General features: G+C 45.4%; 5 protein-coding genes across 10 annotated transcripts; 2 read left to right on the forward strand and 3 right to left on the reverse strand.

Moving 5' to 3' along the window:
• Positions 1 to 2,682: 2,682 nt before the first annotated feature.
• NFYC (nuclear transcription factor Y subunit gamma) lies at positions 2,683 to 39,792 on the reverse strand. 6 transcript variants are annotated; one of them, XM_062594265.1, is made up of 10 exons: positions 39,634 to 39,792; positions 21,360 to 21,472; positions 17,793 to 17,864; positions 15,869 to 15,982; positions 13,434 to 13,529; positions 9,846 to 10,019; positions 8,698 to 8,835; positions 4,949 to 5,056; positions 4,159 to 4,218; positions 2,683 to 3,623 (listed from the first exon to the last, which is right to left on the reverse strand). In XM_062594265.1, exons 2-10 carry the CDS (start codon positions 21,462 to 21,464, stop codon positions 3,504 to 3,506), a joined length of 987 nt encoding a protein of 328 aa, XP_062450249.1. In that variant the 5' UTR covers positions 21,465 to 21,472; positions 39,634 to 39,792; the 3' UTR covers positions 2,683 to 3,503. The 6 variants fall into 6 exon arrangements, with proteins under 6 accessions (XP_062450249.1, XP_062450244.1, XP_062450245.1 ...); XM_062594260.1 differs by having other exon boundaries at positions 8,698 to 8,856; XM_062594261.1 differs by lacking the exon at positions 39,634 to 39,792 and adding an exon at positions 34,988 to 35,121 and having other exon boundaries at positions 8,698 to 8,856.
• Positions 39,793 to 53,081: 13,289 nt separating this feature from the next.
• On the forward strand, positions 53,082 to 57,281 carry RIMS3 (regulating synaptic membrane exocytosis 3). The gene is made up of 6 exons (XM_062594114.1): positions 53,082 to 53,301; positions 54,394 to 54,535; positions 54,636 to 54,748; positions 56,306 to 56,407; positions 56,531 to 56,670; positions 56,912 to 57,281. Exons 1-6 carry the CDS (start codon positions 53,082 to 53,084, stop codon positions 57,122 to 57,124), a joined length of 930 nt encoding a protein of 309 aa, XP_062450098.1. The 3' UTR covers positions 57,125 to 57,281.
• Positions 57,282 to 65,424: 8,143 nt separating this feature from the next.
• SMAP2 (small ArfGAP2) lies at positions 65,425 to 86,640 on the reverse strand. Its single transcript, XM_062594139.1, has 10 exons — positions 86,443 to 86,640; positions 71,769 to 71,902; positions 70,711 to 70,796; positions 69,778 to 69,856; positions 69,303 to 69,389; positions 68,679 to 68,760; positions 68,069 to 68,169; positions 67,778 to 67,943; positions 67,187 to 67,509; positions 65,425 to 66,552 (listed from the first exon to the last, which is right to left on the reverse strand). Exons 1-10 carry the CDS (start codon positions 86,543 to 86,545, stop codon positions 66,427 to 66,429), a joined length of 1,287 nt encoding a protein of 428 aa, XP_062450123.1. The 5' UTR covers positions 86,546 to 86,640; the 3' UTR covers positions 65,425 to 66,426.
• A 3,266-nt stretch (positions 86,641 to 89,906) lies between these two features.
• COL9A2 (collagen type IX alpha 2 chain) lies at positions 89,907 to 106,343 on the forward strand. The gene is made up of 32 exons (XM_062594369.1): positions 89,907 to 89,978; positions 91,815 to 91,889; positions 92,632 to 92,667; positions 92,759 to 92,821; positions 94,147 to 94,200; positions 94,568 to 94,603; positions 94,811 to 94,834; positions 95,347 to 95,400; positions 95,684 to 95,737; positions 95,928 to 95,975; positions 96,558 to 96,614; positions 96,783 to 96,836; positions 97,225 to 97,278; positions 97,805 to 97,858; positions 98,006 to 98,059; positions 98,154 to 98,207; positions 98,611 to 98,664; positions 98,859 to 98,912; positions 99,157 to 99,210; positions 99,384 to 99,428; positions 99,543 to 99,596; positions 100,375 to 100,428; positions 100,503 to 100,556; positions 101,314 to 101,385; positions 102,106 to 102,141; positions 103,015 to 103,059; positions 103,352 to 103,384; positions 103,985 to 104,131; positions 104,573 to 104,627; positions 104,711 to 104,899; positions 105,324 to 105,401; positions 105,489 to 106,343. The coding sequence occupies exons 1-32, from the start codon at positions 89,907 to 89,909 to the stop codon at positions 105,692 to 105,694; spliced, it is 2,073 nt and encodes a 690-aa protein (XP_062450353.1). The 3' UTR covers positions 105,695 to 106,343.
• A 43,888-nt stretch (positions 106,344 to 150,231) lies between these two features.
• CSMD2 (CUB and Sushi multiple domains 2) lies at positions 150,232 to 475,584 on the reverse strand. Its single transcript, XM_062593772.1, has 71 exons — positions 475,428 to 475,584; positions 444,618 to 444,834; positions 422,740 to 422,852; positions 387,885 to 388,079; positions 379,763 to 379,970; positions 328,375 to 328,487; positions 321,194 to 321,271; positions 313,182 to 313,269; positions 311,863 to 311,987; positions 308,972 to 309,093; positions 302,143 to 302,246; positions 297,187 to 297,299; positions 287,817 to 287,999; positions 277,280 to 277,606; positions 275,052 to 275,246; positions 272,448 to 272,586; positions 271,332 to 271,519; positions 270,754 to 270,942; positions 270,370 to 270,486; positions 263,710 to 263,925; positions 260,756 to 260,944; positions 256,508 to 256,677; positions 254,402 to 254,558; positions 253,831 to 254,022; positions 252,363 to 252,489; positions 245,092 to 245,294; positions 242,396 to 242,587; positions 239,709 to 239,847; positions 239,000 to 239,187; positions 231,608 to 231,802; positions 230,480 to 230,596; positions 227,670 to 227,783; positions 226,913 to 227,008; positions 224,643 to 224,846; positions 224,066 to 224,190; positions 219,897 to 219,993; positions 218,391 to 218,495; positions 214,232 to 214,350; positions 214,071 to 214,140; positions 211,269 to 211,385; positions 210,073 to 210,282; positions 208,022 to 208,210; positions 204,016 to 204,193; positions 202,201 to 202,346; positions 197,594 to 197,674; positions 196,314 to 196,427; positions 194,044 to 194,232; positions 193,160 to 193,306; positions 191,860 to 192,048; positions 186,302 to 186,487; positions 185,788 to 185,982; positions 184,224 to 184,397; positions 183,703 to 183,876; positions 180,124 to 180,297; positions 178,607 to 178,795; positions 175,667 to 175,840; positions 173,012 to 173,194; positions 167,463 to 167,639; positions 166,443 to 166,622; positions 165,027 to 165,200; positions 163,427 to 163,600; positions 160,229 to 160,302; positions 158,695 to 158,806; positions 156,393 to 156,572; positions 156,165 to 156,230; positions 155,419 to 155,580; positions 154,673 to 154,785; positions 153,490 to 153,577; positions 152,173 to 152,311; positions 151,444 to 151,621; positions 150,232 to 150,781 (listed from the first exon to the last, which is right to left on the reverse strand). The coding sequence occupies exons 1-70, from the start codon at positions 475,582 to 475,584 to the stop codon at positions 151,462 to 151,464; spliced, it is 10,794 nt and encodes a 3,597-aa protein (XP_062449756.1). The 3' UTR covers positions 150,232 to 150,781; positions 151,444 to 151,461.
• Positions 475,585 to 576,716: the final 101,132 nt, after the last annotated feature.

A 576,716-nucleotide genomic window follows, 5' to 3' on the forward strand; every position in this document is an offset into this window, starting at 1 on the left:
CGCTCCCCACGCGGGTACTTCCACGAGAAGGCAGGTACACGCGGCAGGCCGCTGCATCCGTGCCGTCCCCCACGGAGCGGTAAAATCAGCCTCTGCTGGTTCCCACCTGTCCCAGGAGTCTCCCGAAGCAGCTAATTCCCAGTTACGCTGAGCGAAGGAGCAGCTACTCATCGGTTCCAAACACAGCGCGGTTCCGGTTAGCCCGCGCATCGCCTCGCGCCCTCGCAAGGCTCGCTTTTCAGCCTCCTTCAGAGGCGCCAGCCCGCCTCCCGCCCCGGCGCCAGCGCCCGCGCCCCGCGGCTGCCGCCGAGCCGGCGAAGGGCGCTGCAGGGGGCCGACGGCCTCCAGCCTGCTCGCACCTCGTCGCGGGCTGCGTTTGCTGAGCAGACGGGTGCCAGCCCGGCCGAGGCGCCCGCGCGAGGTCCCGCATCCTTCCCCGGACGGCGCCGTGGATTCTGAGCTCCCTCATCGTTCCTGGTAGCGTGCATTTCCTTCTGCATTGCTCCGTTCGGTGTCATTTGTCATACTTTCCAGGAAGATCAAATCAACATGCGCGTCCTTATACGGAAGATTTGGCTCTTATTAACGTCTACGGTTTACAGGACCTGTGACAGGCAAAAGATTTTGGCTATCTTCAAACTATCTTTCCTGCTGAAGTCAGCTAGGGCAATTTTCAATAGTGCTCCTTTTGGAGCATAAATGAAGCGTTAACTTCGTTATTAACTAAATATTAACATCATTAGCTTTGGTGTTGAGCGCTGCCTACTACGTAAGTCCTCAGCTCCTGGGTGACGTCAGATTCTGGAGCGCGAGCAGGACACCACGAGCACGCTGAAACGGCCTCCCTGAACCAGCGAGCGAGGGTTTCGCTGCAAACAGCTCTCCCTCCCGGAGCAGCAGCTCGCACCCACACTCTGCCCTTTAAGGCATGTTTTTCACATCCGTATTTAAACTATTTCAAGCAAACCCAACACCGTACACCACTCCGGGTAAAGAGCTTTCCGCAGGAGCCTTCGGAGCAAGGCAGCGGCCTCCCTCGGCAGCCCTGCTCCCCGTGCAGCCGCTGCGCCGCTCTCTCCAACGAGCCAGTTCTCCTGCTCTGCTCCCTGCTGGAAGCGGAGCTCGCCTCGCCAGCGGAGCACACTTTGAAGCAAACCGCTTCTTTTCGCCCCCATCCCGAGCGCTTTGCCAGTGCTCGCTGCGGCGAGCGAGGGCTGCTCCGAGCCAGCCCCCGGCCGGGCCGGCTCGCGGCACGCTCGCTCGAGCGCGATCCAGAAACGCAGCGTGCGAACGCCCCGGTCCCGCTGCCAGCGCCTGACGCAGCGTTGAGGAAAGACAGAGCCACGGTCCGCGCGCCGGCCTAGCGCGGTCCCCTCCGGTAACCGGCCAGCGCCTCCAGCCCCTCCAGCCCGGCACCCCCCAGTCCTCTCGGCCCCTTTCCCAGCCCTGCCCCAGCCCTCCCCGGGAAGCAGCCGCCCCTGGATGCCCTCTCGTGGCCAGTCCCACGAACCGAGCTTTCACACTGTTTTTTTTCCCCCCGTTTCATCTTTTCCATTAAAATACCATGCTCTAGGATAGCCCAGGGCTGCAATCACGCTGATGATCACTCAAAACACCAGGCCAAGCCATGGGGCTGAAATTGTGCAACGTTGCAATACCAGAGAACTAATTTTAAGGAACCTACTGAATTTGATGCATTTTAAAACTGAAAACCTGGCATTTACCAAGCCTGGGAAGTACAGGTAACGCAGCAAGTCCTTTTGCCAGACTGGATTAGCCTTGCCTGATTTTCAGGCCTACTAGTTTGCATCAGTCAAATGCTGAATTGCAATTTTTTCCCCTAGAAGCAGTTACCCCTGCAACTTTCAAGCATTCACTTACTTTGAGATCCACACTTCTCACTTCTGCTTCCTGCACTGCTGGACTGGACACTGCAAGGGAAACCAAACACCACACACGCAGGCTAAGCAACCTGCAACTGGTCTGTTACATGCCAAACACTGGAGCAGCCAGTCTGCCTCACAGCACCAGTGAGCACTGACCATAGTGCTGTTGTTCTTTGTAAAAATACGGCAAACCCGGTAAATTTTGCAAGTGAAAAGTTAACAATTGCCAGTGCTGGCGCTCTTCCTCCCGCTGCTGCGCAGCTCTGCCAAGGCATTGCACAGAGCCACAGGGCCTCTCTGGAACCAAGTGCCAAGTATGTCAAACTGCTTGATGTTGAACACACAGAGGTTGTTAGTCACACACTGTAGTTAGTTACCGTATCCATCTTTTAGTTGAGACGTAGAGCTTGGTCCAACACAGCAGGACTCTTGCAGTATTTTCAATTACAACAGGCCTTCAAACTTGACTCCTTAGCTGGCTCAAACCTGCCCCAAACTCCTCCCTGTTGTTTTGGCTGAGCTGCTGCACAGGACTGGTACGCACAATTTAAGGGCTGTGTAGTGCTGCTGCAGCAGCTGCTGCATGACACCTGTACGGGGATCTCATCAGTGTGGCAGGCAGCAACAGAACTTGCCCCTCCTGTTGTTTCATCTCATGTCCAAAGCCTTCTCTAGATCATCCTTTTAGACTTCTGGCTTGTTTTGCCACTTAGGGCACAGTATTTTTCAGGGACTTGGGATGTTCTTTGCTTGGTAACTTGATACCAGGCACCAGTACTCAAAGAAAGCACACATATTATCTTACAAAGAAAATTTATTTCATTTTATGAAGCTTATATTACATGCATTGACTGAAGCTAGTATAACAGTTAATAACAGGGCTGGGGTTTGTCCAGACATCCTTTAGTGTTTCTGGAATAAACCAGGCCAAATTGAAAAGAAAAAAAAAAGAAAACAAGAACAAAAACAAAACAAAACAAAAAAAAAACACTTTTGCCCTTGGAAAATACAATCATAACACAAGGAATGTTTTTTTAATTATTATTAATTATTCCTTCCCTACTCCCTGCCCCCCAGCTGCATATATCCATACTGAGGTCTTCCAAAAAAAAGGAGGCAGGAGAAAAATCTAACACACACAGACTCCCCCCATATACGCCTAATAAACCACCAGGATGGGAGGACTGAATCTAGCTCTATTCAAAGAAGTACAAACAGAATACCAGGAATAAAGCTCTTGGGACAAACCAGATGTAGTACCCTTTAATAATTTTACTAGATAAAAACAGTTTACACATTGTTCAATGAGACACCATAAATTCCTTTAGATTAATTCTCTTCAGTTTTAGGAAGTTGGACAAGCAGCAGAATACACTGAAATATTGATTTCTAAAAAAAATAAAAATATTGCATCCTTGTCAGTTTCTGCTGGATATTCTCTCATACCCACCAGAGGAAGGTGTAGAGTGCACCAGAGATCACAGCCTACTATAGGCTTAATATCAAGTACAGATACACAGAAGCAAATGTATTCATCAAACCAGGTTGGTATGGCAAACGTCAAGCTGGTACATGTTCATTTCCACGCAGAGCAAACACTTGCTGCATCATCACCGTTCAGTCCCCTGTCACTTGCGTGGCTTGGCCGTCTGATGTTTGGTTGGTGGACTGAATGAACATGGGCTGGGTAATGTCCTGGCCTGCAGGCATGGTTACTTGCTGAATCTGATAAAGTTGCTGGCAGAGACAGAAGCAGGGAAAAGTGGCTATCAGTTCTCCTCATATCCAGCCTCATTCTCTCAAAGCAGAATGCCATGCATTAGTCATACAAGTTTAGTGGTGGTAAAACAGCAACTCCCAGGTCCAAGTAAATCTGTCCCAAAAATCATATCACAAATTGCCCTAGACATTTGGTGCTAAATTATGACAAAACAATTCTGTGAATATCTGACGCCTGACTGAGCTCAAACCTTTTATGCAACAGTTGACAGCTATTTAAGACCCTGATTCATAAACTGGTTAGGATTAAAATGGACACTACCCAGACTGCCGGGGACCAGACTGATTTGGAGCAAGTGCAGCAGAACAAGAAGAATCCATCTAAATTAGAGTGGGACAACATCTGTTTATCTTGCTCTTCTGCTTAGGCTTTAGTAGCAGTAACTGTGTTTTACCTGGAACAACTGATCTGCTAGAACATGCAGAGCTTAAGACAGTCTTTCTAGCTTTTGACTTCAAACAGATGTAGTACCTACAAGTGTCAAGTTTTTACCTGTCCATCTGTGAACTGGCTGAACTGTTGCTGTCCTTGCTGGACTTCTGTCTGTGTTATCTACAACAGAAAGAGAAGGATGATCACCGATAGTATTTTGGAGAGGGTCAGAAGCCCATTAACAACATTCTGCTGCTGCCTTTCAAGAGCTTTCAGACTCTTTCAAACTTCATTACACCACCACGTGGTAAGATAAGGTTTATGCTGCCTGCCCAGTCATGCTGATGCTAACTCTAAGTCAAGAACAAAGGACGTGGGATTCAGTCATTCCAAACCAAACACAAGCATCTCCTCTCTGACTTTTGTAAGGAGAATGTGGCCTCCAAGATCACAGAAAAGCAGTGGCCTTCCTATCCTCTGAAGGCAGAGAAGAATCCCTTAGCAACCAGTCTTGACAAGAACATGGAACAACCTGTGACGGCAGCACTAGTCTTGATGTTTCACCTTTGGAGTAGCTCTCCTCAGAGCTCATGTTGCTGCTCCTCCCTCACCCAGCCAGAAGGAGCAAAAGTAAAGAGAAGGCTGATGAACTGAAGTTTTAGCTGCAACCAGCTAAGAAGCAGCATGAGCTTTATACAGTGAGACACATACACATGCATGCACCTTTCACATATATGTAAAGGAGACTTCCACTATACTCCTTCTTTTATTATTCTGATGAAGGTAACAGGAAGAAAGGAAATGCAGGAATCCTACTGCAAGAGTTGGTAAATATGACTGGAATTTGCAGTTTCAGGCTAGGGAACAATATTTTAAAAGTTAATGTCAGCCTTGCTATTATAGTGCATACCTGCTGTGCATTGGTTGCAAGCGTCTGGATCTGCCCCTGGACTACCTGGGTGCCTGACACAGGTTGGGCTAAGCGGATATACTGCAGCTGGCCAGCATTCAACTGAACCTGGAGACAAGCGGAGGGGGCAGGGAAAGAAAATTAAACAGATAACTGTGTAACCTGAAACACACAAACTTGCCTTCTTGTTTCCACAACAGAAACCAGAGTAATAGATGACACTGGGAAGCTTCAGTTGATTACCAGTTGAGATGAATAACTATCACGGACCCTGCCAAAGCGAGAATGAAGCTCACAGAACTCTGGCAGATTCTTGAAGTAAAATCCTGAAGAAGCACATTATTTCTTTTTCCAAAATGGGAATGTTCAGTTACTAGCTAAAGCATATTAACTGCTAAAGTTTAGAGATTTTAAAGAACACTTATTTTCTCTCTTTTTTATTATGAGAACTGAGTTATTTCTTTGATGCATCATTTCACATAAAGAAAATTCTTACAAGAGCTAGCTGCACATAATGACACTCCTATTATATTCTGCAAAAAAATAAAAAAGAAAATATAGGAAAAAACAGACAGCAGAGATGACAAAACCCAGTGATACTGCAAGACAGTAGTATTTAGAAGCTTTCAGTGGAAATCTGGTACTTTTTCTGTCAATGTTTTGTGTTTTACATTCAAATGCAAACTTTATTTACTGTAACTCTCACTTCACAGGGTTAAATACTTAAGGGAGTGGGATTTGAAGATAGTGTCATCAGGATAACCTCAATTCTCAACTTATATTTTCTGTGATATAAACAGCTAGTTCTACTAATACACAATACAGCAATAAAAAGATCACAGTGTGATTAACATTACTATTGAATTTTTCATTGTGTTATTTAACTTTAGAACATTTATATTCATAGCCTTGAAATTAATTATGTACAAAAACTTGGTTTAAGTTTTCTTATTTCTACAAAGAGGGGAAAAAGTTACATGCAAGAATACTTGAAAACTCTACTCAGCGACAAAGGTTGTAAGTGCCTAGAACAGAAATTATGCTCCTGGCATTAACACAAATGCTGCTGACTTCACCAGCTGTGTCTAAAAGCTCCAACATTATTCCAAGAGCAAATAAACTCCACATGAGCATAAACATTTCAGTAAAGAATCTGTTTCTGCATTGAGATCTGCTTGCAGAGCATGTTTTCTACACTGAAGGCTTCCTGCTTAGATTTTAACTACGCTACTAACTGAATGGATGAAAGCGATTTAGAAAGAGTGTTCTTCCAGAAATGAGAGCAAGCTCCAAAGCACCTGTCCAATGAAGTCTAGCTCAGATACAGATGAAGTTTAACATGCAAAATTAACGTGGGCAAACGAATGATCAGCATTTACTTGATATATACACTTCCTTCCAGTTTTACTCCAAGCTTAAGAAAGAACAACAAAAAAAAGTCACCTTCCCACAGGTAATCTGTTGCCCAAGACCAAATACAGTAAATCGTAATAGAAAAGTGAACAGAGTATCAGGAGCACGTGGAAACCCAGCAGAGAACGTTAGTGAGATTCTTTTGATGTTCGAGCAACTGCCATAGGTACAGTTTTACCAGAATGTTTCAAACTTTGATGTTTGTGTTAGGAAAGATTCTTAGCTGAACCCTAACAAATACCAGAGAATGGAAAAGGACCAATCTGAAGACAACACCAACTGTACCCTCTAGATAGAAAAGAAACCCGGGGGGAGGGGGGGAAATAATAAAAGCATAGCAGAAAGAGTAGAATGGACAAACGGTGCTGAAGAGACCAAGTAGTGTCGTTCTGTGGAACCAGGCAAAAAAAAAAATTCCAGGTTAGAGCACTAAAAACCCCTTACAGTGAGTGCATGGATCCTGTGTTCTATTTTACTTCACTTGCTGGAAGTGAGCAGAGAAAGGTATTTTCCCCACTTACTCTGATTCTTCAACATGCTGTGAGATTAAGAGGATTCCTTTTAATTATAGTAAAAAGGGTATCTCTGCTGGAATGGAAGTCAGAATTTTGACTATTTCACTAGAACACTGCAGAAAAATACTCTTAAGTTACTCCATATTATAGTCTTGCAAGTGTCTCAGACCTGAGCACTTCCAAAGATGAAAGATACTGCATTCAGGCACCTGATAGTTGTATCTCACATCCACAGCAGTAAGAAGCATCTGAGGACCAGTCACAGCTATTTGCTTTTCAATGATCCCAGGCAAAAGGAGAGTAGAAGCATATGCCTCGTCAAAACAAGACATTAATTAAAAAGCTGCCAGTCTCCTAAGATGCACAATCACCTACAACAAGAACCACCTACGTAGAGAACAGGAGTTTCTGCAGAATGCTGTAGCACCCTTCACAATTGCTTTTTGAATTGTTTCTCCTAGCAGATCTCACAGTGCCCTTCTTGCAGGGAATTACAGCATTCAGTGTAGACAACTGGAAAATAAGCTTGAAATTGTTCTTTTATTGCTGGAGCAAAGGAGGATACCGCAACATTCAGCTTTGTTACAATACTTATGCACAGGCTGGAGATTTCCTTCCAGAATGTTTTTAAGAACAAGTATGTTGAAGAGACTTACATAAGGAAAGGAAGAAAAAGAAGAATATAAAAGAAAGGCAGTGGAGAATGTAAGGTGGGGGGAAGAAAGAAGAAAAAAAAGATTACATGTAGTAGAACACTATTTGGTAAACAACACACTTCCTTTCTGACCAAAACCGTAAGCCAAGCAGTAGGAATCAGCTGAAGACTTAAGAGATGAAAAGAAGTGGGAAGTCAACTGGAAAACCTGGCAACACTCAATCTAAAAACTTTTTTCAAGATGTTATGTCAAAGCAAAAACATTTGCCAGACATACTGAAGGGACAAGCCTGAAGCTTAGCAAATCTTGACAAGTAAGACTTGGGTGAAAGTTCACAGTTTTTGCCACAGCTGTGGATAAGCTTCACAATAATAGAAATCAAAGGCAAAGTGAAATGCTTGTCTTGGTCACTTGGTCTGACCTTTGGGTTTGCTGGTTAAGTACACAGAACTTGACAGATTTTTTTTCTTTAAGAGGTGTGAAATTTTCCAGATGGGAACAAAAAGATCCAGCTTTGTTGTGATTAGAAACTACAGAGAGGAAAAAGAATGACATCTGTTCGACCCACATGTTTACCTAGGACACATGCCAGAAATTTACTTGTGATGTTAGGTGCTCAAAATCACATTCTTCAGGCCAGCAGGTCTACACTGATGTGAAAAAGAACAGGTATTTTCTGGTTCTGCAAAGTCATTCCTTCAGTTAGCTCAAAGTATTTCACAGAAACATCTTTACAACATAAAAGTTTATTAAGAACTCACTGATGGCATCTTTCCCACTCACTCTGCCAGGTCACAACTTCAGATTGCAGAGGCAGAACCAAGCAAAAGTAACAGGTGTTAATTACATTTTATTGAAACCATGTTGTAGTGAAGTACTAAGGCTTACCCAGGAAATATTTTATTTATTGCTTCCTAATCAAAACTATTTCACTAAGGCTAAGTGTTGGGGCCGGGGAATGGGTCTACACTAGATGGCTTAGATTTATTTCCCCTTTCGTGTCACACACCTGGTTAGTTTTCCTCTCTTCAAGGCAAAAACCACACCACTCAATCCAAACTCCCCGCTTATAATTAAAAAAGTACACATGTATGGTCTCATGCCAAAACAGCAGCGGATCATTTGCTCATAAGACTGTTGCGCATTCCCAGTGGTAAAGTCTTACCGGTATTTGTTGGATTTCTCCTGTATTGGTGATGATCTGCTGCATGACTTGCATGGTCTGCCCAGTTCCACTCTGAGCCTGCTGTGTTTGTCCTTGTGGCTGTGCCTGCACGATCTGTACCTGTTGACCTTCTCCAACCTGCATTGTCACAGGAGTGGTCTGAATTCAAAACAGAGCAATAAGGAGCAAGCAAGGATTGAACACAGGTGAAACAGTCAAAATATACACAGCTAATAACAGACAGACTGCTTCCTAGACCCACCGTCAGCTTGCTGATGCTTAAATCACCACCAAGGGAACCCAGAATATGTATAACCCTCATTATCAAGGTATCTGAGCACCCGGCCAGCTCCTGTATACTTATCCTTACAACTCTGCTATAAAGGAGTAGTAAAGTGCTGTCTTCTGCTTTTATAGAGAGGTAACTGTGCCAAACAGAGGGTAAAAGACATACCAAATATATTCAAGAAAACGCATGTCAATAGGGTCTCCAACTGAGATTTCTGCAGACAGCAGTGACCCGGTAATTAGAATAGGTTTCCTGCCAAAACAGCGCTCAAATGGAAAAGCAGAAGATGCCATATTTGCCTTACTAGTCATGTCTGGCAAACATGATTGTTTGCCAAACAAAAGAAAGTCAAGTTATTTGAGAACAACAAGACAGGCCACATTTCTCTATGGATATCTATACTGTGCTTCACACAGTATCTGTTCATTGTTTTGCAAATAAATTTGTTTCCTAACTTCGGTACTTTAATAGCAAGAGTAAAGAAAAAAAAGCAGCAAGTCACATGATTGACAGTGTCCAAATATAACCCCAAATTTATTATGGCTTCACTTTTACTTGGAAAAAGAATCTGTCATGTGACTGTCATCATCTGTTGCAGAATAACAACGCACTGTACGTCCATAAAACATAACCAGTAGTATAGAAAATAAAAGGATATTTCTATTCTACCTAGTAGGTCAGTGCAATTCAGTGTTTCAGTTGTCTCCTATTGTAAAGGATGTAACTAGAAAACACATTTCTATAATGTATACTGTCCTGAGCAGTGAGAACAGGACACTGCAATACATTACAGAGGCAAATCAAGGATTTCACTGGCTCCATTGAACTGCAAAGCCCCTGAACTTTGCACATGACTCACCTGCCCTTGCTGTGGCTGGGCAATAATGATTTGTCCTGGCTGGATAGTAGTTGTAGACGTGGTGGTCTGTTGTCCTTGCTGTTGCCCCTGAACCTGCACTGCAGCAGGCTGCTGAGCAAGGGTGAAATAATACTGTACAGGTTCAGCTGGGGTCACAGCCTGACGCACCTCTTCCTATGGTACAGATTAAAAAAAAAAGAGGGGGGGACAAAAAGGGAGGGAATGAATCAGCACTCAAAATCCTTGCCCCAGCTGGAGATGAAATATCCCCCATGAGCATAACCTCAACTTTTGTGTTGGTAAAGAAATAAAGGTCCTGATCTAGCTCACTGCCAGAAGCACTGAAAAGCTGTAACACTGCTGTTCTGGTTTATCCAAGAATATTTTTGGAAGCAAAAATCAAACAAACAAACAACCCCCCCCCCCAAACAGCTTTATGATTAATGATGTTTTGGACAAAGAAGTAGAATTTGGGGGATTAAGTGTCAAGCAACTGAAGAGTCCAATTTCTTCAGCTCCTGAGAGAAGCTGGATCTTGCACCTGACAGAAGATGCAGCTCACCAGATGTTCACTCCATGGCAGAAGGCGTAAACAATCCTCTCCCAGCCACCTCAAGTTCACAGCTGAGAGTGTAGGATGTTTACACATGCTACAGCATGGGAGATTCCAAGTTACACAACTCTGCTCAATTCCCTTGCATAAAATGCGGCTTGCTTGTGGATAACCTTTGATATATCTAACTGGACAGTCGAAGAACTCTAATTAAACAAGATTCATATGCCTTGTCTAGATCAGGCATCAGCCTTGAATAAGAGAGTCCTCTCTCTTAATCACCCAGAGTGACAGTAATTAAAGAAAAGACTTACTAATGGAAGGTTCCTCAAAAGCCTACCAAAAAATTACCCCCCAAAGGTTAAACTGTTCTCTGCTGGCTGTAATCAAGTAGTGACTTCTGAGCCTGGCTCTCAGAACAAACACTATTAGCACCATCCAACAGTACTGCAAACCACTGTAATTCAGCATTTACAGTCCTTCCCATATAGGCAGGTTAAACTGAATAATTATTCCTACTCACTTTATCAAGTCCTTTGAGGAGGGATAAATAACAAATTTAAAATATATTCACAACAGGACATGCACCTTCAGTTAATCATAAAATCATATGCATGGAGAAGAGCTGTAGAGATTTCTGTAAAAAAATAGTCCTTAGATGTGTTATTTCTAGAAAACTGCAATCCTCAATTCCTAATCGAATCCTGGAACAATTAAGGCAACTGAGTACTTCTATAAATATCTATTCCAGGCTAAAGTTGCATGTGCTACAGGCAAAATTGCCTTTAAATCTGAATTTGCTTAAACTAGGTTATATTCCATGACTTGCAGTCTTTTATTTTCAAAACGTAGCTTTAGTTACCAGAGTAACATAACAGTCATGGTTTCATTCCCAGCTCTCCCATGTAGCCAGTGCTAACTTGTCAAACAGTCTTTTCTGTGGTAGAGATAAAATACAGACTGTATCCCAGGCCAAAAAGTGCAGGCTGTCAGCCTATAGGCAGCTAAGTTGTTGAATCAAAGGAATATTTTCCACTGAAAAGTACTAACCTATGTTGTTAAGAGGTAGTTAACTCTCCATCAAACCTCTCCGTCATTGGTACTATTCCTAGTATTTCAACAGCGTTCACAGACAGTGAATACACCAGTGAGAAACACAGATTTCTAAAGGCTTCCTTCAGCTTCACTTCCAAAGCTGACCAAGTTCCACTGTTCTTTGTGCTGTGCAATGCTAAAGAGAAAGCTCTGATGTGATGCATCATCAAGATATGTTAACATAGCGACTTATATGCATGTAACACAGTACTACTTCACTTACTAATTTGACTGTAAAACATGAGGGTTTCCTTCTTACCGTAAATTGAACAGCTCCAGCAGGAAAGTATTATGGGAGGTGTTCTCTCCCCCAACATCGAGTAATTATAAAAATAGCACTACGGTTCTATTTAGGAATGAGGCACCTAAAAGAACTCACCTGTGTTACTTCAGGCTGCAACTGAGTTGCTTCAGCTTATGCTTATTAAGTTGAACAAACTGAAATGTTGAATCCCTTTCCCCCATTTAAATACAACAACAAAGGCTAACCAACTGTTCTGTGGGCTGCTGTTTTTGTCTTTTTTTATTTAATATTGAATTAACGATTTTTGGATAAATCATCTCCTGCAGGGATAAAGCAGGCAACTCAGTGAAGGAATGGAAGGAGCTGTGCCACACTCCCACATGTGACATTCTCCAGGCATACAGAAAACAGAGTCACTAGTACACCCGTACTAAAGTCTTAGAATGTTGCTGATTTTTAGCCATAGCTGACTGCAGTGGTAGGATGGACTCTCCTGCATACACTGTGACAATAAAACGCATTTTCTTCTTTACCAGAAAGTCACGCTGTTTCTGGAAACCAGAACGTGAGATCAAGCTCAACTCAGGACATCATCAGAAAGGACAAAGTATGCATTTTCTCCTCGTGGCCAGGACTTCAGTAATACCACCAGGATGTGGAGAGAAAAGGAGGGGGGAGAGAAATAACGAAAGAAAAAGTAACACATCAACCTCGAAAATCCAGGTCTAGAATGGAAGCACTGCCCACTGCACTTAGAAAGCCAGCTGAAGACAGTATGCTAATAAATTGTTACAATGCACTGAAACCTACTGTTCAGAGTAGAAATTGCTCCAGTTCTATAAAAATCAGGAGTTGCAGGCAATCATTCAAGCAGTTACTGAACAAGGTGCTTTCTGAAAGCAGCACTGTCAAAATGCAGCTGTGACCTAGAAGAAGGTGTACGGATGGTAAACCAGCCACCTTTAACAGGCAACTTGTAAAGAAGAGTGATAAACAGCTTTACCATCGAACTGGTGAACTATTTAGAAGCAAAAAAGAACAAACTTTAAGTGAAGGACATTAATTTATCTACCAGAAAGTTGGATCTGTTTCTCTGTACATTTTGAAGCAGCAAGACTGGGCTTCAACTCCAACTCATTACATTTTTCAAATACGGAAGGAAATGGACACTTTGTAAAACACAAACTTGTTAAGTTTTAAAGAAGATCTTGTGTTCAGACGACCGCAGCAGCCTGCCGCTGTAAACATCCGACTGAAAGCTCCTTCCAACACCTTACAGCTTCCAGTCAAGGATGTTTACAGTAGCAATGACTGCCTCAAAGGATGTAGAAGATGGTACTTCTAAGCAGCCTGTTTTGTCCTTTACCACAGTCAAAAGATGTAGATTCAGCACATTTTAAAAATTAGAAATTAATAACCTTAAAATTAAAAATGCATTATTAGCAATTTATCTGAGCTGTTTAGTAATGGTTTTGTCACTTAAGCAAAACTCCAATCTCTACAAATCTCCACTCCTTTACTACAAGCTCTGTTTTCCATTAAAAAAATTACAGGATCTGAAAAATACTGCAAATTAGCATGCAAAAAGAGGCCCAAATCTCATCTTTAAATCTGAGATTCTGTACTGCTTTATCAATTACAGCACAAAGTTGCAAGAAGGAAAGGACAAACAAAACAGCAATTGTTTTTGTCTCACCTGGCGCTTTGGAGGCTTCAGTTCATCTCTTGGAACAATATCAATGAGAAAGTCAAATTGATCAAACTTTGTAATTGCCATGGCAATGTCATTCCTCTATAACAACAAAAACAGAAAACCATTCTTCAGCTTTAGAATTCCATTTCATCACTGGATAAATACAGTCAGAGGATTTTAATCAATCCATGTGAGTGTCTCTTCTCTGAATCCAAGTAGCAAAGCAAGGTAGTCAGAATTTCTGTTCCAGCAGCACCACCACCGGCTCATGCTGGGTGGGAACTCCAAATTGTGCAGCAAAAATAAGTGCTTATTGAACTCAGACTATTACAGTCACCTACTCATCCACTAGACCTAATCAGGCCCTCCACAATGGCACTGCTATAAACAGTACAGAGGGCTCACAACAGCCATAAGCCTTTCAGTACATTAAAAAAATAAAATAAAATTTCTAAAATCAAAGATCGCTGAAAAGAAGCTTTGCAGAAATAGCAGAGTGACTGCTCCATGTATTAGCAGCAACATATGCAAAATCTGTAAGTCTGAAGGCAAAAAAGCAGAGGGGTGGGAAGGTGCGATGGGATCTTATGTAGGGCAGGAGAATCCCAAGATATGTCAAGAACAAGCTTCTACACATGGAAGGAAAAATGGTTAACAGAAAATATGAAGATTAGAACATATACTTAGCAAACTGATCAAATGTGTATTAAGAAAATGATGTGCAAGAGCCAATGAGCAGTATGAAGAACTGGCAAGGTAAATGTTGTCTTAAAGCCATTTATAACTTTTATGCCTTACCTGAAAAAGAAATCTGAAGATTAGCATTAGGTCATTAAAGACCCGAATAAAGAGTTGGCCTGCAATAAGTCATCACTTAATTGCATTAGCTCAAGATCTGAAATAACCCAAAGATCTGAAATAACCCAAAGATAAAAAAGCTCAATTTCTAGCAAAAAAGGAAAGCTACTCTGTCATTTTAAAATTCTTGCAAAGGCATCCTAAAAAAAAGTAGAGCTATTAAAAGTCTCACTTTCATTAGCTGAGGAGAAATTTATAAAGCATACATGTGAACATGATTTGAGACAAAAATGCCTACACTGCCTAATGAATAGGCAAAATTTAGAAGGCTATCAATCCGCAATATTTCAGGCTAGTTGACATTTCTAAACCTTATATTGTCTTGACATTTAAGTGTCAAACAATGATCACATAGAAAGCACAAGTAAGAGATGTTTCTTTTGTTCTGCAGGCAGCATACATTATAACAAAGTATCTTCACCAGGGAAAAAACCCTTTATTGAACAGATGCAGCTCATATTTCATTCTCAGTGCTCAGGATTGGGTTCAATCCAATTTCCTCTAGAATACAGTTCCATAACTCAGATCTCTCCGCTGTAAATTTTCTGCCTAACTACTTGATAAGCAGAGGCTACATTTCTCCAGCTGCACTGTCCCTGCGCAGAGCAGCTGTTCTAGGATGGCAGCTGTTCTAGGAAGGCAAGGCAGTAAGAAGAAAAACCTGAGTCAATTCAAGGTCTTACATATTAGGATCAAGATTTAGGTATGATTCTGAAATAAACGGATTCATCAGAGCTTGAAAACTGCTAACAGAACATGACTGAGTCAGCATTTGCTACTTATGAGGCATCTTGCTCGTGGTATGTATATCAAATACATCTTTCCTGCAGTAACTACATTCAAATCTAGGTTAAGCAAGTTGCATTAGCTTAATTTAGTGGAAACTGAGTGGCTAGACGCACATTCAATAGGACAGATTTGGACTGAAGTCAGACATGTCTCCTTGCTGCTACAGCAATTTCTGCACCAGGCTTCAGCAGATCTAATATGGTCCTAAAAAACAGTGCCTCGCCTCTCAATGAGGTCCTAAACTGATGGCAATTACAGTTTTGAATAGTTCTGGTAAATATTTAAGACTAAAAATAAATACCAAACCTTTTCATAGAATTAAAAACATGGAAGGGTTACAATTTACTCTTGAATCACCCCAAAATTGACTATCCTTAAGGAACTGTCTCAATCCAGAGGAACACCTAACCTGTTCGAGAGGACAAGTTGTTTTCCTCTCTACAGTCATCAACGCAAACTAGTGTCTGCAAGCCTACGTTAGAATTATTACTGAAGAACAAATAAACTTGCAGAAGTTTAACAGCTCCAAGTATCCTGAGTAATTAAAGCAGGTCACAATTAGCTGATAGCTGCAGAGTTTTTGTTTGTTTGTTTGTTTTGGTTGTTTTTTAAGTTAAGAAGAAAGCATGTAAGTTGCAGTTATAGTGGGCGCTATGCTTTGCGCACAGTTTTGTAATGATAAACACAGGTACTAAAGTTACTGTCTACAAAACACACCTCATATTATGGAAACAAAGAGTTGCAAACAGCTTGTGAAGCAGCTGAAGGCTAGGTATGAACAGCTCTGTTACCTGCAGAGTCCTGCGCTTGTTATCTTCAGTGTGTATCCATGCTCGCAACGTCAATTCTGTTATGAATATCTGAGCAGCCTTGGCGAACAACACAGGAGCTTCAGCACTAATCATCTGCAATTACATTCACACAATTTTTAAATTTACCATTAATATTCTAATTTAGCACAGACACTTTCACCTGCAGTCAGAGTAACCTGACAATATTAAACAATGCAGCCATTCAGATTTGACTAACAGTAAAGTTAGAAGAATTCTGACCTCAGAAGATCTGTCTATAGGTCTAGCAGTCTGAAGAGTTACCCGCTTCAGGTTAAATGTGACGCTAAGAATACTGGTCACTTACAATCTATCTTGAAAGTCTTTTAAATAAAATGCAGGACTAGTTAGATGTTAACTCCAGATTGTGCCGGATTATGGTAGGACCAAAAAAAAAGTTTGAACTGAGCCTATAAGAAGTGAAACTCTGCAAGTGATTCCTATGGTAGCAAGGCTGCCCTTCAGAGGTATCTGCTTCTCTGACTCACTACCTATGCTAACAGTTACTACTTTTGAACATGTATCGTGTACAAACAGGTAGCTAGTGGGAAAGTTTGCAGAAATGCCCAGGTCAACTTTTTTAATCTCAAGTCTATGATTGCAAAACTCCCAATTTGCAGTTACGAACAGCACCTGTGCATGTTCAATGAGAGGATGCCATCCAGCAGCTTTGCACTGCAGTGCCTTGGCACATACATAAAAGATTCCGAATGAGGATAGAAACTGAAGAGGACAGGTTGAAGGCTCACTTCAAAAGCTGGCCCTTACTTTATAATTGTAATATTAATATGACTTGAAATTAATGTAGGAATTATTAAGAAGATTTGGGGCATAAGACTCTGCCTCATAAATTCTTTTTCCTCTAAAAGTATCTAGCTCAAGCATCTTTTCAACTGAAGTTTCATTTTCAATTTCATTTTTAGCTGGCTTTGCATTAATGCTTATTTCCCACTACAGTCTTCTCCATGTTAAATAACGTCCAGGATAGTCAGAATTTTTTCCCCCCCCCCTTAAGTCTCACGTTCACGATCAAGAATGTGGCACTGATTTGGTTAAGATACTGAGAGAAGAAACTGAGACCTGAGAGGCCTGGATTCAGTCAGATTCCAGGTTGAATGAATAGCTCCCTTGTATAGAAAGGCAACACACACCTTCTTTGGGATCTCATTTCCACGTTAAAGATTGTCCTGATAGAAGGATGGTGTCACATAGAGGAAAAACAAGAGTGCAAACTGTTCCCTGCCTCTTAGGAGTTAATTGTGGGACAGATTCCTCCCATTTAAAAGCAGGGAGAACTTGAGCAGTGCAAGAGTCAGCTCCCTGCAGGAGATTTGTTTGTCCATCCTTTTGTGCGAGTAAACCATCAGTCAACTCATGCTTTATCAGTCACATGACAAACAAAGTACCGTTTTTTTCTCCTTTTTTAATGTCAAGATTTCAGCACGAATACTGATATCAAACCCACATCTTCTAATTAAAGTATTACATATTTATCCATAGAACTTGAAGGAGTATAACAAATATAAAGAGTGATATCACTCTTTATACTAAACACTGTAGATTTGTAAACAAAGAGTCAAGAGAAGAAAGGAAGAAACATGAGAAGAAACAGTTAAAGCAGTAGAAAAACTTGCAAAAACTCAAAATTGTATAGCAGACTGGTTATTTAACAGAAGAAAGTAGAATTGTGAAAGTCTGAAGCAAAGATTCCAAATTATTCTGCTTTCCAACTTAATTAATTATGCTAGGCTGGCTAAATATTACAATCAAGGTAACCGTTGTATAATACTTTTGAAAAAAAATAAATCCATTAATGAATTGTAAGGAATTACATGACATTCACCAAAAAGTTCATAAATACATAAATAAAAACACATGAAAGCACCTTCACATCTTCATCCAGTTTCATTATCTTCTTAATACGAGCCAGAGGGAGTTCTTGAACTCTGAAGTCTTTCTGCAGAAACAAATTACGGAAAAACTTCAGTGATATGTAACACAAAACAAAGGTAAGGTAAGAAATATTAAAACAAGTCAGCATTGTCTAAAACAGAACTGGTTAGAATTGGATAAAAACAACTTACTTTCTTCAAGATACGGCATTTTCTCCTCAGACGAGTTTTCTCATCTGCTTTTCTTTATTTTATAGCAGTATACCTCTACTTTAATCATGTGTCAGACACTTGTATCTACTATTTCACCCTAAAGTCATGCCAATGAACAGAACATTTCTACTATTACACATTTCTGCATCTATTTATTTTTGAAGCAACTATTTCAATTATGTATCTATGGCTCCTGTATTTATGGCTCCAGAAAGGACTGGAATTTAGTAGAAGTTGTAAAAGAAAATTCAGGCAATGAGGAAAACAAGTGCTATGTGGGGCCACACATTGAAATCATCTTTATTTGTACTTCACTGTTGCCCAATACCAGCTTTGGCGGTTAAAAGGAAAAAAAAAAATCTTTTGGAAAATCCTTGTTCAAATATCCATTCCATTCCTGTTTTTAGATGGATCTCTCACTATTTTACAGCAAAGAATTGCTGACTCAAACCAAAGTGTACTTACGGCTTGAAAAGAGACAGAAGGAGAGAAAGATAACGCTCTCGTCCCACTGAACCATCCTGCTCTGCTCAGCTGCCAGCGTGCACTCAACACGTGCAGCAGCAGAGAAAACACCAAGTTGCTATCTACGTGAAAAGATACATTAAGTCATATGCCCCTTGGAGAGTCTCTCTCCAGAGAGAACTCGTAAGAGTTGAGGGAAATTGCTGAGTTTCTCTACAAATAGCAGTCTCTCTTCTCTAATATAAAGGGGAGGGAAAAAGCAAACAACAAACATCTCCCCACACACACCTGTATTGCTACAGGAACCTCTAATGAGGAAGAAAGGCTGTGGCTATACCATTGCATCAGGAACGCATGATCCCCACCCGCAAGGGGTTTCTAAAAAATTTCTTCCTTTCCAGAAAACAAACCTTAACAAGTGTCATAGAAAATAAAAGGAAATTTGTTTCTCCAGGGAAGAATGCACTGCAAATGTTCTTAGTGAAACAAAGAGAAAAAAAATGCTGTTTTTATTGAAGCAAAATGCAGAGGTTTTAAGTGGGGCACTTTATTCTTATTATTTCTACACACACTCACACACTTTTTTTTTGTCTATATCTCATCTTCTATGTCCTCATTCTGGACAGAAATACTAATGTAGTGCTCCTAGTGATAGCATGCTGCAAACAAGACCTATTTTTTTTTGGGGGGGGGGGGAGGTGTTCTTGCAGATCTGGGGAGGAATTGCTATCTTAGGAACTCTGCCCAGGCTGCCTGGGGTCTCAGCTTTCATTTGGGAAAGGACGTTGTTATGCAGGCAACCAGGCGCAGGGCAGAGCCCTAAGCCTGGCGCACTGCAACACAGCCGCCATCCCCATACGGGACTGGCACCCCGGCCACAAAGCAGGGGACAGAGGCCTGGAAGACACAAGGAAAAGCCCTTCTTGAGAATACTGGAGATGAGATGCAAGGCTATTCACTGCTGGAACTTGCTAAACAACAAGGAATACCGAAAGCAGGCGCATCCTGCTGGCAAATGCAGAATTCAGGAAGGATTCTGGGCACTGGGAGAAGAGGTAAGCCAGGGCTGGGACCTGCGCTTGAACACACACTGCCTTTAGGGTGGACCCTTCAACCTGTATTCATCACAAACAGGCTAAGGAGTTGCTAGGGCATGAAAAAAGGGTCCCAAAGGTTTTTTTTGTTTTGAGGCTTGTTTCTTTTAAAAAGAGCTTTGCAAGCTTTGGCCAAGCCTTAAAGAAAGATGCAGACAAAATTTCTAATTCTTGAAATTCTTTTAGGTAGTGTTAACTTCTACAAACAGCAGGAACTGCAAGGAGACATGCACAGGTACAACACAATTAAAATATTTACATGGAAGAGAGAGTGGGAGAAAGGAGAGAAGTCCAAAGCTCCTTTATTCCTTTAAGACAGACAGGCAAACGTCACATAAATACAGAAGTACCACAGTGAAGGGAAGCATGTCTGCTACCCAGCTGAACAAACTTAAGACACCAATATTCCATCCTTTCTTTTTTCCAAATTAGGTCTTAATGTTTCATCGGGCCACTTATAACTAATTCTGGAACTGAAACGCATCACTAGTCCTATTTCTCCAAGATTAGGCTACATTTCTTTCCGTTATATGGAGGCAGAAAACAGAGACCTCTGGCTTATTCTTCTAAAGCATTTCCTCTGAATTCTAACAGTGAAACACACAAAAAACACACACAGAATTAGGCAGAGAGAACCTCAAACAGAAGGCAACCAAAACAGGTTTTCCATTAAACAGCTGCTCTGGCCTCCACTCTACAGTGCGCCTAAGTGACTTCTAAGCTTAGTCACATGCACATACATGGGAACGTTTTCAATAAGATGCACATTTACTTCAGTATTTGATTATACATAGGAAGACCTCATCGGAATATTTTCTAATTATCCATTTTCCTTTCCACCTCCCAGCTACTGTCCTCAGCTAAGTTTTCAATGACTTAATATCTTGAATCATATGACAGTTAAAAATTAAACTGCCCGTATGTGATAAGCTGCAGAATAAACCCTTTTCTCTGCAGATGAAGACGGACTATAGCTCTTGAACACCAGAATACAGTACACTAGAAGAGAAGCGTAATTAATTCTGGTTTATACATACAAATTTCTACATCTGTTTCTTTGATCAACTGCAAACAGGCTGTGAAAGGAAGTTTATCTTGAAACTACTGGATTGGGGTTTTCCTTTTGAACAGCTCATCTTCAACTTGAGTTCTTTTGTTTTCAGTTAAAAGCACAAGACTTTAGGACTGCAGTATCACAGTTATCTATCAATCTGTCTTGAAAAGGCGTTTTCTTATATGCTCTTGGTTTCAGACACGTCTCTTTTGGGAATGGAGAAAAACTAGAAGCTGTTTAGTCCAGCTCTTATTCTCATCCTATACATCTTTTTTTAAATCTAGTGTCTTTAAATTAATATGACAATGATACACTTGGTATTCAAGTCATTTTCTAAACTTCAGACTTGTCACAGGAAACAGTTCTGAAATACAGCATAGTAGTTCTATACAAAAAGTCATAAAACCGAAGAATCATTCACAAAATTACAGCTGTCTGCCCATAGCTAAGTGTTTGAGTTTGTGAAGGAGGAAAGATTAAAAAACAACCTGCACATCTTTTGAACAGTACCGTCTTCAAGGGTACACTGATCTGGCTTGTTTTCTGGTGTGGATAAGGAAGGGTATTTTTTTTACATGGTAGTAACGCCAGTCACATATTTTATATTACAGAATTCTTCTACTACAGAATTTGAACAGCAACAGAACAGCCTTATTTTGCTACCAGATCTTAGCAGATAATGCACTTTTTACTCCCCATTATTTAGAAACAACACAACAAGTGAAGACAATTACCACTGTGAGATTACGTATCTCCTCCATGACTCGTGGCCAGAAGGACTGAAGGCTTTGCTGAGCATCACTGTTGCTAGCTGTGCCGAAGCCACCATCCGTGGACATTGTGGTAACTGGAAGAAACACAGACAAGCAGTGAGGGAGGGGAGTCAGGAGCCAAAAAATCCCAGAGATTCTCTCCAAGTCACAGGAATACCTGAAGAGGCCAGTCTGGGTAATCAAGTCACTTTGGGAAACTGTCAAAGATAGGCCTATCTAGGTCCCACAGTAACAATATAAAGATTCTCGCACCCTCTGGATAGGGGTTTTGTTTTAAAAACGTATATGTACATGTACACACACTTCCCCCCAAGATTGCTTTCAATTTCATTTATTATATTCTTTTTAAGAACAGTCTCCTTATTCCCTTATAACGCTTTACAATGTTATTAGACATCAGTGCCAGGACAACAGTCAAATGACCACACACACAAAAAAAAAAAAAAAAAAAAAAAAAAAAAAAAAAAAAAAAAACTTTCAGAGATCAATTCCACATAAATAATTTAAGTCTGAAGATTTACCATCTATCTCTCTTCTCTTTTATTAAGAAGCAAAAGGAGTTGTTACGAAACAACATATGCTTGGTGGCTTAGCTTACACTACTCCAGTGTGCACCTACTGTAAAATCATTTCTGTTGCTTGTTACAGCCAGCAACTTTGCAAGAGATAGCAGGAGCCCCTCCCAGATAAAGTCAGAACATCAGTGTCAGCCAGATTTATCTAAAAAAGTATAATTAAACAGTTTATTCTGTGCCTACTTGAATATCTTTAGCTTCTGTGGATTTACACTATTTTTAAAATACATCTCCCCCAGGGCACAGTCAACAGAAGAAATTAACAGCCTATAACGCAGAATTTCAAATGCATACAGTAAGTTTTAAAATGAAAATCTTCCAGTTCAAACAATTTTAACATGCTGAAAATTAATGAGCAAAGTTCATTTTTAGAAGGCTCTTAGTTATGTTTAAAAGATTGATCCAAAAGCAACAACAAAAAACTATGACTGTCATTTATGGTCTACAACTGGAGGATGTTATGCAAGTCCTGGCTAATATTGGACATGGCCTCTGCATTCATTAAGGCTTGTATCTTTACAAATGGCTGTACATACAATACGTACCAGGACTCAAGGACTTACATGGAGAAAACACAGGGCCAAAAAGTGGGTTCAGACTTTCCTATACAACCATGCTGCACTGCAGTAAAGATGGTGACGAGGTGAGTACATGCAGCAGCAGCTAACCTCTTCCTCAGTGACTAAAATGGTGCAAGCTCGTATCGTACTGTTCAGATACACTTCCAGTATTATCCAATACCAACCTTTTTTCCCATAAACTGCAAGATCAAGCCCTGTCTTTTAAGACCACTTAGGACAGAATTAGTTAAAACTCATGTACACAACCGGCAAATCACTTTAAATACGAAGGCTAACTTTATTCTCTTCCTCTGTAACACATGGGTCCTGCAGGTTTCCCAACAGGAATCTCACCCTTCACTGCTCCAGTAACGAATGCAGGGGATGTGCCAGCTGCACGTGAGCATTCCTGCCCTGATGGCACATAAAAGCTGCATAAATGCAGGACCAAATTTGTTATTTCCCATGCACATAAAAATCCCGTTGTGAACGCCAGAAGAATCACCACTCACTCCTCAAGAGAACATAACTAGGGAAACCAGAAAGTTACCGATGTTAAAGGCCCTCTGTGGTCATCCAGAGCAGCTTTGAAGTTTCCGTTAAATGACCAGCACATATTGTTTACAAGCAAGAAAACTCCGCGTCTTTCATAACATACAGAGTCTGTAAAGAGAGAAATGGTGTTTTGGCTTCTATAGGGAAAGGTACCATGGTACACAGATATTTGTGCTTCATGACGTAATGGAAAAAGACAGAAGAACAGATTTAGCTCTGACACAAACAGGCACAATTCCCACAAATCCATCATGTAAAGGTTTACTTGAGTCTTTCCATTAGCTGGCAGGAATCAAAGCAACACCAGAACACTGTAGGACATGGATCAAAATATCAATTAGAAGCAATGACTCCAACTGCCAGCAATTTCAAAACTTACTATTCCAGAACAGTGATGTTCCCCAAAGTCTTATTAATAGATCAAAGAGATGAATGTTGGTTAAAACTACTTCAGTACTTTCTGCAACCTACACTTTCCAAGTCGGACTCTATGAACAGTTGTATTTTTATTTAATCAGTCTGGGAAGGAGATACAGAAATGTGGGAAGAGTCAAAGGGAATTTTGACAGAAGATACCTAAAAGGAGGTTAGAAGATCAAATTGTCAGTCTCAAAGCAAGAGTTCAAGATGAAGTACTCAAAGCAAGAAACCTATGGAAATAAGAGACTGACAAGTTACTTGGTAACTCTTCAACACAGTATTTACATTAAAATACTATCCATCTACAAACTAAGATATTTCAAGTATTTTTAAGAAAATACAGCTAGATAAATATTCTAATGAAAATTTTAAATTAGGATTTGGTAGTTACTCCTTGACTTGCATTTTCCAATGTAGATAAAAAATAATTTGGGCACATAAATGAAAGCTAATCCTTGAAATATGCTCTTTACTGGCAGTGTTATTTTAGGTAACATTCTGCATGCCAACACTACTATCAACTAGAGAGGGCCTTTTCCCCACCTGGAGATGCAACTGACTCTGAAGACCTGTCACCATCAAAAGAAAGTCGAGGTGCTAAACCCAACTCAGATCAGCTGAACTACCACCAGGAATTGCAGCAACCTGGAAACTAGACTATTCAGACTATAAACTACTGCAGAAAAATTTGGATTATGAGGGTCACACACAAACCACATTAACTCACAGCATGGACACACCACTGCAATTGGAAGAAATCAGGGTGGTGGTGGTGGGGAGAACACACATGGAGCAACAGTAAGAGAGAGCTGAGATACACCTGTTTTGCAACAGCCAATCCAGCCTGCAGAGCCTGAATATATGCTCTGCAAAGGCAAGCCTTCTGTTTACAGACTAGGTCAAAAATAAATTGAAGGCCAAAAAACTGAAGCTTATGTATCAAATGCCTTCAGATGATCACAGAATATATTAACAAGTGTATCTCAAGAACTAAGACATCAACACTTTGCAGTTAGAGCTTTTCTGCTTGCTGGAGCGCAATACCTTTTACAAACATACAAACTTACAAAACCCTGTGGCAGCTGACAAGGACTAAAGAACTTCAGTTCACAGGAGCAGAAAACAAGTACAATGATGCAACCAGTGACTTTTTAGGTGGATCCTAGCTTGGGCTCCTTTAGTGCCATGGGAATCAGGAAGTGGTCACATGAAGCTGTCTCAGCCTGGATGCTTAAAACCTGCACACGCAAGCAAGAAGCTGCCATTGAAAATACAAGCCACAGCATAACCACAAATAAAACTCAGGTCTCTGATCCTGAAGTTCCACCTGAAGCAAGCAACTAGAGTTTTTCAGCTAGAAAACTAGCACCCAGGACCAGCAAAACAGCAACCGACAGCACAAGCAACTTCCTACACAGCCCCTCTGCCACTCACAGAGCAGGGGACAGCGACCCAGAGACTAAACCTCCCTGCCAGCATGGGTCACCTCATACCACTCTGCTCCTCATGTGCCTACTTTAAATTACTTCCAAACTGGCCTTTACCAATAAGTCAAACAAAGTCAGCTGGGTGGAGAGCAGATCTAAAAGAAATTTATCCAAATATTTGAAGGGCTATGCAAACTACAAATGCCAGAAGGAAGTGCTGAAAAGCCTTGAGGCTCTCAATGTAAAAGGCTCCAATTGAGCAACATCATCAGGTATCACAGACCTCTGCTAATACAGCAATGCCAGCCTCTTTGCATACAGTACAGTCAGATTCCCATGACTGACTTAATGAGAAAGACTTTTTAAAAAATTTTTTTTTTTTTACATTGTTATATTACGCAGAGGTAGCAGCATATTCCATCCAGTTTTCTTAAAAAGAGGGATGAATATGAAGTAACATGGAGGCCAAGAAATGAGACAGAAGCTTAGACAAAATGTTTTGCCTCAGTATCCTTAGATTACAGTTATAACATGGATAACACACAAATATTTTTGAACACAGCTTTTACAAACCACCTCCCCATACAGTTCTCTTCCCTCCTTCTGCCTGTGCCCTCCCTGGCATATACTACCATCATTGAAGTACAGAATTACCATCTCCAGCTGAAAAATATTTAGAAGAACCACCCAAGAAATTCCTGTTTTCAAGATGCTGTCAGTTTTACAAGATCCACTATGCCACTGAACTTGCAAGAAATCTAATTATTAGGAAGTGACAGAAAAGGAAAAACAAACAATGCAGCAGCTGTGTACTACTTTTTTAAAAAATATACCATATTTAATAGCAAATAATTCAAAAAAATGCCACAGCACCTAAGAAATCTGGAAGTCTGAAGAATTAAAAATGCATTTGTAGAGCTGAAAAATGACTACTTGGAATAAAAACTAATTTTGGCATCCTATGACACTTTTAGTCTGAAGCGCCAACTCCCTAAACAGAATGCTTCAGTTGTTCAGTTGTTGAGAGTCTGTCCCTTGATTTAAAAGTAAAATGTGCAGAGCCACACTTGCATATCTAAAGAATGAGCTCTGTGTAGCAATAAGCGCCAGACACCTGATCCTGCCAGAATCAGAAGGAACAATCTAGCAGCCAAGAACTAGTTTCACAGGAAGAATGTATGTAGTTTAATACAAATTTAGTAACATGTTTCTTTAAATGCTAAGCAAAGAAGGAGCCTTCTCCACATGAGAGAAGGTCACACACCAGTACCCTTTGCCAGATACTGCTCTAATTATTTCAATTAGAGCAAATTTGCAGTACTGTCTTGAGGGAGGAGCAGAATATCAAATGTAGGCTATAAACCAAGTTTGGAACGGACCAAGACAATCATCTACGGTCTCGGCAACAATTTATAATGTTTTACTCATCCTGAAAGCTTATTTCTGAGCTGCAGATCAACAGCACTGGTTCTGCAAGACATTATGCCCTGTATGATCTTATTTTGAAACAGACCTTTAAGAAGTCACATGAATGGTCTAAAACCTGTTTCCCCAAAGACACCATGCCTTAACTTGCTGTACATTTTCTTTACGATCTACCTAAGACAATATGCGCGTTTTTAAATTTGCAGCTGATCTTCCTTTCATGAAATAAAATTGAATCTATTTCAATTACAATCCCCAAATTATACGTTCTCTAGACAGAGGAGAAACAGCATAGGTTCACAGCACAATTGGAAACAGAAAGGTTTCCAGAACTACAGCTAAGAATTATTCTTTTACTTGCTTGGGGTGTATGTGTGTGAGGAAGAATGAAAAAAATACTTATCACCAATATCAATGTTTTCTTCTTCTACCTTAACATTCAAGCCTTGCCCGCACAATTACGTAAAGTGTGAATTATGTAAAACCAATAATGCAATTCAGAAACTTCTAGCTCATGTTGGCAATACAGTTGGCTTTGCAAATAGAAATTACTTATTCCAAACCGATGCTGTGGGCTATTTTTTTTTAAACATTTTCTGTACCTTCTATTCATCCAAGCTCTAGCTTTGCTTATCAAAGTGCTAAGAGCTATTTAGACTTGCCTAGGGAATTTATCCTTCCAACAGAGCAACAGAGAGAACATGTAAGCAAGGGCTTCACATGACCCTTGGGAATATAATCTTAAATGGGCACACAACAACCCTATCAGCCTCTGAAGAAAGATTCCTAGCTATACTAGGTGCACTGCAAGTTGACAAGTCCCATCAAAACTGTACACAAACTTCATCTCCATGGCACATGTCCAATCTGATGCAGAAGTGGTAGCTGCTACCAACAGCAACAGCAGAACAAAGCAAGTTTGAAATCTCGCTACTGAGGTTTAAAATAAATAAATGAATGAAGAGGATGACACAGCATGGCACAAAGCATCACAGAAGACTGAAGAACCATGAGTGAGATTTGCGTCTGACCTGCTCACAACAAAAGAACAGACACAAGCTGTAACACGTAAGGATCCAGAGGCTATGACATGGAAGGGTCTTAAGGTTGTGAATGACTCCATGAGAACACTGAATATGCACATGGGACTCTGACTGCTAACGAATCACACTGGCATACGCTGTCATTGTAACACATGCCAAATGCTTTCCAAACCAAGGAATCATTTCAATGAACACAATCAGTTGAGACTTATTTCTAGTTTTGACATGCCAACATAGCATGGAAAAAAAAAAAAAAAAAGAAGTTTTGCCTACAAAACATTTTGCAAACAAGGCAGGGAGAGGACAAACCACATTTGGAGAGTTATATATAACTTTTTTTTTTTGGAAACAAGATCCCATGTGAACATGAAACAATGCTCCACATCATAATAAAAACAAAGCAGGAATTTAATAAAACACTGTTATGCTACTTTGGAATAGAACAGTTTACACATCAATATACTTAAGTTTTAGTGATCAAAATACAGCAGCACAAGCACAATTTTACTCTTTATGACATATCACAGAATGGTTGAGGTTTGAAGAGACCTCTGGAGATCATCTAGTCCACCCCCCTGCTCAGGCAGGGTCACCTAGAGCTTGTTAAACAGGATCATGTCCAGGGGGGTTTTGACTATCTCCAGAGAAGGAGACTCCACAACCTCTCTGGGCAACCTTTTCCAGTGCTCTGTCACTCTCACAGCGAAGAAATCCCTCCTCCTATTCAGGCAGGACTTCCCGTGGTTCAGTTTGTGCCTGTTGCCTCTTGTCCTGTTGCATGGCACTACTGAAAAGAGTTCGGCCCCACACAAGTTTGCTCATAGCTCCAACAGTAACAGGAAATAAACCTCACCGTGAGCCCAATGTATTTGGGCAAATACTTGGAATGGGCAAAATAAAGCATAGTCAGTAAAAGAAAGCAGCTCATCCCCTCTCCGAACTATAAGCCAGAGTCAGAAATCTTTAAGACTTTTCTTCATGTGTAATGCTATAGTCACTTATCCAAATGATATGGGAGATCCAGTTTCCACTTCTCTTAAGTGCTGTAAGATCTATGGCAGCATTTATGAGTAGTGGAGAAGATGTCACAAACTTGTAGAAGTTTGAAGTCCAGCTCTCGATGAAAACACACCCTTTCAGTTTTTTAAAAAGAAATTCAAGAAGTTCATCGAAAAATCCTGTAAAACCAACATAATTAAGAATACAAGTGTTTCCTTCAATAGAACATCATGAGAAACTTCTGCAATTCCTCAATTTTTTTAATCCTTCCCCCTTACGATATAATATATACATGTTCCTCTAAACATATAGCTTACACCATAATTATGTTATTTTAGTTCATGGGAGAATCATCCTATGCAGATAAATCTATGAGTATTTCTCTTGTTCAATATAATTCAAGCTGAACATAATGGTTGGGGTAGTTAAATGCTGGAATAAGTTGGCTACAGAGGATGCTGAATACTTACTGTTAAAGCTTTTTAGAAAGAAGGCTACACATGTCAGAAAGGGTTCAGAATTGAACAGATCTTGCTCTAGGACAGAAAAATAAGTGAAAAGACCTCTTCAGGTCCCTACTAGCTCTTTCTTCTATGAATATTTAGCAGCACACATTTTATCTTCAAAGCACTGTTTGAATATTAGCTCCCTAATACTGCTAATACATTACTTCCATTTTCATTCATGTGAGCAACAGCACTTTATTTAAGCTCAAATCAGCTTCAGGAGCAGAAAGAGAGGTCTGGATTACTGCTTCCAGTAAGATACACAACTCATTAAACCAATGAAGCTCCATTTCAGCATCTAAAAGGTACAAATCTGTTCTGAGACACTCCCACCGGTGATCTGCTGGTAACAGTATTTCAACATTTTGCAGGATCATATACATGCAGAGATATCCCTCCTACTCTTCCCCTCTCCAACCCGGCACCAACAACAGAATTTCTGTTCCTCCCTTCTCCCAGGTTTGGACACTGCAGCAGTTCGGTTTTGGCTCTCTGGGTTTGGAGGAGCCTCTCCTCTAACCACCCAGCAGGAAGAAGCAAGACGTGGGGCCTGAACCAGTGGAGCTGTTCCCCGTCTCTCCTGCAGCGGAGGTGGCAAGGGTTAGATTGACCACCCTGATTTCACACAGGAGAGAACATTCATGCAAAGCAGAATTTGGCCACTTAATCTTTCTGATACCAGCTTATGAAGTGACAGTGCTGATCTTGCAAAGATATGCATAAAATTACAAACAAGCCAGGCCCTTTCAGTGGACACTGAGCTAGCAAGGGCCTCACTAGTAAGCACGTGCTTCACGCTCTGCAGGAAGAACTAAATCTCCAAAACTGTTTCAGTCACTTACAAGAAGAAAGAACATATTAGAGCATGAGGCAATGCACAGAAAAGACATTTTATTTGAACACACACAAGAACACTAAAATAGACTGTGTTAAGTTTCATATCTTAATACATTACACAGTGCTACATAGCAGTTAAAGGCAATTGCTATTTCAGACAATAGCATACTGTGCAATCTTGGGCAGGCTATTGTCAGTTGGCTTCATTCTTTCAGAAGAAAGAGGGAAAAACACAAATAACCCACAGAACTAATACCTACCTTTACAGAAATACTAACTTTCTATCTGAAATGGTCTAAGTACCTAGTAGCGCTGCTGAAAGCCCTCCATCCAGCAGCATTCCACACGAATTTGTGCACAGAACAACTGAACATAAATACAGTCTACTTTTAATTATAGGCAAGGTTTTGAGAGCGTACATAGAATACACTAAAGGCCTAACCAGAAACCCACCAGAAGTATGGTGCCAAAAAAGATGCTACACAATCAAGAATTGACCTCTTCACAGTGCAGCACCAAGCCAAGAATGAGGCTGCAAACATTAAAACAACACAAAAGATAACACCATTTTTTTTTGAAAGTAAAGCAAACAAAATAATCAGAATCACTGTTTGTACTGGTTATTTTAATTTCCTCTCTATGAATCAAAGAGCACAAGGGGCTATATTTGGTTTTTCAGCAGTTAAACACTATTAAACAGTTTCCCTTTGCAGTACAATTTTGGCAGGCAAACATACAAAGTAAAAAGTGGACAAAGAAAAAAAAACTCCCAAACAACAACAAGTATCTAAGATGAATCCTGCTGACTCTCTGGCTCCTAAATTAGGCATCTAGAAGAAATGGAAAAGCTCTTTACCTAAACAGCGTTCCAGTTAGTCAAGTCTACTCCACACAATAAAATCGTTGGCACATACTGAAAACAAAACTGTGTATTGTGTACTTCATCTTCTAAACTTTGATCTCAAGAAACCTATCATAAGATTGATGCCATGCACTGCAGCTTCATAAAATTTAAAAGAAATTACAAGCTACATATCTCACAAAGTATTTCCCAGTCCTGGTATACACATACTTTTATTCACTTTCCTTTAACCACAATCTTAATGGGGATAACAAGAAACAAGCAATACCTAACTCACCTTAATAAAATTATGCTGCCTTTTTTTTAAAAAAAAAAAAAAACAAAAAAAAAAAAAAACACTTTAATGAAAAAAATAGACAAAAATGTGAAGGAGGTACCTCACTCTCAGAGGCACAATGCATTTTACTCAGACTTGCACCACACAGGATTGAAATTTCAGTTACAGTGACATAAAGTAGTCACAAAATGTATGTACTTGTCACATACCCAGAGATGCAGTGTATGATATATTCAAAAGTAAAAGAGTCGAAACCCGACAAAAATATTTTCAGAACCTAAAAGCACTGTTTGGCAGCAAAAATCAACAGTGCTAACAAAGTTACAGACTATTTGTTCAGAAAGTACTTGACATATTTCAAAATCCAGTGAGAGTGTTAGCCTTTTGTGCTATCTATTCATTACCTAGTAATACCAAGGCACTCATTTAAGAGACCACCTTGGACACGCTGTCCGCAACAGCTCACAAAAGCTTGGATTCAGCAGCACCATGCGCAGAAGGGCTCTGGTTTACTGTTTCGTTTCATTTGTCCGTTTCTCCTTCTGTTTTGTCTTCTGGGCAGAAGTTCTGATCATGCAATACATAGGTTTACAGTTTGGGAGGGGTTTTTTTAATGTTAGTCTTTATATGCTTTGAGTGATTTATACATAGTTCTGCATGAAATTAAGAGTTTTCTGTATAAAAAAATGCCTACGAATGCTCTCCCAGTCTCTTAGTCTTTTGAAAGCCAAAAAATTTACCTGGCTGAATGACCTGAATTGGGCGATTGCTATTAACCTCTTATTTAACCAGGAACCAGTCAGCACTTGGATCAGACAGTGGTCATATGATACTGCACTAACACATAGATGCTGCGGCACATTTAGGGCAAAGTTATTCTTTAATTTTAATGCAGTCCTAAATATTACGTGCTGTGAGTGGGAAAGGCAGGGGAAAAAAAAACATTTTAAACACCACCAAAACAGCAGCAGAAACAACTTAGAAAAACATGAATGGCAAACAACAGTTATTCACAAGAACTTGTGAGAATTTTAAAGCAAAGAGAAATGCTGTATTGAAAACTCTCTTATTCAGAAAAATAAGATAATTATATGGCTTATATTTTACTAAAGATGTGTTTGGGGGCTGCAAGGTTATTTTTGTATAGAGATTATTTGAATATTCAACATCCTTATTCTCCTCTTTACTTACTTTTATCAGTAAATTAGCAAATAAAGCCTTGCAAAAATTAAGTTAAAAATATTATTTTAACAGAAACAATCAACAATCCTTTTGCGCTTTAAGATCATACCTTACTTAAAGGAACCAAAAATCTATACTGCTGAATAGGCAGACAGGATAATCTAACCAGATCTTTCCCCATTTCTGCTTTTTATGATCCTTTGCTATAAACATGCAAATCTACACATCTCTAGGTCACCTTCAGTGAATGAAAAGACAAATGAGAGTGACCCATTTTGATTTATTAGGAAATGACCAAATAGGAAAGCAAGCTATAAATAGAGAACTGAACAAAATCCCCCAAACAAGAAATCTCAGTACGCAGAACTTTAGTTTTAGAAAACTAAACTAAAAACTTTCTGAAACTCCTGGAAGAATTGGCAGGTATCCTGAAGTCTGATCTTGCAATTGGTGCCCTTATTACAGTTGGAACATTTTTATCTTTCTGAAACAAACTAATTATTGTAATGTTTTAATAAAAAATAATGACAGTTTAAGTTAGCCACCATACAAATTTAATTCACTAACTACAAGGACAGACCCACTAAGCTCTGAAATTAAGAAACTGCTTCACATGACCACACTATTAAAATACAGATGCCGTGCTACATTATATAAATGCAAGATCCTAGTCCGATTTAAAAATAAATAAATAATAAAACAATTTTATCATGGCTTGAAAGGTGACCTCTTGCGGGCATCCACCACCATTATACAGAGGCATACATACATCCTCCTCCCCTCCCCCAGTCACTAAGGCTTTCAACCCAGGGACAGCAATTTCTCACAATAAACTTGTCCTTTAAACCTCCATTATGTGTACTGGCAGTTAGGTCAATATAAAAAACAAAAAACAAAACACCCACACGGCAGTCCCTCAAACAAAAATAAGAGTCTGTTTTCCAAACCTGCATTTCTAGCATGTTAAACTATTACAAAAGCCAAGGGGACTTTGGGGCACAGGGAACAGACAACTCACTTCAGCAACCAGAGTAAAATGGGTTACAAGCATGTTACCTTCCCCTTGCAGCACCAGAAGTCAGGAGCTGGTGTCATTTGTAAATAAATCCCTTTACAGTGCTACTAAAAGTTTTATATTTTTCCTGCTGCTCTTGACCTAGAAAGATCAGGAAGCACCTATTCTTACACAGCTATAACCTCTTGCAATTTTAAGAAATGAAATACAATAAATACTGAGTGCAGTAAAGACTTCCACAGCATTTCTTACTGTATCTTAGAGTGGTTGCACATTTCCTTGCCTTTTGCCACACTTCCAAAAGCCAACAGCAGCTGAATGCATCCTGATTTCAAGGAAAATTTTAAAGTGTCTGTAATAGGTAACATCTCACTTTTGCTTGAAGATGCTAACAATAACCTTCGTGTTGACAGCAAAATCCTCTGATTCCAGCTGACAGCCCGCTACAGTAGTTACTGATGTTTCACTAACATACTATAGCAGCCACCTATTATTAATAGATGACTCTCAGTGACATGTTCCTCATTCTGTCTCCTTCTCAGATTTGAAACTAGTATGACCAACCAGAAGCCACAGGAAATCGAAGAAGCTTTGTCTGAGGAAAGGTAATATTACTCACCAGTCTTAATTTAAATGAATACATCCAAAATAATACCTGAAGGCTATAATAATTCAAAGACCTTTTAAGTTGAAGTTTAATCCCAAGATATAGCCCTTTGTTAGTAGTTAACATCAGTATGCAGATTCTCTTAAGATGCAGAGAAGTGAGCAAGGGCTCACTACTTTATTTCTCAAAAAACGTTGCACAACATAATTACCTCTAGTTTCCAAAACAGTACTTTTAAGGTCAATAATTAACGACTGGAAAAAGAGAAAAGATAAGAGTAGGACTGAGAACACTCAACCTATGTCACACAGTTCACCCATGACAACGCAAGGACTGTAATAGCAACATTTAGCATCTTTCAGTATGAGTGGAGGAGAAAGAACGCCTGCAACGTGATTTGACTCCTCACCGCAAACTAACTTTAATTTCAATCCACCAACTATTCTTTTTGTCCTCAGTGCCCCCGGCCCTAAGGGACCAGCTGCATTTTTCAACTTTGATTCTTTTCTCCCCCCCGCCCCCCCGTGCAAAGTGCCACAAACAAACTTTGTCCTTCATTCTCAAAACTCGGAGCGGTGGTATTTCAAGGTCACTCCCGCTCGCGAAGCGAGGCCTAGCTCCAGCAACTTTTCCCGCAGCACCGCTCCCACGGCCAGCGCCCCGTGAGACACCCGCGCATCCGGAGCCGGAGCCGGCGCCAGGGAGAGCCAAGAAAACGGGCTTAACGCGGGGAAACTCCTAAGCCGCCACGCACTCTCACCCCGTTTCGCCGCCTGTCACCGCTGGGCTGCGGCGCTCCGGTGACCTTCAGTGCTTGTGTGCAAATGAGCAGGAAAACAAAGGGCTGCTTGTGCTTGCGGGGACTCGGGCGGGCGCCTCCCGGGGCGCCGCGGGGCTCCGCCGCCCCGGGGCGCCCAGGCGCGGCCGGCGGCCCCGGGCCGGGCGGCGCCGCCAAGGGCGGCGGGACCCCGCGGCGGCCGCGCCGCCGCTGCCATTTTGCGCCCCCCCCCCATCCCCCCGCCTCGGTTAACGGGGTTAACGCCCGCCGCCGCGCTGCACCCCCCCCCGCCGTGCCCGCCGCACAGGTACCGGCAGGAGGAAGGGGGGGGGGGGGGGAGGCCGCCGCCGCCGCCGCCGCCCCGGCCCCGCTCGGCGGGGCGCTCCCACCTCCCCGCCGCCCAAAGGTGGCTGCCGCCGCCAGCCACCGGCGGGCGCCCCCCCGCCGCCAGCGGGGCCCGCGCCCCCGGGCCGACCCCCGCAAGCCCTGCGCCGGCCCGGCCCCGGCCGCCATCGACTCACCGGGCCGGCAGTGCCGGCGGCGCGGCGGGCGCTACCCGCCTGCGGCGGCGGCCGTCCCCGGGCCGCCCCGCCATTCCCTTTGTCTTTGAGCTGACCCCTGCCTGCCGGGACGCCGCGTCCCCGCCGGACCGGGGCAGCGCCTGCCCCTTTAACGGCCGCCTCTCAGCCTACCCTGCTGCCCACGCCCAGCCCGGCCCGCCCGCGCTCATTGGCTGCGCGCCGCCGTGGGCCCCGCGGCCTCGCGCGCCCATTGGATGACGCCGGCGGCGCAACCTCGCCGTCCACTTCCTGTTGTAAAGTTACCTTGAGAAGCGGCCGCGGGGTCAGAGCGTGGCCCGCCCGCCGCGGGAGGGTGTGTGCGTGCGGGGGGGTGGGGGGAGGAGGAGCAGCCGCGGCCCGCCGGCGTCTCCCCCCGCAGCGCGCCCCGCTGAGCCTCACCGCCCGCCCCTATTGGCTGCCCGGTTTCTATTCAAACGGCCGTGGCGCGGCTCCCGATTGGCTCGTCAGGCTGTCACTCCAGCAGGCCCCTCCCCCAACCCCGCGCCGCGTCACGGGGCGCCGAGCGCACCGGCGGGTGACGGGGGAGCGCGCGCGCGCGCGTCGGCAGCGCGGCACGTGCGCGGACGCGCGCGCCGGGGTGGGCTTACTCGACGTGCGCGTGCACACAGGCAAGGTGCGTGCACTTGCACGGCGTGCACGTGCACGTACACCAGGTGTATCTGCACGATGTGCGCGGCCGCACAGGTGCACGCGCTCGCACAACGTGCGTGTGCACCCACACGAGGCACGTGCATTGCACATCGGGCGTGTGCACGTACATAAGGTGCATGTACCTGTGCGACGTGTGCACACACGCACATGCATGGTGCACGCACAGCGCTCAACTGCAGCACCGATGCTGCAGGAGGAAGACGCCTCCTGGGGCTCCTTCCCAAGCAGAGCTGAACGCTCTCGGCAGAGCTACCCACTGTCTCCGTCAGCAGCGTGCGAGTTTGGCTCCAGCAACACAGTAGTCACCTGCAAGGCTGCACAGTTTGTTTTCATTTAATCTAACTCTGCGTGTAAGCGCTCACCATGACATCTCCATGTTTTTAATCACTGCAATGCTCGTGAAGAACTGTCTGCTCTGCTGCTCACATAGCACACGCAGCAGTATTTGACACTAGGGGAGGTAGCAATCTAAAATACCAAAATGGAAGTAATATTGCAGAAATCCCTGGCCATACATCACAGATGAAACCCACAAGACACCTCTTCCCTCTCCCTCCGCTTCTTTGTACACAAAACCTTACAAACTCGCCTATTTGCTAGGTTTAGGGTGGAGAGCACCATCTGACAAATCTTCTGTGGAATCCTTCCTGGAGAGACCCTGGTGAACAGGCTCACGGAGCCCACTGGGCTCACGAGCAGCCACACAAACGAGGCCAGTTTAAGTTGGCATCTTCAAAGAAGGAAGCACTGGTCAGATATGAGCCACAGTTCAACATCTGGTGCCACTGCTGCTCCTCATACGTCCGATCCAACAAGAACATTTGTGTGGTCATGCACTAACCTAGCTCAAATACTTACACACGTATACACACATACATATATAGATGTATATGCACAGACTAAAAATCCAGAGGAAAAAAAAGACTTTTTCAGCCAGATAAATACTCTGGTTTAACATGTGGCTGCGCAGACAAGATGCCCTGCTGGCAAAGATACCAAGTCATTTCAGTAAGCATGAATGAACCTTCAACAACCCTCCCATGCAACAATGTCTCCTTGCAAAATGCTTCATGAGAGGAAGCAAGTGTAATAATAGAGCTTTTCCTTCTCAACTGTATACACTGAACATTTCACTTTGCAGCTTTCACCATGCACACATACAAAACCACCTTTCAGCCTTGCTATTTGTAACAGTATCATCACAAAGTACTCTGCAGTTACCCACTGCGCAGTTTTCAGTGCCTCCAAAATATTTCAGTAGCTTTTAGAGAGACTGAAGGCTTGGAATAATGTGTTTATGAAGGACAGGTGATATTTTACCTATGCAGACACAGGACTATTTTGCACTTTCAGAAAGTTACCAACACCACCTATATGGATTTCGAGCTGCATTCTAAAATACTATTTACTGCTTGAAAGGATACTGCTTAAGAATATTAAATACAGAACAGTAGAGGAAAAAATAATATGAAGCATGGTGAATGCTTAACCAGTATTAACATAGTTGGAATCAGATAGCAAAACCAGATTAATTTAAAAATAATGTTTCCAATGATTTATTAAACATAATTGGTTAAAATGTGACATGTCTTAAAAAATAATATTTAGCAATGCTTTGTTCTCTTCTCGTGTCATTCCACAGATAAAAAGCAGGGGCCTCCACGCTGTGGTATGCTTACTATTAGAGGTATGCAAGGTACTTTAAAGTGGTATGCAAAACAAAACCAAAGCAGCCCACCATCTTTCCTGCAGAAGAGAAGAGGAATGTCTATCTGGATGTTTGAGCAGTAACAACTGCCCAAACACATTTTCACAAGCCTTGGTATAACCCGGTTTCCAGGTAAAAGGGGAAAGATACAGAGGCCCCTCTCCTATGTGCAGATGTGATGCAGCATGGGCATGGAAACAACTATTACTTTCACAGAATTTAATAATCTCTCATGACAATGATAAAACAAAATAAGTTTGGGAACCCCTGCATTAAATGAGTTATTTCAATCGCTGTATCTGTTCTTGTTCTGAAATCATACAGGGCAGTTAAGCTAACATTAAGGAATAGTGGAAATTCTGCTTGAAAAGCTTTAAACACAAAGCTCGTAAGGAGAAATGTATGCTATTAACTCAATAAAATCTACCATTGCATCTTTGTAGGTTGTGGCACTTCTTATCTTTATAAAGTACAAAATAATAAGAGGGAACAGGTTGGCAGTACAGGAAAAATACTGGCTCAAGGTCACCCAGCCAACCCACAGCAGATCCAAGATCCAGCTGGATTATACCTGTTCCTCAGTCCTCTCAGTAAACAACTTTCTTTGTGCTGCACCGGGATTTCAAAGCACTGCTTTTTGCTTTGTTTGACCAAGAACTCTGCATCCATCCTGAAATATGCTGAATCCTTCCACTCTGCTGCGCTCAAAGTGGACCAAAGATTGCCAGCACACATTAGACCAAGCAAGTGGCAGTGACATGGAAAACTAAAGTAGTTATGAGGACATGTTATGCCAGAAGTGAAATTACATCACATTATTACTGTTTAGGACCAGTGCATAAAGATGATAAGCTGGGCACAGATAAGTTTAGACTGATAACTAGAATTCATTTCTGCAGAAGAGAAACACAGATCCACCAGGAGTAGTCTAGTCCAAAAACTTAACCTAATTTAAGAAGGGCACTGGCAAGCCTAAGAAAAGACATACGATGTTGCCAAGAGCAACAGCAGCAAATTATGTTTGAAGACCCAAGAGGTCTGTTTTCTGGAGGTAGGAATAGAATAGGAAAAAGTTAACCACATACTGTTCTCGACGCTGTAAGTGAAGTCATCCGAGACTTCCATTTTAATTGCATGTACTCAGACAGCTATTGAGACAGATAAAAAGTATTTATTTGCGAGTATGTGCAGAATACTCAGCAAGATAAGTGTCTCAAAAGGTAACATGTCAGATTCCAGGAAAAGTAGCTAGCATTATAATTTCTTTTTCTGTAAGCAACCTGAAGTCTGTTGAGAGCTCTGGGCTCCTAGATCATCCTGGACACAGTTCAATGAGCAGCAGGCACAAGCCAGCGCTGCCACCAAGAGCAAGCCCTGACATCCTGTTTCTCCTATGCCCCGCACTCATTCCCGACCCCACACGGACATGCACATGCCAGCACAGCTAACGACGCAGCCTGCAAAGGGACTGATTGCAATGACATCTAACCCTCCTTGTGACTTAGCTTTCATCCCTACCATATTCATGGGGCATTTAACGTATAGCACTATGCCATTACCAATGTGCATTTCTTTCATTTTGTCAGTGCTCAAATGTTTGGGTTTCAAGCACAGATTAACCAACTCCTCGGATATTCACCAAAGACCCTGGAAACACTCCCAGGCGCTTTCAGTGCCTAGCTTTGATTCTGCCCCTCTTCCTACCAAGTTTAAGTGTCGGTCGGACTTTCGAGAGGTCTCTTAAAAGTCAGAGGTCGGTAAAATACAACATCCCCAGCAGGCGGCACCGAGCTCTCCCGGGGCACGGCACCTGTCCGGGCCCGGAGAGCCGGCCCCGCGCTCGCTGCCTGCCCACGGAGGCCTCCCGTGCTTGGCCTGCCCGCCGGGCCGTGGGGCGGCACCTGCTCCCGTCCCCCCCTTCTCCCTCCCCCCACGGCGGGGCACCGGGCGAGCCCCTCCCCCCACCCCACCCCCCGGCACGCGCGGGGAAACGGTTCGGTTTCCTGTTCTCTCCCGGGTCCGCCCCTCGGCAGCCAATCACCGCGCGACGCTCCTCGCCCGCCTCCCCGGCGCCGGCCAATCAGTGAGCGCGGCGCTGCCAATAGGCGCGGAGCCGGGGGAAGGGGGGGGGGTGGAACGGCCTTGGGCCGCCCCCGCCCCGCGCCCCCCTCACGGGCCGCGGGCTCCCCCCGCCGCGGCCCGCCGGCCCGCACAGCCGCGCACTCACCGGGACAGCCAGCGCCGCGATCTCCGCCCGGCGCCCGCGCCGCCTCCGGCCCGGCTGAAGGGAGGCGGGAAGGAGGGGGAGGGGGGCGACCAGAGCGGAGCGAGCGCCCAGCGGCCGAGAAACAAGATGGCGGCGGATCCGTGAGGCGGCTGCGGCGAAGCTCCGCCCCTTTCCCCTGGCGGCGGCACTGCGCAGGCGCATGACCCGGAGCGGATCTCGCGAGACTTCCTCTGGGCGCGGGGCAGGAGAGGCGGGAAGGGCGCCGCCATGGGCGGAACCGCCGGGCGGGGTTCGCGGCCCGCAGCGCTCGGTGCGGGCGGCGCCCGGGACCCGCTGCGGGGGGAGCCCGGGGCCGCCTGGCCTCGGCGGGCACCAGAGCTCCCCGGCTGCGGCGGTGCCTGCCCTCGGCCTAGGCCACCGCCGGGCCTTGCTGCCACCGGGCCGGGCCCCGCCGGTACCGCGGTTCGAGGCCGGGGCGAGCGGCTGCCGCCGTGGGCCGCGCGGGCACCGCTCTCGTGCGGCAGCCGGGAGGGGCGCCCGGGCGAGGAGCTGTCCGACTCGCTTCACGTCGGCGGCCTGCACCCTGTCACCCGTCCGTCACCGCAGCGCAGCTCCCCGCAGCGCTCCTGCCCGAGCGGCGGCGGCTCAGGGAAAAGTCCGTGCCCCGGTTCCGCCGCCTCGCTTCCCGGGCGCTGCGGGGATGCGTTACGCTGACGCGTGACTCGTGCTGCTTCGGTATTTTTCCCATGGAAAAGTGCATCCTATAAAGTTACTCTAAAGCAATGCATCTTTGCCTCCTTACTGTCTCCCTGCTGCCCAGGTTGATCGCATCCAACTTAAGCTAGAGAAAGGATTTGCGTATCTGGTGCTTTTAATGTCACTGGACATGGGAAAGCAAAGTCAGGTCCTGTCTGGCTCCTGTGGTTCCCCTGAACTGCTCCACAGAGTTTTGAAAACTGGAGATCTCTGCTGATGATCAGCATGTTTCTGGTACAGCACTTCATTGCATATGGTTTGCACCCTGCATGAGAGATGAGAAAGAGTCCTCATGGATGCTGCAAACACGCTCCGTGTCTGTGGTTTCTGTTGCATGACATTTGCCCAAAGGTAGGAAATGCAGAAATCTCTGTGGTCACGTATGATGTGGTTTCAGAGCCAGACTACCCAAAAGCCCACGTGTTGGCACTGAAACGGGAGACATCTTGCAGCGAATTCCTGCAGTTTTGTTGAAATTCTTGCAACTTCGTGACCTCAGGGTGCTTGCGAGGCACAGCAGCCAAGAGAAATAAAACATGCCACAGTTATTTTTTTAATTCTCAGTTATTTTTTTTAATTCTCTCTGGACTGGTATTCAGCTTTCGTTGTAACGACTGACAGTGGTCATATGTGATGTACAGCCCCTCTTCAAAATGGCTCATTTATAAATCAATTAGCCAGTGATGCTGCTGACTTTGCTGCCAGCCGCAGCTGTGGAACAAAGCAGCTGGTTTTCCTGCCACTGAGCAGGCCCCATTTGAGGGGTTTCTGCACAACACCCCAGTCCTTCTCCAGCTTAATTCTCTGTGTGCTATTGCACTGAGCCTGCGATGCTCTGTTTCCTTCCCACCTGCTCTTTCAGCAGCAATGGATGCATTGTTCGGCGTGGCTCAGCTTCCCCAAGAAGGATTGCAGCCCTCTGCAACCACAGAGGTCTCTGTGCCAGCCTACTCGAAATGTGGAGGAGCCAACAAAAACAAGGGAAAAAAGAAGAAAAAAAAAAACTTTCCACTCCTTGCTTTATTGGCAGTTGCATAAATTTCTTTGTGGTTTGTTGATTTCACATTTATCGACGTCTGCTACCTGCTCAGCCAGTTCTCTCCTGCATCAGCAGTAAGACCCAGAGGAGCTTTACTGCACTCTGGAGCCAGGTATCAGAAAGCTGAATTTGTCTGACACTTGTGAAAATTGGATCCTACAGCAGAGGTTACATTCCTGGCCCTTTGCCTCTGCTATCCCATGTGACTCCCATTACAACCGAATCCCAAGTGAGCTACTGCTTTGGGGCGATAATCCCCAAGAAAAGACAAGTGTTGACTCTCCTAATGTATTACGAAAAAACAGCGATGAATAATGTGCTGGCATCTGACTGGACACAGACGCACCAAGGGAGAAAGAAGGTAGTTAGGGCCGGATTTTAGGGCTTTTTAGTCGAGTAGGCTGCTCCGTTTCTTGTGTCACGTTCCGGTTCATACCCGGCCCCAGGCTGTGAGCCACCTTTCCAGTGCTCACCTTTCTTGCATTAAAGCCTGTAACATCAATATGAGTGTACACATACACGCGCATGTTTTTGGAGGCTTGGTAGAAACTTCATCCTTTAAATCGAACAGAAAAGCGTATCCCTTCAGGTGCCATCCCGCGGTTTGGGCTGGCGGTGCTGAGACGGGGATCCTCAGCCAGGGACAAGCTCCTCTGAGCTGGCGCCGGGAAAGCAGGTGTTTTACTACGGAGCGGAGCCGCTCCAAAAACTGGGCACCACAAGGAAGCACCCAGCACCCCAGCTCGCAGCCTCAGATCTACCACTGTTCAACCACGTATTTCCCAGTGCTCCAAATGCGGTGTGCAGCCAAAAGCAGAGCAGTTAACGGGACACGCTCCCGTAACTCACGGCGTTCCCCGCGCTGCAAATCCGAACTATCAGGTAGCAGCACAGAGCCCGATACCTGCTTGACCAGCCCAGCCTCTTCGCCTAGCGCGTTTAACATTTCACAGATTTTGACAGAAGTCATTAAAAAGGTTTTGAAATCTGTAAACCTGACTTCAAGAGCTGCAAGAGAGCCACACTCTGAGCTGAGACGCTCAGCCATGCTCCAACAGAGAGACCTGATTTCCAGGGAAATGCTTTTATCTTCCTGGAGTGGGGAGTGGCTGCAGCTCCCAACTAAAAGCTGGGACTTGGTTCAGCTCACTGGGTCCCACTGCAAAGATCCGGCTGGTGTCTCTGCCCCCAGCTCCAAGGGAGCCCGGTGCATCCCAGGCAGAACGGACAGGGCAGCTGCTAGCGTGCTAGTGCCTATTGCTGGCTGATACCCAGCAGAGATCAAGTTGGCCCTCCCAGTAGGACACTGGTGAGTCCACGTGATCCGGTTGCTCCCTGCAGAATAGTAAAAGGAGATTTTACAGCATCTCACTGCAGCTCTTTCTCCTTTGAGAAGTGGGACATGTTGCAGGAGTAACGGAGAGGGCTGCAGCAGCTGACGCAGCACCAACAACCTCCCCGGGCATCTTGAGCAACGTGTTCCTCTCCTTTGCGAGGGACCCAGACATGCCAAAGGGACGGGAGCGCCCAGCTGCCCGCCCGGACGCTCTGCCCACCCGGGGGCCGCTCCGCAGCCTGGCTCTGGATGGGGACTTACCCCTGCCCGGAGGCAGCATTATTTTGGAAAAGCCTCTCCAAAATGCACCATTTTTGCCCCCAGTTTATTCTCTTCCCTCCTGGCAGTCCCAGGTAAACCATCCTCTCCCCGTAAACCTTTACAAGGTTTACCTCTCCCTGAATCCGTGTGACATGCCGGGCTTGCCCACGCAGGCACCTCGCAGCTCAGGGAGCCCAGGAAACCGGGGCTGCGAAGCTGCCGCCACGTGCCGGCACGCTGCCCGCAGGAGCCAGCGCCGGGCTTGCCTGTCGCTGCCAGGGGCCTTGAGCGCTGCAGAGCCCGGCCCCGCGAATCCGCTTACGTGGCCGTACAGGAATAATCGCGTTAAACAACCCCCTTTTCGTCTGCGCAAACCCGCAGCCCAAAGGAGAAGGCGGTGAGGATCTGCCGGATCGGCGAGCCGAGCTCCTTAACGAATTAAGAGCTGGGAAGAGCCGTAACGGGATCCCGCTACGCACGAGGGGTCCCGGAGCAGCCTGCCGAGCGGAGCGCAAACCAGCCAGGCAGCCAGAACGGCTCCTATCAGTAAAACTGCATTTCCCCCCCCTTCCTATATTGCCACAAAACTTTTATCTTTTTTATGTTTTATAATCAAAACTTGGCAGTGTTACGAGGAGAACCTTTGCACAGTCTCGAGTTTTCACTATCTTTTCCCCCCCAAAAAACACGCGCCCGGCATCGACGCTTTCCCGCACAATGCTGGAAATTCGCTTTGATAAAACAGCTTTTTCTACGGAGATCTTTTCAGCTAGTATTTCTAAATATTACTCATAAAGGCCCCCTCCGGACAACCTCTCTCCCTCCCTGGGTTTGTTTATACGCATCTCCCTACTTCAGCTATGTTTTATCCAAGTTTTCCATATTTAGTTCTTTCGGCTATTCCTGCTCCTCAGGCCGCTTCCCAGCGCCCATCCCAGCCCTCCCGCCGTCCCCTCGCCCTCCGGCAGCTGCCAGGGGATCCGTCCCCGCGGATCGACGCTGGCGAGCGCCGCGTGCCCGGCCCCACCTAGCTCCCCCCCGCCCCGACACCGGGAACCCCCAAATAGGCGTTTTCTGAACGAAACGGTCCCAAGTGGGGCTCGAAGGGCAGCGAGGGGCCGCCCCAGCCCTGGCGCTCGCTCCTTCCTCTCCCTCTCCCCCGCCGGCAGCGGCGGCTGCGCGCCGGGGCCGCGGGGTTCGTGGCAGCGCTGGCACCGCGCAGAAAGCCGAGCGGGGCGACGGGCGCCCCGCGAGCGGCCCGAGCCCGGCGCCGTCCCAGGGATGGACAGAGTTAAAGTCGGCGAAGGAGGGTTTCCTCTCGGCACGTGGCTGCCGTTCCAGCCGGGGTGCAGAGGCAACGCCGGAGGAATTCACCACGAGTAAAAAGCGACGCCGCTTGGAGGAAAATTAGTGTTTGTATTCGGAGAGCCAAGGTGATTCCAAGGTCACGGCGGGAGCTGGGACTGCGCCTCCGTTAAAACTTTCTCGTATGGGAAGAACCGGGGCACCGAGTGCCCCGTGGGCCCCGGCTTGGACGTGGTCCGGAGCGCTCCCGGCCCCGAAGGACTCGCAGCGTCGGGCGCCCGCGGGAAAGCAGGGCGGTAGGACCAAACTGGCGCTTCCCGGCCGGCGGCTCACGGGGGCTGGGGACACCGGGAGCGCGAGAAGGCAGCTGGGAGCGGAGCAGGGCGGCAGGCCCCGTCCCCGTGGGAGGGTTACGCATCCCCCGGAGCAGCCCGCACGTCCCGACGAGGCACGCGCCGCAGCCAGCCCGGCCGAGCGGGGCCACCTCGGGGCAGCGGGGCCGGCCGGGGGCTCTCGGGGTCTGGGCGATGCGCGTAGCATCTCGCTGGCAACTCCTGAGGTCCCGCTGATGGCAACGGGGTCCGGCCAGCAGCTCTGCGAGTCTCACTGGTGGGAGTGGGGTCTGGCCGGTATCTCTTGGGGGTCTGGCTGATTTGGAGCAGGGCCCAGCGGCAGCTCTTGCGGTCTAGCTGCTGGCTCCTGGGGTCCGGTGGTGAGAAAAGGGTCCAGGTGGCAGCTCTTGGGGTCCAGTTCATGGATGTAGGGTCCAGCTAGAAGCTCTCAGGGTCTGGGTGATGGGCGCAGCATGCAGCAGGCAGATCTCAGGGTCCAGCTGGTGGCTCCTGGGGTCTAGTGGATAGATGTAGGGTCCAGGTGGCGACTTTTGGGGTCCAGATGATGGGCGCAGGGTGCAGCGGGCAGCTCTGGGCAGTGGCTGGTGGCAGCGGGATGCAGCGGGTGGCTCCCGGGTGGCAGCTGGCAGCGCCGGGCCGGGTCCTCCGGCCGCTCGCGGCTGCCGCCCGCGCCGTCGGGGCCGGGGCCGGGGCCGGGGCCGGCCGGGCCCCCCCGCCCGCGCTCCCAGCAGCCCGCCGGGGCCGAGGGGAGGAGCGGGCACGGGCGGCGGCGGCGGCGGCGGCGGCGGTGAGTGCCCGCGGCGGCGGCGCGGGGTGGGGCGCTGCCGGACGCCTGGGCCCCCCGGACGCCTGGGTCCCCCGGCGGGGAGCGGGGCTGCACCTGCCTCGGAGCATCCCCCGCGCGGGGGGCGGGGGGGGGAGCGGGAGGGCGGAGCAGTGATTTTGGGGGATGCCCGTCGTGGCGCCGGGGCCCGGGGGGGAGCGGGACGGGCGCTCCGGCGGCCCCAGGGTGGGGTGGGGGGGGGCGCGAGGGGGGCCCGGCCCCGGGGGACCCCGCCCGGCCCCCGCCCCGGGGCCGCCGGCGAGGGACCCCCGCGCCCCGCAGACGTGGCCCCGAAAGCATCGGCGTGCCGCAAGCGCGGGTGCCCGGGGCTGCGCGCCCTCGCCGCGGGTCCCGCGGGCCCGGAGCCCCCCGGGGCGCCCCCCGCCCCGGCGCGGGGCCGGTGGGCAGCGTTTCCCAGCCCGCCGCTCGGGAACGGGAGCGCTTTCCCGGGTCATCCATCATCGCTGCTGAAAGCCGGTTGACGTCAACTCCGTCCCGCTAACGCCTGTCCCCGCCGTAGCGGGGCCGGGACCAGCCAACCCGGGGGGGGGGGTCCCTTTGGGGGGAAGGGGGGCGGTGGCGGCCCGCGTGATGCCGAGCACCCACCTCTCCCGGCCCCGCCGCCGCGGCCGGGCTTTCGCACGCCTCGAGGCTGCTCCTTGTCAGTCGGTTCAGCTCGGCTGGACCCGGAGACCCCCGTGCCCGAGGGGGGCACCCGCCTCGCGCGCGGCGCCGCGCTGCGGCTCGTCCTGCAGGTAAAACCCACGAGGAATCAGCGAGGCAGGAATTAAACTGCGCCCCAAAGCAGAAGCCCCGCGGCCGCTGCCTCCGGCCATCCTCCGCTTGGGTTTAGTAACCGGGGAGAAGACCCTGGCGGGGCGCCGGCCGCCGCGGCCCGGGGGTTTCCGCGGAGCGACACGGCTGCGCTCGCCGGGGACGGGGCGGCCAGCGCCCGCGGCAGCCCCTCGCCGGACGGCCGCTTCCTCGCGGCGTGAGCGTGGCGAAGGGGCACGCGCAAGCTGCGGTGCTCCCGGCGGGGCCGGTTCCTTCGGAGGCGCAGGGCTTCCCCGCGCCTCGAGACGTGCCGAGGCGGCGGCACGGACGCGTGCGTCGCGCCGTTGCCCCCGTCCGTTTGCTCCCCCGGCGCGGCGGGCGTCCTCGGAGCCGCGGCGCGCTCTGCATCGACGTCCTCCCTGGCACGGTTTCCTTTAAGGCTGAGCAAAACCTGAATCGCATGATTTGGTGCGTGGAGATGATCCCGTGGGCCTGCGACGGCGATTTCGTTGGCGGGCTGAGAGCGCGGGTGGCTCCCAGCCCGGGGGCGACGGCGGCTGCCCGTTTCCAGCCTAACTTCAAGCTCTGTCCTGCGATGGGAACTACAGATTTGCTTGTACTGACGCTTAGCTGAGCGGAGCCAGCCCGCGCGAATCGGGCCCCCCAAGCGTTCGCGCCTGATCTTGCCGTGGCACTGCCATATGGAAAGTGTCACATTTGTGCAAGATGCAATTTAAGGTTATGAAAGTGTCTAATTTTTCTGCTTATTAAAACCTAAGCAGTGCGGCACCATCTACTTGCATCCATTTCAATGCATTTAAAACATTTTGTCACCGCATCTCAAATGGCAGGGAAACAGGCTCATTTAGTAATTATTTTAAAGCGATTTAGCGCTGGATTGGCAGCCGTGCTGGTACAATGCGCTTGCTGCCTTCGAGCTCAGGGGCTCGTGGCCCGGCTCTCGCGCCGCGGGCCTGCTGCGCGAGGACGGGCGCGACGGGGAGCCGGGCTGCGTGCCAGCCCGCCGGCGCGGGAACGCGCTACCTGCAGCTCCCGCCGGGTGCTCTTGGTTGCAGCGATGCCCACGACGGCCCCCGCGGCTCCTGGGGTTCCTGGGGCTGGGATGGAAAGGAAAAGCTGTTTTTTCTACAAAACAGGGATCGGGTTGGTCGTTACCCTCCAAGGCAATGGTGCCCGGCCGGGCTTTGAAGATGTGCCAACCTCAGCCTGGTGCATCACGGATAATTTGGCCCGCGCCGGCTCCTTCGCTGGCCAGTTTCGGGGCGAAGCCCTGGCCACAGCTGGGCTGGGAGCAGTCGCCTCTCGCCAGGTCAGGGGCAGCCCTGGGAGGAAGAGCAGCGATGGGCGTTTGATGCATGCGGTGCCAGGTTCTCAGGGTATCTTGGCACCACTCAGCTTCAAATAAGTCTTCCTAAGGCAAGCAAGTTTTCTGCTGATCCCTTAAGAAGCTTTGCTATAATAGCGCAGTCTTAGCATTTGGAAAGCAACTTATTTTCCAAGCTGCAAATGGCCTGACTTACCCATTGCTCCCGCTGGGCTCGGGAGGAAGCCGGGCTGGGGGCGGCCAGGCCGGGAGGGCCCGGACCCGGCGGTCGCGGGCCAGGCTGTGGGCGCCAGGGCCGTTCTGGGGCCGAGCTCACGCGGTGCTGCTGGACGCAGCGCTGGAATTGCCCGCGCTAAGCCGGTCCACAGCCCGGCACGGGTTCGGGCACGGCCGTCTGCACGGGGCAGGTGCAAGCAACCGAGGGCAAAAGATGCTCGAGACGTCAGTTAAGCCCACGGGGACTTCACAGCTCTCGTCCCTCGTGGGGTGCAGGTGCCCTCGAAAGGCAAAGCACGGCTAATGAAGAAAGGGGAGAAAACGGAGGGGTGTTGGGTGCTGGCTGCTGGGCATAAGGAGATCAGATGCTCTCTGCAAGAGCAGAAGTGCTGTTAGGAGCAGAAAGCCGGAGCAAGATCGCAGTCCTTCCCCGGAGGAAGCAGCTCCATGAAATATTGATGGGATTCGCACGCAGCAGACGCGCGGTGCGAGCTGCATTGCAGAGCTCCGAGCCGCGCAGTCGGGAAGGCGGCGGCTGCCGGGTAACGGGAAAAGCTCCCTCCCCGGAGCCGCTCGGAGCCTCGGCCCTGCCCGTCTCGCTGCCGTCCCACCCCGGCCCCGTCGCAGCCGCCGCGAACCCCAAGCGGCCGGAGCAGGGAGCTGCCAAGCGCCAGGCTCCAGCTCAGGGCCGTGGCGGGGGAAACGGTCCTTCCTGCGCCCAGATAAATCGGGTTTTGGGCTGGCAGCGAAGCGTGCGGCCCGGGCGCCTCTGCAGGGCTCCGTGCACCAGGCACTGGGCCGGCGACGGCTCCGGGGGCACCGGGGCGGCGCGTGTGCCGGCGGGATGCGGCACGGCCCCATCCCGCGCTGCTCCCCGGGACCGCAGCGGGGCCGGACGGGGGGACTCGACCGTCCCCGAGCTGCCTCCCGCCGGGGCGGCGTTTGCTCCTCCAGCTCTTCCACGTTGCCAAGGAAACAAACTGGATTCAGCACAGATCTGATTTAAGGAAGCAGCAGACGTCATGCAGGGACGTGGGGAGAGGGACGGCGGCGCGCCGAGGCCACCGGCCCCGGGCGCCTTGTGTCCCTGGGGAGCGGCGCCGGCACCGCCCCGGGTGCCCGGTTAGCGCCTGGGGAGACGCCGCGGGGTTGCACCGGGCGAAGGAAGGTGCCAGGTCCTTGGCAGCTGGATGCGGCTCGGGGGAAACGGCAGCTCTGGGCTGAGCCCGAGGCCGGGGCAGGTGGAGGTTCCTGCGCTGCGTCCCCGTCCCCGTCCCTCCCGGTGGCATCCGATTCCCTCTGGTCACTGGCATTCCTGGACGGATCCCGTGTGCCGGGAGACACAGGAAAACGGGGCCAGAACCTCCCTGCTTTTTAAGCTCTGTTTGCCTTACCAATTGATGACATTTAGACTCATCCTTTAATTTCAAGGGCTTTATTTTTTCTGTTTTCCATAGAGATGGTGAAAGAGGATGGAAGGCAGGCACCGAGCTTGGTTTGTTCAGAATACAACTTCTTTAACCTGCAGGAGCAACTAGCTGCATCACTCCAGGAGCTGGAGTTACTTGCGAGTTCTCTGCTCATGTGCCCTGAATTATCCCCCTTGCCATGCAATTAAATTTAAATGAGCAACTGCCAATCAAACCCCAGGCAATTAATGTGAGTTAAGTATGTTTCTGTTCAAAAATTTGGAAAATATTTGGGAAATAAGCCATTCCTAATGCAAGCAATGCACATTTGCAAGCTGCACCACTCTGACTTGCCCCAGCTTGGCACGGGCAGGGACCCCATAACGATAGCTCCAGCAACCTTATTTCTGCATAAGTGCTAATTTTAGGGCCTGAGCTGGTTTTCCTGCTTCTTGAGGAGAGGACACTTCGTAAGGAATCGCCTGCGTGGAGCCAGGGCTCCCGTTAAGGCTCAGCCCTTCGCTGCTCGGCCCTTTCCGGGCCCTCCGGGAACGGGGCTCACAGGGGCTTCGGGCACCAGGTGCAAACCAGGGGCTGTTGCCGCCGCCGCCTTTCGCTTCCACCTCCAAATACTCACCTCGGGCAGGGGAGGACGCGTCGAGTCGGGAAGGTCTCACGGCAGGCGACAGGACCTGTCTGTCCCCACCATCTCCCGCCTTGGGTGCTTCAGCCGAGCAGCTGGCCCCCCGCAAGCCCTCGGCCCTGTCCCTCTCCGCAGAGGCGAGGATCCCGGCCCCGGCGGTGCATTTATCACCTCCGCCCTCTGCTCTCCCGCCCGGCGTCGGGGCTGGTCCCACCTGCGGCAGCAGCAGCCAGCCCGGGGCTCTCCTGCCGGCATCGCTCCCCTCCGGCAGCCTTCCCGCAAAGCCAGGGTCAAAGCGCCCCATTTCTGCAGTCAAAACTTTGTCCCTCTTATATCAGTGGTAAATTTGAGGCACCTAGCCTCGTACGGCACCTAGCACTGCATGTTCCTGCTGACGTGCAGGTGCTGATCGCGTGCAGGCACCAAGGCACGCTGGCGTCAGAGGGCTGTCCCGCAGCCACTCGACCCTCCGTGCATCCTCGTGCCTTGCTTTTCAGGGGCCTGACATCCTGCTGCAACCCACCCTGCGGGGCGATGGGGTCCAGCCAGGCTGCTGGCCGCCCCGGGCTGTGGCTTGGCCCCTCGGTCCCACGGGGATGCTCCGGGCTGGAGCCGGGGTCCCGGCCGCCCCCGGCTGTGGCTCAGCCCCTCAGTCCCATGGGGATGCTCCGGGCTGGAGCCGGGGTCCTGGCTGCCCCGGGCTGCGGCTCAGCCCCTCGGTCCCACGGGGATGCTCCGGGCTGGAGCCGGGGTCCCAGCCGCCCCTGGCTGCGGCTCGGCCTCTCGGTCCCACGGGGATGCTCCGAGCTGGAGCCGGGGTCCTCTCACCACTGCGAGCCCCCTCGGAGCTGCGGTGGCCACGCAAGCACCGGCACGACCCGGCCCACCGCCCCACGCCACGAGGGGTGGGGGGGAGGCGGCCACGCCGCCCCACGCGGCCCCGCTGCGCGGGGTCCGCTCCCTGCCCCTGCTTTCGGCTGCGCGGAGAACTGGGTCAGCGAGGTATCCATGGAGATGCCGGAGCCGCGCGGGCGCAGCCCGGCGCCCCTCGCTCCCCAGAAACCTTTCCAGATTAACCAGCTTGGCCCCCTCGTTCCGCAGCCAGCCGTGGGCCTGGGGGGCTGAGCTGCGGCGGCGGGGCAGAGCGGGGCCGCGGGGGGCGGACGCGCTGCCGGCGCGCGCCGGGTGCTGCCGGCTCCTCGCGCACCTGCGCCCGGCGGCCCTCCGCGGCGGTAAGATGCCTCTTTCTCTTCGTGCTCCTTCTCCGGGGAGGTGCGTGCGCGGGGAGGGTCGGCGGCGCTCTGCCCGCGGCGGAGCTCGCCCGGGGGAGCGTGCATCAAAATGCAACAGGGAGCGTGCCGTTCTGCAGGGAATTGTGCTTTTCTGCGTGGTGTGCGGCTGCTCCGACCCGGGGCTCTGCGTGTGTGTGCGTGCGTGCACTAACCGGCGCGTCGGCGGGGGGATGCTGCAGCCATGGCATCTCCCTCCCCTCTGATTCCCCCATCCCGCGTTATTCCCTGCACCCCAGCCCGCCGGCAAACGGGGCTCGGCTGCCGGAGAACTTCTCCGGCGGCGGCTCCCGCAAGCATGGTGCGTGCCGGCGGGAGCGGGCGCCGGCCGGGGGCTGCCCGCTCCCCTCCCCTCCCTGCCCGCCCCGGCGGTCCGGGGTCCCTTTCCGCGGCGGCGGCGGGGGAAGGAGCGTGCCCGCCGGTTCATCGCCGCGGGAGCCTTGCAGTCGCTCGCTCTGTGAATCCCGCGTTTTGCAAGGCGCGGAATAAACGTGGAGGGCGGATGAAGGGAGAGCTGGCTGCCATTCCCCGGCTTCCCACCCGCTGCTGGTTGGAAGTGAGCAAATGGGGGGGGGGGGGGTGGGAGCGGGAGAGGCAGGAAGCGCCGAGGCTGCGTCCCCGGGGCCGGAGCCGCTCCGGTGGCGTCGCGCTCGGCTCGGCACGCCGGCGGCGGCTCCCGGCGCGCCGCGGGCTCCGAGGCAGGCCGGGCTCGGCGCCGCCCGAGCCCTCCCCGCGGCCCTGGCTCGCGGTGCCCCTCTCCGCGGGAGCCGCGTGGGGAAAAGAGAGCAGGGGTAAAATTGAGGGCAGGGTAAAGCAAACGGCTGCAGCGGGCGCTGGAGCGAGCGGCCCCCTTCCCCTGTTGCGGATTATCCGCCTGTGTGTTGGAAACGATCCTATTAGCGCTGTGTTATCATGATCTAATTTGCTTCCACCAGAGCTCAGCGCGGGCGGTGGCGGGTGGAGCGCTGCGTGGGGAGGAACAGCACCGGGATCTGTTTGTGTTTTCCTTGCTTTATCCGCGACCAGGATGTTTTACTGCTAGGGAAACTGAGGCTCGGAGCCTCCCTCCTCGCCGCAGCAAGCCGCAGGGGCCTCCTAAGAGAAATCCCACGGCTTAGGAGCGCGGGAATCCCGCGGCCCCGCGCTGGCCCGCCGCGGTTGCGCCTCCTCGCTCGGCGGCCTCGGAGGCGCGCTGAGAACCGCAGGTAAATAGCGACGGGCTGCCGCCGGCTGGGACGTTGGGAATTAGGGCTATTAGGACGAAGCAGCCCCCCGCCCCTGCTCGCGTCCCTTCCGTACGCGGCGAGCAGACCCTCGGCCTCGGCGCCTGCCCTCGCGCGTCCCGTGCCGCTGCGCCTGCCGCTCCTGAAGGAGAAGTATTTCTCCAGGCGCTGCCTCCGTCCGTCTGTTACGAAGTGGCTTCGCTTGGCGCCGAGTTAATAATTCGCCTTTCCCTGGAAGATGGATGCTGCCGTCCCGCTGGAGGTTAAAGATTCATGGCCGAGGGAAAGGCGCCCACGCCGCGTGGGAACGGGCTCCGGCCCCCCGTGGGTGCTCCAGCCCCCCGTGCCGCCCTGGCACCCCGTGGGTGCTCTGGCCCCCCACGGATGCTCCAGCCCCCCGTGCCGCCCCAGCCCCCCCGTGCTGCTCTGGCCCCCCGCGGGTGCTCCGGCCCCCCGTGCCGCCCCGGCCCCCCCGTGCTGCTCTGGCCCCCCGCGGGTGCTCCAGCCCCCCGTGCCGCCCCGGCCCCCCCGTGCTGCTCTGGCCCCCCGCGGGTGCTCCAGCCCCCCGTGCCGCCCCGGCCCCCCGTGCCGCCCCGGCCCTGACGCCTCCCCCCTCGCCCCCGCAGCGCATCGCAGGCGGCGGCGCCCGGGGCGGCGCGCCGGGCTCCGGCTGACCATGTTCAACGGCGATGCCGGCTCCTCGGCGGCCAGGAGCGTCGTGCGCAGCTCCAGCATCAGCGGCGAGATGTACGCCGTGGAGAAGAGCGCGCGGGGCAGCGCCGACTCCGTCAGCGTCGCCTCCGTCAAGAAGAGGCGCTCCAGCCTCGGCGCCAAGATGGTGGCGATCGTGGGGCTGTCGCAGTGGAGCAAGAGCACCCTGCAGCTCAACCAGCCCGGTGAGGCGCGCGGGGAGGGAAACGCGTGCGCTCGGGTGCCTGCATCGCTCCGCTCGCGGCCTCCTAGCAGCCTGCTTCAGATCAAGGCACCCCGAAAGGCCCCCCGAAATTCCCCGCCAGCAGCCCGGCGGTGCCGACCTCGCTGGCGGGCGCTGCCGGAGGCCCCGTCCGAACACCCCGGGGGGCTGCGGGAGGGGCAGAATTCAGAGAAAGGACTTGTCAAATGTTCTGGCTATGGGGAATATTTAAATGCTTAAAATAGCTTTTTTAAGGGGGAGACCGAAAAGCTTATTTTAATGCCGGCGTTTTCTCTGCTTGTTGCTTTTTTATTTCGGTTCTCGCTGGCATGTCCTCATTCTGTAAGGGATGCTCTGCGAAGGCAGGAGGTGATTTGGAGCACATCTGAGATGCTCCTGAAGGGTGATAATTATCCCAGAAAGCCAAGCAAAAACTGTGCCGAAACCCAAAGCCAGGCAGCAACCCGCCTGGCGGCGGCGGGACGGCCCCTGCCCGCGGGAGCAGAGCAGCCGCAGCCGGGAGCAGCGCGAAAGGCTCCCGAAAAGAGGCCGCTCGCGCGGACGCTCCCCCGGCAGCCCGAGCTTTGCCGGCTTTCGCCTCTCCCGCCGCCCCCCCCGGGACCCCCGGCGCGGGCAGGGCAGGGCAGGGCCGGCCGCGGGGGTCCCACCGCATTGCAGACGGCAGTCGCGCATTGCCATGGCGACGCGCGCGGGAGCCGGGTTGCCCCGCGCCGGGGATGGAGGGTGCCGCCGGCAGCGCGGGCGCCTGGCCCTGGGGACCGCAGCAGGGGCCGCGAAGCGGTGGCAGCGGCCGGGCGCCGGGCTGGGAGGGCGTCAGCTCACATGCGAGCTGAGTGCGGCAGGTCTCAGCTCCGCTTTGGCTCAGTACATCGGGGATACAGCTGAGGTGCTGGCAGGGAGCGTGCCGGGAAGCAACGCGGGTGCTCGGGGTGCGATGGTGCAGCGGTGCAGCGGTTTCATCCCCACGGAAAGGTTGCACGAGCCGCAGCGACTGCCGCGGCGCGGGCTGGGGGGGCAGCACGCGGAGGGGCTCACGGTGCGTCTCGCCTGCCAGAGGGGGGTCCCAAAAAGCTGCGCAGCAACATCCGGAGGAGCACCGAGACCGGCATCGCCGTGGAGATGAGGAGCCGGGTCACGCGGCAGGGCAGCCGCGAGTCCACCGACGGCAGCACCAACAGCAACAGCTCCGACGGCATGTAAGGCCGGGGGGGCGGCGGGGGCCGGCTGCAGCCCCCGGCCGGCGCGGCGCCCCGCAGAGCCCCGCGCTCCCCTCCCTCTCCCCTCTGCCCCGCTCAGGTTCATCTTCCCCACGACGCGGCTGGGAGCCGAGAGCCAGTTCAGCGACTTCCTCGACGGGCTGGGGCCGGCGCAGGTCGTGGGGCGGCAGACGCTGGCCACGCCGCCGATGGGTGAGTGCTCCGCTCGGGCTCCGCTCGGGCTCCGCGCGCGGCTCGCGCGGGCGCCCCGGCCTTGCCCTGCTGCTCCCGCCGCCAGGAATCCCCTCCGCTGTTTTAGTTTTTCCTTTTTTTCCCTTCTAAACCCAAAACGGCCTTTGGAGTCGTGCCCCGGGTTCGAATTTCCAGCTAGCGGCAGCACGTCCCGGGCTCGGCACGCTGAGCCGTGCCCCCCTTGCTGCCTCCGAAACACCCCCACGGCGCAGGTCTGAATTCCCGGGGGAAGGGAAGGGGACCGGGGGCTCCTTTGCAACCCTCTGGATTTGCCCAGCTACCCCAGAAACTGCCTGGGGGGGGGGGGACACGCGTCCCGCAGCCCCATGGCCAGCAGCCCCACTCCCGCCGGTCGCCCGCCGCGGTGGGTGCCAGCTCCCGGCTCCCGCCGCAGCCCCCCCAGCCCGTGCTGGGCCCGGCTCGCTGTTGAAACGCAAAGTGTGTTTTTGAGAACATCCAGGTTCAGCCGGTTCCTTTTAAACCCCGCTGGGACCTCAGCACGCCCCTTCCCCGTCCCCGCTCCCTCCCCGGGGCCACAAGGCAGCGAGCGACGGGGACCCGCCTGCCACGCGGCCAAGGGACATACGTACGTATGAGCCGGGCTGCTGCCGAGAGCGTAAGTGGGAGAACAACTGCACACTGTGAGCTGAGAAGGTGCCTGTCACGTTTGCTCCTGAGTTTTTCTCCCCCCGCGGCGATGCTCTCGTTCACATCGCTCGTTTTGCCAAGTCCCGCGGCACGGAGCTGCGCGATGGCGATGCCTTCAGCCCCCCGGTCCCCGTGCGACCCGAGCGCAGCCCGTGCGGGCTCCGGGTGCAGAACGTGCCCGGCCCGGCTCCCTCTCCAGAGCCGCCTTCGCGCCGGGAGCCGGGAAGGAGCCAGGGAAGCGCCCCGAGGGCCCGGGAGGCTCCCGCCGGGTGCTTGCCCAGGCCGGGGTGCCGGGGCTACGCGACGCAACCTCCTTCCCCGGCTCTGCCCTGGCTGCGCCCCCCGCTCCTGTCCCGGCCTCTTCTGCTCTCGCTGGGGGCTCGTTTGCCCTCCTTGGCGCCTGGCCGGGGGAATCGCCTTCCCAAGGCACAGCCTTGGTCAGTCCCAGCTCGTGTTCCCCTCCCGTGGGAAGAAGCCCCCTGCAAGGCTGCTTTGGGACGGAGAGGGGGCACCCTGCCTTGCTGCGGGGATGGAGAGGAGAAGGAAAGCAGTTAGCTGTCACCTGGTTCTCTCCTTGCTGCTCAAATCCAAGCATCACCTGCACGTCGGTTCTGCTTTGCCGTTCCTCCAAATCTGCAATAACCACGTGCCCGTTTGTGGGATGCCTGGCGCGCTAGGACAGCCGAGGAGGGAGGGAGGTGGCGGGACTGGGGGTGCCGGGGCTGTTGGAGCCCCGGGGATGATTTCTCCCACCTGGTCCTTGTCAACACCACGTTTGAGAGCGCGCGGTCCAGCCCAGGGCCACGGCTTGTCCGGATGGGAACTGGCAGGTCTGCGAGGGTGCTGAGCGCCTCTCTTCCCTCTGCCTAGGCGACGTCCACGTGGGCATGGCTGACCGGAGCGGGCAGCTGGAGGTGGAGGTGATCCAGGCGAGGGGACTTATCCCGAAGCTGGGCTCCAAGTCCATCCCAGGTAGGTGGCTGGGAAGGCAGGAGGTCGGGGATGGAGGGAGAGCGATGGAGAGCAGCGTGGTCACTGGGACAATCGCTGAAGCCTGTTCTGAGTCAAACGTTTCTCTCCCGTGTGCCAACGCAGCCACCTACGTGAAAGTTTATCTACTGGAGAACGGAATCTGCCTTGCCAAAAAGAAGACCAAGGTCGTGAAGAAAACCTGTGACCCGCTGTACCAGCAGGCTCTGCTCTTCGAGGAGAGCCCGCAGGGCAAAGTCCTGCAGGTGAAGCGCCTCGCCTGGATAAATAGTAGGGGACAGGGAGGGAGCTGGGGAGCAAGGGCGAGGTATAGAAACCTGGTGTCCTCCTCTGGAAACGCGTTGCTGTCCCTCAGACCGCAGCCTCCCCGTCCCCATCGCAGCAGGTCCTTGCTGGGCAGGCACGGCGAGCCTGCCGGGGCCTCCCCAACCCCCTGCCTGGCCCGCAGGACAGCGCGGCTCACCTGCCGCCTCTCCTCCTCCGTAGGTCATCGTGTGGGGTGATTACGGCCGCATGGACCACAAGTGCTTCATGGGGATGGCCCAGATCGTCTTGGAGGAGCTTGATCTCTCCAGCGTGGTCACAGGCTGGTATAAACTCTTCCCCACCTCCTCGCTGGCAGACTCCAGCATCGGACCTCTGACGCGCCGCCTCTCCCAGTCCTCCCTGGAGAGCTCCACGAGTCCCTCTTGCCCGTAGGCGGCAGGTTAGCGGAGAGGCCGGGAGGGGAAAGGAGACACCCTAACCTACCAAAACTGTTAGTGGATAGCTGTAAATATCCAGTCCTTTGGGGTTTTTTTCCTCCTCTCCCCCACCCCCCTTTTCATTTTTTAATTTTTAAATCTCCCCCCTGAGACCAACCTGCTCTCAACACGTTCCTCCCCGAGCGAGCGTCCCGGCGCGCAGAGGGGGACGTCGGAAAGAGAGGGGGCAAGGGCTGCGCGTCGTGAGGCAGAGGGCCGGGGGAAGGAGAAGTGGGGACAAAAACCACCCTGCGACGCAGAACGAGTGACGCGATCAACTGCCGACCCATCCCGAGACTGTTACAGCACCTGGTCCTGCCACCCCGTCGGAAAAGACCCGGCGCGCTGCGCCGCTCTTCCCCCCGAGCGCCTGGCGGGAGCGGCGCGGGCCGATCCGTTCAGCACCACCGCAAGTAGCACGTTAACGAGATTTCTCTTCCTTCGATTTTGTTTCCTTGCCTCTGAGGAAAAGGTAGCTTTTTAAGGAAAAAAAACTCAGAAAAAAAAAATCCAACTCAGCACTATTTTTTTTAAAGGAATGTAGCATCTTCTATTATGTAGCTTGCCACGTGCTAACTCAACACACTCTGCAATATCTCCGAGACTCTTTGTATTGACAGGAAACATCTGCTCGTCACTGTCTCTTCCTGTTTGTTAGTTTTCTAACTCAAATCCTGCAACACTGAGCAAGCAGTTCTGGTGGCCATTTTTTCCCTTTTTTTTTTTAGTAGCATGTAGCCTGTGACAAGTGACATTGCCAAAGTAAGAGAGAACAGAAAAAGGTGCACTTCACCTGACCTAAGCGTAGCCTGGTCCCACCTTCGTGTTTCACCGCTGCCAGTGGTCTTGTACAGCCAAACCAAGACCCCAAACGAACTGTGCGATGCCTCATTTAAAAATCCAAGTCAGGAAAAGGTGACACGAGGGAGCAGGAACACTGCGGCGACGGCTGACCGTCCGCCTTCCCGTGCCGTCCTCCCTCGGTCATCCTCGCGCGAGGGCCAGCGGCGGGTCTGAGACGCTCTGCTCTCAATACTTGAATTTCAAGTAGGAAACAGGGTTTTGCCAGACAGAGTGGCAGTCTGCACCTTTCTCCAACTCTCAACTTGTTGGTATGCTACAGGGGAACATCTCAACAGCATCTTCTGCTGACCTGGAATTAGGGTGACTGAGGTAGACCACAAAGGACTAAATGCTTTGAATTTATTATCAGGATGAGTGTTTTGGGTTTTTTGTTTGTATGTTTTGTTTGTTTGTTTTTAAAGCAGCATTTCGGTTCCCCAAAGGGACCAGTTCTTGTAGCAAAATCGAGAATTGCGGAAGCTTTTTTTGAAGGTGCCTAATGAAATTTGCTGAAAATACTCAGGGGAGACACCACTAGAAACTCTGGTTTCTTCATTAAATATAATTAACACAATGACTGTCCTGAAGGATCAGTTTCCAAAAGAGAAATTAAAAAAAAATACACCAAAAGATGAGCAGTCATGAGACTGGAAGAGGACAAAAGGTTAATGGGGAATTTTTACCTACCAGATGGCTCTGACCTTCAGTCTTTAATACAAATCAACCAACAGCACAGTTGGCATTTAAAAAAAAAATGTTTATTGGCAAAGAAGAGAATTTCACAATGCACAGAGCACAAAAAAAAACAACCTGTGGTTCTTCTGGTGATACGAGGAATGATGAACCAGCTAGAACCTATTGCCACAAAGAAACAAGAACAAACCTGAAGGAAAAGACTGTTGAAATGAAGCCGTCCCCTCCACAGAAAGCAAGCTGGCGGTCAAGCAAAATTCTGCTGCTTGGTGGCTGTTTTACCTGACACTGCCGCCATGACCGCTCTGATTTTACCGACATCATGTCAAGGAATTTCAGCTGCTATCACGTACTTTGGATCTTCACCAAATCAAAATCACTACGGACCTCTGGGAGGAGAGCAGACCAGATGCTTCGAGACCGTAATGCCCATCTCGTAAAGCGTTTGACCCTTGTCGGCTTGAGTGGCGAGCGCTTGCTCAAGCGATAAACGCTGATTTCCAGGCTCATGATGAATAGCAACTTACAGGACCACGAGATGGACTAACACAGTCTCAAACGGGTTGTTGGATGGAAGCAAACCCAGCGCCCCGATTACTGCAACAGGCATAAACACTGCTTTGGACAAAGGTCCTTCCGCAGCATGATGCGGTTACGTGAGGTCAGTGAAGCCTGAACTACGCTAAACCTTTCTACCCCAGCGTGCTGGGTTTTTGAATATATGTGAGGGAAGGCATCTTAACAGAAAAAGATTTTTGCTCCTTCAAACTAACATCATTTGCTTTTGCTTTAGCCACTCAACAAAAAAAAAAAAGAAAAATCTGCCTTTCCCTCTCTGGTGAAACAATAACCACGTGCAAGGGAAAATGGAACAGCAGTACGGGCAAAGCACAGGAGCTATGCAGGTATTTTCTGTGCCAGGCTTGGACCTAAGTGTCCTACCCCCTTCCCTTTCCAGCGCAGAGCTTGCTGGCTCTAAACTCCAGTGAGTTTCATAGCTTCATTTCTGCCTCCTCCTGCAAGCAACATAACGCCGTACTTGAGATAAAGCGCTGAAGCTCAAGACGACCAGCGGAAGCACGGAGATAGCTGGGTACGTGCCCCTACAACAGCAGGGGCCTGTGGGCTAGGAAAAGGCTCGCTGGCTCTGCCCTCGCTCTCCCGTGGAAAATCCAGCACCCAGACAGAAGAGCTACATCTGAAAGGCATACCTGAATGCTCCAGGGAAAACAGAAACCCAAAGAGGCTGGCTCTTTTTTCATCAATAAACTGGTAACGCAGCAGAAGATAACAGCGTAACTGAGGTGAGAGCAGAAACGCACCCCGATTCGCCCACAGCCTTGCTGCGCTGCAATGCAGTACAGCGACGGAAAGCGTGTGGGTTCACGGGAATGATTCTTCCTGCGCATTGAGACCGCCTGGCAAGGTGAAGCCACCACGTCGAGGACTACAAATGATTGTCCCTTATTGCCTAGACAAACCGAAATCCATCACAACTTTAATCTCTTCACTTTCAACGCTACTCGTGCGGTCCCTCCAGGGAGCCAGCGCTCACCGCTGTGGGGAAGCAGCTGGGCCTGGACCCGCCTGACACTTCCGTGCGGAAAAAATAAGAAATGGGTAAAGACTGAAGTGTGTCATGTTTACATCGTGACTTCAGCTCCTTCTCGTTTTCGAAACGCACGATACCACGCGGCAGACGGTTCCCTGCCTCAAACGACAAGAAAAGAGGAAACGCTGAGACACCCAATTGCTTTCTACACGACATACCAGAAAAAACACAGCTTCTGGATTCAAGTTTTTTTCTGGGGGAATGTTTTATTGCAAAGGGCACTTTTTGTGTTACATGATTTGCATAAGTGGCTGCACTATCTAGGCATTATGCATTAGATTGTTTCCTCTTTCCTCCTCCTTGAATCCCTTCTATCAGGAAAGTAAATTTAGACCCATTCCACTTCCAGATATTTTCCCCTAGAAAGAATTATCAATATTAAACTGAAACAGCTTTGCAGTCCACTTTATATCCAATACCAAAGCTCAACAGGGAGCCTGCAGCAAGTAATACGAAGCACCTGCTTGAGGCATAAAAGCTTATTACAGCAGAGGGGCACAACTGACATTAGAGTAGCTTATGCTAGTGTCAGAATTGAGGCACCAGAAATGAGTCACATGGATGGATTTTGTCAAAATGGTCCTGAAATAAGATCTAAAAGTCCCGTAAACTCCGAGCTCCAGTCACAGCCACAAAAGAAAGCACAGAAAACACCACATGATACCAGGCACAGTCCTAAATTACCCTTAGGTTTTCTGCAAACCAGAGAGAGCCTTTATTTGCCAAATTTTGAGTGACTGAAATTTTCTAGGGCACCAGAAGCTGAGCCAAGTTTCTCAGCTCAACTGGAAATTAACTCCTACTTCATCAACTTCGTAGCACGTTGAAAGCACGAGGAGATGCTTAGACAGAGTTGTTTCTATGCCTCAACTGATTTATGAAAAACGTGGCCAGCAGTGAGATTTCTGAACCCGTTTCTGGAAGAAGTTACAGACATAGCAATTGAAGCAAGATTGCTTCAACTACACATACTAAACAGAAAATCCTAAAGGAGTGGGAGCAGGATCATCTTTGCTGATAGGCAATTTTTTTTTCTGTTCAGTGTCTTACAACACTGTCCTCAGCACAGAATAGACTTGAGAAGTCAAGCATATATTTGTACATGTTTGTAAACATCAGTGAGAGAGGAATTTAACACGTTTATATACCTTTGCTTGTTCAAGTGGGCTTTGAAATACTCAGTAGCAGCATACAGTATGAGGGTCTTTACTGATACAAGGCTGTTTTTATAAACAGCATTGGTGATTTTTTTTCAGGCATAAATAGTCCACCTTCTATTTACTTCCAGTTGACTCAGTCACTTCTTTACAGACTGATGATGTGAAATGTTTGGATAATGCACATCTGTAAGCTTCCTTAAGGGTGTACATTTTGTTACTGATTTGGAAAATAACTAATTTTAAAGGTCAGGGAACAGCATTCAGCCATTGCTGTTGATTGTTGAATTCTAAGTCTAAATGTGTTTTGCATCACAGATGGAAAAAGACATTAAGAAATTGCTCTGCTTTCCTGTAGGTTTTTACGTTTCTAGCAGCAGATTTGCAAAATTACTCAGCTTTAAGTAAAAGCAAGGTTTGCATCCTGTAATATGTCAAAAGCATGGCAGCCTATTCCAGTGTTTCTCTAGCAGAGCTGTTTCAACTGGAAGTCTTTATCCTATTTCATGTTCAAAAAGCATAGAAAACTCCCTCAGCTGTTGTTAAAGGTGCAAGAGTTAAGCACATGAACCTAAAAAGGAGGATGAAAGACTGCAAAAAAGACTTCCTAACAAAAAAGAACCATCTGCAATAAAGCACGGTTTTGGAGTTGGTGGGGCAAAAAAGCGTGCCACATGTAACACAAATGAAGTTATACAAAACAGACCAAGTGACCAGATGTGACAATAATACTTCATCTAGTCAGTCACATTAGCTGAGTTAGTCCATATTTTGGAAAGTCTTAGATTTTAAGAGCAGACCTGTGAAAACAAACAGTAAAGGGCCTAAATATTTGTCTTGCTGTTTGAATAACTGTCGCACTGTTTTAACCCCTGATCATCTGCCTAGGGCACAGGCACCAGAACTGAGCCTAGTAGCATCTAGGAATCTGGGAGAAAGCAGCACAGTTTAGCAGCTGCCACTAAGACCAAGAGCTGGTGTGACCACTGTGCCTGTCTGGAGCGCTGATTATTGGTGTATATGTGTGTATATATATATATATTTTTAAGAGCCAGAGCTTAGTGCGCTCTGTCACATTCAGGTTATTTTTATTTTTGTTGTAACTGTGCAATGAAGAGCAATTATGCAGGGTGTGCATTAACCACGTGCTCCCATGCTGTCTCCAAGTCTAGCCTCTGCTTTGTTATCACTTGCACTAGCTATCGATTGCTGGAGGAAAGAGTAAGAGAAGCAAGAAGCAGGAGAGCTTTTCTGTAGGGAGGGATGACTCAGCTGGACCATCAGCATCCCCACCTCTCATCTCTCCTGTTAAAAAGCATATAAATAAACAACTCTCCAAAAGGCCACCCCTTAGCTTGACACAGAAGGGTTTTTTAAGTCCTGCTTTCCTAACAATCCTCCCCTCCCGCAAAGGGCCAGCAAGGAGGTGAGCATCTCAGACACAAAAAGCTGAGGACAGCACTGTTGCTGTTGGAAGGAGTGGGAGATGCATATTAGAACTTAAATTCTCACTGAAGTTTTATGCCTTTAGTGCAGATGAAGAGAGGAAGCCTCTGAAGTATAGGAAAAGGGTGTCACTCCAATGGAAGGAAAGGCGTTGTACATTGATCTGACTTCCTAAATGGATCGCTGTCTCTATGTATCTGCTAGATCCCAGTACTTTAGAGGTTCTCGCTCAAGTGTTAGGACAGTGTTTAATGTCAGAGAGGGCCTCTGGATGTAGGAGCACTCCCCTCCTTTGTAAACCACGGCCAGGTACCCTGGCAGTGAATGCCTCTCGAATGTTAGCACTTTGAAGTTGGTGGCCTTGTTTTCTTAAAAGGGCTTGATCTTTTCATGCAGTTAAATTCTATCTTCCCCATCATGTTGTCCTACTCCCCACCTCAAAATTTAAGTATGAACAAGCATCTGGACCATTTAAAGTATTGTCCAGCACTCAAGAATCTGTCATTAATCTCAAAAGTTTATACCTTGACTATCAAAATAAACAAGCATACACACTTAGCTTGGAAACATCACTTAGTGGAGTAGCAGCTCCACGTCAGAATTAAAGCTCACCTTTGAGATTGATCACTAACAGAAAAGAGCACCAGAAAAACAAATCAAACCATAAGCACACAGAGAAAATAAACATCTTTAAGCATCACCTATACTCTTCAAACTATGTTAGCCCCCTAAAAGGAAAATGGTTAGTAGTATGTGCAGGAAGAGAAAATTTACATAGAGACGTCCAAGATCAGAAGAGGTACAAGGCAGGGAGAACTGCCGTGGCAGTAAGAACAGCTCTGCAGCGAGTTAATCAATTCTAACCATAGCCTTTCTCCTATGGGTAGCTATCTGTGTGAGCCTTACCTTGGCAGAGGTGTAGCACATGAAAGCTATGCTGCCTATAAGTATAGACACCTGCTCACCTTCACACTGAAACTTTTAAAGTATCTAACAAGCAGCATTAAAAAAGAAACTTCTTTGAAGAGTTACCTGAACTAAGAATCAAAATTTTCAGAACTCCCTTAACCATGAATTAACCACTGCTGCAAGTTCAGCTTTAAGTCTCAGAAAAAAAAAAAAGTAACAAGTATCTCACCACTTAAGTGAGAAGCATCAACCTTATGTCTTTCTGTATACATCCATTACCTAAGTGGGGGAAAAAAAAAAAAAAAACAAAACAAAGAACAGTTAAAACCTGTAAAGAACTCACATCTACATTGGGCAGCTTTTTACTTCTGGAAGTGAAGATGCACTTAAACTAACAAGCAAATTTGGCTGCCTTCACTAGTCTCCTCATTTTATATTTTGTAATAAACTTTTCTTTGATGACAGATTCGCAAGTTTAACAACTCCACCTTAAAATAAACACCACAGAGGGGTAAACTCAGAAGTTCCTTAACCCCAGTTCCATTGATCAAGATAAGGGGATAGGCTTGTGATGGATACTTAAGAATGGTAATAGATTTAAAAGCAAATGGCAATTTTATACCTGTCTTATGTTTTATATGTGTGTGGTCTTTCTTAATGTAAAACTCTTGTATTTTTGTGGTTTATATGCAGCAGGACTGATGGCTGTGAGGGTGCACGCTATTTTGTGAAATATTCTTAGTCAGTTTTCCCCACAGAGGGAAAAAAGTATTCACATTTCCATCAGCTTGTACCTGCATGTACAGTACCAGGGCAGCAAGTGAAGATGATTAAAGCCAGCTTGAAAACTTTTTGTGCTAGAGTTGAACTTTCCAATCAAAGTCCAAAACCACAGGCCTAGCTTTGAGAGAAAGCCCCTCTCTCCTCAAATGGATATGCTGGGGGAAGATGGAAAGAAACAAGCTCATCTGACAGATTGATCTTTCTTTCTGAAAAAGAAGTTTGACTTGAGGAAAGAAATACCATAACTAATATGCAAACAGAGTAACATCAACTCAAGGCTCAGTTAGCTGAGCTCTCTCCCCACAGCAGCATACAGACACCAACAAGCCTACTTCATATCTATTCTCTACATTACTCCTTAATCCCACCAGCTTCTCATTCTCACTGTTAACACTTCTAAATGCTCAAAATTCATCCTTTTCATCTAATAAGCCTGACTGAAGTGTATTCAGCATCAGCGTAAAGCTGCAGTTCTGGCAAGTTTGCCATGGAACCAGAGCTGTGGAAATACCATCTACCCACATCCCTAAACAGTATTTTGTGTATGAAAGTGTCAGCTGTTCAGAGCATCTCTGCTAAGCCTAGTTCTTTGCACAGTGACTTGTCCTCTTTGCATGGTGACTTGTCCTCATCTTCCAGGAAAGCACTATTCCTGTCTGACCTATGGGACACAGCTCTGCTACAAAGCAGAGGGAGCTAGCCCTATTTGGATCAAAGGCTCCAAATTCCTATACCTGAAGCAAACAACTCACAGCAGTGAGTGTAATATTTAAAACACAATCTGTTAAACTGTTTAAAAACAAGATAAGTCAATTGAGTTTTCACTGCAATATTTTATTTGGGAATTTACATATACACAGGATCAAGTGGACTGAGGAAGTCTGACTTCTTGTTCACATTGATGAATTTAAGCAGTTGTGTTCTACTGAAGATGAGAAAAGAAATCTGAACAATCCACTTTTTATGCCTAGATTAAAAATGTCAAAAGCTAACTGGGAACAGGTACCGGCATTACGCAGGAACAAAAAAAAAATATGAAAAAGTATAAATTAGGATGTCATAGTCATTTTAAAAGTGTAAGAAAACTTGCAGTGGGCTCTCAGCCCTTGATAAGTTAACTCTTGGTTAGTTTGTTAAGAGTTTTTAAATACATCAATACCACAGATTAGACAGAAAAGCCACTCTGAAGTGCAAGTTTCACATTCCAAACAGCTTGCCCCCACACTGTGCGAGAATCCTGCTTGCTCATGGGGGGAGGGAGGTGGTCTTCAAAATGACTTTGGTTCCAATGAAGGTTGCGAGCCAAGCACAGTGAGGCCTCAGCTCGGGAGAACTCCACTGAAGGGAAGAGGTAGCAAGGCTTGCTTGCCCCTGGGTTTGAGTTAAAATCCAGTTCCTCAGCACCAAGATTTCCACCTCTCTGCTAACCAAAACCCCTACTAATACTACAGTTTAAGTGATTCTTAAAAGGCCTGAAAGTACAGGCAGTATTAAGTCCAGATTTCCCAAGTTCTTCAGTCACACCTCTGCTAAGATACCCAGCAGGACATTAAGTGCTACCCAGAAGCATTAGTGGAGGTTTGTGCAAGGAGAGGGTCCACCCCAGGAGTGTGCATTGACTGTGCTAAATACAAGGGAGCTCATGTTCTGGTCACTGAGGTTTCACCATGTTTGACAGTAAAAAAAAAGGCAGAGATGGGTCTCAGTTATGGAAAGAGGTTCAGGCTAGACAGCCAGAAAGAAAAACCCTGAATGTCTCATGGAGCAGTTTTGAAGAATAGAACAGAAGGCAAAAACCGGTCACAATGCAAGGGATTATTTCCACATCTGAGTGCTGAGGGACTGATTGCTTCCCTGGGTACTTCCTCCGCCCATTGACTGTCCATATCCCATCATGCCATTAGCTCCATAGAAGTTCATCCCAGCCATCTGCTGGGTCATCTGAGAAGGGGAGAGGAGACAAGTCAAGCTATGTCAGGGAAGCTATGCCAGGTCAAGACAATCAGCTTAAATAAAACTTTCCGCCCAATGTATTACAGAAAAAACAAGTTCAGCTCTAGCATGACAACCTACCTTACACAAATGCAGATAGATGCTACTTTAATGTAGTGTCCCCATGTCAATCCAGTTCATGAGGAACTATGGCTTTTATATAGGACACAACTGTTGCTTCCTGGCTACAAGGCTTGCCATCGCCAACAGCCAATTGGCTCAGTTTCTTAAACTGAGTGAGAGTTAAGCTTTCATATTTCAATTTATCCCTTATTGCACTAGGATCATCATCTGGAAGTTAAGGCTTGCTCTGGTTTAAGTCTACCTGCCAAGCTGAGGGAGTGCTCCATTTCAGCTGATGCTACACTGATTACTACACTGATTACGTTCTCCATGAAGCACATCAAGACCTCTGAACCAGTTACTGCTTTGCAGTCCCTCAGTCCATGTGCAGAATCAGTGGGCCTCACCCAGCCTCAGAAGAAAGTTCATAAAAGCACTAGAACTGCTGACCAACAGGCTAGATTTAATCACATGTGCCTCCCCCCTCCCACCTTTGGCCCAGCAGAAGACAACACCTCACCTGGGCAATGTTCCACTGAAGCTGCTGTGCTGGCTGCACACTGTAAACTGGCTGTGGAACTGCTGCCATGCCAGCTACATAGCCAGTCTGCTGCGCAGCCATCATCCCGTTGGGTACACCAATGACAGCTGCCTGCATGTTACCCACATATCCAGCTGGTATGGCCATGGGAGTCACCATCCCTGCAGCTCCAGGCTGGGCCACCATTCCCACCGATGGTGCCATCATGCCTCCAATCATGCTGCTAGAGGGGGGTACTCCTGGAAAGCTAGTATATGCTGCTGCAGGATATGCCATCTGAGCTGGGGCCATGAACATTGCTCCTAAAAAGTAGAAAGGCAGAGAATGGAAGAACTGTTGCATTCATCATTAGGGGCTGAAATGCTGCCCTTCGGTTCAGAGACTGTCACAGCGCTCACTTGACTCTGACATCCTGACTGGAGCTGCTTATCATGCTCCTAGCCAGTCTTCAAGAAGGACCACCTACATTCCTACATCTTCTCTTGCCAGCTATCAATTCAGTACTCTCAGCACAAGCTGCCCACTGATTAGCATACTGTCCTTCAAGTGCTCTTTTCTGATATCTGTTACCTTGTGCAGGTAGCTGAGGTGTTTGAGAGCCATACAGGGAAAGGATGGAGTCTTTAGAGAGCTGCTTCTTCCCTGCTTCCTCCCCTTTGCCTCCTGGCTCAGGGAAGAGATTCAAGTTTTCAGGAACAGAACCAGCACTTCCAGATGTTGGCATAGAACCAGAGACCTGAGATAGAGACAGCACAAGGGCAACAGAAGCATTCAGCACTAAGGGAAGACATGCAGAGCTTCTCCCCATCCTTGCCCAGGCACCAAGCTAAGCTTTGGCAAGCACTGCTATGGCCTGCTTACCTTTCTGGAGTCAGAGTTTGATCCCACTGATGCAAAGAGATCAAGATCCTTCTCTAAACTGCTAGGCCTACCATTTGGAACAGTGGTTGTCACAGGAGCATCTGAGAAGGACAAAGCCACAACAAATGTTTCACTCAAATGCCCCCAGACTGACAGACAGCCTCTTTGCTAGTTTAGCAATTCATACATATGCCACTCAACCCAGTGACCTAACCTGTTCCCTACTTCAGCCAATGCATATTTTCCAGCTCTTTGCTCTTCCTTCTGGCTCTGAACTAAGTCCTTTCCTGTACCAAGGAAGTGCACTGCACCACATACAACCTATTAATCTCACATCAGCCAAAAGCCAGTGTCTGGAGGCCACTATAAACACTCCTGCAGTACTGTAGCACCACCACTGCACTAGCATAAAGGAAAACTGACATTTCTGCTGCAGTGCTGAGAGCTGTGCTTGGGTTGCACTGGAGTAGTTTAAACAAAACACTAGTATTCCTGTCAGATGTCATCCACTTGTCATGGAGAATAAACACTAAAAGCTCACTGAATTCATAAGATCAAAGACTGTACAAAGTCATTGTAATGGGTACAATAAGGTTGGAAAGGCTCTTACCAAGTCCTAGCAAGTCCATTACCGGTTCAGTAGATTTAGGAGAACTTTTTCTAGACAGCTGCGTTTCTTCTTTCTTTTGAGGCTAAGGCAAAAAAAGAGGTCTTATTCATGTTTTGGTTCTACTGATATTTTAGAGGCTATAAGGGTTTATGCTCTCCTTAAGATCTGGGGTGGGTTTGGGTTTTCTTCCTTTCTTCAGTGGACGTAAGTGCTTTAAGAGTAAACAGTTTCAGAGCAAGTACTAAAAAAAAAAAAAATTGTTTTACTATTCCATTGGGTTGGAACCATTTGTCAAGTTCAAGCTAATCAAAACTAGGAAAAGCTGATCTAAACTAAGAAAAAAACAGCTTGGATTAGACAACTGAACAGCTGTTAGCTAGATTCCAACCAACTCTGAACTGCAAGGCAGGCTGCTTACTAAGCAGGTGCTTAGTATCTGATTGAACAGTGGAGGGGAAAAAGCTACCACCATTTGTGTGATTCAGTGCATCCACTGCTATAACTGAGGCCAGGAGAAAAAAAAAACAAAAAAAAAAACTACACTTTTGTATCAATCTGGGCTACCTCCATTCTGCTTGAGAGAAGTCTCTACAACTGATCTGTGACCATGCCTTTCAATCTTACCATTTTCACTTTCTCAAAGATAATAGGTTCCAGTTTTCTTTCTGATACTGGCTCATTACTCTTCTTCCATTTGTCATCCTTTTCTTTCTGTAAAATAGAAAAAGAGGTCAAATCTCATGAGAGAAAGTTTATACAGAGCTTCACATGATGCTGCTACTAAACAAAAGCTTCAAAATCATTTGTTCACGTTTCAAACTCCTAGCAAACTACCTGTCCTGCAGCACAGATATACCTAAAGACCAGTATTTGAAATTAATACTGCTCTGAGTAGGAAGTTGGACAAGACGATCATCTGAAGTCCCTTCTGATTTAAATTACAAAACAACTAAATCTCTTCAACCTTGGAAAGGAGATTAATCACTACTCAAACATTTAAAACTATTTTCGTAGTATCACAGCTTACTCTGAAACAGACCTAAACTTATAATTTAACAGACATTTAAGCTTCTACAGAAGTAAGTTATTAGAAACTAACCCTAAACACATTGATGTCAATACTCCGGTCCATATATTTCTTCTTTTCATATTTATCACGAATGAAGCCCTCCACAGCTCTGCAAGAAGCTTGTTAAAGGCAAATGATTCAAGAATGGAAGACTTACGTATCCACATGTCAAATATTACAAGGTACAGGGTATAACTAAACTAACAGTCTGATGAGCTCTTCTAGCACTAACTTTCTGAATTACTTCAGTGTTTGATCCACCTACTGTAGCTACTCAACGGTTGCTTCTTTATGGCTATTCCAAGCATGATGGTGTTATAAAGAAAGTGTTAAAATCAGAGCTTAATTTCTACTATGCTCTTTCCTTTAATGTATATTTACTTTGACCATTACTTAAGAGCACACATTTCAGTGGCCTAGTCACATACAGTAAGAGGCAATAGTCAGAGGCAATTGTTCCTATGCATGCAAGAGCACCTCATCCAGCAGCTCAATAAGACATAGGAGCACCTCATCTTTGCAGTTTCTTTAGGTCCATATCACTACAATCATGTTGCACCAGGCATCTAGAAACCCTTCAGCAAATAAGGGAAAAAATTATAGCTTTGTTTCAGAAGTACTGAACCTTTCTATCTGTGATCACTGAGAATTTCAAATACTCAGCACTTGAAAGTCAATTCTATTTGCCACAGAACTGAGTGCATCTCACACAATAGCTCCATATTGTAACAGTCAAGCTCCAGTTCTCCACCCTGAAAGCTTGGAAGCAATCCTTTCAGCTCTCTTCTACTTAGTTCAGTAGGCAGTCTGAAGCAATGCTCAGATGGTGCCTAGCTAGGAACTTATTTTCCACAGCTGATGCACAGGTACATGAAGATAACCCTCCTATGCAAGGTGGACAGCAACTAAGCAACTAGATGAAAAGCTTCCATATTCCCCCAGTAGCAAAGGAAGAAAGGATGCTGATCTGTTTGAGGTCGCCTGAAGTTCTCTGGCAGGTAGGCTTCATAAAGACGATTTGCTTTCCCATTTCCCATCTCCTGCATGCACTGCAATACAAAAGAATTCTTAAGCCTTTTGTTTTCAAAGATATTAAAGCTCTTTTATACATACTAACATGCAAGGCTACCAAGAGTCTGTGTTAGCTGAGAGGCATGTAGACTTTTGAAGTCTGTCCTGTAGATGAAACATTCTTCTGGTACAAGTCTACCCCTTAAATTAAGGCATTAGATTCAGGCCTCTAAATAGCCAGAAGACTTCATGTCCCTTATTAGACAAGTATTTTCATTTTCAGATTAACATTGAGAATAACCGGTACACTGCAGCTTTTATATAAAGCAGTTCTTCGTACTCAGAAGACTGACTGTTTTTACTTGGAAGACCAAGTGCAATTTGCAGATTAACATTTTCTATAGGCATTTTCTTTGGACTTTGCCTTCTAGTGAGTTCATTTTCAAAAGTTACTAGGGCTCCTTAGCTTTTTACATGCCTAATACATAATCTTCAGGTCTCTTTTCATGCCTGCGCTTCACTGGCCATGGCATATCAACCCCCTGTTTGATTATCAAGCTAAAGAGAAGTTTGGAAACTTCTTAAAGAAGAATCTTCCCTAGCTTTGCAAAGGAAGTTAAGAGTTACAGATTAGTTCAAGCCTTTCCAGCAGTAATACAGCTACTTATAGAAACATGAAATTTGACTAGCTTGGCATCCCTGATCAACTGCTGTGATCTCCCTGTACAATCAGCCAACTCTGAGCATTACAGCACAGCATTTATACAAAGACAAGGCAAATCCTGCATTAGCAACCTCATATCACTTTGGAAGTCCAGAATTTTTCTTCCAGAAATCCCAAGGGAAAGAGGTACGCAGCAGCTCAAGCAACAGCAGCCTTCAGCACTTTTACAGAATCTTGCCAAAAACTTGTCTTTACCCACTGATGTTTGACATTTTGACAATCATGACTTTCCTCCAAAATCAGCTCTACGAGAGCAACAATATTGTTTGTTTTCTATCTGTATTACCTGTATCTGTTCTTGTGTCCACTGGTCAAGATTGACTGATTTTACTCTGGATATATGAACTCCTAGATTCCTGTGGATCCCCGCACAACGGATACAGATGAATACACCAATATTCCAGGATGCCCATCGAGGCCCTGCAAAAGGGACACAAGTGTTTAATACCAGCAGGTCAATCTGTAGTTACCTTGAACAACTGAGAAACTATACCAAGTGAACTGGGGCTGGATACTTTACATTTTCATTCAGATTAGAACTTGGAATTGGACATCAAAGCGCTTTTACAGATAGTATAATCACTGTGAGACTAGAAGTAGCATTTTTATTCCTTCCCTCTTCCATTTTGAGCTCTGTGTAAGACAATTCTAGGGGAGAAGGGAAGAAAGTCATTCAGAACACCCAAGAATCTGCAAAATTCCAATATTCTTGCTTAGAGAGACTTAAGTCATCACAAGTCCGTTTTTTCTGCTTCAAAAATGGACGTTTTATCTTTCCACTGTGATAGTACTATCCAAGAATCAGCTTCAAAATATTTGCTACTGCTCAAGGACAAGTAGCATAATACTCGGCATTTGACAGGAGGACAGCATCACCAAGTCTTCTCTTTTAATCTCAAGCAGGAAGTAAGCTAAGTAAGGAGAGCAGCACCAACACTTAAAGTTCAATAGTCTAATCGCCAAAAATCCTCATGGAACTGAACTCCAGGTTGTGATCCTGAGATAAGACAAACAGTTCACTCTTCAGTTTCTGCAGCTCTAATCAAATCCACAGTTTGCATGCAGCTTTCAAACAGGCAGGAGAGCATCAACGTGTGGAAGACAGGAGATCATGCCAGGAAAAAAAAAAAAAAGAAAAAAAAAACAAGGGAAAAGATCAACAAGCTTAGGTTTTTCTTTTTTAAATACTCACTGCAAACAATTCAGGAATGCATTACCAGTGGATGGCAGGGCTCCACAGACCCCCAAAGGCATCCAATGTCATTCTCACTGCTCATAGCCCCCCACCCTGGCCAGGGCCATCACAGCTCCAGACATCAAAACCCTCTACTACTGAAAGAACAGCAGCTTTGGAAGTAGTTCTCTGCAGTGTAGAACAAGCATGTTTTAAAACTACATAATCTGACTAGAGCTCCCAGGCAGCTGCATATTTAATGCAGCCAGCTTCTATCATAGCTTGGATTTTGCTGTTCATGTTTACCTAGGCTGAAAGCTGTTAACTGGCCAAACAGTATTAGTCAGAGCTAAACTATATCCTGAATAAAAGAATTGATAGACCAGCTCTGGAGCAAAATATCTTGCTTTAATTAGCCCTTCACTGGAGAGCTAAGTGCTCCATCTCCTTCCATCTCTCCAAGAGGCTTGAGGTACACTTTTTGGGTACTGCTTGAAGTCAAGCTTCCTTGCTCAAGTACCATATTGGCACTACTGTTTTCAACAGCATAACTTAAGTAGAATAAACCATACTAGCCTTTTTATAGGGCTTACAGGCATTACTGCAGAGGAAGGCAAAGAGCTGTCGTTCTATCTCATCTTGCCATAGTTAAAATAGAAAGCCTCAAAGCAAATGAGATTGCAGTAGGAAGGGGAGGAGGGGGAATATGTAATTCCAAAGCCCTAAAAAAGCAGCACTGTACTTGAATTTCCTAGACAAGCTAGATGCTTTTTAAACGGTTAACTCCTGTTTACCAGGAGAGTCCAGAGTATCCTGAGGAATTTTAGTGCTAATAAGGCAGCAGCTCATGGTCACTGTAAGTCTGGGCGGGTTACTAATCAGAAAGTTTTGTTTTCCTCCAGTCTCTTTAGAGAGCCAACTGACATTCAGGGTCAGCAATATTTCCCCAAGCCCCTACATAATAGGGCATGTTCCCTTCCAGAGTAAAGGCATGTAACCTCTAACTTACCCTCAGAAGTATCTATTGCAACCAAAGTAAAAATGCTATTTATGGTTCAAAAGCTCTAAGTTTTCTAGCCTGTCCCGCCATTGCTTTATACTTCTTCCCTGAAAGATGTGGCCCTTTAAAATAATAGTTTTAAGTCGTTCAAAGTCACATCCCAGCTTATGAACAGCTCTTGTGGAAGACCTTAATTGAAACATACTTTTGACTATATCTCAGTTCCTGTATTACACCTAGCAAACTAAGAAGCAATGACTCAAAGCAGAGGCCAACACTTTAGCAGCACCTCAGTAATCTGAGGTTTGTTCAAAAATGTTATGTCTGCAGCACATCTAAGATGGAGCTAGGAATCCTGACCCTCCCTTTGAGACTGAAGGTATATTTGGAAGAGGATGCCCCAAAGTAAATCATTCTTAACAGTTCCTGAAGGCTATGATTTAAAAGACTGCTGGTAGGATTAAGCATGAGATTCAAGGTTAGATTTAAACTCTAGGCTATATTTAGCTAACTATTAATCCTTTTAGTCCCATGAAGGCTAGATACTACATCAGGGTTGTAGTAATCAGCTCACTAGTTTGTCACGTGTGCTAGTTAGAGCCACTGCAACCACCCACCTTGCAACGACAGAGAGCAAAGTGACTCACTTGCAGTAGTGTTATGCTTGCCTTCGCTTAGCATTACTTCATTTATGGTGCAGGATCTGAAATGGTAAGGGCTGATTATCAAAGTAACAGCTGATTAACAGTGGATCCAAGCTCCAGAAGATGCTAGTACTGAAGGATGTTTCACCATGCTAATGAAAATTTTAAAAGTTAACACAGGCCTTCAAAAAAAAAAAAATTCTTCTAGCAGCTAGCATTTGGTTTAGTGATAAGAGCAGATACTGTACAACCAAACATGGTTCTTTTACTAATGCTTATTTCACTCAGGGTTTGGGGGGTACTTGCAGTGCAAAAAAGCATCATGAAAATGACTTCAGAAAGCAGGCTAGAAAAAGATCAGAAGTAAGGTTTTGATTTTATTGTCTGGAGAGCCAGGAGGAACCCACTTATCCCAGAAGTTCAGCACCCTGCTCACCAATGCAGCAGCGATTCTACAGACATATAAGCAGGACACTTGAAGAGACTAAAATACTGCATAAAATTTGCAAGTCTTTAACCAACTCTGGTTGTATAAGGCACATGAATTCAAGTCTAGCTCTGAACACTCCATTCTTTTGGTTAGAAAATAGTAATTTCTTCAGCCTTCTTAGAGTCCTGTTTTCTGTTAGGACTGTGATAATCCTCAAAGAGAAACAAGATACAGCTACAGTCCTTGAAAGTGAAAGGAGATTAAGATAAGCAGCCACACTACAGAACTGTTTGCCTAGACAGCAGTGCAGGGTTGACACAACAAGACTCAAAACAGGAGAGAAGAGAGCAGTCTGAAGAGGCAGCAACTGGCAGAACAAGCAGTAGCTCATGAATAGCTATGCAAGGCAAATTTAGTTTGTCCAACTGAAGCAGATACCATAGAACTTTGTCCTAATTAAAATCATTTGACTCCCTGGGCAGTGAGGAACATTGCAGAAATAGTACCTTTTGCTAGAAGGGCCATCCCAAGCAAGGCCGCCCGTTTGGCGCGGGCTGCCACTGAGGAAGCATAGGCCAAAGCCCAGATGTCCAGGTAAAGCTAGGCGAGATGCAACAAGCAGAGGCACCAGCCCAAGCACATGCACCCTCTTAGCAGGCCTCCAACTTTGGTAGCATCCAGAGCCCCTGACCATTATGCCAAAACATTTTTTACTATTTCATGCCTTATGAGAAAGGCCAAAAAACTCTGTTTTGTGAGCAGTGGGAGACAACTTTTGATGCAAATGTAAACAAGCCTTGTACTTCCTTCTTTTAAGGCCCCAATTAAGGAACTTGCACCAGAAACTGCAGGAGGAAGTGCCCCAGGGAAAGTCTAGCACAGAACTCTGTACAGTAGTTTCCCCCCCACACCGATTCACATGCTATTTTCAAGGCAACTGACCTGCAAAAAGCCCCAGGTAAAAGTATTTACAGAAGTGAGTTCAGTCACATGTTATAGGCTTTAACTTCCAAAGAGCTAAACTGAGTTTAAGGCTGTACAGAAGTTAGTGACCAAGCATTGACAGAAGACAATGCTTTTTGTTCCCTTTTTTTAAATAAAAGTTGAAGGAACAATTTCCAGAAAGAAAACCTGCTCCCATATCAGTAAGTTGCTTTAAAGAACACCACTGTAGCACTTGCCAGCATAGCTAACAAATTGCTGTGCAGCACTAGCTTTGCCTGCAGCCTTGGCACCCACCTCAACACTTCCCACCAGTCACTTGCAAGAGGGCACAGGGTGCCTAAGGAGGGGGCATTTTACTCTCTGGGTTCAGTGACTCATGCAATCCTTGGCCCTTCTTTGCAAAGGTTTTACAACAAGGCTAACAAATGTTTGTCTTGTTAAACTACCAGAGAAACGTGAAAGAAAATGGTCTTTGCATGAATACTCTCACTAATGTTATAAAAATAGTTCCCTCTAGGTTGGCATCATCACAGCCACCAGATGGCTTTAGAACTTAAGACCTAAACGAAAACTCACTCTCCATATGCAAAATTGTAAGTGTGCTGCAGTCACAACCAGCATTAGGAATGCAATCCTGATGCTAGTCACTTTTTCAGTATTACAGCTAATTTTAACATCCATGGGAAGCAAGTTACTTGGCGCTTACTAGAACTGGGCATAGCTCGTTCAGTTCCCATTAATCATATCTCATGCCCTTCTACATTGCCTCATACATGCATAAATCCCTTCCAGAGGATGCCTGCTGTTGAGAGGTGAACAAGAAATTAAAGAAAGCAACAGTTTTGAATAAAAGCAGGATACTAACCAAAACTGATTTAAGAGCCCAACTATGCACTCCATTCTGGCAGCATATTAAGGCTACATCAGAGTGCCTTTGTGATATATTCCTAGCCTGGGGATGGTTGCAGGAAGATCTCCAGCTTAAAACACATCTACTGCCCAGACAGCTGTCGTATGAGAAAGTCATACTGAATACCTGCCACTGTATTTGTAAGCAGGGATGCACCACCATCCAGAAGTGACTGGAAAGCTGTATGCAAGAAATGCATCTAATGAGTTAGCAGTTCCATGGAACTGTTTCACAGCCTGTTTTATAACCCACTGTGTCAAAATAAACATTGCATACCAAGCTGGTCATACCAGCCTAAGTCAGCAGCTAAGTCTGAATCACTAATGCCTACAAGAACTGCCTAAACAATCTGCCCTTACTAAAAAGGCTCCCAATGCTATTTAAAATCCAAGTACAGCATGGCTAGTATAATGCACAACCCATTTCAGTTACTTGCTGAAAGTAGCCCCCTCCCCCCCGAGACTTTTTAATCAAGGAAACCCAAAGGGATTCACTTCTCACCCTTAACTCAGGCACTGCATTTTGGCTCAAGGTACTCATAGAAGCTTCTTCTGTAACAACCCTGCAGAAGGCATTTAAAAATAATAGAAACTGGCTGCAAAGCCACTGTTCTTTTGAGAAGGGGGATGGGAAAAAAAGAGATGCTTTCATAGACAGGAAGGAGCACGCTTTGCTATTCAACGCCTAATGAAATAATCCTAGGGCATGCAATTGTTTCGCTTGCGGGCTCCCTGCCTGCCAGTACTCCAGCAAAAGCCCAGCTGTAAGGGGCAGTGTGCCTGCTCAGCCCATTGATCACAGCAAACACTACTACATGTGTTGAATTAAGGCACTGTACAACCACCTCCCTCACAGCATTCACAGGGGAAAGGGATGGGGGAAATTCTGTATAGTGGGACAATCCCAGCAAGATGACATTCATGTCTGCTCATACAAGCTACCACGAACTTAGAAATTTAAGTCAAGAAAATTTTTCCTCAGAGGCACATGAAGAAACAGCCAAGTATCCAAGAGCTTCCTCTGACTTGCTGTTTCCTTATTCTGGAAAGGGATTGCTTAATGACTTACTGAAACTCATCCCATTCACAGAACTATGACAAAAAGTGTGTTACAAAACAGCTTCCTCTGCTCTTCATGGTCCGTTCCACAGCAGGGTGTTCAGATTACTGCAGGAAAACAAGGTAAGGTCTACTAGTGAGCTAGAAGGACAGTTAAATTCAACTTCTTAAGATGTTTAAATTACACTATTTAGTTATTAATGCAAGTCAATCGATAGATGAGCATGCATCACTAAGCGGGGTTCGTGCTCCCATTTATGAGGTTTATGAAGCACTGGCTACTATTAACACCTGCCACCGTACTAGTATCACACAAAGCTGCTCCTGTCTCCCCAGGAAGCCATTAGAACCTAATCAAACAGGCAGGCTAAAGCCAAAAACCCTGCTTAGAAGGGGATTCTGAGTGATATATGCTAAGTAGTTTAGTAGTACAAAAGCTCAACTTAAAGGCCACCCTTCAAAAAAGAGGGTAAGATGGATTTTTTCAGTAGAAGTCTGCTGTAGTAACTATAGGCCTTATCCATTCTGGGCAGAGAGTCAGATGCACCTGCTGGGTTTCAGAATTTTGTTAGACATTGAGCTCTGCCTTAAATTTCTTCTTAGCTATGTTATCAGCAACCAGTACACTCTCTCCTGCATCAAATATACATTTGCTACAGGTATCCTACTAGCCAACTGGTGTGACCCCATTTTCCCCTCAGGAAGAGCCTATAAATCTTCAAGAGTTTACCAGAAAAAAAAAAAAAAAACAAAAACATAACACTGAGTGCCTGGAGCTCTTCAGGGCAGGTGCACAGCAGAATTTGACATAGTATTCCCAGAATAACAGATCAAACTGTGGAGCAGTGTATAACCTTGCAGAAGAAATCAAAGCAAGTCGTAGCATTGTCACCAACACGTCCTTTGAAGTGCTGTGACGATGCTAAGGCAGACAGAGCAGCTTGGAGGAAATTAAAATAGGTGCTGTGAACAGCAGGGTGGGTCCTTTCTTGTGGTTTAAGAAAAGGATGTCTATTACTCCGGTAAACAACCTGAAAGTGACACTACAGGAATCTGTCCAAGACAACTGGTTAACGTTACCAATATGGCAACATATCCTAAAAATCCTCAAACCCATCAAGTTTCATTACCCCACATATCTTCTGTAGGTGCCAGCACAGCAAAGTGTCCCAGGGTACAGATGGTCAGTATCCAAGGTAAGGATTTTAGTGTTCCAGGGACTAGATAATTGATGTCTAGTCACTAGGTTTTGGCCAAAACTGCACCAAAGTCTAGTACTAGAAGAGTTGCTGTTGTAAAGGCAACAGCTTTACCTCAAACAGGCCTGAAACGTCACAAAATGCAGAAGGCTTGTGTAATTTATGCTATGAACTTGTTAGCAAGCATCAAGAACTGCCAGCACCCATCGAGGCTAATAGCATTTATGACAGAGGCATGAGATCTGAAGTATCTGGTCTGAGAGTTGAAAGACATACTGATGAAGTTTTATACTGAGTACAATGAACAGTTGTAAACTCTATTTCATCCTTCACCTCTAATTGTCTACCAAAGCTTCCAAGTCAGTCAAGCAAAGCCTTAAACCATGCAGAATACAAGATCAATGCTAACTCAATCGAATCATGGCTGCTGTGACAGGCCAGACTATCAGAAGCCTGCAGCATTGCAGAGAAGTGCTGGAACAAAACACTTGTACTGTTAAAGTATATAATTCCTTTAAGGCTTCCATGGAGAAAAAAGAAAAAAGACATGCTATACAGCAAGTCAGGTACCAGACTCTACTATGCACTTCTGGCTGACAGTACAGGAAGGGAGGTTCTTTTGCTTACTGTGTCTGACTACATGTCCATTCTGAGAGCAAATCTATGGCATGATATTCTTCAGAAACTTCTACATACATAGCCAGTTTTCTAGGGAATAAGCCTGTCTGAGAAAGACATACTCATGGGCAAAGACTAAAACATCATTCCTGTGTCCATATCCGAGCACAAATAGAACAGCAGGTTGGATGTTGACAGTGCAATATTATTTCAGACCATCAGAATTCAACTTAGAATTTCTACACCAGCAAATCTGTTACAAGATGTTTACTCAAGCACCCTTAACTTGTCACAGCTTTTTTGTTATTTGCTCCCTACCTTCCAACATCCGTTGAGATATGTAGCAGTAATCAACCTCCTGATGTAGCTCCTAACATACAATGGAGTCTCACCTTCTGCCAGGCTCAGAATCTTAAATATCTAGAACCAGCAATGAAGTACTTTAGATATTTCAGTTCCCCAAAAGAGATTTGACATTAGTAATGATAGGGCATAATCTAGCCAACAAGGAAAGGCATGCATTTTCAAAAATAGAGGCAAGTAGTTTAGCAAGTCACTCTGAAAGGCAGAATTTAGCACAGGTAAATCTAGCTTTGCAACCAGAGAAGAAACTTTGTTCCAAGACAAATTGTTAGAAGTGCAATCTTCTTCTGTCCCAGATTTCCAGAATAGTGATCAACCTGAAGGAGACTGAAGTTATTCTCAATTCTCTAGTTGGTTCTGATAACCTACTTGTATTTTGAAAGATGAATTACCCTTAAACTGCAGAGGTACCTTCTAGAGACAGTGGCACAAAAGTTTCTGAATGTGTTTAATGCCTTATGTAATTTACCTGGCAGTTACTATAGGAACAAATTTCTATTAAAGCTGAACTATGGTTTGAGAACTGCATGGCATTTTGGACACAATTTACATCCTTTGCTCTCAGCCAGGTTGGTGCACTATTGCTCCCCATTTCACAGGTAGGGAATAGTCCGTGTAACTGGTATAGATGAGCAGCAACATTGAAGTGCAGATTCTTTGCCAAGATGCCCTCTACTCAGAGGATTATCTTTGTTATCCATTTCTGTCAGATGCAGAGACATGCATCTGTGTACATGACTCGGAGCTCTTCCAGACTCAGCTCTGCACATCTTTTAAAGAAAACCTTCCAAGAACCCCTGGTAAGTGCAAACTAATTCCAGAATAAGTTGCCATTTGAAAAAGCTGATTTCTTTTCCTAGTTTTTCAGTTCGAAAATGTGCAATTACAACAACCTACCTACTTCCAGGAGGTGAATGTAGAGCTGGGCTCCCAGACAGAGCTGCCTTTCCTCCCAGCTAGTATAACACTGTCAAAGAGCTACCAAAACTTCTGAGATAAAGAACACTCTACAGAATAAAGCAATTCTAACAGGAAAAGTTCATTTGTGTGAGCAATTATACACACTCAAAACTAATGCTGCTTTATTGCACAAGAAAATGTTCCTTTCAGCCCTGGCTTTAGAATAGCCAAACAGCACAAAAGGAAGAGATAAGAGTATAGCAGTCATTAAGATAACTGCAGAATATTGTTACAGCAGCTAAGAATTAAAGTAAGTATACATATATGTATGCATCCCTTCTAGAAAGCTTCCCTTATGCAAACAGAACTTTCTCCATTGCAGGATTTTACTGTGGCAAACTGAGAAAGTTGTCCTACAACTTTGATGTTTGAAGCTTACAGTGGTGTATACTGTTTGTCTGCAGTATTCACTGCTTAGTTTTCTATAATGCTCATTTTTTCTACATGTAGTTGTTATAGGTAGTTATTTAAAAGTTGCTCTACACACAGCTTTTACTGAGAAGTTCTACTGCGACTCAATATTCTTCTCAGGTAATGGAGTTCAGACAGAACAGACAACTGAATATTGGTAGCATGCTTTTATATTAACTGGTTTGTTAGAGTTAATACTAGTTTGGCTTGACTAAATTAACTATTTCGTTTTATTGGAGGCCAGTCTTCTTTCACTGCAGCTACTCTACCAAGCTTCTTACCCTGCTCTTCCAGTTCTAGCCTAACAGCTTATCCCATCTAACCACCTCTTAACAGGCATTCACAAAGTTCTACCCCTCCCTCAGGAGGGTTGAAGAATTAGATCAGGGTTTGTGTAAAGCAAACACTTTTCCATCCGACCACTAGAGTTAAAAAAAAAAAAAAAAAAAAAAGGGTCGATTTCAGCACAGGACCCACAGTTCTCACAAGACACAAGGGAAGAGAGGAAGAGTCAGACAAACCAGGAGCAAAGGGCAACCTTAAACTGATGCACAGATAGAGCAGTCATCACTGGGTACTCCCTGTGGAGGGACTTGCAGCTCCAACGTCAACGAAACTGGATCCAAGGAGCCTGTTGGATAATAGGAGTGGAAGAGCAGAGGGGAAGAGTAGGGGAGAAGGAGAAAATCAAATAGAACAGCTGTATGTTATACAAGTTCAAAGAGCTTTAGAGTAAGAAACAGAAGAATCCAGCTAACTGTTACTCAGCACAAGCCATTTACCATCCATTGGATGTCATCTGAACATCTAGGTTAAGTCCAACTTACAGAGATTACAACACATTCTTCCCGCACCAACTTTGTGGTTTCAGATTCATTCCAATGTTCAGTACCAGTTTATTTTCTGTCAGAGATAGAAAATGATTAGTCTGCTTGACACTCCTGCTATCTAACATGCAGACCACAACAGCAACACAACTACCCTGAAGGCCCTTTGCCACAAGAGAAATCCACAGATAGAAAAGATCCAATTCTCATCTACTCTTCAATAGATTTTAAGACCTTTTACGTAAATAATTCTTACAGCAAAGGCATTCAAGTAAAAAAGACTGTGATAATTCATCACTCTAGCTTTCAGAGAAGACATCCACCCTACTACCTTACCCACGTTAGGTAGTCCTCAGGGTAGAGCACTGTCATTGCAGGTCATGCAGTGCTGCAGATACTCCATGCTGGATCATTGCTTTCATCATTAATATTGTACTGAGAAAGCATTCAGAGTGGCATGCAAAACGCTGGGACAGGTAACCTCTGAGAGTTCTTGCAAGGTGGTATCTGCTATTGTATTTGTGCCTAACACTGCTAGCATACACCCTTAAAAGTTGTCACTGAGATTCCAAGTTACAGCTTTGTTCTAGTAATGAGGACCCTCTTATATCCTGAACTTCTCACTCTCAAGCATAATTGCCAGAAAGCAGTCTAGGCATGCTTGTCCCACTTTGATTACTCAGTTTGCCCACAGTTTTTGACAAAAACTTTGCAATGCAAAGAAGTAGGCTAGAGCTCTCTCCCAACTTCCTCCAAAATAAGACTAACCACAACGCAATGTTTACTGCAGAAACATAACCCACCTCAAGCAGTCTTTCCCACAGTTTATCATCTCCTCCCCAAAACAACTAAAATCATGGGAATAAATAGTTGTCTAGAGAACCACAGGGGGAAAGCCATCCCTTTTGCAAGACTCCCATCAGGCTGTTTGTGCTCTAAATGAAGAAACACGCAAAGAGGGATTTCTAGTTAGCTCAGTTGGTTAGAGCGTGCTGCTGCTAATGCCAAGGTCATGGGTTCAATCCCCGTACGGGGCTACGTTGAGGGCTGGACTAGATGTTCTCCAGAGGTCCCTTCCAACCTTACCATTCTATGATTCTACGAAAGCTCCTGAAACAATCATTGGCTCCAATAGTTTAAGGGCAAAGGCCTAGGAGACAACTATGTGCTCTCTGAAAGTTAGTTATTCAAATACAAGACAGAAGAGGGAAAAAAACAGTATTTACACTACAAGGCCTGCCATACCTCTAAGAGGCCAGTGAGAGGACATGCCGATCGACACTAGCAGTGCCACACTGCTGTCCCTAATAGGGACATACCAACACAACCAGTACTCTCCTAGCAAGTATCTTGGAGAAGCTTGTTTCCCCCTCCCCCCCTTTATCATCCTTAAGGAGAGACAAGCTGGATTAGGAATCACTTCTATACACTGCCCAAAAGTAATTGATAATAAGAACATAGAAGCAGAACACTTGCACTCTAAATAAGCACTATGGTAAGTACAGAAAGAGACCAAGGAGGTTAGATACTCAGTTTATCAACACAGCACAGCCAGCAAGATAAGGTTAGGCCTCGCTCTGGGATGATTATAAACAGTAGCCAGCACCAGGAAAGTGATGTTCCTGACAATTATGCTTTCACCCTAACGCTGAGAATTTCTGTAGAGGAGTGAAATCAGATGGGTACATGCTAGGACTGCAGCTGACATCAACAGGTATTATAATCTCATTTAGTTCTGCATATAGAAGTAGAAAAAATACAGTAATGAAACCCAGCAAGTAGCTAGGTCATTGGGAACAGGCATAATGGAAGTGTGGGTGGCATCTGAACAGTCTCTGCTTATGTGTCATGCCAGCATTGAAAAGCTCAGATCAAGCACCAAAGAAAACCTACAGAATTCAGTAACATGGGATAGATGATCAAAGCCAGCATTCTATTGCAACTGTGTCCTGATAGTAAGAACCTGACACCTTGTCCAGCACCTCTTTCTTCAGCTCTGCTGCAGCTCATGCAAACATGCTTAAGAAGTTGAGCCTAAGCTGGCTGACAAAGAAAGGAGCTGGCATAAAAAAATACCACCAACAACCCCCTCAATATCATTTACTAACAGTGACCAGATTTCAGTGGTGATCTTGGTAAGTTACTATTTACAAAGAGTCATCTGCATCAGCAAACAAGCAGATGAAAATCCTACTCTAGTTTTGAGCATACAGCAACAGTTTGCATCTGAAAAGTTAAACTTCTGCAAGAAGTGAGTGAAGATGCTTTTAAGTATTCTTTATCAAACTCACTAGCACAGACAGATTTGCAGCTGGCTAAAAACAAAAAACAGTCAGCTCTACAGAACAGTAGCTAATTATTTCAGCTAGTGCTGGAAGTGCTGAAAGAAGCCCTCTGGAGTTGGCAAATACTCATTAGCAGACTTGCATAAAGTTTGCTATTGAAAAGCTGTATATCAAATAAGATGTGCTTTATGCCACACAAATATGCTTGAGGCTCATTTCCATACAGAAAGTATTTTCAGTTGCTTTCAGTAGCAAAGAGAACTAGCATCAAGCCTTTCTTGTCACTGCTGCAACTCAGTTCCAGTTATCAACTGGAAGAACATCCCATCAAGTCACACTACAGAAATGCATCCAAACATGGTAGTTTGACTAGCACCAGTTACAGATTAACAGATTAATACTACCAGTCAGATATCTACTACTTGGTTAGTGTTTACACTTCTATAGCCAAGAACTCAAATATATTCTTTTCAAGAATCGGAGTTCACAGTTCCACATATCACCCATTAGTATAGCAGACAGTTATTTCACCAGATTACCACATACAGCTCTGTACAATAGAAGACTACTCTTCATGACTGACCTAAGGTATATCCCTACCTATAAGCAGCTTCCAGCTTTGGCAGCAAAGCTTAACCACAGAATCAGATTTTCTGTACAACAATTGGACTACTATACTTCCAAAATACACTATATGCAGAACAAGATTTAAAAAAACATACCAAAACAGGAATCATGCTCAGGATTTGTTGCTATACTGTGTAAATTAATACCTCATGTCACAAAAGACAGTTGTTTTTGCCCTTGCTTCTTGCATTACGAGAGGGAAAGAGAACTGCAAGCAAGAGGACATTCTGCTCTGCACTATCAATACCTTGTTCAGCCTACATGGTCAGCCAAAGCCCAGTGTGAAATGCTTCTCTCAACTGTGCCATCTCCAAAATACGAAAGGTCGTTACTGTGAGGTTACTATGTTATGCTGCAGGTTAGCATATAGACAACAGCAAGAATTAGAACTACTTTTCTAGCATGGATGAAGGTTAATTCTTAATGGTATCATTTTAAATGATGCTCAGCAGTGCTCTCTGCAGTTTTTAGAGGTCATACTGAGATGGCTTTACAGAAAGACACAGAAGGACTTTCCCCAAATTCAGTTATTCTGGCTATTGGGAAACAAGCCTTGAGCTCAGACCTCCAAACACTTAGAATAGCTCATTAAAATAGAACCCTAAATAAGCAAGGAATAACCTTAACCCTTTGCTAAGGAAAAGCAAAGCCTTTCACAGCAGCAAGCTACAGGAAGGTATCTATACAGTAGGGGCATTTAATTGCTTTATTTCATCTTCTAGGAATCAGGTATTTAAGTCTACCTTCCTCTCCTTCCATATTCTTCCTCAATTCTTTTTGAGAAGTAAGAATCACAGTAAGCCTTCAGCTGATTCAAGGGTAAATAAAAAAGGAAGCACAGGAGGGCAAAAGAAAGGCAATTCCTCCAGCAATACTTAGTTCCAGAACTAAGTCACATTTGCTTTGTTCACATGTTGCCCTTCCAACACACTACCACTCTGACCCTCCAAGCATGATCCACTGCTGCTATCACAGCTCCAGCTGAGAGGATATTACTCCTCAGCCGGAGCATCCTCCAAAATTACACAACACCAGGCTTCGCTGGAAGACCGGTTCACACACACGACTCGAGCATTTTCCCACTGACATTTCCAAACGAGCCACAGCTCAGTCAGGAAGTCAGTGACATTTCAGACAGCTCCCGGGTGGTTTTACTCATCCCTCCAGCCCAGCAGAGCCGGGTTTCCCAAGGAACCGGGACGCAGTCGAGAGGCAGAAGCGGCTCCGCTGTGGGACACGCCGGATGCCGCAGCAGGGCCAGCTCCGAGGGAAGCTCGGCTGCAAACTAAGCGTTTTTGGCGTTTTAAACCCCAGCTGCCTTCGAGAGAGCCGGAAACCGTCTCCTGTGCTGCGGGGGAGGGAGGGAGGAGAGAGAAGCGGCCGGACTGCAGCAGCCCTTACGCGAGGTGAGGAGACAAGTGGCCGTTAGAGGGCGGGAGGAGGGGGGGGGGGGGGGGGCCGGGGCCGGGGCCTGCTGCCACCGCCCGCCCCGGCCCGGCCCGCCGGTACCTTTGGCCTGGCAGTCGGCGCAGAACTTGTTCTCCTCCTCCACCAGCAGGCTGGCCAGCACCGCCTGGTAGCGGTCCACGTCGCGCACCGACTTGCCCGTCATGGCGCGGCCCCCTCCTCCCCCGGCGGCGGCGGCTCCTCGCTCCGGCGCGGGCCCGGCGGCGCTCACGGCAGCGCGGTCTCCGGGCAGCCGCCGCCGCCGCTTCCTATTTCCGGCCGCCAGGGAGCGGGGCGGGGCGCCGCGCGGCGGGGAGGAGCCAATGAGCGGGGAGGGGAGGCGGGGCTAGGGCGCCGGGGCGGGGCCTCCCCGCTGCCGCCCCGCTTCCCCTCTCCATTGAGGCGCTGCGGCGCGTCACCGCCGGCAGGAGCCAATCGGAGGAGGCGGGGCCGTGGCGGGGGGGGGGGGGGGGGAATGAATGGGCAGGGTCACGTGGCGGCCTGGGAGTGGGGGGCCGCTATGGGGAAGGGGTGGGGAGCGGGGCTGGCTATGGGGTGGGACGGCCATGGGATGGGGGTAGGCATGGCGTGTGGGGAGTGGGGCTGGCTATGGGGTGGGACAGGCTATGGGATGGGGGTAGGCATGGCGTGTGGGGAGCGGGGCTGGCTATGGGGTGGGACGGCTATGGGATGGGGGTAGGCATGGTGTGTGGGGAGCGGGGCTGGCTATGGGGTGGGATGGCTAGGGGATGGGGGTAGGCATGGCGTGTGGGGAGCGGGGCTGGCTATGGGGTGGGATGGCTATGGGATGGGGGTAGGCATGGCGTGTGGGGAGTGGGGCTGGCTATGGGGTGGGACGGCTATGGGATGGGGGTAGGCATGGCGTGTGGGGAGCGGGGCTGGCTATGGGGTGGGACGGCCATGGGATGGGGGTAGGCATGGTGTGTGGGGAGCGGGGCTGGCTATGGGGTGGGATGGCTATGGGATGGGGGTAGGCATGGCGTGTGGGGAGTGGGGCTGGCTATGGGGTGGGATGGCTATGGGATGGGGGTAGGCATGGCGTGTGGGGAGCGGGGCTGGCTATGGGGTGGGACAGGCTATGGGATGGGGGTAGGCATGGCGTGTGGGGAGCGGGGCTGGCTATGGGGTGGGATGGCTAGGGGATGGGGGTAGGCATGGCGTGTGGGGAGCGGGGCTGGCTATGGGGAGGGACGGCTATGGGATGGGGGTAGGCATGGCGTGTGGGGAGCGGGGCTGGCTATGGGGTGGGACAGGCTATGGGATGGGGGTAGGCATGGCGTGTGGGGAGCGGGGCTGGCTATGGGGTGGGATGGCTATGGGATGGGGGTAGGCATGGCGTGTGGGGAGCGGGGCTGGCTATGGGGTGGGACAGGCTATGGGATGGGGAGCAGGTTGTGGAATGGGAGACTGGCTGTGGGGTGGGAGGGCAGGCGATGGGTTGGGGGATGGAGACTGGGGCTGATACGGAGTGGGGTGACCAGCTATGGGGTGAAGGGATTGGAGCCTGCAATGGCAGCCGTGGGGCAAAGAAAGGGGAGTGGGGCTGGCTGTAGAGTGCCGAGAGTGGCTCTAGGGCAGGGGGGCTGAGCAGTGGGGCAGCACCTGGAGGAGGAGGAGGAGGAGGAGGAGGAGGGCCCATCACTGCCTCCCGCGCTGTGTCTCGGCCCCACCAGCTGTGCCCGAGATCTCTGCCCCACGGAGGAGCTGTGCGGCCTCGGGCCCCATCCCCGCCGCCCTCCCTGGGCCCCTGTCCCGGAAATCCCCGTGCGGGGCACGAGGCCGTTCAGGGGCCCCAACGGCGTCCCCCTGATCCCGCTCCTGCTGCTGCACCGCACGCTGGGGCGGCACCAGGGCTGCGCGGGGCTCTGGGGAGGGAGCGCGGGCGCCGAGGCAGCGCCAGCCTCCGCTGCTGGCGCGGACCCCAGGCAGAGCTACTCCTGCCCCAGAAAGGCCCCGGGCGCAGCGGCACCGCTGCGGTCTCTGCATCAGGCACAAAGCAAAGATACCCCAGCGGCTGCAGGAGTGGGAAGGATCCAGATTTAGATGCTCTAAAAACAAGGTGCTTTCAGCCTAAAGACTGAAGAGTTTTTGTTCCAGGCTGGGAGGCCGGGGGGGAAGCGCCTGCCTGCTCCGCCGGGCAGAGGAGCAGCGAGGGCGGCACCTCCTTCGCCGTGCCCGAGCGGAGATGCAAAGACTGAAAGAAGGAGAAGGAGCCGCGTTTCCAGGCCCCCCGCCCGCGGCGGTGCTCCGCCAGCCCTCGCGGAGCCGCCCTCGCCGATCCGTGTGCTGGGATATTCCCGCCTGCGCAGGGAAGGATGTGCCACGGGCCAGACTCGGCGGGGAGCCGAGCAGAGCCAGCCGCCCCGGTCCGCGCGGGCGCAGGGGTTCAGCGTGGGGCCTTCAAGCCCTCCGCGAGGAGGAGGAGGAGGAAATGACAAGGCTGAATCACCGCCGGGTTTCCTGCAAGGCCCGGGCGAGCGCCGAGCGGGGCTGCGTCCACGCGGCGCGGAGGCCGGGGCCGCTGGCAGCCCGGGCGAGAGCGGGCGGGGGCGGCAGGGCGCAGAGAGCAGCGCGGGGGCGCGGAGCGGCCGCCGCGCTCGGGCCAGGGCCAGGGCCAAACCGGGGGCGCGAATCAGCCCCGCTCACCTGGGACACGTCCCCGGGCCGACGCGGGCACCTGGCTTTGCCCGGGGCCGGCTGCGGTCGCCGGCCGTGGCAGGACACGCCGGGGATGTGGGGGAACGGGACGGAGCGGGGGGGAAAAAAATCTGGGAAATGGCTAGAAAATCAAGGCGGGAGCTTTATGTATTTAAGAGCAAATATTGGTTGTTTCTTACGTGGGTGCCAGGGCCCTGGGCTCGCCGGCCTCGCTCCGTCGTTGCGCAGCTCTGCCCCAAGCGATCGCTCCGGCAGCTGGCACGCGCGTAAGCGAGCCTGGCGCGAGGCACGGCACCCGCGCGGCGCGGGAAGGCGGCCGGGGCCGCGGCGCGGGAGCCGCGCTGCCCGTCTTCCCGCGGAAACGAGCCTCCTTCCCTGCTGGGCGCGTCCCTAGCAGAGGTGCCCGCTTGCTTTCCTGGAGCCGCCCTGAATCCCTGGGGGGTTTCATCCCCCTGAGACCTGCCTGGTGCAGGCTGGACCCCCCCCCAGGCCGTGCGGGTCGCGCCGGGCACCTTGCCTGCACCGCAGCCGTCCCGGGCAGCTCGTGCCAACAGGCGCCAGGTCGGCAGCCGGCACCCTGGCCCGGCCGGCGCAGCCCAAAATAGCTGTGGGCCTACCCTGCGGGGCGCGCGGGGGGGGGGCGTGCGGCGCGGGGGCCACCCTCGGCTCCGGGCTGCTCCATATTAATGAGCCTGGCCCCTTCCTCCTCCTTCTCCTCCTCCTCCTCCTCCCGGGGCTGCTCGGTGGGCTGGCGGGGGCTCGCGCCGGGGCGGGCAGTCGGGGCTGCCGCACACCTGGGCGCCGCGCGAGCCGGGCCAGCAGCGCCGCGCGCTTGCGGCACCCTCGCCATGGCCGGCTCCCCGGGCAGCATCAAGCTCTGCCTCCTGCTCCAGGCCGCCGGGCTCTGCCTGGCCCAGCTTGTAAGTGCTCTGCTCTGTGCCCCCGCGCGGCCGCGCCGCCCCGGCCCCTCGGCCCCCGGCCCCTCTCGGCCGCCCCGCTCGTTTTTCCACCCCTTCTGCTCGCTCTTCCCTCGCACGGGGGGCACGGCACCAGCCCCGGGGCCTGCCCGGGTGGAAAGCTGCCAGCAGCCCCGCGCAGGGCGCCGGGCCGGGCTGCGCGGTTAACCTCTGCCCGGCTGCCGTTCGGCACCGCTGGCTGAACGCTCTGCTTTCCCTTTGGGGTGCGATCGGCGCTTTCTCCACCGTTTCTGCTCCCGCCGCCGCAGCGCCCAGCGCTTTGGCCTCCTGCGCCCCGGGAGCGGCGCGCTGGGGTCCGGTAGCCAGCGGCACCGGGGGCTTTGGCAGGGCTCTGCCCGCCGCTGCGGCCGGGAAGGGCTCGAGCCCGGGATGCTCGGCGCAGGGAGAGGCCCTGGCAGGTCCGCGGGCATTTCCCGAGGGGGAGCAGGGATTGAGCGCAGCAGCGGAGGCGGCGCGAGTCGGGGTCCCGGAGGGTCCCCCAAACTTCCCCAAAGACGGGAGAAAATGAATCAGAGAGGAAAGAGCAAGCAAAGGAGCCGTTCCCCAGCGCTGCCGAGTGTGCGGGGAGGGGAGGCAGCGCTCCCCGCAATCGCACCCGCCAGGAGAGAGGCTGAGGCCGCCCAGGCGCCAGAATCGGACTTAAAGAAGTGAAAGGTTTGGGGAAACGGCCCCGGGGAAGAGGGGCCGGGCCGGGCCGCCCGCGAAGGCAGCCTGCCTCTGCCGCCGGCCGGGGAGGGTCCCGCGGCTGCCCCGGCGCCGGGGGCCGGCGGGACCTGCGCCGCGGAGCGGGCTCGAGCCAGCGCCCGGCGCTCGGGGAGCTCCCGAACAAAGAGCCGTTTGGAAGCGGCTCGGGCAGGACAAAGGTGCTATTCACGGGTGCTCCAGGCGGCCCGCTCCCGCCCGGGCCGGAGCGGGGGGGTGCCACGGTGAAGCCAGGGGCTCTCGTGGTCCGGCGCGCAGACGAGCAGGACCGCTCATCCTCGCAAGCTGTGCTTTAAAATAAATAAGCCTCGAAGAAGAGCGGAGCCCCCGGCCGTGCCAGACACAGGCAGCCTGTCTGAGTTGCGTTTTGAAGAACACCGGGGTTTCAGTCTCCGGGAGCAGAGTCTCTTCCCTGAAAACGCCCCGTTAGGATAACAGAGGTTTATTTGCAAAGCTCTTCCTAGGGAGTCCTGGAAAAACCTCAGAGCTGGAGGCCAGGCTGCTCCTGGAGCTCCCCCGACGCGGGCTGAATGGCGCTTTTGTGAGACGCTGGAGAGCGGTGCTGCAGAGGCACCGCCGCACCGGCCCCGGGCAGGGGGCCAGGCGCGGCGCAGGGCGCGCACGGAGGCCGGGAGCCCGCTCCCACCGCGGGCTCCCGCTCCCCGTTCAACGCCCGCCGCCTCCGGCGTCGAAACGCTGCCGGCGCGAGCCCTGCGCTCGGGGCCAAGGCACCTTTGCCGACGCTGCCGTTGCCCTGCGGAGCCCGTAGGGCGGGAGCCCCGCCGGCACCTGGGAATTACCCCCGTTCCCCCCAGCACGGCCCGGGGCCACCAGGGAGCTGGTAGTTTAGGCGGGCAGGGGGACTTTCCCAGGGTTTCTCCATGCATGCTCTTGCGGGGGCCTTCGGGACGGGACGGGCGGCCGGGGGCGGGCGGCAGGGGAGCAGGAGCAGCCGCTGCGCGCCGGGGGCTGCTCGCGCCGGTGCCCGCTCTCCGGGGCCGGGTGCCGCGCGCCGCCTCCCCCGCGCCCTGCCAGCGTCTCCGGGCTGATGCCAGCCCTGCCTCTCTGCCCCCTTAGCGAGGTCCGCCAGGAGAGCCTGGCCCGCGAGGGCCCCCCGGTCCGCCAGGAGTGCCGGGAGCCGATGGCATCGACGTGAGTACGGGGCTGCGGGGAGGGCCGGGGCCGCGGGCACGGGGCGGGGGGACGCTGCGTCGGGGCAGCGGCTCCCGGCGGGGAGCCAGCAGCCCCCAGGGCGCAGCCCGGGCTCGGTCTCGGCTTCCAGACTCGCGGGGCGATGGAGACACCCGAGCGCCCGGCGAAGGCTCCGGCTGAGCCTTGAGAAACGTGCTGGCAGGGGCCGGCGGCCGCAGCCTCCTAAACACCTTGGGAAACGGAGTCTGAGCTGCTTTTGGCGGGGCGCAGCGATAGGGAGCTTGTCGTGCGAGGCGAGCGCCGTCCCGCGTGCCCATGGCAGGGTACAGAGGAGGGTGCCGGGGTGCCCCTGCCGAGGGGTGCCGGCGGGGGGCAGCGTGCCCGGATGCGGGTGCCCGTGCAGCCGTGGCCCCGGCGCCGAGACCCTCGTGGGGAGCCCGAACACAGGGGCGATCTGTGAGCGAGCAGAAAGCGCCTTTCTTGTGCGCCTCGCCCCAGGCTCCGCCTTGGCCCCAGGGTGTTATTTCAGTGCTATTTATACCCCAAAAGCCACAGCCTTCCTGCAACCGCACCGAAGCGCTCTGTGTTCCTGGCTCCAGCCCCGTCCTGGCCTCCAAGCCGGGGGGGATCCTGCATCTCTCGTTGGCTTTGGGAGGGCATAGGAGGACGTGGAGCCAGCCCTGAGCACCGCCAGCACCCGGAGGGTGAAACCCCCCTTTTATAACCTGCTTCTCTTTCCCAGGGTGACAAAGGCTCGCCCGGAGCGCCTGGGCCCGCGGTGAGTACGCGTGCCTCCTTCCAAGCTCGTGCGTTGCCTCACCCCTTTGCAAAGAGCTGCCTTTTAATTTGACCACCTGCCTCTTTTAAAGGGTGCCAAGGGGGACCCCGGAGCGCCCGGCCCGGACGGGCCCCCAGGGAAGCCAGGCATCGACGTGAGTACAGCCCCTTGCCTTCCCGGCGCAGCCCCGAGCCGAGCGGGACCTCGGCAAGCTCCGCTGGTCTCCCGGCTCAGGGAGCAGGAGGCTGGCTGGGGCCGAGCTGCGGCGTCTGAGCCCGCTGCTCCCCGGGGTGCTGGGAGTTACTAGCTCTGCCCTGCGCTGGAGGCAAAGGTGACCCCGCCGAGACCTGAGATGTCTCTTCTCAAGCAAAGCGTGGAGGAGCTTAGCGCAGTGCCGCCGGGGCTCCCGAGGGCTACGGCCCTTGGATCCTTTTCTGCTGCGCATGAGAAAGTGCCCAAATCCCCTCGTGCGGCCGCTCAAAGCGCCTTTATGTTCACAGCAGGAAATGCAGGCAGAGCTCAGCACCTCCGCGGAGCTCGCGGGCTGCAGCTGCCACCCTGCGCCCCGCCGCCCCCGGCTCCCGAAAGAGCACGTCCCCCCTCCGTCCCCCACGGGGCTGGATCTCCTGCCCGGGACAGGAACCCACCTAAAAAAAAGAAAGCAAGAGCCTTTTCCTTAACTGCAGCTGCTGCTCCGAGCCCCGGTTCAGATCCCTTTCCCGTCCGTGTAAATCTGGAGTAACTCCCGGGGTGCCCGCTTTGGGCGGGAGGGGAGCGGTACCCCCGCGTGCGGTGCAGGCAGGGTGCCGGGGTGCCGGGATGCCGGGGTGCCGGAGTGCCGGGGCCCTCTTCCGCATCTCCGGACGCTCCTTCGTAAAAAGTTAGGTTTTAGTTATTCTTCGATAATAAATGAATAGAATAGTAATGTCATTATCAGCACGCATTATCCATCCAGGCTAATCCGCCCTACAGCAGATCTCAGCTGCGTTGGGCAAAGCGCAGAACCGAGCCGGGCTGAGCGAGCGCCTTGGCGCTGCCGCTGGCCCCGGGCGCTTGGCAGCGGGCGGGAATTAGGCCAGGCGATGGGCGTAGCGCGAGCGATCGGCTGCGGAGATCAGCCGCCCTCCGTGGCAAGCCGGGCGCAGCCCTCGGCGATGCTGGTGGAGCCGGCGCGCTGCTCGGACCCGCGCGGGGGTAGCTGGGCTCCCAGAGGGGCCGCGGTCCCGGCTGAGCCCCCCCGGGCGAGGAGCCTGCTGCGATTTGTACCCGGCCCGTTTGCACCGTCAGGGCTTCACGCCAGCACCGTCGGGTTTGGTACCCGGCATCACGGGTCCGGACAGACACCGCGTCCCCGCTCGAAACCCTCCGGGGTGACGGAAGCAGCCCCGACAGAAATGCCGGGAAGCGCTGGGGAGCAGAGCGGCGCGGCGGCGAGGGGGGCAGGCGCGGCCGTGACCCCCGGCGTCTCTCCTCTCGCAGGGCCTGACGGGAGCCAAAGGAGAACCGGGGCCCGTCGGCGGGCCAGGAGTTAAAGTGAGTGCGGGCAGCGCTGGGGCCGCTCCCTCGGGGCTCTGCCCCGGCCTTCCCGGGGAGGGAGGGTTGGGAGGGGACGCGCTGGGGCAGCGCTGGGCTGCGGCAGGGCGCCGGGGCTCCATCCCGCCGGGGCGGGACCGACGGCGTGAGCTCCCCTGCTTTGCCGTCGCCGTGCTGGTCCCGTCCGCCCCGGGCGGAGCAAGGACACGGGGCAGACTGGGGTGCACCAAGTCCCGCTGCTGCAACAGCACGTGGCACGCCGGGCGGCCGGCGGGGGACCGGGGCCCCGTGCCCCAGGGGCCCTGCAGCGCGCGCCGCGCCCAACGCTCCCGGTTCGGCTCCTGACTCTCCCCTGCTTTCCCAACAGGGCCAGCCCGGACTCCCAGGGCCGCCGGGGCTGCCCGTGAGTATCCGCCTCTCCGGCGGGTGACGGCGGCGCGACGCGCCGGCTCCCGGGGGAGCGGTGCCCAGAGCAGGCTTTGCTCCCCGGCCGCGTCCCGGGGGTGGCTGGATGCCGCCCCCTCGCCCTGCCCCGCGCGGGGCAAAGGCTCTGCTGGCTTTTGGCGGGGTTGGGGGATGTGGGCCCACAGCGTCTTCTTTCTTGTTTCAGGGCCCTTCGCTGCCAGGACCACCCGTAAGTGCCGTGCCGGCGGGGCTGGGGTGGTCGGCCGGGACGCCCGCTCGGGGGTGTGTGGGGAGACGTCGGATCTGGGCCCCTGCAGAGGGGGACTGGCGTCCCCGAGCTCCCTCCAGCCCTCTGCCATCCTGGGGCTCGGCCCAAGGCTCGGGCAGGGCGAGCCGAGTGCTCGTGGAGGGCCGCGTGGCCGGGGGTCAGCTGGACCCTCTCACAGCTGGTTCTGCACCGGAGCCGGGAAGGGTGCACAGCTCCCGGGGTGTCTCAGCCTTGCTGGGACGTGACGGTGTCGTGAATGCGGCAGCGCAAGGACGAGGTGGGGCCACGGGCAGCCGGCGAGCCCGAACGCTGGTGGGGTCAGTATGTCTGCGGTGGGGACGCTTCGCGGGACCCGGCAGGTGACGGGGGGCTCGGCGGGCGAGGCTGGGTTAGGAGCCCTCCGGGGCGGGTTTCAGCACACGCCGTGCTGGGGTGCACCGAGGCGTTCAGTGAACGTCCCTCTTCTTCCTCAGGGGCTCCCGGGTCAGGTTGGACTGCCTGGGGAAATCGGAGCGCTGGGACCCAAGGTGAGGGCTGCTCCCGCGCCGCCCCGGCGGCTCTCCCCTCCTCGCCAGCGCGGTCCGTCCCGCGGCGCTTCGGGCATCTGGATAACCATATCCACAGGGATATGCCGGGCGAACGCGGGCGAGCGCAGTCCCAGCGTGCGGACGGGGGGGTCCCGCCCGCAGCCGTTTCCCATGGGTGCCCGGTCTCCGCTGCTTTATTGCTCCCTCTCTGCCCTGGCTCCCGCTGTAGCCATCAGCCTTCCCGTTCCTAACGTCTCCTTCCCTTGGGGCTCTTCCTTCCTAGGGCGATCCCGGACCCGATGGCCCGCGGGGTCCCCCAGGCCCTCCTGGGAAACCTGTGAGTACCTCCGCTGCCCGAGCAGGGCTTCGTGCGGGAGGGAGACCCTGTCCCCGTCCTCCAGCAGCCAGGGCGGGTGCCGAGCCCCAGCGCGGGCTGCAGGGACGCGGCCGGGCTGAGCCAGCTCGGCCCCGAGCGTGGCCGCGGCCGCTGCCGCAGCAGGAGCCTGATGGGCTCTGTCTCCGTGCAGGGCCCCCCAGGACACATCCAGGGACTGGAAGGCAGTGCTGATTTCTTGGTAAGAGCTGCAGTTACCACCTGCTTGCAACAGGCCTCGGCAGTTTAGCGAAGGCCGGGAGGTTGTACCGTGCATTGGCTGGAAACACCTTAGCCGCAGTAATTTGGTAGCAGCATGGAGACGGCGGGGAGCAAACTTCAGCTCCTGAAGCGCCGGTCTCGGACCGCGCCGGCGGCATGGCAGGGGTTGGTGGGTGGCTCCTTCCTTGAAATTCCCGCACAGCTGGGAATTGAGGCGCTGCGGAGCCCTGGCAGGCTGCAAACGGAGGCCTGATGCTGGTCCGACCTCTGGCCGCGGCGCGGACCGTGCCCCGCGCGGCTGCACCTCCCGCGCTGGCTGCTCGCGTGAGCATCCCGCGCCCGGAGCCGGTCCCGTCGCCCCGTGCTGGTGCAAAGGCGGTGCAAAGCGGCTGCCTTCTGCGGTGCCGATCGTGCGGGGAGGAGCAGGGTCTGCAACAGCAGGGTGCCGCGAGCGGGTGCCCCCCGCGGGGTCCTTCCCTCGCCGGCCACAGGGCCAGGGCACGGCTTCTCCGCGGCTTTGGGCCGATTCCCGGTCAAGACGTGCATTTGTTTTCCCCACCAGTGTCCGACCAACTGCCCGCCGGGTCCCAAGGGTCCCCAAGGACTGCAGGGACTGAAGGTGAGGCCGCGCGCGGGCGCCGGGAGCTGGCGCACGCCCCGGGCGGGCACGTCGCCGGCGGCGCTGGCTCCGGCGGCTGCCGGCCCCGGCCGAGCTGCGCGCCCCGCCAAGGATGCTGCTCCGAGCCTGGCGCGCGGGGCAGCTCACGCTCTTGCTCCTCTCCCGCAGGGACACAGGGGCCGGCCCGGCGCCCTCGGAGAGCCCGGCAGGCAGGGCCCGCAGGTGAGCGCCGCCGGGTCCCGGACCGCCTCGCTGGCAGCGTCCGGACCGGGGGCGAGTGCCCCGTCGCCCGGGGAGGCAGAGATGGGGCTGAGGGCACGGAGACCGCGGGGGGAGCAGGGGTGGCGCGGAGGGGAACGGGCTGGAGGGAGGAGGCTGAAGGGAGAGGAGCTCCGAGGAGACGAGGAGGCAGCTCCTGGGCTGGGAGGAGGAGGGCGCTGGCGTTGATCTTCCCCGGAGCGCATCTCCCAAGGAGGATGGGGCTTCCCACACCCGTCCCCAAGCCCCCGCGGGTCCCGGCTGAGGGGGGTCGTGTCCTGAGCCGACGCCGGGGCGGCCGATACCCCCGCGTCACCCGTGCTCACGTCTCTCCTCTCCGGCTCCCTCCCAGGGCCCCAAGGGCGACGTCGGTGTCTCCGGAGAGCAAGGCGTCCCCGGCCCGCCGGTAACGTATTAATCTCCATTTGCCGCTGTTGCCGCCGGGTGCTTGGGGCCAAGCGGCGTGGGGACGCGACCAGCCCGGCGCGTCCCCGGCTCCTCGGGCGGCGGGGGCGCGGGCGCCGCGGGGCCCCTCGCTCCCCGGCACCCTGCCGAGACGGGGGTCGTGCCGCCCCGCTCCCTGCGGGGACCCGGGGATTAAGTTGTTTGAGATTGCCGAGCGCTTTGAAGATGAAAAGCAATTAGCGGGCTGAGCCCCTCGATCCGGGGAACGAGCAAAATCCCTTTGAAGCAGCCACGCTCGGGGAAGGAGCGGCAGCCCGCGCCCGCTGCTGCCGGCCGGCCGGCAGCTGGGCAGGGCCTGCCTGGCGCTCACGGAGCCGGGAGCGCGCCCCACGGCAAAGCGCCTCATGCTGGGCAAAAATCACCGGCTCCCAACATCACCTTCGCTTTTAATTGCTGTTTCCTCCTGGGCTGCTTCTGGGGTGAGATCCGGTTTCCGGCTAAGCCTGTTTTCGGTTTGTTCCCTGCAGGGACCGCAGGGCCTGAGGGGTTACCCCGGCGTGGCGGGACCCAAGGGCGAGACGGTAAGCGCCCGCCGGGACGGCGCGGCCGCGGCGCCTGGCTCCCGCGTGCTCCCGCCGGGACGGCTCCGCCTTTCCCGCGGCCGGCGGGGAGCGGGGCTGGGGGTTACGCGGCAGGGACTGACCCCTGCTGCGCTTTTTTTTTTACAGGGTCCTGCTGGCTACAAAGGGATGATCGGGACCATCGGAGCCGCCGGGCGGCCGGTGAGCGCCGAACCTCGTTCCCGGGGCTGCCGGGCACGGGGCGGGCGGGTGGCCCCGCGCTCCCCGCTCAGCCCCTGCCTTTCTCGTCCCGCAGGGCAGGGAAGGCCCCAGGGGACCGCCCGGGGAGCCCGGCGAGAAGGGAGAGCTGGTAGGTACCGTGCTTCGCCGCTGAGCATCCCCTGCCTGCCCCTTAGCTCCGTCAGACTCCGGGCTCTTCCCTTGCCCGGACAGGAATGCCACCGGCTTTCATCCCATGCAAACAGGATTAGAGACCCCCTGGCCGGGGGAGAAGACTCAAACTGGAGATTTTGGCTGGCTCTGAGTTTCCCAGCTCACTCCTCAGAGCGAGGGCACGAGCAGGGGATGCTGGCGATGGGGACCCTGCGCCCGCCTCGCCCGGGAGCGAGTCCCCTCGGACACCCTCTCCTGGGCTGGCGCCCTCGGTCCTGCCAGGACCGGTGCATCCCCTTGAGCCCGAGGGCAGGGACACGACCGTCCCGGGCTCTGCACCAAATAACTGGTTAGATAACACTTGCTCTCTCCCGGTGCAGGGTGGCCGTGGCATCCGCGGTCCCCAAGGAGACGTCGGCCCCAAGGGGGAGAACGTAAGTACAGCCGCCCTCCAGCTGGGCCCCTCGGCGGTGCTTCGGGCAGAGCTTTGGTGCTGAGCCCATGCAAGGAGGGGGCCGGAGGTCCCCAGGCAGAGGAGCCTCTTGCTCCAGCGCGGGCTGGCTTGCCCAGCCCAGCCCGGTGCCCCTCTTGGAGGTGCCGCCCCGACCGAGTCTCGCTCCTTCCGCAGGGTCTCCCGGGCATCGACGGCAAGGACGGCACGCCGGGAATCCCAGGCGTGAAGGTGAGGCGCCGCGCCGGCTGCCCGGGCTCCGCGGAGGGAGCGGACGCCTGCTGCTCCTCCTTCGGGTGCCTGCTGGATGTAAAGGGGACGGCAGGCAGCCCACGCTCGACGTGGCGTCTCCCTGCCCGCGGGGGTCCGGCCGGCCCCGCGGCGGAAAGGGAGCGCGGTCGCCCTCGTTTGCTCCCCGGAGGCTTGTCCTCGCCCTTCCCTGCCGTGCGGCAGCGCCTCCTCCTTTGCCTTGCAGGGCAGCGTGGGACAGGCCGGCCGCCCGGGGCTTCCAGGCCACCGGGGACAAGCTGTGAGTAGGGCATGTAGGATGCCCCCAGGTGGTACCCCGACACTCACGGGGGTGGCACCCAGGGGTCCCCCGTCCCCGAGACCTGCTCGGGCGCGGGGCGGGCACCCAGCGCGGGTGCTGCCTGCTGGCGCAGGGTGATGCTCAGCACGGTGACGCCGGTTTTGTTTCCGCAGGGCTTGCCGGGCCAGCCGGGAAGCAAAGGTGGCCCCGGAGACAAGGTGGGTCAGCGAGCCGCGGAGCCGCCGGGGCGCCGGGAGCCCTCCGGGAGCGGCGGGTCTGCAGCCTCGCTCGCTCCCTCTCCCTGCTCTTGGTCACGCCGGTCTCTTTTGCAGGGTGAACCGGGTCCTCGAGGCCAGCCAGGTGTCACTGGTGCCCCCGGGCAAATTGTAAGTAAAGAGATGCCATCTCTTTCCTAATGGGAAATGCCGAGGCCTGGTTCCTAATGGGAATCTCTGGCACTGCTCCCAGCAGCTCGGGCAAAGCCTCCTTCCGGCCAGCCCGGGGTTTGTTTTCTCTCTCTCTTTCTCTTTTTCGCCTATTTGCTGTCAAATAGAGAACAGAATTGGACGCTTTCCCTCCGCAGCCCTCCTCCTTCCCTCCGCCCCCCGCTATCTGCAGCAGGGGATGTGCTCGGAGGAGCAGCATTGGCAGCAAATGCAAACCTTGTGAGCATGACTCAGGGCCTGCAATAAACCCTTGGAAAGAAGCAGGTTGTCCACAGACATCTGTTTTTAGCAGGCACGAGCTTTCTCGGAGACTGCTACATCCCCGTGGTGCTGGGTCTGTGTGGTGGCTCCCGTGCAGCCCCTCCACAGGGCTCGTTTGCCTGGCATCTCCCAGATCCTCTCTCTGGCTGTGTCCCGTCCACTGGCACCTAGAAGCGGCCAGGACCAGTGTCTGCTGATCCCCCCATTGCCCGTAGGGTGCTGCTCAGACCGCAGCATCTTCTGTCACTCTGCTGGTGGCTTCACGTGGCTGTGGGGCACAAGGGCTGGCCTTGGGAAGGCCACGGGGCACCCGTCCTGCCACAGTCTCCACCTGGAAAGCGTGACGGGCAAACGCTTGTGCACGAACACAAAACAAGGCAGCTCTGTCACCCCCTGAGTTACCCGTTTGCAGCCCCTCGTGGGAATAATGCCCCGTTCTGGATATTTTCGCTCTTAGGGTGAACCAGGACCTCGGGGTGAACAAGGACCACAGGGTGTCCCTGGGCCAAAGGTGAGTCCGGGAAGCCGCGGGACGCGTGCCTGCGTGGTGACAGGCCCCTGACTGTCTTCCTTCGGTCTCTGCAGGGAGATCGGGGCGAGCGAGGCCTCGTGGGTCCCCCGGGGGATCAGGGCAGAGTGGTGAGTACGCGCTGGGCCCCCTTCCGGGGCTCGGGACCCAGAGCGTGTGGTGGGAAAGGGCTTTGTCCGTCCCCGGAGCCGCAGGGCTGCAGGCGGGGGGAGGCCGTGCTGCTGCAGCCGAGGCTTTAGGGCTGGGACCGCTGCACACCTCCCCTTTGATCACCGTCGAGCTTAATTGCTAGCCCCGTCCTACTGCGCGTGGCCAGACAGGGTGAGGGATTAGCCAGCAGGGCAAATAGCGCAGGGATTAGCAGTCCCCAAGGGCTGGCGGTGTTTTCAGCCCCACCAGGAGTGGAATTTCCTCCTAGGGCACCCAGCAGGGACACCGCTCCGCTCTTCCTGGAGCCTTTCCCAGCCTGGAAAATAGCCCTAAAGTGACCTGGGAACGATACACAGAGAGGGCAGGAGGTGTCCGGCTGCCTGGGGCCTTCCTCCCTTGGGCTGGTCATCTCCCAGGCCTCCTGCAGCGGAGGCTGCCCAGTCTCCCCAGTCGGGAAGGCCTGGGAACGTGTCTGCATGGCGCAGGGCCGTGTCTCACTGCTGCTGCTCGCGGTCTCAGCGGCATCCAGCAGAGCCTTCGTTATCTGCCCGCGGGTAATCCTCAGCATGGTTGCCTCAAACCAGAGTCACCACAAAGGTCTACCTTTGTCCAGCTCTTTTACTAGAGAATTTCTCCGGCTGAAGATCCATTTCTTTTCTGTAGCTGCTTCTCATTCACCCTAATTTTCTCTTTTCCGTGTGTTATATTCATTTTCAGGGTGCTAAAGGGGAACAGGGCCCTCCAGGAATCCCAGGACCCCAAGGCTTGCCAGGAGTCAAAGGAGACAAGGTGATCACCCTGCCGCTCCTGGCTCTGGAGCAGTCAGCAATGAGGGGGTTTGTTAAGGAAGAGCAGAAGGGAGAAGCGCCCTATGAAGTTCTTTAAAGAAGGTTCTTGCAAGAAAAGTGAATCTCTGCAGAAACCTTTACTGTTGGAGAGACAAGTGGTAAATCCAGCCTGAGCCGTACGGAGCAGCCGCACCGCAGGGCCGTGGGGTTTGATGGGCAGGCAGTGGGTGTACTCGCCGGGGGAGTGAGGTGGGTGAGCAGATGTGGAAGATGGGGACAGAGCAGTGGGCATGGTGGAGGGGAGGAGATGAACGATGAAGACGAGATGACAGTGCAGGGACTCAGGACTGAGTCACTTGCAACATTTCTCCTAACACACCAGATCTGTTTTAGAGCTTGCTGCAGGATTCTGAATTTGCTCAGAGCTGGGGCCACAGGAAACATGTTCCTTAGACAGGGCAAGCCGGGATCTAGCTTTAGTGCAGAGGGTTGAGACATCAGGAGAGCAGCTCGGTAGGCAGGAGGTATCTGAGCCTGGTGGGAAGCCCAGAATGGAGCTTTTAACAGATAAGATTTTGGTGCCCACGATGCCTGTCAGATCCACCTTGCGGCACCATATGAATCCCTCCCTACCTGCAGCCCTCACGCCCAGCCCCACACGTTTCCTCCCTCCCTCCCTTGCCCGCTCCCAGGTCTCACCGCACTCTCTCCTCTCCTCTAGGGCTCCCCAGGAAAAACTGGCCCCAAAGGTGGTGTTGTGAGTATACGCTTCTCCTGCCGCTGCGCTGGGTGACTCGGGCAGCCCCGGGGGGAAAGGGGCTGCCGCCTGCGTTTGACAGGGCTGGTGCCCACCTCTGGCCATGGTCTTTAGCCAGGGTGACTCGGCCGGGTGCTCCCAGCTGCAGGGTGGTAGCTGCCAGCTGGGACTCCCTAACCTCCGCTTCATGGCATGGGTAGCTTTGCAATAAAACTTTGATTTATTTCAAAGGCATTTTCCCCTTTCCATGGGAAAGCTGGAAGTATCTTATTTCCTTCCCCAAAAGTAAAATGTTTTCTAAACTGAGCAATTTGGCAGGGTCTTGCACGCAGCTTGTCTTGTGGCAGCAGTTTGCAGACTGCGTTCAGCCTTACTGATCCCCTCCCAGAACTGTCTGCATTCCCAGGACTAGCTGGCTTGAAGCAAGTCTCGTATGAGCCCTGCGTGGGCTCTGAGTATGCAGAGGGTGACACGAGCAGTGATGCTCGTTAGTGGGCTGGAGCACCAGGTTAGGGGATGATGCACGAGACTGTAAAAGCTGTAGCTCTGGATCCCATAATGCACGAACTGGAGGGTCGGTGCTGCGGGCAGAGGTGGGCGCTTGCCCGCCTGCCTCCATTTGCTCCCGAGCATCAGGCAGCCTGATGAACCACTGAAGCAGAGATGCTAAAGATCTTCCTCCCACTGGAGAGAGCTGGTGGAAGGACCAGGCTTTTGTGTACCAGCCCCTTGGGCATCCCCCATGGCTGTGTCTGCAAGTATCTGCACAGACAAAAAGCAGATCTAAAACAGCAGGCCAGAAAGAATGATTAAAATTGCTCCAGAGAAGGTGAGTGGTGGTGAAGTTTCACGACTCTTCTGTCTTTCCTCCAGGGAGACCCAGGTGTTCACGGCCTCGCGGGGGTGAAGGGAGAGAAGGTGGGTACCTGCAGAACAGGCCTGGTGGAGGGTTTCTTGGGTTGAAGGTGAGGGAGGGGTGGCAGATGTGGTTCCCTGCACCCACAGCCCTGCACTACGTGCCCAGTGCAGCTCATGTGGCCAGCTGGTGAGCGTGGGGACACGAGCCTTTCCCTGCTGGCACCCATTGCTTTGTGCCTGCCTCCTTGCCGTGCCGCACTGGTGGCTGCGTCTTGCCCCAGCTCAGGGCCTCAGCAGTGTTTGTAGATTTGTGCGGTTTCCCGATTGCATTTCTTGTATCTTCTGTCCCCAGGGTGAATCAGGCGAGCCAGGGCCAAAGGGACAGGTGAGCGGCAGTGGCTTTAGGAGACGGCGATTCCCCGCACCTTCTCTCAGGGTGGCTCTCCAGGACTCCCCAGAGCCTTGGGGCCACGAGGGCCGGGATGAGGTTTACTCAAAACTAGAGGCTCTCTTCCTGTCCCACGACTGGTTTCCACGAGCTGGCTCACACTGGGAAACCGCCTGCCTTGTGCCAGTCCTGGCCGGCTTCCCCGTGGCAGGGTTTCCGTTTCGGGATGCTCCAGCCTGGGGCATCCTGCCAGCGTAGGGACACAGCCAGCTGGTCCCTTGTCCCTGCTGGAGGTGGCTGCGTTGTGTTGCAGAAAGCATCACTGCTTTGCTGGGAGGCCTCTTGAGCCGGGATCCAGCGGTGCTCTGCTGAGCTGCAAGCCGGTCCACGTCCGCCTGCGTGTTGCATGCTGGCGGTCGGTGACAGCACTTTCACTGGAGATGGGCTTCGAGCGGCCCCAGGCTGCGACCCCGTTGTGGGTGCAGACCCCTGCTGCAAGCTGTGGCTCTCGAAATCCTCACGGTCTTGAGCCCAGACTGTCAAGCGGGCCGGTCGGAGCGTGCCCGGTCCTGACTCCGCTCTCCGTCCCTACCGCAGCAAGGCGTCCGGGGCGAGTTCGGCTTCCCCGGCCCCGCCGGGGACGCAGGCGCGCCGGGCGTGAGAGGCTACCTGGGACCACCCGGCCCGCGAGGACTCGTCGGGGAGCGCGGCGTGCCAGGGATGCCCGGCCAGCGGGGTGCAGCCGTGAGTGACCCTACCCCAGATCCCCCCCAGACCTCCCCATGTCCCCCTCCTGCACCCACGGAGATGGCGATTGGCGGGGTGTCTTGGTTATCTTGTTCAGCTCTGCAGGTTTTTTTCCTCTGAGCTTTTCTTACCAACCACTTCCCTTGGAAAGAGCTGCTGTTCGGCTTGGCTTCGGCCAGCTGAGTCCTTGCAGCCGCCCAGCATTTAGCTTCAGTGCGTATCGTTGCAACTTGCTGGGGGGTGGGATTTAGAGGTGCAAAACGGAGCTGCAGACAGCTGAGCGAGCTGAGGGAAGCGAGCAGGTTGCAGCATGGCTGGGGGGGGGGGCTGAGGTGCTCGTGCCGGGACCGACCGACAAACGGGACGGTCCCGGTCCGGCTGGGGTCCCCAGAGCGGGGAGCGTCCTTTACCGCGTGTCCCCCTTGTCCCCGCTTTCAGGGCCGGGATGCCAGCGACCAGCACATCGTTGACGTGGTCTTGAAGATGCTGCAAGGTGAGTAGCTGGGTGCCGGGGGCGGCTCCGGCTGGGCAGGTCCCACCGTGCGTCCCCAACCCCGGCGCGCGCTTGTCTTACAGAGCAGCTGGCGGAGGTGGCGGTGAGCGCCAAGCGCGCGGTGCTGGGCGGCGCCGGGGCCATGGGGCCGCCCGGCCCCCCCGGCCCCCCGGGACCTCCTGGTGAGCAGGGGCTGCACGGACCCATGGGGCCCCGCGGCATCCCCGGCATCCTGGGGGCCGCTGGGCAGATCGGCAACACGGGGCCGAAAGGTAGGTGGGGGCCGGGGGGGCGGGGGCTCGGCGGTGAGCGTGCTGGGTGGGGGGGGCCTTGCCCAGGGTTGAAGGCAAAAATCGGCGTTGCCCCAGCCTGGCCGATTTATCAACCTGTAGAGTCCTTTTGCTCTGGGATGGTTTCAGTAAAACGGAAACGTCGTACTTGCTTTCGGGACGTGTTTTCCCACCCCCGTCCCCTTCCTGCTGGCCCACCCCGGTCTCAGGACAGCGCATCCTATTTTTTGATCGCCTCCTTGAAACCGAGCGGTTCCCTGGAGCAGCCCGAGCCGGGAACCCGCAGGGAACCCGCGCGCGGGCTGCAGCTCCCCGCTCCGCCCCGCGCTGCCCGGCCCTTGCTGGATTTTTCCGTGTTTCACGCAGCTGTAACACGTCCTTTCCCCCTCCCTTCCTTTTCCTGCAGGGAAGCGAGGGGAGAAGGGCGAGCGCGGCGACGCTGGCCGGGGCCACCCGGGCATGCCGGGCCCGCCGGGGATCCCAGGTAAGCCCTGCGCGGCCGCGGCCACGGCCGCCCCCGGAGCGGCGCCGGCGGCGGGTGCCCGGACCCACGGCGCTGCTCTCGTTGCAGGTCTCCCCGGCATCCCCGGCCACGCGCTCGACGGCAAGGCCGGCGAGCGGGGCCTGCCGGGCGCCCCCGGGGAGGCCGGCCGGCCGGGCTTGCCGGGTCCCGCCGGGCTCCCCGGCTTCTGCGAGCCGGCCGCCTGCTTGGGAGCCTCGGCGTACGCCTCGGCGCGCCTGACGGAGCCCGGCGCCGTCAAGGGACCCACGTACTGAGGAGGCGCCTGAGGCGCGAGACCGGGAACTGCTGCGGACCGAGCTGGAAACCCCCCTCCGGAGGCTGCCGCCTCGGGACTGGGGCCAAAAAGACCAGAAAACTGCAAATACTAGGGAGCGACGTGGCCGGGAAACCTCCGCCCGCCCCAGGCTCCCAACGCGCCCTCTCCCCTCTGGTTACAAGATGGTATTTGGCCATCGGGGAAGCCCGAAGGAGGGAAAAATGCAGCAGTGGGAATTTAATTTGATTTAGCCAGAAATCCCCTCCAACAGCTCGGTTCATGGTGAGGAACAACCTCCCCTTTGCCGTCTGCCTCGGTAGGGTGCATTCGTTACCCCCTCTGCCCGCCCTCCGCTCCCTGTTGCCCCTTCTGAAAGAAATAAATTGGTTTTTATACAAATCCTCTCACTCTGATATGTTCTGCTTGGTGCTGGAGGGGAGGGTTTGTGGCCAATTTCCTTTTTTTTTTTTTGTCCTATTTTTTAAAGAGAAAAGAAGAAATTGTGGTTTGATTATTTAAGAGACTTGCAAGATCCAGCCTTGTTCACTGCTGGGCGCTTCCAGAGCTGTAAATCTTTGTAAAATAGGATTATTTTATAACTATGAACAGAAGAACACCAACTTTTTTTAAAAAGGACAATAAAAACAAGATGGATTTGTAATGAACTGAAACAATGTGTTGATTTCTTTGAGCTGGAGCTTGGTGGTGGAGCTCGCCCCGTCGGCGCGGGGTGGGGGGGGCAGGCCGGTCCCCCCCACGGCACCAGCCGGTGGGGGAGAAAGTGGGTCAGAAACGCATCAGGCACAAGCAAATAACGCCGAGATCACCATGTCCCCTTGCAATCAAGTGGGCCAGAAAACTACTAGCAGCATTGAAAAGGGTATTGATCTCTTAATAGTTAAAAAGGAGGCCTGCAGCTACGACCGGATCCGCAGGTGTCTTTCTCATTATTCCCATCGACAGTAGAAAGGATTAAAGCCCCACAGCGGGAGCAACGGCGCTCCGCTTTGCAAGATAAATAAAAATCAATTTTTGTTTATTAGCAAAGTGTGTTCGGCTTGGCAGGGTAACAAATCCCGAGGAGCGATGGCCAGAGCGCCGAAAAGGCCGGCCACCCAGCGCGGCCCCGCGCCCGGGGCGCCGCTCTCGCCCGCAGAGCGCCAGTCCCTTCGCTCTTCAGAAGCAGCCTATATTCATCTTCCATTTAAAACTACCGTCCAGCTTCCCTGAGCCCTTTGCAAACCGCTGCCTTGTCCCTTATTTGTAATCAGCTAACTTTAATGAGACACTCCTATAAAAAAGTGGAAGTGAATTGCAAATGTTTGAGTTGCGAGCTGAAATTTAATCAGGAAATTAAGAGGGCTGCATATTAACGAGGGGCCAGGCACGGGCTGCTCCAGCGAGCGGCAAACGCGCTCAGACTCCGTCTCTTCATCAGAGCCCTCATCACTATGCATGAGATAAACACAAGATTGGATGCCATAAGAGAGACAAGAGAGACTGAAATCTGAATATCGGTGGAAATGAAACAGCTGGAAAGCATCCAATCTCTGCCCCAAATAATAATAAATCATTATGACGAGGAGGTTAAGAAACAGCCTTGTTGAATACTTGTCTCAGTTTCTGGACAAATCATGAGATTTATCCTAATTTTTTTCAACATGGAACTTAATAGTAACAGATAGGGGGACTAAACTGTTATGAATATTAATCCTTGTGTCGGGAGGCGGCGGCGAGGAGAGCCGAGCTGCCGGATCCTATCAGCCGCGCGCGGGCCGGAGAAGCGCGGCCCCGGCAGCGGGACGCGGCCCGCGCAGCAGGCGCCCAGCGCCCTCGCGCATCCCCACGCGCATCCCCGCGCGGGTGCGCGGGCCCTCGGCCGCCGTGGCGTTTGGGGTGCTCTTAGCGCGTTCCAGGGAAGCGCTCCCAAACTCGCTGTTTTTAAGACCGCGAGCGTTTAAATACAGAAACGAACCCAAACCCGGCTCCAATCACAAGGCAGGTCAGAAGCGAACCAAACCTCCAGGCAAGTAACTCGCCTCCCCGGGGGCCGGGGCTCCGCGCCGCTCCGCCGGAGCCTCTGCCCTGGCTCCACGAGAGGGAGCCGGCGGCCCGCGCAGCCCCGCGCTCCGGCCCGGCTGCGCCGCGCAGCGCCCGCGCAGCGCCCGCTGCTGCCCGCGGAGGGCAGAGCTCCGGACTCCCCCCCTGTGACACCCTCCGACGTCCGGCATCGGCCTTATGAGAGGGAAGAACCGGCGCCCTGCGCTGCGGGAATTTTCCTTGCTCGGCTCAGAAGCAGCCAGAGATTTTAACCGGCAAAGCAGAGCGTGGCAGAGGGCTGCTGCGGCCCGCGGCAGGGCGGTCCGGCCCGCGGCAGGGGGGTCCGGCCCGCGGCAGGAGCCGCAGGCAGCGCCCGGCCGGGTGCAGCCTCCCTGCGGCCCCGCGCTGCGTCCTGGCCCGCCCGGGATGGAGCAGGTCTGGGCGCACCGGGACACCAGGAACCGCAGTCCCGCTGCTCTTGCTGACACTGCTGCTGCTCTCTGCGGAGCCACGTGCAGCCTCCCGCAAGGTGCTAAGTGCGGGGGCTGCTGAGCTCTCCCGGAGCACGAGGAGGCTCTGACCTCGCTCCCCAGCCGCGGCTGCAGCCAGCACAACGCTACAGGGCAGCCGCAATTAAAGCGGGGTTTTGTGCAGCCTTACGAGTCAGAGACTGGCAAGGCCGATGTCTGGGAAGATTAAGAAGATTGGATTTTAATTAAAGTGCCAAAGAAGCAGCTGTCTGGATCTCTCACTTTTTTTTTCACACCTGCTCATGCCTACATAGCACATCGCAAGTTCTCTGCTCGTCTCTTGCGGACGGATTTGGGTCCTTTGGTCTCACCACCTCTGGAGCAAAGATCCCTCTCCTGCCTCAAGCTTATTTTGAAGTGTGGCCTTGGGAGCGATGCACGGGAGGGAGAGCAGCAGCTGAGAGCAGCATGATTTAGTCATCAGTGTTGCCGTCCCCAAACATTCAACCATCAGAGGCTGGGCTGTAGGCAGTCATAAGTGTTATTTCAATGCAGAAATGTGTAGAACCCTTTAAAATTATTTCCTAGGCTTTTAAAACCTGTGCCAAGCTTGTCTTTGCAGCTACAAAGGCCAGAGGAACACGAAGGCGCAGGGTTGTGCATGATCTCCTGCCTCCCAGAGGTCTCTCCATAGATCAGCTTCTACTCAGTGCTAAGCCCCAGACCTGCCATCCCAGGGAAAGTCGTTCTGGTCTCCCTCAAACCTGTCTGAAAAAGACAAGGCCCCAATTCAAACATCCAGGCCCATTCGACTGGTGGAGCATAGTGCTGTTATTTTCTTTTCCCCCTCTCACCATCACAGTAATTTACTGAGTTGGAAGTTAGTGCAAAAGACAAAAGCAGTGAAATGAAAGGAAATCAAGGCACATCACTCTGGGCCGCACCGGCCGCATGCGGCCAATTGCCCTGAAAGGCCTGCCGAGCCCTCCTGCAAAAGTCGCAGCTTTCATTCTCTTCCTCTCTCCTTCGAAAGCTGCAAAAAAGAAATAGAAGTCCAATTTATGTAGCCTGGAGTAATTAGGGGGCCTCTGATTACTGCCATTCAAGGCTGATGAGGACCACGGTGGCTGGCTGAAGTTTGCGTTTGGACGAGTACCACTTGTTCCACTTCGGGGCCACGTGCACTATTGTTGCACTGGAAGTGCTGTTACTGTTCCCAAGGCACGTCGCTGGCAGGAGGCAGGGAAATCGATTCCCTTCCCCATCTCGGGGACACCCTGGGCAGAAGCAAGTCACCTTTTGCACGTGGCCATGAGATGAGAAATCTGCTGTTGTGGTTCAGGGCACCGCGCAGGCATGGGCAAGTCTGGCAGAGCCAACATCTGCTCTTGGGTGGGTCCCACCACCTCATGAACCACCCTTCCACCATTGGCCTTATGTCTCCTGGGTGTCTCTAGCAGGATTCCCCCCCCCCCCCAGATGGTTATCCATATTCCTCCCAAACGAGGATGGGGGCAGCCAGGGCTGCAGATCCCACCAGGACCAGCTCCAACACCACTGGGACCTGGGTGTCATTTGTGGCCCTGGAGGAACTGGAGGCACCAAGGCCACCGCCTGCAACCCTGGGGAAGAACATCACTGCCGCATGAATAATGCAAGGGGTGGTGATAAAGTTTCCCTGTGCAAGCTAATGCATTGATTATGCCAAATTGCCTCCCTCACCCTCGAGAAGGTAAAAATGAGCTAATCACCGTTTGTTCTCTCTTGATAGATGATTAATCACAAATTAGAATATTAAACAGAGGACTCTGGGTACGCAAATTAACAGCTGAGAACTAAGCTAATTATTGGAGGAGCCATAAAACTGCTTATTTTTACTCTTAGATTATTGATTTTTTTTCCTCCTTTTTAAAAAGGAGGATTTATTTTTTTAAATGGCTGCTTCTGCTGTTTGCAGCCGGAAGTGCTGCACATAGTTGTGCCAGCCAGGATGCACAGGGTGAACAAGCCTTGCGCTTTGCTGCCCAGCTCCTCCAAGGCTCTTTGGAGGCACCTCCCGGAGAGCAGGCAGATGCACCAGGGACCGTGCAGGGGCCGGAGCCTCGGTAAGCAGCACGAGTCCAGGGACACCGGTGCAAGCAGCTCCAGCTCTTGCTCACGTGCGGGTTTGCTCCATCTGTCATAGACGATGTGTCTCATGTGTCCCCTGGGCTGCTGCCAGTGCGGGACACGACACTTCCCGCTCCAGGAGGGCAGTACGTGATGCAGGGCAGGCTCACGCCTTGGAGAATTAACTTTGTTAATAGCCCAATCATTTAAATGTAAATCGTGAACCCGGCTGGTGTAATAAGGCTGGGAAATCATATTAGAGACCAAATTAAAGCTTTGTGAGTGAGTGTGTGCGGGAGTGGACCTGAATGCAAGACATGGGCTTGCAGCGGAAGCAGAAATGGGGCAAGAGCCTGAGTTTCCAGCGCACAAATATGCCCAGCCATATGGTGTCGGAAGAAAGGGTGGATGTGGGGTTAGATCTGTGCTGGAGGCAGGATGCTGGGGGTTAATTTCTGCACTAACTGCTGGCTTTTGCACGTACTCTGTCCTGCCAGCTAGCTGCGGCTTGCTCCTTGCTGGTGGCAGGGCAAGGCGGCCTGCTCTCGAGCGGAGGTGCTCTCGCAGAGCCGGCGCTGCGGGGCTCGGCGGCTGCCGATAGCCGCTTGCAACCATCTCGGTGCAAGCACCCTTCCTCCCTGGTTTCGGTTAGCGGTGCCAACGCGGCGAGGCGGCACAGGCCACGGGCAGGGCACGCGTGCGTCGGAGCGTGCACGCTCCACCTTTGAAGGGGTCCTAACACGCCGCTACACGATAAAGGGGGAAGCAACGTGCTGACAAAAGGCTGATTTAATTACTAGAATTGTTCTGATTACAGCCTGCAAACACTGTTATCTTGTAATTATTGCCAAGAACATGCCATTAGTACATGATTAAACACAACGTCTTGTGGGCTGCTGGCTGATTGTCTGATGCCTTATGAACTTAATTACTTCATGCTGATGGAAAGCAACTGGGAAGACGGAGAATGGCAACTGCTCTAGAGAGCACCAGTCCTGGGGCACCTTCTGGGAGCCCCCCTGGGTGAACATGTTCCCTAGATCCACTCCTAAAGCCGTTTGCTTGGGCCACATCCGGGGATGCACTGGCATTCCCAGCCTAACAGCACCTCTATGCCTCAATCAAGACAGGAGCAGGGTCAGGATCAGCACCTCGGTCCTTTTCTTGCTCTGTTTGGTGCTGCCCACCCTGTTTTCAAACTCATGCTCCTGGCAGCAGCTTACAAACACCAGGCACCAAGTTGCTCTCGATGTCTCCTAAAGTCTGAGAGTTTCAATTCAGCAAAGAAAAGCTTGAACTAGTTTGCTGCAGGGAACATGTTTGCAGAAAGGTGATGCTGGGCATTTACCCTCACCGCAGAGCTGCAGGCCCAGCGAGCAGGGTCTGGTTTCCATTATAGCAAAGCAAGAGGAGATCCTGCTCCTCATGGCACAGGTCCTTGCTACAGCTGCTGCTTTCTTTCCCTGGGAGCCCTTGAAGATGAGCCCAGCATCACCTCTCCCCTCCCTCCCCACCCAGGCCTGCTCACTATGCCTGGGACATCATCAGTTGCAAGAAGTTCCATTTCCTTGCAGGAAAGAAATCAAATAGCTTTCTGCCTTGGGGACCTTCAGCACCTCTCACACACTGTCACCCTGCCCTGATGACAAGGGCATACAAACTATTCTTGACATCTCATTAGCAGGATTAATTCCCAGCCTCATTTTCCTCTGAGAAATCAGCGCTTCCCTTTGACACCGCACCAGAGCCGTGCTCCCCAGCCAGGGACAGGGCTGAGTAAGTGGGAGAGATTAGGAAAAGAATAATTCTCTCCCACTATCTCTCTTTCTCCTCCCAGCTGGCCAGGCAGCAGCACAGTCCAGCACAGGGGTCTCCTGGGGCTGTTTCCCGTGCTGGTACCAAGCATTGGGTGGCCTCAGGCAAGTCACTTGCCTTTCTCTGCCCCCTCCTTCGTGCCCCCCTCTGATTTCTTACCTACCTGCAGGGCAATTCCACTGTATCTCTGCAGGAACTATCCTCTCCACAGCCAGGAGAGGCCTCTTCTGGGCACTAGCATCATGCAAAGTTTAAATAAAACCACTGCAGGTGCTAGCCGCAGGCTCGACCAGCCAGGCAGCGGCAGCACAGGCTCCCAGGGGCTGGGGTGGGCTCGTTCACCCCTATTTATGCAGCAGCCGCAGCCCAGGGGCCCGGGCTGGGCTCGCAGCGGGGTGGGAGAGGGGCTGCAGCTGAGCCTCGCAGGTGCTGCAGCCCAACCTGCCCACCTGGCTAACTGCTTTCAGGCTGATCATCTGCTGGACTTTTCCACGCTCGTTTTCTACAAACCCTGGAGCTTCCCTGGCACAAGCCCCAGCAAAATTTCCGGCTTGAATAGGCTGGCGATTTCCCTCTCTCTGCAGCTGCGTGTGGCCGTGCAGAGCACACTGTTTGCATTGCGGGGTTGCAGCTTGCAGTTAGGGGGGTCCCGGCAGCTCCCAGCTCTGCTGGGCCTTCGGCACAGGTGCTGGAGAACATCTTCCCTGTGAAAGGCCAAGTCAAGGCAAGAAAAACCCAAAGTCCACTTTTCTTTTATGTAGCTGACATTTTTGTCTAATTAAAGAGTGTAGTTCTATAACTGCTCCAAAATGGCAGGAGAGGTATTGCTATGAGCATGAGAACTGTGGTGTGAAGTCTTTGAGGCCTGGAGCAGCTCACGCCGATGACTTGCTGCAGCAGCAATGCCTCAACCTGCGACATGAGCGATGCTCCAAACAAAACAGCTGCAAAACCTCCACCCAGTAACAGCATCTTCTTATTGCATGGCTTTGGGGACTTGTAAGGACTAGGGGTTTTTATATGGAAAGAGGGAATAAGGTTTGCTTTAGAGCCAGAAGACGCAGGGTTTGCTCCTGACCTGTCACTGGTGGTGTGGCTTCCATTGCTAGCTCTTTGCTTCCCTACACACAAAGCACAGACTTTTTTTTTTCCCCCACCTCATCAGGCTTGTCAGGGGCTTGATCCTAGGTCACAGCAGCTCCTTCCAGCCATTTAATGGGCTCCGAGTCAGATTTTGTTATTTTTTCGTCCTATTGAAGAAGATGCTATAGAAATACAGATTACTGGTCTATGTGGGGAGAGGGAATCCTGCTTGTATTGACACTGGGCGCCTGGTGGGATCAGTCTGTGGTATTTAGGGACAGTCCATCACCAGAGCATCTAGATGAGTTTCAAATATCCGGTTGCAATGTGCCAGTCTGGGAATTGCCATCGAATCCCTCCGTGTTTCCCCAGCCTCCCCCTGCGGCATCGGAGCCATGTGCATTTACCATCCTTCCTACACTGCACAGCCTAAGAAAAATGCTATGTGGGAGCGACAAATTGGCCTCAGGAAAGGCAAAGGCAAAGTGGGGAATGCTTTGGCAATGGGTCTATTAGCCCAGCCAGAGCTCACTAAAGGATCTATGAATAAAATATGAAAAGCACGAATTTATAATGGCTCATAAACATTTAATCCCCTTATGCAGAACATACATATTTTTATATAGAGCCGTGTGGCTTGCGGAGCTCTCTATTAACGGCAGTGCCGTGCGGGTAAGCGGTGCTGGGCTGGGGCTGGGGCCCGGGAGCCGGTTCCCTGCCTGTGGGGCAGGACTGGGGGTCGGAGCGCCCCGACCACGGGGCTTTCCCAGGCTTCGCTCGCGAGACCGCAGCTCCCCGTGTGCCCATCACCTGGCTCGTCCCCCTTAACCGGGGCAGAACCTTCCTGGATTTGGAAACACGAGGAAAGCTGATAAATGCAGGAAAGAAGAGGGAAAAGTGAAGCAGCTTCAGGTGCAGGGCGGGCCGAGACGCTCAGCGGGGCCCTGCCGCTAGCTGACATCAGCTACCGTTCGGGTCCGTAGTTTCCCGAGAGACGTTAGCATTTTTCTTAAAAGATGATTTCTGTTGTAATAACTTTGCTCCCATCAGGAGGCAGGCTGGTGTCAAATCCATTTTTATGGCCTGCTGAAAATGCTCTTCTTACATGGCCCAAGAGATGCCTGCTCCTTTCCTTCCGTTCTTCTCTTTTTTCCCCCCTTTATTTCCTGTCCTGCAGGAAAAGTAGAGAAAATCCCCAGCAGATCAGGTGTTTATAGAGTCGTGTTCAACATGAGCAAATCAATACAACAAACTGCACAATGTGATTCTGGGCCTTGAATAAACAAGGTCCCAGGCAATTTAGGCAGGTGCCTGTCATGTTCGGGCACCCTCAGGATCAGAGCCTGAAATGAAATCAGAATGTCTCTTTGCTGGAGTTAATTACAGCTCTAAATTTCTCATTTCTCTTCACCGCCAGTGCTATATCGTGTGTCCTGAGGTCACAGGCAATTTCAGCCGGGCTGGAGAAGGCATCCCTCCGTTTTCATTCCTAGGCAGCAAATTCTGGGTTAGGGGAGTGGGAAATAGAGGCAAGGAAAGGGAGAAGATGGCAAGGCCGACCCTCCCCGGGGAGTCTGGGCTCAGCCGCTGTCACACCGGCAGATTTCAGCTCACAGAGGAAAGCCGTGTCCGAGGGAAAGCCGTGTCGTTTGGCCAAAGAGACGCCCCGGGCACAGCCAGGGGCTCCAGCCCAGGCGAGCTGCGTTACCCCGTGTGCCCGAGCCTCCCAGTCGCTGCCACGGGAGAGGGAGCTTTCTCCGGGTTCACTGAACGCTTCGCGATCCGGGGGCGTCCGAAGCGAAGGGAGATGCGGGGTGAGGTTGCGAGCAGGTCCACGGCGCCGTTCTCGCCCGTTCCTCCAGCTGCTCTTGGTGACCAGGGTCAGCCACCTCCTCCCCTCGCTGGGCCGTGCGGCGCTGCCCCAAATCCCCGTCCCTTAATGCTTCCAAAGCCCCTGGAGACCCACGAATGAAAGGTGCTGGGGAGAGGCGAAGCGTTATTAAACTCATAGAGGAGCCATCTGCCATCCGGCCTGACTGTGGCAATATCGCATTTCTTATTGACGGGATCAGCAGAGCTGAGCTCCCAGCCCAATCGATAGCCTTAATAATTCTATCACGGCCGTGTCAGGTTTCGTTTCCCTGGGGGTATGCTTTCCAGAAGAAACTCATTTCTAAAACGGAAAAATGAAGGGGCTGCCTGCATCGTACGCAGCTATCGCCCCGAGGTGAGGCCCCCGGAGCAGGAAATCCGGAGGCGAGATGCTATCGGGGCTGAGCGCTGGCCGGCATCCTCGGCCGCCTGCGAGCCGAAGCAGCGGCGGGTTCCCCCGCGAGCGCTGGCTTAGGAACTGCTTAGACAGACAGACGGTGAACGACCGCACAGTTAATGTAACACCTTCTTCACGTCCCTCCCTGCCGGACAGCCTCTATTTCAGTCCAGAATGTATTTCCATCCCAAACACCGCCGGACTCCCAGGTTCTTGTCACTGATCTTTCTTTTCTCTTGCTTCTCATGCCGCATTTTCCCTTCTGCTCATGAAGGACAAGACGTTCTTCAGCAGCAGGGCAAGTGCTGGCCCGCTGGGTCCCACGAACTGCCCGTTTCCACAGCCTAGAGCTATGCTGGAAACCGCCCCGACCTGGAGGCACGCTCTCCCCCTGCTCCTTGCACGGAGCAACCTGCTGCTGCGGGTTTTCCGAGCCCCGGAGGGATTAGGGAGGAGAACGAGCTCCGCCTCGCGCGAGGACGCGGGGCGGCAGCAGTGCTCTCGAGGGCTGCTCGCGCCAGGGCCCCGCCGTGGCCCGGGCTGTACGAGGCCCTGAGTCGGTGCGCCACGCTTGCCCTGTGCGTTATTAATCCTGTATCTCCATTCCTGTGGAGATGCATTTAATGAAGGTAATTATGATTTGCGAGAGAAAAACCACTCAAGCTGCAAATAGTGCCAGCAGTTCCCCTTCTTACTTCTCGCTCCGCAACGGTAGCTCTGAAAGCACCAACCGCAGCGTTCCTGGCTTATGTCGGAGATGAGGGGCTGCGAGGAGGTCCTCTGGGGGTGCTGAGCCGGGGGCTGCCGCTCCCGCGGAGGAGAGCGGCTTCCCACGGCAGCACCCGGCGGATTCGCTGCTCAGGAACGGGATGCTTTGGCGTCGCTTTGCTTTGCCTGCTGGGTGAATTCCGCACTGGCTTTTCCCAGTCACATCAGCCTTCTTCATTTTCCCATTTCTCGTCTTCCCTATCTTGGCACGGCCACGAAGGCATCCGCGCGCCCCAGGGATCACCACTAACCCTGGGTCCCCCCCGAGACCATGCTGGGAGAGCAGGTTGCCATCGGGGTGCTGGCAGCAACAAGCACCCGGCGACTTGGTCAAAAGTTTGAGCGCGGAGATCAAAATCATAGACACAGAATATTTGGGAAGTCCAAACTCATAGGTGTCTCTCATTTATTCTTTTCTGCCCATCGCTTGTGGCCGCAGCTGGCAAACGCCGCTGCCAGCCCACTTGTCCCTCACCGGTGCACTGAGCTGTGCGCTCTTGCAGGTGGGTTTACTTTTATTATAAAGAAAGCGGCTTCAAAGACACAGAATCGTCTCTACCCACTGCTCAGCCAGATTTTCTTTCAAGTCCAGCTCTGTATCTCTCTCATCTTATTTCAGGTCAGTGTTTTTCCCTTTGTAGCATGAGAAAGAGCAGGCTTTGCATTAACTCCTCTGCCCTGTGCATCTTTTACTTATTTATTTACTGCCTGCAGCCCGTTAAATCTTGGATGTGTCAGCTGCAAAGCCCACAGTTCAGACACGCACCAGCCAGAGGTGGTTGTGGGGGGCTCTGTGGCATGTAGAGATAATTTTTTCTCAGATTTGGATCAAGATGGAGACTGATCTTACAGCTTGTTTCGACGTGAAGGGCTCTGCGTGTGTATTAGTATTGGTGCAAGCGCAGTGTACCAGACCGAGGAGTGCTGGGGCTGTGCGCCACACCACCCCGATCCCGTACAAATTCACTCTCCCAGTTCAGGTCTGCTCAGGCGGTTTTGATCGGATGTGTTTGTGTGACGGGTTCTTGATGATCAGGTACCATCAAAGCAGGTGATGGGCAGCACAGGACGGTTCCTCACCGTGTCCCTTGGGCTGTTTTCCTGCCACTGTGCCGCTTTCCTGTGCTCGGCCAGGGAAAAACGGGTTTCTCCTCCTCCAGCTCTTTTGACGCTAGGTGGGGAAAGAGCCCTGCGAATACGGCGTGGTGGCGGCGGCCCGTGGTGGCCCGTGTCCCCGCTGCCATCGCTGGTGACCAAAGCAATGCGGGCGCACGTCGGGGCTCTCCGTGCGGCACTTGCAAAACTAATCTGAATTAAGTTTAAAGTGGATTAGCTAAATTGCATGGATTCCTTTGCAGACACTCAGAATTAACGTGGCCGTGTTTCTCTTCACCTTATCTCACTTCCAGCCAGGGCTCTAATACAATTTGAATTTTAAAATCACATCTGCACTTTTTTCTAGATTCATCCTCCTTTTTGTTCCTGTGTAGACAAGAAGAGCTTCACTCTTCCTTCTCTTAGAAGGTCCTTTTCAAAACCCGACCTGACTTGCCTTTGCTGGGATTTCTCCCTCCACCTGATTTTTCGGAGACACAGCAGCGCCCTGGCTAAGCCGGAGCTCGCAGCCGCCTGACGCGCCAGACTCCGGCACGCATGCCAGATGCCGGTTACGATCCCCAATGTCCATTCTGACCCGACATCCCGGCTGGGCACGAGGTGAGTTCACCTCGCTAGCGGTCCCCGAACAAACCCTTCGCTCCGCAAGCGTCGGGCAGGTCCTTACCGAGATCGAGAGCTGCGCTCTGCACGGTGCAGACCTGCTCCCGCCGCTCCTCCGCGCTCCCTGGGTTCACCTGCAGTAACACACAGTTTTTTGGGGTGCATTTGCTTCCTTTGCAAGTTAACATGAACGCTGGGCATCTCCAAAGCTGCCAGTGTAAACAGTAGCTATCTAGGACTAATGAAGATGCTTATGTGCGTGCATGCCTTGGAGCCAGGGATTTACTGCTGACCCACCGCTCTGCCCCTGCTTCCCCAAGGCTCCCGATCCACTCCCAGCCCTTCCCGCTCCCAGCCTGGCCTGCTTTGCCCCGGAGGCCACAGTGACACCTTTGCGTCTTCACAGCCTGCTGCTCAGGTGGGAAATTTGTATCTCCTTTTTATTTTATAGCTCCTCAGAAAAACAGATAAAACAAGAGAGGTGCTGAGTCCATTCTTATGTATACAGAGCAGTTGAAGTGATTCGTATCGATCTTGCTCTCCTTTATTTTTTCCCTATCTGCTTTCACCAGTTCTCTGGCTACCCGTGAAATCTGAACACTGGGGGTGAGAGCGAGACCGAAAATGAACTGTATTTCTTAAAGCTGTAGGATTTTCACTGGACTTCAGCGAGGTTAGGAGCATTATTTTTCAGCTCTTTCATCTTACAAAAATAACCCCGAATGCTATAACACAGTGCAAGACCTGCAGGCTGCCGTCCCTTTCAAGCGCAGGCACACTTAAATACGTGGCCGCGCACGCACAGGCACGCGCGTCGCTGCAAGTGTGCGCCTGCGTCTGCAGCAACGTCCTGCAGATGCGCGCCGGCGCAGGCTCCCTGGGTAACGCGCAGCCACACTCCTGCAGATACCGCCGCGTTCATTCGGTACGCCCTCGCTCGTACAGCCACACGCACGACTAGCCGTGAATACGGATTGATGGCTGCGGTCTGAGCCGCGGCCGAGGCGGCTTCGCTCAGCGCGCGGCTCCGCGGCCGGCGGGCCCTCTCCCCCCTCCCCGGGACGGCCAGCGGCGCTTCCCGCGGGCGCTGCGGCTGCGCCGGGCCCGGGGCGAGCGCACCGACGCACGCACGTGCCGGGCTCCTCCTGGAAGAGGCGGCCGCCAGCCTTCCCCGCCCGCACGCACGCACGCCCGGCCGCGCGTGTGCGCATCCCTGTTCAGCGGATCCTAAAATACAGGCGCCTGGGGCACACGGCGCTGCACGTGCTTCACACCCCCCCGTCTGCTGCAAGCCAGGACCCAGGCCTGCTCAACCATAAAGAGCTGTGAGGTGTTTTAAATTATTTCCTTCTCTATACAAATCCTTTTCCTATTTTCTAATACACTGAGCTATGAAATTGGGAGAGTGAGTGGCAGGCGCGTGAGCCCTCATCTTCAGGATCTTTCCGACGTCATGGGAGACGTTCGGCAGCACTCAGAACCATAGGAACCTTCCCCGCCACATTTTTAACTTATTAATTTGAAAGATTGTCAGCTAATTCCTAAAATGGCTGTATTTTCACTTCCGTGTTTGTGTTCACATCAAGCTGTGTTTTCCCTGTGCCAAAGCCCCAGTGCCCCGAGCTCGCACTGTGCCTGCCCCTTGCAACTGCCTCTGCTGCATCCGGGGGATGTTTTACTCCCAGACCTCAAGCAAGCTGCACGGAAGTCAGGCCGAGTTACAGGCTTGTGATGGACGGCGTGGGAGTAAGGAAGCATCAATACACGTGCCTCCCTGGGAGCCCGTGACAGGGGGGTCCCAATACTTACAGCTTTCCTGCATGAGAGACTTTAGTGAGCTGAAGATGAGGTTTGAACCTCAAGCTCTTCAGAGCCAAAGCCCTGAGCTCCGGCCACGTGCCCGGAGGAGGATCGTCACCAGCTGGCCCTGGGGACAGGTTTGGTCCTGCTGAGCAGATCGCTGATTAGAGGAGCACAAGCGCTGCAGCAGGGCTGGCTGCCAGGCCCGCGGGCCGAGGCCGGGCTGCAAACCTCCGTGTTTGCGTCCTGGGGCCTGTCCTGGTCTCGGTTCGTGCACCGGTTTCAGTGATGTTTGCAGGTCCTTTGTGAGCGCTCCAGGGACGAAGGTGCAGAATGGACAGGGCTGTTTTCTTTGCCGGAGGCCTGGACCTCGGCAGTGGTGGAAGGTTGGGTGATGCCCCGAAAATGCTGACTTTCTCTTCTGCTACTCCGCGGGCCAAGCCCGCTCCCCGTTCCCTCGCTGCCTGCTGCGCTCAGACCCAGCCTGGTGCTGCCCGCTGCTCGGTGGCTCAGCAGAGCCTTCTCCCTTCGGCCCCCAAGGCACCTGGTTTCCTCTCAGCTCTGCCCTCGACCTTTCTTTCTTTTGAAAGAAAACAAGCTTTAGTGGACAAAAGGAGACAGCTGAAGCCCTTAAAAGGAGCCTAAACAAACGGATCCACAAATATCGCCGTCCCTCACTATTCAGCTGGCCGTTGCAGGCGTTCTTCGGCACGAGAACTGCCCTCGGCCCCTTCTACCTCGTGCATGTCTAACGGGAAAACGGCTCCCAAATCCCGCTCGCTGGGTGCGGGAACGCTGCCCGGGGCTCGGCAAAGCGTCGGCTCAGCGTAGGGCCAAGCGCAGGCTCAGGCGGCGGCGGCGCGGGGCAGCGCTGGCCCTGCTTTGCAGCAGCCCTTGCAGCACGCGGGAGGCCCAGCGGCGCCGGGGGCTGCGGAGCAGGGCGCGTTACCAGCTCCGTTTGCCCCGGTTGTTCACCTGCCCGTCCGGCTACATGCGTCTCCTGGAAAGGTGTAATTTTGTGCTTGGAGAGGAAATGGTGGAAACACTATTTACTGGCCCCTGAGTTCCCACGCACTTACACGGCAAATTATACGTGCGCCTCGGGCTCGCTGCCCGGGATTTAACTGCGGGAGGGCCGGGGAGCAGCCGCGCGCCGGAGCGGGTCGGGGCTTAGCCATAGATCTCTCCTCCTCTCATTTCACTCTACCGTCATGCAAACAGGTTGGGGAGAAGGATATTTTAAATGCTCAATTAACATAGAAATGTAAGGAAAAAGCCCCCCCAAAATAAAACACCAAAAATCATGCCCTGCAAGAGCAGCAAAAATACAGAGGAAAATATTTGTGCATTAATGCTAATAGAAACAGCTAGGGCCCCACTTATACCATTTTGAATATGCATCAATTGAACAAAAAAATTAATGGAACTTAAAAAAAACCCCAAAGAACCAACAAAAGAGCCCTCACTTCTTTTCACCATTAATATTAAAGTGTTTTACATTCTGGCAATAATTGTCACTTTGTGAGTGAGAATTAACCCGTGAGTCATCAGATCATTGCATATTATTATGATTAATAATTATTACTATTTTCACATTCCCCAGAACAGTGCTGAACACTTCACCAAAACAAACCAGGGCAGGCCTAGAAAAAACATGCAACAGGCGCCGCCCAGGAGCCAGTGCAAGATCTTTGTTAAGCTGCTTCCCTGCCTCAGTTTCCCCTTTGCAAGCGGGAGAGGGTCTCACTCTCACCCGTTGCCTTGGCTCGGGGCGCCGGGTTTTCTTCGCCGCCGGCGCGTGCGCCCTCGCGTGCCCCTGCTCGGCTCCGGCTCCCCCGCGCCGGCTGCGCGCGCCCTCGCGATCGTTTCAGCAGCCAAAACCGCTTCCAGTATTGTTAAATTTCCATATGTGACCCGGAGGTCTAAGTATTCAATTAAAATCACTGTATAAATTACTGCGTATGCTAATGGGGAGGGAAGGAGTTCGGTGTACTGTGAAAGCCTCTGAAGGCGTCGGTGGCAGAGTTCACGCGGCTTCCCCACGAGCAATGCGAGAGTGGCCAGGGTTGGGAGTCTAGGTGATAATTAAGATTTAAAAAGAACACCTTTTGAGAGGGAATAAAAGGAGGGATTTTGAAAATAATGAGCAACGCATGAATAAGTTATGAGTGATGGTGAAGAAAGTTGGTTATTGCTTTATAAAGAGCCCTAATTTAATTAAGGAGCAGAACAGCGCTGTCTGGAGGCTGGCAGCTTGCTTCCCGGGAGGTCCCGGGGCTTCTCCCGTAGGGACCGTCACCAGCGGATTTTCTTCTGCGCCTCTAGTTCAAGCCGAGCACGGGGGAAATCCCCGAGCACGAGGAGCCGGCGCGCGGTAAGGGGCGCCGGGGGCTTTGCGCGGGTCAGGCGCCGGGCGGGCGGCCGTGCCGCTCGCACCCCGGCACCGTTTGGCCGGACGGCTCTCTCGGGTGGGCACCACCGCCGCGGCCGTCCGCTGATCCGGCTCTAAAGCATCGCAGAGCGCGCGGGCGGACGTCACCGGCTGCTCGCGAAACGTTCGCCTTCGTAACGCTCCGGCTTCACCGATGCCGCTCACCTTGCCCAGGAGGGCGCGGAGACCGCGCACGGATCTCCAAACCGACGCTCCGGGCCCAAAGCCCAGCACGCGGGGGGAAACCTCGGGCTGTCCCAGAGTCCCGAAAAAAGAAAACAAAGAGGGGTGCTTTCGGGATTTAACGCTTCCAAAGCGGCACGGGGTGGAAGCCGCACGTCGGGCGATGCAGACCGGCAGAGCTCTGCTGAGGCGGTGGTGGCCGACGAGGGCCACGGCAGCTCCAAGACGGGGGGACAAATTGGGGGTGACAGTGACGGACGGCTCCTTGCAGCTCCCGCGCTGCCCCGCCGCGGCTCTACGGGGCCGTGGCGTTAGCTCCGCACGGGGCTGGTCGCTGCCTCCCTCACCCAGCTGCAAACCTCACCGTCGCCTGCCCGGGAAGCACCCTCACCCTGCAGGATTTCCTTACACAAAGAGCTTCTTCAGACCAGCAGAGCCACGTGAAGACTTCTTCTTTTTTTTTTTTTTTTTTTTTTTTGCCTTTTTCTGCCTTCTTTTCTTTAAGGGTAAGAAAAAACCACCTTAATAATATCCTCTGCTTTACAACTCTCCTCTGAAAATACGGAGCAGGTGCAGGCGCAAGGGCTCCTGTTGGCTTTGCATCTAGGCTCAGTGCTGGGAGCGCACGTAGGTGTCCGGCGGTTCACAGGACACACGAGAGCAGCGGGGCTGCTGTCACCTGCACAGGCATCCCAGGACGAGACACGAAGCAGAAAGGTTGGCTAACGCAGCTGTGGTCCACAACCTGCCCATCCTACCTGCCGAGGGCAGGGAGAAACCCGCTCCAGCATCACCCACCCGCCGACCTCCCCGTCCCCGCGGCTGCGCTGCCGTTGTCCCCACCAGGCTGCTGTGCCCCACGTGGTGGTGGTGGCCCTGCTTGATGGGCATTAACCCAACATTAACCCCCAGGGCACCTGGCAGAGCACACTCCTCCCCAGACAGCCTTGCAGAGAGGGGTTAATGCAGTTTAAAACCAGCTCCCTATGCCAAGAAGGGGACAGCTGTTTCCTGTTTGTAAATGAAATAACGTTGATTGGGCCTCCTAATGCCTACTCGCTGCAGAACTAATTAGCTACCAGATGCTGGGGCTGAGCAGACATGTGGACGGGGCCTAATCCTGGCAAGGCAGCCGGCGCAGCGGCGGCCAACGAGGGGGCAGAGGGAAGTCGGGGACGAGTGGGGACGGCCCGGCAGTGGCACTGGCTCGCCGAGAAACCTCCGTGTCAGGGCACGGCGAGATCGCTGGGCCGTGCTCTTTCGGCAGCGTCCAACCGTGGCACCGTGCATGGACGGTGGCTCTAGAAACTGGGCCCTCCGTGGGGATTTGCAGCCGTCTCAGTGACAGGCAGACGGGTCTAGCCTGGGCGTGAGCTGCCAGCAGAGGCAACGTCAGCCCCAGCAAGGCTTTCCATGGCTTGCCTTGGCTGGAGAACAGGACGCAAAGAGAAAGAAATCACCAAATCCAGCAGAAAGCAGATTTTTTTAAGCCAATACCTCTGGGATTTTGGCACTAAATAGTCAACAGTTCAACAGTTATTTCCTTTCTGCAGCTGAGTGGTGCTGGATGCACCTACTGCACCCATTCGCACAGCACCCGAGCACCTCAGCCGCACCGAGCTCCGCCGGGAGCCGCTGAGAGCTCTTAGCTCGTGGCAGATGCGACCAAGTGCAGTTTATTTGCATCCTCTTCACGTGTGGGTTGGTCCGTTTTGCTTTGCCCCAGACCGGGAGCACGCTCCCAAACCGTTCCCGAGGGAGAGCCGACACAGAGCGGCTCGTGGAGCCGCTGCCGCCCGGCGCCGTGTCCGAGCCCGGAGCACGCGAGGTGAAAGCAAGCGCAGCGGTGCCTGTCTGCATCGCAATTGCATTTCTTGGCAATATAGATATGACCCTGGAGATTACACTCCTGACTCCCCGGGCTGGCTGTGTTTGTCTACCTGTCGTTTAAAAACCGTGGGGGAAGAAAATGGTGTTTTTTTTTGGCCTGCCCAGGGTCTAACAGACAGCAGGCCTGAGCGTGGCTACTGTGCTCTTTTGTGCTGTATGTACACAGACTTTAAATAGAGTTTCTTTCAATTTTTTGAAAAATCTGCTGGTGGGACAGCTAGGTTGCATTCAGGTAAACCATTTGCTGAGCTCCTGCAATTACAAGGCTGCCCCAAAGTGGCTATCATTTGCTACAGAAATGTTTTCTAGGCAGTGCAATAGTGGCAAAAGTAGGAGAAAATCAATAGATACAATCCCATTGGCTTGATTTTACCAATGAGCCACGCTCTGTGCAGCAAAAGCTTCTCTAATAGAAAATCACTTTAGGTAGCAGAGGTTTTCAGTTGACCAGAAACAATTCAGTGTGTGTGTGTGCATGAAGGGGAAGGGTAAATGTTAAAAACCTGCAAGGAATAGCTGAGGTTTTAAAAACAAATCTGGTCAAAACAATCTGATTAAACGTGTAGGGCTACGGTCACCATCCATTTACGCCTGGATCTCATTCACTTCACAACCGGTCCAGAGAGCCTGCCGGACCGGGAGGTTATGGGCAGCAGGAACAGGCGATTTACAGACTCAGAGGAAAGTTTGGGGGTCTAAATCTTCAGCAGCGTTGCCATGGGTGGTTGTGCCTTGCTGCCCAGAGCGAGGGGATATTTATTCTGCTGGTCAGCCCGGTTACGCGCCAGGAGAAGCCTCACGGCCTGAGCGGGAGCGCCAGGGAGAGCGTGGGAACGCACGGCTCCCCAAGGGCACCTCGCTCCTGGGAAGGGCACCGGCCTTGGATGCAAACTTGGGCTAAATTCCTACTGCCGCTACTGCTTTACACAGGTCATTTCCTATCTCCGTGCCTCAGTTTCCCTTCTTGCTTGAAGTTTTGTCTGCTTAAAATGTAAATTCCATGGAGAAGGGCGACCACTAGCCGTGTGCGTGAGCCATGCCCACATCGCGGTACCCAGGTACAAGCAGACCCGGTCGCTAATGGTGACAGTGCAATCGAGAAACTGCAGCTGTCGCTGGCACCGGGATGCGGCAGAGCAAGCTGGGCGGATTTAAAAATGCATCGGGCAAGTCAGGCAGGGCAGATCCCAGGGAACCCGCACTCTTCTTCAGAGGTTCAGTTACTTAAGTCTCTTTAGGGTCTGCACTGAAAAGAGTTATTCCTTTGCAGGTCGGGCTTTGAGGTGCTCCATCATTTCTACTGTGCAAAGCGCAGAGCCCAAGCCAGGGAAGCAGCCCCAGCTCTGCCAAGGAGGCTCATCAATATCGCGCCTGCAATATAACCTTCAGCTTCCTCGGAGCCTCTCGTCATTCACTGGTCGGGGGGATCGTTCATCCTGCGACGCAAGGCGCTCGCGGGCAGCCTGGGCATTGCTCTCTCTTACACTATCCAAACAAACTTTCCGGGTACTTTCAGCAAGCGTCTTCCCATTTGCAGTCCCCCTTCTCCTACCTCTCCGCATTTCCCTTCCTTGCTGAGCCAGCTCCTTCCCCGCGGGGTGGCCGGGCGCTCGGCATCGGCAGGCCCCGGCTGGCAGCCGCGCTCCGTGCTCGGGACAGCAGTGCGTCCGTCTGCACGGATTTCCCCGGCGGCGGCTGAGCCCGCAGGTCGGGGCTCTGCAAGCACCGTCGCACCCGGGCACGCGCCGCGCTCCCCGCGGAGCAGCTCCCCGCGGCTCGTCCCCGCCTGCCGTCTCGCTCCTGTCCCTGCGCGAAGCCAGAGCAGCGCCGGGGCCGGCCGGGCCGCCAGCAGCCCATCGCGCGGGGGCAGCTGGCCGAATGCGTCTCGGCTCCGCCGGGGAGAAACGTCGACTCCTCTGCTCCGGTCTTCCCAACATCTCGGCTATTTATGCAGCACGTGTCGCCGGTGGAGAAATGATGGACCTGGTGATGCCGACAGCTATAAATCCCAAGGATTTTTGTAAAGATGGGCCAGCAGTGCTTCCTTCCCCCTTTTTGCTGGAGGCACAGGAGGGGGTGGATGAAAGTGAGCTTGTGGCAGGGCCTCGATACAGGAACCAGGGCACGACCGAGACCGCAGGGGAGAGGAGGCAGAGACAGCTTTCATAGGGAATAAATCACTGTCACCAACATGTAAATGAAGATCACTCAGTGCATGTGGCTTCTCCTAGGCAAGGAGGACAGTGCTGCGGGATCAGGGCTCAGACACTTGAAAATCAAAGGGACTTGACTCTTCTTCTGCTATCTGTCGAGTGCTCTGCTCTGGGAAGCCTTCCTCTGCTCAGGCATCCTACCGAGCCCAGCAAACGCCTCCTGCTAGGTGCCGTGGCTGCGGGGCGAATGGATTGCATCTCTGCCCTTTCTCTTCCACAACATCTATTCCCTATACACTGCTGAATAATTTCCTGCCTGTTTCTCTTCTGCAGCTGGAAAATCGCCGAGAATGACCTGGGAAGCCTGGCTCACATTTCAGAATGAGACCTTGACTAGCCAAGCAGGCATCCTGGGGACAAATCTATTTAAAGCCACTCAGTGCCATCAGATTCACAGCAGTGGGTAGCAATTGCTGGTCAGAGGAAGCAGAGGCCAAAGATGCAGCTCGTGTATGCATTTGTGCACAGTCACAGTGTGAGTCCCAGTAAGTGCACAGTTGTCTCTGTTTCCCTATGCGGCAGGCAGCAGAGGCGCAGGAACCACAGAAATAACGACAGTGCCCATCCATCACCGCTGTTAATGCTCTCCTGGGATGGCTATACCGGTGCCAGGTTAAGGAACGGGTTGAGCATCGGTATCGTGAGCGCTGCCTGGCCCCGTGCTGCAGGGCATTCGCAGCTGGTCAGAAAGGGCACCGTGTTCCCCACACGTGATAGCACTCAGTATTCAGGTTGCTATTAATATTGATCTGCATCTGGGTTTGGGTCACTGGGCTCACCTTCCCAAGTCTGTGGAAAGCTCTCATACCTTCTCTGCAGAGCTGAAATGGAGTGCTCCCATCCGTGCAAGAATTAACTTCGCTAATACTGCAAAGCAGCTTAATGGCAGAGTTGCCTTCTGGTGAGCGGTGCCTGCAGCAGCCTGCGAATCGGGAGAGTTCGCCTCGCCTGGCGTGCCGAGAGCGCGGGGCGGCCGCGCTCGAGCCCAGCTCCGCCGGCGCTGGCCCTTCCTACCCGGACTTAAAGACTCTCTGAGATGTTGCAGCCCGGAAAGACCCTCCACAAAGTCGTGGGAGATGGCAGTGCGCCGAGCCCCAGCTCCTTCTTCAGCAAGGATGTCAACAGTCCTGGGAAAATAATGCCATGGACGTTTTGGGGGGCACTCCATCTCTTTTTGTTGCATTAGCGTAAAGGAGGCTTTGGTTTCGCTCCCACACAGATGACCCCTTTTACATTTGTCCCCTGCGGTGCATGGGGTGCCCAACGCAGGCAGCTATTTATAGTCAGGTAATCTGCACTGTTTAACATTTTCATGAGAATATTACAGGAACTGAGCAGAGCCCATCCATCACCTAAATTACTTTTCTTACTATGATGGTGCCATGCAGGAGTTGAGGCAGCAGGAGAGGACAGGGGTGGAAATATTATGGATGTTTTTGTCACCATTGCATTTCAAAGGGGGAGAAGCAGGGATGAGGTGGCTGTGGGGATAACACAGATCTTTCCTTGCACCTGCTCAGAGGAAACCACAGCTCTCCACTGTACTGGGGTTTGCCCCATCCCCATGGGGTAGAGGACATGAGATGTTTCTGGAAGGAGAGGGAAGGTGGGTGAAGGACATCAAGCTACACCCTTCGTGCAGCCAACTGCGTGCCAAAGTTTCATCACAACTTGGAGAAACCCAAGCCTGAAAGCTCCAGCCCTTCCCAAAGGACCAGAGCAGGGCTGATGCTCTGCACATCTCTTCAATAGAAAAAGCAACTCACCAAGACCCCACTAGGGCTGGTAGTGCCTCATTTAGATGACTTCCAAGCAAGACGAATCCTGCCTTTCCTGTCCATTTGGTGTAATCTCAGGAAACGCCCAGGCCACAGGAATGGTATTTGGAAGGGGTCTGAATGGCTTTCGCTGTAGCCCAAGCTCATGTCTAGCCAGGGCGGATTTCTGCCTCCTCCCCACACCTCGGACTAGCCAAGTTTTTTGGAAGAAGGTGATGAGAGGGAAAATGGAAAATCTGGACCTAAAGGGTGGTGGACACTCCCTGAGCTGTCCTGGGACAAGGACCGCTGCCTGGTGGCCTGGGCCAGCGTGCAGGAGCTCTGGGCTCACTTCGATGCCCTGGCACTGGTTGCTCCATTTAACCTTCCCCTAATGTTATTTCCCTCTGAAAGGTGCAAATACGCCTCTCCAATTTTTGAGGCTTAATTTAATAACCCTGCTGATGTGCGCTGAAATCTTTTAATGGGCGAGAGAGGCCAAGGATTGCTATATAGGTGAAGGATTTCTAAGAAGCCCTAGCAACATGTTCCGTAATAAGCTGAAATGACTGTTTAAAAGGGCAAATGGAGCAATATTTCCTGATGGTAATTCTTGGATGGAGCATGCCCCTGCCTGTGCCCACCCTTATCTCTCCATCTTTATGCTGAAACTTATATTTAATTTATAAAAAGAGTAGTAGTAAATCACAGCTGGGAGCAACCACTGCTTCAGCCTTGCTTTCCTGCGTGCACTTTGCTGAACACATGGTCATTACTTAGGGAGATTTCTGTGGCTTGTTTTCACTGTAGCTGGTATTATTTTAGATGGCTCAGATGACAGCAGCCAGTTGGTTTCTGAATAGTTTTTAGCTTTTATGGATTTATTTTAGAATACAAAATTTCTAAGTTAATGAATGTCACAAAATTTCGGAGCAAACCAGCTCGCGGCAGCAGGCACGGATCTGCGCGAGGCCCCTTGCTGCAAGCAGGGCCGCTGCAGCTCGGGGCACCGCCGGCTCCCGGGGCTCTCCGGAGCCCCCCGTGCCCCCTCCGGAGCCTCCCCCCTGCCCCACGCCAGCGGCCCCCGGAGCCGCTTGCATCGGCCGATGTCAACTATTACCTTAAGAAGTCAGGAGAGAGTCAGGGCCACGTGGCGTGTGCGTTTTAAATTGGCCTAAAAATTACTTGGCTACAGACTTAATGAAGTGTTAATGTATGAAAATCTCTCATTAAAAAGCAAAACTGCAGAGGCTTTCGATGGCTGGACTCTGAACTGAGACCAATTAGATGTGCAAAGTTTTTCCAGAGACTTTTGCTTCTCTGCCTGTCCAAGAGCTTGCTTTCAAAGCTGCCTTGCCTCGGTGCCCGGTGCCTTTCTCCGGGAGACGCGGGACCGCTGTGCGTGCCGTGCTTGCACCCCGCTTCGCGCTCGGCCACCTCCCGCCCGCCTTAGGGCTTCGCAGGGTTGGGTCAGTTTTGGCCTGGTGGGAACCTCCGAATTAAGGGCGACCTGCAAAAGGCAGCCCCACAGCGGGGTTTGCCTCCTCCTGTTTTTTCTTCCGGATGATGGACAAAGCACAAAAAAAAAAAAAAAAAAAAAAAGCTTTCTGCCTGCTGATTTTATGCTGCGATGGTTTAATCAGGGTCAAATCGCTGCGGCAGAGGTGGAGTTACCGAGGGGAGAGCCACGGGCGGAGGACGGGCCGGCAGAGGCTACGTGTCCCGCCGGGCCCCATGCAACCCGGAGCTGGTGCTGGGTCCTGCCTTCTCCTGCCTTCCGCCCCTTGACGCTTCGGCTCCCCATGGTCCCGGCAGCGCCCTGCTCCTCTGCTCCACGGGGCTTTTGAATAATTCATTCCCGTTGCCCCAGCAGAAAATGAAATGGAAAGCACTGCTCCTCGGCTTGTTTTTCATGTTCTGTTTCCCGGAGGGGGATACGGCACGTTTGCTTTTAGCAGTCGCCGTAAAACACACTCTGAAATCCTCCCTCATAAATATTGAGGGCGGATCGGCGGGGGCGAGGCGCGCGGCCGGCCGGGCTGCCCCGCGCGGCGCCGGGCACGCTCCCGCCTGCCGCCGGAGACAGCCGCTGCCGCATCCTCCTCCTCCTCCTCCTCCTCTTCCCAGACCCACCTTGGGCTTGAAGTGAGACTCCCAGGCCAAGGCAGAAGCAGTAAAATGTATGATGAGCACTGAATACAGCAGGTGATAAAAATGTAAATGAAAGAATCAGAATCACAGACTCAGTGAGGTTGGCAGGGACCTCTGGAGATCATCTAGTCCAACCTCCCTGCCCAGCAGGGTCACCTGGAGCATGTTAGACAGGGTTGCATCCAGGTGGGCCTTGAAGATCTCCAGAGCAGGAGACTCCACAACCTCTCTGGGCAACCTGGTCCAGTGCTCCGTCACCTCCACGGTGAAGAAATTCCCACTCACGTTCAGGCGGAACTTCCTGTGGTTCAGTTTGTGCCCACTGCCTCTTGTCCCGTCCCATGGGACAACTGAAGAGAGTTTGTCCCCATCCCCTTGACACCCTCCCTGCAGGTACTTGTACACACTGATCCGATCCCCCCCAGTCTTCTCTTCCCCAGGCTGAAGAGGCCCAGCTCTCGCAGCCGTTCCTCCTGGGGCAGGTGCTCCAGCCCTCTGATCATCCTCGTAGCCCTACGCTGGACTCTCTCCAGTAGCTCCATGTCTCTCTTGGACTGGGGAGCCCAGAACTGGACGCAGTACTCGAGACGAGGCCTCCCCAGGGCTGAGCAGAGGGGCAGGATCCCCTCCCTCCACCTGCTGCCAACACTCTTCTAACGCACCCCAGGAGACCATGGGCCTTCCCGCCAATGGCCTGGGGTGTGTGACCCATGGCTAAGAAAAGTGAGTCTGAACACAGTCCGCCTGCCTTCAGTGGCCGTCCGCGGCAGCCGTGTGCTTCGGGGAGAGGGGCTGGCTTTTGTAAAGGGTTAGGAGGAAAATTGTTTTGGGGAGGTACCTATAAACCTCACCTGCTGCTCCCGGTGCTCTGAAGTCCCCAGGCAATCCCGGGAAATCTTGCTTATAAAAACCTGAGCTGGGATTTTGTCTTCAAATCGTTTCTTTGCAGTCACCTGCTGCTTTATCACCTGGGATTACCGAGCTTTGTGTAAATATAAATTAATCCTCCCAACACACTTGCGAGGCAGCTGGTGGTGTATCAGCTGTAACCACGGCGCAGATGAAGTACAGAGGGTTGCGAGCTGCCTCCCGTTGCACGAGAAACGGCGCCGGAGCTCGGACGGGAACCCGGGACTGCAGCGAAATGGCCAAGCCTGCAGAGCTCCTGGGGTGGGCGGGGGGGGGGGGTATTTTTTGCACATGTGCGATTAAACCTCTTCCTGATGTGGGGACTGACCTTGCAATAACGCTGCGCTGCCCTGGTTCCCGGCAGCCCGGCCCCGGGCGGGAGCAGCAGCAGGGGGATGCGTGTGGCAGCTTGGCCCAAATTCCCAGCTCCTCCCTTGGGAAAAAGCAGAGGCCAGGTGAAAGCTTCCTGCAGGAACGAGCGCGCTTGCATGGAGGCAGAAGGAGAAAGAAACGCACAAAAGTGCAGGGCTTTAGTTTCCGTCTGTGCGACGGGAGGTAGGAGCACGTGCAGGAGCGCAGCAGCGGGGCAGACGGCACCAACAGCGATGTGCAATTCCAGCGCTCTCACCAGTTTACTCCTTCGCAAAAGGAAAGGAATAACGTATACGAATCAAGCTCGGCTGCACAGCCCTGCTTTGCAGGCCGTTGAAACATGGCAGCAGTGAAGGAAATAATTGAATCCAATCAAAGACAGATGATATTAGGACGAGTCTCCCGAGAAAATCAAGCCAATCAGTGTGAAATCCATTCCCCCGTCCCCTCCCAGACGGATTTTCCAAGACCTGTGTTTCGGGCAGGTTTTGATGGAGCGGAGCCGAGGCAGCAGCTTGCACAGTGGCAGGGGACAGGGGTTGTACAGACACGTGGAGCCAGGCCGCCTCGCCGGCTCCGTTAGCCACTCGAGCAGCGCCCGCGTCCCCGTGCCCGTCCCCGGCGCTTTACAGGCGCTCGAGAGCTGCCGGCGCTGGGTTTGCTGTGCTCGGTCAAGCAACAGCAACGTCACTGCTCAAAAGCATGGGACTGAGCTGCAAACTGGTGCGAGCAGTCTGCCCGCCCTGTGCAGAAGGGACCTGCTAACCTATACCCGTCCTATAGTAGATAATACACGTGTAGCTATTTTGAGATGCGTGCTTAACCGCAGGGGTGCTGTGCTGCCGGACTAGAGAGCGATGCTTACGGAGAGGCCGCAGAAACGCTGCGCCAGCTCCGGTTGTGCCATGCTTCTTCCTGGTCCTGGAGGCTCGCTTGTGTCTTGGCCAACGTCTTGTTTGGGTAATTACATCCTGCTGCAGCTTATAAAGCCCTCTACACCGGCACAGGGAGATACCGATCCATCCAGGGTATATATGCACAGGTCGTGAGGAAACCACCCGGTGCGATAGAGTCAGTCACACAGCAGCACCTAAACCTTCTCGTTGTATATTCAAGCAATGCGTTGCTAAACACTCTTCTCGGAGCCCTGGAACGCGCCCGCGCTGTGTTACAGCAGTAAATCAGCGCTGGCTTTCGGGCGCCGCGCTGTAATCGCCCGTCCTCGCCTGCGGCCCGGCGCTGCAGCCATCTGATAACGGCAGAACCCGGGCGGCTCCGCGGGGCTGTAATCAGATGAGTCCTGTGTTGTGGGAGATTACGGTGCCGGCACCGGCAATTAGGAGGCTTTCGGCAGGCATCCACGCCTGCGTTTATCAGCAGCGAATACGCGTTACAAATTGGGCGAGGGGTGTGATTGATTTTGTTGGGGCTCTTAAATCTGGAAATACTTTTTAAAAAGTAAAAAGACACTATGCATAAAAAATTAGACACACCTTAGAGAGTGGAGGAGAATAAATGAAACATTTTGTTCAACCTCAGATGAATTGTTTCGTTTCAGATGAGAGCGTTTCTCTAGAAGAACCGAATGCAAAACTAAAATAATACTTAAGCACCTTTATAAGTGAAAAAAAAAACCGTTCAAACTGAAAACTCAGCTCAAACTTGCTTGCCAGAAGATTGAAGGAGATGTTTTGACACATTAAACATCTGTGTTTCGATTCGCCTTGTCTCGACACAGGCTATTTAGCAAAGCGAGAGGAATCGGCAGCCCGGGCCGCGGCGCCCAGGGCCGCGCTGGCAGCGAGCCCGGTCCTGCAGCTCGCACCTTTGCTAAACCCCGGACCCGCTCGCACCAGCACAGTTTCCTCCTCCCCGGCCGCCACGCTGCCTCCAGCAGAGCCGCAAACGAGCCGGTTCTGTCGCCTTGCTAATTTGCACTTGAAGTAAAAGCTCTTTTTAAATTAAAACCGATCCTTTAGTTGCCTCTTCCCCCCCCCCCCCCCCCCCCCCCGCAGCTGGAGGTTTTCCTGTTGTTCTTAATCAGCGTAATTCCTTAAACGAGCCTGCCCGGACCGGTGGTTCGTTCCTCCCCGTGACCCGGACGGGAGCTGCCTCCCTCGGCTCGGCGCTGCTGCGGAGCTCGCGGGCCTCGCCGCAGGGACGCAGGTCTGCGCTGCGTCCAGCGAAGCCGCCCGAGCTTTGCCGTGGGCTTTGCAAACAGCCGGTACGGCAACGCTGCGAGAGCAGACCGCGCCGGAGAGACCCTCCGGGACGGCGATCAGGGCTGCCGGGAGAGGCACCGTAAAGCGAGCTGGCGGGCTCCAAAGCTGCCGGAGCCCGGCGCGAGCCCGGGGCCCTGGCTGCGAGAGGCGCCATGAGAAGCCGATTTGCAGGCTGCGTCTCTGCAGCTGAACCTCTACAAATAGCTACAGCTGCCAAATAAATCAGGGCTTTTCCTTCCAGATTTTTAAATAAGAGTAAACAGTTATTTGTATGAAATACCCACATTGTTTTATACGCCTGTTGAAAAGACCCAGCCGTTATTACCAATGATCTGATATACCATTATGTGTTTTTATAATAACAATCGATAAGGTAGGCAAGCAATGTGCACAGGGGGAACATATCACCAGGGATCTAATTAGTTTTTATTACTGTAATAACTCAACGGGTGGACCTGATGCTATTAAAAATAATGAAAGCTTTATCTCCACGACAATTACTCTTCCTTTGAAAGCACATATGGATGCAGCCACACACACACCTATGAACCAGGGATAAGAGGATGAGCTCAAGTGATTAACTCTCAGAATACGAAATCTGGATTCATTTTGCAATTTCACTTTTAAGCGGGGAACCTAACCGGGTTTGGCGGGTGAACTCAGCCACGTCACCACGCGACTCAAGCCAGGAAGGGATCTCCGCTCCCAAAGGATTGCGTTCCTGCTGCTCCCCAGCCCGCGTAGAAGCGGCGTGGTGCCCCGTGCTCCCGGCGCTGCCCGGGGCCGACTGGGCAGCCGCGATGCCGGAGGCACTGGCGCGCCGCGCACTGCGATGCTCTTGTGCCTTGCAGCCCTGCACCTCGGAGGGCTGAGCGGGAGCCGGGGGAAGGGGCTCAGTGCCCGTCCCCTGTGCCCAGAGGGGACTCCTCAGAGGCGGGTAATAAGGTGCCACCGGGCCCAGGCTGTGGCTGTCTGGCGTGCAGCACCGCTGCTTCACACTGAAAGGCTGCTTGCAAAAAAAAAAAAAAAAAAAAAAAGACTAAAAAGAGTGCTTGGGCTTAGAGGGCACAGCTCTGCTCCTGGTCATGTTTGGGGTCAACATACAGAAAAAAACAGCTAAATTCTCTTAACAGAAGTGGAGGTTTTTCTATTGCACTTCGCCTGCGAGTTCCCTGGGAATTTGTTCCTTTTAATAGCTTTATCTGCCAGCTCGTGAAAGCTAGCTTTGACGTTAATTCTCTTCCGCTGAGACATTTCTCAAACGAACTTGCCTGGAGCACCTTGGCGCCAATTAAGTAATAAGCTATGTCTAAGCAATTGCAACCATGCTCCCAAGCGAGCGGGGCCGGAGCCCCCCTCCCCAGACGTCTGCCCTGGGACGAGGAGGAGCTGAGATTTGGAAACCCACCTCCTTGGTGCTACTCCACAGTCTCCAGCTCCCGAAGCCGTGACTAAGCCAGTGCTACCGGGGCAGCGGCCCAGAGACCGGCCCTTCCCCTCCGCGAGCGGGGCAGCGCCCGGCTCTGGCCCGCCAGCGCAGCCACCGCTGCAGGCACCGGCTGCAGCCCCTCGGCACGTTTCAGCGGCTGCAGAAGCCCAGCTGGGTCCCAGCCGCTGCCCAGCCTGCGGAGCCAGCTGCACTTCTGCTGCATCGCAAGAGAAGTTTCCATCCCGCCCGTGGAGAGGAGCCAGTGCAGCAATTCATGGGCTGGTGCTGGCAGCCGGGGGTGCTCGCATGCACGTAGAAACACAACGTCTTCCAAGGGGACCCAGAGATAAAAACAGCATTTGGCCTAAAACATAAAGCTGTGTAACCTAATTTTGCACGTTAAATTGCCATCACTTACACAGTGGTGATTCTCACCTAATCGGGATGAAACCAAGGGTAAAAAATCTCATTAAAATACCTGAACAGAGACAGAAGTTTCTTGCAAATGACTCCTATTTCTTTATTTCATTTTGCACATTAACACACATTTCTTTATCTTTACACTGCAAATGAATGCACCCATTTCTCAGTTCTTCAGCAATTTTTTAATAGAAAAGACTACAGCAATCTACTACCAGGAAGCAGGGAATACGTGGATCGCCAGCTTTGCCTGATTTATTATGTTATGGCCTACCCAGCTTCAGATTCCCTGTATATCATGGTTCAATCAATAAATCTGCTAGCACTTGTGGTTATTCAGTGTGTCAAGCTTCCCCTCTTGCTTTTCTTGCAAGCTTTCAGGAGCTAGCATATGTGTGGTTTTGTTATCTCTCCATTCCATCTTCTCAGCATCGCTTCAGAAGTTATTTATTGCTCTCAGCCCAGGGTAATTGCCAGAAAATGAAGTTCTGTCTGTTTTTGCCAAAAAGAAGAAAAGAAGAAAGAGAATAAGGGATTTAGCAGAAAGCCCTATTTACAGCATGATGCCATCTCTGACTCTTCAGAAATTCCTGGTCAGATGGTGGTCTGGATGAGGTAAAAACTGCTTGCCTCCTAATGAAACCTCTATGAATTCCTAGTTAGAGCAGCTGCTCATTTGCTATGTGACTTAAAAGAACCCCACAGCTGTTTTTGATACCAGACAATCAGGAATTTCCAGCTCGCTCATGCAATCCAGGTTAATAGATTTCAAGAGATGGTGAATTTTGGCAGAAACTCTTCCATATTCCACAGCTGGCTCAATTCGCCCCTCCAGAAGCCGGACGGAGGGCAGGTCGTGGCTGGCTCTCCCAGCCTTCCCTCCAAGCGGGCCTTCAGCCCGCGCCGCGCTGCCTGCCTGGCAAACGCTTCCCTTCCCCCAAGAGAAACCGTTTCCCTCTCATTGCTTCTTGAGGAAGAAAGATGTATTTACTGCCAAAGATATCTAGGCTTGCTTTCTGGCTTTGCTCACAGAGTCTCTCTGCAGCGCTGTGCAAGAGCCTTAATCTCTCTCTCGTTCCTCCTCCTCCTCCTCCTCTACAAGCTACAGCAGCGCTGCTGCCGAACCAGCTCCCTGTAAATCACTTTGCAGCCCAAACACGTGGGTGCAGGTGCTGCGGCACGCAGGAAATCACCCCGGCACTGCAGGGCCCGGCCCCGGGCTTCGGCTTCGCTCCCTCCACCCCGGGACGGCAGCCAGCGATGGGGACGGCGGGGACGGCGACACCGGGAGGAGGCTGGACCTGGAAGTCGGGGGCTTGAGGCTTCGGCTCCTGCTGGTACGGGGTCTTCCCTCTGGGCAACGTTTTGCTGACAAAGGAGTAGAGACTTAGGTGCATTTCTATTCAGCACGCTCGGGAGGGGGCAAATGTGTTTTGCAGGAAGCTTTCCCCTCTTGGAAGCGTGGGGTTGGAGTTTTTATTCCGAAGCACCAAGAATGAGTTAATGTGACAGCAAAAAGAAAAGATGGTGACCTAAGAGAGTCTTGACTGCTTTAATTTATTTTCAAGTGTTAGATCTGGGCTGAGAACTCCTGCGCTAGTAAAATGCTTGATAAAACTGTTGCATTAGCCATTAGTTAGCGGTGACCCCGAGCCATCCGGGCTCTCCCTCGCAGCGAGTCGCAGCAGTTGTCTCCACGGCCGGGGGGCTGGAGGAGCCCGTTCGCCTCGCGCTGTAGGGCTGAGCCCCGGCGCTCCCGGGCCGCCGAGGGGCTGGTCCTAGCAGAGCCCTTGCTGCTGCTTTTCTGCCTCACCTCTGCGGTGGGATGATGGCTTTCCTCTGCTAAAAACAAATTAAATTTTCTTGTCAAGAGCTAAATTGCAGGACTCTCACCACGGGATCAAAGGGCTTGTATTCTTCCTTATTTTAAAGTGCTCCATACAGCTGGATGACAGCAGAAGCATTTCACTGCTGCCTGTATAGTGCCTATTCACCCGCTCCAAGTGGGTTTTATGCTGGTGTCTCTGATCAGAAATGAAGTTCACCCGGGGGGGCTATTGAGGAGATGCTAAGAAGCTATTAGAACGTCACCTTCCCTGTCCTTTAATTTGCAAAGAGAACTAACAGAGGAGAAAATCAGCTGGTGCAGTGGAAAGGATCCCGAAGTTAGTTACCAGTAGCTGCAAACATAAGATGATGCTGCAGGAAGTCACCAAGTATTAAGCACAGGTCCCCAAAATGTGCTACCACTTGGCAGTTTTCAGATTATTTATGGCCTTTTATGCAGAACAAACCTGCCTGCCTCCACAGGCTTCCCCCTCAGCTGCCTGGCAAACAGGCTGACATCAAAAGCTTTATGAATAACACATGGAAACAAAGTAAGATAGATAATACAAAGTAAAAGGAAAGAGAGAAAGCTACTATTTAAATAATTCTGCTGTATTGCCACCTGTCATAAATTGAGAAGGACAAGCAGGCCAAGGCGAAGCTGGGGCACAGAGTCCACAGGATGATTTACTTGGTGTTAGAGAGCTGCCACCTCAAATCCACCTGGGATCCCTGGCAATTAGCCCTGGCTTGTTTTAATGAGTATTTGGCTCTAGTCTTTGGTATAGGCATCTATTTCTGGAGGCAAGCGATCTGCTTTTTGGTGCTGGTGGAAAACAAAACATCAAACTTGGTACATCTCCAGCTCTTCTGCTCTGTCCTCTTGTGCACGTCTCCCACCTTGCGCTGCGACTCTGAGCACATCTGGGTGCTGCGGGCAGCCAGACCCCTCCCTGCTCTTCCCAGCACCCGCTTGTTCTCTTGAATCGTCTTTCATCCACACTCTCCAAAATCCCTGCCTCACTGAAGCTGGGGAAATAATCTGCTTACCAGAAGGTAATTCCCCAAAGCCAAATGCTTAACAGTAACTCTGCCGTCCTGAGAATAAGCCATTTACATAAGATTTCACTATATGCCTTACTAAGAGGGGTTTTATTACAGGAACTATATAAATCTGGTGCAAAATGAGCGTGTGCCGGGTGTTTGCTGCTGCTCCCTCCCTGATGAGGGAGGAACAACCAGCAGCAAGACCCAGGCCCTGTCAGCTGAGCGGCACCGCATCGAGCTCGCAGCCCGCGGATCTTTCTTCCCCCTGCTACAAAGCTGGAGTAGCATCCCGCATCCTCCAGGGAGCCCTCAAGTGACCACAGACGTGTGCATGAGGATGACGTGGGCATGCCAGAGACCTGTCCTGTGCTCTAACCTACGGAAAACTGTCGTGTTCATCAGACACATGCACTATTCTGATGACCAAAGCAGGCAGAATTGTGCTTATTACCCCAAAAAGCATCACTTAATTTTTGTAAGCAATAATGCAATAGCTATAAATGTTTTGTTCAGTGGGAACTGTTTCAGAATATAGTTATGGGCTGGCTACAGCAAACCCTGTCTGTACTGCAGTTCGTTAACATTGTTGATTTTTGTCCCCCCAAGCATATGTCGCAATTTGATTACATCCAAGTAAATCTGTTTGTCAAACATTAATAGCCTCCTCCTATTCTATTACTCTTTTTCTACCAGAACAGCCATCATATATAAATATTTCAGATCATTTCACTCAATAAAGCCAGGCCAAGGGCATCATGACCTGATGATTTCAGATTGTTATTGACATAGTTATTGGAGGCCACTGTGTTGGCAGAGTCTTAGCCAGCGCATGAATAAGGATTTAGTTGGAAAGCAAAGGGAGGGAAGCCAAGCACAACAGCCCAGAGGAAAAGGGTATCATGCTCTGTTGGTCAAGCACTTGTAATCGGTGATATAGTTCTCTGTTGGTAGTGCTAATGGCATGAATATGAAAGAGAAGCCTGTCCTAAGGAATAACATCCTCTCCCTCCCCTTTCTGTCTCCATCAGCAGTTAATGTCCTAGGAATCTCTTGGATTTGCTTGAGACAGTAACTGGGTCTTTTGAAAGAGAGATTGAGTCAATCCAGCATGCAGCTCTAAGGGTTGTCATCTCCCACCATGCAAGGTGCTCTGTACCACATCATGCAGGATGTACCTGAAGGGTCAGGTCATGGGATGATGCGTATCTGTGGGCAAAAAATGGGGGGAAGGGGAGGCCACAGGCCAGGCAAGGCTCTGCGGTCTGTCCCAGCCTGCTTGATCTCAAAGGTGGTGCTATTCCTCCACGCAAAAAGTTCAGCCCCTCTCAAAGTCAGCAGAAATAATTTAGTCATTTTGGTACTGCCTGATTTTAACTCTCAAGAGCTGAAGCTTCCTATGCTGATACGTAGAATCTCAACTGTTGTATTTCCCTTGCCAGATTTTTCATTCTTAATAACGGAGTATAATTGGTGCTAATTAATATAAAATGCAACAAGCAAGAATTCCAGTACCTTCCCCCCGCTGCTTTATCTTATCAGCTAAGATTTACTGGCAAACACGGCTGGTTAATAACCTCCAGCGACCAAGGCTGTAAAGCAGAACTGGCTCCTGCTCACGGGACTGTTTGGGTGGTGTCGGGGGCTCCTTACCTCTGCAAGCTGATAGAAGTAACTGAACGCTGAAGCTGAGCGGATTAACTCTGCAAGGCCAGGTGGGCTCCCAGCACCCAGGATACTCACTGGGTGGGTGAGCGAGACCTGCAGAGGAAAACGCCAGCTTGCATGGACCAGAGCGCGGAAGGATCCCTGGTCACTTGATGCCAGCGAGCACCAAGAAGGAACCCAGGCCACCACGGGCTGCCCTGGGGAAGACACTGGCTTTTTAACAACAGAGCAGTAAGGGCTCAAATTACCAATTAAAATATAGCCCTCGTCTAGCAGAGGACAGGAGCTGATGTGCTGGGTCAGGGCTGTGCGCTGAAGTCCCATGCCCTGGCTCCAACTGCAGCCAGAATGATGCAAGCACCAAAAGGAAAAAAAAAAAAAAAGAAAAGAAAAAAGAAAAAAAAAAGAAAAAGAAAAAGAAAGAAAAAGGAAATCCCTGCAGGAGCTGGTTACAGGCTATAACTCGCTGACAGCGGGAACACCTTCCAGACTGGACGGCTCTGGATTCTCTGAAGCATAATGTTTCCTTGACTGTCTAGAGAGGTGATAAGAGGGAAGCATTAAATCGTCCTCCAGCATGTTGTAAAAGGTTAGAAACAGGCTGTGGGACAGAGTTTTTACATCCTCTCCATTTTCCTAAGAGGGGAAGCCTACCATTTGACCTGCTCCCCTGTGCCGGCAGTCGCAGCAGCGTTAGGGCAGGCGGAGGCCGTCCGCCGCCGTCCTGCTCCTCCGCCCCGGAAAACGTGCCGAGCCGCGGGGCCACAGCGGGGGCTCGAGACTGATTCGGCCATGCGTGAAGCCCATTCGTTATCACTTATCCGTGTCCCCAGGCTCGCTCTGGGATGAAAGCCACCGTCCGCGCCTGACTACCCGTTTCTGGATCCAGGAGGGACTGAGCTGCTCTCCAGCACCGGCCCCTGGCCAAGCCCTGGCTCTCCGCGCCGCTGCACCAGCTCCGCAGCCGAGGGCTGGGCTGCGGATCGGAGCCCCGGCACGCCTGAACGTTGGTGGATCAAAGGCACCTTTCGGGTCTCCAGGGCCCGCACGGCACGCGTTTGCCGAAGGGCAGCGCTCTGCAAGGGGGGACCTGGCCGGCGCCCAGGAGGAGGGACGCGCTCTGGCCACTTGCCTGCCTCCTCCGCTCGCATGTTTTTTTGGGCAGCTTTGATCAGATCTACAGCTGTCACGTCCTTTCTTCCCACTGCATCTTTCAGAGCATGATCACTTTTCCTGCTGCGGCCCCCAGAAGCTGAGGCTGGGGTAGAGGCTCTCCAGAACCCGCTCCGTGCTCCCTGCTGGAGGGTGCCGCTGGATGAGCCCTGCCGCAGCACGCGGCGGTGGTGGCTGAAGCCAAGGCTCCGTGGGGCGAAGTCCCATGGGGCGAAGTCCAGGAGACACGAGCAAACTGGTGGGTGACCACGGCCAAGACAGCCAGCTGGGCTTGAGGACAGTGCCGGGCAGAGCTTGCAGCCTCCCCCGGATGCCCAGGAAGGGCCCTAGCAAGGAGGGGAACAGCAAGCCGGAGCTGGTGACCTGAACCCTGTCCTCAGTCTGTGCAACAAGTCCCATCGCCCAGCAGCCGGAGGAAGATCAGCACGTTAGGCCTCCCGAAAAACCCACTTACGCAGCCCACAGCAACAGCCCGCATCCTTTCCATCCAGAGCCATCTGGTGTCTAATTTGGAAGTGAGTGTGAAGAAACCTACCCCCTCTGCAAATTGCATTTAAGCAGCTGCGCTTCCCATTACCCCAGAATGGGCTTCGTGAGCTTCATTAATTCGTACAGACCTTTCAACTTCTTCTTTTCCCCCTTCCAAAAAGCTGTTGGAGCTTATCAAGAGATGAAAGATTGAAGGACATGCATAATTAATGGCCTGGCTTTATTTAAATAATTTAATTTTGCCATCACATCTGCATTCTTCAGGTATGGCTTTAATTCTTTAATTACAGAAGAGTGTGCCACAGTGCTTTGCCTGATTAACAGTCAAAAATTAAGGCAGGATTGGAGTGTGTGTGGGGGGGGAGAAGGATGTGTAAATACAATAATAAGCATATAGAATAGCTCAATAAGAGGTAAAAGTGTGTCTTTGGCTAGGCAAGCCTATCTAGTCCAATGGGATAAATCCTGAAGCCCCCATTGAGTGAAAAACGTTCATTTAAGTCAACCAGCCCGCTCGGGGAGAACGCCCCTCGCTGCAGCGCGTCCGGGCTGGGGAAGGGGGACGCTGGCGCCTGCCTGGAGCCCAGGAAAACGCGTCTGTCCGGGCCCAAGATGGGAGGACGCGCTGCAGCCTCCCAAACGCTTTCCAGCTCGGCGCCGCGGCGCTCCGGGGAAGCCGTCCCGTCCCGCCCCGGGCGGGCTGCAGCCGCCCGCCGGGATCACGGCGGCAGGAGCGCGGAGCTCCTCGCGCCTCGGCGCCCGAGCACCCCGCGGACGGGGACCCCGCGCTGCGGATGGGGCCGGTCAGGTCACCTCGACACCGGGACAAGTCCCAGAGCCCGGCGCGGCTGCAGCGACTCGCACGAATCCCCAGGGAAAAGCCCCCTCCAGGCAGGCGCAGGGTCCCTCGGGCGGCAGGCGGAGCCCGGGGGCGCCCCTGCCCGCTCCCCAGGCGCACGAGCTCTTGGCCGCGGTGCTCGCTGAGCCCTTCCCGGGCCGCACCAGCGCCGGGACGGCGACGCAGCGCGCACCGCCCCGCTCGCGGCTGTGCTGCCCCTGCCCGCCCGCGCAGCGGCTTCCCCGTGCCGGCGGTGGCAAACGCCCACCGCTCGCCGGCGGCCTCGGGCGGGGAATGAAGCGGCTCAGAGAGGAAGCAGTTTAATCAGGGCCGAGGAGGGCTTGCAGCTGCCAAAGGCTTGGTAGAGGCTGCGGTACCTAACTGGGGCACGCGCACGGCCCTGGAATATTAAATCTAATGGTGAGATGATAATGATTAATTATCTCACCTGTCTACAAGGGGAATAATTTTCTCTTTACTGGAATAACTAAAACAGCTTCTCTCGCGCACTAACAGCGCTTTGCTGTCATAGAGCATCTTAGAGCCAAGAGCCTCACACCCGTTTGGCTAATTAGGACGTGGTGCTGCTGGGGTGGCGGGAGGATCCCTCCGGGATCACTGAAATGCAATCGTTTCTGGGGCTGAACGCAACCGCTGCCAAAGACCGCAGCTCGGGGCAGAGCTGCAGCGCCTCGTCCGGCTGGGGCAGCCGGAGAAACGGGGCCGCTGGGGCTCCGCTGCGGCCCCGTGCTACCCGCCGGGGCGGCAGCTCTTGGCGGGGGTCCCGCGAGCCGGCGCTCCCTGCCCGGGCACCGCCGTGTCCCCGCGGGCGGTGAGGTGCCGCTCGGCCGCCTCCGGGTGACACCGGAGCTGTTACACCCTGCAGAGCACTGTGCTGGGCGGCAGGTGAAGCGAGGCCTCTTCCGCGCGCCGATGGACGTGCAAAACCGCACGGCACTACTGCAAACGGCAAAACTCCCAGGGCACTGATGCTTCCCGGACCCGCGACCGCATCTGGAAAGGTTGGAGGGGGCCTCAGCTGTAATTTGCAGTGCGAGTATAAATGAAATGTCGGATTTTTTTTTTTTTGGTCTTCTCTAGTCTAAAAAAATGAATTATGCATTTTCCCCCCTAGCGCTGAACTATAAATTCTCCTTTTAGTGCTTGGAACATTTCTGAAGAGGAGAAGACACCCCAGCTTCTGTTCTCCTCCCTCACTTGGATTTGTTCCCTCTCTTCCTCCCCCCCCCCCCAGATGCAAAATCTCAGTTAAATAATATGAAAATAAGTCATATTTGAGTTTTTCATTTAGGTGCTAATTTACTGTGGCTGCCTCTTGTCTAACAGCCCCATGTGATGGATTTTACATCTCATCTGTTCAGAGGAGGACGTGGGGAATTTGCATAACCTCAGCAGCACCTTCTGCGGAGATGAACCCAAGCGTGTTCGCTCCAAGGCCCCGGTGCAGCGCACGGAGACGCAGCACCAGCCCCTGGCTCTGCTGCCGACTCTCTGCGTGACTTTGGCAAGTCCCTCCTGGCCCTTGCTTTTCCAGCACGTTTCCTACCGCCACGAGCTCCTAGGCTCCCCCATTTGCCTTCTCCAGGTGCGGTGCGAGAGTGGCGTGCAGGGTCCTGCAGACCACGGCGGTCCGTAACCGACAGCAGCTACATGCCTGAGACGCTTGGTGCAAAACTCAGGACTGTGCTTTCCCCTTTAGCTTCTGCTAGACAGAGGGAGTTTTCCTTTGCTGGCAACTTTTAAGGAATTCCTTCATGCACGTAGAGCGAACAGGCAAAAGCCCTGGCACCTATTCCAGGCTGCACCACAGACCCACAGAGAAGCAAAGCGAGGATGCGTGGGGGCTGCAGCCGCCGGGCACCGTGTCCCTGTGCACCTCCCTGCAAACGGTCCCTGTCACCGCCGCGGCAGCGGAGACAACTCTAGAGGCAGGGAAAGATGTGCCCAAGCGTGTGCACGTGTTCACAGCTGGGAACGCTGCTTATCTGGCGAGGTAAGCGCAGAGTGGGGATGGGCATCTGCCGGAAGACTGCCCCGTTCGAGCAGCACCAGGGGTCAACGCGAAGCAGCTACCAAACTTGAGAAAGTGCCGAGCGTGCTAAAACCATGCCCCGTCTTCCCAGGCCAGCCAGGGCCAGCCGTAAACGCGAGACCAGATTTCCGGGGGAGCCGAATCGCACCGCTCCCGCCGCCTCCGACGGGGCTGCGCTGCCCGGCTCCGCTCTCGCCCGCTGGCTGGGGGCTGCTGCCTCCTTTTACACGCTCCAGGCAGCTGGGCTCCTCTCGGCACCCTGCCGGGGAAAGCCTAAGGATGAGACAAGCTGGTCCATGGCTAGTCTGCGCTCAGCATCCCTGCAGCCTGAGGGTTGTTCCCTGTCCTGGGGACCGTTCCTCCGCACGGAATATGCCCCGATCCTGCCCTTGACGTGCGTTTTCATGATCAGCCCTTTGAATTAGGAAGGAAAAAGAAGTTAACTCGCTTTGACTAGCTGGAGGAACCGAGATGGATTTACTGAACGCTTTGTGAACTGCGAGCATCCCGTGGAGGATGCACCCTTGGCAGCGGGACTATTCCTGCAGCAGTCTGACACGGGCCCGGGGAACAGCACCACGGGAAACGTGCCCCAGCCACGTGGAGCAAAACTGAGCGGAGAGCCAGGCCTGATCACGCTTTAAATATTCATCAGCGCCTTTCAGTAGTGAAGGAATGAAGCGAAATTGCAACATGCTGCTAGATACTGTCTTCAGAGCGAAGGGGAGATAAATCAGCTGTAAATTATTCCTTGGGAATTATTGCTTAGCTCTACTATCACCCCCATCTCCAGACCAAAGATTTTGTTTTGGCCACAAAGATTTGCAGAGGCGGTGAGGTGAGAGCGAGGGGCAGAACGCGCCTCCGCGGCGCTCGGCATCCGCTGGTGCAACCAGAGCGCGAGACACCACCCTGACGACCCGGCACGTTTCAAACAGGCGCTGGCCCAAACCCAGCTCCTATGATCTTTCCAGCAGCAAATACCCATGCAAGCCGTTAGCTCTGTGCAAGGATTATTTTTATTTTTTTTAGGAATAGCCTTAAACTCTTCGTGTGCAGGCAATAAAGAGAGTGAGTAAGCCTGGAAAGAGCTAGTACAAAGTAGGACCCGCTATAAGGAAACTTAAAAATTGATGAGAAAATTGGAACAATATCAACTAAAGTTAACTGAGTAGTTAGGCAGCATCAGGGCTGCACTTTGTCTCACGTGTAAGCAGTCGTTAGACATCCCCCACCTGCAGACCCTTCCCTCCTCTCTCCCTGCCGCGTTCGGATGGGTAAAGCACGGCCTGGGCACAGCGTACGGGCCCCGGGCAAGGTCTCCGCGCGAGGATGAATTTCAGCTCTAACGTCCAGTTAAAATCCCATTAAAATCAATTGAAAGCTTTTCCTTGACCTTAAATTCCTCGCCGGAAAGGCTGGCGGACTGCGGCCGCAGCACCACGACGCGTGGCCCGGGGCGCCGGTGTTGCAGAAACCCACCCGAGCGCCCACCGTCTTGATCCCGGCGGCCCCCCAGCCGCCCGGCTCTGTTGGGTAAGAAATCTTCCCCAGCATCCAAGAAGCTGCGAGTTTCCCTGGACAAACTGGCTTGGGGAAAACTCTTTGCAAGCGTTAGCACCGGGGCACGCAGGGCGGCCCCGGCCCTGCTGCAGCACCTGCTCGGCGGTGGCCGCGGCGCGGTGCCGCTCGTGTCCCGCACCAGCCCTGGCGCCCGGCGCGGGCAGCTCATCCTCGGCGCCTCGCTGCCAGCTCGTTTACCTCCGTAGTTAATTATTCCAGCGTTTCATTATTCACCTCGCTTGCTCTCTTGCTTTTTCTCCTCCAGGGACACGTGCGTTTCCAGGTGCCCTGTCGGGTCCTGTTGAGGGAAATCAGCGCCGCGCGGCCATAATGCGCCCGGACAGCGGCGCAGCCGCCGCGGCCCCGGGCCCCGCTCTGGCCGCCGGCGCGGGGAGCCCGCCCTGGGCAGCTGCCTGCCGCCCTCGTCCTCCCGTCACCCCCGCTGCAACCGCATCGCATCGCCCGCCGCAGCAGCGGGCCCAGTCCCCACCCGGGAGAGGCGCGTTTCGAGCACGACAGCAGCAGCCATCCTGCCGGAATCGGCTCCCTGCCTAGACAGAGGCCGAGCAGAGGGCTTGTGCAGCCCTTTCCAGCAGGTATTCGCTGGAAACGTCCTGCCTTCCTGCAGCGGCAGGGCTCTCCGTCAGCCGGACCGGCGCTGCCCCCGCTTCGGCCCCTGGGGCTCAGCGGCTCCCCGGCCCCGGCTCAGCGGCAGCCGCGACCCGTGCGACGCCAAGGGGAGAAGCGGCAACATCTCGTGTTGGAAACGCAGAAATCCAGCGAGCCGCTTTCTAACGCGGTCCCGGGGGCTGCTGAACGGCACCGTTTTGGCAGGGGCACGCAGCTTTCCACCAGGCTGAGCGCTGCTGCAATTAGACGACTAATTTGTTGTCTGGCAGCACCTTTCTCCGGGGTCTGAGGAGGTCACGGTTTTGCCCTGTTGCAGATGTCTCATTTTACAGCCCTGCTTTTTAAGCTGAGAAATATTTCATTTGGAGCCACGGCAAGAGGAGCAGCGAAGGGACAGGAGGGGCCCGGGGCTGCCAACCCCCGCTCTCCCGGCGAGCGGCATCACCCCTGGCCCGCGGCGCGGAGGGAGCCCCGGGTGCCGGCGCGGAGCCGCCGTCCGCTTCGGCGTCCCGCGCCGGCCGAGGCTGACGCTCCCCTCCCGGGGGCGGCGAGGGGGGTCCGAGCCTGCTCGGGAGAAGAACAGCTTATGCTCGAGCTGACGTTGGAAAACGCAGCTGGAAAACCACCGCGGCAGGAACCGCCAAGGTAACACTTAAACCGGGTCAGCCCAAAAGCATGTTGTCAGGCTCCGTGGGGGAAGCAGCAACAAAACCCTCCTCCGTGTCACTGACACTCAGCACCTTCCGAGGCTCTCCGGACGCGCGGAAGCAGACGTGCAGCAACGCGGTCACCGCGCCCTTCCAACTAGCAAATCCGCGCTACGCCGATTTCCGAGTCCAGGCAACGCGACCGCAGCACCGGACCCGGATCAAGAAACGCTGAGAGCAGCCGGCGTCCCGCCGGGGAGCGGGGCGGCTCTCGCTTTCTTCCAGCGCTGACGTTGAGAACTGAACCGCAGCCCCAAGGACCGCGGCTGTTCCGGGACCTTGCTGCAGGACGGCAGCCGAGGCGGCGGCGGAAGCCCCAGCGGGAGCAGGCGGCCGCCAACGTGCACGACCCACCTCGCCTCCCGCGGCTAGGGCAGGCGCCGTGCCGCGGCCCCGCCGGCGCCCGGAGGAAATCCGTGACAGCTCAGGAAAAAGGCACCAGAAACATGTAAGAAAAGCAATGCAAAAATTTATATTTTATTTTAATTCAAAAATTTAAAATAGCTTTCAAATTCAGTAAAGTATGCCTGGACACAATGAAAAGCCTCATATACAGAGACAGATAAATTAAATTGTATATACTGCAGACAAGCCAAGTGTATGTATAGATTACATATTTACACTTTTATGTAAACCATATTTATACATTTTATTACATTTACAAAAAAAAGCTGATCTTCCACTACTGTTTACTACAATAATGAAAAAAAAACCATTTACATTGTGTCTTTTTTTAACTGTACAAACTTTTGCTTCATAAAAATATATCTCTGTACAAAAGAGGGATTTTTTTTCTTCTTTTTTCTGTTTTTCCTTTTTTTTAATATTTTTTTTAAACATAATGCAAATCTACTGGGCACAAAAATGGAGAATGTCACATATCAGGTCCCAGCCAGCTTGCAAAAAAAATGGAGCACCATCTCCCCGCCACTTCCTTCGTTGTTTGGGAAATGGAATATAACAGGCTGAAAGCAGCAAGTCTTGTGTAAGCAGAGCCTCCGTTCTCCCTACCTTGCTCTTAAAATATCCCGGGTGCTTTTTACACACCTTGACACACACCTCTCCTGGCTACTGCGTCGGCTGAGTGGGACTCAGAAAGGTCTGAAAAGCAAACGCGAGACGTGTTACTGCTGAACGTGGCGACCCGCGGGTGCGTGCGGCCACGGACGCGCACATCGCAGCGTGCGCAGCCGGCTACCGGCAGGCAGTTTTCTTTAGCTCGGTGACAGGAGCCTGGGAAGATTCAGCCTCTTCTGCCGCTCTTGGGGGAAGGCTCTGAGTTGTTACGAGCTTATTGCACTGAAACAAGCAGTGCCGGGATGCTGCAGGAACTGGCGTCGGGCTCGGCTCCGCGGCAGCCGCCCGGCGGGCGAGGGGGCAGACGTGCTCCGCCGGGGTCCGCGCTCGCCTCGGCTCCCCGCAGGGGTTTAACCTCCGCGGCCCTGCCGTGGGGCCGCGCTCCGGCTCCCACGCGCGCCCGCCTCTCCCGAGCAAACCGCAACCCTTCCGCGGGCACGGGGAGCCGAGACGGCAGTTTTTGGCAGGCTGGCTGTTCGGCAAACAGGCCGCAGAATGCCGCTTCATCTCAGGGCTCCGAAAAAGAGACAGAAGTAAAAAAAAAATGTATATATTTACATACACACATACACAAGTAAAAGGGAAAATAAAACAGGAAAAAGAATTACTGTGTGGTTTTCATTTGACAAAACGTCAACTGGCATTAGGTGGGGAAAGCTAGTGCTTAGCAGAAAGCATAGACGTAAGCACCGCCCTGTTTCAACTTTGTTTCCCTTCAGTCTTCTACAAAGAAGAGCTCCTTCGCCGACTCTAACGCTGCCCGAAGCCGGCGCTCGGCTCAGTTTGGTGAAACGGTACTGTTGCGTTCTTGGACTCCAGCCTGGCCTACAAAAGAGCAACTCAAACCAAACAGAGTAAAATCCTAAACCAACACGAGCGGCTCTCCTCTTTATTAGAGGAGGGCAGCGTCGCCACAAAAGCACTGGGCTTTTATAAGGGAGGAAAAATGTCAAGCTGCCTTATCCGTGCTCATGAAAGCCAAGCCAACCTTTCTGCCCCAGGGAAATAAAGCTAACTGCTCTGGATAGAAATTAAAACTCTTATTGCATTGCCATTTGGAGGATCAATGTGGAAAGGGCAAAGGCTTTTGAATGCTGTTGGGGGGGAAAAAGAAAAATCAGTATTTGTTAGGAGTTATTTTTAAAGAGATTTTTGTGCCTTCCTGTCCGTCAGCAGTTTCCTTGTTGGGGTGTTTGGGTGCAGTTAAAACAGAGCTGTGTGGAGAGGGCCAGGGCTGGGACAAGTCTCCTTATCTGCCCTGAAAACGGCCCCAGTTTCCAAAGAAATAACATTGAAATGAACACGGGGCAGAAGAAACCCAACGAGAACCTACAGAGGAAAGTTAAATACTGGGAAGAGGAGAAAAACTTTAAAAGCTTTGCTTCTCTTGCAGAAAAGATCTCATGATCCGAAAACTCTTCCTCTGTAAAACCCCTGCATCAGGCAAACCAAGAAAGAAAGAACCCACAAAACCAAATACGATAAGCAACTACTCATCGTGCCCCATAATGGATATTTTCAATTAACCCAACTGGCATCCTGTGCAGCGCAAGCTGTGTTTGCCTCTGTCGTAGGAGCTCTTCCCGAAAACAAGGGGCAGTTGGCTGCACACCACGGACCCATTCTCTCCCGGAAAACGGCCATGCTTCTCCACGGACAGCAAAAGATAGGTTGTAAAAGCCTTCATAACACTCAACTTCCCCAGTCCCCCCACGCTGCGAGAGGTCTGGCACGGGTCTGCAAGCGGCCGGGAGGCCGGGCCGGAGGAGCAGCCCCTTGGCGGGCCGGGCCGCGATGATGCAGGGCATCCCGCCGTCTCTCGGAGTCAATGCAAAGTCCAACAAGGTGCAGCAGCTTCTCCACGGCCTCGGCAAGGTCGGGAGGAGGGAGACGGGGAGGGGAGAGAACGGATGGAGACTGGTGAGGTGAAACACGATGGTCGACTAGATACCCACCGCAGTTGAGTCTGGGACCAGGGAAAGGAGGGGGACAGAGAAAGAAACAGCTTGTTACTACGCACAGAAACACTGGCAAAGCCTGCAAGAGCTTCTTTATGGACTAAAAACTTCCTGGTCTAGAAGTGGCCATTAGGGCCAGAGAGGGCTTTTGTGACACCAAGTTTTTCTTCTGTGGCCAGGCAGAAAAACATAAAACCCCTACGTTGCTTAACTCTCCTCCAACCACTGCGCAAAACACCTCGCTGGGCTCACACAGTGAACAATCCCCTTGGAGGCTCGGGTTTTCCTTGCCTACCTGGTGCCTGCTCTCATCGCGGGGTTCTCTAGGGGCTGCCCCACCGCCCAGCTCGCAGCGAGCGTCTGACACCAGCGATGGCAATGCTGCATTTCGTGCCTCATCCTGGGGAGAGACCTCGTGGGCAAAGAGTGCTCACTTGTGCCACCGCTTTGGTCCAGCCCACAGGACAACCTCTAAAAGGGACCACCAGAGGCTCTGTACAGCCTGCACGTAAGATCAAGATGCCACCTGGGCACGCTGCCTCAGCAAGGCTGTGGTCAGCAGCATGAACACTCAATCATCAGCTAACGGGGATTTTAACCACGGCCAGTGTGGGCCAGAGGGCAGAAGGGCTGCAGCGGCACGGCAGCGCGCTGCCTTTCTGCCACTCACCGCACGAGGGGACGAGTGCTATACAGCTGTGCACACGGTGCTGACTGTGAACTCCGTCTCGTTGGCCATGATGTCCGTGGGCTGCAGGTTTCGGTCATACATCGGGTTTTCAAACGTTGCTCGGACATTGGTGTTCTCATGGCCTGCATAGCCATTGAATGGGACTTTTGGTCTTCTCCTGCAGGATGACAGAGAGAAAACAGAGAGATCATGGCCACTCCTGCTGCAGCCAGCAGCAAAGCACGGACAGGCCTAAGGAAAAAGCTGCTTTTGAAGGAGGTAAGACACTGGAGGGTAAGATAAAAGGGATCTACACCAAATCTTACTGCAGACCTGCAGCACAGGAAGCTCTCCAGGCTTTGGTATAATCCTGAGCCTGCTCCCCCTGCAGAGCAGCCAATCTACACGGTCCTTTGCAGCGCAGCAGCATTTCCCAGTAATGCATCGATCACAAGACATAACTAATTTACAACACAGGCAAAGCCATCGTGAATGCTGAAGTATGAAATTTACCTTGCCTTATCTGACTTGATGTTGCTACAAATCTTATTAGTGGTCATAAAGACAACAGAATTCTCCTAACACTTCCCTCCACACACAGTTGTGCCATTATTTTTTCACCTCCTGAATTAAGAGAGAGCTAGGGGGTTACTCTCAAGCCAAGCTCACTAACGTCTCTGTCATCCCCCTTAACTTATTTCATTTACTGGCATCATTCCTGACACCCACCTGTGTTTGTAGAGATAAAGCACAAACCCTGCAATAATCAGGGCGATGAAAGGCACAAGAATGGCAGCTGCCACAGAACTGCTATTTGATGCAAAATGGTGTCCTATCGATTCCGGATCATTTTCAATCATGCTGATATCTGAAACACAACACAAACAAACACATTTCACACCAAAGCTGCAAGAAATGTGGCTTGCTTGAGTTATGGGTTACATCTTCAACAAGAGAACAAGACAGTAGCAAGTTTTGCTGTAAAAGGTAATCCAAGCTTCCAAGTCACATGCAGAATGGTTTGGAGAGCTTGCCTAGTTTGGGCATCATAATTTATTTAAAAGTAGAATTAGATATATAAATAGACTTATTCTGCAAAAATGTGGCTACTTGGAAGCTTAAGAGAGACTTGCAAAGACTGGAATAAAGAGCAACTAATTCTCTATAAATGTGGCAAGACTCAGGGACGAGATTCCAAATCTCCTAACAGACCTAAGAGTGCAAGTCACATTTTAAGAGAGATTTAGGAGCTCGGACTTTGGGTAGTTTAAGCTTTCATGTGCCTCAGTGATTTCTGAAAGTAAAATGGAGATGCTTTCTGTAGTAGTAATGGGTCTTGGGCACTTAAGTGAGACATCTAGTATCTAGTAACATGAAAAATAGATGCTGTTTGTGCCTCCGAAGCTCTTATCCTCTTTGGATAGAAATCTGTTTAATTCCTCACTTAAGCTCCCAAGTTAAAAATGCTTCTGTTAAGTTGTATTATTTGTCTCCTCCAAATCTTGTGTTACCCACGTCAAGGAGGCTTAGTCCCTCTTGCCAGAATATCCAACATTTAATATATTTAGTGTTTAAACAAAAGCCAGGGCAGAGCTACTGCAACCACTGTGCAGGCTGGAACTGGAGGTCAGAAAGCAGTAACCTGCACGGTGGAAATACCGGCAATTGGGATTCCCCTCCTCCTGTGCAGCGCAACAAGTGCTGTGTCAAACGAAGCACAGGTGATGGCACCTCCCCCCCTGCACCCCAGCAGGATAAGTTTCACCTGGAACAGGGTGCACGGTGCTGGTGGCCCATGAACGGGCACAGAGGAGGACACAGGGAGGCTGAGAAAGCCTCCTGAGGAGGGGGAAAAAAAGGCCCCTTCAGGGTTACAATGTCCAGCTCCAGCAGCACCAGAGGATTTTCTACCGGCTGCAGTCTTGGTCCAAGGCTGAGAATTAAAGCCAGGGAGAGCAAAAGTGTTTCAAGTTTGAAAACTTCCTCTACCACCAAAATACAGCTTTCCGCAACCAAGGTAAGAAAGAGTAATCAGAGAAAGCTTACCAAGTCTCTGAAGGCCAAACTGCCCGAACCCTTTGCCGCGCACAAAACCCTGGTACACAAATGTGCCGCTTGCTAATTCTGATGAGACCTGTAATGACAGAGGCCAGAGATTAATGGATTTTTCAACCTTTTCCTGGCTTGTTAGAACCTATTTTGTTCCCGGGCTCTGTATCTGCTCGCAGTTACAGACTTGAGTGTCCACATAAAAAAAATATTCTGCAACAATTACAGAGAGCAGCAAAGCTATGACTTTCTCAGCAGTCATGCCTCCAAATCTTCCTAGGAATACTGGTGCCTAAGCAGATATAAGCATGGTAAAGGGAGTCTGGAGGCCTGGGAAGTGTTTGCTTGTGCGCACTATATGCATCCCACATGAAAATGCAGACTGGCACTAAGTAGTTCACAGTTAAATCTGACAGTAAAGAAATCTAGGGCATAAAACAGAGCAAACTATTCTAAGCTCTTCTAAGGTGCTGTTTGCCACAGCACATGAAATTCAGCTGCTAGCTCCCACTAACAGCTCCAGCAATACAGCAGCTGGGCTTTGCTTGAGACCTTACTCTAACCAACTGTTTATGAGCAGTTGTTGCTCCATTTCCACAGTCTCTTTCAATTTTATGCACAGCATTAATTTAATTCAATTACACAGAAAGCTGTGGTATTTTTCAAGAATTCCAACTGCCCAACAACTTGTTAAGACTCTCTGTTCTTAAGGGGAAAAAAGTCTTGTTTGCAATAAGCTACAGACTATATTGCTGATTCAAAAGGGACAGCAATGGCTCTGGGCTACGACTGGCCATGGGTCAATGAGATGCACGCTTCTTCTAAGCTCCAGTGGGTCTCTTAAGGGCATGGGAAGTTATCAGACACAGAAATTAGGGTGAAAGGTTCACTCCATGAAGGAAGATTAGCTCTTCTAGCTCAATGCTTAATAGACATAAAATGCTAAAATTGAATTAGTCATGTTGGTTCCTCCTTTAGTGCTAACTGGAAAACTTACAGATTTAAAAACACAGGACAACTGGAAAACACACAGCCTCGCGGGGAAGAGCTGACTGCTCAGGCAATGTTACCTTGGGTGCTGGAAGACTGCCCCCATACCCTGCAGGCCAGCAGGTCACTGGAGGATAACAGCCTAATATTGCTACTAGCTACTTTGTGTATGATGTGCCCGCGTACTTACGTGACCATCTAGCGCCCATTTATCATTTTTGAACTTGTTGACAAAGATCTCCACTGGCCCTGTTATCTGATAAACCTGGAGAAGTAGGTGCACATCTTCCTTCTTGTAAATGCCTGGAATATATGCAATTTTTAATCATTAGATCACACACACACCAGAAAAGAAGGTTTTAAAGTAATTAACTTTCTACCTGAGAGAACAGAGACAGCAGAGAAATCAGCCTATCTTCTTAGAGTGGGCAACAACTCCTGTAAACCTACCACTGGGAAGTACCAGGGAACGGACCACAAAAACACAACCCTATGGTGCATCTCCCCTACACCCAACACTGGATATTAAAGATATTTTGCACATGGGAAGAGACTCAGTTGTTAATGTTTCGCTTATGCTACTGGATTGGTAACAGCATGGTGCTCCACAGAGGACAGGGACAAGGGTGCTCATGCCATTTAATCTTGTTTGTATTTAGCTACAAGTCTGCCACTCCGGCATAAAGGGAACAGACTGTGGACTACCCGGAGCTGTTTCCAGGTGCAGTCAAAGCAAATCCAGGTACATGATTCTATTCATTTTGGTGTATTCAGAGACTTCAAAACTGGGTGGTTCTGTCAAGCTCTGTCAAGCAATCAACATAATTCAGATAACAGCATGGTATCCTTTGCTTTGTGATGCTGCTTATCAAACGTGAACGATGTGACAACACTGTGAGTGTAATTCCCCAGAAACCACAGGTGTCGGAGCCTTACCAGACAGCTGGAGCTCCACACCGCTGTGGTCTATCAACGTGGCATTGACTTTACCGGTGGCAGGGTCGAAGCTAGTGACAGACAGCATTGCAGGCTGCTTTTTCCCCATGTACTCATAGGAGCCTTTCCAAAGGGAATTCCTTGCAAACACATCTGCAGGCACTAGAAATCACAGCAATTGGGCATGGAAAGAAACAAGAGCATTGCCATTTATTTTTATTTTTCAGGAATCAAAACAGAACAGATTTCTTTCTTCCTCTATTCACAAATATGTATTTAAATATCTCAGATCCCACCCACTCTTTCTGCTTTTTATCAGTGAGTACAAAAGGGAAAGAGAGGAGAATAAACAAGCTGATGACATCAATTTTGTTGTTTTGACAAAAAAAAAGCTTCAAAGTTTTAAAAACAAACAAAAACCAAAAATAGGTTCTTAGGAAAAGATTTTAAAGAAAAGTTTCAAAAAGGCTCTAATCTAAAGCACCGTGGAGTTTCAGGGGTGCCCTGGGGAGGCCAGTGGACCTCGGTGCCCGGCTCCCTCAAGGTCCCTGCCTGTTCTCCGGTGGAGCACGAACCAACGGGCTACTTTTGCCTGATAGTTTTCAGATCTGCTGGGAGCAATCAGGTTTCTGCGTGCCCTGACGCTGCGGCAGGGCAGGAGGGGACTGCACTGGTTGCTGCCCCATGGGGCAGGTCTAAGATATCATCCTACAGCTCCCTCCAGATGGAAATTCCTGAGACGCTACCTGACACCTTGGCGAGCGGCGGGTCCCGCGCAGTGCCCACCGGCCTCCCGCTAGGCCGGACATCCGCTGCAAGAGAAGGACAAACCCATAACTGATTAATATTGTGGCGTCTAACACTGCTGAGATGTTTCTCCTGTGGAAGTGCCAATATAGGAAAGCCTATAGAGGCTTGTCAATATAGGAAATACAGGTTGGCCAGACTGGGGTTACGGTGCTCAGAGCTTTTACCAAGGCAAATGGGTGGCTTCCCTGTCCAGCTGCCATCTGCTTTGCAGGTTCGATGCTCAGAGCCTCCTGTGAGGTAGAAGCCGCTCTGGCAGGAATAGATCAAGGTGTAGCCCAGAGACGGCAAATCCAGAGCACCGACGTTGGCGTGGGAGGGGGTCTCTGGCTGTTTACAGTGATGAGCTGAAAGAACAAGAAAAACGGAGATGAGAGACACCGTCCGTGTAGAGGCAGAAAGGCAGAAGAATGACAGCAATGATGCCAGCAGGGCCAGAATTCACTTTGAAGAGCTTTTTCGGCAAAAGCTTTCTCTGATCATTGAGAGAGACCCTGCCATGCTTGGATTTTTCCCAGATGGATGAATTAATGAGATCGTTTCCCTCGTCTCGCTGGCTAGATTGCTCTTTCTGCCTAAAGCTCTCAGGGGATCCCTCATTCAGTTCTAGCTTCCATGAACCGAAAATCGTGCTCTGTTATCTCCCACCTTTAAAGAAAAAAAACCCTCATAACTGAATGATGCTGAAGATCTTGTGCCTGACACGTTAGAGAAGAAAATTCCATTCACTCTCCTGAAGCTGAGCAGAAACCTGAACTTCTTGTGGTCAAATTGTTACAGCTGCCTCCAAGTGAGGAAAAACCCTCTGTTTTTAATGCTTTCCTTTGTAACTGTGCTTGGAAAGACCAGAAAAAGATACTGAGTAGCTACCCTCCTCTTAACCTTGACCCCACCACTGTGCCTCAGGCAGAAAGCTGCCCATGGGCAAAGCTGTGTTGAGCTACCTTTGCAGCACATCATGGTCCGGCAGGTTAAGTCAGCAAGCCAAGTAGGGGTGAGGACGCATCTGCTTTTTTTTAAAGCCTCTCTTCACCGGATGGGTGCTTACTAATGATTTGCACCTGGCTGTCAATAGGATCACAGAGTAAGTCCTTGGAAGTGTGCAACAGTCATAAATTCCTATAACTGCTCCCTAGCTTTCGGGATTTGGCCCACAGAAATCTAAGATCAGCTTGTCCAGCTCCCCGTCGCCAGAGAGAGCATGTGTATGCCCTGCTCTGTCAGGTCCCGCTGTAAATGTGCCACTGTTTTCCTTGAGAAGTTACAACACAAAGCTAATAAATCATAGATAGCCAGGAAGCTCTTTCACCCACACCGTAAATTTCCCTTTTCTGTAGCTCTCAAAATGCTCATGAATGAAAGCAAATCCTCAGCAGCCTTCATGAGGTATTATCTACATCCTCATTTTACAGAGGATGAAATATAAAACCCAGAAAGGCTGAGAGACTAACCTCAACTTGCACAGTCATAAAGCAGTATCTCACCATCCCAGCTCCAAGCCTGCAGCCCTAGTCACGAGATGATGGTTCAGCGCTGCATTAGCAGCAACTGCATCTAATTCTGCCCTTCCATGCTGCAGACAGAGGAAGCTTTACAGAAAACCTAAAACCAAAAACTCAGTCACTTTTGCTAGCATGAGTAAGCCAAAAACACATCTTCTCTTTCAATGCACCTAGCAACAGAAGCAAAACCCCACTTAAATCCACAGCTGTTTCTTCATCCCTGCAGTCTTCCGGTTCAGCAGAGAGAAAGACAAGGTTGTGAGCTGGAGTCATGCACGCGTTACCATGACAAGCAGAGGGGGTAGCTGCCTTCCTCTGCAGCTGTCCCCAATCCTCAATGCTGCTGCTAAGAAACGTTAAAGGCTGGATCCTGCCTTGGGCTGCTCGCAGCAGCTGGACCGACAGGGTTTGCTAACCAAAATACATCTCACCAGTAAGCCATCTCACAAGGGAGAGGGAGAAGTGTTTTAATTCTTATGATAAGATGACACAGAGGCTACGATGGATATTACAACTTAAATACATTGAATTCCTTTTGCTAGAACAGGGAGAAGATGATGGACAGGTTGAAAGAAAGAGCAACAAGTTATTAAAGACCAGGAGAAACATCCCTCTGCTGGGGAGGCCTTCTGGCTAAATGTTAACCTCAGTCCCTGGACTGCAAGCTCACATCTTTGCCATCAAGCACGGTTTCAGAAACACAAAACAAAGGGTCATCTCAACGTGGCTCTCTAAGGAGAGGACAAGTAAAAAATCCATCTGAAATCAAACCTAGCTGCTGGTATGGTCTGGTCGACTGATTGTGTGATCCCTCTTTTCTTCAAGGATATGGTCTCTGAGAGCCCTCTCACAAAACCGTCACCACCGAAGAGCGGCCAGTCATACAACAGCACAGCAACAGCAAAACAAGGCAACAGCACAGCCAAAGGCACGCGCTGTCCTCCGCCAGGCTTCTCCCCCCACTTACGGACGCAGTCCGGCTGCACGCCGCTCCACGTCAGGTTGGGGAGGCAGGTCCTGGTGGTCGACCCCTGGAGCAGGTAGCCTTTCTGACACTTGAAAAGAATGATGCTTCCCACCTGCAGGAGACAAAACATCGAACCTTCCAGTGTAACATAATTCACCCATGCTTATAGTAAAATACGTATAGCTCTTCCTCTTCTATATACTGAAAACGTGAGTTATCTGCTTTCTGTGCTCATCACTCTGCCTGTCTACTACCAGGAAAGCTTTCAGAGCCCTTGGAAAACTGCTGCCTGTTAACTGTGCAGAGAGCTGCTTCCTTCCAGGACAGGCAAGGCTTTTACGTCATATAAGTACAGCCAGGTTAGCATCAGACACAGGTGATGTTTGGAAACGGCTGAAATTTTTGGCAGAAGGGATATTCAAAAAAGCCCAGTAAAACCAAACATCCTTCACTCATACTGTAAATGCCAATTTGGACTGTGAATGGTGAAAAGGATCACAAAAACTGGCAACTGACTTTTCAACATTTTTGAGGCATATTTACTTTCTGAAGATTGTTTACTTTTTGCGTTTTGTTTCAATAAGATAATGAAGGTGAATTTGTCAGTCTCACTTTCTGCTTCAAATAGGTTGGCACTGTGATGCTGTTTGGCTTTGACCCACGTTATTTATCCCGTTTATGCTTTAAAAACAGAATATGCTGAAAATAAAAACACCAAGGAGGGCGTGGGGCATCTTGTCCATCCTCCTTGGCGAGGCCACACCGCGCGCGCGGTGCCACCTCCTCGCGGGCCCTGCAGTCAGGTTTTGTCCCACACTGGCTCCCGGAGACCCTCGTGGGCGGCTGAGGTCCCGCCGTACCGCACCGAAGGCAGGATTTCCCCGCAGCGCTCCTCCGACCATCACCCCATTCCCGGCGTGAGCACCTGAGAGGCCTCCGCCACCGTGTGCAGCGCTCAAACTGGCAAGCCTCACAAAAGCCAGGCTTAAGAGTGTCTTTGCATTAATTAAATCCTAGAATTAATTCACTAAAACCCAAGATTAAGACAGCTAATTAGCAGCAAAAGTGAAAAGCTCCTCTCTGACAGGAGTAGCTGCCGCGAGCGCAGCATGCCGGTGGCGCAGCCTCTCCCACGGCCGCACGCGCAGGGGCAGCCGCGAGGCCGGCCGCCGGCGCCGCAGGTGCAAGGCGCCGGGGAATTGCTTCGTTTTTTTTCTCTCCATTTCATTGCTTTCTGACTGTATGGGAGCTGAGATTAGTAAAACCACCTACAGATTTAGTCTGAAAACGAATGGAAGTTAGGTCTCCAATGTGAATACTAATTACACTAATAACTATTAATTAGCACTGTAATTAATATCATAAATAATGCATAGCTAGCTAATCCAGTACAAATGCACTTCGGGGTCTAACGGAGCACGCCATGACGCCCTCCTCGCAGGAGGGCACGTTAACCCAGGTAAGGACTCGGGTAGGGCTAACCGCAGCAAGCACCGCGGCGCAGCCAGCGCACCCTGGGCTGCCGGGCCGGTACCTGGTAGCCCTGCGAGCTGTTCTGCATCCCGAAGAGAGGCACGCCGGGGTCTGAGCACGTCGTCAGGCTGGGGTCTTAAACGGAAAGAGCAGACACAGTGTTTTAAAGGAGCGTTTGCGGAAGACACGTCAGAGCTCTGCTTTCCCTTGCTCTCCGCATGGAAGCCCATGCTGCACCTCTGCAACACGACAGCAGTATTTGCTGCAGAAGCGTATAACATAGCAACAGGGAAAAATACACGGATATTTTTGTTTCTTAAGTCCCTGACTGTTCCAACACAACCTAACCAGAGGCACTCTATCACTCAGGAGAAAACATCAGACATAAATCTCGTGTCAGGGATATTTCTCTTCCCTTCCCTTCCCTTCCCTTCCCATTCTATATACCAGGAGCAAGGCTTGTGGCTCACTGGCGCTGTGCCCTCCTCTGCCCCGGCTGCTCCTCCTGCACCAGCGAGGGCTGCGTCGACCTTGGCCTCTCTCGGGCCTGGGCAGCGCGTTCGGCCCTCTGGGCTTTACTCTGCCGTCACTCACTCACCCAGCAACCTTGCTATTTTGTGGTGATAGATGGGGGCTGGAAACGCTGACATATCTCAGATACATAATCTCTCTTTACGCCTCATCCGGTCTCAATCTATCAGAAGATGAATACGCTCAATTCAGCAGGAATACCTGTTGCTACTCTTCTAGCATCTATCACTTTCTTTTTTTTTCAAATGTGTAGCTAGTAGCAGGGAATTGACAAAATTAGGACAGAGATGCATCGCATTTACATTAGCATCCCGCACTGAGCAAAGGAAACTAAAAGTCCCCCACCTGAGAGGCAGCTGCAGCAGCCTCCGAGAAACATCTTCCACCTGACCCGGCCCACTTGACTGTGATTATTATCCAGTGCCTGGACCAGCCCTCCCACTTCTGCCATGGGAACAGCTTGGCTTAGAGCATCAGCGCCGTCTGAGCACTAGCTCAAAAGGTCAGAGCAAAGCTGAAAAGATCCTTCTCCATGGAGCTGAGACCAGCTGGAGACCTGGGTGCTGAGTTCCCCAAAGGCAATAATATACTGACACACTATTTCAGCAGTGCAGTTCCAAGATCTGGAGTTTTTCTCAAGAGTGTGCAAGAGGGAGATGAGGCGATTGCAGAAACCACGTGTGCTATATACAACGCTCTGCACTGAGCAGAAGCAGGTCACCTGCCCCACGCGATCTCAGGACCTGCAGTATCATTGAAATAACATGCAGTACCATCTGCAAGGATGCTCAAATACCCTGGCCAGCAAGAGTGGCAGCCAGGTTTGCAGGGAGCTCAGTAAAGCCAGATGAGAGCCCAGTCCGGACTCCCAGTCTTTTTTCTCCTTGATACACTCAAAATTGCTGTGAAAAGGATCATTTCTCCCACAGCAAGTCCCTCTCCATACTTTAAATATTCCAGTTAATGTGGTTGTGAAAGAGAAGAAAACTCTCTAAGGAAAGTTTTTGCAATTCAACTCAAAGTGAGTCACTTCTCGTTGCAGCTACAGGAAAATGGAGCCTGACTTCTCTATCTAACGGCTTGTATTTTTATGTTTTTATTCCTTAAGACCTGACAAATCAGCCTCTTCACACTGTGCATTATGCACTTCTTGGTGTTCCTTGTTCAGTGACTCACCACAGCTCCAAGGACCCGGGGCGAACACCAAATGCAGCCGACTGGGCACTGCACCACGCAAACTAATTCATTTTCTGTCATTCAGCTCTGCTGTGCTTTTGTCATCTATCACTGATGGAGTTTCCATGGAAGCCCCCAGATAAATCACAGTGTCTAAAATAAATAAATAAAGGGCCTCATCCGACGGATGAGGTGGAAGGTGATGGATTGTGCAGGGTGACGCGCAGACAGCCCAGGTCTCCTGGCTGTATTTGGGGGGTCTGATGGCGCTGGCTATCTGACACGCCTCAAAAATGGGTGAGAGCTGAATAAATACAACACTTCGGCTTTGCCTGCCCATACTGGAAACAGGTGTTTCAGGCCAAGGTTTTCTAGATGTACAAATCTTGTCCCTTCCCATGATTTGTGTTGGGGAGACAAATTCGAAGCACATTTCAGCAGCAGCATGAACAACTGTTTGCCGTGTTCAGTCACACTGCAGTTTTGTACACTGCTGTAGAGTGGGTGTGCCCTATGTATTTATGGCAGGATCCTGGATAAGAATCCGTGAAAAAATGATGAAGCATGAAAGAAAATCCCAACTCTAGCATTTAAAGCCAACATTGACAAGAGTACAGGGGAGCTCCCAACTCTGTGTATGCATGAAGCTTGTGGTGAAATCAAGAGGAAGATAGAAGAGCTAGCCATAAGCATTTTAACATTCATGTAACTGGTGGTGCATTTAAGATGTAGCTAGCAAGTCAGAATGACTGAAAACAGCAGAGTACAGTCCAAAATCTGTTTCTGCCTCAGATACCCAGATAACATGGTGACAGTAGTGTTCATGTAGATGGTTAAGACAAACAGCACATAGCCTGTGCAATTTATCACCACAGGAGCCCTGGAGTTCAAGGCTTGGAGTTCAAGGAGTTTTAAATTGGCTGAGAATGCTGTGACTAATTATGATTATAGACCATCCTGGGATTTCAAAGGATTTTGGAAGCCCCAGAAAATGGGCACATGAGGAATGTGTGGAAATGTTAAGTCTAAATCCCAACACTACAGAAAGGTAAAGCAATTTGTATACAGCAATCTGTGTACAGCACCTTGATACTTCTGGGAGCTGCTATTCTGGATATAATTCCAACGCAGCAGAGAACATACAAGCTCCCACTTGCACCTTTTAGGTAGATCTTTATTTTGCTCAAGTTTCTGGGAACAGAACAGCTATGCTAAACAGCAACCTGTTACGGGAATGAAGTTGTCTTCCTCAGATGGATGACTGATACACTGACCACCACTGGTGGCACGGGCAAGAATGAGAGGGACAGGTGCTGAATCTAAGCAGCAAACTCTAAGAGAAAGGAGGGGGGAGCTTAGCACCTGCTAATGCTGTCAGGAAAAAGCAAAAGCATCATCCTATATGAAAAGGAAATGCTCCCATTTTCACAGAAACATAAAGCGCTAACTTCTGCAAACACAGGACAGAAAAACACATTTGCTAGAAAGGGAAAAGCAAAGTGACAACTCTGAGCTCTTTGCCTGTAGTTGCAAGACAGATGTTTCCTCTTACCTATGCAGCTGGGCTGGGTCCCACTCCACGTCCCGTCGGACTGACAGAACCGCCGGGCTGATCCCACCAGCACTAGTGGGGCAAGGCAGGAGAACGAGACAGAAGAGCGGTATGTGAAGCCTCTGTCTTCCCTCCTGCCTTGAGCTGGTATCCCAGGATCACCGCAGAACACAGCTGGAACAGGCAAAGAGACCAGGCAATTACAATAGGCCACCTCAAGTGCAAACAATGTGAATAAGCTAAAGGTGGGTCTATTAATGGCCCAAACCTGACTACTCCTTGCCATCAAACTCTATGAACGCCTAGGAAATTACTACTGGCAGCTTTTGCTGGCTCCTTCCTTGCAATTCTGCCTTTTTGTCAATTGCTGTTAATTAACTTCCACTTTCTCCCTCATCTTTTTTTTTTTTTTAATAACAGTATGCTTAGCTTTAAAATGTACCTCTAATTGCACAATGTCAAATTGCTATGTTCTGTGTTACACAGCCCACTAATTATATAAGATCTAGGAAAAGGTGCAAGGAACACAGTCAGGGCTCTGTATGATTTAATACGAAAATGGCTATTGTGCAGCTGCCAGCCATTCAGCCAAGAAAAGAAACTCACATTTGGCTTTATCGTTATGAGACATTTAACTAAATTTTTGTATTAGCTATTATATCAAGCATACAGATTTCCACCCAGCCAAAGCTCTGCCCTCACAAAACATCCCTAACCAAAACATCCCTTCTGCTGCAATAAGAGAGCGCCCTTCTCCAAATGTTTCTTCTAAGGCCCTTGGTAGATTCAAGAGCGCTGATTTCAGAAGTCTTCGATCACTAGGGAGCCACCCAGACAAGGGGCCACAGCTTTTAAGATGTCTGGTGCACAGAGGACATGCATAGTGCAGAGACTCTGCAAACCTGACCTTGCTTCTACATAAGAAGATACGGAGTGACTGACTTTGCTTCCCCTTTGCTACCTCCAAGGGCCATTACTGCCTCCTTGTCACAGGGACAGCCAAGAAAGGCACCCAGCAATCTGCCTGGTGTCAGAGAGGAGGAAAACACTCAGATGTTTGGCCACAGTCATTCTGAGCATCTTCATTATTTCTCCTAGCATGCAAGATTTCCACCGACTTCAGTTAATCCAAGGCTTCCTAAGGGCTTACAGGCAGGAAACTTGGCAACTGGATATTTAACTTAATGCATGTTGAGTGGTGGTCCCATAACTATTGGGAGAACTTCCTTGAACTCTGAAGGCAGTTAGAAGGAGAGAGATCCTTCGAAAGGATCTAAGTAGGGCCACACTGCTTTCTGGAAATACGCAGCTCCACTGGCGGAGAGGGAGCAAAGTCAGGCGGCTCACTGAGGTGAGACGAATCTTCATATAATGCATGAAGTTGGAGAGAAACAGGTTCTCCTATGAAAGCCCATCTGCCCCCTCTATGATGAGCAGGGAATCCTATGTGTCTGCGGAACTGTCAGCCATGGCAGAGGCGACACTAAAATCAGTTACGGGTGGACCAGAGATGGGGGAGAGAAGACACCAAACAACTAGGTTTTGAGCATAGTCCCGTGCTCCATATGTATGCTAACATCTTACATGGCTGTCTACTCACGAAAGCACTGTGGGATTTCTCCAGTCCAAGTCCCATTGCCTTCGCAGGTGAGGATGGCGGACAGGGAGAGCTGATATCCTTCTAAACACGCGTAGCTCACGCTGGCACCCCAGCTGAAATCTGAACCCACAACCTTCCCGTTGGGTATGGCTTGCGGGGATTTACACATGATAGCTGAGTGGAAAACAAAAACATAATTCAGCTCTCACAAATTCTCAGCATAGTCATTTCCATTAACAAGGAAATTCACGTAGGACTGAAGTTAAATTCTACTCTCAGAGAGTACCTCCTAGAACTGGGCTAGCAGAGGTTCTGTGAAAACTTTTCCAGCTGTGTATGTAGTTGTAAACCCTAGGATTTTACTTTTAAGTTTGGAGTTAACTAAATCTCAAATCTCCTAGTCAGATTTCTGAGTCTGTGTCCATTTGCAACCGAAGTTAAGAACTCAACCTGACTTAGTGTGAAAACTCATCACGGATTCCCTGAAAGATTCCCGGATTTTGGACAACCTGGCTGAGTTTCAGATTAGTAGTCAAATCAACAACTAGTCTGTATTTCGTCTACTCTGGGGTGTTTTAATATGACATTTTTGCAGTGCTTTGCCTTCTAGCTCAGGGGAGCACTGAGAAAGATACTAAGCCCATGCAAATTAGTCTGGCCTTCGAATGAGACCTGGCCACGTTCTGTATTATTCCTGCAACACTAGCTCAGCGGTGAGAATGAAAAAGGAGTAGTATAAGAATTGTTCTTTACAGCCTCTGAGGGAATTGGAGTATATTTGGAAGTTTCTACATGGTCTGCATTTATATCACCATCCTGACACACAAATTTTCCAGACTGCAAAAGGTGAAGTACACAGCTTCTGCTATAAGCCTTATCTACACTTAGTAGGTGAGTAAAACACTGGCAGAAAAGATCCAGTCTGTTCCGCAACTGCTCTATTATTTCTCTTTCCTCTCTTTGAACTCTAGAAGCAATCTCAGAATGAAGAAATAATGACAGGAGTTCGAAGAAACATTTTTCAGACTTCTAGGTAACGCTGAAGAAGCGTGTGCCTACAAATCAATGTGCTTCATTTAAGTCTGATCTGAGTTTTTGTGAAGAGTAAGTCACTTAGCTCTCTATGCTTCACTTTTCCTTTTCTACTGTAGGGATAATAGCAACTCTCTCCCTCCCAGGCATGTTGTGATGATTGATACACCTAAAGATGGCAAGGTGTTCATGCTATGTTGAAAAAATTGCCTAAGTGCCATAAACACAGGGTATAGATTGAATGATAGGACTGCCAAACTCACAGGTGGGCTCCAGGCACTATGCAGTAGTTTCTCTTAACAGCCTATTTCCCTGTCTCGAGTTACAAAAAGTTTGTGCCCTGTAAAACTTATATCCTCAGATATTTATAGCAACCAGTCTTACCCTTGCAGGTAGGTTTGGTGCCATTCCAGGTTCGGTCTTTTGTACAAGCTAGAGAGGAGGCCCTGTCCGACTCCATCATATATCCTGGCGTGCACTGGAACACCACTGTTTTATTGTAGGTAAAGTCACTGCCCAGTCTAATGCCGTTGGCTGGCACACCAGGGTCACCACAGTTGATCACTGCCAAAGGAAAATAAATAAGCATTTCTGGCTGACCATCCCTTGTCTCATACTCATGGAGCTGCAATAACTCGAACACCTGATGGTCCTGAGTGTTTTTCAGAGCAGGATATAATGCACTAATTGCAGAAAAAGGAGTGTTTAGCACAGAGCGGTTGAAGAGCTGGGCTAGCTGGAGCAGACTGGGCTGCAGTACGCAGAGAAAACTTTTCTCCTATCCAGGGGAGGGAACAGGGATATTAATGGCACATTAAGACCTTGCAAGAAGAAACATTAACATACATTAAACATTAAAGAAAACTTGGGTCAAATCTGGGCTACGTCTGGAACAGTTGGCACACGGCAGCTCCTCCTCCCCTTAGCCTAGTTACCACCTCTTATGTAAGAACATGTTTGCTGTCATGCACATTGCTGATGGAGGCAGTGGTGGGTCTGAGCCGTAAAGAAATGCAGCACATTCCTGGAGGGCCTCTGAAGCCTGTCTGGACCCATGCACGTTCCAGCTGCCAGCATGCCGACAGGCAGGAACGCTCATGTTCAGAAGCAGCCCAGGAGAGCACCTCCAGGATGGCTGACACTACTCATGGAACCGATCAGAGTGAGCCCTTCACTCGACCGGAGAAAAAAACAAATCCAAAGCAAGAGTTTTCCATTAGGTACTCATAGAGATTGCAGGCTGCGTGCTTTCCCCTGACACGAGACAGTTTAGCTGAGTTTCTCAGCGCAGTGCACTGGTGTGTTCACAGCCACACCAAGCCACCAGCCACGCACTGACAAGCTGTCCCCAGAGCCTGGCAGCACTGTTCGGCTCAGCTTCCAGGAGCCCATCCCCGTGCCCACCTGTGCACTCTGGGGTGCTCCCGGTCCACGTCCCGTTCACAGTGCAGTGCCTGCTCAGCACCCCGGTGGAGTAATAGCCTTCCCGGCACTGATAGATAATGGAACTGGAGAAAACCAAGCCGTCGTTAAATATAACTCTTGCATTGCTGGGGGTTCCTGGGTTTCCACAGGATATAACTAGAAAGCAAAAAGGCAAAGTTGATTAAAAATCAGGTTTTTGTCTGAGAGTTCACTATTCTCAACAGTAGTAAGCTTAGCTGCAAACCCACTCCATCAAATCAGATAGGACAGGCTATTTTGGTGGAAAATTTGCTATGTCAAAGGTCCTGGCTGGAGGAAGAACCAGTTCCATGTCCACCTGCTGCAGATCCACTTGCAGACTTCAGCTGGGAAGTTGCAGCAACCTGATCAGTAACTTAGGCATTAACCTTAGGCATTAGGGAAGCTGACAGGGCCTCAAGACACTTTACTTGATCCTGAAGTTGCTCAGGTCCAGGCAGCGACATCTGAGCTAGCAACACACACACCAGCCCTCAGCTTCAGGTCTGTCCCTACATCTTTAAAAAGCAGGAGATCCAAGCCTGCTGTTCCTCCATCTTCAAGGTGTTCAGGCAGTTGCACCCACGTGCACCAGCTTTGCCTCTTGTTTGTGCAGGAAGCCAACAGCTTTGCAGACATGAGAGGAAGCAGAGCAGAAGGCAGCCTGCTCCCCTGCCACAACAGCGCTGCTCGCTGCCCTGCTCCATCCAGTTATGCTTCAGGAGGAGGGAGAGCGCTGGGGGAACTCAATTACAGGTTTGTCAGTGTCTAAGTTTTATGTCTATGCTACCTCAGCACCACAGCAATAAAAGGGCATCAAACTGAATGGTGGTGTGTGAAGCCCTGTCATGAAAAAATAAGCACGTGCAATAATCACATCCAGCCCTTGTTTACTCTGAAATTACAGGACATGAAAGAAAATCACATGAATCAAGGAAAGGCTGACACCACATGCTCCCGTGACAAGGAAATCCCTTACTTCCAGCTCTCCCCAGCAACGTGCTACTGTCCATGCAAAAGCATTGCTGTGCATACACTGGTGTCCGACCCTTGGTTTGGGACTGTTATCCTCCCCTGCACACATGCACAACACAACATTGCCTGCAACTTTAAGTCACAGCAGGAAAGCAATGTGCACAGGCCACCAATGCAGGGACACAAGCCTTCCTCTTCCTTGCCGCGCGGTCTGCTGACAGCCTGCTAACATACGAGCCTGCTGGAGGCATATCTGTTTGAGAAGAAGAAACTAATAATCATTCTGGACCGTGTGCACAGAAACTCTGCATGGCACTAAAATCATTCGAGGTGCTCCCTAGTTACAGATTTCTCATGCAGTCAACGTCTCTGTGATACAAGGTGTCATTTCCAAGAGATGCCAGGATAAAAATCAGATTCTATCAACTCAGAAAAGGCTCTAAATTACTGTTTCACTACCCTGTTCATACATCAGCTATTCCCTCCTGTCCAACCTCCTCCACATACACACGTGGACAAACACACACAGATGACCCAAAATACTGCTTCCATGAACATCAGGAGGCTCATGAAAATGGTTTGATTGCAGCGTGCATCAGCTGCAATCCGTATGGTCTAGATATAAATAGGCTGCAAACTAAGGACGAAAGGTTTAAACCTCAGAAGTCATAATTTAAATATAATTAGAATACAATCAAGCAAGTGAACAATAATTGGGTAAATAATTCCCTTTGTCTTCAGCGAGAGATGTAAACTGAATGAAATCCCCAAAGAAAACTGGTTTTGACACTGGTTTTTTGAATAGAGAGTAAACCAGAAAGACCCTGGATGTCCCATAATTGTATCCACTTGGAACTCCTTAAGAATCCCAAACTCAACCTTTAAATTGAATTCAAAATTCAAGAAAATAACCTGAAAATCAACTGCATCAGATGGGGATTCTTGGAGCTGCTGCACCTTTGCCAGTGAAGTATTTTGGGAGATGAGCCTCAGCTGAAATGACGGACACGACAGAACAGCTCCGACTCGGCTGCAGCAAGGACCGCCAAAGGCGGCGAGAGCGGCTCGTGGGCGCTCGGCTCCGGCCGGGCCGCGGGAGGCCTGACGCCCCGGCACCCGGAGCCTCCGAGCCTTTGCCCTGCTCCGCGCACGGCCCCCACGCCGGAGACCCCAGAGCACAGCATGGGCCACGAGAGACCCCACACTGTGCCACTGCCACATCTCCACCCTGCGGCTGCACAAACAACGGGGATCAGCGGCGGGACACCACGCACGTACGCGTGGCCTCGAAGACGTTCCCGCAGAACAGCGTTTTCCAGGCAGCTTCAGGCCGAGAAGCGGGACGAGGAGAACTCCGTGCGTCAGGCTCCGCGTTCCTCTGAAACTCTAATGGGAAATGGCACAGCGGGAACCAAACACTTGAAAATGTGCTCCTGAACCCTCCTGAAAACTCAGCTAGTTGCCCTAACCTGAGAGCTGTGAGCTCCTTTCAACACTTCATCGCCTCCTCACGCCTGCCGCGAAGCCGAGGGCGTCCTGCCTCACCCCCTCTGCCGCCCGCTAATCCCTGCGTTCGCAGCTATCAAACACGGACGGCTCCTAAGCGGCGAGATGCAGAGCAAGGCGAGCGGCCGCGGCGAGCGCCGTCCGCCGCGCTGCCCCGGCGCGCGAGCCAGCCCGGCTTTCGAGGCTGCCTGCTGCACGTGCGCGCGCAGGGGCCGCCTGCGAGACGGGCCAGCGGGGCAGTTTCGCGTCCGCTCTGGCTTCCGCTCGCAGCCCGAGCTGTCCGCTGGGCGCCATCGCTGCTGGGGGAGCGGGCAAGCTTCTCCTCGACGCTACGATGTGGCCTCTGCTATTGAAAACACAGCAAAGCACGTTAGTGCTGCAGAGCTCTGCAATAATTAGCGTTTGATTCCGATCCATGCATCCTTTTCCTGAAAAGCTTATCACAACTCCCCCTCACTTTGCTTTGCTTTCCTGCACATTTTGCAGTAAGACAGAGCACAAGCGTGTGTCTGCCTATGCTCGAGGCGGCAAGTGAATAAAGCGTCCTCTGCCTGTCCCCGTCCCCTGACCTAATCTTTACAGCAGACGATCCCTCTTTTCGGCTTTGCTGCCATCTGACCGGCTGCTGAAACACACTCCTAACGGCATCTGACACATCAGGCACAATCCACCGCTGCACCGCGACACAGCTGAGAGCCGTCGCAGTCTCAAAGCCTTCGCTCCGGGGCTGGTAATTTCCATGCTGTTTAATTTAACCTGTAACCCACAATCCACCTAACTACGCAGAGCGAAGGCAAAAAGCAGCTTAAACCCAAGAGCCAGCCCTGCCACCTCCTTGGTAAAATCAGAATGAGAGACAAAACGCAGCGCCTTCTCCCAGTGTATCACTTAAAAAAGCCCACTTCTGTCCACGGACACCGGCAAAGAGCAGCCAGGGCCCCATCGCGTTTTGGATGTGGTTTTAATTCATCTGGCAAAGCAATAAGCATTAGGAAAGCAAATGTGCTCAGAGGAGGAGGGACCCCCAGAGCAGACGCTCGCCTGCTGAGCCCCTCCTGCCCGCTCCCCGGGGCGCGCGGACCGCGGCTGCAGCAGCGGGGAGGAAGCAGAGCAACAGCTTCCCAAAGTTCACACACTTTTAAAACTTGCTGGAAATTAAAGCTAAATGAGGCCTGAAATCTGTGGTTTTTAGAAAGCTGGGGACAACAAAAGCAGAGCTACAAAAAACAGACTGAAGGGGGAGTCCCAGAAGGAGTCCCTGGAATTAATTTAATTTCAACTCATTTGCACACACTGAAAAAAAAAATCAATTATGATTTCCTCCTGCCTCCCTACTCCTTTAGTCTTCATGAAAATATTTCAGCGGGTAAAAAAGTACCAGGGTTCAGAGCTGAGGTGTATAAAGCTGCCCGGCTCCCGCAAGCCTCCCAGGCAGCTCGCAGGGGGTGCAGGTCTGCAGCGAGGAGCCCGCGGGGGCCGCAGGACGGGGACGACAAGCAGGGCACGGGCCGGAGCGGGGGCAGGAGCCCGGTGCGGCCGCAGCGCCCAGCGCGGGAGCCCGGAGCAGTTGCAGACGCCGCAGCGCAGGACTACGGCACGCCGGCTGCCCTGCGCCGCACCTGCCCGGGCAATCAGCCCTCATTCTCATTTGCCCTGAATTTACCCCCTAAATTAATCCCTCCTCTCCTCCCGCTATAAATACCTGTTCCAAAGAGTTGAATGTGACTGCACTCAAAGCAGGCATAAGAACGCCTTGGAGCGCGTGCGACTTGCTACGAATACAAAGGGCAGGGATGCAGCACACTGCTCATCACTGCAAATTACTTCCCTATATTGGCCAGTCAGCACTTAACATTAAATGACTACATTATAGGCATAATATTATTATTCATAAAGTACGAAGGAAAAAAAAAAATCTGCCGAGGATCTCTATTTCGGTACCTCTGGAATCTGATGGGTTATTTATCCTGAGATTAATGAACAGAGCCTTTCTACCAAAAGAAAAACATAGAAAGAAAAAAACTAAGATTTGAGTGTATTAATAATATGATTCAGTGTCTTTTCAATCAAGAGCTCCATCAATTTGGAATAAATTTCCAATTCATTTACAAACTCTCTCTGAGCTTTTGGCTTTCAAATCAGCTGGAGAGAAGCACTTGCCCAGGTCTCCTTGCATTTGGTTTCCTGTCTCGTTTCGGGCTTTTGTTCCTTCCCCAATTGATTTTTAAACACTTTTATAAACCAGTTGCAGTGAGCAGTGCAGCTCAGAAAATCTGGTGGGGGGTTTATTAGGTTAGATTACAGGGTCTTACTTGATTCCTTCAAACAGAAAAATAAGGGTCTTTGGGTATTTTTGTTGGTTCTTAATACAAAAAAATACTTACTGGATTTTAATTTGCATTTTGCATTTCTGCTCGATGTAAGTAACTATTGTGTGTGCCAGTTCCAGCTTTAAGGGAGGTTTGAGGCTGTGGAAATTTCTCATTCTGGTGCATTACCTCTACACAGCAACAATTAATTAGTCAATGTTAATGGACCTAGAGAACTGCAGCCAAAAGGGGCCATTTCTGATCATCTAGCTGGACATGTGCTGCAGGTCAAGAGACTGCGCGGCACAATACTCTGGGGACAAATGGAAGTGAAGACCAGAAGCTCTTCCCGCTCTATGGTTCCGTCCAGATATTGGCATGAACCTGAACGACTTGACAGCCTTTACACCATCCAGGTGCACCTTGTGTGGCAGAGCAGAGCCAGGCACAGAAGAAGGTGAGGTTTGTCCCTTACGCTGAAAACCCCTCCTGTGAAATGTAACGTGCAGATGTTTGGGAAGTAGAGAATTGGGGCTCCCTAATATGCACGGCAGATTTGGAGGATACGCTGGAATAAGAGTGTACCAGTGCACCAGACTAGCCCTGGAAACCAAAGCAGAGAGGATGGCCTGGCTGTGAGCCTTCCCTGCCCTGGTGTTCAGGGGATATCCATGGCAGCCTTGGCAGGACTCAGGAGAGGATGCAGAGTTGGAAAAATACCTTCACATTCTGGTTGCGTGCCACTCCAGGAGCCATTCGCTTGGCAGATCCTCTCAGATGAACCTCTGAGTGTGTAACCTGGCTCACAGCTGAACCGGACCATACCGTCCACATCAAAGTCATCTCCCAGCCCAATGCCATGAGAAGGGATCCCCGGGTCCCCACATACGCCTTGGCTGCCTCCTGTTAAGAAGAGAGCAGAATACCATCACAGTGAGCGACTCTTGAGGCTTGGCCACTCTTCCCTATGAACCATACGCATTGAGAGGACCACCGCAGAGATATGGATCGCATGACCAACTACCAATGTAACTCTCCATCTGGCTTTCAGCAGAGAGGGGAAATTCCACATGAAACACCTCTTACTATGGAAGCACACTGTAAACCAACTGCAAAATACAGCCATAACTTCTGAATCTCAAGATGGAAACCCCATCAGCCTTCTGTGGCAGCTGCTCTGGCAGCAAGCAGTTTGGTTGCCAGCATTGGTCACATAGTCTCCCCCTCCAGCAGAAATTATGATAGCCTCCAAACCAGCACAGCACGCCCTCTTGTTTTGCAGAGCAAGAAACTGTTGCCTTTGGAACAAAGAAGCAATAGGGATCCTGCTGAGAAACATGCGCTTGTACAAGTTGTGTGCATCCCAAGCTGCTGGCTATAAGTTTGGGGGATGCAAGGAACAGAGCAGCTGCAAAAGATGCTTTGCAGGGGTTTCCTGGAGCAGGTTGGAGAAATGCCCACCTCTGTACAGCTTGACTCAGGCTCACACAGTGTATGCTTGTTCATGGCATTTTCTGCTAATGATCTGTGTGAACACATCCACTCCCAAGCCAGGAAAGACTATTTCACTCCTGCAGCTAGCAATGAAGCCCCCAGCTCCTGGGCCTTCTGTGCTTTGCTGCAAGAACAGCCTTTGCAGTGTTATGTGTAATATAGAATATAATGAACGTATTCATTATCTAGGATAAAGACTTGTTTTTAAAGAGTGGGAGAATGCTCCAGGCTCAGCTTTTTCTTTCACATGATGACTTATTCCAAAGTCTTTTGTTTCATTTTGCTAAAGCCGCTGTCACACCATAGGGATCTTCTGCATGTAACAGAAAACCTTTGGCAGGAGATGATCTCAGCTGTGTTCCACCCCAGCCTCCACTCCAGGTTGCAAAAAGGGCCATGAGGAACATCCTCTGAGCAAGAGCCAGAGCAGATATCATGGGCCTTTGCTGCTTCCCACTCCAGGCCCCAGTGAGGGCATGTACTAGAGGAGGCAATGGGGATTCAGGCTCTTGGCTAGATTTTTGTGCTCCACAGGTAAAGCAGAGGAACATGACTAAAAGCTTCATTCTTCACTGCTTCTGAAACTGCACCACCTGAGTTTGGTGTAAAATAGGAGTCCTTCCCCAACCCTTGGCTGGAAAATATAGCTTTGAGGCTCCAGGCACTCACCCAGCCCCAAATTGGAGAGGGACTGCCAAACGCAACTGGTCTAAAGCTGCCCCCAGGAATTCAGTCAGAAAAACCCCATGTAATACATGTCAGTTGGAGCTTGTCAGACTAACACTGAATTTTTTAAAAAAATCCACCCAAAAAGATGGCATGACAGAGAGTGAAAACTACACAATGGAAGAGCATGAATTAGAGCAGAAAACCTTTCCAAATGACTACAGATCAAGAACTCTGCTCTCTAGATACACCTTCCAAATATGAGGACGATTCCACCTGATTTCTTTTTCCCTTTTAAAGCAGAGGTTAAACTTGGTCAACTGCAGCTGCTAAATCTAACTGGCATAATTAAAAATTAACATCTGTCCCAACCGCTTTGCTCCAGCTACTTCCTTATTTCATCTGCATCTGTGCTCTCCAAGGAACAAGTAGCAGGATGGCATGAGGAGGGCTCTGCACAAAATCCTCCCAGTTATTCAGCATCTATGCTTCTGCTGCAGGCCATCAGCTGAGACCCCAGCACCTCGACTTCTGAAAGGCCTGGCAAGTACGTCGCATTGTATCCCCCTGCCCCCAACCCCAGATCATCTCACCAGAGACATCTTTGCTGATCAGGACATTTTCAGTGTAAGATCCCTTCTTACTCTAGCGTGTGAGTGGGGTCTATGTTCTTTTGCCAAACTGCTCTCAGTGGAGGTGCTGATGATGTGGAAACCCATTTTACCAGCTTCCACCCGCCTCGTGCAGGTCTGGGACGGCAGTGGTGCTGTAATAGCAGTGTCAGCTGTTACATCCCCCTTGGAAGGGGCACACGTGCTTCCTTTGCTGGAACGCATTTGAAAGAGGGTCAGATGCAAGTTCCTGCTTCAGCTTAAGGCACTTCTGCCTGGACAGTCTCTGCAGGGAGAGAACTGTAAACCAGCAGACTGCAGGATCCCTCCTGCCACAAGCATTTGCTGCAGTGATTTATTCCTCTTCTTGCAAGCCAAGTGGTTTGCTCTCTGACAGTGCTTATCACCCAAGACGCAGAAGACTGGACAGCTGAGATACTGCCATTTCTGGAGCCTTCCATGATCCCAGCTCACCCTCTGCAGCCTGCACATTTCTCCAGCTCAGCTGAAGCCCATCAGGCTGCCCCCTTGCAGGATAAAAAGTGGTAGTGGAGGACCTGAGCGGCACCACACTCCTTCCCCCCGTCGCCCAGCCCCAGCTCACCCGAGCAGTGTGGGAGGGAGCCGCTCCAGCGCCCGTCAAGCTGGCACATGCGAGTGGAGTTGCCGATCAGCGTCCGCTTCCCGAGACAGCTGTACCGGACCACAGAGCCCACGGTGTACTTGTCACCCGAGATCTGGGCGTGGGGCGGCGAGCCGGGGTGGCCGCAGGACACCACTGCAAAGAGACAAGAGCCAGGGCTTCGGGCACGACAGCGATACAGCAGGTACGGCAGCAACGCACCGGGCGTTTGTGGTCGCTAACCGGAGCGTGCCCCGCAGCCCATCCCATAACCGATGACAGCGCGCAGCTCAGGAAATTCATCTGGCAGTTTGTGAGCACTGCTCACCCTACCATTGCTGCTAAAACCACACGGCTAACAATAATTAATCGGTTTATTTTAGCTTAGCAGAGTGGAGACAGTGCAGCTGCTGACAAATTCGCTGACAGCTCTAGGGGCTACGAGGTTTGGATGAGGATTCGCAGCGCAAAGAGCATGCACCACGAGGTTTTGGAGGAAAGCGCCCAAAATGGGTATGTTCGCTCCCTCTGCTAGACTCTAAAAATACAAATCCTGACATTAGGTGGCATGCATGAAGTATGTTTCAATAAAAAGGAGAGCACGCGTATGTCTGGGCACGTGGGCGTTGAAACACGCTGGTACATAGCTGTGACTAAAACCAAGGATGCTTTCAAAAGAAACGGGTTTGATAGCTACTACTTAAACTCACGCTGTAACTAACAATTTAATAACTGATACTCCAGCAGACACAGCTAGGCTTAAAGCCTGTGCCAGTGCTAAGGTTTTTAAAGGATTTACATACACTGTGTGAAGACTATTTCTTCTGATGTGCTAGGATCTGCTCCTGTGTACTTTATTTATTTGAATCACTCCCTCCACCCTCAAGGATATCAATTCTTTTTTTTACTCTCTCCTCAAAAACATTCATTAGACAACATTTTCAAGCCAAGATTGTCTAGCATTAAACTTCCCAGCTTATATTTTAGAAAGTGCCTTGTGATTTTAAGTACCTGGCTATGTGCACTCTAAAGGGACACAGGTTTCTGAAAGCACTGGGCACATCCTAGGTTCAGCACACACAGAACAAAGACATGTAAAACTCTCTTACTTTTTTTTCAAACAGTAAGCCCATGAATCCAGATTAAACAGTTGTAAAGCTGACCTGATTTCCCAAAGCTTTCAGAATGCCCACAAATCCTCCAAGTCATCAGATGTTCAACATTTTTAAGAAAGGAGATCACATTTAATTAGCTGAACAGCTGAAAGAGCCTGAGATATGACACTGCTAGGTTTTAAAAGGCAACTACTCCCTTGGAGTCCCTGGGGCTGCTTTAATATCCAGTTATCACTTGTCAGTTCCCGAAGGCTTGGGCAGGGTGCTGGAAACACGAGAAGGTGGCATGTCGCTAACAACAGGAAAGGAAAATGTGCCAAAACCTACTGCTTATGACTAGGTGTGGAAGGATAACAAAAGAAAAAAAAGAAACAAGCATGGCTTTGGAACAGCTCAGCTGATCTGGACTAAAGGATCCTCATTTCTGACTGCCTGAGAGATTCATTACGCCAGGCAACAACAGATCTTGCTCGCTTTAGTCTCCAAGAAGGAAACACAAGCACAAAACCCAGTAGACCTATCTCAGTCCTAGCTGCTGCATTTCCTTTGTGCTTACTCTCAATGCTAAACCCTGCTAAACACCTTCTTTTCCTCCGAGAGGATATCTGTTTCCAGGAAAGACCACTGAAATGTTTTGATAAAATTTGGATTTGTGGGCATCATCTCCGCTCTGCTCTCTAGTGCCAACTTACAGGGAAGATGCACCCCCCCCCCCCCAAAAAAAAACGTAAACTGCTTCAGGCATTTAATTTGGATGTTCCTGGAAATGCGCCTTTCTACAGCAAACGCAAGATTCTAACTTTGCTGTTTTATCTCAGCTGCGCTATCGGAAGTCTGATAGCTGCTTAATAAAATATGCATCTGTCCAGGACTCCATTTCTAAAGCTCAATCTTTGAGTTTGATGGGCTGGGATCACAGATCCTGCACCTGGGCAGAAGTGCACACCTGCACCCAGAAGAACAGGTACTTCAGGGCATGTAACACGCAGCAGTACAGCTATGCCGTGTCAGGCTGAAAGGAAAAAGAGAGCTGCTGTATTTGGCCGGTGTGGATGCACATGTGTGAGCCACAGCACGTCACCAAGTCTACGAACAAGGACAGCTGTTTTGAGGAGTTCCCAGCAGCAGGGTACATCACCTCCAAACCAGACCCACAGCGGCTTCCTTAAGCGAAACCTCCTCCCCGCGCTCTCTGCAGAACACTTAATTACACCCTCTGCCAGCCCTATGGCAGAAAGCACACGATACTTTAAGACAGAGGAAAAATACAGAGCAAGAGGCAAGAGGCAAATCTTCTTTTAACATCTGCCTTGCAAGAGAGCAACGGCTGTGTTTGCTTCAGCGGCGCCTGCCGCTTCCCTCCTCCGAGCCACCCGGGCGGCGGGCGCGCGGCAGCTCCGCGACGGCCCAGCGGGGCTGAGCGCCCCTGGCCCCGGCGGCCTCCGAGGACCGCGGGGCCGCAGAAGCCGCGCTTCCCTTCCCTACCCGCCGCACCTTCCGGAGCCGAACGCAACCAGGAAAGCTCCGAGGTGGCTGCCTTCCCCTGGAGAGAAAAACGATCTCCGTCTAACATGATTTCTCTCCTTGGACCACATGTTTTCTCTTCTGTGGGCAGGATCCAGAGGCCAGTGAAGCAGGCAGAAAGATTCCCAGTGACTACAAGGGGCTCGAGATCCAGAGATTTAACATGATCATTCAGCTAAATAAACGACAGAGAACTACATGGGATGAAAACCTGCGGTGGATTAGGGGAGGAGGACTTTTAAATAACACCCTGACCAAAGGGGAATTATTCTAAAGAACTTACAAAGACACTGTGGGAGGGCACGGTCCCAAGTGCCATCCCCCTGACAGGTAAGCACATGGGTACCCAGTAAGTAATATCCGTGGCTGCACTGATATGAGACAGTTGTTCCAAAGCTGAATCTGTGAGGACCACTTGGCTGCACTTGACGGATGCTGTTTTCCAGGTGCCCAGGGTCAGTACAGTTTACAACTGCAAACAAATGACAAAAAAATACAAAACAAAGGGTGTAACAAAGAACAAAGGAATCTGTAAAAAAACGAGCAGGAAAGAGGGAAAAACAGCAAGTCATATGTTTCACAGTTTGCTTTTTAATCTTTTTTTTTAAAGGTTCTTTAAGGCAGATAAAGAAAAAAAATATTAAAAGAAATAAGAGAGAGCAGAGGCAATCCTGCAGGCTCTCACTCTACCAGGAGAGGCTCAGCAGCAGAGCCTTGCTCTCTGGCCCGGTTGCAGGATTGGGCATTACATTAGCAAGTTGAGGAGAGCCAATTTCCTGACAGAAAGGGCCACAGCATCGACAGAGATATTGGATTACAGGAATACAGAGGAGGAGAGTGAACAGAGGGGAGGGAATCTGATAAGTGAATTTTGAGCACTAATACCAGCGCAGCAGGGCAGCCTAGGGGGAGGACAGGCTCTGCAGCTAGGACCACGACGTCTGCCGCAAGTAAACTGGTCTGGGGTTACCAGAATGCCCCCTACTAAGGGTCTGGCCTGATACTTTCTTTTGTCCTCCCCACCTACAGCAAATAATTCAATGTCTTGCTCCTCTACAGGGCTGAGCAGGGCTTTCTAACCGCTTTGGGGGAAACCATCTGCTTCCTGGAGTGAGTGGGGCAGGATGACAAGGGGTAACAGATTTATTACTTGAGATTTAAATAGGCCCTCAGAGTTCAAACATCACTTGTCTGTTCCTGACGAACTGCAAGATTGGTTTTATGTAAATTTATGAGTGTCAGGATGCTTTTCAGGAACTCAGAGTAACTGATGAGGAAGGCACAGAGATAAACAAAGTCCAATTTGTCTAGATTAAATGATGCAGTGTTTCCCTACTCATTCAGCAGCAAAATCCAGCATCAGGCTTGCTCTATACTCCCCTTGACACTTGTATTCCCCTCCTCTCCCTCCCTGCCCATAAACAGCTCCCACTGACAGAGCAGGAAAATCACACACAGGGATCTGCAGGCACTCTTTCCAGGGCCAAATCCTGGCTTGTGACACTCAGCAAACACTCTGAAGGCAGCTTGCCATGGGACACTGAGGCCACCTCATACCCATGGCTGGCTTACTGCTCCACGTCTGAGCCGGCACTGGGCTTAGCTCTGCTATCTGTCCCAGCAGCGACACTCACCAACCACTAAATCATTCTCAACATGATGCATCAGGATGTTTTCCTGTACGTCAGCCCCAGTGAGTGATGAGCTGAGGGGTTTCTGGTCCTCAAGCCCTCCTCAGCCCAAGGTGCCTGGGATTTCCAGGCTGCAGCAGCGGTAGAAGGGTCGAGGCAGACAACTCACCGCGGCAGGTGGGCAGTGAGCTGCTCCACTGTCCGTTGGCCAAGCACTGGGACTGGGAGGCTCCCTCCAGGCGGTACCCCGTGTTGCATACAAACTTGGCCATGTCGTTCAGATTGAACTGACTCCCTTGGGTCAAGCCATTGACAGGATTGCCAGGGTGGCCGCAAGTGATGGCTACAATTAGAAATTGGAGATGTTACTGCTTTGCCTGGAAGGAAGTGGGTTGTCCAGGCTGAAAAAGTTCCCAGGGAAGGAGACCATCAAGAATTTCATAACAACCCTGAGACTCACATTGACTTCAAAGATCTGCGACCAGATCTGTTGAAATACTGAACCAAGTGGAGGATATGGTACCTGTGTTCAGTTTACAAGCATCAGAAGTTTTCTGAACTGTTTTCTAAGGCAGCTGAATGCCAGCATCCTATTGACTTGTACTGTAAATCTCCAGAGGGCCTCTTCAAAAACCCCAGCTATTACTATTAATCTGTTGCCTTCCATTACCCTGGGCATCACACATATAGCCATAAAACCTGTTGTTTTTCTCCTCCTCCCAAGTTTAAGTTGGATGTATGCTCACTGCAGTATAAAGCTACACCTGGAGAGAAAGTTAAAAAAGAAAAAAAAAAGAGAAAAATTGGGTTTCTAATATAGTCTAAGATGCTTAAATCTTCCCGCTTTAAGGTTGAAAAACTTTAGGGGGAAAATCGTTATTCTTAACACTCTGTTACGAGGATTTTTGTGTAGTTCTTTTTCCTCTTGCTGATGTTAGCTCATACTGGAGCAGAGGTAAGGGGCTAACGGGTCGGGTTTGAGCCACTCTGACAATTCCCCAGGACAGTTGCAAAGGTGAAAGATGGAGCAGCAGGAAGCACAGGGAACCTGAGCTCAAAGCCTGTTTGCCTGGGCCCCCTCTTGGCACCTTAGCGGAGGTGAGTCTGGAAGGACAGATGAAACCCTTGTGAGACTCCTGCTATGAGTAAAGTCTGGACACTTTGCTTTAGAGCACAGCATGCTCCCCTGCACAAAAGAAACATCGAGATATTCTGCAAGGAGCTTCTGGCTACTTAAGGAATGTGACAACTTCTGACAGCTGAGGACAAGGCAATATTGATTACTGTCGTGCTGAAACAGGGTAACGGTCCATCAGTAAAAGTCCAGCAGTTTAGTTCTACAGCTGCAAAGCTGAAAGCTAAAGGGGAAGCTGAAATTCCCATAAAAGATCCGTAACACATTTGACTGCCAGGGCTGGACTATACCATTGGGAAAGGGATTTATTTCTGAGGCAAGGTGGTGACAAATACAGGTCTAAAAATACGAAGCAAGACAGCCTTTTAGTGCTATTGGAAACAACACCAGATTCTCTGAGGTACTCCTGAAAATTATACACATTTTGAAATAGGAGATGGATTCTTTCCCAGAAAAAAAAAAAAAAAAAAAGGCTCTCTCTAGTTGGCATGGATCAAAAGGGCCAGTTTATGTAGAGCAAGCAATTGTATCAGGTTTAAAGAGAAAATATCAGGACAGCAGGAAATTATAATGTGATAATGGAGTGCCCTGAGCTTCTCAGAAACAAGATGACCTCAAGGCATCTAATTTCAGAGTCCAACAGTGCTCTGCTTTAATGGTGTTAAATTTATGTTACGTGTAAGGCCTGATACGTAGTGTAATAATTTCAAGGCCGACTTCTGAACATGAGACACCTTTACAGAAGTGCCACACAAAAGCTTTTAGTTGCCAGAACTGGAAGCCTGCAGAAAGCAGCACTGAACAAAGACTGCGCACCTGAGCCCTGCGCGGGACGGCTGATCGGCACTCGGCAGACGCACGCACAAGCAGCGTCCGTCCGCTTTGTTCTAATGGGTTTTGTCTCTCCTGAAGGAAGCAGGTGATTCATGAAAATGAGAGTTTAAGACATCCTGCATTTCTGCGAATCCGTTTGGCAGCAGCAGGACTTCTACCAGTAAGATCTCCTGGACCAAGGTCAGTGCACATGTAGCTTGGCTGGTAAATATGAATTAAGTTTTTCAACTGAGCATCCTCAGACACTGGAGTAATTCAAACTTGAACCAGAACCAGACTTTCTGTAACTCTTATTATCCTAAAAACCTCACACAAAATCCTAGACATGAATGCTTCCAATTTTTGGAGCCACTGCTAACCTTAAAAGCTTGAATCTGTTTCTTATTTTTAGGCTGGAATCTGCATATACAACAATTTACAGGTCATTTCCTACTTTATACCTTGCCGTTAATATTGTGCCTCAGCATGTAAAGCCATAACCCATGTAGGTGAGGCTGGAAGCAAACAACTGGAAAATCATAATATGAAATATATGAGCAGCCCTCTTTATTGGTTAGATGATGTTTCAACTTCTTAAAACCTTTGTTAGAACTGCAGAAACTTAATTAATTAGCTTATTTACCAGAAAGATAAATGAGCATGTTGTGCAAGGTGACCTCCGAATGTTGGTCACACGAAGAGGAGAGACCGAATTTCCTCTGGCACCGAACGTGGGCTTCATAAAAAAGGTGGTAACAGTGGTGCGTAGGTAGGAGTGGTGTCTGCCGTTGTGCTCCCTACACCTGGATAAACCCTCCTCAGCAACTACAACTGCAACCAGGTTCATCCATTAGAAACCTGGCATTCAAAATGCACCAGTGAAGAGAGATGGCATTTACAAACTGGAGGGAAGCAGCAAAGCAGCCCAAGTCGCAGCGCTGCCACTCCTGCCCCACCTCCGCTCTCCCCCGCACGAACCACGGAGATGCTTGTGTCCTGTGTGCTCGCAGTGTGCAGGCAAAGCGACCGTGTGCAGCCCATATGTGCAACACAAGTGGCAACTGGAGGGTGCTGGCAGGAGGAAGGGTATAGGCTCCTGAGAGCACTTGAGCGCTTGCTGCAACAGACACACAAAAATGAGCACAGGAACACGAATGCCCGCCAGTTGCTCCTTCACAAAATGAGAATGCTTGACTACAAAACTTGCCAGTCCAGACTTGTTCCCAGCAGGACAGCTGGAACCCATTTCATCTTTGGACCGCCCGGAGAATTAACAAGGTCATATCCAATTCATGGCACTTTGGGAAACCTGACTGCATTCCTCCCCCTCTCTCATCTCTGTCTTTGCAACTGGCTTTTGAGCAGATTTTACTAGTGCCAGAAACTGCTGTTCAGCTATGGAGATCCAACCTGGTATGGACCAGACTACTACCAGCCCCCCGCTAGGCTGAAGGGGAAGGACCAACATCCCACTGAGAGGGGAGCGACTCAAAGCTATCTCAGCTGCAGTTACCACCTGGCCAGCATCCATCTGAATGGCAGATATTTCTGACAAAGAAGCTATGAATAAAGCTGAGTTTTCTTCCTCCCATCCACCCTTCTGAGGCAACAAGGGGCAATAATTTCTTAGCTGAGTAAAAACCTGGAGTGATTGATCATCCATCCCACTACTCGGCTCTTCCTTGCTTACACGACTTTTCCCCTCAGGAAACTCTGAACTCCTAGGAGAACAGTGATCTCTGTATGAGCTGTTGTCCTCTGATCATAATCAGGGCTAAAGAAATCTGACAACATACTTACGCACACAGACAGGCGTCTTTCCAGACCAGTGGTGGTCCTGCTGGCAGATCCTCACAGACATCCCGATCAGGCGGAAGCCAGGGTTACACTGATAAACCACGCTGCCCCGGTAGTTGTAGTTCTCACCATTGATCATCCCATTGACGATGGGACTGGGTACACCACAGTGCCCCGCTGCAGGATGGAGACAAGAACCATCACTGAGAGTTTGTGCCTGCTTCTCCTGAAGCCATCACAAACTGATCTGACTGTCTGCAGGGATCTGAGTTTTGAGTCTCTGCAGTAATAAATAAAACCCCAGCAGCAATAAAAACAAAGTAGCCTTTTTAAATGACTCTCCAATCTCAAAATGTCTCACATCTACTGGCTAGTAAAGAATCAGTCCATTTCCTCTTTTTATCTGCTCAAACGCCCACTTCAGTAGCACTGAGTCCTTGCCCGGGTTCTTTCTTGAATTAGGATCTAAATTTCCTATTCCCTCCTGCAATTCCTCACCATATCACAGATGCTCCAACACCTACCCAGACACTTCACCTCTGCTCCACTCCAAAGTCCATTCGCCATGCACTCCCGCACACGGGACCCTACCAGGGTGTAGCCAGTGTTGCACGAGAAGATGGCTGTAGCACCATAGCTGGTCAACGTGCCAATCTTGTTCCCATTAGGTGGAGTTGGCAGGTCTCCACAAGAGATAACTAGAAGAGATCCGAAAGTACAGTGAGAGCAAGCAGGCACAGAGATTCATTTTTTTTGATGACATGTAGTCAATGAAACTCCTCACCACAAGTTACAACAGAAGTCAGAAAAGAGTAGGAAAGATTATTTAATAGTTACACAGACAATAACAACTACTCACAGTCATATTACATGAGGTGACAAATACAACTGCTATTAATGTTTATGCTTCAGGACATGAGGGAGCTAGTAAAGATGAGACTTGGCTAGGAAGAAATTTCTACACAGAGGAATATTTCTATTATTAACCCATTGACTGATACAACTGGGAAGCCTAACTTACAGAAAAGCTATAAAATGGCACCGAATTACAGGGTGCTTTCAGACATGAAAGTGAGACCAGGGACTTCTAGGCTTATTCTCACACAGTGACCTCCAAGACAGAGCTCAAGCCTTCACAGCAGACCCACAGCAGACACCCAGCCAAAAGCCTAAGCTCTCCCGGTGGCAGGGTTTAGTGGCATTTTGCCCAGCAGGCCTTGCGAACGGAGCTCCCAGCCACAAAGTTCAGCTCTTTATTTAATCTACCTTAAAGATCTGCAAACCCTCAGGAGCTTTCAAACTCAGCAAGAAATCGGAGCCTCATGCCAGGTTTTTCTGACCTTAGTGCATTGCCAAGTTACTGTCATTTGAATTTAGGAGGCAATAACACTGAAGAAACAAAATGGGGTCAGGCTCACGCTCCCAGAAGTGGCTGTAGAGCTAGCAGGGGTAAAACTACATCTATCACTGAAGTCAGTAGTTGCATCTCTAGAAACAAAGGGAGTCAGGAGGGAAGGGAAAGCTGCCATTCTGCAGGAGACATTTTTCTATCTCTATCTGCACTTAGAGACAAAGCTCCCCATCTTTTACAGAAGAAAAGATCCAAAGCACAGCAGTCATGTCAGAGTAACTGAGAGCTGCTTATTTGCCAGGAGCTTTTTGGATTTACAGGTGACATAGTTACCCTCGTAAACTTGGTGTTTGCATCAGACTGGAAGAGGTTAGGGTTTAAATTAGAATTTTTTATTTCTTAAAGCAAACTTCAGAGCAGCTGGCACCAGTGGCAGCTAAGCTGCTGAGACCTGACAGCAACTGATGAGCAAATGTGCTTCAGTTCTTGCAGAACTGTTTAGATTAAACTAAGAACCAGATCAACATATGACCTTTCCCTTCATCCAAACACTCTTCTACCAGAGCAGCTCTGCGGCCGTGCTCTCAGCTGCTGTGAGAGTGGCCAGGGTTGTGGTGCCTTTGCATGCAACGAGCAGCGCTCACACGCACGCCAAATGCAAAACAGAAGACACATGCCCCGAGACAGCCAGGGCAGCCACTCTGCCCTGGCAGGCTCCCGAGATACACTGCCCTTACTTTTGCAGGTTGGCATTGGTTCACCAATGCTCCACTTGCCGTTGGCTTGGCACCTGATGACCCGCTGGCCTGTGTAGTAGTACCCGGGATCACAGATGAGCATGAGCTGCGCGTTGTAGTGGTACTGGATCTCGTAGGTCAGCCGCCACCGACCATGCTCGACTGCAATGCTGTTGATATCTGGACAGGTGACAGCTAAAAACCAAATGTGGCGAACCAAGGAGAAGAAACGAGACACAGAGGAGTTAATGGGAGACTTGACTGTAGGGCACCTGGACATTTCAGCAAGCGTGCTGGCTTTTTAACAAATGGACCAGTATTAGCGTCCTCATTTCACAGGTGGGAAACCAAGGCACTGTGAGAGATGGCAGCAATCCCAAGCTATGCAGGATTGGAAGCCTGGTGCCCTGAATATTCCACCTGTGAGGCAGAGCTCTCTCTCCTAGAGCAGGAAGACATTACCTATGGGACCCCTTAAATTCTCTGTGGGACTGCGCTGGCTGCAAACGCTCACCGATGCAGTGCGGGGGCTCGTTGTCGTTGCTCCAGTGCCCTGTGTGCAGACACTCAGCAGTGGGCTCCTCACCCGGCTGCAGGTGGAAGCCCTGGCTGCAGTGGTACACGGCCTTGGTGCCCACAGTGTACTCCTTGCCAAAGACAACGCCGTTCTTTGGGGCTCTGGGAACTCCACAGGAGACAGCTGGGAAGGAGGAGCAGGAAAAACCACAACTGAGAATCAAAGTCAGCTTCCAATTTTATCATAGATCCGTGGTAAGCAAGCCGAAACCCCAGATCCCAAACTCTGGTATTTAGAAAAGCTCCAGCACCCTACTGAGCCACAGACACTGCAATGAATGCTCACTTTCAAAGACAGGATCAGATTTGCAACTCCCATCCATCAACATGGCAACAGCAAAGCCAATAGCAAATACCAGTTCCTACTGGAAGAGATGCTGGCTCATATTTTCTAAATATCTATAATACAACATGCATAAATGCAGTATGCAAAAAATTTCACACAAAGAAACAGATAGCAATGGTGCTTTGTATTTACATCTCACAGCAGCAACAATCTAAAAACACGTAAGCACTTCTGGATTACGTAAGGTAGCAAACGATAATCACGTTGCGGCAGAAGGCAGGCTAAATGCAGCATTACGGATGAGAAGGTAAGAGGGGCAATTGAGGGGGAAAACTGATAAACGGGCAGAGTGCCAAGCGGCTGCTCAAGATGGCAGCACCCTGGGGAAGCTGCTGTGCACCGTCTGCCGAGAGCCTCCGGCCTGCGGCCCGGAGAGCCGCCACCAAACAGGGCACGAAGGGGCAGGCAGGGCTCCAGGGAAGCAAAACGCGAGCCACAGGCAAATAAAGCCAGACCAGAACCAGGCTTACTGGTGCTGCAGGAGTTTCCTAATACACTGCAAGCTCTGCTACCCCTTCCTTACTGCTGGGCGAAACAGGGCTGGGGGGCTGTTACATGTGAAAAACACTCAAGGACATAGGGTTTTTTTTGTTAGCATTTGCAGGAAACCAAATGCAAAATTGCCTCCAAAAATAACAAGTGAGTTCCCATCCCTCCCTCTGAGTTTTGGCTCTGGGGGAAGCCCATCTCCTTGGACTGCAGACCCGCAGCCTGCCAGCCTGGACAGGCATGGGACAGCAGCAGGTAGGGACAACTCAGGACATGTTATGCTGCCACTGCAAGACCAGCAGCCAGCAGGACTGCCAGCCAGGCAGGGCACGGAGAGAGCAGAAGCCATTGGCAACCAATGAGTTGGTGGCCAACACCTAATCCAAATGATTATCTGCATTTTTAAAATACTCCAGAGGAAATTCATTCTTTGCTGGAATAGGTAGAGCTATTCTTGCTAACCTCCAGCTCATGCGTCAGGTGAAGCCTACATCTCCTGAGCCACAAGTAGATACTCTAAAACCTGGTTACCTGCTTGTTACTCCCTCTGCACACAAACTAGGGTTAGAAAAGCAGCAACCTTAGGAAAGCTGGTTTCTAGTGACCGAGGCCTCACTGAGCCTTAAAAGGAGAAAACAGCCTAAGCACAACCACTGGAGCTTTCTACCACTGAAGGTCCGAGATGCTTTTATCCCACTACTACTACATGAGTCAGCCCAAGCCCCAGCCTGGAGCACAATTACGCAGCACCTTGCAGAGGCTGGTGGTGCTAATAGGTGTGAGTAATTCTGCAGGCTTGTTTTAGCACGATCGGGCACATCCCTAGTTGAAATGATAATCACATGTATGTCATTTCATCGAGCCGAGGAGCTTGGCGAATCTCTCTACAAGGCTGAGTGTCTAGACAAACAGGCACACTGAATATCAATTTCATTCTGAGGCAGAAGAAAGCCCTACCCTGCCAGTTCTACTACCACTACTTTCTGAGGTTACAGCTGATCAAAGAGACTGGTAAGAAAGCTGAGCCCTTCCCTCGCCACTGCCCCGCCAAAGCCTTCTCCTCTCTCTGTTCAGTTCTCCCCTGCTCCTGGGAGCCAGGGGAGAAAGGAGAGACAGAGATCACGGCGCTTAGGTCTACGTTGACAGAGGACTCAAAGACTCTGGGCCCAGGTTGCTGATGAGGAAGGTCCCACCAGTCACCAGAGCTGGGCTCAAAGGCCAGTGGAGAAAGCGTGAAGTCAGCAAGTTCCTGATAAGGACAGTAAGAAACACCCCTCTCCTTTTTTACACAACCCTTAGGACAGGCCTGGTCTTACCAGGGGACACAGAGTGCTAAGGGCTGTATGTTCTGAGCATATTCTCTGCCACCAGTCAAAACTCGTTATCTCCATTAGCCACCAGGGAAACTGAGGCACAGACACTGACAAGCTGGGACACCAGCTATGAACACAGACCAGGCCCAGCTTTCGCTCCAAGTCTGTGAGGTTTAGGTGCAACTTGCTATCTTCACAACGGGAGGATCTCTGTGTCAGCGAGCCCTCCTTCCCGGGCAAGCTCCATCTGCGTCCCTGTCAAGCAGTCTGATTTTTGGCACCTTTCCATTGCACAAACCCTCCCCTGACACAAAAGTGAGTTAGCAATAATCCAGATATGAAGCAATAATGCAGCCCGTCCAGGCCAGATGCAGTTAACTAAAAAGTTCATTAAACCACCAAAAATAATAATAAAAGAATTATCCTCTTCACCTGCAGATGGTCAGGCTGAAACATGAAGAGGAATCAGAGAGCTAATTGAGAGAGCTGCCTGCTGCACGGGATCCAGTACCTTGCACGCTGCAGCGCAACGCTGTCCTTCCTTGCAAATGCGGCATCCTTGAGCAGAACGTGGTTTTAATAAGTCTTTATTTAGAGTGCCCAGCAGGAAGTAGAGAGGCTTGATTTTTGGGGGTGGAAGTAAACTTGTCATCTGCTTTATAGGTCATTTCTGAGGTTCCAGCTGTGGGCACTACAATCCAGAGGAACCAGAGGTGATGGAACACAGAAGCTGTTTCAGGGGAAAGCAAAACCAACATTTGGCTAGGACAGACCCACTGAGAGTCTGATCCAGGGAAAAAAAAAGAAGTGCTTATGGGGTTCAGAGGTAATGAAAGCTCTGTCTGCAGGAAGAAAATGTCCTAGGAAAAGAGACAGAGGCCACATGAAAGCAAATCTGCAGCTGGGATTCCTAAAACAAAGCAGCTTAAAAATAGGCAGTGGCGATAGAAAAGGCATATTAGATCATCTTGTGTTCTTCCCCATTGTGCCAACCCAAGATTGTTCCCTGCAGAATATTCTCTGCTGCTTCCATAAATGTCAGCTAGGACTGAGCACGTAATAAAGATTATTTGAAGGGGATTAGGAAAGGGAAGAAGGATTAGGTGCTGCCAGAGGGGAGCTATGGGAAATGTCATTTGTTAACTAAACCATGTGTTTATGGAGACCCCAGTTCCTCTCCTGCTGACACAGCTGATTGTGTGAGCAATTTATTTCATGTTGTGGGTCAAATTCCCAAATTTCTGCCATGCGGGCCTGGCCACTGGAAAGGATGAGCAATTGAGTACAGCCCAAAACAAAAGGTTGCCAGTTGGCTTGGAGATCAAGGCAAAAAAAAAGATGTACTGGGTATTATGTGGCCAACCTGGCACCAAGAAGGGAGCCAGCCCGGGCTGCCACCTCCGCAGGGCCAGGCGGGGGAGCTGCTCCACTGCCAATTCTCAGAGACTCGGTCTTGCTGCTACTCGCTTATCTCCTGCCATCCAACTCCAGGCACTTAATAACCATGGACAAGCAGTAAGATTTCTGTTGCAAATACGGGGAAACACAGAGAGCAGGTGAGGTTCCCAAGGATGCGGAGGGGATATTCCATCCTCAGGATGCGACTTTGCCCGCCGGTTCCCCGGCAGTCCGTGGAGGGAGGCAGGCTCTTCCGAAGGCTGCTCCGAACAGCCCGCTTCCACTTGGGCCTGCACTGCGCCTTGTGTGGCCGGCGGGGACAGACACCCGCCTCCAGTGGGAAAACCGAAGCAGGAGCCCACCTGCAAAGCTGTGACTTGGCCCCTAAACTCTGCTAGCTAGAGCAGGGGGCTGCCAGACAGCTTCCCCAGGAGGAAGGACCTAACACCGCAGGAGCCGCCGTCTCCAGGCCAGGCTGTGCCAAGCAATGGATGGTCTCACTCGGATTCTTCCTCCGCTGACCCAGTCGCTGGTGCTGGGTGGCTCCATCCTGCTTTAAATTATGGCTCTCCGTCGATGTCTCATCCAAGTAGGATCTTCTCCCAGCAGGTCCTCTCTCGCTGTTCCTCTTCCCCCTCCTCTCTGCCTCCGTGTTTAAAATCCATCTCGTTGCTCCAGGAAGGAAATGTGGCTTTTGGACCAGATGCAAGGCTGGGGTGGTACTTGAGAACAGCGGGACAGCAGACACCTCGCAGCACAGTCACCCGTGCTCGATGATATGATTTCATTTATAGAAGATCCAGCACGTGAGAGAAATCCCTCAGGCTGGGCTAACACGCTGCTCCAGCGTGACTTGCCTGCCCCAGCTGCCACGACAGCCTGGCGGGCGCCAGCACCTCGCAGTGGATGGGCCATATCAAGACAAATTTCCACGTCAGGAATTTTCAAAAGAGCCTAAGTGAGCACAAACGGGATTTTTTGAGGCTCTTTGGTAACTCACACTAAATAATCCTGCTTTTCCTTAAAGCTTGGGCAGGGCAGCAATGCAGAATGCAATAAGATTTTGCCCATGCTGTCTCTGTTCTCTGGCTAGTTTCCAGGGAAGCCAATGCAATATTAATCCTCAGTGCTTGGTCCCTTTGGAACATGGATGAATGTTCAAAGACACTGAAAGTCTTCATCAGAATAAAGATGGGTATTTTATCAACACAAAGAAACAGATGATTGTTGGATTGAAAAAAAAAAGGTGCAATCAGAAAGTGAATATAGTGGGTGAGATAAAACAGCATGAAAGTAAACGCCCTTGAGGGCAGGCTGCCCTGTCCTCCCCTCCACTCCCACGCCTGGAAGGAGCCATGTGCTAAGTATGATACGTCATAACGATTACAGTTAATTAGGAGGAGATGTGTAAAGAACAACTACATGTCTAAATCTTACATGAAGCCAACAGAAACTGGGCACCATCTGAATTCTGAGAAATCTCTCATTGCTCACTAACACATACAGACCTGAACAGCCTTCTAGAAACGCTAGAGGAAACTCCATTGCACCAAAGTCAGTAGGACCCATGTTCCCAACAGCCTTTCCAGATTCTTCTGGACAACAGCTTCTCTTGTGCTTACTCGAGGTTTGGTTATGCCTGCGTTCAGACACTTCTGCAAGGGAAGCCATCTGCACAGACTGCCTTTCTTTCCCCTACCCAGGACAGACAATGACCCTTTGCTCCCTTCCCTCCTTCCTCATTTGCTCCCAAGAACTTGTACTAAGCGGACCAATTCTCACGCCAAACTGCCTATCTGCAGCTGGACACCTGTGCTCAATAGAGAACTGGGGGAATTACAACAGGTTTTCATTTTTGCACCATTTTACTCAGTCCTCCCCAGCTCAACATTTCACCTGACTCAGGTGTGAGAAAGAGCTTAGAGGCTGCAGACCCTCACAAGGACTCACCTTGGCACAGCGGGATTGCTTCGTTCCAGTGGAAGTAGCCTTGCGGGTGCTGAGAGCAGGTGGCAACACTGTGGCCAGCGAGACGGTAGCCTGTGTCACAGCCAAATCGGACCGTGCTCCCTGGGTGCAGACCAGTATGGCTGAGAATCAGTCCATGTGCTGGGGGCTGTGGGAGACTGCAGTAAGGAGCTGGAGAGAAGGGCAGAGGAAAATAAATACGCAGCTTCACATATCCAAGGCAGTGGATGGGCCATATCAAGACAAATTTCCTTTCAGATCAGGAATTAAATAGTGCTTTCCATAACCTAAGGTTGTACACGAAACTGAGAACTTGCAATGAATAAGTACAAAGTTAAAGGGGGAAAAAGTGCAGGACTATTATCCAAGTTTCACTCAGCTCTAGAAATTAAGAGTAATTTCTGGTAATTAAATATTACTTAATTCATTTACTGAGTAATGTCATTACTTATTTATGACATGCAAGCAAGTTCTCTATCCAACTTTATAACTTCCCTTAATTAAGATTTGCTAAGTTCCAAAAAATAGTAATTCATTTTAAGGAATTCTTAGCAAATATTCAATGGGGTTTTGCTGAATAAGCAGCTAAGACTTCATTATAAAGGAGGGGGTCATATTGCTCTGAGAGCAGCAGCAGAATGCCTGGCCAGGAGCAGGATATGTTTTAGACAGCTCTCTGCAAGTGGTGTAAGACAATAAGCCATGTACAAGTTGTGCCTTATGCACCGAACAGCTCCTATCACAAATTCTTATGTTTCACAACATTAATCACTGAAAAAGACACAGTAATTCAGTAACACAGCAATCTTCACTATGAATTACAGTCAGCAGAGCACTTTCTGAAGACCTGAAGCTGGAATAAACTGTCTAATCAATACTTCAGTCATACGCCAACAGCCTCCAAAAACCTATGCTGCTCAGACAATCTCCGAGTAGGACCCCCTTAGCTCTGCAGGCATCACAGTCTGCACAGTGATGGGTTTCACTTATCCAGATCCAGATTGTCTGCGGCTATGTAAAGATATTCAGGTTCTGATTCCTGAGACTGAGGAAACGAAGCCAAAGCTTCAACTTTTCTGCTGGAAATATTCCTACTTCCCCAAGCCTCAGCAGTTCTTGCAGAGACCTCAGAGTGAGGCCAGTTTTGTGTGCTTTCACAGACCGCGGCACCTTCTCCTGAGACAGATGGCCTATGCCCCTCTGTAGTGATTTTACAACAACTCTTAGCTGAAGAGATTGCCACATTCTTGGTGGAGGCATCTGGTCTCTGCTGTGTGCTTACCAAAGTAGCGGATTTTGAAGCCTTTTCTGTTGTATGCATGATCAGAAGACCAACGGAGATACACTTTGTTCCCACTGCTGGTAACAGTCAGAGGAGCAGAGTAGTTCCCACTCAGTGACAACAGCAGTGGACTTTGGCCAGAGGGACCTTTAAGAAAAGATGGAACAAGTGAAAGTCAGGGCTGACAACCAACAGTCACTCTTGGGCTTTATGTGCCAGGATGTATTTCTGCAGATAGAACAGATGCATTTTGGAACTGCAGTGTACGAGCTTCCACTCTGCTACGAGCCTAGGAATGACAGCTCATGCTCAGGTTTCCTTCTGTGAACAGGAGTCCTCATGCAGACACCTGACCCCCAGGAAACCAAATGCAAATAAAGCCCTACTGATCACAGTCAGACTATGATTTTGCACCAGGCAGTATGCCTTCAGCTCAGGTCACAATGTGCAACCTCAGGAGCATCAGCAGAGCACCGGCACTCTGCATTTGGTTACAAAGCTACGTCACTGTGAATACTGCCAGATCCCTTCTCAGTTCTTAAGAACTCGTGGGCCTGAAAAACCTAGTTTGCATGGTTTTCAAGGATTAAATTCCCACCTTATCAACACATCCCTTCCCAGCAACATCTGCCACAAGTCTTTCAGCAGCTTGCTAACTCCCTCCCCCTGGAAAAATACTTAAGAGTCATCCTGATGCTGTCTTATCCAGCAAATCAATGAGTCTTAGGAGGAACTTTCTTTCAGTATGGAAGAAGGCTACAGGTGTATTGGTGAAAAGCTCTCCCCACGGTGCTCTGGGAACTCAGAGATGAACAACTAACAATACTGCTGTTTCTTTCCTTTCCCCTCAGTTGCTAAGTAAAACAGCCTGGTGATTATCTTACCATCAAAGATTTCAAACTCATCATATTGTTTCTCACTCAGGAAGTACTCAATGGTGAGGGAGATGTTATACCCAGGTTCTACTTTCACCACCCATGAACAGGTCTGAAAATGAGGGTAACTTCCCAGGAAGCTCTGGCTGAGGATTACACCAGTGGAGTCTGTCATCACCTCATTCATCGGGCAGTGCACTAGAAGGAATGTGAAGGAAAAACAACAGAAAATGAATCTTCTCTTTCCACAGAGGAAGAAAGAAAGCACAAGACACCAGGACCAACAAGGTCTATCTTGACCATCTAGGTCAAGATAGAGCACAACTCCTGCCTGCTTATTTTGACTGGACACCTAGATCCTTGAGGTTCCACAGAGAATCCCCCAATCCTGACTTAGGCTCCAAATGAAGCATGCTGCATTTCCACAAATCTGAGTAATTGCCAAATTCAGAGGGGAAAAAAGCAACAATATGAACAATTTGGTTCAGCCATCTTCGCATCATTTCAGTTTTATGCTAATGTGGCTTTCAGAATCAATGGCATTGCAACCAAGCAACTATTCCCTACTCAAGTTCCAAATCACTCTGGAAGCCCTAGAAACTTTATTATCCGGGGGTAAAACAAAGCATGGAACTACAGCTTCTCCCGAGTCATCCATGGAGCTGTTAACTAGGATCTAAATACTCCAGTTCCTTGATCTAATCACTAGATCTCATTCAGCTTCTGGAAATATTGAACTCAGCTGAAAGCACTAACAGAAGGCCAGTGACAACACCCCCAAAAAAGAAGTTAACACAGACAGTGAACAAAAAGCATAAAAGGACAGGGATTGTTATTTATCCATAATTATCTCTAAAACCAGTGTAAATGCTATACTTGTATTAATAAAAAACAGCCAGAACTATTCAGAAGGAACAGTGTATTCTTTCCAAATCCTTAATGCCATCAGTGATTTTTTGACCTCTATAAATTGGTGGCCAGACGTAATTTAAGCAGTCCCTTTACCCGCAGGCTAACAACCATCAGTAAATAATTGAATGACCTCCCTTTCTCTCCTTCAATCCATGCTATTTCAAAAAGAATAAAGCTACAGAAAAATATCCCATTATATGGTAAGAATGTTCAGATAGGAGGGAATGAAGATGATGAAATAATCACAGTTGGAGTGAGCAAAAGTACCGGCAGGAATCCAGAGGATAAATAAGGTAACACGGTAGCATGGAAACATCTTTGGGATCCCTCCTGAGCAGCAGCAAGGTATACGATGCATCATGCTTGGGGCATTCATTTTTCTCCCATCTAATACATTTTGCAGCACTAATAGAGAAGCTGTTCCTCACAGGCTTGCCTCTCTGGAGGAATTCACTTCGCTGCAGTCTGCTCTTCCTTGCTTTGGCTGTTCATGTATCACTGGCAAACTGTCAGAGAAGAAGATCTCCCCCCTCGCAGAGTAAGGATGTTTGGATGACTGCTTACTGGCTTCGCGAGCGCAGTCAGGCATCCAGTGCATCAGAACTCTGCTCAGCAAGTTTCAGTCAGTCCCAGTTCAGGAAATTACAAGCTTAAAGTGCTTTCCTGAGTTGGGGCCTTAGGGCCGAATTTTGGATTACCTAACATGAGGCAAATCCTCCTAGAAATTGTGGAGAGCCTTCAAACCCCTGGGAGCCAGCGAGGCTGTAAGGTCCTTCCTCTGTCATGTATCAGACAGGTGCTGCAATAAGTCACTCACCAAATCCCTCTCCCCGTTATCTGCCTGCTGCTGCTTGAACCTGGGCGAGGGGCATGGTGCTAGGACATGCAGTGAGGCGGGGGAAGTGGTGGTGAGTAGAGGAGGCGCCTCGCCAAGTTTGGCGACTGGCTCCTTCCAGCAGTGAAACACAACACATGCAGGCTGAACCAGTTGGGAAATCACCTTCCTGTCCTGCGCTCTGGTTGCTGCGGCAGGAGGCAGGGCTGGATGCAGTTGCCCCAGATCCAAATCCTACTTCTCCTCTGTCCGGGATACCCCATAGCCATCCAGTCCTACAGGGATGGCTTTTTCATTCTGGAAGGCCTGTAGGTGCCACTTGAACATAGCAGCCTCCTCCAAAGGCCCTACCTAGTGGTACTACTGGGACCCCGAAGGTCCGCAAATTCACTCCAAAAACTCAATATTTGCAAGGGAAATCCTCCCCAAGCTGTCATCCAGCTTGCTGTCTTCCTCAGTGAACATCCATAGGTTTGCAGCAGTTTCTGCACAAGAAGGCTTTGGTCAGCATGTTGAGCCCCAAAAGCATTACCTTCACAAGTGGGTGGAGGACCTTCAAACTGGAGATGAGTGCCTAGCTTGCAAGTCAGGATTTCATTTCCAATCAAGGTAAAGCCAGGAAGGCATCTGTATCTCACTACATCACCTATAGGCAGAAAAAGAAAAGATCTCAACTGAGGAGAAGGATCAATTCATTAAGGCCAAAACGTGCCTTGGGAAGAGAAGTCAGTGCAAGGTGCAAAGACGTCTCAATCCTGTCTCTGCCACTGAGTTCTGGGGCAGCAGGTCCTTCCTTGATTAGTTTTAGAAACACACTCAAATCCATGTCTTGCTTGAGTCCTGCACAACAGCTGCACAATTCAGTTATTTTATGAGATGAAATCACCAGCAAGTAAAAACAACATTCACCGCACTACTGCACTGCTTCAGGTCTACTTATATTCCACTTTGGACTTCTGGAGAACTTAACAGATGTGCAGGTCCACACCTCACAGGTCATCCCACCCACATTTGCTGCCTCTTTGGGCACAGCAATGCCTTTCAGGGACTGTTGCACCCGGCTCCTTCTCCACTACAATCCTGGGAATGTGGCAGCCATGGTATACGAAACAGGCCACGATTGCACTGGCTTTATATGATATAAATGATATAAATTGTGCAGGAATTACAGGGGTAGAAACACATGCTAGATTTTCAGTTGGTACAAACAATTTCATACTAGTTAAACTATTCTGATTCATGCTAGCTAATTTAGGTGAAGACTCCCCTCAAAGAGAGAGGACAGTGAGAAAAGCTGCTTTAAAAAAAATCATGGCTCTTTCACTGGTTGGAGACACACTTTAAATGTGGATATAACTGTGAACAACAGCAAAAATGCAAAAAGCGCAATCAATATGGGTGAAGGGCTCTTGAAAAAAGTACATCAGCCTCTAAGCTTTCACACAACGCTTATCTGGAACACCCGAAATACATGAAGGCCAAAAACCGTTATTGTGGAAAAGTTCTCTGAATGTTTCTGAACAAGCTCCAGACTTTCACAGAAGACAAATCACATTATCTGCACTAACAAAGAGAAGTCATCTAGAGACAGTCCGATCAGTTTGATCTGCACTTTGACTCAGTGCAGAAGTCAGATATTAAGCAGGGTCACACATGCCTCCCCATGTCCTACAGAATGAAATGCATCTTCTTCAGGTCTCCTGAAGCAGTGGCTATGGGGCACCAGCCCCTGGACAACACCCATGGATTCCTGGAGGCGGAGATAGTGGAAGGGAGGAGGGCTAAGTGGACTGCTGGACAGTGAAAAGCTACCTATGTTAAATTCTTCATTCTCCGTGATGATTTCAGCGTTGGGCACAATGGTTGGGGGTTGACATCTGAAGAGCTGATAGGCTGCGAGAGAACAAAGGAAAGAAGAGCAAATGTTACAGGTGGGATGAACATGGCCATGGTTGTCATGTCAAGCAGATCCTCCCTCTACAAGCTAGGAGAAGGAAGTGGCAAAACCACAGCCAGGCCCTTTCCCCCAGCCCCAAACCCTACAGAGCTGCCTCCAGTCATTCATGCACAAACTCATGTTTCTCCAAATTCTTACTTCCAATAGCAAACAAAGATTTTCATCATAGTGTAGAAATTTAGATGCCCAGACAGTGTTAGTCTGTTTGGATGAACACTGAGCCATCACTGACGTACACTGACATGAGGCAACATGACCTGCATCTTCTAGGATGCAAACAGAAAAATCTTGGTGACCTCAAAGGAACCAGGTCAATCATGGAAGATGAAAAGTCTCAGACTGCTATAGAGCCAAGTAAATCACAATAATTATTCAGAGAACTTCATCTTTACTGCCTGTCCTTGAACAAAGATTGCTAAACTCACAAATTTATTTTTAACTTGGAATTATTCATTAATTTCTTCTGCAAGTAATTCCAGGAGTGCAAATGGTTAGAATTGCAAATTCTGTAGGTAGCTTGCAATTCACAGAGTAACCTATGCAACACTTGTGTCAGTGCCTCGTGTAAAGAAAAACCGTGCAAATCTTGAATTTTTTGTCCAATTTGACATTTTTTAGTGGTACCACATAGCCAAATGGGGGGAAGGCATCCAGTTAAGGAGCAGCAACAATTCCTTAAAACTGACACACCTGACCAAATACATTGCAATTAGCAAATCTTACCATCAAAAATTAAATACTAGCAAACATTGAACAAAATAAATGTACTGCTTGCAAGTATATGGGTACATAACACTTGAGAACCTTGATGCTTATGAAAATAAACACACAAAGGCTGTGAACATGGCTAAATTGAAAAAATGGTACTTGGAACTAAATGAATATTAATGAAAGACATTTTCTGCTATTTGCTCAGCATCTTTGCTCCCCCTGTGCCTCACCCTGGACAAGCATAACTTCCTCTGAAATTTATATCAGCCCTTTAGTTTAAGATACTGGGTCTCTATCTGCCACTGAATATTAATTCTTACTAACTCAATGATGTTAAACTCAGCACTGTGGCAAAGCTAGCAGTCATGGCAGCAACTGGATGAAGCTTGGGATCTTTTCTTAAGATGTCTAAATATACATGTAGAGAAGTAGATGTCCCACCCTCCTTCCCAACGTAAAGAAACCCTACCCCATAACCCAGAGTAGGATAATACTTTCCCAAAAGGTGTGTGTGGAAAAACAGGATGCTGGCGTGCACGGGCAAGGGCTGTGGGGAGGGTACCAGTTTCTCAGCAGTGTGAGGGACGGGCTTACGCAGGCTGCATCCCGCACGTGCAAAGGGGAGGATAAAACCAAACACCCACCAGTGCAACGAGCTCAACCCGACAGAGGCATCAAAGGGAAGCACGGGCTCGGTAGGTACTTCTGAGACAGCTTTCCTGCCTGTTCTTTGCAATTCAGCAAAAAAGCACATCGAAGGGCCGTGCTAACGAGTAAGGAGAGACTGTGCCGAGAGGAGAGCTGCAGCCCTTCGGCAGCCACAGCTCCCAGGCTTTCCAGTTTTACTTCTCTTTTTCTTTTCTTTTTCTTTTTTTTTTTTTTTTTTCTAAGATCACAGTGGAACAAATGGCAGGCAAGGGAAAAAGCAACAGCATTCCCCACCAGCTGTTCTTCCAATTTTCCAGAAATAAGCAGCTGCTAGAAAAACTCTTAAACTCACTGCAGTGCTTCACCTCTGGGTCTAAGGCAGGTGCTGGAGCGGAGGGACACAGCAGAAGGTCAGTGACTGCCTAGTTGACATCAGTCTCAGTAGAAAGCCACTGCACAAAGATTAATGCTCTGAATATCTACCAGAAAAATTAAAATTTCCATAGAACAAAATGGCAGATGGAGCTTTAGGCCAAAATTTTAAACTTTTATTGGAAAGACCATTCTGTCCGAGTGCTCATTTTAGCCCATGTAAAGAGGCACATGCTGCCACGGCTGCCAAACAGTCCTCTCCCGAAGAAGCAGGGCCTTCAGGGAGTGCCTAAAGGACACGCTAACCTCATTGCTATCTAGCTCCTGCACCGACCTTGGCCAAAACCTCCACCACGTCTCGCCTCGGCAGCTCTGTGCAGTCGTGTCTGCGGCAGGGAGGGATCTGCACTTTGCATTCGCACCGTGCCCAGCAGAAAGGCTCTGCTCCGGCTCAGCGATCCCGCCACCATAGCGATGGTGACACTGTCACCTCGTCCCCGGCGCAGAGAGGGACAGAAGCAGCACTGAGGGAGAATCGGTGGCACCGAGCCATCCCAGGCGGGAGCCACTGTTACGTACAAGCTTTCAAACACATGTTTGATGGTGGGGAGGGGGAGAAAGGAAATCTTAACAAAAATTAAAAGCTATTTAAAAACTGTTTGACAGTATCTATTGAAGTGGAAAGATAACCTGGCATTTACAGCATTAATCTCCTTTCCTTAATGGGCCATATTTCAATACAGAGTTGTGATGAGATGGTTTAAGTGTATGGGTGATACAGCATCAGCCGAGTTTCCTCCAGGAGCACATTCATTTGCTCTCAGCAGAATGAAAAAGAGCCTTGTCCTTGAAACCATGCAGGGACCCCCTGAGTTACTGTGTCATAAAACCCTTTCCCATCACGCTTGCACTGCAGCTTGCACTGGCACCTGAACTAACCCATTTAATAATAGGTGCAACATCATCATTTTTCAATGGATGCTATTGAACCTTTAAGCTTTCTGAATTACTCTTTTGTTTCCCTTCCTCCACCCTAAGGATCTGTTTCTTTGCAGGCATTTAAAAGGGCAATGGTTCTCTTACAAAGGTGTTGATCATCACTGTATGGGAAAAGACGATTTAAGGCTAAAGGAGGATGTCTTCCATGTCCTATATCTGCCAATATGCAGGCACAAAAATGAAAATACACACTGATATAGATCCAGAGGAAATTCCATTTCCTGCAGTTACACCTCAAAGAGTAACGCAAAAGATTTAGCTGCTGGCACTGGCTGATTCCTAGGTGACATCTTCTCCACCTTTTTCTCAGGCTTTCCTGCAGTGGAAGGTACCATAGCATAGAATGAAAATCCAAGACCAAGAGAAGAGCCTCACCCCGGAGCCAGCCAGCTCAATCAGCCGAATCTCTGGGGTTACACTTCATGTTCAAGTTCCATGTACAAACAGCAGATGTTGCTTCCAGTAGAAGGCTGAGCAGTCCCTAGAGTGCCCACCTGGTTAGCAGGTTATAAATGACTGATGGCCTTCAGTATTTCCTACCAGCATGAACCCCAAAACTATCATGCCTGGAATGCCTATAGTTGTTATGATACACTGTATAAACCACTAGCAAAAGGAACCTCACTATAAAGCCTTACCAAGATTAGAGAACAGCAACATATGCTAATGGCTCTAACCACAGCAATGATAGCATCTAATTCATATTACAAAAGGAAGCATTCGCTGAACTGCAGCAGTGTTTACGCACTGCTCATTTCCGAGCCAAACTGTCTGAACCATAATTTTTTGCATAACCGTTATATATGCACCATTGTCTGGTAATATAAATCTTGCAGTGTTTTGCAGCAGTAAACTAATTCCCTCAGAAGCCTAGCAAACATTCTTTAAATTTAGCCTATCTATATAATGCTTGCCTTTTTGGAACTGAACATAAGCTAAGACATTCTGCACTGATTCTTCGTGTAATTGATGTTAGACTTTGCTGAAGTTGTTGCAAGCAAATTACCGAAGCAAGAGGAGGTCTCCATTTGCACTTTCCAAAATCCCTGCACTGCCATAGGAACTTGTTAGCTAAGCCAATTTAAACTTGGGCCCTTGTTTAGCAGTGGAAACAACTGCCCTTATTTCTATGTAATACCTAACATTTCTCTAGCATGAACTACAGTCACACCAAAGAATCCTCAAATAATTCAGCTGAAAGTCAGTTCGCCCACTACACCTCTCAGCTAGAACATGGACGTCATTTAAAAGAGGACAGCAAGACCACCCAATCGATTTAGCACAGCTTTGGCAGGACAACACCATATCTAGGTATCACTGCAGGAAGGAGAGCTTTAGGTAAACAAAGCGGAGCCATCCGTAATGGAATCTGGCATGGAGGGGACGGTATTTACAGGCATCACCCTGGGAGACAGGCATAGCATTGCCACGACTATTAGTTTGCAGGCACTTGATCTGTAGTTGAATTATCACAACGTTACAGATGGATTTCCACATCTGCACAGATTGTATGACCACTTGCCAGCACTCAATCGCTTAAGAGACCTCAAATCGCAAATCGGTGAAAACCAAAGCCCTTTGTGAGAGACTTTAGGTTAAAGCAGTATTTTTTTGTTAATATCTTCTCTTCCCCAGAACTAATCTTCCCTACAACAAGCCACAATTAATCCATGCCCCCTCCACATGCAGTAAGGAGGTAAAAAGCATACGTTGCTCAGTAAGCAATACAGACCATAGAAATAAACGGCAAAAATCCCTCCATTGGCCGCATCACTGTGGAATTTCATCAGGACCTGATTGGAAGAGCTTTGGGCTGATTTCTTAGCAGAGTTGCCAGTGAACACGCCAAGCTGTGGGGCTGTTTGCTGTGGACCATCCCTAAAACCACAGGTCAGAAAGACCACAAAAGAGCATTAATACATATCTTTAATCCTAGGCAACAAACAACCCCCTACGCTGTATGCACATAAACTTCTTTCTGTTCTTCTCCCCCCTCCTTTTTCCACATCTATATCAGAGTCTGAGCAGCTTTCTAGGTAGTTAACCTGGACCCCCAGCCCCTCTCCCCTCATTATTATAATATGGCAAATTTATTCTGGCAGTGCATTGCTGACCCAGTAGACAACTGCAGACATGAACTTCACTTTTATCCTCAGAACATGCAGAACATCCAAGTTTTCCAACGGAGTTTTACTCCCTATTTACACAGTTTTCACTCCCTTCTCCAAACTGGAAAGGAAGATGCTAGCCTGTAAGACTCCTGGGGTAAAGGTCTCAGTATATGAAAAATCAGTGTCATATCATTAACTTCAGCAGATCAACACCCATTTTACGTCACCTCAGGCCACAGTTCCCAGTTGCTGCTATTTAGAAAGGCAGCTGAAGGTCACAGTCATGTCCTGTGGCCAACACAATACTAGCATTGCCTTTGCATTCTGTGATACCAGGTTTGATTGTATGGCTATATATCTCTGATTGCAGCAGAAAAGCTAAAGGAGGACACTGAAAAATACAAATGATTTACCAATGTGTTTTTTTCTTCATATAGATATCTCTCTATGGATAGACGCTATATATACAGTGATTTTGCAAAAAGGAAAAAAACTGAGTCCCAGAAAATGTCTGTTGGAGAAATTAGAAGTGAAAAGCAATTCCTATTATGTGAGTCTGAACAAGATTCATTTCAACTAAATTCAGCTTGAGATAAAGACTCCGTTTACCATTCATAAAGTCTCCTCTGTAAAGCCCCTTAGGCTTCCCAAGAGATGTTCCCTTACTCCATTCAGCAGAGCATTTCAGAGATGAAGGGACAAGCTGATGAAAGACTCCAGCAGGAGGAGCAGGGCTCTGCATCTGAACAATATCTCGCTACAGCCTGGATGCCGGTCTGCGTTCCCTCACTGGCAACTCATCCCCCAGACATGGTAATTGGACCAAACTGGCCCCAGCGGGACGTGGACTGCTAATCCCAGGCATTGCAGGGGTTTGATGTGCTTCATTTTTAACAGCTGATGATCACAGAAATTAATGGTAAGACCAACTAGAAGGTCTGAGAGGCTCTGGTATACAATCAAGGGTGGAACTGCTCCCTGTGATCTGCATGACACCACTGAAGTTAGCAGCAAAGACATCATAAAAGCTAAGGATTGAGGCAGACTCCCTCCTAGAGCCAAAGGATGAGATTTCCACCATTTGCTTTAAAAGTACAGCCTTTCAATGGTTCCTCCACTCACTGACCTTTTCTTTGCAGTCCCTGCCTGTGTTTTTCAGGAGTGCGACATTAACTATGTTTGGAGATAATCACCTTGCCCATTGATAGCCTCTTGCAACACATGGTCCTTTATCTATAGGCCCTATCAGACAATACGAGCTAGACAAATTCCCAATCTCTGTCCCATTATTCCCAATAGATACTTTCTCCCCCTCTCAAACTCAGCACCATCCCTGCAATGGGCGTTCTATTGAGCTGCAAGACTGTTTTGCTGAAATGGAGCCCTGGTAGCCAACACCCCGCTCTGGTCAGTCCTCACATCTTTGCTGTACCCACCAAATAGTGATGAAATCGTTGTAGGGCTCTGTTTGCAGCACAGTGAAGTTGAGATGGATCCCATATCCCACCGGCACTGTAAGGAGCCAAGTGCAGTCCTGGGAATTGGGATACTGGTTGGGGAAGCCAGGAGAGTAAACTGTACCATTCTGGGTGGTGACGTTCCCTCCACAGGGCACTGCAGGTAATTAGCAAACAGAAAAAAAGATCTAATGAAGAAATATCCCCCAAAACAGTAACTCTGAAAGACCTTCTCCTTCTCTCCTACTTGTCCTTCTACCCTTCAGTTCAGCAAGACTGAAATCCCTGCTAACTCCTGAGCCCACTCAGTTGCTCAGTTCCTCAGCCCCAGAAGGCTGCTCACCCCAAGTGCTGTCCTCTGAGTAAGAGGCAGAGCTGGTTGCCTAATCACTACAGGAAGAGTTTAGATGCAGTCCCTTTGCACAATGATAGGCTAAACTGCTGCCAGAAAACCTGAATGATCTGTAGCAAGTAGACTAACACAAAGGAATTGTTCTCAGCAAATGCACATAGTGATTTATGAGCTGGGCTGGATAAAAAAGTTGGCAATTCTGCATACAGGTGAAAGTAAACCCAAAAGCTTGGTCCAGCTTGCCTTGAACTATTCAGATCTGTCACAGCTACACCTAACCTTTTCAACTTAATTCCATTACAATAAACTTATTAAATGCTTCAGAGCTGAAAGGAGACTACCAGGGCTTTTCATATGGATGTTGATAGCCAGGTGCACGAATAAACTCCATCTTATGCCCTAATGAGGGTATTTGGGCTACACCAGCTGTCTGCATCCATGCATAGAAAATACACCTCCTGACCAGATCACACCAGTGGGCAAATCCATCCACTTCTTCATACAGCATGGCCTGGACCAGACCCACAGAGCAGCTGGGTTTTCACAGAGTGCATCTGAGCAAGGGGGGAAAAGATGATTTATTTTTATGACAGTAGCATCCAATTCATTAATCAAGAAGACAGTTCTATTGCACTAGGTATTTTACAGGTCTAAGTGAACTTGCAAACTAAACAGAGAAAATTTTACACAGCCTGAGCAGCAAAAAGAGGAACAGAAAGATGACATCCTATTGAAGGTAATGGAGGAGGGCTGCAGCAGGTCTGTATGTCCAAGAGTTCGAAGTACAAGCATCAGCTTCTGGGCCTCCCTGGCATGGAAGTCCAGTTGAAACGACGATAACATTTGCAGGGTGCGGCAGATAATCCGCAGCAAACAAAGGTATGACCACACGGGGAAGCGTAGACAGCATCCTCTGCCTCCACTAGCCTGCTTCTAGAAGCCAGGCAGCTATTCCCAGTTCTAGGCCTAGGTTAATACAGTCTTCCAGTACAGCTTTTTAATTCAGGCTCAGTGCTATGCTAATATAGCAACAAAGCTTCCAGATCAGAGCTTACTGCACTATCTGCACCCATCCATGCAATGTCATTCATACCTCTTACATGTTATGGGCCAGATCCTCCTTCTGCACCTTGGCTTTTCACACAAAAGTAGCTCCACAGACTCGTACCACCCTGGACATGATGTGATGTACCACACATAAGGTTAGAGCCAGGCCCAATATATTTACTGCCTAGTTCTGCTCTGCTTACTCGCATGGTCTGTCAAGCTGAGAAAAGCATGTGTATTTATATAAATCCATACATTCATTTTCCAAAGAACCTGAGGGCTTGGTTCCTTTCTGCTCTGCTAAGCAGCAGGCAGCCTGCAGATCTCTTGGAAAACTCCTTTAAGAGGTGCTGGGAGCTTTGGCCTCCATACACTTATTTTAGAATTACAACTTCTCTTTTAACTAAAAGAGCTTCCAGCTGCACCCTGCAGGGGAAAGGTGAGGCACTTAGCCTAAGGCAGCGAGCCCTCACTGCTGGCTGCTGGGTGAAAACGGACTATCTAGCTTGATGGCATTTAAGGCAACAGCTAGAAAAGGCAAGTTCTACAATGACTTTAACACTACTAACAGTCCAACAGATGTCCACTCAGAGAAGAAAAAGTAATGGCCCAAAACATACCTAAGCCTTCGCACTTCTGCGCTATCAGAAGTGCTGCAGAACATGCCAGCTACCTAAAGAAACACAGCGAAGGAAGGACTGGATTATTGCAGCTGGCAAAGCTGATGCCTAGGTAAACAAGGGCCTAATCCTGCCACCTCCATCACACTAACCCCATCAGCAGCACTCAGCATCTAGTGGGCTGAGCACTCACCAAGCAGGCAGTTTCTCAGCTCCTGCACATCTCCAGTAAACCACCAGAGTCAGTTAAAGAGCAGCTGATGATCCAGTTTGCTGTATTTTGTGTTCTCTGCAGTTCAAGGAGTTAAGACTTAAAAGAGGAATAATATCATATCTCCATCTCTCTCCCCAGTGCACAGCTCTTTCAGACCCAGCGCTGTAGGGGAGGCTGGGATAAAAGTTTGCGCTCAGTAGAGTTACAGCAGGAAATCTTCAATAAGCAGCCCTGAAATTCTTACGGGTTCATGTGAAAGACCCTTCTAAAGCAAACCACCCAAAAACTCTGTCTGTCGGTCCAAAGGATACAGGTTGAACCAGCCCTGTTGGAGTTTGAAAGAGAATCTGGACGTTCCAGCTCTGATGCCTAAGAGGTAGATCCACTCTCTAGCACTACCAGGTCCTCATAATGCACACCACGTTCAGAAAGGATATCCTGTTCAAGGTTACCAGAGAACTCCCATCTAGATTGTTCCGGAAAGGCCATCATTGCCACACTAAGGAGACTTGACAGGAACAGAGTTCTCCCACACTACAAGTCCCTACAGCTGCAAGGGTCTTTTACCTGGGAGCTGGCATGGCAAGGACTATGAAGTGCACTGCAGCCCAGCAGGGGAGGCTGCATACACAAAGAGCAAGGGTGATCAAAGCTTCTTTTCTCTACCTAATTATTCAGGTACGCTGGCTCACCACAAAAGTTTTGACTTTGACAGTTATTTGAATTGGTAAAAGGCAAAAACCTTACTTTGGACAATAAAAAACTGTTCTAATCATGCTCAATGTCAGCATGAAATAGCAGGCTGGTGAAAGCGGGAAAGTAAAAAATGAGAAAGAAAACCAGGAAGAGAAGGCTCACTCTGTGAGCTTTAAACCTGATGAAGTGGTAGCAGTCATTCCACAGGGCCAATAAATCAACACAGTTGATTTTTTTTTAGCATAAGCATGGAAGACAGATGCCATAGTTGCCATGCAAGAGAACAAGGAGAGCTCTCTGGGAAACACATCTGCGAAGAGTTTGCAGACAAGATTTGAGATATAGTTTCTGCGTTCTCCAAAAAAACAAGAGGACAAAAAGTGATGTAGTCTTGATTTGAGTTTTTTGTCTGCCGTTAAGTTCATGAACAAGCTTGGGAAACTCATTTTACTGTTTGTGATTCAATGTTTCTTCATCTAGCTGTAAAAGAAGTCATTATTGACTTCTAGCATGGGGAAATTGGATCAACTAGAGAATTAGTACCTGCAAGGCCCTTTAGAGCCTCAGGGAAAAAGGAGAGCTCTGTGGATCAGGTACTTAAAAACGCTAAATGAATGGAGGCTGAACACTGTTGAAGAAATAGAGCAGACTATTATTATTGCTATGACCCTAGACTGCTTCTTTCAGCACAGCTCCCACTGACATCAGCAGGGGGACCGAGAGCGACAGTCAGTCCTCACCCATAATGTGAGATTCAAACACTTCACCTTAAAAAATGAACCTTGGTTCTGAACTGTTCAAATTGGTTCCTCTGACTGGAGTGAAACCTGTTGAACATCAGCTCACTGAGTCTAGCATGCTTCAACACCCCAGGGGTTGAAGCTTTATTCAAACTGCTCATGTGCAGCCTGCCTACAGCAATGGTTTTGTTTCCAGACAAACTTTAGCACATTCACCAAACAGTGGCTCAAAAGGAGGACAAAGTGGAGAGCTGAAGCCTTTCTTCTCCCCAGAAATGCCAGTGTGAGTGCTCTCAGTGTAACCCAAAAGCCATACCTTCACACCTGGGCAATGGGTGGTCCCAGTTCCTGTTGGTGCCATGCTGACATGTGAGGACAGGGTGTCCAATCAGATGGTATCCAGGAAGACACTCGAAGGAGATGGACTGGCCAACGTTGTAACCGGCGCCTCTTACAACACCATTTGCAAAAGGTTCTGGGTCAGGACATTCCTGTAGTTCATAGGCTGAAAAAAGGATAAGGAGGAATGTTTCATACTTCACATTTTCTCATAAAAATAGGAAGAGTACATTCACCATGCTGTTTGCCTACTTCCCCCTCACATGATGACTTAATTGAAAGAGATAAACTTTAATGAACCATGCCCACATCTGCATTGAGGGAGAGGAAAAATCCTGCTGCTGGTTTGTGGTAGCCTCAGTCACTGACATCTACCTTGGTCCTCTGGAGTCTCTCAGAAGCCTGTGTTCAGAGTCACTCCACAGCTCACTTCTAATTGGAAAATCTGCATTGTTTTTCAACAAAATGTGGACAATCCTGATGACAAATACAAATCAATTGGCTAGCATGCTCCACCTGGCATTATAAATTATTGGTCAGCCCTGCTACAGCTAATTTGCATTGCAATTTCCAGGAGATTACCCAGAGTGCCTCACAGAGCACACTGCTTCCTAAATTGTGCAGTAGTGCATGAATTATATGGTGCATGAACAGGACAGCCAAGGCAAAATTAATGTTTTCAATTAAGTATGAGTAGCGGCTTTTATTGCTATTTCTGGGGAGTCAGCCCTTTGCCAGCCCTTGACTGTATCACATGGATGGAGATACAAGCTCCTTCCTTCCCACTCAGATCTCTCTCCTGTGCAGTGGTTGGATCGCTTGGCTCCTACTGCCACACATCAAAGTCTGTCCTAATTGTCTTCACTATGAAAAACACTGTCTCCCCTTGGGATCCCTTGCTCCTTTACACTCCCGTATGCCAGGGACAGGTAGACAGAGAAGACCAAAGGGTTTTGTAAAGATACTAGTCAAGGCAGAGCTGTGGCTCATGCAGGGCTGAAAGTTCATGTCCTCTGCCAACAGCGCAACGGCTCACACGCAGAGGCACTGCGAGCTGGATACTCGACATTCCCCCAGGCTCCGACAAGAAACAGCTGGTTAGGTCCTATATATGTTTCAGCTTCCCTGCCTTTTAAATCTCAGGCTCCTTCCAGTGAAGCTGCGAGCAGGCTGCAGCAATAAACCAGAGTCTCAGCAAAAGCTGGGGAACCGGCTCAGGAGACCTCTCTACCCCTCACAAGTGAGGGATGCAGCACGTTCTCCTGCTGCGTGTGCTGCAGCGGCACAAGCAGAGGGAAGCTGCCAGCCAGGCCTGTCAATCCAGCACCTTCAAAGAGCAGCAAATGCAGTAGAAGAAGCACTTACAGGGTCTTGCCAGGCTGGTGTCAGAGACCGAGGCAGTTGCCACCCAGAAGAGAACACACAAAACTGGGGAGTTGTCTGAGGACTGAAGTTAGACAAGAATGTAGGCACTTCCACTCCGCCATCAACTCAAAAAATGTACTGAGGACATCTTTTGAACTTAGTAACAATTTATTTCTCTGCTTCCACTCCAGCTTTCTGTGCCAGCCCCACTGGTGCTTCAGTGTAAGGCTAGGGTACATTACAGCTAAAGAAGAAAGTGCCTGGGAACGTTTAAAACGGAACTCAGTTGCAACTAAGACTGAAAAGCAGCTACAAAATCCCAGAGCAAAGTCATGGCTGCTAAGGGCTCCTCTTTTTGCACATGACAGTCAAGAGAGCCAAGATCTAAGTGAATCTGGCTGGAATTAATTCAAAGGCATTTCACTGTCACAGAGCACTCGAGGAACATGTTATTTGCCGTAGGCATAAGTCAGGGTGAACAGATTCCAGTTATTAGGATTAAGCATGGCCTTCGTGTAACAGCTTTCCACTAATTTGGATTAAGTCCTCATGGAATTAACTCAACAGAATAGCAGACACTGCCTTTTACCCTCCCTGCCGCCCTTATCATTAGCACCTGGGGACAGGATTGTCCCACTGCTGCTTGTTCAGGGGCCTCCTTACCTTGGTATTCCAGCTTAAAGCCTGGCTTGTTCTGAGAGTGGTCGCTATGGAAGTACACAGTGGTTTCGTGAGATGTTGACAAGAGGGAGCCTGGGATTTCCGTGCCGCTGAACCGCCCAATGACGTTACTAGTGTCGTACGGCCCATTGCGGATTTCGACAAAGTCATGGTTTGGCTCAGTGGAGAAGTTTAGGAACTGGATGTGAGCACCTGGGAGAAAGAGCAAACAGTCTGCCTCTAAAGCTATACACAGGCTGTAGCACATCAGCACTATGCACACGACGTCCAGAGCAGATCAGTCAACCAACAAGGGTACCTTTATCCTGAAGGTCAGGGTACCTCTAGGTATATGGATTCTGCTAGTTTCAGGCAAGCTCGGGCTGTGTTGTTTCATGATGCTTGAGTTTTTGTGCAGTCCTCTCCCTCTGCCTGACACCAGAGAAATTAGGAAGGCAAGCACAGTGCTACTTGGCCAAACCTCTTTGCCAATCTGTGTGCAGCCAGCTCAGCCAACAGGCTAGTCTGAGCCAGGTGTTTTGTTGTACCAGTAGCACACTGCAGATGTGCAGCTACACCAGGAGGAAGAGAGTTAATTCAAGAAACCGAGCGAGTTCTTGCAGGTGTGTGTGCTTTTGTCTATCAGCAAACAGCCTCCTGGCAATCAGGCACCCTGATGGGGCCAGCCTGGAGAAGAGTTGAGCTGGAGGCATCCAAATTTCTCTCTTGTTAACAGCTGGGAAGATCCTAATTTTGCATGTGCCAATGCCTTCACAAACTCTAGCTGACGCAGGATATCATCTGATAAAATCCTTAGTCACTGTTTACATTTATAAGGGATGAAGCAACTAGCGATGTTTTAACACAACTACAAACATGAATAGCCCAAGTTGGGGAAGTACACAAGTACACTAATAAATGATGTTACAACTGGTTCAGAGGCATGCCCATTAATCTGTATCAGCCTATTACGTTCCTCAGTGGCCTGCAATCACCTTTTAATAAAATATTTATCATTTTGTAGCACCATATAAGTGCACCTGTAATAGAAAGTGTGATTACGATGTCAAACAACAGAATTTCTGTAACTCATCTTGGCAGGCAATGCATTCAGCACAGACCATTTACTCATTGAACAGGGTTGTTATCTTCCTATCATCTATTTTATGATATCATCAAAGCAAAATCAGCTGTCTCACCAAACCCGACTGGCAGCAATATCTTCCATGTGCAGTCCAGGTTGCTTGGATAGTTTCCTGGGAACCCAGGGCTCAGGAGTACCCCCTCCATCTCTTCTGCTGTTCCTCCACACTGGGCTGAAAAATCAACAGTGTTAATGGTAAGGATCATTTGCAGGTCTCTCTGGATGATGGCTGCGGCCAGCCACTCATTTGGGAAATAAACAGGTTAAAAACTTGCAGGGGAAAAAAGTCTGCTACAGAATTAGCACAAAGTTTGCCACGCACTGCTCTGGTCACATTACTAATGCATGTGCCTTTCTCCTGCCCTCTGGAGCTTAAGAGCCTTCATCTAGAGATCCAATTCTGGCCACGAGAGTGGGAGCAACAGCTCTAAGCTGCTAAGATGTAAGAGGAGCGACAGCTAGTCTGTTCTAGTCACTGACATTTGACATTGTAGCAATACAGATAATGCACGTGGCAATTGTTTGAATTTTTAACTACAGTAATTTTTAATTACTGTGAAGGAACAGACTGATCTTCTTATTTTGACTCCAGTAACCTCTACTGCTTTTTCTGGTTAACTGTTCTACCTTGACTGCGATACTTGTCAATCTCTGGGCAATTACTGATAAATATAGAAGAGTATGTTTGTGTACTGACTGAAGTAAATTCCCTACAAAGAAGTGATCCACAGATGACATAGCACAAAATATGTTTACAAAAGGTATCACATGAAATTTAAACACAGATAGCATCTTCTCAGGCTTATCTGGATGACCTCTACATTGTTACTGGAAGCAATACATTGCTACAGAATACACCGGCTCATGCTTCTAACAGGTTCTGACAGCAAAGGTACAGACGGCCTTTGTCCAATATCTCATTAGGCATGTACTTGCTACTAACGAGCATTTTCCCAGAAATTTTCTCTTTCTTTTTCCTCTTAATGGATCTTTAATATAACTCCTCCTAAATTATTTAGGAGCCAAGTATCTAGATGAGATAGACCAGAAGGAAATCAGCACAACCCGCCAGGGAAGCGGGATGCTCTCCAAGCAGCGGAGCAAGGGAAACCTGGGGGCACAGAACAAGTCCCAAGCTGGTCAACATGGGGTGCTCCTGCAACCCAACAAAGATGGTCACTCACAATGACCTGCTTGCACAGAGGTGTTTACGCTTTTCTGAAGTTGTACGACTTCTTTTTCAGTCAAGTGTGACATAAGATGAAAAATGTGGACAGACAGGTGGATGGGTGTTTGTACCCCTGCACTTGTCATCGCTGTCCACAAACTGGTAATCTGAATTAAGTCCCACTAGTGTTTATACTGCGATAGTGCACAGGAGGCTCAGATCACCAGGCAAAACCCTACTGAACTAGATGACTAACACCCAATTAAAAAAAGAAAGAAGAAAACTTGAAACTTGGAGTTGCTTATCTGGTCATCAGCCCCCAGAACACACCCTCCGTACTGGAATTCTCAAACTCTGATGCTGAGCTAAGGGGCTTCTGGTTTCTTTCAGAGCAAATCCTGTTGGTATGAGCTCTTTAGCTCAATCATTTCTGCTGTAACTATCTCCGTATTTATTGCTGGCCTGCAGATCATCGGATAAAAGAGTCGTTAGCTCTTATAATTACTTTAAAGCAAAATGATGTAAGCTAGAACAGCAGGAGCCTGAAATAACCATTAACTAAAGCTATTAAATGCATAAATGTCTCTCTCAAAGCTGTAAAACGTGGAATATGAATATTAAATATCTAGATTTGCTAAAAGGAAAATATTGTCTGAAAATAATCCAAAAACTCCCAGCAAGTTCCCCTCACCCCTTCCAGGGTTGTTCCAGAAGTAAGTCCTTCCAGGGCTTACTCCTCCCCCCATGGATATCAGCCACCCAGTTCCTTTCTCCTATGGCCCAACACGCTCAGCAGCCTTAGCCCTTGTCCTGAGAGTGTGTCACGGCCAAACAGCTGTCGTGGCAAGCAACCTGTCTCTTGCTGGTCACTTAGGACCTGTTAGACACCGAAGTGAGGACAACAAAGCACCAAGTTGTGCGGTTTGGAATTATCAGGAGGAAATCAGGCTCCAGTAAAAAATGTAGTTTCTGTGACATCAAGACACATTTCAAGAAACAGTTCATGGAACTTTGCTTAAGATGGAAAGAAAACCCAAACCAATAAAAAACAATCTGCTTTCAATATAAAGGAATGTTAGATTTCCCTTTTAAATGAATCTTTGTTGAGGACATCTTTTTTTGCATTTACATTTTACACTACAGCCAAATTTTGAACACTTAAAATAAAGCATTCTGGTTAGCCCACTGGGACTTTGCCACTGAAATTTCCTTTTACGTAAAGAAGGATTTTTTCATCCTCTATCTTGCTTTTAGAACAAATTCGAATTTTTCAAACTTGTTTCTTTGCAAATAGAACTCCTGTCCTTGCTGAAACTTCAGCAATTCTCTTGTCAAATGCCATGAACAAAAGGGATCCATTTGAAAATAAACCTCCTGTACTGTGTCCCTGGCTGCTGTGCTGCCATACCACTACCAAGATAAAATCACAGACTGCAGTATACCTTAGTTTATAATAGCCATTTTTAAAGCACCCTTCTCTCTCCAGTTCTGATACGGGAAAAGTGATTGAGAACTGGAGTGTGTTGGGGCACTGGAAGATGGAAGAGGTGAAGAAAACTCCCAGAGGCCCTGCAGTAACAATGTGACTGGCTCAATATGGGCAATTAAGTTTCCCTCATTTCATTAGCAGCCAATTTACACAGATTTTTAAAAAGGTACCCGCCAGCTAAGAAAGAGCAAGAATCCTACCGATGCAAAGTGGAGGTGGGTAATTCCAGCGGCGGACAGTCCCTGGCATACAGGAAATGTGAGAGTGCCCCTGAAGAAGAAAGAAAACAAGACACATTTTGGAGTCTTCCTCTTCCCAGAGTGCTTGTTGTTCTCCTTTTTTATTGGAAAATACTCAATACCTGAAGTGCATAGCCTGGTTCGCACTGGAAAGAGACAACATCGTTCACTAAATACCGCTCTCCTATCTTCAGGCCATTCCCAGGAACGGGAGGCTCTGGGCAGCTGGACAGGCCAACGGCTGGGAAGAGAAGAGTAAGATGAATGCTCCAGGGAGAGGATGGCACGTACACCGAAGGCAGAAAGAATGAAAATCCACACCTACAGTTCATCCTGACCTCTACTGTGTGCCAACAACTTCCATCACCAACATCCAGCGGGAAAGGCCCATGGCCTTGGGTTCTCCATAGGAAGTCACGCTGTTTTCCCCTGTCTTTTATAGGATATGTCAGGAATCTGGAGGTATTCACATCTAGTGCCTCTACTTTACCTGGAACATGCTATTCTTAGCATGCAAAAGTATCATGTTTCGTTTTGTGATTCATAGGCAAAAATGTTTTTAACTGAACCTTAATGATTCAATGGAAGAGCTATGTCTGTGACATATGTCTGTATGTCCAGCGGCAAAGTAAAGACTGCCTTGTTCTCAAACAGTCACAAATCAGAACACACACCACAAACTCTCTCCGTAAGAGGTTTGTATTCAGGTTATGTCGTACATTCTTTTACCAGTCAAACACTATTTGATAAAAGAATAGAAAGCACGCAAGAGGGAACTATGCCGGCTGTCCCTTGCCAGATGAACTCCATTTTACTTGAGTCATGCTTGCAATATAAAGGGCGTATTTTACTTGCTGTATGTAATTTGTCCTTTTTGGGTAGAAGCAGCAGTTCCACACCCCTACACTACTCTCTGTTTTCAACTACAGAATGAATTTATTGTGTGATATAAGCAGCAATAAGAGAGGCGAGTCTTTGAAAGTGCCCTATAGAAAAGCCTACAAAAATTTAACCCAAGCTACAACAGCAACTAAGAAGATTCTGCTACAAACTTACTGAACAGCCCCAAAAGTCACTTGCCAGGTTACTCTCATTTACATGCATGCCACCCCCTTCTCATTCTGCAACACCAAATGGAGATAAAATGAAGACAGGCACTGTCAGCAGCCACCTCGCACCCACCGTAGCTCAGCTGCCTGCTGGAGCCTCCCTCACTCTCAATGCTAGCAGCTGCCACTAAAAGATAACCTTCTGCATCCTTCCAAGGGCTAACGCTCTGCTTAAAACTGACAGTCTGGAGGCTGAGCCAAAGGCAGATGAAAAAAAAGAAATGAGTGTGTGTGATGGTGACTTTCTTTCTGAACCTCTAGTCATGCTTCCTAGCAAAAATCATGTAGTTCCTCCCCACGCATGGCTGTATTGCTTGACCTTCAGAGAGACGAGAGAGAGAAAACAGCTTTAAATAATTTCCCATTCAGATCAGTGGCCACTGAGTTGCACTCAGTCCTAAATTCTTCTCGCTCCACTGTGGCTTTTGAACATGTAGAGATAAGAGCTGCTCCTTGAGGAATCCAATCAGGGACAAAGGGGAGGGTAAACGCACTTTGGTGTTTTAGCTCATCTCTCACAACTTCCTTGCAGCATCTCTAAATGCACAGAGGCAAAACATGGGTCCCAGAGCTGTGAAATTCCAGTTGGACAAGCAAAGCAAAACAAACATAAACAATTATTTCAAGCTGCCCTGAAATCAACACCTAGTAATTTTCTCAGCAAAGAAACCAAACAAACCTGACAAGCTGAAGACCTAAGAAAACCTGCAGATGATTATTGCAGTAGGGTAATTTGATTCTCAAAAGACTCATCCATTACAACAGAAATGCAAAAGAAACAAAGTCACAGCAAGTGGATTTATGCAACAGTACCTATGTCCCCAGCTTCCAGAGAGCGCATTGGGACATATTCCCTCTCTCAAATCTTGGTTGCCATTGATTTTGTCTAAGCCATTAATATGCAATGGTTCCGATCTGCAAACATAGTAAAACCTGGAAAGCTTAGCGCTGGTTGGCCCTCTGGATGCACACACAGCCCCTTCAATCAAATAGCTAAGCCATTTTCATGGATATTTTACAAAATGAAATGCACTTTCAAACCTATTTGCTGCTTCGGAAAACAAACAGAAAGCTGGTTGGCTTCAGAGACAAAGACAAGATTTGTGATCAGAAGCAATTGTCAGACTCTGTGTCCAGCAAGAAACAATTACGTTTGCATTGCCCCAGGGAAGATTGCATGAACAGAGACAGCAGTCCCTGCGCATCCCTCATCAGCTCAGTGTCACCTCTACCAAAGCAGGAAAGGAGCCAGGCCATCTCTGTGCATTACCAGCCCTCCAGGAGCTGCACACAGACCAGGCTAGCTACTGGCCCTGTTGCACCCCTATCTGTAACACATTGCAGATGTACAAGGCTGCTTGCTTTCCTGACTTCTGCTAGCTAAACATTCAGTTTAGACGCACTGAGTAAGCTGAGAGCTGCCACTCTGCACCTTCTTGCTTGTATGCTGTCTGTGCTGCTGCTGCAGTATGTAGAGAGAATAATTCAAATCCTCAGTGCTGCGCCATCTGCGAAGTAACACCGACCAGCACTATGACCTGCTGCAGCTTGGCTACGGCATACCTTTCCTGAATAGGCAACACCTGCTCAAACAGGAGGAGTCAAATATAGGTAGGGGTAGTGAGAATGAAGCTTGGGCATCCTGTCCAAACCTTACAGCCTTGTCTGTGTGTTCTTCCATTTCAACCAGGTTTGTTCTCTTGCCTCTGAGGCCTTTTTTTTTAGTATTTTCTTCTTACATCAGTAATGATCACAGGTCTTGGATAGCTAAGAACTGGACTCATCCTTGCATTAGATCTGCTGGAAGCAAAGCACTGCCATTCTGTTAGGATGCTGGTATAATCTCTAACTGATGAACCAACTAAACTTTCCAATACAATAGAGGGGGAGAAAGGAGCGGGTGTCCATAGATCAGGCAGTACTTGCTTTGGAGTATGATCTCAAAGCTTCCTGTTTAGCTCATGCCAATAGGCCTCCCTCAGTTGGAGACTGCAGAAGACAATGCCTCGTGTCTTCCATACCAGTTATGTTTACCTGCACCATCACTCTCTGCCAGCATGCACCATGTCTCCTTGTAAAGTGTGTCAGGCCAACACAGATGGGAGCTGTCAAAAGCCTAGGCTCATTTCTTCTGTTTCATTCTGAATAGCAACAGGCATCATTAAAAAGCAATGTCCCCAGTAAGAACTGCTGCAGTGTTGAATGACAGTCATGTCTGGAGGACAACCACGCACTCGTATCAATCACACACACAAGGGAAATGATGCTGTCCACCATCCAGACACTGTGCCTCTAAGCACAAAGCAGAGAGAGATATTATGCCAACACATAAGCTGAACAGAAGCGAGCAGTGCACCCTGGCAGCAAAGACAGCTAACAGCATCCTGGGCTGCATGAACAGGAGCCCAGGCAGTTGCTGGTGGAGGTGATTGTCCCTCTCTGCCTAGCACTCCTTAGACAGCACCTAGAATAATGTGTCTAGTTTTGGGTCCTCTCGATAATGAGGAGCAAGTTCAGCAAAGGGCCACAAGGATGGTCGGGGGGTGGAGCACTTATCTCATGAGGAAAGGTTGCCCAGAGTGTTTGTGTTATCTCCACTCTTGGATTTTTTCCAAGAGTGGAAAGGATAAAGCCCTGATAAGCTAATTTTATCTCATACCTGACCCTGCTTTGAGCAGCAAGTTGGTCCCTTTTACTTGAACTATCTTATGATCCTAAAAAGGTCTGTACAGCCCTTTATGCTCTCTCCAGTAATGACCAATACTGAATGCCTAGGAAAAAGTGTAAAGAACAGGCAAACCCCAACCATTGGCAGGATCATTTTAGGCACTTCCTGAGCTGAGCTTACAGCACCACGTTGAACAGGCCAACCCTCCATGAATTTTCAACACTTCAGCCTCCACAACTCTTGCTGCATCACAACAGTGAAACCAAGTAAGTACTACAAAGCGCATCAGCAGCAAGATGAGGCTAACAGCGCAATCCATTCACCATTTAGGCTCATTCCCTCTCTGCAGAACAGAGAACCATGTATGCATGGGCCTTAACAGTTATTGCTGCCTCACTGACCCAGGTCCACCCCACACAGCTTCTACTTCCACAAGGCAATGGCTCTGTAATCATTTCCCCATCACCCAGAGGAACTGTGAGATCAAGGCTGGACTGCTCTTACTCTTGTATTCCAGGTGAAAGCCTGCAGCAGAGACACTGATATCCGAATAGAAATGCAGGTAGAGCTGGTTTGAAGTGCTGTTCAGCAACGCAGGCACTGTAGTTCCTGGGAAAACAAGAGGTGCACAAAGATACTGAAGAGCATTCTGTTTTTCCTCCTCTGTCTTTAGAGATTTGCTGCAGAAAAGGCTGAGAGCAGAAAGTCCTCTAACTCATCAAGCTCTGTTGGTTTTGATCACATTCTAATGAGGCCAACAGAGAAATACCCCAGGCCTCTCTGCAATGGCCTTTTCAAAGTCTGATGATGAATTTCATCATGTGAAGTCTTAGCACTTACAGACCGGTCAGGCTGAAGTGCTGGGAAGGGAAACCGGTGGTGAGAAACAGCATGAGTATGAGTCCCTTGAGAGGGTCAGGCTTCATTCTGCCTTGTTCCCTGGAAGCTCTTGGAACAGCAAGTGGAGGCAGGTCTATCTGAAATGTAGCTCTGGAAGCAGAGTCTGCCAGGCTTTACACATGATCGTTCTCCTTACCAATACCTCCAAGCACTTTAAACATACCTGCTCATTAAATAACCAAGAATCGGGGCCATCTGTTTGCAAGTGGGTATGCTATTTGGAAGCTTTACGGTGCCCTTGAGCTGCTTGCTACTCCCTGCTCTGCTAGATGCTACAGTCCCCACTGCTAAGCAGCAGAAAAGATTGTAGCCCTTCATCCACTTTGGTGTAAACCAGCCAAGTTAGGTCCATCTGCCAGGCCTCTGGTCTGAGCTAACCTTAACTCAGCATAGCTGTGGGAATGGTGACTTCCAGGCTGCAGAAGCGCTCATGCACAACAGCAGCCTAGGGAGAATATCAGTGCATTGCACCACCGGGGAGTAGTGAAAGAGTGAAAGATAAAGTGAAGGAGAAAAGGCTCCTCTGTGGTACAACATTTTCCATCTATTTACTAGTAAAGGTGAAAATACTAAAAAGGAGCGTATAGTAGGTTTACGGGACAGAAGCAGAACTGTCTGAGAGCTACATGCACTAACATTTACCTCTCTGCTGCTTCAAGAGCTTAAAGATTATGATGATTTCCAGCATGGGTGTGCATTAGGAAGACTAAAAGACCTCTCTAAGGTCATCAAATCGTAGGGCAAGTCTCATCCAAGAGATGAGGCAACTGTTAGAGGCAAATAGCCACTCTAGTCTCTGGTACTACATTCCTTTCTTCCCTTTAAGCTGCTAATTTTTTAACTACAGCATCCTGTCCAAAAAAACCCAAACCTGAGCAGCTGGTTCTGTGCTTAAGGCTCTCTACTCACATTTTCTGCAGGCACATAGCAGTCAAATTCCCAGTTCAGCAAAACACATGACTCCCTTTAAGCACGTACTTAAATATATTCCTAGCTTGTGATGCACTTAAGCATGTGCTTAACTTTATGTATGTGTTGAAGTGCAGATGATGTGAAGAGGAGTTCAGCATGCACTGATGGGCTCTGGGGAACGTGAGGCTGAACACCTACCAGAGAAACTTCCCAGCATGGTGGCAGTGTTATCCCCTCCATCAAACACCTCCAGGGAATCCCAGTTCTGCTCAGTAACAAAGCTGATTACCTGAATCTGAAGCAGAAAGAGAAGAGGAGGAAAAAAAGAAAAAAGAAAAAGGTAACAGTGCAACTCCTGAAATCATGCTAATAAACCAAAATAACACCATCAGGACCATTAATAAAGACAGTAACTTCTCCGGTGGCTTTAACTCACTCAGGACTGCTACCATATCAGTGCTGATGCACTGGGAAAAACTGGAGACCTATTGGCTCTGTCAGTGTTTGGGTTTTACAGCTATTTTTAAGCAAACTCCATACTCCAAACTTCTGTATGTGGGGTCATGGCTTTTGCTACCACACACAGGCAGAGAGCTTGTAATTGTCTAGTCAATTTAGAGCAATAGAAAATCTGAGCCTTTTTTTTTTTTTTTTTTTTTTTTTCTGTTTTGGGAAATCCCTGAAGACTTGCAATGCCAACCCAAGAAACAAAGTAAAAAACAGAAATCTCCACTAAACCACAAGATTATTGACAATAATCCAGATTTTTGAACCAGTGAAGCTCTTTATAACTGAATTGCTTCTCAACTTTTAATCGAATCACTCAAGTTGCATTTTCACATTTCTCCCCTTTCTCTACCATGCCCTATAAGCTTCAGAGGCTTATACAAGTCACCTGACTCCAGCAGTGGGAACCTACAGGCAATTCTGAAATGAGTAGTTTCGTAAGAGTCAATAAATCTGCATTCACACTGAAAAGCAGCTCTTATACTTGAGCAAAGATATCATATATAATTGCAGAGTAGATTTGTTTTCTTTGATTACCATTAAAATGGATACTACCCTCATTTCTAAGTACTGGGAGTTCAAAGCATTCAATGCCCCATTAAGAAAAATAAGCTGCACTGTAGATCAAGTTTGGTGAACAGCCTAAGGGAGTTGGACAGTAAACCAAGAAAAGGCTACAGTATCTGGGGAAAAAAAACGGCTTTAATCTGTAAGCCTTAGATAAAATTTTCAAACACTGGGTACTCAAATTAAATTTCTAAGCTAAGACCCTTAAAAAAAGGGGGGGGGGGAGGAGGGGAAGGAGGAGTTTTAAAAACAAGTCAGGAGCCTAAATGACTTGTAGATGTTGGTCCTAAACAAAAGGCTTAATCTCCTGGGAGGCTCCAGTGGCTGCTCCATTCCCAAGCTGTTTGGCACCATTAGAGGTGCCAAAAAAAAAAAAAAAAAAAGAAAAAAGAAAAAGGAACTTTTACCAACAATTACCAACTTTGGTAATTCTCGTAGGTTGATTTCCATTTACTTCCAGCCTTCACGCATCTGCTTATTGGAGTGCCTCAGTTCTTTGAGGTCTCCTTGGACAAAGATTTCCTACTAAGCCTAATGCTTCTGAAGTATCCTGTTGAATTCAACAGAATTACTCCCCTAAGCGCAGAGCTCAGCAGGGCACATTCACTGGACTGAACACTTTGAAGAGATTTCAATGCACTGCAGATCTTGACTGCCTGCACCCCCCCACCCCCCAAAAAACACACAGAGTCTTCCCCCCTCTCTGGAAATTCTATGAAAAAAAAACATTTTCCCCCCTGTTCTTATTCTGTGTTTACACATCCATTCCAAATATCTATCCTGCTCTTGCCCTGCCAAACATAAAATAAAACACACATACATAAAAAATAAATCACAAACCATTATTTCTGGCATTTTAACCTTTTTCCTCCATGATTTATTCTGAATAATAAACAAGCTATAAAGTTCCTGCAAAGTTTTTTTTCCAAAAAATAAGTGGAGTTCATCTAGCAGAAATTGCAATGACCCCTGCAGAGACATTACTGATCACACTGACCAGGGCGATACCTTTCAGCCTGCATAATTACACCCCTATCGTGATTTGCATTACTGAAAGAGAATGTGGCTTGAGAATGCGGCTTTTGTTTGCTTTTACATTTTTTAAATTATTTATTCCCTCCCCCTCTGACTTAACGGAATAAACATTTTTAAGGTTCTAATTCTAGTCTGACATGTGGATTCACAAGGGATCTGCATCTATTTACTGCCATGTATATAAATTAATTCACTCAGGAAGGTTTGCTACAGGAATGAATAATTCATGCAGAAGTGCTAGCTGGCACATTGATTACATAAAAATCCTGCTGCCGACTTGCCGCTACTAAGAAAGCCTTAATTTCACCTCCTCCTCTGATTTACAGTTGTTTAACCTTTAATTGTTGTACAAAATGAGGGCAAACCAATGCTTAAATTAGTATCTAATAACTCGGAACATTTGGCACACAAAGGGGAGCGCCGGGGGGGCCGGGTCGGGGCTGGCCCCGCTCCCCCACGCCGCCTTCGCTGCGCCCGGCTCGCGGCCCGACGGCCCCGGGGGAGCGAGGGCCTGCGCGGGCCGGCCGCGGGCAGGGGGCTGCGCCGGTGCGCTGCGCTCTGCCCCGGATCCGGGCGCTGAACTCAAAGCTCAGCTCTGGCACGGACTTTGCTGATTGCCTGCGCGCTCCGTTAGACCCCCAAATATCCACTCCCATTGCAAGAGGTCACACATAGTAGGAGGGGGAGAAAGAAAACAAAACACCTTCAAACACCTCTTTGGCATTATGTTTTTGACTTCTACACGGGAGAGATGCATTTGCACAGAGAGGGGAGAGACGAGTACTTATGCCTGAAGACATGCTTTTGACAGCCCGCCCCTGCTGCTTCCCTCTAACCTTAGCAGACAGACGAAAGCAGCTCCACGGGCCGAGGAGCTGGCAGCGAGGCTTTGCATTCAAAACACAGCCGTGCAGAATACAGACGTCTATTTACATCGGTTTAAAAATTAGGTGAATTATCACCTCCTGATCCCAAGAGTCCTGAGCAACTTGCAAAATGCCTCAACTGTTTAAATGTTCTGTTGAGCTGAACAGAGCCTCCTGCCATTTGGGGGTTTGGAAAACGGCTGAAATTTCAGACAAACAGGAAGGAATCAACAACGAACTCTGAAGCTTTTGAAAACATTCTGTTAAATGGCCTTAAAAACACAGACGAGGAGAGAGGGATTTGCTGGACTGGATGCCGCGAAAGCCCGGCAGAGGGCACAAAGCATCACCCTGCGCCGGGCTGCCGGCGTCGGTGAAGCCACCAGCAACCTGCCAGCCCCCACCAATCTCACCGGTTCTGCCCTTGCAGACACGGATTTGGATTTCAAATCTGAATTATGCTGGTGTCACCAGACAAGTACCCAGCCCTGGAAGCAGCAGAGCTGTAACCCAACAGTGCAGACCCAACGTTTCTATAAATCTGCCGAGAGAATCGCAGCTGCTGCATGCGAATAGCTGCGAGTGCTGCAGAGAGGGAGCAACCCACCTACAAGTCTAGTAGCCAAATACTTGATACAGAAATAAAAGCACTTAATGAACAAAACCCTTGCAGACAAAGTGATGTAAAGAAGAAAGAAACCTGCTGATAATGAGGCCCACGGAATGAATGAGCCCATTAAAGAATCCATCTCCTCTGCGTCAACCGATGCCAGTGTAACGTGCAGCGAAATGCCTTTCTGCGAGAGTGATGCACAGGGGTGTTGAATGGGAACTTTATCTAAGGTTTGGTCTCTGACGCTGGGCTTAATTCTCAACATCCTCTAGCTGGCAGGACTATTCCTGCAGAGGAATGATAAGGACCACAAAAACCTGGAGAGCGAGCTCATTTACCTGGAGACAATGAACAGCAAAGCTGTAATTGTATAATCACACTGCTGCAACTATGTTGGCATAACAAATCCACGCAGGCACTCTGAACAAGCAACTCTTCCTTGATACAGCTTACACTGCTTTCAACATTGAATAATTTAATTGTATAAAGACATACGCCCAAAATAACACAACTATTTTGTCACACCAGAATAGTCACATGCCTCCAGCTGATTTTCCATAAAGAATATCTCCAGGAAGTAAAAACCCATTGAAATATTACCCACTTTGGCAGCTGTAGGGTAAATGAGTATCTGATTCTAGAAAAGAATTACACACGTTCAAACTATCTCTTTCCTGCAAGGGGCCACAAATCCAGAACAGGTGCCATTATAAGCACACTAGATACTGTGAGTTCCTTCTCTCTGCATCGTGCTGCAGCAACAGCTGCTAATACCGTACCTGTATGCCAGCTCCTTCGGGGACTGTTATCTTCCACACACAGTTGAGACTATTCAGGTAAGGCTCAGGGAAGCCAGGGGAAAGGATGGTACCTTTGCGTTCAGTCAAATTTCCACCACAAGGCACTGAAATAAGCAAAGTATTGCCTTAAATATGGAAGGATTTAGCCTTTTAACAAGTCATATACCCTTTAAAACATCTGCTTGCGAACAGAGAAAGCAAACAGGAATTGGCTCATGATTTAAGGAAATAATCCGTATGAATAATACCCTTTTCAGTCACTCTTTCATGTAACTTCTATCACAAGTTCCTTGGGAACAGCTGTCCTCCAAAGGAAGCTAGAGCAGCTTCAGACAGACCTAATTTATCTTAGATGTTGTGCCAGCTCCTAGAACTGAGTTTTGGATGAAAAGGTCACTTCCCTGACATTTGGGCCTCGCTGGCCTTGTTCACAGCTAAGAAACAAGACCTTGCAAGAGGTAAGAAGCACGGCATTTTCAAACCATCCCAAAGAATTCCATTTGCTTTTCTGCCAAACTGTTCTGTGTTTTCTTCCCCCCAAACAAAATATACCTACCCACGCAGGTGGGTACCGAAACGTTCCACTGCGCCAGGGCTCCCGGCATGGTGAGGCACTCGATGCTCCGTGAGCCCCGCAGCGCGTACCCCGCGCTGCACTCGAACCGCACCACGGCGCCCACCGCGAAATCGCTGCCCAGCCGCCTGCCGTAGCGCGGCTCCGGCACCGAGCTGCACTGCGTGGCGCTGGTCCGAGGAACCGCTGGGATTGCAGACGGCAGGAGACAGCAAGTGAGAGTGCAGTTGTAAAAGCCAAAAAAAAAAAAAAAAAAAAAAAGACTTGTAAGAAAAGCAGCTAGAACACTACTGAGCCATGTGTGGTTTGTAAGAGGACGGGTTTATGCAAGAATACCCAAAATACCTATGACCTGCACCACTGCTCACATAACCCCAGGGCCAGCAGAGCTCAACCTGCTGCATCCAGCCAACAAGCAGGTGCTCTGCCTCCCTCCAAACTACTGAAAGAATTGCACGAGCAGCTCTGCTTTCCAGTTCAGGTTTCTTTCAACACACTGTTGAAGGTTTGTGATCCCCTTATCTTGGGGAAACTTGCAATAGAAGGGCTAGAAACAGAAGGATAGCAGTAATACGCTGTGCAACAAGTTAGTGTCATTCTTTCCAGCTTCCTGGCCAAAATCTGTAATATCAAGCATCCCAAGCTCCTCTGTACCAAACAAAAAGGGAGATAAAGCCAATGTCTGACGTGGTTTGCCTGGTAGACAGTTTCCATGAAATGCCTTTCTGTATAGACATGAACACCTACATTCCAGTAAGTATTTAAAGATGGGCACCAGATTACTTTCTTTGCATTGCATCAATCAGTGAAGCATCTTGACAGTGAGCTTATGACTCGATTTTCCGTGAAATACACTATACCAATGAAAATATTATCCCAGAGGTAGAGAATGGAAATAGCATGTTCAGTGCTCTTCGAGGCATTCTGCAAAAGCCCGTTACTTGGCAGGTACTTAAGAAAGGGAGGAGACAGGTTTCACGTGCATGAAAGACTCTTTTCTGTGGCTTTGATTTAACTGGCAGCTCTACAGGAGTATTGAATGCTGCCGAGTAAACACTGTTTTAAGGTTAATTCAATTATTAGAGATCCTGGAGCTTTCTGAACCACTACTTATTATCATTGGTTACATCCACATTAACCCAAACAGCACCTCACCTTATTGTGCCTGCTGCTAAAACAGAGAGAATGCTCCTCCTTGCCCACTTTTACACAGTGCTTTAAAATGCACGTTAGCCATGTTAACATGTGCATCACCTGGATGGGAGAGGCTTTGAGAGAGAGAAAACTCGTCCTTGTTTGTGTAAAAATGAGAGTAAATGCCATCAGATAGTGGCCAGGCACTTTCTTTTTTTTAAAGTATCTCTCCATGCAGAAGTCACTGAGCAGTATGCAGCCCAGGGCTGTAACTGTAATTAGTATGTGGGAGGGAGGAGGTAATCTTTATTAATTTCACTAAAACCTTTGATTTGGTGAAATCTTTTAACTATTACTACCAGAATTACAGTTGCTTTACAGTAACTAGGCAGAAATTCAAGAAAACAGATTTCTGAGTACTGTAAAACCCAAACCACATTCCCCTTTTCCCTGGAGAAGGTACAGGCCGCCTCCCTACTTGTCCCCACTTCTAAATATCGTACATGTAAAAGCTTGGCTAAACCACAGCTAACTATACGGACCATGTGGGTGAGAAAGCCCTTCTGTTTTCTGCTATTCTGTGTATCACTTTCTATTTACCACTCTAAAATCTGAGTGGGATCCACCCAATGCAACGCAAGCTGTTACTGAAAGTACCAAGGGGTGAAAGTTTGACAGCAGGAGACCTGAGCCTACGACACACAGTGAGGAAGGTTTTTACCAAGCTGCTAGACAAGCATTCAGCCACTTACACTGAGAAATGTGCTAAAATGCCATCGGCAAAAATGCTTGGGTATAAATTTTGAGAGCTCACGGCATACTTGGGACGTGATTCCATGAGCTACTTCCGATGCTAATCTTGGGATGTGTGAGGGTTGAGGCTGAGGGAGAATGGCAGGTCTGAATATCAAGTAGATAAAGGAACTGGAGAGACCTGCAAGTCCACAGCTACCAAAATAATCTCCTTTGATATTTCCTGTTTAGACACAAAGTGTTCAGTGACCCGCATATGTCAAAAGCAGCTGATGGTATTCAGCAGACTTCAGGACATCATTGTATTTTAGAGTAGTTATCTCATAACCAACCTGAGAATATCTCCAGAACACAACTGTACTTACCTTGGTAGACAAAATGGAAACCTTTGGCTGTAGACTGACCCTTGGAGCTAAATTTGACGAGAATTTGGTTGGTGGTAGCTAGTGGTAACGATTCACCTGGATGAGGAGAGAGGAAAAAAACAGAAGAGACAAATTAGAGCTAGAGAAATGTCCCCCTGAGGCCTTTCTAGGGCTTGCACCGAGTACTGTTCTGCACACAGCACGGTGTTAAACGGTAGACTGTACATTTTAGCTTAAGGCCTTGAGTAGTCTTAATCTCACCTTAAAAACAAAGAGGTATGAGAAATGATCGTGTAAGGACATCTGGCTGGAAAGAGGGGCTGAGGGTCTGGTACCAACCTTATTTCTGGGAGTTCATGGCTCTGGACAGCCCAGCGCTGTCACTCATTTTTCTTTCAGAAAAGAAAAACTGTAGAGAAAGAGCTGGCTTCAAATTTTCAAGTGGCATAATAATAAGAAAGTAAATAGCCAAGACTTTCAGAAGTGACTAGCAGCAAGGTAGATGACTCAGGTACTTTGGAGGGTAGTGGGTACAAAGGTCACATTGAGCACCCAAGAGAATAGGACCTGATGTCACCAGCTGATCACCCCTGGATTGGGCAGGTTTCCCTCTCAGCCACCTCAGATAAAGCCAAAGTACTTCCACATTTCACAACCCGATGTTCGCTTACAGGCTGGCAGTGATGTCTGGAGAGGAAGGAGCCCTTCGACCTTTAAAAGCTCTCTGTTTCCAGAAGCAACAAGGACACGTCCCTACCTGTGTGCGAGCCCGAGAGCGAGCTGAGGAGCCGCGAGTGCTGGTTGGGGCCATCGTGAACTTCAATGACGTCGTTGAGCGCGGTCTGGAAGAAGGCAAACTGCCCGAAGACCACTGCGAAGGGAGGGAACGCTGTCAGAGGGCAGCGGGATGGCTCGCACCGCAGCCCTGCAGAGCCCAGCCGCCAGGCTGAGGCATTTCAGCCGCTTTTCTTTCAGAGCTTGGCAAGACGAAAAGGGCCCGACTGGCGGCCCTGGAAGATGGAAGCCCTTTATTTATCCACAAAGAAGGCATAGCAGAGACCGCAAGCAGCCTCCCCAGGGTTTTCTTGCCAGTATGCTTTAACACCGATTCTCAGGCCAAAAGGGATTGTTTTATGAATCATCCTATTTGCCCGCCTACATAGCACAAGGTATGTAATTTCACCAACTGATAATTATTATTTATTATTTGTATTGAGCCTCTGTTGTGAACCAGGCCCCCACTGGGTTAGGTATTGTACAAAACCTGAACAAAATAACAGTCCTTGTTCTGAAGAGCTTAATTTCTTCATCAAGCCCCTCTGCTCAAGGAAGACCACTGCTAGGAAGAGAGGACACTCAAATTTTTATTAACAGTCAGTCCTAAGCCTGTCTACGGAGATTGCTAACGAGGGAGCCATTCAGTGCTATGGGTCTTACTGAATACATCGTAAATGCACCTAAGAGCAGGCAGAGCGTGTAAATGGGAGAAGATAATAACGAGAAGGTCCAAGCATTTTTTGAGCTAGAACAAGGAGACTTTAGTTATTTATCTGTATTTTTCAGAATACAATAACAGTTTTTTCCTTTAAAACCTGCACATAGAAGCTATTTTTTCCAATGTCTCCCCTCCTAGCTTTGCATTTTCAAATTGTAAGTGCCCAGTTACAGATTCACAAGCTGAGAGGTCCCTTGCTGTGAAATTCATCATCCACCAAGCTACAACATTTGTTTCCTGCGCATTCAGGTTTCCAACATAGCTTTGATGCTGGGAACACTGAAAAAATGACTGTGGCACACCTTGACGCCTGCTGTCCTCAGAATCAGAAAACTGAAGGAGATGGAAAATGCACAATATTTGCTACTAATGGTTTTCCTGGTTGTTTTTAATGAAGCTATTGAAAGGTAGCAGGTGGAGAAGGGAAACTAATTTAGCTGTCATCCTATCATGGGCAGAAGTCTGACTTGCAGATCAAGACTCACTGTCTAGCCCACTAGATACTGTGTTTCTTTAGACAAGTATCAAGATCCGCTATGGTAAAACAGATTGAGAGCTGTAAGGGAACGATTAAAGTTGGTGCAGCGTTTCATCAGTTTGATCCAGGAGCTCAGACCCAACTTGGCTCTGTGCAGGAAGAAGGACACATCGAGGGAGAAGAACTGGTAACTCAAGTCTAGTGCAAGAAAGAACATCCCTATTTCACACCTTGCTATCTTACCAGAGGAAATGAGAAACAACTGAAAGGGCCACAAGGATTGATTAGAGTTAGATCAATATAACGCACTGAGAAGCAGTACAAAATAGCAGAATTTAGAGATATTCACTAGCCACAGCTGTCAGTGCTCTTAAATGCTCTTAAAGATCTTTAAATTCTCTTTAAAAAAGAAAATATTTTAATCAATATTAATATCCATCTGAAGATGTCTCAAGGGTTTCCAGAAGGCCGATCATTCTTGTATCCAAACTCTGACCAAAATTAAGTAGCATCAGAGTCTACAAAAAGAATGATGGTCTGCTTATGCATACGTGGCTCTGATGCACATTTAGGCCTCCATTCAGCAGAGCACTCAAGGCAGCAGTACTTCCATGTCTACTCCTTCAAGTATGTTACCGAATCACAGATTTGATGCTGTCACAATCACAGCTATCAGCAAGAATCTCCTTCCTCTCTCAAAAGGAGGTTTGCTTTGATCTGTAATTGCATGGTATTCATTTTGCAACGTATCATGCTCAGGTCATGGTAAACATACAGGAAAAAACCTCTACAAAGAAATTTTACTGAGATAAGACATAAGAAAGGAGAACACTTTTCAGAAAGCATCTTAAAAAGCCTAGAAAATCTACCATTTCAGCTTAGACAGCTTTCTGTCAACTGACCATGATCATGAGGATTATGTATCACCAGGCAAGGGCTGATTCACAGTGGTCAATCCTAATCATTGGACAAGGTCAACATCTTCCAAATACATCCTCAATTATTCAGAAAAATAAGATCTGCTGTTTAATTTTGAAATTTTACTTAAATGTAATTTAAAAACGAAAAAAATCATTCCTAAGTACTATGACTACATATACAGAAAAATAAATGGGTATGTGCTTCTCTCTGCAGACAGATTATTTAGCACCAGAGTTAGCATGTGTTTATGGTGGATACATCTTATACTCTCAGAGGTCTTCTGAGTCTGCTGCTAGTATTAATCATCCTAAATTACTTTTTGCTGATTTTTCAACTCTGCACTACTGTACACAGTGGAAGAACCAGAAGGGGAATCACAAAACTGGGGTTTTTTGCTAGGTTTGTGTTTTCTCCTTACTTTTGATAGATCTCAAAATTCAGAAAATTCCCATCATCCTTATTGACTGCAATAAAATGTAACCTGCATGTAACAGCACCATTTATTAACAATATTTATCAGTCTTCCTTATCTCTATTTATATATATATATACACACACACACTTAATCTACTGTTCTGTTAACAAAATATGCCCCCCCCCCAAAAAAAAAAAAAGGTCAGACAGACAGTAGGACCGATTTGCAGGTGTCTGAGCATCTGTCCAGCAAACATACCATAGTCCTTCGGCACAACAATGAAGTACAAGCAGACTTGTCCACTGGTGTAATTCTGGGGATAATTTGGCGAGAGAACTACGCCATCCGAGCCTGTGTACTGACCGCCGCAGGGGGCTGCAAGAGAAGGTCAAGAAGAGCGCGCTGCGGGAGCCCTTCCCGAAGCCTGCCTCGAACCGCTCGCCGCTGCGCTGGCTGCTCTGCAACCCAGCCCGGCCCTCGCGCTCCAAACTGCAGCGTCAGCTGCTCCCCTCTATGATCGATTCGGTGCTTCAGGCACTGCTGCTCTCGCTGCAAGTTCTTATGAAGAAAAATGAGGCTTATCCTACCCTCAGTTCATGCCTGCTTCACATCTAATTATAAAGACCGTGCCAAGGCTTTGGGCCGCCCCGTATGGCCCTGCCGCCTAACACAGATACTTGCAGGACGTGGCCAGCGGGCTCCGGCTCCTTTCGCCTTCCTCAGCGGCAGGAGCCGGGCTCGCGGCAGGAACGCTCCCCTCCCCTCCTGCACGTTTTCAAGTCAGCAGTAAGTCAGGAATTCTTGCAGTCACGTCACAGGCTGACAGCTATCTTGTCTCACCTTTCGTATTAAGAAAGTCTGGCTGCAAACTCATTATTTAAACATTTTTTTTTCATTAAACGAGACCCCTCCCACCTGAAAAAAACCCAGATCCCCTAAGAAAAAAATGCCATCTGTTTTCTGAATATACTCTGACCCTGCTCAGGAAAGCACAAACTTAAGGGCTTTGATTAGCAGTGATCAGGTTGAGCAAACGTTTAAGTAGCCTCTTGAATCTTGTCTTGCACTAGGGACACAGGTTTCATCATACTAGACCCAACAGATAGTCCCTTTAGTGCAGTTTTCTGTCTCTCTCAAAGAAGGCTGAAGAAACCTCATGTACTTCAAGCCATGAAATTACAAGATACAGAGAGCTGAGCTCCTCCTGACATCAGGGGGTTAAAAAAAAGGGGGAGGGAGAAATTATGAAACACTGAAACCCCCCTTCGCTGCCCCCTCCCAAGCCGCTCCACCCAGCTGTAACATCCAGCTTCGCATACAGACAAACCGTGGAAGGATTCGGGGCCGGGCCGAGCGCTCCTTGCCCACCTTTCCCCCGGGCCTTACCCGTGCAGGTGGGTCGAGGTTTGTTCCACGTGGGTTTCCCATCGCCTCCCATTACGCACGTCAGGGTGGAGACCCCCTCGATGTCATACCCGCCGTCGCAGTAGTAGGTGATCGTCGATCCCAGTTTCAGATCTGTCCCCACCCGCGTACCGTTCTTAATAGAGCCAGGATCAAAGCATGACTCCCTGGGATTCTCTGCAAAATCAAATCGCCAAGATCTTCACTGGTCTGATAGAGTTAAAGTCTGAATGATGATACATGTTGGGGCTTTTTTTATCTGGGATTCCACTCGAGCATGTTATGAACACTAGAGCCATTTGCAGGATTTAGATTTCCAGCATCTTCTCGTGCTGCTCAACAAGGGGCATTACACAGGCCAGATTCTGCTCAACACCATTCTGATGCTCAGCAAAACTATACCAGAAGAAGGAAAGCTTCAGTTCACGCAATTATTATTGGTACCTAAAATCCAATCAACCAGGCAAAGCTTTGATTTAACTATTCTCTCTCTCCCTTGCACTGGGGACAGGCTGCAGAAATTTTGCAACATGAGCATACAAACACAGACTGAACATGCAACATGTTTTAGATGTGCTTCACCTGTTCGCATAATCTCCTTGGCACCTATCATTCCAGTATCTAAGAACTTTCTGTTCTCACCGTGAAAATGCATAGTGCCATGTGCTGGAGGGTTGACTCTCCAGATGTGCAGCATGGCTGCAATTATTGCAAAATAATTACAAGCACTTAGACAAAATGAAGACATTTTTCTCTCTGTTCACTATGCCCAGCAGAGTTAAAAACCCCATTCACATATGAAAATTCCAGTAAAGACTACAAGGCTGTCAGGATATGGATATTTCTTTCCTTCTCATTCTGAAGGCTTTTTTCTTTCCTTTTTTTTTACTTCTCTTTTTTTCCCCTCCATGAAATAATTAGAGGCTTTGATTAATCCTGCTCTTTTGTCATTTGGAAATTGCTCATTAAAGATGAGGGCTTTTCTGAGAGCAGTGGGTTTGTGAACAATTATAGTGTGTTTAAGCATTAAATCATAGGCTTTTAGTATGGGAGGGTGTGAAGAAGGAGAAAGAGTCAAGGCCCCAAATCTTCCTTTTCTTTCTTTGCAGTGAGAAACAGGATTAGCTCTACAGTTTCCTTTATACAACAGCTGTACCACCAGCTAGTGATTCAGGTAAGGAGGGTGAAAAAATGTGAAACGTTTCCATGAAGAACTGCCCTGAACCTACACCAGGTGAGGATGCTACTTTTTCCTGCAACATCAGATCCCAATTTTGGGGCCACGGACTGGTCAACTCTCAATACTTCTCACAGACCAGAAGACATTTGCATCATAAAATTTTAGAGTCAAAATGATAATATGATTCCAGGAACTAACTTCATGAGCTCCTTGTGGACTACCTGTGGTCAGTGAACAACCAGTAGTCAATTCCACTGCTCTCAGAAGAGATGGAGTCCAAGAGGGGAAGGGTGGGTGAAGAACTGGAGCTCCTCTTTTACAACTGCAGTGTCCTGCCACACGAGTTTGAACAAGCCACTTCTCCTCCAAGCACCTTTGCTCTCCAAAAAGCAAACAGGATGTTCCATTTACCTGCTCGTGGGAAGGCAGGAGCACACGCCCATGTGTCTACAAGCGCAATGCAGCATTTTAGAAAGAGCAACATGATGAAGAAGATTTGGGCTCTAAGACAGAATTCAACACTTTTATTCCATTATCTCCTGTGATCTGAGATATCATCTAGACATAACAGAGAAATCTTGATTATCACAAGAAAGCTTAAAGGACCAGAAAGCTTTTTTCATGCGCAGCACTGGAAATCGAAGTCCTTCACTCTCTGGTCAGCTCTGATGAACATATTCTATCCTCACTCATCCTCATGCTTGTAACACATCAGCTACCATTGGAAACCAAGCAGGCAGCCTTTACCATTACGGCAATCTATGAAATATTCCTGTATAAAGTGGTTGTCACAACACACTCAGAGACGTGGTGTTGAGACAAGGATCAGACCTGAACTGCAGAGCTGCAGTGCAAGATATGGACATGGGCTCTGGTGAGAACTGGTACCTCTGTGCACCCAGCAATTCCTTCTGGGCATCAGTCAAGCAGGGCTCTGCAGATGAGCAGTGCAGCTGCATGGCTGAGAGGCCACTGCAGCATACAAGCCATTTGCAAGAGTAAATACACTACTCACTTCTCCAAAATATTTCTTTATTCTGCAAACCTTTATTTCCCTGAATTACTAATATTCATTTTAGACTCTTCCATATAAAAGCTGCACCTAACAGCTTCTTCATGACCACTTTATGCCTCTCTTGTTATTTTGAACAGTCTCACTGCCTTTCATGTAAAAAGTTGATGTGGCTTCAACCTGCCAATCAGCCTCCCACCCAGCTGTCAGATGTCTTAGCCATGTGCTTGATCTCAGCCTCTGCTCTTGCTTTGAAAAATCATGATGTTGAGTGCTCAAGTCACTCTGCTGACTGCTGAAAAGGGGGTGGCGATTGACTGCTAAGCAATGTCTCTGTGGCTTTTGTTGCATTTTCCTCATCTGACTGTTTCTCTTTTCCCTGGAGGGTCTGTGCCTTCAGGGACACCACTCACCTTAGCTGACGATGAATCCTGACACACTTGTCCTACACATACCTCTAGCCAAACACTCTTCTACTGGCAAATTGCCACGATGATCCTCAGCAGTAGGTTACAAAGGGAGGCAGGAGTATTTGGTTGCATGGTGACAGCTGAAGACTCATAAGGGGGATGTGGAAAAGCCACAGCTTCCCAAGCCTTTGATTTATTGGACTACAAAGTGAGGACAGCACTGCTTGTCCATTCAGAATTAAGGTTTTATTTCACTCAAATACTTCAGAATTAGCCTAATGTCCTAATTAACGTGTACCCAGGCTCCAAACATTCAGAAAAGAGTCAAGACAGAAATGCCATGAGAATTGGCTCATTAGTCCACAGAAAGGAGAAGTGTCCTTTGCTTCTCCTCTCCTTTCCCAAGGAAAACTCAAATCACGCAAGAGCTCCTAGACCAGGAGGTCAGGCTTTCATCTATGTGTTCAAGAGCAGCTTCATCAGAGAGTTGTGGTCCTCCCTGTGCATCGTGAGCTCCATGTCCGAGAGCAAGGGCAAGCCTTTAATATGCACTAAACTTTAAAGCAATGCTTAGAGGAATTGCCTAAAGGACAACTTTTCACAGTGATTATCATCTATGGAAGAAGAGACAAATTACACATGAAGATGCACCAGTCAAGGTGCAGCTTTGGCATTCCTGGAAGCTTTGCTGCTGCTGCACCAGCCAGACAGGAGTACAGCCTCCTTTGACTCATCCCAGCAAAATGGACTGCCTTTTCCAAGAAACAGATTTGTATTTTCAAATGCAAGTTGTTTTAGGTTCAAGCTCCACCTCCAATTTCTGACTATTTTAATGGCAAAACACTGGGTATTTTTAAACAGTTTGTCTTGCAATAGATTATACAGAACAGTGCTTCCATGGAGAATTTCCACCTTAAATAACCCATAAGAAATGCTGAGTATATGTTTATAAGCTCAAGATGGGCAAAATGAGTCTGGTAAAATAATAATGGATTTGAAATAAGGGTGTCCCCCCCATTTTGGAAGGGTGAAAAGTAATCAGTTTTGCTTCATTTGCTTTCAATTTCATGCCTCTTCACTTCTAGCCTGCAACAGAAACAGGAAGTACTAAAAATCCTCCTGCTTTGGAGCATCCAACCTGGAAACTCCCTCCCAAACCTGAATATGCACCCTGGGTCACATTCATCCCTGGACCATCAGGACACATCGCTCATACAGACAGAAGGACTAATGGAGTCTGACCCACTTACATGTCCACGACAATTACATCCAAAATGCTCAAAGGATAAAGCGGGAGGAAGAATGTCCGGAAAAAGCACTGTAAATGAAAAGCCAGCCCTTCATAGTATTAAGAAAGCATGGTCAGTCTCTGTGTAAAAATATCAGAGTGTACGCATATATTAAATGTATCTCAATAAAATATGCAGTTTGCAGTGTGTAAATTGATTAGGGGAATATACCTGGCTTCCCAAAGGGAAATCTTAGCTTTCTGTAGCTGAGACATTCATAAAATATTCTTAAGCAACAACTGGAACAGGACATCAATCTTAAGTATACTGCAAGCAATCTTTTTCCTGTACTTATGCTTTTGTTTTATAACTGTCTTTCCTATTTTGTAATCAAGAACTTATCATCCACTTGATTGGTTAAGCTAACACTTGTTGGGCTCAAGTCAATCTACCATGAACACGGCACAGTGCTTTCACAGACATGCCATTAACTAAGCCGGTGTTGCAAACAAGCACTCTGTTAAGGATTATTATAATAATTCCAAAAGATCTGCAACAGGATGTCTGAGGAGAGCACTTCTTTTTCAGGAACTAGCTTGAAATCAAAATCTACTCACTACTGGTAAGTCATACCAAAGAATAAATTCCTCTCCAACTGAAATTCCAAACGATTGCTTTTCAGTTTCCCTCCACCCTTTGAAACAATCCAAGGCTTTATGCAGACAGTACACCAAACCTCTAAATTTAAGTGTGTGTGGGGAGAATCCACTTATGATTTCTTTGCTAGCAATCTTATTTTGATTTTTCATTCTGCTGCACAGCTGATGGTGCATCACAGGTGTAAAGCCAAGATATGTGTCCAGCTATTAGAAATCTTGCCGGTGCAGTTTGTGAGTGTAGCCAAATTGGAAGATTGCCTAGCTGAAGATCTGCCCTAGAACACCTTTTTGTGGCACTGCTGCATTCCCACTTCGCTCTCACTGCCACGCTCTACGCAAAAACTGGCACAATAAAAGCCCAAGGCTTTCTTCTCTCTCTCGCGCTCTCGTTTTCTGCATTCCTCCTAGCCCCAGAGGAGGACTTTCTCTTGAAGAGCCATTGCCCCCGAAACAATTTCAGACGAAGAGCTGAGGCTGTTTGAAATTCACCCGACACGCTGTAGCTTCAGGCTAGTGATACAATCCCAGTCCCGGAGAAGACGCAGGAGTTCAAGGAGGGAGTGACAGATGGCTGCTTTGTTTCCTTCCCCTCCGAACATCACCAGGAGAGGACCACAAAGCCCCTGGTAATTAACAGCATTCTGTATCCAGCCGACACAGGTGATACATGGCATTCGGGAGCGAGGGGCAAAAGCCTACATGGGCTGCAGCAGTGACCAGACGCAGGGAGGCTGGAGGGAAGACGGTGCCTTTGAACCGTACTTGGGATTCCTCGCTGGCCCCGCGCCGAGCTGGATATTTGATTTTCTAGCGCTCACACTCCCTCTCCGCCTTTCTTTCTTCTTCTTCAATTCCCCACAGTTCTATTTTCTGCAGTTTCTCAGACTTGAATCCTGAGCTCCTTTTAAAGTGTGGGGAAATTAATGAGCAAACTTAAAGTCTCATTCTTCTCTCCCAGCAGTTTAGCTTTGTGGGAAGTATGTAGGCACGGTTAACACCGTAGGAGTGTTTAGGAGAAAAATGCATCACACAGCAACCCTAATTTAATGAGATTTCATTTGTTAACTACTTTTTGTCTGTCCAAAAAGAATGGGAAAAAACAGCAAAACCCAAGACTGAATTTTCAGTAAAATTAATTCTAGTGGGAGCAGGAAATTTTCAATCTGTTGAATCTTAAGCACTGTTAATTGTCTTTTCCTTATTATTTTATTACTGTACGGGAGGTAAACCCATCTGTTCAGCATAACAAACAGGAGCTGTCATTTCAGATCAGAACACTATCATTCAGCCTTTGCCCAGGTGAATCCCAAAGCAGAAACTACAGACTGGAGCCTGGAAATGGGAGAAGAGAACTGCCCGCTCACACAGAGAGATCGGCAGCAGCCCTGCAGAGCTGGCAGCAGCCCGTCAGCCCTCCAGCACGCGCTAACTCTGCTCCGGCAGCACAGGCTGGGGCCAGTAAGGCTCAGCAGCCGGTTTCACAGCATACACCACGATGCAAAGCCATGTTTCACAGCGGCACACATCCAGAACATGGGAAGCCATCAACACTTCTCTTCTATATTGCAAATACTCCATACAGGCCAAAGTGTGTTACAAGGATCATTTCTTTCTAGCTCCATTTTTTCCATTTCTTAATCTTTTTCTGCACAATCCCAGCTCATCAGATCCATTTTTTCCAGAGCAAATTATTTACTACAGTTTGCAATAATTCTGTTCTTCTATCTGCACGACACACAAGCAAGGAACAAGCTTTGACAAAGCACTCGGGCTTTTTTCCCCCATCTCCCAGAACTGTGCTAGGTTTGTCACTTCTCACCTTGCTCTATCAACAGAGAGCTAAAGCACCCAGGGAAAACTCTAATCACTTCCCCTGTCTCTCCCTATTAGAGCTGAAGCCACCAAAAAGTTTTATTTCTTCCTCAAGCAATAAGGAAGAAAAGCCAATATTCTAATAACACAGGATACCTGTGAACGGACTGTTCTGCTCATTTCCCTGCTACTAGTGAAATCAGTCCTTCAGTGATTTTTTTTGTTGTTTCTTTTTTTGTTGTTTCTTTTCTTTTCTTTTTTTTTTTTTTCAGTAGATGCTCTAGAATCTTAGGTGGAGCAAAATGTACCAACTTCAGACTCCACTGACTGGAGATAGCCAAGCATCCACCTCCATGATCCTTGCCTCTAAAGATAGCCACTCAATAATTTAGTACTCTTTTAAATGACAGTGTCAGCAATTCAGATTGAGATCACATTTTGGATATGTATGTCTGCACCTCCTTTTCTTGGACAAAGCTGTTCTTGCTGCTAAGAATAAATCTTTAATCCAAGGCAACGCAGACCATTCCTAATACCCAGTTAACAGTTCAACACTCTCTACTCCTCTGAATGCTCAAATGTGAAACTATGAGGCATGTTCTGCTCACTAAGGAGAAGACAGAACTACTTAAATTCAGTGAGAAGCAAGGAAGATTTTACAGAATAGAATCTATGCATAAATATATACTTCCTGGTACTGTTCCTCCCATTTGTTTTGAAGAAAAAATGCCAAGATTTTCTTCTCTATTAATAAAAAGCTCCACATGGAAGTAACCAAGCTTGATCCTCATCCACATGACAGTCCTTTTATCCTGCTCTTTCTACCTTTATGTATTGTGGCCTTTGAGCCAGCCTACAGGATCACTTCTACCTCCCAGCTTTCTACATTAATCAGCTTTGGTGGTAGCCACAAAGACAGCAGGATTCCTAGCTGAAGAGAGGTTTCCCATAGTTTCTAGAGCTTCTCCCATATGGTTCAATTAGGTGGTTTAACTTGAGGGTAAGTGCAGGTAAAATACAAAGTACTTTGCTGAGCCAGATGGCCCAGGTGCTACCTCCAGATGCATTTTACCTGTGTAGTCGATTACAAATCCAGTGTTGCTCACGGAGGCATCGCTTCGGAAAGCAAGGAAGAGGCTGTTACTGCTGCTCTCTATCCTCTCGGGCAGCTGGGAGCCATAAAAGCTTCCAATGAGGGGGCTGAGAGAATCAGGTCCATCATAGATGTGAAGGAAATCATACCCAGGCTCCAAATTAAAGCTGAAGAAACAGAGGAGGAATACTTGAAGTATAATTGAAATGAATTAAACTACAGTAGCCCCTGGAGAACAACAGACTGTGGCCTCAAGGGGTTGTACAACCACATAGTCAAGAGACTGCTTCTGCCCCCAGGCAGCTTCTAAGCTAAGCAGGATGAGAGCAGAAGAACAAGATGTTTCTCTCTCCCTTCTGTATGTAAGGGATTGAGGACCGGTGTTACTGTTAAGGGCAGATAAGTTGTCAATCACTGATGTTGCAATAGGGCTTTCCTGTGCTGTACGAGTTAAATGGTTATGCCCTTTAAAAGCCGTATGTTTATCAAAGAGAAACTGCAGTTGGAAAATGTGCATCTTTTTCCAAATTAAGGTCCATCTGAGAACAGTTACTCCCCACTACGGGATGCTCCTACCAGATTCAGTTCCTTCAGAGAGGAGGAGACCCACAGGCCAGCCCAGCTCCCCCAGGCGTGCTCCCCTGCCCTTCCCCACGGCAGCGGCACCAGGCAGCTCAGGCGCACGTACGTGTTGAACACCAGGGCAATGACATAGTCGGGTGAGACCGTCAGCTTCCAGTCACACTCCTTCCCTGGCGGGTAGGGCTCTGGGTACTGAGGGGACAAGATGACTCCAGACGGTCCTGTCAAGATACCTCCGCAAGGAGCTGAGGAAGAAATCAAGCACAGGGATAAGGCTTGGTCCTAGAAAAACTCAGAAAGCAGTAGGTGAACCACAGGAAGGGAGAAAGAACAGGCAATACGGACAGATAAGGGGACAGAGAGACAGTTGACTGTTGCCAGATAGCTATTAAGATATGTATTGCAAAGCATGCAGTGGCCTTAATGGAGATGAGGACTCTGCTATGCCAGGCAGAATACATACACAGGGAGAAACAGAGCTGCGGATGCTACTACAATCTTCATGAGATAAGATAATGTAATACCGAGTAACTGAGGAGAGAGAGAGATGCTTTATGACTTCCTGTTGCACGTATTTAGGCAATTCCCTGTCAAATTCTGGACTGTTGCTAAATAAGTGAAAACATGTTGTCTAGGACTAATGATTTGTTCGTGTTTACTACAGTCACCAACACATTAAATGCTAAGCTGATTGAAAAATCAATTATTACTTTTTTTAAAAGCTCAAAGTGACTGCATACATTTCCACTGTGGCAAATGTTCATGATTGATTTATTAGTCAGCCTTTCTGCAGTCTCTTCATAAGAGCTGATGCTCTAAGATTCCCCCTGTTGCTCAGATCCATCCTCCCTGCCAGATTTGGGATGCGGCTACAGAGGGAGCAGCACAATCTTTAATTTCATGTATTTGAGCTTAAAACCCAGCCTGCAGCAATGCAAACACTAAGCGGGAAATGAAGTATTATGAGACAGAAATAAGAGGACAAATCTTGCAAGGATCTTCCACAAAGGAGTAAGTGTTGTGTGTATACATTTGTGTGTGTATACATTTGTGTGTGTACACATCCACACCTGAGAGGAAGGTTAAGATTACATCTAAAAAACCAAACTATTTCTGTGGGCATTTATAAAGTGTTCCTTGCAAATACCCAACAATCTCCAAACATCAGTTAATTTTGTTGAGCTGTACAATAAAGTTTATATCAGAAAGTTAGACTACAGACCCTCCTCCAAGGCCTGAAAACAACTTCTGTCCAGCCCACTCACAGACTACTGCAGATAACAAGAACCATTATCCCAACTGAATGGGCAAAGAAATCACTATACAGAACAGAGAAGAGTTTAGCTTAAGGTCATGCCCAAACACTTTGGAAGAACTGCAAGTATATGTGCTATGTCCATTAAACTTCATATTAACGTTTAGGACGCATTCCTTTTTCAGACTGTGAAGTCAAGGGAAAATTCAGAAGAAACTTTAAGTACACAGACTCATTTTTGAAAAGCCTAAGGGAGCCAACTGTTTAACGCCCTCTGATTTCTTTGAAAATGCCACCCATAGTCTCCAAAGGATTTAAACTAGAAACTGCTTCAAGTTATTGCTGTTTGGAGTTGGGTCCGGATCCAGACTTCAATTGCCCCAAATCCCTGGGGTCGTTTCAGCTGAGGTTTCAGTTCAGCCCACATTGTTCAGGGAATGCAAAAGTGGTAAAATAAAGACGGGGAAATGTATTTGAAATGCTAAATACAAACATAAAATCCAAACCTTAAATGAAACTCCATTTTCCCATTTGGCTTTAACTAGGCAGCCTGTTACATAGTCATTGTAAAACTGACTTTATCTATCCACTGATTATTCCCTCAAATCCTTTGTGATTGAAGGGAAGGAAAGAGCAAGAAATTGCTTTCAGGTTTTTCATGGTCTATCATTGAGCTTATGTCTCCTAAAACAAGATTGCAAGGCCTTTGTTCAAAAAGAATTCAACACAGTATCTCTAAGTCAAATAGCCTACAATAAAGATGACCCATGAGAATTCCCTTAGCTCAGATCACCTCGCACTGAGATTAAGGCACTTGCTACATCTCTCTGAAAAGGACTAAGAGACCAGCTCCTGGTGTGAAACAGAACATGGAAATGGCTAGATGGCCATGACATGCAACGATCTGACTTCGTTACAGCTCCAGGAAGACTAAAAAGATCGTCCCAATCAGGTTGAAAAGCTGCCACACTAGATTATCATGACAGCCATTCAGAAATCAAGTCACCCTGCAGGGAGCATAGATCCCGTGCACGCTGTAGAAGCTTCTCAGCTGGCTTTCAGTAAGATTTTAGGAACAGAATTAACTAATTTTCTTTGCTTGGGATAACACTGCATAAACAGGAGTGAAGGTTACAGGATAGGTAATTTCTGGCTAGCATTTAATTGGCTAGCAAATTTAATATTTATTGCTTTTATGTGCTTAGCATGACTATTTTTGTATGTCTTGGATATATTAAAAAGACTCTTTTTATGAGATTCTGTTATTACTTTACAAGCTTAAAAAAACGTCTCTATATGCAGAAATCATTCACCTAGGTCCTCACTGTCCCAGGCACTCTGCAGGCAGAGCTAAACAACGGCTTTTAGATCTCTAGGAACAAACTTAGAAAGTAATTCTGCAGGCAGTGGATAGCTATCTGAGATGTTGTACATCTCTTCCAACCAGGTGGGACTTGTGCCTTTCAGATACAGCAGTCTTGCAAGGAAATCAGGGCAGGGAGCCTGGTGCAACGAGAAGACAGACACGTGTAACATACCTATGCAGGAGGGAGGATCTGGTTGCCAGAAAAATCTGTTCTCAATCTGTACGCAAGTGATTTTGCCTTCCCCTTGCAGAGCGTATCCTGGATTACACTGGAAGACGATGGAGTCACCCGCCTCTTTGCTGTCACCACTCCGGCTCCCATTCTGGGGAATCCCTGGGTCATTGCAGGAAGTGGCTGTAGAAACTGATGAGTATTTAAAATATGTTTAATAAGGGCTTGCAGAACTTCCTCCTCACTTACACCCATTGCTTCATGCAAAGATGAGGTATTTCCCCTTTTATTAGTCATTTTAAACATATTGAATTTCATACTAAAATATTAAAACTTGCTCCCTCACTCCCATTATTATCTGAAACACATTTCCTAATTCTCCTCCTGTGTAGCTGCAAAATATTTTGCAGATGATTAAAAAGACCTTTATAAACACTCCCCCATCCCTGCCATGGGCCTTTCAGCACAGACCTTCACTTGTTACAAACATTGATTTTTAGGCTCTATCAGATATAACTTCAGCTCCATCATGTCCTGATTTCAGCCTGAATCAAGCCATTGATATTCTTTCATCTTATAACCTTTAATATTGTAGTTTACTTATCCCAGTGCTCTATCTGCATTGGGAAGAGGCATCATTTCCATCGTTGAAACAGAGGCACAGAAAGGAAAGACGACCACATCTGCACAGACTACACAGGGAATCAGTGGGAGACTATGGTTTGTTTCCCAGCTATTCCAAATCCCAGGCTATCACCCAACTACAAAGTCACATTTCTTGCTATTTCCCTTGACTCATTTGCAGAGGACAGTAAGAAAGACACAAAATGAGAGAAACCAAAAATTCACACTGCAGAAGTCAAGTACTGACTGTACTTAGACTCTCTCTTTGAACACATATCCAAGCAAGCAAAGACTTTATTTCTCCATCTTTGCTCCTTTGGTATCCCTTAAAGTTGCCACATACACAAAACTGACTTCTACTTTGCACTGAGCATTTGTTACTCCAGCTGGGAAAGGCTCTGGGGAATGACAAGTTCAAGTGCACTACACAGAGTGCAAGTTTGATGTGTAATTGTGCACACGCATGTCCAGGCATCCACTGATCTTACATGGCATTTTTATAGAATTCTGTGTCAGACACATGCTGCAAAATAAACTACACCGCTTGCACTTTTCACTTTCACTGAGTGGCAGGGGAATTTAGCCTTTAGCTTTGTGAAGTATCAAGTCTGACCTTTCAGAAATGCATGTGTTTCCCTCCCAGTCTCACTGCTGCATCCCTTGGAGGTATCAGATGACCTCCTGTTGGTATCTCACTCCCTTTGCTATTTAGGAGCGCACCAGCTTCTCAGCTGGCGGCAAGGCGCACAGCCCCACTGACTTCACGGCTGACTGAGCTCAAGGCCCATCAACACTAGAGCTAATTAACAGTATGGAAAGTTATGGAGAAAGAGAAGTTTTGTAAGCTTATATAGATCCTTAAAGTTCACAAGATCTGAAACTGTCTATTTCTCAGCTTAGGTCTGACTACTTAGTCACACCTTGTGAACAAAGGCTTTGAGCAGGAGTAGTCAATAAAGACCAGCTCTGTATCAGGCAGCTGAGTGGAGCTTATTTCCTGCTAAGTTGATATGAGTCTATTACACCTAGCCAGTTTACAGCAAGCTCTTCTTAAAAGAATCAGAGAAAATCCCTCTCTTGCTCTCTGTGCCACTGAAGATAAGACAAGTTAGCAGCGCTATTCTGGTCTCTCTGCCACTGAGACACAAGCCTGGCAAAGACAGAGAGGCACAACCACCTTCAGCAACCCCAAAGCTGTCCCTCTGTCTTGGTCATCTCAGAAAAGATCCTGTTCTGCTGTTCTTCCCAAAGAGCTGGCCTGTCCTTGAACCCACAGTAGGCACCCGGAACAGAAATCAGTGGGCAAAATCTTGGGGAGACACAGCATGAACCTTGCTGCCTAGGTACTTTCGAATCCCAGAAAAGTCTTATGACTATTTACCTAGTAGTTCCCAAGCTGGTTACTAGCATCTCCAAAATAGGTCTCTGTTTGGTTAATGGACATGCCAGTGAAGGCTCAGAAATCAGAAACCTACATGTGAATACAGAGATTTATTATCCTAATGTAACTGAAATAAATGCATTTGCAAGGTCAGGTCTTAGGCAATGAGTCTTGGCTATCAGACAATAACCAGATTATAGCTGCATTATATCACACGTAGTGCTGCTGCTTGCAGTGACATCACTACAGCCAATATTTTCAAGAATTTTGTGATTTGCCTCTCAGGAGATCTAATCTGAGGGATTTTTGATAGACTTGGTTTTCAGAGACCACTGGCCAGCTGCGCTCAGAATGCCCAGGGGAAGTTCTCCACATACTGTGATCTCTAAGGGACCTGTGGGAAATGCAGTGGAAAATGTCTCCAGTCCTTTCTTGTGTATGCCACAATGTATTGTTCTATGTCTTGCTGCCGGGTTCACCACTGTGAAGTTGTCCATGGCCAGAGAGTCGTGGACAGAAGTCACTTGCATTTCAAAGACAAGCTACAAGTTTCCTGTATTTCTACAGACTCCACAGTCCCTGCTATTGGGTTCAATAGAAGCATTTGCTCACCATCAGTACCTGCAAGGTGGAAATCACTTATTAGCAAAACCACGTCTGGCCAAAGCTTAAGAAATACCACAAAGCCTACCTGAAAACTGAATAGCAAAGCCCTGCTTGCTTGTGAAGAAATCAGTGTTGAACTGAAGAATGACAGAATTGAAAGTACTGTGCACATCACCAGGTAAGCCAGACCCACTTATCTCCTTTAAGAGGATCCCGTTCTCCACTGGACCGTCCCATATCCTCAGCACGTCATGGAACTCCTCAGTGTGGAAAACCATGAAATGGAGCCTGTGTGGCAAAAACAACTGGAGGTCACACCACAAATACAGCTCTGCCTTTTACTGGAAAGAGTTAAAAAGGTACTAACCTACAGTAGCATGGCCCACTGAGTAAGAATCATGTTCTCTTCCAGTATCTGCCACTCACCTTGCACAAAATATTGTAGCCCTCTGAATAACTTTATCTCTCTACAAAAAACAAGATCTCTTAGTCACATAGCTCCTTAATAAAACACTTATGTCCATAAATGAAAAGCAACTGAATCACAGATACTAATGTCTTCTGAAAATTTGGACCCTTTTTTGTTTCCTATCCTAAGCAAATAAATTACTAATCTCTTCTCAAAGACTTGAGCAGAAAGAAAGTAAAGGTCCAAAAGCCCACAGTGAGCAGTGGAAATATCCCCAGTTGGACTTGTCAGTGCTGGTTTTGCACTGGCAGTGCTCAGACATTACAATGAGTAGCTGTCACACACACAAAAGCCTTCAAGGGCATCCTGGAAACTTGTGGTGGAGGCACAGAGACTGTGAAGGGGAGGACAAGAGGTTTGTCCTTGGTTTTACTGAGCTTTATTATAGATAAACACAGAAATATTGAGAAACTTATTCTAAAAGGCAAATTAGCAGGAAATGGGCTAGGGTCCCTTAAGACAACCGATGTAAATTCATCCAATTCACACATTGTCCCTGTGTCGCACACAGCAACAACCTTGGCTGTCCTTTTGCTTTTTGGTGTCCTGCAAGGAATACCTTTTTTTCAAGGGCCAGCATTTACTGATAAAATGCATTGATTTTTGTTACAAGTATGCAGATCAAAGAATTTGCTCCTGGCACCAAGCTAATCTTGTGTAACAGGGGGGAAAAAAAGGAGGAAAACAACCAACATCAACTCCTACTTAAAACACCATCTTGATGCTAATGGAAAAGAAATCCTTAACAGGCCACTGTTATTAATTGTCCCAGAGGTTAATAAAAAGGGGAATAAAAGGGTGTGTGGATGGGAAAGATGGCACATCCTGAAAGCTGGATTGCAGTAGTCATGTCTGAGATACAAGAACAGAGATGTGACTGATACAGGCAAGGATGGACTGAGTTTCAGTACAGAAACATGAACTCAGGGAGACACTTGTACATGACAGAACTGAGTGTGGAGTGTTGGGATGGGGAGCAATTATACCCGAGATGCTACCAGGCAGCCCTGAATCCTGTCCAAGGACAGATGGATGGGGAACTCCACCAGCAATGCAGCAAGCCCTGAGCGAGTACAACAGAGAAGAAAGCAAAATCTGACGATACAGCCATTTAGGATTAAACTGAGAAGAAGAGGTAAAAAGAAAGCTCCTGTAACCCCTCATGGCATCTGTGCGCTCTTGGCACGGGGAGAGCAGAAAACCCACAAGTGAGCACAGTAGGCACCTCCACTCAAAGCAATGATGAACCAGGTGCAGCATGTTTCTTTCCCGGATGCCTCCTACACTGAAGTTGATTTTGACACATTTTATAAAACTCTGGATATTGCAAAGCTATATCAAGGTCAGCTAGCAAAACAACTTGAGCAAGCGATAAAGGAACAGTGAGGTGGCATGAGCCAGCTCTCCAAAATATGCAACAGGAAGGGGAGGGAGAGAAGACAAAAATGAAGAAGCTGGCAGCAGCCAGTGAAATGACACTGTGGTCTCCACCTGGTATTTATTACGATGCTCTGAATGCAGATGCCATTTCCTTACTCTGCATATTATTGCTCTGAAGAGAGGGCTACAAGGCTTTAGTGTGCATCAAACACTCCCTAGTATGTAACTGCCTGCAGCAGTACTACTCAGAGCTCTCATCTCGCCTGTTTCTGAACTAAAACAGGGCTCTACCTGCTCAGAACCCCCCTGGGCAAAGCCCACAGTACCAGCAGTCATCTGGGTGCCTGGGTGAGGGAACTCACCCCCAAGTGTGTCCCCACTGACTGACCCTGGGCCACAGCCTGGTGGTGCTGGTTCCCAAAATCCCAGGTGGTGGGAATGCTGCACCACGCTTCTCCCTGCCAAAACAGCCTCCATTGCAGAAGGATTTGAAGTGGCTGCTGCACAGATGAGACTTTGCAATGAACTTTCGAATCTTCCAAGAGGAGGAGTACCATCTAACCATAAGATAGGGTCATTACTGATACACCTAAGGGAGTTATCAACTAAAGGCTGTGTGTGATACATCAAGGTTCAGTCCCTTTCATTCCTGTACTTAAAATGCCAACCAAAGAGAAGCCATTTTAATTGCTTCTGCTTTTCATCGCCACATTATCATTGGGGAAAATACCACCTGACACCATGAGATCAGGTTAACACAGGGTAACTCCAGGCATGCTATTCCGAAACGGGGACACAGATCTATAAACTGTACCAAGAAAACCTGTGAAAATAAAACATTCAGATACTAGGCTTAAAATCCTGACAGAGAGCCCACTGAGGAAAACAAGGAAGTATTCGCTTGGCTGCTTTCCCATTTATCCAGGGCAGACATAAATAAATAAGGTAGATCCATAAAAAAAATATATATACTGCAATGTACTCAGCAACAAAATGACAGCCACAGAATCCGACAGAATCCAAAAGAGCTGATTCATAAATCTACCCAGCAGAGACCTTGAGCAAAGTGAAAAAAGCCAGACTCAAGGAAAATACGAATGGATTATAGCAGAGCCACTCTCTGTAAGTGCCTTGGCCTGATGATGCTTGCTTTTGGGCTACCCTGTGCTAGTTAGCCCCAACTGCCAGAGAAAACTCACTGTGGAAGACGTTGGAGTAACCGAAGACCCTGCAGAGACCGAGGTGGGGTTGGCCCCCGAGACTCCTTCAGATCTGTCCTACTGCCTGGGAGAGCACAATCCCAGCTCAATCATGGGACAAGACTAACTGCTGGCCACAGCAACTCTCTTCCCTAATTTATTTTTAAGAAGCAAATTACAGCAGGATTTACCAACAAGGAGGATGCTTTCAGCAGGATAAGCAGATGACACAGTGGCAAGGCACAGGTTGTCAAATGCCAGTTGGTTCAGACATCTATTGGGATAGTGGATTTTATTAAGAAGAACTAGTGTTCTTTGGAGCAAATCAATCTATTCAGTAGGCACATCTGTAACCCTACAGCATGATTTTTCTATCATCCTGATTCTATTCCCAGCAGGGCTTAATTTAAGACAAGACAGAGCAACCAGTTCAGCAGACAATGGAGAGAAAAGGGTTTTATTTTTGCACTCTGACAATCTCAATTACACGCATGAAAATGCAACTAAAAGCAAATTAGGAATTGAAGCTATATACATAGGTGACAGAGGGCAACACTTCCCAGCTTAGCAAGGAACGGAGAGGAGGAGGAGGCCAGGTCTGTACACTCTTTGACAAGTTATTTAGCCCCAGCTTTCCAGAGAGCATCCTCACGACTTGCCTAACCAGCCTGGGGCTTTCCCCGCTGAGGTCTCCCACCCAAGGCCTGGCTCTCCCCAGCTCAGCCTGGCTGTGCAGCAGGCTGAGCTTCCACCCTGAGATGGCTTCAGCAGCCGAACACAGCTCGACAGCCGCGCTGGCCGATGCCTGCAGAGCCCGCGCCAAGCCGCAGGTCTTTTGTCATTAACAGCAGCTTGCAGGACTTCGTGCCGTCACCCTCTCGGCCAGGAGAGGGTTCCCAAACGTAACACTGCTAAATGCTACGCCCGTACAAGTCTCCACAGAAGCAAACTGCAACAGCCAGGTATTTCTACCCATATTTCTAGATAAGACTGTGAAAAATGAACCTATCAATATAGCACCATTCATTAAACTAGTGTTAGCAATATCAATAAACTCTCTGATGACACTGAGATTGCTGCTCTGCAATAAAATGCCGCTGCCACTTCTAACTGCATATTCACTCTCAGCTATGCAAGCAGCACTTGAAGGCAAGCTTCATTCATTTCCCAGTACATCCTCCTCCTCCTTCCCCTCTCTCCCCAGAGTCTCCCAGGACAAGCCAAGTCACTGTAACTTTGTGTGTACGCATGTGTGTGCACATGCACACACACGTGTTTGCATGCGCACACAATCCATCTTCTCTCAAAGTGCAACCCTTTAACATTCACAGCAATAATGGATAGAAAAATTAGTCTATCTTTCTCTCTTTCCTTTCCTTCCCATCATTCTGTGCAGATACAGCTTTATTCAAAAGGCTTTGGTGATTAATTTTAATGCAAGTTATAAATGAGGGCTCTATACAATTGTATCATGCGTGAAGAGGATTATTTTTCCAATGGATTACCATAAAAATGAAGTTGCTGAAAATGTGCTCTCTCAACAACCCAGAGATCATCTGTTCTCTTTGAGCTGCCAAATAAAGGAGCAGAAGAAGGGAGCTTTTATCTCTGGTGAAAGGAGGGGTCACAAGGTATATTACCATACTATTGCCTGGCATCACTTCATTTCAGTCTTGGCCCACTTCAAGACTCTGGCTGATCCTGCAAAGGCAAGCAGACCGCTCTGCTCATTTGTGTACCCCTACACAAGTGGATAGGATTGCGCATGTGAGTAAAGCTCACCTGCTCAAGCCATCATGGGGATGAGGAAGTCTCATACACTTTTGGGAAGCATGGAAGCAGAATTTCATGCCTACTCCCCCCTCCAGATTAATTCATACAGGCAAAGCCCAGCCCAGATATAAAATCTGTTATTGATACCCAGGGTGGCTGAGGAGAGGAAAAAAGTCTGAGAGGAATAATCAGGCCTTACTGCTAAAGTCTGCGTGTCAAAGAAGGTCATATTCATCACAGATGCCTAGCTCTGGGGTTCTGTATGCAGTAGGTGTGGGAGTAATGCCTGCTCTGGGGATATGTACTTCACCTCACTGCTGTGAGCTGTCATGCCATGCTTTAAACATGAACCAAGTTCACACTATGTATTTAGACTCCAACTAATATCACTGCCTGGTTGATGGTTGGCAAAAACATCACTACTATTGCTGCAGTCTTTACGTCTGGTCTTAGCATTGAAGATTCAGAGTGAGAAGTTACCATCTGCATCAGAAAGTGGGTAAGCCAGGAGGTGCTATTAGCGTAGCAGACCACCTGTGTGGCAACTGGAATGCAACAGTTGCAACAAGGATCCTGGAAAAACTTCCATGGAGATAAGTTTGGTTAAAGGAGTCAATATACTTCTAGGAAGCGACAAATGTTAAAAAACTGCATGGGAATTTTCAGAATCTTTTATAAGAGAGTGCAAAAAAGAGGAGGCTTCAAGAAAAGACCAGACCACTAGAAGCTGCCCATGCAGAATTCAGACTGCACTGGCTATGCTCTTTCTTATAGATTGATACCAGAAACCATCCATTACTGAACCATACTGAAGAGCAGAGTCAGCAGAGGGAATTTCTGCGTTAAGTAAAATCAAAAATACTGGATCAAATTTATCTCTAGCATAAATCCTTTTACCAGAAGCACGACAGAGCTCAGCATGATTAACAGTCTCTGTTGAAGAGATCAGTGCTGATGTAGCAAGGAAGCTATGGAGAAGATAGAAGCACACTGACAGAACAGCAAACAAGTGCAGACGTGCAACAGCAAGAGGTCTCAGGTCAGCACACGAACGGGGCTGATACACCAACTAACAAGTATTAGAAATGATGATGTGGAGAAGCTGGGAGAGCAGGATTACTATTGAATAAACCTGGAATTTACCCTGCTCTCTCCAAGTTGCATCAATTAGCAAAAACTTTACTTGCAAATATACTTGTTTTCTGCTGAAGATGGCTTTAGCTAGACTGAAATATATAGGTATATACGGAGCAGTGTGGAACTGGCTTGGCAAAGCTTGGGGCAGATTTCGATGAGGCAATAACGGTGAGCAGCAGAGATCACAAATGAAGTATTACAGAATAGAAAACTGCTTGGATTCTGCTGGTGGCTGCATTAACTTTATGAGCCAAATGTTCTCAATATCATGCTTACCTAACTGCCAAGTTCATATAACTTATAAACAAATTAACAGTTCAAACTGCCATTTTCCAAAAGCAAAGTGATAACAGAACAATAAGAAAAGTCAGAAGAGCAGGAGGAGGAAACTGTCTTGGGTCTCTGTACAGACCGTATGATTAGGAAGCACCTTGAGCCTTCCTTTTGGGAGGATAATTATATTTTATCTGTTTTTTTTATTATTAAAACCATAAAAAATGCAATTAGAAGATGAAAACCAAGGTCTCATTTTTCTTGCTGTCCACTCACATCTGGGGATACCTGTGCCTGACCCGTTCATTCATTTACACAAAAATAACTTGACAAAGCTCACTCGTTTCAGTGTTAATTTCCTCTGGCAGCATGAACGGGAGATGAACCAAATCCGTAACTGCCTTGCATTATCCTTTGCTTGGATGTGATCTTCCAAGCAATTTTATATATATATGTCCTCATTTCAGGATTATGCCACTTGGACACATATTGGATATTGTTTGGAAATTCAGCACTGTAGTCTGCTGGAAGAGATTTGTTTCTGCATACATCCCTTAAGTGAAGGGGTGAAGGGCATTTATACTCTATATACACGTAAAAGCTTTAGATGCTATTTTAACACAGTAGCATCACAGGCAAAAATAGCAAGTAATCTGGCTTCACCACCACTTGGCACAATAGATGTTACAGGCACAGGTCATATATGGCTAAAAAGCAAAAGTGAAGGGGGAAGAACTCAATCTGGCAAGGAGATAAACCAGCACTAGCTCTCAGTTGTGACTCTCAAAGCGACACTATATTCTCTTTACTCACTTTATGTAATTACTGATCTACTACTGGAAAAAGAAGCTGTATGTGCAAAGTAAAACAAACTACAATAACCATTAACTTAGTAGAGCTACATTTAAAATATCAAAATCAGGTTTCCTATGGCAAAACTACTGGGGGATTTCAGTGGTGCCTAAGTGGTGCAGCTCAACAACAGAAAGTTAACCAAAGCTTTTACCTAGCTCTGACCTCAAGCTATGAAAGCACAGAGCAAATCATCACCTCATTTAAGAACAGCTGCAGGTAAAAAACAGGAGCAAAGAGTTTCCCCCCCCCCCCCCCCCGCCTCCGACTCACCCTATCGTGCAACCAGCTTCTGCTTCGATTGTCCAAATGCAATTAAGATTATGATCGTAGGGGGTCGGGTAGCCGGGAGACAGTATCCGTCCTGACGACTCCCCTTTGATAGTACCCCCACACTCAGCTGTAAGCAACACATGGGTTAGTTAGAAGATTCATTACAATTATGGTTCTCACTTGGCAACAATGCAAATTTCATCCCGATTACAACGGAGAGAGAATTTGTCACTTAAACCGATTCTCAAACTATACAAACCAAAGGCAAGGACAGTCACTTAATTCAGCTAAAGAAGTGAGTCATCAGAATAGCTCCATACTTCTGTGTATGTTCCTGAAATCTGACATGCTGTCAAAGCGAAGAACAACTTCCCCCCATCTTTTTGGCTTCACAGTGAACAAAGGCAGAGCCTGCCAGCATATTTCTTTCCCTAATTCATACATGTGGAGTGAAAGAGCTCAATGATTCTGCTTCTATCTGCAAAAAGTCTTAACAATTTGCAAGTGTGACAAAATGAAGAAGTCAATGTGCCTATGTATCTGGTAAATGAATTTCCAAAGAACTTGAGGCTCTGTAATATTTTCATGATGTGTCCATTAAAATTCTACGAGTTTCCATATACTCACATAGACATGACTATCATACACAATATACATAAAGCAAATAGGGTAAAGGTTAAGAAGATGGGTGAATCACTGAAATTTGCCCTTTTGCCTCAGTACTTAAGGCTAAAATTCAGCAGGGGGTTCCTGACTCATGGGAGAATTCAGAGTGCCAGTATCTGAGTACATTGCTTGCAACTATGAAAACAGCTTGGCAGTTGCTGAGACATCCAAAACGAGCAAGTCTGTAAGAACATCACTGTGTCCTGAAAATACTAGCTAATTATGTGGTTACTGAGTAACAGATCAGTAGCACTTCATTTAGATACCCAAACTGTAATTCCAGAGTGTTCTAGGCAAAGGTATATCCTTCTGGAGCCTTACGGGAAAAGGGGAACTCAGGCCTTAGCAAAGGTTAACTCAGGGAATTAAAATATCTGGGATCAAATGTCAGGCAGCTCTCAAATAAACCTGATTTTCAACTGTCGAAAACCTGGACACACATTGGTAACTGCCTTTATCAGAAACTGTCACTCTATTTAGCATATTCAAGTGAAAGGACAAGGCCTGGAAAAGCAGTCGAGTCCTCAACATGAAGCAAAAAGCCTTGTTAAAATTGTGTTGAAGGGCTCAGAGCACAGTGTTTCGTGTCAAGACTGCCAGCAGACATTTTGCAGGGGTCAGTGCTCTTGATCAGAAGATACCGTACAGGGGATCCTTAGTACTGTCTTTTTTTGATGTAGATAGGTGTAACCAATGCTGGAGTCAATGTCACCTGTGTTAGCTACAGAGGAAGAGAGCATGTTCAGCGGGAAGCCCGAAGCAAAGTACATTTCAGAGGACTTGAAAGCAAGAGCTGTCTCACCTACACAGGTTGGCAGGGGTTGATCCCAAGCTCTCCGCTCCCCAGTCAGGCAGACCAGCACCCTGCTGCCTCGCAGGGTATAGCCAGGGTCACAGTTAAAGGATACAGAGCTGCCAGCAAAATGTCCTTCGTCATGGACCTTGTAGCCAAACTGTGGGATGCCAGGGTCCTCGCATTTAATGAGTTCAAAACCTGAGGCAGGAGAAATAGTGTCAATTTTCACAAGATATTTAAAACTTAGAAAGTATTAACACACATAGTATTAAATATTTTCTTCTCCCAATCTCTTCCTGAAAAGAAGAAACGCTATACTGAGAATTATACTTTTTGCTTAAGATTTGAGTAAGATCCCAGAGATCTTGTATCTCTGCTTTGACCTAAGCTTTCTGTAGGGCCTCTGGCTCATTCACAACAGGTATGCTGACATACTCATCTCCTCTGTTCTCAACGCACTTTGGATGACAACCTCTTTTGAGAAAGGATTGCTTTGTCTAGTCATGCAACTGCAACACAAAAATCCATTATTACAATTAGGATTCCCATTTCACAAGGACATGGGCCTAAGACTTACTAGAAAACTGCAGCTCAAAGCCTTTACTCGTGTTCTCACTGTTGGTGATAAACTCGAGCCACATGGTGCTGGAAGTGCTGTTTATACTGGTGCCGAGCATTTCGGTGCGACTAAAGGAACCCAGCAGGCGAGCAGAGCTATTGCTACCATCGTAGACCTAGGAGGAACAAGAAATACACACTGAAAAACATCTTTTATTTGATAAAGCAGGGGCCAAATCCTCCAAAAGTGCGAACAGTCAGCCTTTTGAAGCCAGTGAGATTATTCCAACTAAGAGTCTGACTCTATAATGCTTTATGATGCTGCTCATTAGAAAAGCAGGATTCATACCCTGGAGGATGTGTGTCTTTCTCCTTATATCTCTACTTATACTGCACTCACTGTTCTGTTTTCTAAACAAGTTTCTCTTTCAAAAGGTGTAGCAGAGCTATGAGGAAAAACATTTCCTTCTAGAATGTCTCAGAAATGTGTGTTGACCCCAACACTGTTAAAAACAACAATAAAAAAATTCTTGTGGATAGGATGATTCTCTATGAGAATGAAGGGCAACTTTTCACTAGTGGAGATTGATAGCAAATTTCTTGGGGAATATGTGAGAAGTTGCTGACAACTGTTGAAAGAACACCAGGTCTTTCATAACTAATATATTCTTTGCATTAGCTGGAAATCTCTCTCTCTCTTTCTAGTGATTCTCGGTTGAAAATATGTGGATTACACAGTGCAGAAGTATGGCACTTAAATAAGGACAGAGATGCTGTCTGGGAAGATGGCTTAGCACAGCAGCATGAATCTTGTAATAATAATGCCTCCTACAAAAAATATTTCTTTGTGGTTAATAGAATTCAGCCTGGATTTGTCTCCTCCTATACAGGATCCTGAAACTTGTAAATGCAGATTAATCTAAGGCAGAGTATGGGAATACTGAGGAGCTTGGGTCTGGAGTTCTGCATTTAAATAATCCCTTTCTTGGGGCAAATCATCCTTGGTTCTTAGAAACACAAAAATAATGCTAAGAACCTCATGCTTCCTCATGTGTTAACAGATTCCACTGTACAATGGTGCACATAAGAACTGAATTTTAGCTGCAAGGGAGGGCTGCCTGGTGCTCCAGCAAATCTCTAAAACAATGTTATTCTTCTAGAGTTAATGAGTATTTCTACATTTTGAAATGTACAGTTTCTGTTACTCCATTTGGTGCCCAAAGATGCTGGCTTAAAGCCTGCCTTTAATTAGCCACCCAATTTCACAGGCATTTTTCTTTAAAATAAAAATAACCTCTTATTTTTTCATATGGAGTCTTTCCATTACCTCTGCTGAGTTCAAAAGATTCTTGATGACCCAGACAAACAGTACTGCACAATATATGTAACAAAGAGTGAAGCCTTCCCTCCATCTCAGTAAAGACTTCGCAGCAGAGGCTGCAGTGATATGGCCAAGATACCAACATTTTTATAGGATACGATTTTTTTTTCCGCACATTCGTTAGCAGACTGAAGCAAACTCAGACTCACAGAGAGGCTGACACGCAAAGGACATTCACTGCTGTCCTGGTGCAGCTGCCACAGACCAGCATGAGTTAGTGAGGTTCAGAGGCGCTGATTCCCTAAGATTACAGGGTACACCATCGAGCGTAGCAAACTAATGCACAGCAGTGATAAAAGATAATTAGCTGGTGTCCACAGGCCAGAAAATACTGTTTCACACATCTATCATCATCACTGGAGTCTTGCTCCAATCTCAGAAGGGAAACACAGTTACTGTCCTAGCTCCACTGCCTTGCCTAGAGAAGAGCCTGGTCCACAGGAACCTTGCTGCTGTCTTCAAAAACATTGTGCACCAGTAATTTAATGACAGAGAAGCGACTGCTGTAACCAGTCACTACTGTATAAAGGACATTTCGGGGCATGTCAGTCCAATTCCTAGTATTCTGACCTATGCAGATGACTAAAACCATGACTGAACTGTCAGCACTGACAGAGTCAGGGTGGCATTTTCCCAGAGGTTAGCTACAGCCAACTCTGCTACAGTTTTAGAACATCATTTCCCTTTCAGACCTTGCTCGTTTTTCAGCAGCACATTCTTCATTGCCAGAGACAGAAGAATTACCTTGAGAACATCTCCTGCCTCCAGTTCAAAAGTCCTGGCTTTCAGCTGAATCCCCTTTCCTGGCTGAGTCTGGATGGAGTAGATGCATTCATGGTTGTTGTTGTAATTTATTGGGTAGTTGGGGGACAGCAGAACACCTTGAGTTCCAGTTACAGATGAACCACATTCAGCTATACAAAGACAAAAAGACATATTTTAATAACCACATGTATAGTCTAGCCATACCGCACATGCAGGTGATTCCTTCAAATGGCCACAGATGCTCATTCCCTTCTATACCCATCTGCTAACATATCCATGCATCTATTTCCAAGTGCAGTCAGTAAACAAAATAGCACTTACTAGCACTTTTACTATCATTAAACCTCTCATCCTTTAGAAAAGAGATTAATATCCTCTCATTATATAGACAGTGAAAGTAAGTTGCACAAAGTTGGAGTGCCTAAATGCTATCTTGGATCCAAATTCAGAAACACATTCTGAAACCCAGGGAAAGTCATTATCCACTTAAAAGAGTGCATGTGTTTACATTCCTTCCTGATTCATGAAACAGAAGCAAATTTTAAAACTATTATGAGACTGAAATAGGTAAAGCTTTCTGCCATGTTGTTCTGATAAAGCTCACCCTAAACCTATACAAGTTTTATATTTTATGTAGTATATAAAAATCTTAATGGTTTTCATTTAACAGTCAACACAGCACATTACTGATTGCTGGTAACAGACTGTTGCAGGTGCAAGAGCTCTTTGTGCAGAAAGGTATGCTCAGAAAAATCCACAAATAATTACAAACAATAACGCACTCCCTGAAATAAATAAATAAATAAATAACAACTTCCTCAAAATAATTTCCTGAAAGCAAAGAGGGCAAAATTTGACATTTCCATTTTTTTGCTCTTTATTCTGCCCTCAGCTCTTCAATTTACCATTTGTCAGTATTTTAAAGGACTCCTTATCCCTTACTCCTCAATTTTTCATTCTCAGCTTCACAGCTAACAGCCATTTCAGCTAGAGAGAAGTTGAGATCCTTTGCTTTCCCATTTTTGCTTCCCCCCAAAACATCACTAAAGGCCCACAACAGGCTCCAGGATTTTCTGTGGCACAGAAAAAAGATGACCTTTATTGTTCAAAATACAAGGGGTTGGGGATAGAGGAGAAGAAGCTGAGGTGGGAATCTCTGTATGCCTAGGGGCAGTCAATGCTAGTGTAATTGCTTCCCCCTTCCCTGGAACTACTGACAGGGCATAACCTGCAATGATTTTATTCATTATGAAAAAAAAGAAAAAGAGAGAGGAGTCCTTTTCCTGCTGTTATTCACTCTGATCTGCTGTCTGTTGCTCTTCTATTTCATTCTTCTAATGAGGCTTCTCTGCTTCTTCAACATTTCTGCTTTCTTTTCTACACTGGGTAGTATGAATCAACAGCATTTGATTTTGAGCCAAATTTGAATTCAGATTTGTGTGACTCAAAACTTGCCAGAATGATCCTCTTTAGAGCTGGAGGAGGAAGATAGCTTTGGAGTTTTGACCCACCTTGGGTGTCAGGAGATCTGGGCTTAACACATCAAAAAAAAAAAAAAAAAAAAAAAAAAAAAAAAGAGAGAGAGAGAGAGAAAAGAAAAAAAAAAAAAAAAAAAAAAACGAAAAGGAAAAAAGGAACCACCTCCCTTTACATATTTTGACTGCGAGCTTTTAAGGACACAGTCTCTCTCTTATAAGAATGTGCCACAGTGAGCATAATAGGATTGCTATGGATATGTCTTCACTATACAAAGTGATGAAGAGATATTCAAGTGCATCTGAGTACAAGCAGTACTACTCTGATAGCAAAGAGCTGTATCAGAGCTCATAGGACCATGTGAAAATTAGGTCTTACCTGTTGTTAGCACAGGGAAGAAGCAGAAGCCTGCAAAACTTGCATACAGCTTGAATGGCCCACTTGCAAAATGGCAGCAAGGCATCCACAGGATGTCCTCCTTAGAGGACGCCTCTTGCCAGCAGTTGTGTATTACGGCCTGTTTGCCACATACATATACAGTCCCCCAACACAAGTAAATTTGCTCTGCAACGACTGTGTGTTTAGGATTTTCCATTACTCCCTGATTAGCTCCCACATGAGCAAAGCACGGAGTCATCATTTTCTCAGCCTATTTACCCTGAAAGATTTTCAACTGTGAAACACTGGCTTCTCATTCCTTTGAGTCCTAGTGTTTTGCATGCACAACTGCAGCGAGTTGCTCCAACTTGCCCTGAGAACAGCTTTTCTGATTAGCTAGCTCTGCTTCATCCTCACGAGTCCTTCGCAGCATACCAACTTGCTGCAATGGAGGGAAACCATCACAGTGCACGTGCAACTTTCTGCACTGACTCTCTGACATCTGCCAGCCCCCCTTGCTAAAGGTGAGGGAAGGTAAAGCAACAGCAGCAGACAGGCAGAGCGGAAGCGCGCCAGAGGCGGTTCCCTGCTCCCCTCATGCCATGCATGAAAAGCCTGACTTTCTCCTTAGCACACAGATTATCCAAAGAATGCTGGAGGCACCAACACTTGGAATCTGGGCTGAAGTAGGGAACAACTTTTACCCTGGAGAGAGGTTGGTTGAAGGAACAAACCCACTCTTGTTTCTCTCTAGATCTATCTCCAGGACAGGAATTGAATACAAAGTGCCTTGGCTGTCTGGCAAAAAAAAAAAAGAATTAAATCTCCCTTGATTTTAACAGACAAGTCTCAAATTCCCCTCTGTATTCTTTCTAAAAGGGCTAGCATAGAGCTGGGTGTGCATCCTGGAACAGGCTCCCTGTCACCAGGGCTCTGCGCAAATCGCCACACATGCTAATTCCAAACCAAATGCAGCAGGGAATTAGGCAAATGGAAGCCACTGTGCCTACTTAATGATGATGTCTGAACATCAAATTTAAAGCTGTGTTATGATTGTTTTTGATTTCTACTCCCCTGATTAGCTTTTTCTGCATCGTGATTATTATTCATGCCCTGAAGAGACTACTTGTCACAGTAGGATGATGAGACCCTGTGACCTAGGCATTAAACAGTGCCAGGAAATGCATTCAGTATGACAGGACTCAAACGCAAAGCTCAACAGACTGAGAACACAGCCTGGCTCTTGCTGGGATGCTGTCTTTAAATGGCCCTCAAAGGTCACAGCCACAGATGTGGAACATCTACACGGCAGGGTTTGCCACAGTGCAAACAGGTAAGGAACCTGGTCTGAATTAATCCTTCCTAGTTGTCTGGGTAAGCAGCCCAACAGCAGTGCATGGACTATTTAACTAAATTACACAACAAAAATAAAAATACATTAAATCTTCCTTTTGCAAAGGTCTGAGACATTGGCAATATCCTTCTTCCTTCCTGCTTTCTTGCTGTAGCACATTACTGCTTTTGTTCTTTTACAGCAACCATTATGCTTGGAGAGTACTTCGTGGGCTGGGGAGGGGGGAATGTTCTGCAGACCTGGTCCACACAAAACCGTCTACAGCCCATTTGTGTCAGCGCCAACAGTCAGAAACCTGTTCAGTGTTGCAGATGACTTTTTCTTCTCCTATATCCCTCGACTTATTTATTAGTATAAATAATTGCTGGAGGGGCAACTGCTGCAAAGAGGACCTGCGATGGTTAGGGGACACGAAGAAAAAGATGTAAGCAAGGAACCTCTGGAGGAGGAGGAAAAGGTAAGAGCCAGAGCCTCTAGTTTCCCAGAGACATCCACGTTCAAGTGAAATTTGCATTGCTTAGGATTGCCCACCCAGAAGCAGCTCTCATGTCTGGACTATTAAGTTTTACAGCACTCTCATTCAAAGGGAGGATGGCCCAAAAATGCTGCTGTTTTACAGAAACCAGCCCCAAAGGAATGCTAGGTCTCCCACAGCTTGCGATTCATTCACGTGTACAATTAGAGGCGCTCGACGCAGTGCTGTGGTCGGGCTATGACACAACGAGCTGCTGCTGGTGGGTGACCCCAACTCCTACGCACACAGGCTAGCTCCAACCGGGGAGCGGACTGCAGCCTGTTTTCTCTGTCCTCCCCCTTGCCACCTACGGCCCTGCTAAAGAGCTGCCAGGGCTGAGGCTCCTTCTAGCTCCCTCTCCCCGGGCAGCCTCCAGCCTGCACGCCGAGAGCAGGCACCTCGTGGGGACGCCACCCCACGGGGACGCCACGCTGCCCTGCCCACCTAACCAATCCAGCACAGCGTAACGATCAGCCAAGCAAAATGAAAGCACATGACCACCTACCAACACACCTTGGCAGAGGCGAACTCCACACACGCCGTCTCCCCCCGAGGCAGGTGATGCGGGAGGCGCCCTCCAGGCGGTACCCAGGGAAGCAGGAGAAGGTAAGGACATCCCCCACGCCAAACTGCAGGCCTTTCCGGATGCTGTAGGCTGGGACCTCCGGCTCATCGCAGGGCTCCAGGTCATATTCTACAGGGGACAAACAGGTGTTCACTGAATGGTGGGTGACACTTCACTCTGCTCCCACCAGCGAGGGTACTCCAGGCCCTGAACCTGAGGATGAGGAGGGTGCACTGGCATTTGATCCAGCTGCAGTTCAGGTGAAGCATCTACCCAAGACCTACCTCCTGTCTGAGCCATCAAGACCAGCTTGCTTTTCACTCTAAATACACAACACTCAGGGTGTCACCGGAATCTTGATTTAAACCAAATCAAAACACAAGAGGTCCTATTTTCTGTTGTCATTGTTGGACAAATGAGAGTGACATCAGTGGCGACAAAACACAATGATAATCTGTCATCCTCTCCTCTGAGCCTGGTGCGAAAGATATTAGAAACCAATTAAATTCACCCAGCTGCAGAGGGTGAATCCCATCACACAACTAACCTGCCACATACTCCGCAGCTCGGAAAGGGAGGAATTGGGTTGAGAAACAGAAGCAGAGCCTGGCTCCTCTGGGGGAAAAAAAAACAAACAAAAAACCCCCAAACCAAAACTGCTTCGGGGAAGCTAGAAAATATTGTTTACCTCCTTATATCGGACTTCACCTTTTAAAATTGTCATAAAGGAGCCCCCTTCAGTACACTAACAGGTCTGGTGTCTGCGTCTGCTATAGTCAAATGAAGATGAATTGATCCGAATGGGATTTCTGCTGCCTCTACATTACTAATCCTGAAAATGAATGTACACAGCATCCTGCTTGGGGAATGCAAGAGAACATTTAAGCTGCTAAACGAAAGGTCATGTAGCATTATGGCTAATAGCCAAATGTATGTCTTTGGCCACAAAACATTTTGAAGGAAACCTCTTTTGAGGGTTAGTTTTTGAAATATAACAGAACTGCCAAATACAAAGTACGTACACATATATCAGTAGGAAACTAAAAATATAACTGACTTCCATTTTCATTTCTCAAAAAAGGAAACAAGTCCCTAAAAACATTGAAAATAATTACAATTCAGTGGGGGTTTTTTTAAAGGTAAAAGGCCATTTTCCCCCATCAAAATCAAAGTTAACTGGAAATTTTCTGACTAGTTTCCACAGGGTATCATATGTGATCTCTGATTTCAGAGGCCAGAACAAAGGTATCTGAAACCAGCTCTTTGAGCACAGCGGAAGGGTTTATCTGCATCTATGGCAACAGCTCTGTCCATCGAAGACACCAAGAACATCAGCATCCAGCTCTGCAATAAAGAATGGTCACTTCCCTTTCACATCAGCAGACAGAATTTGCAGCTCTTGCCCTCAGGACTAGACAGGTATGTTAAATACAGAAAAGAAGAACAAGAGTGTGGTAAGTTTTTGCTTGTTCGCTGCCTGTTCTCCCGAACGGCTTATTGGGGTACTCAGGCAATAATGACTACATTTTCTGAACTGTATGCACAGGCAAACACTTTGGCAGTCATTTGTAGGAATTAAGGTTAAAGGACACAGTTAAACACCTTGTATTCTTCAGGCAGAGATTATACAAGTAAAGTGTTTATTTGCAAGTGTGATATCTATTTTGCATAACAAATGTAACATTTTATGAGTCCCTCTCCAATTGCACCATGCACACAGCACTCTTCACTGACAAATTCTGAGGATCTGGGATTTCATTGGAAGGAACTATATTTTCTGTAATAACAAACAGTTTGAGCCAGCAGGGTAAGTGGCTTAGTTTAGTCAGTACAGAACTGAACCTTAGAGGTCCTGGCTCTATTTTCACCAAAAGCTCTATGACCGATTCTCCTTCCTGTATCCTGCTCCTGGCCCTCCAGCTTAGCAGAAATGCTTGGAGCAGAAGCTCTCTCTCATGGATGCTTGTCCACAGCTGTCTCCAGTTCCCCAGCACTACCAGTGGGCTCTTCTAAATATGGCCTAGGTTACACAAGGCACACGTTACACCTAGGACTGGCTGAAGCCAGCAGCAGAGGCTGGGTCACTGGAGGAGCAGTTTGCGAATGGCCATCGGCGTCCAAGTAGGGCATTGAACCAGAGGAAAAAGAAACGAGGACACCAGACGGACAACGGGAGTGACCAGCTCTGCTTTGCTCCTTATCCAAGAAATCCAGATTGCTCAAAGCTGCCTTCCAAAAGATCCCATCTGTCACAGCTTCCCATGCTGGAAATGCTGTACCTATTGCAGTCATTTTCCTTTGATAAACAGAGGAAAGAGGGATGACATATCCCAAGAAAATTCAAGATCAAACTCTGTTCATAAATAGAGCACAAAAATTGATGAGGTGAGAAGGGAGAGGACAATAAACACCTTTGTAGCAGTATTTAATTCCAGTGGGTTCAATCCCTGGCTGATATCATGCAAGACAAGAAAAATGCAATTACAGAGACATGTTCATTCCTGCTAGACTTCCAGAGATCAGAAGTCCAAGAAAAATTAACAAACAAGAGGCACTCAGAAATGAGTGCAAAACCAGTAACAGCATTTAAAAATACTTTTATTTAGAAGGTATATTTAGGGAACACACCCTGTTCAGCTTTTGGTCATCCACTGCAGCTTAAGGCAGACAAAATTGCTATCCCTGTCAGTATTGGGCCTGAAAAGAGGGTATTTCTTGGGACATCCAAAGAACACAGTGGTTTAATGCCAGAGCACTTTACTGGGGTGATTACAGTAGTGTGTAGAGAGTAACCTCAATCACATGCACTGCATCAACAGAAAATGATTTCCAAGACTTGCACTGAAGCAAGAAGGAAATGAAACGAGTGAAGTCTTTGCCCACCCTGATCTTACCAGAGAAAGTGATGTTGAAACCCTCGTAGGACATGGAGAAGTCTGAGATGAAGCGAATTTGAGCAGAGAAGTTTCCAAAGAGCCCCGCGCTAAGCGGGGCAGGGAGCCGAGAGCCAGTGAGCTGTTTCAGCGGCTGAGCAAAGCTGCTGTTCTCGGTGATGAGCAGGTAGTCGTGGCCGTTCTCCAGGTGGAAAGTATGGAAGGTGAAGAACACACCTATGGGGAAGGAACAACAGAGATGGGTCCCCTCAGCAGCGTTTCTGCGGCACCCTGAGTCCAGAGCCAACCCCCCTGCTCTCCCTGTGAGGGCACCAGCGGTTATTCCTGGTTCCCCACAGCAGCAGCTCGTCTGGGAAGAGGCAGCGCACTGCAACACATGGGCACCCGCAGGTTACAAACGAGCAAGAAGAGAAAGGCAGAACAAGGTGCAGAGTACAAGGCCTAGACCAGAGCAAGGCAATTAAAACCTTCGATTTGTTTGCCTTTGTAGCACAGAGACAACCCAGCACAGCTCAAAGAGCGACAGCGGCATGAAGGACTGAGCCTAGCAGTGTAGAAGATTACTGTATTTAAAAAATCTTTAAATCGGTTGCAAGAAGCGCAAGAGCTGTAGTTGTGAAAAAAAATTCAAAATGAAACAAAAACACTCTGGAAGGAATTTATACCTACAAAAACAGGGCTTAGGCGAAGGACCAGGGAGCTCAAAGAGAGGCTTTGCACACCTTCCTACGAGGGGACCGAACGCTGCTCCTCAAGAGACGCACGGGCACGGACCACTTGGGCACCCTCAGCCCCGGTGCCTCCCGGGCAATGAAAGCCCCCGTCCCAGGCGAGAGCTACATCCTGCGACCACGCAGCAGCGCCCAGCACCCGCGTCAGGCCCGGGCGCAGCCCCGTCCCCCAGTGCGTTGTCATTTCTTGCCGGACACCCGTTCCCAGGAGGCTGCTCCCGTGCGAGGCGCAGGGCAGGAGCCAGCCGTGCGGCCGAGGACGTGGGCAGGCTGCTCGCGGGGGCCGCTGAGCTCGGCTCCCACCTTCCGTGGAAAAATTCTGGAAGTAAAGCTATCCTGACACTCTTATTATCCACATCATACTGACAAAAATAAGTACCGCAATAGATCCAGCTACGAAAAGAATCAGCCAAAGACATAAAAACTGCTCTTCTCTTCTCCCAAATTCAGTTTCAATAATTTGAAACATTTAGGCTGGAAGGCTGTGACCTTGCTGCATTTGTAAATGAGCAAGGAAGGAGTAACAGATTACTAAAAACATCCTTCACACCTACAGACACAAATTAGTAAGTACTTCAAGATTTTGCAAAAGCCTTCAAGCTAGGTGATTTCCACACTGGAATTCAAATGCAATTAGAAACACTTATTCTCTGGAAAATAATTCTGCCTTTGAAAAACAGAAAATGCCAGCAACAGCTTTCAGAAAGAAAAGCGAGGTGGCATTCTAGATCAGAAACCCCGTCACACAAAGTTAGCAACCTAAAGCAATGCGTAGCAATAAAAAAGCCTCTTAGCATTTATATGGTTTCTTTCACCCATGGATCTCAGCGCACCTCCCAAGCACGGGGCAGGCTCCAGCACCCCGGCTCGCGCCGATCTGCACGTCACCCTCCTCTTAATCCCCCTGAGCTCAACAGGGCTGTTTGCAGAGAAGCCCGCTGTGTTGTAGGCTGGTCTTCCTTAGTCACAATCCGCTCACTACCTCTTCACACAGGCATCAGGAGCGCCCAGTGGCACGATCACGTTATTTCATTTAAAGTACTGATTAACACCGCAGACACCGTTAGCCTGGGGAGACCCAAGAGCTGCCTCGCTCTGCATCCCATCTCAGCCAACACACAGCGTCTGCTGCTTCCAAAGCAAGCACAGGAACCCTGTAAATAAGCATCAGAGGGATAATCTCCCCCTTGTTCCTCATTAATTTCTAGAGATCAGGGTGAGACTAACCTAGAGACTGAACGAAGCCCTGGAGCGTGAGATTTAATGGCCATCCTAGCAGGTTTTTGTCAGAATCAAATTGTAGCTCTGAATATCCCATTTATCCCTAACTCTACCCAATGTTTACTATTCACATGTAAGCAGATTCTCTCCAAGGACTGAAGGGCACAGAGGTGGTGTTGGCACAAAGCCTTTCCCATGGAGCTAGCAGCCAGGAAGCAGCGCGGCCCACGGGCCACTGAGCTGCCCAGTTCTCTGCCCAGCCTGGTCCCTGTCCAGCGGCTTGGTGCACCTGACTGGTATTCACAAGTACTTGTGCAACTTGGTGCTTAGTGAAGACTGAAAGAGGGCTTGTTCTGGTCACAGACTTTGAATATTAATTACTTCTTTATTTGCAGGTAAAGATTATTTGGAGCCTGCCAGAAAATTTTTAGTTCGTTTCCCTCTGGAAAATACCAAAAAGGAAGGAAGAAAGGAAACTGCAAAAAAGAATAATAAGAAAAATAAATCATTTAGAAGTTCTCAGATTAAAAATCAGTCCTTTTTTTGCATTTAAATATCTTTAAAATTAAGCTGCTTTTAAACTCAAATTGTACAGCCCATTAGTCCAAAAAGTAAATCAGCGTCTGCAGAGCATAAAAATAACTCTTGTAACAACTACCTTGTTTCATTTAGGAGACTCGTGGGCTGCTCACGTGCATGAACTTCATAAAGACCTCGAAGGGAACGACTTGAGATTGGCTTTTATGTCGCAGAACGATTCACTGCTCTGTTGCTGAGCCGGCAGGGAACGGTCCGGCACCCTGGGAGTCAGAAGCCCTGAATTTTACTCCTGGTGCAGCCAAACAAGCTGCAGCGTTTACAGCCATGGGAGATAGCAGTGTGGGGCTGTCTCTCTTCATGAACTTACTAGAATTTAACACATTTCAGACATCTCCCCGTTCATCAAATTTGGCTGAAACTAGCCAAAAGGGCCAAGAAGTTATACAATATGACAGCACTGATAAATGCACTGCAAAATACAGAAAAGAGAGAAGGAAGACAAAGGAAAGAAAAGCTGTAAGAACTTAAAAAGGAAAAGCAGGACAGAAGACTGAGCTTGGGCTATCAATTCTTTCAGTAAGCACAGAAAAGGAGTCAGTAACCCTCTCAGCAACGCCGAGATGAAAGGAGCCGCCAGTGTCAGTGTCAAGCCCCAAGAAAGAGGTGTACAGGCACCTCGTGCCAGTGCTATTGGCACAGGAAGGATCACGAATCTGTGACTCAAATTGTGGCAGATGGATAACGAATCAATCCATCAGTCAAACTCAGAGCCCTGCTGTCAATAGGGAAAAGGAGTAATAATCAGCATTCATACCATAGGATTTAGGTAAGAGAATAATATTAGGAACTTCCAAATGCCAGGCAAGATACCAGATCAGCACAGCAGGGAAACAAATTAGGTTGGGCTGAATCATTTCATCCTGTAGAAAAGTACTTTTTCCAGAGATCTGAATTCTCTGTGTTGAATGTCGTGGCTGCCAATATGAGCTAGCCTGGAAGAGCTGGTCATTTTAAGTACCAACTCACTCACCAACGTAAAAAAAATTGTCTCTCATAGTCAGCCTCTGGATAACTTCCCTGCAACAGCACTGCTCTCGTACATGAGCATGCTGACTGCTGACAGATTATAGGCAAATCAGAATAAAACGTTGGTCAAGATTTAGGATGCGCTGTTGGGAAAAAACACTGCTGTGAAACACAGAAAAGCCACTAGTTCAGCACTTCATCAGAAGTTGAAACACGGGCTGAAAGACCCCGACAAAAACCCAAGCAGAAGCCAAGTAAAGCTCCTACTAACACAGAGAAGGGAGCTGTGGGGAGATGCCTGGTTGCAGGAAGTCTGCACTGACCTGAGCTGGGAGACATCTCCATGCTCAGTGTCAAGTCAGGAGCCTGCCCTGAGCTCTCCTGCAGGAACCGAATGGTGCTCGTGGCCTGGGACGGCAGGAGTGCTGCAAGTCCTGCAGAGAGGCGTTTGCAGACGTGGGGACAGAAGCCTAAAACTAGGACAAGAAAAACGAGGTGCACTGGCAAACACTCAAGTGATGCAAGTACATCCCTTGCCTGTTAACGTTGCTCATAGCAGAATTATTCAAGGTTCTGGCTTTAATGAGCACCAAAATTCACACAGTGATCTCCAAGAATAGGTAACAGAAAGACAAGGACAAAACGCAAAGAGAACACCGCAGCGCAAATGCGCCTGGGCTGAAGGAAGCTCAGAAAGGAGTTCAGTGATGCTTTTTTTTAGGCCTATTCTGTTCTCCAGGGACTAAATTCATTCCATCTCAACGGCTACTGCTCTGACGTGGGATCACTCTGTTCCATTGCACTTTAGGACCGAGAAGATACACTGCAAGAATGCTGAAAAGGGCTGGGAGACGCTTGTTGCAAGGCGTTACACAGCACTAACACAGCAACGGCTAGGAAAGCAGAGCCTAAGAGAAGCAGAACATTGCTGCAAGAGAAAGAACGTGTATGTACCTGTACGTGTGCATACGTACACTCCCCCAACACAGTCCAGCACCTAAATAAACTCCAGCATCTTTGACAAAGCATTAGAAAACTGGACACCTTTCTGTGTTTGCGTCCCTCTTTCATTACACTGGTAAATAAATGAATCGCCTGAACTACGCAGACAAGGAAGCAGAGGTTTCCTGACAAGAAACCTAACTCCGTTCCAACTTATTATGACTGTCCAACGTCCTCTATGCATCCTCGCCTCTCCCTCTAACCTCTAACTGTCAGTTGCAGCTTGCCCAGCCCTGAGTGTGCCACAACCGCACGCCAGGCCTGGCGCAAAGCGTCCACTGCAGAGCCAGCGCCTGCGACGGCCACCGCGCCACGCACGGGGCACCCGCGCCGGGACAGCGAGCCCACTGCGGGCTGCAGCAGCGTCACTGACCACAGCACAGGGCATGGAGAGCCATGAAAGCATCCACCCAAACACGACGATATGAGCGCGCTCCTTGTTGTCGGTGTAGATGAGTCTCTTACTTTAAACACTTGGATCTTTTTCTCAGAATCTCATCCTCACCTTTCCTTCCCTCTTTCCAGCATAACCTGATAGGCAAAAATAGCTGAAACTCTTGTCAAACGCCTGGACCCTAAAAATTCTAGCTGAAATCAGCCAGATTTACAGATAAGCTCATGGTTTGATTTGCTAATATTCAGTACTCGCAGCCAAGGCTAGAGTTTTTCAAAAAAACCACAGAGGCCTCAGAGTACTAAAACTTGTACTAGCTTTTCAGAGAACTCAGTATCTAGCTTCTCTAAGTGTGAAAAATACACCTGTCCTGTTCAAAAATCCAAACTCTTTGAATAACCTAAAACTCTGTCACATCAAAGCGGTCTAAATGATGTGCAGAGAAGTATTTCCAACGGTGCTCTTCCCTGCACTACTTAACTGGCCACAGCAGGATCCTTCACCAGACAGGGGAAAAAAACCCTGGACTTGTGCACACATATCCCCACCACTTGGAAATGCACTTTTCCTGAAGCCTTGCTTAGTTTGGTCAGAAGATTTTCTTTTGATGTTGGCATAAAGCACACACGCCATCAGAATTACACTTTATAAAAGAGTGTCAGTTTGCCGTGTTGTGCTTAGCTTAGCAACAGGATACTGCAGTGTCTCAGCGGAAGAGCTGAATCCAAGGCAGAGTAGATTAATGAAGAGTGGATTGCTGCTACTCAACAGAATACTTTTCACAGCATGTGATGGTTCCCTTAATGCACTGTGCTGTTCATTGACAAGTTTATATGCTCTAATACAAATGGGTATTGCAAAATTGGTTCATGATAGCTCCCATTGTGCTGACATCCGGTATGACTAAGAAGAGAGAGTTATATAAGAGAGCATAAAATCACATAAAGGGTATAAACCCTTCATGCTTACCCCAAGTAGATACTGATTGGATTAGGAAAAAAATCCTTCTACACTCGCCCTCACGCATAAAACTCGCTCCCTAATTGTCCATGATGCAGTTTCTGGCAATTTTCCACCACGACACACAAGATCGGCCTATGTTGCATAGGAGGCTGAACTAAACAGACCTGTAACTTCCATCTCTGGTGAAAATACACAAATACTCCTAGCTAGTGGGCAAATGAGAGCTGCAGAACTAGGACAGAGCTGGGAAACTCAGTTCTGTCCCACATTTGGAAATGTTTTACCAAATGCTTCCCTCTGTAAAATGTCATGCAGATAATGAACCATCACTGCAAAGAACAATACGGGAAAAAGCACTATTGAGTACCAAATACTTATGCAGTGACATTACTGGTTGTTTCCCTTCTGTATGACATTACTAGTGATACTGAGTATCCAAAACATCATCTAATCTTCCAGGGAATACTGCCACAAAGCTCTCTTTCTAAGCCTGAGGGTAACTCCTGGCACAAGCTCTCAAATCTGGAGCCATCTTTCCCTCTTAATCTTAATTCTCTCCATTTTAAAGGGAGTAAAACATAGGACCATAAAAACCTTTACAACTTGTCCAGAAACAACATTTGGCTGGTGGCAAGAAGGGCAGCTAGCCAAGCAATGGGTACTAATCATCACTGCCTTAAAGACAAACTCCTCGTTTGCACAGGGAGCACCGGCCTTCCACAGACTACCCTCCTCCGGACCCAAATCCAACTCTGAACCTACTTCAAGCTAAAGTTTTCTCACCTTTCCCATGTGATGTTTCTATTGTCCAGGTGCAGTTTAAGTTGTTGGGATAGAAATCAGGGAAGCCTGGGGATAAGATAGTACCACTGGAACCACGAATGTAACCTCCACATAGAGCTGTAAAACAAATAAATAAATAAAAATAATCCAAAATTTATCATTAATTGAAAGACAGCCAATCCTTCTGAACATCAGCACAAAGCCCAACCCATCCAAATACACTGATCAAACATTACTGCACCCTTCAGAATTGCTCTTTTGGGTATGTCTGACAATCATGGGAAAAATCGCAGTAAGGCAAGAAGCTGCAGCCTCTTTTCCACAGCAGATCTGCAAATTCAGTGTTTACTGTCTCCTGCAGAAGTTTTCTTCTATGGTCCTTACCCTCACAGCTGGGCAGTGGCCGGCTCCACTGGAAGTTTGGCTCACACTCCAGGGCTTCGCTGTCACTTAGGGTGTAGCCTGAATCACAGCTGAATGTCACCAGTGCGCCCACATAGAAATCATTGCCATGGCGCTGTCCGTTTACAGGGATCCCCGGATCCAAACAGTGGTCGGACTGGAGCTTCACAGCTGTGGCAAACAAAACCATTCACATCAGACCCCTTAGCTGGCTGCACAGGTGCAGTTATCAGCCTGTGAGAAAGCTCACTCCTTCTACAAACTCAAAGTCCTACTGATTATTCCCAAAGTGAGAGGATGAAATGGACAGAGGAAATCAGCTCTGCTTGCTTCTATTAATTATATTCTATAGATGCTAAAATAAAAATAAAACCTCCTAAATAATTAAGATGGTCATATAGCAGAAAGTGCTGCTGACCTGTAACAGCTTTGCATTCTCAACACACATCAGTGTAATAACACTACCCGCCTGGCAAAGGAGAGAAGCAGCTCCAATGGGCCTCTGATTGAGCCCTTTGTGCTGTGGAAAAGGGCAAAATTACCTGAATAACCGCACTTACTTTCATATCGGATCTGAAAGCCTATGTCAGAGTGGCTTTTGTCAGTGGTGAAAAGGAGGTAGAGGTAGTTGCTGGTGCTGATGAGGAACTGGGGCACCTGAGTCCCATCATAGACACCTATCAATGGGGAAGAGTAGGACCGGCCATCTCGCACTTCCAAGGTGTCATAATTCACCTCAGTCTTAAATCTGAAATGGACACAAGAATACCACTGTGAAAAAAAGGTATGTAAAATTTTTCTATATTGTAATCCCGAATAGGCCCTAATGACTAGACTGCAGCAAAGGCCATGTGATAATACATAGGCCCGATTCTACTGCTTGATCTTTGGTTGACATTTTAGGGTTTTTTTCTGATCTTGCATCTGCTTCATCTGATGTGGTAAGGTCTTTGTGTCAACAAGTGTCTTATGCTATGTGAATCTCTTCTGTGCTGCGTAAGAGAGAGGAATAATCCAGTGGACCAGGTTCAATTCCTGCCACCCGAGACAAGTTGCTTTCTCTGTCAAAGCCTTCATTTCCTCCTCTGCCTTTTTCTACTGCAAGTTCCTTAGGGCATGGTCTCTAGCGACGACCATAATGGGACCTGTATTTACAGTGCAAGTGCACATGGTCCTCAAAATCTTACAGACATACTCCTAGCTAGCTATGAGTGCAATAACAACAGTAATTTCTAATAAACAGTTTTCAGATTTATACACACAGATTCAAGAAAGTATAACCTGCTTGAGTTGTGAAATCAAGGGGAAGCCAGGAGACTAAATATTTCTCAGTCAGGTGCTCCCAGCTGTTGCTTCCCTGGCAGACTGAGCACAGGGGTGCTCAGCCTCTGAGTATTCTCAGTGTGTCTAGAACAGCACTGCAAATTAGCAGGAGTCAGTCAAAACAAGAAGGGAAAATCATCATTTTCCACATTTGTTTTCTTGAATGTTAAGTGACTTTTAATATCTTGCAAGGTGTTTGGAAAAAAAAAGCACAGGGAGAAACTCAGTGCAAAACACAACAGTTCATCCCCTCTTTCACTGGGGGTGGCTATAACTCAGGAGCCAGCAAGAAGACCTGAAAGCAATTGTTAAATGTGTGAATAAAAAGCTTTGTAAAAATCCACAGTGACCACCTGTCAAATGTGATCTTGATGGGGTAGCCTGGCTGGGCTTCCACGACCCACGCGCAGTTCAGGGAGTCCTTGTAGAATCCAGGCCAGCCAGGGGACAGGATGGTCCCGCTGGGAGATGTGAGGTGGCCCCCACATGGTGCTGAGGAGAAGACAACACAAGTCAGCTGAGAGGCATCAGGCAAGCTGGATGAAGATTGGACTTACGCATTGCTAGCGCTCAGTGCTTTTCCTGCAACACAGTAGCTTTTGTGCATTATTGTTTCTCATATGTTAAAAACAACGAGAGCAAGTGAAATAGTAACACTAGCTGGGAAGAAAATGGCATTTTGGATCAAGCTTAAGACGCAGCAAGGTGCTAATGTATCTGTGAGAGAGCTGGCAGTCTGACTTTGTGCAGCAGCTCTAAGTGGAAAAGGTACACCAATAATTATTAGATATAACACCAGAGAAAAGTATAAGGTGAGTTTGGATTTAAGTAGCTGTAGGTACAAGAAAATCTTTCATATCTGTGGTAACTGAGTCATGTCTTTTCTACCACAAGGGACACCATAAGATTGTAGCATTTGCCTTGTGCCATCAGCAGAAGCTGAAGGCATATTATTATCCTTTCCGGGGAAAGTACACTGGATTAGATGGACCAGAGTTGCAAAATCCTACAGCTCTAAGCAACTGCAACGTATTGTCTCTGGAGATATTCAAGGCCCACCTGGATGCAACCCTGGCTAACCTGCTCTAGGTGACCCTACTGAGCGGGGAGGATGGACTAGATGATCTCCAGAGGTCCCTTCCAACCTTACTGATTATATGATTCTATGATTGTTCTCCAAGTAATCAAAGAGAGTGGAAATGCGTGCCTATTTCTGTGACTCCGTGCATTCCCTCTGCTCAGCACCTTGCCGGCTCTGTTGGCTATTTTTTCTTTAGATCCCACTGGGTTCACTTACTCGCATGGGACATCCACGTCTCCAAGTGGCAGCCAAACAAGGTGACCTTTCATGGGCTCAGGGGGTTTTCAGCAAGCAGACCAAGCCACCGTCTGCACTGGCTTCCCCCCAACACTCACAGCCAGGACTCACAGGAGCCCTCTGCACACAGGTTGTCAAAGCAGCACCAATGCTGGGGCAAGTCTCTACAAACAACCTGAAAAAGGTCCCTTCCAACCTCAACCATTCGGGGACTAAGTGGGGCTTTGCATAAGGGGAACAGGGCTTCAGACTCAACAACTTGCCTTGCCCAGGGCACAGAGGGCTCATCAACCAGTTACCACTTTGGTTTGCAAAAGGCCCTACTGCTACAAGTGGGACTTTCCAAGGCCCTTTGGTGAGGCAGGTATTTATTTGAACCTTTATCTCCTTATATCTCTGTAAATCTGGGCCTAAAAGCTTCACTGCTGCTCTGAGAAGATGCCAGATGAAAGTCAATTGATCTAAACTGGATCCTAATCAGTTATTTTTGAATAAGAAGCTCCTTTCTTCCTCCAAAGCTAGGTAAACTCCTGTTAGGACTTCTATCCCTCTTTCAACTCTTTTTCAGATCTCCTTCTTTCCCATTAATTTTTTTCAAGCACTAAACAGTATTTTAGATCCATAAACTTCCTCTTTTTTAAAAAAGGCTAATTAAAATGTACACCTAATTGAGTGCACACAGAAGCGTGAGTCAAATAGATAACCACTGTGATCACAGAGAAAAAAGCTCAAGTTAATGGCATAAGGTTATCAAAGCTTTCAAAGATAAAAGCTGATAAAAAGTGTATTATTTAATATATGCTTCCTTTCTACCAGATAGAGATACATAAACTTAAAGGCTCTTTCTGACAGGGAATGGAAACCCTGAATCAAACCTACAGATATCTTATCATCAACTGCTTTCAAAGCAAGAATACAAGAATATAAAAAACCAACTTCCTACTGCATAAAAGTTATTGAACATAAGGGATAACTTCTTTTAATTTGAAACACTATGGAATAGATCCTGCACTTTCCACTGCTGATCTCTTTTTAAAATGGATGACGAATTTTTCAATATTACAGTACCTCTGTAATTCAAATTGTGGTAAATATCTGTGCATGGCATCAGTTCTCTGAGAACAGAGGGGAGAGGAAGACTTCATTTCTAAAAAGTACTTTTTATTTCACTTCTGTTTTTCAGGGTAGAAGCTTTATGGACTTTAAAGGACTAGGAAAAGTTTTGAAATCTGTATTAAAGCATCTAATTCAACCCATTTCCCCCATTTCTGGGTGGAAACTCGCAGTTATAGACTCACTCACTCACTGCAAAGAGCTGTGAACTGCAAAAATTCTGGCTCTCGACTGCCAGAACCCATTAAAAGGGAATGAAGTACCACACAGACAAAAATACATTGAAGATGACTGTGCCCGTGCATTTCTGTAGCAATGAGTTCACTGTAACAATCTGTACCTTTTGCTTCTTCTGTTGTATAAAGATTATATATTATACATGTATCAAAAATCAGCACCGAAAAAGTTATCTCCATGTATCTTCCTTTCTCTGTTCTGCTGTTTTTCCCAAGGATTGCAAGGACCAAGGGGTGGTTTGCCCTGATGCATGTATGTGCAGACTAGAAGAGAGGATGTCAAAATTTACCTTCGCATCTGAGCACTGCATTGTTCCAAACCACGTTTCCTTCCTTCAGGATGCAAGTGATGGTTTCTGAGCCGTGGGTCCTGATGAAACCCTCGTCGCAAAGGAAGGATACAGAGCTGCCCAGCTGAAGGCTGTCACCAAATCGCTTTCCGTTCACAGGCACTCCAGGGTCAGGGCATTCATTATGCCTAAATGCTAGAAGGGAAAGATAAAAGGATGGTGAGTGACTTGTTTCCCCTGCCTCTGACCAATCGGATAATAAACATGTGGGACCACAAACTTAGGAATTAAATAGTATTTTCACAACCTTGCTATGGAGACAAAGACAGCAGCATGAATTGAAGTTGGCTATGGTTATCCCAGCAAATCTGGTGTCGCACACAGACAAGTCAGCCCACGGCAGAAACCATGTCCTGACATCTTCTCTAAACTGCTCAGACACCCAAGTACGTGGCCCCATAGTATAACTGTACATCTAGCTAAAGTTACATTTTTCTGTTCCCTATCTATACTGCAGCAATGTTCATTTGCAACCTCAGAGACTCTAGAAAAAAGTCTGCAGAATCCCATCATTTTCTCAGTAATCTTTCATATATGAAGAAGCACAAATACTCTATACAGAAAAAGATTGCAAAAAACTCTAGAAATGCTACAGTGCATGGAGGGATTGTAAATTAACCATTAATGAGGAAAAATGAAAGCTCTGAGGACCTGAGATTAAAACTAAGGGTCATCTAACTGTTCTGTGTTTGTCTGCCATAAATGGCCTTGCTTGTCATCATTACTAGGATAAAACGAAGAACACACAGCAGTTACCATTTTAGGTGTTGCAAAGTTAAACATGGAACAGCACAGGTACAGAGCTCTGTTTAAAGGACTGTCCTTTTCCAGCACTTAAAAATTAGGACTGCCAACCAATCACAAAGTAAATTTACAGCCTTATTTTCCCATTAAGTGCATAATTGTGTACTATATCTTCATATACTATGAGACAGTCTTCAGAGACGAGCAATATATGAAAGATTAAAGTTTCCAGATTAATTACATACACATAAACACACAAACTTTTAGTGCCTTCAGTGCACTTGACCAAACTCAGGTGACTTCTGGATTTCTGGCAAAGCATCCTTACTCTTTTAAGATCTTGTTATACATAGAGCTAAGAGGGGAAAAAAGACTTAGGAGCTCCATTCCAGCAGTTCAAGAAGTCAAAACAGATTAACTCATATGTACTTAAGAGTCATTTACAACAACAGAGAATTTAACTTAAAAATGTCTTCCTGTGGGACAGAACCACAACTCCCAACACAGGTATTTAACATATCAAAGATTCATCCTGCAGAGCACCACCAGCTTTCTGTATGAGGTGTCTCCTCCTAACTTACCGCACCTAGGACTTAATCCTGGGTATGTGATACTACCACACACAAGTTACCTCATCATCTGATGAGCCTTTAGCTCACTGTAGTGTGGCAAATAATTTCCCAAGACCCCTGATTTTTTAAAAATAGAGGATTTGCAATCACAGCTAGAAAGGCTATTAATTTAGCTGTGCCACTAAAGGCTGTTATAACAAAGTCATTTATCATTTCTGCTGAATAGGTTTAATAAAGCTCTTTAGAAAATTACAGGACAATGCAAGGATAAAATTACTATAGCATTCATTTTGAGATTTGAACACTGGACTTAAAAGAAGCAAAATATATATATATATATATATGTACGTATCTCTACATATTTCCCTCAATCCTCAAAGTTTTGCATACCTTCAGGTGTCAGCAAATGATGGCTGATTAACACAGCCATCCGTGATCTAACAGCACCCCACAATCTGCATCAAGCAGCCCGCAAAGCATCCTCTCGCCTCCATGAGCAGAATGGAGGCACAAGGAGGGAAGTAGAAAGCCCATCTCACACAGCAAGCTGGTAGCAGATCTGAGAACAGAAATCCTGATTGCATCAAGCACAGACAATCCATGGATAAATATTTTCTGTCACCACTGGACAACTAAACTGAACAAAGAGAATTTGTGCAACTAGCTCTAGGCTTGAAAGTGGTGAGTGGTTTGGAGCTCAATTACCCAACTGTAAATGCAAAGTAATTTCTCTGATATTGAGACTTGCTCTGGAGTTGCATTGGTTTTAGTGAGATCAGACTCTTACCTGTTCTTTCTTGACAAAAATTTGGAGCTTGAAATGAAAACCAGAAGAGAGGATTCTGCACTTACTAGTGAATGTTATATTGAAGCCTCTTTTCTCCATGGAGTGGTCGGTCTGGAACTCCAGCCTGGCAACGTGACCACTGCTGGTCAGAGAAGAAGGGATCTGGTTTCCTGAGAAGGTCCCCAGCACTGGAGATTCAGCAGTCCCACCATCCTTCACGGCTAGGAAATCAAACTGAGGCTCCACATCAAAATCATTGAAAGCCAAGTGAATTCGGCTTTCGGGTTTAGCTATAATTAACCAAACACAGTGCAAGCTGCTCCCATATTCTTCAGGATAATTTGGTGACAGCACAATCCCAGATGGGGTAGTGAAGTTGAAAAAGCAGGAAACTGCAATGAGAAATCACCATCAATCATGCAGCACAGTGCTCCTACAAGCTGATCTATCATGTTTCCCCCCTCCCTTTTATCCCTGGAGCTGCATAATTCCTGCAAACTCACAACTGCTCTGCTTCTCAAAGACAATTAAGGAAAGGAAGGTCTCAGTGCTCCATTCACTGCTGGATGTCAGTGATTTATTTGCATAGGGAAGAAGTGCCTTCAAAGAAGTCTCCAGTCTCTGATTTCAGCCAATTTGCAGTTTTCCAGTCCAGCACAGTACTGTCTTCTTTTTTTAATGGTGCACATCCCATACATTTCTGCTTTGTATGGGCTTCATGCCATGCACAGGGGAGCAGAGGTTTGTTTTACTACAGGAAGTGTGTGTCACTCAAGTGGAAATTTGGTACTTGGCAGGTGAATTCTGCTCCATATCACTGAGAAAAAGCTTACACAAGAATCAAATGCGACTGCAGCTAGTGCATAATAAAATTAGCATTAAACAAGTTAGCTTTAGCATCAACAATGTTTTCTGTTGTGGCCAGAACTCAGCACAGCCCAAACACTTGATGTGACAAATCAACTCAGCTTGCTTCAAGCTGAGCTCCAGATTTCTCTGCTGCTAACAGTACCCAAGTTATTTAGTCTCAAGTACTAGACAAATTGCAGATGCACTTTTGAATGCAGTGCACACTTCTCTGGAGTTGCTTAAAACTCATGCACAAATCTGCACTTTTATTTTACTTATTTGCTGAAAGAAATTTTCACTCATGTTCAACATACGTAAATGTGCACATGGGCAGTCCCACTGCATTTAGAGAAAACGCAGACTATCCCTACTGTGCATTAAATATTTGCAGGATATGGCTATAATTTGTCAACTCCTTTGAGAAGGAGCTGTGAGCCAATTTGCCTTTGTCCATTTCCTTGGGCAGCTGTTTAGACCTGTGTCAAATGAGCCTTGAAAAATGAATGTTAGTATTAGGTTTTGATAGCAACTTTGCTGCTTTGTGCAACCACAGCAGCAGAACCTTCCTGGGCCTCTCCCAAGTGTCCCGTACCTGTGATTTGGGACAACACAAAGCAAGCGCTGGCCAGCTGCAATCTGCAGCTCAAGTGCCTGGTCAGCTCCCTTTCCCATTTCAAATAAATCACTGACTTCTGCTGCGCTAGCAGGGCGCCAAGAAGAGGTATCAAACTAGACCGCTGTTCTCACGAACGTAATTAAAAGCAGTCTTAAAATCAAGTCGAGGGGAAGAGTGCATATGAAAAAATCTTTGGCTCTCAAGGGTTTTCAATATATACTGTATTTCAGCTGACAAGGTCCATTAGTTTCAAAAACCAAGTTACTATCTAATAGGTACCTACCCAATGCTTTTGATACTTTTAAGTATGTATGAAATACTCATCTTGCCCCAGCATGCACCCACCACATGCCCTTAGTAAAATGCGTTACTTGGAACATACATTCTCACTAATTCCTGGCAAAAAGACATCACAAGGAAGATGAGACGGTTTTAGTTGGGCATTCAGACAATTACTTGGTTCAGTGTTCACCCTCCCTCTGTCTTCCTTTAGCTTCAACACTTAACAGTTTCAGATCAAGTAAGATGGACATCACCATGATGTTATCACGGCTAAGCACTACACAGTCCATTCCCTGCTCGCGGTAACAAAGGAAGCAGATTAAAGACAAAATTTGCAGAACATCTTCAGGATTTTAGCTCTTTACTAGATGCTGAAATATCAAGGGATGTTGTCAAATAATTCTATCAGCAAAAATGTGGCACAATCTGCCTAGAAATATCTACTGAAAATAAATACATTCGCACACAGAGAAACATCTTAGCAGCTCCTCACAGGAGCTAGGCACCTCCTATGGTTTTGGAAGTCCAAAGTAGTAAATCAGCGTTCATGTAGGACCTACAACATTACACAGCCAGTAACAGGGAGGTTACTGTGGTATAATAGCTAGCAGAGCAATTATACTCCAAGGCTGGTGGTTCATTCCCAAAAATAACAACAAAGAAATTGCTGACAAAAGAAAGAAAAAGGGTGGAGAGAGGAAAGACTTTAAAGTTCACCTTTGCTAGGTAGAAGGAAAGGACAGGTAAGAACTCCAAAAGCCAGCAAGGAAGTAAATGAAAATCTCCATTTTCCACAAAGGAAAAGCAGCGCAGGAGATGTCCAAGCAGCCAAGTCCCAGGCTGAGGGACACGGCCGCTGCTGCCAGAGCCACGCGCACAGCTCACGGCGAGGGCCCCCGTCCCCATCAGCAGGTCGCGGGCACTTACGGGAGTGCCCCAGCAAGCGGGACTGATCCAGAGGTTCGCTGACACGGCCACGACGTCTGCGATGCTGGGACCTCATTGCAGCGTGAAAGGGGGGTTGAGCCGGGGCCGCGCCGCTGCTGCGAGTCTGCGCGCTTCCGCCTCCCTGGTTTATCGCAAGTGTTTTGCTGAACGCTCGCAGAAAAGCAGGAGTTGTTTAACAGTACGTCAAGGACAGCGAAATGAGAGAGGACAGCGGAGCTAGGAAAGGCGGCAGACAGCCGAGCGTTATCTGTCTCTAGCGCTGCTTCGCACGTCACACACGGCACGGAACAAAGTGCCCCCGAGGAGCCAGCAGTCACGGGCAACACGGCGAGCAGACAGAGGGGTCAGCGCGGCAGCCTGCAGCCTGTCACTCCGGACCACCGAATTAGAAATATCCCTGACTTGCAGCCCTGGAAGCTAGGCCACTTACTTAAACAGTATGGTTATTCTTAAATGTTACGAGAGGACATTTTATTATGTGTGTGGGTACAAAGTTGTAAGACCATATTGAACCTCTGTCAATAATTATTAACGATCAAGTAAAGCAAAGCAGTGAGAAAAATGCCTTTATTAAATACAGCAGAATAAATCACAACACAGCGGAAACAGTAGAGTAACCAAGAAAGCCAACGAGATGCATCATTAACTGATGAGCGCAAGATGTTTATTCCAGTCTTCACAAGCATTATCAAGAATTTGCCTTCACTCGGAGCAGTGAAACAGTGAGGAGACAGCTCATTGCCTCTCGTCCTAGAAAGCCAAGTGGCCCACTGTCCCAGCGCAGGACGCCTGTGACCGAAGCGAGCGCCGTGTTTGACAGTCATTCTCCTCCAGCACAGCTGTTCGCTTCTGCTTTTTCAGCCAGGAGCTATTTCTGCACTTGCCTAGTCAAAGCTCAACTTGCTACTCCTTTCTCTTTTTCTCCCTTCAACAGATCCTGCTTCCACACACATTTTCACGCCTCTCCTGGGAGGAACACCACGTCCCCAGACACTTCTCTGCATGTGAAAATCCAGGGTTGAAAGCAGGGAGAGAACATACCTGCAATTCATGGGAATGGGAGAGGCACCAGATTCAGAGCTGAAAACAAAGCAAGGAATCACTGTAATGATTTCAGTCTCCATAGAAACAGTAATAAATCCTGACTTCTCTCTCAGTTTTTGGATATCATTCCCACAGCCTCTGAGAGATACTAGAGAGAGAGCTTGAGGATAGTCACAAATTTTCTGCCTTATTTTCCCTTTTCAAGAGGATTCCTCCTCTCATCACAGTTTAGTGATAGACTGGACAACCAGGACCTCAGCAGGAGAGTGGTTAATAGCTGGCATGCCTCACTTTGGGAAGCACATGTCCCAAACAGCTCCCAGAGCTGGAAGCTCAAGGCACAGTTCCAACTGTGAAGCAAAGTGCTTTACATTTTGTATTTTCCTATTTCTGTCTCTGCTATTTCAGTAAACATATCTGCATCATAAAGCATTTTCATTCTTAAACCTGTGGCACCAAGAGGGCAACGGGAGGCAGGCGAAAGGAGTCTGGAGCAAATATTAACCAGAAAAGGGAGAAAAATTCTGATATTTCAGAGCAACAAACTTTAGCTCACTCTCTGATAAGAGTAGCTGTCACTGTCAACATGCAGCTGACTGGGGGAGAAGAGCAGGATTGCTAAGAAGAATGAAAATGGGCAGAGTTTGCGTATCAGGTACCAGGGAAAACGTCACCAGTGAACATGAAACAGGTCGTATGGGAGCCCCTATGCGTGTGGAAGAGAGCTACAATACCAAAACAGCTTTTGTTTCTACCACCCAGAACAGGAGCAGTGATTGGGTTACCAGGAATAAAGTAAGTTTATTAAACTTACTGGAAGATGCTGATCCTCACTGCAGCAGTGTAGGGCTGCTTGTCTGCCAAGGTGTCAGCAGCCATCTGTTATTCCGGAGGTGCTCCAGGCTCCTGCACGAAGACAAGACCCTTTTCTGTGCACTCATGTTTGTTTTTAAAGGGAACCTCTCCTCCTCACTGCTGTTTGGATCTGCAGCCTCTCTTGGGAGTCTTTGATGGTGTCCATAGAAGATGGAAGTTTAAATGTCACTTTTTAGCAAAAGCCCTCAAATAGTCTAGCATTAGGAATGTTGCTAGTGGTCGTCTTATGCACTTCTCCTCTTTGTTCCTTCATGGTTTAGCAGAGCATCCTTCCTCTGCTGCAACACTTAAAGTTTTCTGACAGCTCCCAGCAGAACCAGCCAGGACTTGATTCCCTGTCTCCACACCGTGCCGCAGTCTCTGCAAACTGATTGCATTAGAGGTGGCTGCTGCAACGCCTGAGAAGGCCAGGCACTCCAGAAGCATGTCGCTGCAAGTGGAATGAAAGCTGATGCGCACTGGAACTTAAGTACAGTAGAGGCTGTGCTGAGCAGAGGTTCAGCCACACATGAAGCTCTGGCAGTGGGGAACAATACCACGAGACTTAAAGAGAAATCTGTACATACCTACTCGACCTGCAAATTGGAAATGCACCAGTACAGCCTTCCCAAACATCAACCCCAAACATAAAATATTGAGGTGAAATGCATTGTAAAATGTGGTAGACATAAAGAAACTTCTCTGTAGACCAGATTAGAGATGACATCAGCATCCACAACACACTGCTTTTTTTCTGAAAAATGGAGAAACAGGAAGGAGATAGATGACCCCCTTGCCCAATCAAGCAAAGTCAAGGATCATTTCAGGGTCAGCCTCACGGAAAGAGACAACACACCATGTTGAGCAACCATTCAGACACAAGGAAGGGCAGAAGGGTCTGGTCAACCAGCCTACAATAACAGGACGATCCTTTAAAAGTCACAGGAATGGAGAACTTCATGGGGGCTATACCAAAGAATGGCTAGGGAGTGCAAAGGAGGCAATTATAACACCATCGTGTAATTAAGAAGGTGCTTAAAGTGCCTTCTTGCCCAGCACAGCACTTATATATGTCTACTTAAGCAAACATTTAAATCTCAGTGCTTTGATGAACTGGGGCTGTAATGCAGATCAAGAACTTTGAGGAAAAGTGCCCTGCTTAATTTTAAGAACGGAATGGTCTTACACAGCTGCAACCCTGAAACAAGGTTGTTAACAAAAGCTACAAATCCCACAGGCATATAGAGATCATGGTAATTCTGCCTTCATTTAATTTGCTTCTTTACTGCTGGAGAAAAAAAAATTATAAATGTTTAGGTATGGATAACCCCTCGCTGCCTTCAGCACACTGCTGTATGGGTTAACTACTCTCACTGCTGAAAATCTATTATCTTTAAAAAAGACAAACTTGTTCTATGCTTTTATCATCGCTCACTTAAAATACACACTGTTCTCCAAATTACTCTTCACAGGGAGGGCTCCATAGGTTGCAGTGAATAGTGGGCAGGAGAAGAAGAAAAGAAAAGAAAAGAAAGAAAATAATGACCAATTGACAGGTTAATTTAGAGCTAAATGAAAAACTTGTCAAGTGATACAAAATTACATGGTTCTGCTCAGTACATTGCTGGGAAAACATCTATTGCACTCTGCATTTCTGGCTACTAATCCTGCAGGTTTGCACCAGACAGAGCACACAAAAGGTTAGCTGCTCAGCTCTGAGCCAAAATCTACACTTTCTGCAAAGAGCAGCTAAGATCATATTCCCCAGGTATAACAGATAAATACAGGATTAACAAACAAGAGTAATTTTCACTAAGGAGGAAAGAGAAAACTGAGGAATATTTTATGTAGATATTAAAGAAAATCAAATGTTTAGAAGAATCAGAAAAATGAACAAAATCATAAAACCTCTGAAGACGACAGTGTTAGTGAAGCGTATCTACGTGCAAGGACAGCGGATCCTGGACTGTGTGGCCCACATGGAGCAAATTCAAAGATAGCTATCAACAACGCAAACGGTTTCCTCCGTGCCGAGCTTGGGCCGGAGAGCGCAAATCCCCCATTCTGAACAACCCACTGACAATTGTCCAGTTTATGCTTTGCAGCATAAACGCAGGTGACAGCAATAACGAGCTAATATGCAAGGAGAAACAGGCCTGTGGTTGAGGTTTTAAAGTGACAGGAAGGGACAAGAGAATAATACTGCTCCAGAACCAGAGAAGAAAACATGCAATTTAACGTTATTTCAACTGGAAATGCTTTGGGACACGGCCTTCTGGTCTGTACAGAGGAACGTTATGAATAACTACTGCTCTAAGCAGGTCTGTAATACAAATAAAGATAATGATAACAAAATGCAAAAAATAATAGAAACTAACAGAAGTCTTAAAGCAAGGCCAGAAATCATGGCAACACCTTGACCCTTGTATCTAATACAGAATAACGGACATGAGCCCTGGAAGACTCTGTAAGTGCCCCAAGAAAGCACAATTCAAATGACAACTCCTCCATTTAAATGAATAAATAAATAACGCACAAACACACACACACATATGTATGTACTTCCTCCAACTTTATAGCGTTTCAGGCAAACCACACCAAGCAGATATCCCCCCCCACCAAGCTCACTGCAGAAGCACCAAAGCCTCAGGCCCCAGCTTTGCTCAATGCTTTGCAGTCTGAATCCATGCACTGTTTTATCTCACTGTTATATTTATCTTTAAAACACTTGTGACGGGTCCAAAAACCTCACATTTTGCAAGTCTGCGAACTAATCATATCAGAAAACAAACTGGTTTCAGAAACAATTCTCCCAGAGCAACTTGTAGAGGATGGTTAGAAAACAGTACAAACTTTGCCTTTATGCAGTGAGACAGTTACGAAGGACACACACTGTTGTGAGAGTTTATTCCAGAATTATCTACCACGTAAAATGACAGCATTGCTTGGCGCAAGTCAATCCTTCAGTTAATGGTGCAGGACTGAGAGCTCAGGAGTGGTACATCACTTATCTGCAGGGGGTGTGAGAGGAGGAAGAGGAGGAAAAAAGGGAAGAAGTACTGCTAGAGTAGCCACAAACTTCAAAAAACCCTCCAAGCACTACTCCCTGCAATAGGGATTGTCGCTCTTCCTTCCCTTACCAAGGTAACGTACAAATTATAAAACAGATTTTAATTGTAGAAAATGTTCTGCAGCAAGACTTTTGACTGCAATTGGTCACATAAAATTCAGATAATGAGTTTTTCTCTACCATTCATGAGTACGCTTAAAGAGCGATTCAAACCACATCTGTGAAAGTCAGGGCTCTACCAAAATGCCCTGCTCCCCTACTGTATACCTATCAAGGCTTGTGTATGTGAAGAACTCACCTGCTCCCTGTGATACCTGTCATTACGGGCTAGGTCTCCGTTCTCAGCCACAGGTAACTGTAGACTTCTGTTTGATTATCATATCGATTACCAGTTCCTACCATCAGAGTATAAACTTCATTTAAGCAGCACAATTGTTTCCCTTAGGTAACATTTCTCTGCATGGCACCTCCTAAGCCCATTTTGCCCTCCTTAAACTCTTCCAGAAAACTGATGATGGCTCTGTAAGAAAGCAATGGCTTGGATTATGCTGGTTATGAGAACTGCATTAGCCTTTGACTGATATTACAATTCTGTAATTTTGCAAATGCATATGTTAGAGTGAACAATAGCAGCTACAAAGCTGATTCGAGCACCAGGAGGTGCTAGAGAACCAGGGGGGTGAGGGAGGGAGGTCTTCAGCACCCACTCATCTCTGGTACCCAGACAACCACACTGCACAGAAGCAGACAGCACATAAGCTCAAAGCACACATACAGATGGATAATCGCATTACCCACCCAGTTACAGAAAGACAAGTTCCTAGGTGCCAGTGGAGTTGTTTCAAGCATCTTGGATCATCAGAGATAATCTAAACACACACAGCAAGGCCAGGGACACCTTGCTCAGTAAGGAGTTGGCAGAAGGCATGCATCAAGAAGTCTAGCAAAGTTTCTCAAGTGCCCCACGTGCTCACCCTGAATGGTTAAGGGATGCAGTGACAACAAGGAGGATGAAGATGGAAGGTCCGTTATCACGAAGGCACAGACAGTCACAAATTAAGAACCATTGCAATAAGCAGATGTGTTACTTAAATGGTTTGTTTTGCTTCATCATCAAAGCCCCAGGAAATGAGTTCTCCACAATAAATACTGTCTGCTCATAAATCATTTGCTCAGGACAGCAGGATGCACCATAGCACACTGTTTAATCTCCTTCTGCATTTGTCACACGTTAGTAACCAGAATCAGAAGCACTGAATTGTGTGCATATTCCAACTAGCAGCACATAAATCAGGTTACCTTATTTTTCCACCTGATGCCCAATACATTTAATGGTCTCCCAACATTTAGAGAGCTGTCACTAATCCCACTACAAATTTCATGCCAAGTTACACATTTTGTCATGTCACCTTTTCTGATTCACGCACACTAACACGGTGCTGTCTAGAATAAGTAAACCTGAAGGCAGGGGAGTAAAAAGGTAGAGGGGGCTATGAAATACTTTTTGCACTATCTTCGTATGTTGCCTTGTTGATTCATAAGCATTCAAAGTTGGAGGACCATAGAAAATAGAGGATGATGGAATTATTTTAACTAAAAGGTTATGCATGGGTCATGCTTTGCATGGATTTCTGGTCATTGGTGGAATGAGGCTTGATTTGATGCCCCCATTCTGTATCTACCTATGGAAAGAAATCTTACTTTATGGGAATGAATATAAGCTTCCATTCTAATAATACAGTGACCAAATCACCTCATTCTGGGCACAAACAACAGGTATAGCCTTGCTGGAAACTGTCAGGAAGAACCTCAGCCAAACCATCTGCTCTTCTTACAAATGTATTTGAACCTCTGGTAAAGGAAAAACAAGCTTCTGAAGCTTAGCACTGAAAAGGTCTAACACTTCCCACTGCAAAGATAACCAGGGAAACTGTTTTTCTCATTTAGTTGATTTTCTTATAAACAAAACCAAGTAGGGAAAAAGTCAGGATAGCTAGCAAAGGCAAAAACTTAGAAAGAAATTGCTTCCTTTCCCCAAGTACATGTACAGAAATGCTCAGAGTCTAAATTGCAGTTTGAAAAGGCAGAAACTTGGCTGAAACTGTTTTTTCCACATTGCCCCATAAATTGCCAGTGCAGGGACCCTAAAGCTCAGACACACGACTCCTCAGGAACCCAGATTCAGCTCTAAAGTAACAGGTTTACTTACTTCTTCCAAGCAGTATACTTTCTTTGGTACAGACAAAACCCTGCTTATACTAAAATGAGCATTTTATAGCACAGAATCTGACATCGGAGTATACATTTATCTGCAAAGTGAACACACAATTCTTAAAATTAACATTTCTGAGTGAGTGTTCAGCTAATATATTAATTCAGACTGCCCAATGCCACGAATTAAGGGGAGCAACTTCAAAGGACACTTAGACAATTAAAACCCAGTGAGGACTATGCACCTAACTCCAATTTATACCTTTGAAAATTTCATCCTCAATCACACCTGAGACCGTAATATCCTACCTCGGCTGAGGTCCGGCAGCAGGGAGCCTGAGCATTGTCAGATAACGAAGGAAAATTAAATGGCCAAAAATAGTATCAAGCTCAATGGATTTTCAATTTATTTTTTTCATCTGAGTATCTGCGTTGGATAGAAAAATATTCTACCTTCTCTCCAAAAGGAACCTGATTGCAAACGCGGGGAGGGCCAAGGGGGTACCCGGCCCAGGGCCGGGCCCGGCCCGCGCTCGGACGCTGCTGCTCCCCCTGCACCTCCCCTTCTCTGCCAGGAACCATCAAATCCAACCCGCCCCCGGACGGCAGCCTGGGGCCGCCTCCCCCCCGCAGCATCGCCCCATCCCACGGAGAGCACCCGCACGCGCCGTGTGACCACCTCACCGCACCGTCCAAGCACTTTAGAGCCGTCTCCTCTCCGACTTACAAACACAGACTGGTTTCTGGGCAGACCACTGGCTGCTCTTCTGGCACGTAATTGTCTTCTGTCCCTTCAGCTCGAAGGCAGGCTGGCACTCGAACTTCAAGCTGTCCCCGTGGCGAAAGGTGGAGCCCTCCCTTCTGCCGTAGGCTGGCACCCCCGGGTCGCCGCAGCTCCCTTGGTCGATCTCTGAAAGAAAGCAGAGCAGGAGCTGGGGGCGGCTCTTGCAAACCCTGCTGCGCGTCCTGCCCCACGTGCCGCGGGTCGGCTCTCGGGCAGAGCCCTCCCTCGCCGGGCCGGGCCGGGCCAGCAGCAGCGCAGCGGGAATCCCAGCCACGGGGATCGTCTGTCTCGACACGGGAACGCAGCGCGGTGGCGGAAACGCCCTGCTCCGCAAGTCAGACCCACGGCGGGACAACCAGGCCCGGCGCTGGCCACCAGCCACAGCGCAGAGGAGGAGCGAGGCCTGGGCTTGGCGTAACACTGCTGCGCAAAGACTGAGACGAGCGACTCCTTTGAACATCTGTAAATTACGCGTTTGGCAGCGATTCTGCTGGTCGTCCATTAGAGTCACCTTGGAATGATTTAAATAATTGATTTTTATAAAATATTTCCAATTGTGCACCTAAGTATAACAGTGCTCCAGCTAAAGACTGGTGCCTGACGTCGCCAAGTATCTAAATATTTAATCTGTAGTACCTGAGAAATGAAGCATGCAAATACTGAGCAGCTTTGTGGTAAATTTGCTAGGGAAAAGCAAGTGCAACACTGTCAAAATAAAATAATTCATTTTAAATTTATTTGAATACAAGAAGCATTAAAGATTCACAGCGAAGGAACCCTGTCTCCATCAGCACTACTCCAGGCACAAGAGGAAAAGAACATCTGGAAACTGATACTTAAGTCTTTGCAATGTAAGACTTTTTGCTAATGGTACATTTAATATTATTTTAAAGGAAACGGGACTTCACATTTGGACTGGCAGACATATTCATTCCCCAGAGGCTGCATTTTAAGTAAGTTTACACCAGGAGGAAATTGTATTCTGATATGTCCTGCAAAACGAAGCATAGAGTTTGTTCTTCACAGAACAGCAGAGCATGACCCAAGCTGAAAATCTGCACTGCCAAGGGACCCCTCAGAGATGGAGATCTCTGACCAGCAGGCTACGTATAGCACTGGGAGAGATACTACAAGCTTCCCCCTCAGAGCACCTCAATTTTGTGCTTCCCACATACAGGCGAGAGCACCTCTAGCAGAGTCTGGCCTGTGCTTCTGACAAGTCATCTCCCAAACTTCTGGTCCTTCATTAACCTCTTAACTTCACCATCACGGAGCTAAAATAGCTATGTGTGGTGCTCAGTACAATCTCCTTCACAGGAGCTAGCTCATCCTGCAACGCCTGTAGTGTGTTTGAACCTCAGAATCTGTGCCAAAGCCAGCAAGCTTTCCAGGAGCACGTCTGTGTTTTTGTCATATCGGCTATCGGAAGGCTATCGGCCATCAGCTCCACAAACAAATGGGCCTAGGAGCAACTACGCGTTTACAGAACCCAACACCCAAGATGTATGAGCGATTCGCTTGCTTCTTTCAAAACAGTGATGTGCTGTGGAAGAATTCTTGATCCCTAGCTATTCCTTTAAGAAAGAAAGCAAAACCTTCTGTCTTGGAGTTGATGCAAGGATCAGCATTTTAGATCCAAAATGGACCAGCACAAAGTTCTGGAAAATGAAATGCATCCAATCTGCAGAAACAAGGAGTGATTCTCTGTTACAAGAGCACTAACGTCCATATGCATTTCTCTAGGACATACCGCAATAACCTTACAGGCACCAGACTTTAGACTTCCTTGGGAAAGCAGACACTTACGGCACACTTGGGTTGCCAGGTTTGCTGTCTCTCCCTTAGTATACCCTATTTCCATATTGATTTCTCCAGGTAGTTCTGAACTAGGCAGATGACACCTCCTTGTATGGAAACATGCTGTTAATCTCTTGCTGTGCATGTATTTTGACTTCAAGTAAATCATGAATACAATCTTCTGTTATCTTCTGCTTCACACAATTTCATCTCAAAAGAGTCCCTCTCTCTGCATCACTATTAGCTATAAAACTTCATTCCCCTACAGCTGCCTCAGTGCTCCAACACTATTCATCTGCTTCACATTCATCTCGTCTTCCACTTTCTCTAGTTGTTATCCCCATCATCTATGATCAACCTTACTGTCTTTTCTCCAAGTTTTCAATTTCTAACACAAAATTGGAAACTTCTTTTATGACACTTTCTTTACAGAGGAAAATCGCATAATCCAAAATTCACATTACTCCATCTAATATTCCAATTTGGTTTGAATAACAACAAGCACCTCATTATTATGCTGACTCCAGGCAACTTAGATACAGGTGTACTTTGAATAGAAGTCACGACAAGGCACTTCATTTCTGTTATTGCTGCATGCATCTTGAACTATAAAGTCACTGCCAGGTAATGAAGGGTCCCAACAATAATTTAACATAAATTAATATTAATAGAAAAGTTTTCATGATTTAGGTTTATTTTTCTGCCTGACAGTAAAAACAGTTTGCCTAGATTTAAACATCTTCCTGCAGAGTCTGAAAATCCAAAAGTTGAAGATTTGTACTTGCATATAGGGACCAAATAAAACAGGTTGGATATAAAAGTAACACTGAACTGCACATTACTCTCCAAACAGTGCATGAGACAAATAGCATAAATTACGATAAGAGAATTGAGTTTCAAAATCCAAGAATTATCAGCGCAGTCCAAGGGGAAAACACATTTTAAACATGTAGTACTATGACCTGACAGAGTCATGGGAGATTGATAGCTTTGTCCTGCTAGAATTAATCTGCTATCAAGAACCCTTTAAAATGAATTTTTGTTATGCCTTTCCTTCTTGCATCTTGAAGTCCTGAAATACAGTATTAGCAAACAATACATGTGGCAGGCTGTCTCGTCAGGTGCCTTCCATCCAGGTATCTCCAGCTGTCTGCTACTGCAAACAGATACACTGGAGGCTCAGGGAAGGTCTTTCTTTTACGTATCATTTGGGGGAAATCCTTTAAATTTAGATGTCCTGGTACCACTCTGGTTGTTGATATCTGGTCATAATGAAATGGGTGCTAGTGCATATCCCTCCAGGCAACTCTCACAGCAGTGCACAAGGTGCTAAGGGCCAGGGTAAGCAATGCAGTCACCACCGAGCCCACCGCTCCCGTGCTGCTGGGGAGCAGGAAGAGTCCAAACACCTCTCACGCTACCGGCAGAGATCACCCTCCACAGTCAGAGGCTCTGCCACTGAAATGCAACAAAGCTTTTTAGCCTGAAGCTAAATGAAGCTCACCATCACCTACACACAGCTCCAGCAAGGGAACCCTACCCCTAGGAAAGCCCCTAGGAATCTTGCCTATAGATTCAGTGAGGCTGGGATTTTATTACAGACCTGGAGACCTTGCCTCTGCATGGATCAGCAGCTCCTCAGGAGCTGTGAGAACAGGAGCCCTGCGCAGGTGCTGCAGAAAGACCTGCTAAGCAGCTCCGCTGCTGCATAAGTCAATAGGAGCTACAAGTGCTCAACTTGCAGCTATTGCAAAATCACAGCACGCTCAGGTTACCAGATGCTCAGAAAAAGTGATGCAGCCTAGCAAAGAAAGAAACTCGCTTTTGACCCTCAGATGAGAAAGAATAAAGATAACACAGACACTCTCAAGGCACTGATTAAAAGGACTCCTTTCTCCTAGGCTTTTCCCCCCACCTACACCCATCAGCTTGTGCGGTCCTTTCTCGTCACACTGCACAAACCCAAGTGGCAGCTCTCTACAAACAAAGAGTGCAATCACAGGTCGAAGAATGAGGGAAAACTGAAGAATCAGAGCTCACATTTGCCATCGTGCACGTGATCTCAGTGTCAGCAGCCTGCACACAAAGCCTGTACATTTTACTGCACTAGAGAGGTGGGAAAACAGAAATTTCTGTCCCTAGGAAAATTCCATGGTTTCCACATTTCTTTTCAAATATAGATAAATTCATGAGATATTTTGCAGAGCAGAAATTCAAACATGAGTGATTCAGAAATATCAAAACATGCTACTTCAGTAAGATTGAAACATTTCACCTGATGAATGTTTAAGTAAAAATCACTCCCATATTAGAATAGTAAAAGTCAAAACTAAACAAGGACAACTAAATCAAGTGTTTTGACATTATTTAAATGAAACAAGTTGAAAAGAATCTTTCAAAATTTCTCCATCAAATATTATATCATGCAGATATATTCTTACAAAACAGTTAGATCTTGACAAAACAGAGTTTTCTAATGGAAAATGTTTCACCAGAAATTTTTCCATCAGCTATTTATGCTTTTTGTCTTCTGGTGGTGGGTGGGGAAATTGCATCCCTTTGCACAGCACCAAGCCTACACTGCCCAGTGACTAATGCCAGCAAGTAGCACAGGCTGCGGGGGCAAAGACCTCGTGTGGGGAGCACAAGCACCAACTCTCTGGTCCCTTACACAGCGTTAGCTGTGCGTGCAAACACTGCAGCACCCAAAATGCAGACCATGGCTTTCCCGGGCTGTAATCGCATGTTCCAAAGGAATTTCTGTTCTTTCCTGATACGTCTGTGCAGGAAATCGAGGCTCTAGAGCAGCAAGTGAGCCCTGAACAAGTCATTTTGAAGAGAGCATCTGCGAGGTGTGAGATTTGTAAGCACTTCAAAGCCATACCTGAGGAAACCACCCAAGTATCAGCTCTGGTCAGAAAGACCTGTGACGCCGGCTCACACACCTGCCACGAAGAGTGGGGATGGAGGGGACGAGTCGAGGGGAGGGAGGGGAACGTGCCACTCACCGAGGCAGACTTGGGCCCGTACAGACGGGGCTTGAGACCACTGAACACAACTCACTCTGAGTTTCAACAGCCAACTATCAACAACTGAGTTATCAGAACTAGTCTGAGAGGGTATTTTCTTCTCCTCAAGTCTCATAGGATTAGACAACTTAAGAGGTTATTTTTTAAATATGTGTTTACAGTTTACATATATAAAGGTGTTTATACACATGTATATGCAGCTTATCTGCAGGCACCTGTATAAAGACAAACACATCTCCACATAATGCGTAAGTGCAAACAGACGCGGACACCCAGGGAGTTCAGCCGATGCACACGCCTTGGGCAGCGCTGATTTGATCAAAGCCAGAGAGGTCGGTCAAGGAAACCTTCGGGCTGCAGCTCTGCCAAGCTCCTAAGCCTCTTAGCATCACAGGGCTAAGTTTGAGCTCTAAAGCTAAGCTCTCCAGAGCCAAACACTTAGTCAGCATTTAAACAACAGTAAATACTGTTTCATCATCCTCTGCCTGCAGCATGCTGGTAGGTCAGAACACAGGCCTGAGTCGGTTTTACCCAATCCAACCTCAACTGCAACAGAAATCCGAACTACATCAGTGTGCCTGTGTTTCTGTAAATCTAGTTTTAACTTTGAATTATTATAAATATATATTAAAATACATTTAAACTAAATATAAAAATAAGTTAAAATTGAGCTTTGATCCAATCTTCCCCTCTTTTTAATATTTCTATCTCCTACCACGGAATTTTATAGTATTGACTTAATTTTATACTATTGCCTGTAATAACCTCAAGATCATGAGGAACAGCATCACAGTTTTCCCCACAAGTCCCCTGCGAAGACAACACATTATTTTCAGTCCACAGATGGGGAATATAACCACAGAAGGATTGTGGACAAGATTTTAAAAGTACCTGAGGAATATGGGCTCTTAACTGAGCCCTAAATTCCCAAGAACTTTTGAAAACCTTAACTGAATGAAATATTTATTCCAAAATATTACAAGCGTTTGACCTGGGAACTAAGATCAGACTAACAAAGTCCAACTTGTGCATCTTGATTGAAATGAAGCTTTTCCTCTCCTTACCTTTTCAGATCTGATTTGCCTCCTTCTGATTTGCGTTTCTTCCGTGCAGTCAAACTTTTCTTACTAAAAATGTTATTTTATCTAGTTCTTAATTATTCATGGAGACATCATATGTATGGCAAGGATGCTACTGAATATCTGAAGTACTGAACAGAAGGATGTGTCAAGTCAGTTATTCAAAGCTCCCATTAAATATGTGCTGCAGAGAGCACTCACCTACTTGAACCCTACCTGTGAATAGGAAAAAGGTTCAGAGGGCAATGGGATTTCCTTATCATTCACAAAGCTCTTCTCTGGCAATCAAATTTATCCCCACCACAGATTATCTTCTCTTTCGCATATAGAAAGAACATTCAAAGAACCACTGCGATGGCTGTGGAAGGTATCAGCCTGCCATAAATGCATGGCATTCTCGGAAGAACTGTCTTAGATTAAAGAAAAGAAGGAAGAAGATAAGACCTAGGACCCCAGGAGGCTGTAAAGCCCTCTTGCAAGTCAAGCACTAAATTGCAGTATCAATCAGCTTGCTATAGCTGTGAGAAAGAAAAGACATTGCCAGCAAAGTGGAGCTTAATACAGATTTCTTCTGACAAGCATTCGAAGTCCAGAAACATTGTTCACTATTATGAGAGAATGTCTGTTTAAAAGGATAAAAGTGGCTGCAGTTGAGACATAGGAGATTTAGAAGTAATCTTCATGAACATTAATGAACCAGATCCTCAGCTGGTAAAGGCTGACAAAGCTTAATTGAAAATCAATGCTGTCATACTAATTTACACCAGCTGAACATTTGTTCCCAATGCATCCAATCTTGCAGTGTAGATCTGGAGAAAACTGAGTCTGGATAGCTCACGTTTAATACACTGGTTTTAGTGCAAATATATTCTCCCTTTATCTGCACTTGCAGATAAAGGGCCAGGTTGGTTCTCCTTTCCCAGGAACTCCGCATTAAAAATTTGACAGCACATTGCCTTCCTCAGCATGTTCCTTCCAATAGGTCCTTCAATTTGTGTGTCGATAAATCTCTTAGGCGTAACCATTTCATTTCAGCACTAGCAGGAGGGTTTATGATTGCATTACACTTAAAATGTACACTAAAACTTACAAGTATTTTAGGATATATGGCTACTTAAACATACTCTATAAGCAATACTCTGCCCTTCTATTAGGTAGATTTTCAGTCTTGGTTTTATATAGCTCCATTAGCTGTAATTTTCCTCTCACAATTAGGAAAAAGTGTGGTCATAAAACTGATACAGAAACTTGTTAGCAAGTTGCATATAATTTCATAATGTATTTGGCAAGTGCTAATTGCCTCTTACTTAAATGTCCCTTTCTTTCTAGCTCAAAGCATTTGCAAAAATTAAAAGAATTTTATGGAGCTGGCTGATTAGGGGTTACCTTAACCTCAGACTAGAGTCAGAATGGACCTTAGGGTCAGAAATACATGTCATTGCTGATGCACAGATCCATTCTGCAAGGCCCAAAGGATGCACGTGAACACTGCAAAGATGTCCAGGAAAACAGAAAACATCTGAAAAAAAGGCAGAGGGCAGCCTCTACTTCTAATACATACAAAGAACGGACACTCCTCAGGGAAGGCTCTCTCCTTTTACACTCACCAGTGACAGCATAGCCAGAACAGTCCCTCTTCTCTAGAAGGTTACAGACATGCAAGAATTTACCAAAACTGCAGATACTGCCCTGTTAAAGCTGATGAGTAGGGGAAGGAGAAGCATTTTTGATGTTGGAAGCTCCATGAAACAGGACTCAAAAGCATGAAAGATAATGGTACTCCTCAAAGCTATGGTGAGTTCATATGGACTAAGCAGGACTCAGTCTTGCTATAGCTCAAGCTACCCATAATATCAAAGCAAGTCAAAGAAGGAAATAATCAAGTTCCTTGAAGAGCCAAAGCGCACAGAAGATGAATTACAGTGTGATAAAGCCCCCATTCTATGTGCTTTTCAACTTTATACCCTATGTGATAAGGACAGATACAATTTCTATCAGAAGACTCTAAGGGCATGTCTACATTGCCTTGCACAAGATCTTGAAACAATCTTGGACAAGAGTCACAAACCAGGCAGGATCTAAGAGCACTGCTGGAGAGCACTTTCACCTCTCCACAGCTAGCAGGCAGGACAGCAGCTGTGTTGTACCAGGCTGCTGAGAATCGGCCGCAGACCAGCGTGGCAGGACACGGATGACAGCAGGGTGAGTGCTCTCCAGTGGTATAGTCACAGCCAGTGAGAGTGAGATTGCACCATTAAGACTTGTGGACAGTCAGACTACATTTGCCTTTTCTTCTTTTAAATTCCATTAACTTTCATTTGTGTATCTCTAATGCCTTTTCTGCCGATGCAGCCTTGCCATCCTGTAAACACTCAAGCATCATGACCCAGTGCCCCCTCAAGTACTGCTCAGACTGTCTGGCCACGCTAGTGTTTAGTTCAACTAGGTTTCCTGGTAGGACAAGTCCCTTCAGGCTCCTAACTGTTATTTTAGCATCAATAAGCTACATTACCATGAGCACATCTTGGCACAATATCACACTTCCCCGAACCAGAGCAAGTCCCACGAAAACAGTTCTGAATATGAATGAATGCTAAGGTGCATTTAAGGCCCCAGGGAGGAACAATTTGATTTAAATGTTACTGCTGATACTCAGACTTTTCCGAATCAGGTCCAAATAAAGATTTATGTGTTTAGTTTTAGGCACCAGAGCTGTAAGAGTAGCCACCCCTGGTATCAGCAAGGTTTTACAGAAAACTCAAAGACATTAAAGTACTTAATTTTGAAAAGAAGTTCAAGACAACAATGAAATCAAATAGAATCTAGTATCTGAGTTGATGTGCATCAGTGCTGGAGGATGCATCAGAGCAGCACACTGCCCAGCCACCTGGGCAAGACTCCCATAGGGAGGAAGGGGACTGTGCACTTGCACCAGTGTTCACCAGAAAGTCTAGTTTATGACAGAGTTCAGCATTTACATGTTAATGAATTTTGAGAGATTCTTCTGAAAATCTCAGCATTAACTCTTGTTTCATTTGTAATACTCTAGATCAATCCATATTTGAAGCAGTTGACACCAGTAATCTAGTGATGCCACTGATCCCTTGATCTCATTTCCTTGGACAGACACAGGTGCTATTACCACCTCTTTGCTGAAATTCAGCAGCTCGTTTCCAAAAAAGCAAACAAAATGGCATTGAAATATTATCCACTTAGACTGCTTCCATAGAAGAGAAATCATGGAAACTCTTCTAGTCACACTGGCGCAAAGCTTGTATTTTAAGGAAAAGTCTACAGGTCTTCAGCATTTTGCAAAGCTTCCTTTCTCCCGGGCAACTGGACCCATCTCATCGCTGACCCCTTTAAAACATGTAAGGGAGCCAACTTTTGAAGAGAAAAAGTTATTACCTTCATAGGTTGCTTTGAATCCTAGTAAGTTGCTGACACTGTCCGTCTGGAAGAGGAGCCACATCTGGTGGTGTGTGCTGACAATGAGATCGGGAACCGTGGTACCTGTCAAGCTGTAAAAATAAATAGAAATAAATAATCTGTGTACCTGCACAAACTTAGTATCCTACACATATACAGGCCACATGTTCCTCTGCAGGACTAAGAAATAGCCAGAACAATGCAACACAATTAAGAATCACCCCCAAACAAAACCCCATCCAAAAACCTGACAGCTTCTCAAGATAGATGAGCCTCCTTGTCGTGTTGCTGTGTATGACCTACAACAGTGAGTCTTCCATCTTAGTTGAGGGCCTGCAAGTTATTACTACCGCTATAATTACAATTTAGTACCATTACTGCAATTTATTAGCAGTATCCAGCATCAATAACAATCATTTCCTCTCTCATTGAAGCAAAACGTAAACAAACAAATACAATTCCCAGAACCCATACTGGTGACTGAATGCTCTCAACTGCCTTTACAGATGTTTTCTGGTATCAGAAAACTTACTTTCAACATGTTATTTTCTTTTTATCCTGACAGAGATCCTACAAGGATCTCAAAAAACACCCTAGAAGACAAGGAGCAACCCTCAAATTCACTGAATGTTCTGTGGATCCTTGAAAAATGCTACAAATTCAGGTAGTACAAGATGATCTATCATTGCCTATCTTTCAAGGATACTCCTAAGAGAGCTGAAGAGATTAGGAAAAATGTCACCAATGTATCTGTATTAATGAGCCATGTGTGGCTCATTCAGCCTTTGGGACTAATCATCTCGCCGTGGTTCAACACAGCTTTAGAGTTTTATTCCCCACCCACACAAGCACCAATATAGGCACTTACACATGCACAAATGCCCGCTTTGAGCAAAGCTTCTTCCTTTCCCTTTGCTTCTGAAAGTGGAGTAACAGAGCGTGGGAAGGGATCATTACTATAGGAGTATGAGTGTTATGTTGCCTGCCTTAGTGGCAGTGTTTAATCTTATTATTACACTATTTCTCCTAAGGTATCATCTGTGATTTATTTTTAAATTACCTTAAGTGTAACTACTGCGAGTAGATTGGTGCTTTTTCCTGTAGTGCTTGCTTAAATCTAAATACATACATATGTATAGCTGTGGCTTCTGCCTGGCATCTTTCTCAAGTATAATAGCAGCACCTGAAAGACTTCTTGATAAAATTGATCCCTGAGCTCTCAAGGCAGAATTGTTGCAAACCAATACTGCAGAAGAAAAAACCCAGCAGCTGTGTGTTGATAGCATCCTGTGAATAAATATAACTTGCAACCTTCAGGCTTAATTGTTGCAATTCCCACTTTCCTGGGTAATCTGAGACAGTATGGCTGATCTGCCAATTACAGTTTGTTTAGAGTGAAGCAAAATGACTCCTTGAAGGGTTATGCTACTATGATCATACTCTGCTTGCTTGACATTCTGGCTACCTGCCATATGCCAAATACTTTTAAATAGCTAACAGGTATCTAAAAGATGTGAATGTGACTAATCATGCTATAGATATAAATCTCTTCCCTATCCTACAGATTTTTAGCTGTCACATAACCACAAGGCACTACTATAACACCTGAAGCTGGCCAACACTCCAGCTCTGGAGTATCTTCTTCCTGCAATTGCACTCATGCCTCCTGAGCCCACCATAGCCTTCCTAGTTCTGCCCCCACCTTTGCTTGGTTATTGTTTTGACCTGCACCAGAAATTGTATTGATCGCAGGGTGTTGGTAAGTTAAGAATTAACTTTTTTTTTTTTAACAATTGTTTTGCATCCAGAGTTTGATGGCAGTTGGAGAAGCTTTGTAAAAGTTTTATGATTGACTTTTCTGCAGTTATTTAAGCAGCAGACAGACAGGAATGAGGAAGGTACCAAGAAAAAAACCTTCAGAAAAAAAAAGCGCTTCAAAGGTTTTTGCATGCTTTCCCATTCCACTTTAACAAGCTGAATGATTGATTTGGGTGTTTGTTACTTTGGAGAATAAAATCCTCTCTGCTAGCCAGAAATCTCAGCCTAACAACCTCATACGTTTTCTAGGATGCATTTTACAGGGATAAGACTGAGACTGGAAACACCTGGTCTTTTCATACCTAGTTTGGGATAAACTCAGGTGCTACGGAATTTGATTTGATGATTGAAAAGCTGCAGGATTGAGTTCTTCTTGAATAATCAACAATAAATGAAGAGCAATAAGAGAAGTAAAATCCTATCTGTTCCAAGATTAGGTTTCTGGATGCTGATTCCTCCAAGAAAGCTAAAGCTTCTATCCAGTGGCTATGCCTAGCACATGAACTCAGCTAACCCTAGATAAAAAGCTGGTAAATGCTAAAAAATATTGTGCATGGATTTTCAATCACATTTATTATGAACAGAACATTTTTGTGGTCTTCACATCCTTTTCACATTTCATTAGCTTTCAATTTATCCTCCCGGATTAAAAAGAAAAGTAAAAATCAACAGGATTGGCATCAGCAATTTAATGGAGAGAGTTCTGCACCAGGAGAAGACACTACACACCACACCCTGTGCAGCCAATCACAGACATCCAAAATTTGCATTAGCAAGGTACTGAGTAGCTAATACAGAGTGAGAAAATGTAGAATGATTAAATGTGAGTCTAGGAAAATCTTCATGGGCATTAGGCAAAAAAAAGGGGGGGAGGGAATGAGAAATCATTACAGCAAGCTATTACAAACTATTCCCTTGACTGTAATTTGCACATTTGGCCCAATCAGCTGTGAAATGTTCTGTGACACTTTAATTACAAACACTTTTGCAATGATCAGACTTTACATTTATATACATTGCAGCTCAGAGCTTCTGACCTAAGTATCACTGCTGTTTATGTCCTGAAAAGAAATGTAGAGTAAAAAGCACCACAGAGAAACAGAGATTTGAGGGAGACAAGTGAGCATTAAGATCAATGAAAATGGAGTGGGAGGCTGATTCATGTAGAAAAACAAGCAAAGAGGAGGAGGAAAAAAACACAATATGAAATATACTTCACCATTTGGAAAGAGTACCACAGCTTTGCTAGAGAAGATTTTGGAGAATTATTTTCTCTGGCACATTTTCAGTTAGGCAGAAAAGAAGGGGAGTCTTTCAAGACAAAGCAGATGGTGGTAACCTTGACTCCCTGACTGATGGCCCAGTTCACCACTTCAAATACTCCTTCTGAAGGTCCCATACAGTGACTTTCTTCTGCTTCTGCCCCAATATCTAGCTCTTGCAGGTGCCCTCGGGATACCTAAGACTTTGCCAGAGGCCACCAGCTGATGCCTTCTCTTTGCTCCAGAGGCAGTGACGTGCAGACAAGCAGGACGCCCCTCTCGGAGAAGCGGCCAGGCTCGGGCCACCGAATCACACTGCTCAAAGCAGACAAACTGAGAGCGAGGTGGACAGATTTCCTAAAGGACTCAAATGCACAGTGCTCACAGCAGGCCTCCAAGTTTTAAAAATTTGGATTTCCATAAATTTACACAGTATTGAGCTATATCAGAGTTACTGCTTTTTCAGGAAAGTCGATTTGAATGATACCCAATTTTCACAATTAGATTTGAATGATGCACAAACTGATTTCTCACTAACCCTTTGGGAAAGGAATGGGGCAGGACATTAACAGAGGAGGGGCAAATACAACCATCAGGGTTAGCAGGTTAATGAGAACAAGCGACCTTCTTGAAGATGATGAAGATTCATTCTTTTTCTACCATGGCATTTTCTAGTAACTATTTTAAAAAATGTTGACCTATCTCAAGGTCATAGGCATGACTGTTACCTAAACACTGTACCGATTCAGAGTTGAACACATCGTATGTGCAAAAAATAAAAATTCAGAGACATTATAGTTCATAGGGGAGAAAGACCTTTCTGCGCTGTGCACATTTCCACCTCAGTCAAAACTCTGAGGCCTCTGCACATGCCCTTTCCTAGGGCCTTTGTTCTACCAACCCACAAGTTTATTTACATAGTGCTGACTGACATGCTCCTTCCAACTTAAACCAAAACTATCTGCAGTTATTAACTGCTGAGGAAGAGACTGAAAGTACCACCAGAGAGCCTATTTCCCGGTTATTTTCCCCATATTAGCCTCACCATAAAAAAAAGCCTGGTTTTCAAATACTCTACACACAATAAACTCAATACTTAACAATTCTTTATTCTAACAACTAGCAGCATCAGAGATTTCCTATCTTCCTTCTGCATGGCTGGAACTGTCCTGTAGTAGACCCGTTTCTTTCATTTATAGTTGAGTAAAATTGAAAGAAACATTTGTGTAGTGAACACAGACATCAGAAGGCCTGGAAGGAAAGCAGGACTACGTACAATGTTTTCTCTACTGAGAAAACCTCTACAGAACATTAAATCAGCAAGCTAAAGGACAGAAATTAAAGAGGGACAGATTCTCAGCAGTGAAGCAGCTTATGACGTTGTTTATACAAATGCACAGTGGGGGTAAAAAGCTCAGAGTGTCACTGAGAAAGATAATGGATTTACAGCCACTTTGCACTGCTAAAAATGACTGCACAAGATGGACAGTAAGGGAGAGACAGGTCCCACCAGTTCTCATTTTCTGCCTGGTTTGCATTTACTGCAGCATCAGAATTTTAAGCCTGTTCATTCAGCTCCTTTGGTGGCCTCAACCACTCTGTAAGGTGTCCTGACAAAGCTTCAGGAGAGCAAAAGGAAAGAGATTAGAGCTTTTCCCTCAACTGAAGCCTAAGAGAGTGGGATGAGAGAACACCAAGAATAGTCAACCCCACCAAAAATGAAAAGCAGTGTATAAACCATTCAGTGAGGTGCAGCAAGCAAGCTACTAAGACTTCTACATCCAAATACATCAGCTAAATCACCCCCAGAACTCGGGGGCGGATTTCTCACAGTGTCAAATGACTTCCTACTTACACGTAAAGCACAGTTTTCTGGTCTCCGACTTGTCCTCCATCACCAACTGTCAGTGTGTCATATCCTCTTTCTAGTTCAAATTCTTCAAAGGTGAGTTTGATAACCTGGCAAAGATGCAGTACATTAATACGAATCAACTGCCTAGACAGCCAGTAAATTCTTATTTATTTGTTTGTCTGTCAAGAAGTAATTTATAAGAGCATTGATATCTTCAGCACGTCACCAAAGGTGACTGTCCTCCCTTTTTATAGCATGATTGCACTTCTTTATAGATAAATACAGCTCATATTGAAATTACCTTTCAGATTTTTTAGCTTTATCTGCTCAATTTCTGGATGACTTTTTTGATAAAGATGTGTGTGCTGGGCTTTCAGCATGCTTTTTTCACTGTGCATTGCGACCATCTCTTGCATAAAGCAGAGATTCTGATGATGGATTTGAATGTACATAGAAGCAGTGTGTTTGCTACATATGGTGCAAGCAGAGAGTCCTTTTTTCGGTCTGTGTTTGTCAGAAAGTTCCTCTGGTTTCAGAAGCTTTGTCAGACCCAGACAGGCTTTGCACGAATTACAGTTAAGGTAGCTCAAGGAAAGTACTTCAAGCTGTCTGCAAACACAGCCATCGCAGTATCTGTCCACCACAGTATTCAGTTCCCGAGTTGTCCTTCCTGCTCTGACCAAATCTCTCACTCCTGTTCATAAACACTGACTGGGTTTACACAGCCTTTCTGTATCGCTGAGCAGAAGGCTGCTGAAGTCAGGAGGTTTGTGCTTCGTGTTTCCCAGCTGCTTTGGAAACCCCTCTCATTTGAAAGCAACTAAAAATTACAATTTGAATCAGAAGACAGAGGCCCTAAATCCAGCCTTGGACAGGGTGAACATAGAGAAAAGGAAGAAAATTAATATGCAGAATAGCTTTACATCCACTAATCACCTATAATCAGCTGCAGATTTGTTTCTTGGAGCTTCTTAACTGCCCAGATCCAGGAAAGCACAGAAACACTTGAATGCATTCATCCTGTGGCATACGTGGGCTTATAAATATATTTATTTTCCAAAATTTCAACAGCTTACACTACCAAGTTTAGTTTCACACTACTTTTTTGTATTTCACACATGAACTAGAAATTCTCAAAAACGATCATGGGAAGAACCTGCTCATGTGCCAAGCTCCACAGACACACGATGCCAACCTAGGCTTGATTCGGGGCAAGGGAGGGCGGCATGGGAATCTCAGCTATCCTTAATCAATATAGTAAGAGAGATTTTTGTAGGACATACTAGATAGCACTGATATGTAGCTGATTCTCTCCTAGAAGTTATTAAACATCGAAACCAGAGATTCATGAATGCATCCACCAAACCAAGGCAGTCACTTCCTCCCTGATTTGAGCTCCACTCACCAGGCACCAGCTGATCAACTGCAGTTACCTGTGAGGCTGATCACATATTTAAACCTCAATATCACTTATACTAAAACCAGAATTAGTCTGTTAATTTGCTTTAGAATCAAAATTTCAATATGCAATTCAATAGAGTGCAATGCTCAATCATTTAGAGATACCTTTCAACATGAGTATTAAAAATCTAAAATCACTGTTTGGCAATTTCTTGCTATTGTAGATAGAAGTAGCATCTCCTACAAACACTTCAGCACGTGTACGATCAGAGGGGAGTAAAAATCTCACCAAAATTATACACTAAAGCCAACAATTAAATGTGTTCTGTTAAAAGTGAGTGTGCCTGAAGTCTCTTCAAGGTTTATATGTACTTTCTAGGACATCTACCTCAGTATAAAGATGACAACACTTTTCTGTTGAAAGCGACTTAACCACTGAAGAAAACATTGGTTAGTCAAATGTTAAATGGGTTGAGAGTTCTTTAAAAAATAATGTGTGTGTGTGTGTGTGCGTGCGTGTGTGTGTATACACACATACATACAGTTCAGATCGAACTGTTCTGTGCATATAACACTTTTCATATCCATAAATAAAGCAAATTAGATATTTTAGCCATGACATTCTAAAAATAGGATATTATTCAAAAGCCCCAGCATTTTGAAGCAGTAGCCAGTGTGATATTTCACAGAAGTTTGGAACTGCCAATTTTAGTAGTAGTACCAAAGTATTAACCTGTTCAGATTATTATTAAACCATGTAATGATGGACTAATGTAATTAATACAAAGAACACAGTGCTGCAAAATAGCACACATCATTAGTTACATCAGTCATTCAAGTACACTGCATTCTAACGAGTCTGACCCTAATTAAATAGCTAATTAGGTTCACATATACTGTAGACGCTAACCTTGTTGCACAGGAACAGGATACTGAATGTAGTATTTATTTATCCATTTTCCTGCTATTTTCTCTTTGGGTTGAAGGCTGAAAATTATTTAATGATTCATTAAACAAGAGATCTACTAGCACACACAAATACACAGATGGCACAAAACCTCAATTTTAAGCTACTGAAGTGGCAGGAAGCAATTAGTAAAGTCAAGGAAATAGGTTTGAATTTGACACGTGATGCTAAGGCTTCACATATTGCAAAGTGATTTGAAGTTTGGTCACATTCATAGGAAAAAAAACATAATAATTCTCTCTGTGGAGTACAGGACCTCTTACGGAGTTATAGTCAAATGCTTTACAAGTGCACATTACTCATTTTCTCCTTCTCTCCCCAGTCTTAAGCATCTCTCTGCATATGGGATGATTCATCCCCTGGAGGGTCCCATCTCTCTCCATCAATGATACAGTAAGCTTGGACAGAGCTTTATTTGTCTAGCTAGACTCTAGGTGGGAATAGCCCCAGGAGAAATATCAACCAGTGACATCCATTATGTCAAGAAGGTTCAGAAATATTAGTTTTGATGCAAATTCACCAATTATCATATGCATTTCTCAGTCTGTTCCTGAGTGATCTATTTTTCACTGTGCTTGAAATTAATTCCCATGGCACAGAGAACCATCACAAAATCTAGACACTCTCAATCTCTTCCCACAAATTCCCCAAATAGTTTCGATACTAGCACATCAGCTTCTGTACAGGGAAGAACTCCAAGTTGTCAGCTACAGAGCACTCTGCCCTTAACACTGTTTATATCGGCTTCAGAGCAAACTTTGGGGATTATGTAGCTCAGTGAATCTGGCTCATAGTTCTTTTCCAAATATAGAACAGATGACTTGCAAATGAGTTCTAAATACAGCTCAGTGGTTTTCCCATCGCTCGTATTAAAAGCTTCATATAACAGGACCTGATCCAAAGAAAACTCAAGTCAATGGAAAGACTACCACCGCCTTCAGCATGCTTCAGCTCAGGCCCATCATGCTTTCATCTTCAAAGCATTTTACAAGTATTTTAATTAATTCATCTTCAATTGCTTCCTTCACCCATGCTGAAGAACATGCAGTGATGGTATCATCCCCTCTGCACACAATGGCAACATGAGTTAGGGTGGTGTAATCTCCATTCATCAACTTGCTTTCAACACGGGCCTTCCTTGAAGTAAGCAAATGTTTTACACACCAGGATAATTTTTCAGACTCAGTACTAGATGACTCCTCAAGTACGAATACCAGTGACTGAGCTGGGATTAAAATTCAGCTACCAGCAACTCCCTGCGCTATACTTGGTCACGTGTATGTGGTAAGCAGACACACTAGCCCAGGCAGGAAGCATCATGGGATGCTTGATGGACACACGAAACTGTCCACACCCGTGAAACTACCTGCAGGATTCAGCAGTTCATCAACAACCCAAGTACCGCCCCTCCCAGGATTCTTTCTTTCCTGGGGTGTGGGAGGGCTTGGGACGGACTTTTGTATTTTTACCAAGCAGATGAGGTCCTGTCTGCACAGCTTTGGTTTCTGGAGTCTTGATGAATTCTTTAAATAGCAGAAACTGTAAAGGCAATTGCTTCGTTTTCATCGTTTCCCATCTTCTGGAGGAGTGCCAGAAGGAAGCCCGTGCCATGCGTGGCCTCCTGAGACCAAGCAGAAGGCCCTCTGCCATTTGAACAGAGGAAAGGCATCATGCTGCAGTTTTGAATTACATTGCATATTAGTATGAGCAGGCAAAGTGGTGAGCACGTGACAAGGCGACTCAGCAGCACGCTCTCAAAATGATCAGTGCATCTCTCAACTCTCCATGCTTCAAAGAGATCGGAGAGCTTTTTCCCCAACTGTAAATCATGCTTGTAAGATGACATAATCAACAAACTCTCCCAGAAAGCCTTTATAAACTGATGTTGCTAATAAACCATTTGTCACTTCAAAGGGGAAAAAATGGTGGTCTCTTTACAGATAGTTAACACAAGCTGATGATTTTGACCAATTTATCCATCTGATTTCAGCTGTGCTTCACCTCTTTACCACGTATGATGTTGCAGCCAATGCAGCACAAGTTAGTTTCTTCTGCTATTGAATCTCTACTACAGGTTGTTAAGCACTGAAATTAATGGATTTCACTGATTTCAGTTCACTTCATGATTTATGAGAGCTGAGAAGCAAGACTTGCTGATTCTGTTTTCTAATCAGCAGTTCATTACTACACAGGCTTAAAGGCTGGGGAAGAATCTAGCCTGGGAAAGAAGAAACTTTTTGTAAGCAAAATTTCACAAAGTTTTTGAAACAGACAGCAAGATGAAAAAGGGGGAAGCACACTGCTGAAGGAGGAGCAAGAAAGGTTTGTTAGCCACCATCTGGGCTGGGCATGAGGCTGGCAGGAAAGCAAATGAACAGGCCTAAAGATTAAACACTGAATATTCAGCAGTAAAGCTACATGACAGAGGCTCAATAAAATAATGGACACAGCCCAAAAGCACCTTTTGGTATCTGATTGCCATCACAGGCTGTACTGGAAAACCCAAATGGAAGTGTTAGCCTACATAAAACCTCAGGTATGTTGATGCCCAGCTTGTTACAGCTTCACTCCAAACACAGAGGAGGATTTTATTCACTAATACTGGATTTTGCTCATCTTTCAGAGACAAAGATGAACAAAAAGAGATGTGAAATGTGAATAGCCTGTCCATGCACAGCCGGTGCATACCACCATCGATCTGCAGGCCACAGGCAGAGAAACACAGCCGCAACAGGAGCAGCAGTGGCTGCTCTTACATGAAGCCCAGTCTCCACTGTCACATGGCCCCAGTGAAGGAGAATCTCCTGGGTCAATGAACCAACAAAACACTCTTAATAAATCAGTACTGAAAAATCTCCTGGTTCCACACTCCAATCTCCTAGAATCTAGGTCATTACTAGCCTTCTATGCTGCCAAACCAAGATACCTGCTAGATGAAATGTCCAGCTAATGACAGCCCTTTAAATATAAACTCATCCTAAAATCAGAATGCAGAAATACTCCTCATTAAAATCATGACCCATCAATAATCTGCACATATTAAAGGCCTGAACTGAGGTCAGTGGGCAGCCAGAAGCAGAACTCAACAGGCTCTTCAGCCAGCCTCGACCTAGCTGCCCTGCGGTGGCAACTGCTCCAGAGGGAAGCAAAGAGACGGCAGCAAGAGAATGAGATGCAGCCTGTGAGCGGCAGCACACATGCTTCAGCTGCCAGCAGTTGCCAGCATTTCTACAGACTGGAACGATTTCTAGTGAGAGATGAAACCTTGCGACACTAACATGTTTGTAAAATGCCTTCTTTGGATCGGCAGCAGAAGGCAGAATGCCAAAATGCAAGTCTGTCTAGAGGCAAAGACCGAGAAATAATTGCCTGGATAAGCATATGAGCTCAGTGCCTGCGAACGTAAGGTTTGCTCATGAACTAACAGATTATACTACAAGGAACCCAGATCCTAAAAAGAACGAAACCTGTCTTCTTCTGAGAGCAGAAGATGGTGCCTCAAAAAGGGTATTCTGAGCTATTCAGCTAAAAGGTAATTTTTGTTCTTATGTTCTCATACTGATCTGTAAGTACTCTTGGCAAGAGACTTTGAATATAAAACTTGCCCAGATATTTCTTTCCAGGCAGAAAGCACACAAGGTCCAGGAGCATCACTGAGCACTAGCGGCTTCCTACAGTGGAAGCAGCTGTGAACTTCAGCTTTGTCCCTTTGCAGCCTTGCTTCAACCCTCCTGGAGGAAGGGGGCAGAGTATAAAATGGAAAGGCCTGAGCTCTGCTCTCCCTGCACCAGTGTAAAATGAGGAGGACTTGATCTTAGGAGGGCCAAGGCAACTGAGCCTTGTTCTCTACATGATCAGTGATACTAGATTTGAACAGTCCCGTCTGAACATACAGACTGATGGGAACAAAAAATCCCCACCAATCTCTCTTCCCAACCTCAGTAAACACAGAGGACTTGTTGGTATAAGCTCACAGTACTGTGCAAATGGCAGCAGAGAGAAGTATTCCTCCCTCCTCCCTGGCTCTCAGCTCTTTGGGGGCTGAAATCCCGGTTGGTTAGGGGCCAGCTATCAGCCAAAGGGAAGTGAAAAATCAGCATTCCTGGCACAGTCTTCCTGCCCCCTGACTGAGAGCTTGCTTAGTGAAATGCTTTGCTAAGCTGTTTGGCATTTCACCACCATTCATGCAAGATATCAAAGAGGTTTCGATTAAAAATAATTACATTCAGTTTTAATTACATCCTTTAACAAAGTGAATTTTCAGCAGAGAGCGAATGTGACATGTCGTGGTCTTTAAAGACTGAGAAACGTGGGAGAAGTCTGCGAGGAGGGGTGAGACACACCACATCAGAAACAGAAACCTGAACGACTGTGTCAGAGAGCAGTCATATGAATAAACATAGCCACCCCGCTACTTCCATCACGGCAAGGAAGAAGCGACATAGAGATACCTCCGAGACCCACCTTGGCCGGATTGAGAGCGGTGATGACCCACACACAGTATGCGTTGTTATCGTATTGCACGGGATAGTTGGGAGAAGTTATCACACCACTGGGACCACGAAGGTAGGTATCGCACATCCTGGCTGTGAAACAGGAAACAAGACAGACGGAGTGAGGACTGTTAGCTTAGGGATGTATATCTGGCTCTTTGTTTAGGGAGGAGAGAAAAGTAGAGATGCACATAGTATGGAAGTGGGGGTGAATCAAAATTTATTGCTCTCTGATGTTTTCACCAGTCAAAAGAGTCATTTTCTTCCTTGTACCATCAGCAACAAAGGGTTTACCTGGGCTGAAGAGACTGGAGGTGTTTTCAGGGGCCAGGTGGACAAACAGAGCAAGAGACCATTCTCTACCTTTTAGACCGATTTAGTTTTTTTTTTTCTTTATTAAATCTCTCACCAAAATACTTCTGTACATCATGAAAGGTTACAGCGATCACATGGAAGATTCCAGCTAAGATATCGTTCCTTTTTAATGTCCCAGGGAGGCCGTATCTTCTTTCTTCATACAAGCCAAAAAATAATGCACAGCAAGTATTTAATAGGCAAGGGCTGAATTCAGTCTGATACAAATGTCATCTCAAAGCACAAAGATGACAGCTCTACCGAGCATCTTAAAAACAGCTTAGTAAAGGTAGAAACTGGAGGGAAAAAAGGAAAAGGAAAAAGAAAACTTTGGGGAAAGAGAAAATCCCCAAAGTTATATGTAGGAAGAAAAAAAGTTGATTCATACAATCATCATAATTCAGGCAAATCCTTTCTTATCTCTTGCAAGAGGACACCATAAATTTCCTTTATAGTGTCACATATTTATGCCAAATATCCTCTTACACTGATTCAATTTATTCTAGGCTTGTTTCAAGAATTAAATGGGATTCCAAAGCCTTGCAAAACTCTACAGATGATATTAAAGTAAAAAAGAATAGAAAAATAACAATTTATGACTTTAAGAGCTTTAGAGGGATTTAATTAAAAATATTACAAGTTGCTCATTATTAACATTACAAATATCACAATTATGCAGGCCAGTTTATATATATAAGGAACACAGAATGGCTAAGGACAGAACAATCACCAGTATTTTAGTTTTCCACTAAACTTCCTTCACACACAGTTCATGGCTGGGCCACAGGATGATGAGGATGATGCCAGTTTGCAACCAAAATCCCAATAATACCATGTTACTAGCCTATTAGCAGCAGCTTCTATTTATAAGGATCTCCCTCCATCTTAGCTTTTCCAGCCTTTCATCTCAGGCTTTTACTTTGTCTCCTTGCTCCCCTGTTACATAATCCACAGGCTGCAGAGCTAATAGCTTACAGTTATAGTAAGCTCTGTAGTTAATGAAAATAGCATTATTAGTTCCATTATGAAAAGAAATAGCTTTTTTTCTTACAATCTGAATTTTGGGAATAAAATAATTGCATAAGAACCAAATAATGGGTTCTTTCTCAGGCTTATATTCAAAGACTGAAAATTTGAACCCATACTATTTGCACAAGCTTCACAATAAAACAAGAATCATCTTTAGAAAAAAAGAAAAAATATCCTAGTAATTAGTAAGTTTTGGCAAAAACAAACTCCCTTTCCAAGGAGTACAAATCCACCCAGCACCATGCTGAACAGGCAGCAGTAGAGAGCTGAATTGTTTGAGAGTATCAAGGGGCTGCTCTTCCAGCTGGGTCCCTTGCCTGACGCAAGCTTTGGAAAACAGAGCTGTACCAGGGCTGCCGAACCACGTGCAGATTAAGACCTAGCCAAAGTTGAAAGGAGAATCAATAACCCAACTCACTCTGAAAGCATACAGCGCTTAGTCACCAGTCAGTAACTGTTCAGTGGCTACTAAAGACAACAGAGACACAAGCTACTTAACTGTCCTTTCAAGCAGCTACTTGAGAGCTAAACTATTAGACTGATTTAACTGGGATTATTTCCTAAGAAATGGCATTACTTAAACATGCAGTTTCTGCAGCCAAGTTCCTTGGCATTTCTACAATCATCTGCTCAGCTATGACTGCGCATATCAGACCCATCAACAGATAAGGAGCAACAGCAGGACAGAGCTTGACCCCTCCTGCTCCAGCCCATGCCTTCCCGAAGCAGAGGAGGGAAGCTTTTAACCAAGGCCTATTGCATAGGACTGCGCAGCTCTAGCTGCCAGCACTGTTTTTTTCACCAAACAGCATTTTACCCTCATGTAGCGCCTTTCACCTGAAACATCTGACCATTAGGGAGGCACTAAAGGCAACAGCCACTCCACAGGTTTGGTAGCCCTGCGATTCCCCAAAGCACTGCTAAGCGAGGTTTAGCAAAAAAAAACTCAACCAGAGCTGGTAACATGACAACTCCTTAATTAAAAGGAGTCTTAATAACAGAGTAAAGAGCTTGGAAGGGTGAAAGACTTCTGCATCTTTCCCATCATAGCCTGCTCTTAGGGTATTGGCAGCCTAGGTGCTCCCTGGAAGACATTAAAAGATTAGCTATTCTAAAAGTTCTCAAACACATTATAGGACCGCTAGAAAACAGTTTTGATCAGCTAAAGAGAGGAAGACTGAAACAAAAAGAAGCTAAAGAATGAAGGGGTTGCTGGTAGCCACCTCTGAAAATAAGTTATGTAAAGTTAGCAGAGAAGAACATAAGAGACAGAGGGTCCTCCACGGGGAGGCTGGGACCCGGCAACCTGAAAGGATCCACTTAAACACTACTGGGAGTGGCAGTGCAGTAAGTCAAAAGGAAAAGGCAATAGGCAGTTACTAAGTGATGACAAACTTGAGGACAGAGTAGGAGATGCAGGAATAGGATGTGTTTTCTCACTAGTCCTAATAACTTGGTAAAACCTTTGTATGCTCTCACCTCTGCACACAGGCCTGTGGTCACTCCATGCAACTATTATGTCACTCACTCTCTTACAGGTGATGCTTTTGGACCCTTGTAGATCGTAGCCCTCATTGCACGTGAACTGGATGCTGGATCCTAACCTAGTAGACAGAACACAAAGCAAGGTTAGCAACTGAGATGCTTCTGCAGAAACTGGCTTAACTTTTTTTTTTTTTTTTAATTATCCCAATGATTCTCCGAAACGTAAAGAAAGCACGCTCACTGGCCCCCAGGCAACACCAGGGATGAGTAAGGGACGATCTTTCGCCTTGTGCAGCTGCTCGTGCTGGGCGCTGTTTGCCTGAGGTGGTGACTGTCTGGGAACACATTTGACTCTCCGAATAACTGCAGCGGGAGTTTTACTCCGTGTAGGAGCACAGACTGGCCCCAGGAGAGGACACATACAGCATTCCATATTTTAAAAAAATTAAAAAAAAAGCTTTATCTACTACTGAAACACTTGCTCTTTATTCTGTCGCTTTGGATTCAGCGCCTTTGCTGGTTTAGGCCAATGCTGCCTTATTCACTGGAGCAACACAATGCTGGTTTACATCAGCTGAGAATTTCTCCTGCGGTGTTTGGGCACTCTGTGGGGAACCCCACCCCACCAATCCATTTTCCAGATTTCAGGAGAATTTGATAGATTCAGGTTAAATTGAAAGACATTTTTAGTGAACAAAACAGCCATCGATAGCAAAATAAGATTAAATATTGATCCACCATTGCTAACAGCAGGCTGATTCATTCCTGTGCACTTTAAATGAAGGCTAGTGACTACAAGGGGGTAACAGCACTGTTTTAAACTTTATAAGAAAACAATTATCCAGCAGCACATATACTTATTGACAAGAAACTGTACCAGTGCTTTGTGAAATTGCCTCAAATTTACTAGGGGCAGGGCCACGCTGGGATTTAAGCTAATCTGAGAAGTGATTCACTTGATGTTTAAAACAGGACTTTCTGCACTCAACTGGAGAGGAGACGGATAGCGAACACCGGCTCCACAGGCCTGGCTACGGCCCGTTTTGAGAAAAAGAATTATTCTTAAAGAGAGATCATTATAGATCCTCATCTATAATATTGTCTCACACGCGCACGCACACACACGTGCACGTTTTACACACTTCCTCTTTTACAGCACCAATCGCAGCAAGCTTTCTGGAATAACTCATGTAGAGGTGGGCAGGTGGTCTCTACGGGGAGGGACGAGGCGATGCCGAGCAGCACAACAGTGGCTAGAGACAAGCGCTTTGCTGCATGCAGAAACACACCCACGCACCCACGCAAGGGCTTACCTAAAATCGTTGCCTATTCTTTTGCCTCTCTCTGGAATCCCAGGGTCTGGACACATATTATGTCCCTGGGACACACCAACCTGAGTTACTACAAAGCAAAAACAGCACATACAGAGACAGAATAGCAAAAGAAACATGCTTTCATCAACTGTCTTGGTGGATGAGGAGAGAAAAATGGCAATTGGTAGCTCAAAAACCTGAACATGTTCCATTTTGTTTAGAAAAGTATAGCTTTGGAAACAAGTTTAACTGGAATCATTTCAGCTCAGCTTAAACACCAACGCCTTTTCTAGTAAGTGCCAGCTAGGGACACAGTTTTCCCTCCGTTCTACTACAGAAGTACCTCTGAAAAGAATTTTGTCATTCTGCAAAATTACACCAATTAAATAGCCCATTTCTGAAGCCTGTGATTAAAACAGCCACCTGTGAGATGCCGAGGTGAGAGCCTACCGCCCCTCGAGCCGTCCGAGTGGTGCCAGGGAAAGCAAACAACCCAGCGAGGAGGCAGGTGGATGAGACCAGGGAGAAACCCAGGCCCGGAACAAAAGAGAGAGAGGAGAGGGAAATGCAAGTCGAGCATTTTAAAACAAGTAATTTAGTTTGAATATGAAGGCTTTTATGGAGCAACCTTAACGTAACTGCCCACGAGCTCAACGCACACCTTCAGACTTGATTCTCTTTTGCCACATCCCCCCCTCCAACCTGTCAAATGGCGCAAACGAGCATTGACTTGGCATGGATAAAACCTGGGGGGCTCCCGACAAGGATGAAATGAGATCTGGCAGTGCTCTGACTTCAATTTTGTATTACAGGAACTACCAAAAAAACCTACAGGCACAGGACAAAGGGGTGGGTCTGCCACAGAGCTGCAGAACTTGATGCAATTCAGTTTTCTCCTATCACAGAGGGAAGGACACAAGGAAAATGCAACACTTCCTGGCAACGATGTTGAAGCAGTGGAGCATGAATCTTAAACGAGCATGTTTCCATTCTACCTCTGCCTATCACTAAATTAGAGGAAAAATCTCAATTACACTTCAGAACACACTGCTTTAGCACAGTGCCCCAAGGATCCCTGCCAAACGGATGATGGGGCGATGCTAAAAGCACGTTCCTCGCTCTAGATGTTGGCTCCACCACTGCAGCTCTGCTCCGCACTGTGCACGGTGAAGAACACGGAGGTGCGTGCATGGAAACCTCTACGCGGGCAGACAGGCACACGGAGCGTCCCCACAAACACGGGCCGCGCAGCACGACCGCACCAAAAGGCCAGACCATCCTATCGGGCAGTCTGGGTAATTACCCCCCGCGGCGTCAGGCACCACAGCTGCAAACCCCGTGACGGACCCCTGCTCCTGAAGGGACGGATCAGGCTGCTCCCGCAAGCCCGGGGCTGCCGCGGAGGCGTGCTGGGTGTTTGCAGGGTGGCCAGGCACCCCCCGCGAAGCAGCGGGGCACGGCGCTGCGGTCGGAGGCTTCGGTGCTCCGCTGCCTCCTCCGCGTGTCTGAGGGCCAACGGGGAAGAGAGGTACGGCTGCCGGCGAACCAGGCTCCTCGGAGGCTGTTTTTCTTACTTTCCATAATGCAGCATATTCATAACTTCGTGTAAAGCTCCGTCACGTGGTAAAACAGATACAGCAGCAAGACACAGCAGCATAAAACAGCACCATTATCTTTGACGGCTGCGTTTTGTAGCAACAAAGCTTTGCTGCCACCTTTCATGTCTCCTGACGACTCCGAGCGCACACAGGCATCGGAAGGGACCGCAACGCTGCCCTGGAACTGCGGCTGCCGCGGCAAAACCCTGCCCCACAAACGAGCATCCCCATCAGCTCCCAGAGCCGCAAGGTCATCTGGTGTGGTTGTTTTGCTGAAACCTATTTCTTTCAGTTTGATCTGCTCTCCCTCCTTCCCTGCTAAATTTCATGCTTAAATACAAGAAAACTTGCAATGTAAAACCCAGAAAACACCCTCTATGATTTACCAGGATTCAAACAAGCATCATAAAATTGTGCCAAGTGTTTGCCTATTAAAGCACAGTTTTTAAAAGGAAATTGTCCCATAAATCACAAATCCAAAGCTTGACACGATTTCTAATCTGCTGTAAACCTTTTGCATAGCTTGACTACTTTGCTCTAAGGCCCGAAGCTTCAAATGCGTTTACAAACCACGTAAGATGATGGCAGTGAGGACCCAGATCTTGTCAAATCTCTGCAGGAGCAGGGTATGCAGGAGGGGTATGAGTCGCAACGTGCGCCAAAATACCAGCACAGAAGTGTCAGTCCAAGAGGCTGAGCTGTGTCTTCGGACCTGTTTGGGGCTTTTGCCGTAGCGTTGATCCGACTGTTGAAAGCGATACGGGGAGCCGAACGCTCCTCTGCTGCCCACCTCTCATTTCTTTTCCCCACAATGACACGTAATGCAAATGAGAATTAAGAACATGGAAATGCCCACAGGGCTTCAGCAGCCAGTAGGTGAATAACCTCTGGCAAAGCATGGAAATAGGGTCAGAATAAAATGTCCTCCAGTATCCAGGCACAACACATTAGGAAATGAGGTTGTTTTGCTGTGGGAGCACTGTACAAAACCAACAGCAACAGCAAATACTTGGCCCAAATCCTGTGAGGGAGATCATCTCTGCAGAGACAGTGTGGTCCTTCTGCAGATGAAATCACTAACTTTCAGGAGCCCTTCTGCTAGTGCTTGAAATGGTATGTTGCTTCTGGGAAAAGGTCGGCTGAACAAGGTACAGAAGTGACCCAGTCCTCCTTGCGGCTCCTTAAATCACGGCCCACCTACGCAAACGTGCTGCCTCTATCACGTACACGGGGATATCTTCAACAAACTAAAATTAACAGTTTGAAATAGTGTGTACAAACTAGGGTTGTAAGTCACAGATCCATACAGTATTAAAGCAAAAATGCTAAGATTTCTTATTTCTACACCTTCTGCAGAGTAAAACCACAATGCACAGGAGATGCACCTACGGCACGGACAGGCACCAACACGGCTTCTCCAGCCAGTCGGCATTTAAACACTGGTGTCATCTTCCTGGCAGAGCACGTGCCTGGATTGCCTTTCTGCATCACACGCTTTCTCCCATGGTCAACAGACTATCCAATGTCATTTATGCCCAAGTTGATCTGGTGTCAAAGCCATGTGTTATGCCCGTACCTAAAGTCAGTGAACCTTGAACAGCCCCACTCAAAGCTGGAGGAGGCAGCGAGGCTACAGGGCACAGGCAAAACCCACGGGCACCCCGTTATCACTCACATTCCGGAAGACTAAAACAAACCAGTTCTTCTCTGGTTAGCTATCATTTTATTAACATCCCTGTAACAGCGGCAGACAAACCAGCAAGCGGATTAGATAAAACAGAGCAAGAGGGAAGGAAAGGTATCTCCGTATCATCCCTGCTGGAACACTTCACTTCGTAAACATAATGAAAGGTGGAGAAAAGGGGAGGCTGGATTAGATGGTCAATTGCAGCAGTTTTGTTCTAGCTTTTGTTATGAACACACATACACGACCATAACTAAACAAAAGGTTATAAACCATATTTGTTATGCTGAGAACCTGCTGCCAGTTCTGTGTTCATCCTACTGAAGGTTTGACTGATCTATGCCTGGGCTCAGCATTTCCGTGAATTCCTCAAGGTTACTAGGAAAACAATACATCTTTAAAAGTGTGATGAACTGTCCCATAACTTTTAAATTATAGGCCCAAGGATTCTCTCCCTCCCCATAACTGTGGAACGGATTTTCGCCCCTTTTCTTTCCTTCTCCCCCCCCTCCACTTTCTTCTTATGATATATTCAGTAAAAGCCAGTTACGATTGCTCTGTTTGCCAAAATAATTTACTCCATCTGTTGAAAGAAGAACTAAGAATCCTTTTTACTTCTCTGTATTTTCTCAAGTTAATAAAGGAAGTTAACTGATAGATTCCCACAGGACATTTTTTTTTTGTATTGAATTTAGGAATGTTAAATATGAGCTACAAGATAAAAGAAGCATCTAAAAAAGGTTTTACAAAAAAAACCCGAAGTTTCTCAGCATGAGAAATACAGTGAAAATAAACAAGTCAGCTCTTCTACTGAGGAAAATAAAGGATTTTAGCAGTTATCCATTGTTCTAAAGAGGTTAAATTATTCTTTATGATCTAAGGCTTGCTGTTACTCCATGCAAACATCTGGTGACGTTAATGGATTTCAGAATTCAGTCCTAAAATATGAAGAGCAGATTTTCTGGTAACATGCTCATGCCGACCGAGGACTTGCTGCCTTTCTCACCCAGGAGGGCCCTTCGACAGCCAGGCAAACTTTAAGCACTCGAGTGCATTTGAAGGACCTTCGTGACACAGTGCCAGACCTGACACTAGGCCTCACACGTCTAATTTCGCAAGCATGAACAGGGTACAGATTGGGGCTGCAAGACCCTAACGCTGGAGACAACTCCTGCCAGCTGAGAATTTTATGCTCAGGGTATTCTGGACCTGTATTTAACCTCTTGTCACTATCTCAGAGTAGTTCAGGAGAAGGATGCGAGTACAGAAAGAGTTAAGGCCTTTCAGATTTTAAAGACCATCATTTGCACAGACCATGTCTGCAGCATGTCCTACTCCAGCTGAAGCTCACTTCTTTCAAAGTCGTGTTGCCTGCTGCTGCAAACCCTGGGCCCGCTCCCCTGGTCCTCGATACTCCTGTTGTGCCATTGCAGCACAGTCGAGACCCAGACACACACATTCACACTTCGGTATCCGACGCAGAAAGCAGGTTTGCTGCAATGCTGAACATCTAGCAGCTTCTGTGCCCTTGGCTGACACCTAAAACTAGTCAGCACCCCCAAATAATTTTGCACTTGTACATTTAACATAGATTTAGACAAATCTAAGATACACAGAGCTTGTACTACTTCATAGAATCCCTTCCAATAATATTCAGCAATGCATTTTTAGGGTCAGAAAAGCAACTTTAATGGTTTTTTTTTCCTGTAAGAAAGATGCCATGTTTTTCATACTATATGAATGTGGAATATACATATTTACATACTGCATGCAATATACTAACTTTGTCACTGCTTTAGGAATACTGCAAATGCAGAAAGTATGCCTCAGTTAGTATCAGGAAAATGATTCCCTATATGTGATCTCAATTTTAAAACCACATTTCTTATAGCTTATTCTCCAGAGCAATATTTTTCCCCCTCTAAAAATGATTAAAGATGCCCAATTAATTTTAGAGAATGTGAACAGTATGAAGCACTTGATTTAAATTTCAAATAAACATGTTTGACTGCATCCTAGCACAATTAGCGCCTCCTCCCTGAATTCCATATTTTTATATATTCTTCTTCTAAAATAATACTAACAATATGATACGAATACATTTTGTCTCCACTTAGATATGCAAAACATACAGGTTTTAATCTAGCCAGGTAGGATCTGGTAGCTAACCACAGCTTCAATTCAGCAAAATAAAAACCCCCCCCCAAACCTGCAGAGTATTAAAGCAGGTAGCTCCAAGTAGCCTTGTTTGGCTATAGATTCTTCAAGGAAGAATTATAAAGACAGATGCAAAGTCTACCTGAAAGCATTAACAGTAGTAAAGTGTTTGAAAATAAAGCATGGTAAAGCACTAGCTTTTATTGAGGGAGACAGAAATTTCTAAATTTCTGATGTTCAAGTCATGTGAAATGATAAGACCAACAACTAGCGAACTTCATAGCTCTTTAATCAGCCTGTCCCACCTGTATAGTTATTTCTGATGCATATGCTGATTCACAAGTACATGAAAGCTGGAGCGAAGAAGGGGCATGGCTAGCCATGCAAGTCAAAAAAGCAAGGGAAAAGGAAGATAACATTTTGGGCTCCATTTCCTGAAGATAAACCATTTTCTGGAGACATCTTCTCTGGAATCAGCATTTCTGAAGTTGAAAATTTACTGTAACAGAAGTGTGACAGCAGAAGGCTGTGCAAGATAGAGGTTAATCTGGGTTTACAGTCCAGACACAGCAGAGAGCAGTTCACATGGAAGAGCTGAAAACACAAGGGCGGTGGCAGGCACCATGCTGGAAACGGAGAGGAATTTGGGCCACAGCACTATTGCCATATATATTATCATAGCTTAATAGCTTTCAGGCTAAGCTGCCTTCCTACGCTCTGTGGTTTGCCTTATCAAATATGACAAGATTAGCCCTACACAGGATGCTGAATTGACAGCTCTGAAGACTGGTGTCTGCAATCTGTTGGGTGAGGATAGCCTGGGCAGAGGCCACAAGAGCTTCCTACACTTTGGCCCTCAACGTGGCGCAGGACTGGGACAGAACGGGCCACACTAAGCACCAGAGCACCGTTGCCATCTCCTCACCAGCCTCCAGCCCCTTCCCAGGAGCTACCGGGAGGCTTATCGCTGACACGGCTCTTAATGCAGGCAAATCAGAAGCACCTGGCCAGGAATAGCCAACGCATCTGACATCCCAAGGGGCTTTTCTATACATCTATTTATTTATTTTGCTGTTCTCGGTCCTTTGGTTTACTAACAACACCATTTCACCAGCAGTAACTGGTGAAATTGCCACAGAGCAGCAGTCTAGCATTCCCAGGAAGGAGAAATGAAAATCCTGTATTCTCCCCAAACCCACAATATTTATATACAGTAAACTAGTACTTCCAAAACAGGCTAACATTTGCACTCAGTAAAGACCCCCGCACATCCCAGCATCCAAGATACCACATTTCCTATTTCAAATGCACCCTCTGTCTTCTGGAGCTGCAGGGACAGCACAACAAAAGTTAGTGGTATTTTCCAACGTAATCTCATTCTCAGTTAAGGGAACTGAAGTACTTATTATATCTTAAAAGGTCAATTAAATTCTTCCTGTCAAGAATATTTCATAGGACTAGAAACCTCTTGGACGCAGCTTTTCCTGAAAATTGAATTGATTTTCTATAAACATGCCCCACCATTTTCTATCTGGAGATTTGGGGCAATTTGCATCCTGATATTTAGTTACTTTTTGAGCCTTTCTCCCGAGTAACGGGAGACTACAAGCCCTCTCAAGTGAACCTAGAAGCAAGCTGATTTCATTTTGGAATGACAGTGAATGATGTTTTAAATTCAGTTCATCTATTTTTCTTAACTGAATTTTGCACTTGAAATTCAGGCAAGTGAAATGGATCTAATGGACTATGCAACAAAATGATCACACTCTCTCCTCTAAAAACTATTTTAAGCAGTGCCACATTCTGTTCCCATTTGGATTTCTATAAAATACAACACAGAGTTAGTCCAGACTGTTCTTGCTTAATCTTAAGAGTCTTCTTAAGAGCCCAGGCATCTGTCCAGAATCACGTGCATAAACAAACCTATAAGTCTTACTTCTGACCTGAAAAGAACCAAATGTAAAGATGAACAGACCTAATGGATTCACTTACTGCAAGAGGAAAATGTAACAGAGGCAAAGCAATACTCTCAGCACACATCTAACAGGCACCAACCACTAGATGTGCTGAAGGAGAGTAACTTAACAGGGAGATCACTAAAGTTGCTGTTATAAACTCTCGCACAGTAAAGTGATACGATTTTTCTGCAAGGAGGAATAATTAAATAAAATGTAAAAAGAGAGATACTGTTATTGCTTCCCTAGATTTTCTGTAGTTCCTTATCCCAGCTCCTTATTTTACAACAGATACACTAACTCAGTTTCCAAAATTGTTCACATTTTGACACTTTCAGACTAAAAGAAGACAGAAGTAATGAACCCCGGTCTGTCACTGAACAGGAATCATACAGTATATATTAAATGTGCACACACCAGTCCCCTGCGTTCCCACTCCAAGGAGTTAGTAAATGCTTGTGAATAGAGCACTGGAAGGAAATGATGCAGTAATGCAGAGGGAGGAGAGGAAAAAGCATTAAAACTTTCAAGAGTGACAAAGTTTTAGAGATTACTGAAGTCAAATGAAATGTGCAAGGAGACCACTGGACAGAGCGCAAGGAGGAGCGGGGAACTTACATACTGATGTCTTCTGGTTATTGTCCTTGCTGGGCATTAGCTTCACCCCTCTGGACTTCAGTTCAATTTGCTTTTTGACTAGAGAGAGATTTAAAACAAAGCAAAAGACAAGGAAAAGATTAAGCTAAGTATTAGGGATTATTTAAAAGGTAAACAAAGCACCAATTGTACACCACCGATCCCCCGCATCTTGGATAAAACAGGAGTCTGGTGAATACTCTGCTACTCGCGAGCTAGGAGACTCGACTCGGCCCTTCCCAAATAGAAAGCACCTCGGCTTAACTGGCACCAGCCGGGCAGCCAGGGCCCAGCACGCCTCTCTGTCCTGACCGCTCAAAGCCATTAGGATCCCTCCTTCGTTTACCTCTGTTGAGCTCCGCACTCATTCCCTAAGCTGAAATGACCCACTTTGAATACAAAAATTGGGAGCACCAACCTGCTCCCTACAACCCATGCCATTTTGCTCAGCATACTAACATGGGAAATGGCGAAGAGAGAAGTTCTAGAGAGTTTTGGGATCCCAACAGTCAAATGCTGACCAGTTTTGCTGCTGGAGTTATTACACAGCCACATTATGCAGAAAAGCCATTCTCAGCTTCTTTGGGAATCCAGCACTCAAACAAATGCTCCACAACCTGAAAACTGTGCATGTGCTCTAAATAAATGGTACACTCACAAAAGGCAGCAAAAATTCAAAGCAAAAGAGCCATATTCAAACCATATTATTGACAAAGAATGGTACAGATTTACAAACTCATTATTAATAGCCACCGGCCGATCAATTATAAAATCTGCGTGAAGACTCTACCAGAGGTCCTGCTGCAACCACTCACCTCCCTTTCCAAACCTCAGCTAGAAGATGAGAAACCATATGAAGGTCGTGCCCGGATTTCTATCCCTCCATTCCCAGGAGAATCCCCTACTTTGACTCAGTGCAAAGACTCACAGCCTAACTGAGCACGTGCTTGCTTTTATCTTGATTTGGCAGCTACTGTGACTCTCTCCACACAAGAGGGTTTTGCACAAACCCTGCACAGCCGGAACCACACCAGTAGAGGCTCCCAACTCCCTCCTGCAGCATAAAGCCAGGTATTTTTGACTAACACACAGCAGACTTTTTACTGCATATTTGAAGTTAATGTGGTTAAAGAATAACTTCAAATCTGAAAGAGTGATGTTCAAAATCACTTTATAGGATCCCTTCTCTGATGAGTCGGTTCTTATCTACGGAGGAAAGCAGCCCATCTTCCACTTCAAAATGTTCTTTTCTCGTTCTTTATCTTGTCAAACTTTCATCTCTAAATTAGCACATTTCTGAGACAATGTTGTCAAGAAAAATTACCAATAAAACTAACAAGTTTTTTTAATCATCCTTTCTTGGTTGAAAAAGTCTGTTAATAACATCTGTTTGCAGGAGCATCAGACAGGGAGATGTCAAGCATCACACCTTGAAGCTTACCCAAGGTAGCGTTTTTCTGTGCTACATGCTGGGTTGCAGCTTTTTGTTTGTCATGTGGCTATAGCTTTTTGCCTTCTCTTTAAATAACGCAGTTATAACTTCAAACTGAGGTCCATGTTAGTTTAAAAATATTCATGAATAAGAACTTGTGTTGTTCATGGCTTTCTTAGCAGCAATCGTATCTTTAATCTGTTGTGCTTTCTTAAAGAGAGGAAAAATAATTAACAGTGTGTTGATCTGAGGCAAATCTAAGACACATCTATTTCTCTGGAAATGTAATGCACCTGCAAACGTACCACGAGAAAAGCAGCAGCTCTCTGCCCGAAATGGCAACGTATTCCCCCGCGCCGCAGCGCGTCACCGCCAGGATGCTGCAACATCCAAGCGCTAGGCCGGGCAGCGGAAAGGCTCCCGGGGCCGTCGCGGCGGAGCGTGCAAAGCCGCCCGCTCGGGGCCCGTCGCCAGGAGCGGCTGAACGCCCCGAGCTATGGCCAAGGGCGATCGGTGCCAGAGGCCTCCCAACCTCAGCACCCCGGGGCCTCGCTCCTGATTAGGCTTTTTTAAAGGGCATTTTTATTCCTACCTGCCTTCCACAATCCAGCCCACAGGAGGAGGCCGCTCTGAATTTGGGACTCTTCCTGAAAACTTAGGTCCAAAGCACCCAGTGGTCTTGAAAATCCGCAGCAGAAACTGGACCTTCATTACTAAGATGCAAACCTAACGCAAGGACACCGAACCACATTACGCAGGGAGTCTGTACCTTCCATTACTCTAATTGCATTCTGCCTCTCTGAGCAATTACTGAAATCACTATATCCTCTCTGCGTAATCCTTCAGCTTGTTTGTTACATGGAGCCGCAATGACGAGAGCGAAGCTTTACGCATGATGCAATTCAGATTAGAACGAGTCAGGATACAATGTTGCTTCTTTTTTAAACAAAAAATTAAGAACAAGTCTCCTACTCTACACCTCAAAAATCCAGTATATGGAAATCTACTTTGTTCGCAAATTTGAATGTGGAACAGTACTACAAAGGATCACGTCAGGATAAACGGGTGAACAAAATTTACTCTGTTTTCTGGAGGGTTTTGCTGCTCGTAGATAATCTCACAGATCTGGTGGAATACTCAGTTTCTTGTCAGAATTGAAAGATGACATTACGAAGCTTTTCTAGCAAGCAGGCAATTTGGAGCATTTCTCTTAAACCATTTCACGTTGCTTTAAATAAGAATTTAAGGAGACTTATTTTTAATTCTAAAAAAAGCATTTCAGCATAAATCTATTCCACGAGCCTCTGTCCCCCTTGCTGTGGGATTGCTGCTAAAGATTGGATGCCTGAATTAGATTTCCTTTCCCTTTCTTCTGGCTTGGGTGTCCTAATCTTGTGTTCGTGATATTACTGTGGGTTGCTTACGGGGATGCTTAGTGGACTTCAAGAAGAGAAATACCTTCCCTCAAAATGCAACTGTTTTGAGTCACGCGAAGCTGCTTGAATTACAGGGTTGGCCATTCTCCTGTGCTTTTAACTCATTTTTTTCTCCTCCCCATCCGTTTCTTTCAGGTCCAGTCCAACCCTCCCCAGCATCCTGTACCAGGTCAGGCTGCGATCTGCCCGGAGGCCAGCGAGGGCGAAACCTTGCACAAAGCCCCGGCTGCGATGCAGCAAAGCAGGATGTGCAGGCAGCAGCTGTGCCGGCTTCTCCCCAGGCCAGGCTGGAGGAGCCCTGCAGACCCACCCCAGGGAAGGGGGGACTCTGTGCAGTTACTGTATTGGGCAGCTATGACTTGGCTTTGGTGCTTAGCTCCGCTGACTTTCTGTGCAAGCCACAAGCCGCTTTCTGAACAAGCCACAGGATCCTCTTTCTGCTGCAAGAATAAGGGGTAAAAAGGATCAGAACAAAGAACAACTATTTATTTACACTGAAAGGTAATTGGGGGTAGAGAAAACACTGTATGTTTGTGCAGCACCTAGTAAAACAAGGCTTTTATCTCATTTATGCCTTCCATTCCTAAAAAATGGTTGCTTAGCAGTCAGTGCCTGCAACAAATGCTAAAATTTTCCTGTCTTTGCCTTTTGCTCAGGATTGCCCAGGAGACTCAACAGGTTGCACAGCATATGCTATATCCCCTTTACAGCCCAAAGATGTGATCCAAGATGAAGACTGGTAGATCTGCCAAAGATTAAACATCTATATTTATAGATACATCTATCCTTAAATGCCACTCATGTGGTGCAATATGCACAAAATAGTTTAACAGACCATTACTACAGATATGTCTGCTGGTACTCAGCACTGTGCTATGGCTTAACTGGGCTGAAACTTGCCCACATTCACCTTTCTACCTTAGAGTGGAGGACAAAAAGGGAAGGGAAGGGGAGAGGAGATCAATAAAAGATGCTATTACATGTTGGTAACAATCAGCTGAAGAGCAATTTGGGATCCTATTTATGTAATAAAATATATGCTAGAGAGATGGACTACAACAGATAGATCATCATTTAGACCTGTTTAGCATCATTTTAAATTCAACAGCTTTTTCATTACCTTATTTGGAGTATTTAGAGTGAAGTATTAGCGTACTCTAAGATGATGACCGATAGTGCTGGGGTTAGAGCCCAGGCATCCTGTTGCCTGTCCTGTGCACACCATTTCTAGCTTAATTTATCACCTACACTTACATTGCACCTTTTGGGGAAATGAAGAAGGAAGGCGTGGGAGGTAGGAGAAAGAAAAGGTGGGGGGGGAAGAAAGAAAACAGCTCACTGATGTCTCTATAGTCCCTTTTTTTTTGGTTTCACAGAGTGTGGGAACACAGTATTTGCAAGACAGCAAGATTCACCTTATATAAAAAGACTAGGAAAGGGAAAAACATTTCCAAACTCTGTAGAAGGGAATTAATTTGCTATATTCAACATAAAGAGAACTTGTATACAGGCTGATTGTATCTAACCTTGCTTCCACATTCATAAAGAGATTTCCAAACTAGGGCATGGATTAGAAAGAGTTCAAATGGAGCATACAAAGAAAGTGTTCTGCTAAAACTAAGCATCAACGTAAAATAAGTTGGAAGGGGAATGAGTTTCTTATAGATTACCAGCAAAGACAGATACTGTCTCAGAGGATACAGGATGTTAATAAATTACAAACATATCACTGGAAAACAGACAAGAAATCAGATTCGTTCTAATCTGCTCTTCCTCCTCTTAGACAATCCCAAGGTCACTTTACGTCCCTAGTGCTAAAAACACATTTTATTTGCTCTACTTCATATAGTTTTACATGTCCTATTTTGTATCTATTTATTTATTTATCTCTATTAAAATATTTATATTCAAACAAGTCTTTGTTCCTCTAAAAAGGTTTACATTGAGCTTTCTGAAGTTGCCCTGCTATCTTTAATGTTCTATGAACACAGACTTCATTGATTGCAACAATCCTGCCTGTATCTCTGGTGCTGTGGTTTTTTGTTTTAGTATTTTTTTTTCTTTTTTTTAAGCACTGAAAGCTCCTCTAAGAGATAATAAGAATCTGACAACAAGACAGGCTATGAACAAAATTGCCTATTTGGATGGTTTGAACGGGAGTCGCAAAGTAATCTGTGCTTTTTCTGGAAGCACATGTATATACAAAAATCGCTTTAGTCCAGAGAAGGCAAAATTTTGCCTATTCTAATCTACAGACTAGCCTGAGCAAAAAGACCTTCCAACTGTTTTTTAAGAGCTTGGAGAAAACTTTTTGTTGTTTGTTTGGCATTTTTAAGGTAGTTGTGGTGTTTTTAGGTCTGACTCTTGATCCTGAGCTGAAATACTGCAGAAGCGGAAAACGCAGGGTAGCAGGAAGGCAGGTGCGTGGGGGGAGCGGCAGGGCTGTGCACTCTAAGGAAAAGATTTCCTATCACCCATGCAAGAGAGATGGAAAACGGCCCCACAGAACAGCAGTGCCTGAAGAACAGGGGGCAGATCCCCTCCTCCGGCTGGGTGGAGGTCCTGCCTCAATGCCATTTCAAGAGCACATTTTTAAGTTCATCTTTTAAACACGGAATACACAAAAGCACAGCTCATTATATCTAACAAACCAGTTTCTAAGGCGTATGCTAGATTAGAACCCCCTGACATTTATCTGATCAGAGGAAATTATAATATTAATCTTCGCTTTTCTATTTAAGAAAAAAGGATGATTCAGACAGATGTTTTAATAGAAAGCAGCAATCATGACTGCAAAGGAAAATGTCATATCAAGAGCCATCAGTTGCACACATTCGTTTGTGTTATAAAGAAAAAACAAAGATTTTAAAAAAATAATTTAAAACTCTGATTATAGAGGAAGGAAAGGAAAATAATGATGGTGACTCAAAGCAAAGCCCTTGTTGAGGCCACGATAACAGTGCCAGGGCTAAACAAACAGGGAGTTTTGTTTATAGCTTTATCAAAGGAAACTCCTCTGCTTTCCACTGGACAGCCATTCCTTCTGCTTCCCTGCCTCACTCCCCTGCTCCGACCCTGCCGCTGGAGCCAGCCGGCACCGAAACGACTGCACACAAAGCACTTCCAAGCCCTCCAGGAGAAAGATGTTGCCAGTTCTAAATAATTCACCCCAAACCCACCCGTTCTGAAGCCCATCTGGTCCCGAATGGTGATGATGTGGTGATGAATCCTTCCTGTGCCCACCATGCCCAGGACACTGGAGAAGCTTTTCAGCTTCCTCCTCAGCCACAGCAGAGAGCACGGGGAAAGCCCCAGGGCTGGGGTCTCAGCACAGCTCCCCAGGCCTCTGCCGACCACCTCTCTCTGCATTGCAAGTGGTTAAAAGAATGCAAGATCCACCTCTTTCTCCATTCCTTATCCCACTGAATTGTATTGCGTATTCCTGCACAAAACCAGTTAAAACTAAACAACGCCCTGCAAGAAAATGCAAGAACAGCATGTTCTTAACTATGATCCTACCTCTTCTTTGTGCTGCTGCAGGTAATGCTGTTACGCTGCAGCTGTGTCGCCAATTTGTTAATCTTATACCAGGTAATCATACAGCCCCCACCACTGGGAAGACTGTGGCTCGGAGATGATGCTGTATTTGCTTTAACATCCTTATGGCTGCTGTAGGCAGGGATAATTGACTTTTTTGAACCATCATTTCCAGAGAGGCAGTGGTTTGATCTGTAGTTTACAAGACTAGCAAATCGCTTAATCGCAGTTTCCTCCGATTGCCTACAAACCTTGTAACAGGATCTTGTCTCTGCTTGACTTGCATCCCTTATCAGCGTTTCCTCTCTCTCTCTCAACAGCATCCTAAGATCCCACTACTGAAATTTATCCCTCTATAGACGACTAATAAATACAGGACAGTCTATACCTCATTCAAAACAGGCTAAAATAGCTCTCACTTTAGCGATGTCACTGTGCAGAATGCTACGCTGCCTTTTCCTCTCAGTACCCTCTTTGCACCGCCATATCCCAGATATCTCCACTGGAGCTGCAGGGCAAAACAAGGTCTATTTCTGCTAACGAAGCATTCAGTGCAAACGAACCTTCCAGTAGCACACAAGTGTTCACACAACACATGGCCAACAGCATAAGATATGAAAAACCCTGGATGCCCTACTGGAAAATAAGGTTAACAGATAACAGAAAAGTCATGCAGGAAGTTAATTATAGATTCCTGGAAGGAAAAAAAATAGCTAAATATGCACTGTGAATAGGCAGACTGGACAATAACCATTTACCTTGATATTGGGCACTGAACCCCTTCTGCCTATGGTTGCCATCTGATGTGAAGTGAAGCCGCAGCCAATTTTTACTGCTGATAACCGGGGCGGGCAGATTCATTCCAGTAAACCTGCAAGAAACCAACCAACAACAAACGTTATTTTGACATGTGAATTATATTCAAAAGCCTGCCCTTCCAGCCAATCTTTCTTCTATATGAACATAAGAGATGCTGAACGAGTACTATCTGCCCCCAAAAAGCACCCATACAAAGGAAAAACTGATTCAAACACCCTATTTTGTGCTAGTTCCCGGATGCTCGGGCTGGGCGTGTTGAGCCCCTGCAGCCGCCAAGGGAACATCCCCGGAGAGGGAGAGCCCTTCCCTTGGGCACACAGGACCTCCCGCCCCACACCGGGATACAGAACCTCCCTTGGGTCGCCTGCTCTTTTTATTTCTCTTTCAGCTTCTTCTAAACAAAATATTCTGCCATGTACACTAAATGGAGAAGCCACCAACAACTCAGGATTGCTTGTGTTCCTTGGCTTGTCTTCTCTCCAGAGGGTTACACTCTCAGAACTACAGGGTTTTCCATTCTGTCCTTTCTTTCAAGGCACAGAATACGAGGGCAGAGTTGAGCCTTGAAAACATCTGCGATAGTAGACAAATAAAGCAAGACAGAAAGGATAGTAAAGAGGCTCAAACCCTCTCCTGCACCACAGAGTACAAGCAGAAAGTACAAAATAGTGCTAAACTTTCTGCTTTGTGTCACCTTTTCTATCTTACTGATATGACACGGAGATGACAAATACTTTGCAGTGGACACACCACACCTAAGGTATGCAAGATGAGCTTGGCTCTGAGGCTCATTCTGTCCCTGCCTTCATATTTGGCTAAACCTGCTAACAAAAATGTTTAATTTATCTGAGGGAGGGAAAAGGTTGTACACGGTTTTCCTTTACTGGAAGTAGCTAGCAAGAAGCAAAGATTTATGATCTAATCCAATCTGGAGAAGATCACAACCATCAAATCTGAGGTGGAAAGCTCCACAGCCCATTAGTAGTCCTTCTGGCAACTCTTCTCTTTCTTCTGCCCCTCTCCCAGTCCCTGATCATTATGCTGTGTGCTTTATTCAGCTCTAGGAAAGAAAAAGCCCATAATCCTTGGCTGGGTTGTCACACACCAAATCTTAGTCTGGAACAAGATTACTTAAGTCACAGCACTCTTGAACTGAGGTATGTAATGGTAACATTAACCACAGTAGGGCAAGTGACACCACTATGACAAAAACTACCAGTCAACCCTATTACTGCTAACAAAGCCCATTTTCATTTTTTAATTATAGCTCATCACTTATTTAAAAATGAATGGTATTCCAATATCTGTTCTTTTTCGGATGAAGGCAAAAGGATTCTATAAATCTATTCACAGGGATATTTCAAATTTTATAACTACACATTTTCAACAACAGAACAGATACCCAAGAAAGTACTTTAAAAGTCCTTCACTGATTTAACACCTCCAAAGATAGGTTTTACAGTAGGATCCAGGATGATACTTGGCAGCATATTTATTAATGGTATATGAACTTCAATTTATTCCTGTTCTACTTGTTAATGAAGTAGCCAAGATAATCATACTGCATAACTAATACATCTCTGCCACCTACAGTACAGACTTTAAACCATGCATTAACTTCTAGCATTTGGCTGAATTCTGCATAATTATGAAGTGTGACTGAAAACATATTCATTATACTACAGAATTAAGATTGCTCCTGATCATTTATCTGTTGATTATTTTCATTTCTTTCTTGTAGAGTCTTTTGAAATACAACGTGTTATCAAAATGAATTCTATATGGCATTATTCCATCCTTGAATAACTCAAAGGTAGCTGAACCAATTTAATTTGAAATGTCTCCAAATAACTAAGTTCAAACAATCGTATTTTGGGCTGAGACCAAACACACGATGTCTAAAACCAATTCTGAGAAAGTTACTATGGCTGGTTGTTATGACAACATGTTTAAACTTAATAGTATTACCCCCAAAGGTTATTTTATTATTCATTCTGAATCAACAGTCAAACTTCTCATAAATAATCTTTAGGTATGCAGAGCCAAATTTTGTTTTCATAACTGTGCAGAGCTGAGTAATTCAATTACCTAATATAAGAACTAGAGAACAACAAAAGTAACCTGCCTGAATGAGGCAGGATTTCACCCCCTTGTCCCCGCTCTCCTACTTTTTTTTTAATACATATACGCCTTGGACAAGCAGATTCAGTAGCCCCCACGCTAGTAATCTATTTGCACGTACTCTTACTTTCAGGCAGACAAGTTGTCCTCTATTAACTTGCAAGAATCTTGGGTACATGAAGTTGAAGGCTAAAATTCTACCAGTGGAATGAATCAACATCTTGGAATTCAATTAGAAAAATTAATGGATTGCACTTCTTGCTACTGTTGCTACCTTTGCAATAGTATGAATGATTACTGAAGGCAAAAGCAAGAATACAGAAAAATAATCAGTCACAGCGTTTTGCACCCACTTTGCCCTGCTAAAAAGAGTTACAGAAGATTTAGGGTGAAAGAAAATGGCTCCTGTGTTTCCTGCGTGGAAATTCATCAGCGCCACGTGTTACTCGCTGGAGATATCGATGGCTTTCGGAAAGGGCTGAATCAGCCAAGAAATCTCTATGAGGTTCTCATTTCCGTATATACCAGTACTTAAACTCTCAGTAGAGGGAAAAAAACCTGTTCTCCAGGGCTATAGTCTAACAGGCTCCCTTCTCCTTCCTTTTATCTTCCCATCCCTTTTATTTCTGAAGTTAAGCGGCTTATTGCTAACGTCAGACTGCAGGTCACGGTATTTGTAGCTGTTTCAGATGACAGGTTGCGCTGGTCATCGTGATGCAATTCAGATTTTGCACTGAAGCAACAGCTGATAAGCTGATAAGGATGGCAAGGAGGAAGCGCGTCCCGGCAGGGCCGTCTTTGCTGAGCATCAGCATCCCAGCGGAATCACCAGGACACGTGCCCGGAAAGGCGCTGTGCACCGTGTGGAAAGACAACACCAACAGTTTGGGAAAAAACAAACCACGAACACAAAAAACGGGAACAAACGGTGACAAACCACCATCGAGCCCTTCCGGATGAGGCTGGTAATAACCCACATTTCGGGAGGGGTTTTGAACACATTAACTTCTCAATAGCTGAGGAGCATTTCAAGTCGTGCCACTAAATTGCTTTTTCAGACACCACATAAGAGTATTTATGTGGTTGTGGAATGGAATCTGGTTCACGAAAATAAAGGCCTTGCCTTTTAATTAGTTTAATTACTTGCAGAGATTTAACATCAGGTTCTGTATCTGCACTGAGCCTGGAGCCCCCATGCACAATGCAGGGAGGGAAATCTCTATAGGATGCACGAGGACACTAACCCGCGAGCACCTCGTGATCGCAAGGCAGTCGTGATCTTACAGGGCACCAAGCAACTAAGTGAAAAAACCTTCTTCAGGGCGAGCTCAGGCCTGAGGACAGTCTCTCCGGCAGGGTCGTGGTGCATAGGGTTGAACCATCACCTGTGCCTAGCAAAGAAACATGACGTTTCCCAGCTGTTGAGAATTCGAATCCAAGCTCCCCTCTGCTCCTCTGCAGGGCCTCATGCCAAGGCTTTCGTTGGCGTTTTTCGCTGCTTTATACTGCAAATCTCAGCTCCCCGTCCACATTTGTCCCGCTCCACTCAGACACAGGACGCGAGGAGGAGAGGACCCCGGTGCCCCTGGTGGGAGCGTGGGCTTCACGGCCGAGGCTGCAGCCTCTCCTGCCCGAGGGATGCGGCCGACAGGCGCCTGGCTTTGCAAACGCTGCAGACCTCTCGGCTGCCTGCCCTCAACAGCCACCACCGCAGCCGACCAGCAGCAGGGTGACAGCTGGGGCCTCAGGCACCTACCGTATCCCAATGCCTGCCTTGAGGAGCTCTACCAGCAGATGTTCTGATGGATAAGAAATAATATGGCTACAGCTACGCATTAAATAAGAAATATCATGCTCACAAGCAGCCAACAACCAACTTTTAGCCATAAGGCTCCCACAGCTTTAAAATAATCACTAGGAAGCATTAATAGTTAATTGATAATGGAATATTTAATTACAGATAAACACTGTTGAGTTGAAGCAGCTGCACGGCCACAGTAAGCCCCGTGAAACGGGAAGGATGCTCGGCCGGAGAAGGCGAAGTGCCATCGCCAACACCCGAGGAACGGCCCGAGTCTCCCGCAAGAGCTGCCACCACCCGCTCCGCAGGCGGCGGGGCAGTCCCCGGCCACGGCACCCGTCCGCACCGCGCCGCGGACGGGCGCGTGGCCAAGGCCGCAACAGGCTCCGGAGCGGCTGCCCATCGTGACACCGAGGGGCCGTCGGCATTTCTACCTCCGACTGCTCAAGGTCACGTTGTTTTCCTTTATAAGCCTAAAGCTGCCTTGTTGTCTTTCAATAAAAAGGAAGAACTACATTGCAGAGACTCAGAAATGCCCAGAGCTAATTAAAAGCAGCAGACACGTCTTCCCAAGGTCCCCAGTACACATTTATTCTACATTATGTGCACGGAGCTTTCAACACCTACCATTAGTCCAATATATGACTGAATTTCTAATAGTCTAGTGAGTCATGTAAATAAAAGCCCCTGTATTTTGGACCTTTGCCACTCTATCTTTTCCAGATTTCTGCTTTTGTTTTTCTAATAAGGAGTCCATTAGTAACTTAGAAAACTCTTCACCCCTCCCTATGTCCCCACTCCTCCTTTCTTTCCTTGCTGCCATCAGCAGCAGAGATGAATCACTTGATTAAATATTCAGCTTTCTGGATATGGCAACATGTTAACTGGAAGTCTAAGGCTTTGGAATGACTAACTAGCAATGCGAGAATTGTTTCTTAAATAAAATCAACAATCATTGCCCACTGATGGAAATTCAGGACACATTCTATATTCAGTACCTTTGCAATCCACAAGTTACTTGCAGAAAGAGAGGAACTCAGCTTCCCTGTTAAAATTTCAATCTCACAACTTTGTCTTTTTGAGCCTGAAAATACAAAGCTGCTGGTGGTAACAAGAGGGTGGCAGAGGCAGTTCAGGTTCCTTCTTCTCTCTCCCAGTCTTGAGAGTGAAAATTGTGAGAGTAGCTTTTCTGCTGCTTCAGTTAAGTCCTGTGAGGACACACAATTTTGGACACTTTGCCTTGTGCTCATGAACCCATGAGACACCCTGGAAAGCAAATGTTATCATTCTGAACTGCACAAATGCTTGCATGAGAAAAGACTTGCTAAAAGGTGCCTACCAGTTCAGGCCTTACGTGGTATTCAATTAAACTGATCAAGCTGTGAGCAGCTTCAACATCAGCGTCACAAACCAGTGTCCAGAACTTCAGAGAGTACCAGAACTCATGTAATAGCTTAAAAACATTTAACAGCCTCAGAAAAAAATGGACAGCAGGGAGGATTAATAAAGTAAGAATGTTTTTATGTCCAAGCTTGAATATTTCTTCCTGCAATTTCAGCTCATTCCGATCACTGAGGATAGGGAACAGACGATACTTTTTTTTTTTTTTAATGCTGCAGTCCTTTGTGATATGGAGATGTCAAAAAGCGCCGTTTCCAGCACACACTGGGGGAACTTTATGAGGACAGCCGGCTCCCGGCTCCCCACGCCGACCTCTGCAGCTGAACGTACCCAAATAACGTGAGCAAAGAGCTCCTGCCCACCGCCGGGAGCCTTCGCCCATGGGCGGCTTTGAGGGTGGGCAACCATTTTAACCTTCTGTCTTCTCTGAGTAAGTATTAAAAAAAAAAAAAAAGAAGAAGAAAAATAAAGCCACTCTAGGAGCAGTTGGGTCATTTGGTGGTTGAACAAGGTTGGCGAACAGCTTGTTTAATAGATTTGTGATAAGGAAGTGAGTCCTAACTAGGGCTTTTGTACCAGCGTGGCAGGGGAGGACTATGTTAGCAGAGGCCCAATGTGGGGAAAACGAGCTCATGCTGCAACCTCAAGTTCTACATGAGCTCGAGAGAGGTGGCCTTGCCAAGCGTGCTCGGGCTCCTCTGCCGTCTCGGAGCAGACGGAGGCGCTGAGGAAAGGGGCACCGTGACTCTGTGACACTTCCCCTCTGCCCCCCCAGGTTGCTTTTTAATGTCTTACAAGCTGAACTTCTGAAAAGAAGCAAACACTCCTCTATAACCCCCAAAGTGCTCTTAACGGCTTGCTTTGCCTGTCAAGTACCTGCAAGTTCGGTGCCCAGCAGGATGCGGCTCCCCGCGCGGAGGCGGCTCGGCGGGGAGGACGCGCGGCCCTGGCCCGGCCCCCGAGCTCAGCCCGCCGGCCTGCGAAAAACGCATCTCTCCAGGACGCGGTTCTGAGTTTTACTGATTTTATTGGAATGCCTTCCAATACTGTTTTTAACCAGAGCATTAAGGTATTTTTTCTTAAGTGAAATCGAAGCCTCCGTGTTAAACACAGCTCCTCAGCATCCTTCACTACGTAATACAGAAAGGTTAATGGTATCAAAACTCCTCTTCTGAGCAAAAGCAGCGAAGCGTGTTTTTCTCAACTGAACAGTTTTACTTTTTTTTTTTCCATTCCTGTATTTCACATTGAATTCTGGCATTAAATATTTATACCACTTGAGCCATTCCTCCCTTGGTACAATTAGTACACGGATGGCACTGATGAATCTGCATTCATGCACCATTATCTATTTACAATCTCAATTCCTGCTTCAATTTGGTTTCACACGGAGAGAACAACATGGGGGGGGGAGGGAGAAAGAAAAGAAAAAATAATCAATAAAACGTCAGGAAGCGTTCCAGAAGCACCAGGATAGTGGAAGGAGATATTTGCAGACAGGAGACCCAGTTTTAACGCCCCTGAAATTTGATTAGCGTGAATTTGACCTCACCAAGCCATTCACCGGGCGGACGCTACACAAACACACCGTAAGAGAACGCAAAGGCGAAGGTCACGACTAAGATAACAAGTCTACTTGAAATCCCATTACATCAAGTGCTTTGCTTTAGACAGAATGGATTTAAGCACACCTGAAGGTGTGCACGCTCCCTGCTGCGCTCCAGAATCGGGATACAGTCAACCACCAGCTTCGATGCTTTCCCAAATTAGCCCATATAGATAAAAAAACAAAGGAGTATCATTAGCTGGGTTTGTTGAGGGTTTGTTGTTTTTAACAGCAAAATGAGCCGAGTCTCCAAGAAGCACGTTATTTTTTCAAGGTTACTTCAGCACTGTCTAGGAAAAACGAGTTGAACGCTGAGTCTTTCAGAGCAAGGCTTAGAAGAAACACGTGAGCAGAGCAAGAGTGAAATGGGGTCTGTGGGCGCTGGGTTTAACCACGGTCGCTGCCCCATGCCCTGCTGGGGGCCCGGGAGGGAGGCGGACCGGAGCCCAGGCGTCCCGCAGCTCTACCGCCCCAGTCCCCGTATCAGCTCCACTTCCCTCCTCAAAATAGCCTAGAAATACTGTCTTTATTACACTGTAGCACTGTAACTATTTGGAGATTAATTCCTCCTTGCAGTACAGGGGACGTACTGCAGAAGCTCTTCGTATCTCTGTGTATTATTATTCACTTCACCTGTATTTTTAACTTTTCATCCAAACCCCTACTCAAATTATCATGAGAGCTGAATTAAGCGCCATTAATTCCGAACGCACACGCTATTTAAGCATGTCTCATCTCTTAAAGGATACTTAAGCACGTCTACCTCTTATTTTTCAGTGACAAGAGAAATCCTTTCACAACAGATTTTTGCAAGGGAACTGAATAACTGGATCGAGTTACTGCTCCTGACCGCGTGCTGCAGGGGATGGAAAGAGCACGCCTGGGTCTTCAAACGTAACTCTGCACTTCAGAAGAGCAGTTAAACAAGCCTGGGTGATGCGCAGGAGAGGCACCGAGAGAGCAGCTTCCCGCATCGTGCCGCTCCTTCGCTGCCGGCTCGCAGATCCACGGGACTCCCGCCTACGGCGGCTCCGCGTAAAAACTCTTCGGCAAACACTGAAAACAAACATCTCGGACCTGGATCTTGTGACCAACAAGAGAACAACACCGCTCAGACTCCAGCCATTGAGCATACCTGCACTTACTCCTTCCAAAAGCCAGATATGAAATCAGATTAGTTCATCACTCAGCTTGTCTTCTTTTTGTATTCCGTTGAAAGACGGAAGTGTTTCCGTGCAGCAGCAAACTCTCAGTCATTGACATCAACTTTAATTACTGCTGTTCCCAGATAAATTTGCTTGCTAAAAACAAATCAATACTCTTTTTGCGGGAGCCTTTACACTGAAGTTCTTACTTCTCCGTTTTTCAAGTTTTCCCTAGCTCATCTCTAAAGAATGTAAACCAAATCCTTGGCTGATATGAGTCAGTGTAGCTCCAATAGAGACAACAAAGCCCAACTCATTTACGCCATATAGAGGATCTGACATAATCTAATTTTTGACATAATCTGCAGTTTTTTCTTACCTACAAACATTTTGAAATTATTTCACTCTCATTGCCCTGAATTCTGGTGGATCTCTATGCTCCATAACGGTCACTTTAATAAAACAAAACAAAACAAAACAATTCTTTGGTCCACTTGCATATCTGAAACTGTCACAATGGAGCAATTCAACAGATAATCTGATCTCCAAGAATGTATTAAATTCACCAGTGTTTATGCACAGATGCACCCATTTCACATAATAAGCTTATGCTTAACACATACAGGCAGGAAATTTGTTTTAAGTCTAAAAAAAAGCAAAGAGCTCAGTTTGCAGGTAAATACTTTGTTTTCAAGGTATTAATAGAATTCAGAATTGCATGTTTGGAGTAAAATTCCCTTCAACACGAAGATATAACTTGACACAAGCCCTGCTGCAGTAATGAACAAAATGCTGGAGACTGTGAATAAAGGTAATTGGAAAGCAGCCAAGGTGGCCATGAAGCAGAAAGCTACTCTTAGCCTTCACTGTAATACAGCTCAAGCCACCTTATACCTTCAGCTGCCAAATGTTACTCAGTTCTTCAAGTTCAAATTTCAAAGTTGAAAAAGTCTAGATAATTCTAAAGTCTTTCAGGAGAAACACGCACAGTGACACATTGCTGGGGGCATTTCTCTGCCCTGCTGCAGACTGAAGCAAGGGACAGAGTCTGGAAACCATGTCCTTCTGCACACCAGCAACTGGGGGAGGCAGGCCCCAGCAGCTCCCAAAACCAGGAGGTGAAAAATCCCCACTCTTTGCTGACGTAGATCCTGCAGCTATTCAGGAAGGGAAGAAGTGGCTCTTCCTCCAGTACAGGATATGTTTCAGAGACCAGAACAGCACCGCTGATGGGCGAATCTTGTGAGCTTCTGGCAAATCAGAAAGAAAAGGCTCAGTACGCACCCCCCCCACACACACACAAAAGAAGAGAGCTGCTCTTACTGCAACCCGCCCTCACTACAGACGGATTCAGTAGCACGGATGCCAACCGATGGAGCGAAGCTGCTTCTTTACAGCTAAGCAAAGTGAGACTGCAAAGAACACAGCCCACCAACCATGACAGTGAGTGCTGCAAGAGGAGACCACACTGCAGCAACGGACGTGCCTTCCTACGTGAAAGTACAAACCATAATACTTTCACTATAGAAATAACATTTGGTTCCAGTCAGACCAAAAGGAAGGTAACAAACATTATAGTTATTCTATTCAGGAGCAAACAAACACTAATTTAACACAACAGAAGAACAGCTAGTGCAACTGAAGCTTACTAATGCTGCACTGCAAATCCCCCAACAAAATCTGCTGCAGCTTTATTACAATTTCCTAAAAACCTTTCTCCCTTATTATCAAGGCTACAGAGATTGTTTTTCTCAGTGACGGCAGTTAGATGTGTTGATAGCAAGAGACACTACATTTATTACCAGATAAGTAACAACTATTTCCATCACTGCATGCACAGATATACTCATGTCTTTGTCAGTCTAACAAAGCACTTAAGTTCCATTAATGTTGGACTCCTTATCAACAGATTAGGCTAGAAAGCCATGGGGTACCTTTATACAACAGTCAGCCTACAAAACTCTGAACACTGAGCCCAAAAAATAGAGAAATCAATTTTCCGTCTCTGCATTTTCCAGGCAAGAGCACCACCTGCAGCAGTTGCTTCCTTTGGAAACAGGTGCAAAACCAGCTCAAGTCACCTTCGCTTCTGAACGCACAAATTCTGCCGGTGCTGCCTTTCCGCAGCACGTGCTATTCACCAGGCGGCTGGGTCCAAAGGTTAAGCAGCCTTCCACCCTTCAAGTGTCACACTAACGACTGAAGATGCCAAGCTTAAGTAACGACTGGATTCCGGATTGAAGCTCACCACGTCCGGAGCAGCTCATGGCTGTCCTTCCGTTTTCTTCTGTGGACTCAGCCTTCACAGTCTGACATTGTTTATAGTATGTTTTACCAGCAGGTAGGTTCTGATGCTTAGTTAGGCATTTGAGAAGAAAGAAGGGACCGATTCAGGCCTGCTCTCACAAGCTTTCAAGCTTTGGAAGAAAAAGCATCTTTAGAAGTGAGGTGGAAAGGAGGCTGTCACATACAGAAACACAGTGACCTCTCTGAGGTCCCAAAGGTTGCTTACAAGCTTTACACCACGTTCAGGATTTTAGCCACAGGGAAGCCGTAAAACCCTAGCGAGCCAGGTGTCACAGGCTGTCACCAAACGAGCCCATGTGCCGTTTCATGACCAAGTTCTGCACAGGTTTTTTGTTTGCTCATTTGTTGTTTGGTTTTGGTTTTCTTGGTAGCTTCTACAATATAGCTAAGAGTCACAGAAACTAGGGGAAAAACAACAAAGATCTGCAAACAGAAGCTTAGATTGCTGCCAGTTCCACAAAAAACATGCTAAAATTACAGCAGCCGTGGCTGTAGAAATTACAGCAAAACGCAAGGCAGCCTCAGGAGAAGGAAAGTAATCAGCAATTGCAAGTTCTCTGAGGCAAGGACTGCTTTCTGGCTCTGCATTTAGCACAGTAGGATGTGAATGTGACTGGAGTTTCGATGCAAGACTGCAACTTAATGCCAATAATAAACAACACCAAATGCAGATATACACTTTTACAGGCACAGTACTTCTGTCTCCCGCTTAAAGATGAAGAGAAGTGATGGACTGTGCAACAAGGTGAGGTGGCAGAGCCTCCAGAGGCAGGTGTAAGCCAGGTCTAATGGCTCCTGCCTCCAGGCAAAAGTCTGAACTAATCAGGTGACAGATGGCCCCACAGGGCCAGCGGGTCTGAGCAGCTCCATCCCTCGACTGCTTCCCTGTTCCTGCGAATGGGGCACTCATTGATGGTGGTGGCATCGTACGGCTTTGGGAACAGCATGTCCCATTTGCTGCTTTCACCAAATCAGAAGAGGCTGGAAGAATTATTTATTTTCATTATTTTTAAGCGTGCACGAACTTAGGAGGACAGCAACAACCCTTCTGGTCTAAAGTTAGAGCTTGCATTGCTTGTATGGTGCTCTCAATGCTTTTACAGCATTGCCCACCACAGCCTCGGCTTTGAGCAGGACACAGCGCTGCCCTATCCTTGAAAGCACATGGAAAGCCGGAACTCAAACCTGCCACTGCCAAAACCTCCAGGAATTTGCATTTCCAATCTTTTCAGCAGACAGAACAATTTTGAACTATCATGGTCGGGACTGTTTTACTTCCTAACTTCCAACTGCAGTAGGCTGACAATAAGCCTAGATTTTCTGTTGAAAAGGACTCAGTGTAACCATCTGTTTATTTACGCTGGATGTTAATTTAGCATGAAGTCCAAAACTGGAGAAGATCTGCAAAATGGCTCTGAGCCAAACCTACCGAAACCACTTGATCTCTGAATTCCTGCCTCAGACATGGTCTGAACTCTCCCAGCAAGGGCACTGCCGGGCTCTCCGGAGCCCCGGCCGGCTCCCGGGTGCCACCGCCTCCTGTGCTGCTGAGCGGGCTGCAGCACTCAGTGCTGACGCTGAACTGCACCTTCTCCAATTACAGGTTCTTGCCTCAGCCCAACTCCAAGGTGTGTTTTGTAGTGATACCTAGTCCTGAGATATAATTTGAACGACTAATAATTTCTATGGTAGTCTTGTCATCAGCTTCAGCAAATCTTTGATCAGACCTTAGATTTGTATTTTAAGGGTTCTACAATCCAGAGACAAAAATATTTGGGGTTTTGGGATTTTTTTTGTCTTTGTTTTTTCTTTTTTTTAAATCACCACTTAGGACATCGTAACTCTGCAGAGCTGGCTGGGAACGCGCTGGAGTCTCTTCTGCCGCCAACAACAGTTAGGATTTGCAGTCTGGCTCCGCGACCAAACGCAGCCTTCCCCCGAGCCGGCAGCCCCGCGGCATCTGCGCGCCGCGGCTGGGAAGGACAGACGGCATCTGGAGCCTCCTTCCAGCACCGCACCACCTTTTTTCCATTGAATGTCTCTATTTGACAGTGACTCAATCTGGCCGTTTAGCAGCCTCTTCCACTGCTTAAAAATTACCACGACGGAATAGAAGACTTTCTTGTTCCAACCTTCAGCTACTACCAAGAGGAAGTGCTTTCCCTGCCTCCTTGGCATAGCCATACATGTTTATATAGTGACTGCGTCTGCCTTCATCACCTTTTACATTCATCTCCATGGCAATTTTCTCTTCCAGACATTGCTAGCAGCCTTTCTGGGAATTTATTTCCAGTCTTATATATTTATTCAGAACTGGCATTTCCCCCACATGCGACAGCTGCTGGAAAATTATATATATGCCATTAGGAAACAATACAACAATCTGAAAAATTCATTCATAAAGCATGAAGAAATTTGCTAGAAATTGGATTTTTTTTAACTCTCCAATTCCTGAATAAACATGATTCTAGATATGAAGGGAAATGGTTGTTCTGAAATTCTTCTTCGTGGAAGATCCTTTGCTAGATGAAGACCCCAGCAAAGATGCTGCACTGTTTTATCATACTGCTGCATCCCTCCTACCAAACCCTTCCCTATTTGCTCAACCCTTCATTCATCTTTTTTTTGATGTTCAGGGCATGGGACAGTGGTTTACCACCACTCTCCTGTACTGCCTGCATGACCGGCAGCAAGCCCTCTCCCTACAGGCACTTTGCTGAGTGAAACAACAAATTGAGTCAGAAAAAGGCCTTTGCTCTAACTGATACAGGAAGTGAGAAGGCACCGACTTAATCATCTCCCAGAAGAACATCTGTAGCTTACAACAAAGCACTGAGCATCACCGGTGCTACCAGCAGCCAAACTTAAGCTTTAGAAATACTTAATTTGGTGTCTGACAGTTGCAATATCCTGTACTCAGATAAGAAATTACATAATACCACTTTCCTCCACATTTTAGGAAAAAAATAACAAAACACCAACACTCTTGAAATTAGCTAATGCAAGGAGGTCAGTGAAAGCATGTACATTAACAGCATTTAGTATTTCAGAGTTAAATCCTACCCTGTTCAACAAAGTGCATGGCAAGTACCCCACAGGATGGTAGTGTTCTGGTGTCTCATCTAACAGATATACAAGAGCAACTTTACTGTAGAAGACTGAGTAAAATGTTGCTCATTTTGCTGCAAACAGAGCAAGCTTACGGCAGGACAAGAACATCCAGAAATGACATTTTGCATTATTTTCTCTCTTAAGTCTGGAAAGGGTAAAGATATTCCGCCCAGCAGTCAACTTCTAACCACCAGAGCTGGAAAAGGAGTGAACAACCTCAGCTGCCCCGCTGAGCCTGCAGCAGCTGCTGCTGAGCGCTGGCACGGGCCACTGGGCCGCGCAGGGCACCGCACGGAGCTGGCTGGTCCACCCCCGAGCCCCTTGAACAAAGCATTTAATGGACCTTCAAATCAAGGGCTTATCGGCATAATAATTAAGAACAGCAGAAATGACACCTGATCTTTGGCAAGTGTGGTATCATAAGCTGTTGCTGAAGACAACACCAAGTCCGGTCTGTTCGGCCATTTTCGTCCCCTGGCCCATAAGGTGAGCAGGACTCGCGAGGACTTGCTGCTTTCACCAAATCAGAAGAGGCTGGAAGATGGATCGCGAGGATGCTTCCGCAGTTAGACAGAGCTCTGTGCCTTACAGGCCAGGAGCCGGGCACTCCTCAGCCACAACCTCCCTGCAAAACTACAGCAACTGGAATTTAAGGGGAAGATCCTTTGGAAGCGGTTTATCATCATCAGGCGATGCACATGGCACACGCTACACTCACAACCGCAACGCAAGCGCAGCCCGCTCACGGCAAGAGCCCCTGCCGACAGCAGCAGCAACGTGCAAGCGTAGCTGCAGGCACGCGTAACTACAGTGCTGGCAAAAATCACACCCGCCGCAAGGCCCCTTCCAGGAAATACCCCTGTCCTCTGCACGCCCCGTCCGCACCCTCCTATTAAGCGTGAAGCTGCTGCTTTGTCTCCAGTATGAACCACTGTAATATTTTATGCCTGCAAGAAGGTTGCAGGGCCAGAGGAAGAAAAAGAATTAAATTGCTCTCCAAGGTCACTCCACCAGACTCGCAGTAAATGAGGCCTCCCTGAGGATTCATAAAGCTGAAATATACATGTCCTGTATATTAAAACTTGAAGAGAAAAAAAAAGAGAGAGATCAAATATTATTAAAGCTCTGAGTAAGAGCTATAAAAGACAGGAAATCCAGTGTTAAGTCAAACACTGGATCAAATTCAAGAGGAAGAGAAAAAAAAATCAGATAAGGACTGTTTCCAACTGTGAATATGTTTACCTTATTAATTTATGATATTCCTATCCTCTGATCAAGATTTTGGGGACTGGGCAAAAATTAAACAGAAGCTAGGCAGAGATCCCAGAGAAATGGCCTGAGATCACTACATCTTGCATAGACAGCCCACCAGAAAATCTCTCTGTATTTTACGCAGAAGCAGTCACTATACTTCTCTAAGGTCCCAAAAAGAGAAGTGGCCAAGGTGACACGAGCAGCTGATGGCCCAGAATCTGGTCTCTCAAGTCCTAGTCTGGTGCTATTCCTTCGTCTGCATTCTTCTCCAGTCTACATGTGTTTCATGTATTTTATACAATATAAAAAATACTCCTTTCACAGATTTTCCTGGGTCCAGGACTAAAATTACCCAGAGGCCTTGGGTTGGAGAATGGACCAATTGAACATGTTAATGCTAAGTATTTAAGGAGCTCCTTATAAAAGTCACCAATGCCATGAACTACATCAGCCCTGTTCAGTAATCTATGGTCCATCTAAACCACAAAAACCACCAGGCACAAAGACTTCTCTCAGCCGAGCTCCCTTCAGCTTCTGCCTCCCTCCATGCACATCCATCCCATCCTTATAAAAAACAGTCCTTTCCAGCTCCCTCCCTTCTCTTCCAAAGGGCAACACTGGTGTTCCTTGGGTAGGCTAATAAATAAAAGATAGGTAACAAAAAAGATTATCTATACCATCACCGAAAGGAATTTTTATGAGGACGTAAAGATTCAGTAATGATGGTGTTGAAGTAGCAGTCTTTTGCACAGAGTGGTCCCCCTGGTAATTTCTGCGGTGACTACAGGAGTGTAATGCATAGGATTGTTGCAGGAAAATCTCTCATAATGAAGCAGATTCTTAACTTGGTTGACATTGTCATTTTAAACCATGCTATTTAAAGCCAGGCCTATAAAGCAATAAATACTTATTTTGCCAGAGTATTAAAGCCCTGTGAGAGGTGCCATCTACCAGCTAAAGAAATGGTTAGATTAAATCCTCATTTTTACACTGAATATCTTTGTCCTTATTGCTTCTTTAGAAAGGAAAGCAGTTATCTGCCTAAACATTACTAGAAGGTTTAATTCAATTTTAGTTTGGGGGGGAGAGGGGGGGGGGGATACAACAAGTTTAAAACAGTTTCTGGTGATGATGCAACAAGTTTACTTGCTGACAGCCAGCCTCACAACCGCAGTTTTTCAGAAAGTGTTAAGCACTTTCTTTTACTGTGTTCAGTGAAATTCTTCATATTTTTGGAGAGAAAAACTCAAATCCTTGGAATCAATTTGCCTCAAGTTGAGAACAACGCATACCTTGAAATTCCTGAAGCAGGCCATTGGCTAGTGTCTAGCCAAGAAAATCTTACCTGATACTTTCTCCAAAACCACAGTCCAAACAGTTAAACAGCAGGTGAACTCCATCCCTCTTAAAAAATGCCGTCGCTTACAAATTAATGCTGTAAGCTTATAGCAATCCAGCAGTCCCTTCAGCAACGTCTCTATAACAAGGCTATGGGAAGATGATGTGTTATGATGTGTTCTTTTCCTTTGCTAGCCCTAACGCTTCCCTTCCCAGCCCGCATTAATGGCTTCAGTTCTTCCTGGCAAGAGAAACGTTCTGAAGAGGTGCTTAACAAGCAATTGAATAATTGGAGCAGAATAGCATGAAACAAGCCTCTCCCTATCCTTTTTGGTGAATTATTTAAAAAATCCATTTCGAGGGGCTGGTATAACAAAACAGTTGGAGAATTCCAAGCTTTCAATCCAAGGATCAAGTGGTACGCTCTTATTATCAAGGTGAGGTCTCCTGTGTCTACCTTAACATGCCAGCACACCTAATAACTCAGCAGTAGCTCTACTTTGGAGATTCTCTTACTGAAATTTTTCAAAAAAAGGAGAACAAACTCATTTTAAACACCATCTAGCACTCTCCTCCCTTCTCTTCAGTAAGAAAATTACAGTTGGGTTCATGAGGAACGCTTTCTGCCTTCTTAGACAAGAGACCACATCTCACTGGCCAATGCACTCCAGAATTGGCACAGCCTTAGAAATAAAGGACCAAATGAGCCAACAGACCAATTTGTCCTTCAGAGATCTCAACGCATCATCCTCTACCAGGAAAGGTACTCAGAGATTTCACTTTATTACTGTCTACACCTGCTCGCTCCACAGATAAATCAGCGCCTTCGTTCTCAGGACTTGCCAATCTAGTCTCTCACATGCAATGCTTCCACTTTAAGATGGACCGATCTTCCATTACATCATTCCTGCCAAAGACCTTTACAGTATTAGCTCCCCCCAGAGGAATAAAGGTCCTGAAACTATTATTGCAGTATTAATCATCCTCAGGAACTCAAATCCATGAGTAGGCTACGAACAAGCCTTGACAGAAGTCTTGATGGACTTCGGAAAAACCCACAACTAGGTTGCTGTTGATGTCATTTTATTATGCAAATCACAGCACGACCACTCAATCTCAGACCTTGAAAATGGCTCCTGGCAATATTAAAATCAACCGCATTTTAAAAAAATACTGCAAAATTATCATAAAAGTCTCTATCACATGTAAAATTTTTATTACAATCTGGACAGTCCATCAGAACCCTTTTGCTACAGACCATAGAGAATCAGTGACACAACAGTTGCATCCCCAGAGAACTTGCATCTTCTGTGGTCAAAATAAGGAAAGTAGAAAAAGATTTAGCCAAGGTCATATAAATGGATTATAGCAAGCTGGGCAGCAGAAGCAATTCAATAAATTTTAAAAGTCATTTAATGTACAGAATATACAATACTGCTATGCAACAGCCCTGTGAAATGCATCTGTTGTTTGTAAGATACTCTGCTCAATTAAAAGTTTGGAGGAGGGAAAGGGATTGGCTAATTTGGGCTGTTTCATGCTGTCTGCTTAATATCAATGGATTTAGCTTGTGTCTGTGCTAGAGTTGGACAGAGTAACAGAGGTTTAATTGGCTCGAATCCCAAGGCAGACTCTGCCAGGACCAGCTGCTATCTGTCTGGGAGAAAAGCCATTTTTTCCCAGAGTCCTACAGTATCACGACACAGAAGACTCGAGCAACTGTGTGGTGCATTTCTTACCTTACAGACCGCCTCAGGGCTTTAGGTTAACAAAACGTGCACACACACACATGCACACACAGACACAGAAAGGAGCAGTTCACATCCTCCCGTGCCCTCCCCTGCCCTACACTGCTGCATGCCGCAGCAAGCACAAACAGAACAAGAGCCACAGGCCAATGGGAGGATCAAGTCACAGGCACCCGACCTGCCTGCCTTTGATTTTAAATACCCACGGTACCAGAAAGCAGCAGCAGGGATTGAGGGCAGGGAGTGAGAAAACTGGAAAATAGCATACGAGTTAGGATTGCCACCTGGGACTGGGGAGCCTTGCAGCCAGCTCTCCCGAGCAGCAGGCCTGTCAAGGAGGTCCAGTTTTGCAAGTTTAGGCATAACACGCTGAGATACTGAAATGCAGAAATATTAGTCCTTCTGCTTCCAGACTGGAAATCACTGCCATCTGTTAGAAATCTGTCTGCCTAAATACAGATGTGGACAATTAGGTGGCTCTAGAAAATTAGGTAGCTTTGGAGAGGAAATCCAGCTCAGCATCCTGGGGCTGGCCAGCTTTGTAGGGACTATCAGAATGACTCAACTGTTTGGACCGTGCAAGCAGACACACACACACACACGTGGCTCTAGTTAAGGGTTCTGAAAATTTGTCTGAACACAATCAACCATCAGCTAGTAGGCAGGTCTGATTTAGGACACCTTAGGGGAAGGCAAAGACCAAATCTGTCCAGTAACATAGTACCCATTTTTGACATGCCTCTTTTTCCAATACATTCCTATAAAATACAGTACAGGAAAACTTCTTGAATGGTTGGAGTTTCACAGGCCATGTGTCAAGGTTGACTAACTGTTGCCTTACACCTAAATTAATTTTATCATCCATAATGATAATTAAAGATGATGCAACCTCGCACTAGGGTGCTACTGTGAGTGACCTTGCAGGGTGGCGAGAGATCTCCTGCCAGGTACGGCACAGTGCGGCACTGACTGAAACGGAGATCTCCAACTTGCTGTCTAGCACGTGTCTACAGCACCTTCTCCTGCCTGGGACATGCCTGTGACACCACAGGGACAGCAGCCAGGAGCAGCTGGAAGGCCAGTCTCCTCTATGTTTTAATATCAGTCACAGCTGGTAGAAATGTTCCTTTCTGTCAAAGAACAGGGGGTTGAGCACTGGGGTTGAAAGCCTGGGGTGACAGCAGGGCTTTCACCAGGACGGTTTCCCTGGATTACAGCCCAAAATTGCACACATCCAACCCCAACGCCAGAGCAGTGATGGCAGGGGCTGGAGGAGGCAAGGGAAGGGCTGGCAGCTGCAGGCTCCAGCTGGGCTTCCTGCATTTAGGAATGGGCCATCCCTAGACACCTTCCGATCACCTAGAGCTCTCTCAACAGCTAACTGCAACAGCCACTAAATACAACGAGATTAGGACTGGTTATCTGGGAAGTCTCAAAAGAGCAAGTTCACCTGATGCCTGCGTTTCCGAGTTACTGCACCATGCACAAAATAGCCTGACAGCTTTTCAAGTGAGCAGTTCTCCTACATGATAAAACCTCATTCTCTAGCTTCAGTCATCCACTTGTATAAAAACACTCTCCCATACAGGTACCCCAAGGTAGTAATTTCACTAGCTGCCTGGATATCATTGTGACAGATGAAAACGGCAGATTGACAGGTTTGATTTTGTTTTAAACGATAATTCCTATTCTTCCAAAAGCAAGAATCCTAAATCTCTTTCCAGCACCCAGAGATTTCATCTGTGCTCTCCAAAACAGCCCATGACAACACTGATGCCCCAAATAGGAAAATATTTTCAACAGTTTACACAGAGATCAACTCTGCCCTACCAAGTGCTTGGCAGAAATTCACCCTTTACTGTAAGCAAAGCAGATTTTTTTCTCTCTTTCTAACATTGCACCTATTCCAGAACTGATCTTTTTCAGGTCTTTCTCCTGTACTCCAGCCCTCCCACACTTTCTCCCACATACGATTTTCTAATTATTTCCCGTAGCCATGGAGGGATGGATTCAAAAGCCAAAGCTGGGCTGGAGCTGAAGCTGGAGAGGGTTTGCCTAGGCTTTGGCAGCAAAGGGAAAGCCAAGAAAAGGTTGGAGCTTTCTCCCTAAACAGTTGGTGTCACACAGCCACTTTAAGGATGGGTGCAGGTCCCCCCGCCAGCATTAAATCTCCTCTCTTTGATGCCAACTCTCCCATACAAGATCAGGAAGTAAATGCCAGTTAACACCAAGTCCCCGGAAGAGGCAACGTGGTCGCCAGGCAGGGCGCCGGGCCGAGGCCCGGAGGCAGCTGGCCCTTCCTGCTGGCCTGGTTACGACGTTTTGGGCTTGTTGCTTCCGCATCCATTTTCTGTAAAACAAAAATGGTGCTTCTTCATGGAGCCCTGGACACCTACAGGGGAAAGTACTACAGGGAAGGCAGTTCTTATGAGCAGATTAAGTCACATCAATGTCAAGGGGAAGAAATCAATGTAAGAAAATAATTGGGGGGGAAGTTATTGTTATAATTACTCATAAGATATGAAAATTTAGAGCAGCTTCCTCTGCCTACTGTAACATCAAACATCGCTATGATACCTCCATTAAAGGGCAGTTGAGTCATTAAATATTTGCTGTGTCACTATTAAACTACCAAATACAACTGGGGACGAATTTTTACAGGCACAACATGAAAGCACATATCAGCATTTCATTCTCAGGCAAGACTGTGATAAGAGGAAAAGTCTCTAAAAACAACAACAGATGTTTGCAACAAGACGTGTTAAAAGGAAAAATCAACCAATTTGGGGGGACTCTGTCACTGCTGTTGACAAAACGTTACCAGAACATAACATCTAAAGAAAAACGCACTGGGCTGAGAGGGAGGGGATCTCCCTACTGAGAATATCCAGGCAGTGCACTGAGTTCAAACACAACCAGTACCAAGAAACATTCCCAACATCCGCACTCCTTGAACCTCTGTTATCTTACCCGACAGCATCTTATCTGGGGATTCGCAGCACTCCAGCTCTGCAGCATTTACATAGAGCATTTAAAATAATTCCTCTAAAATAAGCTGCTTGTTGGTTCTACGAAGCCCCTTTCTTTCACTCACAAGACGGCTTTGTAGTTTGTCCTTCCCCCCCCACGCAGCACCCTGCAGTTGTACTTTACCTGAGGGGAAGCTGTGCCTCGGGTTAAGCACAGAAAGCACCGCCGGCGCCGCGAGGGCAGCGTGCCGCACACCGCGCCGCACACCCACTGGCGGCACGCACAGCCGCAAAGTCATGACGGCAGCCAAGGGAGCGGACAGCCTCACGTCCGAGCCATCAACGAAATGGTGGTACGCTACCAACCCGGCAAGAGAAGCGGGGGCTGTCGCAAGCGTTTCTGATCCTGGTAACCTGGCAAGATGATGTCCTTGCAGATGCCATCAACAGAACACAGCTGAGCAAAATGAGCATCTTCCCACGAATTAAGCCAGGATACAAAAGAGAAACAGCCTCGTAATGCTTTCATTTCAGAACTGGCCGCTAAAAATACTTGTTTAGGGGCGATAAACTCTAGTGATGTGGGAGAGATTTAGTTCTTGTTGAAGTCAGCTGGAGGCAACAGTGCACAGCCCATTTCCTACCAGCCTTGTCTTGGCAGCAAGTCCCTCTTACGAGGCATCTGAAACCAATCCTGCGTTCCTCCTTCATCAGAGCACAGATCTGGAGGTCAGAGAATTGAGAGAGTCCACAGTACCTTCCCAAGCACCATGGTGCAGCCAAGAGCAATAAAATGCCCCTACAGAGCTTTTGACCCAAAGCACAATTCTCTAGGTGGTATAACGCAGTTACTTTTTAATAGCATTTTTTTATGGCATGGAAGAAGGAACTTAATATTGCAATTACTTCATTTAATACTATGTAATGGCTGAACAAGCTTGTCAGCTACCTGGAATAGAGAAAAGGCAAAGTATGGTGTAATTGCATTAAAGTGAAAAACATGAGTAACTGCTCACATTAAAAAGGATCAGAAATAAAAAGGCAACATAGTGTGAATTATAGAGAAAATAAATACTTTATGACATGCAGCTGAAGATCTGGCATGTTTAGCAGCATCTTGAAAACCAATTCAGCACAGAGACTGTTCTCCTTTCAGTCACCAGAGCTTACAGCAATCAGGAAAACTACGGGGAAAACAAGGGGGAGAGGGTGCTGAAAGCAGGCACTCTTCACAAGGAACTCAAAAGGGATGAATTCGGCTCATGTACAAAGTTAGTAGGTCAAGGACAAGACACCTCGAGAGAGATGATTTTCTAGAGATGTAATCAGAGACAAGGCGCACTGCAGCAACGTCTGCCTGAAGTGTCACACCAGCACTTTGCAGTTTGGCAGCCAAAAGCCTTAAAGCAGTTTAACCGCCATAACTGGTATCACAGCCTTTCTGCAAGGTGCAACAAGACCACACTGATGTCTCCACTGACAGCAGAAAAGAGGAGACTCCAAAAAAATAGAGGCCATCCTTTGGAAAATGTCTGTGATGACCCTAAGCAATGCTGAAAGGCAAGCTTAGCAGTGCACAATTTCATGCATTACTGAGGGCTGTTACTCTTTATTCCAGCTTATAAAGCCCAACATCAAGTCTTCCCACGTCTGGATTTAGAGGATGACAACAGCTGACTGCACTTTCAGAAACCCGAGTGCAAGCACTTCACCTTCACAACAGAAAGAAACAGAGATGGCAAGGATGTGTCCTCTTCTCACTCTGTCGCTAACTTCTGCACAGGCAGCAAAGCAGCAATTCCTGTCACCACAGAAGTAGCTTATAAAGCAGCATTTCATATGTGCACACCTCAACCAAAAAGGGACCAATTCCCACTGAGACTTTGGCATCAGTTTCACACAACTGAGAATCCCAGTATTTCTAGCAAATGCAAACCATTCACAAATCATAAGACATGTACCAAAATCTCATGGGATAATGAGAAGTGACACATTATTTCCATTTACCCTGTGTCATTTAAGATAACACGATCATATGAGGTCCTTTTTCTAGAATCACAAGCCAGATTGTCTATGAAAGACTTGGAGATGAAGCTTTTAAAAGAACCTCAAAATTCACACTGTACGATTAGGAGAACGAACAAAAAGGAAACACACAGCACTGTACCTTTTCCTTTTTACTGCTCCTATATAAAGGATGGCAAGCTTTCAGGCATTACACAACTTTTCTTCTCTACATCATATTTTACATAAACATTCTATGCCTTAGCGTGTCTGATCTTTTCAACAGAACTCTCAAATGTCAACATTCATTTATCTCATAATTAACATTATTATCAGCAGAAATATTTTTCTCATCTTTTTTTTTGGGGGGGGGGTGTCTTGATAGCGTCTGTCAAGGGACTGCTTTCGCTTTTTTAAAGAAATAGTACAAAACTTCCTTCAAATTAACAGCTCATATGTATTGAAAGGATAACTATAGATGAGGCCATAACTGAGCAATGCTGACCTTTGAAGCATTCTGGTAATAAATGGAAAACCAAGGCTCTAGCTTTTTGAGTGTGCAATTCGCATAGAATTTTCTAGCTTTATTAATTCTTTTCTGTATTGCCATTTATATCATTCCTTCTGGCATGAAATTTTTACCTACCATGGCAAATCAGAACCAATTTCACACCTTCATCAGCACTCATTAGCTAATAGGCAGAGAGGTAAGGTCTTAGATGAGTGAACCATTTCAGTGGCCAAAGCCTGTAGGCTTTTTTGTTGTAACTGAAGCATTAAAATACTAGAGAAACACTATGATATACTATATACAAACCATCCAGATCCCACTTGCGACTGGAAATCTGAACAGGTCCACAACCAAGATCTTCTTCCAGGACAATAACTAAAATCTCTTTTCTTGATAATTAGGTATCTGCGGTCTCATCTGCATCTACCGCAGTGACTAAATAATGACAAAAACATCAAAGTCTCACCTACAAGTCATAAACAAGAAAAAAGAATTAAGCTTAGGATGAAATTATTATTTGTTTGGAAAATGCCCTAATTAAGGCTTCTATTTTTTTCAAGCTGCATCACGCACTTTTGTGCCCCTTCAGTCTGTTGACCCACAAGCATGCCCCAGGACACATGCGGGATACTAACAGGGGATGAAGGCAAGAACTGGTGCATTAGAACACAAGAGAAGGAAAGCTGCCATGTCCAAGGCCCAGGAAGACATTTATCCAAAAATAAGAAGCCAGGCTGCTAACAGAGATAGAGCTGAGCATTTAAGTAAACAGTGTCAAATGAAAATAAAGCCTGGAAGCATGTAGTAGCACAGAATATCTTGCCCATTCTGCTCTTGAGTTTCCCACAGCAAAACACAGAGCGAACTCAATGTACCTCACTGCGTTATCAGGAAAGGACAGCCATTTTTAAGTTATAGTTCCCTATAAACTCGTATCAGATAACTCTTTTTCTACTTTATTGTGATGTTACTGACTTATCATATATGACAGGGGTGGCAGGAGAAGCAACCACCCCGCAACCGTATTCCTAGCTGTAGCCATCTCCAGAAGCACTAAGACAAGTATAAAATGTTTTCTATAATTGAAGAAAAGGCAGAATTGTGGACAGCAAGACACAACATGTGGAAGAGCAGACAACACACTGCAGGAATATCAAGCTGACTGCCACCTCCTACAGATATACCAGTTGCCGGAGAAAACCAGGGAGATGCTGAAGTGTTCATTACTAGCACTACTAGCAGCAGCATGTATCACGGTTTTGTTCGCTTGTTTTCCCACTCTCCCCCCTCCCCCTTTATTTTTAAATCTGTATTTCAAATGAGTTGACGGACAGCTTTCAGTTAACATGCTTCGGGCATTAACCACACATGAACTCTCCACATTGCCTACAGAGTCTGCTTCAACCTCTACTGAATAGAGGTCTCTCTCTCATCAGGTAACACTTCCATTTCTTGACTGGATAAATCCAACTATTCACATTTGTATAAAATAATGAGCTACAGATGGCTGTAAATCACTATTATAGCATTCCCCCCCCCCAGGCCCCAATTGAGTAGTAGCTTATTAAAACCTACTCTACATCTCCACACCGGAGAGGAGAGGGACAAGACGTACGTGTGTCCAGTGCTCACACTGACCCACATCTATTCTAGTCCCAATATTTATTTGAGCACAGTTGGCCTATTTTGATGAATTATGTGGGTAATTCAGGGACATGAGCAAACATTCCACTGAGTTCAGATTAATGGCTTCAATTCAAAGTGAATTTTATAAATGACCTAAACCAAGTGGGACCCCGTCCGCCTCATGTGCATTCTAGCACAATGCACTCCTTAAGGCAATTTCACTGAATATCGTCAATTCCACATTTAAATGAAATTCCTGGGGAAGATGTGGAAAGAACACAGATAAATGAGGCTAAATAAACCAAATCAGAGAAAGAGCAAAAGCGTTTTATTTGTAGCTCCTGAACTCTGGGAACTGGGGAATCTGAAATGTCTCGTAGGCTGAATTATTGAGATAATAAAGCACCTGCTGAAGAGACCTCCAAATGCTGTAATGAAATTATTTCCTTGTCCTAGAATAATCAAATGCAGGTTCTCTTCTCAGGGCAAAGAAACAACAGAAGGAAAACCAGGATAGATGAATGGAATGCAAATCGCCCTCTGCTTAGAGAATAAGCAAAAAAAACCCTCCAAAAACCCAAAACAAAACAAAACAAAAAACCCACAAAGTGACAGGAAAGGAGCAAGCTTTATAGTACTACAAGCATCCTGCGTTTGTTCCCGTTTTACTTACTATGGGGGGGTCACTCAAAAATGAAGGAGAGTAAACACAGAGGAAAGGGGCATCCCCCAAAGTAGCATATTGAAGAATTTTGACTAAGCTCGATTTTACCAACAACTGGACAACAGACTGCAGCTAGGGTTTTGCCACCAACTCCTACGCAACTACAGCAAGCTGCTCGAACCTGATTCTGACACAGGTAGACAGCACAGCAATTAAACAAGTCCTACTAAATGTAAAAGAATTAGGCATTAAAGAAGTTATCTATCTGTAACAAAAGGATAATTCCCTTCTTCCTCGTCTTCTGTTCCTCCTCCTTTATCTTTCAAAAAAGACAAGTTCTTCAGAAGTAAGGTCTTTTTCATAATTCAGTGCTTATGCAATCCACTACTGAATATTTAACACTGCTGGGAACTTCAATAAGTCACCTTATACTTGCAATGAACGGTCACAGTTTCGATCTGTTTTATTCATACTTCTGCTGTTCTTCGTCGTGAGGCAGTCAGGGAAGCTGCCCATGTCCCAGGGACAACCGATTTAACCTTTTAAAAACAAGTAAACAAAACCTGGGAAATCTTTCTTACGTTCCCACACAAGCCTGCAGAACCTTATTATGTTTTCATTTACTCAAATGTAATTAATGAAGGCTTTTAAACCCTCAGAACCTTTCAAATTAACGGAAAGTCCACCCAAATAAATTAGACGTAGCCTAGGAGCTGCGGGTTTAAATTACAGTAGTTATCCTGACAGGAACCAAGCAACAGCTGTCACATACAATTATTTTAGGGCCGCTACTAAACCATTTCCACGTTATGAGCTGCCACCTCTCAGCAGCTGGCAGCAGCTTCACGTCGTATCATGACAAAGCAGCGGCGGCTCCCAGGGATCCCGCCGGGCGCTGCGGTGACGTCACCGCCGCCTGGCGACGTCACCACCGCGGCGGCCAATGGCGGTGGCGGCCGAGGGCACCGGACGCCGCGGGATTGGTCGCGTTGACTCCGCGTCACAACCGCGGGAGGGTGGGGGCGGGGGGAGGGGGTGGGGCGCCCCCCGGCGGGCGGCGGCGGGGCCGGCCGAGCCCTCCCGCCCGCCCGCAGGCCGGGGCGCAGGGGAGGCCGCTGCCGCCGCGGCGGTGCGCTCGGGAGGCCGCCGCGTCCCCCCCGGGCAGCGCAGGGGCGCCGAGCGGGAGGGCGAGTGGCGGCCATGCAGCCATGGCTCCCGCCGCCGCGCGGCCCAAGCGGAGGCGGCTCACTTCGTACCTCGTCTTCTACCTCTCCTTCAAGGAGAGCGCCAAGGCCAGCCCCCAGCCTACGAACGGCAAAGAACTCCCCAAGCAGTGCTCAGAAAAGTGGAAAGCCATGTCCAGGGAGGAAAAGAAGAAGTATGAAGCCGAGGCGAAGCAGCACAATGCAAAATACGCAACTGAGAGAACATCAGATCCTCTACGGGGAGTGCGGAGGCGGGAGAGAAAAAGGCAAAGGAAGAGAACGAGCCTCACGACGAGGAAGCGGCCGCTACCTGCGTTCTTCCTTTTCGCAGCAAAGCATCGCCCAGGGCTGCGGAAATTGAACCCGCACTGGACGGCTGTAGAAATCGTCAAGAAGCTCGGGAAAATGTGGCACAACCAGCCAGAAAAGGATAAAGCAATGTACAAACAGCAGGCCGCACTGCTGAGGAGGAAAAACCAGAGCAGAAAGCAGCAGGTTAGGGCGTGAGCCAGAAACGGCCAGGAAAGAGAAGCTCACAACAGAACACATCCAAGCAGAAGGGAGGAAATGAAGGCTTTGACGGCCTGCTTTGCTAATTAGACTGTGACCCTCAGCAGTTTCATCTCATCGCTCGCGCAACTGCAGCTCCTCGTGAGGTTTCAGTACAGTTCGTCATAAGCCTTAGTAAAAATAACTGCAAAGGCTAGATAATTGCATTTTTCTTTAGACAGGGCAATAATTCAGAATACAGTTGGCCTCATATTGTTGGCATCAGGAACATTTTTGCAGCCTAGAGATGGATATTTCCTATCTCTCCACAAGAAAACAGGAATTCGTCTTCTCTGCCTCCTCTCCCTCCAAACTATGACTTAAAACAGGGCCCTTCCACAAGCAAGCAGGTGTGGTCCTCCAGCTCCACAGGTCATTCTCTGCCGAGTCTGGCAGACCACAATAAATGCCATCTCCCGCCCCTGGAAAGCCTGCAGGCATCGCACCTCCGCCAGGGCTCTTCTGCCAGTGTCCTGTTTAGCCTGCAGCTCGGGTCCACAGCACAGCTCACATGTCTCAGAGGCGACGGGGCAGGTAGGACAGTGCGTGCAGATGACCTAAATTCTCCTGCTGCCGCTCGCTGGCAAGTGGCGCAATCTCCAAGCTATCCAATCTGCCTCCCAACAGGAGCAGGCTGCTGGAACAGAGGCACGTGCTTCCTGCTTGTGTACGCAGCCTCACACAAACACCTGCCAGACAGCACCATGCCCACAGTGATCTGTTTAGGATACATTTCCAAAACTAGTGTTTGTTCCCCAGCCCCAGCAGGTCTGGACCCACTATCTCCTGACAGCAGCACAGAGGAGCAGCCATCAGTAGCATCTAGCACAGGCGTTCCCTTCTGGCGAGACGAACAGCGCTGCAGACTGCTGCGGTTCTGCCATAGCTGCTCTGGGTTGGTATCACAACCATCACAGAGCAATTAGGATGCACAGTAAGACAGAGTGCCTAACACTAGAACAAAGTATAGCTTAAGGTACCGAGAAGGGTTGTTTTTTTTTTTCTACATTTTTCTACATTTTACAGACTCTAGCAGCACTAGCAGTTTTTGACACTGCTCTAAGTTACATGCGAATAGAAATGTTGAAAACACGCAGAGACAGGTCGGAGAGGGTAAGTGTTTGGCCTTGGGCCTTGCTTGGGGATATTAGCAATCAACTTACTCTTAATATACTAAAGTATATTCCAGTTCACTAATGCAATCTTTTCTCCTGAATGCCACCAAAAAGTTGGTTCCACCTCAAGCCAAAGTTTAGATGGGAGACCTCCAGAAGTCCCCTCCAACCTAGCATTTCCTACAATTTTATGGCAGTAGCTACAGCACCACTCAGGACCAACCTAACAATTTCAATTATCACTCTAGTAACACAGAAAGACTAGAATGGATTTTTCAACAAGCCCCTCAATACTTTTTGGGGGAACGTAGGGTGATGAAATATTTTAGTGCAAATTTGGTTTTTGCACTTGGGATGGCAGGGGCAGAGAATGCAAGCCGTGAAAGTTACTGAGACAGACGCGCTGCAGTTGGGTGCACGGGCTGTACCCTCTGTTACTAATTCCCACAGTGGCCAAGCACTCTGACTGGCTATTTCCAACACCTCTCATCACACACATCTCACCACCTGAGAACACACAACTGAAAGAATCATAGAAGTCTGGTCCACAAAAGGGCTTAGTCTGGACTAAGTGCTCTACGGCATATCCCAAACATGCACTCTAAGTACTACTGTAGAAAATATGGTCTGCAAAGCAAACAGAGACACAACACTATAGATGCTCTGCATTTCCCATTGCTAATGGGGATAACAATACCGTCACTGAGATGCAGAACCATTCTCCTGCTCATGAGTAAAAACGTCAACCTGCTTGTTTGATTAAAGTGGAAAATGTAATTTGCAACAAGTGCAATTTCTGTGGCCTGCTAGGTTAATAAACCACTTTTTTAAAACTCTGGGGACCTCCTAAACAACTGATAAATGCAAGTCAGCTCTTTAAGTGCTTATTTTGTTCTAGATTCCATTTTTCAATATTCAACATTTTGAACTGCAGCCTAATTTCAAAGTGATGGTGGTTTCCATTCTGAGGACAGGAATAACTAACAGTTGCCATTCTGCAGGTTACAGAGGGAAGAAAACCTTGGGAAGAGTACACGAGCTCAGATCCAAAGCAGCACAGCTAACTGACCCTGCTGAAAGACAGGATGACAGAGATCAGCCTCAGAGGGCTTTCTGCCCTTGACCCCAGGCTTGATACAGGTTCCTAAAATAACAGCCAAAGCCCGTTTCTGCCAAAGGGTTAGTTCTTATTTCTCTCCTTTAAACAACGCCATTCCAAGTTCTGTCTTTTGGTTCAGCCAAAGGGAAGCCTAAACCTGACGCAGAAAGGCTGAGAGCCTGTACCATTTTACAGCTAAAGCAAGATAACCAGTCAACTTTGTTTGTCCTAGAGTTTATTTGGCTCGTAATGACATCTTTGCAAAGTCTGCCCTGTAGAGGGCAGGTCAATTGCTTTCTGGACTTCGAGAAGTCTTTGGTAACCGCATCCCTGATGCAGCTTTTCCCTGCACTGGTCTAGGCAGGTTCTGCGTACAGTCAACCTCTGTACCTCCACTCCCTGCTTAAGCACTTTTTTCTTTTCTTTTTTAAAGGGAAAGGTCAGCAGGAGGCAAAAGCAGGGAAAACGTTCATTCTGAAATGCTACTGTCTTGTGTATGAAGCTGCTACTGTCCTTTCCCACATGCCCTCACCTAGGGTATACTAGCCAATTTTTTTGAAGTTAAAATTCTACTCTGGGTTGAAAAATGGCTCATGTTTAACCACTTTCCCCTTAATTCAAGATGAAGTTTCAAAACCAGTTCCTCCACCTGAAAACAGTATAAACAAATACACACATGTACACATGTAAGGAAACAATCAAGTAGTCAATAGAAGTGGAATATTCCAAAACGCCTATGCTTATTCCATGCTGGAGCAGGGCCTCAGCCCAACACAGAGACAAATTCTTCTTTCCTTCTGTGCACCAAAGGAGGGAATACTTCAGCTTAAAAAAAAAAACAAAAAAAACAAAAAAAAAAACTTATAAGCCAACTAGGCTCCAAAGGTACCAGAAGAAATGCCCAGTCCTTATCCTATATACTAGATTTTGTTAGGGTCTTAGCACCATCTACTGTAATAGTTGGAGATTAAGTCAGTGGCTGGCAACTATCACTATCGGGAAACTTAAAAATACAGGACATGACCCTACTAAGCCGTCAGTACAGATGCTGACATATTAAGTAAAAAATAATATTCTGCTATGACTTGGTAGCAGAGTGTTTAAGTGAACAGGGACAAGAAATATCTCTTTAATGGTTATTTGACTGCATGGCCGCTAACAGCTTGACAGGATCCATCAATTAAAATCTATTCCCAGCAGCACTAGTAATGGCAGCACCAGTCTGCTCAGCTATTTTTGGCACATTATAAATATGAAGTGATTAAAAAATACGCATCAGAAAAGCTCAAGATAGCAGCCATCCAATTATACTTTTTAAGGGAATCTTTGTCTCTTCCCTTCCTCGACTTATGTACTTCACATACAATTGTTCAGGCAAAAACATGCTCTGTGAAGTTGGCCCACAGGCTCCACTCAATTTAGCATTCATGGACGCCTGCTGACCGCAGGCTCAGAATTTGCAAAAAACTCACCAGCTATCTGCAATACAGTTATAACTAAGTAACAATACGCAGGGTGTATATAGCACTTTCAGTGAGGTGTTCAGTTTCCTTTTTTTTTTTTTTTTTTTTTTTTTTTTTTTAAACAGAACTTACTATTCCATTTCACATATGGGGAAACAAAGAATCAGTATTTCCCAAACATGGGGTACTCAACGTTCAGCAGCCATACTTGGAAGCAGGTGCCCACTTTAGAGACTCCCCTTTTCAAAAGCTGATATCTGAATTCAGAACTTTAAACTTAAGCAACCAAATAAGAAGATAAACCTACAGATATCTTAAGCACATTGCCCACATTCAGATCAGCAAGAGTCTTGTATTAAGATCAGTAGAAATTCTAGTCATCTTGAAAATAAGCCCCAGGACAGATTACTCAAAGATGGTGCCAAATAAAGGGGAATTAATTATAGATAGTTCTTGTCTTCCAAATGACAGCTCCACACAGCACCTAGGATCTTGAGCTGGTTTGCTTTAGCAGAGCATTTGCATGTCTGCCCGCATGCCTTTGTGGGATAGCTGTTACTGAAAGGAAACAGCAAGGCCTGAAAAACAGTGCACCTGAAGCCATCAAGTCTTTCACCAATATGTTTTCACATTACCTGCACATGAACTATAGATGAAAACTGTAGAGCAAGTATTAACAACAAAAAGTAACATTTTTGGAGATGCTCTGCAGTAGTTGCAAAGAAACAACTGTCTGATAAGAGTTTATGAATAACTGATGGAGAACGGTGATTAAAAGTATAGGTACGCCTATTGTGGGAGGAAACATCTTGGAGGCCTGGGATAGGTTTCTTCTCCATCTGCTTTCAACTTGCTAGCGAAAACAGGCAACAAAAACTCTAAGTGAAGCCCATGGATTCTTTCAATATCAGAAAAATTGAGGCTTGCTGCAAGCCTTTATATGAAAGCTATTTCACATGCTTTTCATGTACTCAAAACTAATGATAACAACATTATAATATATCTAGTAATATCATTTTATGGAGTTTAATGCTGCCTTTGTTGTTGCTGCTAAGGAAAAGATGAGTAAAGAACTCTCTGCAAGTTCTGCAGAACAAAATTAGCTGGAATGCCACTTCCCCTTCAAGTCATCTGATCTGGATGGTTGACACCAGAGCCAGCACTCACTTTCCCTGCCATCTTGATGCAGGGGTTTCTGAACGGCTGAGTTTCAGAGCTGAAGAGAATAGCCAGAAGTTTTAGATCTTTATCCAATAAAGTCTTTAGAAACCCATTTGCCAGCACAGTTGCTAGCACTCACAGCTCTGAGCTGGGGCACAAACACACATGGGTCACTATGCACCCGGATCGGACTTCAAAATCCAGCTAGCATTTAAAAAAGCAGAAATAAACTCCGAGGCCAAAGTTTCAGGTAGTCCTCAACCTTCCCAAAAATGAAGTCTCAGCACAGAAAATATGAAATATCATTAAGGAAACCTGAATGCTCCACTCATTCTCCTATTGATTTAAGTCCATCAAGAGTAGCCTCTCTGCAGATATTCCCTTTTATCTGATAAATGGGAATAATGACACTTCATCCTACCTCCTTCATTTAAACTCCAGTCTCTTTATAGTAGCAATTTCTTTCTGTGCGTGTATAAAAGCTTTCCTATTACAACAATAATGGAAGTACTAAAATATTTCTGAATAGCAGATTTATTTAATAGATGTTTTCTGCAGTAATGCTTCTACACTGTTGCCTTCTTTGCGACAAAGCTATGAGAAGCCATATCTACGAATTTTGATATATATATTTTTTTTTAAAAAAGGTCAGGACTAAAAGCAAAACAAACCCTACAAATGTTCCAGGGCTAAACACTGCAGTTCCTTCTGAATACTGAAAAACAGCAAGGGGTTGAGCCTTTCAAAGTACTTGTATGAATTTTTGAATATAGCAGATACACCACTAAAAAGATTATGCAGCCCGTGGCATATTTAATAAGCAAATTCTTATTAGCCTTATTGGTATTTCAGCAAGCTAAAGAAAACATTACAAGGAAACACTAGATTAAATGATTTTTAATGAAAACCAACGTCAACTACAGTGCAATTAAGTAAGTCATTGATTGCCGTTATGTCCCTAGAGGGTGATGTGTGAACTTTGCAATTCACTGCGAACTGTTCATTTTATGCAGTCTCCCACTAAGTCCCCTGCAGCCCATGATGCAGCAAGGAGGAACCATGAGCCAGAGCTATGCTCTCTCCCTTCCCTGCTTCCAACAGCTCATGGCCCCTCACGGGGTTTTGAGAACGATCCCTGCAAGTTTGAACCATACCAGCCTGGCAGAGAGGTCCAAGTACCACAGAGGTCTCCCAAGTGGAACAGCTACTGCCAGGCCCCAGTACTGGTTTGATGGGAGGCTAATGGGAGACTATGCCCAGCTTTTTAAGAGCAACAAAAGAAGCCTTGAATTCAAGAGGAGAAAAAAAAAACCAAAAAATAAAACAAAAAAACTTCACTCCCTGAATCTGTTTACTCAGGCACAGATTAATTTCTTATAACTTTGAGACTAATACTTATTCCCTGTAGAAAGGACTCTGTCATGAGCTGAAATGGTACAATTTACAATTTCTGAGTTTTGAAGAATGTTTCAAGGATTTTTTTTTCACTCTTTAACTGGCTAGTAAAGAATCTTTTCTGTTTCAAAATATCAGTGACCCGCTTTTATTCAGAGCTTGATTTTAATGTGACCAAAAAGACACCAACTTACTTACAAGCTAAAAAGCTACCAGGACTATCTGTGGTAAAGACAGCAACAGCTTGCTTCCTTCAAGGCCATCTTGCAATGAAGCACACACTGAGCATTAGAGAGCACATACCCATCTGTACGGATTCAAGAGAGGCAGTATATCCTGCCACCCTTGTTAACTTCAATTTAGATCACAAATCACTGGAATAACAAACTTGTCTTCTGCACACTTGCACAACATTTAGCACAGAGAAGCCCTGGTTTGAGGATGCTACCTAAGACAGTTTTAATAAGGGCTCCCCTACCTCCCCTTCCATCAAGCAAGGCAACTTACTTAGCGCAGGTAGTGCCTTGTAGACCTTGCCTTTCTTGGTGAGAGGGCATCTTCAGACCAAATTTAAGTGAAGATAATGAAACAGGTCTTCAAAAGTGTGCCACTATCATCTAAAAGCAAACCCATCTGTTTCCTTTATTTGTTAAGAGCTATCTCCCCCCAAAAAACAGGTGCTAAATTACTGGCAGTGCAATTAGAGGAGCAGTTTGATCCAACTCAGTCTTCCCCAAAATTTACTATTTAGATTGGTAAAAACAACTATTTGTTTGTGCTCTCCCCAACCGCCGTTAAAACCATGACAGGTGCGGTAAATCAGGTAGACAGTTAGATAGATGAGACTTACAATTCCCTAGTAGAGTAATATTATGCATAAAATACTACAGAATATAAACAAGAACAGTAAGCTTCAAGTATTAATTTGTTTTCTACATAAAATTAAAAATTTCATCAGACTACCACCATTTAGGAGACCCTGAACACCAGTTAAGCTAATATTAAATATACTTAATAAATCATTGCTTGATTCATAGTACATTTTTCCTGCCTTTCATTACAAAAGGTTTATGTTTCCAAGAACAGCAAGTAACAAAAAGTAGTATTCACAGAAGTTTAAGTAAGTTAATATCTGCTTGTGAATCTACAGAAATCTGTAAGAGAAATTATTCAATAGCAACCTGAAATTAAGCGTTAGTTGCAGAATTCCGGTGTTTGCTTGTAAAGCAGGACTTGGCTGAGACAGGGATGCTAAAGCAGTCATCTCACAACTGCCTGTTACTATAGCTTAATTTATTTGTATAATCTGTCTTCTTGGCTAGATCATGTAGCTGAAGACATTAGTACCTCTTCTGGGTATGTGCCCACGAACACCATTAGTATTACAGGGTGTTATTACACGTGCATGAAAAAAACACACAAACAACCCACTTTCTTTTAGCAAGGCTTAAATTTTAAGAGGGGGAAAAAGCAAAGATCAGATGACCTTGTTCCCTTAAGAAATCGAGTCACTGCTTGACTTAATCCTGATGCTAAATGAAACTCAACCTTACATCAAACATGGCTAAGACAAAAACAAACATATGAATCCTTCCTTGCTGCACTTGAGAGCAGCTTTATCAGATCACAACAGCTCTGTGAGGGCTTGGCACAGGCTGAACAGCAGAACTTCAGACTAAGCCACAGGCTTGTTGTAAGACCATGGGCAAGTCACTTCCCTCCAGCAACTAACACAGCAAGCGTTATTCAGGGTGCTTTCTTGGAAAGATTAAGAGGTCTGTAACATCTGAGCAGATAAAGTTGCCAAGATAGCAGAACGAGAACTGAACAAGGGCAAAACCTACCTTTTAAGTCTGTGTGAATGAACTTAATGCAATCTGAAGGCTTCAAACTACAGAAATGTGACTACTTAAACACACTACCAACACATCAAAGATGGACAAAGGCGGATCTTATTTTAATTTTTTTAAACCTGCCTTTTGTGGTGCCTCTGCTGCTACAGCAGTTTTTCTTCCCCTTCCAAATTCCCCAAGGAGATCGATCCACAGGCCTTCTGTTCAGTCTCCCCCACTGATGTGAATTCTGTCTTGGAAACTGGTTATTCAAGTATTCAAGTATTCAAGCAAATACAGTTATTCTGTATTTCCAAGTGTTTGATCAGATGAGAAATTCTGAATTAAAATCTTCATTTTGAATTAAACAGACTATAATAGTATTCACAGAAAGGCAGCAGAATTTTGGAATCCACTTTCTGTGGCAAAAACTCCGCATTTACATGACAGTTATGCACTGACATTTTTAAGAACTTGTAAGAACTTACGAACTGTCAGAACTCTAAAACCTTTGATCTGTTTGTTCAGGGATCTGCCTTTAAGACTCCCACGGGAAACAGTCCTGGAAATACGAAAGGTCCAGGAGAGTGAGTTGGTTTTCAAGAACTGCCTCCTCCAAGCTCAAGAGCTGTCTATCCTGACATGCAGGAAGTCAAGCACAGTTGACAATGAAAACTCTACGGACAAACAAGGAGCTCCTGATGAAAACTGAGACACATAAGGAAAGCATACAAGAGGTGGAAGCAGAGTCAGGAGACCCAGGGGAAGATACGGCAATGCTGCCCAAGCATGCAAGAATGGGCAACAGCACAAAGCACATTCAAAGTTACATCCTGGTAAAGGATGTGAAGAGCAGCACAAAGGGCTTCAACAGGTGTTAGCTGCAGCAAAAGGAACACTGGGGAAATCGGCATCCAGAGGTCCCTTCTACCCTCAAGTAGGCTGAGTCTGAATTCCCCCCTCCACTTTATGGGGGCTGGAGCATCATCTCTGTCACAGGAGTTATCACCGGGTGACTGCCACATCCGAGAGCCTTACGAAGGAATAACATATATTAATAGGTTTATTAACATTGCTAATTATAAGTCATTTCAAAGTTTGGTGCAATGATTATAGCTACAGAGCAGTCAAATTCACAAGGAAATAACCAGAATTATCCACAGTTAGATGAACTTTTAATCCTTTCAATCAATAAAAATACTATTTTGAACTCTACATGGTTTACAGCATTAGAGGTTTGGCACTGCCATGACAGAGCCTGCAGACTATTAAAGATATTCTCACTCGACTATATTAAACTGTAGCTCTGTATGACTTTGCTGGGAGGAGTCTTGCAAAACACTAACTCTGCAGACTCTGACATCTTCTAATCCACAGGCTAAAGGGAGATTCAAACCTCTATTAAGGTCAGGTTTTACATTATAGTTAAGGAAACCCCAGAACTTCACTGTGAATGTCAGAGTAGGGTAAAGGAGAATAAAAAAATTCAGTTCAAAATCTCCTGAAGTTTAGAGCAGCAAACATCTTCATCTCAGTGGAGGTAAGCAAACATCAGGCATTTACCAAAGTTAAGTTACAGTACTTCAGAAATTAAGGAAAATGATTCCTGGTAATTTGGCATTAAAAGCTAAATAGCTACTTTTTTGGTAATGTATTAAAATCAGAACTTGGGCAAAAAGAGAGGAAAAGCCCCAAAAGCAAATTGAGTACTGGCATGCACAACATACACAGAATCTATTATTTTGTCCCTTTGGACTTAATTAGTCCAAATTTACAAAGAATGGCATCCATATTGATGTTAAACATTAACAAAACTTCTGTTAACTTGCTTCAAAAGGAAGTTTAATTGCAAGCTTTCCATTTCACACATATTCCAGGGCTGCAAAACTTAATGAGCATTTTATTCTTTCCACAAATATTCCAATACATGAATTCATGCTAAAAATCTGCAGTTACTCAAGAAGGCTGACAAAAAAAGTTATCAACACTCAAAGTGCTATTCATTTGGCATCTGGCTTTTGAGTGTTTTTTTCTTCTATATGTGAAGAGTAAAAGATAGATACTGAGCAATATCCAGACCCACCTGCATAAACATTTTCTGGTTTATAACTACTTTGGTTTTTAGAGACAGAATGCGATGATACAGAGCTACAACACCCGCAGATGCCTCGCTGGGCTTATCGGCGCGACGGCGCCTGGGTTCACATGAGGCCGGCAGCGCGCCTCCCGCCAGCCCTGCCGATCCACACGCTCCCCAGCACCGGCCGTGCGCACGCAGGACGAAGCAGCCCTGGTCCAGAAGGGCCGGCAGCTGAAACCACAACACGGCGCAGGAGGCAGAGTCGCCATCTGTCCCTCCGCGCAGCGGAAGGGAAGCAAGAGGGACGTGCCGAGCGCTGAGACCCTGAGCCAGCCGCCTCTGCGACCCCCGTGCTGCCAGCCCCGGGGGACCTGCGCTGCGCAACGACTCCGAGGTCATCAGCTGAAGGGAGGCAGGCTCGAAGCAAGCGTTCGGTCCCCTTGTCTATTCTTCCACCGCCACTCGGGATCCTCCAGCAGCCCCGAAGGGGAGCCCAGGCGTGCTTCGGCATGTGCCGTACGTCCACGATCCAGGCACGCAGTCACCCACACGGGCTGGTTTTGAAACTTCTGCTTTCCATTCCTTTCTTCCAGGTTCCCAAAACCCCGGTTCAAATACCAAACCCTGGCTTCAAATACCAAAGGATGTTTGTTCAAAGTCACACAAAGCACCTGTGACTGGGCAAGAAACGTCTCCAAGCACGCCGCTACCCCAGCGGGCGGCTTCGAGCGCAGGGCACCGCTCCAGGATCAATGCTGTTAATTTATTCCGTTCCACTACGGAGAGAACAACCTTCTCTTCTCAAAATTCCTTCATGCCAACTTTCAGCCTGAAGCACTTCTATTTTTTTTCCCTTTTTAAGAACAGCTGACTTATCAAAAACAGGTTTTTGTAACAGAAAACCACAAGCTAAGCCACGTTATTATAATTGAAGCAATTAATTAGTTTTATGCCTTTCTCTTTAAAGGAGATCTTTAATGCAGGTAATTCTGACTAAAAGAGCTAACTTGAACTGCTCCATCATTTAAAAGGTGATTAAAAAATTAATTTTGAAAGTGTAGGACGAAGAGAAAAGGCAGAAGGAAGGAGTGAAGACAGTGCTTCCCATACGCTGCAGTTTGGACGTATCAAACCAGGAGGTCTGATTTAAAAGCCTGCAGAAGGCTGAACAAGCTTAAGTCACTGGGGGGAGGCAACTCTGGTTACAGTTCACTGACATCTAGCAAATCGGCAGGTCATTTCTTAAAAATACTTAGCTGAAGCTGTTCCCACCGCCATGCCAAGAGCTGCTCCCAGGCAACACGAGTTGTGCTGTGCATCGCATGCAGCCCTGGGCGTCTGCCCGGGCACCCGGGGCATCCGGCTGTATCAGCTTTCCATGGCTCAGTCACCAGGCCCTCCCCTCAGCACAGGAGAAAATACAGGTTGGAAAAAAAAAGAAAAAAAAGTAATAAATGTAGCTTAAACTGATTTTAATGGATGCAATCGGATTTGCGTTCATTACAGTGGCCGCAGTGGCAGGCAAGCAGTTTCATGCAGATTTGTCTTTAGCAGCCCAGCTAGAGAGGTGAGCTGATGGGTGGTAGGACACGATACATTCGTTACTGCTGCATTATGTTATTTTGCTCTTTCCTCGTCTGTGAGGCAGGAGATTTGTCTTGTGCACGGAGACCGACCAGTGCCTCGGCAAAGCGTCGGTCTGCTCTACAGCTGTGCAATGCCTACAACAGGTCTTGGCTCTGGCTGGCCATTACGCATTACTATAGCATGGTAGAAATACTGACACTGGAAACGATGTTTGGAGCTGCCTTTCCAAAAGCTAAGTCTGTTTAAGTACTGTAAAAATAAAAGCAATAGGGAGTTGTCATCCCAAAAGGCATTTCTAAAAACCTCCCCAAAACAAGATGCACATTCCTGCGACAAACTAGTGCTAAATTGCAGACATAAATCCAGAAAGCAAGGCATCCCCAGTAAGGAACAGGTCACAACACCCACACTGCATTGAAATTCCAAATACTGGAAGTGATTACAAACACGATACAGGCATTCACTCAACTCTGGAAAGGTGAAGAAGGCTGAAGATGCCCGCAGCACTGCAGGGATAGGACTGTCCCAACAGGCAAAGCAAGCGGTCGTTTACCCTGCTAACACAGCAGGCCAGGCTGAGCCGCTGGATACTATTGCATGGTGAGGGGAAATGCAGGCAGACAACAACACTCCTGCCTCCAACACACAGCTAACAGCTTGTTTATAATTTAAGCCATATACTAATTAGCTAGGACCCCAAATCCATTGCTTTCCCAAAAGTCTGCACCCCAGAACAGAGCTTTTTCTCAGCACTGCACCAGAAGCAATAGGTCAGTCGAACAGAGCTTTAGCGTAGCCCCACAAATCCCTGCTTTCCTCCTGAAGTACAACTACTCCCTGTGATTCCTTCCCCCATCAGCAACTGCACTCCTCTCCTGCTCGTCTAGAGCAGCCAGCGCAGCGGTAAGGCCTCAGCTACCAGCAGCAGGGAGGAGAGCTCCAGCGGGTGCACAGGTACCGCGAGCAGCAGGAAGGGCTACAGCCCGCTGCATGCCAGAGCCCGAGGGGTTACAATTTCGCATGGAGCATTCAAAATGCTGAGTTGAATTTGCACAAGCAAATTGCATTTTACACACAACTGCTTCAGTGGAACACTATAACTTCTCCAGTTTTCTAGAGTCCTGGAAAATTCCAACTTAATGAGGCCAGGAATACAGTGATTAGATACTAGCTGTTGAAACATTTTGTCTATTACTAATCCTCCAATATTTACTCATGTCTTGGCATCTTCCTGATCTCTGCTATAAATTTAGCCACAAGAGACGTCCCTTTGAGGAAGAATCAAAGCGTTCTTACAGTAAAACAGCCAAGATTGTCAAACTCAGTATGAGCTACAGAGCTCATGACCTGCCATGACAAAACAAAATGCCACCAGAAGAAGCAAAATACAACAGCCATAAAAATCCAAAAACATTATTTCCTTCCCCCATTTGGGCTTTGGGAAGTCTCAATAGATCTGTGTGTAAGATGTCAAAGACATTAAGAGGCAAAATATTTATAATGAGTATCTGCTTTTAGTATCAAGTATTACTAGATTTGCAGACTACACTCAAGTCAAGAAGCATAAGACAGCAAAGGTATCTTTGCCAGTGCCAAGATGCATCAGTGGCACCATCATGCAGTACAAAAAAGAAAAGGCAGGGTTTTGAAACACAATCATAGATCCCAAGGCAGAAGAAAGCCTGCAGAATTCATTATTCTACCCCTGCATCCTGCAATAAATGTCGTTCACATTTCTGCCTTGTGAACATCCTTCCTCTTCTGTCCAGGATCTGTTTTGATGACAATTTGCTACTAGTGAGATACTGATCCAATCACAGTTTATACAGAAGAGATTGACTTCAAAGTCTGGTCTGCCATCAGGAGCAGTCAGGAACCCTCTTGCACTTAGTTTCTGCAGTATTTCATGCCTATGGAAGGTGCTGTATGACACGTTTTGTTTTAGAGGGCTACATTTTGGCTAAAAAGCAGAAGACAATACAACACATAAACACTTCGCTGGGTTGCCCTTAGCAGCAAACAAATCTCTCCTGGAATAGGCTCTCCAGGGTGCATCTTTCCTGTACTCCATATACTTAAATATTTCCAGGGACAAACGTAATAAGATCAGGCAGATGCATATGTGAGATCTGAGAATTTCCAACAGCTATGTAATGATACTTCTCCACAGTTTAAGCTTATGCAAACCATGGTAAATGTAATTCTTCCCTAAGACACAATGCGAATTAGAGCTGTAGTTTAATCACAGTACATGAGATACATTATCATTAGACATCCAAAATGAATTTAAACAAGAAAATTATGAATTAGCACCAAAATGAATCAATCAGATGTGACTTCCACCCACAGCATAGGAAGAAGAGCTTAAGAAAACTGTATATATGAACTAGCAAGGGCTTTCCTGCAGCTGCACTGAACCTAGGAACCCAGTAGGCAAAGATTATTTAAAATGTATTTTGTGAAACAGGTGACATCTGAAAACAAAGTACTTTTAAGCTCTTTTACACAACTTGTAACTACAGGAAACCAGCTACGAGCTTGCCCACAAAGAAAACCCAGAAATAAAAGGAGGGTCTTTGAAAGTACTGAAACAGCTGCAGAGGTCTCTACGCTCTTTCACTCTGAAGTTTCAGATAAGGGCTAGCAGCGTAAAACGTGACTGCTATCTGCTCCAGCAGATAGATTGTGACATGCAAATCCAATTTCCCTCAACACGGTGAACTTTCCTGCAAAGGGAGACCCTCTGCACAAACACATTGGCCAGCTTGAAAAAGCAACTGTGCAGCCTCATCCATACAGTGACACAAATCGGTCTCTGATCAAGAAAAAAGTGAACCAAAACCACACACACAGACATCCTCCACAAAGGGTAAGGCAGGGGCATCTCCTGGAAGTACCTTTACATTAAGTCAGAAACTTTCCCTACAGCATTTGTCCAAACACTTGCATAACCCGGGGAAGCTGAATATCCCACTACAAGAGCAGAGGAAGAGACAAGGTTTTGAAGTAAGTCCCAGATGTCCAACTATTTACAACCTGTGATGATATTCGCACTTATGCACAGCCCCCTTTCCCTGCCAAATAAAGGGGGTATTCACTGCTTTTCAATCTATATGGTCACTCACATTTTGGGTCATGTCCAGAAGGTACTCTTGATATTACCAATATTTTTCTCAGCTTTCAGCCAGTTGCATTATCCTAATTGGCATGTGAAGTCTATCTTTCTGAGAACTTTTTGGTTTGCAGGTATCGAGTGCTTTTGGAAGCAAGTCTGTCCTTTTTCTTCCCCACCAGTGTTTGCATCCAGTACAGAAATGACTAAGTATGAATTTCTTCATGGTTGGGAATTCTTTCAGAATTGTTCCACATGCTACAGCTCTTCCTGCACCTCATCCCTTGAGGCACAGTCCAAACAGCAGCAGCCTTCACATAGTGTTCTCTGCTTCAGAAGGGACTGACAAACAAACAAATGAAAGGAGGCCAAATTGGGATAAAAAGGACAATTAAAACATGATCAGTGTAGTTTTCAGCCTAAAAGCATCTTCTTCTCTGCCATTAGCCTCAATATTCATGGAATGCTCTCTACTGTCTAGCAAATAGAATTAATCGTATTAATGTGTGGAAAAATAAGATTAGTCAGCAAGTGGTATATGAAATCTAATCATGTTTTATTGAATGAAACATGAGTGGGAGAGGTTGAGGGGTCCTTTCATGTAATTTGTTACAGAAGTCACTCTCACTGCCACACTTGTGCAGAAGAGCTGCTCAGGCTTTCAGGAGCCCTGAGCAGACCTGTCCTAGTGAAGGCCAGGCAGAACTGCGAGTGCCGGTGTCCCAGCAGGAAGGTCAGCAGGGAATCGCAGAGAGAGGGAAGTCGCAGGGGACAACTCAGTGATCAAAGGAGGGGCAGTGGGCTACTCTGATAAGCAGCAAAAAATTAAGTTTGGACAAATTCATGGCTTTCATTGAATGAACATCAATGCAAAGCTACAGCTCTACAGTCTTCACAGTGCCTTGCTCATTATTTGAAGTCATATGAAATGGTGACAGTATTTAAATGCCATGCATTTCCTAAACTTGGCCTAGCAGCATGTGCCACAAATTGTCAGCTGGAAAAAATGAGTTCCCTTGGCCACACCACAACTCCAGGAAACTGCTGCATGTACTAAGTCCTTAGCTGATGAGTGCTAACGTTACCTGCCACATTATTTTTTTTGGTTGGAGTGCTGTTGAAGTCTTCATTTCCCTATCAGAGAGATATGCTAAACCATGAAATACATTTAAATGCCAGCTTCCTCAGATCAGCTCTTTCTTGCAGAATTGCCCATTCAGTTATTTCTGTAAAGCAACAGGTCGGGGGGCTTTACAACAATATGCAATATTACTCTACTGAAATACTTTGTACAAGGCATCATCAACCCTTTAAATCCACTTCAAAACAGTAACCTGAATGCTCCTCAGTTCTTTGTACCTGCTGGGGAAGCGATCTGCTCTACCTGTCAGCTGTGGCCAGAAACCCAATGCTCCAAGTACTCTTCCCCTTGAGGGAAAAACCAGCTCACTGACCTACAAATTCCTGTTCTTCATATTGCAGATTCATGTTAGAATAAGGACTCAAGTGCAGTATAACGTGCTTCAAAGGCCTGGTACATCCTGAGAGCTGCCGCGCAGATGCCAGAGACCGTAAGGGACCACCACCATTGCACGGCCAGCAAGGAGAGCGCCCAGTATTTCTGAAGTTGGCTGTGTGAGAATGGTCTGATTTCCGACAAACTTCTTGAGCACTTCTCCAAAAGGTTATCTCCACAGAATACAAGTTCCAGGAGAAAAAGGATTTTTGTAAGATGACTATTTCCCAGGGAAGCAACTTTTTAGATATCACAGTTTTAAAGTCTTTGTAGAATTTGTTTCCAATTAAAAGTACAACTGAACTCTTTAAAGAAAAAAAGAAATCAGGCTGTACAAGTCAAATAAGGAAATCTATTTCCAGATCCCAACGAAGATGTAACTGACATTTAAATAGGGATTTTAAAAGTCACTTCATACATGTTTTTTATTCATTCCTAGTCCTATGGGAAACAGGACCAAGGAAGAAGAGCATCTGAGTACTACAGATAAAGTATCACTTGTTTAACCGGCTTTTACAACAAGGAGGCTTAATTCATTGCAAAGGAAAAGAAAACTTTCACACTTGCATTATCTAGGCTTTAACCAGTGATGAAGTTATTTCAAGACACACAATAAATAATCTTCTCAAGTGTTCTGCCTCATATATGTGGTGAGGCAGGATAATGCTTGTCAACTTTCATATATAAGCAGTTACTGACTGGAAAAAAAATCAAAAAGCAAGTGGCAAGTGTGAGATGAAAATCATTTCTCAGCAGTCATCTGGCAATCTGCTTTACAGAAAACCTGCAATGAACAGCAGCTGCCTTGGAGTATGAAGCAAAAGTATGATGGAGAGACGATTCCCAGTACACAAGTGTGTCATGTAATTGCTTAATGTAACACAAAGTCTGCAAATGCTCTGCCACTCTGCACATGCTGGGTAGGAGCTCTATCAGTATAACCAGCAGCAATGAGAGATGCAGGTGCATATCTCTTGAGCTGCAATATGACGGAAAGAGGAATACAGTTTAAGTAACGATATCCTAAAGCCCTGATTCAGATACCCTTTGGAGCGAAAGTCTTCCCCCGCTGATTTCAGTAGATAGTGGCTGAGGTCTGAGCTGAAAATACATGCTGAAAGATCTGAGACAGACATCCAAGGATCAGAAAACACTTTGATATAAATAAAATAGGTTGGTTCCACACAATTTGTTAGAAACAGCAGAGAACAGTTTTTGCCAACCAACATTATCACCTGAACATCAACATCATCTGAAACAGCAACCTTCAAAACACAGGTACTCTAAACTCTTGCTGGTAGAGAGCAAGTACTAATGAGTTAGCCTGGCCAGTTGGGTAAAGTACCTGACATCAAGAGGGAAGCAGAAAGCAGATCTCATTTAGGAGAGCTCTCTAATCAGTATTAGAAACCACTTATTAGATAGACAAGAGTGGTGAGGACAGAACGGTCAACTGCAGATAATGACAAGGAAATACTGTCAGCAACAGCCAAGAGGAGCTGCAGAAACATAGGTGATATTTTTCCAACCATCGGTCCCCCTAACTCAGTTCTCTGCATATATGTAGCAGCAAGAGAGAACTTCTGAAATGCTTCTCCAGAGGCGCTCGTGTCCAGCTGGGGCTCAGTACCCAAAAGGAAGATGTTACAGAAATAAGCAAAGGAACCTTGAATTCAAATCTCCTCAGTTCTCCTTCCAGACTCATGCTTGGTACTCAGTCCCTTGTTTTTATTCACTGCTCAACATCTGTATTTCACTGATGGGGCAAGCACCTGTGATTGTAAAAAACAAAGCTGTAGTAGAGAGCAGAATTCTGGAAAGTAAATACAATGTTCAGGGACACCTACTGCTTCTCCCACTGCCATCACCCAGCATGAGATTATTAACACGGCATTGAGGACTGCTTCCCAGGAACTCAGTGGGCAACAGAAGGGCAGCACGACGGATGATGCAGACCCCTAAAATTAGAATCTTGCTCCATAAAAGAGAGTAATTACTCAAGAGAAAGATCATAGGGAAGAAAAATAGCAGAGTCCTAGATTCTGAATTAACACCACAATTCAGCATCTGCTTATGTCTTGGAATAAGGTAAATAACAGAGGCATTTGAGGGGAAAAAATTTTAAAGGATCTTGAAACCACTGATTTATTAAAAAAAAAAAAAGAAAGAAAAAGAAAAAAAAAGGTGAAGGGAGAGAAGCAGTGGCTTCTGGAAATGGCCAGCATCATTTCTTTTTCTTTTAAAGTTTTTAAAAACTATATATCTTTTTGAAATTTTAAACATGTAGTCACAGTCAGTAAAAGTTACAATAAGAAATAAAGTATAATCAAGTTCAGGATGGAAACAAACCACAGTGAGCTGGAATTTGGGAGGGCAGGCACACCCTGGACCGCTAAGACAGGATGAATGACTGAATCAGTTTCCATTTCCAAGTGACATTGATTTCTATAGCTCAGAGCTAAGCAGGTACAACAGCTTAGACTGAAAAGCAGGACCCAGTGGCAAGTGAAGGAAGTAATTCAAAAGCAAGTCATATTCCTAGGTCAACATGCAACTTCTCAGCATGATACCATGTGGTACTTCGTCAGGTAAGGCTTGGTTTCACCTGAAGTTGAACAAAAAGGCTGTGTGAAGTAAGGCAGGAAGAGGGTGCTCAGTGCTCCACCAGAAGCCAACACATGGCTAAAAAACAACCCAAAATGGTCCTGACCCTTTACATACTGCAATATTTTTCACCTGAAAATATCAATCCAGCAGCAGGCAACAGCATCTTCCCAGCTAAAGCCTTGTCCCTCCTACTAATCTGCATTCTCGTAATTTATCAAATACACTTGCAAAATACAGCACAGTTACAAAAAGAGCTGAAAAGCTTCATTATTAAAAAAAATCATCTACATCTCAAAGCAAATTTTCATCTGAAGATTAGAAACATCTAATGAACCTTCAGAATATGCCAGACAGTCTGTCACAGTCAGACGAATGAGATACTAGTTAGTTTTATCTCATGGAACTAATTCATCTGGCAGGAGCAGAAGTTTTGAATAGTCTCACCAGCAGAACGAACAACCATGGACTGCCAAATACCACTGGTCTGGGGGAAGAGCATCATCACTAGCTGCTTACCTGTTCAGCAGACAGGCAAAAACTTACAGTGCCTTCCCCTTCATTTTCGCCCATTTTCTTACTCAAAAGCAAAAAAGAAACATTAGCAAAAATTAGACTTTTTTTTATATTCCCTCAACCTCCAAGATCTCTGGTCTAAAAGAACTCTGCCACATCCAGCTCTACATGGCTTGAGAACAAGGCTTCTACCTGTTATCTGTATTTTCTGCTTCAGCTGCATTGGCATGACTGTCAAAGAATTTCTTTGCCAAATATTTGCATTGAACACAGCAACACTTTCTTTTGGTCAATTCCCATAAACACATATATACATAAATTGAGTATGAAGTCATTTCCTACATCACCACCTTCACTGTCAATAGCAATATAACACTTTAATTATCATAATACAACACATCGTATCTATCCATATCAGATATAGATCTTTGATGAGTTAGATGAGATGACAAGAAAGTGCATGGGGCAGACAAACATAGTTTCTTTGTTTACATATACTATCTTAAAACTGCAGGTAATATGCACAAAATACAGGAAATTCTGATCTCTTTCACTGCTAGCAAGGCAAAGATTTAGCACTACTACCATGGGCTAAGAGCCCAGGAGGCAAACAGTTGCTGTGTAGAACGCACAGCACATGGGTGAACTTCTCTAATCCTTAAGCAGATGCATCAATGCCACAGTAATGACAGAAGGCTGTCGTAAGTTGTCCCCAAAACAACTTATCTAAAGACTTCCACAAAAACATGCAGGAGGTCACAGCCAATATTTTAAACTAAATCGTGCTTTCTGCAGAACAGACAACTAGGTTTACTTCCGTTACTGTCCTAAATTATACTTGTGCTAAGACAGGAAGTCCTCATCACTTATCACGTGCCACAGTAAGTTATTTGAATGAGAATTCTCATTCTCAAGGCTAGTTTCTGTTTAGCAAAAGAAGGGCAGGATGCACTGTTACGACACAGCAAAATAAGCTACAAAAGGAGTCAGACTGTACAGAGAGGAAGGAATGTAATTTAAGCAGGAAAAAAAAAGGAAGATGTGCTTGCTGAATCTTGTCTGGTGCTCCAAGCTGCTGGAAGTCTTTAGAAAAACTATTTAACATCCCAGGACATTTTCTTCCCAACACCTTCTCAAAGCTTAAGAGCAATCTCTGAGCTATTAAAAGAAAGACAGAGGGAAAACATCTAGCACAGCCACAAAACAGGTTGAATACCATCCAGGACCAGACTAGAGGCTTTCTTATCACCACAAATGGTCTGGAACTTTTAGACATCCAGCTTGAAACAGTTTGCTGTTGTGCTGCAAGCACCCACAGAGGTGCTTGTCATTGAACAAAGCTTTAAGGTGCCAACAAAACAGTGTTAATCAGCAAATATTCCTGAGAAGTGTTAGCTAAGGGATGTAGTCAGGTCTAAGTAGATATCTAGACAAAGTACATGATCAACAAAGCTCAGTCCCGTTAAGAACTAGAGTCCAAGCTGCTTGGAAGTATTTTCTTCTTCTATATGCCTTTATAGAGGAGAATGCCATGAATCCTTTCAGGCCCCAGAGTGAGCTCCAAAGCAAGGGGAAGAACAGAGCCCCAGGCCTTAAGGACAGGTAGCAGCATGGGGAGGACAGGAGAGAGCATATGTACTACCAATTCCCTTCCATGTCTGGCTAGTCCTGATCTTAGGTGGTGTGGAAAACACCACAAATAGGATAATGAGTTCAACAAGCCTAGAAAGAAAGCCAGGACAGCTACTGACGTATTTTTCTTTCTAGTCTTGAAACCCCAACACTGTCATTTCTAATCTGATACTCTCTTTTTCACACTACTACTATACTCCCCTCCTGCTCTCTGCTCACTAGAATTTTAGTTCTCACCTTTCAAGGAAATCTAGGCCCAAGGCCCCATGACAAGAGCTGTGAGAACAGTAAAAGAGCTGTAAACGTGTTATTTTATTAATATGCCTCAAATAGCTGCTCAACTCATGTCACTCTGCTTGACACAGGGATGCTCAGAACAACAATGTCCTTTCACTGCCTAGACTCACTGCAGCATCCGTGTGTGCCGGGTCACGGGCCAGATGCAACTCAACCGTGACTCTCCAACGGGTAGTTCTGTGTACTGAGATCAAGGCGCACCTTCGTGGACAAAGTAGCAGTGACTGCTAAAGGCAAGTGGGTTACGAGAACCTGCCCTAAAAAGAACGGCATCTATTTTTAAAGAAGGGAGGGTAAACAAAACACAGAAGATTTTCAAAAAGAGCAGCCCAAAGGAATCTTGCTTAATGTGCTGAGCTGGAGCGTTTGTAGATACTGTCATTATATAATTTCCATAGCTTAAAAATAGACGATGAAATTTAATTGTTTCTGTACATTTCTGGACCAGATTAAAGCTATAATGCTTATGAAATGAAATATTTACCTGCAAGATACTTCAATAGAATGGTTTATTTGGCCATGAGTCTATCTGCCACATTACCAATAATTAAAACTAGGTTTTCATAGAGGAAGTGAAAAAAAAGGTTTTAGCTATATTTTCAAGCTGAATTGTATCAACATATTTAAAGAGGAGATTTGAGCTCCAGTTTTTCCCCCCTACAGGCAAAAATTATTTAAAAGTGGGAAAAATGAGTCATCTGAATTTAATTACCAGGCTCTGAGTTGTGAAGGCCAGCTCTGAAAAATGAAATTTAAAATAAGATGCTTTGTAATTCTGCTTATAGAACTGAAAAATTTACTTCCTGAGAATACTAAACCAGGTCTCTTTGAATTGACTGGTGTGTTTATCTTGCCTACGTGCCTTTCATGATGCTATAAAAATGCAGGACAAACCTTGAAAAGCAGGAACAGTTTCTGTTACCAGCTCAGGACCAAATTCCTGTTTGCATAGCCCAGGTTTCACTCATTAACATGACCCATCTCTTGCCTGGACTGCTCTACCAGCTAATTCAGAGTCCGCTGCTGTTCCTAGCTTGCAGAGTTCATCCAGCTCCCAGGGAAACTCCAACAGGAGGAAGTCATTAAAGATGCAGTATGTAGGTGTTTGGGGTTGAGCAAGTTAGTAAATACATCATTATTCTCTGTGACGAGGCCCCTAAACTGATTTAAGACTTACTCCCTCAAAATAGCACTTATATCTCATTCTAAAAAGTTTGTGTGCGTGCGTATCATTGAAAGTTGAGTGACTTAATTTTCTAAGACATACTTGCCACTTTTAAAGTTTTACTGTGATGTATTTGTGGGTAGTGTATTAATTTTTTCCAGCAGGTTCCCTCTGACAGGCATTGTTTTATTTTTGATATGACAAGACACAGTGCTGCACCAGCAACATCTCTAGGTTGAATAATGTTTCTTAACCATCTACGTTCATCCCTACCACGCAGCACAAATGACTGATCCTCTCTGCAGTGCATAAGGGCTAAAAAGTAACAGTGCCCTAAAATATTAATGCTTGCTAATAAAAACATTTTTTTCCCATGAAACAGCAGCATCTAATTTTCAAAGGGGTCCTGGGAACAGTAAACAATTCATACATAGTAAATGGCAAGGTCTGTCATATTAATACATCCTGCACATTCAAATCCTATTCCCACATAATTGCGAGGCAAGTGTAAATTACTTAAATGAATGTTATTTGTGGCAGTGATAGAATCCTCATAAATAATTGTAATTTAACTTCCTGCTGATAATCCTAGGCAATAACTAATTCTTTCAAACACTTAATTCTTCCATTCCAGAGGAATGTTGGGTCTAAGATTATTCCCTATCACTTGCTACTAGATAGGAGTTTTAACTCTTTGTTGAATTAAATCACAAAGCAGAAAATCAGTGTCTAAATCAATTAGAGACAGAGCTTTCCCTTGCTATAAGCAGCAAGTGAAATTCCTTCTGCAAGCCCTCATTTCCGATTTCAAAGCACTGATCATTTGGGCCGCTCTAGTATATTGAAAAAAAAAATCAATGGGGCATTTATTATACACAAATGCATGTTTCTGAAAGCTTGCACATTTGAGTACTGCTCAAGCAAACTTAATGGGATGAGAAGTATTTAAATTCCATACATAGCCTTCTGTCTAAAGAACAAACTCATCTGTAGCCATTTGCTGCAGGTTCATTAACAGTAAAGTCAACTTGTCAGCAGCGTATTTAACAATCAGAAAGCGATATAACAAAAACAAGGTTTGCGTATGGTACAGCCAAGGGTTTCTTTGTTTTTATTTTTGTAATTATTTATTTCTATTAACTAGCCACATAGCTAGTGGAACCTTCTTGGAAAAACAAGCTTTAAAAAGTAGACAACAGCCACTGTAAAGCTGACCAAGCAAATAAAAAGCATTCAAAAGACTTTCACTGGAATGGAGCAAGTATAACCTCTGACTTGGAATAATGAGGAACTATCTCCAGTCAATACTAATTCTCCTCATTCTGAGTTTCCTATCACAGTTTGCATCTCTACATACAAAATTTTACCCTACAGACCACAAATAAGTACCTACCAGAGAGACGATCCCTCGGTTCCAGCAACTTCTAAAACGTCATATCCATCTTCCAGTTGGAAATCCATGAAAACCAGAGCAATAGTGTCTCCAGGTTCAGCTAGAATAGTCCACGTGCAGTCTGCATTATTGCCATACTCCAAAGGAAAATGAGGGCTTGAGATAATTCCACTCTGTCCACGTAATGTCCCTCCACAAGCATCATCAGCTGGAAGACACACAATGGCACATTAGGAGATTTTGTTGAAGTACACAAAGTAGTATGTCAAAAAAAAAAAAATCACGGTAAAGCTTTAAAAGCCTCAATGCTTTTGTAATAGGCTAAAACCTCTCGTTTGTTTGTTTCAAATATTATCCAAAATTGTATTGTTTGGGGGGGAGATTTTTCCACACATTATTAAGAAACAAAGATGCTGAGGGATGCAAAATCCTATTAGGTCATCCAGTCTGTCTTCTTGCAAGTGCTAGCTTATTCCCAACTGTACATTTCCCAGTGATTTGTTCAGACTAATTTTAAACATCCCAAGTGACAGAGCTTCTACCACTTCTCTGGGGAAGCAGCTCCTCAGCCTAAAGCATTTTGCTGTCAGGATGCTATTTCCTCACATGCTCTTGCCTGCGTTCTTTCATGGCAGCTCTTACTCCTAATTAGGAGTCTCCTAGTTGCTTTCTGTAATATCCCTCCCATCCCGTAGACAGCAAGGCAAGAGGAAAACCACAGGGAATTCGAAGACCGAGAAGAAAGAGGGTTTCACAGGCAGCCTCCTTCTCCAACCACAGCAAAGAAGGGGCTTTGGTTTGCCGAGAGCTGAAAGGGTTCCCCTCCAACAGAATATGAATGCACTGAAATGCCCAAACTGAAACACTAAATGTGCCTTTTAGCCAAGAAAGGAGAAAAAGTGAATTTACGCCCCTCCTCCAACCTCACATCCAATATTCACACCTTTCAAATACACTCCCATACTTGGGAATGAAAACTGGGTGTTCTTGAAAGTTATATTTCTACAGAAAGTCAATAAAGCCTGAGCCATTTCCGAATGAGAAAGTGTAGCTAGCTTGGGGGTTGGGGAAGAAGGTAAAAATCTTTTGGAAATGTGTGGTTTAGGATCACAGCTCTGTTCTTCAAAGAACATGCATCTGCTGAAGCACAGCGAGTGTCAGGGTAGATATTCACTGAAGGAGTCATCATTTGCACCCTGCAGTATCTACAGCTCTGACAACTCGTTGCACATGGAGGGCACAGTCTTGACTTCTGCTGAAAAGCAGCCAGAAGGACAAGAGTCTGCACTGGTTTTGGGAACACCTTCAGCATGGAAGTGGCAGTAGGGATTTCCCTGCAGGTGACCACACTCAGTAACTCCCCTCCTGCTCTTGCCAGACAGGGAAAGCAAGTAGTTGCAGCTGTCTTAAACAGCCACTGAGCCTGGCACTTAGCCTGGACCACATTTAACAGAAAATAGCAGATCACTCCACCAACGTGCCTTACTAGTCTTTGGTTCGCCCTGTTCTTTGGAAGAAATTGATGCTGTTGCCAAAATCACAGTGAAAGAAACTTAACCATTTGTTCAACAACCTAACAGTGACGTTTCTGGATTATACCCTGGATCTCCCATTCGCTGAAAGTTCTTCTATTTTACAGTGAGACTTTCACCAGCAGTAGTTGTTAGAGCAATTAAAGGAGGAGGATCTGAGGAAAACACGTGCAGAAGATAAAGAAATCCAAGAATTAATTTGACCAGCGTCAGGGCAGCACATGGCTCTTGCACACCCAGCATCAGCCTGGTGTTTATTTAGAACACAGCTAAGAAAAGCCTGTTAACTTTACAGCTTGTACTACAGAGCAGTATTTCAGACACGTTAATCAAGGAGCTTGGGGCTTTACATTATGAACACGTATTTTTGTGACAAATCATTGGGGGAGGGCGAGAACCCACCACGACACACTCCTCCAAACTGAAATTTAACACAAGTGAGAACCTTTGTGAAATTCAATGGTTCATCGGCTTCCAGGAACAGACAGGAGAATTTGCAGGATAGTAGGCAGGATCTTTTATAGTGCTCAGCTATCAGACCCTTTTCAGGAATTACTGGCTTGTACTATCAGCAGGATTATCAGCAGGGCCGGAACTTGCAGCCTTTAACTCATGAAACTTGAAAGACAAACTAAAACAAACCTCTCATCCACGCCAACTTTTCTTTCTCATGACCATCTGCTATCCAAACGCAGCCAGCCAACCAAACAAGCAGAAGGCCCAGGCACAGACGTGCTTCCCACTGACTGATGGCAAGTGATTGAGATAGGAACACACTAGGCCATTAACTTACTGTTTGTACTACATTAACACGCTACACATGCTGCACTGGCACCTCTAAGCTCTGGGGGAGATCAAGACCCTTTACAACTAGTTCTGTCTCAGAGAGGGAAGCACCTTGCTGAGTACTGCAGAGCTCAAGTACCTTCAAATTTCAACACAATACACGCAAGTGTGTGTCCTCCAGAGAAGGTCCACGCAGAAGAGACAAGAACTGAAAGAATGGCTACTTCCAATCCATCCCTTCCCCACAGAGGGGATGAAAACGCTTTTTTAGAGGATGAGCAGATTCTAGCCACAGAGGATAAGCACAATTCACTAGTTTACTCATATATTAAATATTAATTTCACGCAAATAAGTCCCCCTACAGATACTAAAAAGAAATACACACAAAAAAGATTCTTAGCCAGTGATCTCTCTCAGACCACATGCCTAGCAGCCAGTCAGACAAGGCAAGGTCATTAGCTGCTTCAGCAACGCACAGAGATTTGAAGAAGCAATTTATCCTTAAGAGACATTTCTCTCCAATACGGCAGCTCTCTCCAGCATAATACATTACATTAAAGACTATTGTTGCCTTGCCACTATTGGCCTCAGGCAACAGTCCAAAATACCATTGCAAATAAGGCCCTGCATCACCACCACAAGACACCTGCAAGCAGTCCAGACTCTGCCTGTGAACATCACGTTCTCAGAGGCATGGGTGGTGTTGACCAAACACTTGTTTTTTCACTATGATCACGCATTCACACGGCTCAGTTCTACTAGCCTCCAGATCAAAGCAGTTTTAAAGCAACACGGATTTGGAAGAAGCTATTCCTATGGGCAAGTTCTCAGCCATGCTCACTATTGGGTTCCAGGAAATTTGAGGCAGTATCTGCTATACTAAAATTGTTCTACTACTAGAAGGAATACAAGGAGGTATGGAGAATATGCTAAAGAATTTTAACTCTCAATGCTGTGTTTGTCTTAGAATTCTTAAATAAGGGGCTTATATCTTCTTTGATTGGGCTAAGCTCACTCACAGTAGCTGAAGATCTATGCAAAGGCCTTTTATAAAAGCAGACTGTTTTCAATTTAAAATATTGAAAAAATATTAATTGCAAAAGATATTTAATGCAAAATGTATTCCTTTCCCACCCTACCTCTAAATACATCTTTTCATATGTTTTCAGAGCTTGTTATTCTTAAAACACATTTTAAAATCTTCTGAAATCTTCTAGAACAGCCCTACAATTATTTTGGGCATGGTACAGTCTAAGCAGCTGTTTGAGATATAAGACAGATCACTTTTAATGAGATTATGCATATTTGATATGCTTAAAATGTAGCTTTGCAAATGTTCTCAACTTTTCAGATAGCTTACTGAATTTTTACTCATCCGCCTACCAGAATCATAAACCTATCAGTTCTACTTAAATTCAGCAAACAATCTCGGCAAGACTTCTCTTTCCACATGCATGGATGCGCTTTAGAAAACAGAATCAGAGACGTATCAGGATATTCCTTTGGAACTTCAAGCATAACATCCTGGCTTATCTGAAATTAACTGACCCTAGTGAGGACTGTTCTTCAGTGACCACAGCAAATCCAGAAGATGAGATTCCAAGTGCAGTTGGGGTTCTGCTTCCTGCATACCAATTGTCAAGATAAAAATAGAGCTAGACCTGTAGGACACAGTTTAAGGCCTCATTTAGACTAAATAGCAGGCCTTATTTTATTCTGTGGATACAGAACTGTGCAAAATGGATATGAAGCATAAAATATACATGCAATGGGGAAACTACTCCAGATTATTTTCAGATACATATCGTATAGATGGGACAAAACGGCAATTCCGTGCACAGTTCAGAATCTGAACCAGACTGGCTGAGGACTTAAAGTCCTGAAGGCAAATTGCTGAGTTACACGCTGTCTAGCAGGCAAAGCCAAGCTCCTTTTCTGGGCAGACAGAGCTGCCACCCATTTCTCTGCTGCACTACTTTACAGATCACCACCGAGGTGTCATTTACTGCTGCTCTGCTGCTCCTAGAATGAGATCACTGCAGTTTTAATCCTTCCTGCCACATAAGCAAGAAACATAACTCACTAGAGCAAATTCAGTGCTGAGTGAATTTACAGTCTCCTTTAGCTCAGAGGCCAAGAATCAATTTTGATGTAACTGCTTCCAAAACCACTGGTGAGCTGCAGCACTAGCAGCTTCAACTGGTCTCTGCAAAAAAGTGCTTCAACAAGCCATTTCTTCTGTATGTGGAACTCATTTCTACTTCCCTTGCTCTCCAAGATTATATTTATCCTTTATAAAAACAGTACTTCTAAAATTGAGAGATTTGTAAAGGAACACAGAAAACACCTATGAAGAACAAGCTGCTGGGCCACAGCACTTCTTTGAAGCGTTGCTGTCCTGGCACAGCTAAATTCTAGCTTCTCAAACACATTTGCTTCTTATTCTTCTCTACCATGCATTTCTTTGCATGTTTGATTATTTCATCACACAGACTGCAGCAGAGACAAGGCTTGCACTGTACCCAAAAGGATGCTACAAAGAAAAAGACAAGTACAAAGACAGGAGCATAAAGAAACAGAAGGCTATTGATTAGCACCGTAGGAATTTACACTCCGATTTCAGCACTTGTCTCACACCTCTGCCCTTCTGCTGCAGAGGAGGAGGAGAAGGAGGAAAAGGCATTTCTTTATCAGGCAGAGTTCCCTACACTGCCCTTGGCGGTGACATTAGACATGTCTATTCCCAAGATAGCTGCTCACAAGATTGCAATACTTGCTCTACTAGAGTACATCTTTCATCTTGATTTGTCTAAATTTGATCCTGTAGCGTGACCCACCTCCAGCTTACATTAGAAAAAAGAAGAACATGTACAAGTGTATCTAACAAACTTTCAGCTGGAATTACCACTGAGACAAATTCTTTTTTTTTTTTTTTTTTAACTGATACATTCACACCAGGCACAGGCAGCAACTGTCCTTTAAGTGAAGTTTTTTCTTTATTGTAGCAGGCTATGTTAAAACAGGTCTCAAAATGCTCTCCCAGAAGCTCTTAGGATGCTTTCCACTGTGCATCCACAAAACCACCAACATGCAGTCCTGGGTCAGGATAACATAGGTACGGAACAGTCCAAGTTTATTCAGGGAAGGAGCCTAGAAAAGATCAAGTGGGAGCACAAGCACAAGCACACAATTAACCTAAGGAAGATATTCCCAGTAGAGGCTGTATAAGGCTGTGATCTTGTTTCCCAGCACCGAATATGTTGCTTTGGTCTACTCTAACTCATAAACAAGCTGCAGGTTTAGTTTTGCCTACCTTATAGTGAAGACAATGTATCTGTATAATACAGTTGGCGTTTACATAAACACGGAGCCAGCTGAATAACAGGAACTGTTTCTGAGCGCCACTGCATTTGCCTCGGTTTGAGAAGCCATTCCAGTTACAGTCAGACCTGGGGAAATCACTGAGGTAGTTCCCATGGTCAGATCAACATTCTTCATCTCCTAGCAGCTTCCTGACACTTGGAGCTTTTTGTAAGACTAATGTTTTCTGGTTTCTATTTACAGGTGCTGATTTGTTAATCCCATTCATTGCCATTTTGTTAAAAAAAAATATTTGCCTGGTGCATTCTGCTTTAAAGGAGAAAGAATTCTATAAGATATAGACCAGCTCCCCCATAGTCAGTAGTAGTACCCTAGCAGCACCTTGATAAAGTAAGTTTTGCCTGAGATATCTCAAAGGTTTGACTTGCCAGAAGATGCTACTGCCTGATACACTGGAAACGTACAGTTTCTACTATCTAAATGCAACCAGTCAATCCTACAATTCTCTACACAGGGAAGCATTTCTTTTATTGACTAGTGCAGTATCATCTGAAATTCTGGACCACACGACTGACTGCCTCTACCGGCAGCTACAAATATTGCTTACAACTCTGACTGGTCTTTTAAAAAACTTGCTACAGTATTTGACTGCCTTAAGACACTTATCCTTCAGGATTAATAAGCTACATAGGCCATGAAGATATTTTCTCTATCAAGGAAATATATTCTTCCTCACGTAGCAGTTCTGAAAACATTATTTTTCCTGCAGGACAAGGTGGTAAATCTGTTTGTCAGTACACAAATCTTTTTTGTCCCTTGCAACATCCATAGTCTGTATTAGCACTTTATCATCCAAGCCCAAACATCTGACTGCTGAAAACTCTTAGAGTAGAAGGAGGGCAGCTAGGCAGGCAGGTTTCAAATTCTGCAAGTCAATTCGCAGACTCTTTTTGCTACTTACTTCCTACCTTTCTGGAACAAGATATAGATTCCTGGTTCTTGCTTCCAAGACATTTACTGGAAGTTTTATTAGTAGTCTTGAAGGATCAGGAGCAAATTTATCAAGAAAGGGTGGCTGCCTCTGGGAACCTGTAGACTACGCTGCTATACAAGAGCACCTTAGTAAGCAGCTGGCTTGCTCTGATCAGAGCCATTCACACAGCACTGTTGCAAGCATCAGTCTTCAATATTGCTCTGTTCTGAAGTACATCAGATGCTACCATCATCATTCTTGGATTTAAAATTCAAAACAGAGTTATTACAATTAAAAGCAACTTTGGTAGTACAAGACAAAAATGGATAAAGCTTTGGATTCTCTGAAGGCTAAAATTCAGTGCATGTTTTTTTCCCCCACTTCCAGTGGATTTAGAAGAGACACTTCCCTTTCTTTTTAAAGGTTATAATGAAAACCCTGATTCAAAAGCAACCAATCATAATTGATTATCCTGAAGTGTCAAAGAAAAGGATGCCAGCTGTCACTCTAGTGTCAGTTTGGCTGTATTAACCATTCCTTCAGTGGTGTAACACCCACAGCCCCAAAAAAGTACATAAGCATATAAGAAATATAGTAAGCAGCATGTATTACTGCTGTGTGACTCTTTCAAGAAAGCATTAAGAACACACCAAGCAAACAGTATTTGCTCATTTTAAATTCAAGATTTATGCTACAGCTTGGACCTGCTAATTGATTGCACAAGCAGACAGTCAATAAAAAGAATCAATATAAGATGCTCTACTGAAGTATACAAGGAATTGAGGGGAAAAGACTTCAAGCAGCAGTAACTGTTTTGGTAAAACAACCCATACACTTGTAGTGTTTACAGACTCTCTGGTCCCTTGTGGCCCCAGAGGATTAGCAAGAAGTGCTCTATATTGATAAAGAAATTGAAGTTACCATACCTAAAAGTGCACAAAAGCTGGCCAGCTTTTTGCAGCAAAAGACAAATTTTACCTCCTATACAGCGATCTGCTTCTGAGGCTGCACGCCCTACTGGCAGCATCCGATAGCACATCGGCAGTCTGCATGGACTCAGGTTTCTTTAAAAGTAAGACACTAGAACCACTGCAGAGTCTGCCAGAAGGGAAGTCTGTATGACATGTTGGGGGGGGGGGGGGGAACCTAGTCTCATCTTCTAACATTTGATCTAAAGAAAATTCCATGGTCTTAGGAAGGTGTTTTATCTTGATAGTTAACCCCTCCTCCTCTCCTGTCGTTTTTAACCTTAGGCAGAGAAACTGAAGTTAAAAGTAGTTTGTGCAGCATTTTGAATACTTCAAGTACTTTATAACCTTCCTATTATTCACCCAAATCCTGGCAACTTTAAGGAAACTAATAAAACAGAACCTCAATGTTAAAATGCTTGAAAACTAAACATGTAGTTAAATCAAGCTTACAGCTCATGAAACTTTTTATCAAGCCCAAATAACTCATTAAAATCCTATTCTATTGTGGCTTGTTCCAGATGAAGAGAGGACACTTTACCTCTGCAGAAGGGTAGAGGAAAATCCCAGGAGGCACTGTTTTCCGAATTGGCATGGCATGTGAGCAATGCGTGTCCTTCCAAAAAGAAGCCTGGATTACAGCTATATCTCACTTTGTCTCCAATGCTGAATGTTGTCCCTTGCTGGATCCCATTCTGCAGCCTTCCCGGGTTTCCGCACGTATGACTCGGTAGAACTGCCAAAGAAAGTTGCTTCCAGTTAGGACGATGAGTCATAACATACATATCAAGTGAAGAATCCAGAGAGATGACCGATCTCAATGGCACCCTCCAAGTCTCAAAGTAAACGTATCACTTAAAACGTAAAGAGCAAATAATCTTTAAACTTACCACATTGGACTACATCAGAATTCACTAGGCTAGTTAAGGTTAGCACTAAAGCACCGTATTTGCCGAGTATATATAAAGCAAGCACAACTAATCTCAATCAGTTGAATCACAAAAGTCTACTCTTTCCTGACCTGTTTTCCCAGTTTCTGATCCATAGCATTCCTCTCTCTACACCCTCCCGCAGTTCCAGCCATTTCACATGATTCCAGTTGACTAAAATCCAGGGATTACACTCCTGTTTAAAATACTGCTTCTCAGCAGAGCTTTACCCGGCATCTCACAAAGGCTCCTGCAACAGTAGAACTGTGTTACGCCTTAGAGCCATACAGAAGACAGCAAAACCTATAATTAGCAGCTATTGTCTAGACAAAATGAGCAACATTTCAGTCCATGGGGGTTCATTATCATTCCACTGTACATTTAACCTGGCTTTTAAATAGATATATCCAACTGCATTCCCAAACAATGCAGATGGATGGACCCAGCTCCACTGAAGGCAAAACATATAGTCAAAAGTTTTCATCAGAAATTATTATTTTAATACAAAATGGAAAAGTTGCAAGTAAAATACTGGTAAATCCTACACACTTAACCAATGTCTCTGTATAGCAGCTTCAGAGAAATTAAACAAAATTCTACAAGTTCCCATAAACCAGCCAGAAAGATCTACTCAATTGACGGATTTAGGGCCCAGCATAAAATCCAGCTGAGACAATCAAAAGGCTAACAATGACTTGATCAGCCCTTATGCAGGGTCCTTCATTAAGGCTGAAAGGGAAGACATGACCAAAGCCATGCATAATGATATATCATACGAAACAGAATTTTGTCGGGGCACACACAAAAGCAGATGAGTTTCTAGGAGCAACAGGAGGTCTAGTCTGCAGCTCTGCCAAGAAGAGTAAGAAGAGAAAAATGAGATGCTAGCATACAAGTCACAGCAGAGTAAAATATAACAAAACTTTATAGCCACATGAAATGAAACGTGTTCCTGAACACTGAAACAAAGACACTACCTTTCTGTCCCGGCACGGGACGGTGCTTTAGCAACAGGACTTGACCTCCTCCGCGGAGCCACCAGTGCTGGCCTTGCCCAGCCAGCAGATCAGCTGCCTCCTGGGATTATAGTTCAGGGACTGCAAGAGGCCCCTCTGCAGCAAGTGGACAACATCCCTCATGGTGAGGGCAACGAAAGACTCATTTGTAACACGGGATTAGGCTCCCTGGATCCCAACAGACCACCTTTTCTAGCTAGCCCACTTCCAGATTAAACGTAACCTTACCATCTTGAACTCGATTAATTTTACTGTCACGTGCACCTAGCTCCTGCACTGCTTCTGTTTCCCCTCCCATCCGTCTCCCCAGTCCGCTGCAACCGCGAGCTCCTGCGGCGCAGCCTTTCTCGAGCCCGCGGCCGGTGAGCACCTCCAGCCTCCCCGGAACGCAGCGCTGCCCTTCGCCATGGCCACGCTTCGACAGGCGAAATTTCTTCCCCTTGTTCCCGTCCCCAAAATACTATTTACATCCCTCCAAAAAGCCCCTGCAGTTGGGCAGTTATCTGATCATCAACAATTTTCACATAGAAATATTAATGAGCATGCAGGTTTTGTAAATAGGGAGGATGCTATCAAATATGTCAAATGGCTTGAAAAGCAGCGTAAAACTAATGTTTCATTTTCTGTAATGATACTCAAAACCCCAATTTAATTAAATTACTAATGTCTTTATATATATATGTGTGTGTGTGTGTGTGTGTGTGTATATATATATATATACATATATATATATATATATATGAACCCACTCTTACTTTTATGCTTTCTTCCTTCAAAATTAATGACTGGAACTTTTCTATAAATAAAAATCTATCATTTTTAAAAGTCACTCTCTAACACTAGCTGCTCTCTACTTAATGAACTATGAAGAATCAGACAACCCTGACCTGCATCATATCTTAAAATCACAGTTGAAAAATGGGATCTCATTTAAAAATTCTACTTCATTTGGCTGCATTAACTAATATCGCGTTACAGGACAGACAGTGCACACGTGTCTTTTCGAGGGGAGGCAATATTAACTCCTTGATTACTTTGGATTCAGTGGGGTTGCTGCATGACTCAGTGAGCATTGATTTTTTGAACACTGCTGTGCATCTGCAGAAGGCAAACACGTCTTCAAATCGCTAGCTCCTGCGCAGAAAGAACGGCTTCCAAAGAGCCTGGTCCGACACTCACAGAGTGGTTCAGCCTGAACAGATACAGCCGCCCACAGGATGCCGCGCAGCCAGCCATGCCTTTGAAGCACTTCTGCAGCAGATGGATTTGGCCAACTCCAAAACAAGAGCTAGATGAAGTCCACCTTCCCTTCCAGAGGCAGGGAGCAAAGTCAGAAGACAAAATGCATGTACTTCCTGAGAAAGCACAGCTTCATGATACCCTGACAGCAGATGGTAAGGTAGAAATCCAAGCACCTGAGGTGAACAGCTTGGAGATGCCCTCTCCAGCCCCCTCGGTCAGCATGGGCAGCCAGTGTCTTTGATTGAGCACTGAGTGTGACTTCCTGAGCCAGTGCAACAACCACTGTCACAGCAACAGATTTGTGATTTTATTCCAACATTCCTTACAAGAGATAATATTATTGCTCATACTTGGCTGCCTCTAACAGCCAGACTGATTGCTTGAGAGATTAATAGAACTGTATTATTTACATCAGATGTTGCACAGAATAATATTATTAAAGCTTTATCTTACCCATTTACCAATTCTACCACAGATTAGTAGCACACATTTCCCCTCCCCATCCTCCAAGCTTTGTTCCTGGCAATCAACATAGTATTTTCCAGTGATTGTATGGAAATGAATGCAGCCACAGACCAGACTGGTACAGATGAATAGAAGGTCCTGTTACTCATTTTGTAGCTAAGTCTGTTTCTTTCCATGATGAATATAGAACATTTTATTTTACTTGTCTTGATTTGAACAAGCGCCAAACCATATCCTATTTTATAACAGAAGAAAGGAAAATAGGATTATTTTATTGCAATTGCACCTGCAGAGCTCCTCAACATACCTCAAACATCATTGTCCCAAGCACTACTCAGATACACGGCCCAGGAAAGCTCACTCCCTAAGAGAAGGCAGAGGAATCAGGGTCATGGCATTAAATGGCAGCACAGACAGAAGTGGGACCAGACCTTTACTTAATCTCTGGAGATAAGGTTAGGTGAGCCTTAAGCCACAACTGCCTCACAAAGTGATATGAAGAAGGATGATCTCAGAGCAAGGAGAGAGAAAAAGCATCTTTCTAGCAAGGGACTATAAAGTGTCAGGACACTGGAGAACAACCAAGACTAAAACCATCAAAACATCTATGATAAAACTCTGCAGTTTTCAGCCTATCCTTCAAATTCACTCATTCATCAAAATGAAACTTAGGGCCTCTGATCAATCTCTGCCCACCTTAGCTCTCTTTTGCTCTAAACTCTTCTCTGGTTTTCCTGTTTTTCTTATCTTTCAGTTTGCACCCCTGCATTCTCATCTGGTGGAACATGCACGTGCTCCAGCGATGCTTCCCACACCCCTTGTCCTGGATGCAAGAACAGACCATCTCACTCTGGGAGTAGCATCCAATACTCTGCATGCTACATAGCTTCTATAAGACTTGTCGGAGAGCACTGAAGATCCACTTCCTTTACAGAGCTAGGATTCATAGACTTTCTACTCAGATCCATAGGTACAAGACTAGAGGTCTCCCAAGTTTGCCAGTGAGATGTTTGAAAACGGACAGTTAAAAAAAAGTGAAAGAGAAAACAGTAAGTCTGAGAATCTTCCACCATCTGTTCTTGTGAGCTGCTAAAAAACAGGTGGACCTCTACAGCAAATCAGCTGGAGAAGAGCGAGATCTCCATACCCTTTAACTTACTTTTACCCTCACTTGTTCTTGCCTTTTCCAACAGGCTGCTCACAACTTTTCTGAACCCCATATCCAGGAGCACTACGCTGGAAGTTTTCAAAATCAGCAGCTTTAAAAGCCTAGCACTTGGGAGCTGCCTCTCATCATTCCAGGTCATTCGGAATTAATTAGTAGTTTCGAAGTCATTAGATGTGACTCAACACATCCTTGGACAGCATCCCACCATCAGGAAGCGTTCAGGCTAATTTCATCAGCCTTTCCTAAAACTCCACAGTTCTTTTTGTTGGGAGAAAACAAAGCAGAGGGGCAGAAGTTTGTCATCCTACTCATCACATTGGTATGTTCGAGTTATCATACACATCATTCAGATATATTCAAACAACACAAAAATATTCAAATCTATCCCTAGCTGACTCACCATTCAGGAGAGAAATCTTCACTGTTTCCTATTCAAATTAATCTTGGCTCTCTTTTCTCTTTATATTGCTCGAATATAAAATAACTCCAACATTCAATAGATCCAGTTACTGCATTCCAGTCTATTACCCTATTTACATAGCTAAAAGAAACATTTTTATTGCTTGAATTATCTATGGTGGTTTACGACAGATATTTTAATGCTATTGTTGTTCTAACCTTGAAATCTTATCAAGGAACACAACTTTCACAATACAAGGCCATAATTAGCTCCTCATTCCCAACTAATTTTCATTCCTAATAAAAAAAGAAAAAAGAAAGAGAAAAGAAGAAAGCTATGCCAAAGTAGGCACTTACTAGCTCCTGAATATACCTATTACCGCATGGGATAATTTATAAGTCCCAATAGAAGAATGTTAGCTAGATCAAGCAAAATAAAGAAACCACTGGCCCAGATTAGTTGGCTTGTTCACCTCTACAAGTCCTCATTTCAGAATTAATTTCTCATGTGCTTTTTTTCTAATCCTCTTCCTGTTTTATGCTTCCTGAAATGAGGAGTTGGAAGTCAAGACATCTAAATAAATCAACAGAAAGGTCTCGTCTACCACAGACCCAACTTGGCCGAGCAAGCGCAATGTTTCACTCAGAAGACATTCTGCACTGTATTTGCTACCTTCTGAGAAATTCAAGGAGAGAAGGAGATTAAGGAGAGCTCCACCAGAAAAATCTGGAAAATTAACAGAAACATCTACGCACCACATTGGCAGTGCACCTTTTGCCAGCAAACATGAACTTCAATGGGAGGAGGATACCTATAGATCAATTTTCCCTCCCCTCTTTGCCCATAACTGTTGGGCTAAGTACCACAGGGATACTCTATGACTCTAATATCTTTCATCAGTGTTTTAGTGCAATCTGTTTTAGTTCAGGAGAGTTTTAACCTTCAGAATAAGTGTCCAGTGTATGCTGCAGAAAAGGAAATAAATGGTATCTTTTCCATTCCATTTTATCTTTTTTTTTTTTTTTTTTTTTTGTTATGTCATGATTCATTTCCAGTACAGTCAACAGAGATAAAGCTAAATGGAAACTATTTTCTCCCTCTAATATTTCTTTGTTCACTAAAAAACAGCCAGATAGTTACTTTTTGGATAATAACAGACCAGAATGGTTTACCATCCATCTTACTTGTGGTAGTAGTTTTAGGACTTTTCTGGAAATTCATTTTCAGATTCCAATTTACCTTGCTGCAGCACACTAGAGCAACTTCACCATACCTTCCAAGAGTACCATGCAAGCCAACTGAATGCTACTTTAAAGTTGATTTAATGACCCTCTCCCACTACAGAAATAGCAAGTATTCCAAATATGAAAACAGTCACAATGAGATCCTGAGAACAATCCTGCCCTTCCACCTTTTGCAGTATTTACAGAGTGACCATCAAATATTGGCCTATGCCAGCATCCTACCACATAACCATGTTGGAGATGCTCCTTGTGCCTGTGGCCCAAACAGTGCGTTAAAAACAACTCACTGAGTCCAAGTCAAGACTGTAAACAATCAACAATTTCTGCATTTATCTTCCTGACCTCTTTTGGAAATAACAAATGATTGTGATCTTCATTTGGCAAATTGAGAATGAAGCTAGAAATCAACCGTGTCACACAAAATTCATGAACAGAAGCTCAGTCTCATGAGCTCTAATACAATCTCTGAGACAAACAAGCTTAGATCATTACACTGTGTTTCTCTGTCCTTAAAACATTTACTGAACATGTTGGCCAGAATCAGGCCTCAAAGGTGTTAAACTGTTCCAAGTTCTGTGAAAACACTAAGTTGGGTAGAGGAAAGCTGGTGTTTGCACCCCAACTCTCTCTGCAGTATGGAGGCACAACCTGTGAGATTGAGTTCAGATAGGACATAACCCTCAGGATGCAAAATGGGATGATTAGTGGCAGCAGAATGAATCTAGCCCCTTCATTTTATATATATACATACTATATATCTATGTATGTATATATAATATATGCACATACACACACACATCATTTTTATTTCCCTTAACTAATCAAATGACAATTGCTTCCTGTAATCACCTGGTTGTTACCAGCAGGATTAGGACAGCAGGCTTTTTAAATCATCCTTTTCTAAAGAGGCAGATTTTTCAGGAGGAGCTGGGAAGGCAAGAAGTCCTCAAAGATAACTGGAGGGATTAATGATAAATTGCAGATACCTTAAGGTATCTCCAGAGATGCAGCAAGCAGAGTTCCTTAACATTTGGGACTTTAAGCTGCTCATTATTTTTACTCGTAAATAATTGTCACTACTTCCTGAGCTCAGACGCCTAGCAAGAATGAAAATAAAGCAACTGAAACATGGGTTCAAAAATGTATTACTAGACCTCAAAGACCACCACCATGCTGGCAATTGCTCAGACAGAGGCAGATGCTTAGTTTCCAGAGCCAGAGGTCCTTGCACACAAGCCCAAACCGAGATGCTCTCCTGAATCAGAGCCTAATCAGCAGGCACTCGAGGATGTGCTCATCTTCATGAACATGCTCCAGTCCTGCTGCTTTTCAGAGTGACGACACTTGAACACAAGCTTAATTTAAAGCATGTGATTAAGTGTTTTGCTTAGCAGGAATAGATTTAAGTGCAAGTTTAAAGCTTCACTGAACTGGCATTTAACAGCTGCAGAGTAACCTGAAAAATTCCTCAGGGATGTGGGTGGTTTTACATTTGTTTGCTCTCTTCCTCCCTGAACTAAGCTAAACTTTCCAAAGGAAACAAAGAGAGCTGCATCTTTTTATGGTATAAGAGAGACACCAGAAAAAAGAAAAAGCAATACTGAGGTAGATATCTGCACCAGATGACAACTTGAGGGTCCAAACACCAGCAGATTTAAGAAATGCAGTCTCAGACAGTTCACCTGCCAAACCAGATTAAGCACCTCACACCTTTGGGCACATGAAGACCAAAAGTCAGGCATCAGTGTGAAAAAAGGGTGTCAGGTCTGGAAACCCAGCTCCAAACTGATTCCATCCAGACACTGGGTGCCAGTGTTGATCCACTCTGTATTTTGCTGGAAAGTGTCCCTTGACAAGGAACTTGCTTTGTTCTATTTAAAATAAATAAATAAATAAAGCCTTTTCCAACTTGAGAGGCTACGTTGCGTGTCTACTTACCGATCCTCTCCAGCTATTGGCTGATTACCCAGGAACAGGAACCGCAACCAACTACATTTGTTTTAATAAATATTTCACAGTAGAGAAAAGGCTTTCACCACAACATACCATTTCTAGTTGCTGGGTTTTTGCACCGCTTCTCCGGAAGCGGCAGCGCCTGCCTGGCGGGAAGCTTCCCGGCGCAGCGTGGCGCGTGGCCCTGGGCTGCCGCAGCTCTAACCGGCCCCGGGCGGGCTCCGAGCTCCCACGCAGACCCGCTGAGGCCTCCCAGCACCGTCGCGGCCAGCTTGGTTTCATTTCTGCTGTCAGCTCCCACGCACCTTTCCCCATCCTTGCTCCCGACTTTCAGGGGCCTTTGGCGAGCCTGGTGCGAGCAGCGGCCGCGCTGCTCCTGCTCCGACCCACAGCCCAGCCTGCTTCCTAAGCACACCAAATCTGGTTAGTCCACTACCACCCCGAGGTGACCGCGGGAATAAGCTCCCACCCCGCTGGAGGAGCAGCAATACCTGTGCTGCACAGCTTCCGATTGCTCTGGCTCCGCCTGGATCGCCCCTCAGAACAACCCTGGACAACAGCAGCTTTAGAAAGCTAGCATGTTCTCCTGTTTCCACTGCCTTCATAATTTATCGCCTCTAATTTATTCCCTCTGATGGTTAGCTTTTCTGTGCTTCTTTAGGAAGTATCACAAGGCTGCTTAATGCTATGCACGGCCAACGCCCCAGGCATAGTTTTAACTAGGACGTAAACTTTACAGAGCTGTACATTAACTAAATATCAAACCAGTGATATCACACAGTTCATATGGGAATGCACTTGAAAATAGGAAAGGTGAAATATTATACCACTGCATAGAAGAGTCATTAATATAAGAGCAACCAGGAACACCGAGCTCATGGCGCAGACACCTCTTATCAAGATACAGAAAGTAAATAAATTTCAAGGAAGGGGCCAAGATTCTGAGCTGTCTCTGAGCTCTCACAGAAATTAGGCAGTTTTGCACCTGGCACTGGAGAGATGAATTATTAATTTGTGGTCATAACTGATCAAAAAATCTAGAAAGTAATTTTATCCTCTTCACTGAAAACAAAGCTAAGAATCTAACTTTGTCCTTAAAACATGCCTGGGGCTCAGTCCTGTTTCCTAAATTCACAGGTGCCCATCTTGCAAAATTTGCCACAAGCATAATTTTGCAAGCTATGCAGTTACATGTACTCATCTCAGAGAACAAGTTCTGAGTCCCACATGGGAGCTCCTCGACAACTGAAGATATTCAGGAGCAGGAAGACAAAGAGCTTATTTTGTTTTAAAATCTTCTGTCTGTTACTCAAATTTGGATGCTGCAGATCTGGCTGCTCAGACCTGCCCCTTCTTTTTATACATACATTTCAAGCTACTTAACAAACCTTAAGATGACATTTATACAAGTTATGGATTAAGGGAGGCAGAGAAGGTGAAAGGGGACATGCCCTTAAGATTTTCTTAGACTGATCTGAGGCAGGGGGAAATCACATCACACTCAGTACTCGAAGGGGGGAGGGGGGGGGAAGGTCAAAACTTACTCTTGAGAATAAGAGCTGAGAATCTTCTCAGATAACCAGGCACTGCAATAAAGTGGCTAAAATTGCCTTTTACATACCCTAAAGTCAACCACAAGGGATCTCTCCAGAGGCTACTCAGATTCACCTACAGTCAGTCTCCTTCAGTTTCTGTCTGCAGTGGTTAAAAAGAAGAACAATAGCCAAAACTCATAGCTTGAGATTTCACAGTGGATGTGACAGAAACACTTTACTAAAAGTACAATACTGGAGCAGGCTGCCCAAAGACTATGCAGAATCTCTGTCCTCAGAGTTTTTCAAGATTCAACTAGACAAAGCACCAAGGACCCCGTCTAGTGCGGGCACTGCCCCGGCTTTGAGCGAGAGGTTTCACCAGGGATCTTCAAGGCTTCTCCAGGCGTCTGAAAAATCTACTGTAGCACTGAAAAGTGTAAATGGAGGCAGGGACTGGGTGTTTGGGCTGGTTGCCTCAAACTTGGTGTGAAAGATATTTTTGATAGTAGTTCTACACCAATGAAAGACCAGCAACTTGCAGCTTCTCACCTTCAAGATATTAAAGTACTCTAAGTCTTTCCACCCTCAGTCAAATTCCATTTCTTTATCAAAATACAGGCAGATACAAGATGGTAACTGCTACATAGGCATTATGGCTTCTTCAGAGATGTAATGTCTCACAAGAATGAGTGTCTGTGAGCAAGGAAGGAGAAGGGAAAAGCAGATTCCTCCACTCAGTAGCTAGATATCAGAAAATAAGGGAAAACACAACCATTAAAACACTTCTGAAGCAGTGCTACTAAGAGTAGGGTTTAACCTGATTTCTAAATGATGACAAAAGCTTCATTTCTTTTCCCATACAACTTTCATGACCATCAGCCAATATAATGAGTTCCTCCTACAAGCTTCGTAATCAACGATGATCAAGCATAGAAGATCAATCCTATTCAGTATCCAGAATGACACAAAGAACACTAGGATTCACTGCTGTGAAAAGGAGAACAACTACTGCTTCTAGATTTATTACTACATCTCAAAAATACCACCATGCACATAGAGAACTGAAGTGCACAAATACATACACTGCTTTCTTCCTCAAATAAGTTTTTCTTCAAGTGGTATAAAGGCTAGTCGCTTGATGTAAACATCTTGTGTTCGAGTTGGAAGGTGACTTGCCTGTCACTTCTGTGCATGTGGCTTGAAGAACGTGGGTGTAATGTCATGCACTTTTTAGACAAGACATGGATGAATTGCACTGCATGTCTTTTATCAGCTGCCACCCCAATGTAAGACATGCCCTACAGGGACACTTTCAGCCTGCTTGCCGATTTAGATTGCTAACGTTCCCTTTGAGACCTTTGCACTGGCATATATACTTGAGAGGGAGGGTGAAATATTCAGCTATCTTGTGTAACTGCAGTGGCAGCTGACCATCACGAAAAACAAAATCTAACAGCTGTTCTTGCCATCGTTAGTGTCGGCACCCAGTTCTAGTTACCCTGAATAAGCATCACCTTCTAGTTAAGGAAAAGAAAATGAGGGATGAGGGGAACTTGGACAGACCATCTATCACAGGCTGAATGCCTCTGGCCTTCCATTTTACTCATTAGTAAAAGGGGAAAAAAATAATGTCCTTCACTCATCTCTCCAAGGGAAAGATTGTGAAGCTTAACTCAAACAGTAGGGCCACAGCCATCCAGAGACACTCCTCTTAAGTTAATCTGAAGTAACGTGATGGTACAAACACTTCAAGGAGACCTTGAATATATCAGAAATTGATGTAAAGAGGTTACAAATGAAAAATCCATATACACATGCTTCAAGAATAGCATCTATTGTATAAATATTGTCATGGAAACAAGACACAAAGACTTACTTAAAGGACATTCAGAGGAATGGAGATTAATGGAAAGAGAAAGGACCAAGACCGAACCTAGAAAAGAAGATACCTCAAGATCTCAAAGCTGGCCTGAATCTTGTTCAACTACAAAGGGCAAACCTGTGTATCATTTAAATTTGATATAACTGATACATTAAAGCTGAATGCTTTGGCCTTAGTAATACAAACCTACACTGAGGAAGTTCATATTGAAAGACCTCAAAAGTAACCACAAAAATGTTGTGTTAGGTTCCCACATATGCCACTACCTTGCAATATGCCTTCACTTCTGTGAAAAGGTAGCAAAGTGAGGTATTTCTGGAGTACACTGAAACCCCTGGATGAAAGGATACTGTGCTTCAGGAACAGCAGCAGCATACACACACACGGAAATAAAGGGGGGGAGGGGGGGGAGAGGGAGCACTTTAGGTGAGCAGTCATCATTGAACAAGTCAAAAATAATTTCTTCTATTTTTCCTCAACAAAATCCACACCATCACTTTTATAATTATGCTCTTTATATGCAACATGTATGTTTAAGCCCTCTCTACTCTTCATAACAAACCGTTCTTAAACTTCAAATGAATATAGGAAGTAACCACACACTTTCACATCTCTACTAGACACTACAGCTGCTGAGATGAAGGCAGAAGAGCCACATCTGTTCATTACGGATGTTTCCCTTAACCCATCTACCACAGGAGCCACAGAGAATAATTCTCAACTTCTGTGACCTTCAGTTTATGCTTTGAATATCTACCATTAGGAAAACACTAAACCTTAATGTGAACAATATTCAGCTCTTGAACCCTTCAAATGGCAAAACTCATCCAGGGAAAGCACAGAGGTTCAATCCCTTCAAATTCTCACACTGGAAAAATAAATTTACACTGCACATACTTGATGCGCAATTCAGTTTTATAAAAGAAAAACCTTTCATCTCTGGAGCTATGTATCAGGCACATGGAAGGGAAACAATAGGAAGCCAAAGTAACACTGGAGTGGAAAAAATAGGGCCCTTGTTAAAGATTGATTAGGGGAGGCAACACATAAGCCTCATTCAGCAACAGCTAGCTAAAGCTTTCAAGAGATTCATGCAGTGGACTTTCCTGTGACTGCTGCTGCAGACTTCACTCTACTGGCAGTGCTGAAGCAGATATTTTTAGACTAAAACCCTTTATGTGCTGTTCATCTTATTACTGCTTCATTCCATTCATTATATTTTTAATCATGTCCAAACAACTGAGCTATTAAATAAATTCCAAAGCAGCACAGCAGGCTGTGGCTTAAGCAAGCTAAAGATCAGAGCAGCAGGAGAGAAAGGCTACTTTGGCTGCGGATTAAACCTTCCCATTCTTAAAAGGCACAAAGCAACCGCTGGACTCAACCGCCGCAGATTCAGGACCACGGTTATTTCTCAGCCCTGTCTCCTGCTGACATCTTAAAAAACATTCAGGACATGATTTACTTTATAAAAGTTTCCGACACCGCACAAAGAGAAAGTTATATAAGTATCCTTTCAGTACTGAACTTCACACTGCAGAATGCCTTTGTGGGCCTCCGCGAGAGCACCAGTTAAGCCTCCATCTGTACCCTGCGCCGCTTGAAGCTTTCCAGGCTTCTAAACACCACCAGCATCTTGTAAGCTGCCTTTGAAGGGAGAAACTCTACACTGCTGTGACCACAAAGACAACACTACTGCAAACCTTCACCACTTACCAAGGAAAGCCAGAAGACTCTCTAATGGTGTTCTGAAGACATTCACCCACCTGCTTTTGTAAGTGAGGAAAGATTTTACTGAAATCAGGGAAGATGTTGTGCCACAAGCCAGAAGGGAACCAACATCACACATGAGAAAAACAGAAAAAAAATACTGCTGTCCTACAGCACATTTCTTTCTGACTTCATCAGACAAACCCCATGGAGGCAACAGATGTGTTTCCCTTCTTATGACTCCAATATTTGGGAGAGTCTGTCAGCAAAGTAAGAACATTTAAAATCTGTGATCCTACTGATACATCACAGGTCTTGTTGTTTTATGCTAGTACTGAGGTCCACGCATCTATTAAACAACTAAAGGATGGGGGGGGGAAGTATTTCATAAACAAGGACAAAGCAAGCTTTCCAAGTTACAGGATCTCACCCACTGGCCAGTCCTGTCCCACCTCAATTTCTCACCCTTCCAGGACAAGTAAACTAACACACAATTAGTTCTTTTCAAGAGTTTGTGCTCCACAGGCTAGCCAGCACTTTAACCCAATAACCACCCCCCAACACACTGCCTCTTCCAACTCAGTGCACCAGACTTCTGAAGAGGATTATTTCTACCAGAGAAACTAAATTCCACCAGGTTTTTGTCCCTAAGCAGAAAATCTTTGCTTTTGATCCAAGGCTTCGAAACTCCATCCACACACAGCTATGTTTCTTCCCCAGATCCTTCCCCCCGTATCCTTGCTGACAAGGCAGGTCCCACATCAGTGTCCCATGAGCTTCTCATCACCTGCAGAGCATGGTGGGGGCTTGGACCAGCAGCATGGGAACGCTGCTGCCAAACGCAGCCCGGCAGCCAACGGAGTATGGCTCAAGTTGGAATTACACACTGTTAGCCAGGAAAATTTCAGCTACGAAGAAGTTACTAGCACTGGCAAGATACTGGAAGCATCCTATAGTATGCAGACACTCCACTAGAAGTTTAAGAACATGTAGCATTTATATAATATTTTCTATGTTCAATGTCTAAATGATTTAGGCATTACCTGGAGCTCAGGGGCCTCATCAGCCTGTCTGGAACTCTGTTTAGAAGTAGTTCTCATGGGATTTCTGATATTAGATGCTTCATTTGTGCCAGAAATACCATAAAAATAGATCTAATTTAGGGGGTATCACAGCATGCATGCTTTCATCAAAACCTGCATTCTCAAAAGAATAACATATATTTTTTCCCAACCTCTAGGAAGTCTTTTTAATTCAATTTCTACACAAAAAGAGTGTGATGGTCCTTATTTTATCCAAGACACTTGTCTACTCTCAGCACTATAGTCTGAATCAAAAATTTCTAAGGAGAATTAATGGCTATCATTTCTGCACACACAGTTGCACCAGGCTTTGTTGTGCTTTGATTCAATGCACTTTCAGCAAGATAGATTTTCCTGTAAAGTACAAAAAATTACAACTGGTTTGCCCACTGAGAATCTGCTTATATATAATTACATGTTTGGAACAAGAACTGTAACTTCATAAACTTTTTATTTTCACCAACTTCCTTTCCCTGGCATTGAAGTTCAGAGGGAATAGAAAATGCATGAACTTCTTAATAAAGCCATGGTTTTTCACTTATAAAGATAACCTGATACAACTATAAACACAGCTCCCCATACCCAGCAGCCAAACTACAGTATAATGGAGCTGGCAGGAAGGGGAGGCTTAATTTTTAGAGACTTTATCCTGCTCTTAGCGCAGCACTTTTGCCGGAGAGAAGGGTGAGGATGGAGAGTGCTACAGCAGATGCTGTCCCAGAGCCCACTGCCTAGACCCCGGTCTCCACAGGACAAAATATACGCTGCCCAATAGATGGGATTTGTGGCCTATCTACAGTAAATTTTAGACTAGCCAGATCAGAATGTTTCAGTCAAAGTATGCATATGTTGCCAAACATTTTGCCTCTATTTGTCCTTTCACAGTCTTTAAGTTCATCCCTTTGATTCCTGCAGGAGGCACGGGACCCGAAAGGGCACACGTCTACCACAGAGCGCACGGTTCAGCACACGACATCCAAACCCATCGAGCACTGGGAGCTGCGTAGCCACGGCAGAGCCGAGAACATCTGCAGGAACGCCCCAGCTAAGCTATCTCCGCACAGCACAGCATTGACGTGCTCTTTATATGTCACTTGCTGCATAATTTTGTTGGTATTTTTTAACAGGAAAAAAAACGATTTAGGCCTTATAACCTTGCAGATCCATTTAAGCAAAAAAGATAGTAACTTGAGTTTTATCTTGTACACCAACAGAATTATCAACTACATTTCAAATGCTGAATCTTTTCCCAGTGCTGATGTCAGAAGCAGAGAGCAAGAGCTTAGTTTAGCTTAGTTTCTAGATCCCAGGTTGAGCACAGCATTGACAGCTAGAAAAATAATCTTTTGATATGCAAACTGAGCCATTGATCGGGAAGTCATTGAGAGAGAATGAATTATATAATTTTTAGTCACTTTTCCCAGCTACAAGTGCATTTTTATAGTCTTCATAAGCTAAACAAACGAAATGGCAGTCTGTCATTTCACACAGCAGCTTTCAAGGGCCTGTGTTAGCTGGGTCACGATCCTCCCACAGCCAGCACGGCAGCAGCACGGGCACAGCCCCCCCGGCTTGGCTGGAAGGGCCGTTCCCCAGAGCTTGGGAGCTGCCTGTGAAACCTGGCCGGGCCCTTTAGACCGCCACTGCTGGCAGGACACAAGCTCTGCACTGGGCCACGGTGCTGCCCACTTCCAGGATTACGTTTCCAAATGCAAACCACCGGGTACTCTTACAGGTCTATACTGACCAAGACACTAACGTTTTGGCATTCTGGGAGCCCGCTCAACTCTAGTAAAGCATGCTGGGACAAAATTTCAGGGTTTTTTTTTGTCTCATCCTCTGCATACTCAGAGCACAAACATTCATGAGTGATTTGTACTCTAAGCAAGCTGAGTCTAGGCACTTTTGTGTTCATCCTCATAACCTCAGTATATATCTCTTGATATCCGGTTTGGTCCAGCTGGATCATAAAAACCTGATTTTCCCCATTTTGGACAAAGAGAAATAGCTTGCATCAACACTGCTGTTTTGCTAACCCAAAGCAAACATGATCCCACTACCATGAGATGGGTAATTGGTTCATATGGTTATAAAAAGACTGCATAAAACAGTATGAAGGACATTCAAGTCAAAGTCAACGTCATGGTTTTGGCTCAGTCCTTGTCTCTAGAGACAAGCTTGATCTTGCAAAACCTCCATCCTTACCAATCTCAGGGAACACTACAATCCAAGCTGCATCACACTCACTTCTGACCGCTCGGTTTCCACCAGCCCTCTTATGTCTTCAAGTCATCATGAAAACAGAAAGATAAATGAATATGCTGGAAGATGGTTTAGAAAAAACACGCCCCAAAAGCAAGCACAGACAACTTGGTCATACATTCACAACAGAGCACAACTACTAAAGAGATCACACAAAGGACAACAAAGTGGAAAGTTATGAGTCGTGGAGTGGGAGATTAGTTGTATTTCAGAAATTACAAAATACATAAATAAGCATATGAAGGACTAATGTTTAAAATCATCGGACAAACAACAAGGATAAATGTTCAGAAGCTAACACTTCTTGCAGCAATTAGCTTTAATGGATTATTTGGAACCCATGTTTTTATGCTTTTTATACCCACCTCTTTCTTTACTTGAGCTTTTGTACTAAACTGAAAATATCTAGGCATCCCTACTGTTTGTGCAAGTAAGGACAGAACTGCCAAATTTCCCACCCTCCATGCTCAGCCGCTTATTATCAAGACTAGAGGCCACAACAGTAGCAAAGCAATGTCTATTTATAGCTATTTGGAAGAAAGATCTGTTCTGAATGAACGAGCTCACATTTTTCCCAGTTAGAAGTATATGTGAAGAGCTGAGGACCTTAAGCTTTAGAGATGGAAGAGACAAAAATGAATCTAGTAACAAAGACTATGCTTTTCCTCCTTGTTTTGAGGTATCTGAGCAGAGTAAAGAATGAGAAAATGATTTAGGGTGTTGGCAGGAATATAAACAAATAAATTTTGAAAATAAATTTTTGGCAGCATTTTCAGGACTGGCATCTCTACTTAAATGGGACTATACGTGTACATGTGCCTGGAAACGTATCTATATTAAGACATACATAGCAGCCTTTTGGTTTGTAGACAAGACGGCAAGGCTCCAAAATATATTTGTGGCAAGTAATTTCTCATCTGGAATCTCTACTCCCCAACACAGAAGTATCTGAATATGAAAATCTGCCTCACTGGGGAAGAATCAAATCCACATCTGGATTTAAATCAATGTTATTAAAAGTATTCATAGCTAAAATTATAAATTTATTTTTTAATCTTAGCAAACATCATGCATAAACTGCTTTTGGCTTTGAAACTGGCTGAAAAATCGGAAATCAAGAAACAGCTAGAACCTTGCTCTGAAGGGAGCAGAAGAGGAATCTGAGGAGTTCAGTGAATCTACTTGGTGCACATTTTGCAGCTGACTCCACTGAACCAGGCCAAACACTGGATACCTTTACCTGCAAAAACAAAACCACTCTGCAGCTAACACTTCCTCCTAGCTAGCAAATGCTAAAAGTCATAGAAGAACAACTGTACCAAACCCTATGAAAATGATATGAATTAATCCTTTGAATGCAAAGGTATGTTAAAGGATCTGGTCTGTCAATCAGCTGGAGCCAAGGTGGAGGGAACACTCCAGAGAGAAGCAGAAAGAGATAAAATCAACTGTTTAGCTATGTACTTACAGATGAGATCTCTCACTGTGAAATTTCCAAGATAAAGCATAGCACATCACTTCCCTGGGGGCAGAAGGCAGTTGCAGTGACTTTATCAAGTAACTAGTTATAATTTTCATGCAAATAAGAATAATCAAGTGACTGTTTCACAGCTATGTCAGCCTGAAGAAAGTAACATCTCTGAGCTGATCAAAGAAAGCACGTGCCCTCACAGAGAGCATACTAACGGTGTTATCTGCCCTTCTGCAATTCCTTTGCTGTGGTGTAAGCTAAAAATAAAAAAAACACCTCTCAGGTTACTTACAACTGAATGGGCAAGCCTCTACTACAGACTGTGCACATCAACAACTTCCCAGGAGTGCGCACTGACTGGTCGATATTCAGGGGGTCATGTGTACATGTCCAGTTTTTGTTTATTTTTACTCGGTCTTTGTTGGAACAGAAATCCAAACAACATGCATTTGCCATCCCTCAAGGCAAAAGCCAAACAAGCCCGTGTGCTACAGAACAGATGAAGCAGTTGAGCAAAGGAGAAGACGGATCAAGTAATCAAAATAATCAAGCGAGGTACTGGGCAGGAGGATTTACTGTTTGAGCAAAGGTGGTCTTCTTACCCCTTTGATTGCTGAGCCTCAGCACAGCATCACATGAACTTGCGTTTTCAGAAGCTTGCAGGCTTATCTTATTACTGTTTTAGCTGGAAAACTTCATCTTTCCAAACCGGTCATGGTCAGGTTTTTGTTATTTCAGGGTTTTGATGGGTTCCCACCCGTCAGCCCTTTTTTTTTTAAGGCATAAAACTCACAGGCAATGAATTATCATTTACAGCACTTAAGACTCATTAAATTTAGTTGAAATACCGAGTTAAAAAATTATCAGTCCAGAGAGACACACCAACACATGTACACCTTTCTGCATAGGGTATAAAGCCATATTTTTGATTGTCATTTCTTTCAGAAATCAAAAACAGTGAATTTTATGACAGGGATACTCAGAGACAGCTAATAAAAATTTACATCTGAAGAAATAAATGCCCTAAGTAACAAATATTTTACTTTCCACTTCTTGCATAATTAGGTCACATACTTAACTTGTACAACTAAATGAATTTCTCTTGCAGTGAAGTTGATACAACTTATGCTACAGCACTGAACTGGGTCCTAAAATGATGAAGATCAAAAACTTCAATTGAAATGATCCATTTTCTCCAGCTACGGCTTGGATCACTACATTCATCACCTAAAAGAAAAACATGTTTTCTAAATGCATCCTCTCTACCTAGAGCTAAGAGGATTGCCTGTAGCTTGCCAGTTAAAAGGCTCCAGGTGAAGAGAGGACTGCTTTTAAGTTTCTAATAGGCAGCTTTCAGAGAAACAGTCATATATGTTTCGTCATTACACGTGTAAGTACAGTCATATTTGGGGCTAACATGTCATTTAAACTCTCTTCAGAGAGTCTGGGCAAAATATATCCGATACTTGATATCAGAATCTGATCTAATTTTCTGGAAGAGATGTTCAGTTTCAGTACTACTTGTTCAACTACCGGTTAATTCATATAAAGCTTTAATATCATCCTGAAAAAAGGACCATTTTCCAAGACTTGGTAGGGCATTGCTACCAAAACAACATGGGCCAGAGCTACCTGTACCTCTGCAAGATGAGAAACTGCCAGGTTATATTTATTCTGTTCTAAATTTCAGGGATTACTGATTGACAGGCCCTATTTTTACAAGTAATAATAATATCACTGAGCCTTTATGTGCTCGAATAATCATTGTTTTTCCTCTCTAATAACAGGGCATCATTTATTTGGGAGACTCGAGAGCATAAAACCATAATAACCTTTTACACCTGAGGAGTTGTTTAAAGTGACACTGATAAAAATAGAGCAACTGAGATAATGCTGCAGCCATTTCATCTCCAGACACATCAGTCCATAATAATAAGAATGATAACAACACAGACGGATGACAGAAAAACAACCCACGATGCTCCCTTCTGCTAAGAGCATTTCATCTCACCGTTCCTCAGACTCGAGGAAAGAGCCAATCTGCACTTTCTGCGCTAGTTATGCGCTCGGAGGCTCCTTAACACAGCCTGCCCCGAGCGCTGAGTCCTCTCAGGTCTGGATGGCAGAGCACACACCCAGCTGAAAGGGTATTTTCATTTAGACATCGACAGTGTTACAAGCGCCGTCTTCCCTGCCACCTCCCCGCAGCCGCTGTTAACACCCTCCTCACGCTCTTGCCTCACCCCATCGGTCTGTACGTGGCATTTTCCAGACACACAAGCTGCTAGTACATTTAAGTAAACGCCTTTTTCCCCACCCATTTTCTGGATATGGTAATCAATACAAAAAATTCTAAAGGTAATTGATAATTAGGACATGAAGAGAATACTAAATTTTGAAAAAAGTCTTTTCCACACACACACACACAGCCCCAAGCTTTCTACTTATACATAGGAAGCCGAACTGTACTCAAAGTATCGCCCGTTTGCATGAAAAGCTCTTAGAGTATGTAACGAAACACACAATTTTTTTGTTCCTTGACCCAAACCAAGATGTCGAGTGAAAAGAATCTCCTTTCCAACTGCACGGCAGTGAAAGTGGAAGTGAGCTGACCGGGAGCAGCCACAACTCTAACTCATCAAACTAAGGTCCCCAGGACGAATCAGCCGTTCAGCGTTTGGTGGGAAGATGGCAAAGCAAGAAAAGCAGGCGGGTGTGTGACCCCAGGTCCTGGCTGCGTCCGCAAACATGAGGGGAGAGCGCCCCGAAGCCCAGGGAACCCCGCTCCTTTCCAGGCTGGCTCCAGAAATCAGGGCAACCCGGCCCTGCTGGCAAGCACGCTGCCGGTGGCTTCCCGTGCAGCACCTCGTGGCAACATCTGTGCGTCTTGGGGAAAGGACACCATCCCACAGAGCGAAGAGCTCCATCCATGAACCACCACGGTTGAGGGATAGCCACACTAGTCTGCATTTGACTACAATCTGGGGTCTCACTAACAAGATGCAATTCGAGTAAATCACAGAGCATAAAGCAGAGCAGCACAGAAAAGGACTCTCTGCCATGTTGATCCCTTAACACATATTGTGGACACAATTTATTTTCACTTTGTTTTCTTTTAACCTATATTCTGTTTGGCAGAGTGAACTGCTCAAGTCCTGATCTGCTTTAATATTTCATGATAGGCCTCCACTGAAGTAACCATTTCTTTCAAGCAAATAACAGCATACATCCTCTGTTACAGCCAGCTGTAAAGCAAGCAGGGTCCCATGCTCTCAAGTTTCATAATTCTAAATTTCAGGTGAACATAGCCTGCATGAAAGGATATGTCGTGGGGAGAGAGAAAGGGGAGGGGGCTTTTTTTATTTTTAATCTTAGAAGGCTGACAGCTACTTACACTGCTTTCTTAAACAAAATATTATTCAAGGGAAGAATACATGGTGATTGGAGAGGGAGAACCACATAACATGTTCTCACTTCTGGAAGTGGAGATAAAGTTAATTAAGTACTCATTTAATTTGAATTAAGATGGATTCACTCTACCTGAGTTGATCAAAACCTAAAATGAAAGGTATACCACATACAGTAGTTGCCTTTTGTTATTTAAACTTTCCTGAAGGTGCATTAATTGTGCAGTCTAATATATACACACAGGCCTTTTCCACATCATCTGCTTTGGCTCTTAGTTTCTCTTCTGTTCCAAAGAGTTAAACAGTGACTAAGCGATAGGATAATCTTGTCCTATTCCCGGGTGGACAGAGTCAGTGCTTCAAGAGCTGTTCAGATGCACAAGAGTCACCTGGATGACACCACATAACTCCTGAGCTCTGCATTCATCTGAGGAAGAGAAGACTGAAGAAAAGTGATTCAGCAAAGAAGATGGAAGAGACTGAAGGCAGAGAGGGAACACTAAGAACCACCAACAGTCCCACCCAATGTCAGGGCAAGAGTAGTACTAAGGCAGACCTGAACACTGATCTCCTTCCATTAGATCGATTCCTCACCTGAAATACCATACCTTCAGCTTAACACAGCTCAGCCCTCTGAATGCCCAGAAAGAGCGGATATTCCTGTCCCCTAGCCATGACATCCCACCTGCTGCCCACATCCCAGGTACCTGAATAGAGGACTGGGGTCCTTCTACTTTTCTTTTTCTCACCAGGAACCACCAGGAGTCACCAGCAATTCAGACTTTTAAGCTACTAACACGCAAAAGCCAGAAAGAGCTGGGCTCCTACACTAAGACAAGTCCAGCAAACTGCTTTGAAGTTATTTACTTACTTATAGCCAGGTTCTGCTTGGACAGATGACATTTTAATCTCGAAACAGTAAAGAAAAACTGCTAGGTAAAGAAGAGGGGAAGGATATACCATCCACAGGCTAGGTGGATTTGAACGGATTGAGAGGAGACGTCTCATAGGAGCTTAGATCCAATCAGCACATGTCAGAGGATTTTGTGGGATAGGTTTTCTCTTAGGCAGGCAAGCCAGCTTTCAGTCTCTCTGCAAACTGCTTTCCATTTCCTCCGATTACTACTATGAACAAGACAAGCAGTTCAGGGCAAGTCACTAAAAGCAATGCTGGCCACCCAGATCAGCTCCCCTTTTTCTGCAGTAAGTGCTTTGCCTGTATAATCAAAAGGCAATTAGTCTCCCACTAACGGAGAAAGTAGCGCTAAAAGCTAATTTCTCATATCTAGATTGCTGCACGTAAATAGTTTTAGTTTAGATTTTCAGCAATCCCTCCTACAATTTCCTCTAAAGTCAATCTGATCCACATATCTGACAGGAGATTTATTTATGTGCCTAGGTCAAGATGTAGACACACAAATACTCATCCCACTGAACACTGACTGCTCAAAGCAGTTTAAGATGAAGATTCTAATAGAGTAAAAGTCTCAGCAGGTGTAAGACAGACAGACAGGTCTCTCTAGCTGCAGACCTGATCCCAGGGTTTCTTTCTGCAGAGAGCCCAATTGATAAATTTTATAACGTTAAGATGGCGACCTCTAAAATTGTATTTGTGAATCCTGTGGAGCAAGGAACCTTTTCCAGGCTGATGGGTTTCTGCAGGCAGCTCCAGGACTGAATTTGCACTCAAAGCTCTGGTCACATCAGAAGACTCAAAGAATAAAAGTTGTAGTTACAAGGAGCTCCCTCCCCATCAAGGTTCACAGGGTTCTGTGCATTGTCTTAAGAAGAAATTAAATTGTAATTAAAACATAATTAAACACAACCACCTCTTGGATTTCAAGCAGATAGAGAAGTTGAGTAGGAAATCCTGACATCAAGGATATGGAAGTTGGTTCATACGGTGAACTTGGACTCCTGGGAACGTCATTTGACAGCAAGCGCTTCTTGAGGGAATACAGCATGGGCCAAGTGAGTGAGACCAGAGACTAGATTCGGACTGTGTCACTCCATGTCCTTGCAAGTCACTTATGACACTTTACAGATAAATGCTTTAGAAGCTTAGGATCCGGATTATCAAAGCCAGACTTTCAGAGCCTAACTATACACCAGATGAAGGAGGTCATGGCATCCAGGCCCGTGCTAACCCTCAGTCTATCCTGCACATCCTTCCCAGGCATATGAGCTTAGCACATATTATCATTGTTAATAAAGGATGGAAATATTACACATTGTATTTCAGAAAGCAAGTCTCCAGTCTTATGAACAGAATCATTGCTTAAAAAATGAGTATTTTAACCTGCCCAAATAGGAGGTAAAAATGAAGACTAGGTCACTATACTAAAATATATCTCTGAAAATTCACAGAGAAGAGACAGCTGAGACGCCTCAGTGACAGAAAAAGCATTTCCTGGATCATTACTAGAACAAGTCCAACATACATTTTGTTTGTGTCTCGGTTGCAGTTAAATTGAGAGACAAAATGACCAAAAACCTCCATAACGCTGACTACAATTAGAAGACATCAGCCAATTCTAAGTATGAAAAGAAACTCCACAGCTTTTCAAAAACTGTTTCTAATTCCCATAGCCTTGATTCATTGATGAGATATAACTGGGAACACAACACTCAGAGATAAATAAAATAAAACAAAAACAAGACTAAGTAGCTGCATTTGGAGGATTTTTCAGACATCCGAGATGCTATCCTCAGCACCTCACCTTCATTTGTACAGCTATCATGGTTGTACCTGCTCAAACACACTGCGCGTATGTAAGGATCAAATGGTAATGAAGGACAGGCGAGCCTTTTAACCAAATTGGCTTGGCAGTAAGTCTGCAATTTTCTCACAGCTCATTAGTGGTGACTTTTTATGGAAATGTATGCTGAAACAAAACCAAACACAACTAACGACTACATGCTCTGCAAATAGATTCCTTGATTGAAAAGAACATGGCTATTATATTCAAAAGCAAAAAGAGCAAGAAGGGAGGAAAAATGAAGGTCTGACCAAAAAAAAAAAAAAAAAAAAAAAGATCACAGTCTGTTTTAAGATATCTTTAGACTGCAGTTCAGAGATTCAGGTACTGATTTTCAACACTCTTCACACAGCCTGTCCCGTACACCAACACACTGGTCCGGCAAACACTCCCCAAGCACAAACTGGAGCTCAGGTTCTAGTCAGCTCGTTGCTCTAGAACCCAGGTCTAGAACTCAGCTTGTTAATTGCATCTTCACGCTCTTCACGCAACTTCTCCAGTATATTCCAGTCATTATTTAAAGCTCTCCACAGTTCAGTCATGAGATTCTGGCACACATCTGCCAATAACCCTGACGAGCAGCTTCAACTCACTAAGCTTGTCATTCAAAGAGCACTATTAGTATATCTCAGACTAGCTTTTCACATCCACTTTTCACACTGTTTCTGCTGAATGGGAACCTTGTATTCATTGAGATTAATACAACAACTGCTCTGAAACATGGGCAGACTCATCGTAAGAGCCAACTCAACTTTCGTTCCTCAGGATTTGAAGGTTCTACGAAGCTGGTTCAGCTGCATTCAAATTCCAGGTAAAACTGACTCTTCAGGTATGAAAGGATTAATAGTCTTAACATTCAGGTATTAACTTGGGTCACAGAAGATCCAGCTTTGCCCCTGGACTTCCGACGTTACTTTGTACACGCTACTTTATTTTACCCTTTAATGATAGGTGATCAGCACAATGCAACAGGGACCTCCACTTTCAAATGCTATGAAAGCAGAAGTAGCACCTACATCTTGCAAATTCTTTAATATTTTCTGTGCTACTTCCACACACTTTTCTCTAAAATGGGCTGATCAACAGAGCAGCTGTGCTGTGAAGGGCATAGCAATGGGACCTCCTTGAAAACAAAATGTCCCCATATTGTAGCTGAGCAAGCATCACTGGCTGTTTGTTTAAATGCTTAATACTGGGTCCTATTTGCAAAGCATTATTATTCTTCCCCTCCCTTGTCTGCACTGATTGATCTCATTTGCATATGCAAATCAAATGCCAGTATGAGACTTAATATTCTCCCGTTTTCCTTTGGTGCTGCAGAAACAAAGGTCAATAATCTCACTCCATCCTCTAGTATGTTTGGGAAGGGAGAGGGTTTCTAGCTGATTCAACAAATGCTAATGAGCTTCACTGCTTTCAAGTCTCAAAATCAATTAGTAGTATATCATGGCAGACTTGTTAGGAGCTTATTTAAGTAATAAAAATCTTTTGTATAATAGAGAAAAAAAGAATAGGAAGTTTCGTTCTTCTTTACCCAGGTCCCTTAGGAGTTGTTTTAATCTGAAGTCACAACAGAAGGCAATGCATCTGCTGGACTGTTTACTGAAATGGGGATTTACTCTGCCGTTTTTGCCGACTGCACAGAGAAAGTGCTAACGGTATCTGGAAAACACCTAGTCTTTATTGTAAGTTTTTATTATTAAGCTTGGACATAACTAATCTCAAGAAACAAGACCATACACTGCCCTTGTTTGAGCAGCATTAACATATGTGCCAAGAGAAATGGAGAGGAGCATATCCACATCCACTAACTCTCTGCCCTTGCATTTCATTACATCAATCTTCTGCTCCAACTGCACCTTGTTTGCACTGACATCAGGGCATAACTACCTCATGTGCAGTGACTTTAAGCTGTCCACCCTGTCACAGCACAAAGCATCCTACTGTGTAGCACTGGCACTCCAGTATTAACACCAGTAAGCTTCAAGGAACAAGCACTGCCACGAGAAGCTGCCTGATCACCCTAAGCAAACAAGCAGTCCCAAGGACCATTCTCCTACTTGACACAGCTTCTACAAATCACCAGGGCCCAAAGCTTGCTGCTTGGTAAAGCCAAAAACACAAACAGCAACAGCTGTGCAAGTTACTTCACCTTGCTGCAATCAGGAGAGGCTCTCACTATCCAAAGCACAACTGAATCCTAGCTCACAACAGAGCTAATTTCAGCTTTATGTACCAAGAGGTATTCACACCTGAACACTGCCCACACCTAAAGCAAAGGAGTGCTCCTGAAATTCATGAACTTGTGTGAGCCCCCCTGGCCACACCTCCTAACACTCCCAGGGAAACAGCAGCCATCACACCTACGTACAGTTATTTTTTCTAATCTAGGTTTTTGCTTTATAAATTCCTGACTACCTGATGTAGTGCCTAGCTCAAAGTGCCCTTTTGCAAGGGCAAAAGCCTGGTTTATTTGCTTGATTTTAATTTAGCAAATTTATTGGCCATCATCTGCAGGTACCAGACTGAACAGCACTTGCATGGTTTTCTGCCAAGACTGTGAAAAACCACCACCACTGTCACGCACTGATGATGGGTATATGTCTCTGACCATGAGACCAGTTTTATCCATTGAACTAAAAGGCGTAGATGGATAGAGACAGCTGGTAATAAATAGCAAAACAGAGTATACAAACCAAGTTTACATTTCTGAAAAGTTGTTTATAAAAACAATTCTTATTTAAATTGCTATTTTATAATTCTTTAAAACTTTTTAAACACATCACAACTAATAAATCCAAGAAAGAAATGTCCAGATTATGTCCATGTATCTAGTGTTAGGATGACAGCAGTTCTTCCAGAGCTGTCCAGTACTAAAAGGTAACATGAAGTGCTAGCAGGAAGAGGCCAGTCTGAGATATATAGCCCAGCTGGTGACTTCGACCAAGCAGATACATTACTATTTCTCTCATCAAGTTTGCAAGCACCACTCCAAACGTGACTGAGCAGAGAAGTTGACTGTGCAAAATCACTCATTTCTAATATGCATATGGTACATTAAATGAAACAGTAGTTGCACATTGTGAACAGCTGATGACAAACAGGGACACAGTTATAGTGTTGAGATATTCTGGAGAATTTCCAGAAAGCAGCAGCAACAACAACAAAAAAATGTGAAACCACACGATATGCAAACCTATTGCCAACCAAAAGTTTTTAGATTAGGGAGAAAACAATTAATTGCAGAAAGAATTAATCCAATGCTATGTTTTAAATCTAACTACTACTTTTCCAGACACTAAACTCTGTAGAACAATCCTGTCACTCAATATTATTGACAACACTGCATTGCCTTACTGCTTATTTGATATCCTGGTTTATTAAGTAGTCCAAATATTAATACTTTGCAAACAAGAAGCAAATTAAAATACACTGTGTTGACTGAATAGCTGTATGGTTTTGCAGAGCATCGACAGCACTCTGTGCATGCATTCAAAAATGCAGTGCTATGAACCCAAAAACGAGAGCACCAAACATCAAGTAACAGACAGCTTCCTTCTCCTCGTTGCCTCCCCAATCTCCTCATGGTACCTGCTTCGTTGCAAAACTGTGGCAGATGTTCTGACACAGAGATCAGGGTAGAAAAGCTCTGCTGCCGGGCTGTGTTACCCTTTAACCATTTATCAGACAGTGGCTCCCTCCTCCTGCCTCCCTCTTCAGCAAGCTTTGAGCTGTTCTTGTTCCTTCTGGGTTTATTGCTTCTGGGCAGGCAGCAGTGACAGTGAAAGGGATAACATGCATTTTTTGGTCCTGCTCTTTCTTCCAGGCATAATAGTCTTTAAGATCAGCATGTTTTTCTTAATCCTCATATATTAAAATGGATTGGGGCATTTCAGACATAGGAATATCAACATTCAAACACTGTTGGTAGAGTCTATTTTATTTCTAGAACAATCAGTTTTAACAGCCATTTAGAAACAGCAACATGAGCTAATACAACTCATCTGCAAATCCACTAGGCTATAACCATTAACAAGGGCAAGGTATAGTGAGAATAACTACTACCAAGTGCATGGAGCTGGCATAGACAAATTATGGGCTCAGCTGTTGATCCCCTTGGCTAGTTTGAATGCTCTGAGCAAGTTCCTGCAGCAAAATAAACTCTAATATAACAATTTTTAGTACATTAGATGAAAACTCCTGGGCCACCTACTACCATCCTCTGCTATTTCATTCCTCCTCCATATGGTGGGCTACATATGAAAACTAATACAAATTATTTTTTGAAGTTGCTTAGCTAAACTGCATTCAAACCTTGGATAGGCACTTACTCAAATAGTTCTAATTTTATTTAATTTAATTTGGAAGAAAACCAGCTCATGAGTTGCCTTGTCCTGTCTGACATCACTCACTACTCCAACTGCATGATCAGAGAAGTGTGTTGACTTGCCTAAGAACATGTGCCAGCTTCTGCCTCCAAGCTCTGGCCCTCACAGTCCCTCCAGTATAAACTGTTGCTTTTCATTGTTCCTTGGGAAAAACTCTACAGACGCCTGATCCCCAGGACCGAGAAAATTTTCTAAATTTATGCACTGTACATCTCATTCACGGTGCCTCTCTAAAAGCTTGCTAATGCTATTCACAAGAATATTCAAGTAATGAATCACTGTTAGGGAGCTCTATGATTTTTCAGGCACCATTTCCAGAGCTTTACCTTGCTGACAAGTCTCTGGGAAGAGCTGCCATCCTCTTGCCTGATGTCTGTAGAAACTGTGGTCATTAGCATGCACTTGAACATGGTTTCCTGGAATATGTCCAAAAAAATGTCAGTGGGTTCCAGACAACCAACCATGCCTGTCCTGAAGAGGCTCTTCCTGGCTGTCCTTGCCTGCATGGTCTTCTCCACACCCTCCTACCCTTCAGTATGGATTATTTCTTTTTACAGCACTCCATGTAATTCACATCAGGATTCAAACACACACACACACCCCCAGGAAGGTTTTTAGATCCCACAGTACAGCAGATGGGAAGTTTTCCAGAAATTAAATTAATTACAATTTTGAATAATTTAAATATAAAAAGAATAATTAATGAGCACAACAATCCTTTTCTTTTTCATTCATCAATTCAACTAATTCCATCAGCATGTTTTCAGAAGGGTTGTAGTATTTTGTACTAATTTCACAGAAGATGCTGAGTTCAAGCCACTGCTTGCAGATAGCAGCATAGAGTGCAGCAGGGTTTTCATGGCTGCAAACAAGCTAAAGACAGCTGAAGATGCTGAAAGGAACAAACCAACCATGTCTCTGCTGTAATCATCTGCTGTGGATTACTTTAAAACAGTAATGAATGAATGTCAAGTTATGGCATTAAAGACTCCTAGAGACGAAGGGGTATTTTGAACTCACTGTTTCAAAGCACTGGCACATTCAGAGAAACACCATTTTACTCCTTCCCACACTGCTGCTCTCCACAGCTTTCTCTCTCACAAACTGAGGGTTAAAATATTTTTCTTTTTTTAAAATAAAACTTCAGTTCCAGTGCACAACTCTGTATTAAAGAAAAGTAATATGGTGAATTCAGCACAGAGCTCTGATCATGTATATATTTAATAACCATTTCACCAGCTACAACCATCTAAGTGGGCCATCGAGCAGTACAGGCTAGTGCTTCTTCCACTGAGAGAAGAGTGGGAAAAGCAGAGTACTCTGCCCACAAGGAACTCAGAAGAAATTTTAAAACAAAGAATATAATTTTCTAAATGGCAAGGTAACATCAAGACGCATATACTACAGGCCCTGCAGATCACAGATACTGAGGAACTCAGATTATGTATCTGAAGCTAAGGAAAGCACCTGCAGAAGCAAAACAGCAATTACAAGCACATTGCTCATTCCAGTACAAATTTTATTTTTGCTTTTTAAAGGAAGTCTTTCAATGTCATTAGATTCACTACTAGCTCGGTGCAATCCACTGACTCACCAAAACTATTTCCATCAGCACCCTGGGATCTCCCTGCAAGGTCTCCTTTACGAGGTCCGACTCTAGCATTACCCAGCTTAGCTTGTAAGATACAGAGGGAGGGAGAGATCAGCCTAAGGGAGACAAAGTTAAATACTTCCTAGGTCACAACTGATACTAAAATTACAAAGCACAGTTAACAAAAGAATAGAGCAGAAAAACAAAGAATTACCATTTTTAGCAACTCAGAGGCAAGGTAATTTAAATGCAGAAGATAATGAAATGACTAACCACAACATGCAAGAACAGTTGACTGAATGGGAGGTGAAGAACTGCACCTATTAAAACAGAAAAGTCCTAAAAGGTATTGCAAACGTTCCTTGGAAGCTTAATACAGATCAAAGTAAAAGGAGCTGTTAAAGAATCAATACACTCTGGCATCAAGATCCACACATTCAACTGCAGGGCTATTTTGTTTTTGAACACATTAAATCATCTCTTGCAGAAATTCAGACACCAGACAAATAAAGAAACATCAAGCTTCCAGAAAAAAGCAGCAGCAGAGCAAAACTCAACAGGTGGCATCCTTCCCACTGCCACCAGAACAAGGGTTAATTGGTAGTTTGTCACAACTCAGGATTCATATTCATTTGCCTTGCTCTGAAAAAAGGAGAAAAATATCAGTCTAGTAAATTTATCAAGAACCCAATACATGTCTCATATTATGACTTGGTACTGAGAGAACTGGGACCCAGCTGGAGGTTTAAATGAGCCCAATATGGTGTTCACTGACAAGGCAAATTGACGTAAAAGTACATTCAGTTATGGCTTTAAAAATTTTAGTCTATTCAGTACTACCCTAGCAGTTCTAATTTATATACACAGATGAAAACAAGCTTTGAGCAGCCACCGGACAAGCATGAGTCACCATGCAACCTCAAACTGGGCCACAGCAGCAGCGCAGTCACACACTGTCTCCTGGAAGCTCTTCCCAGCCATTTTCACCACCCTTCCACATCAATTCCACCATCACATGAAGCCTTTGAGGCTCTCTGGACCACCAGTGTCAAATGCAAACAAGCAGTACTGTAGCTAAATTGCCCATGAAGAGCTTTCCTGCAGACAGTGATTCCTATCTGAATCGCCAGAACCCAAGTGTTAGTCGTAGGACAAGTAGACTACAGTCAATTTTCAAAAACTGCAAGTTATACATAAGATCCATTTCCAAAAGATAAAAGACTCAGCCATTCAAATTCCTATACTTGGCTCTTTGAAAAATGGGATCACTATCCCTAATTTAACAGAACTCAAAAAACCCTAACTTCTGCAAGGCCTTGTGGAATCCCCAAACCTTTCCTTCAGACACCTGCTGGTCTTGATCATAATTAGAAGATGATTTGGACAGCTATCATTTGTGCAAAAATCTTGAATATTATGTTTCCAAAGACAGAGATAAACCAAACTGTTTGATCTGGTTTCTGTTAATGGGGCAACTGCTTCTGTGAAGTCAAACAACGGATGGGGAAACAGATGTGAAGCAGTTAAGCAACTTGTGCACAGCAGCAATGTGTTCACAGGGCAGCAGTCGGGTGAGCTAGGTCAGGTTTAGCAAAAGGAACGGACAACGAGGGACGAGAACTGCTTTTTAATTGTATTATCTAAATACGTATATGCACAGCTCCACAAACAACTCTCTGAAGAGTGAGATATTTGTGCTCGAGAAAGAAGAGGGTATTTATTATAGAGGAGAACAGTACCATTTACTTGGGGTTGTTTCCTCTGTATTTAAACACTTCTAATTTCTTAAAATGAGCAGTGTTCTTCAAGGCATAATTGTTTCTTTTCAGTCAGGCACTTAGTGTTTGCAGCTATCAAATTTGTCGCAGCTGTAATCAAACATGATGTCTTGGGAAGGAAAATCTTCACCTACTGTTAAATCCCATCACACCACATAGCACTGTTTCGGTAGCAAAGGACTCCAGCATCCACCAGGCCCCGGTTCACTCCAGGGGCCGAGTTCCTAAATAAACGTAGTGTTTGGGGAAGGAGGGGAGGGTGTTGCAGAAGGAAGGCCCTACGCAGCGCTGAAAGGATAAAGTTTCATTAAGCTCACCTCAGCGCAGAGCACTGCTTTTAGAGCATTATCACTTAATGACTAAAGAGAGCGAAAAGCATGTGTTGGTATCATGTGAGCCAGTAAAAGGAAAACGGGAGTTCTGAATTCCACTTCATGGATTTGCCCTTCTTTCCACTAGGGTAGCAATCGAACAGTTTCAGTGCTTAAACTTCTCCAATCTGTAAAATGAGGTAATAATTATTTGGAGATCATCAGTTTAGGACCTAAACAATGCTGAAGATGAAGTTGTTATATGACTTTATGATTTACTTCCACTACCATTTTATTCTTTACTGTACGAATGTATGTAAAAACAAAGATAAAGTGATTTATCTGACCTACATGCTTGCACTAGGTAATTAGTAATAATAAAACAACTTCCAACGTTCATAATGAATGACAAAAAAAAATGTAGGGCTGAGATTCCTGAGGTAAAAACATGCCTGATACATGTAATGAACCGACTTTTAATGTAAGGCAGAAAATGAGAAAGTTGGGCAGAAACCAAAGAGACTGAACAACAAATTTCATATGGAAGACAGACTGCAGCAAAATACTGCTGAAAGCAGAGGCTCTTCAGCTGAGTCCCAGAAAGGCTTACAATGGTGGAGATTACTAAATCATCACCAACAGGAACAACAGTTAACACTTCAGGAAGTGCAAAAGCAAGGTGGCACGTGGCATAGAAACATTCCTGCATTTCTGATATGTAAGTTTAGCATCATCTGTCCCAGGAGTTCAGGGCCAAGAACTAGAGCTGCAAGACAAGACTTTGAGCTTAGCCTGACCTGTCAATAGCTGGTATAATGTTGGTGAGATTGAATACAACTGTGCCGTTAAAAGGCAAATGAACATCTCAGAAGCCACAGGCTCAATTTTCACCTCTACCATGTTATTTCTTTGGCTCCCTGCCAGCTGTTTCCAAGGACCTCCAGGGTAGTCGACACTTCATTCCCATGAATTAGGTTCCAAATAAGTCAGTCTCCTAGTAATTTGCTATGCAGAATGAAAATAAAAAGCCTTTGCCTAGGAGACGACCTTATTACCAGAGTACTGGACTGACCCTTACATGACCTAACACTGGCTGCACCGAGTTCAGGTTCCCCATTAGTCTTTGAGATACACTTGAGCAGCAAGCACTGTGTACAACCAAGGTAAACTTATTATCACCAATATCACAGAGCTCAATGTCATTAAGGAAAATATTTCTGATATGCAATTCATTCAAACTGAGCTAGAAAACCATTACAGATAAGCATTCACTGCAGGAGTATCACACATTGGTCAGATCAGATTTATCACTGTGGAGGAAGGGATGCATCTATGCTCCCACCTGCCCCTTTACCATGTGAAACCAGTTAAGGCAGCATGAATATATAAAAAAAGGAAAAAATATCATATGCACAGACAAGCCTTAACACAAACACAATGCCTGTGCACGTCACTGATGGTGTCCTGCCCCTGATGCCATTCCCATTCCATGGTCTCCCCAAACATGACCATCAAGAGCAACTGAGGCTTGAGTTCCCTCTCTCCCTTCCTCTCTCCCTTCATTTTGAGACATGTATAAGGCCTCTAAGTATGTGAGTGAAGCTAGGAACTTAGATTTGGCAGAGATTAGGTTTTTTACAGAAATTATGGTTTCATACAATTTTGCATCTGTCAAAATAAAACTAAGTTTTGGCAAGGAGGCATGGCTAATTTTGGAGCTGCCTAGACAATTAGAGCATTCACAGGAACCAAGCTTGTACAGAAAAGGGGCAGGGAGCCATGAAAAAGTGTGCAAGTAGCTATGCATGATTAAATAAAAAAAAAAAATTGAAAGTCAAGAAAGTACAAAAAAGCTCAGTTTGGGAGCTATGTATTGTCATGTCTATTGGGAATTATGATTGACATGCTATAACAGATTCTGCAAATGTGCACAGGATCTCCCGTTTCTCATTCACCCTGCTGTCCTCACCTATCATGAGGGCCTCCTTGCATAATGCAACTAACAGCAACCCCAGCAGGCACTTACATAGTGAATTCATCCTACCAAGATGAACTTTAACACCTTCCCTAGCTATTCTAAAGACCCGTTAAAACACTGATCACAAAGAATAATAAAAAATGTCTTCGCCACTGACACCCCAGGGCAAGGCCAAGTTTTTATCAGAAATTAGAGAATATTTTAACAGAATTCCCCTGAATAATCTTAAAGCACAGAAAACATTAGAGACTAAGAACATCATCTCAATGACGGCATCTACATTGTCTACCGTATTGTGTAACTGGCTGGTAGGGCTTATTACCAAAAATTACCATTATGGCTGATAACTCTGAAGGACTCTAAAGAAAACCATTTACATATGCAAAGGGACAACTTTCTACATTCAATAATTAATATAAATGTAATTCAATTTTGATTTATAACCTGGTTAATCTGTCATTTACTCAGCAGTACCAACTCATAGAATGATCACGATCTTCCTTCTGGTATAAACAATTCTTCAGCACATTCACTGACTTCCGTTGATAGAGATTCAAGATTTTCTGAAGCTATCAAGCCTTCACATATGATTCTCTATTCCACAATGCAAGCCACTTCATATTATTTTTGACAAAAGATACAGAAAATGTACGGATGTTTTAGAGAAATTTAAACATTTGGGAAAGCAGGTACAAGAAAAAGAAATGAAGAATGAGAAAAGAGAATATGTACAAGAGAAACACACTGATCTTGGTGTCTCATATCCTACAATAAACCAAACATGGAGAAGAACCAAGATACAATTACTGAACTGGACAGACTTACCTTCATAGTTTGCCTGGAAGCCTTGAGCACTGACCGCATAATCGCTCACAAGCCACAAGGACAGCACGACCCCAGTACTCACAATAGGAGCAGGCAGCTGGAAACCCGTTAACCTGGAAGAAATCGAGAGAAAGGTTACACTCCCCGTTTCTGCCTCTGACCTGCTGGCTAAAGCGCAGCAGCAGCCACTTTGGCCAATATGCCACAGCCTGAAGGGGGAGCATCAGAACCAGAAAAAACAGACTGGTACAGCTTGAATTCAAAAGCTGCTCAACTAGCGCCGGGCAAACTCATCCTCTCTGCTTATATGCCACAGAGTAAGGCTTTTAATATATTCTGGTAAACCAGAATGGCTATTAATTCATTTTTTCACTGATCAAGTATTAAACCATTCTCTGAGACTGCTTCACATGTTGTACACTAGCAATCTGTCTGCTCTGCAGTGCTTTCCTATCATCCACCACTTCAGCAATTGGAACAAGCGGAGGCAGGGTCGCAGTATGCAAACCCCTTGGCTCTATCAGTTTAGTGGTCTCTGAGCAGTCACTGAGCCCTCTGGAATAACTTTACCTATCCATGAAATGGCAGCAACGTTTAAAGTTCCTGTGCAAGCCTAGGATATTACTCAATAATATTTATAACGCATTTTGAAATCCTTGGAGTAAAGGCATTAGATAAGGGTCTCCATCATTTCACAAACTACATTAAATTGAACTCTTAATCTAAAATAGCAGGAGAGAGCAGGCAATAAAACTGATATTACCAATTAATTAAAGACCATCAGGGCAGCTGTCTTCAAAGAGTATTCGCTCTGCGGTTTTACAAAGGAAAACGGTTGAATTAAGATTCTAGAAATCCTCCCCCACCCATTACACTGAGCCTATGAGAAGGATCCCAAGAGTAGCACTTTTCATCCCACATCTCAATACATATCGCAATAAAGACTGCAATCACTAATTCCTCTTTACTCACTTAAAAAATTAAAGTCTGAACTAGTTTGCACAAAATGACCCAGTAGGTGTACTGTAGTAATAATGTAGACATACACATGCCTACAAACAAGTCAAAAACAGACTCTATAAAATGAAAACAAGCGTAAGAAACGGACCAAAGACGACAACATTCCTGAAACCCAGACACTGGATGCCTTTTTTCTTCCCCTCATCCTTGCAACCTGAGTGAGAGCTAAATGGCAATTGCTAATTTTACTACAAAAGTGTGTTTGGTAATATTTTTAAGCTGGCATTATAGGATCCCAGACACTAAATCCCTGACACGATACTGACACAGCCCAAGAACAGCTAATGTTCTGACTTTTATAACTTATAATCCTTCTCCTTGCACTTGGTTAAGGTGATTTACATAAAGAACCTTTTTTTCAAAATGACTCATATAAAATTCTCACTACTAATCCCCAGTGCCTGATAACTATCCTAAAACTAGACCGACAAAAACATGGAAGCAGTAACTAAGGGAACTCATTGCCATATGATAAAATTGACGATTGCCACATTTCAGATGAAAGCACATGTTATATCATGAGAACAAGCTACAAGATAAATGGCAAACTTCAAAGAGAGAGAACAACCTTAATGTATGAAGACATAAGACAGCCCATACTCCCTCCACTCCACCAGCAGTAAATTTAGTTTATACACAGAGGTATATGTTCACTTCCTTCCATATAGCTGCCAGTCTTTCACAGAGGGAGGACAGAAGATCACTCTGATACACCTAGCCCAATCCCTTAGGAAACACATATAAAACTTTTCATTCAGAGAATTTCCTCTCCTCACATCTTATATTGGATGAATGAAAAAGAACCCATAGACCCCATTTTCCAAGAATTCATTCCAATATAAACTTGCTAGCACAGCCACTGCCGCTTCACAGGGGCTCTGCAGCACGGTGTGCACCAGCTCCGCTCAGTGTGCCAGCCACTGCTAAAGCTCAAGGCCTCTACCATATGGTGGGGTCTCAGTTTGCTCTCCACCAACTGCTTCCCACCCCTCGTAGAGCCCAGCCATCTTGCCTCTATGATATATTCCCATCTTCCCAACTGCCACAGAATCCTTCCCTGCTGGAAGCTTGTCCCATTCGCCAATCAGAGGAAGAAAGCACCAGCCAAAGACCCACTGACTCCTCTGCTCAAATTCAGCTCACGACTGAACATTACTCTTTGTCCAAAGAAAAGAAGCAATCAGCCAGAACAGTCCCAATCTCAGTCCTTTCGCAAACGTGCTCACCGCCCTGTGTTGCATATTATGCTATTTCACTGTATCAGGTACAACTGTATCATGTACAGCGACGCAGGCTTCCATTTTGGAGTGCAGGTGTCATAATTAAAACAGAGCACATTATTTTTCTGGTAGGATGCCCACCATCAGCTCAGGCTGCAATCAAAATAGTTATTGCAGCTGGCAATCCAACAGCCTTTAAAGCATAAATGCTAAAGAAGTGTCTCAGAACATCTAATGAAAACGCACTGGAATGCATCGTTTAACCCAGCATTAAATTACACTACATCATACTTCAGTGATTTTTCCCTGCACGCAATTTAAAGGCGCCTATTAAAAAGAATTCCCCATCAAATGAACTGCTCTCATTACAATATATAGTTAAAACAGGAAGGTTCCATAAGGACTAAGCCGACGTGCTGTCCTAGAACAATATCCAAGCTAAGTCTTTTCAAATTAAGGTGTAAGAAACTATGATATAAAACCCCATCACCTCAGAGCAAGAGCAGCCCTTTGGAAAAATCATGTCTGTGATCAGCAGATGAGTTCATACTACACTCTCAGGTAACAAGATAGCAGGCAACCTGAGGCAAAGTTATTTGAAAGGTGAATTCATGAAGTATTATACCAATCCATTATCAGCTGGAGCCAACAGAAAGACCCCAACAACTTCAGTGAACTTTGAATCATTTTTTAATGCCTTATACAGCTAGACATGCAGCCCACAGATAACCTCACTAGTGTCAATGAAGTCTACGTATGTGCTCATTCTTTCTTCTGTAAAATGGGTATGAGATGGACAATATTAATTAACATCTGCAACTTTCTCAAAAACCCTGATGGAAAATACTTTAATAAACATAGAAGAATAAGCAAGCTTTTAAGAGCTTGCATGTAGCACAAGCAACAATATACTTGAGCTACCAGATGCTGGAAAGGAGCCTGCATTCAGCCATGGGTAACGAGGCCTCAGAAAGCCCTTCTCACGGTTATCAGACCAAAAGTCTGTGCCCACAGCGTATGTCAGGGGGCAGAGTCAGAAAGCATGGGCTGCAGCTCAACCAGCGAGCTTTCAAGAACGAGGAAAAAAGAGAGAGAAAGCTGTGTCTGGAGAGGAAGGGACAAGAAATCACCAGCTCAAACTGCAATAAGAAAGCAGCACGTAGGACATGAGGAAAAACATCTTTCTGACGAGAACAGCAAAGTTCCAGAACAGAATTCCCAAAAGATTGCTGCACTTCAGTCCTAGGAGCTGCTGCTTTCTATTTGGCCTCTCCCCTGCGACTGTATTGTAGGCTGCTGCCTCTTTCACCCATCTGATTCCTTCTATTTTCAGCACAAAAACTGTGCAGATCTTCTCCCTTCTTTTCAACAATACGTGTGGATGAAATACCCACCCTAGGAGACAGCCAACTCATGGAGTGTATTTGCTCAGACCCGTCCTGTTCAGATCTTTTTTCCCCAGTAGTTATTGTCAAATAACTTTTCTCCCTTCTTGTGCTATTTTATTAAAGAAACAAGTAATTACAGTGAGATTTGTTAGACTGAATTTTTAACATACTGACAGAGTAACTGATGTCATGAATGTCCTCATTAATCACCAAAGCAAGGAAGCAGGGCACAAGCCGAGGACAATTCCAGACCATGTTGCAGCACGCTTAAAAAGCCAGTTCTGCCTGCAAGGTAGGACTCACTGGTGTTACTTAGACAGTTGCCCTTTAATTTTGAATCCCTGTAAGGCTGAAGTGGTAGTCCGGACAAAAAACACTCAACCAGCTTATAATGATATTGTGATGACACAGGCAAAAGTTTCAACTCAAATTTTGGAAGTCATTTGTCTTAGTTCACTGGCATTAATTCCATGTACTCTTGATTAATTTAATCCCTCCACTTACTGCAAAGACAAATTAACTCCAAGGAAAGAACAGAATGTTTATCAAGTAAAATAGCTAGTTCTTGTTTTCAGTGGGTGTTCATGTAAATGTACTGTTGGCAAAAGCGTATTTCAGGACTTGACACCACAAAACACTAAGCACACTGTTCCCGAGTGGGAAAGGTTTTCAGTTTGTGTTTTCCTGTAAGCAAAACGGTCCCACACTCTAAGACTATGCTTCATGAGCTGAAGTGTTTTGCAGGTCAGGACTTGAATGCTCAGTCCCTGGAAGGCAAACTCTGCAGCTGAGAGGTAGAGTCACTGACTGTTGTTTTTATCTTAAAAAATAATAATGATGACTTGAAAACACACAGCAGGCTCAGAAGAGTACAATATTGCAACCAAGGAGCAAGGATCTACCTGATCAACACAAACAGAAATTCAATTTGCTTTTACACTTTTTTCCAAATATGTAAGACACAACTAACCCATCTCCAAAGCTCTTCATAAATATTACTGTAGCACATATGGGATTTGACCATCATCAAAATTCCACACTGCACCAAACATGACAGTCGCACAGACTTTGTCCAAAAGAGAGACGGATTAGGAGAAACACGTAATTTGATGAGTAGCAGAATCAGTGAGACCTGTAACCCGTCCAGAAGCACTGCAGCAATTCTCTACCCATCTGCCTATTTTTAACAAAGCAGCAGGATCTCACCGTCTTTGAAACTTGAACAGCTCTGTCAAACTTGGCTGAGCTAGCCACACTAGTGCAAAAGTAACAGGGCAGGACAGTGTGAAGGGAAGTGACCTCTAGTTAAAAAAAAAACCCAGCATCTCCGTTGTTACAGTCTCCACTCGCTCTGTGGTTTTATTTATCTGTTTATTTAATATTATGCACAAGGCATACTTGGCGCAGACATGGCAGAGATGAATAATTTACCCGAATTACTGGAACATTTAAAGCTCAAAAGCAGGCTGATTTTATTTTTGAATCACGCTACAAACAGATCCTGAACAAATACCTTCAATCACATGCATTTTGCAAGCAACAGTACCAGTAACTCCTTATATATATTCTCTGTTCATATTTCACAAAGCAACTCCAATCTACTTCGCTGCCAGCCAAGGCCACGTGTCCATTTTATTCCATTCCACTTTCCAATCTTCCCATCTGCCCAGCTGGTTGATAATTAAGTTGTTTTTAAATAATACCATCAGTTGGCTTCTTCTGACATATATTTTTTTTTCTTACCAGGACAATAATAAGCTTTCTCTTTTTAAATACACTATCTTTCTCTCTCCCTTAAATTCACTCACTCCTCAACTAATGCTTGCCAGGAGAACGCTTCTATCATTTCACAGCCCAGCATAGTATATAAGAGAAGGTTGCTATGTCTGTAAAGACACAAATGTTTGAGTAGTTTTATTGACATAAACAGGATTTGTTATAACAACATGCACAATAAATACATTAAGCAAAAAGCCTGTGCTGACTGGAAAATAAACCCCTGCAATGGGAACTGTTACTTGTTTCCAACTCTGCCACCATCATCTTTAAGGAAACAGAGGTAAATCTCTCTTTGTCTACCTTAAGCAGATCTAAATTTAAGCCTCAAAAAAACCTAGAGAAAAGCACATCACAATGACAAAGCTGCTGAATTTGCTGCTGACATGGCTCTTCAAGATCACAAGAGCAAACTACTAACTTGGTTGCGAACATTTCAAATGTGAGGTACAGAGCACCTCTGCAGATCTCTGGTATTAGACTATACATAGACCAGTGCACTAACACCAACTTCTCTCCAGCCATATCTGGACAAAATTGCTATATAGGGTCAATATAGTCAAACACTACAAACTTTTTTTTTGGAAGAACAGCAGCATCTAGGCTTTCCAGTTCAGAGAATTAGTCTGTCTCTGTCAGCTGGGGAGATGGGAGGCAAAGAGGAGATTTAGATCCTTTTTTCATCTAAAGAGACAGTTTATTATGGCTCTAATTCAAGAGTCCACTTAAGCATGCGCTTAATTTTTAACACGTGCAGTAAGTCAGACAGATTAAAACAATCTCAACACACACTTAAAATAGAAATATCCTCAGCATTTCTTTCTCCTGACCAGGAATTTCCTGCTGTGATATCCAGAAGCAGCTGCCAGGGCACAGCATGGCCAGCTGCTCCCTCTGGCCCAGGCCATCCAGCCAGCAGAGCCCCATTCCACTGCCCTTCCAGAAGGGACCAGGACAGGCCAGGTCAGCTGCCCAGAGCCCAGGCCATCAGACAAGGTCATGGTGATGAAACTGGTCCAAGGTCAAGCCAGAAGCACAAGCCTATGAGCCAGACAGACAGCCCCATGATCCTCCAGCATGTCCAAGTCCAAGGTAGTTTTATATATATATATATATGTATATATACACACACACACACATATATATATGTATACACACATACATACAGATCCCACAAGGCCTGCTAGGTTGGCTGCATCCTCCTTCAACACTGGCAAATGAACACAAAGCTGAATGACAGCCAGTTGCAATATTCAAGCTGAGCCACATCATTTCTTCGACATAACAAGTGCACTTAAACTATTATCGGTCAGGCTTACATAATCACACATCTCATGGGAAGACTTCAAGGAGCAGGTTTCAAAAAATGACAAAGTAAGGCACCTTCTGATTAGGTGGGAGATGTGATAAAAAGGTTCCCTGCATTGGCACTGAGCAATTACCTGCGAGAAGCCTGAGGTTTCAAAGGCAGAGGCTCAATTTTATCAGAAAGGTGACACACACTCCTCCCCCCCCCCCCCTTTTTTTTTTTTAGTAAAGTTAGTCTAGAGCTTTGTAAATAGTTGCAAATTCCATGTCATATGGAGGATGCAATCAGACCCTATCTGCCAGGGTGACTTAGGAATCAACTCCACTTTCTTCTCTTCTCCACACCAACTGTAATTCATGAAGCCACAGAGAGTCCTTTGCTCACCTGACACTGACAAAGGCTTCATTAACTAATCTAGTCTCTGGGGACAGTCACAGGGCTCATAAATCCCACTGTGGATGGATTTCTCCACTCACTTAAAATGGGTTTGGGGTCAATTTCCACTTAAAAAGTGTTATTTATAGTGCCTAAAGTCTGCACAGCCACCTCAAATATATGAGGCCTTCATGGCTCTCAAACTGTGAACAGGTACCAAGCATCACATCTCAATAAATTTGATTTTCTTCATACAATGCAATAGAGTAGGTAGACCGCAGGCTTTGAATTTATTACATCCCTTCCACATCCATTTTATCTTTACTTTGTCAGGCAGCTAATGAGATGTTAACAAAAATCTGAAAAACTTTGGTATCTTTATTCCCTGTCATAATATTAAAAATTCAAAAGAAAAAAAATTCTCCTCAAAGGTTCACTAAATTCTAGCAACTTCTTGGGAAAACTGAGCTGACTTTCTGAGTCAATAAGGACAAGTATGGATAAAAACCAAGCAAGGTTCAGCAGTGTCAATTCAAAACTTGGCAGTTCTAGGTTACTTTCTGGCTTTTCTCAAAAAACAAAAAAGTCATCAGGGGTGTGAAATCCAGTAAATGGGAAAAGTAAGTTCTCAGAACCCCCTGCTACTCACACAGGGCTCAAATCCTGCCAAATAGAATGAAATCAGTGAGCAACAAGAAAGTGTTACCATAGTGGGAGTGTTATGAATATCCCAATATTCACATCAGCCATTAGCAACATTACCTCTTCTGCTACATGCTGTGCAAAAAGAAAGTGCACCCTATGGCCTGAAAAGCTTTAAATGCAAGCAAATGTGTATGTTCAAAACAGCTTTCAATTTAAAAAAGGCAAAGTAAATACAAATGTTCTGAGGTCAAAAGCATCCTTAACCAAAACTGCTTCCAACTCTTTTGAGCCTGTCCATTTGGGAAGCATCTTCTGAAATCACAGCACTGAAAGTTGCAACTCCACAGCTACGTTCTCAAGATTTGTCTCTAACCTGCTAAATGGTTTGGGGCAACACACTTAGCTGTGCATTCCTTTCAGGCCCCAGTTCTCTCTGTATACAATCCCGACCACCCAGAAGCCTTGCAGGGATGCTTAGAGGCCTCAAATGTACATGACAGCATATCTCAAGTGTGTTCGATTATATCCACTCCCAGATCACAGGTGCCAAGCACCGGGTACTGTAAAATTGGACTGACAGTAAGACATAAATCGCCACCACTTTTCAAATGCTGTAGCAGGGCCAATAGTTCCCTGAAATGAAAGCTGCTTGCCTTCACTTTCACTAATTAGCTTTTTATTAAAAGCCTGTGAATTAAGAGATATTACTTAAAAAAACAAAACAAAATAAAGACACTAAGCTGTTTCTACAGACCTTAAATCAAACCCATGGCCAGGTGATGTAAAGAAGCTCCCTTTCCTCAGTGTGTTTCTGCAAGAGAGCTGAGTGAATTCTGCACCTTCAATTTAAAAAAAAAAAAAAAAAAAAAAAAAAAAAAAAGCAGTCATCCAAGGTAGAAGATCAAATGAAGAAACTCAGGGTCACACTGCAATAACTGCAGACACTAATAAGAAGAACTAACATCCTGGTGTTGTAACCAGAGTGTATCTAATGAAGTATATTCTTTTTGCTATGTACAAGGTGTACCTATGTATCTTTTTGGAGCAACAAAATGTCAGTTTGAAAAGATTTTTTGACAGTCACTTCAATCTAGAAAGTATGACAGAATGGTAAATTATGTTTCTAGCCAGAAGAATATAGGCTAGGCAATCAATAATGTCAAAACAGAATATTATTCCCTTTGGGACATTGCTACAAATGTTTTCTTCTTTTTTATTTTTAACCTCACGCAGTTAATTTCCATTTCTTTCCTTAAATCACTCCTATCAGCAACTTAAAGCTGTTTAGAGTGTCAATTTAATGTCCCCCTTTATTTTTCTTTCAATTTAATGAATTTATAATGGTTTCATTTAGAAACATTTTCCAATCTTAAAGCACCTTTGTTTTGTATTTGGACAGATTACTACACATCTCCTCACATACAGTACCCAAAATCCAGCTGTAGAGGAGGTGCCTACTGCAGAAACAGAGGTGCTGAAACAGAGGACCAACTCACTGACCAAGTAGTGATTTCTGTACAGATGGTGAACACAAGTCAAAGTAGCAAAATAAGTTCTGCATCCAGCCTCCCTCACTCCTGCCAACAGCCATGCCACACGAACTACAGCCTTCCTCGTGCCTCCGCAGAAAAATGCACTGCCAGCATGCTCACCTTACCTGCTTGAGACCAACTGAGTAACAGAATTACTAGAATGGACAAGGACTGGACAGCATCACACAGCTGTCATTACCGAGCCATCTGGACGTTCTCTGAAACAGTACCCTCAAAATGCTGCTGAAGATAAACATGTTCAAGTGATATGCTGAAAAAAGAAACAAAAGAAAAAGAAAGAAAGGTAACTAGCTGTTAGCCTTCCAGTTGAAATACCTTTTTGGAAGCCACAGTCCATGCTAAGCCATTTAAATGGCAAGACAAGCAAGCTCTGGAAAAGTACACAAGGGGTGACTAGAAAGATGCTCAAATCCTTCCCCTCACAGGAGGGCAGCACATGTCTGAAAGGAAAAAGAACTTGAACAGATTAAATATGAACGAAGGAACAAAGTGCAGTAAGGATGGCATGCTGGTGTCATTTTGTGTGCCACAGGTCATTTCTTGATTCAGCTGTCAAGCTGGGCAGCATTGGGAGGAGAATTTTGTAAACAGCAGAATAGAGAAAAGCTTTGAAGAAACCCTCAAAGGAGGCTACCACAGGAGCCAGGTGAATGTCAGCAATTGTACCTACACCTGGAGATGCACTGAGCAAGTGCAGAGGACAGAGATGCTTACGTGATCTTTCATGAGGTCAGGAACATTTTGGTCACCTGTCACCTAGCTGAGTGGTCATGCACAAACAGATCCAAGAAAGGAAGAGAACAAGCCAAAATTTCACCTAAGTCTTCATAACTAGCAGTCACAGGATGTTCAGTGGGACAGGATTCACTTTTCAAAAGCTATTTCCCCCCATACATGGTAAATTTGTGATTAACATACAGTTCAGCAGCAGCCAAACTGCCAAGCATATGTTCATGCTGTTTTGGAATTCAGCAGAACATACACACAGGCCATTTACTACAGAGGCACAACCCAGAGCCAGGAGTGCCATCTAAAAGCATGAAACCGAAGCTGGTAACGAACACATAGGCAGCACAAATCTGCCCGACAAACGAGGATTTCATCCGCTCTCACACTTTTTCTCCATAAGTATTCGGCTGGTTGGGGAATAACTCCATTTTCAAATGATTCCCTTCCGTTATGCTCCCACTGGTGCATATGTTTGTGCACAAGAAATAGATAGAGGAACAAAACAAGGACACTGTGAATGTCAGTCTGATAATGAAGCAGCATGTCTTTGTCTGATGCTCTAGGAATAAATCAACTTCTGAAATTCTTGAACTTCCTGGTGAGGCCAGACTTCTCCCCAAGTAATACTCGATCATCAAATTTAACTTCACAATTTAACAGACTGTGTGATTTCATCATAAACCCTCAAGAGAAAGAGATGGTTATTTCCTGCTGAGAACTAAAAGCTAACGAGACCAAGGAATTCTGAAAAAAAAAAGTTTTCCATGAGTAGTAGCTGAGCACATCTGAAGGCCAAAGGCCTCCTTGTTCAACCACAGGAACCACCCAGAACATGCTGGATATCCAAGAGCATAAGTGTAGAGAGACATAATCAGGCAAAACTTTTTATTGTGGCCCTGTCACTGTATTTTACTTAATACACATGCACCCCTATTCCTTCTGTTTTCTTTAAGCATCAAGAAGTTAAAGTTATATAACCGGAAAGAGCCAAAGCTGCTCTGAGGAGTGAATCCAGGTCTCACCCGCAATACTGCACATCCCGTTGTACTCTTTACACATTCAAAATCAGAATTCGAACAGACTTGAGATCAAGTCTTCGAACAATTCATCAGCCTTGAGAGAGAATTTTTACTTCCCCCAAGTATGAAGTGGCAGCGTAAGGCAAGCCCTCTTCTGCCCAGATGATCCCCAGACAGATGGCTCCACCAGACAGTTTAGAACCATCCTGGATATTTCCACACACATTGCAATCTCGCAGTACAAGGTAAGGTATACCTTAGCTACAATAATTCTTCAAGAATTAAATTCATAATACTTAACAAAATTTTAATGGCAATGAAGGAGGAAACACGATTTTTTTTTAACACCACATTGATTTCTACAAAGCTAGAAGAATTAAAAAGAATCACCCAAATGGAACAAATACGAAACAATACAAGCTGTCCTCATAGTTATCAATCAGAGAAGAAAAGTTATTAGAAAATTTGATTTTTAGATGTGTTGGATGATGGGAAAAGACTCTGAAACAAATCCCATGGCTTCTGCCTGTTTGACCTCTGTGGCAGTGTTCGATCTTTTGTTAGTTGCTTCTTTCTGCTCTCATAGTTTATCTGCCACAGATACGGGAACAGTAAACACTCCAGCCAGAGGCTGCCTTGCCATGCACCTCCATAGTTGAAGGCCCTAATTTCAATAGTCAGAAACTATTATGTTTAAAAAACACCAGACAGAACTGAAGTATTTCACCCTTCAATTCTACATGTGGGTCAGTGACAATACAACACATAGTGCACATGAACATACACACATTCCTCCTAAGCCTTTTATTCCAGTATACTACTACCGATCAATTACAGGCCCGTTACAAAAGAGTTAAACATACAAGGACAACGACCACCTCTTTGGATAGCAAAAGCTTTTATGTTTTTGAAACAGCTACAAAACTGCAAAGACAATTGCATTCTTTATTAGGAAAAAAGGATCAGATGTCAGCAGTTGCTCCTGCAGCACACCAAAATCCAATTCTGCACAGTCCAAAGGGAACCTTGCCACCCTCTGCAGCCCGGCAGCAGTATACCGAATTAGAGTCAATGGGCACTGAAGATTTGTCAATTCTCTATTGCAGAATGCAAGTAATAGCACTTCGCAGCTTCACTGTATCTTCAATGATCTTGTAAGATCGTATCATCTCCTGTAGACCTTCATTAATTTTGATAAAACAGAAATATACACTGACTAAAGAGGTGCTTTGCCCAAGAAACTCTCAAGGTCAAACCCTGAAAGTGAGAAATAAATACTCCACTGACCTAAAGATTCACTGGATTCAAAAGATAACAGAAGCACACACTTTTTTCCTCCTTTCAGAAAAAGGCATTAAAAAAAAAAGTCATGGTTGTGGACTCTTATCTGTTTTGTACTTTAACTCTCTTTCCCCACCCTCCCCACTGGAGTCTTCTAAGGATTTTGCAGATAATGTTTAACTTGCAAAATAAAACATTATAAGGTCATTTTATAGTTGGAGAAATTGCATTTCCATAGCCTTGGTGCATAGCTCACTGTATTCTTCCTCTTCTGTGGAAGAGGCACACCAGTTATCAATGAAGAAAGTGGTGATCTTGGTGTTAACTGATATCAGTATCTATTGACAAGCAAAATTATTTCTTTAGACCTCAATTTGTACTAATAAAGTCAAAAATATTTTTTGTACAGACTCCTATGGAAGCAGGATGAGACCACAGTCACTTCTTTTCCTCATAGAGTTCCAGTAACACCGGAACTGGGCAACTAATAACTAATAGCTAATAACTCACTCTGCAGCCTAAGGATGAACTCCTCTATGCTGTGCTCTCCTCTCTAGCAGAGGCAGTACTGTAGACCTGCACCTTCTCAAAGCATTCGATAATCAAAAATGAGAAACACCATACAGCTGCTGTGGGTTGGTTCAGTTTCTCTCCCTCCACTGCTGAAGATTCAATCTCACTTGCTCAGAGCTCAAACATTCCCCCCAGCTTTGTAAGCTGCCGCTTCTGCTAAAAGAATAAGAAGTTCTGTACCTGCAACAAGTAACGATTCATGAAAACTAAAAATGCCTGTGACAGCATCATCTCAAATATTATATACATACATAATAACACAACAAACTTTTCAGTTTAAAATATTTAGTAGTAGAAGAGCAGGCTGCTATTCTCTTTATCATTAGCCATCCTCAATCAAGGAACAGGAGGAAAGCAAAAGTCCCATGAAATCTATTGGAGAGCTCACCAGGCAGAGATATTTTACCTGGAATGCTGTGGATGTGGGCACTGCAGGGTCTGCAGTGATCATAAATCAGATCACACTCAGACTTCACTGTGCTCTGCTTTGTTACCTTGCAATCACTGTATCAGAAGACAACCTGAAGTAAAATTAAGCATCAGCAAGAGAAATCTAGGAGGGATATAATGTCCCTGGACTTGCTCTACGGTATCTACAACAAAGCCCTATATTGGCAGGGAACACAGATAAGCTGTACGAAGGAAAGGAAAAGCTGAAGAGCAAAACGTAACACGTCAAGCGACAAGAGGTTAGAAGTAGAGTCCAACATAACTGACTGCTCAGCGCACTGCCCAGACTTCACAGGCCAGCAAACAACAGAATGTCTCAGTTCAGTCTTAATTAAAACTGTTGTAGACTGTCTAATTATAGAAAATCTTTCTATATCCACATATTTTAATATGAAGCAAGAGTCACTGTCAAGGTTTGCTCTTAGATTTTGCCCATTAAAATGGTTACTCGACAATTTAGAGGGAAAACAGAACAAAAACAATTCTGAAAGCAGATTATTTGTGCACAGCAACGCCTCAAGGTCCAATAACAACAGACAGACCACAGTACTAAACACACAGCAGGGAATAGTTCTACCTGGAAGAAATTCCAGTCTGATAGACAAAAGGAAAAATAACCACCAGGAAAAAAATTACTTCCCCAATTAATATTTACTCAGTGGGCATGAACAAATGATTCCAGGTTTCAGTAAGATCGTTATATCAGGTATGGTACAGGCCACAGCACAAGGAAAGGTCCTACCACAGACAGTTTGTATTGTATAAGAAAAGCCATGTCATGAGAGAGCAGCTCCTTTAACTCTTAAACCAAGACCAAAAGCAGCTCAACCAGCCTATTTCACCATCTGCTTAACTTGCTAGAGACAGGTCAAATCCGCCTCAAGCCTCAGCCTGCTGTATTCAGCAAGGCGGCAGGGAAAACCCTCCCACCTCTATTCCATTATTAGTTTATATCCCTCATCCTGATAAACACTGTCCTAATAAGAAAACATTGAATACAGGCTGTCAAAATGGAACAGCCCTAGATGCAGTTGCATTAACCCCATTAGCTCTTACGGGCATTCAGATCTGTTTCCATCAATTATCTGACAAAGTGTAAATATGCAGCGTTTTCCCAGAACAATATGGTAGGACCAGTGGCAAAAGGCCCTTAATGCTGCTGAAGCAGCTGATATTAGTGGCCTCTCAGAAATAAAATTGCACATACTTTATTCTAAACAGCAGAGCGCCTGAATATAAGCTTTTTTTATTTCTAGGGAGTTAACACAAAGTGACAGAAGACTCTGCTAAAGGGCAAAGGGAGGCAGGATTCGGAGGTTGACTAGGATGACAGGAGGATTTAGCTGGCCCTCTCAGTTTTATTCACTTACCCTTACCCTTAAGAAAAAGAACTGTCGTCACTTTAGACACCTGAGATAACTACAAAGGACTATGCTATGTGACTAAAGGTGACTCAACATAAAATCCTAATATAACATAGTTCTGCATGTTATCAGATGACAAATGCTATTCCTCCAGGAACTTCTCTAAGTCTTAGTCAACACAGCAAAGAACAAGTCCCAGCCCATCCAATACCCATCCTTCCGTCAACACAGCACGGTCCCAGTTAAACTACAGGAATCCACATGCCTGCCCTGTGATCACATTTTAACAAATTCCAAACAGTCCCACCTGTTTGACCTCTATTTTAATTTCCTCATCTGCAAACAAAGAATATCATGCCTTGCATGCATGACCTGCATGATAAATGTAAATGACAGACAGAGGTATTTTAAATTGACCGGAGAGAACAGATAAACCGTTGCTACTTATTAGGAAGTGAATTTGCTCTGCCTGTGTTCTCCTGTGCACGGAGCCAGGATCTCACAGCGTTACTCTAAGCCAGATTTGCATCTTTGTAAGCAAGGGCATGTGTCATGTGGGAGAGGAACTTTCTCCTTCACTTCTCCCTTTGCCTTCCGCCCTCCCGTTACGAAGTACACCCAAACCAATTTTCCAAAATTGTAATCAGAAGGTTATCAACAAGAAACAAGCAAGATACAGTATTTCTGTATCCGTAAACACATCACCCCTGTGGATAATTCACCTCCTACCAGTAGCATCCCACAGTATTCACATCTAGCAAAATTCTTAACCTTTCAGTCAAGTAAATACAGCAAAGAGACTGTATGGTTTTCAACTGCATATGCAGCACATCGGTGGTAATCTTCCTCTGAACACTTTCAAGTCATCCTTCAGAATGGGTAACTCCTCACAAGCAATGCCAACTTTAAGAGAAAATTGGGAATACTGAAGTGCAAGCTAGAAGACAACAGTTATTCTGTGCTACTAATTGAAGGCAGTGGCAATTCCCTCTGGGCTTTAAGAAAGAAGCTGTTGTGTTTCTCTATCACTACACATTCCAGAGAGGCACCAGAACAGGGCAGCTCTCCCAGCTGTGCAGCCGTGCACCTCCTAGTCACTTCTGGGGAAATGCACAAGTTTGCAGTGGTGAAGTTTTGGCTATAAAAGGATTCATTTATTCTTCTTGATTGGTTCAAACTTTCTTAGCCAAATAAATTCAGTATCATTTGATCATTGCCTCCGAACATTTCCATGTTACATGTGAAACAAAGCTCACAGGTTGCAATAATTTAAGTGTATTCATTTTAGGTTATCCCTGCCATGGGTCAGGAAATAAGCACAGAACAGTCTCTCTCAGTGAAGAACGTACATTCCATCCCTCAGCCCTTCTAAACTAATTTTAGAAGTTTCTTAGAAGCAAAACCAAAAACTGTATTTTCTGAATCGACTAGTCCTAATCTGAACATAAATTCAGAACATCAGAACACAGCACTATGGAGCTTCTTCCCATTGGGACTTCTGTTTACTACTACAGTATGGATAACAACATATGGTTTAAATTCTTCAGTACTAAACAGGTTTACCCAAGGAGATTTTATCCTAAGAGTGCTGAGACTAAAAATAAAGTATTAACACATTTATTGCATCTTTCTTTAGATTACCTTTGGCAAGTTACTTTTCTGGTTTAATGAGATGGAAATGCCTCTGATTAATAGTAAAAGAAAGTACGTTATGTTTCTGATTGCTGGATCCTGTACTGAAAGGACTGAAGATGGTCCAAGTTCTCTGATAAGGTTTCTGGTTGCTACCACAACCATAACACATAAACTTGCTGTATCTTGCACATCCTCCAAAACATGCAAGGTGATTGCACGTACCATTCTTACAGTGACACTTAGCCAACAAGAAGGTGGCCCCACTAGTCTCTGGGAGATCTTATTAATAGATCCATATTTATGAAATCTGACATTTCTCTGCCACTCAGCTCTTTAACAGCTGCATCACCTTGAGTGAGTTGCGCTTTCTTATCTTTCTTTTTTTTTTGTTTTTTTTGTTGGTTTTTTTTTGTTGTTGTTGTTTTTCCTCCGGTCTGTCTTGCCTCTTCTTTCTTATTTAGTGAACAGACAGTTCCTGTTCAAAACATCTTTTCATCTATGAGCAGTGCAGTGCTCATCACAATAAGAGCTTGACTAAAGCATGGCCCTCTGACACCACTGTTATAAAACATTTTTGAATTTTAAGTTAGAGAATGAAAATCTTATTACATTAAAAGGAAAATATCCACACCATCATGGATTTCAGCCCTGAAATAAAACAAGCACAGCTCATCCCATTAAGGCTGATCTTCTAAATAATTAGTATTTGCCATCCACAGATCTGAAAAGAGACCTCTGATACACATAGAAGTTATTCTGGAACCTGCAACCCTAGGAAGAGCTAGGCCAGAACAAGTGCTGGATCTGTTACGTTGAGCTGAAGAACAACCTGTGTGGTTTGAATTCTCCTTCCTTCATGCTACACCCTCAAAATCAAATCTGCAGCTGTCATAGCAGAAACTTCCTCCCGAGTCCATGAGTCTGGATGTCTCTGCATTGACAAGACAAAAAAGTGATGACTTCAAACACAGTTTGTGTGAGGTGAAGTGATCTGCTATCTAATTTTCTTACATGGATGTCTGTTCTGACTTCTTGGCTCCCTTCAGGGAAACAGGTGTAGGTAGGTGAAATTACCAAATTACCATATGTACTGTAAATACTTTTCTTTATATGAGAGTGCCGGCCTAAACTTCAAATAAGGAAGCTAACAAATAGTTTAGGATTCTTACATTAAAAACACCCTGTAAATTATCAGCATCAGTTGAAAAAGATTGAAGATATCATGTGGGTTTCCTTGCTTGATACTTTTTTTTAACTTGTCTCATTTCATCACGTAACAATTGGATCTGAAAAGGTACAGTCTCCCAAATCATATAGCTTTCTCAGCTCCATAAATAACACCAAATATTCAAACTTTAGCTGGGTCTCTGCAGAGCTTCTAAGCCCAGCACTGTGGGAAACCAATCAGGAAACCAACCTGATTGGAACATCCTCTTAACAATGATACAATCAGCAAAGCACAATGGGAATATGCAAAAAAGTATTCTTGAACAACTGCAGTTTTCAGTTCAGATCACCACACGTGTTCCTCTGATCCTACTGGCAGCTCAGAATATTTAGGAATTTGAAGGATGGGCATTTGGGAGAGTTTGCTCTGGTTTAATGAGCACAAACACTGCTCAAGAGAAGGGAAGCCACATGCAGGCATTGGAGGTAGTTAGAAACCTCACCCAAATTGTTGAAAACATGCAGCTCTCCTACTCAAGTCAATGAAGAAAAAAAAAAAACAAGGGAAAAAAAAAACTACCAGTCACTTAGTCTGTATCCAAAGAAGATTCTACTATAACGGTCCCTGCTGCAAGCCAGTGTATGGCAGTAGGAAAAAGCAGAATTATCTGTGAGAAGCTCTAGAAGCAAAGACTCAGACTCTGATTTCAGCAAACAAGGCGAAGTCATGGCACTGAAAGATGACAACAGCATAGCTAAATTAAGATATTGAAACACATTTAATATTCACATACTCATCACAAATACACAATGCAAATTCCCTAATATACAGTAAAGCAGTTTATTAGCAAATGTCTCATTGGATTAAGTCTGCCCTTATTCTATTAGGGAATTTTCACACCACATTAAATTGCAACGCAATAGGGTGTTTGCCAACACAGGACGAACAGAATTATTAACCCCTTCTCAGAAATGAATATAGACATGACACCGTGACAGTCCAGGCTAGAGGAGCTCTCAGTAATATCTGGCTTAAACGGAGCAGCAGGGTTTTGAGAAGACTAACCATTCCCCATCCTTCATCACAAGGGAACTTCAACAGGTAACCCACTCATTTACATCAAAATCATTCTTTTTTCTCAGTCAAGCAGACATTAAAGACTGAAACAAATCAGTGACCCTCAACAATATAAACTCAACTGCCTTCTTACCTCAAGTCACAGAATAACAGACCAGCTGAAGCTGGAAGGGACCTCTACAAATCTTCAAGGCCAACCCCCTTGTTTAGGGCAGGGTCAGCTAGTTCAGACTGCTCAGGATCTTGTCCAATTGGGTTTTGAACCTCCAAGGATGGAGGCTCCACAGTCTCTGCATAAACTGTCTCAGCATTTGTCAACCCTCGCAGAAAAAAAAAGTAAAAATAAATAAAAAGTTGGGATTGTCTTTGTTTCTCAGAGATAGACAGAAAGTCCTGTATTTCAGTGCATGCCCATATGCCCATTGCCTCTTTCACTGCTTATTGCTGAGAAGAGACACGCTCCATCTTCTCTCATCTTTCTGTCAGATATTTATGGAAACTGGTCAGATCCCCCTAAGCCTCCTCTTCTCCAGGCTAAATAGTCCCAGCTCTCACAGTCTCTCCTCATATGAGAGATTCTCCAGTCCTTCAATCATCTTTAAGGCCCTGCACTGGACTCACTCCAGCATGTCCATTTCTGTCTTGTCCCAGAGAGCCCAGAACTGCACCCAGCACTCCAGATTCAGCAGTGCTGAGCAGAGGGGAAGGATCAATTCCCTCAGCAATGTTCTTCCAAATGCAGCCTGCAATGCTGTCAGCCTTTTTTGCTGCAAGGGCATATTGCTGGCTCACGTTCAGCTTGTCCACCAGGACCCCCAGCTCCTTCTCCACAGAGCTGCTTTCCAGCTGGTCAGTTCTTCCCAGCCTAGGCTTCTTTTTCTTTTTTTCTTTTTCTTTTTTTTTCTTTTTTTTTTTTTTTTCTTTTTTTTTTTTTGATACCAACTGCAGAACCTGGCTCACTATATAGAAAGCTAATTCCTTTCATTTAAAAAGACTTCCTGCTTATTAAAACGGTGTGGTGGTAAAAGGCTGGGGGGAGGGGAAGAGGGAGGATCAAACAGAGTGGGAAAGGCAAAGAGATATGGTTCCTGTCTCTCTCTCAACTACTTTGTTGATAGGCCTTAATTACACTTAACAAGACAGCTTCCTTCTCCCCACAGAAGCAGGTCTTCTCCCCTTCCTTTGCACTTGCTTACAGCTTATTTTGGCCTGCCTCATGGTAGCATGAGTCTTGATGATGACGCACGGTCATCCATCTTCGAGTGCTGCACTTGATGATGAATGGAGTACATTTGGAAAGCAGTCTGAGAAAAAACATAAAATTGATAGCCAAAGGAAAAAAGAAAAAAAAAAGAGAGAAAAGAAGAAAGGCCAATGTTGAGCAACAGCTACAGAGTTTAATGAGATAAGATTGATGTATAGAAAATACTAGCTGAACAAAGAGGTGAGACACCAAACAGCAGAGAGCAGCAAGTTCCAGGTTTTGAAGTCACTATTCTAGAAATGTCCAGGGGAAGAATGCAAGGGTCGATCCTATAAAAGCCCACATCTTGATTTCTGTAAGCCTTACGCAACTGCTTTCAGACCTTTATGAAATGTCCCACTTCATAATGCTCACCTTGATACCTTTTTCTTCCCACTTACTTCATTATCTTCTATTGTATTAAACATAGCCCACTCCCTGACCACGCCATCTACTCATCAGTGATAAAATTGATTCCTCAAAGTTAGTTTGCAGGATAAAATCTGGAGCACAACTTATATATGCTTATAATCTGCCTAAGTTACACACAAATTTCATCAGTGATGCAGACAAAGAACTGTCTCCCTCACTTTCTCCCCAAAATGCAAGACTACAAGTTATCAGCACAGTAGCTAAGCTACATCTCATAGGTTTGTTGTACTGATGGACTGTATTAAGATGTCCTTGCCGTTACTTCATCTACAATCATATCATGCTTATGAGCAAAGAGTAGCCAGAATAATACCTGGATGCAACTTATCTACGTTATCTTACTAATTTACTCCACCATGACCCTACTTTTGAACTAATTTCATTCATGGATTTTGCTTCTTCAGCAGAAACTCCCACTGACATCTAGAGGGCAAAAGGAAATGTCTGGCAATGCTGATGAGCAGAACAATTTGCCAAGGGGCTTCTCTGTGCAGAAGCAGCATTGAGTGCTCACCATATCAAGTTTCCTGAGCAGAATTTCATATCAGATGCAGGCATCCTTTACATAATACTCAAAGCAAAGCAGTATTCTACTTCCTGATTAAGTGATACGGTCTCATAATTAGGATGATTTTCAAGCACAGTTGCAAGATGAAGATATCATTTATTTAAATAACTAAAATCATCTATGTAAAGAGCTGGTATTCACCAGTATTTGTTTCCTTAACTCAATCTTCCAGTTGGGTTAGATGAGACACTATAAACTCAATAGGCTTGTCCTAAACTGGTCCGAAGTAAAATTAATTTATAGGACTCTCCATGATTGGAATGTCTTTAGCAGGAAGTGATTGCAGCACTGAAGGCTGCCACTATGATTGATTGGTTCTGTTACTTTTTGAATACATTACTATCAGACATTAGCTGCAACTTACCACCACAGGAAACTGCAGTCATGTCACAAGTTACCATGATGATTTCAAGTAAACCTCAGACCTAGAAGTCCGAGATTGTGACTCCACCAACTGCAGGTGTCTAACATACCATGCAATAGTTGCTGTGATAGCAATACATTATTTTTCATAATTAGCCTATTTAACTTATTACTAATATTAAGACAGTATCTGAAAGCCTCAGAGATCAGCATCCTTACCCCTGGAGATGTAGTAGTTCAGACAGATGCAAGAGGATCATCCTTGTCCAACTGGCGGGCTGACTGGAAGTTAGGAAATTACCCAAAGGCACCCACAGAGTATTTGGCAGAGCTACAAACTGAGATGCAGGCTTCCTGCATTCATATGTATTGCTTTATCCATCCTCCTTCCTACTCAGACAATCTCTTTTAGATTGAGGGAAGCTTCTCTGCACATTAGCTCTCCTTTCCTTGTTCTCCATTTTCCAATTAACTTCTCTGAATGCCTAGAATGACTCTTGATAAATCATTACTGTCAGGCATTCAAGAGAAACATTTCAAACCTTACCAAATACACAAAATCAAAACAGCTACAAGAATTGTTCATGAAGCACTCCCAGTTTACTGCAGCATAAACCTTCAACCTAAACACTTCAATCCCAGTAGCAGAAATCCAAGCATGGTTAAATATCACTGTTACAAGTGCTGTACCTTGTTCTCAGATTCCCCTGCTGAGGCAGTCCATCGTAGATAGATAATACATCAAAATCTTCCTCTAATGCAAAGGACTGGAAAACAAGCTGTATCCTGTTCTGCTCTTCAGCAGTGATTGTCCACGTGCAGTTTGCATAATTTGGATATCCATATGGAAAGCCTGGACTCTGTATTGTTCCATTTGGGCCCTGCAAAATGTGACTGCAGTTCTGGGCTGGCAAAAGAAAAGACAAAAGTACAAGTCAAAAGGGTGCAGGATAAAAGTTTAGTATCTTTATCATCAAAACAGATCATACAAGATCTTTTCTACTGAATTTGTTCTTAGTTTTTCATCTCAGAGAACAGAAATGCAAAGTCTAAAGATGGATTTTTGTCCTCACAGCATTCTACCTTCCCACTATTTAACCTGGAGCAATTTCAGCTCCACACTAACTTACATTTTGTTCCCTATGGATACACAGGGCAGGCCAAGTACAGGCTCCAGACCCTACCCTGACAGATCTACCTAGAACTCTCCCCATTTAGAGCAAGGCTATACCAGATCTATCTATACCAGATATGCAGATCTATACCAGCCAAAGATCTTCTGGTACAGACAGTCTATGGGACAATTTATACTTAGTTTAAGATTCTGCCATATAAAAACTACCAAAAGCATGGATGCCTGACAATTTGGTCTACTCTAGTTAAAACTCCTGATGTCCAAATTTGTGGCTAGGCTGATGCACGCTGTTCCAACCACTGAAAAGGGAATGAAGACAAGTTTTGTTTTTTCCTCCCACTAATGCCAAAACCTTAGGATAGCCTAGCTATCCTTGTGTGTCTCACCATTGCAATGGAGAACTGGTACAAGCAGCAACTTGTTTTGCCAGTAACTTTGTGCCCATTCTGCAATATTTTAATTGCAAGAAAGTATCTGCTAGAAACTCAAACCCTAGGCATCTATCTCCCAGGCATTCTTCCCTCTAGCTGTTAGCACAACATAACATGGATTACCGCCCATGTTGACTACAGCTGGGAAACAGACACTTACTCAGAAGTCCTTTCACATCCTATGAGGCAAAGCCACACAAGACTAAGTCCAACATACTCTTTAATATACAATCCCCATTTAGCGATTTATCTCATTTCAACTGTGACTAGCCATTCTAAATGCCTCAAACATCAGCGATTCAGAAGCCACAAAAGAGTTGAATGATAATGGCAGCTGACTGTCTTTTATTACTACTTTCACTGGAATAATACAGTGAAAACTCAACTAAGATCAGGGCTCGGCTACACATTCAAAAAGAGACAGACTATCCCCACCTTGAAAGGCTAGAAGTTTTGACAGACATGATGCATAAAAGTAAAATAGAGGAACTGAGTCACAAAATTAGTAGTCTGTCTGGACAAGACTACATGGAAACTGAACAGAAAATCAGAAGTTGTGTGTCCTGACTCCTCTCAGGAGAGACAGCCTTTTCTATAACTGTCGGCAGTAAAACTGCCCGAAGAGCAGGATGCAGTTCAAAGGCTTTAAGAAATAAACCAACCATTCTCAGACAATTATTAGTAATAAAAAAGAAAAAAAAAATCTCTGCAACTTCCTGTAATATTAGTTTTTTCCCCCAGCCACATTCTTTCCAGTAAAACATTGCTCACTCTCCCCAGTTCCCAGCACACAAGAGCTAGGGGTTTTATAGAGAGCATTTCCATGCAGACTGTTAAAAGATAGATATATTCGCACTTGGGTCTTTCTGGTTTGTATATCCTAAGCTGGCAAGCATACCACAAGAAAGCAGTAAGGACCACAGCCAGGGGCCAAGCACCATCAGCAGCGGTACACATCCCTACTGGACCTGAGAGAGGATACAAGCTGCCCAGGCTGCTCTGTTTTCTCTCTCTCCCAGTTCTGAAAGGTTTCAGCTCCTCACACAGGCTACACACAAGCAGATGCCTTCCATCACTATTCCTGAGGAGCCGCCTTGACTCCAGTGCCACATCTGCCAAGACAGAAGTCCAGTACTGCACTCACCAGTTAAGTACTTAACCGCTTCTTCAAATCCATTTCTCCTTCCCCAAAGCTGTACCTGTGAATACTCTGTCCCAAAGATACTATCAACTGCCATGATGTACAGTTTCCGGTTATATAGGATTTTCTTCCTTCTGGAGAAGGATGTACATATATATATATATATGTATATACACACACACATATATATATATATAGTTATGTATATGTGTATATATATGTGTATATATATTATATGTGTGTGTGTGTGCACGCAACAGCCTAAACACCAGAAAAATTCTCCCTACTTGTTTACGCTCTCTTCACTGTTACTTTATCTAGTTTCTTTTGAGGCCAAGGACAAAGTCTCTTCAAGCACAGGTTGGTATAATTCCTGCTGGCTTTAACAGAATTGTTCCTATTTACACCAAAATTGTCTGCATTCCAGACAGTTTGCATGGGAATCATTGTGAAACCAAAAGCCGAATCTCAGGTTTATCCTATGACAGGTATTTGACACTAATCATTGCTGCCTGCAATTGCTCTGGTTTTTCTTACTGATGCTGGATTGTTTACCTTGTTTATGCAGATAACCGAGGCTTTCGAGTTGAAATGGATCAGACTAGAAATTACTTCTTTTGATTTCTGTTTGCTTTTTTCAAAGGCAATAACAGCATTTGCACTTCTGAGTACCAACCAGCTACAGGTAAAAAAAAAAACTGCAGAGTAGAGCTCATTAAAGCTAATTATAATTAGATTGACCTACTTTGGTCCAAAAATGCTCAGTGGAACTTGTCTCTGCAAGACAAAGTTCACATCTTTATGAATCTAAAATGGTCAATCATATTTACTACCTAGGAAATCTTTCTGCATCATGTTTATTACATCAATGAGAGTTTGGACAGCCCCATAATCCAAAGGGGATTAAAACTGAGCTAGGCACGTAACTCATATTGACACAGGCAGACAACAGTACTTTGCATTTCTGTAGCACCTGGCATCTGCCTCTCTCCGCGCATTTTGTCAATACATAATACATACAAGAGTGAAACCTCCCTCCCTTCTCCACTTCAGTTCCATTTATTTGTAGAGTACACTGAAAGGATGCATCAGCTTGGTGCCAGGAAACTGCATAAGAGTGGGAATATTACCATATGACAGAGGGGCAAAATTAGGTCTGGTTTGGTTTAATAACTTGGAGGTTGCCAAAGATCCATAAGCTTCAGTTCTCTAGAATTCAATCACATCCTCTTTTCTTCACTCAGACTGGCATTCAGTAGGCAACGTGGGGATACGTAATCTGTTTCTACTGCACATTTTTTTGATTTTAATCGTAAGTAAATGTCATCAGAACAATTCAAGGAAATCGAGAAATTAAAGAGGCTGCATCCCTGCATCTCCTAATGGTACAAAAGACACTGATGCTTCATGAAGTTCAGAAAATATTCAAGGTCAGAGACATTGTGTTCCAAACACTTCCAAGGTCATATGAAAGGCAACAAGATTTCAGATCAGTGTAAGTTTATGCTGTCCTTGCATAATTAGTGATTAAAACAAAACAAATGCCAGAAAAAATATACCTTATCTTAAACTGATACTAGCTGAAGAAAAACAAATATGTAACAGAAAAATAGGACACAGTTCTATAACATATCAAATCAATCTACTGAAATAATTGCACGTTTGTAATTCTGACCAAGATGTGCTTTGGACACAGCTAACAGAAAATTGCTTATTGCAGACAAAAATTAGTTTTTCAAAAGCTGACAATCTAGAAAGCAATATATTCTTCATCAGATGTAATAGTAGGGAACTTGGTTTATATTGGACACTGATGAAAACAGTCAGCGGGCATGGGAAAAAGATCCAGGACACCCAAGATAATTTATGCATATTCTATTATTTGGTTTCAGGTTTGAGTTAGTTCAACTCCAGCCAAACTGCCAAAAACCTTATCTAAAGTCTAATGTACATAACAAGAAAACACCGCATTTCTCCTCTCAAGACTTACAAAAACAATTCTCTTCATCCTTTTGGCCCAAAAGCATGAATACATATGAAGGTATAAAACGACAATATTAGAATCAGTGCTGAGAAGTTTCAGAGGAATTTGTATCTGATAGAGGACAATATTCTTACAAAGTCTCTGATGCATTCTCTCCAACCCAAATGTTTCATATGAGGCACCTCCACACACCGTTACCCAAGTAACAGGAATGGAGCAGTCTCCATAATGGATCAGATCAACAATCTCTGATGGGGCATTGCAAGAAGATGGCAAGAAACAGCGGTTACAGCACAAGCTGCACCCAGAAACATCCTTCTTTACACCCGCTGTAGGTTACTATCAACCCTGACATCAAAAGAATCAGAACCCTTCCAAAAGGGCTGCACCTCCTCATCTCACTTTGCCAATCTTTACTCAAGAACTGCAACAGTGAAAGAAAAAGGTAAATGCATAAAGATGAGATAAAGATATCATAAAGATCATACATCTGCCACAAGACCCAGTGTGGCAGTGTAAATATTTATGCAGTTATTACAGCTTCTAACACTACCATTCATGGGACTTTCCAAAGGTACATTCACATGAAACTCATCAGTGGGTATGCATTTGTGGACAAATATCCTATTTTGTGATGGAGATGAGTAGTCTGAGAATGAAGCTATATCCAACGAGTATGCTGCCAATGCAAACTGCTATTTTCAATTCGGGAAAGTGGTTTATGATGAGGATATATCTTTTTAATGAAAGCATCAGTGTAATTTTATTGCAGTAGCACTTAAAGGTTCGAGACAAGGACAAAGACAAAATCGTGTTTGGCACAGTCCAGTGGGCAGGTAGCCTTTCTCTAAAGAGATCACAATCTCAGGGGAAGGAGGAGGGAAAGAGGAATCCAAAAAACCCACACTAATTGGGAGGATTTAGGACTTTGTGGAGAAACCTCTTCTGGGGCACCGAAGCCCATACTCAATGGTAGAGCTTAAAAGTCAGTTTTACCTGTGTCAATTCATGTGCAATACACACTATTTGAACAATCTAAACAGACTAATAAGCTTCACTTCTGCCACAATGCATGAGAAAAAAAGACAAAATATTTAGTTTGCAGTATGCTCATAGGCAAGCACACTTCTAACAGAAAGATACTACCTGTGATATAATAACTAACCCGCATGCCACAAAACTTAACACGACTGGACACCTAATGCAGCAAGGAGCAGCCAGAGCTGCATTAGTCCTACTTTTTGCGAAGTTATTGTTAAGTTGCAAAACCCTCAAACAACTTCCTGCTAAAAGGAGGGCAAAAGAACGTCCACGGACTCCAGAACTGAAATGTCTTTTGACAATACAAGCTACATTACTGGAGAGAGAAGCTGGTGTGAGGTTTCCTTGCACTAGGGTCCACTAGTTGCTTAGACACAGGAGTCTGGGACTGTTCTCATGTTAGTAAGTCCTGTGTTAGAGCGATCTCTGCCTAACGTAACGTGGCTACTGAAGTTCTGGAGCAGAACAGTTCACACCCCACTGACCGCAGTGATTCCATTAGCTTACATTTATAAAGGAAGAGACACAATCAAACACATTCATTAGCCACAGAATTTGGAATTTCCTTCATGTAACCAAAACTGATGTACAGGAGTGAACTGCCTTTGCTGCTGCACCCTTCGAGTCCCTGGCACCTGGCTTGCATCACTTGGCTTGGAATTTCACCCACTCCACAGACTCACAAAAGATTGTATGTTCAAACACTGCCACTATAAATCCTCTCCAAGCTTCAAAAGAGATAAAATAGACAAGTGGTGTCTGACATTACAAGCGCAAAGAAAATGGGTAGAGAGTACAAAATTCAGCATTGTTTAACATTTTATTGTCTTCCACCTACTTCCCATTCCTTAATCCTACGAAGCCAGATCCACAGCTGGTTTAAATCGAAGAAGCTTTTAAACTATGCTGCTTTACACTATCAGAAGATCAGAGATGCTATAACTTTGGAGAAAGGGAGCAGAATTTATTTCCTAAGTGCTTCCTCAAATGTAAGTTGAGGCACTTTTGGTTTCTCAGCAGAAACAAAACCTAATTTAGCAAACACTGGCGTATGGTCACTGCACGCTTCAAAAAGAACAAATACCAAATCACATGCACCAACTTGCTCTCAGCAATAGCATCTATCAGTAATACACGGTTGTCTTCTCCTTAATAGTGTTTGGTATTGTCATTTCCTTTAGCTACTGCTACTTAGGCACAGATTTGCTTCTGTTTTATGTTGTTCTATCCTGCTCAATAAAATGTATGAATATAAAAGAACTTTTCTTAATAAAACCAAAATCCATATCCTGCAGACACACAAACACACTCCATTCTGGTCTACATTAACGAGGGCAAAATCCTACTAATACATCAGTAACATATTAGTAACTTCTCAAATTTTTCTATTTACATTACTAGCAGTCATTCACCTCCCCTGCATAAGGTCTTCAAACCAAAGTACTAGGCCCTGATTCAAAAATAGAATCACAATGCTGTTTTATGTCATTAGTACCCTTAGGTGCACATTTGGAGTCACTAATGAATAGGGAAGAACTCAACAACAGGGACACATTTAAGATGTCCAACTTAGAGCGAAGTACCCCAGCTTTATTGCGGGATGACACAAGTGAAATCTCACACCATGCTCTGAGCTATTCGCATGATGTATGTGCCACAGCACAGGAACAGCAATTCAGATCCCACCCTTCATCCAACTGCACAGAGAAGCCCCTTTTTGAAGAGGCCTTCGAAAAGCGGGTAGCTGGGAATGAGCTGTGACACATTCAGAGTCAGCTCCTTCATCCAGGTCTTTTCACAAACATAGTTCCCAAAAGAGCATGGCTAAGACTTATTGCCTATATTGAACAACTAATGCCAAAGAACAACAACTTTTAAACACACTTTAGTCTGCCACCTACATAGAAAAAAAGCAAGGTTATTTTTTCCGGAGTTAACTGCTTTGAAACACTGATCAGTAATAATGCTTCCTCACATAGCAGACTTCTACATCATTACAGAAACACAAATAGGAACTAGTTCACCTGTATTCTAGCTATCGCTCTCCTGTTCACACAATTTAAATGAACAAACAGGGAAAGCATCTTCAAGCTTCACACATCTATGCCTTGTTTCCCCAAGTACTCACCTTTTCATAGTGTTCTTTAAGTTAATCTACAATCTTATATCAAAGCCTTCTGGGTAATAAATAATTCAGAAAAATTCCATTTACTGTAACTTTTAATCAAAATCCAGTGGATTCAAGAATATCAAGGAGATTATTTACATCTCAGCTAGCCAGTGCCTTTTTCTTCCTGAATGCACAGAGTAACACACCAGAGAATGCAAGGGCAAGGAGCACGCGTTTTAACTGAACCCAGCTCACACCCTAACGCATACACCCTGGGGAGGAAAGGAAGCTGTGCAGTCTCAAGCAACACAAAAAGCCTCTGCAGGACAGAACTTGAAATCGCAGAAGCATGACACTGCACGTATGTCTGTCCTACAGCTGCACTGCAGGCCCCTGACATGTTGCAAGGCCAGAGACTTCAGCTGCTGCAAAGTAATGCCTTGTTTGCTTAAGACAGAAATTGCCTAAGTAGGTACACTGGTCATAAAAGCAATTGCCAGATTTTCCCTTACAGCTGAAGTGCTCTGCTTGTAACAGAGGGACAGGACAGAGTACACCACGGCATACTGAACTGACACAGCCCATCCCCTGCCAACTTGCTTCATCTGTGCCCTGGAATGACCCTGCTAGGGAAACAGAAGGGACTCCAGGACTCTCAACACTTCCTTTTTTCTTTTAAAAAAAAAAAAAAAAAGGGAGAGAGAGAGGGACAAGCTGCTACCAAAGGGGCCCAAGATCACACTTGTACACTTGTTGTGCGGCTGACAAGGACTCAGGCTGCTCTGTTCAAGAACATGACGCACAGTCCTGCCAGGTAAGCACAGAGATGCACAGTGTCATGCTGGCTTTCCCCACGTGCATGTTATGTCTTTCTCAGCTACTTTCACAGTGCTCATCCCTGCCCATTTATATAGTGTCTTATCATCTGAAAAGCTCACAATCTAAATAGAACCAAAGCAAGTTGGGAAACATGGCAGGCATTTAGGGGTGAAGACTTGCACAGAGTGAGGAGAAAAGGAGAGTAGATTCTACTCCATTTCATTATTAAAGAGGGAGGTAGGACTACTTAAGGATTAAAGATGGAGAATAAAAAAATGACTTTAGAGTTATCAGTACAGCTGGTTAAAGAAAGCTACATTTTCTGCTAGTATTTCAAATGAAATCAAAGGGTTATTTTGTTTTACTTCCTTGATCTTTTCTCTTCCTCCCTCCCATCGCAAAAAGAAATAGAGGGAAGAAAAAAAGCCAAAAAACAAGTGTTCAGATCATTTCCCCAGAGCCAGCTGACATAAGCAAGGAAAGCTGGACAATCAGGAAAGTCATTTGGCTTTTTCTGCCTGTAAAATGGGGCTTTAAATTGAAGAAATACTTCCTTTCCCTTATTGTTTGACCATTTTATCTATGCAATGTCTTAAAGATGGAAGCAATTTTCAGTAAGTTTGTTACGATGCTTAGGAGAATCAAGTCCTGAGCTCAGCCGTGACCTGCCAGCAGTATTACGACGTAGGTAACACCAGGTATGTTAGCAGCACGGAAGGGGCAAGGGAATGAACAACCACCAGCCAGGGGAACATGAACCTAACTTCGCCCAATAATCAATTTGTAAGAGTCAAGGGCAAAGCTCGTGATGTGCTGAGCACCTTTGTTTCACACTGGACCTGCAGTAGAGAGTTTTGAGTGCCTTGTAGAGTGGGGCTCGGACAGGGGAAGTGCCATGCCACACATCTTTCCTGCTTTTGAAAGGATGGAATAATGCTGCATTCCTCTTCTGTGTGTGTGCATGTGTATGTAAAGGGGAAGAAAAACAAAACATAATTGGGCTTTAATACTCCCTCCAGCATACAGAGGAGACACTATGAAGACAAATGAAGGAGCCAGGGAGAAGCTACACTGTGTAAGCAAGTTCTTTGGTGTTGCAGCAGCAGTGAAAACACCACAGACTGCACCCGTCCAACTGCTCGGACACGAGGCTGCGCAGCTGTGATCATACACAGCACCCCTACACCCGGTCCCGTCACATCTGACACGGGGCTCTGTGCCACTGCGCATTCACAGGCAGAGTTTTTGGTTATGTGACGAGGAGGGACAAAGGCAGATTTTTGCTCCCAACGCATAACTTTTAGCAAAATCAATAGGCACATCTATAATATAATGTCACACAGCATGAACAAATCTGCAACAAAACCACCTAAGTAATGCTTCTTATTTGCAAAAGCCTTCACAAAATCATTTGGCTGGCAACTTACCATACCTTTTAGGCTGTCTTCTTCTTACGAGCAGTACAAAGAGGACAGACAATGGAAAAAGCCCACGACAGGGAATGAGAAAAGGAAGAGTTCCTGCTACTGGACATCTAAACATGCAGGATTGAATTGGGAAGTTCCAAAGAAGATGCAAGGAAGAAGGGAGCAAGGATGTGAACAAGAGTGGGGCTGACCACAGACCTGGATTTAAGGGTCAGGATTGAGGCAACTAAGACTAAAGACTTCAGATAACAGTAGGTGGTCAATAAATGGTCGGTACACGCAGTAAGCTTTACCATTAGAGATGGTATGATCAGCAAAACTACATCATCTTGTTTTAAGAAGCTACTATATGAATGAATCATTAAATAAATGGAGAGACAAAATGATGCAAAAATACACTGACGAACACAGCAGGAATGTATCTGATCTTAATAAGCATCTAAGAAAATCCCCTCTAACGCATGCTTGATAATCTAAGCAGTATCAAAGGAAACATTAGAGAAATCCATGCTTATCGAGATACATTAATGAATGCGTATTTCCCCAAATACTTACACAAGAGATCTTAAAAATCTCATTTTCCTTCCTCTAGCTCTAGTTCGCTAGCTAGAGACACACTGGCATGCATATACCATATCGTACACAAGCTATCTCATCCAAAATCTAGTGGATATTGCATACAACTTAGAAAACATTTTAATGGGCATAACAAAGAAAATCTTGCTCAGCCAATACTGATGAGGGATTTCAATTACTAGTTACTGTAGGACACACAGAATGCCTTAGTATCTTTTCACCAAATCTCAGCGTTCACCATCTTCCCTGAAAACATGGTGACAAAGACCACATTGATTACTTCATCTGGAAGACTCCTGAAACATGCATGCGTAAAACAAAGCGGTGAAATGGGCTCTGCCTGCATCACAAGATGAGACTGCTTCCACTTTCTGCTGTCCTAGAGAGCCTGTTTAGCCAGGCAAGCCGTGTTTGTTGATGCAAGGCATGTACACAGAAAGAAAGAAAACCCTGAACTTTTCAACAACGAGAAAAAGAGTAGGAATCCTGTCACTAAGGCAAACGTATTACGCTTACCCTGCTTTAAGCAGGACCAAGCTTCACCAGCAGTTCCTGGTGGAAGTTTACCACACTGGCATCCTTTCATATCTGGTTGAAAACAGAGTAAAGGGCTCTAAGAAAGATTCTTCACGTAAACCGAGGATATTGTGTTTCTTCCCACTTACCCATGCAATAAACATCATGCAAATCCAAAGCCAGTGGTATGGCTACATGAAGCATTTGCAGTTAATATTGAATACGAACAGAATCAATCACCCCACTTCTAGGCTGCACTTTCTCTGCAAAAGTACATTTAAGGGAAGATTGATAGATATTCCCCCCGCCACCTCCCTGCCCAATCCTTCAGGCAACTAGCAAATTCTCTGCTGCCACAAATGTGAAAGAGAAGCACAGGACCAAAGGAGCTGCAATTACTTCTTGGGAAACATGTTAGAAGTTGAATTGCTTTGGCTGAACTCCACTTAGGTGCAAGTCTTTCACAAGCCATTCACAATGAATTCAAGAGAATCAGGAGCACAGGTGGATACTGACTCAAGAGTGTAGCCTGCAACTCATGCTGTGCTATTGCAACCAAAGTCTCATGGAATCAGCGAACGATAACATCAATAAATCAGCTGATACTTTACAGAAAGCTGGAAAAATGTGCACTCTAAGTGATTTCCGAACTGTCAGTAAGAAGGCTGTTAAAGATGATGGAACCCCAGTTTCCAATGGATTAATCAAATGCAGTTTTGCTATAGTACTCTACAAATGTTTTACCCTCAGTAAGTACATGTATGCTCACCTCTTCTTGTCCATTCATAGACAGAGGACACACATACTCTCAACAAGTAACAATGCTGCAGAGACATATAATCCAGAGCTGCAATCAAGCTACTTAGTCTGACAGAGGCTGCAAACAGGCAACCTTTGCTGGAAGTAGGAAAGTCATGGGTAAGTCACTACTTTCCCCACTCTTCCAAAGACATTTCATAGCAAGTTTCTAACTTACTTCATTTTGGTAGGACAGAGGTAGAGGGTGTTTGTATTAAGAGATACATGTGTAGTTACACCGACTGATCTGAGAGGAGCCGTAATAACGTGAGGCAGACTAAGGGCGAAAACCTGACAGTGTATCCATAACACAATGGCCAACTGTAACCTGAACACACCACAGTGCTAACACCACTGTGCCCCACCAGCATGCAAGCTGGCCTCTTCCCAGCACAAGGGAATAGCAGCACTGTTAAAGCCAGGAGGAGAATCTCTAACACTGTACTGCACTGCACAAACATGCTCACCAACTGCAAATCCATTCCAGAGACAGGGCTACAAAAGTTCCTTGCTCTTCTATCCTCTTGTCAGCATTTAGCATGACCTGACCACCCTGTCACAGGTGAGCTTAAAAAACCCTGGTGACTTGCTCTGTGGATGACAAGGTGGGGGGACCTTAAGAGGTAGCAGGCAGGAGTCTTGCACTAACAGTGCACTCAGAGCAGTCAGCAAGAGACACAAGCTTTCATGTGTCCAGTGAGCAGCGTTCACTTCAAGATTCACACATCTGTTACGGAGCCTGCCACCCACTGCTCTAGGCTTTCATTAAGCATGCCAAACCAACCAATTTAGCTAATGCTGCTCCAGTTCCTTGCTGTACTCCATTCTAACTACACGCACGTCTGTGCTATGACAAAAGAGATGCTCCATATTTACTTCGTATGTCCTTTTCTCTGCATTAGGATGAAGGGCATCTGTTCTTCTGCCACACTTCACAAGTCACTGTAGACTTGCCCTGACAAATGCAGCTTTAAGAAGCCTTAGCTAAAATATGTTAACTGATTAAGATTAAAGAAACAACCTTTGACTCTTCCTGAAGTATTCAGTGTTTTTAAACACTTTAAAAACAAATTTAACAGCCACAGCTGGCTACAAAATCCCCACTGCTTGAAGCATACTCTTAGTCTTCTCCTCCAAAGTTGTTCCCCCTCAAAAAGTGGACCCACTTCTAGTGCAGATCTCATCAACTTAAAAGTCTTACCTCTCTGTTACTGCAGAAGCATGTTACGCATTGCACATACAGGTTCAACTGAGATTATGGTCTACTACCTGAGTCACAGGAATTGCTGGGGAACAAACCTGGGCAAGATGAATCATGAATAAAGCGCGCATCATGAGTAAAGTGCACATCGTTCCCAGTAGACTTTGAAATTGGATTCATTCCCAGTAGATTCTGTTCTTCCCACTTACCTCCCTTCCATCCTCATCAGTGTGTATTTGCTGATAATTGTTTACAGGCTAAAGTCTGAGCTGCCAAGATCAGAGGTCTGTCACGTACTTCTGGAGTACAACAGCTAACTCACTCCTGCACAGCCAAGTAAGGCCTTATTAAGGAAACTAGCATCTCAAAAAATAACAAGAAATTCCCATCCTCACTGACAGCCTCAACTCTGATCCTCTAAAAGGGGCTAAACAAAAGAGAAATTAATCTCTTTTCCCACTTACAATCCATTAGCAGCTTTTCCTTCCCCCTAGAACTAGATTAACTGTGGAAACTAGACTATTCCAATTATTTTTGTAATTGGATTCAAACTGGTTAATATGCTTAGCAAACAGCTGTACACCTGATGTATACTCAAGCTTTGTATCTATGCAGCTATTTCAAGGAGGAAGGTGATTTCCACCAAGAGAAAAAAGAGCTCAGACATGGTAGCTAGGTAGGTAACATGTTCGCAAATGTTTTGTTTTCTTATTCTGGCATCTTCTCAGCTATGCATGGCACCTGTTTCTTCCGCTCCTATTCCTACACATACATAGGTGGAGTTTAAGTGGTATTATTCATACCTACCGTGCAACTAGTGTAAGCGGCAGGCTGTGTGGCAGAGGACAAACAACATGATAATCACTCTCTACCACAATCTGATTCACATGCAGGTTTTGTATCAGCACAGATACTCCAATCATGGCATGTCAAGGACCACATTACTGAGAGCGCTTTTTTTTTATATAACGTTCAATATAGACAGTTACATCAGCACACACGCGGCTCATATGGCATAACTTACCCCATCCACATAACAGAATAGGCTAATACCAATATAAACATTTTTATATAGCTATGCAGTGCAGTTTTAATCTATGTGGGTCCCAAGTGATTTGCATCTTTTCTGTCTTTCAAATTGTTAACCATTATTCTCTCTTCTAAACAGTTACACTAGGCTTCAGAATAAGAAATGTTTTCATTTGAGAGCACGTTACCACTTTTTCTGAACAGTCTTTTACTCCATACCAAACAATCCTTGAATTCTTTAAAAGCAGACATATCAAGAATTTCATGGGGGTGGATTACAACATATTATTGCATAGCAGGTTCTTCTCCACACAAAGAATTACAGAGACAACCAATCCTTAGGATCCGCATTCAGTCCTCCGATTGAATTCTGAAACCATCTCAAAACCCCACACAGTATATACAGGTTTAACTGCCAGGCAGTTCTCAGCCACTCCTTTTTGAGGGACAGTGGCAGAAAGCTGTCTGTAGGTATTCAAGGAAGCCTGAAGGTCAGGAAATTAAGCAAGAGGCTTTGCGTGCCTCATGGGAAGAGGCTCTAGCATCTTTCATTGCACATTACCATTCTAACCGGCTCCTTGACAGCCGGCAGCTCCGTCCCTAATGCTGGGTTCGCAGCGATGCTGTGATGTTGCTAGGCACAGTTGCTAGGCAAAGGCACACATGCAATAGCTTAACTTCACTTTCATCATAGGGCTAGCTTTAAGAAAAAAAAAGGAAAAAAATAATTAAAATATCAGAAATATTCGCAGATATTTCTTTGAATGCTGAATAAGTTGATAGAGTTTGACAATATTGCAGACTGCAACTAGCCTTCTGTAATATGGCATCATTAAGGATCACAAACAGCTCTTCCTCCCTTTCTATTGCAGCATTCATGCCATCAGTATTCAGCAACACCAGTTGTTTTTTTGCTGAATACTGGCCATTGCACAAGCTAAGGAAAGTGGTCTAGAGGAAGCAGTAGGAGACATCAGGAAATAGATGAGGGGAAAAAATGACACCCCCAGTCCAGAGCAAGCAGATGAGACTATTCTTAGCAATGAGGCTTACATACAGTATTTGGACCTGAACTTTGGCTGGAGACTCTTATCCACAGGCGCTTTGACAGAATGAACCCAATGTAATGTTTTAAACAAAGCCAGGGGTTGCAGATGCTTCCATGCATCTCCAGGATGAGTGCTGTAGCCTCTTCTCTCTAGCACTAGAAACAAGGACAGAAAAGTTCTCATCCATCTCATTGGAATAAAGCATTTTATCTGGATGATAAAATATTAGCCAACTCCAGGACTAGGAGCGTGGGATACTCCTTCAATAGCAGTAACTGTGAACTCTGAATAAAGAAGGTTAGAGCCTTGATGAGCCATTAATACAAGAGCAAATAAATGAACAAGCGTTTGTGGAAACAATCTGCTTCGTAAGGGGAAGTGCCTATCCTTTTGTCTGACAGGCTGCTTGCAACTTTCCTACAAAAGATCTTAACTAGAATATTGCAGAGTAAATATCAGCCAGATCCACTAAAGAGTAGAGCTAGCATCCACTAGAATTTTGAGAAAATTCTGCACCAGGAAGAGGGAGGCTTATAACATCACTGAGCAGTGCTAATGCCATTCAGCGCAGCAGAACGAGAGCACACATACAGTACTTGCTGCCCTCTTTCCCTAGTTACTGTGTGCCACCAGAAAGAACAAGTGTGAAATGCTTAACACAACTCATTTTGCTCCTTGGACCAATCATTTACAGCAATGCAAAAACAAAACAAACAAGTGCACTTCCATACTCACTCGGTTTGCACTGCCATAAACCACCTCAAGATCTCCTCTGCTATCCAGTCATTAAGTGGATGCAATCCTCTGAAAATAACCTGCAGTCCCCAACAGATCTGTGAGGAGATAAGACCTCAGACTCATTTTTTGCAAGTTGCTAGAATAAATGCAGAAGTTGCTGTCTACGTTTCCAAGGCCAGTGCTATTCCCGTTTGATGGTAACATTGATGCTAGCATAATCCCACATAGATGAGTGGCAAAATACCAAGGCACAGGGGTTATATATACTCAAAGAAGGCAGAAAAAGTAAATCCATGATCCTGTCCTTAAAACACAGCTGAAGACACTGGTTATCAGTTAACAGCTTCATCCCTAATTGACTTTGGACAATTCCTGCTTCAGTTATTCCATGAATTGCATCGCTTCTGCACCGCATCTGCTCTTACACTGTATCTGACAGAACTACTGAGTGGGTTAAGCACCTTTTGAATACTGATATTCTCTGACAATAAGAAAGCATTGTCTAAAGGAGCATCAATATCAGTTTTCAGTTTAAAATCTTTAATCCTGAACGGGACTTCCTGGAATCAAGTAAGTACTAACATCTTACTGAGGAAAGATATTCTGTTTCTAGTCCAGAGAACACTTGAGAGATTTTCAGACAAGCATTACAGATGCGGCTGGTTCAGACAGATTGGACAAGATGCAGAACAGCAACTGAAGGCAATCATTCATGTGAGTCCAACTTTAAGTTTGCTGAGCTTTCAACACACTGATCAACAGCTAGGCCAGTGCTCAAAGTCTTCTGCAAATAAAGTTTTGAGTTTACTGTCCCAGGTCAACTCTCTTGAGTTTGTTTTTCATAATCTTTCACTATTATATTCATCTATTAGAAAAATTCAAAGATACAGTAAATCTTAAGGAAGCATCACCAGAAATTAAACTGAAAAATTTACATACATGAGTGCATACATACATATATACAGATAAAGTAAAATCCTGGGAGAGCTTTTTAGTCTTTTTACAAACCTTCCAAGGCTTGACAGTCACATTATATAGTTTCATTTATAAATACATTAGATTTTGTCTTATAATTTCTACTGGAAGATTTCCATTGGAACCTTAGTTTGATGATTATAAGCATTATTGTAATTCCCAATCTAAAATTAATTTATGATCAATTTATACTTGTTTTAATGTCAATATTTTGTTAGCTTAAATAGTTCTTCTCTTTGTTTTCACCTGGCCTTGATATATCTATAGAGAATAATTATATCCCCCTGGAACCTTGTTTGCTAGGCTAAGTAAACTCTGTGTTTTCATTCTTTGCTAAAATACTTTCTCCAATCCCTTGATCATTCCCTCAATCCCATATCTAAATCCACTTCAGTTTGAATTTGTCATATGTGAACACTGAACATCAGATCATCCCTATAATTCTAATGAAGGCTCCGCAAAGCCTTATAAAATCAAATCAGTTCTTCCTTATCTCTACTGAAAAGTTCATTGGAGGTGACTATACATTTACTAAAGCTTTCATGATTCATAATCCAGAAATTCTGGGATTTTCTACTTACTCTTAGAGACACTCAATTTCAAGAGTTGGATTCACCCAATCTAAACTGAAACACCATGTGACCTTCACACCCAAAACAACCCTAAATAATTGGGCTTATTAATACTTACAACAATTCCATCCCTCACAAGCAGCCTCTCATTAGCTACCTAAAGGACAGTAATCATCCTGCAGAAGTTCACAGCTGCACAACTCCTGATGAAACTGGAAGGCTTGCACAGACCAACCATTACCTGAAATCATTCGCTCAATTAAGAAGTTATGCCAATATTCTACCAGAATGGCCTCTTCAAGGGATGTAATTTCCTCCCTTCAGAACTTTCTCTTTCAGAATTCTCTTAATCAATTTTGACTGCTCCCTCAGTGCCACGACTCTTTTACATAGCCATTGTCAGTAATAATAATAATATCAAGCACTTATATAGCTATTTCCACCTTCAAAGCACTTCACAAGCATTAGCCAACTAACGCATATTCCTCCATGCTGTCTCTAGTGTGAGTAACAGCCTCACTGGGTTTTCCTGCAACTTCTCTTCACAACTTTTCAGTTGCCCTGATATCCTTAAATTGAATGCCACTATCATCAACCTCCTTTGAAGGGTTTATGTATCATATTTAGAGATGGGTCAGAGAAGTGCTGCATCCTTGCCTAGTAGTGAGAGAATGGCCTTGCAACCCACCATGCAAGTTTGCACACTTTTTTGTGAAGCTAAGAGTTAGCCTAAGAAGTTAAGGTTTAATATATGGTTAAAGCACTAAGCTGAACTTGGGAGAGCTGGATTCAGTCCTCACCTCTATTAAGTATCTCAAGCACAAGGTGAGGCTGCTCCTTTGTGTAAGATTTCACAAAACCAAAGTGCATTCACTTAAGTCCCATTTCAAATTGAACTTAAAGCATTCAAGACTGGTTTTACGAACATATTTAGAAACTAAGAACTGCAGACAGATGCCTTGTAGAGTTTATAGACAGACCTGAATTTTGCAGTTGACATACCCTCTTACAAACCCCACTGGGCTAATATAAGCTTTTGCTTTTTTAGGCATCTAAACATCCCTGCAAATTTTGCCCCAAAACTCAGTGAAAACATTCAGGATGATTCAAGAGCTTAAAAACTTTATTCTTGTTTTTTTTCTCTGAATCTGTAAAATGAACACAAAGATTTCATTTCTCCCCCACTTTCAGTCCAGACATCTATTTAAATTACATATTTTGCAGGGCAGGCATGGTTTTCTACTACGTCTGTGATTCCTAAGAATCCTGGGAAGCTTAGATTTTATTTCCCATAATTTTGGAGTTTCACTTGGAAGTTCATCTCAAGTCACAACTGAAATGAAAACCTCTGAAAAGGAAAACTAATTTAATGACCAACATTTGCACAAACCCTTGCAAATTGAGTCCACTCACACAGAATTCTTACTCAATCTCATTTACAAGGTGCTAATTACTATCTCCAAAACAAATTTTTCAATTTGTGTTTCAATTATTTTCCAGTAAAAGAATATTTGCATTTAAATGGCTTATACATTGTGCTCAAATACAAAAATCATTTTCATCTCAGGTTTTAGGACTCCTTTAGCACAAAAAAAATGCAAGAAAGGTGAAATAAAGGCTCAAAGTGAAATCCATCTCACAAATCACAGCCAGAGCCTAATTTAAAGATTTCCTCATGATAAATTTTCAATATTACTTAGTCTCTATTCTTCCTTTTACCAGACCAATGTCATAATGAACAAAGACTTAAAAGTACCTGCAATTTCATTTGCCATTATTAGTTATGAAGCAATGTATCCATATATGAAGTTCAATGTTCTCTCAAGGGCAGTGGGAATGCGACTTGCCTCAAAAGAGATCTTTGGCCCAGCTACAATTTCTCATCTAGCTAATTAGTTAGAAGACATCAGTCCTTGAAATTCTCACATTGTTAACAGTTTCATCATAACATTGAGTGAGTAGATACAAATGCTTATTTTGAAGTAAGTCTGACTTAAGCTCAGAGTAAGCTGCAAGCACTTCCTTCCTTCTCTCCATGTCCATCCCCCTACCCTCCCCAGTACTGTTTGATTATACCTTTAAGCTTCAATCGCACAATTAGGTTATTATTTTAATACATTAATAACTATATGGAAAGCATAGAGATTATACAACTTATTTTTGGTAATTGCTGAGAGTCTGCTGTCCCCTTTTTAGCAGATAAGGCTTAGAACAAAAAGGAGACAGAAATTCTGTAGAAAGAAGATAAAGGAAATGATCCCAAACATTTAACTAAGGTTGTAACCAGAAAACTAGTTGTCAATACAGTGACCAGAATCTTACTATCAGATGAAAAAGACTTCAGTTATTGAAAGCTCTTCATTCTTCTTTTAAAATTGTCATATATTCTCCATGAAGAAATGCAGGGTGCCTTTATGAGTGCTTTGAGATCATCCAACAAAACACACTTTAAGCATCTGTATTACAACAGCTTGCACTTACATTATCATATTTGAATTACAAAGGCAAACAGAAGGCAATTTCTCTAGGGAATTTTTGTTGGGATATAAATCCAATTTTGACTTGATTCCATTAACAACACTTTCACATTCACTTTAAGTATTGCTGCACTTGAGATTTACTACCTAATGCCTACTTGTCACCTTGAGTAATCAATGAAAGTCACTCTAAAAGCCCACATTACACAGAAAAATTAAGAATTCATTTTGTCCAATGAGACAAAAGACAACCACGTAGCCTAAAAAATACAGAAGAGCTACAAAATGCATCTAACAAATTATCTATAGATATCTATAGAAAAAAAAGTGAAATATTTTAATTATATTGAAAATTTCAACCCCTTCACAGGTAAATTTCATATACTCAACAGCAAAACTGAATTCTTCACTGAAAACTATCAGCTCTGATCTAATCATATATGTCCCTGTGTCCAAATTTAATCTTGGAAACTGATTGATGCTCTGAAACTATGAAATTAGACTTATTTTTAGCTTGTTCTGGTCCAATTTAGAAAAATTCTCATGTTAGGTACTAATCTGCCTAGACTCATACATAAATATTCCCACTAGCTTCAGTGGATCTATCTACTCATATGCAAAGTCCAAGTCATTTACATACTGTTTCTTCTTTCTGCAGCCTCCATATGTATCTAACTAACAATTAGTCTTTGAATTTATTTCCATTACCCTTAACAGTATACTTCACTATTTTGTTTTTCTTTCAGCTACTCCATTCATTTAAAACCTCATTTTCACTCTTAGATATATTCCATTTAATCTTAGTTTTCAATTCCAAAAGCAGATCAATAACTTTCTTCAATCTACATAGCCTTCAATCAAAGAGTTAACAAGGGGTGAATTGAATCAACTCATAGGTTCAAATTAGGTATTTTTGGTGAAAAGTCTAATTTGCTAGCTGCACTCATGGAAAAGAAGGAAAAACTCCCCATAATAGCCCTCAGTGTCACATACCAGTGCAAAAATAGGTGATAATTTGTTTTCTAGTTTAAGACCACAGTACTTAGTAGGAACAAATGACAGACCCTCCTGTAAAACAATGTTTTCTGGAGCACTTATTTCACGTTCCTATGAAACAAATTTGCTCTTCCTAAGCACACATCAAGTTGGAACTGATTCAGCTATTTACAAAGATAGCACAGACCTTGCAGGACTCCATCTCATATCTTAAATCTTGTCAAGTTAGAGAAACCAGCACTGTAGCGATCACTGAAAGAAGTAGATGATTGTCTTAATGATCAAGACCCAAGAGTTTCATGCAAAAAGCACTTCCAGAGCCTTGAAATGGTTTTACTGGTCTTTAGCTCTAGGCCTTAAGCAAGACACTACATCTAAAGTATGGGGACCAAGTCACCCACTGTTCCCTCAACAAGGGACCACCTGTCAGTTTTTAATGTATTTTCAAAGCACTCTACCAAAGTACAGAAATCGCGATATATCTATTTTACTATCCTTTGAACAACTACATGATTTGAACAACATCACAGCACAGACTATTGTAGAATTGGAGCCCTAGAAAAGCGGTAACACACCCTGCAAAGGCTTCAGCATGTGAATAACAGTACCTCTGAAGAAACCAATGCTGGAATGACCACAGAAAGATGGTAATGTGTTAAACCCAACTTCAGAAATAAAACCCCATCAGGCACAAACTCCCTACCCTTCAAACACTGATAATTTTAGCAGGTAGACATCATCTTACTATTAACATATTGAATCCTTCTCTGAATGGTGCTTAACTTTAATGAAAATATCCCAGGATGGTTACTGACAGATGTCAAGTGTCCACAATCAGTGCCTAACCTTTCCATAATGGAGACAAAAGAACAATAGAGAAATATAAACAATATGCCGCACAATGTGAAAAGCATCTCTAAAAATGGCATGGGTTTTGGAAAAGCATCAGGTTTCATTATCCTTCTGAGGAAATAGATTTCCTTGCTGGAAGGAAATATATTTTTCTTGATATTATTCAGTGTATCAAATGAGAAAGGAACATTGAATTGTGCCTTTGTTACAGAAGAAATGAGCTTCCATTTTCTGCACCTCCAACTTGGCATTAACTGCTCATCGAATGTCAGATCAAGCTTCTTACAATGCACTGGATCCTCCTTTGCCCTGCAGCAATGAGAGGGGGGAAGAATTGTGCTGAAGATAACAGAGTTACAGAAATGTGAAAAAGGCATGACTGAGATCCAGTATGTCCTTACATATTCAAACTGTAAGACCAGCTTTTCTGCACTTAGAAATGCAATCTAGTGCTGCTAATTTTGGCTGCAGAGTAGTGAAAAAGGGGTGTGCCTTATGGGTTGATCACATCAAGAGTTTGAGAGCGCACTCATACACTGGCAACAAAAGGAGAGCGAGGGGAGAGCAGTAACAGAATGTAAGCAATTACACAACAGCAAGTCATTCTCCACTACAAAGTTCTTCAGCAAAATCTGTGTGTAAAAAGTCATCTCAAGTTAAGGAAATCCACTCACTCCATTTCTTATGCAGCATGTTCCAACACAGACCCTAGAGCTTCAGAACTACAGATATACGCACAATCAAAAAGATTTTATGAAATTGTTTTCACTAGTTTAACCAAAAAAATTTTTGCTACAGTACTAATAAGTAACAGGCACCATAATCAGGAACTTTGTTTTATCTCTACAATCTTTGATGCCTTTCTCCTCGTAATACATTTGATAGTACTATTTTTCCACACTATAGACAAGTTAAAGCTCACACAGGTTAAACAATTGCTTCAAAGCCAAAGAGAAAGTCTGTGGCAGATAAAAGCCTGAAATTCTACCTTGTTCAATCTGTCAACATCCTGCTTTTGCTGATGACCAGTATCCAGTTCCCTAACACTTTTGGCAAATTCTCTGTCTGCTCTAAGTCTCCTGCCCTCCCATCTGTACTACAGTATGCTGTGCTTTTGAAAGTCCGCTGTAGCCTTCCAATAAAACACACAAATGTGGCTATATGCATGTAAAAATGCTACAAATGGGATAACATGAATTACAGAAGGAGCTGAGCAACATGTACAAATACTTGCTGGAGCAGAACTGCATTTGATTATACTTATGATTTTTTGCTGCAAGTATTTTACTACTTGACACCCAGTAGCAGATAGCCAACTTTCACCTCAATGTCATTCGCAATTAAACCCAAACTGTACATGAAATGGCTGAATTCACTCTATGCAATCAAGGGACAGAACCAAGAGCATAAAACTTGTGTGACTGATCAGCACAGTACAATTTGTATTTGCTGAAAGCTTATCACAAACATACTAAGATCTGTCTGCAGAATAAATTTGTAAATCATTTTAGAATTTCACAAATTCTACTCATCCCTATTTTACAAACGGGGAATTGAAACAGAAGGACTAAGGCTCACATCCTCAAGGACCTGTAAGTGCCAACAGCCATAGAAAGTAGCAAGAATTGGGCTTTAATGACTTCTGCATGTCTATAGAGAGAGAGCGCGCGCGCGCAAGAAACATGAGTGCTGAACTAGAAAATCACCAGGTATGGTTAATTCTCTAACTGCAATTAACTCATCTTTCTTGTTTGGAAAAAAATCACTCTATTTCGGTATTCTTGTACCCTCTAATACAACTGGTGTCCTGGACACTGGTGGAGCAAAATTATCAAGCTAAGTAACTGTGGTTTGGTTAAATGGCCCATTGGGCTATCTCTCACTGAACTGGGAACTTGACAAGCAGTTGCATTTTTTATACTAAAAGAAACATAAGTGGCTATTAAAGCAGATGGATGAAATTCAAGTAAAGCCATTTCATTAGAACAGAATGAACTTAACATTTCAAAGAGCTAGTGCAAGCCAGAGGCCAGAAGAACTAATCTTTTCTTTCTTTTGTTTTAAAATGCTCTGGACAAAGACATCTTTAGTTGATATTCATGGTTGTTTTATCTGCCTTGAAATGGAAACTGCAGACATATTGATAAATGAATTGAGAAATTGTTCCGTTTCAGTGCAACTACTGTAAAATGCCTTCGCGTCCCCTAGCACAGACGCAGCTCAGACCTCAACTGCAGAGAGAAAGCACCTCACAAACATCTCCTCTCTCATCAGCAACAGGAGTCAGAAGACCTAAGGTCTGCACCTAGTTATGCCAGCTGCCTGCTGTGTGATGTTGGGCAGGACACTTTGCGTGTGGTTCTGCCTAACTCCCCCACGTTTACAATGAAAGCTCTTCTGGGCAAAGGCTTCCTCTGCCCAGTGCTGCCTTTTTCAGGGCCAATAATGAAGCAGGATCAGGAATATCATGTTACTCAGGGAAGAAAAAACAAAAAGGACCACAGATTGAGAGAAGCTGTATGATCAGCTCATCAGGGTTACAGAGGTAACCCAAATGCCAGTGATGGTTGAGGCATCCAGCTTTTGTAAGAACTTGGCTGCAGCTCTAGCCTGCAAATCCTTTACCAGCAGCACTCTGGTAGAGTCTGATGTATATATGAGTAGCAAGCTGGTTTCTGGTGATGCTAGTTGCCTTTTAGATGCTTGTCCTTAGACAAAGCTGGCTTAAGAAGCAGATTTCTAACAGCCTAGATAGAAAGCCTATCTGTGTTATGGTCTCCTCTCATCTCAGCAATCCTCCAACACTCATGAATTACCTGCAGTACCTGATGATGATTTGGACTGTATACTCTTTCAGGCAAGGGCTGCTGTATGTTTATACAGCACTAGACACAAAAGGGTTCCCGCCCATGCATGAAGCTGGTGACTATGCCATACTATAAAACATACTAATGCAACATGCTATTTTGTTGTTTTAAGAAAGTCATGTTTCTCTTCCTTCTTTCTCCCAATACCTGCTTTTCCCCAAAACCTATGCCATTATTTCTTTTGCAAATACATGTTTGCAATGAATATCTGTTTTTTTGGGGAGTTGCAGAATGTGTATTTGTTTCAAATGACTCCCCTGTCACACATCTCCCTGGCAACCATAGCTGCTCTGGGTCTCATAGTTGAAAGATCCTTCTGCTCTTCAACTGAAATTCACAGCTCACCAGACCTCTCTGCTTCAGAATCATTTGAAACTCTTGAAAATCATCTGCAAAAAGTACGATTCCAACAACAATCCCCAGTTCTCCTTCCACACAACAGACAACAGTGGTCAGTGTATACAAGTAACAGGCAGTTTACCATTTCAACACTGAAACCTTCACCTCAAAGTCAGGTAATTACTGCAAACAGGGACTGAAGCAGGGAATGTACTTGACACTGGGAAGATATAAAGGACACTATACACTGTCTATCACAAAGTGACTTTAAAGGGTCCCCCCAAACCCTCTGATCCATTTCTATGCAAGGGAGGTATAAAAATGACACATAAGCCCACTACAGTACAGTGCAGCCATTCTGGCTGGCGTATCCATGGTAGCAGCAAAGAGACTGAAACAGAGTTAATTTGATTTCTTTAATCAATGGGATTTTCCCAATTATACATTAACCACTATCAGATCAGTCTTCCACTGCATAGCATGACAGAAGCATATATATTTTTGCAGATTACTGCACTGCATCATGTTTATTGTAAGCAAAGTACACTGATTTCCATAATTGCTCTGCACTTCACTCCTCCAGAAATACTGTATAAACACAGAAAGTATGGGGGGCTACCATCACAACTTTATCTTGGTTTCTTTGAAAACAATGCAAGAGCAACAAGTAGCAAGATTTCTCCTGACAGGCACTCACACACCACAGAGACAGAAGCCTCAGAAACCATTTTTAAGTGCATAGGAAGCACATCAAAACAAGTAGCCTCTGTCCTTTGCAGAGAATTAAAAAACAAAACATGAAAAATGATTCTGTGTTTAAGGCTGGGACTGAGATTCCCCAAATGACCTTGTGCAAGTCACTCAGTGTGGAATTCACCTTGCTTTCCACCGAGAAGGCAGCTACACAGCTGCCCGAGAGGCAGCACAGAGGGCACCTCCGCCAGGTGGGTCAAGCCGCACAGGGGCAAAGGATCCTCTTGCTCTCTACTGCATGGGCACACAAAGGAACAAGAGGCAGTGCGCAGTGACACAAATCCTTTCTAAGTACAACAGTAGAGAATAGGGCCATAAAGGACCCATCCACAGCTTCCTTGCTATGAAGCCCCAGTATTTTTGTATTTACCACAGACACAAGTTACAAGTCCTTTTAACTTAGTTAGCAAAGCCCTTAAATTCTATGGCTGCATCTACTCTGAAAGAGGTTACAAAGCTATTGGACTGTCCAATTCAACAATTCAAGCAATAGAACATATATATATATATATATATATATATATTTATTTTTTTACACAGACCTTAGAAGTAAAGTCTTGCCTCTCCTCTTGTACTTGAATTTGCTATACTTTCTGTTGAGCAAAAGGCTATTTAAATCTAGGCTTATTTGTGTCATTTCTGGACTTCCAAATGCTCAGAAAGATGAAGGACAATTAAGAAGTATCACTTTACAACCCATTCAGCAAAACAGCTTTGATATTATTTCACTTAAGCCAATGAAAAATGACTGGCACTCCATCTTAGGATGCTTTGGGTAAAAAAAATCCAGATGTTAGTAAGACTTCTTATGCCTTGATAGTACTTTTGTCAAAGGCATCTATTGCAGCTTTCCTCCAAAATCTTTAGATCCAACTATATCCATGCAGTACCTCTCTGTACGTGCACTGTAGTCCATCCTACCTTACCCAAGAAGTGAGAGGGAATGGTCAGTCAAAAGGTTATCTGCAGAATCGTAACAGAAAACTCAAGTCTAAATCCTGTCCCTCACTAGCCAGAGTTCCACTTCTTTTCCATTGTTCAGTCTCATTATTAGAAAAGCAGCAAAAAGGCTTGGCTTCACCTGACAGAAGCAGCTCAGAGATGAAGCTCATCCTTCAGCCTTGAATCAACTCTGCAGAAGTGCATTATTGCTGTGGCTTGATGTTATACAATCAATGTTACTGAGTTTAGGCTGCCTGACTTTCCCCCAAACCTCTCTGACCATTAACATTACAATGATGACTTCCTCTGGTCAACACCCACTTAGCAGCTACTGGGGGCAGGCAGCAGCAGCGCAGCTGTGGAATTTGGCATTTCACAAACTGGCCTCTCAGGAAACAGGACAAGGTGGCCTGTGGTGCACAGTAATTCATCAGCTGCAAATTCCTGGAGCACAGGTGGTTAACAGCCAACTTGGAAGGGAAAAAGAATTGTTTCTCACCTGCCCTTGCAAGTAGATTAATCAAGGCAATAACTTCTGCATAGTAAAACGTGTTCTCTATAACAAGGATACTACAAATGATCATCTGACCAATTGCTCAGTTACACCCTAAGCCCTAAACCACTTTGGCAGAGAGTATGTCCACTGGGATCCATGGCAGACTGCCTGGATCATGTTCCCTGGACTCATTTTGACATGTGCCTCCTTTTGACAGAAACTCCCAGACAACTGGAAGGCAGCCATTGAAGATCAGTTGAGCAGACATCCACCCCTACTCCACAGCAGACTAGCTCAGCTGGGAATCATCAACCAGCTGAACGTAAAATTTTTCTGGGAGCTATCTCACACAACAGAGGTTGGGCTTGGTGGCACGGAAGGCTTAAGCTTAGATGTATTTTGGCAGTGCTGAGGGGACCTGACAAAAATCAGAGTGATGGGCAGTGAAAAACTGTAAGGCGAGGGAAAGCCTCCTGTGCCAATGAAGTTACTAGTCAATACAAAGAATGAGAAGACAAAAGCAAAACTGCTTCCCTAAGGTAAGGCAACAAAACAGGACCACAGTATGGATTGCAACCCAAATGTCCCAGGCTTGAAGTGGAGTCATAGCTACTGTGCAACATGGTCTTACAAATAAGTTTAATACATCTGCACTCCCATTTTGGTATCCTAAATACAAAATGCAGCAAAGGATTCTGGCAGGCAGCTGAAGGAACAAGGCTTTTTTCCCTGCCCCTCCTTATCCATGAATACATTCACATGCTTTCATGGCAAGAAGTATGCTGAATCTGGACATTCTCCACTGTGAGAACTCCTAAGTGTGCACATCACTGCAAAGATATAAGAAAGTAAGCTTACTGTACTCCAGTGAAACCTGAGGGCCACACGGTCACTCCCAGCCTCACATGACCAGGCATAGGAAGAGGGTAGGATAGGGCTCTAATTCCTATCAACTTGAGCATCACCTGTGCTCCCCCATTGCAAAGTGCTGAAAACCTATGGACCAGGCCACATAGCCTCTCCTCTGCAGTCACAAGGGCAAGGAAGGGCAGGGAGGCACTAAGGCCAGATGAAGCCTTCTCTTTTGTCCACTCTCTCTAAGCACAAAAAAGATCCTACGCAAAAAATTGTCATCTCTACCTCTAAACATCTTTACCCTTTGAACATTTGCAATAAATGACTCCCTCCCTGTAACAGAAGGCAACAGCAAGACATGAGTGAGTAAAAAGGAATCATTCATTTCATTTAGCACTGTTATCCCCACTACTTCAGCACTGATAGTAGGACTTGGCTCAAAACTATATTCTCAGCTACTGCCATGAAATGCTATGGTTCCATCACATGCCACAATCAAACGTAATCCCACTGGTGACTATTCCTATTTTCCCATGTGAAAACATGTATCCACTATTTCAGTGAGTTAGTATCTTATATCATTATCCTTTAACAAAAGCCACATTCAAATCACTTAGTCTAATTCACAGGTTAAGGTGCTCCTCAGCAGAGTAAGTACCCCTGAATCTCTCATCATCCTGTGCAGATTTGAGACAACAGAACAAATTAAGACTTTTAAATATGCACACATACATCAAAATTCATAAAGAGTGACCTCTTCCCCCCATTCTTCAGAGGAAGGATCTGCCAAAAACTATTTTCCATGAAAAAAAGAAAATTACAATGGGTTTTAAGTGATTAGACTATTTTTCAATCCAGTATATCTTTCCATAATTCAGTACAAAATAAGATGTTGATAGTAAGACTCCATGTGTGAATAATGGTATCAAGACCTAAGGAGATACAATAGGCCTTTGAAAGAAATTGTATATGCGTGCATCCATATACATGCCTGGCCAATATACACAGCAAATGTGCCTTCCAGTTCATACGCCTAGCTAATTATCTGGGGAACAGTAGAAAGGAATGGTATTATTCCCATGCCTGTTTTGACAATCGAAAAATAAAATTTCAGAATCATACGCACAATATTTCCAAGAGGCCGTGCACAGCTCATGATCAACTCACAGCTACAGAACAAATTGTGTTCTCTGTAAATCTCAAAGTTCTGCCAAATTATTACTGCATCACTAAAACAAAATGCAGAAACTATATGAAACTCCTAGGTTACAAAAAATAAACCTCAGCACAGCACAAAACAATACCTCACCACAGCTGCACCAGTTCTTTGTACAAGTAGAAGCTACCTGATCTTGCCTTCAGATCCAGTAGCATCTGAAGAAAGCCTACGCAGCAATCAGCTATTTTTTTAAAAGCATATCATTAGGCAACAGGACTATTGACACAATACAGCTGATGCAATGAGAATTTCTTTCTCTTTTTATTTTTAAGACAGCTAGAACTACTAACTGATAGTTCTATACATACAGCTCTACTGCCACACTATGGGTACTCTTGGTTATTACTACCTACATCTAGGAAAAGGCTAGGCTAGAATTGAAGCACTTTAAGAACTTTGTTCTGCAGAGGGTCATGATTTGCTCAGCTAAGGTACTAGAAGTCCCAGCCCAGACTAAAATTACTTTGAGATCAAACCTTGAAACTGTAACAGATTAGCAAAAGCTGAGTGTGCTTTGTGGCTGAGTGGCTACATTTACTGTGTTCTGGATATCTAGCAGTAAACCACTGATTTCAGAATGGATCTCTTGTCTTGACAAAAAGATTACTGTGATTTCAGAATCTAGGAAGAGGAAGAACTAGGAAAAAGGAATCGTTGACAAATACTTCCAATTCTTATGTAGATAAAAGAACATGGTAGGTCTAGAAAACTTTTGCAGATATTACATGCATAGAAGAAAATGAAGAACAGTTGTTGATCCTTCAACCCTTAGGTGAAGTACCCAAAACAGATACCATTCTAAATGAAGAAAGCAAGAAGCTAGGTACCTGAGCAGAAAGGATTAAATACTTAAGTAGGCACAGAAAGCAAACTTGGAACATCTAGTACGAACAATCGACAGACAGCACAGAAGAAAGAATTGTAAACCCCAACAATAATAAGTCACGTATTTCAGTATCGCTACATCATTCTACTCATACCAGCAAAGCACAGCAGAAGTTGGTAGGATGGTTTTCTCTGTGCATAGACTAAGTGCTCCTGCTGGAAAGGAAAAACATTCAGGAAAATATCCACCAGTCATGGGTTGTTTGGAGTGTATTATACCCCTTTCATAATAGATGCTTCCAGTTAACAAAACTCTTCAGGTCTATTGCAAGAGTCTTCAGGAAGAGGAATACTTAATGATTTTTCTAGGTCTTTTTGGAGAAAGTCTGTCTTACATAATAAAAATCAGTGTTGCGTTCGAGCTAACGAAGTTTTCCAAAAAACCAAGATGTCATACACATTAACACAAACACACTCGCACATTCCTCTTGCCCAAAATGCAGTCAACAGAAGACAAACGCTACTGAGAAACCTCATCAAAATTGGGGCACAGCACTCTTGAAAAATGACATTGCCAAACACTTAGCTCTCCTGCTTCCCCCCCCCAACACACACACATAAGGACAGTCCCTAAATATTTGCTGTTTACATCAGAAATAAACTTCACTGCTTAGACATGCTTTTGCTACAAGGGCAGCTGCAGAAACAGAGGAGGAGACATAAGCAAACTCCCCCAAAATTCCAGTCTCTTTTACTATCTTCCAAGTCAATAAAGGCATATTTACTAAAAATCACAGGAATAATGATGCTGAGGCCAAAGAGCTCATCTGTAAGACCACATCAACTTGAAAGGCAGGAGAAAGAAAGAAAAAGTACTTCCTTCTTTATGCAAGGAATCCTACATTTATTTTATCAGCCATAGGCAAACACCAGGGTAGTGAAATAATTAAGATGCAACGGAAAAACAAGGGGGAAAAATGTGAAGGCATTTTTTACAGTCATCTCACATATTGTACAGCAACTGTGCACAATGATTTCACTCACTGGGGAAGGGGAATGAGATCAAACAAAGCCACTTTTTATTATCCCATGATTTAAAATTCTTGCTCCTGAAGGATAATAGAGGGAAACTTTATCTTCTGCAGAGGTCAACAGGAAATATACTCCGTACTGAACACTATAGGGAAGCATGAGCAGGCACACACGTGCATGCATGCACAGACACACACACACACATCCTCGAAGCACCCCACAGAGAAGACTAACAGTGATTCTTAGATCTAAGCAGTAGGAGGAAAAATACTCCTAAAGTTGCCAGCTTTCTCCATTACACTTACCGGTTGCTGAGACAGCCAGCAGACCCACAGAGAGCAACAGAATCCGGCTCCAGGAGCTCACTCCCACCGTCATGAGAGCAAAGATCCACAGTTTGCCCAAATTCCTTCTGAAGCCACAGCTGCATCTCGACTTGTCCCATCCCAAGGAAGGTTGCATGTCAAAGGGCAGTGGGAATGGGGTGCGCCGGGGGTTGGTTGTTGTTGGGGGTTTTTTTCTCCCCTTCTCTCTCCCTTTGCGATTGGGATAGTCCTCGACTCTGCTGGAGAAAGAGGAGAAAGGAAGAGGAGGGGAAAAAAAAAAAATCAGGTCAGACTTGTTATTTTTTTAATTTTTTTAGTCAGGAAAAAATCCCACCGCATGGAGGGCTCTGAGCTTCTGCAGCTGGAATGAACCAAGTGCAGTGGCAGCTCGGGGAGAGGAGAGAAGAGGAGGGCTGGCTCGTCCCTCCCGGTGACTGTCTCTGAGCCAGCTCCCCGGCATTAGCAGCACACAGTCCCTAGGGATTTATACTTTTTTATTAGCCAGTTGATTAATCACTCCTGTATCTTTGTTCTCCTTTTCACTAAATGCTGGGGGGAGGGCTGCAGGGGGACAAGGGTGTTTTGGTGAGGGGCTGGTGTGCAGCCATCAAGTGGATCTGACTGAGGGATAATTTTGCTTCCCCAAAACAGCATAGTCCTCCCACTTGCCCTCACCCCAACAGAAACAAACCACAAATAATGCTTTAGCATTGTATTTACTATTTTTAATATACATCACAGGTTTCCTGTACAGGAGTACGTCTCACAGCCTCCCATTTTACACAGAGCTTAGCATGCATGCCTGTGTACATACACACAGCATCTCTTTGCCATTAAGATATCTGCAAGAGCCAACGCAGGCTCGCTCAGGGAGCACCCCCACCCCTTTCCTTCACCTCTGTAAACAACTTGATGATATTGACACAATTTTTATGATGAAGCAAATTTTGTTACGAACAAGAGAGACTGCAAGAGAGCCAACCCCCAGCCTGTGACCTGTCCTAGCAGCACAGAGCCCAGCAACAGAGCCGAGACCCCAACACTGGCGGGACTGGTTTAGGAAGAATTCTGGAGATGGGAAAGGCTGCGCTGGCCATGCCCCCTCCCCTGAGCCATCACACATGCTTGTCAGCAGTGCCGCTGCCCCTATGCGGAGCTGGCGAGAGCGATGCCGCACGGCCACCCCCCACACACCTCCTTTTAAACATCAGTTAGCACATTTGTCCCTATGGTTGCACACAAGATGGGGAAAAAATGCAGTCTGTTAAAGCCACGTTTAGGAACTTAACTACCTTGGTAAAAATGCTCAGATCTACGGACAAGAAAAATAACTCTGAACTGGTACGTGATGCCAAAGCTTTAAAGACACTCAAACATCCTTCCCTCCCCTTCCCAGCCTCACATCGAGAGCCTATTTTAATTTCATCTTGAAAGGGATGGAGCAATCTCTACCCCAACCCCCCGCACTGCCCACTGCAGAGAAGGGGGGGAGAAGCTACTACGGTCCAGACTGAGCTCAGATCCTCCTCTCCATCCCCAACCCCCACCCCCTTTTTTCCCCATTTTCCTTCTCTTCCTTGCCCCTTGTTCCACCACCAGAAGAAACACACAGAGGCAGCGAGGACGGAGGCAGCCAAGCCTAAGCCTTCCCGCTGCCTGGCAGCCGGACGCTGCCCGTCTGCGGCAGGCTGGGGCAGACCTGAGCCGCACTGCTGGGGCCCAGCGCGCTCGCAGCACTGCCGCTGCTCCGCACACCCCAGGCTCGTCCAGCCAGTGCGAGGGGTTGAACTAGCCACCCATCCCCCTGCGTTCTGCATTTGCTGCAGTTTCTTGCTGCAAAGCCCCCTTCTTCAGACTTGTTCCGGTAGCTTTGAATGAGCCTATTTGACAGCTAAAAAACAATTTATATCAAGGGCTTGCAAATCTGTCCCTCCACTCCCAAAACAATCCTCTTTCTCACTCACTTTCCCTGTGTCCCCTCTGCATTTCAATCCTTCCACTGCCTACATTGTGAACCAATGCCAAGAGCCAAGGCAACCAGGGCTGTTACATGAAAGAGTTGCTTTATGTCTGTTTAAACTGCAGTGTCCTATTCAAATAGACCTTATTGTTCAAAGGCATAGATCCAAATATAAAAGGATCAGAGAACAGGGTACCACACTGCACAGCTCCATACACTGCTCTTCTCCTGTGCAGTTATTCACCTCCAAGAACCCCCAGCTCCCACCCTAAAACTGCATTCTGCTGAAGATGTGACTTGGTTGCTGCACACTGGGAGACTATAGGCTGAGCCAAAATCAGCTAGCCCTGGATCAAGAACCATCTACAGGCATAATAAAGTCATTGACAAGATACAATCCCACTTTATTCGTGGTTAATAAATCATATCTTTTTCAAATCAAGGGTTTCCTCCCCAATAAGTCTTCCTCCCAAAACTACTAGCTTTAGGGACTTAATCTCAAAAATCTAGCATTTATTTGCTAAATGGACAAAACTGATAAAACACAGCAGAGACTATCACTGCAATATCAAGTTCCTTGACTGCAACCCATTCTTCCTCAGGAGGCATTTGTAGGTTCTGGTTAACGACCTGTTCTTAACCTCTACCACTCACTCAGCTTCTCACCTTACAGAATTACCTCTCTACTAAAAGAGGAATCTCTGCTTCAGTTTAACCACCCACCAGGAGCAGGGAAATTCTGCTCTGCACTGCCACCCGCAGTCAGACCCAGGGCTCAAATGAGGCTGCTTCCTTCAGTGCCTTCCACATTCTCCACAAATATATTTAGCCTACATTTTTATATTCTGTTTAATTACACCTCGCCTCTTTGCTAGAGCAATCTAAACTATTTTGTGATTCGTCCCAGTAGGGAAAGTAGCAGTGAATGTAACATCCTCAACTTCTGGTTGATCCAAGCAGGATTCACACTGATTCACAGCCAAAATCAGTCCCCAGAACTGCTTTCTGCAAGAGCAGCACTTTGACCAAACATTACCAAAAGAGAAACCGAGGCCTCAGTAAGGTCAAAGACTTGCTAAATAGACAGAGCATCAAAACCAGTTTTTCCCTCCAGTTTTAACATCAAGCCCCCCACACCACCACCACCCCCTGGCCCTTCTCCCTCCCCTCCTGCATGCGCTGTGCTCCGGGGAATGTAGACAGTACCCTGCTTACAAATACAACTGAGCTGGTGATGAATGAGGAATCCTATAAGGCATTTATGCTATGAAAGTCTGACCATACTTCCCTAAAATTAATAATACCATGATTAGTAATTTGGTATGGGAATATGAAACATCTTACCAAACACTATATTTTCATTTATTCTTTCTTAATCAAGTATTATCTCTATTTGGTGGATACCAGTATTTATCTGGGCAGAGCCATGAGCTAACAGTTAGATATGAATAATCTCACTATTAAGAAGAAACCGCAGTAATTATTTAACTTACATAATAGGAGAGTCTAGTTCTGGATTATCTACAAGGAGGTAAGTTTAGAGCCAAAATTTTAGTGTACAAAGTCAGTACCTTCATATCTAAAAATTCAACATGCAATTGCTGCATCTGAAAATGGACAAATGCCTTTCCAAAACTTAATTTTGCATAGTATTTTTATACACAGATCAATTTGTTAGAGTCCATCTAAGCCAGCAACCAAAATGCCACAAACATTGAAAAGAAAGTGAATCCAAAAAAGCAAAATTCTGTTGCCAGCTACCTCTTGATGCTGAAAAATATGCAAACTCCAAAAATAAAAAGTAAGTTCCTTTTGCATAGCAGTGGAAGGTGGCTAAAAATATTCCCCCTTTAGGTACAGAAAACAAAGGCCACTATTCTTCTGGAAAGGTGGAAATGTCACAGGAGATCACAACTAGAAATACTTTAACGGCAGCAGCCCAGCAACAGCAGGCCCAGCTAACATATGTACACACAGACCAGGTCAAAGCCAATGAAGATGCTTTTACAGTCTGAACAGAAGACAGAGAAAGGCAAGTAGAAAAGAAAAAAAAATTTAGTGATAGAGATGTGAGCCAAAATTATTTTCTCCTGTTCTTATTCCCTGATAAGAGCAGTCTTGTGCACAACTTGCTGTGGAGGGTAGATCTTGAGTGGGCTGGAGTGTGCAGACTTTCAGGGAGACAAACTGCTGCAACAGGGATCAAATGCATTCCAAGATGGGCCTCAGGGACAGGTGCCCTTCCTCCTCTTTGGGCTGGGACAAAATAGGAGAGTAAGCATAGGAGTAGGAACATGCCTTCCCTCTTGGTGCTGGTTAACTCATACAAGACTTCTGCTCCTCACCTAGCATCAGTGGAAAGATGAGCAGGGGACTGAGAGTAACACAAAGGGGGACCCTGCAGAGCCACAGTCCTCTGTGCCCACCACAGGGCTAGTCACCTGCAGACACTTGAGCAGTGACACCGAGCTCAGGTAAAGGAAAAAAGTAGGGCAGTTGAACACAAATTGGAGACACTGAAGTGTGTTTGGAGACTTATGTTAGAGTACACTCTCAGCCTTGCTGAAGGACTTTAAGCTGCCATTTCTATTTCTTCCGTTGGAGGCTGCTAGGAACCCAGTAGATGCTTCCAGTTGTTATCCTTCATATCAGTTGCCAGGCCCAATGGTTCCATGGTTACCAGGGCTCTTCATTCCATTCACTACCTACAAAAACATCCTCCCTTTTAAAAGATCATCTGCGAATGTGAAGAGGCTAAAAGATGCTCACTGGTGGGAATGGGTTTCCAGCTCCAATAGTAAAAGCAGAAGGTCCATTCCCACTAGGACCTTTCCCCAGGCACATCTGGATCCACCACAACACTCCCCAGGATAGTTTGGACAAAGCCTGCCATGAGATCTGGAAACGTGTTCAAGGTCTCTCTGAAGAGCTCCAGCCCACGTTGTTGCCACCACCACTGCAACCTGCTTTCTACTCAAACCTGTCAGAGGCCCTTAAGAGAGAGAGCATCAACTCCCAGAATGAGTGAGTGATCTCTAAGTATTGCCCAGTTCCAGACAGAAATGCTGCTGCTTTCCTATTTCTACTTTTTTGAAGTAGGCTTTATTAATCTGATGAAGCGAAAAATTTGGGGCAGGGGGGTGCACGGGTTGCTTTCAGACATCTATCCTAATGAAACAGTAATCCCCCCTTTTCCCCCCATGATAACCAATTTTCTTCGGAAAATTATGTCCAATGAAATCTAACTACTTCAAATTCTGAAGCACCATAAGCAGCTGCTGCATTTGCTTCTCCACAGTATTTAAAGAAAAATAACTACACACACATCAAAATATTTACAGGAAGAAGCAAAAGCAGCATTCAAAGGAGCAAAATCGAAAATTAAAGCGTTATAAGGAAACTACTCTGAACAGCTGATCTTTACACAGAAAAGCTGAATTTAGCACAGATAAACTCTACATCAAATCTTGTTCCACAGAACAAAAGACAACAAGACAAGGAGGTATGCTCTTCAGATTAATAGGACATTATTTACTACAGACTTCTGAAGTAGAAAATTTACAAAACCAGCCACTACTTAGCAAGTATTGGCACATATCCAGTTCTTAAAGCCTAAATAAAACATCACGCTAACCTAGTCCATTTTGCTTGGCTCAGATTAAAAAAGTGAGAACAGTTATTGCTTCTACTAAAATACAAGTTCACAGATGAGGAAACAGGATAGAAGTACTCTTTGCATATACACTCACACAGCAGAGAAAACATTGGTCATCAGTTGTTCAAAGACCCCAAAGCGTCTGAACCTTCAGACAATCAATAGCTAAACTGAAGTGGTAAGACCAAATTACTATCCTGAGTTCAAGGCACTACTTTAAAATGGAAACTATTCAAGTGAGTCAGCCCTGGGTCAGGTTTCTACCTCTGACTTTGGAGGTGTAAGCTTCCAAGCCCTATCCTAGGTTGCTCCTTTCATCCAGAAAGACGAATAGAAAGTCAGATCAAAAGAAATCTCAGTATATGTCAACTGTCAATAACGGTATTACTCAATTCATCAGCTATAACAACATCGGTGGCCAAAGATTATACCTTGTGACCTTGCTTGATTTAATAATCTTTAATTATTTTAAAATATTGACTTAAGCAAATTGCTAGTATGTTCATTTTTAAATGAATCTTGAATCTTTTGAACAGACAACAAGTTTCTCCTTCCTCGTTTTGTTCTGGAATATTTAGATACAGAATAATAGCAAGTTACTGATAACACTTAGAACAGGGGTGACAGGACAGGCCTTTTTTGCAGGTTACATAATTTACCAATAGGTACTTAATTGCCTACAAGAGCTTATAACCTTTGAATCCAGATCCCTCCTCCTCCCCATTCCCTGCTGCCCACCCTCCACCAAGGACAAGTGAGCAGTATGCCTGGGTTCTTCTCTCCGCTGTTTTTGGATGTACACCCTCTACCCAAGTCAAGCCTTAATCACACTGTGACCTAAGAGTTTCACAAGGATACTCAGTCTCCTGGGGGAACAGCAGCAGGGACAGGTGCCTGACTGCTTGAGGGTGGTAGAACACACAAAGCAGCATGGCCTGTTGTAAAGCAGGGTTCTTAACTCATATTGTGCATTTAGATATCAGAGCTGGCCCAAGGCTTCCGTACAGAGTAAACAAAATTGAATTTTACTTCCTAAAGCATGCAATGTCAAAAGCAGGTCATCTCAGCTGCAGAGTTGTAAAGCTCACATTCATTCTTGCTACACGATGTGAGGGGTGGTGTAGCACACGAAGCATTTACCACTTGATTTCTCTCTGACCCCGTGCAAGTTTTAGTAACCTATACCTCAAATTTAATACGCACATTTAGCTCAGAAGCAAGAATTGAAGGAACCAAATTCTGTGGATTTCAGGAGAACACAACCTTTTTCTTCTATCTGAACTTTATCACCAGACTTCTTGACTTCTGTTGAACAGATACTGAATTGCCATCCTCCCAAACCTTCTCAGATATGTAAGAATTTCAGCAACTACCAAAAAAAATTCTTAATGCAGACAAACATAATGCTGATGGTACAAGATAAATCTTCTCAGATAGAAGGCACTGAAGAAATGGAGGACATTTACTGAGAACACTACATAGTGTAACCCACATCAGAGAACTTGGTGCAATCTCAGTATTAAAGTTGCAACTCCTGGCTCAGCTAAAACAGCCCTAACACAACTATCTTAATTTATGACTGATGAACAATCCATTACTTCTGTATGCAAATTCACATAGCCAAACACCTCCACTTAAAAGTTCAGTATTTCTAGTCTAACTTTCTATACTAATTAAAGAGTCTACTCCTCCCAGAGATCTTTCACCCATGCACACTGAGTATTTCAAGATCAAAAGAAATTCTTCTTGTACTTGTTAATCTTTTCCAATTTGGCAGCATCCGTTTTGAAACAAACACCAGATGTAGATACAGTACTCTAGTAATATTCTCCTTAATGTACCACATACTGAGGATTTAACACCTATGCACCGCTGCCTGCACATTTGCCTGCTCAGTGCAGCCAATGAACATGCTAGAGTTCAAGCAAAGCAACACTAAGAACTCAAAGTCTCTTGGCTATTCCCCATGACCCTTAACACCCAAATTGCTTCCTGAATCAGAGTATCACATCCTCTCAGCACTGACCTTCTGGGCTCAGTCATGCTTCATCACTGCATTTAACTTTGTTAAAAGGCATGTGAACTATCAAACAAGAGTCATGTTTCTTGCAATTTGAGACTGTCCTGTGACAACAAACATTCCTATTTCCTATTCTATCAAATTTATGCAGTTGAAAATTATAGCAGCAAAAATTTTCCCTTTCCTGCCTGCTTCTACATAGATGTATATGGCACAAGCTCTCCCTTATTTCCCTCTTTCATAAATTTGCTTGCTTTCTTGAAGGTTTTCTCAGTTTTGAGCTAGAAAACAAAATTCTGATTCTGCCAAAACTTTGAGACAAGATGTAAGCTGGTCTCTGCACCTGAAGGAGGAATGGTTAAAGCTGTTCTTCCCACCTCTCCCACAGCATTGCAATTAAAGAGAATCAAAGGTCTGGAGACAGCCAGTTTTGGGAGTTCATCAACATGCTAGCATCAACAGCACTACCGGGAAGAACATACGACAGGAATAAAAAGTTGCAAAAGCGTGGCTGCAGACTGAAACTGTCAGAGACAGGAATCCCACTGATAGGTTGAGTGGATGGTTTTAAGCAGCAGGCTCTCTGCTTCAGAAAGCCTTTACTATTTTAATTTCTACAATATACTATATAGTTTTATTTAAGACAATCCATGCTTTTTAAAAATAGGGGGGGGGGAACCAGCATTTTTTTTAATCCACTGAGCCCTGAAGGCTGAAGCTGTGCACACAAGTCTTCCCAAGGCTAGAGCCCTAAGAATAAACAAGGTTTGTTCAGTTAGGGATCCTGGAGCAAGATATACAGTCCAGAATGATATTTTTTCACCTACTGAGTGATAGGGTTAAACGTACTGTCTCTGAAAGGCAAAATGAAAACCACTACATGAATATGATTTAATAAAGGTGTTGGTGCAGAATGGGAATTCAAAGCGAAGATGGAGACCAGGTGCATGCAAGAGAGCAGAAATCCACGTAAAGCAGACATTTCAACTGCTCACATCGTCACAGTCCACTGGAAGCACAGGGCAGTAGTTCTGAGCCAGCAAGCTTAAAAATAAGTCCCAAATTCAGGATTTGGGCTTCAATGATAGTCTGCTGCTGAATGCTCAACTTTCTACCTGAAGTGTAGACCTAACGAAAGCTCCCGGTGAGTGAGCATCTGTGTCCAACTGGAGCTTTAACAGGAACAGAGGTTCCAGATAGAGGTCTACCTTGAGGTAGTATTTTGTAGAAATATGATAGCTGGCTGCAGCCATGAGCTCAGCCTTTCTAAAAATGAGTTTATATTACAGGGCCAGTTTGAAAGACTAACTTTTGCTGTACATAGCTTTGGCAATTTTGAACATAGCAAGTATGCCATTTAAAGGAGGTGGAATAGTAAGTAGACCGGCTCTCCTCTTTATCCTTTCTAGGATTTTTTTTCCTCAACATGTCAGCTGCACTCTCCAACACAGACTCCAGTATCACAGCAAGCTGCAAATTGTTATTGGTTGGCCGAAGCCACTACCTTCCTGCCTTCAGTACATGCCTGTCATGCCTTTCCAGCCATCACCATATCCAAGGCAGAGATGTCTGATCCAACATAAATCAGCACCAGAAAGGGGGGGGGGGAATCACAACATTTCAACTGATTTCTGGTTTACTTGGTGGTCAGCTCCATGGGGACAATGATATTTATCTGACAATATGCAGGCAGATGTTAATCTATTGCAATAAGTCTGGTAGAATCCTCCCTCTGTGGCTTAATTCTGTAAATGCCGTAAGACGTCTCCACCTTGTAAACTGCTGTGATGGTAACAGTTCAGTAGTGATTACCAGCTGCTCTAATACTACGGCACAGGTATCCACATAGTTCTTCCATATAGCAAGTGTAGCCCGGGACAAAGCCCATTCAACTCAAACTCATTCACTCCTGTTGTCAAAGAATCATCATTTGACATACAGCTGACATTTTATTTACAGTCAAAATATTTTACCCACAATCCTTCAAGCATTCTATAATCATGCTTTGTATATCTGTAATGCTGTCATGTAAGTTTTAATTACTCTCAGATGGATATGGATGGACTAAGATTTTTTTTTTCTTCCTTTCATGTAGTTTTTTCAAAAAGAATCGTGTCAGAGATGAAATTTCCCTTCTGGTGGAGCAAAAATACTTGAGTCCTACACAAAACATAAATGAGTTAGAAAAGCAAGGTTTAGAAGGCAGCAAGATAACTGGCTCTATTTTAAGTCAGACCACCTTGAATAGCAGCCATATTCCATTTTCTTACAGAGACCAGTTGTTAGATGAAACTGAGGGACTTGAAAATATATACAGAACAATGATTGGAAACAGAGAAAGGGAGATGAAATTAAGAGCTCTCTGCGATGCTCAGCTTTCTGCAAAATCCACCACCACTGGGACTCTGTGTTCAGCAAAATCCCACAAGAACTCTAAAGGGCTGGAGAATGGCAGAGCAACAGGCACCCACAGCACAGAGGGCAGCAGGCCAGCAGTGCCGCTTCTGCCGAAATGCACCGACATTGCCAAAACTCCAGACAATCAGGAAACAAAGGCGGTGAAGGAGTTCATACAGAACAGCACGTTCAGCTCTGCCAGGAGCAATGCAGCGGTGTCATCTTCACCACCAACAACAGCAGAAAGTGAAGCTGCAGGACAGAAGCAGCAGCTCCCCGTGTTTGCCAAGATCTGCTCCAAAATTGATTCTGATGTAGTCACAGAGGCACTGCAGGCCCCAGGTATGGATTTGGGCATGGTCCTTGAACATCAGCTGGGAATCACAGGAGAATTAAGGCATAAACCAAAAGCTATTAAAAAGCAGATGACAAGGAGTTGGTGAGGCATCACTGCAATGTCTGCTCTATGGTGATGTCCTTTCCAAACCTTTCATAAAAGGCTGAAAATTACTCAACTAATCTTTTCAACAACAATTTCTTTTTATTACTAGATAATGCTAGTTTCTTTCTCATCTACCGAAGATCTATCCAATGTTGTTCTCCTATGTAGAAACAGGGGAAATACAGGATAGCCATGACTTCATGCTAAGAACTCCTCTGGACAGGACTTTGGAAGGAGATTTTTATTTTTGGTCAGTAGTTTCTAGAAGCCAGATTTTTTTTTTTTTTTTTTTTTTAAATGATTCTCAGGTTCCCACTGAGAGACATTTAAAAGGTCCTAGCTTCCATACAGCATTAATGACTAGATTCCATTAGGCATCTCAGAAGAGGCAAAGACAGTGGTGCATGCCCAGATCAAGTGTTTACGTTTCTGGACTACATTGATCAGTCTGGAGACTTCAAACATTACTAAAGAGAATAAGATTTCCTAATCTCAGAGAGAGTTTTGAACTTTGGGCAAAGGTTCTTGTTCTGTTCTTATAATTTCATTCATTCTTATGGCTCAGGCAATTAACTTTATTTCAAGTCCTGTGTATCAGGGTTTAATGGCCCTACAAGTGAATTTGATCTGCTAATTGTTTGGTTTGGCTCCCTGTGACACAGGACTATAGCCTGCAAAAGCAGCTGATACAGTAAACAGATTTTGCTTACAACCAAAGCATTTCCTTTTAATTATGTTCTACAGATTAATGAAGAGAATGCATGTTTATTAGCATCTTTAACCCTGCTTTGTTTTACAGTAACTACCGCAACATTGGACAGAAAAAATAAATACAATGTGAATACTTTCACTCCACGCTTTTCTACTACTTCAACAACCACAGCACTACATCAGCCAATGTGGTTGAGTTTGAGCTTCCCTCCACCTCCTGTCTTCCCAAACCATTCAAACTTCCCTCCGTTCCAGGTAATGTAAAATAAATTCACATTTTGCAAGAGGAGAAAAAAACACTCTCGAGCCCTTGTTGAGGGAGCCAGAGCACTAGTTAACATTCTTCTCAAACCTGCTTTCTAATTCGTAGGGCAGAGTCTAAAAGAAACCAGACTGCTATCCTACTAAGATCATCGACACTAAGCAGCTGTGGGTCACAAAGCAAGCATTAACAGCACATGTAATGCCTCAAGATGTTCACGCTGTAACAGGATGATGTTTACTGATGTATTAGATAGACTTACTGTTAACCTCTCATACAAGATGAAAGTAGAAATTGATGAAGTATATTTATAAACATATTTTTTACCTAATAATTAATTACTAAAACATTTGATGTGATTGCCCTGTTTACAGATTAGGACACTGCTTTCTCAGTCTAGTGATGCAGGACAAGACCTCATATCAAAGACACCAAAACTAAAACCATAAAATACTGAAGATGAAAGGAATCCCATGCATCTATGGGCTTTCCATGGTCTATGCTTACCTAATTCCTTTCAACTCCATAGAGAACCACAGCTTTATTTTATTTTATTTTTAAAATAGGACTCAATTCATCCTTTAGGTGCATTCTGTTGTCAATACCTGTCATCAGCCATACATGACCCAAAGTGCACACACTGTACCAGGCTGAGCTCCCTTGGACACTTACAGCCTCCAAATTCTTCTCTTTCCCAATAAATCAATGAATAGTTATCACAATGGAGACCTACTTAGCACTGAGGTGCATGGTCTATCCCCCCCTCCCTCCAGCAGACAACAGGGAACAGCTCTTCCACAGAGCAAATGGAACTACAGAACAGAAAGTAGACATACACTGGACATCTCAGACTTAAAAGACCTGTCCAAAGCTAAGAAATACACTCAGCTCAAGTTGCATTTCTTTGAACAAGTAACATTCCGCTAAAGAACTTACACAAAAGTAGCAATAATTAATAGACCAACTCAGATTGTTTTAAACATCATGTTTTATGTATACTTAGCAGGGCCTGTATCAAAGGGCAAGGATCCCCTATCAGCAAGCTTTGCACCCTTCCTTTGGATGCTATTCCAGACAGGTGCGTTTAAATGGTTATAAATATGCTTAAATCTGCAGAACACAGATGCTAAGCACAATAGATTAGTCAGAGCAGTTTGTCATGCACCAAGACTGACATTGGTGCCACTGCAAGAACAGATTAAAGGCAAGATGCTCAGCTGGTGTAGGTTAATACAGTTCACTAGAGTAATATCTGCTCCATGTAGTTCAAGAGATGGCTCTGAACCTCTAACTAAAAACATCTATGGCATATGCTCTAGTTTTGTATAAACTTAGGAGACTTGTGTTGAACAGTAAAATCAACATTATAGAACAGGTACTACTTACATTTTAAGTTAATTTATGTATGAAGAATAGAATAGGTAGAGTTCAGTAAGATCAGATCTGACAACTAAGGGACTTGACAGAAACTGGGAAACGTTGATCACCTCAACAGAATTCATCGTACACAGCTCTTCTGGTCAGGTGATAGCCAGTTTCTCTAGTTAAAAGAGTGGGGGAGGGGAGGTAAAAAAGCACAAGAGATCAACACTTAAAACATAAATAAAGGAAAAGCTAAAGTGCCCTTGCTTTGAAAGCTCAGCAGTCTTGGAGGTTCCTGGAGCGCCTTGTAAAGCTCACAAATACTGGCCATCTTGCAGAAAGAAAGACTTAGAGAAAAGCAAGGCAGTAGCCCACAAGAGTAGACTTACCAGAAAAATATCTCCTTGTGCTAAGCTAGCTGAGCCAAACTGAATGGCATCAGAAGCCTTTGCACAGAAAACTGCAGGCAGAAGCGAGGTTCCAGAAGCATCTCTGAATGTTGAAATATTGAAAATTGAAATGTTGAAATATTTCAGTCACCTCCAATATCCACTTTTGGGGCAAGGCAATAAGCAATGTGCTCTCACTTTTTTCATCATTTTTCTCCTCCCCAGGTAACTTCCTACAATCCACAGCAGATTTTTCGGTCACCCTACACTCCTTTGTTGAATTACATCCCTATGGTTCAACCTGGTTACTCATACCAGCAGAGGACTCCACCTAAACTATCCAGCAACATGCGGGATCCATCGGCAATGGCAGGCGATGGGCCACAGTATCCATTTTCTCCTTCCTACGGGTACGTCCATACAGATTTGAATTCTCGTTTGAGTACTCCATGGGAGGGTTTGTCAGTTGCTGGAACTACAGATGTAATCAGCAATTGGGTTTCCCAGTTGCATTATCATCAAATTTCAAATCAAAACAAAAGAATAAAGCTTACTATAGGGCATGCACTCAAAAAAATTTGGTGAAGAAACAAAGTAATGCATTTTGGATGAAGCTGAAACACTATGCTATCAGAAAATCACAGCTGCAACTTCCAATTAATATTATGGATAAAATGAAGTCTAAACACTTTTTTCTCAACATAACAAAAAGTAAATGCTTCAACATGATAGGGACCAAAATATTTTGACACTGTCACAGTGAAGTGAGAGGAATCACTTTGTTAACTTCCTATAAAAACTGCAGTTGAAAAATCAACATATTTCAAGGGTCTGGTGAAGTAACTTCTCTCAAGATGCAAGTTCCACATATCCTTCATTTAATACTTATAAGATAAACAGGAATAACACACAATTCCCTTAGATCACTCTCAAAGGTGCCATATTACATGTCTTAAACAACAGAAAAATGCTTTTGAAAGCCCCATTACAAGGAAGAAAGGGATATGATTTAGGAGTTGGAATTAAATCTCCCAAGATTAGACTCAATTTAAATTTTTGTTTTAGGTTTAGTTCTACACCTGGAGGAGCTATGAGGACTAACCCCTACTACTCTTCCAGTGGGAGCTGTGTAAACTTTTAAGTGATCCCAGTTTTCCTATTCCAGAGTTCACGCAGGAAAACTGGTATCTATTAAGAGTCCTAGGGTCATAAGGACCATGTTTCCCTGAAGTGAAGATATCCATCTAGAATGATCCCACATGACTTTTATGGTAAGAAACAGCTGCATGACAGTTCATCTGAAAAAAAATTTTTAGCGTTAGACAATAGTATGGTGCTTTTTTCTTTTTTATAAGATGGAGAGAAATAATAAAAATGTTTTATTTATGATGAGTGCCTGAACTGCTTAAAACTGAATGTTGCTGCAATAAAGATGGCAGGTAGAAAAGAATCCTGGACACAAATTTCAGAGATGTAACTTTGGTTGCATATTCAAAGAGAGGTTAGCACAAAATCATTAAGTAACTAGGTGGCATAGCGCCACACATGCCATGTTCCTGTCTTATTACTTCAAACCCTAATGCTAATCCAGATGCCAATCTGACTTTAGTATTAAGGAAGATCAAGCCATAATGCACGTATGAAGAATCCTATTTGACTTGGTTATTAGAGTTTCAGGTTCTAACATTTGCCATTAAGCTTTCCCTCTCCACAACATAGTTTCTGCTTCCTCTGTAGCCGGTATCATTACTGTGGAATCAGAGCAGAAAAGGCTTTCCCTGGACAGTGTTTGTCTGCTATATTTCAGCCACAGTTTGCTGGGTCAGAAGTACAAGTCATTAGTTGAAATACTACAGCCTAGGCTATACACGTCAGATGAAATTATCACAGTGGTCTTTCCTATCCTTCATACCGGTGAAGAGTCTCAGCCAAAGAACCAACAGTTTTCAATTGTCAGCCCTACACACAGTAGAAAGACAGTTATGTCTTCTCCTAAAGTCAAGGGTCTTATTTGCACCTTGCCAGTGAAGGATGTTTTATCAGCAGAAGATGTAAAATTAACTCTTAACAGAATAACTATTGGCAAAATATTGATACTTCTTGGCAAGCAGTGTAACAAGGTGCAAAGCACTTCTCAGTCCTTGGGGAGCCAAAGCACAGGCTAAGACAAAGGATCCATTTCAGTAGCGCCTCATATCCCAAGCAAAGGACTGAGCAACCTTCCCCTCACTTAGCTTTGAATCTGGGGCCAGATGCTCAACGAGTGCCAGATTCAGTTTTCTCCCCCAGCATACAAAATAAAATAAATTCAAAATTTAGCTCTTTGTTCCCTTTAATCTGGTAGGATTAGTTCTTCTATTTAATGAATAGAACAACTTAGTTACGTAGACTTACCTGAACTTAGTGAAAGATTCACATGGACTGTTTACACTCTGCTAAGGTTAACAGATAGTCTTACAGTGATCCTCCAGGGGACATTCTGAATATATCACTACTTTACTCCTCGTCTCCCTGTTCCTCTTTCCACACTGCATCAGTATCTATTTTGGGTTACTTAGACAGCTGAGCTGATCCAGGAAAATTTATGTTGAGAAATCCAAGCTTTGGTAAGATGCACCTAATAGTCCTTTTTTCTCTCCACACACCACTGTGGACCAAAACCCCAACTAAGATTAATTTGATTGGCCATTAAGAACTCTAATGTCTTCACTCTCCTTGTCTTGTGGATAAGATTACAGGTTGATAATACACTATAATCTGAAAGACTGTTATAGCAATGTCAAGCCAAACAGTGGGGGAAAAAAAAAATGAAGCCCATATGTTGCCTACCAACTCCCACTGGGCTCAGCAACAGTGACCTTACAGTTCCAGTGTGCGTCATATCCAACAAGACCAGAAGAAGAAACACATTGACAGAGATCATCTAGGAAGTGGTCATTTCACTTGAAGTGTTAGTGACAAATCTTTAACTAGAAACATAAGTATTGAGCCACAGCCCAGGCTAGAAAAGGGAAACCCATATGATCCTTCGGGACACTATGTCAAAGCACTGCTATTAGTCTTTACCAAAACCTAGCCAGATTGCAAAAGTGAGCAGCCTCCAGGCTTATATGAGGAAAAAGGCCATGGAACCGTTAAAACGTAAGTGGTCCAAACCACAGCTGTTCCCCTCACATTAAGGTAGGATTACATGTCCCATCTCCCTCCTTAATGCTTGCCTCCTTTTCTGCACAGGATGAAAGCTACTTAAATAAGAAACTTGTCAACATTTTCTTGCCCGTTATTCAACATGTGGCTATGGGCTCCACTTAGAGCTGCAGAGGTATTCCTGTACTCAGGAGCTTTACAGCCATAACACTAAATCACAATTCTAAATCTCATCACAACTCTAGCCTTTCACAACATGCACCTTCCAAACTTCTCAGAGGTGGGAGAGGGAAGTCATCTCCATTTTATAGACAAAAAGTTGAAATCTGAACAATGAGGTTCATCCAGTTTAAGGGCACTAACCGCAGAAAAAAAAAGTATAACAAGTTCTCAGGAACAGAGGCATAGAGAACAAAGAATTCATAAAGACTTTTCCTCTGGCTTGATTCTTAGGGCACTTCCCTTCCATGGCATCCCATTACCTGGTGTAATCTACAGCTCCCTGGCCAAGGCCCTATTTCTTCTTCAGAGAGTTCTAAATTATTGTGAGTGGTTCTTGGTCTGTATCTCTTTTATTGCTCAGCTGTAGAATTCTCCTTCAAAGGAATTTTACACAATAGAAGAATTTACTCATGTTTTTCCTAGTCTAAAACTCAGATCAGAATTTGCTTTGGCTATGCCCCAATAAATTCACATTTCTAAGTAGAAAAGAACCCTAGATTTTTTTGCTGTTAAATCCACTGGCCTTTTTTTCTCCAATATTCCTAATGTAATTAACATAACAGGATAAAGGAATAAAGTTGTTTTCCATTTTTCTTCCTTTTTAAAAGACTGATGACAAACTAAGAATCAGCATCTGTATTGAATTACATTTGCCACAAAAAGAGTTCATTAAGTAATAGTACATAATAAAAATAGTCTGTCAGCTTGAAGGATAGACCAAATCCACTTAACCAAACAGCTGGTTATTTTCTAGAGCATGTCATAGCTCATAAATGGTCAGTATGAGCAAGGAAGGGGACAGAAAAAGGGAAATAAGGAATAGCTCAGCTGTTAGCATGCTAGGCTAATACTGTGAGCCATAGTTTAAAGGCTGTCTTCTGCATACTCCTAGCACAACTGTGGGTAAGGCTTTGCCCCTTCAGCCTTGATTTCCCCCTCACTACAGTGATAATTGCACTGCTCTTTGCACCAGTAAAGGATCATGAGGCTAAGGATACAACAAACCATGAGATGAGGGTCAGAAGTATCATCAGGAGACTCCACTTTCTATGCTGCTATGTATCAAATGGTCAGGACTATGACAAGGATATTTGCTTTTCCTGTCCACTGGCTTCTATGCACAAATGCGAACATTGCCACACTGAGCCCTAGTGAACCAATAACCGAGCCTTCCAAACCTGGAACCGGGAAGGGAAGGTGTTATCTGATTCACAAAGTTTGTGCTCTCAGCACCAAACACACCAACATAAAGCAGAAGGTTTAGTGCTAGTCCTTTGTTCAAACAAGCATGTCCTCTTGACAGAGAATCTGCCACCCCTTGCACAGTCTGATTAATCCAAAGCCACAGAAATTTTCTGCAGGGGTCTGGCTCAAGGGTTTTGTTCCAAGGTCTTGAGAAGGCCCCATAATAAGCCGTTTGCAGCAAGAGTACTGCACATAACATTCAGTGCCACAGAGACAGCTTGTTGGGAATAAAGGTCATCCATGACATGGCCCTCCTATGAACTTCTTGTGCCATTCTCGCATGTATTTAACAAAACAGAGTCTCAGAAGAGCAAACCTTCTTAAAAAGGGTCAATTTCATTATAATCTTGTTGACTCTTCACCATTTAATGACTTAGTACAAGACAATTCTAGTGTTCTTATCCTTCCATGCACCTACAAGGTTTTTGGATAGTAGCTTCATTCGGTGCTTTAAAAATAATGTCTCTGAAGAGAAGGGATATAGCACCCCTGTTACAGCCTATACTTGATTGCATACTAAATCCTTCTTAGTCAATCAACCAGCCAGAACTAAAACAAAACCTAAAGTGATGAATGTTAAATATAATCTGATCCTTTCACCACCTGTACTTTCAGATTTTGTAAAGCTATAGGAAGTAAGTATGGGTATGCCACCACCATGACAAACTCCTGCCTAAATGATTATCAAGAGCTTGGGGAGCCTGGGAGCCAGGCTTGCCTCCCAGGTCAGTTTTATTGCACTGTGGAGTTGAATAAAGAATAAAAACAAGCTTCACATAGATTGAGAGGACTGAAATACACAGATGAATACTGCTGTAACAAAGCCTTTTATTATTTCAAGACTGATCAAACCTGTGAGAGCCAGAAATCCCAAGCCTAACCAAGCATGCTAACAGTTCCCCCTCTTCCTCTTTCTTTAGTGTCTTCCTCCTCAAAAGGTAAGTACACTGAGGTTATCTGACTTCCTTCAAAAGATATATATTCAAGTTTTACTGATTTCAACACCACACTGATGTATGACAATGGAAACAGAAACTTTATACCAGGGCTGTAGCCTGCCTCATGCTATTATACATAATCATCTCAAAACACAATTCACCTCTTGTTATTGGTAGTCCTTCATTGCCAAGGAAGTAATCTGTTTCATCACTGAAACTTGTTCGGCAAATATCATGATCAATAGTCAATACAAGGGAACACATCTTCCACTGAATAATGAGTGTTTATGAACATTTTCTCCCTCTCCCAAGGGTAAAAAAACTCCTACTCTTGCAGCTCTAGTAAGCCTAGAATAAATTGGAGTGTGCAGGCATCCTCAGGAGCTGCAGCCACCTACAGCTGCAATGTTACTTAGGAGAAAGAATTGCCTTCATCCGTGGGCAGAGCACAGCATTTCCCTCTTTCCTTTCAGGCTCACTTTACTACCACTGCACTTTTTCAAAGTCATTTAGTCCCACTGTCCAAAACAAACTTTTACAAAAATTAGCTTGCATGGTTCCATCATATTTCAGACAGTATGTGCAGAGGGAGGGATTGATTGATTAACAGCTATTAATCAAAGGATGGGTTTTATCCTTGTGATGTCATAATCTGCAGAAACAGAGCTCAAGCAGTTTATTAAATTACAGCAATGCCAAGAAAAATAGATAGCTCTAATAATACATTTTGCCTATCTGCTACATTTTATACATAGCTTGCAGAGGAGAATTAAAGAGTTCTCTCATATAAAATTACAATTTCAAAGGAAAAAGAGTAGATCCTTACGGTTGCAGAATTCAATTATTCTAGGCTAAAATGTTTATTTTTGCTAACATTACAGATCCCTGCAAGTCAGCTGGGGGTGGGGGCACACATGCAGGAAATCACTGATAAACATTCTTTAAACTTAAAATCATAACCTTTGAGTCAGCACAGATCCTAGCTCAGAAAGAACAGGAGGTGCACAAACGGTTCATCAGCCTCCTTCTAGATGAAGGAAACTTTAGTTAAGCCAGAATACCCTATTACATTGCACTCTACCACTGGCTTGCTATGCTGGACCCACCTTGGTTCCCAGGTGTGGTCGGTCTTACTGGAGCAGTGGAACACGGGGGTGCTTTTGGATTCCAGCCATGATTCACCACTGCCAAGCCAACAGATGCGCCCAGAGGACAAGATGACTTTGCCACAGAACACCTCTGGTCTTCACCAAGATCCAGCCCAACTCAAGAATGAGGACACTGTCACTGAGGTCAAAAGTTGTGTACAATTGTTTGCAGGAAAGATACCTCTTCACCCACTATCCCCAGCCACCCTTCGGCAGGTACAGCCTTCCTCTCAGCCACTTTGATCTCTTTTACTTACAGTTCAAAAAGCATCACTCTACACAAAGCTCTACCAAAATCTGATACTACCTCATTTTTTATAATTATTTCCCTGCCATCCTCCTCCTCCTTGTCTCCAAGACCTTCCCATGATTCAGCATGAGAACTCCAACCCCAGCTTCTACAGGTTGAGAGCTGGGTCACATTACTTTTTGTTTGTCAATACCATTTAGGGATTTTCTTTGAAGAAAATTTCTTTCCTCTTGGAATAAGACTCACAGGAGTAGGACCAAGATGATGATGTGCTGTGATTTCGGATGTGTTATCGCTAACATAACAAGCAAAAAATGAAATTCTGAACCCATCTCCTTAAGGAAATTATGGTGCAACTTACAAGCAGGATACTAACCAAAGCTCTTGAGAATTACTACCTTCAATAGAAGTATTTAACCATTCCTAACTATGAACAAAGGCAGTGTCTGCTGCATTTAAACAAACTAATATTAGGAAAACTCACCCAGAAGATAAGATTCATTCCACACTTGTTCTCTAAGTGAAGATGTTCAAATTCTCTTCAGAGATGGTTTTAATTCAGTTTACCATCACCTCCTGCTCTACGTTCTTTAATAGTACATGGCAACCCTCTAAGAGCTGACATGTTCTGCCCAAAAGCTGCCACTCCCCTCTAAAAGCACACACTGCAGTAAGAGATCAATACAATAAGACAGTATGAGTCTTTTTTCTTCTCCTGCTATTTGGGGGAGAGGGGAAGACATTTACTAAACACAGTAACATTTCTACCTAGTGAAGAGAAATGTCCTTGAAGGTTATTGCAAACATTGCTGTATTCTCAGAAGAATACTAGACTTTCATTTTCTTCTCATTTTTGTTTTACATCAAGTTAATGACTTGATGGGAGTTATTTTTGATTTGCACCCCGCTTTCATTTCACCATCATAGGTGTAATGCACAGCTATTTTCCAGTAATTAAAAGGAATTCTGTAACACTTCAAAAATATCACAGCCAGTAAGTCCTATGGGATTGAGATGGCTCACTTACATTGATAAATCGGAAATCAGCTTCCACATCTTTAATTCTGTGTCTCTTAGCTGGGCTTTATACATTAACCTCCAAATATAATCTTTCAGTGACAGACATGGTTAAGTATACTGTACTGTTAGAAGCCCCTTTAGAAGCAGACTATGAAGTCTATATCAGTCTATAATTGCACAGGGTCAGGGTGGGGAAACTATCTATGGGATTAAACAGGTAAATTCATCTAAGACACAGAATGTTATGGTTAGAGACAGCCCAAGGTTAGGAGAGAGATACATCCAGGAATGCAACCAACATGTCAGTATGAGAACTTAACCTTATTTTCACATTCACCTCCCACAGACATGCCCCCTTAATGTTTTCACAGATTCTTCTGTGAAAGCGCAGCTCATCAGAAATGAAGTGTCTTACTGACCATGTAACTGCTCTCTCACATCTGAGAGAAGACTGTCTCCAGGGATGAGGGAAGTATCCAGCTGCGTAAGCAAACAAGAGGAAGCAGTCTACACACTTGGTGCTTTCTTTTTCCTTTCAACCTGATCTATGAAGCACTCAAAACTTCTGCATTCAGATATACACACAGAAAATAAGACTAGAAGAAAACTGCAAAGGTCACCTGTTCCATCTTCCACCCTAAAGCAGGATCAACATTACATGAACCAGCTGTCCAGACGAGGTATACAGAGTTGATACAGGCAGAGTCAATCCTGCTTTGGGCAAAAGGACAGACTAGGTGGTTTCTTTAAAGTTCACCCCAGCACCGTTTTCCATCATTCTCTACCAACACTTAAGAGCACTTTTTTTTTTTTTTTTTTTTTTTTTTTTTTAAGTTTGAATGCTTAGATGTTGATGCCTAAAATTCATTTCACTTTGGTTTGTATTCACTAGTTAAAAAGCCATGTCCTACTGTGTTGATTTTATTACCTTTATAAATAGTCAGAATCTGACATCTTTGTTGTTACTAGTTACAGTCTGATAGAAATTCAAAGTTTTTTTCAATTTTACTTCTTTTCAAATTTCAACTTTACTGCTTACAAAATAGCAATTTTACTGCAAGCTGTAGTTCCAGTAGAGATTGTTATACTGTTCTCTTCTTAAGCCAGGAAAAATCTTTGCTGAAGACTTTTCCAGGACTTCTTCAGTTAGTGCACAGTGCATTAACTCAAACACATAGCTGACTCAAATGACAAACCCAAGAAGGCTGCAGAAACAGTCTTCTGACCTCTCTCTACTCTAGAGGTTTCTCTGTTGCTCTGAGCGATCTCCTTCCTCACTGGAGTGCTCCTATGCAGTTTTACTCTCCAGGTTCACAGTAACACCCGCGAGTTCTAACAAACTGTAACCGACTGCAGCAGGAAGAGGCTGTAGAGCTGAGTGGCTCTGCCTCTCAACTCATCCCACCATCATTTTCAGCACAGAATCCACCTAGCCTATAAGGCCACACAGATCTTGTACTGATGCTGATGGTCCTGTCAGGACCTGGAATGGATAAATGCAGGCTACACCCTCAGGCCTGTTAGAAAGAGCAGGCTACACTGCCAAAGTTAAGTTTTACTTGGCAAATCAGAAAAGTCTAACTGCCCCACATGTTTGAGGAACAGAAAGAAAGACTGCAAAGCATGCTTGGCTCGACACTGTATTGTCATTACATTACTACAGATATTACTACACCCCTGGAAGGTCCACAGTGCTCATGTAAGTGAGCACATGCTTATTTAGGCACATGCGCAAGTGCCCTGTGCACATCTGAAACAGCTGAAGACCTATTGTGCAAGGCAAAATACTTTCAGTCAGATTTACTGACATGAATTTATAGTCTCAAATGAGACAACAAGTAAGTGTTGCAGAAGGTCTGCATGTAAATATGGTCATTCAAGTTCACACACTATCTCAGAGACTAACACAGGAACAAAGCCTATGTTTATCAGCTCTTCAGGGCACACTTGATCCTCTGGACTCATATATTGTACACACTAATTTCTTATCTTAAAACTCAAATAGTAAGCTCTCTCTCTCAGAGAAGAACTGTGTTGATATCTTTATGTATCAAAGGGTACAGTAAAACCCTAATCTAGAACTGGACTGCAGTTCATTCTGTATTTTAGGTAGAACTTCCAGGGAGGAGAAAATGTTTCCTACCTCTGTGTATTGACTAAAGTGGGAGGAAGTTAGTAACCATCCTTACTTTGTACCTACCAGCTATCAATCACTGGCATAGAGAGGGCCTTGAATACTATCATTTTGATCCATTAAGCTCTTCAAGAGCAGAAGAAATTAACCCCAGTGATGTAGTGTCAATGTCTTCTCCGACTGCAACTGAAGACAAGAAGTATGACTAGTAAAACAGAGGTAGCAAGGAAATCTGGGTATTACTTTTGTGTAGGCAAACTGGGTAAGTCTTATAAGTAGAAAGGAAGCTATATAAGAAAAGACTGTAGGGAAAGTAGAGGGTCAGGCTTGGCTCTCAGCGAAGGGACAGATAATCTTGTGACCTCCCCTGATTATCAGAGCTTTGTTTTGAGTACCTGTTCATTTTCCACACACTCCTTGGACTCAGCTAATTTGGTTTTTGCATGGTACAGAATTCAAAACCAGCTAATCTCCAAGTCACTTGAGTTACATCAAGAGGGTTTGCTCCCAACTTTAACTCTGATGGGATATTTGACACAAAGGTAAACACATTGCTTAAGTTACACCAGGCCAATGCTGCAAGGTGGCCGTGAGTCAGTGCAGGCTAGGAAGAGTAAGAAATTAAGTTAAGTTTCCCTTTCCAGTCTGCATGAGTACCAGTATGAGAAAGGGAAACATGTGCTCCTTTTTCAGTTGAAAGATGCAGCTGCAGTGGGATCCTTCTGTGGGACAGAAGGATTCACACAGAATGTGATACAGCAAAGCTCTGCAGTTTGACCTCAGTTTTGACACCAGCTTGGACAAGCTATTTAATTCCTCTGGTGCTTGCATATAGATGACTAAGCAGATGTGATAGTGATTTGGGAGGAAAAACTCATTCCCATGACTTGCTTTAAAAAGACTAGTTCAGACTAGTAACAATTCTCAATGTAGGCAAGCAACAAGATCAATTTCACAGCAAAGCATATTTTGATGGGCACAAACCTCTGAAGAGGAGTAAAACCTTCGTAAGACAACGCGACACACCACTGCAGACAATGGAATGTCTCTGAAAAAAATATTAGCTTGACTGAATATAACTGCTTTAGCACACTGCCTCTATCCTCCTTAAAAAAAAAAAATCACACACATTGTGCAATTTGTTATCCAGTAGTTCTTTTCTAAAGAGGTTGTTTTGCCCTCGTTTGCACAAGCTTAAAATGGGGCTCCATGGTGTGCATAAAATTGTTTCCCTACCTTAATAAGGTATCTTGCATATTACAGCTAGTCACTGATAAATGCCCACTTGCTGTTATGGCTGTGCTTCACTATTTGTATGCTACTTAATTAATCTTATTAGGAAGTATAATATTCAAAGCATTTATTCCTTACTTCCTTACATTTGTATAAATATGTTGCTCTGCCATGCTAATTGCTTAACATCTGTTAGAAGGAAGAGAAAATAAACATATTATGGCAAGAACAAACTGTAATATCCTTCTAAAAAGTGAAGGTGTAGAAAAGTATTAGAGAGGACTGATAAAACCACAAAAGTCATCCATCACATCAAGTCATCCATCACACCAACTGATGAGCATCAGAAGTTCGTGATCACTGCTACCAGCAGACAATCACTGTCAATTAGCTCACTCAGGGTTTAGTTTTAGCTTTTGACTAAAATATTACTTCAAGCATTTTTTTCCACCAAAACCCAGTGCATGCAAATGCAAGGTCCAGTAAGATTCTAAAGCCAATAAACAAACAACAAAAAAAAAAAAACCCACCTCACACATGCCACCACCAGTTCTGCAGCATCCTGTAGACATACTCAAGTTTTCTACATATAAGAACCACTATGAAGGTCCTTGTGTCTTTAGCTGTACACGCTGCCAGTTCAGGGCTGACTGGCAACACTGGCTTCATGAAGGCGGTCTGGCAGAGTCTACAGAGTTACTAAAGCTCATTCATTTCTTGGCAAATTATTTGTGGAGTATTCAGGCTATCTTGCAAAACTGAGGACCAGAAATGGAGTATGAAACCCAGAAGTGTATCCCACAGGTGCAGTTGCCACAAGAAGTGTTTGGACCCTTCTGAACTTCAGGTTTGACCTAGCTTTGGTCTGCAATTAACAGGCTTACTGAAGCTTCTTAGTAAATCTGCCTAACACACAGCTTACACTAGTGAAAGAAATTGTATTAACTGGCTAGATCCTGTTGAGCCTCAAGCAAAATAAGCTAAGCCATCTGAGAAGACTTTTCACCATTATAACTACAGTTACCTAGAGCAATGGCACAACAGCTGTCACAAAGCAATGAAGCTCATTTCTCCATGGGCTTGTCTCTCTACAGCTCTTTGCAACAGCCTCAGCCCACAACTCTTGTAACACCCTCAGTTCTTCCCAGCACCAGGGAATAAGCCTAAGAATTGGCAAAGAACCCTCGGAACAGAAGTTTTACAATATGAAATGTCAGTTTCAGAAGAGCATCAGGCTTCTGGGAGCCATTCTGAAGGAACACGTAGAGGTCCACTGGGACAGAAGCAATACTGTAAAGGCACAAAGCTATGATCAGCAACACAAGCTGCACTAATCAGAGCTACTAGAGGTAGAAGTGAAAGAGGGAAGGTTACAACTTTAAGCCCTTGCAACATTATATTTACCCGAGAAGTGAATTTCACTCATTAGTTATTAGAAGTCAGTGAATAAGCTTCTGGAAATCATATGGTACACTTCGCTTCAGATTCTGTTCTCAAATATTTTGAAACCAAATCACATTTTTTCACTCATTTGACCTTTATTCTCATCTTAAAGTACACCTCAAGTCATGAGTATCACCACAGTCTGCCTAACGGAGAGGATTTCAGTTCTCTACTTTGGCTGGAGAGATAGAGATAAATACACCACACAAGCTGGGAACGAAATCCATTATTCACTTCCTGTGCCTATTTGAGCATTCAATCTGCTCTTCACTAGTTATTTGAATTTTCATGGAAAAGCCAACACAAAAGGATAGGCCAAAGACAAAAATCCAAATAAGACTTTTCAGTTATTACAAAGAAAATTATCTAGAAGCTGATGGCTTTCAGAAAGCTTCATATGGTGAAAAGCTGGTATAAAACTTTGGTCCTACGTACACAAGCATCCTGCTCTCCCACTAGAGTTACCCACACAATAGCCATGGACAGACAGGAAATCAACATACTACATTCATGGGTCAGTTCCAGAGCACAGATGCAGGAATACCCTCTGTTCTGATCTTTAACTGAATATTGCCTGCACCAAAGTCTGCTTTAAGACTGACTCTGAGACCACAGCAGACCACTAAGCCTCCTGCTGTTTGCACAACTCCCTCCTCTGAAAACTCTATTCCTAAATATGGAAAATCACAGGACTTCCCAAGGCTTAAAAACTTACCCTAAGGATTGGGAGAAGGCATTGTTATCTTTCTGCAGTAGAAAGTTTTCTCCCCTTTTTGATCTTTATTAATTTTCCAGATAAAAGCAGTCCTTTTAGCTTCTGTCTAATCAGTGTTACAACGCAGCTTAAAGATGAGGACGTTGTTCCGATAGCCACTGCCTTTGACCTGATGATATATATCCTCAGCAACACACTCTTTACGGACCATACAGATAGAAGCTTGCTGCCCTGTTTCTATTACAGTGGAGTACGCTGACTCACTGAAAAATTACTTTGCTAATTCAAAGTCACACATATTTTATTTTGCAGCACACTGATAAATAAGCATGGATTTACTGATGTACTAATCCACTGTTGTATAGCAGATGGCAGAAGGCTGCTTTTTTTTTCCACCAGCCCCTAGTGACTAGCCACCTTGCTATCTTAGATCGATTCCCCCCTCTCACCAAGAGGCATCTGACTGGCTGAGCCAATGGCAGCAAAATTCGTATCTTTAAAATACTCTGTCTGTAAGTCAGGGTTCAAACCCCTACAAAGGTGAGTAGAGGTTACAGTGTTGCAGCGCAGATCACAAGTAAAGGACACTCCTAGCTATACAACTTTTCCAGGAAGAGAAAAAGGACACACGCACGTATGTTTTTTTCCAGTGGGCTAGCATTGTTCTCTGCATTGGACAGACCATCTGAGCAGAGGGGAGGCAGTACTGCTTTCAAACATTTGCTTTTAAATGAGCAAACCTACTCTTCCTGCTCCTCTGCTCTGCAGACTAAGCCACAGCATAAGACAAAATATTGTCTGCAGAGTTAACAGCTTTTGGTCAGGCTAAATTAACACTTTAAGAATACAGTATGTGTTATTACAGCAGCTGCATCTACAAGGAGTATACACTGAGAACTCTGGATTCAGTAGAGAAGGAACTTGAACTCTTGGTACATTGGAGCAGAATGGCAGCTGGCAGGTACAGCATATTTAACCTGGGATCCACTCCCAACTCCCATCATTATCTTCCTGCAATATTGCCAGGCTGAAGACATCAGCCTTTTTGGAAAAAGTGCCCCTAGAACTGGGATCCCTTAAACATCTTTGGCTGTCATTATTCTCACCTTACCATCTGAGACTTGGCAGCACTGCAAGACTTTAGGCAGTCTTTCACTTCACCAAAAGAGAAAGTAAATCACACATGGAGCTATGGATGCAATCATCTATCCTTAATTATATGCACCCAAGAACCATCTATTCTCTTGAGCATTTCAGCAATACTATTAACAGCTTACAAACACAGAACCAACTTTCCTTCCCTCTATGAAGAGGGATGTTTTACCTTCAGAAGTGGAGGCATCATTTCAGTTTAATTTCTCAAGAAGTTGTGAAATACTTAACTCAGTGTTTATTTTTCAAGTTATTTTGCTAAGCCACCAGAAAGGTAGAGGTTTGAACATAATTCTTCTTAAATCCATGACAAATGAAAAACATTCTCCAGAATGTGTGAAAGATAAACAATTTACATTTTAAAGCCTTAGTTGATTTGAAACACTTCCTCAATGTAGAATTTCCTTTCTTAATAATTAAATATGGATGATGACTTTACATACTTCAAGTCAGCTAGAAATACATGGCACTTCAGCAGCTATGGAAAAATGTGAAAATGTTTACTTGATTTAACAACTGCAACAGAAGTGAATCCTCAGCAGTAAGACACATGAAGTACAGTCTTGCAGGTAAGAAGATTTTGTCTTGTGGTGCTCCTTTCTACACTGACTCTCACACAGCAGCAGTTTTAAACTTTGTGTATTCCAGCCATACACGGATCACTTCAGCTCCAGTTTCACTGATGAAGTTAGTTACGACAATCATCATAAACTTAAGGGTAGCTCCTGTGGTTCTGACTCCTCCCCTCTCCTGATGACAGCAGCAGAGATGAGCGGTCATTCACCAGCCAAATGCCTGTCTGTGAGCATTCCTCCACTAAAGCTACCACTCAGCAGCTCCTAGGCCACGGAGTACAGGGACACAAGGAAAACTGAGCTCCCCAAACTGCTCAACTCCTGAATGCAGAGAGGTAAGCTCAACTGCAGAGCTGCCAGACTGTGATTTATAGAAGCCATTCAAACAATGTGAACAGTTTTAAATAAGAGAAGAAAGTTTCCATGTTATTCTCAGTAATAGTCCTCTATGCATGCCCAGAAGGAATGCACCATACAATTCACCTTCAGTTTACAAATGACCACACAATGTGGGGGGGGGGGGGGGGGGGCGGGAATAATGAAGCATGAAATACAAAACCTACACTTGAATTGAACCATTAAGCAGCAAAGGAAGCACAGCTGGATCCAGTTCAAGTGCTCTTATGCAGATTCAAAGTACATGAAAGCCTGATTTACAAGCTAGGACAGAATCAAAAAAAAAAAAAAAAAAAAACTCATAAAACACCCCTTCAGAGAGGAAAAGAAACCAAGTGTAATAAAACACAGGCCAAATTCTCTGCTGGTTTAAGGAGGAAGAACTGCATTGAAGGTATATGACTTTACAAGGTGGAAACCACTTCAACAGTACCAATTTGCACCAGATTAGAAGTTAACTCTTGGCAACAACAGAGGAGCAATTAATAGACAAGAACTGAGCCAGTTTCAGTGCTCATTTGTTCCCACAGAAATACAGAGCACCTTCAGGGAAATTACCAGATTAATACTGAAGAAAATGCTAACAGCAGCCCATAATGTTCTTCAGACCCTAGTCAGAGCCATGCATAACCCAAATTTTCATTGTTGTTCATTTTATAGTCATTTATGAATTTGTACAACCTCAAAGGAAACTAAAAAAAAATGGCCCACTCAAATAATTTGGTGATCCCTCACATGGACACATAGTAGCAAGTGTGCTTCCAAGCAGCTAAACCAGGCTGGTAGACAACTTCTATTGTCTACTTCCTATGCAAGCAGTAGAGCTTTACTGGTGTGAAGAACAAATGCACATCTTAAACCTAGTCTCAGCTGCTTTACAACAGCTAGGAAAAGATGAGAAGTTTTGGAACAGCTGTGTTAGCCAGAAAGCATTACTGTGCAATCATAGCTTTAGGAAAACCTTTTTGGTATTAGCAAAGCAGAAGAAAATGCCTTAGCATAGCCGTGGACCAGGCCAATTAGGCAAAGTTGGAGTAAACTGCGTGTCTACAACTTCAGAGGAGAGATGAAGACTTCTTTCTAGGCTGTGGCCAAATCAGGGCCCGAAAGCGCAGGTGTTTCTTTAGCAAGTCATTTCCATTTACTGTAGCAGGCACTGATTCAGTCTGAAGGGAAACTGATGAGGCTATTTGGTTCAAACCTAGTGGGAAGGCAATTGGCTCAGTCACCTGGCACACTGGGAAACAGGAGGAACCTCTGGCAAAGAGCCAGACTAATTTCTCTGCAGAACACAGGATTTATTTATTTATTTATTGCTAGTATGGAGAGGACCAGGCTGGCAAAGGGAGATAGTGAGGTTTACCACAGATACAGAATCCATACGCTATGTCAGCAGTTTCCACTGGCTTTGGATTGGGCTGCCTGTACAAAGCTTACCACACATCATCTGTCTTGCTCCCTCCACTTCAAGCACAAAAGCCACTGTTGCACCTGCTCTGGGAGTTGTACTGCCTCTGACATCAGTCACAAAGAGCTCTCACTTGGGTTAAGACTCCTTCCATCACCAACTGCTAGTTGGAAATACAATAGCTCTGAGCAACATGGCCACACTATCAGTCTGTCCCCTTTTCCTGGAGCTAGGAACAGGGATGACCAGAGTCACTGTGCTAGTACCTAGCAAGTACAGAGAGAGATTATCCTGAGTAGTTTCTATGCCCAAAGCCATCTGTCTTGCAGGACTGCAGATACATAAAAGGGAGCATTATGACCTAAAGGAGAGGTGCGTGTTTTCTTAAAAGCATATTGCTAATCTGAATTAGATCCAAAACTCAAGCACTTTACTTCAAATGCAGCTTCCCATTCCTGTAGCAAATAGCATTGCCTTTCTGTACTGCCTGTTCTTGAAGGAGATCGGATATCAGCTATCAATTGCAGTAGCAAGCATCTAATTTGACTTTGGCAGCAAGACGACAGTGTCTTGAATGCTAAATTACATCTGCAAAAAGGTCAAACCCCATGCATACCTGAGCATTTACATAATCCAAACAGCTCATCATCAGTTGTTTCCACTTTATTTTTTTTAAGCTACTCCAAGACAATGATTTTGACATGACTTTTGGGAAAGTAACTTTTACTGGGTAATGTTCTTAGGTTTGACCTTGTTTCCAATGTTAATAATTAAGTGTCATTATCAACTGCTTACATCTTCAGAAAAAAAAATGCAGTTAGTTGTACAGATCAGCCCTCCCCTGCAATCACTATAATAAACCAGAAGCCCCTGCCCTGGAACAAATAGTATGCTGTAGTCTAACATCACCTCCTGGACCATCCTGAGCTCATAAAATAATCTAGAGCTGTTCAATAGACTGCTACATCCAACTAGTCAGCTTCTCAGCTGGTATACAGCAGGTGATACACTGCTAAAAGCAATGATGCAAGAGTGCTCTACTGATCAGGCACTAGACAGGAATCCAGGAAACCATTTCAGTTCTCTGCAATGACACAGATTTCTTGTACTACTTTCATTTTTTTTCATGCAGAAGACACTCAACATAACAACATAAATTTCCTCGCTGTAAACAGGAGAGAATAGTCAGGTCTTTCAGGCCCTATTTTCATCTCAGCCAGTGATTTTTGGTTGATAAAGATGAGCCACTTTCCTTCTCAGTGCCCTAGTTTCCCTTTTTTGCCCCCACCAGGAAACTCAGTTCATGCGATAGAAGAACTGTGAACATAAGGAATTCTGCCTAAGTGCACCTTGTCACTGCTAACCTGTTCAAACTCTCCTTATGGTTTATATTCTACAGAATAATTACAGCTTTGTAATTAACCTTCCTCCTTACAACTCTATGTTAATTACCATGATTATTTCTGGTTATTCCATTTCATAAAGGCCCCTAAGAGTGCAAAGCACTGGCTGTACTATCTGAAATGAAATCTCTGCTCAGGAAATGCAAGTAGGGAGTGCAGGGCACAATCTTCAGAAAGAGAGATGAAACTGCATGGAAGGCATGGTTCTTCCCTAGGTTCAACCTGCCCCATGGCTTCTTAGCCTATCTGCCACCACTAAAAGCAAGAGCATTTCAATCTTGCTTGCTAATAAAACATATCACTCACTGAAGAACTATTCCCCACCCCACTCCTCATCAGACAGCAGAAAAGTTAACTTTGAGCAAGTGCATTTATTCCCTGCTTTGGAAGCAAACTTAAACATACATAAAATCCTAAGCACAATGAACACTTGTGTCAAAGAAAAATTGTCTCACAGCTGTTTACCTCTCTCCTGCCTTGCTGCTGGTCATGACAGGTGGCACTTTCCAGTGCTATCAAGTCCTCTTCAGTGGTCTGCCTCCTTAGCCAACTTGCTACTTCCCTCCCTATTCTCCCTCCATCAGAATTGAGCTTCCCTTTACCAGTGAGATTCAAGGGATGATTTTTCTGTTTTTGTTGTTTGAGACCTGAAAGCATGATGAAAAGATCTGTTTAGGGTTAATAAGTATCTCAATCAATTGAATATTCAATCAGTATGAATAACCATCACATCTCTCCCCACCCTTCTGACTGATGATAGCTAAATTACTTCTAAATATAACCCTTAAAATCTGCATTAATCCCCTGTCTGCTTCAAGTGTGTTGGGTTTATTGACAGCATGAAGATATAAGCCAAGCACCTGCATGCAACGCAAGCTTATAAAATAGGGAATAAGAGCAATCTAGGTGAAACACAAGTTGGATTAACCTCATCTTCAGTTTCACCTCTCTGAAAGCCAAGCCTACACCACAAAATCACCTCATGTGGACAACTCTGAACTTAGCAATCTAACTGGAGAATTGTACAGCAGTACCACTTCCCTTTGTATTAACTGAATGAAGGCTTCCTCTTCATCTTTGAGAAAAAGTAATTTGATAGACCTTTCAGCATACGTTTCTTATGAAGAAATTGTTACCTGTCATAGGATGTACAGACACTACAGGCATCACAAGCCATTTACAACCGAGCAGAAAACAATCCTATTTACAAGCTTTGAGGAACTCTTAGAGAACTAACAGGCAAAACATCTTTTTCTAATGGCTATAGATTCCCAAAGAAAGCAGCATCCTGTACTCAAGACTATGGTCTTAAAATTATTGTTAGATGTATGCAGTAAGAGACACAGAACTATAAGCATCTCTCCTCCCTGCATCAACAGTCTAACATCTATAATCTGAACTGTGTTGGAAGTGTAAATGGCTCATCTGATGGAGCTATAGTTTTAGCATGCATGAATCGGCTTTCTGTACAAAGCCACCCAACATACTTAAAACCAAAATAAGTTGAAGTGCCTTTCAGACAGATCAAGATGAAGCTATCTTCAAGTATCAATGAACAGCAAATAAATACAGGCCCCTCAGTAGAAGCTAGTGTAATATTGAGCTGTTAATCACTTAAGTACATAACACAACAGTAACAATTTATGAACTAGTATAGTTCATAAATAGAACTATACTATAGAACCAGTAGAAACACAGTAGTGAATTTTAGAGTAAGAAAACTATCTCTACTGAGTATGCTTTGAGTATCAGCCTTGTATCAGCCAGGTGCAGGGGCCAAAGCTCTAAAGACAGATTAGCAATTTAGCCTTTGTTGCTGAACATGTTAATGGTCTTGAATTCCCAGAAGAAAGTCCCTCTGTAGCAAAATCAGATCCCTTTCGAAGGGAACTACTGGGAAACTGCAGTTACTCAAGTTACCTATCCAGCATTATCTATCCTGTAATATACACACATGCATTATATACAATATATACGCATGCATTTCACCTAGAGCATGCATGATCCTCTCAAGACCACACAGACAGAAAAGTGAGCAACTTCCCATTTTGCCATGCCCAGTACCTCTTTCAGAATGACTTACAGGGAGAGGAAGGGGGGAAAAAAAAACCTTTCATCTGAACTGTTTTAGAAGTCTTCTGGAAGGTGATTATAGAAGCTCACAGAACTACAGCCTTCAGCTACCGGCCTTAGTACTGTTTAGCTGCTTTTTGCTTTAAGAAGCCTACAATAAACCTACAGACATGGCCAGAGTCATTGCTCTTTTGCTATGGTGTAAATTACAAATAACTTCATTAACTCCTGGAGTTGCATCAAAGCAAGAGGTAAATAAGGCCCTGATCATATTCCCTCTAAAGACAGCCCGCCCATCACAGTTTGGGTTAATGCACTTTGCTGCTAGTTCTGGGCTGATCTCCATCAGTAGTAATTGGATTGCAAGAAAAGCAGATATCTGGTTCCAAATGACATTTTTATCAATATCCGTCTGTTTACAGGTGTCTGTCATAACCTTCAAATACACTTAAATAACTCATTCATCCAAGCACTGAACGTATGCAGGGAAAGATTCATCCAGCAAATGCACAACTACTACTCACATTTTTGCCTTAAAAAAAAAAAAAAAAAAAAAAAAGTTAATGCAGAGAACTTTTTCTTCCCTGAAATTTAGAGTCAGTATGCATTTCACAGCCAAATCATACACAGCAGAGAAAGCAGGCTGATGAAGCAAACATTCACCCCCGAAAAGTTATTTTCTTCAAACAGAAATTGTTGGTTAAGGCTTTCAACAGCAAAAATACTTTCCTGGAAAGTTTCAGTCAGGTCTTTACAAAAAGGAAATAATACATAAACCGTAGCATTTTAGACTTGAACCTGCTTCTGCAGTGTCCTGTGAAAGCTGTAGCTCAGTTCCACCATGTGCTCACTGCAACATGAGGATAAGATCATCAAAACCCTGTTTTATCTATCACAGATTCTAAAGAGCTCCTCTATTACCCATGCCCTTTTTTTTGTTAACTTGATGTCATATTTGGCTGATACAGAAAGGTAAGTCTTTCAAAATTCACAGCATAACCTAACTCAAATCTTTTAGCCTCTCCTGAATGAGAATAAATTAAACTTTCTAATCTCAGACTTGTTTAAAGATCTACTGAACCTACCCACAACTGAACCTTTACTCCAAACGTGGAAGTCTGTCAAAACAGCCCTCAGACCAGCACAACCTGTACAGGAAGGCCTTACTTTTAAAAATTACTAATATTGATTTATTTGCAGTTCTTAGGTCCTTGTACCTATTCTGACTGCAAGAATATTACAGGCTGCCTTAAAATAGAGCTATAGTTTTCCCCTTTAGCTTTTTTCAGACTATTGAAAAGAGTTGCATATAGTTAAATGCTTTCCCAAACAGTCACTGAATACACTCTGTAAAGCATGTTGCATCTCTACTTTGATAAGAGTAGCTTACTCTTATCACTAAGAACAGAGCAATTCTGATCTCGCATCAGTTCTGTAATCCTTTCCTACTCTTGATGAGCTTCAGTGCAATTTGAAAGGGCTTTTGGGGCAAGTTGTGACACGGTGACTGTGTTGAATGTGTGTGAGATTTTCCATCTCCCCAGCTGGCTGTACTACTTCTGTTTTATTGGAAACTGCAGTTCCCAATATCAAGTGATTACTGCCTTCATTAAATACCACACAAGAAAGGCTCTAATCCTGATAATTGAAAGAGTCAAGGGGCTCAAAATAAAACCAGAACAATTCAAATATATGCTAAAAAGTCTCATGCTGGAAGGAAGAGAGGGAATTCCAGCTCTTGGATTCCAATACAAACTCCCAGAATGCAAACAAATACAACTGCCACGCTTGGCACTGCTACCTGTGATACTGTTTAACATGCCAGGTTTAGACAACAGTACTGCCAAGCCCGCTCAGCAGAGCGCACACTCCAACAGAAAGACTAATCCCTTACTCAGAATGCCGATTCCTCAAGAATTCCAGCCTCTCAGCTTCTTTATTTTGCCTTGCAATTAACCTAACAGATTAGAAATGGGGTTGTGCATGTCAGATTAGAGCTCTGTAACATTCTCAATGTTTTACTTAATATTAAACTTAATTAGGATAGCAAGGAGGTGGGAATAGGGAGGATTGAAACCTGGTGTCACCAGCAGCTCCTTTTCAACAGCTGAATTGGAATGGTTTTTAGCCAGATGAGCAATTACACCACCAGCAGACTGAGACAACCCATGCATGCAAGCCCCATATGCTCCTGCCTAGCTCAGGTGAGGAGCTCTGGAAAGTTCTATCACTTGCCACTCTGTTCTCTAAGTAGCTTTAAGAGGCACCTTGTGCTCACAGCACTAACCCCACAGGAAAGGGATCTCAGGAAGGAGTGCCAGCCTCTAATCTTTCTTTCTCTCTAGCCTCTGCAATAGCCACCAGCTGCCAAGTGTCACTTGCAGAAATAGGGACAGAAAGCTACAGGTTCATGTGATCTCTCTGCTCCAGCATAGTGGGGAAGATATGCTCAGAGTTACACGCAAAACCCTCAGTCAGCTTCCTTCAAGGCCAGGCAGCACTGGGAGGTTAAAGAAAGGACAAACAGGGGACCATGCAGGGGTGAAGTGGCTTGGATTAACATACTCCCATCCCCCTAGAGAAAGAAGGCCCTGCATTGTTTACACCAGCACAGAAGGATCTGTCCTTGGGGCATGACTGAGCACAGACACATGCAGCCCTGGTAAGAAAGGCAGCTCCCCAGCCAGGTCTGTTGTACTCAACACAAGGTTATGCAGCTTTAACTCTCCATGACATCCTCTTGGTTCTGAAGCACTGCAATGTCCTGTCCAGCCCTTTAGGGCACTTACATTCACCCAAGGGCTCCTGTAACTCACACAGCCATCTTCATCAGGAGGCAGATGACAGAGCTGCATGGGGACAACTGGGGATGATGAGAAGCTACTCAGTCAGCTCAAGTTTTAACTGTATGCATGCTGCTAGCCTGTTACGCTGGTGCAGTAAAACCATTCTCATGGATTAAGCTAATACTTTAGTTACATTTTGTAGTACTCCGGGAACAGAGTATAACCAATGCGTAATAGCTGACTGGCACTTAACTGAGGAGCTCTGGTCCCTGCAATTAATGTAATTGCTTAAGATACAGATACACACTGACTACTGCAGTATCCTCTGATCATCTGCAAGTAGTGGGGGAATACACTCAGAAGTCCAAGTCTCTCATGCATCCCAGCTGGCAGAGGCCCTGCCACTTACTGCCTTGACTGTGGCCACATCATGAGCCAGGTTCTTTCCTTTTAAAACATTCTCTTTAAAAGCACCTCATGTCACTAGCCTGTAGGGAACTAGAACAGTTTGCATTAATGTAGCAGGTTCATACTGCATTTACATAGAGCCCTTTGTCCAAAGATTACAGACTTTCCAAAGCTTAATTAGATGCAATCACCCCCAACCCTCCATAAGGTGCATTAAATCCTGTCACTATTTCTAGACTACATTACCACTTTATAGCAGTTATTAATTGGCAGTAGATTTCAAGTTCTTCATTTAGGGAAAGATTTAATTCCTGTCTTTCAGGCACAAATTTTTAAGTCAAGACTCTGGGCTTCTACATTGAGTTCTGCCACTGACTTGGTTTCTGGACACTAGGCACATAATTACTGGTCACCCAGCCAGCTACCCCCATAGAGAGGCCAAGACATACAGTAGATTCCCAAGAGATTAAAATTGGTACTTAAAAACAATTGGTAACATACCCACTATAGCCTCTCAAGTCTAAAATAAATTGCTCTGAACTAACTTTTCACTTGGATAGTGTGACATGTCATGACTGCTCCCTTTCTCACTGTGCTGGCAAGCTTCAGCCTGTCTTTCTTTTCCAGATTTGTCTGCAAGGCCATCACATATATGGAATGCAATTTTTCTCAATGTTCTGGGCCAGAACACACAGATACCACAAAACTATCCTCCTGTGCAACTCTGGTCCAGCTTAGTCCTCCAACTTCATCTGAACAAAAATTCCTAGGGGCGAGTCTCACTATACATGTATAACACCTAGCACAGTGATAGCCCAGCCAAGCTCAGGTTCTCTAATGCCACTATGGCAACTACATTCAAGTTTCCTACTTTGACTCCCACCTGCCTCTTACACTCATCTTTCTCCTCCCAACACTGAGAGCCTTCTTACCTACTGATAGATCTGAGCAGAAAGTCAAGGTAGACCAAATTGACAGGACCAATCAGCATCCTTACTCCACAAAGTGCTCCAACCTCCTATCACAGATGACAGAAAAACCCCAATCATTAGAGAGGCAGCCACTTTGCAGCTACATATAATCCTTTGTATTCCACAGGGCTGTGGCTACAGGCTCACAGTTCCAGCTGAAATCAAGGAGCTTTACCCATGCATAGCTGAGAGCACTCATATGTCTCAATCTGCCCCCCTCACCACCACCAACCCACTAATAATGCTAACTTTCTGAGGTATTGTCAGATTCCTGGGATAACAGGATTGGTATCTATGTGACCTCTGTCATTGCAGAAGTATTCTTTATGTTTTATGGAAGGCAGCAGACTTTTTAATGGCATATACATATTGGAAAGACTCCTCTATTTTTGTTTCCCGTTACAAAAATAAGCAGACAGATGATTTTGAGGCCTACTAGGGAAATCAGGTCAACTCGAATCCACAGACCTGCCAGGTCACTTTAGAAAGTGACTTCAAGAGAAACTGAGTGGCAGATGCAGAGTAAACATCTGCCAGCATCTGAACGTGCTCTAAGTTAGGAGAAAACTATTGAACAGTTTGAAAAGGAATTGCCTAGAAAGGGAAACAGCAACTGAAATAAAGGATGCCCTAAGCAGAACCAGTCTCCCTTACCATTAAGGTAAGTTGCATAGCACTGGGCCCCATGGCATCAAGGTTTCATGTCAGAGGGTTGCCACAAGGCTCAGCACAAACAAAAGCACTGAAGGAAATGGGGTGATAGGCTAGAAATCAAGTTCCTACTTCACTGACCCAGCCAGAAAAACCCCTCATCTACTACATAACCTCACACAGCTCTCAGGAGCTTACTGTCAGGATGAAGAGATGCTATGCCACTGGGAAGAGGGTTTTGAGGACAGAGTTTAAAAATAAATCAATCTTTGTGTTGTTTTGGAAGTAATCTATGGAAAGGATTTGGTTGTAAAAGGCATTTTATAAAATAGGAGGCAATATTATTGTTTGACAATAAAAATCAAAACCCAGTTTCCTTATTTGCTCAGAGTAAAGCCATTTTGCAGATGTCTTCAGAGAGGCTTTTTAACTGCTTTCTGCAGCTTAATTTTCCCTTTTAGGTTTTTATTACATTTAAAATGTAATGCAGTCAAGGGCAACTTTTAACAAGTCTTCTGTTACTGAACTTCTCACTGTTCATATCACCTTTGCTCAGGAACCTATGAACAGTGTTACCCCCCTTCTACTCTACTTTTCTTCTGTTAAAGCAGGAGTATCCTCTCCTACCCTTAACTCTGTGCTTCTTAAATAGCTCATTCTCACTGCATATAACTGTTCTAGTTACTCATCATAGAATGAAATGTAGAACAAGAATGATGATGCATCAGAGCAATGCTGACAATAGCAGATGCATAAGGAGATTTTCAGCTGTGTAGACTATGTTTGCTGCCTGAACAGTCTTTCACCTACCTCCTCAGGGAAAAGATGAAGGGAGTTTTTCAAGTATTGCTTTGAAATAGCGTGTATACAGCTGTTTGGGAAAACCCTTAAAATAAAGGCTACATCTAAGTCAAAGCATACTAAGAAAAACCAATGGAAAATAACTCCACAGAGCTTGCTGTCTTGCTGCTGCACCTTTGTATTTTGAGTTTCTTCACTTCACCAGGGGCAGCTGCAATTGCTGAAGGCCAAATTAATGTGGCATGTTACAGAGGAGATCAACGCACCTGCTCTCTAATAAAGACTTTACTTCTGTTGCTATATTTATTCTTGTTTCACTCAATCTAAAGTAAACGTTATTCAGACTCAAAGATGCTCTCCGCATATGGAGAAACAAAATGAGTGCCCTCAGGTACATTCCAAAGCTCCAAGTGAGGTAAAAATTAAGTTACCTCATATACTCTCAGCTAATTCCCATGTCTGGATTTAGTTCGCATTTTTGGGGTTGAATCTGTCTTGTTACTTTAGCTATAGCTACTCCATGAAAGTAATTTTTTAGACTCTTTGGAGGCTTTCTTAATTAGTGAAGGTTCCTGGGATGGATTTTCCTAAGACCGGAAGTACTAGAAACAAGACGACAAGTTGATTGGTATATTTAGCACTTCTGTTTCCTACAGATGCAGTGACAAGTCTGTGGAGCTGCAAGACACCCCCACCACAAGGGTAACCTTTATCTAACAACAGGAATAGCTGCTGCAAAGGAAGTCAGCCTGTTTCGCTCAACTCAGCCAGATCACCTAGAAATTTAGGAAGTGAGGTGTTTCACAAGGTATACAAGCTGTCAAACATACTACAGTCTGAATTATGGTACTTCTCAGCCATCAAATGAAGGTGACCATCTGGCATTGTGCATTTTAAAGTTCACCTACACAAGAAAACTAAATTATCTCCTGCCATGTCTAGGGAAAGTCCACACAGATCTGTTTTCAAACATGCGTTCTAGAATACCTTGTTCTGCAATGGCTACACAAATCTATTTCCCTACCAAGAAAAGTCCTGACACATGTAAAATAATAGTACAGAGCTGGCTCAGTAGTGCAGGCAGAATTTAGTTTTCCTATCCCAAAGATAAAGGGCCAGGCAAGGACAAATTGCTCTTGGAAGGGAGCACTCCACACGCCACAGCAATTGCTTATACTCAGAGTCAGCTTCATAACTGGGACCATTCAGGATAAGAGCCCTGTACCTAATCACTCACTCACATCTGTTTTTCCCCACTGGAGTAGTTGCACTGATCTAACCAGCCTGAGACAGAACACGTAAATGGAAAAATTTGGGTACCAGCTATAAGCAGACCCAACTAGTCAAACAGCCCCAAATCTAGTGAACTCCCAACTCAGTGAGAGCCACATACTGCAAAGGTACCTAAAATAAGGAAGCTAAGCTCCTCCAGAGTCCAACTTCAGAAGTGTTGAGTAGTCAGCAAGCAACTCAAGACACTGCATCCAGTGTAGCATAGGCATTCCTGAAACAAAAGCAAAGCCACGCTGTCTGAAAACAGAACAGCAAAAGTTATGAAGTATACTGAAGAACATCTGCTGAATGTATCTTGTAACTAAAATCATTAACTGACCTGCATTACCTAGGGTAAAACCTGAACTAAATGAGATTTTACATATGGCTTAAAGAACCAACATATTTTCATGTTTATATGCAAAACTAAGTGCCATCAGGGATTCTTTCAGATGCTCACACCTTTCCCCTCAAATCTCCATCAGTAGAGTAAGCCAAGCAGTACATTCCCAGTTCCATTTCCCATTTAAAGAGGAATTTAAAAAAAAGCACTCGCTTCCATTTGTCTGAATTCTGCTTTAGATTGGACAGACAACATCTTAACATGGACAATCAAGTAGACATCATCAGCATCAGACTATTAATTAAAATCCAATCCCAATCTGAAGTTAGAAGTTTGTCACTAAGGTACACCTGCATGGCCTCTTCTGTCCTGCACCCCTCGGGCTGCCAGGGACATCTTTGCAGGGATACAGCTTAGAGCAAGTTTGCTCACCATTGATTTAGAGCCCATGTCAATATGCAAACCTCTCACTAATTTTAATAACAAGTGATTGCACTCCTGGTTCAGGGCTCAGTCAAGACATTGTCAATAAAACTGCAATGACCCCATGGGTTTTTTTTTAAAGGCCTATCTTTATGCTTTTCCTCCCAGCCCTTTCTTAGGGCATTTAACAGTTCTACTGTTCTTTCTCGAAGAGGTTTTAACCCTTTGTAAACTATAGCCACAAAACATCCCACCACATGGCAGCTTTTGAATTACTAGTTTGCCCTTTGTACCAAGAAAAGCCTCACATTGCAACTAAAAAAGATACAGTATTTAGAAACCAACTACTATGAATGAGTGCCATTAGAACATCAGGTGTGAACAACAGCCTCACCAGCTCATCAATTCAACTGAAAGAAGGATACGAGCCCCAGCCAGCAGATTGCTTTGATGGCAAACATCAGCTCCAGAAGGTTTCAGCTGTTAAGAGCCGCAGCAGCTCAGCACAGAGGTTTTTGCTGTTATTCTGCGCGTTAACGTTGGGGGTAGGTGTTCGGCGAGGGTGCCGGGGAGCCCACACGCCAACAGCCCTGCGACCCGCTTCACCGAGGTACCCGGGTGCTGCTCGAGGGCCGCGGGGAGAGGCGGCGGCTCTCGCCGGGGCCTTGCCAGGGTTTCACAGCCGGCGCGCAGCTCCCCGGCAGCCCCTCCGAGCAGCACGGGCGGGCCGCAGAGCTCGAGGCACCCCGGCGCTCGCTCCAGCTCCTCGCGGCAAGCGGAACGGGCGAGCTGAGCCCGGCGCCAACCGCGCTCCCCTCAGCGCCTGCCCGCCAGGCTCCGCGTGGGAGCCCCAGAACGAGAACACGCACCCGCGCTCCTGCCCTCCACCCCGGGGAAAAAAATAATTTAAAAAAAGGGGGGAAAAAAGCAGCTTAGCCCTATGGAAAGAACTAGCCGCTCGATGCGGTGCCGGGCTCCGCCGAGGCGGCTGCTGCGGCCGCGCCGCGTCCGCCCTGGAAGGTTCCAGAACGCTGCTCGCGCCGCCGCCGCCGCACGAGGCAGCGGCGCCGCCTCCCGCCCCCGCTTTTCAACCCTCGGTTTAGGCGGCGGCGGCCGCGCTCGGGGCTCGGCTCGGCTCGGCTCCGCCCTGCCTCTGCCCCTGCCCCCGCCCCCGGGAGAGGGCGGCCGCGCTGGCTGGGGGCCGGGCCGCCCCCTCTGCCGGTTGCAGCGTCCTTGCGAAACAACCCGGCTTTTCTTTTCCCGCGCCGTCTGATCGCTCCTGTGAATTCCCTCCCTAACCGCCGCCTCTCAGATCCGTCCCTAATTGCGGAGGAAGGCGCTCTAATGCAGACCCCGCGCCCGCTCCAGCCTACGCAAACCCGCCCTTACTGGGCTCGCGCCAGAGCCCCGCGGCGGGGAGAGGAAGGAGCCGGAGCCCCGCGGCCCCGCGGAGCCCCCGAAGCCCTCGGAGCCCCCGGAGCCCCCGGGGGCGAAAGGCGAGGGGTGTTCGCGCCCTTGGCCGGCGGCGGTGCAGAGCGGGACTCCTTGCGCGCCCGCTGATTTTCAGGCTGTGGGAAATAATTCATTCACAAGCAGCCGGTGCTAGTTTTCAGCCCACAGATAGGAAGCACTGAATCACCCCGTTAATTCCCCGCGCAGAGCTGAATGAAGAGCGCGTTCAGGACTTGGTTCCTCACCTTAGGCCCGCTGAGCCGCACGGTGCTCAGGAGCTCCCGAGCGCCTGCGTGGCTGAGAACCTCCCGCCGAGCCCGGCAGGGTCCGCGTCTCAGCACTACCTTAGCTGTGGGAACCAGGGTCTCTTAGTCCCAGCTGTGGGAGTTTGTGGCTTCGAGACGTGAGGGTGCTGGCTCAGCCCCTTGTCTTGCATGAAAGCAGCTAAAGCAAGTTGGACCTTAGCGAGTGGGAGGCTGCCGAGTTGCCAGCCTCTGCACCGGTGGGTTGAAGCAGTGACCTAGAAGGAAACTACAAGGTAAGCAAGTCCCTGAGCTGGTAATTCCCGGATGTTTTTACTAGCTATCCCACTTGCTTTGCTTCCATGCTGGTCTCCCCCCTTCCAGGTGTGAGCCCCATTTTTGCCCCAGATTTACTTAAAGATTATGAGCCAAGCACTGTGACCCTTTCTGGGACCCTCTGCCCTAAGCTGCCCTGAGTTTTTCCCTTTCACAGAGTGAATTCTGTATTTTCTCCCCGTAGTTTAACATGAATGAAAGCAATGATACATGAACAATCTTGTGAATAGGAAATGTGATGCTGTATGGTATGTTTTTAGCATTCTGCATAAGGGAGTAGATGCACAACTCCTGTTGCCATAGCTTTCATCCCTCTGAGACTTGCACACGTGTCACATACCCTGAACGAGATGCACAACCGAAGAGGGGAGAGAGGGGGAGACGACAGAGGAGGCAGCCACTAACGAAGCAGGAATCCTTTCTTTTAACTTCAGCCTCATGATTCAACGTTTATGATGTCAATAATTTTAAGCTGTAAACAGCAACCTAACAAAAGGCGTGTGTGGGAGGGAGTTAAATCTGAGCTCGGGATGACTGGCATTCCTTGCAATCACTGGCCAAGCTTATTTCAGAGACCCACATGTTCGTTATGAACTCCCATTAGCACTGACAGTCTTCCCAAGGGAGCAGCCAATACAAGAACAAACCAACACTCCCATTTAGTCCCTCATGTAGTGGCCAGTGCCTGAGGCTGGCTCATATGGGCATGAAATGTTCCTTGATCCACATAACCGTTCGCTGCAGTCCCCTGTATATCTCACACCCTGTTACAGGAGGTGACAACAAATGGGAAGATTTGTTGCCAAACAAATTGGGTTCAGACTGGGTGCCAGCAGGTGCTGGTTCATTTTGCTTTCTCCTCTGTCCAAGGTAAAGGGAAGAAGTTATGTTTCAGTCAAGAAGGATTCCTTGGTAACGTTACAAATGAGTAACAAATTGTTCTCTTTGACAGTGCTTGTAAGAGATACCAATCCACTTTAGGGCTACAAAGTAAGCATACAGCTGTTCTGTGCTTGTACCCGGGGTGGCTTTGGTTTTGCTTGGAATGAGAAGCCAGCAGCAGAAAATGGAGTGAAACAAAAACCCAAAAGAAAAAGAATAAGTGACTGTGAACAGGTGAAATAGCTGGAAAAAAGGAAAGGGCAGAGTTTACTGTTTATCTATGGCTTATGTTGGAGTCTTCTTAGTCTTCAAACTTAAACCAGAAGTGCTTCAGTTAAAATTTGGAGGTTACTGTAAGATGAAACTCTGTAGTTTGCATGAGATCCTGCTCATATCCATCCTGCTTAGGACTGTTCCGCCAGTCATGTTTCCAGCTAGCAGGGATGCTAGTCCATTCATCTGGACTCCGGTGTGTTAGACCGGGAGCTAACAGCAATTGTCTCATAGAGTTTAGGATGGAAATAAAGAGCAGCTGTGAAGGGCATAGCAAGTACTCCTAGAATAAGGCCCTGGGATCAAGAGGCCCACGTGCCAGATTTTTTTATCTGATTTGGTGCAGCACTCCACAATGCAGAGCTGAAGAGGAAAAGCAATTACTTCTCAGTTTTGAGAGACTAGCTTCTTGGACTGCTAGCATTGAGTTGCTGTGCCCTAGGAAGCAAAGGATAGGACTCAAATATATGCAAGTGCTGCATTCATGAGTCAGGGCTGGAGAAAGGAGGGTTGAGGGAGAGAGGTGAGCAGAAAGACAAAGAAAAGTCTTGAAAGAGTTTCTCTGGGCAGAGGAGATTGATAACCGTGTGGCTGCTTTCTGCACAGTTTAGGAAATGCAAAGCATTATAGATAGAAGAATTACAAAACCCTTCAATCATGGATCTTTTGAGATTATGGCCTGCTTATGAGACAGACATTGTTATGTTTTGGCACTAAACTCGGAAGCAAAGCCTATGTGAATAATGGATGCATGTGTTAGCATCAGTCTGATACAGCTTTTGATTGGATTCTGCAGACTTCTCTCCTACCGTTGCCCTGCAGCAGACCTGGGAGCATTTGCAGCTGTTAAAATGAAAGGGCATGTTTGCAGCTGCATCGTATCCCCCCCATGTCAGTGGGTTGCTGTGAGCTCAGAGGAGGGCACGCAGAGGATTATGTCCTCTAATGACAGTAGAGAGTACGTGCACATTAGGAGGGATCTGTGTGCGTAGATGTGTTGAAAATAAGTGTAAAGCATTAGATCAAGGAGAAAAAATGGAGTTCTTTTCAGGGTAAGTGCACATTCCGGTGTGGAACAGCAATTGCCTCGGTTCAGTTCTCAGCTCTTTTACAAGCTTCCGGACAAACCTTTCAGTTCATCACACAAATAGTAGACATCCAGTCTGCATGACAGATAGTTCCTCTCCCATGCTGCCATGACTGGATCAGTGGGGGCACCTGACTTGTTTCCTCTCTCTAGGAAAGAGAAGGTTCGTCTGAGGTGTTTGGTGGATGAGCTTCAAGATTTTTTCCTCCCCTTCAGCAGAAGGAGGGCTGGCCATGGTATCAGCAGAAGATGGTATCACTTTGAGAGGATCTGTCTATGGAGAAGACAGATAGATGCTCAGAGGACCAGCCTGCCAAGCTCTTGTGTACCTCCCTTATATATTTTATTTGTATGTCTCATGCAGTTTCCTAATTTGGCTCTCTATGGCCTTGGGCTGGTCTTCCCATTACAGTTTTTAATTTAAGTAAAATATGTGCAATACCTGTTGCATTTGGACTCTGAGCTCACCTGGGGTCTGCACCATAATATAAATAATAATAACTTAAAATTATATTTTGAATGATTTGCTTGCACTTCTGTAGCACTGCATAATTGAGCAGGGCTGTATTTAGATTGTTTTTCTGGCACAAAAACTAACTTGCAGCCGGGCAAGAAATAGTAATTGTGTGAGGTAATTCAGTTTTGAATAAGGTGTTGGAAGACTTCATGAAGGAGATGCCAGAATGCAAATCCATGTATTCAGACAGGATTCAGAATCATGTCTTGATTAAATGGGCTCTGGTTTACTACTGTAGCTCAGAATCTGATCCTGACCTGGGAGGGAAAGTCAAGACCACTGTGCTACCTACATCTGTAGTGTGACATTTTGTCACCATCTCTTAACTGTAATGCAGCAGGTGTTTATTATTCAGCTACAGGCTGGATCTCCTTGCTCAGGCCTTTGTCATTCTCCAAGCTTTGAGGAACAGCCCTTGCCCTAAGGAGGGCTAAGAGGCACATTAAAACTCCTAAACTGAGATGCCCTTCACATGCCTGCTATCCCTGCTGCTCCTGCCATTCTGCTTGTAGCTCCAGCTGTCAAAAAAGGAGGCAATGAGCCAAAGAAGAACATGAATCTAATTCCAGTCCTCCCCTCCCCCAGATAACAGGCAAGATCTATACTCAGCCAGAGTCACTATTCACTGTACTAATTGAATATTTTGTTTCCCCCTTGCTGCAATTTCATTTTCAGGTACTAGTGACAAATAAGGAACTGCAACACCTACACATATTTACACCTTGTTCTCATTTCAACTTCCCTCCTGGTGGCACTTGTGCCCAAGTAAATGCAAGAAACAAAAGGTGATAATGGAGCTACAGATTAACCAGACCTGTGTGATTGACTGAGGTATAAGCTGGGTGGAATGGTGATGCTGGAGAGACACTTCCCCCACCCCCTCTTCCAAATCGTATATTTTTCAAGATCACATCAATTACTTGCATTTCCAGTTGGATAAACTTGAATGAGAAGGTTTTCTGTAATGTGGGACAAGTCACTGAAGCACTTTTTCTTATCTCCTCCTGATGCTATCTATATTGGGTGTTTGCAGGAAAGAGAAATCTAGCATGGAGCTAGGAAAGATTTTTTTTTTTTTTTTTTAAGAAAAGAAAATTAAAAGAATGAAAAGGAATGAAGTGAAAGAAATGAAATTAGACCCTTCATTAAGAGTCTGGTTGGGGTCAGATCAGTCTCTCAAGCAGGGATCACATGCCTCGCTCTGGATGAGACAGAACAAGGTATAAATAGGTTTGTGAAAATTCCGGAATGCCTTGAGTGCTGCAGAAATGACACAAAAGGGCTCGCTGTTGTTGCCAGTACTGTACGCAGGAAGAGCTTTGTCCTCCGGAGGATGTGTGCATCCATGCAGACGTGACCAAACTCGGGCACTTCCACAACCAGTGGTGCAGGAGGGACTGTCATTTTCTTCACATGCAAACTCTGTGGTTCATATGGTAGCTACCAGGTATATTGCATACTTCTGCAGGCATCTGTCACTCAATGGAAAACTCTGAGACTTACCTCCTTCTCCTCGGTTGGACTCTGGATGGTTTTAAGTAGCAATGAACATCTGTACTATCTAAACATGTTACATAGCTCCACAGCAAACAAAATCTCCTACCTTGAGGGGTTTGATGTTAAGATGGATGGGAGTTTAATTAGGCTTTTGTAACCAGACAGCTCTGTTTGTTTTTAATTTCCCTGTGCTTTACACTGTAAGCTGCTCCTTTGCCACTCCAGCAGGCTAAAGCTTTGTGGGAGGAGTTTTGCACATAACCGTTTTTGTTTCCTCTTTGTGCTTCGTAGTAAACAGCCGGTGTCTGCTTTTGTGCTGGGGAGTTTTAACTTGCACACGGATGTGGAATAAACTCTAGCAGTAACAAGTAAATAATGTCTGGCTCACAGTTACAATAGATCAAATTACAACAGAGCCAGTCTTTCAGTGTAGTGTATGTGTGCATTACGTTATTATTACAGTACACAAAAGAAAACGGAGCAATCTTTTGCCATAGATAAGTTTTACATGTGATTGTATTAAAATATAAATAAAGATGAGTACAGTAGTAGGCCAGATATCTTACTGCTAAACTGAGCTGTGATTGAACAGAACCAAGGTGCAATTTCTGGATCTGCCACCACTTTCCTGGGATATATTAGTCCATATTGCTTAATGTCTCTGCCTAGGTTCCCTCTGTCTAAAATAGGACTGTGTCTGTGCACTTTTTCATGTGTTGAATATAATGAATGGCAGTCAATGTAGTTTCGTGGAGAATGGGTCTTGTCAAGCTGACCTGGTTTAATCTTTGAGATTATAAATTTGGTTGACAATTGTAACAGCAGAGTTATGAAAGACTTAAACTGTTCTAGGGTGTTTGACTGTGAGCTGTATGCTATTCTGATTAAAAATTAGTTAAACACACCACAGAGAACACACAGTAAATTACTAAGAACTGGAGATTTTTTTTCCTATTGATACTTCATAGACAAATGATAACAAGGCTAAATCTTTAAGGACTATAGGATATTTTCATGCTACTTCAGTTGTCATTGAGCTCTCTTTTACCCTCTCTGTGAGGGGGAGTAAGCAGGGCTGTTATGCACTGAATGGGGCTAGGAGTTGAAACAGCAAAAGCCAGACTGAAAACGTATGCCGTGTTGAGAAAAATAGTTGTATTAGTTTGGAGTGAATCTCTTCCTGGCCTTCTACGCTTAGCAGGATTACACTTCCCAAACATTTTGTAGTAGGAAACTGTTGACGTCAGCTTTTTTCTTTGCCTAATACCTCAGTTTACACTTGTGTAAACTGCCAGCAAAGTAGAATAGCAGTAATAGTGTTAAATGTAATTCTTGTATCAACAAGAAGATTCATAGCAAAAAAAAAAAAAAAAAAAAAAAAAGGTCTTTTTTTGATTTTAGGTTTAGATTATCTGTGGTCCTTTAATGTCACTTCCCATTCCAAATTAATACAAGGTGCTTGTGCTGAAATAAGATGCAGTGAGAAATAGGACCAGGTGATAGTGTGAGGATCACCTGTTCCTTGTGAAAGTAATCAAGCAGCTTATATAGGACTGAGAGCCGGGGGGGGGGAAGTGAGGCTGCAAGGAGAGTTGTTATTTTTGGGTGAAAGTAGTTGCAGAAGTTCTTGGAGACTGGTATGTTAAGGAACAAGGCAGTAGGATCTGCTTTACCTTTGTGGGTTGATACTGAACCAATCTTTGCATATGAAATGCTGGGAAAGAGGGACTGAAATGCTGAGAACTTTGCAATTCTGATAGGTGTTCTGGCTAGTAATCCTGCCTTCAGGCTTTTTTTTTTTTTTTTTTTTTTTTTTTTTTTTTCCTTTTATTAAGGTAAAGAAAGTGAGATAAGCTTTAAGGGGGGGCTATGTTGTAGATGCTCTAAGATACTGCCTTATGTGGAAAATTCTGACTTGGATTTTAGATTTAATACTGGTTGTCTTTTAACTTAGTGATTTAGATACATGTGTTTCTAGTGATAATGATTAAAACATGTTGTGATCCTGAACATTTCATTGGTAGAAGTCAGGAGGTACTACAGAGGAGCTACATCTCAGATGTAAAAATAGTATGAAGCTAAGATCAGAACTGCCATTAAAGTGCCTGAACTTCTCCTTATTGGAGAATCTAAATTTGAATCTAAATTTAGATCTTACTTGGGCCAGTTCAGAATAGGTCATCATTTTAACTTGCTACTGTCTGTGAAGGACCTCAGTTGGTGTGAATGGCTTTCCTATTGTGTGCTAAGTAGAAATCTTTTAAGGAAAGGGTTATCGGGGTATATGTTGTGGAAGTGATGCAACTCCTTTGTCTTTCGCTGGCTCCACCAGCATGGATAAGATGGTATGTGCTATAACAAGGTCACTTGTGCTGTTGAACCAGCAGTGTTGTCGTGTTAAATTGCTATGGTTCATACAGTTCACACAGCAACCTTGGCTTAAAGCGTTAGCTCTGGGCTATTAAATTTTCTGTTTAAAGCGTGAGTCTTGAAAAGACTTGAGTGCTTTTGATTGATCATCACTTGGTGTGTTGTCTCTGTAATACTGCAAGCTCAGTGCAAGGGGACAAAACATACACTGAGGGGGAGATGCTTCTCCTCTCTCTCTCTCATTTTTTAATGATATGAGTATAATGGGTAGGAAGGTGTGTAATTTTGCCCTTGTGGCACAAATAGCTGGTGTGAACTAGGCTTCACAGGAACTCCCCATCATCTGGATATGTCCTGTTCTTTGGATGTACCCTGATGGGGAGGGTTTCTGAGGCTCAGAATTTCCTTTTAAGTGTTAGCTGTAGTATCTTGGTCAAGTTAGATGTTCCTCATGCTACATCTGTATCCTAAAGAAGACTGCATTGGCTGCTTATGTAACCCATACTGGCAATATTGGGGGAAGGTGGAAGAGAGGTAATCAAGATGTGCAGTCTTGCCTCCCCTAGAAAAATAAGCCTCTGTTGTTTCACTTCTCTCATCAAATGAGTGAAGTTAATGGTTAGTGTGGCTCCTTAGTCAATAGAACTGGTGGCTCCCAGTTCATTTCTGGTGAACATGGCATAGCTTGCAGCTGAAATATGCATTAGAGAACATCCATAAATTGAGCTCAAACCTCAAATGGCTGATGCATCCCTGAGGCAACATGTACCAGTTAAGTCATGTCACCTGGGAATGCTTTTTTACTTTTTTTCTTCTTTTTTTCCTTCTGTTCATATGTTTAGATTACTTAGTTCATAATCTCTTTTGTGCTGGTTGCTTCTAAGTACATAAATATTGTGTAGTATGGTGAAGCATTGGTTGACACCAAAAACCACACCATGTTTATGACAGTTGGTCAAAGTATGCCTTGGATTTAGGCAGGTGTTTGTGCAGAGTCTTCTTCTGAAGCTGTATCCATAACTGAACAAGAAAGCTTGATTAGAACAACTGAAGACTGCAGCCTGGCTTTCTGCCTAAGGTAGGAATGCCATAGCTTGTACCATAGACTATGGAGTTTCTTTGGCAAAAGGTTTGTTCCTTTTGACATGTTTCTAAACCTTTCTAAAATAAGATGCAAAATTGTGCTTGTAATGAACGTGCAATGTTGGAGACAAATAGAGTAAGCATTTAAAGTGAATGAGAGGGAAGGCTGGGGCATGATAGAGCTCTCTTGATAATCTTGGTAGAGACTGCTTGCCTCTGACATCTGCTTAAGCAGTTCTGTTATGAGAGAGGACATGTTTGGGAATACGAGAATATAAAAATGGGGAAGCTAAAAACTGACAAACTATTGCTACAACAAGCTATCTTTGCACAAGAGATTTGCTATTGAATAACAATAAACTTTAACAAGTGGAATTTGGAGACTGGCTGGTCCTTAGTAAATCTTTGCAGAGGGGCAGGTGTTTACTGCTAAGGCTTTTGGTGTGGGGAGGGACAGCAAGTCTTCCTTGGCCTTTTGTAGCAATTGGAGAGGCTATGTTATTGATGTGCAAACTTGAAAAAGCCCAAATGCAGGCCACCTGAACTGAGTAATGAGCATATACAGCTGTTACCAATACTTCACTTCTGACCTTGCTGTACCTGTAGTTAACTCCCTTGTTTAAAGTAACACTTTAAACAAGACTGCAACTCTTGCTCCCTAAGCTCTTTTATGCATATTTGCCATGGGTTCCTCACTGCTCTGTTTTCACAGCAGCATCTCTTGTGTTTTGATGTGCTCTTTGCTATTAATATGAGGAGAGCTCATGCCCCTGTCCCAAACCTGTTCTAGGTACTGGGACTGGTTTTTTTAAAAAAAAAAAAAAAAGCTTATGTGTGCTCTTCCATGGTTTAGAGACTACTACTGTGTGACGAAGGCAAGCTGGAAAAAGCCTGTTGAGTCACCCAGCCCATAAAACTGAAAGATTTGAATTGGGAAGCCATGTCTCAAAAGGTGCTTAACCAAGTTCTAGTATCCCCAGGTAGAACTGAAAAGCTTCTCAGTGGAACCAATTACACTTGTTAGGCTTGACAAAGTCACTTTTATAAGCTGAATAAATAAAAAGTGAAACTTTAATTTCCTCCCACAACTATTTATTATACTAGAAAACTTCATCTAAGTTTGTTTATACCCAGCAGCTCAAGTGCAGTGAGAGCATTAGCAGTAATCAGAAAAACAGCAGCAGATTTAACTGAAAGTTTTTCTTTTGTATCTTTCAGACTGTATGAGCTAGGTATGAACACCTTGGTAGGTGATGCCTTTACAATAGGATTTTAATCAGCCTCCAACAGCTGTAGCTGAAAGGGAAAGATCTGTTTCTGGAGTAGCATAGCTGATCTTTCCTTTCAGTACCAGCATCAGAATGTGCCATGATCACTCTCTTGAAAGCACTTAATCAAACCTGTGATCTTACATTGTTTTGTCTTCTCTGAGAACTAGTCTTTTCTGTCTTGAGGTATGCAATTCTTTCCCCAAAAGACAAATTTTGCTTTTATTGCTACTTCTTCAGGCCTTTCTGTGCCTGTTTCATCAATGGCAAGGATACTTGCCCCAGCACAGCAATGCAGCTGAACCAGGTGCTCAGGAACAAAGAGCTGCCAAGGAGTGCAGTCCTGCATGTGTGTTGCAGTGCTAACTCCTATTTAGAGTGTCAGGCTCCCTGCAGTGGTGAGAGCTTCCAGTCTGACTGTTGGTTTTAATGCTTGAATAAGAGTAGGGTGGTTGTGGTGGGGGGGGGTCTTTTTTAAAAAAAAAAAAAAAAGATATGACTGTTGTGCTTCTTGAGCCTTGTCAACATGACTGTGAAATCTCGTGAAAACTGCTCTAACATCTCTGCTTGTTTACACCTGATTTTGCTGCTCTTTGTACTGTCTCTATTAGGGACAAGCCTAATTCTCATTATGACAAGCCTTCAGCATTCCTTTCACCTTCATTATTATTCTAGTGTCTTTTGGATGCTTGCACCAAGATGTTGCTTGCCTAAAATCCACATTCTTCCCACGTGCCTGTGTATTTGGATGGAAAAAGAAAATGTTTCTTGGTACTTGGCTGTGGATTCTTGTTTGTGATTCTAGTACACTGAGTTTGGGAAGGCATATGCCAGTTACAGGATTGCTTACACCTGCTTATTGTGAGTTTTACGGTGGGTTGAGTTGAGCAGACGAACTTATGCTAGTGCTGATTTTGAGGGACAGTCTAGTTGAATTTTCAAGTAATTTGAGATGCCTCAACCTGTGTGTGTGTGTGTTGTTTTTATTTTTTTTTTTAATTGAAGACATCTAAAATAGGCCTGATTTAAGAAAGAGTGATTGGAGAGTTCTGAATCACAGTTGTTCAATGTCTTTGAGATTTACAGCAAACTTACAGTTGGAAACTCAAACTGATGATTTCTTTAATGGATTGAGACTGATTCTGAAAGAAATATCATGGAAGATTTTAGAACTTTATTTTAGAATTCTTTTTCTTTATCTGAAGGTACTGCAAGAGTTTTTCTCACATATCAGGCTCAAAAACTGCCCTATTGAGCATCCTTTTGCAGTTTGCAAACTGCAGTGAGATAAACTTTGCAGTGGTTGCATGCAAATCCATACTGAGCTGTTCACTTAGGGCTTACCGAAGTAGCAGTGGGAGATACAACTGTCAGCACTTATGTTTGCAGGGAAGCCCTTTAAAAAGTTTGGCTATCTCTTGCTTTTGCTTTTCTTTCATTCTTTCCCACGCACCACTTTCCATCTTTTTTTCATGTTTAATTTGAAAACAAGCAAGTTATAGAAGGACCAACTAACTGCCTCTGCTAAAAGAACAAACATGACAGGTGACTGTTTGAAAGGACTGGTTCCACAGCTGGTGTCAGCTGAGATCGGTGGCGTTGTGCTGACTTATGCCATAACTGCACAAGTGTCAAAAGGGCTAGGAGGCAAGATAAATGTGGGAGATGAAAAAGAACATCCATTCTGGGAAAGGAAAAGTAGTCTCAAGTCCCAGGCATCACTCCCTTTGTTTTGTGTTTTCTTGCATACTGGGCTGCAGGTGTTGTGCCACTGTGAGTGCAGAGGGCGATTCCTCTGGTATCCGCCACTCAGCTAGCTAGTTGTGCCGACTTCACTTGCTTCTTCCTACGCTTGTACAGTGTGGGTAGGATACCCTAAGGAGGAAAACACAAGATGAAAACTACATGAAAAATTCAGCAGAATTTTTGTATTATTAATTAAAAAAATTTACTGAGCTTGTTTTACTATTTATTTTGTTGGCTCTCTATATGAGTCTCTTATATGTAAAGTACAGCACCTGGCAAAGTGGCTCTGCCTTCTGTGAACACCTGTAGTAATATCCACTCTGAAGTGGGTAGATTCACCTTTGAGCAGATGGGACCTAAAGCAGGCAGTGTGCCCTTAGCAGGGGCACCTTACCCATTCACAATGTTTCTGTCCGATTTGTTGGATCTTTCTGCATTATGAAGGTTTATAGCACTATTTTTTACTACTGCTAGCACTGACTGGACTGCAGTTTAGACAAGTCATTGCTTGCTGCAGGCAGATATGCAACAATATCATGTGATGTTGCAGAGGTGGTGGTAAACCTACAAGTGCCTGTAGCTGGCATCTGGCATCCTAGAGTTGCTAATGTCTTTGTACCTGATCTTTCCTTGCTGCCTTCAAGACAACTGTCTTTGTGTAGGCTCATTCTGGTATTTCTTTAACAAAGAAGAAAAAAATAATGAAAGTAGAAGAGGACATAAGACCAAGGCAAAGACAAGGAGGCATCCTGTTGAAAATGTCATTGTTGCCCAAACTGAGCATCTGTGCCAAAGGAAAAGCAATAGCTACAGGGCTGCTCAGAACAGTTTCCTGACTAATATAAAGCAGACTGATGTGCAGTTCAGACTGCTGATGTGAAGTGCTGAGGAGTTTCCAAGGTGAGCAGAGCACCGTGAAGATGCTGTGAGTCTGCCTTCACAATATCTTGATGCTTTGCTTCCAGCCCTAGAAAATATTTATGAGTTGCCTTGTCCATGGAGGAGGGAATTACTATGCTAAATCACTTGAGTTATGGAATGTCAGAACATGCTGGAGAAAACTGATACAGACTGTAATGACTGTAGAGAAGCAGCTGCTAACAGAATTTGGGATAACCAGGGCAATGTTGGCAGGCACCAGACTGATCAGAGACTGAGTTTTCCTTTCAATCTCCGATCTTTTCGTGAGGTCTTTGATAAGACAAAGCATCTCTGTTTTTAAAAGAGTACTTTGGAGACTGCACAGTGCTGGGGCTCTGTAGGTACTGAAATAAAAGGAGAGGAAAAAGTTAGTCAATGTCTGTTCCACAAACACTCTGAAATATAAATTGATGAGCATCCTCCTTGTTTACAAGTAGAAATGCACCACAGCCTGTGCTGAACCAAGGACAAGCAAAAGGGGTTTGTGATGTGGAAGCTTTCAAAAACTTCCTTTAGAGTGATTGAAGGCTACGTCACAGCCTAAGAAAATCTTACATCTTTGTGACTTTTTATATTTATAGCAAATTCCTGCCATGTTGCTCATGGGCACTGCTCTAAGTATGAATTGATGCAGTTGTCCTTAGTTACAACTCTTTGTATTGCAATTGTTTGTCAACCATAGATGAGTCTGGAGGCTGTTGGCAGAGAGAGAAGAGAATCCTTCATTGACTTACCTTTTATTGCAGAGGAGATCCAAAGCTGGAGTTTGCCTGTGTGTTTGATTTTTGGCACCTTGCTAACATAGACAGTAGTAACTTCCTTCTACCTTGCCATCGCAAGTCAGTGCATCAGGGATGCTCATCAGATAGGTTGCCTTTATACAGATTTATGTGCGAGTCTTTGGAGTTTGGGGACAGAAATGTGGTACTCTGTAGAGTATTGGACTTTGGCCTATGAAATGGAGTGATGGGAAAAGATTGTCACAAAATCCACCAGAGCACCTTCACTTCTGTGTGGGAATTGATGTTCTGTGAGGAGCCAGATCCCCAGGTTGTAAATCAGTTCAGCTTGTAATATCTGTCAAGTGTTTGGGGACACCTGGGTATCTGAAGCTGTATAAATGTCAGTTGTTATTACAATTTCTTGCTCAGGTTGTTGATTCCTCCCCTGCTGTTCTCATTGGGACGGAGTGACTTGAGGTCTCTGGTAGATCAGCTTGCATGAGAAACTCTTGCTCCTCCAGCTTGTCTTGTGTGCATTGTGCTTTGAAAACCCATCCCCAAAATGCAGTGCAGTTAGCCTGTCTCCTGGCTAGATACAGCTTTTCCAACTCTAGCTTTTTGTATCCCTTCAGCCCAATAGGTTGAACAATGCATGCTCAGAAGCCAGGCATTATCTGGGGCATTGAATATCTTCTGTGATCCTTGTAGTGATGTTCTGTGGATTTTGTATTCTGCTTTTCCTCCAGTGCACACATCCACACCCACTTATCCTTTATTCTATTAAATCTGCTCTTGTTTAAATGAAAATATTCAGCTTTTTTTTTTTTTTTTTTCAGTCTGAAGGACAATGTTATTCTATTTCCTAGCAAATACAGTGCCCTAACCTTTGAAAGATCAGCTGTGAATTATGAACCTTTGACAGGATCTGATGCCCCTGGAGTCCCTGCAGTGTTTTAGTTTTGTACTCAAAATTTATTCATTTGGGGGGGGGGGGGGGGAGTTGATTTCATTCCCCTTCCCTCCTCCAGAAAGTCTTTCCTCTCCTCTTTCCTCTGCTGCATCACATCAAGAAACTGTATTTTCTAGCATGGTTTAAAAAAGAGTTTTTAAAAACAGAAGGGGCCATTTTTGTTACTAAGACTTGCACATCAGAGCTTTTGCTAAATCTTCCCTTTCTATTTTCCTAAATCAGCTGCAACAAGGGCAGGAAGACACTGGACTGAGTGGAGATAAGTGTGCCCAGGAATTTGTGGGGCAGGTGTCATCATGCTGCTTTTCAGTGCCACAAGCTGTCTTAACTTCTCTGGTGCTTTAAAAACCTTTCCTGGCTTTCCCAGGTTATGTGGGTGCTTTCCAGGTGCCACTAGCGTATGGCTTCTTACGAAATACTGGTCACAAAACTCCACTTGCTAAAGCTAACATCAAATTGCTATCATTTTATATTAGAACTTAATCTTCAACTAAATTTGGGGTGTTTTTTGTTTCTCTCTTTAAGCTTACAATCCTTTCCTGCATTTACAGGCCTGTACTTACAAATAGAAGCAATAAAGCAGACCAGGCATTGCAGAAGCCTCTTGCAGATAGCTTTGCTGATGAGGCAGATGCTCAGCTTGCATGGTCAGAACAGTCAGACATCCAAGAGGAGGCATCTCACATCTACCAGCTGCTGGACTGGTGTGGTGGGACTTGTCCTTGATCTGAATCATAGCCTGTAGGCCTATGAACTTTGGAGTTTTCATGATACTGAAGTAATACTGTTCATCTAGCACTTGTGAACTAGGTCTATGACACGTTTTGATGCATGAAGGTGCTTCCAGTGACTTTTTGCAGATTGCAGCTCCAACTTTAAAGCTCACTTTTCTTGTGTGTGTGGTGGGGTTTTTTTGGTATTTTCAGTTACCTGAGGCACTTAAGTACATGCACACATCAGTTTTGCAAGCTACACACAGAATCTGGGATTCAACTATGTGTGTTTTTTCTTTCCCCTGCTTATGTTGTTCCCTCCCTAAGGGTTCTGCAGTTCTATCCAATTAACAGATTTGTTGAGTGATGTCAACCAGAGGAGTGCTCAGTTGTTCTCCACTAGCAATGGCTGTAAAACAGATTTTTTTAACTGGGTACATGTTGCTTGGGCTGCCTGAAAGCTGGTCTGTGTTGTTACAAGTGTTGCTAGCACAGTAAGTTGTAGTTGCTCAGTGTAAATTGACTTTATGGTAGTAGCAGGGGGTGTTGATCTGTAAAACTGAAGGTCAGGCTTGCTGATATTTTTAGTTAGTATCACATACTTGCCTGGAAGCTCTTCTTGTATCTAAGTGTTGTTGTGCTGGGTGCATTGGAAGCACAATGTAACAGATTTGTAGGTTCCAAATAACTCAGTCTACACTGCAATTAGTGATGACTGCTGCTTGAATCCAAGCTGCTAACAGTTTTGGTAACTGGCACTGCAGGTTGGCTTGGCAAATTGCTCTAAATGTCACCCAGGTAAGTCTTAAAACCAACACTTCCAAAAACTCATCTGCTAGCTGTACTCAAGCCAGTTGATTTTTAAACCTGAGATCTGTCAACTCTAGTTGCAGCTCTGTCATGTAGTGTAATGTAGACCTACCCAACTGTGCTCAGAGCTGTAAATACAGTTATATGATTTGACCAGGCCAAAGAGCAGGATAGTTTCAGAGATGGGAGCAGAAATAATATTTCACGGCTTTTAGGCTAGTGTCTTGTCTGCTTCATCTGTGCTTTTGAGCAGACTGTAGCAAATGCTAAATGGTTCTCAAAAAGGGCTTGCAGTTCTTTCATTCTTGGCAGGGAACTTGATATGAATGTGGGGAGGACAGGAAAGAGGAGCAATTTTCACCTAAATGTGAATGAGAGACTTTTATGGGCTTCTTCTCCCTTTCTTTGTGTGCACTGGGAGTAAGGGGCAATAAATTGCAGGATTTTTATATCTTGCGCAAAAGCTGACATTGCTAAAATGTTATTGCAAGCTACCATAAATGAGCTCTTCGAAGAGACACAGCTGGACTCTGAGTATGGAGGCAAAGTGATTACCGGAAGCCATCAGTTGGCAATGGAAGAACTGTTGGCGAGTTGGTAACTTATTAACACTAGTTTCTGGATTATCGATTTCCTAAAGAGATTCTCCTCCCTTGCTACTCAGTGTTTTCTGTTATGCCAAGCCACGGATTGCTTTCCCTTCTTATGCTCCCTGCTTAAAGCTCTGGCATCCAAACAGGGTGAGAATAGTTACAAGACATGCCAAAGGTTGTGTAATCGCAACTCATGGTTTGTTTAAAAAATTGCTGCTGTTTTTTCTTTCTGTGCTTCCAAGGAACTATTCTGTGTTCCAAGTTATTAGTGAAAGCCAAGAAAGCTGCTTAAGGGAGCTGCTGACAGTGCCATTCTCTCTAGTGTATCTATTTCTCTGGTAAAGACTCTTGCATTGGTGAATAAAATACTTAAAATGCAGCAATACTCCCCATTCAGGCTGTGCTGCTGTTCTGAACAAAGGCAAGTGTTACTCTGCCTTATGGGAAAGAGCTTTCGACAGCGTCCAGAGGACACTTTTCCTGAATGTTGTAAACCATCAGATTTAGGAACCAGGAATGCTGGCCACACAAGTACTCTGTGTGCTGTTGACTGCTGGCATGCCTTAAGCACACCCACCTAGGTAACAGAGAGAGTAGTAGTATGTGCTGTCCAATGTAAGGGAGAATCCAGGCCTGTGCTCTTAGTATTTGCACCAGCTATGCTTTAGATGGTGTTCTTTTTGACTTGTGCCTTTTTAATGCAGCCATTGGTAAGGTTCTCAGCATCCAAACGTACTCTGCAAACTGATAGTGAGAAGCAGTTTATGAAAGTGAACCATCTCCAAAATAAAGATCCAAGGCAGATAAGATAATCTGTGTGTTTAGAGCATGAGAAGAAAGTGCATGTTCTGATGTTGAAGTAACAGCATCGTTAAAGTATGTGCAGAGCCAGTTGGAAAATGCAAAAGGTGATTTAGCATAAACTTCACCAGGTTTGATCTGCACTTGAAGGTGCAGGGAGGAATGCAGTGTACTATGTGCCTGGGGTGGAGAAGCCTGTGTTTAATTATGCTGGGGCAGGCACCTACCATGCAAGGAAGAAACTACTGACCATTCAAGCTGATGAGGAAAGAGCTGCTTTCCCATGCTTCCCAGAGTCCCCCTAAATACTTTATAGAGTGAAGATTTTTGGCTCCTCTAGACAAATTGCTAGAAGCTGTACAAAGGCAATAGATGAGAAGAGTTCAGAGCTTGGATGGAGAGTGTCACAAGGGGAATTCTCCTTAGCTGCTGTTCTCTTCCCCACAAGTGATAAATGAATTTACTTGATGGGTCATAAGGCCTCTATCACCGTGAAATTAGAATGTATACAACTTTTACATACATATTTCATGCCCCATTAAACTATCCTTATTATGGCAGAGCCTATGAATAAGTCACAAAGGGTAACAGAGACCATCTCATGACAAGCCTTTCTGTAATAAATATACATGTTTATTTGTGCATTTGACTACTTACCATGCAACCCAGTAAGAAATGGAGACTAGTAACAAAATGGTAATAAAGGGATGCCTGCATCTGATCCTCTTCCTTTGTGAGAGCTTTCCGATGGGATGGGACTAGGTGCTGCTCAAAACATTTTGGCCTTACTTTGGGGACAGTATGACTTTTAGAATGAGGCTTTGGGATCAACTGTGGAACGGAGGAGGTTTATCCAAATGCAGTGTGCATGCAGGAGGATTGGCTCTCTATGGCATTCCTAAGTGCTTTGAAACCTTCCAAATGATTGCAGCTAGATTTGACAAAGGGGCTCTGTCCTTAAAGCCCTGGAGTCCTTTCAAGTGTTGTGAAAATGATCAATTTTTGGACTGGGAGTTCCACCTCTGAGCACTAGGTTTCTTAACTGCTTTGAAAATTACTTGTGTGCAGGCTGTCTCCCTTCACACCCCACTGTCTCCCTTTCTGCAGGAGTGTGCTTCTAACACTGCAGTCTTTCCCTTCTCCCCATCCTGCTACCAGCAGATGAGAGAGCAGGGCAGGAGGTTGGAGAGAAAAAGCTTGTTAACAAAATTCAATTAAACATTTAGTATCTCTGCTGCAGTTCCTTTGTACTGAGCACACATGATGGGGTAATTTATGTCCTGAAATTAGAATCCATATGAATTAGCTTGGCACAAATGCATCATTTCCTAATAATATAGACAAGATGCTTCAAGGAGTGATGATAAGAATAACCCTTTCCTATATGTTCTGCTTTACCTGCTGAGTAATTATCTAATCACTTTCTAGTAGTGAAATAGAGGGGTTCTTATTTCCCACCCCCTCCCTTCCCCAATGTAACGCAACAAGCACTACTTAGAGACTGTCAGGTAAAACAAGGCCTTGAAATTAGTGACAGATTGACTTCTGTGCTGGTACAAATGCACTACCAGTGAGATGCACACTTTTTAACCAGTAGTGTTGCCTGTTTTCTATGGGAGCTTCTTAAGCTTCAATGATCTCAGACCCTAGCAGAGGTTCATAGAGTCATCATAGGTCAACAGTTGCAAACATTGCAAAAAACAGTTGCAAACATTGGAGATTAAGACATTCAGAGGGGGAAGGGACTTGTCCAAAAGCAGGCTTTATTGGATGTCCACTGGGGGGAAATTACAAAGGGGTCAGCTAGAGTGCAGACTCACAGTGTAGTAGGTGGGAGGGCTTCCTACTTTTGTTTCAGGAATAAGAAACTTGTCATTTGTGGCAAGATCAGATCTTAAGTGTAAGTAGTTGCTATGGGACTGCTCGTGTGTGCTCGCACATCTTGCTTAGCTTGTAGCTTTTGCGATTGCCCATACCTTAAAGAGATGGCTTTCAATTTCCTTTCTAAGCGGTTTGCTTACTTTCAGAGTGCCTTAGAAAAGCCTTCTTCCTCTGCAATGTTTTGTACGGCATCAAGCACCAGGGTTCATTGAGAGATGATCTGGGCCTCTAGGTTCTTCTGCAACACCACCAACTTTTGAGTTGATAATTAGCTGTGAAACACTGTGCTAGGCCTTCCTCTTTCTGCTCTATGTTCCCCTGTTCTGCTCTGAGATGCTCTGTGACCTGAGGTCTCTCTCTGCCCCTTTGTAGGACCTTGCATAATTGTGTTTATTACTTCCTGTTGTTACTATAATTAAAAAATACTGATTAAGACATCTGCTTTGAATTCTATAATAATAAGGTGGAGCCCTTGCTCAGAGTTAGAGATCAGATGGGTCTGGGTGAAAACACCAGTGCCTGGATCACTTTCTCAGCTCACAGCATGCAAAGTACCAAATCTTACTAGAGGCCTTGGAAGGGATGCTATTTTCAAGCGTCTGCACTGCTCCAGGCTATCCCTGTGTGTCCTTTGTTTGCTGGGCACTGGGGCATGGGATATATTGTTAATTAACACTTTTAAAGTACTTTTCAGATGATCAGGTGAGAAGGGCTACAATTGTCTCATTTTATTTGCAGATGGAAGCATTTGTTCCAGGGATGTGACTCAATCTAATGCTTTTGGAGGCAGTATTTCTGTGCAGATTTAAGGTGGTGCTTAAATGCCTTCCCGGACTGGAGGGAGCCTCCTTGTGCTGTAATGCTTGTTGAAGAGCTGCTTCATATGAAATAACATTCTAATTTTTTTTTTTTTTTTTTTTTGCTTAGTGACTATTCCACATAAATTTCCAGAAGCTTTTTCATTCCATTTCTCCCTTTTTAGCTGTCACATGATAGTTGTGAGCTGCAGTCACACTGATGCATCTTGTATTATGCTGCCAATTTATTACCTCCTCAAGATGCAATCAACATTATCCAGATAATCAGTTTGTGGGCAGGGGAGGAAACAGAATTCACAAATGCATGAGCGCCTGCAAGGGAAAAGGGGGCAAACAGCTCACGGGGTTCTTCATCAGTTGCTTAACCTGGTGGCCTTACAGCCATAGTGGAGTGAGAAATGATGACTACTCCTCCTGCACTCCACGGTGCAGTGACCTTGCTGGATAATTACCTTAAGGCTGTTGGCGTAGCCACCTTGAGTACAGCAAGGGAGAAAAGAAAAACCTCTTGCCTGTCAGATGCTGCTTAGGTGCCAGGTGTCATTGTACTGTGAGACAAAGCGTCAGCACTGAAATCATATCAAAATAGTCTGTTGACACCATTAATAAAACTTCATAAATAGACTAAGAAAATTAGTTTACTCTGTCTTTGTCAAGGCAGAACTCCCTTTATTTGTATTTTATATTTTTCTTTATTTATTTTGTATTTGCTTAATGCTTTTTAAAAACATTTTGTAGTTTCTGTAATTGCAATGCATGTCACTCTCCTCTGAGAGATAAGGGTCCTCCTGTTGTCCCAGCCTTGAATTCTGAGCAGATCTTCCAGGCAAAAGGGAAAACTGCAGTCCAGAAGCAACAGAATTTTTCCAAAGTTGCAAAGGTGCATAGCAGAGCTGGGAACTTCAGTACAAGAACCTAGTGATTGTGGTGACATGAATTCAAATGAAATGAATTTGTTTAGGTAGTAATTAATTCCCTGTGTAGCCTACTCTTCTTGCTCATGACAGGGGACATGAATCCTATGCTTTTATAGCAGTTTTGCAGGGCATGTTCCATCCAAAGTGATGGTGAAATAAAGCTTGCTGGAGAGGTGTTGCTAGACCACGACTTACTTACTTAATTTTATTTGATTTATAAAATAAAAAGGCCTTTATATAAAGCCTTAGACACTTTTGTGTGATTGAAATATAAAATCTATAACAACAAGGGGGGGAGGGGAAAGCAGTGAACCCATCAAAAAACATGCATTGACTTAACCAGCTGCCATGAAGCCTTTCAGTTGGACAAAATAAAAAATTATCATGTGATGAATTGCTTTGTGAGCCTAAGTACGTTAAAACATTTACAGGTTCACATGAGTTGTACATCTCCTGGTACTGTGTCCCTAATTTAGATTTGGACTCCTAGTTATTAGTAGCAGATTAGAAATAATAAAGTCATTGTGACTTACCTACTGAACTGCAGTAACACTACTGCAGCTGGAAAAGGATGATCGCACAAATAAGCTGGTTTAGCTTCTAGAGATGAGGATTAGTAGAGAACAGAAAAATACAGATGGCCTGGCGGGGTGACTGATTATGAGTGTGTTGTAAGCTGTGCGATACACCTCTTGTTGCTATTGCCCAGCAATATGTTCGGTGTAATTGCCTCAGTACTGAAACAGGTGTAGCAGAGAATGATTTTGAATTTGAGAGTTATTAACCCTAACTGTGCTGTCAGAGTTTAGCTGCAATGATACTAGTGCTTGCGTGTGCGCCCTTTTTCCTGTGGTGGTGTTTATTGATGCAGTCTGAAGAGGAGGCGACTCCAGGTAATAATTTGTCTTGCGAAGTTTCCAGTTCGCCCCTGCTGTACTGTCCTCCTTCAGTAGTCATTGGCTATTGGCTGAATAATCAGTCCAGCTGATTGAATTAAATGCAGTGTCAGAGTTGGGTCTTCTCTCTTCTCCACCAGCAGTGTGCTGGGTGGAGAACTGCGTCTTCCTGAAACCTGCCTTTAAGAGCTGGACTCGCTGCTGGTCGTCTCACAAGGATCAGAGGGGAAACGGGGTGTGTGTGTGTGTGTGTGTTTTTTTTTTTTTTTTTTAATGTATAGGATGTTTAGAGGATGACAATAATTAAGAGCTTGTTGTGTTTATCTGTTGCTTGCACATGGGGCTACCAGACTGAGCTGGCTCCAGTCAGGATCTTCCCATCAGCCCTTATCTGGGGTTTCTAATGACATCATGTCCGTTCCATTGCATGTAATGGTCCGCTTTAGCCAGGGAAGAGGATTATCATTCTTATGCTGTTGACATAATGCTAATGACAGCATGAGATTTTTCAATCACCTGAAAATACTGTTTGGCTGATCACTTTAAGTTATTGAGTTACTGTGAATTATGGAGTTCTTCCTTTTTACTCCCAGCAGATAAAAATGCATTTGCTTTTATATATCACAATATAAAAATCAAATCCTGTTTGCGTCTGTGTGTGCAATGTGATCTAAGCATGAACTGACATAGGAGAGGTTAGATGAGAACAACAGCTGTGAATGCCGGATTTTGGAACTGTTTGGGGAGGTGGTTTTTTTCCTCTTTGAGGCCCTCATCTAAACACATTCAAAACCTTCCTAGTGACTTTGGGTCCAACTATAGAGGCTTGTATAGAGGAGTCCATTCTTGGTGTCACTGGTGGGAAACTGGTTTGGCAGCATCAACAGCAGCTCTTCTCACAGGTCAACCACAGGCAACAGGCCAACAGAGAACCTCTGCACTGCTGAAGTCCTTTTCCATAACCCCTTTCTGTAGGGGTGAGTTGCAGTGATGAGATGAGATAACTCCAAAGGTATAAATTCCACCTGCAGTGCACATAGTGCTTAATGCCAGTGTACTGTGAATTTTTCAAATACCTCTACAGTTGGCTATTGCTTTGCTTGCCTAAATCAATATTAAATATTAGGACTGTCAAATAAGAATTTTTATTCTCTTCCCCTCCCCCTATTTCCATTTTTTAATAAATAAAAATTTAAATTGCATTTTATTTTCTTACCAGCTGCTAATTCCCTGAGACAGATTGGGAGATCAATTATCACAGTGGTGAATGAATCTAATTTTTCAATATAATTTACGGTAATTCCATATTCTCTGCCCAAGAAGCAAATAATGCTGGCTTTTCTCCAAGAATTGAGCTTAAAAAGAACAACAGAAAAAGCCTCACAAAACCAGCACAATTCTGTAGCACCACCACAAGCAGGGCTCCCTGTCTTCCAGTGGTCATGATACTGTGTGAAAGGCAGAGTGTAGCATGTGTCTTACATGCTCTCTGAAGGGATTTTTGTGGTTAAAATCTGGAATTTGCTTTGGGAGGTAGATCAGAACTCTAAAATAGCTGTGGGGAATTTTTCTGCTGCAAAGGGATGCTAGTCTCAAATGCAAGGGGGTAAAATGAGGGGAGCTGGCCTTTAACTTAAAGCATTAGCGAAGACCGGAGGCAGGATAGCAAGTCTCTGGCAGATAATCTGGCCCCAGGGTGCCAAGTCCTCCCTGGGTAGCGGTTCTGCTGTTGGTTCCTGAGGTGGTCACTCCGCATCTGTGCGGGGTCTTCGCCATGGTGCTAAAGCCCAGTCCAACACAGGAGTCACCTGTACTTCTGCCTCTGGAACAGGCTGTGGCTTGGGGCTTGCTGCTGGAAAACCCAGGAAAATTTTAAAATACCTGTTTAAATTATGTTTTGCTAGTAGCACTTCTTGGATTGCAATCAGGACAGAGCCATTTGGCAGGGGAGGCAAAGGCCCTCATCTTTCTCTCTCCAACACTGTGAGCAGTTTCCAAGCACTCATGTCACTTATTGAGAAGTATGGTGTTTAGTATGCACTTAAAATGTGTATAAATAATTAAAATCAGTGGCATGTGTAAGTTAAATGCAGGGGGAGGGACGAAAGAGGCTGCAACACTTGTTCTGTTCACTTAAACTCAGTAACTAAATCTCACTTTAGATTTACCAGGAATATAAATAGTGCAATTAATTGGCAGTAATTTAAAAGTCCTCCATTTCAAAAGCCCCAGGACACAGAGAACAGAGGCAATGAGTCTATTAATGCTTAGCAATGGTTCTGCACATGGTCTAAGATGGAAGCAAGCTGGGGAGAGGGTTTTGCTTACTCCTTTCACGTGTTGTGGCTCATCTTCACATAGTGACAGAAAACTTCTGTATGTTAATCTTTCCCATAGCTCACTGGATTGATTTTTTTTCACTCACACCCCTTTCCAGTAATACATAAACTGAGGAATGTCTGTGTGCACACGTGCAAACTGAATCAAGTAAGTATTTAAGCTGTGGCACAAACACTTGAAGCTCTCAGGGAACACAATAGCATGGAAGAGGTCACTTGGCAGGTCACAGATTTTCCTTTTTTGCTTGTTCACTGAATAACTGCAATTTCTCTATCTTTCTGTCTTTTCTTTCTATCTGTTTGTACAATCACTATTGTCCTCTACAGTGTCTATTTTTTTCTGTATTAGAATTGAGACCTCTGTTCTCTACGGGACAAATTCCGATAAAGCAGATGCCACACCCTGCGCTTTGGTACAATTTTGAATGTGCTGTTTCAGTTCTGTGATAGATGGTAGGAGTGTTACCCCTTCACGCCACAGTAATCTCTTCTGCAGAGGTAGAAAGTGCTTTTGAGCACGTATGGATGGTGCAACCCAATACATAATGTCAACTGTAGAACACTATTTCAGTAAGTAAAGCCTCAGCAATGGATTTGGTATTTGGTGTGTTACAAATGTGTTGGTTGGTGTTCAGGAATCTACAGAAACTATACCGTGTTTTGTGACACGTGCAAAAGACTTGGTGGTTTTCACCTTTGAGTATTTGCATTTAGTCCTATAAATATTTATTAATCTTCTCTCAGACATTTATCACAGTCAAGACAGAAAAGCCCTTCCCCATAGCTGTGAATGGGACCCCCCTTTATGGGACTGCTGTAGGGGCACGGGCTGCGCAGCCCCCAATATTTCAGCAGTGTGCAGCTTGCTGTGGAGCAGAATAGAAATAGATGAAACTGCAAAAGTCAGAAAAAGGGAGATAGGAGCTGCTGGGAACAGGAACCATTCTAAGCACGAATGGCAGCATATTGTATCCAGGCTGAATCTTGCTTGCAGAATGCTGCTGCTTCAGGGATGCGTGGATTTTGGACTGCAGTCCAGTGCTGCCTTCTTAAGGCAGTTTTTCTCTGCAACCTTCAGAGACCTAGAGAAACCCTCTTCTATTTGCCTTTATAAGAATTAAATTAGTTAGCTGCTGGTCCTAGCTAATGGAATTGTTCCTGTAGTTCAGCTGTATGACTTTAACACTGAACATCCTTGTGTTTAAATCTTACCTGAGAACATCCAAGTGAGTCAGTGGTTTGACCAGAGAAAGTGATGGACAGAGCAGAAAAAATATTCTTAACTTATGGAGGAAGGAGAAATAAATTCAGGTATTTGGAGAGAGACATTTATTAACTCAGCATAGCAGTCAACATCCTTCTGTCTGGTGTGAAGTAAGTTAAAACATTAGGGCCTGTGAGGGCTTACTGGCATTTGCTAATTTAGTCTAAAAGAAGCATCCTCATGGTTAGTGTAGCAAAGGTCATGCAGAATAGAGATAAATAGAGGAAACGGCCTGCTCACAAGGTAACTATTGATTATTTAATGAGCTGATCATACAAGGCAATAGAATTACATGTTTGAGCTCCTTGAGCCTGAGCAGGCCATTCTTTCTCAGTGCAGACATCTACCAGGTGACAAAGGACTGTGTGAGTTGCATGCAATTCTGCAGCGATCCCCTGTCGCCTAGCCTCAGAATCCATTTCCAGGAGAGCACTTTTGCACTTGGTCATGCTGCATCAAAAGGCCACTAGCTTCAGGAGAACAACTGTTGAGCTGTTGTCATTAACAGTTTTGAGTATAGCTATTTCTCATCTCTGTGTTTTAACTGTGAGTCCAGTTATAAAGGCTTTGATAAGGAGCTGAATTACTGGCATGACAGTATTTCTAGGGCTCTACAGAGTGACAGACTTAAGTTGTCTTTCTCTCTTCTAGCTGTTACCTCTTCAACCTTGTTTTAGCTGTTACTTGAACCCCGTGCTGCAAGGTTTTTGAGCGCTAATTTAGATAGCACTAAATCATGGCCCCCAATTCCCTATGTCAGCAGAACAACTTCCATGTGATCATAAACAGCAACTGCTCCTGATATATGCTTTGTAAAATGTGAAGAACTGTAGCGCACTGTTGTACAGAGGTAAGACCAGATTTGTTCTTAGTATCACTTTATCAAAGTTGGTTTGGCCCACCTGTCTGTGCTCTCTAGATACAGTATGAATAAGGATACCTTCTCCCATATATATGTTTTTTTAAGGATACTACATGCCTGCTTAGAAAGTCTAAATATTGCAATATTTTCTTGGGGATAAGATGGGGGAGGTGAAAGACCTTCATTTACCATGAAGGTTTGGATATCCTAGGGAGAACAATTTTTTTTTTGTTCTTCTCTCTTTTGATAGAAAATGTGGATTTTTTTGTTTCTTTCAGAACTTGTGTTTTAAAACTTTTTAAAGTACCATGCAACTGCTAGGCCAGATGTAGATAGATATAGGTCGGTATGGAGACAACTGAGCTTCCATTCTTTTCTCCTCCTGAATTTGTCTTCTGTGCATGACAAACCTTAGCATATAGCATTAAAGACTAAACTCCATAAATCTTCATATTATAAGCCTGGCATTTCTTTTAAGTTATAGGAGAAGTTATGGCTGGGCACTAGCTGAAGTAGAAACTTAGAAATTCTGCAGTGAATCCTCTTTATCCTAGAGCTCCCATATAGACAGATGCAGCTCTGGGTGTCTGCCTGTTGTGAGGAGCAGTAGCTGAGAGTACTGTTGTACTGAGGATCTTTGACAGCTGTGTCTAGGTAAGTCAGGTCCCCTGCTTAGACTGGTTTCCAGGAGCTGGTTGCAGTTTGCCCACTTGAGTTGTTTGCATAGTGGTGGTCTTCCTGACTGAAGAGCCCAGACATGGAATAGTAGCTTACTCCTAACAAACATGGCTCAGCTTTTTTTGTTGTTGTTGTTCTCTAAGGCTAGCAACTGGAAACTTGCACTGATATATTTTTAGCAAGACAAAAGCTGAAAAAACTTCCCTCCCCTCTTTTGTTTTGGTCTCTCCTCCCCCTCCCCTTAACCCAATTTATTAATGATCAGCCCTATTTGCCATTGTGCATCCTGGAACACACAAAAGCTGGCTGCAGCAAATTTGAGAGATTAACCAAATTGTTACACTCAGGAGGATTCTTTAAGATCTTGAGCAAAACAGAAGGCAAAATGAACATTAATTTACTTAGAGTTCTCTATTGTAATGCAAGTAAATGAAGATAATGAAATTCGAGTTGGCTCCTGCAATGGCTGAAATGTGTAGTTTGCCTGGTGCATGACATTTCCCATCTGAGTTTCAGCTAGAGCTTGCTTGCGTGTGAGGGTGATGCCCCAAAGTGCATGACTAATGTTTAGTTATGGTGGAGAATGTGAGCGTGGCTGTGACTGACTCTCCTTGCTCTTATGTTGGCTGTATGTAAGGTAGGGATTGGATGCAGATAGCTTCCTTTGCTTGTCCCTGATCAAATATTGGAACATCTTCCCCTTGAACAAGAGGATTTTAACTCTCTACACTGGTGGGAAGGGAGTTACTGGGTATATCCTGATCAGAGCTGTGACAGGAGTGTAGTGTCCAGAGCAAACTGCAAAGAGGAAGACTCAAACAGCTTAAAACAGAGCATTTTGGTGAGCAAGAACCTATTGTGGGTTCAGAGTAGGACTCCACTTTGATTCTATTTGTCTTTTATCAATCATGTTTAAGAAGGTGATGTTGGCTCTTTACCTCTGTATCCTTACTTGCAACTTGGGAATAATGTTGCTTCAGAAATCCTAAATACATGTGGAAGAGAACATACTGTAGAGGTGGATGTTAATCTGCCCCATGCTCTCTGGTCACATAATACTAGCCATAGGAATGATGAAGATATGGACACATTCATACCTCTGTGTGAGATTCATGTTCTGTCTTAGCTCCAGTACTGCAGTTATGAAGTGAAATCACTTGTACTGAACACTTATCAGAATTTTATCATGCTGGCCTATCCAGGAATTGTCCGCAAAGTTTAAAGCGTGACCCGAGACAGGAAGAGGAGGATCCTTCTGCACCTGGCCTCAGTTAAGGCACGTCCTTTAGTGACATGATAGTGGTGGCCAGTAACATGCATAATCTAGTATGAGTTCATGCTGCCTGAGATAACTTTCTTGTTGGTTGTTTAAAACTGATTTTAGTTGAGTAGGAATTGGAACAGAGTTGCAAAAACCAGTAGGAATCTTGGGGAAAAAAAAATAGTTAACACATAGCTAATGGAAATTGCTGTTACAGTTTGTGTAAGTGCTAATTGCATCGTAGTTCCTTGCAAACTGCAATCACTTCATTGTTTTTGTGGTGTGTGCTTTTTTGAAAGACTTCACTGAAGACTCCTTAATGAGGCAGATACAGAGAATGAGAGAGAGATGTTATGAATGGAAACTTCTGGATGCTCCGTGTCAGTTTGATTTCTTCCTTAGCTAACAACTTCTCTTTACAGGGAGAAACCAAAATTGGTTTCACTGCAAGACCAGCCAGTTTCAAACTGGCATCTGAAAACTAAGCTGTTCATCTTCTGCTGCATGCCAGAGCTGTGCAAATGTCACTTAGCAGGTGCATGTCCTAGAGCAAGTATTCCCCAGGTGTTGCTGCAGGATGGCGCAGCTTTGTATCACCACGGTGAAGAGCTCAAGGCCAGGCTTGTGGTTTATTGGTATAATCCTAGTGTGCTTTAGCTTGAGGGCTGCAGGAGCCCAGAGAGCTGCTGCAAAAAATGGTGTGACTAGATGTGTGCTGGAAGCAGTCCTTGGTGCCATTAATTACAATATGCAAAGGCTCTTTCTCAGTTCTTTGCACATGCAGTCAGTGAAGGGGGAATGCAGAGAGTGACCCTGTGGGCAGCAGCTGAGCTCAGCAGCAGTATAAAAAGCCTTTTATTTTCCCTTCTAAATGTCGTGCTGCAATATTAAAAAAAAGTGTATTTAATAAATGAGAAGCAAATGAGGTTGTTGCCAGGGAAGGGTGCTCATCACAGAGGTAGTTTCTATTTTGTGCCTTATTTATTTCTTCTGTTTTGTTGCTGTTAGGGGAGATATTTCAAATGAACAGAGGAAGCAAATCCCACTCCATATTTTCTGAATCCTGCACAGAGAATGGAACTGTTTGAATAAGCTAGTGTGGCACTATAATTTCAGCTAATACACTCAGGATTGATATAGGGTCCTTAAAAGCTTAAACCTCCCCCCCTCCCCCCCCCCCCCAAAAAAAAAAAAAAAAAAAAAAGCTTTGCCTTGAGCTAGAGTTAGAGCTCCTTGCCTTTATCTAGGGGTACTCACTACATGCACAGGTGTAACTAGGTAAAGTTGGTTTAGCTGGAATGTGAGTAAGCTTAATGGGGACATAACGAGATTATTGAAGTACTTCTGAAAGTGTAGTAGACTTTCAGCTACTTCCGTACCATTCTCTATCGTTCATAACATCAGCTGGTTAAACTGAAAGAGCAAGTCTATATTTTTTTTCTGCCTGGACAGTGATGGACTATATTAGAAATTTGGAATATCACAAGACTTGCAGAGCAAAATGTGTTCATAGTAAATAGCCGTAATTTCTGAAATTAGCGTACCTTGAGGGAGGCCTCATATCAGAACACTTTCTCCCACCTCACCTTCTAATTTTAGCACATGCATCTTGGGAAATGATGCCACAGAAACTGTGAGAGTCTGAGGTTTTTAAGGCCAAGAACAACTACAGTATCATCTCATATGACAGTATAATGTAACATTCAGCAATTCCTGCTTCAGAATGGTGTTCTGTGCCCTGTCCTGCAATTCTTTTACAGATGCAGCCAGTGACTTAAAGATTCTGTATAAGGCAGGTCGAACATGTTCCTAACTGAGTTATTTCCAGTAGCTGATCACTCTTCATTCTTTTCCCAAGCCTTTGGGATGCAGCTGTATCAGTTGAGAACGAAGGCAGTCCTTACGCTGTAATGAACAAAAAAAGTGATAAGAAACCTAGAGGTAATTCCATCATTTGAAGCTATAGCTGTATGATGAGTTTACTGGCAACTGCTAGTTCTGAATGATAGTCTCTGAATCTTGTCTTAAGTCTCTTAAAAAAAAAAAAAAAGTTCAAATTTTCCCATTTGGAAACAATTCACTTGAATATGACAAATCACATCCCACTCAGCCAAGTCAAAGACTTCGTGCTCATTAGCTTTCTGCTTGTTTTGTGCCTTTTGATGCACCTGGCTTCCACCTCCACTCCTGCTAACACACAGTTTTCCCTTGTCAAACCACATCTTGGTCTCATCAGCCAAAGAGACAGGCATTACTATGTTTAAAGAGCATAAACTTTTAATTTGATGGCATTATGATCAGCTGAAGGCAGGATCTTTTTGTTCATGTTTCTTTGCTTAGGCACTTGCCAAGACAAATTGAACTGTAAAAATAACTGTCCCTGTTTAAGCAATTATATTTAAGAATTGGAGGGAAGTGTGTTCTAGGAAGTACAAGAGGATGAGAATTGAAGGATTACTGTGACTTTTGTCCAGGCTTTCCTACTGGTTTGTCATTTAGTCCAATAGGCTAGACAGGAGATGTGGTTTAGTCACATCTGACATCAATAAAACCTATATTAAAAAAAGACTAAACATCGCTAACCACTCACTGCATGAGAAGCCAAAGAGCAGAGCAGGATGCCAATGTCTTGATGGGCAAACAAAGAATTCATCTCTAGTCTCTGAATCTGTGATTTTATGCTCTGTGCATCAGCCATTCTAGGCATTGGCAACAGTGAGGAAGACCCCAGAGATTGCTTGATCTGTTAGGGACTCTTAACATCTAAACACAAGTCAACAGGACCTGAACCTTGTTAATACTGTAATTGATGACTTTCTAAGTTACATGTAAGTTGTATAGAAGGCAGCTCTTAATTTTAATGGACCTGGTACAGTTGTACTCAGGTGTAACAAGTGGCGGTAGTTAATGCCATAGTTTTCTAGCTGCTAAGACTGAGTAATTAAAATTCTTTTCATTCTAATCTCTTCTGTCTTATTTAGAATATATTGTTCTCAGGGCAGAGATTTTGTTTGCTGAAGTGTGTACAAAGCCTCGCAGGATCTGATCTCAGTTGCAGCCTCTAGTCATTACTGTAGTATGTGTTTGGGGGCCGGGGGAATGACTTGTGAGCCATCTGCAAGAGGACAGTAGCACATACAGGTTAAGGAAGGGGCTGGTCTTGGTTGGGGCTCTCAAATAATATTCCATGGAATAAATACTCAAATAATATCCTGTGGAATAAATAAGCACATGGCTTCATTCTTTATGGTCCTGAGATTTCTTGGCACCATTTCGAGTCAAATTCCTAGTCATTTCAAAAGCTTCTCCAGCACTTACATTGTCTAAGGGAGCATGTATACAGTTTTGCAGAAGGGTAAGGAAAGTGGCTGCTGCCTGTTACTTGTGCAACAAAAGCTGTATCCACAGTTCAACAGCTCAGCTGAAAACGAAGCAGTGACTGCATCAACAACAGGTGCGCACAGAACTGCAGCAGCTTTGGCTGGGGGAATTGATCAATTGAAATTGATTCTTCTAGAATGGTGCTAAATAAACTCCCACATTTTCCAAGCTCTCTGCACAAAGCTTATTGTAGTGTCATGTAAAATATTTATACTGAATTCATTTGGAAGCTGTAACTTACATTATCCACAAATGAGTTCAATGAAACCTTTTCAGAAAGGTTCTTCTGAACAGGAAAGTGTTTTGCTACTTGCAGCCTCTGTGTTTGGGGTTTGAATACCCTCTCCCCTAGTTACTGCCCAAGAATAATTTGTATTTGGGGAAAATGACATTTAAATTTTTCATTTCTTCTGTCTAGGAAGTCATTCTGACTTTTTAAAATCCTTCTCTGTGTTCTTTCCCCATAGTGAGAAAATTGCATACATCTATATATATATACACACACACATGCATTCTTTTAAGAAAAAAATAAATTAAGGTCTTGAATTGGGAAACCAACTTTGAATTTTCAGCTCCTCTACCGTGGACTTCTTGAGTTTCCTTGGGCAGATCTAGCTGTGTATTGGAATGCAACTGGACTTCATTATTGGCAGGTCTTTGGCATCTTTTAGAGTTCAATTAAATTATACTCACTATACCTCCTGTAGATGGAAAGTGTTGTTATCTTTATAGTTGGAGTAAACCAAGAGGCTTTAAGGATCCACCTACACAAGAACATAAAAGTATCCATATAGCAAAGATGGTGATTTCTATGTTAGCTTTACTCTTGCTGACACAGATGATAAGGCTGTCCTAGGCAGCATTAGATCTGGCTTTCTTGAATAAGAGAATCACAGAATAGTTGAGATTGTACTAGACAATCTCCAGAGGTTCCTTCCAAACTCCACTGCTCAAGCAGGGTCACCTAGAGCTTGTTAATAGGATGACATCTAGGTGGGTTTTGAATATCTCCAGAGAAGAAGACTCTACAACCTCTCTAGGCAACTTGTTCCAGTGCTCTGTCACTCTCACAAGAAAGAAGTTTTTCTTCCTATTCAGGTGGAACTTCTTGTGGTTCAGTTTGTGCCCATTGCCTCTTGTCCTGTTGTTGGGCACCTCTGAAAACGGTCTGGCTCCATCCTCTTGGCACCCTCCCTTAAGATTTTTTTAAGACATTGATAAAATCTCTTTTCTCTTGGCTAAACAGACCCGGCTCTTCCTCACTGGGTAGCTGCTCCAGTCCCCTAATCATCCCATCAGGGCCCATGGATCTGTAGGTGTCAAATTTACCTAAATGATCTCTAACCTGATCTTCCTTGACCAAGAGCTTAGATTCGGTTATTGAATTATAGTTCAATTATTGAATTATATACTAGTTTTTGCCTTTGCCATATGCTGATCTTCACTGTTGAGTCAGATGAGCTATTGGGGTTGCTGGATCGGAGATATTCAAATATATAATGCCCCATTTCAGGTAGATTTCCTAAAGGAATAAGGTTTTACAGGATTGTGAATCATGCTGTCCATTAGTTGCATCCTAGTCACTACCAAATCCCTTAGTCAACTTGACCTACTTTAGTAACAAGGGGGAGAGAAATCCCAAAGATAGTTACCAAGTTGAAAAATGTGGGAATAAAATTAAGTGCAGGAGAAATACTGACATTGATCTCCTTTTCTTGTCCTCAGGATAGGAAGTCAAATTGTTAAGCCTGCCGTGTCACAACAAGCATGTGGCCATCAGCCTTCATGTAGCTTCAGCCTAACCAGGCATGGGCTTTTTCTTGATTAGGTATCACTAGGAAAAATTTTGTGGTCACTGCAGTGAGATGATTAGGGGAAACAACAGACAGATCTGCAGGAAACAAGGTTGTAGAGTTCCTCTCCCCCTCTCTTTTATGGGAACAGCTTGCTTTGAGCAGGAGTCTCCAGCCAGCCCCCAGTTGTGCAGTTGAGTAATTTAGTTAGCACTTGTGTGTGTCCTCTGTGATGCTTTATCCTTAACACAGACCATTTTCAGGGACACAAGGTGATGACAGTGATTTTCATCCATATTATTTGTTTGTTTGTTAGAGCTTCTGTTGCTTTCAGGAAAAGCCTCAAGTTTTTGTTGTTGTTGGTAGCATGGGTCATTAACTGCCCTGACTCACCCCTTTAGCAAACCTTTTTTTTTTTTGAATTGCAGAAAATAAAGAGCTGATTCGCTGGTGGAATTTCTTCCTTTCCTTTCACCGAAAGGACTCGCCTCCATCAAAGAGGTAAATCAGGTTGTGGCTAACACAGCCCTTTGCTGCATCCCAAGAAACATCCTTGTGGTGGGAGGATGCTGCAGCAGTGATAAATACACTACTTTCATGATTTTAATAATTAAAAATGCACTTAAACCCTTCTGCACACACTATAGAAAGGTCTATTGCATTTATTCTAGTCTCTCATGGATCCTTAAGGTTTTATGAGCACTTTAGAGCAGAAATAAAGATCCTTTTTTATATTGGAAAAACAGATGTCTTTCAAACTGCAATTCTATTCCACACAACTGTAGTTATTGTTAAGATGTTGCATCTGGACCACAGTTCTCTTTTGCCTTTCTTTTTTCTAGTGATGTGAAGGTTTACGGTGGAAGAAGTCCTCTGTTCTCCCACCCAAGGCTTCATCCGTCTAAACGCATGTAGGACATGTACTCAACATTTGGAAAGGCAGAGGTGGCTGATGCTTCATTAGAGAAATGCACACAGAGGATTACACCTGTACTGCTTTCATGAGGCCAGAGTAGGGAGCTGTAAAGGCCTGTGGACTCCCTGCCTGGCCCTGTGTGCTGCTTGTTACGGATACCTGCTGTTGCCCAGCTGTGGGAGTCTGCCTTGTACAAGGGTCTGAAAGGTGTATATGAAGCCAATCCCTCGCTAACTTCAGATGCTCACGACTGGATGACTCCATTTTTAAATGGCTCAAGGTATTTATGGCCTTCCCATACTTGCTGACCTGCTCTAAGGTACATAAAACCAGCTATATAGGACTCTTGCACAGGTGGACTCCCAGCTTGAAATAGAAACATTTTTGAGAGGCCTGCCCCCATTTTACTGATGTCCAGCATAAAATATCCTTATTTGACAAGTTTTTCTGCTCTGGCTCAGGAGGAGCAGGTTAAATTTTAATTCACTTTAAAACTTTACTGTGTGACTATGGTAAGTACACCCTCTGCTTCCATTTTTCAGCTGTAAAATGAGAGTAATACTGTTCTGCCTCCCAAGTGGTGGTTCCTGGGGAAGCTCTCAGGTCCTGCAAAGTATCTATATCAGCCTGGTTTTGTTTCTGAAAGTATCCTGGCACTGGACAGGGGAGAGGAGTTGACTAAGCACATTGGAGTAGCAGATGCTTCTCTGTTAGCTTTGTTTTTAACCTCTCGCTTGGACTGCAGAATATCAAAGGAAAAGAAAATCCAATGAATTAACAGGAAAGCAAAACAATGTATATACATTTACTTATTCGTGTGATTTGCCCAAGGAATCTCCTGGAGAAATAGAATTGATGCATTTGGGGATGCATTTGGGGATATGTGTGTATATATATATACACATACATACACACACACACACACACACACACATATATATACACACATTAATAAAAATATCAGTAAACCCAGCACATTAGTGAAATTGTTACAGAAATTATTTTTGGCTTGGTTTTATTATGTTCGCTTTAATGAGAGTTTTGGTGAGCGAGGTTTCCAGTGGTGCAGTTGAGCAGTGTATGTTGCCTGTGTTTGTCTGACCCCCAGCTCTGCAGAGCAGCCCCACCAGTGGTACTGTAGCTATGCAGCTCCTGTCATGTGGCTGTAACCCGCGATGCTCTTCCAGCCTGAGCTTCCTCATCCCTAGATGTAGCCCGCCCTATCTGTCAGCTTTCTCTTTCCATGCACATTCAACTGTGTGGATTGGATTGTTTTGTTTTTAAGCATAGGGCATATGTTTACGGGCTCCCCATTAAACTTATTTTGTCACTTGACTGCCTAAGTATCATAATGGAAAAATTCCTGCAGCCTGATACAGCAGTAGGGGGAGTGCAGACAGAAAGGTAAACTGAATGCTGGAGGAATCTGCTATAAATCAAAGCAGGTAGTTAAAGTGGAAGAGAAATGAAAAGAGACTTCTTTAACTTAGAGAATTTCTAGTAATAGTTTTCAGCAAATGAACTGGGAATAAGGAACACAATGTGCTCTACCATAGTTTTTTAAGAAAAGGGATGCAGATTAAATCACTCTGAGCCTAATAATGAGATTAATAAGAATAGCTGTGCCTCCCCAATTAGGGAATATGGGAGGCCAGCGTATTATTCTCTTGGTGGAAGAGACTGATGTCCAACTGAGGCTGATGATTTTAAAAGTTATAATAAGCAGATTAAACTGTCTCTGTGTAGTAAATGAAACACATGCCAATGAAGGGGGATTTGCAGCTGAACTGTTCTGTGCAGAATAAGATGCTAAAAGATCTATTGCCTAAGAAAGGACAAAACTCCACGATCTGTAGCTGAAGTTCTTGAAGTCAGCTTTTCAAAAACTGACACTCATGTGCCACTGAGGTCTTCAGTGACCCTGAGGTAGGGGGAAGGTTTATTTTTATAGCTTCAGGTACGGTATGGGTGCGTTTTGTATTTATTTGACCTGAAGAGGAATTGCAGAATAATAATGCCTGATTTGGGGAAGAAGCAAGCTGATTTTGCTTTCTCTCCAGCCTCCAAAATGGATATTCTGTTATCATTATAGTGCCTACAGGCTAATAGTGGTATTACTTTGTTAATGTCTCTGAGTACACATTCAGAAATTACTTCACTACTGAAAAGTCGTATCTGGTTTGGATACTTCTGAGAAAAGACAAAAGGAATTTGGTTTATTATTTCTACTTATAAAACGCGACTTTCCCTAAAAATTTTCTTCCTTCCAATACACAATGGAAACAAAATATCCTTGAGAGAAGGATTTGTACCTCTTTTGTGCCAATAGTTGGAAGACCTAGTGCGTGCTCTTCTGTTGCTCCGTGATGGGTTTATTTAGGAGAGATTAGAGAGTTGGAGCTCACAGTTCTGATGTTCGGACCTTTGTGTTTCCATAGGAGGAGCAGAATGTACCTGATGGCTGGACAGCTCCGCTTGTGCCTCTCACAAGGTCACCAGTGAAGACACTGTTTGATACTGATTCCAGTTACGGTTTTTGCAATATGAGGACTTGTGCAGGCCCTGATGACCTGAGTAGCTCATTACTCTTAAGGTCCACTGGCTTTTGCCAGAGTGTTGATCTAGGTGGCCCTGTGAGGAGCAGTTCTTCTCACAGTGACAATGAGCCTGTGTCCCTGACTGGGCTGCTTGTGATAGGACCTCCCTGCTTAGAGAGGGTCTGGATAGTGGTCAGAGAGCTCCCCTTCTTGGGCCACTCTTCAAGGCAAAGTGAATGATGTTTGGCACAGCTCCATCTTCTGTAGCCTTAGCAATCTCCAAGCCTATCCTAGTGCCTGAGAGCATCACAGGCCTTTACCAATCTGCTGAGCTTTCCAGCCTCCATTTGTGTTGCGTTTTAATGATAATGGCCTTATTAAAAATACAACTTAGCTTCCTCCAAACTTTGTGTGTGATTGATGTGCATGTCCTTTGTATGTAAGTAGGCTGTATATACATCAGTTCACCACCACTGTCTTTATGCTGGATGCATAGGAGAAAACAGCAATATAGCCAAAAGCAACAATTATTTTCTGCAACTATTCCCTCCTCTTTCTTGCACTTCTGATGTATCTGGTTACCTTATCAGAGCCACTGGTTGAATTATAATATCTTTTATTACAGCCTATCAATCAGAATCCATCATGTGCAGACCTTATTGCTGATAATGTGCCTTTTCTTCAGCATATGCTATAAAAGAAAAGAGGGAAAAAATAGAATGGAGAGAGAATTGCTTTTTCAGGAAGGGGGATATCAAGTTGCTTTGTCCAAAACTTGATAGGAAAAGCAGAATATTTTGCAGTCAGCAGGAGCTGTCTAGATATTTGTGGGTTTTTTTTGGGGGGGGGAACTGTTCAAAAGATAGATGATAAAATTATTTCATCTCCTTGGGTTGCTTTCATAAATATCAATGCCTCTCCATTTCAGTAGCTGTTTGAAATAAATATAAATATAGGATGTTTTGTATCATTATCATGCAATCTGAGAACAACGTGTCATGTTCTCTGTGCTGTCTACAAAGTTCAGAAGGTATTGTAGAATTACATATCAAAGGGAATGGGCTGAAATTGTCCGGTTGTGTATTACAACTCCAGTAATGCAATCGGTGCATCTTGAATAGTACTGTTCAAGCTGTGTGATGAAGTGGCCAGTTAAGGGAAAGCAAATCTGCAGAGATGTTAGAGATGCTGTAAATTGAGTATGCTTAATAATATACAGCTGGTATCTATGAGCTGAGTCAAGGTTATTGAACAGGTTGTGCGGCTTGTAAGTGTAAGGAAAGCAGAAGGCTCATGCTTGAAAGGGGGGAAAAGCCTAGGCTGCTTGTCTAATGGGAGCTGAGATGCAGGAAATCGTGAGGAGAGCAGTTTTGCCTTATTTGTTTTGCTTAATTGCCCTATGTCCCCCAGGGCTCAGGACTGGGCCCCATCCTGTTGAACTTCATCAATGACCTGGATGAGGGGACAGAGTGCCTCCTCAGTGAGTTTGCTGATGATACCAAGCTGGGAGGAGTGGCTGATACACCTGAGGGCTGTGCTGCCATTCAGAGAGACCTGGACAGGCTGGAGAGCTGGGCAGAGAGGAACCTCCTGAGGTTCAACAAGGGCAAGTGCCGAGTCCTGCACCTGGGGAGGAATAATCCCAGGCACCAGCACAGACTGGGGGCTGAGCTGCTGGGGAGCAGCTCTGCAGAGAAGGACCTGAGAGTGCTGGTGGATGGCAGGTTGACCGTGAGCCAACAATGTGCCCTTGTGGCCAGGAAGGCCAATGGTCTCCTGGGGTGCATTAGGAAGAGTGTTGCTAGCAGGTGGAGGGAGGTGATCCTGCCCCTCTACTCAGCCCTGGGGAGGCCTCATCTCGAATACTATGTTCAGTTCTGGGCTTCCCAGTCCAAGAGAGACATGGAGCTACTGGAGAGAGTCCAACGCAGGGCTATGAGGATGATCAGAGGGTTGGAGCATCTGCCCTGTGAGGAGCGGCTGCAAGAGCTGGGCCTGTTCAGCCTGGGAAAGAGAAGACTGAGACTTATCAATGTGTGTAAGTACCTGAAGGGAGGGTGTCAGGGGGATGGGGACAAACTCTTTTCAGTTGTCCCATGGGACAGGACAAGAGGCAGTGGGCAGAAACTGAACCACAGGAAGTTCCGCCTGAACGTGAGTGGGAATTTCTTCACCGTGGAGGTGACGGAGCACTGGACCAGGTTGCCCAGAGAGGTTGTGGAGTCTCCTGCTCTGGAGATCTTCAAGGCCCACCTGGATGCAACCCTGTCTGACATGCTCTAGGTGACCCTGCTGAGCAGGAGGGTTGGACTAGCTGATCTCCAGAGGTCCCTGCCAACCTTACTGATTCTATGATTCTACATGCTTAAGAGAAGGAAAAAAGATACTGTGATTCCACAAGCCTCTTTGTTCTCTGTTAGCGTAATCATGGTAGTAGAAACAAGAAAGGTGGCCAGGTCAAGCACTAAAAAAGCTGAAATGGTTAAAAAAAAAAAAAATGGGGGGGATGGAGAGACATTGAGCAATAGCAGCTTTTGAAACAGTTCTCCAAAAGGGGGTGAAAAGGGAAAACCAATGCATTGTGCTATGCTGTCTGCACCGCTTGTAGTCTGAGGGGTGAAAAATTGACCCATGGTGATACTATACTGTTATGTGAGTTTCCTCATATAGATTTCAAATCTTTTAGAAGGAAGCCTTCATTAATTCTTTCCAAGCATGCATAAAGTGAAGCAAAAGAATTAGCAGAAGCTTGCCCAGAGCCACTTGGTGAAAGTGATGGGGAGAGGCGGTCAGAGCCTGCAGCCTGAGCCGTCCCCTGGCCTGGCCTCTCTCCCTAGCAGAACTTTGTGGGGGGGGGGGATAATCGATCTTTAGAATACTTGCAATTTTGAACATAAGCTGGTGGTATTCTCATTTTTGTCAAAATTCATAGTGAAAATAACTTTTCTTGGGGAGGAAAGGTGGGAAGGAGAAGAGAAGGATATTTTTAAATAAGCAGAGAAATTCACTTAGTGACAAGGCCATTTTTTAGGTGTGAAAATGACAGACCAGAGGATGAGAAGAGAGAACAGCAGGACGGGGGGGGAAAGAGACGACTTTTCCAACTTCCAGTGGTGCATGCTTGGGGGTGGTTCCCATGGGACTTGCATCTTCTGTACAGCTTGCTGGTATTTATGGCAGTGGAAGATAGTTCTGAATTGTGATTCTTGTATTTCACGGCAGACTCATGTAACCTACTGGAGAACTTTTCTCTGGTCTCCCTCTCAGCTGTATCTGCATCCTTAAAGGAGTTGGTGTTACAGTGCTGAAGATCCTTGGCACTCTCACCCAGGAGGGCAGGCACCAGATTGCAGCAGTGGTTATGTTGCCCAGTGTACACTGTTGATAGCTTAGTAAATTATTTCTTCTAGTCTGATCTACAGCTTTAAAAACAGCATGCAACTCTTAATCTGTCTTAGATAGCTGGCTTAAAATATCTCTAGTGTATCCTTTAATTCTGCTTTTTCTTGATCTGTTTAGTGTCTAATTTTAATGAAAGAGGATACTTTCTGTGTAATGAATATGTTTACAGTATTCTGCTGGGGATGAAAGGGACTGTTATCTGAAAGTTCCACTGTGTTGCTTCCTACACAAACTAGTTGCAAGAAGTTGGAGGAAGGTACCAAAAAGTTGTGTGTCACAACATAGAAAGAGGCAAGTGCCTAGGTTCTAGTGTGTTTTTCTTTTGACTTTTTAATTTTCCAGAAAGAACAAGAGGGGATTAAATATCTTTTTTTTTTTTTTTTTTTTTTTTTTTTTCCCTGCGACTTAGGGGCAGAAATCAGAATTTTGCTCCTGGAAAACTTTTAGCTGTTGGTTTTATATATTTATAGGGAATAGGATGGTCTGATCTCAGAATGTAAACAAGATGCCTTCTGAACCTTTGAAAAAAATCTGTGTAGGATGTCTTCTTTGTTATGCTGGTATGAACCCAAGGGATGTAGACTCTGAGGCTTCTGTCTTTGCAGTGAAAGTCTTGCGGTGCAAGAAATGCAACCATCCAGTCTTAGTCCTCCCTCCAAAACAAACAAAAATCAAAGCAGCATTTAGAGACAGGTATACGACAACCAAAAAACAATAAATGAGCCTGATCAATGTAATAACTAATCCAAATCACATACTCTTCAGCCTTCCAAAAAAAAAAAAAAAAAAAGGAAAAAGAAAAAACAAACAAAAAAAATTGCCTCTGATAGTGTTGACACTAATAAAATAGTGAATTGACATAATGTTATTTTTCATCTTGGTGGGAATCTCTTTTTAATGTTGCATTTGAAAAATAGCCTCTTTTTATACATTTATTGTAACATCAGATAGAGAACCTTCAAAGCAGTTGTAAGGAAAAAGGAGTTGTTGCTTTTGATGAATCACATAGTGTAGACCAGGTAAGGAGTGGCCTTTTAGGATTTTAACACAAAGGGAAAGCAAGATTTTAAGCTTTTAAACATTGATTCAGTGACAGAGATGGTACACATGGCTTTTTAAGTGACATTAAGTGTTCGTTCTTAGAGAAAGTATTATACTGTCATGGCAATTTTTTTAAATCCACAACTCTTTCCTTTGAGTATGTGTATGTGTTTGTACATATTGTTTTAGCTTTGTTCTCTCTCTGTGCTTCAACCCTTCACCATTTTTTAGGTGCTAGATAAGCATATAATGTCCAGCCTTCCCAATAAACACAACCCTATAAATGAGAGTGCCTAGAAATGCCCTTTCCTAAATTGTAGCCTGATGTGGAACACCTAGAAAACATGATTCAGGAGCCCATCAGTAAAGGTGTCTGCAAGAGTATGCAAACCCAACTAAGCCTAGGAAGAGGTTTCTGATTAGCAATAGTCTGCATCTTGAGGCTAAACTTCAACTGATAAAAATCACTAACTATTCTTTGAAATCAACTGGACTAGAAGGGATTAGAATAACAGTTCCATGCAGGATGTGAAAGGCTAGAATGACTCCCCTGGGCATGGCGGGAGCAAAGGCTTGGGCTGTGAAGGGTCTGCCAAGACAGCACAGTTAAGACTGTAGGTCGAGGGCTATGCTCCATTGATGATATTGTGCTATTGCTGAGTACAAAGTTAAACATCACTAATTGGCCAGATCTTAGCTGTATTATATACTTGAGCTGGTCAGAGGTTTAGTGGCTGCAAGTGAGTGGTTCTCAGCTGATTTCTCTCTGCTAGGGATCCGAGCAGAGCCACGTCATCCCTGCCTCTGCAAGCTTCCCAGTAGGTGTAGGACTCTAGCCACGTGTTTATTTTAGATAGGCTTTTGCTTTCAAAGTGCCAGTGTAGCACTTTATTTTCTCCTGCTGAGACACCCAATGTCTCTTAGTTTGATAATTACTCACCAAAGTTCCTGTTTTCATAGTAGTGATAACAGTTGTTAATCTCATGCTGTGCTAGGATTATGCCTTTTATGGAAATCCCATGCATTATTCTGAGAACTTGACACATTGCAGCCCAAGATGAGTATTAATGCAACTACAGTAAGTCATTAGGTTTTATTTATTATGGGTTTAAGTGTGTGAAGATAGGAGTCAGATTCAAATATGTTTAATTGGGAATTGCAATACAGTTTCAGACAAAAAGTTTGTTCTCCGCAGTTTGTTCTTCTGGGCAGAAAATCACAGTTGGCAGAGAAACAGCATGAAGATGAGCAAAGAGAAGAGATCGGCAAGCACTGGAGAACCAAAAAGGCAATGCTGAACTGTCAATAAATTCCTTGAAACTATAGGAACTGCTATTGCTGAGCCATGAGGACAGGTATTAATGCTATATGGATTGGAAGGGTTTTGTGAACCAGAGGATGAAGCTGAAGTAATTAGTGAAACAAACTGAGCTGATACTACTGGAACTAGTTCTTATTAAAGACTGACTTAAGAAAATGACTCCATTTTAAATGTGTTTGTGTCAAATGAAGTAAGTACAGAGAGTAACTATCTACAGCCTATCCATCTCGTTAGCAGGTAAGAAAATAATGGAAGACTGCACAGATGAATAGCTAGCATATGCTTTTGTAGAAAAAGAAATATATAGTAGGTCTTTTAATGTAGTTATATCTGAGGCATCTCTTTCCCTTTTACCAGCATAAATCGGTGAGCTGACTTCTGCCTAACCATAGAACAAATTTTAAATACCTATCTGTCAGCAGAATGACTGTATTGCATGTCTCATGCTGCTCCTGAATATACACATGCAGTGTGATAGTCAATCATAAAACATCCAGGGTCTGAGATGTTGCATTATTGCTCAATACTGTTCATTGCAAAAGACAGTGTGATAGAAGCAGGGCTGAAGGGTTCATAAAGTTCAGATGATAAACGGGAAGAGAAATTGAGGAGAGTCTTGCAAAAAAAGATCTGTACAAAAATCCAAGTTATAAAAATATTTCAGTTTTTATCCACTTAATATTGAAGATGGTCCTTGTCCACAGTCCTCCTGTGCAACCCCTTCCAGCTGATGAGAAAATACTAGCCAGCAAAATATTAGCTGAAGTATAACAAAAGAACTGAGGTCTCTCGCTGTGAGTACAAAGCTAGTTTCACAGGTGGGATATAGTCAATAGACCCACACTGATTTCAGATCTCATCCTTGACTGGTGTAGATGAATTCATTCTGGCTTTCTTCACTCACCTAAAACACTGAAGGATTTCTTATGCACCTTGATCTATTCAAGTAGCTGAAATATGGCGTGATGGTGATAATCTGGATACTTAGCAAGAGATTTTATGGGGGTAGTTTAGGAGAGGGTAAAGGGAGAGCCTGGAGAGGAAAGTTTTTGTCCATTGTATTGCTGAGCAAGGCTTGAGTCTCATAAGGCGGTAGTCTTTGAACTTCCCCAGTGAGCAGTAATATATGTGAATGGGATGGTTGTATGCTTGCAGGGACGTGATGATTGTGCTGAAGACTCCTGACTGAACTTTCTTATCTAAGCCAAAGAAAAAGACGAAGCACAATAAATAAATAATAATAATGCAGGAAAGGAAAAATCTAGTTCTGTTGAAGGATGCTGTCACAAATCAAAATAGTTTTCTTTCCTTTTTGCCTTTTTTTTGCTTGTATTTTTGCTTAATAATAATGTAGATCTATTGAGCTTGCTGTTAGGGGCGAGACTGTGGGGCAGTTTCTCCTTTTCCCTTCCCTGCTCTTGTCTATCAAGAGGGCTATTCAAGCTAATTCAGATGAGCCTGGTTGTGATGTGGTGGACCCAGCCAATGCATCTTGGCTGCAGGAACTGCTAGGTTTTGAATGTTGTTTGGCAGTGCTTATTATAGATAGCGTCTCAGGTTGTTTCTTTGGCTCTGTAGCATACAAATATAGGTTTGCTATCCTGAGTCATAAAAATTTCTTTAAGGCAACTCTCCAAACAGAAGGGATCGTTTTGAGAAACCTCTTTGTACTGTGCCTATGTCTGCTTCCTTTGGATGAATGGAGACGCATCCTGCTTTATTATTTTCCATCATATGGCATGGATGGGATGAGACTCCTTGGGGCACTTTAGAGTCTCCAGTCAGAATATTGTAGAAACTCTCTTGATTTCCATGTTTGTTTCACAGTGTATCGCAAAGTCTTTTGCTGACTATTATAGCTTAAATTATTACAGCAAACTGCTTAATAATTGCTATGCAAAATGCCCTAAGCAAACTATCTGGCTAGAATAGACAGAAACCACCCTACATCATTCAGAGCTGTCCTTTAAGACCTAGCTGAGAAACCTACCACCCTGACACATCCATTAGCAACAGATTAGCAATGGTTGTGAGCAGGCTTGCTAGTGACTCTTTTTCTTTCAGCATCCTCTTGCTTTAATTTCTAGCCATAGACACGTGGGCATAGGAACTTTGTTCAACCTATGCTGGGATCAGATTCCCCAGAGAGCTTTGTTCAGCTTTGTTCTCTTCATGTTTCACATGTTCGCCTGCACGTGCATACTTACAGATGAGTTCATAGTGACTAAATAACACAGTAGTGTTTCTAGATTACCTAGATAAATATGGTTATTTGATGCAAGAGTATATTTATAATGGTTAATTCCGCACAGTATCTTTCTTTAAATTATGCCTCACTTTGGGGGGAAGCTTCATAATTGTTCATAGAATGGTTGTGCAGATTTGATGCATTGTGATATTTTTATATACTGTTTACCAGAAAAATCAAATGGAAAGGTTTTACTTGCATTAAAACACATTCCATTTAAAATACAGTTAGGTCCAATACCAGATGATTTTGTTATGAATCGTAGACAATGATAAGAGTAGTGCAGTGTGACTTACTCTCTGTGATGTTCTAAGATCCAGCTATCCCAAATAGCTTATGAAAGCTATTACGAATTATTTTGAATCATTGACTAAATTTACTGGTAATGCAGTAATTGTATTAAGTGCATACAGCAAATACCATGGGTCTCTCTGGTCCTGGGCCGATTTGTCAGCATTCCTCTGAAGAGGAGAGAGGGACAGACTGCAATGCATGTGTATTAGCAAATACCCCATCACTGATATAAAATGCTATAGAGAAAAGCTGATAAAGCACTTGTGGACTCCAGCAGCATATCGTGTTGCAGGTCTGGGAAGAAGTGTATCGATCAGGTTGCATAAGGGTAGTTAGCATGGCATCTGACTAAATCAAGTGATGTTCTTCCGGGCTTGTCCTCCCAGGTGCTGAAGACTTTGGATTCCTGCCTGCCATGCGTAGGAGCCAAGGGCAGACAACACCCTTGCAGGGTCAGCCACTAATTTCCTCTGGGCAGCTTAAATAACATTTAAAAAAAATCTCTAGAGACAACTGCCTTAAAGTGAAATTGTGGCCATTAATTGTAATTTATGTTGGGAAAGTTGAACAGAATCTTTTCTTTCCTAGAGTGTAATCCGTCATGTTTTGGTATATACAAAGAAAATAGCTTGGGGAAAATCAGAGAAAAACAGTGACTAATGATCCTTTCCTCAGACTGTGGATGGTGTTCTGATTTCTCCCCTACCGCTCCAAGGTTACTTGCTCTTTTGTTTAAAGACTCTTAAACCAGGAAGCTGCTTTATGGGCAATGAGAATTCTACAATTTATCAATGGCACATTTTTCTTATGATCTGGGCATGTGTTGGTGTGAGTTTGAGTGAAGTGGAATCTAAACTAACCGCTATCTTGTTCTGCAAAACTTGCATTTCAAGTATGGTGCTTGGCCAGGTTTCCAAGAATTAAAATCAGAGCAGATTCCCTGGTTTGCTGGGGTATGTCAGTTTACAGTGGATGAGGTTCTAGGCCTTCGTTACCTGCAACGTTACCTTGGGTGGATCATTCATAGCAGAGCTAACTTGCAGTCTTTTGTCCTACCCGTTAATGCTTACGGAAGCACAGGAGATGTATTCCATGCTCAGAATACTTGCTTAAACGGTGACACTGTATAGAAGACAGTGGAACTGGATTGCCCTCCTGCCTTCATGGTTTTAAGATCAATATTAGACTTGCAACAAGCTGAAATCTAGGATCAAAAAACCTTTTGGAGCCAGTTTTGTAACAGACTCCCTGACTGGCCTGGGGAAGAGCTCTCTGCCATCAGAGAATGTTGCACTTTTGGCTCGCTGTGGGCTTCAGGACAGACCCTAACTTTCACTTTGTCTGCTCTCTGGGCTAGTGCAAAGCTTTATTGAAGCTGTGGAAAATACAGTGCCAGTGTAGTGCACTTCAGGCCACAGGTTGCAGGGGCAATCCATACTGACATTAATCTTCTCTGAATCTTTGATTTTGTGCATCTGATTATACACAATCAGTGCAGACTCACGCCTCTGGCTGTGAAGGTCTGTCTCCTGTTCATGGTATTGACCGCAATGACAGCTGTCACGTGCTAGCTGCTTACTCCACTACACCTATGTTATAAAAATCTTCAAATCTTGACAAGCTCTTAGAGCATCTGCTATGTGCTCTGGGGGCAAATGTTTGCATGTAATGTGTACGTGCATGTGTGCATGCACATGTCCCTGTATTAGGTGATTTGCAAGGAAAGATGCTAGGCAACACAGACAACTTACAGCATCATCTGCTGAGGAGCCCTAAACAGCTTGAATTTGTTTTGGAGCGAAAATCCTCCAACTGCTCTCCTGCCAACCCCGTAATGTATTCCAAGATGCTGTGCTTCTGGAAGCTAAAGCTTGCCACTGAAATGTCGGAGAGAAGGGCTAACGTGACTGATGAGACAAAATGCCACATTCATAAAACCACTGTGTTTCAGGTAACTGCTGAGTGACTTGGGCCAGATGCTGATGTCAGCTTCTCCAGCGTATTTCCACTCCTTCCAATGGATTATTTGGGCTTTGTATCGGAAATTAGCTTCTGGCCAAGCAGTTTTGCCTTTGGTCAAATATGACAAGTTGATTTTCTAGAACAGACGAGACCTTGCAGAATAATAGCCAGGGACTGTTGCAACCTGCTGTTCTCTTCACTGAGTGGGAATATGATATAGTGCTGTGGCTACTGTAATCTAACAAGAAGGCAACTCTATGGGGAGAGTGAGAGCATTCTGTATGCGTACTACAGCTACCTTATGGTACTTCAGTGCTACTTGTATCACAGTGCTTCAGTCCAGGGAAAAAAATGTCCCAATGAGGAAATGACATCTTATTTTATTTTTGAGGCACCTGTTACTACCTTGATTTCCATTCCGTGCCCCCGCCCCCAGCAGTATATTGTAACAGGGCAACGTGTTAAAAAGATAAATATCTGATTAGCATTTGCATGCATTTATAGCAGCAGTATTCTATAACCAGTACATCTGGGGAAGCTGAGCCTGCTATGACGTTAGCTGAGGTCTGAGGACAGAATGTGACTTTCTTAAAAGATTTTGAGTTTTGCACACCACGAGTGGCTGTGATGTTCTGGCCCATCAAGCTTAGCCTAGTCTCTTTGGAGAGAGGGAAGTAGTGGATCTTAAAAGGCAGGAAGTCCCTGCTGAGATTTCTTTCTTTTTTTTTTTCTTTTTTTTCTTTCTTTCTGTGTGAGTGTGACAGGAGATGAACTGAGGTGCAGAGCTGAAAGAACCGCAGTTTGAAGTAGCACATGGTCATTCCTTGTCATCAAAAGCTGGGTCTCTGCGCATCGAATACCTGTCTGACTTACTACTTATCATTAATGAGGAGCAGAAGGATTCTTCAAAGATGAAGTTTCTGTTATTGTTTTGGAGAGGTAGCGATGTTTTATGGTGCAGAAAAGACTGGGGCCATTTGAAAGAACAAATGCCATTTGGGGGAACTGTGTGGTGCCTGATAAATAACAGGGCAAGAGAGAATGGCAGCTTTATTATCTAGAACTAACTGGTAGCTGGACTTAAATAATATTAGTTAAAAAAGAAACAGAAATGAAATACCATACAAAGAAAAGTGCTTCCAATTTAACAGCTTGCGTGAGAACCTGAAAAGAAAAAGAATCATGCCTGATAATGTGTCACTTCATCTCAGCAACTGTTGATGAAGAGCTGTTGTTTGTTGTTTCTGCGCTTGAGAGAATGCTCAAAGCCAGAGCAGTTGACAGCTGGATGTGTAGCATCCAGGAAGGAAGGACCAAATTTCACTGAAGTCAGCACAAGAACGACCTGTTGACTTCTGTGAACTTTAGATCAGACCTGGGCCATCTGACATTCCCAAGTGTGATGCTGTCACTTACCTCTGGGTGAGTAAAGGGAAATGGGGACAACTAGCCCTAGTCAGTACTGGAGAGTTGTCTGACTAGACCCATAACAAGGCACTTCGACACTGCCTTGTGGGCTCTTGTCTTCCAGGTTTCTTTCGCTGACTGCGCTGGACCTGCATGATCTCTTTCGAGATGGCAAGTCCAGAAACAGCAGTTGCAGTAGCAGATCTGTTCACCTCTGGCTAGTGCCTCTCTTTTCCTGCCCTACTATTGCTCTGGATCTTGCAGTAGTATTCTTGGAGGAAGACTGTGCCATGCTGTAATTCTGAAATACAGAAGAAAGCAAAAGGTGAAAAGAGTAAGGAGCTGCAGAAGAATTCCCTGGTGGCTTGGTCAGCCAGAGTTCTTCTGTTGGCAGAATAAAACCATGTTTGAAGGAGACCCTATCAAAACATCATCTTGCGTATCAGATTTTGAGAATATTTACTTGTAGTGAAGTCTGAGAAGCATTTTCTTGTCCACAGCATGAACAAACATGTTATAATCAATCCACAAGGCTGGGTAGAAAGATGAGATCGTACTTTCCAGCCAAATTCAGACAGAAGAGATCAAACAAGTGATGCACTGTGATATTTGAGCAGCTGAAGCTGGTGTTTGTCCATCCAAAGCCAGTTGTTACATGCTCAAAGGTCAATATATATAAACCTCTTTAAAGATGAATAGGTCTTTAATTTTGGAGGTTCTTTAAAAATCTGACCTGTATTTTCTTCTTTCCCCCCCCCCCCTTTTTTTTTGTTTGTTTGCTTGTTCAGGATGGCTACTAAATCTCCAGTGGGCAACCATACATGACAGTTAATCCCATCCAAGCTCCATTCTGGAGAACTGAACAAGTTGTATTTTCATTTCTCGATGCATATAATTTGGTGAGGATTTCACAGCCAAGCTTCTTGAAAATAGTAAATCTGAAAGGAAAATCCGTATTTAAATCATTAAAAGCATTAAAAATGACCTTTACCTGCTGCAAATGTAATCCATTAATAATGCACTTTGTACTGGACAGATAATGGGGATCTTTCACCCAGGGATTAAGGGATTGTGAGAACGCCCAAGTGCTGATTTGCTGAGAAAACATTTTGTGTATTTTTATCACAAGTGGGACCATGAAGAGAAAATAACCTACCTGAAGCATATGCAACATGTTTAATGATGTTCCTGTTTTGCTTACTGTTCTGTAACAAAGTTTCATTAAGAAACTGCCATGTACTGGAGGGAAATTTGTTTAACTCTTTCACAGGGCTCCTAAGGGCACGGGACATGCACAGATGTGAAAGGCCAATAAGAGCTCTTAAGAGCTTTGTTCTCCACTCAGAATTGTGTCCTTGTCTCTTTGGTGCCTTTGTTTCTTCACTTTTTACTGTGCATTAGCTGTTGCAAAAATTTGAATAAGATGTTTTTCCATGCTGTAACACCCTGCTGCTGAGAAATATACACTGGTGTGCTAGTGCTGTGTTGCCATGAACAGGGAGTATCTTTTGATGAATTAGTGGATTCTTACTATCTAAGTCTCATTTCTGAGAAGCTCTTGCTTTGCTGAGTTCTTCATGTGCTCTAACAGCCAATCTGCTACTCTAAATTATTTGGATTGAAATAGAACATGAATTTATGTAACACTTTTCCCATTAAAATGCAGATTTCATTTTCAGCATTCTCTTTATCATACTACTAATACCTGTACCAGGGCATGCTTCCATCTTGTATCCATATCAGATTTAACTGCTTAGTTCAAGTGTCTTTTAGAATAATGCTACTGAGAGCTTGGCATTTTTGAGCAAGGGGTGATGATACCATATCTTCTTGTTACAACTCTCTGCTTCAAATAGCATTGGGGAGCTTGAAATGTGGATTTGGGCATTGGCATTCTTAGTGCATGTTTAGGATGGCTTAATTTCAGATTGCTGATTAATTTTGCTCCTCTGTTTTCTAAAGGAAGCAAAGCTAACAAGAAATAAAGTATGTAAGTGTTTCCAGCTGTAATTCATGATGTTTGCACTGTGCGAAGCCTGAACAGCCCTTAGGTTACTGTGTGACCCTCTTTAGATATTGCATGCTGTTTATCTTCATGCCAGATACCAGCAGGCACCTTGTAGCTCTCTTCCAAACAAGGAACAGAAAGCTGTGGTGCTCCAGATTTTCCTCAGGTGCCAGTTGAAGCAATTTCTATGCAGTCTTATATTGACCTATTTCAGTTGGGAATGTAGCCCAGTGTTCCCTGGAGACACTGGGGTGCTGCGCTTTGAGAACTGTAAGTAGAGTTATGGGGTTAAAGCATGGCTCTCCCATTGGCTATGTTTCTGGTATGATCCTGGCAGTACTGTAATGACGCGGACAGGATGGATTTCCCAACTTTAAGTGACTGGGGAGAAGGCAAGGAATGTTAGCTCGTCACCCTCATCCATTTCAGCTTGCTCAAGTCTCTACTGCAGGTATAAGTTAAATGTCGAGAATGTACCAAGCAGTGCAGACAAAACCTTGCGCAGCGCTGTACTTATGGCTGAGGAGGCTTCATGGAGGCTAGAATGTGTCAGATTGATTTATAACACAGGTTTTGGAGAAAATAAACAATTCTGGTGGCAGAAAAGAGCTTTCCTCATTGAAGAGCCATCAGATTTGTCAGGACAGTAATGGGCCTGGGAGATAGCCTAGAGGGAGGGGAGAGCCAGGAAAGAGAGCTGCCAGGTGAAATAGCAGTAAGCGCTGCCTCTAATGGAGAGCTGTTACTGCAGCAAGCTCAGGAGAAAACATATGCTTGTTTTCCTCTGATGCTATGACTGCCTTCCCCCTGCTAGAAGTAAAAAGAAATAAGATCCAGCTATTCTCTGAATATAAGCCATGTACTTAGAGTGCTTACACTGCTTGCAAGGGTTGCCTGAGCCGTTGGATTCATCCCTCAGCACACAGCTGAGTTTTGTGCTCAGACAACCCTCTCATGGATGCAGACTGGACCAGACGCATCTCATGTGTCACTTCATCTGATCTTTTTTAGGAGAATCAGGGGGCATAGATCCCAATGACATTTGCCTATCATCTGTCTGTCTCGTAACAAAAATGTTTTGGATCCCTTAGAAATTCCCAGCCTATTAAGTAGATATGTGGTTTCTTCCATCCCCTTTACAATGTTGAGTCCAGCCTTGTGCTATGAGCTATCACAATGAACCTGACAAGCTCTGACCTCCTGTTTCCTGGTCTACCAGCTTCACCTATGCATCTGAATCACACATGTGGCTATTCTAGTGCTCGTACCACATGTGGTAGCAGTTCTGCTACAGCCAGCGGTGATCTGGGACCATGACTCTAGGCACTGCACTACTCAGTATTTCCTCTGGCTGAGAATTCCTTGGGACAGGACAACCCCTTGGTCACTGGCTATGCAGCCTCTAGCTTTTGCAGAATCTGTCTCCAGACACAGTTGCTGCGATAATAGTAAAAGTGTCTGTCTGATTTTGCTGGTCAGTGGCACTAAGAAACTATCCTGATGACATTCATTAGACTTTTGAGATCAATCTCCCCAGATTTATTACCGATTTTCTAGCAAGACTAGCTCCAAAGATGAGCCTTGTCATAATCCCTTCTCAAAGCTCAATTCAAAAGGAATTGCAGTAGCAGCTCCCTAGAAGGTGGAGGCGGCAGCACACTCTACAGCCAAACCCTTCAAAGTAATGCTTTGTGTAATCAATTAACACAGGGTTAACTCTGAAGTATGGCTGTATAATTATGTCTGCTATTACTCTTGATATTCACCCAGATTAATTATGTCTGAGTATGGCTGAACTGGTTCTTTGTAATGCCATGCAAACAACATCCTCCTACTCCAGGTGAAGATGCCAAACTGAGATGGGAAGGGTCTTCACCTGGGTGGGACGAGTACAGTGTGGGACTGAGGACAATTGGCTTTGAGAACTAATGAACATGGAACAGATTTTCTGGAAATTAGGGAGAGAATGTTCTGAAGCAGCAGAACCAGATGCTTTTAGGACAAGAAGAATATAATCCTCCACACCAGCAATTATTACATATAATGTAAATACCATGTCATGTTGGTGTGTGTCACATTTAACATGTTTTCACTGTGGTCAAAGGAGCCTGAATTCATAGGGAAGATGCCTGGTCTCTGTTCTGTCTCTGTGTCTAACTCTTCCAGGATGTTGAGTGAATCATTTTCCATTTTTCCTCCTCCTATCTTTTCTACACAGACAGAGATCCTCCACATAAGGACTAGTTTATGCCATGGACTCGGGCAGTACGATCCTGTCCTGGCATTCATAGTTGTCTCCTGTTGATTTTCTTGTTTCTTCTTGATGACAACTGCCTCTGGTGCCCTCTGGGACCTGACAAAAGACGCTATTTCAATGAAGCCACACTAATTCATGCTAGCTAAGAATTAGGCCTGTGTCATCTTCTCCCTGGAAACTAACAGTGCAGCTACTGAGAGGTCAATGAGAACCTGTAGCTACCAATAATAATACTGTGCTGTTGAAGAGTGCTTCTGAAGTCTATGCTGTTATCCTCATTAAAAAAATGAGTTAAAATCCATCAGACTTGGCATAGTTTGATCTGGGAAACGTCTTGTTTTATTTCTATCTATAGCAGTGATCTCATTGGTATAAATATTTTTAGAATCGCACACACATCTGAGAACTTTGCTTTACCTGATTTTGTGTAAGTAATATATACTTAAAGGTTATTTGGGGGGAGGAACAGCACACTTTCACCTTGCACTTTTTAAACTTTGTGTGTGTGTGAGTAAAGTGTTTTGCCCAAGTGGACAATTTGAGTATGTACCAAAACTTTGGTACAAACAACTGTTAAACATCCCTAGACACACTGGCTTTTTGTATAAGTGCAAATAGTTTGTCCTTGCTCCCAGATGGATGCTTGCCCGGAAGGGAGATTTTAATTAATATCTGATCATTTGGAATTCATAACTTTGAAGTAATTGAACAATTACTGCAGGTCTGTGAAACCCACGAGCCGATGATGAGGCTACCATAAAGCTCTGATGAAGAGCTATGAATTCTTTTCTTGTAGCACGTAAGAGGTTCGTCACTGCAGTGTAGCCTAGTCAGGTACAGTATCTTGCGTTTGGCTTTTCAGACCTAGCCTGTCACCTATGAGATGGCTGCTGTTCATTAAAGAAAGGGAAGAAAAGGCCATGAAAAAGCCTCATGTCATCTGTAAATAGCTGGTTCCTTCCAAACTTCATATTCCAACCTAATGATTGATAGAGAAGTTCATGAATGCTTTAAATGTGTATAGTTAAACGACAGCTCTGTCTCGCTCTTTTCCTTCTGTGCTTGGCAGTAATTGTGGGTTTCTTTGGGGCTGTGTTTTTGTGTGCACTTCTTGTTGTCGTCTTTCATCTTTTGCTGGGCAGGCTGGTCCTGTGGCTAGGAAATGGCCAAAGGTATTTTTGCTTAAAAGTTGTTTGCCAATATTTCGTATGGTTTTGGTACCACTAGCTGTTTAGGCTATGCTTGAGAAAGCACCAGCAAGAGAAAAAGGTCATGGAGAAATTATGGGTTGTAAAAGAAAGGTAACGGAACTGTGGGAGAAAGGAAGAGATTGTGCAAAAGAGCAAAAGAAGGAACTGAGAAAGGTGGTGGAGGAGAGTGCTTGAAACAGAAGAAAGGCACGTGTGAGTGAATGGGAAGACAAGAAAAAGAGATTGAATAAAAAGGTTAGAGAAGTAAGAGAATGTGTGAGTGTGTGAAAGATAAAAGTGAGCGTTTTCATAGTTTCATGCTGCTTCCCACTCTTGGCTGGGAGCAAAGGCTCTTCCTCCTGGATGTCTGTCTCAATTCAAATAATCCCCAGGGTGGCACTGTCCTTCCTTTCCTTCAAGGAGATGAGAGGTTGGCCTGTAATATGAAGAATGGATCTCCATGAGAAATTCTGCATGCACAAGGTGAGTTCATTCTCAATCCAGATGTTGCTGGAAAGCCCTTGCAGCTGACCTGTGCCTTTTTGCAAGGGGTCTTCCTGAGGCATTGCGTCCCTGCCTGATGCTACTAGGTTTTGTGGACTATTTCCTGGCTGGAAGCAAATGTGAGCACGAGTCCTGTAGCTGGTTCTCCCAGAGCCTTTAGTTACAGCTCCCTCTGTCTTTCTAGGTCTGCACTGCACTATAATAGTGAGCCCTGCAGGGCTGCCGTGCAGGACCATGCCATATCTGCTGCCTTGCATTCCTCCAGAAAAAAACCTGAAGCCCTTGAAGGAAAGAGTTCAAGCAGCTAAACTAAGAGCACTTTAAACAGGAGCATCAAATAAGGTGCACTAGCCCCATCCTACACTGTTCTGGAGTGGCCATTTTGGAGCATGCTTAGAGAGCAGAAGGGCTGACCATTTGTTCTTGACTAAGAACAAATTGCTGGAAATTAATGAAGACTCAGATTGATTTCTGTGCTCTTCTAAGCTGTCCTGGGATGACAGGAAGATCTATCCTGGATTAACGCTGTAAGGTGTCTCTGGTGCAAATCCAGAGGTTTTATACCACTAAAGTCAGTGGAACTTACTCTGTGGGGACAATTTTCCTCCTGATCAACCACTGTAATTTCCTAGTGGCTCCACTTGGGCTAAGTCTCTTCTCACTAGGGAAGTGAGTTAAGATGAACCAAAATGAATTAAAACCTCTTTAATTCTTAAGAGGAGGGTCTGTGTCATAGTCTAACACAGTTTAACTGATCTGCTTTAAAATTAATTTGGTTTAATTTTCCTTAGGCCCTCATGTGGGTATACCCTTAAATACCTAGAATAAATAACAGGTAACTCAGTGGTAAATCACAAGAGGTAATTGTGTACCTACTTACCTATTGTAAATCAGCAGTAACTCCAGTGGGGCAGCCTTGCTTCTTGCATACCTGGAATGAATGAAGAGTAACTTGCTGTAAGTCAGTAAGGCTAATTTTCTTTATACTTTTCTGGGATAAAACAAGAACAAGTCCAGGAGTAAGGAACTTAACTGAGACAAATTTAAACCAAGAAGGTAGTATGTATTTTTGCTTCTGTGGGTAATTAACTACAGAGCAACTTGACAAGGACAGTAATGGATTTTTTTTTTTTTTTTTGAATGTCAACTTTTTTCTATCAAGATCAGATATTTTTCTAAGAGATTGCTCTTGTCCAAGCAAGCATTAATGTGGGAGAAACTCTCTGCTCTGTATTAGACAGAGAATCATGCTAAATGAACTTATTCATGCTTAGCATATTCTTGGCTTACTAACTTTGGAAGACACGGGCAAGGTCAGAAGTACTACTTTATTTTGAAAATATGAGGTAGTGTTCATTGTGGTGGCTGAGAAGATTGTAATGGGCCATAAAAGGTTGATGTAGCTATCACTTCTGTCTTTTTGGGTCCTGTGAGTGCAGCAGACATGGTCTTGGTTAGAGGGGGAGGTTAGTGTGTGGTAAACTTAAGATATGAATTCATGCTTGACTGCTCCTGGAGATATTCATTGAGCAAGTGACTTCAGCTTGTTGCGGATAGATTTGAACTACTTCCAGAATTGCCCTTCTGGGTCCTGCTAAAGCTGGCACCAAAATAACACAGCTTGGTGGAGGTTGCAAAGCCTACCCATGGAAAATAAGTGGATTAGGGATTGCTGGGGCTTTTAGTGCCACCAGTGCTACTAGCATTTGAGATAGCAAGGTTAATGCCACCTACAGAACCTGTGGTGACTGCAGTTTGCAGATCTTTACACGTGACCTAACTCCAAGATAAAACGGCACAATGGTGAGCTCACAAAGTAGGGTCAGCTGAAATGACAAATTGTCAACAAAAAGATTTCTGCGGGGGAAATGCTTGAAGGTTTTGTTGGTAAAGTTTCACTGTACTCCATCCAGTGAGTGCTGCTTAAAGGCTGGTTGATGCTACAAACTTGTTCTTTGCTTTCTGCTGTTTGTTCATCTTATAAGCCCCATGTAGACTTTATGACTTACGGCTAGGGAAAAATAACTAATTATTGCAGTGATGGTATATCATATGCTATATTTTTCTGCTCTTACAACAATGCAGCCTCTGGCACTTCTTTACTCAAATCAAAGCAAATTCTTTATTGCTTTCTGAGCCTGAGCTCCATCCTAGAGTGATGCAGTTTGCTAATTATGTTCTCTGCTGGCTTGTGCTGTATATCATATTTCACATTGGTGCAAAGTGGGTAGAAATCCTATCTGATGTTGTGGCATTTCACACCCTATTTACACAGGAATTAAAAAGTCACACAGGCTGCTGAGCAGAGAAGAACCAGCATCATTCTCAATTTGATGTCACATAAAGAATGAATAAGCTGGTGTACCCTGAAGGGCTCAGTTACCCAGCCCCAAATGAATATGGTCTGGAAAACCAGCTCCCATATTTTCTTCTGTCACCACTCTCTGGGAATAGAATAAATCTAGTGAAAAGGAAGGGATTACTCCAGCTTTTTTCCTGTGTAACTTGGAGCAGAATACAGTCATTAGGTCAAGTGAATTGCTGCTGTTTTCTACCTACCTTGGTCTGAGTGGGTTGGCTTTGGTCAATGGATTTCCTTATGAAGTGTGAGAGTCAGATGGTGACTCTACACACCAAAGACCTATGTCAAAGCCTGGTTTATGGAAGACCTAAGACTATTTCTGTGCACTGGCCTTATCTAATCAGACTACAACATTCAACTTCCCTATGGAACCCGTCATCTTACCCACACGGGCCGAGGCTGTGGCAGAAAGGGCACTGCAGGATACTGATGAAACTGCATTTCCTTCTACCTCAAATCAACATCTCGGATTCTTTTCTAAAGTTTTAGGTTTAGTTCACCCACTTGGATTATCTAGAATGTTATTTGTGTCAAGCTTTGTGGCCCCAGGCAATCAGAAAAGGGATTTCTGTCTCCCTTGCCTTCACTTATATGCTTGGAATGTTGTACTTCGCTCCAGCATGAAAGATTTGCCTTGGCTAGAAAACTGATTTAAAATCATACATTCATTCTTCTGACAGCTTCTCAATGTGTCTGTGGGGTTCTGTTGTCCTTTTTGTTTGGGTCTTTCTGTTCCTGTGCAGAAATACAGTCTCCAGCCTAGATTTTCATAATAACTCAGTTCGGTCATGCATTGGTTGCCCAGATATATGAGTATGACTCAGAATTAAACTCCAGACTTGCTCAGATTTCTCCCTATTTGTGTGGATAAACCCAGTGCTGCTCTCATTTGCAAGACTCCAATGCCAAGTGCTATCTAGTCTTTACCCTTCAGGAGAGTGTATTGAAGCCCTTCTCTTTATAACAGTGATGTGTTATAAAGCCCAAAGTTAAACTGAAAAGCAAAAAAAGGGCTGGTTACTTTATTGTCAAATACTGTCGATTGTCTGGCCTCTCCTTGTGTCATGTTCATCTGGCTTTAAAGAAAACTGGAACAAAAAAGTGGAATTAGGGGAAAGATTGGGTTTCCTAAGGGTAAGTTGAGGGGGTTTTTTTCTGCTAGGGATCTTTCCTGTCCATGGTGAGTCATTGTGCCATCTTCTATGGGGTGGAAGAAAGATGGGGGGGAATAAAAATGACTCCATGGGGGCATAAATAGAGTTCTCAGAAACGTACTCTAGATGTATGCCACGTTTTACCTGTAAGGTAAAATGTATGAGTAAGCAAGGAAGATTTAGAGAGAGAGCATTCTGTAAGTGAAAATAACATGTCTTTGTGCATATAACAAAAACAACTTTGTGTGGAATGGAAAAAAAGCAAGTTCTATGTGTGAGTGAAGGCTATGCGTATGTTGAAGGGAAATTTTTTAATGTATGTTTCTATGCAGAATGGAAGCATACAGACTATGTTTTTTTTGCTGTTCATATATGTAAACCCTGCAAAGAAGCTCTCGCATCAAGCACAGAAGGGTGTGGCTGAAGGCCAGCCTTGGCCCAAATGAGTTTTTTTCTGGGGTGATATTTAAGCATGCATCACAAGAGATGCTCTTCATGCATTTTAGTTAAATTTTCTCATTTCTTGTGATTTTTCTTCCCATAAGGCCAGGCTTTTCACTCGTGTTTTTGTCTGAATCTCTCATTTTGTTCATACTTTTCTCTTCATTTTGTCCCTGCCCTCTCACTCCCCCAGAGTACATTTCCATTCCTAAAGGGGACTTTACTCCATATTCTGTGTTAGACATTGCAGATGAACAAGTTAAAAGCACAGCTAAACCTCTCATAGAAGAGATGACTGGGAAATTAAGGAAGCGAGGCTCTGTATGCTTATGATTGGCTTTAGCAATTCTCCTAAAATTACTTGCCAAGCCTGCTTCCCTGAGCTCAGAGCCCACCTCTGCCCCAGCCACCTTCTCTTCTGGGAAACAAAGAAGCTTCTCTTTGACAGGTCTGATCCTTGGAGTTAAAAGTTTATTCCTCTATCAGCACATTAATC

This window comes from Rhea pennata, chromosome 23 (assembly GCF_028389875.1).
Source record: "Rhea pennata isolate bPtePen1 chromosome 23, bPtePen1.pri, whole genome shotgun sequence".
NCBI lineage: Eukaryota > Metazoa > Chordata > Aves > Rheiformes > Rheidae > Rhea > Rhea pennata.

Bases quoted from the DNA above. Each gene is read 5' to 3' on its own strand.
- COL9A2 (XM_062594369.1), top strand. From the start codon at position 89,907: ATGGCCGGCTCCCCGGGCAGCATCAAGCTCTGCCTCCTGCTCCAGGCC. The intron at 95,738-95,927 runs GTGAGTACCTCC...GTCTCCGTGCAG, and splicing joins CAGGCCCTCCTGGGAAACCT to GGCCCCCCAGGACACATCCA. The intron at 105,402-105,488 runs GTAAGCCCTGCG...CTCTCGTTGCAG, and splicing joins GGGCCCGCCGGGGATCCCAG to GTCTCCCCGGCATCCCCGGC.
- RIMS3 (XM_062594114.1), top strand. From the start codon at position 53,082: ATGTTCAACGGCGATGCCGGCTCCTCGGCGGCCAGGAGCGTCGTGCGC. The intron at 56,408-56,530 runs GTAGGTGGCTGG...GTGCCAACGCAG, and splicing joins GGGCTCCAAGTCCATCCCAG to CCACCTACGTGAAAGTTTAT. The intron at 56,671-56,911 runs GTGAAGCGCCTC...CCTCCTCCGTAG, and splicing joins CGCAGGGCAAAGTCCTGCAG to GTCATCGTGTGGGGTGATTA.
- SMAP2 (XM_062594139.1), bottom strand. From the start codon at position 86,545: ATGACGGGCAAGTCGGTGCGCGACGTGGACCGCTACCAGGCGGTGCTG. The intron at 69,390-69,777 runs GTTAGTTTCTAA...TCTATTTTACAG, and splicing joins TTGACATCAATGTGTTTAGG to AAAGAAAAGGATGACAAATG. The intron at 66,553-67,186 runs GTGAGGTGTTGT...TCCCCTTCTCAG, and splicing joins TTCAGTGGAACATTGCCCAG to ATGACCCAGCAGATGGCTGG.
- CSMD2 (XM_062593772.1), bottom strand. From the start codon at position 475,584: ATGCAACCTTCCTTGGGATGGGACAAGTCGAGATGCAGCTGTGGCTTC. The intron at 275,247-277,279 runs GTAAGTGCAGAA...TTTCCCTTCTAG, and splicing joins CTTCAATATAACATTCACTA to CATTTAGGCATAATGAATGC. The intron at 167,640-173,011 runs GTATTTTTCCAA...TTTGCTTTCTAG, and splicing joins CACGCAACCAGAATGTGAAG to TTATATCCTGTGGAAACCCA.
- NFYC (XM_062594260.1), bottom strand. From the start codon at position 21,464: ATGTCCACGGATGGTGGCTTCGGCACAGCTAGCAACAGTGATGCTCAG. The intron at 13,530-15,868 runs GTAACAGAGCTG...TTGTTGTTATAG, and splicing joins ACAAGCGCAGGACTCTGCAG to AGGAATGACATTGCCATGGC. The intron at 3,624-4,158 runs GTAAAAACTTGA...TGTCTCTGCCAG, and splicing joins GCCAGTTCACAGATGGACAG to CAACTTTATCAGATTCAGCA.